Source organism: Thermobia domestica, chromosome 6, assembly GCF_964235325.1.
Source record: "Thermobia domestica chromosome 6, izTheDome1.hap1.1, whole genome shotgun sequence".
Lineage (NCBI taxonomy): Eukaryota > Metazoa > Arthropoda > Insecta > Zygentoma > Lepismatidae > Thermobia > Thermobia domestica.
Window position 1 is genome coordinate 170,798,081 of NC_137459.1, and position 576,716 is coordinate 171,374,796.

General features: G+C 36.2%; 4 protein-coding genes across 10 annotated transcripts in view; 1 reads left to right on the forward strand and 3 right to left on the reverse strand.

Annotated features, from left to right (window-relative positions):
• Window positions 1-387: 387 nt before the first annotated feature.
• LOC145688324 (V-type proton ATPase 21 kDa proteolipid subunit c''-like) lies at window positions 388-31,683 on the reverse strand. The gene is made up of 7 exons (XM_081762376.1): window positions 31,507-31,683; window positions 23,618-23,666; window positions 23,112-23,195; window positions 17,377-17,524; window positions 11,967-12,102; window positions 7,633-7,748; window positions 388-2,398 (listed from the first exon to the last, which is right to left on the reverse strand). Exons 1-7 carry the CDS (start codon window positions 31,571-31,573, stop codon window positions 2,366-2,368), a joined length of 633 nt encoding a protein of 210 aa, XP_081618502.1. The 5' UTR covers window positions 31,574-31,683; the 3' UTR covers window positions 388-2,365.
• Window positions 31,684-73,886: 42,203 nt separating this feature from the next.
• On the reverse strand, window positions 73,887-347,431 carry Cerk (Ceramide kinase). Of its 2 annotated transcripts, none has more exons than XM_081762378.1 (8): window positions 347,244-347,431; window positions 212,621-212,890; window positions 163,131-163,547; window positions 104,662-104,814; window positions 99,118-99,273; window positions 95,267-95,463; window positions 86,484-86,647; window positions 73,887-77,180 (listed from the first exon to the last, which is right to left on the reverse strand). In XM_081762378.1, the coding sequence occupies exons 1-8, from the start codon at window positions 347,368-347,370 to the stop codon at window positions 77,078-77,080; spliced, it is 1,587 nt and encodes a 528-aa protein (XP_081618504.1). In that variant the 5' UTR covers window positions 347,371-347,431; the 3' UTR covers window positions 73,887-77,077. The 2 variants fall into 2 exon arrangements, with proteins under 2 accessions (XP_081618504.1, XP_081618503.1); XM_081762377.1 differs by having other exon boundaries at window positions 99,115-99,273.
• A 37,425-nt stretch (window positions 347,432-384,856) lies between these two features.
• On the forward strand, window positions 384,857-549,284 carry LOC145688328 (uncharacterized). 3 transcript variants are annotated; one of them, XM_081762383.1, is made up of 5 exons: window positions 384,857-384,956; window positions 392,107-392,185; window positions 392,851-392,931; window positions 437,699-437,811; window positions 441,781-444,305. In XM_081762383.1, the coding sequence occupies exon 5, from the start codon at window positions 442,072-442,074 to the stop codon at window positions 442,471-442,473; it is 402 nt and encodes a 133-aa protein (XP_081618509.1). In that variant the 5' UTR covers window positions 384,857-384,956; window positions 392,107-392,185; window positions 392,851-392,931; window positions 437,699-437,811; window positions 441,781-442,071; the 3' UTR covers window positions 442,474-444,305. The 3 variants fall into 3 exon arrangements, 2 of the variants coding, with proteins under 2 accessions (XP_081618509.1, XP_081618510.1); XR_014131875.1 differs by lacking the exons at window positions 437,699-437,811; window positions 441,781-444,305 and adding an exon at window positions 548,689-549,284; XM_081762384.1 differs by lacking the exon at window positions 437,699-437,811.
• Window positions 528,072-576,716, reverse strand: part of LOC145688327 (plasminogen receptor (KT)) — a 69,564-nt gene continuing 20,919 nt past the window's right edge. For all 4 annotated transcript variants that reach the window (XM_081762382.1, XM_081762379.1, XM_081762380.1 and 1 more), the window contains 4 exons: window positions 569,361-569,447; window positions 566,942-567,072; window positions 540,571-540,680; window positions 528,072-540,343 (listed from right to left, as the gene is read on the reverse strand). In XM_081762382.1, coding sequence (XP_081618508.1) covers window positions 540,204-540,343; window positions 540,571-540,680; window positions 566,942-567,072; window positions 569,361-569,441 — 462 coding nt within the window. In that variant the 5' untranslated portion in view covers window positions 569,442-569,447 and the 3' untranslated portion in view covers window positions 528,072-540,203. The remainder of the gene's footprint in view (window positions 540,344-540,570; window positions 540,681-566,941; window positions 567,073-569,360; window positions 569,448-576,716) is intronic.

Below are 576,716 nucleotides of genomic sequence, written 5' to 3' on the forward strand. Positions count from 1 at the left end.
CCGCGCCGAAGACGCGTACGCTAACAGTACAGCCACGTGGAGCTCTCAATTGCATCTACTCACATATTCAGTTTTTTTTTTTTTTTTTTTTTTTTGTTTTGTTTTGTTTTGTTTAAAGAAAAGGAAAGTACACCTAACAGCCAAATCGACAACAGAGCCTCTAGTCACTGTATTCAATCTTAGTGTTGTTTAGCTGATTTCCCGCAATGATGCTTTGTCAACAGTTTATTTCCTTCTTACTTCCTCTATCACTTTTATTTTAATAGAAGCGTGAATTTGTGTTTATACTTTAAGATGCTTAACTTCATATGCAAAATGAAACTTAATTCCCTTGAAACTTAATTCTGTACCTACTACTGAGAGCTGAATATATCAAAACAACTCTACTGAATTTTCTTAAAAATTTATTACAACTAATTTTACACTGCTGTTCCTTAATCTGTAGTATATTACAGTATTTACAATGTACATATTTTGAATGACGTACAAAAAGTACAACTTTTACCACACCATTTACGACTGGAAACTAAACTACACACCTGAAATACTGAAAGCACAATGAAGCACAATGAATTTTGGTTAATAATCATGTTATGACTAGTGAATATCTTATGATTCGAAACCAATCTATTTACAAAGTGAGATTCTGGTATTCTTGGAATGTTATGCTTAAATCGTACCAGCCCTCTAGAACGAAAAATAATACTTAAAGACTGCATCAAGCATACCGCACAAAATAACAAAAATAAATACTTATAAAAATGAGATTGGCTTTATCGGAGTAAAATAGCTACAAAGAAACTAATTAACTTGGAACACAAAACAATGAGATTTTACTTCCAACTAGTAAGAGATCCATACCTTGGAATTTCAAGTCATCTATGAGAAAACGTTGTAATAGAATGATTGCGAGTCAATAACTAACTTCAGCTAGGTTCAAGAAATTTATGTATTGATGTAAAATTACTAATTTCCATTCGAAAATTATGCCAACTTTATGACAATGAAGTTACCTGTGCTGTTAGGAGGTGAAGTTAATTCCCTGCTGTGATATATTATCAACATTTTCGTTGGTCTAAAAATATACATCTGATAGGAATGTGAATGTTCAACAAAGGATTTTACACAAAGATGAGTTAATTTCTGTAGCATAGTTGACAACACAAGACTATAAACATGGAAGACATTTGTCACCTTTCTGCCACAGATTTCATACTACATAAATGTCAAAGCATTACACAAAAAGCAAAACACTGACACAACAAAGTATGTCACTGATAACAGGTACAGATTTTTTTTCATATATTCAAATTCATAATATAATTAATCATTTTATATTATACTATAGAAATAAGTTTTGAATAAAGCATTACTCGTGGATATCTAGAAACTTTTATATATATCATGTATAAGATGTTCTACAATAAATTTAGTTTCCTTTATCTGGAAATTCAATACTTACTCAGATCACCTTCCAAGCAAACTTTTATCAAAAATGAAATAATTGACTAATATTCCTATTACTTCGGAAATACTGTCAAATCCTAACACTGATTTTAAGCCTTATTAAAACGTTAACTTAGTGCTGCTCATTAGATATATGAGTGTAATAACGACTGTACAACCAATATTACACGGTTTTCTCTTAAGAACTCCCTTACACCTAGGAGTAACTCAATATAATTGACAGAGTATGCGAACTTCAGGAATGAACCATTGCATAGAAGGGTAAGTCAGTTGTTGGAGAAAAAAATGGATCCCCTATAATGCCAGAATCACAGCAGTCATATACGATGAATTTTAAAACCCAAATCAGAAGAATGGTTATATAGAGAGGAAAATCATAATTTATGAATGGAAATGTACGCCTTTGCGACGAATAACCAAATTCCTATCGCAAAGAACTGACTCCTCGCTTTCTCAGACTGCGACAGATATGCTGTGGAATGTACACAATAAATTAAAAAGAAAAAAAAAAGTACTTCATATTCAAGTGCTACACAAAAGTTCTTACAAAGTTTAATGTTAATATGAAATAAAAATAATTTAAGGTAATTACTGGTTTCAAGAGTTTAACACTTGTATAACCCTCAATTTTACATTTAACAAATAATTTTTCTCTGTTTCATTCAAACAGATGAATTTAGAAATGAATATAAATTCATTCCTTAAATAACTATACAGCAACTTTCTTTTTACAATACGAACAAATATTTACAAATACATTGTTCAGATTAACCGTTAACTTTAAAGTCTCATTAAGTTTGCTTTTGACGCCGGAAATGAATTGGTGAAATTCAATGTACGAAGCTTCATTGACTTTCTTCTACTAGCTACAAAAATCTAAGTCACAATGTTGAATGTTTTAAGCTTTATCACCCATCTTCACTTTTGAAGTCTGAAAGAAAGAAAAATAGTAAAATTTATTAGTAAATATTCTCCTTGAACAATGAAAGATCAGTTTTCTTCCAAAGAATTCCCTGAATCACTCTACTCCACTCTAATTACAGTAATGGTTACTTGATTACAAGACGCACCACACGATTGTCTTTTCTGGACATTCCCATTTCGTTGTAATTTTTAAATACCGTACTTATCATCTTTGGTGGCTTACAGAGCTTAACTATAATGCACAAAAAGTAAATATTGAAATAAAGTTACTACGTCACTCAGTGGCGTACGCAAGGGAGGTTACCGGGTTTAACAGTAGCTCTCCACTATTTGAGCAAGATATTGTCCAAAAATAAACATATACCATATTAAGACGTGTATACAAACGCCTGAAATTATAGGAACTTCGGAACTTGAACATCCCGCCCTCTATCTACTGATGAATTCTATGTACACTACCGAGGGTACCTAATTATTATCTCACCTGTACTTAAAATTAGCAACTTCAGTTAAATAATTTTCACTGGTATACGTAGTTCTTTTACTTTAATAAGATTTATCTTATTTTTAAATACACACAGGAATGTACTGTCACTTTCTGAAAGTTTATGTGGAATTTGTTGACCTAGCAAGTGGTCAATTCATTCGTCAAAGTTTAACAGAAACATTAAAAGGGATATAATCTTGAACTTCGTTGAGTCGCAACCAGAAGTTCTGTCCTATCTACTAATAAAGAATCTTTTAACATTTTATTTGTTAATTTAAAATTTGTGATTACATCTGCTAATATCTTCAATCTGTATGTACACCAGGTACGATATACAAAGAGAAAATATGCACACCTGGAACGAGAAAGAAACTTGAGTCTAAGTGTCGATTGGTTAACCACTACGCTGCAAAGATTGCTCTCTGAACAACCGTCTATGCTATTCCACTTAAAGAAAGAATGATACAGGTTGTTCAAGATGATCTGCATGATGGGCAAAATGATAAAAATGTATCATCTTCTTGTTCTTTTGTTGTGAACGAGGCCGTTGTAGGACCAGCAAGTGGAAATAATAATGTGTGAGCGCAAAAGTTATTGACGTCGAGGTAACAGTTCAATACCATTACGAACAACCACTATCCCACAACAGAGTGGGATGACTGTCGGAGAAATTCAAAATAAGGACGTATACGAAGCAATTAATCCTATTCCCTTGTGTGCTCAACAATTTGCGATTTCGCTTGCAAACATGTGGGAACTCAACTGAGAGCACACTGAACAAATACAGTCTGCGGCAAAACAAACAGTACTGAAATCTCATCGTTGACATTTATTTATTTGTTTTACATCATGAAACATAAGAAATGTTGTCAGATGGATGTTAACTGAGTGTTACTAAACAATATTGAAATTTAAGAGGAATCAAGCCTGTACAAATGCTGACCATTAAGTCGGCACACATTCTTCATAGCGGTCCTGTATATTGATGAACATGTTAGTGAACACGGTTTGCTGCAAAGACAAAAATCCTAAATTCGGTATAGTGGTACGGAGGGTTATCTTTTCGGAAAATTGATTCCTTCACCATACCCCATATGTAGGTATGTGGAACCGTGCGCCCTTATCTTCTGGAGTGAGATGCTGTCCCACTTGAATACGGTATGCAAACCCACCAATGGCCTTGAACATTCGCCTAACAGAACTGTCACTACTCCAAGTTTCATTCATACGCTACGCTTTGCGGACCGTAACACCTGGTCGAGAACTCGTCCACGATTCCCGACTCCCGTTTCCGTGCCCAGTCGTCCTTTTCGCTGACAATACTGATCCAGCATGACGAAACTTAATGATAGACAAGGTAATCGTGTTACTTGGAGCAGCCTTGTTAAATCGTTCCCCAAAATGAGTTCACGAATTTAACGCTACGCCCATTTTTACTCCCCACACCTTGTGAGTAGAAATAGTGCAAAAATAAACAACTTTTGTGTTGTGAGAACCATTATCTTTGCACCAACTGCACACTATGCTAGTCCACACACAACTGAGACCACAGGTGGCACTCATGGCTCATACCACATTGTAGCTGCGCGTCATCCATACGCGAATTTTTAGTACTGAAAATGAAATCTAAGTTTTACGTCCCACGCATTTGTCGGCAAGGCTAAAGGAAACGGTGATGAAAAATGAATGAATTGATGGAATAAAGTGGGAGGAAACGGGAGAACCCGAAGAAAACCCACGCACACAATGTTTGTCGACCATAAAGTCCACTTGGCGCGAGTTTGGAACGAACCAGGGACCCCATGTACCAGAAGTGAACGCTCTACCACTGAGCCACCACGGCCCCAATTTCAGTACTGTTTGTTTTGCCGCATACTGTACTATGATTCTGACTCTTGTGCTGGACTTTACCGAAACCCTGTAGAATGTATGGTTGTTAACGGAGTGGACTTGGTAGCGTAGTGGTTAACGCACAGGTAAAGCAATTGAAGAGCCGGGTACTATGTCCGGTCCAGTCCTGGCATTTTTTCACTCTGAATTTGCAACTATAGAGGAACAGCTGTGAGGTAATTTTTTTATTTCATCAAATTTATCACATAAATAAATCATTTTTTTTCTTTCTTTTAAAAATCCATTACTTATGTTTGCATCTGCATGCAACTCATTACTGATTATACATTAACGAAATTTTCTTTGAAACTTTTGAATTACGCGGCAAGATGCAAATGAACACAATTACAGTACAAATAAACACAATTTAGCAAAAATTTTCCAATTTTCTTTTAACAAGTGGTGTTTACTACATTGGTACGTAGTGCGTGCAGTACGAAAATATGTTAAGTACAAAAAAATACTTAACGTAAGGAATTAGTTTACATGAAATGCATATCCGAAATCCTATGATTATGCTTCATTCTCATGCAAACTGAACACTCGCTGCAAATCAAACCTAGTATACATAAGGGCTAAGATTTATGAAAAACAGTCATCACATGTATTAAACCTGTTATGAACAGGTACAAATATCATTCTCCGCATGTGGAAGCAATTTTTGAGTTAACTGAGGCAATGATCGCCGTTTACCAACATCGTTATGGTCATCAAAGTCTAGGAGGCTGAGGAGTGCAGGTCATGTAGTCAGAATGGAAGAAAAAGGAACACTTTCAAAGTTTTAACTGGAAGACCAATCGGAAAACAACCACTAGGAAGACCTATGCGCAGATGAGAGGACAATATTAAGATGGATCTCGCAGAAATAGGAATACAAAGTGGAAACTGGATCTAGTTAGCTACGAACAGAAGTCAATGGAGAACTTCTGTGAACGGAGAATTGAACCTTCGGGTTCCATAGGCCATATAGTTAATTAGATTAAAACTTTAAACTTAAGGGTGGTGGGCATACGGGATTGTACACATACGGACAAATATATGTAGATTTTTCTTTTTCTTTTCTTTCTTTTTCTTTTTTTTTTTTTTGTATCTATGAGCCATGAAACGTGTAAATCTTAATTCTCGAATCATCATTTTTTTTTTTTTTTTTTTTTTTTTTTATAGTCACTATATTTTGTTCTTTTCTTTCGTCGCATGAAAGTACAAAGCAACGTTTCCAGTCTAACTAGGTGTTCGAACGCAATCGTGTGTTACTAAATCACGAAATACTTATTACTTTATGTTTTGAAGATACTTTCCAGAGAAATCCTTTGGTACATGTGGCACAAAAAATTAATTTCACAACCACTCACTCTCATTGATCGCCTATCTTCTTTAGCCTATAGGATATAAACGTGGGATATTAAACAAAATTTTCATTTTCTAGTGAAATCATAATTGTCGGTTGATTGGAATTGGTGAAGTTGCTGGTTAAGATTATTTTACTGGAAAGGACCCTAAAAGCATAAATTAACAGGTTTTTAGTAATTAAGTTAGTGCACTAACGTTAAATTTGCGAACAACTGTTACATACCTAATAGAGTAATTTATATCTGCTGGGGCAGGTAGATGAAACTACTAATATTGATAAAATATATATTCCATAGTAGTAAAATATTCATTATTTTACTACTGTTGGGATACAAGAACGATGTGAAGACTGAATAAAAAGAACAGCATGTGTGGGCCTGACGAAAAATCTCCAAGCAAAACATTTGAAATACTGAAAGTAAATCATATAGTGGAAGGAACATTATCTAGGTGAGTAGTTAATTATCACAATGTGTTTCATACGTCCAACGAATATGAATGCTTCAATGGTATTTTAAGTATGAATACGGCTTTAAATGTACGTACAAAATTTAATATAAGCCAGTTTTGCCCAATAAAAGCCACTGGATTTTCTTTTTAAAAGCTCGATTTCTCACAACCCTGCTTTTAATCAATTTGCTTTTACTGAAATGTGTATTCCAGTGGGGAAGTGAGTTTACAGTACAGTTTTCGCAAAGAATAACGGCTACATCATCTGAAATGCACTTTTCAACACAGTTAGCACTTATGTCGAGTTGAATTTTAAAATTAATTGACTTAAATGCATATTCCTAAGGAGGAAGGACATTCAAATATACTTTCCAAATATTTTCCATATACCTAATCTTTCAGTGGAAACATCGGGCATTTCAGCTAGTTAAGATAAATGGAAATATTCATTCTTGTTCAGTTTTGTAGAATTAATCTGTAAATACGTATATAGGAAGCAGTATTGCATGAATGCGATGTACAGTCAGCGACAGAAATTCTTTCAGTTTGGTAAAGTTTATTTTTGGAATGACGGTGGTATGGCTGGAATGTACAAAAAACTATATTCTTTTTAATTTACTGAAAACTGTACTAAAATTATCCTTCTATTCTGAAGTTATTTACGAAACTAATTTCATCAAACGGAAAGAACTTTTGTCAGTGACTGTATAGTTCGCATAAGATATCTGTTTTGCTACTGAGATTCTTGTCTCTGGAGTTCTCACTTAGTATTATGTTCATATTAACGTGTGAAGTATTTCTAATAAGTTTTCTTCATTCACTAGTGACAGTGGAATAGCTCCTAAATATCATAACAGCATTCCAAGGATATATCTGGATTTCCGTATTGCAATCAACAAAGAGAAAATGACATTGTTTAACAATTTACAAGTTTGTCGTCACATTGATGGTAGTTCATAGCATTGAGATTTGAGTGCCAGTGCTTCCGCTAACAAGTAAGTGATTAACAATGTAGACGATTACCGTAATACATTCAAATTTACTGTGTAGATCAAAGAACTCACCATGTAAATCCCAACAATAAGACCAAATAAACCAATAGCACTCCCGAAGATTTCCACAATTAGAATTTTTACAAAGAGATTTGCATTCGCTGCGTCAGCTAAAGCGGCTCCAGACCCTAAAAATAAAAGGAGTAAAACATTAATACAGAACGAACAAAGATTTAATCTGCTAAACGGTAACAATAATTTTCCTTTGAACTACTCTACTGCTCTAGTGTGTCCTTAACAGAAAAAAAAAAAAAAATGCTACTTAAGTTTCTTTTTCTAAGCAGGTAACCAATTTCTAAATAGATAAATACCACGAATAAATTGATCGAATACTATCAGGTAAAGATCATTGATGAGAAATGTATTATCTGCAATAAGACAGCATTTCGATTGAAGGTAGAAGGGTTATTTGTATACGATTTCTAGATAAGGTTCTTGTGGAACATTATAATGTAAATCATGATAATACACTGGAATAGGAAAAATATAAATATATAAAATAAAAAGGACAAACTGAGAGGTGACTGGAATGGAGTTGTTTGTATCAACGATAAACTCTGATAAAGATAGTAGACAGGATCACGCGAAATATTTCATTGTATGACATGCATAGCCACAGGAAAGTTACCGTTACCCAGTAAGATATTAACTCCAACTTCATTAAGGAACTCAGACGAGACAATCGCTCTAGCTATGTACTGCAAAAATAAATAAATAAAATAAAAATAAAAAATAAATAAAAATTCGCATTTCTTCGAAATTTCTCGTGCGGACGGACTAACACGTGTGATTCTAATTAGTAGGAGTGAGCAATTTAGACCATGTGACTGTTTACATTGACTAAATAGAATTATTAGCTAAGATAGGAAGTGCGAAACAAAATACTAAGAAAGGTAAAAACAACCTTTAGGAAAAAACCTGTTTTGCGTGTCTTTGAATCAAATGTGCCATATAAAAGATAGTACTCTGGTGCAGAAACGACAAATGCAAAAGTGATTACAAGTACGGTCTTTAGAAATGTATAAGTGATAAAAGGATAAATTAGATAAGTGGAACGAAAAGGTACTGAAGGAAGTATGAAAGAAAGGAACAAAATTACCTATAATTAAAAAGAAATAGAACTGGTTAAGAACGTCGAGAAGAAATTTAATCCGGAGGGACATGTTGGGAGATTTGTTGTAAAAGAAGCAATGGAAGGAAAGAAAGACTGAACTAAGTCAAGGCTCAAAGATTGACTAAGAAGGATTGGGATCTGCCAGCAATGAAAAAATACTTAGCAATGCCAGCAATGATTAACAATTTTTGAGTGTGTAATATTATATATATATAGGCCCGTATCGACGGGGGGTCTAGGGTGGGCCGGCCCTCCCCCTAAATTCTGACTGCCCCCCTAAAATTTTCACGGTAGACTTGCAAATGAACTATAATATGGTTGGGTTGGCACCCCCTAACTTATATCGACCCCCGCTACATTTTTGGGCTCGTCATCTGAAGATGTGATTTCCACTATGTGGCAACATCGCATTGTAGATAAAGGACCATGCAGTTGATCTACCAACCCATCAGATACTTACATCGATTCTTTTCAGATGGGAGTAAAGTCGATAGACATTGATACTAGCACTATCTATTAGCGTCGGTACAAAAAGCAACCACAATTCACTTACTAACAGAGAAGCCAATACCAGGATAAGGCAAATAGTTCCAACAAAAATTCTTATAATTAACTAGATCAGTGTATTTTAATGTTTTGTAATAAAGAACTGTTTAAAAAAGAGAATGACTCGGACCAAATGACTTGTCAACTTCAAGCAATAATAATAGTTAATTCTGCTTCGCTGCCTTGATCTATTTATATTATCTCACCAGATTCCAATATCTCAGTGAGATCTCAAACTACATAAGTTTTCAATATTCGTTAAAAAAAACTCAATAATAAATGATACTAATATTTGAAATGAATTACACAAGTTGATCGGAGATTTAGAAAAAGTAGAATAAAGTGCGATTCGAACAAGGTAAAAGCAAACTCTTCAATTTACAAAATAAACACAGAATAAATATGGTTTTGCACGTTGGGTTAACAAACTGTAAAACGTCATATTTTTAAGTCTATTCTAGACAATACGTACGAGTACCTTCAGTTTGTTCATTCATTTCAGTCTGGTAAATATTTTTTTTTTCTTTTTTTCTGTCACCAAAGATGAAGTAATATTTTCGAAGGATAATTTAAACATATTTTGTGTAGTAATAGAATATTTGTCATTACAAACCTAGACGTGATGGAATGTATATCGATGCAATTAAAACAGTCTGAAATTTAGAAAAGTAAATGGATATACAATTATTGTCTAGATAAGTATATGTTAACTTATGTCTAAAACTAACTCCTGGATTAAGAGAACAGGTGGCATATTGTGGTGTACTTTCTGCAGATGACTAACGTGTAATCTGCATATATTTAGCAAACGTGTGTACCAAACTGACAAATATTCAGTTTATATTTATTTACAGTTTTAAGAATAACAGATCGTTCTTGTTCACAAACTACAGCCTAAAGTTTTACGAGCTGTCGTCTACTTAAAATTATTTCATTTCATTTACCTCTCTTAAAATAATACCCTAATACATTCTATATCCAAATAATTGCGTGCAGATTAATAATATTCCTGCAAACAGGAATACCTTCAAAACGATTATTGATGCGAAAAACATGCCCCAAGCTGTGATAGGTTGTCACTGCCAGCAATAATTCTATATGATCCCGATCAGAGCAGGGCGACGGTGGATATACGCGTAAACGAAAATGTCCTTAAAAAAAACACAGCTACTCATATTAGAACTTAATAGCGCTAATCTCTCTACTAAAACCGGAAGTGGTAGAAAATTATTATAACTTCCGGTTTCAATATTGAGAAAATATAACGCCATATGAACTAATTTCCTTCCCGTGACACATTACATTATGGACTTTTGTAGTTTGTCTAAGATGGCATAATTCTGGCTTCCTTTCCCAGTGTGAGGCACAAAATTTTTGGCATTAACCAAGCACCGTGAACAATTGGAGATCTACTAGAGTTAGACCCGAGAGTTAGAGAGCTGTAGTCTCGGAACTTAAAGACATAACGATGAGGATCGTATGTTGACTATATATCATCCAACTACATGCTGTCGAGCAGGATACTTGCTATCAGACACCTATTCAGGAATTTATTTCGAGAAGGATCCAAATTCAATATGAGAATAAATTATATTAAGATTTGCAAAATTTTTCTAAAATTAGACTAAGTTTACAGAAAATCTGGGATTTCGGACCTCCAGGATCCACCCCTTGCGTATATCCCTGCTTGCAACAATATATATTTTCTGAGTGCGATTCTGTGGGCTTTTTTATTTATTTATTTTGAGGGGAGGAGGCACGGCCTTGGTGATCGCCAACTGAGGTAGATTAACTGTGCTTAAATAACACCGACAATTAAGGAAATTGCTTGATAGATAAACAAAACATTTTTTTTTTTTATGTATTAGTTTCCATTTCGGGATACGATATCTATCAGCAGTTTCTAGTTTTTCTTTAATGTTTGTTACTCTCCTCCCTTACTAAACCAGCATCTGTTTCCTTTACATGAACAATGCCTTATTAACTGGCATGTCCAAATGAATGTGTAAGCTATGATCATTCAATTCTTATTCTTTTACTCAATTCTTTCATTTATTCCCAATTCTCACTTTATACCGTACCCTACTCCCTAACTTCTAATTTTCATATATTTGGTACGTGGGACCCCTTGTTCGATCCCAACTTTGGGGACCACCGATAAGCCTGAGTGGCATTCGTAAACTGAATTGTAACACCTCCACTGATTTACAAAACTCGGCGATCCTGCAACGAAATATTTCTGAGGATTGGCATTTTTGGCCTGTTTCTCACATACAATTTATTAACATGACAATTATACCACGAGTACAAATATTCACAAATGGATTTTACTATTACTGCGCGCGCTACCAAGCAAAGCAGCGAGGAAAGCTTCGTGACAACGTGAAACCAAAACTGCTATGCATTCTGGTATTATTTCTTCATCACTTCTTTTAATATATACTTACAGAATTACATATGAACCAGTCTCTACCATCATAAACTGTATTTCATTAACGTTAAGCATACTACAGAAAGTTTACGAGTAAATGTTTAGAAATTTATTGATGGAAATTCTTAGTGTTTTCTGCCAAATTCATGTATTTTAATTTGCTGTTTGCTGTCATGTTACAAAGAATAACCTGTAAGATGTCTGAACATATAAAATATACAAATTAAGCTATTATATTCTATTTCGTCAACTCACCTACTATCCCAACAGCAACTCCACAAAATAAGTTAACCAATCCAACACTAACACCAGCACCAAACATCACATAACCTGCCATCCAGTTTTGGTTTCTTATGGTTATTCTTGATCTTACTTCAGATTCTGTGAATTCCTGTAAATAGCACCAAATTCCTGCACTGTGACTTATAATAAGAGTCTAAAGCTACCTACTTTCTATTCATAACACAATGTTAAACTATATTACAATAATAATAATAATAATAAAAATTACTACACTTGCAAATTTGCATACGTGATAGATGATACACAAATTTATTCTAACCTCACTAGCCTCAGGGCAATTATCAAGCTTTTACAACTGAGGACAAGAATGAATGGATTCAACTGCTTACGATACCTAAATTAACACACATTATACGAGGTACGTGCATGGAAAACATGGGCCAGGAATATTCATATATACCATTTTAAATGTGACAAAACGTTTAGAAGTGGATACCCCCTAATCAAACATCCCTTACAAGTAGAACCTGATGAATGGGGATGATATATCAAGACATAGGTTTATGAAGAAAAACCAGCAAAGCATACTATAGAAGAAACTCAAGAAGTACAACCAGGGGCGGAAATGGAATCCCAGAACAGGGGATGGTCTGACACAGTCTGACTGGACTAAATCACGAAATACAACGTGGACTAAACTTTGACACTTTTTCCACCGAGTATCCCCAATGGAAACCTAATCCGGGAATCCCAACGGTGAAAGAAAGCGTTAGCGACTACGCTACGTGGGATCACATGCCAAATTTTGAAGAAGAAAAAAAAAACGCGATTCATCTTGTCGCACTCGAACAGAATAAATGCACCCATTTCGTAACGTAGATTTCTCATATTTCATGGAGACTGAGTTAGCTGATTTCCAGTTCAGCATCTCATTCAGCACTGACCTTATAAGAGACATGGGCATACAGCTCAACTGGAATCAGTAACTAGCTTCAACCGGAATCGAACGCTAACCATATAGCCAAGAGGGAGTTGATGGAAACAGAGGTCCTCCAATGTTAACCGACACCGGCACTAGCACAGCAATCTTTCTGCAAAGTTTAAACAATGTAACTTGCACACAACTAACTGTGTGGCCTATGGAACCCAGAGTTTCCATGCAGCATCCATACGGTTATATGCACTCAATTAGCAGTAAATCAATACATAAGGAAAGAGCTTAAATAGAAGTTCGCAAAATTCATTTATGAATAGTGCTATAACTTTTACATTATTAATTTCTTGGAGGTGGGTAAAACTTATTCAAGTCTGTAAACCAGTTTCAGAGGCAACCCCGATCAAACTCACTTTAAAGTTCCACATTGATAGCCTACACGATAAATAAAAATAAAGGAGAGAATACAAAACAACTGTCCAAATATTACAATGGAATGAAAAGAAGATAAGATCACCCACGAACATTACACCAGGACATCAGGGCCAAAATGATTGGACTGCTACCAAGATTGTTTCATTCTCTTCGATAGTCTACGTTGCCATGGTGGTAAAGTGCTTGCATCTTGTGCGTATAACGATACATCCTACCACATCACTACTGAAACAATTGTTCATTATATGACTATTCACTTGCACTCTACTTTGGCCTCCCTAGGACAACTATGGAATCCAGACATCAGAGACCGGATGTTTAGGCATTAAAAATGTGGAAAATAGGCAGACAAATAGACACTTAAAATTTATAAAAATAGGCACAAAAATGTAACTCGAAATAATGGAGATAAATACTCAACACAATTAAAAAAAATAAGCTCAAATCATAGATAATGTTCAAAGAATACAGAAACATCTGTTTATTAATATCTTCTTTCACTGTATGTCAGGGGTATAGAAGCAAAAACCTGCTAAATCTATTTTACAATTTTGTCAGGAGACGAAACAAAAGTGATTCCCTTATCTCTTAGATTTTTTTTTTTTTTTTTTTTTTTAACTATCTGCTGCTAATCAAATTAGGTACTTCTACACAAGGTGAGAATGCTAGGGATTCATCCCCAAGATACCTACTATCACTTTCTAAACTAATTAACTATGGCCTATGGAGCCCGGAGGTTCAATGTGGCGTTCACAAAAGCTTTCTACTGACTTCTATCCTTAGCCAATTGGATCCAGTTTCTACTTTGTATTCCTATCTCTGCGAGATCCATCTTAATATTGTCCTCCCATCTGCGCCTAAGTCTTCCTAATGATCATTTTCCGATTGGTCTTCCAGTCAAGACTTTGAAAGCGTTTCTACTTTCTTCCATTCTAGCTACATGACCTGACCACCTAAGTCTCCTAAACTTGACGACCCTAACAATGTTGGGTAAACCGTATAAATTATGTAGTTCCTCGTTATGAAGTTTCCGCTATTCCCCATTCCCGTTCCTCTTGGGTCCAAATATTCGTCTCACGATCTTGTTCTCAAATACTTTCAGTCTATGTTCTACCCTCAGAGTAAGAGATCATGTTTCGCAACCATATAGAACAACAGGCATGATTATTGTTTTATGTATTTTATATATTCAAATTCCTCGACAGAATTCGCGACAACAAGAGATTTTGAACCGAATAGTAACACGAATTCCCTGCTTTTAGTCGACATTTAATTTCTTCGTGAATATGATTTTCGTCTGTTAATATTGATCCTAAATATTTGAAAGTATCCACTTTATCAAAAGTATTATTTAATATTTTAATGCATCCTTAATTTGCTGTATTACGGTCCCGACGCACTTCCATGTATTTAGTTTACTCTGCATTTACTTCTAAACCCATGTTCCTGCAAGCGTTTAATAAGATATCTGCATTTCTTTCTATTGTTCTCCTATCAAATTTACATCAGCATATGCCATAACCTGGTGAATACCGTTCAACTCTAGGCCCTGGTTGCTATCTTTGATTTTCCTTATAGCGTATTCCAAGAACAAAGTTGAATAATAATGACGACAACGATCTCCTTGTTTCAGGCCTTTTCGACGTGAAAGCTTGTGGACAAAATTTTTCCTACCCGGACTTTACTTTGGGATTCACTTAAACATATCTTAATCTAATTAGCAATCTCCATATTCCAAGTTCTGTAAGAACGTTGTATAACGTTTTTCTCCTAACCGAGTCACAGGCCTTTCTAAAATCAATAAATAGTTGATGTACCGGGGTATTGTATTCCCACTTTTTTTTTTCGAGTACTTGTCGAATGGTAAATATTTGGTCGATAGTTGATTGATTTCGTCTAAATCCCCACTGATAATCTCCAATAATTTCATTTGCGTATGGGGTCAATCTTGCTAATAGAATATTTGAAAGGATTTTATAGGATGTTGACAGAAGAGAAATGCCTCGATAATTACTACAGTCAGTTTTGTCGCCTTTCTTGTGAATTGGAACAATGATTGATTCTTTCCACTCTTGTGGCAATTCTTCCTTGTTCCAGATGAGAATGAGTTTGTGTATCTTGTTTCCAAAATTTTTCGCCTCCAGCTAAAATTAACTCAGCCGGAATTTCGTCTACCCCCGATTTGTATTTCTTTAATTTCTTTATAGCGGTTTCTACTTCTATTCGGTTGAGTTCTGGAATAAACGGTTCTGCGGTGTGTATCTCCTTTTCTCCACGCATATTAGTTTTTGGCTGCGTGTACAACAAATCAAAGAAATCTTTCCATCTATTTAAGATGCTATCCGTACCAGAACTGTTCCGTCAGCTTTCTTTAATATATAAGCACGAGGTTGATAACCTTCCTAAATTCGTTGATCCTCTTATACATGTCCCGAATGTTTATATTTTTACTATTATCTTCAAGTTGCTTAATTTTAGCTTTCAAAAGATCGCGTTTCTTTGTTCTAAACGTTTTGAAAGTTTCCCGCCTGATCGTCTGCAAAATTTTGTGTAGTTATTTCATTCGGAATTTGTAGTCAACGTAATTTTGCCCGTTTTCTCTTCTCCGCCAGTTTAATGCATTCCTGGTTGAACCATGGTTTGTTCCTACGTATTTCCGCGTGTCCCAGTTTTTCTTTTGCTGAAATTTTAATGCTATCTTTAATTTCAATCCAAGTATCCTCAACATTAATGCACTACGAATCTTCTAAAACCGAGAATCTATTCGAAACTTCAATCTGGTATTTCTCTCTTACCTGGCTCTCTTCTAATTTTTTTTACATTAAATCTCTCCGTTTTCGGACATTGAATATTTCCTTTATTCAACAATAATCTCTGTTATTATCGCTGCTACCAGGTAGTGATCAGTGTCACAATCAGCCCCTCTAAACGACCGGCCTTCTTCTATCTAGTAAAACGTGATCAATTTGATTGTGTGTTTTTCCGTCTGGTAAGGTCCAAGTGTATTTATGAACGTCGCGATGTGGGAATTTTGTACTCTTCAAAGTTCACGAGTCTAACACCGTTGACATTACTTTCCTTATGCAGACTTTCGTTCCCTATAATTGGTTTGAAAATATCCTCTCGTCCTACCTCACATTGAAATTTCCTAATAGAATTTTCATATCGTATCGCGGGAGTTGGTCAAATATCCGTTCCACTTCTTCGTAAAAACTGTCTTTTATATCGTCATCCTTATCTTTTGTTGGGACATGTACATTTAAAACAATAATATCACACCACAGACCCTTAAGAGTAATAAAAGAAAGTCTGTCAGTGACAAATTCAACCCGTTTAATTGTTGGTAATATTCGTTTGTGAACGAAAAATCCTGTTCCTAACTGGTGATTTTTAGTTCCTTCCCCGTAAAAGAACGTAAAATTTCCGGAATTCCCATATCCATTTCCTTCCCACCTAACTTCTTGAACTCCCTAGGCCCATCCTGTATCTCTCTAACTCACTCGTTACGGATTTTAACGCGCCTGCCCTATAACAAATTTATTTTCACAAAATCTCTACTTCCTTAATCTTGATTTCCAATCCACTTGCATTGTACTTCCCTCTCTGAACGCTTCACATTTCATGGTACCCTTGCTAGCCTCTCCTGGTATTATAAGCGGGTTTTATTTCTAATATGGATACAATGAATAATATCTCCTTTAGCCTGTACAAAAAACCTTCGCCAGGTTGCGACTCATACCAAAGTTTCAAAACCACGATTTTAAAACTAAAAACTACGTAAATTTTGTGTGTTTTAACTCTAGAAGAACAACTTTTACGTGCTGATAGGATGCTCGGGGGCTTATCACTGCTGATCTCAATAATAACGGGTCAGCTGGTTACACTTTCCCTCTACACGTAAAAATATTATAGGATGCGTATCTGCTGTAGTGTACAGGCACATAGTTGTTGCAACTAAAGATACTTCCCCTTCTTCCCTAACAAACTAAAGTGACACTGTTGGAATTAAAGAATCTGAATAGTGACATCAAGAAAAGTGGAAAGCATACGTACCTCCAACAAACCAGAGAGGACAATCGCTGTAATAAGCCCATAAATAGCTACAGCTTCACAGAAAATTACAGAGATGAGATTCTTAGTCTTGATTCTTGGAGTTCGCACACCGCCTCCAACGATGCTCACTCCGGTTGTGTGGATTCCTCTATAAGCAAAATCCCATAGATATCAAATCACACATTTAATGCTAGGTAACTAGGCTATATACACTTTTTTCTTTAATTTTCACTCATTTTCCTTTTAAAGAATAACCACAATCACAACACATAAAATAAAAGGTGCAGACCACTGCACTAAGCTTTCTCAATCCAATTTCTTAAACTAAATCATGTTATGTTGTAGTTATTACTGAAACATTTATTTATGAAATACGAACAAAGCTAGGTTTTCGGAAAGCCTTGAAGAAAACTCTGTCCCAAATATAAATTACATTTTGTGGACATTTGTTGACAAATGACTATCATATACAAAGGTTATTTATGAAATCTTTGTTTATGAGATAAACAAAATCGCATCAGTTGTTTTTGAGAAAATCGTCCGAAAACATTCGCCTCCAAGAATACACTATTCCTTCTGATTTTTTTCAGGGCAAATGAGTTGTCAGATTGTCAAGTTATTAATGAAATATAAACGACGACGCCTGAATACGTCCAAGCTACCATGTACTAACTTTTGATCAACCTTGTACATTTTGTTGCAGTTATTGGCAACGTAGTTCGTATATTATATATATATATACAGTGAAACCTGTCTATGTTGGCCACCATCGGTTCCATCGAAAAGTGGCCAACTTACAGAAAATAGGTGTGATTTGTGCATTTTAGAATAGGGTTTCTAGTATTACTTGATTGTAAAATTTTAATAAGCAGTGGCACGACAGCTACTTATAAATAATGTATATAGAGTAATCATAAAAATATACAATACTAGAAAATATTACTATAGTATGTTTAATATGTATGCATACCTTTCTCTTCCTGAAAACTAATCTGGTACATTGGATTATTCGGATTGAAAGCACAATAACACAAACAACCATGAAATAGAAGCGTATGTACGCAGTTTATTGAAATTGATATAGCACACTGAGTTATTCAGATTGAAAACAAGAAAAGCTGTTATAAACTGAGAAATTCAAATGCAATTTATATGACTTCTTTTCAGTTGTTACTGAATGGTGGTTCATTCTAGACGTATTTATTTTATTTTATTTATTTATTTATTTATTTTTTTTTTTTGGGGGGGGGGCAGATATGCATTCTAATATTGTAGTTAACTACTTCTTTTAATGAGCTAGAAGTGTTTCCCTCGGAGCAAAAGATGTTTTGAGAAAATCTTGAGGGAATTCATATCTCAAAAACTCCGCTATCTTTTGACAAGCCGATAGGTGCCAATAGTTGACAATTGAGATGGTTAGTTTTAACCTTGAGAATTTTCCGGAATTACTAAAGCTCCTCACTGATGAGAGGAGCTGATATAGCTAATGGTTTTGCCAAAACAGACACGGTAAACAAACACGTACTACCATTTCCTGAATTCCTGTACGTGCTTTTAATTATTCACATCTTCCTTCACCACCCCTTTATGAGGGTAGTCTTCTGGCCATTGACCTCCAAGAGCAAATCGCGGGAATCCTTGCTTCTTTTCTCCAGTCACAAATACAGAACAGAACATCTGCCTCAAATGAGAATTCGGAAGAGTTAAGAAAAACAACAAAACGGTATTTTACGTGGTCAAGATACGCAGGTAAATTTATCATCATCATAGGATAAACATTGCTTCAGTGTGGCCAACTTCCAAGATAGACAGGTGGCCAACTTATAGAGTAGTAAGTAACGAATGTCTTACGGGAAAATGCAGGTTCAAGACGAACTAGGCCAAAATAAGCAGGTGGCCAAGTTGATAGGTTTCACTGGCCTTAAGTTTTTCTGCAAAGATGAAATCTCCCTGTCCCGAAGATAATTTTATCTGTGAATACAAATGAGCATTCATCCTTGTTTATGAGGAGTTAATCGATTTTCTGATTCCAGGATATTAAAGTAAAAACGTTAGCCAGTGCTTCAACTGTACTAACGAGGAAATTGATTCAAGTGTGACACGAAATTCTTGACGAGTTTCTGCGTAAACGAAGTGTTTTTTGTGTACAATTAAACCCATTAGAGGAAAAAACCCTCGATCTCAACCGTTCCGGAGATATAGAAGAATAAGGGGAAGGTTGGTGCTCCGATATTTTGCGAATTTTCGGCTATGATCTGAGTGGATATGTTTGAAAATTGCATTGAAACGTTAAGAAAGATGCACCAAGGTGGAATAAAAGTGGTGTTGAATGTTAAGATGAGTGGCGTAGCTTTTACCCGGGGCCGGGAAAAGGAGCTTAAGGACTAACAAACGCCACTGACACGAAGAACAAAATTGTATCATATTACATGCTAATATATCATGCCGTTAGTTTGTAGAAAACGAGAAAAGATGATATAAAAATGTATTAATTACATTACCAAAGGAACACAGACGTTATTTGTGAACAAAAATAAAATGTTCTGTGCAAAAGTGCTATAGAAAAACAAATTAAATAATATGAATCATAAACACATATTGTTGCAAACGTAAGTACGACACTGTATAGTTGTGTGAAATATATTAAAACGCAATGTATGAATCAATAAGCAAAAATAGTATCTTCAACTTAAAAAAAACGAAAACGGGTACGCCTTATATACTGTATATCACACAGTTCCGATCGGTTAATAATTTTAGATATTATGTATGTTTGGAAAGTTCAGACGGCCACCATTTTTTACCTTTTTCATCCTATTTGACTGATGATACTTTTATTCGATTCAGCGTACCAAGAAACCTGAACTTATATACCTGATACGCCTATTTAAGGCAACAATGGAACTTCGATGTTTTCGCCTTCCAGGTCCAAAACATTCTTCCCCTAGAATTTTTTATAGACTCTTCGGTTTTGTTACCCTCATCTCTAAGGCGACGTATTACTACAGTTTCCTCGATGAAGGAATTACTAATTTTTATAAGACTCTTTTACTTGTACTAACGCTACCTATTCAAAAATTCGCAAAATATCGGAGCACCAGCCTTCCCCTTAATTTTCTATATTTCCAGAACGGTCGGAATCGAGGGTTTTTCCCTCTAATGGGTTTAATTGTACACAAAAACACTTCGTTTACGCATAAACTCGTCTACAATTTCGTGTCACACTTGAATCGGTTTCCTCGTAAGACAAAAGGACAAAAACAAATGACCTTAATGTGGTCTAGTAAAATGTTGCGATCAAGTGCAGATGGGTTTAGATATTTTGATATCTGTTTTGTAATTTACTGATGTCTGATAAGCATATTCGTTAATGCGAATTGTAATAAATTCTATATTTCTAAGCTATTTGCCACCTCTTAATCCGCAACTGCCTCAGGACGCCAGGGCAATATTGAAAATACCGTACTCCAATGGATACTCAGGGACAATGCATCGTCCTAACCTGGAAGATACAGGGAAGTACTCAGGTGCAATTCTTAAACTGCCCTAATGTTATCCACAGGGTGGATTGATTTAAGTCACTTGATCTTTTTTTTCATAAAAACTAGCTGAACCTGCGTTCTCTACACAGCGCATCATTCGCATATGAGCATAAATCTCCTTCTCATTCCTAACAACATATGTACATGTCCCTTTACAGACAAAAGTGAAAGACGTCTTGACTAAAAAAAAAAAAAAAAACGGCAAGGGGTATCATAAAGGGGAGATTTTTTCGATTATTTTTTTCTCAATAACTCGCACCGTTTGTAAGATTTAAGCCTACTTCCGGTTGGAGTTTCTAATTCATTTATGACCAGTGTTTTCTTTCTTCTTGCATGCAGTATGTAATAAGCAAATACATTACATATACAATTAATTATGTCAGTTGTATATGGTGTTCATTGGGCAAAACACTCAAAAAATAAAGATTTGTCTTAAGACTCGAGAAATGGTTATCCTTCCTTTTTCACTATTATTTGGCCATGGAACAAACGCCTGAGACATATACAACCCCAATACACAACATTGTGGTGTAAGAATGTATAACACACAAGATATGATGCTTTTTTTTTTTTTAATTTCAATGCTTCCAGCTTACCCTTAAAAAAATGTAATAAAGAAATAATGGCCACGTTTTTTAAAAAAAAAACTCAATTAGAACTGGACAATCTACGCAAAATGTCCAATCGATCAGTGAAAACGCCATCTTTCTAGAGCCTGTAGTTTCCGAGATCTCATTGTCGAAAGGAAGGCCACAAACATATAAACATAGTTTAAAAGAACTCGGAAGATGGAAGCACAACTCACATGCATTGATTTTAGAGAAGGCTTATTAAAATATAAAGGTTTTGAACAATAATTTTATATCATAAACTTTATGAAAAAGATATAGTTAACTAATTTAGACTATTTAAGGTACAAATACTTAAAATGTTTGTCTCTGTTAAACGTGAAATCACACACAACCGTACATGAAAGATTTGAAAGCTAAAGTTATAGGTTGGAGCTCAGGCGCTTTTAATTGCTATTGTTGCATTTTAATAGATCGTTGATTTAAATCAAATTTTGAAATAAAGTGAAAATAAGTAAAATTCCGTTTCTGGTCTGTTATTTCCATTATGGAAGATAATAATCATGCTACAATAAGACTTAAATATATGTACAGCACAGTATGAAAGCGAGTGCCATGCAAATGATGATTAGGGAAAATCCCGTTTTGAACGGGTAACGTGCCAATCCTGCTTTCTTCTCTTCGTAACATCTATAGCTCTAAAAGTGTTAACTATTCCAACGGGGAAATCACAATCAACATTAAAGTCGAAATCCCTCATGCGCACATCTGTTTATTTGTTACCACATAATAGGGGCGTATTTAAAGGGATCCGATTCTCTCTCCAAAACTTATTATTATTTTTAGATTTTATGACTTGAGGCGAAATTTACGTATTTTATATGTATTTCGTGCCGCAAGCTAGTTCCGATTTTTTAAAAATATGCCCCTGCCAAATATCACTAACTTTCGTTATTAAAAAGTGTCATGTTGATAAACGTTGCCGTACATTTTCCTTAATGTTTAAGGAACAGTGTTTCGGATTAAAACAGGTTAGCGATTGGGGAGTAATTCAAAATTCAACTCCAATACTTTCACTTAAATGGTATAATTAACAGTTAATACCAATTCGCAATGTTTTTCCTTCATTTTGTGACTTGTATTATACGAGAAGAACGATTTGATTTAAATAATAATAATAAAAGCAATCATGATTTTTTCCACCTTGGTTATCCACATCAATTATGCCTACGAATGGATGTTTCTACCATTCATATTCAAACATGTCTCAAACAAACAGGAGCAGAAGTGCCACGTCACTGGGAAAATACAAATATAAACAGGGTACATATGAAAGTGAGAGTGAGAGAGAGAGAGAATTTAACAAGTTTTTGCAAGTACAGATTCTGAAAAGAAACTAGCCTGAATATTATAGATCATACGAAAAGTGAAACATCAATTTATCCATTTCTGTAAACACAAAATGATTAATGTATTTAGATTGTATCGTAATGTGCAGTTCTAAATTCAATGTACTGCACACAACAGCAATTTTAACGGCATCATTACATCCAAAACACTTTTGCACGATGCCACATTTATTAAAACTTTTGTTTTACATTGATCTTACTATTTGAAAACTTACATTGCAGCTCCAACGACAGACAACGCTACTGAAAGCCCAATCCCAACAACAGCCCACATGTAAGGCGAGGTATCTGTGAGAAACCTACGGAAAAGGAGAAAGGAACTGCAATCACCACATCAGATTTACAATTGTAAAAATGTATTTCAAGAAAATTTCCTATCTTTTGATATGAACTGACTATTGTTCAGAAATTAAATTACGAAAGAAACTAATCTGATACGAATACAAATTTTAAATAACTCGCAACATATCTTAAAATTCCTATGGTCCTATTGGACTCGGTTATTCAAATACTGACAAATTACTGAAAGTGAAAAACTTAAGAGATCTTGAAGTGAATTAAAGTCAATTATTCAAGTCTAATGGCAGTCAATACTACACATATTTGATAACTGTGTTTAACACCTACATCAAGATTCACAAACATTTCTTCTGATGCTAAGTTTCAGAAAGACTTAAGATAAATATTACAAAAATTGGAAGCAAATGTAGATGGTACTTACCATGCTACACTAACCCGTTCACCTTTTCCGGTCAGAACATAATACAAAACTGAAAATAAAAATAATTCAACGTAAGAAAATACAACTATCATCCTTTCCACAAGAAAACATGTATATCCACAATTAAATACAAAAATATGTGGAATTAGCAAATATATAATACAACAACCTCATGTCCTATACTAGTAATAAAATTCTAGGTCTTCATATACCATTCAATATCAATTATGTAATGCATCAACGCAAATATTCCCACTCAATTTTGAGAAAAGTACACAGAATATTTGAATAATATTGCAATTTGAATAAGGGCACAACAGACAGCAGGCATGTTCAACATTTCCAGAAGCCACTCTATTCAGTAAATTGTTTAAAAAAATTCACCTCAATGCCATGAGTCCGCAAGTAGTGGAAAAAAGAGGCCGTGGCACCATCCTTGAATTCAAATGAATAATTTGAGTTAAATTTTTGGTCCTAGCCAATATTTTCCAAATTTAATCTTCTCAGCATTTTCTGCATTTCGCTGTTTCTAACTTATTCGAATGGTTGCGAACTTTCGCTGGAATGTTGAATTCACATTGGGACGTTGTGCGTGTGAGAGCGTTATCACAATGACATCCGCCATCTTGAATTTGTCTTAAAGGGAAACCTCCGCATGTGATACGTCAATTTAATAGCAAATTTTCGTAGAAATCGAATGGTACTGTTACTTTTGATCTAGCACTAACCATTACGAAGCTACGACTGTTTCTTTGCTTGCATCGTTGCGGGTGGCTGACTAGCAGATAGCCTCGAGGCATACAGAATGCATTAAGATTGTGCTGATCTCTGGAACACAAAGCACCAGAGTGATTACAGACGATCTTAAGCACAGTCATCCGGAAAGGACTTCTATCAGCAATAGTACTGTGTTCAAAACGCTAAGAAAGTTTCAAGAAGCCGGGTTTCTGACAGATCGACCCAAGACTGGTAGACCACGCACAGTAACAAACGAGGCAGCAAGTGTGGCAGTGTTGGCATCATTTAATATAAGTCCCAAGAGAAACACGCGTACCCTAGCCCACGAAAATAATGTCAGTCGCACTGGTTCCCTTATAAGCTGCAATTTCAACACCTTACAGAAGATAATCCAGATCGTCGTCTGAAATTTGCACACGGGGCTACAGACGTACTGCTTATTGATGAGCCAAACATTTACGTTAGCAAACAGAACGTGTGGGCAAGGTACTACAACACAAGTCCCCCTTCCCATTTAGCTGCAATAAAGACAAACAACGTGCCCTGCGGAGCTTTAACCCGCCTTCACTCGCTAACGCTCGTTCAGCAATACTATGTGAATGAAATATTAAACTCTGGTACAGAAAGAACTCAACCTAGCTACTAATCTATATAGGGGCCTATATTCTAGAACCTTCCCGAACGGCTGGTATTGGTCAAGTAATCTGTATTGGTTTAACGCATCCACAGGTGTTCCCAGCATGTTGTTGGTGTGGTGTGCCGGTGAGAGACTCGTGTTCTGGGTCCATTCTTTATCGACAGGACCCAAATATCAGTGGGCTATCGGCACATGTTAGAAGACGAAATCTTGCTGGGTCATGGGTCAAATCCCGTAGGATACGTTATTCTCTAATTTTTCCCAGTACGATGGGACTGCACCCATTATGGTACTTGCGGCCGTGATGCCTCGGTCAGAAGTTTCCTAATGCGTGGACTGGTCGACAAGGTCCTGTGGAGTGACTATCTCGTTCCCCTGGACTACTCCTGTGGGGCTATGTGAAGTCTGTTGTGAATGCAGTGAAAATCAAGGATATTCAGCATGTCAAGTAAAGAATTTCAATGTTCAAACATCACAGTCGACACTTTGGGCAATGTTTGACGTGACTGGGAACTCAGAATCGATCTGATAATCGACCCGATTGAGGAACACATTGAACACTTCCTCTAACAGTGAGTAGTCCTTGCCGTATGACTAACCTCTGTCGTTAGGGACCCAAAAAACAATAACTTTGTAACGGCTAGAGCTAGAGGAAAAATAGCAATGCCATTCCATTTGTACGAAAAGCTGATACAAACATGATGTATTACAAGCTACTGTTTCCACTTGGGATAACGCTTAAAATTCAAGATGGTGGACGTCATTTTCCTCCACCTATATTGTTACCTTTGTTATATTTTGCAGCGTTTACCACTTATGTCTTCACACTTTTGGTGCATCCTGTATATTTAAATGAAAATAAAGCAAACAGGGTTGAAAATAGAAAAAACTGGAAGCAATCTATATGCTGGAGTAACATACAAGATTTGCTCGACTCTTTCTACTCTCCGAGTCTAGTACATCTTACGAATACTCTAAAGTCCGCTGGTGCAGCACAAACTATTGGAAACAAATCTACTAAACTATAAGTTCAGAAGACGACAATCCATCCGGTAGAAGGTTATACTTCATCAAATAACTGTTTCATTCCAAAATATGTACGTACATTTTGTGCGGTTTTCAATAATAACCTGTCATCACGATGACGAACATCAGGTTACATTAGGGAAGGTCCAGTATTTATACTTTGGATGATCGTCTACGGAAACTGAAAACATATTCTAAAATAAAGCTCTAACCAAGGAAAAAAAAAAGAAAGAAAAAAAAGAGGTGATTCGTACACTGGAAGTAAATATGTCCCATTGTTTTTGAATCTTTCATATAAATTATAGCCGATTGGAATACATGGCTACCGGGTGAAAATCAGAACAATTCACCTATGACAAACTTCCTACTCTGCCTGCGAACAGAAAAATCTCGTGTATGTATATATATATATATATATTTGGCACATACCTTTAACAATACAGAATACACAAAAAGTATACACCAACCTAGGTGCACAAACGCTTCCTTTCGGAGTTAGAGGCTGACGAAAACATGAAAAAAAATTACCTTTAAAGGTCCATAGCTCTAAAGCTATGGGATCTATCGTAGTCGGGTCAAGACCACTTAGGAACTAGTATATGTCCTATCCAAATATCCAAGTTTCAGAATTCTCCGGTAGTTCCGCAATATTTTTTATAGAGGTAGAGATGCAAAAATGCTGGTTTTTTTGAATCGATGGTTTTTTGCACATAAAAAGCCGGCTTTTTTGGGGAAAAAAGACTAGAATTTTGGAAATTTTGGCTTTTTCCATTTTCATGATTTTTCTATTTAAATAGCTTTCTTATAGTATACTCTACAGCTAAATAAGATTTCATGACCTAAATGCTATATTTCGCTCCGGAATTCACCATCATGATGGATGGAACACATGTTTTATGAATTAAAGTAAACATAAAGTACGTAGAATAGTATTTGAGGGCAACTACAGAAGATATTTAACTTTATTTTAACTTCTGAGTTATCGACATTTTTATTCTTTTCTACATCATTTCTTTTTAGTGATCCGTGTTTCATTTCCTAGAGATTAGTAGGCCTACTCTAGCTTCTAGCACGTAAGTTAAACTTTTGTTTTTCAATATATCAGTCAGAGCGTACTTTTTTCAGTACATCTGTCAAAGCGTACTTCCACATTCTAGCTATACTGTAGCTGTGCAATGATTTAGCAATAATCTTCCGGATACCAACTTGAATACCATTTTATACAAGAATCAGTAGCGGATTCAGAAAATAATTTTGGGAAGTGTTTCTCTGCTTAATGTTTGTTTTTCTAAAATTACCTAATTTTTATTTGGGAGTATATGAGTACAAGCATAACTAATACTTTGTTTTGTTTGTATAATCAGCAATAACCTTCCGGATACAACCTTGAAGACCATTTTATACTGATAATCAGTGGTGGATTTAGAAAAGTATTTTGTGAGGGGTTTTTCTTATTAATGCTTAGTTTTTCTAAAAATACCTAATTTTTATTTGGGAAGAGCTTATGAGTAAACGCATAACAAATATTTCGTTTGTTTTAGAAATTCTTTAATTTCGGGGTACAAGCTTCACCCGTAAAACATTACCACCTTAACCCCCTTCGCAAATCCGTCACTGCTGATAATTAGTAACAACAACGATAAGAAAGGAAGTCGGCCAGAACTCATAGTACACGCATTATCTCTACATTCACAGATACTCTACAATTAAGAAAAACCTTTGTCAAAATGGCCCATTGCGAGGTTGAATCCCGGACTTCCCGATAGAAGCGCAAAAGCTAACCACTCACTCATGGTTGTTGTGCAGTTATGCTTAACTTAAATATATTCTCTCTCTCTATGGGCTATGGAATCCGAAGGTCCAATGCCGCGTTCACAAAAGCCCTCCACTGACTTCAATCCTTAGCCAACTGGATCCAGTTTTTACTTTGTATTCCTATTTCTGCGAGATCCATTTTAATATCGTCCTCTCATCTGCGCCTAAGTCTTTCTAATGGACGTTTTTCGATTGGATTTCCAGTTAAAACTTTGAAAGCGTTCCTACCTTCTTCCATTCTGGCTGCATGATCTGCCCACCTGAGCCTCCTAGACTTGATGACCGTAATGATGATAAGTAAACCGTATAAATTATGCAGTTCTTCGTTATGAAGTTTCCCTCATTCCCGTTCCTCTTGGGTCCGAATATTCGTCTCAGGATTTCATTTTCAGATACTTTCAGTCTGCGTTCTTCCCTCAAGCGACCATGTTTCACAACTCGAAAACACAACAGGCATGATTATCGTTTCATATATTTTAAGCTTTAAATTCCTAGACAGAATTCGCGACGACAAAATACTTTGGACTGAATAATAACACGAATTTCCTGATTTCAGTCGACATTTAATTTCTTTGTGGATATAATTTGGTATGGCGATATTGATCCCAGATATTTGAAAGTATCCACTTTGTCGAAAGTATTATTTGATATTTTAACGCATCCCTAATTTGCGATATTACGATCCCGGTGAACTTCCATGTATTTAGTTTTCTCTGCATTTACTTCTAAACCCAAGTTCCTGCAAGCGTTTAATAAGAACTCTGCATTTCTTTCTATTGTTCTCCTACCATCCCCTATTAAATTTACATCATCAGCATACGCCGTAACCTGGTGAATATAATTCAGCTCTAGGGCCTGGTTGCTATCTTTAATTTTCCTTATAGCGTACTCCGGAACAAAGCTGAACAATAATGGCGATAACGCACCTCCTTGTTTCAGACCATTCTCGACGTGGAAGCTCATGGACAAGAATTTTTCTGCTTGGACCTTACTTTTGGATTCACTTAAACACTTTAAACACATTTTAATCAATCTAACTAGCTTTTTCGGTATTCCGAATTCTGTAAGAATGTTGTAAAATGTTTCCATCCTAGCCGAGTCGTAAGCCTTTTTAAAACCAATAAACAGCTGATGTACTGGGTAATATATTCCCAATTCTTTTCGAGTATTTATCGAATAGTAAATATCTGGTCGATAGTTGATCGAGTTCCCTAAATCCACACTGATAATCTCCAATAATTTCATCTGCGTATGGAATCAATCTTGTTAATAGAATGTTAAGAGAAATGCCTCGATAATTATTACATTCAGTTTTGTCGCCTTTCTTGTGAATTTGAAAAGTAATTGATTCTTTCCACTCTTCTTAAATATATATATATATATATATATATATATATATATATATATATATATATTTCGTAATATGTTGAATTCCTGTTGTTAAAAATTCTAAAACCTTAAGGACTGGGTGAACCGTGATGATGGTTACAAGTCTAGGAAACCGCACGATCTGATGAACAGTATTACGCATATGATCCATTATTAGAAAATTTGGTACTTTCCGATTCTGAACAAGCTTAAGAAACAGTCAGTACATTATAGAATTCAGAATTCTACCGATTCCAAGCACCTGATACGTGGTAACATTATTACATATGTGATTAATGAATGAAAAAGTTGTTCGAAATATTCATACAATGCATATGAACGTTAAAACTTAAAAAATTTCAAGAATGTACAGAACCACCCGAAACCAAGCTCTTGATGTGCAGCTTGAAAGATTATCATATAAATGTATATCTCTCATGTTTTATTTTTTGTTTCAAAAAGAGCGTGTGTGATATTTTGAAGTAAAAATACTACATAAAACTTGCTAGTTATTTGTGTATCTTTTTTTTTAAAAAAGCACTTATTTTTGTGTATAAGAAGTTAAAAAATGATTATATATATATATATATATATATATATATATATATATATATATATATATATATATATATATATATATATATATTGGTTAATCCTTTGGAAATCACAATGTAAATATGTTAAGAATTAAAAAAAAAATCTTTTCGAAATTCATGGTTTATTTTAGAGGTTCTATATTATTATCTACATCAACCACTAATCAAATGAGTTCTTGTGCTGTAGAGAAGCGAAACAAAGTATGCATTGTCAATTAAAAGCAAAATTTTGAAAAAAGCCCAAAATTTTCCAAGCGAAAAGCAAAGCAGAAAAAAACGAGTTTTCTTTTCAAAAAAGAAGTTTCTTTTCGAGCACTTGCATCTCTAGAGGTAGTTGGTGAGTACTTTAAATTATATGCCAGTCCCTCTATAAAAATTGTTGGGTGAGTACCTTAGGATTCTGAAACATGGATTTTTGGATAATGCACATACTAGTTGCTAAGTGAAGTCTTGACCCGACTACGGTAGGTCCCATAGTTTTGGATCTATGGATTTTTAAACTATTTTTTCAGGTTTTCGGCAGCCTGTAACTCCGAAAGGAAGCATTTGTGCACCCAGGTTGGCCTATACTTTTTGTCTTCGTGTCAGGAATCATTTCCCAAACCTTGTAGGTGTTGTTTTGAAACACCCTGTTTATATAAAGTTACATGCTCAGGATTTATATTTCGACAGCAATTTCTAAATTACACAAATCTTGAGATTGATTAAATAAGTTGTAAAACAAACCAATTTATTCAAAAACAGGGGTAAACTTTGCAATACACGCTCCAGCTGCGCATAAAAAAGTAGGACCCTTTAAAAGAGTATAGTAGAGTACTGTAAGATAGCGATAAGTTGGGTACGGGTAGGAACGGGTTAGCTTAAGATGAGGAAAGTTTTGACCCATTTTCATAAAATTAATAGAGTATAATTGCTCGTTCTGAATGAGTGTACCCAGTGGTCGAAGTGAGACTGTATGCGGTGGTATGCCACACCGCCTCTGGTTTTACAATAATGAGGACATACCGTCCCTGGTTTTTCAGTGATCAAGACAATATTTAAGTAACAGGTATGTTGAGTCAAAACCATGATAAAATATACCGCCTCTGCTTTTTTTTTTTTTTTTTTCACTTCGAACACTGAGTGTACCACCTGGAGCGGGCATTGTAAAGTATATCCAAAAATAGTATCACATACTTGGACAATAAATTAATACGTTAATCAACATTCTATGTAAAGCGATTTTCCCTTGCACCTAAAATACACATACATAAAAAAAATGAAATGCAAGGATGTTACCTAAGAATTGTAGAAATTCCTTTAGAAAGTTATCTTAGAATTGCCAGGTTAGTATAGACTGCACTATAAACAGATTCGTAAATAATACTTGATCACAAATGCTTTCGTACCAAGCCATTTCACCTAACTGTGGCTACAGAAAACTATTGGTCTGAACAATCCACTGTCGTAATACTCGCTACACCGCTATACCAAATTAATGTAAATCATTTCACCTTGGTAAAATCAGGACAACCAGTATTGGCAATTTTGCCACGGGAGAATTTACGAAAAAAAAATAAATTAGTCGTTGAAGAGTTCAGGAAATGCTTAACTTTAAAATTCTAAATTGAATAATATTTCCAACTATCAAGTAAATTTTTTCTACTCTCAAAATTGAGGTGAAATTGATATCGAAAGTAAAATAATTATATTCCACACTAGATACGTACGGATAACTGTTAAAGCAGATGTCAATAGAAGAGAAAATGTGTAGCTCAATTGGGTACGGAGCTGCATTCTGAAATTTGGAAATTACACTTAAAATTCGGCTATAATCTTCTGTACACTCCCACCACTAGACCCAACACTTTCCGCACCAGCTGTCCCGTGGTCTTCTTGAGTTTAATCATGTGATATATCGAGGTCATTATCGAGAAGTTCGAGACAAAAATCGAGTTATCGAATAATGAAATGCAGGCAATTACAACATGTGACACCGTGTACTGGCGGAATTAAGGATATGGGATATTATTCTCCCTTAGGGACTTATTCCGTACTAGCCTTCGCAAAAATTGTAGATCGTAGTGAAACAAAATTTTGAAAAAATCAATTATAATTGCCATGCCTATTAATGCTAAGCAAAACGTAATTTTCGTTACGTTGACGCACACCGCTACGAATGGGGTCCTTGATTCACTCAACACAGCACGTATTTTGCCTATCATAGCTTACTTTAAAAAATGAAAAATACTATCCGAAGCAACGCAACGCGAAAGGCAAACTGTAATTAAATTGGCCGTCCGATTATCGCTAGTTTAAAAGCAAATTTTGCGTTGCGTTGATGTAGGTCGCTACTCTAGGATAACCCTGTAATGATTATGAACAGGGCAGTCAAATGTCGCTCTCAGTTTAATGTACCGTGATCCGAAAAAAAAAAAAAAAAAAAAAGTCGCATATACTGTAACTTCCGCATTCTCATTAATAAGTTAATTTTCTTCATATAGTATTGCTTCTTTGTGTTTTTCTTAACAAAGCAGTGTAATAGTGAATAATTATTTATAATTATGGAGAAAAAAGCAAAATCAGAAAATTATAAGCAAAAAAATCCTTTATTCTTATGAAACCATAGTCTGTCAAATAATTACGCGAAGAACATTCCGGGGGAAATTAGAGGGAAAATGATTCGACACAGTGCACAGGTGCTAGGAACAATCAGTAACATATGAAGATATTGAACAGAAACATGAAGTTAACAGAAAGCTATGTATTTATGCAATCAACATACACTTTATAGTTCATGCACAATTCCAATATGCAAAAATTAATCAATATCTTCAGTTGAAATTACTGGAAAAGACAGAAAATCACTATTTAAAACTTCAAGTGTGAACCTGCGCTTGGAGCGATATATTAGCGATATTACAGCGTATCTTTTCGTGAGTTGCCTCGATGGTCAAACGAGTTTAGTAATGCTGTTGAAGTTTTGGAATCGAAGGACAACAGTTCGAATCTGCCTGCAGAAGGTCTGCTTTTTTTCAATACAGGGAAACACTTTTTTTTTTTTTTTTAAATATAAAGTTCTATTTTGAAGTGCTTGAAAAAATCAAATGAACTGTCACGTTTCAAAGCTCAGTCATATTTATCACTCATCATGTTAATCATTTAGGCTATATACGGAGACGCTAAAATGAGGAACGTTAACAATCCTCATTAACGTTAATACCACATACGTTACAATGAGAACAAATTTCTGATTTGAATACCAACCCTCAGTGTTGGGTAAGTTACTTGTACGTGTTACTTTTAGGTCCGAAACTTTAAAAATGTGAAAAAATATGACCAATTTTCCGTACTATTACTACCGCTATTATTATTATTATTATTATTATTATTATTATTATTATTATTATTATTATTATTATTATTATTAATAATAATAATAATAATAATAATAATAATAATAATAATAATAATAATAATAATAATAATAATAATAACACTGTATATAAAAATGAAAGATAGGCGGTTTGTATTTGAATACTGAAAAACTAGTTGATTGCCAACCTCGGTACTCGTGAAGTCTAGGAGTCAAGGACATTGTTCACGAGATTCTGAATTTGGGTTGAGGGTCTAGGTTGAGTATTCGGACTCGAGCCAAACACTGTTAAAAGTTATAGGGCACTGGCAAAATATCTTCAAAACTGCTCGGCCCGGGTTTAGAATTGTCAACGACTCGAGCAGCTCGACTCACAGCTCATTCACTATCGACCCGAACCGAGAAGTGAGCCGAGCCAACAGCTCACCCAACCGACTCGGCTAGAGCCGTCGGCTCATTTGAGCCGAACCGAGCAGATGGCTCATCCCTACCAAGGCAGCTCGAGCCGATGGTTCACCCCAAGTGAGCCGGCTCGAGCCATCTAATCAGTTGAGCCGAGCCGAGCTGAGCTTGTTATAAAAAATCTTTTGTGGTCTCGCCATCGAGACGAGACGAGATAAGAGCAGTGTCCCCTCTAGTGAGCAACACTAAAAGTACTCCATATTACTGTTTAGCTTACATTTCTCATGGCTTTCGTTTCCCAGTGTAATCAGGTCATGATTTCAAGACGAGTTAAAACGAACGAGCCATTTATCAAACTCGATTGTACTCGAAACTCGACGTGGAAAACTGAATCGGCTCGGAACTCGACTAGAGAATATTACCTTTGACTTGACTCGAAACTCGACTTGAATTCGAGTCGAGTCGAGTTTTAGCTTGAGTCGTGCTCATCCCTATGCGTTAGAAAAAATGGTTGCTTATAGTGATGAGCAAATCCAAGACCAAGACCAAGACCGGGGTGGTCTTGGTCTTGGTCTTGGTCTTGGTCTTGCACATCCAGTCTTGGTCTTGGTCTTGCACTGGAATCCTCGATCTTGGTCTTGGTCTTGGTCTTGCACACCCAGTCTTGGTCTTGGTCTTGGTCTTGCATGCAAGAGTCTTGCAAGTCTTGCATTTAGGAAATCTCAACCTTTTCATAGGTAAATTTTAGTCTGGATATAAGGGATAATAAACTCTACAATGCGCCAATAGCAACGGAAATACAATGTATGTTTCTAAATGTAATATAGGTTAACTTGGTGTAAGTATGATGATAGTGTACAACATAGGTGATGTCCTTTATTTTTTAATGGGTGCCCACGCTTCACTACTTATAAGATATGCCTAAATCACAACGTTTCGTAATCTGTTTACATTTTTTAACGGATCCAACACTCCACTGGTTCCCAAACTGGGAAGGCTACTCCTGAGACCCATGAAAGAAAATCAAGACGGCATATATTATTGAAATACCATGAATTGCGAAATTATTTTTACACTCTAAAGGCATCAGATTTTTCTTTTTAACCACAATTAGCTAATCCTTGTATTAAACAAACTTCCAATTAAATATTGAGATTTTGTTTCACTGATTCCAATATGTACTCTATGGGGCATAAAATTGACATTACGCAAAATCGATTTTAAAAATTGTAGGCATTCGAAATGTGGGCATGGAGAAAAAAAAGGAGAGAATTAGTTGTTTTGAACGTAAAACGAATGAGAAGGTTTTAGAAATACGTATTAGCAGTAGGGGACAAAAACAAGAATTTTAGATATTGTTAAAAGGAGAAATAGGAACTGGTTAGGATATTGGCTGAGGAGGAACTGTATTATGAGGGACGTGCTAGATGGTATTTCGGAAGGAAAGAGAGGGAGGGAGCAAAGGAGACTGTAGTTGAAGGAAGGTATTAAAACAGAAAATTGCTACGGCAAGACGAAGAGACTAGCTGAGGAGCACCGAACATTCAACCTTCTCAGTTGCAGCAAGTAACCTGCCAATAATGGCAGAATAGCTATGATGATGATGATGAGATGTTTAGCAACACTGACCAAAACAAAGAGAGAGAAAATTAAAATAATAATTATTATAGTCAAACCTCTTAATATTTTAGAATAATTTGAGTGAAAACTGAAAATGACTCAACTATCTATGTCTGGTATAAACTCAATTTATATGAATACTTTCGACCTGTATTAGAAATACAAAATAACGGCATCAAACTCCAAGTTATTTGAAGTCTCACTGGTGAATATGAATTACTAGCATCAATTATCCACTTCGTGGGTTAAACTTAAAAAAAAAAAAAAAAAAAATAGTAATATATTTCGTTAGTCAGTCACCTTTTACTATTAGTAAAGCGCTCTCTGATATCGATCATTTTCGATTATTTTTATATTTCTCTCCCCTCCTTCTCCCCAAGTTGCGGGGCTGAATTTGGATTTAAACGGCATCAGAAGTGTCACTGTTCGTCTCAGACACGCCGAAAACTATGGATTCGGCACTAATATCGGTCATTTTCAATAAACTTATATATCTCCTCCTCCCCCATGTTGCGAGGCACGGCATCGGAAGTGTCATTGTTCATCCCAATGACCTCGATAACCATGAGTTTGACATTGATAATGGTCATTTTCGATAATTTTTATATATCTCCTTCTTCCCCCAAGTTGCGGTGCTGAATTGGCATTTAAACGGGATAGGAAGTATCACTGTTCACCTTAGCGACGCCGAAAACTATGGATTCGACAATAATATTTGATCATTTTTATCATTATTATGTATCTCCCTCTCCCCCAAGTTACGAGGCTGAATTTGGCCGTAAATGGTGTCGGAAGGTCAGTATTCAACTCAGCGAATTCGAAAATTATGGATTCGACACTAATATTAGTGATTTTCGATCATTTTTATATCTCTTCTCTTCCCTCCGCTAAGCTACGGGGCTCAATTTGAATTGAAACAGCATCGGAATTGTCACTGTTTAGCTCAGCGACTCCCAAAACTATAGATTTCATTTTAATATCGGTCATTTTGAATCATTTTTAAATATCTCTCCCCTCCCCGCCCCTAAGCTGCATTGTCAAAGTGACATGACAGACACCATCTCAGGTCCCATCCACATCTATGTTGAAAATGAGATCGAGTTCAGTCGGGTGGTTCAAGAGTTATTAAATTTTATTTATTTATTTATTTATTTTTTACATTTTCCATTCCCTTCCCCTCCCCTACGTTCTATCGTCAAAGTGATTTGATAAAAACCACAACCTCATCTATGTTGAAAATTTTATTGAGATCGATCGGCTGGATCAAGAGTGATGAAGTCACAATGACAGTCACTTATATTTTTAGTTTTTTACATATATCTCCCTCCTACCCGTCCCCTACGTTGCACCATCAAAGTAAAATTATCAAAATCGCTCCAGGCTTTAACTTCATCTATGTTGAACATTTGATCAAGATCGGGCGGGCCTTTCATATATATCCCCCTCACATCCTCCTCCCCTACATTCTACAATCAAAATGAAACAAACTGTAAAAAACTTTCCAGGACCGAACCTCATGCATGTTGAAAATTTAAATTGAGATCGGTTCAAGAGTTATTAAGTCACAAACTTAGTAACTTTTATATTTGTTCATATTGATTTTTATACATCTTCCCCTCCTCCCCTACGTTGCTCCGTCAAAGTGAACTGACGGATAACATTCCGGGCTTGAACCTATGTTTAAAAAAAAAAATGATCGAGATAGGTCGTTTGGTTCAAGGGTTATTAAGTTGTATTTATTATTTTATAACTCCCCCTTCTCCCCTCCCCTAAGTTTTACCGTGAAAGTGAAATGATGAAAATACTCCCAGGCCCAAACCTTATCTATGTTGAAAATTTGATCGAGATCGGTCGGGTGGTTCAAGAGATTAGTAGTCACAAAAATAGTCACTTTCAATTTTATAATATAGATTTATTGTACTATGTTATATCGCTCAATCCTCGATGGGACGTATACCTGAGGAGGCTAAAAGTTATATTAATAAACAATTATTCAATGTACAAGCATCCGTCCATGAAATCAAACTTGCGATCACATGTACTAAGTTTTCGTCAATGTCATGAAAATGTTATTTCGATATTAATTTTATGAGGACACGTTAAAAATTTCCAAGGAATGCTTGAGTCTCGGAGCCAAGGCCATACCTATGTAGTCGACCCTATGGTGTACGGTATTACCGATATTCAATACTACATTTCTCTTCAGTTTTGGAAGAAGAACACCACTAATATGCTTTGAAATGAAATGAAGTATCTAGTTTAACGTCCCACAATTATGCACCAAGGCTAAGGGAGACAGTGCTGATGAGAAATGACTGAAACGGTGAAATGAAGAAAGTAGGAGGAAACGGGAAAAGGCCGAGAAAATCCCCGCACACAGTGTTTGTCTACCGAGAAAGCTCACATGACGCAAGATGACACCTGTGTAGTTTGAAAAAGAGCAATATCTACAGAAAACGAGAACAACCAATTTAGAAAACGACATACTGTAGCTATATGCTACAGGGGCAGATCGACTCACACGGATTGTATAAGCTACTGGGAACACATTCACTCCAGCGGTATTTTTACTGAAGCCAAGAACTTCAACTGAAAGATGTAATTAATGACTTTTCCCCTTTTTTACATTCTATAAAATAATTCAAGTTGAACCGGTACTTGTGCAAGACTCTTGCGCAAGAGTCTTGGTCTTGGTCTTGGTCTTGCAGGTATGGTCTTGATCTTGGCCTTGTTCTTGCACCCCTTGGTCTTGGTCTTGGTCTTGCATCAAGATTTCTGGTCTTAGTCTTGGTCTTGCATGCAAGACTCTTGCAAAAACTGCAATACCAAGACTCTTGCGCTCATCACTAGTTGCTTATTATTATTCTGCTGAACTAATTATATGATAATAACAATGTTGTTATGTAAAATTAAAAATACAGAATATAGAAAAACATTACACTACAACTAATAAAATGAGAACACATGAACTAGGAATGAATCAAAACTTGCCAGTAACTCTAAAATCGATACATGCCTTTTAAAGCTAGTTTCAAACTCTATAATCAACGGGACTCTAGGATAAGCAAACTGATCTGAAAGAACTCCAATATTACATACCATCAGCAAACTATTTTCTAGTAATAAAGTAGGCCTGCTCATCAGAACACAGTTTATACATATTCATCCCTTACTGTAAATCGTTAATTATGGCACCCTAGTTGTTGTAGTTGTTGATAAATATTTTCCGCCGGGCACTTCAGACACTTTACTTTTAAATTCTGTCCACCATCATCCTCAGCTCTTAAGAAAAAAGTATTCTTTCAAATTTTCAAACGATAAAATATTTTCGTTCTCCATCTTTATAAAAACAACACCAATCATAGTAAAATAGACTACCGGTATCATTGCACTCCTAATTCACTCACTGAATGTATTGATTTGCAGCTGTCAAAATCTACGACAAACTCTTCCAGGTGTTTGCAATCAGTACACGTGATTTCCCTAAGGCTGTCCTCATCTTCAAAAAACAGCAAGTGGCACTACAAACTTATCTGTTTCTCTGTGTGTCTGTGACTGTCGGTCACTGACATACGTAGTTCATGCTCGATTGTTTCATTCTGAGAAATTCACTTACAGGAAAGAAACATTTGTTTCCGAAAAAAATATACCTAGGCCTATATTGTAGTTACTCATCCGAAATGTAACGTGAAAGAAGTAACGCACTAGGTACGTTACTTAAAAATTTGTAACGCGTTACCGTTACAGTTACTTTGGAAAAATGTAACGCGTTACTAGGAAACGTTACTTAAAAAGTAACGCGTTACTTGCGTTACGTTACTTCCCAAGACTTCCAACACTAAACCATACGTCCAAAATGAAAATTATTCTTGTTCTTGATACCTCTTTCAATATACAGGTGTATATGTAGAGAGAGTGAGAATAAGAGTGTGTGTGCGAGAGAGATAAAATATATTTGCTTGTATTTCTAATTTAAAAAGTTAGTGTAAATCATAATCTGGATTTTTATAAAGCGATTTGAACAATCATATAGAAAATGTATACTGCTTAAAATTGAATTAAATTGCAATTGCAGAATCTGTAATATCTTACATTTCTTATTTATTTACATCGAATGTTTACTTGTTTTATACTTTATAGCACGAGTATTAGCTGCTTCGTAAGGCAAAATTATTTACAAATTGAATTTAATTAGGAAATCCATTTAATTACTATAAGAACAAGTTTGTGAAAATGAAGTGTATAATAATGGTTGTATTTGAAACAGAGTTTTTGTAATGATGTAAATAATTACACCGCCAGCTTTGCAATAGTGTGCAGTTAAAATTTTCAATCTCATTATTTTACTTATTTCGCTTCAATGTTCATGGGATTTAGTATAACATTATGAAACATTCAACAACTGATCTAGTAGTGAAACATATTTAATAAGATTATCGCACATTGCGGTAGAGTCCGAGCTCTCTCCCAGCTTTGCGAGCACTTGATAATACAGACCCATAGTTTAGTTTAAAATTTTTAAGTTGGGCCTGGGTCTCGATGAAAGGCGGTCCTGGGGGACACCGCGACAACATCATTCGATTTGCCGCATGGTTTTCCTATTCGAGTTTTTGTTTGGTTCATTTATGTTCAACCGTTTTCATATTACTGCTACTGCATGTTTATCTGATACAGGTAGCTTATTCTGGCGGCCATTTTGAATACGGTGACCCATATGAAAAATCTTTTGCCACATTGCTTTTTAGTTTTTAACGATCTATCGAACAAGGTGTCACTCGCCCCATGTTTCTATTTAAAATTTTAAAGTTGAGCCCCGAGCCCCCTTGAAGACCGGCCCTGGGGGACACTCGATTGCATTCGATTTGCACCATGGTATTTCCTATTCGAGTTTTTGTTCAGTTAATTTATGTTCAACCATTTTCGAGATATTTTCGTGGAAAGATTAAAATGGGCCACCATATATATATATATATATATATATATATATATATATATATAGGGCCTATATTGCTGTCGAGGTAAATCCGGAATATGTTTCAAGACCGCCTTCTAACGGGTATAACGTGTGACTCTAAGGATTCCAGTTTCCTAGCGTAGTGCCTGCCCATAAGAGTCAGTGAGGTACAGCGCTGCCGTGTCGTGACAAAACGCTGTAACTTTGGCGGAGAAGTTTTGCGAAAATGAGCCTAAAAGTTTTCATTCGAAAATGTGATCTGTATCGTGTAGAACCAGTGTATCTTGACTTTGGAAACACGTGGTTACATGTAATGTTACGTAAATGCATGTTGTGTGATTAAATTTGGTGAAAACTGATTGGTTGACCATTATTGCCTAGTTACACTGGTTCTACACGCAACGATACAGATCACATTTTCGAATGAAAACTTTACGGCTCATTTTCGCAAAACTTTTCCGCCAAAGTTACAGCGTTTTGTCACGACACGGCAGAGCGGAGGACACTTCTAAATGGTACAGCCATATGGAGATTTACGGCTAAGGTGTACCATTTAGAAGTGTCCCCCGCTGTACAAGCACGTGGCAAGCTGTGCAAACATGAGCCGGGAGCAGGACAGAAGAGCTGCGATACTTGAGTCACTTCGCGCCGGAAAATCACCCAAGGAGATAATCGAGTGGTTCGGATACAAGAAAACGCAAGTGTATGCAATTGCCAAAATGACAGGTGGCTCTGTCAAGATCCTTCAGAAGTGCCTACCATCATACACACCAAATTTCCAGCATCATTCATGGTTTTGGGAGTCATAAGCGGCGAAGGGGATGTTATGCCACCGCATTTCTTCAAAGAAGGCCTCAAAATCAACACCGACGCACAGTGGACGAAATGCACAATCTAGCTGTGCAAAAGTCCAAAATCAAGTTGCTTGGAATTAGTGATGAGCGCAAGAGTCTTGGTCTTGCAGTTTTGGCAAGAGTCTTGTATGCAAGACCGAGACCAAGACCAAGACCAAGACGATGCAAGACCAAGCCAAGACCAAGGGGTGCCAGACCAAGACCACACCTGCAAGACCAAGACCAAGACCAAGACTCTTGCGCAAGAGTCTTGCACAAGTACCGGCACTACTTGAATTCTTTAATAGAATGTAAAAAAAGGAGTAAAATCATTACATCTTTCACTTGAATTTCTTGGCTTAAGTAAAAATGCCATTGGAGTGAATGTGTTCCCAGTAGCTTATGCAATCCGTGTGAATCGAGCTGCTCCTGGAGCATATTGCTACAGTATGTCGTTTTCTGAATCGGTTGTTTGCGTTTTCTATAGTTATTACTCGTTTTCAAGTCACACAGGTGTCATTCTAATCAAAGCATGTTACTTACAAAGAAATGTGTCATTGGCGCTGGATTACGAAGAATTCCTGCGTTTTTAAACCATGAGGATTACTTACCGGGAAATCAGACACTATTCTACAGGTGCGTTATCTAGAGTAAACTTAAACCTTCGACCTTCGAGCCAGTCAAGTTTGTCGGCTCGTCCTTGGATAAATATAGCAAAAGAATGGTGTGTTTTTCACCCTTCAATTTCTTTACCTCAGAAGTCTACTGACGAAACGCCACTGTAATATAAATAAATAAATTTAAAAAAAACGCAAGTGGCGATCTCAAAAGAAATTTCATGCGTACTTCGAAGTTGTCATGGGAAGTGGCGAGTGTCCCTATGGGTTATGCACACATGCAAAAATCAAAGAATAAAGTGGCAATAAAAATGAAAAACAGAAACCTTTCAGGACTGAAAACATATTTTATCAGTGAGTAAGAACGAAATGCAGGAATTATTTCCATTAAAGCAGCAACATACTTGAAATATTGAAAATTTCTTTAAACCTATTTAGATTATAATCAATATTGTTCTAATTCTTCTCTCCTTTTCGGCCAATATTGCTAAACATATCACCATCATCATTATCAAAGCTATTCTTCCATTATTGGCAGGTCACTTGCTGCATCTGAGAAGCTTCGATGTATGGTGGTCCTCAGCTAGTCTCTTCGTCTTATATAGCAATTTTCTGTTTTAATACCTTCCTTCAACTAGTCTTCTTCGCTTCTCCCTCTCTTTCCTTCCACCATAAACTCTAGCACGTCTTCCATAATACAGTTCCTCCTCAGCCAATGTCTCAACCAGTTCCTCTTCCTCCTTTTAATTATATCTAAAATTATTTTTTCTCCCGTAATGCTACTATTTATATGACCTCCTCATTTGTATTCCGTTCAACCCAGCTAATTCTCTCATTTTTCGCCATGCTCGTGTTTCGAAAACCTCATTTTTCATTTTTTTAAAATTGCTTTTGCGTAATTTTCTTGCTTCTGCCCCATAGAGTACATATTGGAATCAATAAAACAAAACATTAATGTTTAATTCGAAGTTTCTTCAATACAAAGATTAGGTTGGAAAAAACTCCGACGCCTTTAGAGTGTAAAAATAATATTGCAATGTATGGTATGTTAGTAATCTGTGCCTTCTTGATTTTCTTTTATGCGTCTATAACGATATCACTGGTTCTTTATCCTTAATATTGAGCCATTAAAACATCTTTATTTATGTTTTCACACTTTGTTTAATAATCATAAACGAGAAATGTACATTTGCCTTTACACACTTTTTCTTCAAGATGTCTACCTCGTTTAACTGATTGAATCTATTTATTTTCGGTTGTCCTGACAACGACATCCAAAATCATATTATTTAAAAACATTTGAATATGATTTTTTATATTGACACTATAACTAACTTATTTCTTTCTCTTTTTCTTCTTCTAATAGTAGAATCAGCCTAGTACATATTTAAAATACCTTACGGCCCAAGATTGCAAGAAAATAATGATTTACGAGTAAAAATATACAACGTACGGTTGTATATTATGGCGCTCGACGGACTTTTTATTTATTTATTCAATAAAAAGAAAAATAACTCTGGACCGTTACCTTAGGTACTTCTTATGTGCCCCTCGTACATATAAAATATACCATATCATAATACGCATGCATTTTCTTATTTTTACATTAAAAACACTATTATTAATTATATTTCATCATAATCGTTGATTAAAAGGCACATAAAAAATTACGGTCACTTAATTTAAGTCCGTTAAGGGCCATAAAAAGGTTAATTGTTAACAAATTTAAATCATTTACTTTAGACATAATAATTAAGATGTTAATATATATGTATTCTAGGCAAATTAAAACTGAATCCATTTAACATTTAATTTCGAAGTTCTTTGAAAAACGTATAAATTTTGATTTTCATTACTCGTAAATTTTTTTCATGAAATACATGATATCAATTTTACATAATGGTCATTACTTCCATACGTTTACATTAAAAATATCATCTTTTATTCTTTAACATTTATATTATTAGCATATAATCCGAATATAGCAAGAACACAAAAGTAAGAATTGTTTAAATACAAATTTCTTATAGAAAACATAAATTATTAACTTCAATATCTATTCTCGCATTACAAAGATGCTTTCAAATATACTCTATAACATGAAACATTAATAATGCGATTAGTATTGCGTTTTGCAATCATAGGAGAACACATGAATAGTATGAAATACAAATATCAAAGAAAACACATAACATTAAGACAGATGCTAACATAAAATTGAGCAATTACTAATATGGATATAAAATCAAAGATTAAATAGCATATTAAGTTCGTTCTGTTAAACGTTCTTTACATTAGCTTTCGTTATAATTTCAGGAGGAACTAAAGTTTTGACTAAATCCATCCACCGTTTTCTAGTGTTTTCGGTAGGCTGCCATAACTTAATTTCATCAATATTTCGTAATCCTAATATTTTTCCAGTTATATCCATAAGTTCAAATACTTTAGGATTAATTTGTTTCGTACATAAATAAGGTCCAGCAAACAAATCACAAAATTTATATATCCTTTTCAATAGTAGGGGAGAGGGGGGTACATTTGAACATCTGTTTTCGAATATTCGTTTTTGCTTCCAAACACCCAGTAAATTTCCTTATAGAACTGTAACAAAAGCTAAATATAATATACATTATATTTGCCATAAAATAGAGTACTTTGTTTGATCTTGTCATTCTGTGCAAGGGCGCAGGGGGTGTCGTTCAAATGTACCCCCTTGGGGGGTAGATTTAAACAAGCATGGGGTAGATTTGAACATACGTGGGGCAGTTTTGAACAAACCATTATTTTACTACAATAATCGTTATTTTCAGGATGAATTCGTTTACGAACAACAAGGCTAATGTAACAAAGCAGCATTAACAGTTTAAGGCACAAGAATTAACCAATCGCGTATGGCAAGGAAATAATAATAATAGTAATAATTGCTGAAACATATATGCAGGCCCGTATTTGTATATTGTGCGCCTCTGTGCTCTAAATAATTTGCCTTCCCTTCGGAAACACATCTGAATTGAGTTGAATTCATAGTTTTTGGGGTCACTGAGATGAATAGTGACAGTTATATTCCAATTCAACTTCAAGGTTATACTCAACTCCCAAGTGAGGCGGACGAGAGTTTAAAAGTAATCGAAAACGACAGACAAGAATTAGAAAGTCCACACACAATATCAGCAGTTGGTACTGAACATTTGTCTTCATTGTCTGAGAACACAAACATGTTGCTGGTACTTATAACTTTCAGAAAAGCATAGGTAGAACAATGTTCAAATGTGCCCCCTAATTTTTGTTCAAAGCTGCCCCAACCGGCATGATCAAGCAGAATTTGATAATACCCAGATAGTACAAGCTATTGTGAAATACAAAGGGCAACATTGGATAAGTAAATTAATGTACTTGCTTCTTCAATGAATGGCAGATAATATCAAAACACAGGCTTCTGTCAAAAATCTTACAAAACTTCACAAAAATTCCAACTTTTCACCCCACAAATGTAACAAAGTACTGCTGTTCATCAACAGTTACATTAAAATTGCAGATAACAGTTGACCGTCATGCAACGCAGTTTTGCCAAACTAAAAATTTTGAAACCACCAGATATGCTATTATTTCTAGCCTGTTATCTTAAATGTTCAAAGGTACCCCCTGTTCAAATGTACCCCCCTCTCCCCTATCTATATTTACTTCCATATCATCGTCAAATCTCCAAAAACAATTAACAATTGGTAGATATTGATAAACGTTATTTGTATCTAAGGTTTTTAAATCAGTTTCATAATCAGAAAATTGATTAGAAGTATTTAACGCTGACATGGATTCAACCCCTTCCACATCAACACAATCTAGTCTAAATTACGGTGACTCATAACTTCGGTTAAATTACATTGTATTCCGCAATCTTGAGTAGTTTCTTGGCGGTTATTCACTGTTTCAGCATTCGGATTTTTATGTGTATAATTACTGCCATCTATAAATCGATTTCGTGTGAACAGGTGAAGATTAGTGTTCCTATTAAAATTTCGATTACTATTTCTAAAATTCCTATTCCCATTTCTGCGATTAGGTTGCGTCTGATTACTATTAACATTATGACCATTTATTTTACTATTAAAACGATACGAGTTAGACGTATTCTCAGTTCGTACATTTAAATTGCGAACCGGAGCATATTGTACATGATTACGACCAGAATTACCTTGACCTCTATCCAGCCCTCTATTACCATTTTGCATTACAGACTGACTTTCATAATTTTGGACAAGCATAATCAAATGGTTAAAATTAACACACTGTGCGGACATTAATAATTGTTGTAATCTAAAAGGTAGTAAGACTCGAATAGAAGCAATGATCCGGGATTCTGGATGACTAGGATTTAATGATCTTAATTCGTTGTATGTAGAAAAAACAAATTCAGTCACACTTTTATGAAACTTAGGATTGAATGGTTTCGTTCTCAGTATGGCATCCCTATTTGCTATCATAAAATCGTTCTCGTAATTAGATAGCAGAGAGTTCTTAAAGTCAGAATATGTAAGGAGGCTATTCCTAATTGCCTTAAACCATGTTAGACAAGGCGGCAGTAATATATGTGGTAGTAACTTTAAAAATTGAGACTCGTCTACACACATTAATTCTCATTCATCCTCAAATTTTTCTAGGAACCCCCTCGCAGGTATATCTTCTGGTACACCACTAAATTTAGTAAATGATTTTACTTCACTGAATCGCAAAAGTTTATCTGTATTAACCTTCAAATACCTGTGGTTACGTTTCTGCCTGGATGATTGCCTCGTTCTCCTTTCTCCTTCGGTACAGCTTGAAGATTCATTACATTCAAGAGTTGCTCTGGGATGACGATGACGTGTAGATTCCAAACCGATGAAAGTAGGGTGTACAGAATCCGTGTGCCCACCATTATGCACTACACTTTCATGTATACACTTCTCTTTGATGAAATTCACTTCATCCTGCAACTGCTTAATTTGATTGGCGTGTTCATTTACCACAGTCTCTATAATATCTACAGAGTCTTGAACCTCGGTGCATCTCTGTAGTATCTTTTCCATTTCTTCATCAAAGAGTTCAAATTTGGCTACAATTTGCTGATTCATCTGATGTAATTGCTGTTGTATGCCATCATTACGTTGCTGCAATTGCTCTAATCTTTCGTCAAAATGTTGAGCTTGTTGATTCACCTTTTGGTCCAGTTTTTCAAATTGTTGATTCATTTTCTCAAACTGTTCATCACTACGTCGAGTTTTATCCTGAGCTTGGTCCTTAATTTGTCGTGATATCTCCTCATTTCGTCGATCTTGATCTCGAGCTTGATCCTTAATTTGTTGAGCTTGATCCCTAATTTGTCGGGATATTTCTCTTAAGACTTCTAACATGTTGTCTGGAGAATTCATTACAATAGGAATATTGACAATCGTTCCACTATCTGTAGCACTCATGATATTTCTATATACAATCTTGCCACTCCTCAAAATAGTACGATTAATATCAGGCTCAATGTTGATCGCTTTTACTGTACTTCTAAACGATACAACCCACTCTCGGTGTTTCGGCCGGCACCAATATATAATGATATAACTGGTTCTTTTTCCTTAATATTGAGCCATTAAAACATCTTTATTTATCTGTTTTCACACTTTATTTAATAATCATAAACGAGAAATGTACATTTTACCTTTACACACTTTTTCTTCAAGATGTCTACCTCGTTTAACTGATTGAATCTATTTATTTTCGGTTGCCCTGACAACGACATCCGAAATCATATTATTTAAAAACATTTGAATATCTTTTTTTATATTGAAATTATAACTAACTTATTTCTTTCTCTTTTTCTTCTTCTAATAGTAGAATCAGCCTAGTATATATTTAAAATACCTTACGGCCAAAGATCACAAGAAAATAATGATTTACAAGTAAAAAATATACAACGTACTGTTGTACGTCTCAGGGTAACCTTCCCAGTTTGAAAACTAGTGGAGTATTGGATTTGTTAAATAATAATAATAATAATAATAATAATAATAATAATAATAATAATAATAATAATAATAATAATAATAATAATAATAATAATAATAATAAAGGGATTACGAAGATTGTGATTTATCTTATAAGTAGTGAAGCGTGGGCACCCATTGAAAAAAAATAATAAAGATCATCGCCTATGTTGTACACTATCATCATACTTACACGAAGGTGAACTATGCTACATTTAGAAACATAGGGGAGACCGGGGCACGTTTTCTATAGGGGCACGTTTTCCAATTGGCTTTAGTTCTGAAAGGATCTGGTAGATCGCTCCTATAGGTGGACTGGCTGAAGCAGCAATGCTTGGCACGCCATGTACGCAAGTTTCAGTTGAGTAGCTCTGTTGACGTAGGCATGAGATCTAGTGAAATCACTTTTTCGAAGGTGAGTAAAGTATCAGGTCCGCAGTAAAACTTAAAATAAATGTGCTAGCGTTAAACGTACTGCTTTGATATTGCATGTACTAAATATGGTGTTCTTCCTTTACGTAATGATGTGTTTGGTTTGCAAATAATATACACCATTACTCGTCAAGGTTATGTTGAAGTTCAAAAATGGCGATGGGGCAGGTTTACCAACATCATAAGGGGTACGTATTCCAATATTTTTCTAGTCTCAGTCAGTTTCTCTAATTGTAATAGGACTACAACAAATGCATGTAGGGCCTACTGTGTAAAAAAAACCCTCCGAAATAACAATGTGTGGTACAAAATACGTAGCCCTTGACCAGGCACGCAGCCAGCGGTGTGTGAAAAAAGCTAATGTTATTCTATGCTGACACTTTTTATTTTGCAAAAATGACGTCCGAACAACCCGCCCGAAATATCGAAGCTGCTGTGGTCCTATCCCTCCCCCTTGCCATTGACCATATTAGTCTATTGTGTAAAAAACTTTAATTCGAGTGATGAATATGATGAAGATTGGTTATGCATTTATTGCTTTGAAAGTTTCTCCAACTTTTAGGCAAAGGAAAAGTGGGTGAGGTGCACAAAATGAAACAACTGAGCACACGAAAACTGTACAAAGGGAGATGATGTATTTTTTGTTTGCGTTCATTGTGATTCAGACAATGATGCCTTTTGTTAACTTATTGATTAGGCCTACCATAATCTCACTTCTGTATACTGTCCAAGCAATAAACAAAATGCACGTTTTCAGTAAAAGCAATGATTTGTTACTTATGTTTTAGCATGTGAAGTAGTTGGAACACTTGCCACTATATAGTTTTAGTAGGTTGGCCAACTTGCCCCGCATACGGAACACATTTTCCAACGTCAATGATTACACGTAACCATTGGTAATGAAAATCAATATTCATTTTGTGAAAAAATACCTACTCCACTTCGTTCATAAAGGTATAAGGAATATAATAATATCCTGTTTACCTCTAAATAGGTTTCAGATAAAATACTACACATGCAATTTTAAAAAGTTGGCAAATGTGCCCAAGTCTCCCCTACATTGTATTTCGGTTACTATTGGCGCACTGTAGAATTTATTATCCTTTATATCCAGAGTAAAATTCACCTATGAAAATCATAAGATTTCTTAAAAGCAAGACTTGCAAGACTCTTGCATGCAAGACCAAGACTGGGTGTGCAAGACCAAGACCAAGACCAAGACCAAGACCAAGGGTTCCAGTGCAAGACCAAGACCAAGACCACCCGGGTCGTGGTCTTGGTCTTGCATTTGCTCATCACTACTTGGAATTGAACCCATAGTACCCGTAATGAGTCATAAAGAAATCACAGATGACAGGAATAACAGTAGAAAAACATAACATTCTGCAGGGAAATAGGTTTGGACGTATAAAAGACGAGTTGTGATACAGCAGAAAGTATTACTAATGGTGGTCAGATTTAGAGGGTCAAAGTTAACCCATCGTGCTGAACGTTTGCTCGACTATTAAAAATCGAGAACTGCTGCATTTGCTGCTGCAGGGATGTACTATGATTGAAATACAAATTGACTGAAAAATTAAATGCGTTTACCACAAGTAGCACGCATACAACATTGGAAGTTGCTGTTTGCACAAAACGGTATGTGATATTGCATTTTAAGGGAAAACGATAAAGATATCCACCTATATCCACCTCAAAATTTGTTTATGTGCAATAAATGAATGTTCTCCTGTGCAATAATAGTGACATTAGCTGCAGAAAACTACAACCTGATGTGGTGTTTAATCATTTCAGATACGATATCTGTATCCCGCAGAGAGCGGTTTGATATTTGGCGTGAGGAAAGAATCCTAACTGCCAAAAATGCTGCAGTTGTAACGCATGTATAGAGCAGACAGGGACTGCAGAAGACACACAGATAAAAATTAATACATTCAGCAACAAGTAAACAGTTTTAATAGCAAAGTGTACATAAAAATGGCAGAAATCGAATCGTGCACTGAAGGCATTTTTATCGAGATGGGAAGTGGCTAAATAACAATATCCAACATTTTAATAAAAGCGACAAAAAGCTTGGTGCGTGAGGTCTGTCAAACAAGCAGCAAGCTGCATCTCTTCTCTCAGACAAACATAAACTACCTTGGGCGACAAATGCTAATTCTTCTGTTGAGTGTGTTTTCACTAACGAGGAAATCTTTCTCTTCTTTGCTGGTACGGACAGTTGTTCAAATTCCTTCGGTGGCCTTCCGAATGTGCTTCACGATGTTGCCTCTGGTTTTGGATCATCTTGTTAATGTTGAGGCACCAAGCTGACATTATTATCCAGCCACACTATCTCGTTATAAAAATTCAATACAGAATTCGAATTCTGTCATTTTTGATACACTTTACTATTAAAATTGTTTACCTGCTGCTGAATGTACTAATTTTCATCTGTGTTTGTCTTCTGCAGTCCCAGTCTGCTCTAGACATACGTTACAATTGCAGCATTTTTGGCAGTTAGGATTCTTTCCTCACGCCAAATATCAAACCGCTCTCTGCGGGATACAGATATCGTATCTGAAATGATTAAACACCACATCAGGTTGTAGTTTTCTGCAGCTAATGTCACTATTATTGCACAGGAGAACATTCATTTATTGCACATAAACAAATTTCGAGGTGGATATAGGTGGATATCTTTATCGTTTTCCCTTAAAATGCAATATCACATACCGTTTTGTGCAAACAGCAACTTCCGATGTTGTATGCGTGCTACTTGTGGTAAACGCATTTAATTTTTCAGTCAATTTGTATTTCAATCATAGTACATCCCTGCAGCAGCAAATGCAGCAGTTCTCGATTTTTAATAGTCGAGCAAACGTTCAGCACGATGGGTTAACTTTGACCCTCTAAATCTGACCACCATTAGTAATACTCGCTGCTGTATCACAACTCGTCTTTTATACGTCCAAACCTATTTCCCTGCAGAACGTTATGTTTTTCTACTGTTATTCCTGTCATCTGTGATTTCTTTATGACTCATTACGGGTACAATGGATGTAATTCCAAGCAACTTGATTTTGGACTTTTGCACAGCTAGATTGTGCATTTCGTCCACTGTGCGACGTTTACATTGACGTTCTGACGACTGTTGTGAAGCCGTGGATAGACAAAGTGGCTGCTGGAAGGGTTTACGTTTTTCAGCATGACTCAGCACCCGCGCACAACAAAGGAAAACTCAGGCGTGGCTGCACACCAATGTGCCCTACCACTGATCACCCGATCTTTGGCCACCGTCTAGCCCAGACTGCAACCCCCTTGATTATTACTTTTGGGGCGCCGTCGCAGAAAAGGTCAACGCACAGCCCCACAACACGAAGGACGCACTGAGAGGCCGTATCACGGAGGTGATGACCAACATGGACAACGAGGAGGTAAAACGCGCGTGTAGCCGGTTCCGAGGCAGACTTGAGCGAGTTGTACAAGCTGTCGGCGGTTACATCGGGAAGATTTCTTTCTGAACGAGTGTCTTACAGTTTTGTGCCACGTTGTGCAGAAAATAAATCATAATTTTCTCAGTTATAAGGGTTTTCGTACTTGCGTTTCATTTTCCGGATTTACCTCGACAACCCTGTATATATACAGGGTGGTAGGAAACTCCACCGACAAAATCGGGAGGTGGTTCCCGACAACGAAACAAAAAAGTCCTTTTGAACTTTTCTCTAGGACACATAGTTTTGGAGCTACATGATGCCGAAAATTGGGCAAAATACACTTTAGAGCGCTATATCTTCTCTATTTCGAATGATAGAGGCAAGGCGGCATAGTCGCCTCAAAGGAACGAAACCTGCTCTATTCAAAGATGGGTATGTCGCAATCGTGAAATCAGTGCACAAGGGATTCCCCAAAGGAGCGTAGGGACTCCCGGATAAACTGTCAGGCAAAGATACGTTAAAATAGGCGTGAATGGATAGGTTTCTCACCTGGTAACCACAATTAGTTGTGACCATTCGTCAAACAGAGACGAATTGATGATCGCGTCATATTAGATATGTGTGGTTTCATAACCGTCAGGTACTGTTGGGGATATGAAGTGTGGGTGAATACACTTCGAGAGGTGACTCCACAACTGCAAACAAGGAAACAAGTCATGAACAGAAGTCGAAAGAGGCGGCGTGTTCCAGCAGGAACCAAGCAAAAAATCGCCCATACACCGTGGGTAAAGTAGAATATCTCCCGAACGAATTGAGATAGTGACGTCGGTCCACAAAATGAGAAAGAAAATCATACTCAAGGGAATTGATGGTGCAAACTGAATGTAGCAGATGGAACTGTGCAATGGGAGTCCATACAGGAAGAAGGGGATTCTGCGAAGCAGACATGGTAGGGGCAGTGAAAAGAGAAACAGACGTATGTACTATGACGTGTTACGTATGGTTTACGTACGAACTGTGGGGTGAGAGCTGGAAAAGAGGGGTTTCTCCATTGCAGCGTCAGGGACCAATTCAAGGGAACACCGCCGGACATGGGTGTTGGTGCGGCGATTCCGCAACAAACAGAGTACGCAGACATTGCAGGGCCGAGAATCGCTGTAGGCCCTACCGAGTAGGCAACTGAGGCATGGAAGACATGGACAAAATTAAGCATGCGTACAGGCAAACATGGACTGCATTTTCAAGGATGATACATTACAGCTCGTACTGGTGTCCGTGATAAATAAGTATCACAAAGAATGACACTAAATGTTTCAGAAGTCTTACAACAGTCTTACCTGTGACAACACTAAAGAAGATGCTCAAAATGACATCTACCACTATGAACACAGACATTCAGACGTCGTCACACAGAGCGGCGCACACGTCGAAACGTATCTGGTTCTTCCCGCAAAGCGTCACAAGCGGCTCAGACGCGTTCTTCCAACGTTTGAATATCAGGTACCGGAGTAGCATAAACAACAGTTTTGAGATGACCCATAAATAGAAATCCAGAGGGTTTAAATCTGGCGACCGGGCAGGCCATGCCATAGGACCGCCACGGCCGATCCACTTGTCCGGGAAAACATCGTTCAAATAATCACGCACGGGGCGACAGAAATGCGCCGGGGCACCATTGTGCATATACCACATACGTTGTCGTAAGACTAACGGCACGTCCTCCAGAAGTGTAGGAAGTATCTCGCACAAGAAGTTCAAAAAGATAGGCCTAGTGAGTCGTTGTGGAAGAACAACTGGTCCAATGAGATGGTCACCCAGAATCCCTGCCCAAACGTTGATACGAAACTGGTGCTGGTGGCGGGCCTGTAGCATTCCATGTGGATTATCCACAGACCACAGATGACTATTATAAAAATTCTGGATACCATCCCTTCTAAATTGGGTTTCAGCTGTGAACAAAATGGAGGAGAGAAAACCGACAGTTGTTGCCACCAAATGGAGAACCTGATTACAAAAGTCCAGCCTGAGAAAAAAATCCCCTGACGATAGACCCTGTACCCGTTGCAAATGATAGGGGTAAAAAGTGTTGGCATGAAGGATCGACAACACCCTCTCATGACTGACATTATGCTGACCTGAAAGCTTCCTGAACTTACACTCGGGTCATCGAGCAAATGTAAAAAAACGTTCTTCGCATTGCACAGTGCGTTCCTCACGTGGTCTTCCCGTGTTATACATGGCAAGGTGAAACGTTCCGGTCTCACACAAACGACGAAATGTTGTATGATGTGGTTGGCGTCTATTGGGATATCGATCATTGTATAATCGGGCTTCCTGCCTACCATTTCCATGTGCTTCTCCATACACAAAAATCATCTCGGCCTGTTTCTGATTGGCGTAATGGGCCATTGTCGGAACACACTACACTATGAACGTGATTGACAACACACAACGTAGTAGTTGCCCACTTCAACTTCACGGATGACTTTGACAGACAAGGTAGGTCTGCTCAATGGTGATGTATTGTTTGTTGGTTGTGCACTCAGTGTTTCTTCAGTGCTAACTCCTTGTGTATCGGAATGATCTGGACTGGCAACTTGGGGGGTCCTCTCGAGGCAAATCAACGAAGTACGCATGTAGTGTGGTAGCTATGGCTCTCTGTTTGTGACCGTGCAATGTTCCCGAAAATAGTCAATGTTTTGCTGTCAGCAGTGTTTGAATAAACGAGAGGGTGCAGGGGAAATCACCCTCACGTAAAAGCTTATCCCCGGCTTATATCATGAAAATAACATAGTATCCCTGGCAGGAATAATTAATACCACTGCATTGTTGGTTATCATCAGTACCTGGTGGTTATGGATCTTCACCACAGCGAAATGGAACTACCGCTAATTTTAAAGTTTTTTTTATAATATCTTGAAAACAAATAACATTATTGGAAAAACAAAAACATAGTGCAGTAGATAATATTCTGCATGTGATACCGTTATCACAATTCACCTATCTTCTTTGGGTGTGCCGCTATTTACACAAACAGCAAAAAATGCTAAATCTTTCGGCAGGTGCAAATGGAAAGCAGATAAGTGAGTTGTGATGACGGTATCACATGCAGAATCATAATATCTAGCGCACTATGTTTTTGCTTTCCCAATATTTGTATTTATTTTGAACATATTACAGAAAATACTATACAATTAGTTTAATTTTCGCTATGGTGAAGACCCTTATGCAACCACACATAGCGAATATGACGTGTCCACCATTTCGTCTCTGTTTGAGATCTTGGCATGGTATAACTAATTATGGTTAGCAGGTGGGAAACCTATCCATTCACGCCTATTTTGACGTATCTTTAACTGACAGTTTATCCGGGAGTGCCTACGCTCCTTTGGGGAATCCCTTGTGCACTGATTTCACGATTGCGACATACTCATCTTTGAATAGATCAGGTTTCGTTCCTTTGAGGTGAACATGCCGCCTTGCCTATATCTTTCGAAATAGAGGAGATATAGCGCTCTAAAGTGTATTTTGCCCCGTTTTCGGCATCATGTAGCTACAAAACTATGTGTCCTAGAGAAAAGTCAAAAAGGACTTTTATTCTTGTTTCTGTGTCGGGAATCATCTCCCGATTTTGTCGGTGAAGTTTCCTACCACCCTGTTTATCTATATCTATCTATCTATCTATATATATATATATCTATATATCTATATCTATATCTATATCTATCTATCTATCTATCTATCTATCTATCTATCTATCTATCTATCTATATATATATATATATATATATATATATATATATATATATATATATATATATATATATATATATATCCAGTTTAAGCAAATTCTCAAATTGGACATATTTTCAAAAAATAAAGAGAAATTTGGATATTATAGAAATACCTCTCATTTTTATCTTCAGGGGCGGAAGTTTCGAAAATACTAAAACACTAATTCATCAGTTCTATTTAAGAGCTTATATACCTAATTTCACATCTACAGCTTAAAAGAATCCTCACATTTATCGCTTTGCAAAAAATAAATATAAATTTAAATATAAAGATAGCCTCTCTTCCCTCTTAGAGGATAAATTTTCGTAAACGCTAAGTAAAAATTCCCTTATTTTTATTTAAGAGTTTATATACCGAATCTCCTAACTCCTGAATCTTCACATTGGGCACTTTCTCAATAAACGAAAATTCGAATAAAGTGAATGTGACACCCTTTTCTCCCCATTGGGAAACGAATTTTCAAAAACGCTGAAACATATATTCTATTATTTTTATTTAAGAGTTTATATACCAAATTTTACATGAACTTGACCGAATCCTCAGAGTCGACGCTGTATGTAAATAATGGGAAATTAAAAATTATAGAAATTACCCTTTTTCCCTTAGGAGCGGAATTTCAAAAACTGATAAATTAAGAATTTCCTTATTTTTAAAATTAAAAGTCTATATACTGAATTTCGTATCAGCAACTTAAACGAATTCTCACATTTGGGGCTTTCCAAATAAACAAAGGGAATTTAGAATATTTAAGAAATGTTCCCGTCCCTCTCCCATTAGGACTTTGAAAAATGCTAAAACATTTTTTTTTTTTTAATCTTTAATCAGTAGTTTACACGGGCAGTTTCATCTAACTTCAAGTATTCGTGAGATACACTATTGTTGGCGAAAAACTTAAACCCTTCCATTACCTTTTTAGCACATATATTTCCAAAAATTCTTTCCTATCCCTTACTTTCGTGGCAAAAGGAGTATTCTGTACAAATTTGACATTTCCATATATAGTAACATGGCCTTGGCGATGATGAAACACTCACTTCTACTTTTTTATATGATAGTACAGATTAAAATTCGATTGTGCCATTTTTAATTAAAGAAATACATTTGACGGACCAACCTGCGCCCTAAACCTCCTGTGGACAGCCCGGATTTTAATCACCGTTGTTTTTGTCTTCTTACGTTTATTTTTATCAAATATTCTTAGAACGATCTTCCCTAGATATTTAATAACATATTATTAGTTTTCTCACAATAAATGTTCTCAATTTAGACACCAATCACACGTGTCCGAGCAGATCATGTCATATTTTACCGTTACATGCAGCTTCGTAAGAGATCTTAGAACGTAATGTTAATTACATAATACAGAAACCTCACATACGTGGGATGTTCAATAAAGATTTCCCCTGACTCACTCACCTTTGACTGATTGATCTGAAGATAAACGAAGTTCGGTGCAGACATTAGTCCTTTTCTACATAGGAACCTCTAATGGCCACGCACTTTTTCCATCGCTTTGTATACTTGTGAAGACCTAGTTTGTAGAAATCCAGAGATTGTTCTAGAAGCCATTAGTGAACCTCGAAAATCAACGTTTCGTTGCCTTTGAAATGCTTTCCTTCAAACACGACCTCATGGTTAGGACCATGAAAGTTGGATGGTGCAAGATCAGAAGAGTACGGGGAACAGGGAAATATTTCATATCAGCAGAATCGTGATTCTGCCTGTACAATATGTGAGTTGAGAACTGGAGCGTTATCTTCAAGGATACGGACATGTTTGGACAGCTTTCTATGCATCTTGCTTTTGATGGAATCCCATGATTTCTTCAGCAATGAAACATAGTATGTTCTTGCAATTGTGGTACTCTTCGACAAGAAATTCATAATCTCTACTCCATACCGTTTCCAAAACACTGTCAGCATGACCTTGACCAATGAGGGTTGGATACGGGCTTCCTTTGGATTTCGTGAGTGAATATGCTTCCATTGCTTTGCCTCGGTCTTAATCTTTGGGTCATAGTGGTGGACCCATGTTTCATCCTGAGTTATTAGTCTGTCATAAGAAGTTCTAATTTTCGTAGTACAGAGTCAAATGTTTCTGGGAGCAAGTGACTTGTTCCTGCTTTTGAGAAGGTGGCAATGAGCGGAGAATACATCAAGCAGACACCTTATGTATGTGCAAATGCTAGTAATGGATTATTGTTTCCAGAGACTCGATACTTATCTTGACATCTTGAACTAGTTATGCGGCAATCGCTCAAGATAGTGGCTCCACTTTCCAATGGTGTCTTCAACAATGGCACGCTGGAATCATGCTGAGATGGGGTTCGTTTCTACGGAAATCCGACCACACTAGAACTAAAGCTGCCAGTGTATCACATCATATGGTCCTCTTTATAAGTCTCTTTCATCTCTTGAAATGTTTCCCTTGGTGCGGTCTCTCCAAGTACAGAAACTTGATCACCGCTCGAAGTTCAATTAGATCCATCTTTACACATTCGTTCAGTTTAGTGCCTGTGGCACACAAAATACTATGAGTAAAAAGGTGGAATTTTCCTCATAAGCTATGCAAATATGTATCAGCACACATGTAAAATTTCAGTATTCTACATTAACTACAACTATGTAAGGGAAATCCCTAACGAACGTCCCACGTATGTACATGAAGATTTTGCATATGTGTCTAAATAGTTAGTAACCTCTTCGTAAACAAACACCGCGGGTCCCCTAACTACATATGAATACAGATGTTTGATTGGTTTATATTCTACAGATTTGGCAACGCTACCGTCACTTGGGTAGTTGAAACAAAAACATTAAGAGTGGACTGGAGCTTTGCGAGGATGTCGTGAAAAATGACAAAAATTTAACATGGGATATTTTCAATTTTGCGTGGTATCACATCCTCCACTTCTCATTTGGAGAAAATATTCAAGTAGGTTTGTTCATTTAACCATATTATTCAAATTAAAGAAGTATTCATAATGTATGTGTGAGTAATTTGCACAAAATTAGTAATATCATTTTTTAATAACCCATAAGGAAATCAAGATTTACCACTACACTCCATTCCGCTTTTTAGAGAAAGTAATGAGAATTAGCAATTGAGATGCATATCTTCATAATCTTTGATTCGCCTTTATTCAACCTATAATTTTGTTATTTCTTATTAATTATTATCTACGGAGGAAATGCTAATTAAATTAAAGAGTGCATATTCTCGTAATAATTAATGTTTAAAAAGTTCAGCACTTTCCCGTTAGATAACTCAGTTAAAAAATGCAGCGGAGAAAGCAGGCTTGCGTTCGTCTTCCGTGACCGGGTAACCTCAGGGCTTTTTCTACCTCTGGTTCTTCAGAACTGCCCCTGCTATCACCAAAGAACAAGTTTTTGTCATTCATATCGTTCACTCTGTTTCCGAATTTGCTCGGTGTAAAGGTTGTGGCTGGAGAGCTTAGTGAAGAGAGCTGATCTTGTTTTTTTCGGGATAGAATGCCATCGAAAAGAGACAGACAACCCAGACATAGGAAACACAAATTGTCGAATAATTTGATATTGTCAACAAAAAGAAAGAAAAGATTGGATTGAAAAAATGTCAGGAACGGAAAAGGGAAGACTATATTATTATTATTATTATTATTATTATTATTATTATTATTATTATTATTATTATTATTATCCCTTCGGAGTAAGTAAACACAACATTGATGTGAAGTAAATATTCCGCAAGAGTTACGGACATAATCCCCCCCTAAGGTTTTTCGTTCAGGTAGGACAAAATCCCCCCTAAAGAAAATTATTCTAGGACAATCTCCCTAACAGCATTTGCTTATTTTAAAAAATCAGACACACTACATTTATTACATATAATTACAAATGCAAAATGCTTTCCAGCAAGGGTTACTTTTTTATATTGGAACAATTAATCCTAGTATTAAAGCCTATTTCATCACGTTCAGAAAGACATCCATCCACAGAAGGCATGAATATATATTTTCTATAATACATTCCTAAAGGTTTTCTAATGTGTTTTGTGATTTTATATGTGATTTTTGATAATTTTTGATCATCGAAAGCAGAGCCCTGGTTATAAAATCAATGATCAGAAATAAAAATGGTTTTAAACCATTTTTGGTTGAGATAGGCCTATTTAACAGTTCAGAAATTAAGACATCAAAAAATTGTAATATTTTTCGACTTTCCGCAATGTTTTCTCACCGGGGTGACTTGGTCCGTGGAGTGGTAATTTTGATCGCACCAGTAATTTTGACCCGCTAATTATCGAACCGAAAAAGAAGTAAATAAAAATGTTGACTCCATTGAAATTGAAGGATAGAAATAAAGAAAAACATGGTTTGAATGTAACAGTCATATAAGTTCGTATGTAATAATATAAGCTAAAGCTGTTCCTCGCTAAGAATCAAAGTCGTGGTGGTTTAAAAAACATTTGAACTTAATAGATGTCTTAATTCATACAAATGGCAAAATGCTATCAATAATAATAACGTGTACTTCTCACTCCTACTCGTGTTAATGCATTTGAAATTATCTTCAGGAAGTCGTAAATACCCTTCTCAAAACATTCCTTATAAATCTAGATTGTGGATCGGACTTTGAAACAACAGCAACCAAATAATAATAATAATAATAATAATAATAATAATAATAATAATAATAATAATAATAATAATAATAATAATAATAATAATAATAATAAAATATATATATGAGAGAGTAAGTTACATTTACTTTGGTTCACAAATGAGTTCGTTTAATGTTTTACAAGTTCGTTTGGTGCATTATTTAGTCTATTTTGTTTCCTTCTTTGCATTAAACATTATATATCACTTGTTTTGCTAACGTGTGCATACCTCAGAATTACTAACAAATTAAATTCGAATAAGAGTAGATACCAAATTCAATGTTGGGTTAGTTTATACAAAATAGCCTTTGAATACTTATATATAACTTGATTTTTTAATGAAAATGATCATTTCATAGATGCGGTATATTTATCAATTATTCATTCTGTTAATATTGTGATGTGTACAAATAATAGGGAATTTGGTCGCTTTGCTGCTAAAATTAAAGAAAAAAAGGCTACCTTGATGCTGCTCATTTCATTCAGTAAGGTTTATGTGATGATTTCAGTGTCATAAGCATTTTTAGCTGTAGATGCGAATATTTTATTGCGTTACTTTAGATGGCGAATGAAAACGAAGATAACTTTCTTCTGAAAAAAAGGAAAGAAAGAAAAAGAAGTTGATCCTCCCAGCTAATCTTTTGTGAATTGAGAAAATGCATAGAAATATTCTCAGTCTTGGGCGGGATTTGAACTACGCACCTACTGATTACCGATAATCAGGAGGTGCGTGGTTCGAATCCCGTCCAAAACAGAATTTTTTAAGTATTTTCTCAATTCACTATCTACATAGGGTTTCTATGGAAGAAAACAATGTTTTGTGGTTGAAATATTTCAAGTTGTGAAGGTGGATATAATGTAGTTCACCGTAGTCTTGCTTTTATTACTCATATTATATTGTAAATAATATTATAACAACTGTATACTTTCATTGAATTGAAACTTGCATCTGAAAAAGTACTCAAACTATTTAATGAAACCTAAACCTTTGTAATAATGGATGACCAACTCTGCAAATCAAATTCATATATAAGTTTATTGTCACGTGAAAATTTGTAAAAGGTACACAAGAATAAAGAGTTTGAAACTTTTTATAAATAAATTATAACATATTTTAAGGTCATTCTTAGGCCCATGTCAGACAAAAGTGAGCGAGCGACAGAGCGATGTTGCAGAGTGGTTGCTATGTTTCAAGCTTCAAATTTTGTTACTGAGAAGAACACATACATAAAGTACTTTCAGTAATCCGTGTAGTTTTATTGTTTTTTTTTTAATGTTTTATCTGTAATGACATAAAAGCAAATATGTAATGACATATTTTTTTTATTTTTTAATTATTGTTTCTTAGACAAAACATATCCTAAACATGATTTGTCGCTGTGTTGCACGCTCCAGACCTCCAGTGTGGCATAGTTGTCACTTTGTCAATCACGCGCTTGCTCGTTTTGTATGACATTCGCCTTAGTCCTACGATTTAGTTTCGTGGTCCACTTACATGGCGGAACAGATATATAAAGAGAAGAAAAGAAAGGGTGATTTTCATTACTCTTACTATTAATTTGCAAATAACCTATGATTACACAAAACGTGCACATCAGGATAGCCACATGAATCCTGATTTGAAATAAGGATCCATAGATTCGAATTTGATTTACGAAACAAACTGCTGATTTTAATTTCGAAGTCCGGAACGGTTCGATCTTAGTCGCGATCCACGAATTCAAAGCATATTCAAAAGTTATTTTAATAATTTGTAACGCGTTTCTTTATTTTAGTTACTTACATCGCTTCGCGCAACCCGAATACTACTTCACTTCTACCAATCCCTTGTTGTTATATATAGTCTGTAGGAAATTCATTGAAACTAAAAAAAATCAGTATGTCAGATCACTGGCGCAAATCTCGGGGAATGAGGGGGACATGTTCCCTCCAATCTTGGAACTGTGGGGGACTGTCTCCCCCAATAATCCGATTTGAAATGTGTCCGATTTGTGGAGAAATGTGATGGTTTGTGTCCGATTGCCACAAAGGAAAGTGAGATGAAACTGATGCCCCCCCCCTTCCTCCGGATAAGCCTCAAAATCCGCTCTGAGTCAGAATCCCGGCCGTTTGCGCTTATAGGTCCCCTGATTCGAGGCTATACAGACCTACAGTTTGAAGTAGGATCCGAACCACTACTTGGGTATTCATCCGAGGCGTTGGACTTCCAGCAGAGTTTAAACCTGAGACCACGCACGCCAAGGCAAGTGAGATATCCCGGATTCAATCCGTGGATATAACGTCGAGGTAAGGATCAAACATAATGCTGAGACGCTGCTTATTTTCTCGCGTGGCTTGAGATTGGAAGTCCTTGGTTTGACCTTACAGCGTAGCTCGTTGCGAGAATCATAGATACTGCTTTCAGTTACATTTCGTTATTACAAGTGAAAGAAAAAATATTAAAATTCTCACTGTTTATTTTTCACTGAGCATAGCGAAATAGTCGACTCTCATAGCATTGTGAGAACCGATTCGAATTAAACTTTCACACATTGCTTATTATGGTTCAAAGTACAAGTCAAGTTCTTTGGGGAAGAAAATCGTACAAGGGGTAGGAAGTGAAAAGATGTAGAAAAATGAAGGTAACATTAAAAAAAGAATTTAATGGCTATTTTCTGTTATAAGAGCTTCATAAATGTGCAAACATACTCTGGGGATTCCAGAACTCGGAAAAGAAACCATCATGTCTTCCAATTGCTATTCGATCTCAAACGAGAAGCAGTATTTGTTGAAAGAAAAATAATTGCACTATCAGAACGTGAAAAAATATTTTTCTGGCGACGAGAATGCATTCAATCTTTAAAAAATGTAGAAATAATACGTATCCAGGGGCGCCGGAACCGGGGGGGCAAGGGGGGCAGTTGCCCCTCCTGAAATTTTCAAAGGGGGCAAGATACTCGTTTTGCCCCCTCACTTTCAGACTGTAAAAACATCACACAACACTGATTATATGAACTAAATTTTGCTTTTTATAGTAATGTGAAAAAAATTCTCTATTCTAGATTCATCTTTCTCTTTGAAACAAGGGACCGGCCACTTTTTCTGCCCCCATGTTAGATAGAAAGAGTCAGGAAAAAGAATTGGAAATTCTCTTTATTTCCATTGGTATACATTCTTTAAACACTGTAAATTCTTTTAAAATTGTTGTTTAAGTAATCGTAAGTCTGAAATGTGACACGAGTCGTTGAGCGAGATTTTAAAGTTTTAAAAATATAACAATTTAAATGAGTAACAGGATATTTAGGGCCTAAATACATTTTCCATAAAGTTAAATTAATGTTCTTACAAACAATATGCAGAATGCACTAAGTTTTATAGTGAGGAGGAAAAATGTATAAGGTAGGATTAATAATTCAGAGCATATGAAAAATGCGAACTCTATTGTCGTGTCGTTCGTTTAACCCTTTCACTACAATTTTGTTCGGAATGAGAAACATTAATATATGGCTATTTTAAGTTGTTTTCAAACGAATAAATATATATAATTTTTTTTTCACCGTTTCGTTTTTCGACGTGGGAAGGGTGGGACATTATGTATCCCTCTGATATGTTTACGTGGGACCTATATGTCCCAGTGGTATTGACATGAATGATCATCTTGTATTTTCAATTATGATACGTATATTGTCAGAAAAAAACAGTTGGGTCGTATTTATAATTACAAATATTTTACATTTCGGCATCCTTTTCCAGATTTCAGTACATGCAACCACTGCTTTATCACTAGCACATTGTTCCTCACTTTCATCTGTTCTATTATAACTTTCATTGTTCACGTTCACTTCCACTACTGTCTATTTGATAATGTTAATGAATTCTGTGAACCATTAGCAGGCTGCTGTTTACCAGTGGAACATCGGTTCATAGCAATAAAATGCGGTAAATTACCAGGGGTCCTCTGAGAATGTATCGTGGAACACATATGTCCCAGTGGTAGTGAAAGGGTTAAGATATGAGTGCAGAAGCAGAACACCTGTTTCAGCTCTCCTTTCAGACCAAGCTTGTAAACAAGAATAAGGAAGACAGTCACTGCTTATAATAACTCCGAGTAGTAGTGTTAGATATTTAGCTCGCAGTGGTCAAGCAATCAGTGGACATTTGCATAGTGCGGGTAATTTGATGTCGCTCCTGGATGAAAGAAAAATGGAAATGCCTGTTCTCAGCCAATGGATTAATCGACAGGATAACTGGCTTAGTGCTGATTGAAAGAATGAAATTTTATAGATTATGGGACATACAATATAGGGAGACTTGGTAGCAGAAGTTAAAGAGTCTCCATTTTATGCAATCATAGCCGACTCCAAGACTGATATTTCAAAGAAAGAACAGTTGTCTCTGTGTGCGCTGTATTGACTGTGATTCATCAAACCCAACAAAATATTTATGGAAATGATCACTCCACATGGCACAAAGTCGGAAACAGAATTCACGATCAAAGACATTCTAACGAAACCTAACCTGAATGCAGAAAATATACGCGAACGGTGTCATGATGGTGCAGCTATCATGTCAGGACGAGTGAATGGTGTGCAGAAGATAACTTCGACTCAACATCCGAAAGTTGTATACATTCATTGCAATAATCATGCATCATCCATTGCTACTCCATTGCAAGAAGTAGCACGAAAATGCGAATCTTTGTGTGACGTGCGGGCCATAGTGAAAGACGTTTGAAACATCAACTTGGATTCTGCAAAACGATAGACAACATATGCACGCCGACATTGTTCTTGAACCCTATAAAACTATCAACGAAAGTAATCATAAACATTTGCTGTCTGTTTGTTCTACAAGTTGGGGTTTAGGCGAAAATCTCAGATTTCAATCTACTACAAACGAATTCAAATCACGTTGGAAAAGAACCATCAGTAATACGGTTGATGATCAAAAAGTAATTCTAAAAGGGTATTTGAAAAGAATGAACACATTCGGAATGATATTTTTTCTAATAGTCAGTGTACGTGCTTTTGTACCTTGCGGACAACTGGCGAAAGTGCTTCAAAATTCTGAAGCTTCTTCTGGAGCTAAAAGAGCAGCCGTGATTCTATCTAGAGGACACTCTGAGAAACCTACGAACGAACAGTGCATCTGAAAACATCTATAAGGAAACCAAGGAAAATGCAGACAGACTACACTTAAAATTGCCCACTTCATAAAGATCAAAGAGAACACCAATTAGGTTGAGGAGACTGATAATCCTTCTATAGCAGCTACCCTAGAACCTATATCAGATCTTCCAAAAATTTACTTTGAAATCATTGACTATTTGTTGAATGAAGTGCAGCGTCGTTTCAATCAGCCAGGCCTCAAACAACTCATAAAACTCTAGAGGATACTTTCTGTTATATGTGCTGGTGGGCCTCTCTCAAAAGAATATTTGAAGCAGAAATTGGGAGTTCACTCGTCGGATTTTAACCGGGATAGATAATGAGCTCAGCTCAGCCTGCTTCCACCTACTTTGATGACGACTGAGTCGCTGACGACCATCAGAATATTAAAAACGATTAGTGCTGAAACCCAAACTGTTCGTAACCTTCTCGACCAAGTTGTTCATCTAGGGACTTTCGCTTTCACTATGCCAGCTTTTTGAGCATTTGCGAAAGATCATCACCTATTTGCGTCGTCTAAAGACATATTTGAGGACGTCCATGACGCAGGAAAGACTGGCTCATCTGCTGTTGTTGCATAAGTGTAGCGACCAGACAAACACCATTGCAAGAGAATTCATATCAAAGACAAGCGAAAGAAAAGATACTATTGGTCAATTTTGAAAAGAAATAAATGTAGAATTACGTAAGTGAAAATATTATGCGTATTATAACCAATTATTTAAAATACAAAATAGCACTTAAAATTCAATATAAACTTGAACTATTTCTTATTAATTGTGTCGTACTTTATTAGTGTGAAGTGAAGTACATATAATGAAATTAGGAAGAGAGTTGAATGTAATAACAAACTGGATATACTGAAATAAGTGTAGTAAAAAATACAAATAACTTTGGAAAATTAGTGTAGTTGAACTTTCTATATACATTTTATGAAGTCTTTAGTGAAAATTCTATTTTTCCATTTCTAGCACAAAGTCAAGTAGGTAGAAAAAATATTTTTTCTTATTTTTTACTTGATTATGTAGCCTGTTTTATAATGTACAAGTTACTTTCTACTGCAAAGTGCTACAAAGTTTATAGTTCTAAATAGCAATTTCTAATATTACAGTGTACTGCAACACCAGAACTGGATTTTTAAAAATATAATTTTAATTTCCTCATTTCCAAGTGATTTAAGTAGCTTTAAGATTCTTTAATAGTGTCCGTGTGGCCATGTCCAATACAGTTAAAAATATGTACCAGTATATAAATCGGTAAAATTTGTATTTACAAACAGTCATTGTGTGCAGTACAAATTTTACAATTTTATATGTTTTTTATTCTGATTTCAGTGGTTGAAAATTTCTGCACCAGACCAAAATCCAGCACAAAACTGACACGGGATTAATTAATCTAAAGATGTAAACTAAGATGCCTTTAATAGATGGAAATTTCACTCTCACAAAACTGTTTACAGCTTCATTATATTATTATTATTATTATTATTATTATTATTATTATTATTATTATTATTATTAACGAATCAAATCAAATTATTGTTACATTACAAACATATATTCGTATTATCTTACCTATGTTACATTCCCGTGTCTATTTTCAAGACAGCAGTTTGCCCCCCCCAGCTGGAAAATACTTCCGACGCCACTGTACGGATCGACATTCTTTTGTACATGAATGAAGAAAAAAGGAGAAATGCACGTAGTTTATTATTTAGTTTGAATGTGACGTACTGAACATAACGAATATGAAATACTAATGCGGAACTCTTTGAAATTGTCGATTTATCATTTTTGTTTTTTACGAGCTGTCAACAGAGAGAGAGAGTCAGTGAGGCATTTAATTGGCACATTTCTTTCCAAATGTAATGTAATGTGTTTTTACATGCCTGGAAATAATGAGGTAAAGTGACTTCGAAATCCATTCCACAAACGAGATATTGGATTTCAAAATTATTGGATATTATTATTATTTTCTAATATGAAATTGGCAAAACGAAACAAACACGTCTTCTCTTCTGTATTCAAATCGAAGACAGGAAAAAATACGTGTCTTTCCAAAGCAAGCTCGAGTAAGTTTTATTTTTTTTATTATTTCGCACCATCGCAATGTAAGAAGCTTCCCGCTCTTCCTCTGAACAAAGATTAGCAGATATCCTAAGGGCACACCTGCTGCGTTCAAGACTGATAACAGTTTGGGAGGGAAGAGGCAGGCAAGCGACTTTTCATATACCTGGAGCTTCTGCTTTTCAGCACAGAGCGCTGTTTCACAGCTCCAACAGAACAAGAAAGCCAAAATGTTGAAATTGAGTCATGCACCAGTCCACTCTTAAGCGCGTATCCTTATTATTGTGCTCTCCCAGTTAGCAGGTGCTGGGGTGTCGTGTTCGTGCTAATGAAATGCTGCCTAAAGTGACCCGCTTTGGGAAGGTACATCAGGGCTTTTTCACATTCACATTTAGCATATAAGTAGTAAAATAGTATCGGGAAAATATTTAACCAACGGAGGAACTATCACGACCAGCAAACATAGATAGGATGCATGTAGAAACATTCGCCAACAACAGGAAGCCATTTGGGGTTACCAGCAAAACTCTCGCCTTGGATGATTTATAAAATTTGTCGACTGGCAGGCTAAAATAATCCACTATTCGTAAAATAATAACCGATAATAATAACAACGTAATATGATCTAGACATTAAATCTGGCGTAGTCCACTGTCAACCATAACCCCCTTTCGTGCCATATTGTTTAGCAGAGGTAAACTGTAATTGGAGGGGTCAAAATGGAAGTTACGGTTGTCACATTAGATAAGTACAACATTTATCTCACTCGTAATGTTAATATTAGGAGAATTACGTACTGTAACACCTGAAGCGAGGGACGTACTGAGTTTTACCGCCAGTGCACGGAAGTTTCCCGCAGGGAATTGCGATTATTGTCGAGTACGGTTACGAGAGGAAGTTGAAGTAAGTAAGTGGACTAAAACAGGAAGGTGAATGCTGCCGACTTCCAGGAATCCATCATAACCCCAGCCAGAGACATCCCTCTTTTGTGCGGAACCAACAAGAACCAGGTGCGGTTCCACATGGGCAAAGCGTCCATCCATACCCTCTGGTTTTATCATGACACTAAGAATGAATCCTGCTATTTACTTTTATGACATTCCTATCAAAAGCCCTGATTGCCAGCTCAATGAATTTCTGCGCATTCGGACAGTTAAACAAAGTCTACAAACACCACCCTCAATGGCTTGTGTAAAATCTGAAGGAAGAATGGAATGGAATTTCTATGCGTGGCTTGGACGTAGTTAGTTGCAATTGAGATTGCATTATCTGACGCTAATCCATAATGCTGGTGGTCCGAGAGAACACAAACTGTGCTGAAGGCGCGGCTTTTCATAGGGTAAAAATACTGAAAATCGATCGGACATAAACCCCACTAACCTTCTGTATTTCCAGTGCAAGTCAACCCGGAACTCTATCCAATATTTGGATCTCTTTTTCGAGTGAAGTTTGCGTAAGTTTACTTACGTGGTGCTTATTCTTCGTTCTGAAGCTCCAGTCTTTAATATGAGCTTAAACTAAGTTTATTATTTGTGCACATACCAAACGATTACTAGAACGTAGATAGCCTTAGAATTGTAAGAAATACAGTGCTGACATTTCTAATAGAATTAGAAGCTTTTCTTTTGCCTGAAGGCGAGTTTGAACATAGAAAGCGTTTGTTTGGTTTGAGTTACTTAACATTGTTAAACAGCTGAAGAGTTCTAGAAGGAATAAGGACCATCCCAACGTTAAAAACCATAAATAAAATGTTCAACTCTTACAGCTTAAAGAACTTGAAATCATTTTTCAGTGCCTTACCTAGGCATTTGAGAACCATAACTGCATACATAGATTACCAAAACGCTATTTGGTTTATTAGAAAGAGTTTAAAGAAATGGATTTAAATATATCAGCGTAGCTTAATAATATAGCCCCCTCGGTAAACTAGTGTGCTGAATCCCCTACGACTAAACTTTAAACGTAACACACGTTATTCTGCTTGTGAGGATTCCGAACTAGTGACCATCGGGCCCAAGCGTTAAGATGGCTCTGGTAGCGAAACTTTACTGAAGGAAAAATTGGGAGATATCGGCAAATAAAAACTGGTCTTACCGATTACTTACTGCTCCTCTTATAATACATACAATTTCCAAAATTTATTGTAGACATGAAAAAGTAACTTAGATATGCTTTACTCTGCATATATACGGTATACGTTTTAATTCTGCACTTATGGTAACTATCATGACATTTTTGTTTATGAACAAGCGAAATAAGTTTAGCGATGCAGATATAGAAATAATACTATAATGTATTAATAAGGAATTTATTGCCTTTATTGCTGGGTTCACAAATCAATTTCCCAGTAAATCAGACGAAACATATTTTGCAGATTATGGAAACATGTTTATTAATGCAATTGTACATTCACTAAATGCATTAATTTATTTGTCAAGAATGTATTCTTGTTTTATTTTTAAAAATTAAGCAGTAGAGCACTTTCAATATTGATATTTGACACATCTGCTAAATGCAAGGTCATATTAACAGACTTATTTTTTGTTTAGTATAATGTCATCACAATGATCATATCTTCGATCACGTTTCTAGATTGCACGCACTCCCACAAGCAAAACTATACTACTTTCACACAGTAAACAAAACACAAAATACGCTTGTTGAATGTAAATACAAAATTGATCATAAAAGAGATCAAACAAAACTATTAATGATATACATATAATAAATTGATTGATGCGATGAAATAATACACAGAATGCAACAACAGGAGCAATGAAATTAAGAAGAATAGCGACTCTTTTCATTAACTGAAGAATAAAATAAATCGAATCTCATATTTTAAATTTATATTAGTACCTTTCAATTGGATTTGAATTTAGTTTCTATTGCCATCTTTCGTTCTTTATTATACAGAAATTACCAAGAATGCAATAAATGGATCACAAACAATAAATATTCACAAACAGGAAAAACAATTGGTTTGTTTTCCAATCCATATTTATTTCCACGAGGAAACAAACATGTTATTTGATCAAACAAATTTCATATAATATAGTTCGTAACTGCTAATAATTGCAGGCTATCTACAGCTATCTACTTTTTCACTCGGGTGTCTCAACTATATTTTTCGATATAAAAAAAAAAAAAAAGTTTGGTAATGGATATGCACATTATAGCCACCACAAAACTACAACCAATGTAATTCCTTGTGCAATTGGTTTTAAAGTCTACGTTCTTATCTTGGGTAAATAGAAAAAACTTCCTGCAGAATTCAATTGTTTTGTAAAGTATATGTTATAGAATAACACAAAACATTTCCCTAATATCAAATTATGTAATTTAATATTCTGTTCAATTAACATTTTTCATATGTTTTTGCTTCTGTTGTAATTCATATGACGTCCTCTAACGTACTAAAGAGTTTCTGTTAAGACCTTTTAAAAATATACCCTGAAGGAGATTAAGTTTTTCTGCTGATTGTACAGTCAGGTTTGAGAAACTTGAATACACACTTCTCTTTTAGAAGCTAGCTATTTTTGTCTCTAGACACATTGCTGCTACAAACACAGATGAAAATACATAATCTCTTTGAAGTCTGCATTCCAAGCCTATGTATGAAAACACTAAATGGCTGTCACTAAATGTCAGTAAAGGACTTCAAAACGGAAAAATATGTGTTTATTTTCCGAACACGATTGTGGATCATATTACTTGTTCCCCTTCTTTCCTTGCCACTTAGAATGGTAGGTAAATCTTCTTAATAATAATTTTAGTTATGTTTTACGTCTTTAGCAACACCGAGCTTATAAAAGAAAAGGACCGAGACTTGACTCCAGTGCCGTTTGAAGGTTCAGAGACCATCTTGCAACATCAACCCTTAAATTGACAATCATGCTCTTAATTTTGCTTACATAATCGTAATTTCAGAGTATACCGCAGCATTTAATTTGAATATTTAATATATTCATTTAATGAATAATCATATATTTAATGAATATTTAATGAATAATCATATAATTTTATTATTAGCATTGATTAATCCATGTTCAAAATTGGTTTCATTTACAAGAAAGTTCTTTCACCAAACAGAGCTACAAGGAACCACTAGGCTACTAGAAGAGAGTGAGAAGGCCAGTTCTTTTCGTTTCACTAAATAACTAATAATAATAATAATAATAATAATAATAATAATAATAATAATAATAATAATAATAATAATAATAATAAATTGTTGTTTTGGAACTGATACACGCGTGATACTTAAGAACAAGTTAGTTCTTTTTACTGCATTTCCTTCAATATTTAAAATCCTATTTAGACAATATTACAGAAAATCACACTACAGTGTCTCAACAGTTCTCAACATAATATTTGGGAAATTAATTGAAAAACGACAAAACAGTGAATGACAACAGAAACATATCTGATTTTACAAGGTAACCGCTAGTGGTCGCTATTCTTCAAAACAAAAATACAATGAAATCTTTAAAAAAATGTCATGACGTAATACATAACAGTAATTCAGTATACGTAGTGTTTTAATTTACATAGAGTAACAAATAAGAAATATTGTCAAAAAAGAATAAAATGTCTTCAAATTGCATAAATAAACATTGCAATAGGAAACAAAGAGTAAGTGAACTCTGCATAAATATCGCGTCACGGATAAAAGTATCACAGAAGATACGTTGAAACTTTATGACTTGTAGTACAATGCAAACATACTTTGTCCACAGTGATCTGGCAAGAAACATTTTTTAAAGTGGAAAATTAATACTCAGCTTGCCACGTCATACATGTATGCAAAAATCTGAGAAAAAGTGATACAACAATTAAATTTTAAAGTACATAAATTAATTTTGCAAGTGTACATTACAGACAGCAATTTAACATAAAGAAACATTTTTACCTGTTTTCAAACATAGTGATATTACTGAAAATTTTAATTTTTTTAGTCCAAGAGATTTAGTCAGTTCTCTGTCATGTTTTTTTTCTTTCTATCTTATGGAAAAAGCAACTAAGTGATAATTATAATGATATCCATTCTACATAAGCGGGTTTACAATTTGCTTAGAATGCACAAGATACACAAACACATTTGCATTGACGAATTACTAATGTAAATCAACCTTGAATAATTCTTCATACTTTATCGATTAAGGTTGTAAAGTATCTAATGTGAAGTTCCATAGGGAAACAACAAAAATAACAAATCCCTGGCATCTTTGACAGGTAGAAACATGGTATCGACGTCCGAAAAACTTAATGTCTTACTGAGCAAATGAGAAATAAAATTATAGTATATATTTGAATAATGTATGCATATTGGATAATCATAAATGTAAGCCAAAAAAAAAAAAAATCTAATCAAATTATATCTTTACATTCAAACGCGATTTCAAAAAAGCTTAAGGAGAAATTATATTAAAATAGAGAACAACTACCTTAATTTGTAATCACAGAAATAAAAGCTTCACTACTGGTGTTCATAAATATAATATAATGATACAAATTAATGAATTTATATCTTACTGACTATAAATCAAACTAGTATTAATTATAATTAAAAGAAGTAACTTTCAAAAACTCGACATTTCGAAAAGTAAAAGAATTTGCAACAATAGAATCATATAATGTAATATCAAGAAAAGTTAAAGATCAATATTTCTTTTGAGGGTTTTATTTTTCCTGTAAGTAGCATGTTTTAATGTATAGACTTGCAAACATGTTGTAATGTATAGACGAACAGTACATACACACTTGTTTTCTGTAATCTACCTGTGGACACAAATATAAAGCTTCTGAAACACAGATGAATGTAAGACTTTTTAAACATGACTACAGATATACCAATTCTGTGTTCCAGTGAATACGTTTAATATTAAAATATCAGTCAATGATACTCATTTATTTCAATTTATATTTAAATTTGCAGAAAAACAGTTCTAAAAACATTGCTGTACCTTTTCTTAATATAGTCGACACATTACAATTCGTATTCACACAGTAGTAAACGAAAAAAAAAAAAAAAAAAAGTTTCACGTGCCATGTTCCATTTCTACACACACGAGTGTAACAATAAAACAATCATGCACCAAACGTCTGGTGCTAAATATTAATTATACTTCTGGTATCTGAAAAGCACAAAACATGGATTTAATGGTTCTGTATTTTTCTTGTTACACAAAATGTACCTTTCTTTCTATAATTATAATATTTTGTTAAAGCTTGGTAAAGATACAATATAAAATATTGGAAATTGAAATAAAATATTCCGAATAACAGTTTATCGAAACTTTACATACCAAAGCAATTATACATGAAAGTAGTTATATTTCTTTACAAGTGGCAAACATATGTACCTCAGTAGAACCTAAGATTTTAGAAGTGAGTACGACAAATCATGACAAGAATTATAACAGTTGACTATGCTTTGATTGCTAAAATTATACAATTCGTCAATACGAATCAACATACAGCTATTTATTTCCCTTATCTGTTTAGACGCATTGTCAGACATAATGGCTACTTTTTTCTTTTTCTCTTTTTTAAAAATAGTATATAGATGCATTCACGAAATAATTAGATATAATTTACAAGTTTTGTTTTGCGCTTGCGAAGACAATTGTTTGAAAATGTTTCCTTATTCATGAACACCTGCTAGATGAGAATAGTAGCTTGCCAAATTTACCACATACATTTTCTAATTATAGAATTACAAGAAATGCATACCGATTTATGCTGTGAAGTCTTTATTAATAATGCGAGTGCTCTAGGACTTTTTTCTTAAAAAAAAAAAAAAAAAAAAAAAAGTGATTGACGTAGAAAAAAAAATTAAACTATTTACTCTGTTGAAATATATAGCATAGTCTTATTATTATCCTCTCATTTTCCTACTTACTACTTTCACCATTTTCTAAATTTATAAACACCAGTCACAACGATTCAGTCTCTCGACATTAACAGCAATTCTACTACAATAATGTGCTCATTCTTGTCAGTTTATTTTCTTTTTTAAATTATCTAACGATAACAATAGGATACAGTCGCCCGTTTTAGATACTAAACTATCACCTTGCTTTGAGCAAATACTGAACTTTTTTTTTTTTTTTTTTTTTTCAAGAAAAATCTGCACTATCAACTGTGCATATGGTATACTTACATACATACATACATGAGTGAACACATCAATTTACAATGATGGAAAGATTACGAAATTGAAACTTCACTTTTCCTTTTTTCTTGCATTCGGATATGAATGAATGTACAGTACCTTTGTTTACTCTCCCCTTTTTTGTCATTTTGTGTTAACAGATTTTTTCCTCCATCATTGTGTGCATTGAAGTTACACTCTCTGACTGTTGTTTGTACTTAGTATGCGAATTAATATTTTACCCGTGAAGGGGGAAGGGGAGGGGAAAGGAGGTGTTTTAGATCACACAGAATTGATACTGAGACAAAATAGTCAATTTGAGAGCATCAAAAGATAAATATACAATCTTTACGTTATACACAAGGGATTACCTGAATTGAATGGTAGATAAATTGATAGGTAAAGTTAAGTAGATAGACTTAGGTACTCTTTAGGGATGCATTCAAATTTCAAAAGTTTTAACTTTTGAAAAACGTTTACAACTTCTACTGACTTTCCTTTCACTTGTCAGTTATATTCGTCGCTTTTATTAATTCTGAAGAAATACAATTAATTAGGGATGTAATTCATAACATGTAATTTTACTGCCTCTGCAGAACTAGAATCAATCATCGCAGCTAAAGAAGAATAGAAAAGAGATGTATAAGTTCACAAGGAGTATGAGATATCTTTCAATTAATTCACATACTACTTGTAGTCATTCAGTTTGACAACTTCTTTTTAAAAATGCCCAGACGAGCATCCAACAATGAAATGAATTTAGTTCCACTCATACATCTTATTGTTTAATTCAACCACTCACCCAACCATCCAGGAAGTACAATCACTTCATAACATGAAACAAAATTCACTGAAAATATTGACGTCACATTGAGTGACTTTTTAGTGGACAGTGGAATGAAGAATAATACTAATGTTAAACTTAAAAGTTCGTATTTAGTTATCCTGGCGAAATATCAAATATTTTCATATTCTATTCTCACATATGCACACAAACACAAACATACACGGACATACACTCATCAACACACATACTTTACAAACATATGAAGGATTGAAATGAAACAAACATTTTTCCACAAAGAACAAGATGTTAAAGCACAATTTCTCTGTACCACTATTTCAGAGAACTGGATATTATATATACATGCATTTCGTTAACTTATGTTTGAATAATAAAAATATATATATTTTTTAAAACAAGTTAATATCCAAACACCAAACATTCACCACAATATAAACCTAATATATCTCAAGAAAAGCAACAATGAAATTATCCTTCACAGCCTTTCTTGGACTTATCATCTATGCTCCATAATTTATTCTTTATTAGCAAATAAAAAAGTAATACTGAATGAACGCAACTAGAAAGATAATCTGAAAACCGATTTTCATTGTAGCTATTTTTATTACATTTAAAAACTATAAGCTTTAAATCAATCAAGTCTTTTTTATATATATAGTTATACGCGTGTAAATACTTGGTTAAATCATAATAATTTTATTGTCATATATATGCCATATAGTTTTAAGTATTTACTACTTTCAAATCAATTACGTTGCACTGTAGTGTTACGTGACGTGAACCTATACACTATGTTTTAGCACTATCTTACACATAGCAAATTAATAATCATTAACATTTATGTACACAGCATATTCTACATAATATTACTTAAAAGTAGGTGCATTCATATATTCATTTTATCTTACCCTGAGCCGTAAAATTTTATAAACTACAACAACTAAAAACATGCTACATTCCACTCTAAGAAGAAGAGAATGTATTATTGTTACTAGGCTTCTAAACAAATAATATTTATTTGTGTAATATGTTAGTCTTGTTATGTAACATTCCCGAACACCATTTCATAAAATACTGGAAATTCTAAGAGTATGGATACAAAATAAAATGATGGTCGTATAGTTAATCGTGTTGCCTGCTTCTACACATAATATCAACAATAACAAACAAAAAAAAAAAAAAAGGTAAAATCTAATTCACGTGTACAAATCTATATTAGGGTATCTTTCTATTTCTTCAAAACAGAAAGATACTTGTTTTGCCTTGCCTTAACACTGGCATTCTAACCAGAAGGTACTTCATTATATACCAGAATTCGTGCAAAAGAATTCAAAGGATTTAAATCAAGTACAAATATGAGTTGGAAGATTTTTTAAGAAGTTTTCTAACAAGCAATGGAATGTGAGCAATGTACATGACACACACGAATTTGGCAAATTCTTTGCACAGAGAATGGTTTAAAAAATTGTGCATTGGGAACAAATCACGTAAAGATACGTGGTCTAGGATGCAACAAATTTAGATACTCAGAACCTCTTGTTTACACATACATATTTGAACTGGAAGTTACTATTCTTCCACAATAACTCTGCTAAGTTGTTAAAAAAAATCGTCTCTTATTGTACAATGCCTCAATGAATTATAACATTTCTTTAAGATACTTTATTTCTGATTCTGTACTTTTCTTTTGGACCCTATCATTATTTGGCACAATACCTCTTTTTCTCTTAAAGGCTGGCTTGTCTTTGTTTCGTTACACGTAATTCTTGGCTTAAGTACGAACTACTTTGAGGCATTCTTGCATCAACATACAACTACTGGTCCCTCTAGTTGCTAATTGTAACAAAATAAAAGGAAAAGAAATACTAATGCAAGCAACATTTTGTTAAGGTATTCACATTAAAAATGGAATTTATTCTTGGATGATAACTATCTATTTTGCAATACTTCGCATTAGAATGTTGTTTAAAATGCTCTGTTTAAAACAAATATTGCACATTTTGTAAACTATTTCTTGCTGATAGTGTTCATACCGACTCACAACAATTTAGGGAACACATGGTGCAGGACTTCTCCTCCATCGTATCCTCCATTCCTCTGGCAAACACATTCAGCAATTGACAATGAACCCTGAAAGACGAGAAGAGATACATTAAAAAATATAATAAGTATTGTAATATTTCATTGAAAATTGTGACTAGGGTAATTATGTGGCTCTATTTTCGTAGTCTACAACTACTTTTTGTTCTATATAATTATGCTTCAATTTTGAAAACTTAAGTTCTTCAAGCGGTGGTGATTCCAGGAAATGACGCGGGGCTATTTTCCCCGAAGTAACGAAATTTCATCCTGATCTTTGATCGTGCTCAACGTTCGTTATCGGCATTTTCGCAGTACTACTTTCACCCCCGTACATTTTACTCTCCTTTTACTGGGAAATCTGAAATCACTATTCTCTTCAAGTGTAGAAATAATAAGTTTTTAAAAATAATCAGTTTCGGATTTTCGACTACGCAAACAACGCAAGCTGACTAGGTTAAAAAGAAAATGAAACAATTATTTTCTCAAAATGATTATTGTAACGTTTTATTCTTTGTTTGATTTAATACATTTCATTAACAAACGTAACTTTTCTGTCAAAATGAGTTCACAGTTCACACTTAACACTGGTCAGGTAGCTCTGCGTATCGTAATTTATTAAACTGCTAACTCCAAAGGTACCTTTAATAATAAAAAGGCAAATGTACTGTAAAACAGTCTGCAACTCAAGCAAAACTGTCAAGATACTGTGTCGATTTCACTTAGTGTACAGTTTATCACGAGGTGGGCGAGGGACGTCCGGCCATAAATTCTGTGGTTTGGGTCTAAAAGGGCCAATGTAACTTTTTGGCAAAAAGGAGATGTTCGTCAAATTCTAACGCCTATAAATGGATATTTTCTTGTGCAAGAAAAGCAAATGTTAATATGAATGGTATATATTCCAAACTATTTCGTGTTGACATTTGCTCTTCTTGCACAAGAAAACATCCATTAGACGATAAAATTGAAGAGTATCTCATTTTTACCAAAAAGTGACATTGGACCTTTTAGACCCAAGTCTCAGAATTTTTCAGGGCTGCAAGATGTCTAAATCCGCCACTGAACATAATCATAGGTACTTTATGGCCTTCCTTTTCAAACGTTTAGAATTTATTTACGTTACATCCGTAACTACAACAAGTGTCTAACATACTGCATGAAATTCACGTCTGTGCAATTAATTCATATACGGTATTACATGTAGAACATTCTCTACTATTTCCATTTACGTTTTACATAACAAATATTTATACCTTTGAAAATATAGTAACACAATAATATAGTAAGCTGGTATTGTCAACTACCTGAAGCTGTGTCCTGGAGGGTGCCTAAATTGTTGCCAGTTTAATTCGGTGAGAAGTTTTTCTTGTGTGTGTATATATGTTCCAGCATAACTCTGGAACCCCTGGAGTAATTTCAATAAAGCTTGGTACACATACTACCTACAATCTTAGAAAGCATACTATGGGAATAAGGCCCCTAGCACACCTGGGGGAGGGGGAATTGGAGGGAGGACATAAAATAATCGACAACGACGGATATTAGTATCAAATATATAGTTTTCGGGGTCGCTGAAGTGAATAGTGACACCCCGATACAGTTTAAGTACAAGTTCAGTACCCATTGGCACGGAAAAGGGGAAGTGCTGAGAAGAGGTAAAAAATAAAATGTCGGAAACGACCGAGATTAGTATTGAATCATAGTATTCGGGGTCATGGGAAAACGACTGTTCCATTTGAAATTAATTTTGAAACTAAAGCTCCTCAAGCTGGGATTTTATCACATAACTTTGATTAAAGGGCTTACTCTAGGGGGATAGGATGTTTCAAAATGTCTGCGAAAGGTATAATATGTTATGAAATTGTATCATTACACTTTCATTAGAACGCGTATCTTGACGTGGAAAGGGATTCAAATAGTTTCCGAAAACATATAGTAATGATTTTGGTAGAGTCAATAATGGACCGAGATTTATCCCCTTCACCAATTTATTATAAAAATTTGTTAAATACAAAACGTCTATGATTACAAAGACTAAAATAGTGTCTATCTCGTTATATCCAGAGAGGTGTTTGCACGGTGCCCCTTGTCTCAAGGCAGCTTCGCGAGGCTTGGTTGTAGTAAGGATCCCTAGTCCAGTGCGACCTCGGGTAAGGATGGGTGTACCCCTAGTCCAGTGCGACCTCAGGGCGGTGTAGGTGATTTGATCAATTGGACGAATGATGCTGGGTCCCTAGGTGGTCTGCCTTTTATCTGTCCCCTTCGGGTCGTTCCGTGAGGTCCGTCTTCTTTCGGCGATCCTCGGTGCCTTTCGTATCGGCTTTTCTTTTGCTCTTCTGTTTATAATCAATAGCACGTGTTGTGTTGATATGTGCTCTTGTCCTGATGTAGGGATCCTTACACAATCCACAATGGAAAAAAAATAATCTGGAAGATTATTTTGGAGAAAAACACATGATTGTTATTAGTGAAAGGTAACTGCACCACAACACTGACACACTTGAGATACTGTTTAGACACTAGAAAACACTATGAACACTATAAAATACTGGAAAAATTACTATAAGAACACTTGCTGCGAAATATACATATAATGGTAATAACACTTTTAGTTCTGTTCCAGCTAACAGTATCAAAGCAGTTTATCACTTCCCTCAAAGTGGGTAGAAGTGATATCACTGTGATTAATAAATATATACTAGTTTATGAAGGGTTGGTAACTATGATTATGTCATAGCCGGTATTGGTAGTCTATATCGGTGGAGTCTCCCTTTCGTAGTATTAGTAGGCGCCAGTGAATTGGGTCTTCCTAATGGTGAAGATATGTATAGTCAATTGGTTTAGTTTTGTTTTGTAACGGGACTTATGAAAGATGAGGCACAAATTAATTATTATGAGAACAAATGAAAGGAGAAGAATCGGTTTTGGACTATGTAAACTTTACTTTCAAAAAAAGAAAAAATAGAGAATGTGAATTTCTGGTCACTCTGAATAATGTAGTCAAGAGCCTGAGTTTATGAACATCCTGTATAAGGATAAAAATGACGTAATAAGCATTCAGGTACTTCGTATTGAAGAAGTGATGTTGGTAACAAGAAAGCATTGTATTTCGACCTTCCAAGGTTTAATGACTTTTGAGACTAAAAAAGGAGAAAAAATGTTGATCTTGCATTTTGCAAGAAGAACGGAAATATTAATGTAGCGAAGTTGAATAACAGAATGAGATACACCTTATAATTGAAATAAAGAAGTGCAGATTTATGCCAGTGCATGTTTTTTCGTTTCTTCTGTTGGTCTTTCTTCTGTTCCCGGTAAGTACGAGGAATTTTGGTAAATTCTTCTTCTTGAAATTGTTCCTCTTTCTAAATTTTGTATACCCTCAGTTTGGTCCTCGTAAAATGGTTTCAAACGGTCCACCGCAATTTCTTGAATTCTGTCCTTGAATTTAGATGGTAATTCAACTCGATATAAATTTGAATTAAGTTTCTCTAAGATTCGTGACGGGCCTTTATAGTAAACGGTAAAATGTTCAGGTAAACCAATCTTTCTTGTGGGATAATATACCTAAACAAGGTCCCCTGGATTATAAGTTGTCTGTCTATGGTGCTTATCGTAAAACTGCTTTTGTTTGTTATACGCCTGTTCCAGGTTACTTCGTACTTTCTTCCTGATGGTCGCTAGTTTATCTCTGTCAATTTGTATATGCTGCCTTGATTCGAGTGTACATTCTGTTGGGAACCTAGGTTCGTAACCAAACAATAAGAAGCTTGCTGAATATTTGGTCCCTCCTTGTACGTAAGTGTTGATGCCAAAAATAACTTGCGGTAACCATCTTTCCCAGTCCGTATGGTGTTCTTGTACGAAAAACTTAAGACAATGCTGTATGGTTTTATTCGTCTGTTCTAGTAGTCCTATGGAAGCACGATTATATGCGGGTGAGTACTTATATACGAAATCGTACTTCTGTGCTAAATTTTGTAAACGAGTCGCTAAATGTGCTGGATGTCGGTCCCAATACAGCGTTGTAAATGTTCCAAATTTGAGGATAATATCATGTTCCAAAAATTTCTCTGTTTTCCACGTTTATGGCGGCTACTGTTTTTGCGATCAAATATCGTGTAGCTAGTTCCGTGGCTACTAGTATGTACTTATTTCCTCCTTCTCTACTTGGAAAAGGCCCTATTTCGTAATATATCCATGTCGTTGTTATCTCTCCCACCGGGTGATGTAGTAGTTCGGCCTGCTTCTTTTGTGGTAGTTTCTTTAAACGTTGGCAATCCTCGCATGCGCGTATTTTGTGAGCAAAATAATTTTTGAGATACGGCATATAAAATTTCTTGACGGCGGTTTGGTACGATTTTGAAAACCCAAAATGCGGGTTGGTCGCCTGGCGGTGGAAGATTGTGAACCACAAATTGGCGAACGACTTCGGTATACATAGAAGGTGTAGTAAGCAATAATCAGGGTGGTTTTGTTTTCTATATAATATGCCGTTCTTGATACAAAAAAAACTTGCTGATCTGACTGTGGAGATCTTGTCCGGTTCGTTTCCCTCTAAGACAGAAATTATGTCTTTGCAATTGTCATCTTTACGCTGTTCTCTTGCGGGCTCGTTACCTCCTGCTTCTATGATATTAACTTGAAGACTGTTTGATTTAAATGCATGGTAGTCTTCACTCTTTTCTACGTTATTTTCTTCTTTTCCCTTGTCTTTCCTAATATCTTGGGTTTGTTCAAGCCTATTGATTATATCTGCTGGATGTTTGGACCCTGGTAAATACTGCATATTAAAATCATAGTCAGCTAAGACTAGCTTATATCTTGTGTACTTTCCGACTTTATCAGACTGTGTGTTCATCGTTGCTATACACTTTGCGTCTACGTATAGATTGAATTTTCTAATTAGTAGAAAGTAGTGAAATTTGCGCAATGTGTATTTGAGAGCGTACAACTCTTTTTGGCATATGCTAGCTTTCTCTTCCCTTTTCGTTATACTTCTAGAACAATAGGCAACAACTTTCTCAGTGTCGGTTTTTGGGTCATAGCAAGCGAGTACTCCTCCTACATGAATTTGACTACTATCGATATAGACGCGGATTTCTAGCGAGTCATCAAAATGTACGAGCGATGGGGCGTTTAAAATGTCTTCTTTCAATTGTTCAAAGAGAACATCATCCTTCTCCGTCCATTTAAATTTACATTTAGATGTTACTAGCTGCTGGAAAGGCTCAATTTTTTCGTAAAGTCTTTGATGTGCACCCTAAGGTATGAACATAGGCAGATAAAGCTTTTGAGAATCTGCTTAGTAGTCGGTCTCTTAAAATTTCGTATCTTTTTGGCTATCTTTGGAGATATTTTAATGGATTCCCCACTAACAAGGTGTCCTAATACGTTAAGTTCCTGGTAGCCAATGTGTGTTTCCTTGGGTGATGCTTGAATATAGTGTTTCCTAAGCTTCTGAAATAGTTATTCTAAATCCTGCAGGTGCTGTGGAAAATTATATGAACTGGTGACAAGGTCGTCGGCAAAATTTGTAATTATGTCTGGTAGTCCTTCCAAAATCATCCTAGTAGCAAGGGACAAGCTTTGACTCGATGTACAATGGCCCATCGTACACCTAAAAAATTCGTATGATTTTCTACTATGATTAAGCTCGAAAGTCATATATTTACAGCTCTTAGGATGCAACAAGATTTGCAAGTAGGAATTAGAGAGATCGACAGTTGTTATGAAGGTTTTCCCCTTTATAGAGTTTAGAACGTCCTCTGTTAGTTGAAATGGTACTGATAAATACTTGGTATAACTGTTATATTTCTGTAGATTGAGAACTATTCGAAATTCTTTCGTATTAGGCTTCTTGAGCACAAGAAGAGTTGAAGAAAATTCATTATTGTCAGTGGGCTTGATTATTTTTCCCTTGATAAGGTGAATCGGTTTATCTACTTGACTTCTAATATGTAATGGAATCGGTGGGAATACGGCAGATTTAGAAATCCTAATTTTATGAACGTATTCCCTAAAACATCAAATGTCGTCAGGGGCATAGGTAAAAACGTATCTATATTTAAATAATAAATTATAAATTGCTTGTTTTTGCTTTCTGCCCAGGTCGATATACGTGAAAGAGCTCTTTATTGAAAAGTGTTTTTTGTGTATTTTAGGCGTTCTTCCGTTTCCTCTTTTGTCTTAAATTGATACGCTTTTTCTAAAAAATTTGGTCCTTCTAAGGCGTTGAAAGAGATTTCGTACCCCTCCTCAAGAACCAGCAATGGTGTACTCCTTTTTAAAGTGAAGCTATTTCTATTGGAATTTGAAATTAGAATTGTCATTTTGTCTCCTTCTATCTTCTGATCGAGGGCATTTAACTTATGTTTCTCACGTGTTCCAGGAAGCAATGATACATACAAGAATTCTTTGTCAGCTACTTTTTTCTTTCCTGCCACTTGTATGAATGTATGAGAACCTGGAGGTAAAGTTATTTGCTTAGTCATGTATAACAGTTGTGGTCTGTCTGCGATACTATCTGAGTCGTAAAAGCTGACAGTGTATTTTCTTTGCTCTCAAGTGGTAGCTGTGGTTTTCTTGGACGTTTAGAAAAGGAGATTGTATTCTTGTTTAAATCGATGGTGGAATGCGAATGTTGGAGAAAGTCAATTCCTATAACTATTGGCATTGTCTTGTTAATTACTCTAAAGTAATGAGTAAATGTTGTTTGACCTATTTTAAACTTTGTTAATGCTATTTGGTTCAAACGAATATTATTTCCTGAAATTCCTTTTACTATCGTCTGAAATGGAATTAGACTTGTCCCAGGGGGTACGGCTTCAGCTGGCTAGAAGGACACCGTACTCCCTGTGTCTATTATCACATTCTGAGGGCCTGATTTAGTTTTAGTTGTTAAATGCAACATATTTTCGTCCTCTAATTCAATATTTTCCCGTCTTTCTGCCAATTGTCCTGATTGTTCTTTTATTACAGGAATTTCGTAATTTTTGCCAGTTTCTCTTTCGTCTCCCAGTTCCGAGTGATGATGACTATCGTCCCCTTGTCAAGGGACTGCCTTATGCGTCTTTTTGACGCTTGTAACAAATAGATGCATCATACCCCCGCTTCCGGCATATCGCGCACACCAAAATTTGATCTTTCGTCGGTGTAGCCTGCTGATTGTTCTGGGTTTGTTCCCGCTTTTCTTCCCGTTATTATTGTTATTTCTCCTGTTTCCCTGGTTTCTGTAATTCGTCTGGGCTATCACCAGTGACAATTCTGCAATTTTATTGGCCAAAGTAGAGAGGTCATTTTCTGGAGGATTTTGCTCATGGTGGGGAACGGTCTTAGGTTCTTGACTTGCTGTTTGAAATTCTTGAGGGTTGGGTTGAGAAACCGCTATGGAAGGATTAATTTGTTGTTGATATGTAGGTATATATCTGTTCATCGGTTTTGTAACAGGTTGCGTTTGCACAGGATAGGTATGGTGACATAGCTGTTGTCCAGGATACATTGTCTTTGGTTCTGTTGGTAAGCCATAGGATATATTCTGCGGGTTAGGTATATGATTCTGGACGTATAACATGTGTAATTCTTGTGATAGCTCTGCATGCTCTCTTTTTCTTAGAAGGTCATTAGCGGCTTCCAAAGTGTTTAATTTAGTCTGTAGAGCTTCTACCGTTGCAAACCTTTCTAATGCTATCTTATCTTTCGTTCTTCAGTCGCTTCCGATATTAACTGCCTTATTGCTCGAAGCTTATGTAAAAAGTATGAGTCTATGGACTCATCCATTCCCTGTTGAACCTCGAACAATTCCTGTTCTGCTTTATACGATGGGACCTTTGGCCTACATAATGCTACTAACTTAGATTTTAAATCGTCATAGGACATACTATCAAATTGATTCTGGTTTTTAAGCTGTAACACGAGATCTAGTTCTGTGCCTTGTAAATATACTGGTAGAATTTCCTTCTTCTTGGCCGGTGACAATGATTGCATGGTTGCCATATGGTCGAATAGCATAAAAAATCTGTCCGAGTCTTCATGTACGTGTCCCGCATACTTCGTCAAATGTGGCATGTTAAAGGATATATTAGATGCACCCTCTGTCATATTTGTGTTATTCTCTCCTGATCTGTATGTTTGTTTACCTGATCTAGTTTCCGGCATAAATCGCACTTAATGAAAGTAAGAAAAAAGGGAGGGAGGGAGTTTATATAAATTTTAGTTGAATTTTGATAGCAATACTTAGATAAATTTTGATACTGACCTTGCGCCTGTTAAAAAGTTAAGAAAAAGAGCGTCCCGTAAAAACTCCGGTGCCTATCATCATGTAATGATTTTGGTAGAGTCAATAATGGACCGAGATTTATTCCCTTCACCAATTTATTATAAAAAAATCGTTAAATACAAAACGTCTTTGATTACAAAGGGTAAAATAGTGTCTATCTCGTTATATCCAGAGGAGAGGAAGTAGGTGTTTACATGGTGCCCCTTCTCTGAAGGCAGTGTCCAAGGCACCTGCCGGTTTTGGTGATTCTTGAAGGATAGCCCCCTCAGCTCAAGACAGCTTCGCGAGGCTTGGTTGTAGTAAGGATCCCTAGTCCAGTGCGACCTCGGGTAAGGATGAGTGTACCCCTAGTCCAGTGCGATCTCAGGGCGGTGTAGGTGATTTGATCAATTGGACGAATGATGCTGGGTCCCTCGGTGGTCCGCCTTTTATCTATCCTCTTCGGGTCCTTCCGTGAGGTCCCTTTTCTTTCGGCGATCGTCGGTGCTTTTCGTGTCGGCTTTTCTTCTGCTCTTCTGTTTATAATCAATAGCACGTCTTGATTTGACATGTGCTCTTGTCCTGATGTGGGGATCGTTACAATATTATCCCTGTACGGAGATCGGGCATTTCAGCTAGTTTATATATAGAAAGATGAATTTAACTATAGGCTTGATATGTGTCAAGTAAAAAAGTTAGCCCACATTGAACAACTCTCATTTGGAAACACTTTTGATGCTACGGGACAAAACTTCTTAAGCTTCCTTTTCCTTAGTACCCCTTTATGTACTTCAGAGTCTCTCTCTCACTCTCTCTCTCTCTCTTTCACTCTGAGTTTGAGATAGATAGAAAGATAGCTAAGTTAGCAACATAGAAGCAGAGAAAAAAATGAATGGCTAAACTATTTGGCACATCAGGCCGGGACTTCCCACCCCTATCACACTGGATTTACTGAAAATTCTTACTGCAGTTAATAATAATAATCCTAAAGCTATTTTAGTAACATAAGCAGCTAGATGGAAAAGGAGTAAAATTAAACATTTACATAGTTAAAAACAACGAATTGGATATTAGCTAAAGGATGATAATTATAAAATTACCTGACGCGAGCATTCGGCTCCCACACGACTTCACCGTCACAGTTCCACACACTTACTCCAGGTATCAGTTTTGGAGGCGAAACCTCTGGCTGCACGATAGGAGCAGGAAGTGTTCGGAAGGTGAATTCTCTAGCACGGTGAACTTCCACAAAAGGTAGATCAAACTGTGAAATAATAATGAAACAGAAACGTTAAACCTGTTTGTAACTATAATATGTATCTTGTTGCTTTTAAGGAAAATTTCCTGTTTTGTACTAAACTCATTTTCGTAATGGTCAGAAACTTATGTATAAAGAAATATATATTATTTCAACGGCGCAAATAAAGCAAAAAACACTTTAAATAAATAAATAACAGCAATTGACCACAATTATCTTTTAGAAAAGATTAACTACTATGATATTTCACACACCTTTATGACCATGACTTCATCTTTATGACTTTATTATGCATTGAAACTTTTCAAGTAATATCAGACAATGGAGACCATCTATTTGGATTGATTTGCCTGATGACAAAATGATAGATCTTCGAAAAGGACAAATTGTTGGTGTGTATGTAACTAGAGAATGTATAAGGAAAACATGTACTTTAATAGTTTTACTTAAAGATATGGTGTTTATAGTTACGACAGCTTACGCACTTATAAGGCAGTATTGGTACAGTCTTAGGTAACGAAATAGACAGATCGGTTTTCAAGAGCAACATATGTATATATATAGTAAAGTGGCTCCAATAAAATACGTTTTTTCGAATCTCAAACCTACGAAAAGAATTCTGAACAGAACGAAAAATTAAAATTCATAAGAGAGAAACAATTATTAAACTTCTGATGATGCACACAAAGATGAAAACAAATGCCAGACTGCAAATGGTGAAATACATCACTTGTCAGATGAATCACTCCCTAAACTATTTTCCATCCTAAGTAGCATAATATGTTAGGATTGAATAAACAAACTTGTATCTAACTCACAATGAAACCATCTTTTTTGTAGATTTAGACAACTACTTATGTTCCCCGCAGGTTCAGTTATCACCTTAAATTAGGATCAGTTCCAAGAAATATAAATACGTTTTGGGCAACCATGTCCCCTAGAGTTGGTGTGAGTAGAGAAACTAATGATCTTTCTTTGCCAATACAAACATCATCACATAGCTATTCTTATCGGCTTTGGAAATTAGTTATATGTCTTTCTTCAGCATTCTTAAATACACTTCGCAAGGTCCTGCATGGAAACACCATCTATTGTAGCAGTAACAAAATTCCATTCGCAGGAAAGTTCAAGCTGCATCAAATGTCATATGTGTACACTGTATTAATATACGATTTTTTAAATTTAATGAATGTTGGCATTATTTTGTTCAATTCATGTATAATTTTACTTAGAAGTGAATATTAGGAAAATTATGAAAAAAAAAAAAAAGTTCTTGGAAAAGGGTCTATGGAAAGAAATTATACGCATCAAATTCCTTATATTAAGTGAAAAATGTAATTTCCCAATTGTCAACATCGTTCAACGTCTTGCTTGTTTATATCAGAGAGAACGTATAAACATAAACGTTGTATAGTGTTCAGCTCGTTCTTATTATGAAAATAAGACAAGGACCAAAGATTCTACGCACGCAAAGAACTTAGTATGAACTGCAATAACTGTCTAACATCAAATTCTTTTAATCTCAAGATGACACATCCAAAACACATTAAAAGTATAACATTTCAGCTAATAAGGAAACCAAAGAGAGAGAAAAGACATCAATACTTTTCATAATACTTTGACCCGAAACAAGAACGGGAGATCTATCGTTAGCTCCTAAAGTATTTATTCACATGATACACAATATTCAAGCACCATCAGTCTGATCTATATATCAAATATCAATAATATCGTTAGAATATTAAAATGCCTGAACGTGGCGAAAATAAACACATAGAAATTACAGAAGCACTAAGAAGAGGAGAAGAGCATACCGTTAATAAAGACTATTTAAAAAATCAATGCTTTTTTCTAGAAAACAAGATGCCGATTCTCATTATGAATTCTACGAGTTCTGATTGTTTGCGAAGACAAGATTCAAAATCAAAACAACTAGAAGAAATTAGCATGTGCTGTCACCTATTTATTGTAGTACCTTTTGAATACATGTAATATAATCTTGTTCTAATCTTCAAACCAATTTAAAATGAAAAATTCATTTCATAAACACAAAAATAAAAAAAATAAAAAATGGATAAAGAAATAGCATTTTCTGAAAAAGAAAACTTTGGGAAAACAGTCTCGGTACTGCCTATCACTGGGTACCGCAAGAAAGAGAAAATCAAATTTTTCATCTTGTTTATTATATTTTTGTACAGGAAATAGGTACCGTCCTGATATCGAACCGATGGTCAGCTATTTTGTTTACCAGATGCACGGATTCTCCTCTTTTTCTTATACATCAGCCAGTCTAGGAATCTGCTCTAGACTAGGTTGAACGTACAATGAAAATAAAAGTTAATAAAACAGCAGACATTTCTTTACAACATACCGAACAAACGCCTCGCTCCTTGCGCCATACTCAACATTCTACTTTTCTCTTTTTCCCCCATCCATCAGCACCTGATTGACAAACAACCACCAAGATGAGAAAGATCCAGAAATGAGAAAAGTCACACTATAGCAACAGCAGCAGACATCGTTACTTAACTACTGAGGTTACGAAGGTCAGAGGATGACTCTTGGATTACAGGACTGTTGGCGGGACGGCCAGAGAGGTCGTTCAGAGAAGCCGTCTTTGAGTTTCAGGAAAAAACACCTCTTCGTCTAGTCAAGCCGAGATTCTGCTATCAGAGGACAAGGTTGTGGAGATTCGAATGAGCCGGAATTCGATTATCAGTCCAGCAGCATCTCGCCTCTGACCTGAATGCCTAAATTTTAGTAAGGATTTCAAATAAGTCCCAGGATTTCTGATGGAGTGAAAAAGCATATTGATAATATCAGACAAACATCTAAAGTATACCCTTCTGCTACTACGTTTTCTTTTTACCATTTGTTTGTTTTTCTTTTTTCTTTTTTTCTTTCTTTCTTTTTTTTGTTGTACTTTTCCCAAACTGGATTAGTTTTATTTCTAAATTAGCACAATGTCTGTTCTTCGACAGGAAGAATACGGTTTATAGGAAATATCTGAAAGCTATCTACATTTTTCTGGTTTCAAATACTTCTCAATGCAATTTTGATTTCCGTGAAATTATGCTTATAAGTGATAACTAAATTGCTCTTAAATAACTATTCACTACGTCAAGACAGAATGAAGTCGCTTCCTCGCATCCGCAAATAGCGAATTCACTCAAATCCATAGAAATCGACAGGCAAAAGTCAATTTCCACCATCCTAAAATATATATTTTAAAGGCGCCTATATTATCAAAGTCATGTTGTAAAATCGGTTACTTACACTCGAAATCGGAAAATTTTATCAGTTTCGTGGAAACTGTTACCCAAAATTTATATACTTCAAACTGAATTTTCCAAAAATCAACCATACGTCTTTTCCCAGTATCGATAATTAGCCAAATTATCTTCTTGTATGGGATAGTCACATTGTGTACGTAAAAATATATACAGTAGTATACAAATCCGTGGTTGTATGCTGAACATTTAAAAAGAAATTCGTTATTGTATCGTAAAACATTTCAATAAACCATGTGTGCCCTGAACTAAAATTACAGTCTCAGAAAATTTCAACATCCTAGAACAAAAATGGTTTTATCTTCGTTCTCCATTCTCTTAGATCTCGAATTTCAGAAATTTCTATCTCATCGGTAGTCTAGAGTCTGAGGACTTTTTTAAACAGGAAATTTTAATTACCTACGCCCAACTGATTTGAAGATCTGGTGAACAGCGGAAAAAAGTCCAAGCACGCGTTCCCCCTTAGCTTCACTCTTCGAAAAGTTCTTTCTTACCCTCAGCCTTGAATTCGATCAGCAAATTTGTACAAAATTTCTAGTTCTTGCGTCCAAGAGTTCCGAAGATTTGGTAAAAGTCGAAAATAATGTTCAAAAAATCACTTTCGATCTGAAATTCTTCTCTTCTTTCTGAGTCTAGGGTACATGGAAAATATTTATATAGACAATTTCTAGGTTCTACGCCTAATAGTTTTGAGATATGGATAACGAAAAAAAAATATTCATACCTCCCTTTTCCCCCATACGGCCAAAATAAAAATAAAGGTAAAACCAAACGTCTTATTTACAGTCTAGAATGTAAGAATATCTCTATACAATTTCAAGACTCTATACCTAATAGTTTCGCATATCTGGCGAATGACCAACAATTATTCAATAATTCAAGCCCTCTCATTCTCCCTTGCGGCTATATTTCGCAAATTATTGTTTTATATTTTGACTACAATTAAAATAATAGTTGAGGTGTATGTTAAGTACAGATATTTAATTAAATTTGCTGTGGGGTCTATTGAATCATAATTTAGAATCGTACTAGACTTATAATTTATGTATTGTTCATGACACTGTACAATTTAGGTGTGATAATTGGAACATATCATATTCAGTGAATCGATATAATAGTGTGAGACAAAATTTATTAATTTGACGTGTACACAAGAGCTCGAAAACTCGCTTAAGAATGATTCACAGCACAAACTGTTAGTACTATTTCTGTACTATTTCAGTAGAAATATCTAGTACTATTTCAGTACTTAATAGTACATTTGATATTTTCTACCAAAATGTTCGCATTTTAAAAACCAAAATTAATGACTTTTATCTGAGCTCAACTGTATATGATTTTGATTGCGTGACTATTACTGAGTAATGGCTAAAAGAATGAAATATTTAGTAGCAAACTCTTTGATGGCAAATATAGAGTTGTTAGAAAGAAGATTTATGGGTCAAGAACGAGTTATTAAGCTCAAATTATATATATATATATATATATATATATATATATATATATATATATATATATATATATATATATATATATATATTAGTGTAATATATTTTCCGCTATATAAAAAAAAAATATCATTTGGATTTCTTTAGGAATATTGAAAAATTCAAAGAATTATCATTATCCCAAAATGTTATTATTATAGGTGATCTGAATCTTGGGTTTCTAACAGAATACATAACTGGAAATTATTATGCAGCGCTGACTAGTTTGGAAACTAATATTTTATATAAACTGAACTTTTAAAAATTTTTTCACAGTTAAATACTATTAGAAACGTAAACAACAGAATTTTTGGTGTAGTGTTAACTAACGCACCTAACATTGAAATTCCTAAAACTGACGTTCTGTTTGTCCAACAAGATAGACACCTCTCATGTTTGAATATTAGTATTCAGTTTCTAAAACACTGTAAAATCTATAACGAATATGATGATGCACTTTATAATTTTAACAAATGTGATTTTCCTTAGTTACATCAGCTCTTGAAGGGTTTTTTTTTTTTTTTTTAAATTCCTTGTATAAAATTAACGATGTAGATGAATTTGTTAATTTCTTTTATTCTGAAATATGTAAGATGCGCACCACTTCACGAATGTGCACCAAATAAGGTTAAGAATAAACGTTCATATCCGCTTTGGTTCATTGTTGAAATAATCAAAAATTTAAAGAAGAACGATCTACCTAGGTATCAGAAAAATCTATTAGATCTAAATTTTAAAAACCTAAACGTTATTGTGATTATATAAGTTATGTTGATATTAGAAAGCAAATTAAGTGTAATATTGAACTGACCTTTCAAAATTACAATCGCAGGATAGAAGAGAACCTCACTAAAGAACGGAAGACATTTTGGAACTAAATAAACCATAAAAAAAATATTCAAACTTGAATATGTATCGATTCACTCTTAAGTATAACGACGAAAAAATTATCGATAATAAATTAAAATGTGAAGCTTTTACTATATAATTTTTACCTGTTTATAGTGCTGAAGTACCTAATGTAGATTTACATAAAATGTATTCAGTTGAAATTCATTCAAATATAGATACAATGGTTTTAGATAAAAACCTAAGAAACCAAAGTTGGAGAAGCAATAGACAAAATGAAGAGTAAAAGATAATGTGGTTATGAAAGCAAAAAATTTTATATTTTTAAGGGTTGTAAGAAATTTCTTGTTAAACTATTGACTTACTTGTTTAACTTGTCTTTGAATCAAGACAAATTTCCAACAAAATTTAAAATATTGGCACTATGCCCGCCCAGTTCCTTAAGTTAATCCAGTAAGATTAGTATGAGAGATCAATTAATCAGACACCTTCTTCTGTTATTTGAAGCAATATTCATAAACATCCATTTGATCATGTTTCTACATATTTATCGAATTCTCAATATGGGTTTAGGTACAATAGATCTACTATTTCAAATTTGCTGATTATATATATATATATATATATATATATATATATATATATATATATATATATAAATTAATGATTCTTTCAATAAAAAGTCTCAAGTAGATATAGTATGTTTAGATTTTAAACGAGAGTTTGATGTGGTTGATCATAAGGTACTTTTTAGGAAGCTGAGAGTGTTTCGTATGTCGCAGAAACTTATCTATCTATCTATCTATCTATCTATCTATCTATCTATCTATATATATATATATATATATATATATATATGTCTATAGATATATATAGATATATATATAGATAGATAGAATACATTCTGGTGTACCTCAAGGGATCGAATTTGGGCCCTTTTTCTTTCTTTTTTTTTAAGGATAAATGATCTAACTGAAATTTTAAAACATTCCATGTTTAATATTTGAGGATGACACCGAGTTATACAAACAAATGCACACGCACACACACACAGTAATGATTTTTATTCTTAATAAAACTGTACTATGTTGAATATGTTATAGGAAACTAAGCGTTAAAAAAAAAAAAAGAAAGTGAATTATAAGAGATTTACGAGTTTGGTTTGACATGAATTTGAAATGTAAGCATCATATAAATATAATAACTAACGAAACTTTTAAAACAATAGTTTAAAAAAAAGAGGTCAAGACATTATTTTGAAAGGTAAAGACACTATATTATCGTTATATAATGCCTTCGTTCGATCCAAACTGGAATATGCACATATAGTTTGGGGATCCTTTATATCAGTGTTGAAACCAACAAATAGAGAAAGTTCAAAAGAAGTTATTAAAATATACTGCTTATAAAATACGTGCTATCCAAACACGGTAGGCTTTTTATTACGTACTTTTGGAAAGGTTTGAGATTTGTACGGCGAGTATTATATCTTTAAAATAAAATAAAATAAAATGATAACAAAGAAAACAACATGTTTCTGTTAAGTGGATTATCTCTTCGTTATTCTCGACAAAATCTGAGAGCTGGACACGTTTTTCTGTATGGTTGATAATATAATAAATATAAATAAAAATTCTCTACTATATAAATTATGTAATACGGATAATAGAATAAAGTATATGAGTTTAGATATATATATTTTAATTTCAATTTAAGACTCTTAAGCAAAAATGTTTACAGTTATTAATTGATAAACTGTCGAATGTTTTTGTATAAGTTTTACTAATATGAAACTTTTACGATACTTTTACTTATGTCGAATGTTTTAATTATACGTTATAAGTAAAAGGAAAAAGAATGTTTATTGTAATTTCATGTTACTAATCATAGTTATGTATTTGCTGTTGCACATTCTTTGATTATTATGTATACATTTTCGTATTTTGTAATTGCCTTTGGATGTGAAGTAAAAATAAATTATCATTATTATTAGTAAAAGATTTCAAAGTTTTATGCCTAATAACTTCAGAGGTCTGATGAACGGCAGAAAATCATTCAAACCTCGTTATCCCCTCTTAGGGAACAAGTTTCGCAAAATTCCGTGTTATATACAACCTGAAACCCAAGACAAATATTTGTACAGAATTGAGAATGAGTGAGTCAGTATATTTACTCTTTTATAAATAATCAACCATCTCAAATTTTGTTCAGTTATCTTACGCATTTTTAGCCAATTCTGTATGGTTCTTTACAATTCTCTTTAAATGTTTTTACCCTTGTTAACTCTTTCGCTATGCACGGTAGAAACGTCCAACCTTCAAGAAGTCATGGAAAATTACAAGAAAGCTTTTTTTCTTAAGTTCAACGTCCCAATATTATGCACCGAATCTAAGGAAGACGATAATAATGATGGAATGTAAAAAGTGTGAGAAAGTGAGAAAATTATGAGAAAATCCACATAGAGGGTGTTTGTCCACCAGAAAGCTTACTTTGCGGCAGTTGAGATCGAACCACGGATCCCACGCACCAAAAGTTAGCGCTCTCATACTGAACCATGACAGGTTGGAAACGTTTTGGAATATGAGTGAATAAGGGAATGTTGAAAATTGTCTGATTGGACTGGAAGTGCATGTGAAGATGAACTGATGAAAAAAAAAAAAAAAAAAAGACTGAAGACACAGCAATTAGACAAAGTAAAAGAAACTGCTGTTCGAGAGAACAAACTTATTTCTACGGAAGATAATACAAAGTGTAGTGAAATAAAAAAAGAGCGAAAGAATGCAATTAATGTACGGTACTAAATTAATAAATTTCACATCAAGAAGTGGAATTGGCCAAATGGTAAAATATAACATTTATCGTTTGCTTCCCTCATTCCTCTTCCTACATGTGTACTACGCTAGAAATGTAATCCCATTGATAAGAAAGAATCTTAGGTCTTAAAGCGATGCAAAATACAAATACTTAAAGAAGAGAGAAATATGAGAATAAGTACGTACCATAGTCTTTTCTGAACTTCCCAGTCTTAACAGAAGTCGTAAGTTGTTTAATAAGTTTGTATGTCTTATCACAATGACATCTATACAACCATCGCCAATATGACAATAAGGGGAAATTCCATTTGGAGTACGGTCGCAGGCACAGGCAATGTTTGCTCCACTAACCATGAAGAATTTTCCCCGGAAAGTCTTCCATTCTGTAGAGAAAACAAAGGTCTAAGTTAATCTAGTGTAATTTATAAATTGAGGATTCAAGTATTTTCATTTACACTAATATTCATCTCTATAATTTGTAACAATTTGATGCAAACGGTTGATAAGGCCAATTTTTGGCCTATGATTAGTCTTCTTCGTTTATAAGTTTAAGGTCACACGATATTGCACCAAGGATAAAGAAGACGATGATAATGAATGAAATGGTAGAATGAAGAAAGGGGAAGGGAAAGGGAGAACTTAGGGATCAATACACATACGAATTTCCCCAACACAAAACAAATTTGGCGCGAGCAGAGATAAATCAGGGGCTCCAACGCACCAGAAGTGAGCACTCTTCTACTGAGTCACCGCGAGCCCATAATATATACAAGGAGTGTTCGAAAAACAGCATCAAAAGCTTTGACGAGGTGATTCCTGACGTCAAAATAAGAATAAGTAGAAATTCTCCATTTTGATGCTACGATCAACTAAAAATTTGTCCGAGAAATAAGACAACAACCATAACTCGAAAATGAAATGTTGGACCGAAGTCGGGTGAGAGGGAATACTCCATTACTTTTAGTCCTAAAATTATTTACTACACAATCGAATACGGTGCAGGGGTGGCGCAAGGGTAGCCTTGAAATAAATTTTATTCTCCTTGGGGATTCTACCAAAAGTACGGATAGAAAGGTAAAAGGAACCCCAAACCGTGACGGATAATATGAGACACAAGTTCTGGGTGGACAATAAGTCTCCACAATCATTAGACTTAATACGCCACCGTGGCTGTATTCTACCAAAACTATACGAACCAAAATAGACAATATTCAAGCACAATATTCTATCCAGAGCTTGGATCTCGTATGACTGTCACGTTCGAGGGTGCACTTTACTTTTCGTCTGTACTTTTGGTAGAATTTCCAAGGATTGTTTTCTTTCTTTCTTTTTTTTTTTAAATTTCACTGGGAGCTCTCCTAGATTCGTCTCTGCACCACATCAAATCATTCTAAAAAATCTATGACTAAAATGAAATCTACGACTAAAATCACGAATGTTCCCTTTTATCCAACTTTAATCCGACATTTCACCCTGGAGTAATGGTCCGATAAATATTCGGCTGATCACAGCGTAAAATGGAGGCATTTCTACAACCAGACTGGCCTATACTTAGATTTTGGTGTTTTTTCCTATCATCCTCTGTGTGCATATACATACATTCATTTTCAAAAGTCTGAGTACGCTACTAATTTTTTAGAATTTTCCGAATAAAGACAGTGTCTATACAAAACCCTGTTCGTTGGTCTTGTTTGAAAAATAAACATTATTTATATAAGAACACAAAACTGTATGATCCTGTTTACATTGAGACCATGTATTGAGAAAAACTACTATGCAGTATGCAGATAACTAACAAGCAAACAACTAATGTCATACTTTGTCTTTTGATGCATCGTTTGAACGATATCTAGTGGTGTTTGTACGAACCCAGTAAGAAGAAGACATTTCTTCACAAAATGTGTCCAATCCAATTCACCTTCCTACGGAGAATGCTGGCTAAAAGCGTCCTCGTCTATTCTAACCGTTTTAAAACATCTTTGTTACTCTCTCCGTCCATTTTATCTTTTCAATCTTTCTCCAACATCACATTCTCCGTAGTTCAATATTAAGCCTACTAGTTAAAAGTGATCTTTTCTTGTTGAATGCCTCTTTGGCTACTGCAATCCTTGACCTAATCTCTTTGGTGCAGTAAGTGTCTCTAGTCAAAATTTTTTCAGATCTACCTCTTCAAGCTCTGCTCTACTCTGACTCGTAAGGGCGCGTTTGCAGGGAATATTCTCATGACTCTTCCAATTTTTGACATTGATTTTTATTTCATATTGTTTGAGAGGTACAAGTAGAAATTGATATACCAGAAGTAAAAGTAGAAATGAACGCCTACTTATATAATAGGAGCTTAAAAAGAATCATACTCGTTATGGGAAGATAATTGTTCACAAACGATATGGCAAAACTGAAACAGTCTTCTCAAGGTTTCTAACAGTAAATTTCCAACCAGAAACCACGTGATTTCTAGCTAGATGCAAAATATCTTACCACCTAAAATAGATACTTTCTCTGGCCATTGAAACATAGGAACGACTCCTGTGTTAGTGTCAAAACACAAAAATATCAGAGACTTGATTTTGTAGCGATTTCAGCCAGCACTACACAAAATTCGCGCTTCTGACAGGAAACAAATGATACAGAAATTAGCAGAGCCTGGACATCGGCACAATTACATTTCCATTAATGAGGTGCTCTAGTAAATTAAAGTGTCATGTCTCAACTGGAATATGTCTTAAATGCTTCTCTAAAAACTGGAAAACAGAAGTATTTTATTGGATTGTTGAAAATAGTGTTAGAGAATTATTTTTTCGTAAGTACTGGAACTAGAGGAAAAACGATTTTAACAACTGTTTCCAGGAACCTGAAATATTTTAACAATTTCAGGCGCCGGCTAAATGACACCACTGAGAGAGTGTGTGTGTATGGCACAAGGGACTCGTCATGTTTTCTATGAAGTATTGTACAGTATGGAATAGAAACGTGTATACAACAAAGAGCGATGGAAAGCGAATAGAATCGTTCTGAATGTGGGCATGGAGGATCCTGGAAATAATACACTAGATGGAAAGAAAATCAATAAGGAGGTAAAATAGACATACGTAGAAGCCTACTGAGGAGTAAAGGAGGAAAATAAAATTGTTATGGTACTACTTAAGGGGGGAACATCTTACCAGGGATGTTATCGAGGACATAGTTGAATGTAAAAGAGGAAAGAAAATACAAAGATAATAATTAATGTACCATATTAAAGAGAGTACTTCTCATATCAAACCTAGGAGATTAGTGGGGGCTCGTATTAAATGGAAGTTCTTCAACTTGGGAAAATTGACTTGACAGTGAAAGTAAAATACGTATGATGATCATACATGGAAGAAATAGTGACGTAGAGTTCCTACAGGGAAAACTGTTGACGATAAAATGAAGCTGTTTATATCAACCATAAAAGTAGGAATAGAATTAAAAAAGAACAGATGGTTAGTTTTCGTACTTGGGTAAGGCGGGGAATATAAACATGTAATCAAAGCACAGATGAGAATGACAAAAGAACCTTTTTAAAGAAAGAAAGTGGCTTTGTGATGGGACATTAAATAAAGAATTAAGAAAAGGAGTAATTAAACGTTTTCTGTGAAATACCGTATTTTACGGCACATAAACATGAACGCTAGGCAAAACAGATGAAAATAGGCTAGAACCTTTTGAAGTCGGAGTATGGACAAAAATTGTTTAAATTAGTAGGATAGAAGGAAAATGTAACGATGAAATAGTGGAGAAAGTAGAAGAGAGAAGAACCATTATAGCAAATGCTGTTTGTCGTAGCAGAGGCTGTTATTTCTCACAATGTTACTAGTAAAATATTACCCATGTATATCACTTAGTTTTTGTCTATAACAATGATTGTTTGCATTGGCTATGAAACTCAGCATTCATAGAAACAGTTATCATATTTTGAAATACAAACTTTAAAGATATCATGTTAAAATATACAGATACACATATTGATATTTATATATGCAATTAAAAAACTATATTTTTCTATATACTACCACCTTGGGTGTGTGAGCTCTTCATGCTTTTCCTTTCAGCACACTTCTGACATCTTTCACAGTTTCTACAACATTTTGGTCCCATTTGTGGGTTGCTCGGATCAGTCAACAACGTTATCTCCCCTTCATAACCGTTATTTAACATAAACTTCTTAAAGCCTACAAAAAAGAGAAAAGAAGTTGAAACTACTTTTTAAAACATTAATATTGCTCAAGAAAGCATGTACTTATGATCAGGATTTATATACATTGGTCAAAACAATCAGAAGATCAAGCCAGAAAACCCAAAAGTAACCGAGAGACGTCAAATTTCCGGTGTACGTATTTGGTCGTAAGGAATTGTTGTCTATGTCCGTCAAACTGGCCCGCACAAATTTCAAATTCAAACGAAAACGGTACCAAAAATTTGTACTCAATATGTACCAATTTGTACCACCAAAATTAGAATTTGTACTCCTACCAATTTCGAAAAAAAAAATGAATTTTTGGTTGCGGGGCAGCATGACGTCAAGCTAGCCCGCACAATTTATTTTTCTTTCCAATTCGAACCAAAACAGTACCAAAAATGTGTACCCAATGTGTACCAATTTGTACCAACATAATTAGAATTTGTACCCCTACCAATTTCAGAAAATTAGAATATTTGGTGGCAGACCAGCTCACGCGCAATTTACTTTTCTAATTCGAACCAAAATTATAATTTGTGCCCCCTACCAATTTCGGAAACCTGGACCACGGGGCGGAAACATGGACATTACGTAAAGGTGACGAAAATCGACTGGAAGCCTTCGAAATGTGGGTGTGGAGAAGAATGGAAAGAATTAGTTGGGTCGAGCGGAAAACGAATGAGAGAGTGTTAGAAATGGTGGGTGAGAAAAGAACACTTTTAGATATAATTAGGAAGAGGAAGAGAAACTGGTTGGGACATTGCTTAAGAAGAGATTGTGTCATGAGGGACGTCCTAGAGGGTATGGTGGCGGGAAAGAGAGGGAGTGGGCGAAGGAGACTACAATTAATAGATGATATTAAAACAGAAAGATCATACGCGAAGACGAAAAGGTTAGCGGAGGACCGTGGGGCATGGAAGCTTCTCAGCTGCGGCAAGTGATCTGCCAATAAAGGCAGAATACCTATGATGATGATGATGACCAATTTCGGAAAATTATAATTTTTGATGGCGGGCCAGGTTGATGTTAAACTGACCTTCACAACTTATTTTCTTCCCATTCGAACAAAATCCGTACCAAAAATTTGTACTCAATATGTTCCACTTTTTACCACCAAAATTAAAATGTGTACTACCAATTTCGAGAAATTTGAATTTTTTTGGCGGATGAAGCTGGCCTGCACAGCTTGTTTTTCATTCCAATTCGAATTAAAACATTGCCAAAAATTTATATTCAATATGCACCAATTTGTACAACCAAAATTGAAATTATACCTCCACCAATTTCGAGAAATTTGAATTTTTTATGGCGGATCAAATTGGCCGACGACCGTATTCTTTCGACAGTGCTAGAAAGAATAAAGGGAACTACCATCACAAAATAATTCTTTGGAGAGGCTGTAGATTAAATAGATAGCATTGGCTTTTGTACAACTTGGTTGGGGGAGACAGGGTCAGACATCTACACATGTTGAGGACCCCAAAATATTTTATGGGTGGGTGATTCTTTTCTCCAAAAGTCAGTGATCATTGAGAATATTAATTTTTATTATAGAACTCGTTCAGAGGATCAGTTTGCTATGAAGTCGAAACCATCCACTCATATCTCCGTTTCGATAACAGTTTAAATTCAAATTTTGCTTATAGAAATTGGTACAAACTGAGTCATCATCAATAATAAGCACCAGAGTAAAAATGTTGAATGGAACCAGTCAAAAATTAGTTTGGAAAGTGCTAACGTCGAAGTTAAAACAAAAAAATACGATTTTGCTGACTACCTTGACATCATATAGATACACATATTTGAGTAAACAATTCCAATTTATTGAATTGGTGCAGGTACAATTTCCAGCTTTTTGTTACAAATTGTCTAAAAATCTTTTTAGACATTTTTCATTTAAATTCTAATCAAGCCCTTGCGCTGTAGGATTTAACTTAGTGACAAATTGCCTGTTCGTTGAATAACAATCTCTAATCTTTATTCGTACATGACATTCCTGATGCAAGTTATATGCAAATTTTTCGTGCCGATTTTACGAATTCAAGGGAAATATGGTTACGCGTGCTCGTTCGATTCGAATGACCCCCCCCCAAAAAAAAAGAAAGAAAGAAAGAAAAAGGTTTTGCGTGCCGCCCAGACCGCAATGAAAATTTAATTTCTAGAAACTGGTGGGGATACAAATTCTAATTTTGGTGGTACAAATTGGTACATCTTTGGTACAAATTCTCGGTAACATTTAATTTCAGTTTGTAAAAGAAATGTGTCGCGAGAGGCAAGGTTCAACATAAAGTTTGCCCGAGCAATCAAAACTCAAATTTCGCTAGATTGTTGCGGGGTACAAATTGGGTACAATTTTTTCTCGATTCGAATTAAAAAAAAAAAAAAAAAAAAAAAACTTGTGCGAGCCAATTGACGTCAAGCTAGCCCGCCACTAAAAATTCAAATTTCTCGAAATTGGTAGGGGTACAAATTCAAATTTCGTGGTATGAATTGTTATATATTGGGTACAGATTTTTGGTGCCGCTTTGCTTCGAATTGGAAAGAAGAATAAATTGTGGGGGCCAGCTCAACGTCAATCTAGCCCGCCTTCAAAAATTCAAATTTCTCGAAGCTGATGGGGCTCCGAGTTCTAATTTTGGTGGTGGAAATTGGTACAATACGCGGCAAAAAAAACCTGCAACATGAGGATGTAAGTTTATTGTGAAACTAAGCCAAACAGAACAGGTAATTAACATAACGTCTAAGTGGAACGAATCACGCCAGGATAAACCTCGGCCTCCTCCCGTGCACACTTATTTTGGAGCAAAGGACTTCGTCATTTCACAATAAACTTATATGCTCATGTTGCAGGTTTTTTGCCGCGGATTGTACATATTGCGTACAATTTTTGATACCGTTTGATTCGAACTGGAAACAATAATAACTTGTACGGGTCAGCTTGACCTGCCACAAAAATTCAAATTTCTCGAAATTGGTTGGGTACAAAATCTAATTTTGTGGTAAAAATTGGTATATACTGGGTACAAATTTTTGGTATTCTTTTGATTCGTAATGGAAATAATAAGTTGTAGGGACTACCTTAACGTCATTTGTTCTCGCATCAAAAATTCAAACTCCTCGTAATTGGTGGAGGTACAAATTCTAATTTTCTTGGTACAAATTGGTACATATTGGGTACAAATGTTTGGTACTGTTTTGGTTCGAATTGAAAAGAAAAGGAAATTGTGCGTGCTAGCTTGACGTCAAGCTGTCTGCCATCAAAAGTTCTAATTTTCTAAAATTAGTGGGGGTACAAATTCTAATTTTGATGGTACAAATTTGTACATATTGGGTACAAATTTTTGGTACCGTTTTGGTTTGAATTTGAAATTTGTGCGGGCCAGCTTGACGAACATCGTTGTCTTGATTACTGCAATCCCACTCTGCTGTGTGGTTTACGAACACATGTGACGTTAGAACACGAGACATAACTTGCGATAAGAACAAAAATAATTAGCCCTACTTGAGTACGCTAGTAGTGTCGCTTTGGTGGAGCTGGGCTATTGTGATGTAGTGTTGAATAGGAACAAAACAGCAGAACACGATTTAGCGGCACCTATGGCATGAAAAGTAATAACCAGGATGGAAGCCGGAAAAACAACTTGTGGTGGCTGAGGCCCTCTGTGTCTCGCGGTGTCATTGCCAAACCATGTAGACGCTCTCAACAAACGAGAGGCTTGCCAAAGTCGCTTGACATTAACAAGAAAAGAGTGTAGCTTTGTGTTGCTCTGAGAAACAGGTGGTAAAGTGCAACTGACTTGCAACATGTGCTTGTACTGGCAATAGGACGCGGGGTCTCAACCTAAACCGTGCACAATCGGCTACGGGAGGGATCCCTTTAAGCGCGAATACTGATAGTGTGTATCCCTATGACTACCCAATAACGTATGGTTCGCAGAAATTGGGCTGCTGAACTTAGTGACTGGGGTCATGTTGAGATGAGCACTGTTTTGTGCTCGGACAAGTCACGTTTTAGCTTACAATTAGACAACCGATGCCTTCTCATGTGGAGGGAACGTGGATCTCGAAATTATTCATTCGATGTTCAGAGGTTATCTCAATAAGAATGTGTGCAATCATAGTGTGAAGAAGACTCGGTACCAGATGACACACAGCCCTTCAGTTCAATCGTAACGGAACTCTTAACAGCGTAGCAGTACAGAGATGAGATGTTCAGCCCTCACGCTGTTCCTATGGTTGCAGTAATTGACAATCGTTCCATTTTTATTGATGATATTGCCAGACCTCACTGAGCACGTGTGGTAGAAATGATGACGAAGGCAGAGTGTATCAAACGGATAGTATGGCCAGCGTAGTAGTACAGAGATGAGATCTCGGAAACTACAGGCTCTAGAAAGATGACATTTTCACTGATCGATTGCAAATTTTGCGTAGATTGTCCAGTTCTAATGGAATATTTATAAAACATGGCCGTTACTTCTTTATTACACTTGTACGGGTACACTAGATGTGTTGAAATTATAAAAGAAAAACTAAAGTATCATATCCTACGAGTTCTACATTCCAACACGAAATGATTGTATATAGGGGTTGTATATCTCACAGGCGTTTGTTTCATGGCTAAATGATAATGAAAAACGAAGGATAATAATTTCTCTAGTCTAAGATGAATCTTTATTGTTTGGAGTGTTTTGTTTAATAAACACCGTATATCACTGACGTTATAATTAATTGTTTGTGTAATGTATTTGCTTATTACATACTGCATGCAAGAAGAAAGTAAACACTGGTCGTACATGAATTAAAAATTCCAACCGGAAATAGGCTCAAATCTTGCAATTTTACTTGTGTTTACAAAGGGAAGAATGACAAGGAGATTCATGCTCATATATGAGTGATGCGCTGTGTAGAGAGCGCAGGTTCAGCTAGTTTCTATTCAAAATTTTTTAAAAAAGCATGACTATTATTAACGTACCGAGTTTAACGAAACTTTTACTTGCTCAGGTCAATCAGTGAGTAAAACAATGTATTGCCATACTGGTTGATCTTAACATTGTGATGACTATTTTATTCAAATTATTTGGTTAACTTACAAAAGAAAAGACAATTTTACAATAAGTAAAAATTATCCATTTTAAAAACCTAAGTAACAGTTATTTTAACGCGAATTTTACTTAGAATGCCTACATTTCTAAAAACTGTTAGATTAAAAATCTAATCCAACATTGTTTGATACATTGGTACTGCCAACGCCGTTGTATTCTATATTATTATTATTATTATTATTATTATTATTATTATTATTATTATTATTATTATTATTATTATTATTATTATTATTATTATTATTATTAAAAACTTTCCTCAGTGCTAGACCAACCTGAATAATCGTATCGTTTCGGTCCCATCCAGCGGAAGTTCTCACTATCTCTTATGGTGTCTCCAAGATATCCATAGGACATGATGGTGGCAAAATAACGAACCAATGTTGCGTTGCTATGAATACTGCACAAATCCATTTTCATACTGTCCCCTGGAAGAGAATTAATATGCATTAAGATATTTTAAAGAAAAGAACATTTAAAATTATTAAACTCTATATTTAATCTAAAGTTCTATGATTATGTCCTGTCTACTCCAGAGGTGGATGATACATCCAAGTTGACGATGAAATACTTGTGAAACGAGGACAATGGAAGGAGACGGGAAAATCAGGAGAAATTTCACGGATATGATTTTGTCCACTACAAATACGCTGGTATCGGACCAGAGACCCTTCGTGCCAGAGGCGAGATGTTCCAAGCGTTGCATTCTATCTTCATACGAAAGGAATACGTTTGGAGTCGAATGCTCTGTATACGGATGACCAAAAGCAAAAAAGTGTACCCGTCGGAATGAATCAATAGAATTCTGCAACTTAAAGAGGGAAATGACGTAGATAAAGAACACTACTTTTTAATAGATGATGATATGAATACATTTTTGGTGGGAGGTAGCAGTTCAAAAAGAATTTAATTCCATTTAATTTTTCTAGGGTCGTTCTCAAAATCTTTCAAATTTATGGTTTGTCCGTACACTTGTTATAGCAAGTTTTCAATAAGTCTTAAAGCTTTAGTGTTGTCATATTTTTCATCATTACTATCTTGTGATATTCAAAAATGAGCAGCGAACATGCATTCGCTCCAATTTTTAGCAAAATCTACATCAGTTCTTAAGAAACCACTGCCTCGAATGTGATATTATATTTACCTTGCAGTGATACAGATATGTCTTTACGTATTATACCTGCCCTACTTTCACTCCTTGAGTTTTCACGTTTCGTAAACTTAGAACCACAACATTCACTGATTGTTATTTTCTATGCTTTTTTAGTATTCAGAATACACAAACTCTCACGTGTAACGATATATCTATTATGTGTAATGATACAGTGTTATGTCGAACAATATTGTCAATTCATCTAGTTCATCCACCAATATACAGGGTGGACAATTCGTCTTGATATGTTGTTTTAACCTTCAAACTAGTGGAAAAAATGCACTGAAATTTTGTACTATGCCAATATCGGCAGAGATACATTGTTTGGCATACTCTGTGATACTACAAGCTTCACAGTGTTGCCAACTCAACATAAAGTTTTATTTTTTCAAATGGCACTACGTCAACGTAGACGTATTTTAAATTTCCATGTTAAACGAAAAAAATTGAAATCTTTCAGTTTTACGTCCCACGATTGTGCCGGTTAGGCTAAAGGAGACGGTGATTATGAGAAATGAATGAAATGGTGGAATGAAGAAAGTGTGAGGAAACGGGAGAATCCCGAGAAAACCCACGAGCACGGTGTTTGTGCACCACGAAGTCCACACGGCACTTTGAAAAGAATACGAAAACAAAATGGATGAAAATTTGATTTTTACAAAGGTCTTTATTTAAGAAAAACAGCGAAGAACCTCATCCAATTATATATGTTGTTTGCAATAGGTGTGGAGATCGCAATGCCGTTTACAGCAATTTGATATCTCAAAGCATTCTGGAGATATGACGGAAACTGTTAAAGTTTGCAACATTGCTTAAAAATATATAATTCCGAGAACTTATTGTAATTACACCTACCAAAAAGTATTGCTGTAATGTCATAGAAGCAGAGTATATCAACAGTTGTTTTTAAAAGTTCCCACAAACAAGCTGTTTTAAGCAACATATCAAATTTTACCATTTTTTTATATCTCTCGAATGGTTTGAGATACGAAATTGATGTAAACGACATTATGATGTTTATGTATATTGAAAATCACGTACGTAATTTTATGTGATACTAGCTGAAAATACCCATTCTTCGCATGAGAGCTGTATTTGGAAGTCAACGCCTGTGGAAGTATCTCCATTCATTTCAGCGGCCGCGGAAACTATGGATTTGACACTAATATAATTCATTTTGGATAATTTTTACATGTCTCGGTAACCACCTCCCCCGCAGGTGATCCCCTGCCCGCATATAATAATATCTGAATTTGAGTCTTCGCTAACGGAAGTGTCATGACTGATCTCAGTGACCGCGAAAACTATGGATTTGACACTAATGTAGGTCATTTTGGATTATTTTTTCATGTCTCGGTATCCCCCCGGTAACCCCCGGCCCGCAAACGAATGGGTTGAATTTGGAAGTTAATACGATCGGAGTTTCACCATTGATCTCAGCGACCGCGAAAACTATGAATTTGACACTAATATCGGTCATTTTCTGCTACTTTTGCATGTCCAGGCAAACGACCTCCCTAAGACCCCCCTGGTTCGAATTTTGAAAGAAACGCTTTGTTCTGGTCTAGGGCCTGAACCAAGGTACCCGTGATCAAAATTTGGTAGCTCTCGGTCCAGTAATCTGGTCCCCAGGTCGCACACAGACAAACAAACAAACTATTTTATTTATATTAGATTTATCTAAGAACTTTTCGAAATAATGTTCTTTGAAAAAGTCAAATTTTAAATTCCTTGTAACTTCTTTCTACTTTCTATTTGTTTGAAATACGTTCTATAATGACCGGTAGATATTTGTGATACTGTATCATTTACTTTGCAATACTGTACCATAAGTGTGGTATTGTAGCTTTCGTTTTGCTTGTAGGTTTGAAATATGTAATAACTTGACATCGTGCCATTAAGAAAACTACATCTTTATGTTGGTTTGGCAACTATGTTAACCTTGCAGTATCTCAGAGTATATCAAACAATGTCTCCCTGTCGATATTTGAATGGTACAAAATTTCAGTTTTTTTATTTTTTTATTTTTTTTGTTCATTAGCTTGAAAGTTACAAGAACGTAAAAAATGAAATGAAATCTAAGCTTTACGTCCCACGGATATGCCGACTAGGCTTAAGGAGATGGTGATGATGAGAAATGAATGAAAAGGTGGAATGAAGGAAATGGGAAAACCCCGAGAAAACCCACGCACACGGTGTTTTTCCACCACAAAGCTCACCGAGGAGGGGCACATAGAAAAAATAAATAAAACTTAATAACTCTTCAATCACCACACCGATCTTGGTGAAATTTTCAATGAAGATGAGGTTTGGGACTGGGATGATCTTTATAATTTCAATTTGACGGAGGAAGGTAGGGGAGGGGGAGGGGGAAATATATAAAAATCAATAAATATAAGACTGAAAGTGACTATTTTGGTAACAATAACTATCCGATCTGAATCAAATTTTCAAGATACACGAGGTTCGGATCTGAAAACATATTTGCAATTTCACTTTAACGGTAGATCCTAGCGAAGGGGGAGGGGGACGTATAAATAAAAACTAATAAAACCTAATAACTTTTGAACCACCCAACCAATCTCGAACAAATTTTCAACATACATAAGGGTCGGGCCTTGGGAGTTTTTTAAATCGTTTCACTTTGACGAGCCAACGTAGCAGAGGGGAAGGGGGAGATATATGTAAAAAAATAAAATAAAAATGACTGCCTTTGTGGCATCATCACTCTTGAACCACCCGACCGATCTCAATCAAATTTTCAACATAAATGAGTTTAGGGGCAGGGATTGCTTTAGGCTAATCAGTTTGACGATGTAACGTATGAGAGGGGGAGGGGGAGAAAATTTTCAAAATGATAAAAAATGACTGATATTAGTGTTTAATCCATAGCTTTCGGGGTCGATGAAAGAAACAGTGACACTTCTGATGCTGTTTTGAATCCAAGTTCAGCCCTGATAGTTGGGGAGAGGGAGGGTACAACGTAGGGAAGGGGAATAAACATTTAAAAATGATCGAAAATGACTAATATTAGTATCGAATCCATAGTTTTAGGGGTAGCTGAGATTAATAGTGACAATTCTGATGCCGTGTGTCGCAGCAAGGAGGAGGGGAGGGGGAGCTATATATAATAATAATCGAAAATAACCAATATTAGTGTCTAATCCATACTTTTCGGGATCATTCAGATGAACAGTGACATTTCCGATCCGGTTTAAATCTGAAATCATCCCCGCCACTTAGGGGAGGGGAAGAAAGAGATATATAAAAATGATCGAAAATGGCCACTATCAGTGTCGAATTTATAGTTTTCTGGATCCCTTGGATGAACAGTGGTACTTTCGATCCCGTTTAAATCCAAACTCAAACCCACAACTTGGGGGAGTGGGAGGAAGATATATTTAAAAATCATCAAAAATAACCGATATTTGTGCTGAATCCACATTTTTTGCGGGGGTCGCTGAGATGAACGGTGACACTTCCGATGCCATGGCCTGCAACTGGGGGTGGGGGAAATATATATATATATATATATATATATATATATGTACATATATAAATGGTCAAAAATGACAGTTGAATCTATAATTCTTGCGGTCGCCGAAATGAACAGTGACACTGCTGATGTTTAAGTCCATTTTCAGCCGACACTTGGGGGATGAGGAGGGATGACATACATTAAAATGATCCAAAATGAGCAATATCAGTATGCATTTAAATTATTTATTTCAACCCAGCGAAGCGGGTAATAGAATAAGAATAAAATCCCTTATTGCACTCTGGTTTCAAATCTCTGAGCCAGCCTGTAGGTTTTTCTAGTTACCGTAGGTTTTTCGTGACTGTAGGTTTTTCTAGTTACCCTCAAAACACGCCAACCTTTGGCGTGGAAGACCCGGGTTCGGTTCACTGAGAGAGCTAATTTTGTTCGGATTCCACGTTAATCAGTAGGTCCCGTCTCATATAGCCTCGCTGCTGAAAGGGACGTTAAACTCAGAATCAATTCCACTCAAAACACGCCAGGCAAATACTGGGATAGTACCTCAAGTTCAGTTGCCAGAGATGAAAGAAACGGCTTGGATATGTTAAATGTTTTTTTTTTTTTTTTTAAGGAACTGACATGTTGAAGAAAATTGTTTTAAAATTCTCATTTTCAGTTGACAATTTGCTTTCTTACAATAGGTTTAGTGTTAAAGAGCTTTGTAGCACACGATAATTGTACTATACGCCCCATACTCCACCACATACGCAAGAATAGTTCGGGAATTTCAAGATCTGATTGCCGTTAGTATTCAGAAGATAAAGGTACAGTATATCTTTAGTAATTTTCTTTCCCAAGTGGAGCGTTTTCGGTTTGTAATTAATAGGCACATGGAGAAAGACATTTTATTACTTGTTTATACTAATACGCGACTATGTTGTTTAAAATACCAAGAATGTGTTTCCACTGCTTTTTATTCCAGACTAGCTGAAATGTTCGCTCTCTGCACGGGGGAAGTTAAGTTCATGGAAAATATTTGAGCCTCCTCTTCCTCTTAGGATATAGGGGAGACCAGGGCTGGTTGGCAGTAGGGACTGGTTGAGGAACTGCATATAACTCCTTCATTAATTAACATAATGAGCTGTTGCTGCTGTCATAAAAGAGCGACCTATGGATGCAGCTGCCACCTTCATATGGAATTTGTAACTTGCGGATTATGGCGTCTATTAGATAAAGAGTGTTTTTCCCAGTCTGAAGTACTTTTTTCAGTTCTCCGTTACATCACAGAATCGTCACTAGTTGGAGTACAGAGGTAAGTAATATAGCATTAGTTAGATCTGAACTTTGTTTTTATGCATATTCAAACAATAAGACGTAAATCCCAAACAATTGCTGAGGAATTACGACTTTGTTGCACAACATGGGCTTGGGGTTATTTGGCGTATAGCATTTCGGTGTGGGTTGGCAAGTGCGTCAAACAACCCTGTGTGGAATTTTATTTCAGTTTACTTTTATTGTTACATTGTTTGTTTTATTGTTATGTTGTTTTCAGTTCCACCAATCTTTTACTTCAATGTTATAGAATAGCATGCGCGTATTGGATTACTGTCAAAATTTAGAAATAGAGATAAGACTGTATGCCGGACTCTGAATTTTCCGAATAGGCCTAATTCTCAGGATCAAGAATATTTTGTATGCGCTCTTTTGTTACAAAAATAGAGGCCTAGCTATTGCTTTTTCTTTCTTTGTGGAAAGTAGGAAATAAACTGTATTTCTCGATAATTCAGCTAAAACATATCTTAGTTTCTCTTAGCTACTTTGTGAACAGCTTGAAATAAACTACGTTTCTTGATAGTTGAGTTATTTTAATTACATTTTGAAATAATATTAAGAATTAACCTACACCAAATCATATTAAAACTGATGTGGTTTGGTAATCTTGTAGCTTTCAATGTCATGACAACCAAGCTAGAATGAAAGAAAGAAGTTTTCATATTTCATGATGTTGATTCATTTAAATAGTGTGAATAAAATTCATTTCAAACTTCAAATAGCCTACTTCGTTGCAATATATGTAATAGAGTTTAGAAAAATAACGTTTATTTCTAATAAATCCAATTTTTGTTTGTGTTTTGCTATATTTAAAAAGTATATGCCAACTAGCCTCACAATATCAGCCAACCAGCCCCTTACTAGGGATCGGTTGGCATACTCCATTTTAAAAGAAAGAAAAAATTATTTCTCGAAAACTGTAAGCAACAAAACAGGAAAAAAATGAATTTATTACAAGAAACATTGGTCTGTCCGTACACATCCATTACATTGCAATACAGTGCACCATCCGCTCATAAAAAAATAAATAATGAAAATTTCGCCAACCATCCCTGGTCTCCCCTACATATCAATGAAAGTGTAACAATAAAATATCCATAAGATATTCTATTTTTGGCATAAATTTTGGAACCCCTTTCTCCCTTAGGATACACCTTCTAAGCAAAATTACATATAATAAAATCCTGTCTTGAAGTAGGTACTATGTTTAAAAAGTCATTTCAAACTATTGAATCGTTTCTCCGTGACGCGATCACAAAAAACAGGGAACATTGCTTTCAATGTGAAGAAAGGTATCATTGAAAAATATCCCACTTTCTTCCTTAAAACGAGATTTCTCAAAAACGTTGGACACGGGTCCACCTATTTTTAATGAGAAGTTTATATACCAAGTTTCATCTTCCTAAGTTGACAAGATCGTGAGATATTCCATTTTTTGCATTGATATATATTTTTTCTTGCTTGATGTTTAATATCTCTTGAACAAAAAGTATAGCGGATGGTTGCGAAAATATTGTCTTGTTCTGAGGATGAGGAGTACTTTTTTTCTTTTTTAAGCTCTCAGGCCCTTCCGGCGTGTTGCGTAGTCACCTCAAGATCTGTAATACAGCAAACTTTTCTTTACCTTGGACACGTGGAAACTTGATAACCTTGACTTTAGTAATAGTAATTTTTAAAACTGCTGTGGAAATAACTTGTTTACATAAATGATTTTACATTTGAGGGAAAAAAATAAGATAGGAATCTAGCTGCGGTTAATTAATAACGATAGTCGCACAACGACAATCCATCCCTTGTCGACAAAACAAGACTTATCATGAGAAATTCCGACATTTCCAAAGTTGTACAATATTTATGTTGTTCAAAAAGTGCTACTGCTTTTCATGTTATCCTTCAGATAACGTCGTTATTGCTGTTTTATACATGGTTTCTCTGTTTCCCCAGAGAGACTACAACAGGGGCGATTAATGGTAATGACCACGCATTACTCAACTACAACATCGTCCGACTGAGATCCTTAGAAACTTCGTACGATAGAATTTAGTTACAAATGTTAGACTGTACTGTCTTTATTTCTTTTTTCGTTGTTATAAAAAGGAAATAATAACTATACTATAAATATAAAACTAATAGTGATTTTCAATTCTAGATATACATTTAAGAAATTAATACAAAATTTCAGATAAATTGTACGGACTGTAGTAAAGACAGAAACATATTACACATCTATACGTAGTTATAAAAATAATGAAAACGTCTGATGAAAATGCAACTTACATGATTAAAATGACGTGGTATTACCGTCTGCCAGGAGAACAACTCTGATTCGTCATCAAATGGAGGTATATAAATTAGAAATTGCTTCGAAAGGAATACTGCATCTCGGTTCTCTCAGCAACGATGGAGGAAAATAAGTATTCTCGTAACAGGTTACCTACCAGCCCGTATCCATCCCAACAAATTATCTACCCTGTAATAGCCTTTGCTTATGAGCCCGGCTAAGCTAAAGGAGAAGTCGATGATGAGAATGAAAGAAATAGTGGAATGAAGAAAGTGGGAGGAAACAGAACCCCAAGAAAACCCACACACACGGCGTTTGTCCAACACAATGCACACAGGGGGAGCTGATATAGATAAAGGGACTGAGAGGGCTACGACTGAAACAACCATAAAGAAGCGCCCAACCTTGTTGATACAGGGTGAACCATTTAATTTACAAAACTTCAATAATAATAATAATAATAATAATAATAATAATAATAATAATAATAATAATAATAATAATAATAATAATAATAATAATAATAATAATTATTATTATTATTATTATTATGAACCACCAATGAACAACCTGTGACATTTCGTCAAACATTGACAGAATCGCCCCACTTTCGTTTTGAAAATTATAGAAGAATTGGCCCACCAGCGGCAGGAACGCCAATGAGTCACAAGTTATTCCGCCAAAATACGTTAAATCGACAATATGGGTGATTTGTATACATTAAGGCATGTCTAAAAAAATGACTTTAAAAATGAAAAAAAAAGTTCTTTTGGATGGGCGCGAAACAGAAACCTTGTGATTACTAATCGCGCTCTCTTCCGATTTCACCACGGAGAAGTCGAAGAAAACGCAGCTTGTGGAGTGATAAATCGTTAAAGTCTCTTTAATTTGGCTTAAAAAAGTGCTCCTTGAACCGTGTATATTGGACAATAACCGTTTGGGATTAGATAAAATTCATTCGCATTGTAATTTTATAACAAAATGACACGTGTCTCTTTTCTTCACTTCATAGTTCTCCCATATTCACTTGCTAATGAGCGACGACAGTTGCCATCTAAATTCATACAAGTATACGCTTAATCTCAAGATTTTTCATTTCATGATGCAGAAGCAGGGGTTACCCCTGATCCCCGGAGCTCACTTTAGGAACAATTCGTTATGAGAAAATAACATACCTGTGTTTGCTGCGTAAAAGGTGTTAAGTCCAAAATGTCCTAAACATTTGAACCAAAATGCAGAGATTTACAACTCTACTACCCAAATTTTAAACGAACCTGTAGTAGTAATGTTTTATGTAGAAAGTATCTAATGTACGTTTTAAGGAATATAACTGTAATAAACATAACTGAATATTAATGAACAGTAAGGCATATAACAAACTAATTTTTAGGATATGCAGAATTAATTATAAAAGCTTTGCTACAAAAATACCTACACAGACCATAATTCGATGAGCTCAGAAATACAAAGTAACAAAATAGCGTATAAGATTCTGACTATAGAGGAATTGTTACTTAAAGAATGAACATGCACTATTCCGAGAATCTAGATAAGACGAGAAATCAGTGGCGTATTTACGGGGTGCATATGGGGCTTAAGCACCCAGAAATAATTTCATTATTTTTTTTTCATTACAAGTACAACACCAGTACTTCTTACTCGTTCGCAAGACCCCCGAGGAAACAATATCCTAAATACGCTACTACGAGAAATGTTGACTTTACTTTTCGTCTCATCTCGAAAGCGGGACGACAAATTGAGTTAGGCTTGTCTCGTCTCGAATGTAAAATGTTCATTCTTGTCTCGATTTTTTTGTTTTGTTTTAGTAGCGAGATGAGAAATTCCTCTTCTCGTGGGTAACATTAAAAAAACCCGCCAATATAGGACGAATCTTCTACGAGATAATAATAATAATAATAATAATTATTATTATTATTATTATTATTATTAGTCCTGAAGATTGATAGTTCAAGTATTGGGACATCCGACTATTCAAATATCTGAAGAGCTCCCTCGTGGCTAAGCGGTTAGCGTACGCGCCTTTGGCGTGGGAGACCCGGGTTCGATTCCCGGCGGGAGCTCATGTGGTTCGGATTCCACGTTAATCAGTAGGTCCACGTCTCATATAGCCTCGCTGCTGAACGGGACGCTAAACTAAAATCAACTCAACAACTCACATATCTGAAGATAATTAAACGTGATTCATTGCTAATCAATCGCCACCATAAATTCTAAAGTAAAAAAAAAAAAATAAATAATAAATAAAATACTTGCCCTCTATGGATCCGATTCGACTACTTTTAGATTATGGTCCGAGTGCCTTGACAACTTAAACACAATCAATACGCGGTAAAAGATTTGTCCTTAGTGTGTTCACGTTAGGTTTCTTTGCCTCCGCTTACAAAATTCTACACGATTTTTATTCTTTTCAAAACGTCTTTCGTATTTATTTTAAGATGATATAAGTCACAAATCTTTGCCATAGTTTATATCAATAACTCGAGCTAATCTTATAACTTTGGTCCTCAATTCTGATTCCTCTCCACACCCAACTACAGATATGACAGATTAAATGCTCATATTCTGCATTTGGCTTCAAGGCAGTGGCCATTGCATGGTCAAGGACTTATGTCCTTCACTAGAGAAACGTTTGCTTGCCGTAGTATTGAAGCACCAGGATCACGTGGTCAGCTCCAAATGGAAATGATTGAAGTGTTGCCTTCTATTTATGGTTCTTTTTTTAAACAAGCATTAGAAAAAAATCATAAACCAGGTGTGGCGGAGATTCGAATTCAAGACACCTAATTGCTATCTGAATGGTAAGTATGATAGCCACTCACGCAACAACAGACAACAGAAGTTTTTGTAACAAATGCAATATCTGGGATACTTTTGTTGTGTTAACGTTAAATGCTATGAAAATTTTTGTGATTTCTTATTTATCTTTTTACAGCTTGCTGTGTGAACTGAAACAGTAAAATAAATGTAAATACTATTTTATTCCTATCTGCTACTTGAATAGCTTTGTTAAACATAATTAAATTACGAAGTGGATGCGTAGTGTATGGATTGATTGTTCATAACATCGATTCTAGGAAGGGTTAAACAATGTAGAACTGCGACAAAAGTCTTTTTGACAGATAGTAATGTATTATTTTAGCACACAAGTAGCTCCTTTTAGATTTCAGCGTAATTAATTGAATACCTACCAAGACACACAGGTTTCTATGGCAGAAAAGAAATATAATGTCACACTGAAGATCTCTTTCAAAGGGTTGTCCTCACCGAGACTTGGCTACTTAAACCTTCGTTCGGCAAACCGAAAGTTTCTATGTTTGTTTCTTTTTTTAAAAAAAGAATGAAATTTTGTTTCCGTTTTTTCTCCCTCCAACCATTATTTCCTGACACAACTATCAAGTTAGGAGATATCGGCAGGAGTGAAAGAATACTCGAGGTGTTATAATCACTAGGTCAACAATCGTGGGGTCGTGGGTAGGTCAATTTAACACTTTTAAATTTAATTTGTTCTTGCAAGGTATGTGTTGACTTCTCTGTACTCAAAGTTCTCCATCTAGAAATGAGATGCAAAAATTATGCATATGCTAACCGAGAGAAAAAGAAAGTGGAGATATCTCCAATTGAAATATTATCCGAAACATTCATCGATATACATATTTGTTTATGTTTTAGTTCATTTTTGTTTATTTTTCTTTACGAAATTAGAGTTCTCTATTACTTACACGGGAGGGTCCCAGAAGTTGTCGCTAAAATCTGAATCCCACATAGCACATCTGGTACAGCATAATGAGAAACGAACATGAGCAAAATTTAATGTGCTATGGACCAGAAGGATAGGAGCTACGGGGACTCAAATTTTGAATATCTAAAGAATTATATTATGGAATTATATATGTTTAAAGTAAATACCTTGAAAACCGTTAAAGCAATCAAAACAAATGTTGCGCAATATAATGAGAACAAAATGTCATATCGAAAACCATAAACAGTGTTGCCATAGATGAAGCAGTCTTGCGAACTCAGCATAAATATACTTTATTTTAAATAGCATCATATACAAGTGTGCACTGATTTAAAATGCACTATTATCACTAAACATGACAGTGAAGTGTAGTGGTATCGTGTTGCAAGCTATTGGAGCTACATGTGCTGAAAATGTACAATAGAGAAGTCTGATATGTGGCAACAAAAGGTAATAAAAGAATGCATTAGAAAAAAGTGAGGATTTTGCAGACAACTCGCGAAAACAAAGTGATACACACGAGGAAAGAAACACGTGTTTCCTAATACTGCAAACTGATTCTCGAGGTTATCTTATCAATATTTGGAAGAGTACTTTCTTGGTTTGTGTCTTTCGTGTTAAGTAACATATTCTTTTACTTCCTCTCCTACATACCATATGATTATGGTTGTACACTGTAATATTACCATATTCACATTGGAAATATAATTACTTTGTTACTACCTCATTTCACTTTTAGTCGGACCAGATAGCGGTGTGGTTTAGAAGGATAGACAACCGCCAAATTAGGCATCGCGGGTTCCAATCCCGCCTCAGAGATGATTTTGTTGTACCTTTCACCTTACATTTCTTTGTTATCTATCTCTTTCGTAGTGATTCGGATCCCACTTCGCACTCCTATATAGCTTCGAAGCTGACACAGGATGTAAAAATTGCATCATTCAATTTCATTTTTCAAATGCATCAATATTTTGAGACATTGCTGACATTTTGCTATGTTATACTATCTGTGTTATGCATTTGAACTAAATTCATAGTATGAGACCCAGATTCCTTTATTATCATCTGTTGCCACATATTAGAATTCTCTATTGTACATTTTCAGCATACATAGCTCCAACAGTGTGCAACACTGCACCACTACACTTCACTGTCATGTTTAGTGATAATAGTGCATTTTAAATCTGTGCACACTTGTATATGATGCTATTTAAAATAAAATATTTTTGTGCTAAGTTGGCAACACTGTTTCACCTATAGCAACACTGTTTATAGTTTTCGATTGGGAATTATGTTCTCATTATATTGCTCAACTTTTGTTTTGATTGTTTTAACGGTTTTCAAGATATTTACTTTAAACTTATATAATTCCATCATATAATCTTTGGATATTGAAATTTTGAGTCCCCGTAGCTCCTATCCTTCTGGTCCATAGCATCTTAAATTTTCCTCATATTCATTTCTCATGATGTTCAATGAAATGTGCTATGAGGCAATCAGATTTTAGCGACAAATTGTGGGACCCTCCCGTGTTAGGATATAGCAAGGGATAGTGAATGATATATTATGGCGTATTACAAGAAAGAACTCATATTCTTTTGATATTGTATATGCTTCTAATAAAAATGTGCTTGTATTATTAATTAGGGATTAAATTACACAAACTCATGTGAACATGAAATATGACTATTTGTCATATTTAAAACATAAGACATGTTTTCTACTGATGCAATCGTTTTCGCAAATTGAAGTGAAACACACTGCATATTTTGTTTTTACTTTCTTAGATTGTCTTTCTTTTTCTTTTTCTTATTCATTTTTTCTATTTTATTTGTTTCATTTTCCGAACACAGTGGAAACTAGTAATATAACTTCAGAACATATTCTTGTTAGTTTTAATCTATAAATGAAAAATAATGATAATGATAATACATTAAAAAATAAAAACTACGATGGTTTTGCTGATAAAAATATCCTCGCAAAACAAAGATGGAACTTAAGACACCTCGACCTCAAGTTTTTTCATAAAGTTTTGCTAGAGATATTAAAACTGATAACTAACAAAAGTGAAAGTAACGTTGAAACGAGTAATGTAAAAAATATTTAGAGATTTTACAAAATACTGTAGCCTGTAAAAATAAAATATGTTTGACTAACATTGATTTTTCTTTGGCATGTGGAAGTTTAAATAAGATCTCTTTGTGACTTTCTCATGATATCAATCGTTCTTTAGATACTAAACGGTGTATTCTACCTGATTTTATTTCGTGGCAGAGTCATGGATATTTTAATATATTTTTTTTTGCTGTTTACTACACTGACATGTTTCGAACAAACTATTACACTTGTAGAAAGTCTTATGTAGTTCTGAACCAGCGAAGCTCAACAGTATTGTTGGTTGTCTAAGGTTGCAGGATATGAAAAATGGAAGTGTGAATGTACTTTTGCTCGTGTGTATATAAAAAAAATTGTATTGATTTGCTATTATGGAAATTGCAGAGCGCCATTACCCTGCCGGTAGAGGAATTGCGCCGAAACGTATATTTGTCACTTTTCACGTTTGTAGGAATAATTAACTATGAGAGTGAACAAAGTAATACATATTTTCATGAATTTTGAATACTAGCACCACATTTTTTGTTGTGACATCGGTAGAAAGTACCGGTAATGGAAATTTTCGTGAAGCTATTTACACAAGTATCGCCACCATTGGATCCACAGAAAATTGTACAAGTCAATTTTGATGTGAAATCGTGCGATCGATTACATAGGTTGTTGTTAAACCGTAAAGTACTATCTGGGACCATACTTATTACTTATATTGCCCGGAAGCATCTCGGGCTATAAGGATTTTCTTGTGTCATCTCGAAATCAACCACATTCTAACGGATTTAGCTGAGGAGAGGATTGATCTATTGTAGATTTTCAAATTCAGCCTTGAAAGCGAGCCCTTTTAACATACCCGATGAAAACGTCTAATGTTGGCAACTCTGACCATAAAGGAGTATAAGAGAGAGCAAGATCTTCAGTTTTCCGAATTTTTGGTCTTTATCTATACTGAACGTCTGACATGGCCTTTACTTTCAATTGTACGCTACAACAAGGTGACAAGGGACATCACCCAATTGTCCGGCTCCGATTTCAATGATTTTTTTTTTTTTTTTTTGCTGATAGAGGACATGTATTCATTACTTGTGATGACAAAAATTTTTGCCATGGTGCATGTTTTCTATTTTTCTATAATTTTTAAGAGTTGTGATGTGGTTAATAGAGATTATTGCAGAAGTCCCTTACTACCCTTTGTAAACAGAGTGTTAATGAAAGAACAACCATGTAGATACATATAAGGCTTAGGGGAAGTCGTATGGTACGCAGTCATCTTGAAATCCGCTCTTTTGAATAAAGGTCAAGTTTTTCTCAAATGGGAATAGGGTAATATGATTCATAATTTCGGGCTAGAATTTAATCAGAAAGACAATGGTGTAGCTAGTTTTAAGATACGCCCATTTGGGGAAAAGTTACATTCATATTAATTGTTTATACTTATTATGTGCGTAAGTCCCTTACCTCCGCTTCTAACCCGCGTATTAATGATAATAAATGAATAAAAGCTTCGGTAATACATATTATGCCTAGGGGGAAGTGGTACGGTAAGGGTATCCTTGACGGCAGCCATCTTGATATCCGCCATTTTGAACTAAAGTGAAGTTTGAAAAATGAAAACCATAGTATGTGACACTTCATTTTAATAGCAAATTTTCCCCAAAAACCAACGGTATGCTTATTTTGTTCTATAATTAACCAGTATGAATTTAAGACTGCTTCTAATGTACACCAAACGTCCATTATTCAATCTTTCAAATTGGCAACATTCCAAAATTTCACCGCATGTTTTAAGATTCCAACTGGTACTTCGCAATTGTTGCCATGGCTCACGTTCTCTAAATTTATTATATATATATATTTTAAAAAAGTTGCGATTTTTCAGTTCGTGAAGTGTTGGGATAAGCATCCAGCGATCTTTCGAAATTTTGAAGACTTGCAGTGTAATTATTTATTTTAACCCAGAGTACATGAGGAACCTATGGACCTATGTGGCGTAAAGAAATACAAAAGAAGTTATAACAAATTGGTGTTATAGGAACACAAAATTATCATGAAATGACGCCTACATGTTGCGCAAACGACAAACAGTATTTTTAAAATAAATACAGTACAACTTTAAAGGAACAGCAGCAATGACAGACAATATCAAAGACATAATATGACTGTTCCCAACACGCTGTTTGTACCATGAACAAAATATGAAAACAGGTAACTTGTTTATAAAGAGGTGTAACTTAATCGAGTTCCCGGTCAATACTGATTATAAATCTTACAAACATGAACCATCGAGAACAATCGCTAGAAAATGAATGGCTTTTTTGTCTGACTGGCTAAAATATTGCCATAGAAAATAAATAAATAAACATACAATAAACAAATAAATATAAAACAAAACAAAAGACCATTGATTTACACAACAATCATATTTCGTTTTCTTTTTTAAAGTGAATTTTCATTTGATTTCTCGTCTCATCTACTATCCATTACAAGCTACGTCTTCGGTATTACCTGAATGCAAAGTTGGAGTTGTTTCGTTGTGCGATGATTCATGTCAGTAAACGAGTTTTTGAAGGGCAGATATAGGAAATAAATAATTACATTGCCTAGGAAATTAATAATTATATGGCAAGTCTTCAAAATTTAGAAAGATTGCTGGATGCTTACCCAACACTATTCATGAACTGACAAACCGCAACTCTTAAAAAAATGTAATAAATTTGAAAACATGATCCACGGCAACAATTGCAAAGTGCCAGCTGGAATCTTAAAACATGCGGTGAAAATTAGGAGTGTTGCCAATTTGAAAGATCGAATAATGGACGTTTGGTGCGCATTAGAAGAATCCTGAATTCATACTGGTTAACTATAGAACAAAAATAAGCATACCATTGGCTTTTAGGGAAAATTTACTATTAAAATGAGGTGTCACATGCTATGGTTTTCATTTTTCAAAACTTCACTTTAATTCAAAATTGCAGATTTCAAGATAGCTGCGGTCAAGGTCATACCTACCATACGACTTCCCCCTAGGCCTTATACGTATCTACATGGTTGTTTTTTCATTAACACTCCGTTTACAAAGGGTAGTAAGGGACTTCTGGAGTAATCTCTATTAACCACATCACAACCTTTAAAAATTATATATATAAAATAGGAAACATCCACCATGGCAAAAGTTTCTGTCATCACAAGTAATGAATACATGTCCTCTATCAGAAAAAAAAAAAAAAAAAAAAAAAATGAAATCGGAGCCGGACAATTGGGTGATGTACCTTGTGAGAGATGAATTCCGTTGCTTCTGCTACTATTGTATTAATACTTGATCCTCGGTTGCCAATGTTGCGAAGTTGGCATGCAAGCACTCACGCGAGCACTTGAGCAGTCCTTGGTATTCCCCATATCATGAAGACCTTCCACAGTTCAGCTATTAGGCAAAATGAACTAAATATGAATAGTACTCTTCCATTAAAGAGAATAGTAATTACAGTTGTGCAAAATAATTTGCAAAGGGTAAGAGCCCCATAAGACATATGCCTTTCCTTACGGATTGAATGAAAAATTTCGAAAGTATACATCACCTTATAGTTACCTACCAGGAATTTATTCCTTTTGAAATCACATAACATAGCCCCTTCAGCGTGAAGACTTAAACGATACGAATGAAGAAGCAGACATCATCATTATTCAAAACGCTCTACCTTTCGCCAGGGTAGTACAGGAAAAGGACACTTTAAAGTCATCTCAGAGGACACAGTCTTATTTCTACTTTATCACTACGTAGGAAGTTACTCGTGCAATAAAGTTTCCATGGAACCTCCAGCTAAGGAAAGAACAATAATGAAATTTCTGCACCAGTGGATAAAAACTCGGGCATCATTAAGCATTTAGTTGCATTAGCCGGATGTACTATGAAACGTCTTTATGGGGTTGGAAAGAAAAGGGATTGTTCAAGTGCTCGCGCGAGATTATAAAATTTGCGACATTGGCAACCGAGAAGCAAATATTAATACAACAGTAGCAGAAGCAATGGAATTTATTTCAGCTTATTGTGGCGTACAATTAAAAGGAAAGATATGCCTGACGTCCGGTACAGGATGTGGACCAAAAAAGTCGGAACCATTCTATATAACTTCGTTCACTACTGTTGATTACATTGGCCTTGTAGAACTGATCTTAAAACATCTGCTACAAGCTGTACATTGTGTGAAATACGTTTATTCAAAGGGAGACCAGTAAATAACCACACATATTAATATCCAGACCTTATCAGATGTGAATTGAAGCCACCTATACTATTTCTCGATGCAGTCGCTTGCCACTCACTACTAGCTATGAGTTTCTTCTTCTTGGTACCGTGGAATTTATTTTTCCTTTCCTCCACCATTAGAAACCTGTCTCAATAACTTAGTTCTCCATGATACGACTAATAATGCTTAAGATTCATAAATCGGATCTACTTGATATATTTATACTCTATTCATGCAATTAACATTTTCAAACAATTAACAGAGATAAGTAGTTCTCAGACTTTTGAATACTACGACCCCCTTTTCCTAGACCCACACGGCCCCTTCTTCCTTACAAATAATAACACTAACTAAATGTATTAAAAAGCAACTTAACGGCGACCCACCCATAATCTGTCCGTGTCGTGACCCACCTATTCAGAGTAACCACGAATTTACATTTTGAGCGTAAGTACTTATTGTACACTTTGCATAAAAAAATTGCGACAGCTAACGCCCTGCCGCTAGGCCACCCAATATACACCTTCTTATAACATAACCGTGTCTGGTAAAGGGATCCTCTCTCTCTCTCTCCTCCTTTCCTCTCTCCCATACTAAAATCAGCAAACAACATGAGCTCAATTCTAATTTCAAAATACACAGGTATTAGTATCGATAAAGTGAAAGAATAAAAGAGAGACGAAACAAGATTGATAAGTTGATGTACGGAGAAACTTAAACACACGCTCAATGGGTGATATACATAGAAATGAGGTATTACTCTTTTCTCAAGATTTTGAGATTACTTTCAAGGTTATATGCATAAAAAGCGAGACAACGTGACGTCATTCGAGTTTAATCTCAGGCACCTGAGTAAATGCTCGGAATTTATGAATCAAACTGTGATTTCTCACTTTTCGTATGAATAAAGTTAAGTATAATCTCAACTAGCTGAGATTAATCTACAAATTTTGTGAACCACCACAGTACCTATTTCACTTGTCTGACAGTATGTAAGAGTGGCTGAAAATGACTAATTTATGGATGTGGAACCAAGAAGAAAAGTGTACAAAGTTTGAGAAACTCTGATGTGTATGACTTTAAACGTCCATATAGATTTCAAAACCGAAATGTACAATGGATGGCACAGCATTTGTTTGGGAATTTACTGAAAACCAGAGGAAGGGCTTTGAATAATGAGAAAGATTTTCTTCCGTTATGTTGGGTACCCTGGCTTTTAAACTGATGTTGCAGATGTTGGCGTTCATCAGTTCACAGTATCAAGAACTGAATGGGAAGTTGTGGCAAACATTAAATGAAAAGCTGAACAATGGATAAAATTCTCCTCAACCGCTGCAGCGCTTCAGGATGTGAGAACTGTATAGTGTAAAATATTTAAGTCATTCGATGCTATAGGAGTAATGTACTACACACACATTCTTATCAAGAATCCAGCTGAACATGGGGATGAATATATTAACAGAAGAGTAACTTGTCTTACTATTATTGTTACATTTTTTTCATTTTATCTATGTATGAGATATTTGTTACCTTCATGAGTTTCTTCGTTAGTACTGTACAACGTTTATTGCAGTATAATTGAAAGTGGAACAGCTGGAAAAACAGAACAGTGCCTAGAATGGCAAAACCTGTCACGTTGGACTCAACTATAAATAAATACAATAAATAAAAACATACTAAAAATAAATATAATATATAAATACATGATGATGTAGGGAGGAATTACCTCTTGTTCATTAGCAACTCATACTGGACACCATCTTAGGGTCAACGATACCCCGTCCACTTCCGATTTCAATATTTCAACATTTTAGATTTGGAGGTACCCCAATTTTTTTCTGTTTATTTTAATCTTTGACTCCCGTTCTTTAACCTCTTCTAAATGTTTTCGGGAAACCGAGATAGCCAATTATTTAAATCCCCATAAACCCCTAACACCGTTGCATGAGTTAGCACTTCTGTTTTGTTTACCCATCAACAACGCAAAAATGTTCCCTTTTTATGTTTATATTGCAAGGCACGTCTTGCGACCTTGCTGATATTAGATTCAAATATAAATGATATAATTTAAATATTGCTCTATTTAATAATTGTGTTTATTTATAAGTTAGAAATCCAGGCCTGGAGTATATTAATTTATTGGTATATATTTATTCATTTATTTTATTATTATTAGTGTAAGGAAATATTTAATTAATTTGTGTTGTATATTTATGTATATATATATTAGAGCATCATCCCCTATTATTTAAGAATTAACCATATTATTATTTACAGTTTAGATAGTGCTATCGTTACTTTTTCCATGCTAACTTTTTCTTTTAGAAGCCTGTCGAGGAGGCTAGCTGCTAAATCCATTGTATTTCAGTCTCCTTTACTGGGAATTTTCCATTTCGAGTAGTTGGCGCTAAAAAACTTTCTAAAGAATTTTTGTTGCTATTTTTTTCAGCAGGCCAAAACGTATAAAAAGGCTGCCTCCCCTATCTTCGTCGCTGTGCGTTTTGAGGATTCCTGAATGTAGGATCTTGGCCAGCCAGTCCGCTGCACTGGAAGTGAATAGTGCAGTTTGGAGAGAGTCCCCTCTAGTTTAGTTACTGTATGTAGACAGAATAGTGATTCTACTACATTACAGATGCCCGCTTAAGCAATTGAGCTTTGGCCGTGAGGTAGGATATACAAATGATAGGGATTTAGGAAATAAGTTGTTATTTTTAGATGCTTAATCCTACGCTTATAACAGAGGCTATTGGGTTACTATTGCTTGTTTATAATGGGAGTATATAAGCTTCCTAAGGGTTTATGGCGGAGGTGAGTGACGCACGTATAGACTCGAGGTTTTGGTTCCGTCCTAGTGGTGGAGGAACATTTATTTTGAAATCCAAATGCGTTTGGGTTCGATCCCTGCTTATGTAATTATAGCATATTTAGGTGCTGTAAGAGATTAGAGATTTCTCATTGCAACTTTCATTTAAGAGAGTGTTAGAGTGAGTATTTAACCAAATTCCTTTATTTCCTTGAATGTAAGGAAATTTAGATAAAGCCGTGAGTAGAGGCTGACATCCTATCCCTAATACCAACCTATCCTATAAAATTAAATGCTTAAGCTAGATAGAATCCTTTTGTGGACTTAACTTGGAGTCCCAGAGACAGGTTTAGGCCAGACAGTGACCTTTGAGTCAAGGTCCCGTCTTTAAAAGTAAGGAGTACGGTCCAGGAGTAACTGAATTCTGTAAACCGTATTTCCACAGGTCCCTGCTATAATTGAGAGTAATTTGATTAATAAGGAAATTAGGATTTCTAGAGTTTAGATTAAAATACTTCCTTTCTCCATTAGTTATTGGGGAAGGGTAAGAAGGAAGATAGAGTGCATATAGGGCGGAGTGGCGTCCTGAGTTAAAGTTAGTACCCTACCTTTAAATTAGAGTATTCTATTTGTAAATAAACGATTAATCTCCTATTTAATTTCTCGAAATTTCATTTAATATTCTTTGATATGAGCCAAATACCCTAGACATTACGAGCAAGTACTTTGTAAGGACGTAGATAGAAAGTTATGAATATTTAGAGAGTTGTTAGTTGTTATCATACATACTTGGAAGATTATTAGCTTAAGAGATAAGAATAGGACTCTTTTTTTTTTCTTCCAATATGCATAAAATTAAAAGTCACTATGTTTGTGCTCTTAATTTCTTGAATCACCCGAGCGATCTCGATCAAATTTTCCACATAGATGAGGTTCAGACCTGGGATGGTTTTTATTATATCACTTTCACGGTGCAACTTAGGGGGGGGAGGGGGAAATATTTAAAAATGATAAAAAAATGACTGATATTAGTATCGAATCTATAGTTTCCGGGGTAGCTGAGTTGAACAGTGATACTTCCGATCTCGTTTACATCCAAATTCAACCCCGCAACTTGGGGGAGAGAAAGGGAGAAAATGTATAAAAATGATCGAAATTGACGAATATCAGTGTCGAATCTATTGTTTTGGGGGTCGCTGAGATGAACAGTGACACATCAGATGCCATGTTCCGTAACATGGGGAAGAAGAAGGGGGGTACATAAAATCATCGAAAATAACCGATATTAGTGCCGAATTCATAATATTCGTGGTCGCTGAGATGAACAATGACACTTCCGATGAGATTTAAATCCAAATTCAGCCTCGCAACTTGGGAGAGGTGGAGATACATAAAATGATCGGAAATAACCGTTATCAGAGCGCGATTCAGTAATAGTAAAAAGTGATTGACTAACAGAACATATTACTAATTTTTCTTATTTTAGCGCAGCGAAGTGGGTAATTGATGCTAGTCCAATATTAGTTGGCTCGTCAAACTTGGAGGAGAGTTGTGGCTGTATAGTCCTGAGAACTTGGTCTCGTCACTGTTTTATATTGCTGGAATATGCAAACTAAAAAAGCTATACTTTAATCAATCTAATCCAGCAGAAGAAAAAGTGCTTTTGTGCTGGATAAATAACTCCACTGATTTTAATTTTATAACATATTTTCACTCGCTGCATACCTGTGAATTCATGATTTAAAGAAAGAAAGGAAATAAACATCCATGCCTTTATTACATCATTTCAGTATGAAACTTCATCAAACCCAAGTTCACATGAGACGGAACTGCATGTCACAGTGAGAACAATCTCATTCCTATTCGTTCTTTTTATGCATACGAATTACGATTAAGAACTCACTTGTAGATTAATCACGTTGGAGAGGTGAGATTATACTCACTAGTACTTACTCATCTTTGTGCATATCGCCCATCCTAAGGTAAACAAAGCTATTTTTATGCTATCTCATGTAACGGTGTTAGTGGTTTTCTAGGGATTAGAAAACTGGCGATCTCTGTTTTCTCCCACATTCTCATTTTATCAATTCTTTCGTCATCATTCACTTTCATTAATAAAACGACTCCCTTAACTTAATGGGCATAATCGTGAGATGTTAAACTGAAACATTACATTTTCGTTTCTTCTAACTTGAAGAATGTACTCGTTCTACGTTTTTTCTTCGTTTAAATATTGTACTTGATTGTTATTTAATCATTCAACTTTTAACAAGGTACTCTAGGAATTCTCTAGTTACTTTGGGGTCCATCTTTGCGCTGCTTCTGCACCATATCTAATTGTGCATTGATGGAATCTATGACTAAAAGTAATGGACATTTTCTTTGGCCTGCATTTGATCTGATATTTTCTTCATAGGTTATAGCCATTTTTGTATTTTCCCGACAAATTTCCTGTTGGCATAGACCCGAAAGGAAGCCTTTCTACAGCAACGTTAGTCTACTTTTTGTTTTATCTTGGTGTCAGGAATCATCTTCCAAATGCTGTCGGTGTTGTTTTGGAACACCCTGCATATAAACAATATATTCGCATGATACAATAGAGCTTACATATAATACGAATGAAATTCGATTAATCGGAAATAGTTAGTATCCGAATTAGGAATTATATTTCTGGGTTTTTGGCACCAGTGGACATTTTAGCTTTTGATGTATGAGGGATAACGTTACTCGACGATTACACACCCGGGGAAGTGGGGAAGGAAGAAAAGGAATGAGGAAGCAAGGAAGCGATCTGAGACCTTTATGCTAGATACCATTCCGGTATTGGTCTGGTGTGAATGAGGATAATCTCACTCAGGGTGGTGGCTTGAAAGGGCTTTTACACCTTTCCCATCGAGTGTCCGCATAAGAATCGAACTCGAGACAGATCGCACTGGTTATTGTCCGACAACCCATTGTTACTTAGCAGCTGGTTCGTGACATGTCTTCTTGAACATAAACAAATCTAACTTCATTGAGAATAGCTTTTCCTTCAAACTTTCTTCTACTATTGTGCTCTAGTACTAATTGCTATATTCAAGAGATCGTTTCTTTAGAATTTTCCTTAATACTGATCCAAAACTTTATTCTAAATGGCGTGCGTTCACAGGATTATGCAGTATTCCTTATCTCGAGTAGAACAAACAATACGTAAAAACAATTTTGTTATTTGTTCATTTATAAGTACATTCCTAATTAGGTTCAATATTTTTTTATATATATATTTACATAACAACGAGGAAACTAAATTTGTTGGTTATAAGCAAGTGAACTTGACAGCAATTACAGTCTAAAATTTAGAACTAGTTAGATTTGAACATTTTAATGAGCGTTTTCCATGCCAGACTACACAATTTTGCTAGCGTTTCTCATTGTCTTGACCTTACTAACACTGAGAACTAACGACAGAACTAGATATTACTTAAAGAGGACTTTATATTGAAACAATATTGAAGAATAATATGTTATACCAATAGGATTGAGACTTTTTAAAAAATGGTTCGATGTATAAATACAAAAGTCATATTCTAGATACATATGCTAAGAACTAATGTACTTCAACATTCTTCAATTGTTTCATTACCTACTGTGGTACAGTATTGTGACATTCATAGTACTAACATTAGAATATATTACCTTTAAACGTCTAAAAATGCCAATGAATGCACTGCAGAAAGTAGGACTGCAATACATGCTGATACAAAAATGCGCAGGATATATTTAAATATGCAATCGTATTCTCATATTGAGAATACAATGTTTTGTATACTCTTGAGAAACAGGAAATAGTATAATTTTTATCTCGAGGATATCCTTGAAATGTCCTACTCAATTCAAAGTTTTCTAATGCATAATTCACAAATGTACAATGTATATATTATACGTTACAACCATATTTCTAATAAAAAATTACATTAACTTCAGCTTACAAAATTTACTAAGACAAATGTTTAAATGAAGTTATGCATTTATATATAATTAGATATATATTCTTTTTTTAAAAAAAAGAACGAATGTTTGCCTTTTATTTGGGTTTGATTTTATAATACTATTAACATAGTATTACATAAGAGCTTCACAAACACAAGAAATAATGCATAAATGCATATATGCATGAGTTTTTAAAATGTACAGGATTTTTTTTTTCAAATTACAGGTTTCTGCTAAAGGTTTAGAACTATTTTTAGTTGTTACATATTAACGTAACAGAACATTAGAGGAATTTATTACCACCAAAATCAATGCAATCCTTTCGATTTGTCCATTTTAAATAAATAAAACCGTGGAATGCCTTATTTCCTGCTGGAATACAATAGGAACTTTGATAATTTTCTAAGGGAACACGAACAGAATTGTTCGTTCTTTTTGCATTAAGGTACTAAGTAAATATGAATTCGTATTTTGAATTTTGGTTGGTTCAAACTCCGTTAGATAATGTATGTATTTTCTGAAGTGTGAAATAGCGAGGCCCAAAAAGAAAGAAAAATTTGAACAAATATTGTTGAGAGAAAAGTTTATTCTTCTAACGGAAAAGTTTTGATTTTTTTTTCAATAAACTACTATGAAAAAAATGTTGAGAAGTAAGAAAGAGAAAAGTCAAAAAATACTTGTAAACGTAACTGAATTCCTTTCTAAAATGAAATGTTTGAAATTGGTATTTATACCACTTTCTTCAGAAGAAAGAAAAGATCTATTTTTCCCTTCGCATATTGAATTATAAGACTGTTTCTGAACAACCTATGATTTCTTTTCATTTCCTATCCCCTTAACATACATTTTAGACTGAAAGATCACATCGAACTTTCATCATGAGATTTAAACTTACAGTTTAACACACACCTGTACTACTGCTCAAGATCGAGCCGAATCTCCCGCAGCAGATATATTCTTTGCTACAAAACGTGTGCTATAATTCAAAACCCTAGAACATTTTCCAGTGAGCATAAATAGGGTTGTTTGAAGACGGAATTTTTGGTAGCGAAGAGAATAATGTCATGAGAAAGCAAATATTACAGATATTACATCACATTTACTAGCAATTCTCACTGTACACAAAACTATTAAGATATACTACTAGAGGATGGAGAAGGCACAACTTATCTGTAGACAGTTTTAATCAAATTATTTTCTTGAGAGGTAAAAACGACGTGGTACTTCATTCAAACTACAGGGATATATTTTGAACGTGAGTGAGCGTCGCTCTCTAATATTTTGCGTGATGGGTGTTTTTACATCACCACTGCTTCTGAATCTGGGAAGTATGAAAGGTCAGCATCGGTGAAGAGAGGACATGCTACTAAATGATTATGTCTCATGGGCTAAAGAAGATCATCATTATTCATTTCATCATCTCACCTCAAACAGGCACTAAAAAATGTATGATACTAGACTAATGAGGAAGGTATGGGGTTGGCAAGACGAGGTCTCAAATGACTACAAATGGAACACAGAAATGGGTATTAAATAGTACGAAAACTACAATTTTGTTTCTATAATGTATTTGCGTCAAACAATTCAGTTGTAATTTATAATAAGTTTAAATATTTACAAAAAGAAAACATGAAGCTTCCGATTAATTTTTTACCAACTCTTGAGACGAAGTTTACGTTATAGTAGGTCTTTTAATTCTATCAGTTTGGATAGTTAAATATTTCGAAGACTTTGGAAGATATTTTGAAATTTTTCTTGATTCCAACAATCCAACGATGTCACTTCCATCCTTGGTATCGGGTGGAAACTGAAAACTAATCATCACTAGAAAACTGGTTGGAAAGCCCTTTTGAAGTATTTCTGGTTGAAAAGCACTCACTGTGTATTCAACCATAGATACTAAACGAGCATATAACAAACGCACCCACTCCGGAGGTTTTCGCTAATGAGAAAAATACATTTTCCTTGTTAGTACTTTTCCCTGAAATCGGAGAGACATCTATATGCCAACCAGTCGGCCTAGGTTGGATTCCCGATTGGGGATCTATCTCTTGTTCTCATTTGATTCAGGATTCAAGAAGCCTATGGAAAATGGGTACTTCAGGAAAGCTAGGGCGAGTTAATCGAAGCGTGGCGTTGGTTACACCTCCCGCACGTACCGAATTTAAGAAAATACGGAGTTTTATCTTTACATCACTCATGGACCTGAATGGCTTAATTATTGTTATACCCGTCTAGCTTACTTTATAGCTTTGTATTCCTTTACACAATTTTTAAATTATTGACTAAAATTACTGAATTTAAATTATGTACTAAAAACAGCTGTAAATTATCTAGAAACAACTCGCTAGATAAAGTTTACGAGTCTTCTCTCATTACAATGCTTGGGTTTAACCGGTGAATGTGTTACGGGAAAACCAAATGGATAGCGTGCGGAGGTCAAGGGCGAGAACATGTAATGCCTTCGAAAGTGATTGGCTGAGATTTCCTGTTTCGTGCATTGCTACAAGAGACTTTGCTAGCAAACTGCTTCAACAGTACGAAAATGTCATTTTGCTTTTGCTTCTCAACTAAATTGATTTACAAAACCATCACAAAGATACAATTAGAACAAGTCCTTGCCATTCAAGTGCATAAATAGTTTATAATTAGTATAATGACTATACCATATGTACGTACAAATACTTCATGAGCACCACTAAAAGGATCGTATATGTAGTCTAAGCCAGGGGTGGATCCAGGACGGACTTCTGGTGGGGGGGGGGCGGTAGGTTGTAATACTGCTACTTAGAACTACTTTTAAAAGCTCCAAACTCGGAGATGGGTTTTATTTATATATATAAAATAAGAAAGTTTTACCTTCTGGGGGGCGATCGCCCCCCCTGGATCCGCCACTGAGTCTAACGTAGTAGTTATGATAAGGATTTTCGGAAACATGGCGGTAACGATTAGTTTGTTGTCTATATACGATATCGAAAACAAGGCATCTAAGAACACAACATTAAAGAAAAATCATTTGCGGCGGCTGGTGCAATAAGTTGTATACTTGTGCAACCACATGTTTATCTTAACAACAATGTTTTTAAGTATTAAATTAATGTTTCATTAAAAATAAACCTTTGTTTCCCACCGCAAAATAGTAATGATGCACCACTAAAGAAAGTTCATTTAAAGAAAATACGAAAGATAAATATTTACGTTTCCAATTGCAACAAGCGTTGTCACTGGATTCAGTAGCATTAAGAGTATGGCAGGGAGCTCCTAGTTCTTAACATGGGGAAGAGAATGTATACCTGCATAACTCGTATCTTCTCGTATTATCCACTATCAGTTGCACCCACTTCGGCAACCGCTAGTTAGCATCCGTCAGGGGCGCGTCCAGGACGGACTTCTGGGGGGGGGGGCGGTGGGTTGTAATACTGCTACTTAGAGATACTTTTAAGAGCTCCAAACTCTGGGATTGGTTTTATTTATATATAAAATAAAAAAAAAAACGTTCCTCTTCTGAGTGGGGCGATCGCTCCGATCACCTTCCCCCTGGATCCGCCACTGGCATCTGTTACAGTTACAAATTCCTTCACTTGTCAGCGCTTAATTCAATTGATAGAGTGTTTGAGTCGCAGCAGCTTGAAGAAAGAAGAGACTGATTCACAAACACACAAAGAACAAATAGAAGGCTGGTGATAGCAGTGTTTCTACCAGACATAATTTCAAGAGGTTTTGCTCTCTCGGAGCTAAGAAAAATGAAATTTCTGTTGCCAATATATCAAAATAGTGTTCCAGTGCAGCCACCTCGCATTTTAATTTTGTTCCTCGCCAGACATATATTTTGGGAGAAAGCCTTTGTGGTAGTGCAAAAAATTGTATGAAAGCAGCATCTGGCCTCGTCGAGGCTTTATGTCTCGCAGATTCTGGTCTTTGCTGATTGAGAGAGGCCAGATGACGGTTTTGTAGTATAGTCCTAAGTATTCATTACAGGTGAAGCAGAGGAATTTCAAAATATAAAACTATTTCGTATTTTAATTTTATGCTCAGTTCAATGCAGTTTTTAAGAATGTTCACTGCCTCAAAAGCTGTCGAGTATCGACTCTCTCAAACAAAATGTTCTTCCTTTCTTTTTCTTTTTCTTTTTTTTAAGTATTGTCACACCTACTAACCGTGAAATCAGGTGATTCCAATGTGAAGGACCAGGAGGTACGTCTAATAAAACACTAAAGTGTAAATGCAGTTAACGATGCGCGAACTATATAAGACGGAAGATTTGATAGCCCTTTCCATTCCACCTACTTTAATTTATAATTAACCTCCAGACAATATTTTTCATTGTCATATAAGTATTTATTATGAAATGAAATCTTTCAGTTTTACCTCCAATGGTCATGACCTGCAGGTTAGGCCTGCCTATAAAATCTTAGGGTTTATCTTAGAACAAATGTTGCGATATATCTCGTAGGAAATCCTACCCTTTTGTGCCATGCACGTGAAGACCTTTCCTGTTTCATATCCTCCGAAGAAGTTCCAGGTCTTACAACACATACTCAGCCAGTAATGTTTTCCAGTGCTTTCTGCCTTGCATGCCTGTCGTGATAGACCGCTTACTTTGTATTATATAAAAATGTATGCCCCTCGTATGCACTAATAAATGCGCAAACAGCATCTTTGCTGGCGGGAAAAACATAAATTTGTTTTCACGTTCTCTCACCTTGTGTCACTTAAATCGAAATCTTACGAATTATCTTTTCGAAATAGAGCGTGCTCGAAACAAGAGAAATCTCATAGGATCGTTCAGAACATAGAAAATTACGTGATGTTATGCCATACACGTTGAGATTTTGACTCTAGGAAAAATCATAAGGTATTTCCTAGGATTTATCTCATAGTGTATAGTCGGCCTTCATGGAGACGGTGAGAATGAGAGTGAATAAAACTGTGGAATGAAGAAAGTGAGAGAAAACGAGAGAACCTCGAGAAACCCACTCATCCATCACATAACTCACTTGGCACGAACTTAGATCGAACCACCGACCCAAGTAACTTTCAGTCTAGGTAAAATATTATGACAGTGGAGAAAAAGAAGATACTGGGAATTTTAATACTAATCTTATCCTGTACAACAGAAGTCTACATATTCTTTTTAATATTTACCTTAACTTGCTTTTCATCAATTCCCTGATTTAGAAGATCGTTACACTTAGGAATTCGTGTTAAGAAGAGTCAGTACATACATACAATATGGTATACAGAATGAGTAGGAAATCAAATAAAATAAGATAGACATTGATAATAGCAGAGATATCTTATATTTGCAATAGCGACGCATATTTGCCTTCCTAGCTGGAAACTTCTACCACTCCCTAAAGAAAAGTTCCTATATCCAAAGAAATTTCAACATCAAATTTAATAATTTTCCAATTCTCATTAATATAAAACAACAAACCACTCCAAATAATAATATTTATTAATTGATATCTCGAAGGAAAAAATCTTCCGATTTCATGTTTCTTTATAGTAAAGCAGGAAACTTAAATACATATACACACTGAAAATTGAAATTCTGTCCCCTGTATTCATTTTACAATGCTAGCAAAATGGCAATCGCCACAGGAGAGGTTTTTCTTTACCTTAAAGAAATTAAATTTCCTTCGAAACACAATGACAGAAGAAAAACTATATGCGGTAGCGATGATCTTTACTCAGAGACTTGGTAAAGAACATTCATGATTTCAATAAGCAGACAATAGAAAAACTTGCAGCTCGACAAGAAAGAAAAATAGACTTGTCTTTTAAATAACGTATAGTTTATTTAATTAAATAATTTGGTTCAAATTCGTGTATGAGTATATGCAGTTTTTGTTCTTCGTTTTCGGCAACTCCCTCATTCATGTGCTTGTATACCACAAAACCCACTTGGCGGAAGCTGGAATCAAACCAGGGACCCAATTGGTCAGAACTGAGCGCTTTACCACTGAGCCACTGCGTCCTGATATTTATTTGTTGTTCAACAAGAGATCGCTACAGATTTTTTTTGTATATATAAAGGTAATCAAGAAAGTTCTGTCGCTTTTTACCCATCAACTTCGAACATCGATATGTCACCTAAGACGTACCTGGAAGAACAAAAATAGTCTCCATCAGCATCGACGACCCGCGAACGTTCTGGAAGGCCATGGATTCCATGCGGTAGAGTTTGCTGGGCTGTGAAGCAAAAGAAGGTATCAAGTGCATCTTTGCACCTCTACTAGGATTTGAACTGTCGTCTCCTAAGAAAATTGTCCAAGGAAGGGAACAGGTGATAATCGGACGGTGCAATGTCTGGGGAGTATGGCGGATTCAATAGTCTTTCCCATCCAAGGCGTAGAATGGTGTCCCAGGTCATCCTAGAAAAGTGGGGCTTACGTTGTCCTGTAATAGGAGGACCCCTTTGCGATTCAGAAGTGCTGGCTCCAGAGTTTTGAGTTTTTCTTGAACACGGCTCAACTGCTGACAGTACACAGTCACAGCGATGCTCCGACCAGCTGGTATCAGTTCCCGATGCACAATGTCGCCACTAAACACAGGACTTTCTACTGATGCAGTGCTGGTTTCGGTTGTTTTCTAACCGATCGATGGGATGCTAACCAATGATAACGGCGTCGTTGAGCTTTGTACAGGACCTTCTTCTCATCACATGTCAACACCCTATCCAGAAATGGCTCCTTCCTCAGACGAGACAGCAAAGAAACACAGATGTCTGCTCGCGTTGCCTTTTGGCAATCGACCCAACGTGTAGTGCTTCCCAAGATGATGGAGGTGCTGCCGAATGGTTTCTCCACTCACTCTGAATGGTAGTACCAGTTCCTCACATGTCTGGCCACTGTTCGCCTCAATTGCTGCCTGACGATCTTCATTTTTTTTATATGTGTTGGTCTTCCGGCACGTGGTACATCTTCGAGTGTTTCGTCACCGTCCTTAAACTTGTTAAACCACCGCTGCACTGTCCCCGTAGTCACGACACCTTCACCAAAGGCCTGGTATATCTTCCGCCCCGTTGCAGCGGCGCCGGCGATTGACTCCAGTTTGAACTCGTACAGCATACACGACCTTATGGCGCTCTGTGGAAGTTCACGGTGTAACTGAACTGCCACGACCGGATAGTATGTTAGATATACCTACACCAATAACTGACCTTCGCCTTATCTTCATTGGCATTCAACTCACGGTGTGAGAGCTAATTGAACACAGACCTCCACAAAAACCGAAAGAACTTTCTTGGTTACCTTTATAAATGTACACTCATGTCCAAAATGATTGTCGCATATTTATAACTGTCTTCTTGTAAGGATATAATTAGATAATGATTTTGCAGGGTACTTTTAATACTGATACTATGGGTATAATCAGGAAATGTATATTTGTGGTAAATTTCCTAGGAAAAGAATTAAAAATACAGAAACTAGAATAGGTAAAACAAAATGCTGCTAAATGGTCAAGAAAGTTTTATTTTCGTTTTATTGTTCTTATTTGCTGCTCTTTTGACATGAAATTTGCCATATACATGCCTTTGCCGATTATACACCTATTAACATTATAAGAAATACCGGGAGAATTCGTTATCAAATTATATTCCTGCAGCAACATATTTATAGATATGCGACAATAATTTTGGACATGAGTGTACATTGACGGTGATTGTTCATTTTGTTAAAAAATGTATATGAAATCAATATTCGAGAATGTGCTTAAATTAATAAATATGAAAATAAAGAAGGAACTTTCCTGTTCGTACTTCCTAAATATTGTTTGGATAAGACTCAAGAGCACAGGGAGAGGAAACATTCGCGCGTACGCACATACTTCTGATATTGTAATTGCTGCTTCTGCTGACCATAATCACCATAAAAGATTAAGTTCATTTATCACCGCTTTAATGCAGTGGTGTACACAGAAAAACACTATGGGGAGGGTCATAATAATGACCATGTAAAAGAAGCAGAACACACGCTATATAGCATTGTGTAGCACAACTACTATGACACAAAGATATTTTTAATAATATTTAATTGAGAAAATTTGTTTCAGTAAGTATTTAAAATCAACATACTGATTAAAGGATTAGAAAATTGGATAGTTTTCATTGTTTAAGCAATACGAAACATGCTGAGTTACAAGTTACTATTCAGTTTAACAGTTCCTTGAAAATAAACACAATCAAATACCGGGTGTGCACGGGCGTATCCTGAATATCTGAATGTATTTACCGCAGGTTGCATGGGATAAAATGTTTACAATGCAACAGAATATGTCAATAGCCTACATATTATATTTTTTAATTTTATAACGCATACATAAACACTGCCTTTTTAATCCTTTGGCGTGGGAGGCCCGGGTTCGATTCCCGACGGGAGCTCATGTGGTTCGGATTCCACGTTAATCAGTAGGTCCCGTCTCATGTAGCCTCGCTGCTGAAAGGGACGTTAAACTCAAAATCAACTCAACTGTTTTTTTTTAATAATCATGTATCTTCTATAAGTTGTAAATTAAGCATTTTACCTGAAGCTATTAAGGTCGAACCCAAGAATAAATTCCGAAGGGACGTATTTTTATTTATTTAAAAAGAACTTGAAACTGACATAGAATGTTGCTTTATAACGTGTAAATTTGAGGTATTTTTATAAGGTTCCTCTCGCAATATGCTGCTTAGATAGACGTTGGATACTACAAACTTTTTCTCATCTTCTGAATAACATAGAACTAAATTTCAAAGAGGCACGCTGACGCAAAAACACTTGAATTCGCCATTGAAAGCTAAATATACTAATAAAAAGGAGCTCTATCCGCAGAATGTACAACCAACACAAGATTACAGTCACAAATGCAACTGTAGGTTGTTTTTTCTAAAATACTTTTTAGTTTTCTTCTTAGTCCAGTGGCCAGAGTGCGTGCCGTTCGTTCATCGGGCCCCGAATCAAACATGCTATAGTGGTCAGATCCCATTTTAAACGTAGGTCTTATCTTATATACTTCCGTTGCTGATGTAAGAGGTAAATACAAATCAATCAGTTATTTGTTGCGTTTTGTCCCACTATAATTCATCTGTTCTATTTTGGAGAGTAATATCCGAAAAGGAGACAAAGTAGTATCAAAACACCATGTGGAAAGCGTAAAGTAGGCCTATTGCAATTTAAGTATCATATTCTTTCCTTTACATTTTCGAAAACAGTACTGACGAAATTTTGGTACTGAATGTGATAAACTATACCAAATACACATATTTTTTTTTGTTGACGGAAGCAACAAATTTTACTTCGTTTGTAGTTTCAGGAGCGTCATTCCATACTGTACCATCCTTCGCAAAAATTTCGGAGCGCAAAGCAACGCAAAACGTGAAAAATCTATTATAAGTATTATGTCTCTTAGCGCAAACCAAAGCGCAGATTTTGCGTTGCGTTGATTAACACGTTAGCTGCCATGTGGATCCGATAGACCTACTGAAATGGTTTAAAAAATGTAATTGTAGGTCCGATAGGCCACACAATTTCTAACTCGTCGAATTGTCGTTAGAATACTTGTATTTTAAAATGCTGCTTCTAACTGCAATGTTTCTATCACACACAATACAGGAAATATTTATGCTGTAGGCTTTCTTGTTACATGTTGCCGATTAACGCCGATAGAGGCGCAGAATATTAATTAACAAGTATTTGCTGTTTTTGTAGGGCCGATCGGACTTACGTATTGCTTTTTGAATGACTCCCTCTAATTTATTTTGACAAGATACCAGTATTGCGAAGTACCCGCCAATTTGTTGAATTTTCAGTAAGGTCTAGATCACTATACTGTTATTACAAATGAGATCAAGTTCTGTACATATTTATTCGTTTTTCGTTGCACAAAGCAACTACTTATTAGCACTAAAACCAACAGGAACTCATCCAAACTTCTTACATAAAGCTAGCTTCTTCATATAATAATGAACTAATTATTATTAAACGGAGTTGCCAGTTCAACTGTAATTTATCCCCTTGCCCATAAACAAAAAAAAAAAAAAAAAAAAAAAAAAATACACGAGTAGGTCCGATTGGGCCTCCAACTTTCATGTGAGCAGATTCAATACATCGCCTTAGATTATGTTTCGTCATTAACATTATGTTAAAAAATATGAACAAAAAAATAATGTAAATAAGCACGTTTGACACTCTATCGGTGAACAACAAAATCCACCCTTGATATCTACCGTGTTAAACCGTTACGCAAAGGACCACAAATGTTTGCTAGGCGACCACCAAAAACCGCTCCTCTTTTTCAGGAAAGATACGCCTTCCCTTCTGTACGATTAAGAAGAAAGCCTGGAGGTTCTCGCAGATACTTACCGATCAACTTGCCTGCTATTTAGGACGTGTTGCATCTTCTCAATGATCTCCCGCGACTCGTGTGTTGATATGTATAGGATGGTTGCTCGCTATGCTATAGGGTCTAGTGATATACTTGAATGATTTTTATTTTTCCGTTGGAAGGTATTGGTTCTATCTGTCTCGGACTGAAGCGCAAAGGGCAACGTGGATATATGAGGAATATTTTAAAGTTGTATTTAGAGGAGTTTCTATAATAAATTATGCATAAATTATAGTTTATCGGAGGTAAATGCGGTAAGAGAGTAATTGTCACTATGCGTGCGTCAAAAAATGTCATGAAGAATTTATTTTCCAACTTACAAGGTTATATTTCTGGGGAAAAAAGTAATGATATGTTCCGTCAACAGGCAGACGGTCGTTTGAGCTTTGTAGAGCGGAAGCAAGTTATTACGTGGTACTGGAAGTTTGAGAATGCTGCCGTAGTTCAGAGACAGTGGAGATGTGAGTATGGGACTGACCCAGAGGATGAGAGTTACACGTCTATGAGACAAATTCTAGGTTCACGGAACAGCGTGTGATGTGCAGAAAGGCTGATCTGGCCAATCTCTCACGGCTTCAAGTTCTGAATCCTCAGTTGCGGTGCAGAACTGTTTCAACATTCACTACAAAATTCTTTAAGGGAAGAGTCACTAAAGAGCGGTGTAAGTGCTAGTCGTGTGCTAGGCATACTGAAGAGGCGTAAGTTATGTGTGTGAACATTTCATGGCTAGTGCAACAACTAAGTAACAACGAAACAGATCACAGGATACAATTTTGTAAATGGGTTCAGATAGTTACAAGAAACCAGGATTTATGGGTAGCACTGTTTGATAGAAGTACAATTCTCGATTTTTCCGATCGCTCCAGTTTTTTGTAATTTACATTTTTCATCTATATGTTAATAATGTAATTTTACACAGCAACACTACAAGTTCCCAGCAGATGCCAGGCCAAACAAAGTATACATGAAAATGTTTTACCCATACTTTATCACAGTAACATAACTTTACTATATCTTGATAGACAATATTTGATGTGCTAAAACAGAGTAGAAAAGATCTTTTATAGTAAGTGATTCGTAGTTCATTGTTACACAGATATTGTTATAATTCATTGTTGTGTGTTAATTATTGTAAAAGTGAGTGAGGCAATTTTGTTGATAGTATTGTAAGTGCATGTGTAAAGTTTATTTTATGAAGTGTGTTGTTCCTTACATACAAAACTGTATTTTCTGGAACACGTGTGTTTTACAGCGAATGTTGTAGTGTGTGTCAGTGAGCAGTTCTTGCAGCTGTGCATCGAAAGTGTGTGAATGGTCCATGTAACTTTTGTCATATTTGCGGTAAAGTAACACTTTCGTCTCAAAGACGGAAAATAACTTACCTTGTAAGAAAAGTTTATTTATTTATTTATTTAACAATCACGAGATAGAGCTCCAGGGCCATTTTACACTGGATATCTAACAACAACAATAACAATGGAAAGGATTTGGGAAGGTATCGGCCAGGGCCTGTTTAGTAGGTACCATCCCGGCATTTGCCTGGTAGGACTGAGGAAAACCTCAGTCCGGATGGACGGCAGCGGGGATCGTACCCGCGAACTCCCGAATGCGAAGCCAACGCTCTACCACTTGAGCTACTTCGCTCCGTTTTTATTAGCTATATTTTGGTTGCAAGATTGGTGTATGTTGTGCTTCATGTACAGTCACCCACATAAGTACCTGGACCCCAAGTAATGGACTTATAACAGTCATGGGTCCAGGTACTTTTGTGGGTGAATGTACAGTATGTCCTTGTTGACGGGTGGTTGGAACGAAAGCGTCGCAGAGCCCATGGTGTGGAGAGAATCACGTGGCCATTCTACAAACTGTTACTTTTGTGACTAAAATTGCAGGATTAACAGTTACGACAAGAAATACTGTCGTCTATCCGAACATTTCATCGGCAATACGCACAGTGCCCCATAGTGATGGACTTCCAATTCCAGTGGTACCTGACAAATGGAACTTGAAGAGGAAGAAATCGATGTAGGTATATCCAACGTGTTGTCAGATGATGAAGAAAGAAAAGATCCAAGCTTTAAGAAACCAACAAACCTCACCCTATCAACCAATCAGAATTAATGATCTGGTACGTGACCTTGATTTGTGCAGAAAGCAGGCTGAGCTATTGGGATCAAGATTGAATGGTTGGAGTCTTTTGGATAAAGACACGAGGATATGTACTTTTCGACAAAGGCGAATGGAATTTGAAGACTTTTTCTCCCAATCGGACAATCCATTTTCTGTAATGATGTGAACTCATTGCTATATTCCATGTCATTGCTATATGACATAAACACAATCCTAACGAATGGCGACTCTTCATAAATTCTCCTAAAATTAGTATGAAAGCAGCTCTACTTCATACTGGAAATCTGTATTCATCAATTCCTATAGCCTATACTACTAACATGAGTGAATCTTACGAAAACGTGGCGCATAAACCACTAGTTCCTTCAGATAAAGTATTTTTGCCTCTATTACACATTAATCTAGGACTCATGAGACATTTTTGATAAGCCATGAATCGTAATGGAGAAGCTTCCAGTACCTACAAAACAGGTCCCCTACAATTAGTGACGCAAAAATAAAGGAAGGCATCCATATTGGCTCCCAAATTTAAACATTACTGCACGATCCAGCCTTTGAAAGTTGCATGAGTCCAAAAGAGTTGGCTGCATGGCAATCTTTTGGCACACCGCCAAAACTTTCTTGGTAACCAAAGAGCCGAAAACTAGGAGAAAATATTAAATACTATGCACGCAATACTCGCGGATAGGAAAGACTTCCAAATGTATATAGCATTGAGGAAGAAACTGCTAACAAGCCTATGTCAAAAGTTTTACGATGGTGTCATACACAATGGTGCACTCAGAACTTAAACAAGGGTGCTTCAAACACTCAATCTCATATCATTTGAGGACAAGCATGATTTTTGTATATTCACATCTTAATATATTAATGTTTATTTTTTCTATAATATCTTCTTTAAAAGGAGTTAAAACCCCGAACACTCCCTTGTGTATGCCACTGGTCATAGAACACTTCACCAAAACAGAGAGGATGATTCATCTAGACTAATAAAGGAGGTATGAATGTTATGTTCATATGTATTTATTGCTTCTATCTTTACTTTACCACATGCCACTACTTTCTGTACATCACACACTCTTCCATGAACCTTGAATTTCTCTCGTAGTAGTGTAATTGTTACTCTTGAAAGTGGATCAGTACATACTCCACTGTCTCTGAACTGCAGCAACATTCTCAAACTTTCAGTATCACTTAATAACGTGGATCAGCTCTTCAAAGTTCAAACATCCATCCGCCATGTTAATGTTGCTCTCTTGACACTAATCGAGTTGCGCTGCGAAGCTGATGATTCTGTTGCTCTTGTTGAGGAAACGTTACTTCTTCCCAGAAATTTAATCTTGTAGGTTGGAAAATAAATTTTCTATGACAGTTCAAAGTGCATATACAGTTTTTTGACGCAGGCGGTATGTATATAAAGTATCAAGTTCTGAACGACATTCTTCACTGCCAGGAAGCAGCGAGTTGTCTGAGTTCCTAGGTCTCATATAATTATGTTGTAGCCAATTTACACACACACACACACAAAAAAAACCAAATGTAAACAATGGCTTCATTCAAGCTGTGCCAGTATACTGTTAATTAATACACAATTTAATTTCTTTTAAGGGGGTACGGTGGGTAAGTGGTAGAGCGCTTACCTGTCGTGCGTGGGGTACCTTGCTTTATCTCCGGTGAAGTAAGTTTGTGGAGGGCAATACCGTGTCCGTGAGTTTTCTCGGAGTACTCCCGTTTCCTCCCACTTTCTCATTCCATCAATTTTTCCATCATCGTTCACTTGCTTTAGTCATCGTCTCCCTTAGCCTAAGGAGCATAGTCGTGGGATGCTAAACTGAAATATTTCATTTCATTTCTTTTAAATAAGGGCAGCCCATGTTGATTCCTAGTGCAAAGAAATAAATCTAATTAAAAACTGTATTGTTGAAGCCAATGCTTTGTTTTTATCGCCAACTGCCTTTTCCAATGCCATCTGGATTTATCTCAAGAACAAAGAAAATTGGACTTCTGTTTGAGATCAGTTCTCTGTAAGTCAGTAATCGAGCTTTGTCTTACAACTGGAGACTATCCATAAATGTCGACACCAGCTGCTCAGAGTTGACTGCAACAAGAGCCTTAAGGACTTCCCTTGAGGAAAGCATTTGTCACACAAACACACACAAAGAATTTTGAATTGACAACCTAAAGCAGTGCCAACCAGTCGTGGTTAAAAGCATTGAAACGAGAAACAACATCGTACTCTCATATTTGCAACGCTGTTCATTTGATATATTTCACACTTTGTATCAAACAAAAATACATTGTTCAGATATGCATTGAATATTTCTTGTTCTCTATTTGAATTCTTAAATAAAGTCAAAATTTTTCTGTCAAAGACAATCAAGACATTCTTTGGTGCGTGAAACTCTCATTCTGGTTCACGAAGTAATAAGGACTTCCATATGAATTAAAAAGTATAACTATAGAGTAAAAATATTTTTACTCTATGGTATAGCTAAAATATTATTTTATGAAAAAAAATGAAGTGAAATTTCTTAGCATTTAAAACTTTGAATGCTACTGCTTTTCATTGCACAGACCTTTGAAATAAGAACAAAAGAGACAAGTATACGTCCATTTTAGAGGTGATATTTTAGGGGAAAGAAATAAATGAACGTAAGCCACATCTAAGCTGTTTGATGGTTCAATTGGAAATTAGCAAATGTAAGACACATGTGAAGCAACGTTTACAGTCAGAGAACATTAATTAGTGTATTTAATGCATATTTAGTGAACTGAAATTTAGATCGTGCCCTCCAAGCATCTCTAACGTAATTGCATTCATCATTTACATCACAACACGATTGCCTGGTCAAAATTAAACTAAATCATATAACAGTGCTGAAAGTTTGTTCGGCCTTAAGTTAAAACATTTAGTTTCTTATTTTTTAAAATGCATGCACATGTGTAATGCGAATTAAATATCAAAGAATGCCTAGCGGCTCTATAAGAAATAATTAAATAAAAACATTGTTCTCAACGCACAAAGTTAACTTCGTTACGATAGGCTTATGGTCTTTAAAGCATGTTAAATATCACAATCAGACGCTGAAAAAAAATTGCAGCAAGTACAGTGAGAAAGAGATTTGCACAGTTATGAACAAAAGTTCGTTTTACAAAGCTTAAAGCATTAAGTTGATTAGTGCAAACAGCTGTGACCGTAGATTCGAACCGTGTTTCGCCTTAGGCATGATTATTTTTGTTTCATTATTTGTTTTATAACTATTCTTCAGGCCTTGTTTCCATATTGTCAAACCAAACACAACAACGCACTGAGCAAGGCTATGTGATAAAAAAAAAACATATAAACACACATTCACGTAACAGTTTCAACACACTAGTTGTGTCTTCATCAAACTTGCACTCCTTCTGGATACTTAGAAGTTGGTCAGCTCTTACATACTTTCCGGAGATCAACTTTTAATTATTCTGTACGCCTTCAATTAAAAAGTAGCACTTCTGTTTTCCCATCTTTACTTGTTCAGTTACACACTTGTCCAATTAAAAAATATATATTCTTGTCCTTTAATTATCATTATTTATGTTCCCTTGTTAATGTGTTCTCTGTCCTTTTTCTTTCTTCTTCTTCAAATCAAATCCTCTCCCATTCTTTATTTATATTAAATCCTCCATTCCAATTCATCACATTGTCTCCTGCCATCATGATTTTCCTGGCTTCTTTCCATTTTCTCATCAATGTCCTGTTCTCTGCTTCTTTTCACTCTATCCTGTGGATCTTCTCTTTCTTGTGCTTATATATTGTGTTGTTGTCCATTTTTATCTTATGTCATCCTTGTGCTGCTTTACCCATTCTTCCATCTTCTTTTTTATTTCTCTTACGTAAATTTTGTTACATTCCGCGCAACCTATTTTATATATTACCCCTTTGATCTTTGTCCACTATTGCTTTTCTCGTCGTTTTTCTGACTATTTCAATTATTCTGCTTCCTCCTTTCCTGTATGTCCTAATTCCTGCTATCCGAAGTATCCTCTTTATTTTCTCTTACATTGCCTACGCTCTCTATACCAAACCATTTTTGTTCTTGTATTCTTCTTCTTCCTTTTTTCTCTCTTGAACGTTTATTCTTACTCTATCCTCTTCATTGTATTCATTTCGCTTTGGTTGTGTCTAAAACTTATTTAAATCTCTTTTCTTCTGTTATTTATCTGTGTTTAGGTCTCCTATTCTTTCTCCATGCTTTTTATAAAATTCTTCTTCATACCCATATCCACACCACTTCTTTTGTGGTAATAAATTCCCACTGCACACTCTCTTTGGTACTAGAATGTAATGAATTCCCCTTGTACCGACTTATTTATTTTGATATTTAAATAGTTTTGTCTACTTCTATCTCATTCTCTAATCTAATGACTTTTTCTTCAACTTCCACGTATCTTATGAATTTCTCCAGCTTTAAGTATTTTTCCTTGTCATTTTTAAATTTCAATAACAAATTTTCATCTCCTTATGGGCACCCTTGTAGCATATCAATACAACGGGAAACTCAAGAAAACAAAACAATAAAAGTTATTCGGCAATTAGATAATTTTGCTAGTAACAAAAATAAAAAAAGTGTCACGTCGGTCTAACACCCTTCACTTTTTTCGATAAGTAGTTAACTATGATCTTGTGGAACGATTATCTGCTTTGAGAGCAATCAAAAGGCAGGAATGTTCCGGTTAAAGTAATATTTACTTTTGACTATATGACACTCAAACACTTTTCCTAAGTTTTTGTTTTTATGTTTAGCTTTAAATGTTTTGCTGAAGATACACGATAAGCCCTTCAAGAGTTGTTGGGTATATGTGCTTGACTAATTACTTATGAAAATTGCTCTACCAGCTATTCTACAACTTTGGAAGTAGTAGGTAGCATTTTTAATGGTAATCAATCAACATAGGCATTGAAGCATATGCGCATCGCAAATCTTCAAGCCCAATATTAAGTTTTGCGTTTTAATTGTACTTTAAACTTGTTGTCTTTCTGTATATAATTTACCTGCTTACTAGTTTAAGTTAGAGAGTGCTTGAATAGTAACTGAGTGTTCAGACAGAAACTTGAGTAATCCGTAATACAAAGTAAGTACATCCTTCGAGAGTATGCTCGTTGAAACTGTGAGAAATAAGAAATAACGTCTCTGGCATTTGAGAAACATTTGAGCTTAACATTTGAGCAACCAAAATGTGATTCTAATACAAAAATACGTGTTGCTTTTTCAATTCAACTAAAGTTTAGACTTCTAACGCCGCTCTTTCTCTCGCCCTTCTACAATGCACGATTGCTGTGCGTAGCAATTGCGTAATGCTTGTCAAATAAATAAAAAAAAAAAAACTGAAAACAAACAAAGATGTTCCGTTTAAAAAATAAGCTAAATGCTCATGAAGTTCATACCAATGTCTTTTACAGAAGAGTTCTTTCTACTGTTAGGATGTCTGATTATCGTGACAAACAACTTAAAAGAATCCACATTTATCTTGATTGATTTTTTAATAGAAAGAGAGCAATGTGTAAGTTAAATATTCTTTCCTATTTAATGCACTACTTTTAGGCATAGTTCTTGCTCTTTTCATAATAAACAAAATATTTCATACTAAATAGAAAAGGCTCCTATAGAGGAATGCATTGGAGAAGTTCTCTTAAAGTAACTTCTATCCACTAAAAGCCATAAATTGATAAATTTTAATCAACTTTAAACAAGGAGATTCTCAGTTTGACACACACACACACACACACACACACACACATATATATATATATATATATATATACAGTCGCCCATTATAATTCCATTACTTGGGGTCCAGGTTCTTATGCGGGTGACTGTACATGTATATGTTTGTAGGTATGTAACTATATCGAGAACCATTGGTAATACTTTGATGAAGTTTTCGCTAATCGAATAAGGCATTTCCAAGGAATACTCTTACGGATGTAAAATGTTTTTTTTAATAAAGAATTAATTATTAATTAATGATTTAAAAAATGTAGGCGTGGGAGAACCAGATTTGATTCCCGGCGGAAGCTCATGTGGTTCAAATTACACGTTAATCAATAGGTCCCGTCTCATATATCCTAACTGCCAAAACGGACTTTAAACTCAAAATCAACTCAACTAAAAAAAAAAATCAAACAATTCCTCTAACGACTGATAGAAATGTATCCTAAGCTACGCTGCAACCAGAGAATCAATAAAGGAACGTGGGTTACATATAACCAAGGGGTTAATAACGTTTTGTAACCAGCTTTCTCCAAATGGTTTCTGTTTGCTTGTGGATGTTAGGCCATTGACGATGTCATGAATGCAGGCCTTGCTCAACATTTGGCAGAATATCATCCACTTTTACTATGACTGGTCACCCACTGCGAGGAGCACCGTGGTTATAGAAACTTACAGAACGAACTTCTTTCATCTTGTCCATGGCACAGTGCATCAGTGGTAGAGCGCTTACCTCTGGTGCGTGGGCTCTTGGTTCGATCCCCGGCCAAGTATTTTTGTGGTGGACAAAATCGTGCTCGTAGGGTACTCCCGCTTCCTCCCACTTTCTCATTCCAGGAATTCTTCCATCACCATTCATTTGCCTTAATCATCGTCTCCCTTACTTTCAAGGGCATAATCGTGGAACGTTACACTAAAAAATTTCATTTCAAGTCTTTTTTATATTGTCAGTAGAGCAAAAATTTCTTCACGAGCTCGCGCAGCATTTGTGCCTTAACAGAAATAAAATTGTAAAACATAGCGCAGTTCTGCGTAGAGTTCATTCATCTTCACAGTGCAATACCATACGTCTGATTTTAAGAATTTCAACACTTTCTGCTCATGTACTAGCATCAGGTATCAAATGACGTTACCGGACCCACTACGACTCATACCTTGCAATTTGGGACACTGGCGCGATCTCGTGCACAAAAGGATAACTTATCTGTAGACTACGTGATATTTTGATGGGTTTTCACTAACTTAATGAGCTATTCCCGACAAACATTCTTACCTATAAGGAAATAATAATTCAATAATTTTGATAATTAATTATTACTCATTTGCTTACCATGTTTCATAGACAGACTCATTTTTTAGGGAGTTAGTATCCTACCTTTAGTTTATGTATCTAAGTAAATTGCTGGGGTAAAAAAAATGGGAAAATAAAAAAAATGGCTGACTTTAAATGCACTAAAAAGGTGGAAACTGAAAAAAAATAAACGTATGAACTGGCTTCAAGAAAACCACTGAAAGGCAGAAAATAATAAAGCGATAAAAAGCACATAATAATAATAATAATAATAATAATAATAATAATAATAATAATAATAATAATAATAATAATAATAATAATGTTTAAAAGCGAAAATAAGTTATTAAAATTACCTATAATTTTATTGAAGTCGTACAGTCAAACACATTGAATTACCATGGAAATACTTTTATATTAGGGGCTGTGTACACATATTACGTAACGTTATTTTTGACCAATTTTTATCTCCTCCCTCCCCCTTGTCACACTTCGTAACGCAAGGCCAAACCCCTCCCCCTTTTGTTACGTAATATTTTTTATTTTTTTTCTCCAATTTTGCTTATTTTGGGCGTTATTACAATGGTAGTACTTAACTATTTTTAATGGTAGTACTTTTCATTACAAAATACTTGTGTTCTGAATATATTTAAAGTGTTTTTCGCCAATAAATCGAATTATTAGAACATGGTAGTACCGTAATAACATTTTAACCCCATAAGGTTGTTTAATTAACCAGTCTTAATTCTTCGAAACTGCATAATGTCGTTTTCCCAAGGAGATCACACCCATTCTTTTAGGTCCCCGATGATTGGCAAGGAGGAAATACTGCCGGAAGATGCAGGTGAAACAGGATCTAAAGAACAAATATCGACCTCTTTTTCCGGGATCTAAGATGCTTCGTGAATTTGAAGTTCGCCAGCGTCGACGATGCATAGAATTCTTTTCCTCGTCGACCACAGATTTGAAGTGGCAATACACGTGAAGGAACAGGGACATATCGTTAGTGAACAACCTCTCAAGTATCTTCTTTAGACTTTGGACTTCAGTTTACCACTTTTCAAATTATTCTTGTCCTAAATCAGTGCCAGAACGCGAATAAACTAGAATTCTCCGGAAATATTTAAATCTAAAAATAAAAAAATAAAAAAAATAAATAAAATAAAAAAATCAGTACGAGATGAATATCCAACGAATTAGGATTTTAATACTTTATTTTGCTCTGTAAATCCTGGATCGTTCCGGCCTGGAAAATATTATTTCAAGAAAAAGAGTTTCTTCTGTTTCACATGCAAAACCCCTTAGAAGAATATATGAGGTTTCGTATGTGAAATGGATGTAAGAATGTAAGGGAAGTAAATAATAATTCAAATTAAAAGTTTTAAATCTTATTCTCAGAAACAGCGATACGAGTGGGGAACGTGAGGACATTTTCAAGTGATGGTTACGATCACTAACCACTAACGCCAGAAAAGCGTGCACCGTAAATGCAGTGCTGCGACAGCCATAAAACGGATTTTTATTGTATTGTAATGCATTCAGAGTTCGTCACCAGTCATGCTGGTGTCTAGCGTCTTCGAGTGTTTTCTGTATGATTCAATTTATACTATATAAGCTATATGTTCGCAATTCCCAAAAACAATATAAATTTATTTCGATCTATTTATTTATTTATTTATTTGCAAAGAGAAAAATGAATAAAATTGTTTGTTTGAAAGATTGCATATAAACCTACGAAAAAGAAAAATTACAGAAAAAAGATGCGTTACGTAACAAAGACGTAAACTCCCTCCTCCACACACTTCGTAACGCAAGGCGAAACCCTCTCCTCTTCTCGCGCGTTACGAAATATGTGTACAACCCCTTAGGCATTAATTTACAAGACTTCTAAATTTTTTATAGAAAATAGTAACAAATTATTATCTGATTTTAAGCACTTTTGTCATTATTATTGTCTGCTTCTGGCGCTTTTATTATTTTCTGCCTTTTAGTTCTTTTAAATCGGTTCATTTTTTAAATATATATTTTTATTAGACGTCAATTCAAATATTCATCCTTCCCATATTCACTTATCTTTCTGTAACACCGCTCTTTGGTTCACCCCTATATACACACACACAGGATTGGTTTAAGTTTCAACAATCGTTAGTAATTACGTAATGTCACTTTCAAGTAAAGGTAAAAACAAAGGATGGAAGCAAACAAAAGGAAAAATAAAAACATCTTTTAAAAAACTGTCTTGAACAAGACACTTCAATTTGCAGTGACAATGCTAATCACTACACTTAGTCAACTTCTGATCTGAACTCAAATTTTTTTGAATCTTTGAACATGAATGCATATATAAAAATAGTAAAATATAAGTAACATACTAAGATGTATAATGAGCATTCCATAGTACCATTTAGAATAGTTTTTCTCTTAAGTGGGACTAGCGATATCAAAAGATGACAACTTTGGTTTATAAAGCTCACTCCTTGAAAAAACAACTTAATACGCACGATTTAAAGATTCCTGCACGGAGAAAAATGCATAATCCAGTCGGCATGTAAATGCTGCTTTTACCAGGTTACGCGCGTCACCACATTAAGTAATGTTGTTTCATCAGTAGTACGATACAAACCATCGTCCAGCACAAATTTTGTATTGTGGGACCACCATTTCAGATCTAGAATTAACGCCATACCCATTCCGATGGTGGTAACTTAGGTATATAATGTTGTTACTACCTTCCTACGAGTGTCCCCTCTTGGTTCTTTCTAAATCTGTGACTCCCTACCTTACGAGAGTAATAGTTTTTAACACGAAATCAATTGTGTGAATAAAATTATCCAATCACGGCGAGTCTAGTTCGACGCCGAATTCCAGACTTGGCATGGTGTTCCCACCTGCTGTACTTTTATACATGAAATTACATTACTTAAGGAGCGCATCCGTGTAAATACGATGTATCCACACGGAAATCCTAGTCCTTTTTTTCTCAGTGTGGTGGAGGTACTAATCCTCGAAGAACAACCGTTCCCGCATTGGCTAGCGTTCAATGTAGTCGCATTATCATTAAGAAGTGACATTAATATTATATCAACTAAGTTACCATTACCAATTTTGGTTTCTTAAACATCGTAAATATCAGTTGCTGCAAAATAAAGTTGAATTCAGTACACTTCTAAATTTTTCGTTTCTATAATTATGCTTTTTCGTTCGAATGCAAGAGCTCTCACCAAGGGGCGCACGAAGGAAATTTTCTAGGGACGGTCCCGTCTCCATGGTTGCTATATTACGTCAGGTATTTTTGGTATTTAATATACGTGGTTTGCTATAGTACGTATACATTTTCGTGATCCAGGGGGGCCGGGACCACCCTCCCCTTCCCTTCGGGCGCCCATGCTCTCACCACAGGTTTTCAATTATACATTTGTCTCATTTCGCGAGGTCTTGGTTCCACGGAATGTTAGGGTAATATATTCAGGTAAGTTCAGGTGTGTTTTTTGTACGATTATAAAAAATTAAAATTTATGGCCTACAATCGTCTTCTCTCTCTCTCTCTCTCTCTCTCTCTCTCTTTGTATTTGCAGTCCCAAGGTTCATTTTGGATTCCTCAAAAAGCTTCTCGTATGTAGCCGTCTAGAAGACATGAGTCCAATTTCCTAAATGTGTTTCCTTTAGTTCTTCTAAGAAGGCAGCTTTACGTCTTATATAGGAAAAGACAAACACGTTAGTCTGATTACAATAACTTAAAAGAATTGGAAGTAAAATATTTTCTCAATATATAAATATATTGTTGCTTCTGTTTTATCTTGTTCTGCTGTATACGTGTATGTATCACCTTAATATACGAAGTAAGGAACTTCATAGGTATTTATACCTAAAATAAGAACTCTAACAGACTAGCACAAAAGACGCATTAGGCATAAAAAATTATTGCAGGCGGTAACAGTACAGTGTTTTATCTCACATTAGTCAGGTCGAGTGGCACAAACTAACCATACTGAGATTTTCAAGTTTACTGTGGAAGCATTTGCAAATACTGCAGGGGTGCCCGCAAGGGGGGGGCTATGACGCAAAGTGCGTCATTGAAATATTTGGGGGGGGGTAAAAATGTGTATAAATATGTTTGAGGGAGTGTAAAAATTAATCGAAAAGAAGATTTTTTTCATGGAAGAACACCTACGGGTAGACAATTGGGGGGGGTGCGTCATGGACATAAGGGGGGTGGGCACCACTGAATACTGTGTAGGAGTTTAGCCCAAATGAAGGCCTTGAACATTTCTACCTCGTAAGTAGGTGATGCCTGATATGTTCTTCAGACCTGAAATAACCTAAGAACACAGCTTCATAATAGCAAATATAAAATCTTGAATATTCTAGATGAAATTTGAAAGTACAAAATGGGTCTTTTAAACAAGTGACGTTTCATCACTATATTTTCCTTGTTGTTTCCTTTCACTTTCATTATTCTCCATTCCTTTCCTTCCTCGATATAAAAATATGATCTCTTGTAGCCCTATTACATTCACTTTAAATGTTTACGCATATTACATTATATAATTAATGTGTTTGCTTTTTTCTTATTCATTTGTGTTAAAATACAATGTCCAAATACTTCTTGAAAATGAAAATAGTAGGTCTAATAATAATGATAATAAATCAGGCTCTTTCATTTAAATCAAATTTCAATTACGGAAACCGGATTATATTTGGGTCGTGTTCTCATGTATTATACATCCTCAAAATAGCGCTAAGGAATATTAGAGAAGGAATTATAACATTATGGCTATTCCACCTATTATCGGCTCCATTAACTTTCACTTCGCCAGCCTGATGTGGATATATGTGTGTGTGTGTGTGTAACACCTAGGGATGGACACGAGTCGAGTCTGATAAATGGCTCGCTAGTTCAGCTCGTTTTAACTCGTTTTGAAATCATCGCCTGATTAGACGAAAAAGCGAAAACCATGAGAAATGTAAGCAGTAATGTGGAATACTTTTAGTGTTGCTCACTACATGAGCACTACTGCCATCTCGTCTCAATAACGAGACGGCAATAGAATTTTATAACGAGACAGACTTAAATGTCGTGAGCACAAATATAAGTATATCTTTTAGTTCTAACCATCAAGGCTGAGATCTGCACGGTCGAATTTTTTAGCCCAAACAGAAACCCAACCCAGGTAGTGATGTCAACTTGTTCATCTCGGTTCAACTGAGCAAACAGCTCGAACTGGCTCGGCTGAGGTGAGCCAACGATTATGCTCAGTTGAGCCATCAGCTCGAGCCAGCTCCATTGAAACGAATTCATAATCCATTGGCTCGGTTCGACTCGGCTCCTCTAAACCGATGGCTCTAAGCAGTTCGGTTGAGGTGAGCCATCAGTTCGGTTCGGTTCGGCTCGGGTAAGCCATCGGTTCGAACCGGCTTGGTTGGGTTAGCTGTTGGCTCAGCTTACTTGTCGCATCGGCTCGATAGTGAATGAGCTGTGAGCCGAGCCGCTCGAGCCACTAACAACCCTAAACTCGGGCTAAACGTTTGCCCGGCGCCCTATAACTTTTAACAACTTTTGACTCGAGCCCGAATACTTGCTCCTCTGGAACTCAAACCCAGAACCTCGTGAACGATGTCATTTCCTCCTGAAAACTTTTCGACCACCGAGATGCAGTTAACTAGCTTTTACTATTCAGATACAAACCGCCTACCTTTCATGCTCTTGTTATAATCTATATATATACAACTAGCAGCGTTCACCCCGCTTCGCTGCGGTCACCCCGGAACGCAATAAACTTTGTTACTTAGATAATTTTTACTTTTTCGCTTTCAAGTGATATGATAAAAACCATAGAAGATTGCACTAATGTTAACATTATATCGCCTGTCATTTATGTTAACCCGCCCCGCTTCGCTGCGGTCACCCCAACCCGCCCCGCTTCGCTGCGGTCATCCCGGAACGCAATAAACTTTGTTACTTAGATAATTTTTACTTTTTCGCTTTCAAGTGATTTATAGCGCCTGTCAGTTATGTTAACCCGCCGAGTCACAGGGTCATGCGGGTTGCATATAAATACGTTTATTTTTATACCTATGATGAACTAATAACAAAGGATTTGTACGTATGGACACCTGAATGGTCAATTATCTCAAGACACTGGTAATTGAAAATTAAAGTGATATGATAAAAACCATCTAGGGTCCACATCCTAAAAACCCCCCAAAAATGAAAGAAATCGGTTCAGCCGTATTAGCGTGATGAGCGGACAAAGGATTTTTTGTACGTATTGACACCTGATTGGTCAATTATCTCAAGACACTGGTAATTGAAAATTAAAGTGATATGATAAAAACCATCTAGGGTCCAAATCCTAACAACCCCCCAAAAATGAAAGAAATCGGTTCAGCCGTATTAGCGTGATGAGCGGACAAAGGATTTTGTGCGTTCTCTTTTATATATATAGATTGAAAATCATTATGTTTGTGACTCTAAATCTCCTGAACCGCCCGACAGATCTCGATCAAATTTGAAACATGGATGAGGTTCAAGGCTGGGCTTGTTTTAGGATATTCACTTTGATGGTAGAACTGAGGGGCGGGGCAGAAGGAGGGGGTATAGAAAAATAAATAAAACTTAATATCTCTGAACCACTCGACCGATCTTGATAAAATTTTCAACATAGATTAGGTTCAGGCCTGAAATCATTTTTATGATTTAAATTTGACGGAGAAATGTAGGGAAGGAGAAGGAGGGGGAGATATATAAAAATCAATTTATATAAGGCTGAAAGTGTCTATTTTTCTAACTTAATAACTCTTGAACTATCCGACCGATTCTAATCACATTTTCAAGATATATGACGTTCAGATCTGCAAAAACTCTTGTAATTTCATTTTAACGGCAGATCCTCGGAAAGGGAGAGGGTAGGGGGACGTATAAATAAAAACTTTTGAAGCACAAAAACAATCTCGATCAAATTTTCAACATATATGAGGGTTGGGCCTTGGGTGATTTTTATCGTTTCACTTTGACGAGCCAACCTAGGGGAGGAGAATGGGGAGATATATGTAAAAAAAAAATAAATAAAATGACTGTTTTTGTGACTTCATCACTCTTGAAGCACCCGACTGATCTCAATCAAATTTTCAACATGCATGGGTTTAGGGTCAGGGATTACTTTAGGCTATTTACTTTGACGATGCAATGTAGGGAAGGGGGAGGGCGAGAGAAATTTAAAAATGATCAAAAATGACCGACATTAGTGTTGAGTCCATAGTTTTCGGGGTCGATAAGAGAAACAGTGACACCTCTCAATCCAAGTTCAGCCTGATAGTTGGGGAGGGGAGGGTACAACGTAGGGCAGGAGGATAAACATTTAACACTGATCGAAAATGACAAATTTTAATGTCCAATACATAGTTTTAGGAGTAGCTGAGATTAACAGTGACAATTTTGATGCCGTGTGCTGCAGCACGGAGGATGGAGAGCTATATATAATAATAATCGAAAATGACCAATATTAGTGTCTAATCCATAGTTTTCGAGATCTTCAGACAAACAGTGACATTTCCGATCCGGTTTAAATCCAAAATCAGCTCCGCCACTTGGGAGAGGGGGAGAAAGAGAGATATAAAAATTATCGAAAATGGACACTATCAGTGTCGAATTTATAGTTTTCTGTGTCGCTTCTGATGAACAGCGATACTTTCGATCCCGTTTAAATTCAAATTCAACCCGAAACTTGGAAGAGGGATGGAAGAAATATTTTAAAATGATCGAAAATGACCGATATTAGTGCTGAATCCACGTTTTTTGGGGTCGCTGACATGAACGGTGACACTTCCGATGCCATGGCCCGCAACATGTGAGAGGGGGAAATATATATATATATAAATGATCGAAAATGACCAATATTTGTGTCGAATCTATGGTTTTCGGGTCGCCGAGATGATGAATGATCTTTCCGATACTGGTTAAACCGATGCAATTTAAAACGAAAACAGCATATTTCACGGGTACTACACACATGAGATACGGAGTTGTGCATTTAAATTTTCACTTCAACCCAGCAAAGCGGGTAATACATGCTAATAATAATAATAATAATAATAATAATAATAATAATAATAATAATAATAATAATAATAATAATAATAATAATAAATGATAATAATAATAATAATAAATGATAATAATAATAAGTTGTGGTGGTAGTAGTATTATCAATGATAATTATATTGTCTATGTGGGAACTTTGAAGAGAGTTCTTGAAACTACATACAGGATTTAGATCAATTTGGCTCGACTTGACTCGAAACTCGACCTGAATTCGAGTCGAGTTGGAAGAAATTTTTCGAGCTGAGTTCTCGAGTCGAGTTCAAAGATGTCTATTTCGAGTCAAGTCGAGTGTATGAACTTTAGCTTTGTCATATGTCAGTCATGAGTATCATTAAGCACTATCCAAGATAATTACGAGTTCAAGTGAACTGCAAAAATACTATCCAGCGAGCATCAATCAAACATTTCTTTTTAAGTGTTGGATGCTATGGTTTCAAACTGCACGAAATATGCACTTCCCACTGATGACCTGAGCGAACAGCCTGTTCATTCATATTATACTGACCACACGAACTACTAGCTATATCGTATGTCATCATTATAATATTCACTATATTGGTTGCATAACACCTATGCCTCCTTAACCTATAGAATACACGTTATGCAAAAGTTTTTATTTTGATTACAATACATCACAGTACGGAGTAATCCCGTATATGCAACCAAGACAAGTAACGAAAAATTTGATTTATCGAAGGAAAAACATTTGCATATAGAGCTTGATTTCCATTACTTTAAGAGTTTGTCTTGGATCAATTCCCACATTTCATTGCCACACAATCCAAGGCTGCACACATACGCGTACACGCCAAGGATCTATCCTTGTTTCATGCATACTGCACCATATGGAAAGCTTCTCTGCAGACATTGACGATCTGGATGATCTTGACATTAAGAAATGTCGGTTTCTTATTTAATTTGCTTTACAAGGCAAATAATATATCTACAGCAAAGAACTGTATGACATACATAATACCACTGATTTTTTCTGTTTTGTCACTGCGAATGAGTAACTGGCACAGTTGTTTCGTCACGCCAAATCTCAGAAAGAAAAACGAATAACGAGGAGGGAATATATATATACATATATATATATATATATATATATATATATATATATATATATATATATATATATATGTGTGTGTGTGTGTGTGTGTGTTTATATATATATATATATATATATATATATATGTGTGTGTGTGTGTGTATTTATATATATATATAAAGAGCTTGATGAAGTTGCACAACTGAAATCAGCGTTTACTTTTCTTCTCTTTTAAATGTTATATTAGCTGTTCAAGTTGCCCAATATTTCCTTTTTAAAATATACTAATATTACTAATAAATGTCAACGAGATAGAGTTACTTTAGTTTTCCTCACGAAACTAATAAAACCACAGTAACTCATCTCAAAAAGCATTTTGAGTCAAGATACTCAATGGGGTCCACCAGAATAACTTATTTCCCCAAGAGTAAATTTTATTATTCAACGTTATCTTATGTGAAAAAGTCAATAAAATATGCAACACCCTCGATTATATCCCTTAGATTCACAGAGCCAATGATAAAATATGCAACTGAATTATAAATAAGGAGTTTGTGGAATGATAAAATACGTGGACACAAGAGTACACGCCCCCTCCCGAAATGTACTCATTGTTCAAAGATACAAAGCTCGTGCAGTGAACCAGGCTGCTCGAGCACACAGATTTGTGCAATAATCACAGAGCTAGCATCTATAGTAGAACGAGAGAGGAACTTCTAAAATATTGGAAGGAGAGCTAAGAAATATAGAACTGAATCTATCCTGTTGCTTACGAGATTATTGGAGGTTTAAGTTTGTGACAAGAACACAAAAGCACCTAGTTTCGTGCAATATATTAAAACTCGAGGACTTTGGATCAAATTGTTTGCATTACCAACCATGTATCTTTGTTGCACCTTCAATCAGAACTATAAAATCATGGTCAAGTACACGTTCGTTCAACAAATGTGAATTTACAGTACACATACCAATGTACTTTCTTGGAAATCAACAACTTGTAGATAAAAACGTATAGCTTATATCATAAATTAAAACCCTTACGAAAAATTTTCAAGCAATATAATTCAAGGTCACATACGTATTAGGTATCTAGTACTTGGAGCTATTAATAAATGAAAAAATTTCATTATGCAGTTTAATTTCAATATGTTATTTTCCAGCCGAATGAACTTTAGCAGGAGATAGCAAATATAGATTTAAAGTAACAAAATTTTACTGTTGATAATTTTGTAAGTATCAACACGACATACTATAATGCGTACTGACAAGTAAACCTTACGTTTGGGTGAATCGAGTTGCTGACTGAGGCACATATGAGAAAGTAGTACTAAATGTGGTCAGTATTTCAGTGAAGTTGTAGGTGCGAAGCTCCAGGGGTTTAGGAGATACAGCTACCAGAACATCACATGGAAGTACAGAATAGTATTCATACAGTTGGAGGTAAAAGCTCTGTAAGACCTCTTGTAACGACAAAAGGTGAATAACAAATATATGGGTATATATTAGGACTAGGGGGAAGTCATATAGTAAGGGTATATCTGATGGCGGCCATCTTGAAATCCGCCATTTTGAATTAAGGTTAAGTTTTTAAAATAGGAATAGGGTCATGTGATACATGATTTAAGGCGCAAATTTAATCAGAAGAGCAATGGTCACGTTAATTTTGAGTTACGCACAATTGGTAAAACGTTACAGAGAAATTAAATATTGTTGCAGCATATTAGTCCTTTACCCCACCTTGTAAATTTTGTTTTAATGATAATAATTAAATAAAAAGCAGGTGGATAAATATTACGTCTATGGTAAGAGTTGCCTTGATGGTGGCCATGTTCAAATCCGCCATTTTGAAGCAGACAAAAGTTTTAAACAAAACGCATAACAGTGATACCTTATTAATAGCAAATTTTACCATAACTCCAACGGTATAACCATTTTTGCTTTATCATTAACCAGCACAAAATTAAATGGATCGCTCCTCACGACTACTGCTTTGACGGAATTGTTAACGACAGATGTGTCATCTGTAACTCGATTGCCTTTGTCAGGTGTGCTCACTGTGAGCAGAGCATTTGTGCAAGTCATGCACTCTTTTCTGAACTACATATTGATTGTACTAATTGAGGACTTTTCTGGAAGAAAGACCCAAGTTCAATTATGACTCAATTCCTCTTTGGTCATTTTTCCTTAAATTAACAACTTGTTTATGCGATAACAAATGATGGTTAATGATAAAGCAAAAATGGTTATACCGTTGAATTTATGGTAAAATTTGCTATTAATAAGGTATCATTGTTATGCGTTTTGTTTAAAACTTTTGACTGCTTCAAAATGGCGGATTTGAACATGGCCGCCATCAAGGCAACTCTTACCATAGGCCTAATATTTATCCACCCGCTTTTTATTTAATTATTATCATTAAAACAAAATTTACAAGGTGGGGTAAAGGACTAATATGCTGCAACGATATTTAATTTCTCTGTAACTTTTTACCAATTGTGCGTAACTCAAAATTAACGTGATCATTGTTCTTCTGATTAAATTTGCGCCTTAAATCATGTATCACATGACCCTATTCCTATTTTAAAAACTTAACCTTAATTCAAAATGGCGGATTTCAAGATGGCCGCCATCAGATATACCCTTACTATATGACTTCCCCCTAGTCCTAATATATACCCATATATTTGTTATTCACCTTTTGTCGTTACATGAGGTCTTACAGAGCTTTTACCTCCAACTGTATGAATACTATTCTGTACTTCCATGTGATGTTCTGGTAGCTGTATCTCCTAAACCCCTGGAGCTTCGCACCTACAACTTCACTGAAATACTGACCACATTTAGTACTACTTTCTCATATGTGTCTCAGTCAGCAACTCGATTCACCCAAACGTAAGGTTTACTTGTGAGATCTGATGACAAAGCACAACGAAAATGCAGAACTGAAGTCATGTCAAAAATGAAATAAAATCCTTCAGTTTAACGTCCCACAATTATGTCCTTTAGTTTAAGGGAGACGAATGATTATAGCAAGTGAATAATTATGGAATAATTGGTAGAATGAAATGTGGGAGGAAACAGGAGTACACCGAGATAACCCACGGAACACATGAAGTACTGTCAATGTGCATTATGACTTAACTATAGATGAGTCGTCTAAGTGAAACAAGTTTCCGAAACAAAAAGTAAATTAATTAATCACATTTTAAAATTAATATAGGCTATTGTCTTTCTTCGAGAAATTCGAGAAAATGATTTTGTACTTGAGATAAATTTAAACTCGTAAAAGAGTCAAAAATGAAACAACAACGAAAAACTTACATTTTCATGATTTCGAACAATTTCATAATGATAAATTTCTGAAAGAAAATCTAACACTCATTTTGATGATATTGTTGGTTCAAGAACTCCCATATTCCATTTCTTAATACGAGACGAAGAACAATATTTTTAAAGATTAAAGACAGGATATTCAAGTATTAAAAACATGGAAAATGGGGACTTATACTTTAAAATTGGGCGATGAAACACGAACTAAAAAAAAAAATAACTCATAATAATGACGATAAATATCTAATAAAATTAAGCAATACATAGAGTTCAAATAATTTAGAAATGACCTGATTGTTGTTTGTAGGGAACATCTGATTCTAGAGAAAGAAGCGTAAAATTCTTTCCGTGTTTATCTAATGAATAAATTCTTTCCAGCCTTTTATCACTTCACCTAAAGAAAGAATTAATTATTGGTCTGTCTTAAACAAATAGATAAATTAAGTACATTTTAATTTAAGACATTGTGGTAAACCATCCTAAGGAATCATTAATTGCAATTTACACGACAGTGAGGTATTTTTTGAAGTTTTGAAGTAATGACTTTCATTGTACAACACACTTTTCAAAATCTACAAATCCTTTCTATTTTTGAGTACGTAATGGGAGTATATTCAAAACACGCAAGAAAATGTCGATTGGTGGACTATAGTTTTTACCTTTGAGCACTTGCCTAACTCGCTTTAATTTGTCCAAGTCCATATCAACCGCAATAAGTAGCTCAAATTTCTTGCGATGCTTTTCTTTTCATGGGTGGAGCTTGATCCTGATCAGGACAAAGTTATTTTTTTTGTTTAAATATTGGTAGGAAGCGACATAGAACTTTAGTGAACATGAGATTATGTAATTATTCCAGTGTAGTCTTCAATTAAAAAAATCAAAGAAGAGAAAACAATATGTATTTAAGCTATAATATAGGCAACATAGACAGGAAAAAGGCCAAAATAAATTCTCAATGGAACGAACTTCAGTGCGTTCAATTTTTATCATACCTCCAACACTAAGAAATAAGGATTTTGCCTAACATTCGGTCTCTAGTTATAAAACTGTAAGTCGTAACATTATAAAAATTATAAAAATGTGGTTCAGAGCTATGTGTTCCATTTCTTCTGAATATTAGTCAATAAGTAGATTGATAATAGTGAAACAAATAACAAAAATTATTTAAGTACATACTTTCTTTTATTGGGTATGCAAATTTGTTTTCGATTTGAGACATTAGTTTAATATTAGAGTTTAAATACGAATTTTCTTCTTACAATCCAACAAGGAGACATTAAGGCCTCTCGCACACTTAACAAAGTCAGGACAGCCAAGTCAAGGCAGAAATAGGCAGGAGAGGATGCCGAGAGAGAAAGAAAGGCCAGAGTGCATCGACCATGTGTCTCAATTACAACACTGGAGAGTGGTTTGTTCATGACGTGCTCGAGTGAAAATGCGGTACGAGGATCTGTTGTATTTTTCCTCGACTCGACTGTTTTATCCTGTGGTCAGTGTGCGGCTAGGCAAAACACTTTTCTTTTACTGCAAGTCTACAAAAAGGCACAGACCCTCTTGAGCTTAATGAAGCTATTGAAAATAAAGTACTTACCTAATGCTATGTGAAGCACACTTGTTTCAACATCAGTAGTACCATGTAAACAATACGCTAAAGTGCAAGTGCTGCCACCTGGGACAATCCCAACCCTCAACTTTGGGGATGGCAATCTGGCTTCCGGATCATTATGGTCAATCCCTAAATCCTTAGCAGTTCTTATCACCAATCCATTGAACACTTCAGAAACAGTTCCATCGCCTCCCACACAAACTATACCATCAAAATTGTCGAAAGAGCATGCCATTATCATATCTCGCGCATGGTTCACTCGTTGTGTCACAATCACATTCGTTTCTATGCCAGCCAACGCAAATAACGGACTTACTTTCTTCTCATAAATCTTAAGGCCTTTTTTCTTACCACCAAACGGGTTTACGAACACAAGCAACCTTTTAGGCCTAGCAGTCAGTCCTAAAAGAAAAACAACAAGTAGTTATTAGTACACAAGGAATATATTTACAACCGATAGCACAAAATATATGTAAAATCAAGAAATGGTTCATCCAAAAAAAAAAAAAAAACAAAAAAAAAAAACATTACAAGACATATTTACAATGCATTAAAATACTTGTGACAATTGAAAATGTGTCAAATGGCGCTGTTACATTTTTAGTGCATACTAGGAGTATGCAAGAAATAATTGAACATCATTTCGAAGATGAATTATCATCAAAGTCTTACATTTTTTATACATAAGGGAAAAACTAATAATAATAATAATAATAATAATAATAATAATAATAATAATAATAATAATAATAATAATAATAATAATAATAGGTTTAGAGTTTAGCATCAAGTCTATATCAAGAAACGTAGACCTACAGTTCACGGTGAAATCCAAACCACAAGAGTTCCAACCGTGGTGGCTCAGTGGTAGATCGTTCATTTCTGAAGCATGCGGTCCCCGGTTCCACTTCAACTCAAGTCAAATGGGTTTTGTGGTGGACAAACACCGTGTGCGTGGGTTTTCTCGGGATTCTCACATTTCCATTCACTTTTCTATTCCACTATTTTTACTCATTCTCATCATTTATATGTTAAGCAGAAACTTTCAATGTTCCATTTATTATTCAGTGTTGCAAACTAAAGATGCTACAGTCTCAGAAACATCCAAATCTTGGTGGCCTCTACATCAATAACAACGCAAGTGAGACAAACGGGCCAATATCCATCTAAAGTACTTTAGTGTCTAATACCATGACCTGTTATGACGGATATCAAATAAATATGAACAAAGTTACAAGGAATTTAAAATTTGACTTTTTTTTCAAAGGTCGCAGTCATTCAGCACACGCGGGGGGGGGGACTGCAATTTACCTGAAGAGTCGCAATGCCTCCAATGCAGAGCTCACAGTCCACCCTTGACACAGTGAAGCCGATAAAAGTTTGATATCCGAACAACCTTCTAAATCGAATGCCCTATTCGTTTAGCACCAGTGGTCGAAGTGAAATGGTATGCGGTGGTATGTCATACCGCCTCTGGTTTTTCAGTGATCAAGACATACCGCCACTGGAAAGTGGATGATAATATACCTTTAGTAAATCCACTTTTATACACAGTAATTGACAAATAGCTTTGCACGTCAAAGATTTTATTTCTTATGTAGAAATAATTTCTAAGTTGACAACACCGACATTTTTTCTTTTTTTTCTATGTTTTGTTTTTAAAATGAGACGTCTTTGTGCCATAATGAATTGTTTCTTTCGTATGTATGTGTGTCTTTAGAACGGTAATGTATATTTTTGTATATTCTTTCTAAGTATTGTTTATATTTTCTGACAAAAGTGTTATTTTAAAAGCACAAGCACTTAAGAAGAAGAAGAAGAAGACATAGAAAGAAATAATTTAAATATTTGTATTCTATCGAGAGATTTTCTTAATTTGGTTGCTATGACGACTTGCTTATCTGTTTAATGTCGTTGTTATGGTAACTGAAAAAAGATAGATGTAACGAAGAACCATCTTGTGTACACTGAATGTATAATATTTTAATGTGACAAATGAGATATATGTTGAAAGATAATAATATATACTTGAAAGTGTATAATTGCGTTGTGTTATTCTAGATAATCTTGTGAACTGTATAAACATTTAGAATCAGGGAATGTAACGTACTTGACGAAAGAATTAACGTTACATCTTCTTGTTTTAATTCATATAAATGTCACGTTTTGATCATGGGCGGATTGAGTTGTTGTGTGCTGTGGTAGCGGAGATTATTGGGGTTTGAAGTATCCCTCATTCAAGTGGGGGTCCGGGAGTTTTCCCGCAGAAAATTGTTAATATAAAGACTCTTTTTTTTTTTTAGCATTTTCGTGTGCCACATAAGAGGGTATTTTTTATTTTTTTTTCAGAAAATTGTTGCTGATGGAACTAAATAGAATCTCTCATTTTCAGTGATTATGTGAACAGAAATGTGATGTTTTAGGCAACATACCCTCACTGTTTTTCAACATTTGGATGGCCGTATGTCGAGTGAAAATCGTGATAAAACATACCGCTTCTGCTTTATTTCCACTTCGAACACTGTTTAGCATCAACTATCATCCCGCGCTTAAAAGTTGGTAATTCCCGTCGGATTACTATAGTTACAGTACACTACGTTTCATTGCACTCACGAGTCCATCTGCCAGCACTGAATCTGCTTCACACCGTTTAACTGGTTTTCCACAATGTTCCCGCGGCGTCAACTGGTTCTCCACGCTATTTCATGACTTTTGGCACCAAGTGTAAGTTTAACAGACACATAAAAAATTAACATTCACTGGATATTCAAAAAATGCTGCATATATTTATATATAGTGTGCCACATTAAAAGATAATTTGAACGGATGAGTAAAAAAAAGTGTTCCTCCGCCACAAAATGATAGTACAGTATAAGCTCTCAACTTATACATATCTCTATCTTGGACATCCCCTCCCCCAGCGCTAATCTGAAAACTTTTTCTAGGAAACGGAGAAACTTCTATTTAGGGATGGGCACAAGCGAGTTCGAGCGAGTTTTCTTTGAAACTCAACTCGAGTGGAAACAGACATCTTTTAGCTCGAAAAATTTCCTTCAACTCGACTCAAAACTCGACTCGAATTTTGCTCGAGTTTCGAGTCGAGCCAAAACGAGCCAAATCGAGCTAAATCCTGTATGTAGTTTCAAGTACTCTCTTGAATTATTCCACATAGACTATACATTTATTATTATCAATGTTACTACTTCTACTACAAATTATTATTATTATTATTATTATTATTAGAACACCGTGTATAAACATGAAAGATAGGCGGTATGTATCTGAATGTAAAGATATTAGCGCTCGTTTCGCCTTTCACTTTAGTGAATCTTGTCCCATGAAGCTTAAGTGCAACTTGTATCTGCCTCGCAAACGCAGCGGAGTAATGTATAAAAATAGATTTTAGAAATCCTAGTTTACATCTGTTTATTAGCCGCCGTACGCTAACATCATAGACATGGTTCTAGCCCCAGAAGAAGACAGCCCTTTCTCATGTGTGACCGTAAGCCTTGGTGGCTTTAATCTATTTATCGACGGCGAAAGTGCAAAACCTCGTATCTCTCTCTCTCTCTCTCTCTTTTTTTTTTTTATGGAATTTTAGATTTTGGCTGCGTTAAATTACCCACATCTAAATCTACGTGTGTGCAAAAGCTCGTGAACGAAAACCCAATTTTAAAAAACGACAAAAACTAACTTTTTAAAATATTATATCGCATTTCTTGGTATCGCATGGTAAAAGCAGAATGGTTTTATTGCCCTCCTGAAAAGTTTGGTTTTGATGAGTTACGAGGTTTTGCACTTTTGCCGTCGTTATGCCATTTCTCGGTGAAGTTGGAACCATTATGGCACGTAGTGGTTTGGAAGAGTTTTGGGAAACCATCTACGCAAAGAACACGTTAGACCACGTGTTGACCAGATATGGTATATTCCAACTATCCAAGTACATTTTCTGGAGAAGATTTTTCTTGGGAATCTGATAAAAGTAGCTAAACTGTTACTGCATCATAACAATAAATAAAAATTTTACTTATAGACAGAAATATGTGCATTAGAGGTATTCAATGTGTATTATCACTGGAAAATATAAGCACATCTCCATGTTCACTGGACAATCCGAAGTGTAATTTTCCAGTCTAACACATATCCCTGAAAAGGATTTCTGAGATGTTTTTGATAGCAGAATATAAAGGTAATAATTGTACGTAGATATAGATAAGAGCTGTGTTGAAAAGTGACAGAAGTATGTAACTCTAAAATTGAAAAATGCGCGAGTTATAGCAAAACGATACGTAATTTTGTATGCACCTCGTATATTTAAAGAGTAACGGGCGAAGCACTGCAAACACTAGTAATAGAGATAAATACATTTGTATTCATATTTTGATATTTCCAAACAAGAGATACATGTTAGTCCATATGAGCTATAGTAAATTTATTACAACGTTAAGTTACATGTTTACTTTAAAAGAAAATTTGTAGTTCGTTTCAGGAATAGTAAGTTTCGATATTATTACACTACGATAGCAAAAAATGATAAACAAAGAGATAGAGGACGATGAAAATCACACAACATGAACGTCAAAGACACGAAACAATTTCCCTATCACACGATACTCCTACAGAATATTAAGTATATCCGTGAGAGCTGAAATCAAAACATAGAATGCTTCATGTAATTTGTCTATCACTGAGGCTTTTTCACTGACATAAATGCAAGTACGTCGGCAAAATTTCCAGTTCATTACGTAAACTTTTATTTATTTCCATTTCGTTCACCCTTTTTACTTATTCGCTCGCGTTTTTGCTTTTTCTCTGTCACATGCTTTACTTTAAAATGTCGTCAGTCAACCAAATAAATTTTCCGTGTCTCATCACACAAACTATTTATCTGTTTTTTTTTTTTAATGTTACATGTTCAGCTGTTGAAACCGTTACAACGTAGGACAATTTCTATTTTACTATAACATTTGAATATTATAGATACTTTTGTGACACTGCTGGTCTTAATAACTAACTAACTATAAGGTTGAATCATATTATTACAGTACAATGAAACGAGGTTAACGTTCAAGGTATATACCCTCGTGTTGGACTGTCTGCACCCAACTTCATACTAGGGGCTGCGGTGGCTCAGTGGTAGAGCGTTCACCTCTGGTGCTTGGGGTCCCGGGTTCGATCCCAGCCCCCGCCAAGTGAACTTTATGGTGGACAAACACCGTGTGCGTGGGTTTTCTAGGGGTTCTCCCGTTTCCTCCCACTTTCTTCATTCCACCATTTCATTCATTACTCATCATCACCGTCTCCTTTAGCCGTCCATAATCGTGGGGCGTAAAACTCAAGGATTTCATTTCATTTCCAACTTCATACTAGTTTCTCAAATCCACGTCGATACATCTTGCTCTGACAAGGGAAGAGAGGGAGATTTTATATCGAAGTGGAAGATGATTTATACACCAATCGAAAGCACTAATGACACCTACTACGAAACTGTAATATAAATTTTCCGAATGCAAATACTGTGCGAGCTATATGAATATACAGGGTGTCCAGAAAAAAACATTTCCACCTCTAGAAATCGCAAACGGTAAGACAGATGCCAAAACAGGAAAGCACGTGCTTAATCATTTTAAAAGTACAACGTATCAAAGCAAAAAGTGTTGTTCCAGGGCCACCCGCAGGGTCCCAGGCGGGGTCCAACTCAAAAATTGCAAATAATAAGAAAATCAAGTAGCATATCGTTGGAAAGCTGTTGGGAAATGAAAGAAGACGGAACAACTTTCGACTCTCTAAACTTACCTTGTGTAAAATGGCGGCCGGTCAAAATGTTCTCAAAAACTTCATCGTAAAATGGTGAGACAGGTGTGAAAACGGGAGAACACATGTGTCATCATTTCAAAAGCACAATGATTGAAAGTAAAAATATTTGTCCCAGGATCCTTCACAGGGTCCCCACACGAGGTCCTACTCAAAATTTTCAAAAGAGAATGAGGGCATTTCGTTTGAAAGCCGTTGTTAAATGAAATAGTTGGAACAAGTCTGGGCGCTTTACGATAATACTTTGCAAGCATCTTGCGTTTTAATTCTTTCTGTAGTCGGGTTTTAGTTTGTTTTCACATAGTCACAATCAGCCCCTCTAAACGACCGGACATCAATTATGCTAGATTGCCTTCTTCTATCTCATGAATTCTTGCAGTCTACGTAAATAAAGGAAATGCTCTACTGTGAGATTTTGCTCTTTGGGCCCAGCAATATCTAAATAAATAAAGAAGTATAAAAATAAAAGAAAATTGAGAAATAAAGAAGAGAAATAATATTTGACGTCTTTGAGTATAGAACTGCATTAGGAACAGCGAATACGTGCAAGTATCTCACAATGGCAACAAGTGCAGATTGCAAAAAGGAAAGCGAATGCGCTCGGAGAATCGAAATGAGGATGCACATTTTGCCCGACCGTCATTTTGCACAGGGTAATTTTAGAAAATCAAGACTTGTTCTGTCTTTTTCCTTTCCCAACAGTTTTCCAACCATATGCTACTTGACATCCCTTGTCATTTGAAAATTTTGAGTAGGACCCCGTGTGGGACCTTGTAAAGGATCCTGGAACAAATATTTTTACTTTCAATGATTATAATTTTGAAATGATGACACACGTGTTCTCCCTTCTTGACATCTTTCTCACGATTTCAGATTTAGGGGTTGGCCATAGATTTTACAATGAAGTTTTTGAGAACATTTTGACCGGCCGCCATTTACACAGGGTAAGTTTAGAGAGTCGAAAGTTGTTCCGTCTTCTTTCATTTCCCAACAGCTTTCCAACGATATGCTACTCGATTTTCTTATTATTTGCAATTTTTGAGTTGGATCCCGCCTGGGACCCTGCGGGTGGCCCTGGAACAACACTTTTTGCTTTGATACGTTGTACTTTTAAAATGATTAAGCACGTGCTTTCCTGTTTTGGCATCTGTCCGTTTGTGATTTCTAGAGGTGGAAATATTTTTTCTGGACACCCTGTATATTCATATAACTTTCACAGTATATGCATTCGGAAAATTTATATTACAGTTTTGTAATAGGTGTCATTAGTGCTTTCGATTGGTGTATAAACCATCTTCCACTTCGATATATAGTCTCACTCTCTTCCCTTGTGAGAGGCAAAGAATTGAAGTCACTCCTGTTTTCGCTTCCTGCCGCTTGGTGAAGCATCGTGATTTTAGAAATATGCCGGGTGTGCAACAGTTCAATTTCATTAAGTTCGTAAATTTTTTGTTGCATTTCTCGAGTCAAGTGTGGTTTTATGTTATGAAGTTGCAGCAGGGCGCGCTTTCGGTCCAACAATGCAGGATAATTTTGGTGTAGCATACATCTGCTTCAATTGCTCAGAGTAAAGATCATCATTGATGGTACGACGGTTTGAAACAAACTCGAAGTGACTTACTTCTTGTAGCTTCACACACACACAAAGGATGATTTTATGCTCGAAACAGTCTTTGTTTGATGGCCGGTTCTGGAGGTTGGTCCTAACTTAACCATTGCGTTTGCACATTGGGATTTCAAAATATACACACTTTTCGTCGCATGTGACAATCCGATTCAAGAAATTCACATTATGTGAATTTTGTAGCAGTTGTCGGCACACATTCACTCTCTGTTCCTAAGCTATGGTCAATTCATATGGTACAGTGCAACAGCTACTAATGGTTTTCCCGGGTTCGTCAAAGTGACGCATTACAGCGGACTGAGACATGCCAATTTCGTTTGACAATCGTCGTGTGCTAGTGGATGGATTTTCCTCAATGTCGTGTCGTATGACCTCAGAATCTGTTACCCTGGGCTGATCGAATCTTGCTTTTACAATCTGCACGATATTTCTGGAACCAACGACTTGCTGTGCTGTGGTTCACTGCACCTTTCCTTTTCGCACGACAAATGTTTTGGGTTGCTGCCGCAGCGTTATGACCAAGTTTGAACTTATACAGTAACAATTCACACATTCGACATTGTTGAGCATTCATCGTCATTGCCAGTAAAAACTAACTGAAGACACTGAAGGAGCCTCCGTGTTAAATAGTCCGATTTCTACACTACCTCCTGGGTCAGTTTGACCTTATACTTACGATTGATCATGGCGTATACATGCGCCTACTCTTTAGTTTGAAGAAATATTGCAAGACTCATGTCTCAGCCTTATAAATATACGGCCTATGAAACCCGAAGGGTCAGTGCCACATTCACAAAAGATCTCTACTGACGTATGTCCTTAATCAACTGGATTCAGTTTCTACTATATGTTCTTTCTTTCTCTCTCTCTTTTTTAAATCCTAATTTTGTTACATCTGTGCCTAGATCTTACCCTCTTTCCCATTTGTTTCCCAGTTAAAATCACGAACCCATCCCCGTTTCTGCTTTCTTCCATTCTGGGTACATGATCTACCTACCTGAGCCTCGTAGACTTCATGACATTAACAATGTTTGGTAAACGGTATAAATTATGCAGGTCTCTCGTTTGAAGTTCCCGTCATTTGCCATTCACGCCCCTCTTGAGTTCAACTATTCGCCTCAAGATTTTTATTTTCAAGTTTGCGCTTTTATTTTACTTTCAGTCTTCGTTATTCTCTCAAAGTAAGCGCCTATGTTTCTCAACTATAAAGCAGACAGCAATACTTTTTATTTTATATATTTTAAGCTTCAAATTCTTCAATAGAATTCACAAAGACAAAAGAATTTAAACTGAATAATAATACGAATTCCCTGCTTTCAATCGACGTTAAATTTGTTCGTGGGCATGGTTTTCCTATATTAATATTGATTCTAGACTGAAGGTGCTCACTTTGTTGAAGGTATTATTTGATAGTAAGATATTTCAGTAATGGACATCGATTGGATTTGATTATTTGTCTATAAATGAGGGTGACCATTGAACATAGATGACACAACTTTGAATTACTACTAGCTCTTGTAGCAATTGTATACAGTAAATATATTAGTTATAAATGCTACTATAGAAATACGTGCTCAGTGTTCAGGTTGTTGAGTTGAGTTTAGCGCCCTTTCAGCAGCGAGGCTATAGGAGACGTGAACCTACAGCTTAACAAGGGATTTGAATAATATGAGCTCTCGCCGGGAATCGAACCTGGTTCTCCCGCATGCTATCCACAAGAAAGCTCTGCTGATGTCCGAATTATAATATACTGGAGGAATAATAGGGAAATCCGTTTCTGTAAAGAAGTATCGCTAGGAGATATGTTTATTTGGGCGCATAAATCAAATTCAGTAGCAAGTACAGTGCGCATATTTTAAAACCGGCCCCGGTACGTATTGTTACTAAAATGTTTGTGTATTTTTTGTACCTTTGCTTCTCCATTCTTACATTTGGAATGAAGTGGGTTAGAAAGGGTAGAGTCTTGAAGTTGCCGAAGTGGTAGGGAAAGGGAAGAAGGCAGAAGACGGAGGGGAGAGGAGTATGCGTTGCTGCTGCTCGAGACTACTTTTAAAATGCATTTACTGTATATATTATTTAAAACTAATCTTTATTATACTGAGAAGATATTGAAAATGAACTGGAGAAATATTGTAAGTTAAGCAATTTTGGTAGTCTATTTGTGAAACAAGTAATCTCTTCAAGTTCAGTAGCCCAGAGATTCCATTTGTGTCTTACCATGGATAATACTGTACATAAAATGACTTTAATAATAAGGGGCGGAACGTTGCATTACTACTTGTAACTTAAGAATATACGTATAATTTACAACTATACTAATGCAAAAGTTTAAATAAAAACAACATTTTCTAAAATTACTTTGAAGTATGGCAAGCCAACGGTGTGGGTTTCTATACTGGACAAACACACTTTCATTTTTATATAGAATAATTTTACTTGAAGGATTAGTCTGTTATTACCAGCCTGTGTGAGAAAACATTTATGATATTTGCATAATGGCATATGGTTGTCAATGAAAGGAAGAAGCCCTCGAAACTCTGTCAAAATGGCTACCATCAGGAAAATACTTTACTAAGTATACTGCCTCTTTGCATGAGTCATTCACGATTGAAACAATGCGTTTCCCTATGCACAAACACATTATTAAATGTATGCCCTTGATTATATAAGAGGAAATCCTTTTACAAGCAATAGGCGCTCATGGAATTCCATTCTCTCATTTGATCGTGAATTATGTTTATCTTAATTATATAATGTAAGTCTTTTAATACTTCCTGTGTTGTCACCCGTAAAGGCGTTCCACACAAACTTATCACAGTCGACATACCAATGTACACTAAAAAGAAAAACTATGCCTTTGTATTCTACAAGGACAAGAGACATTCTATTGCCAATACGATCTACCAAACAGGAAGAGTTCTAATTCATTTTTCTACCGTTTGTGAGATCAAATTATTCTGGCCAACTGTTTATATTCAGATCCTAACCAACAAGGAACAGACATGAACGTGTCATCCGGACATTCAAATCAAACCTAATCCATTCGATAAACATAACAAAGATATGTTCATGCACAAAAAATTAGGTGCCATGAACAACGGAGTAAGTCCCTGGGGCCCATTAGCCCTGTTAGTATAAAGAAAATCGTAGACTCGCAGTGAAATAGCTACTGCATCAACACTGTTCATTGGAAAATCATGGTTTATAGTTCATTCTCTTCAGCATGAAACAAGCTTACCAGAGGTGCTATGTGTTGGAGCACATAACGTACTTGAACAGGGAAAATTGGGAGAATGTCGGGAAAGTTCCCTCTGGAATAAATATGAGGGAAAAGCTTGTACACCAATACACGCTTTTCCCTCATATTTATTCTGTCTATCAATACAAAACTTGGTACACACATGTCTTATCCCATATATTATTTTTCGAGATACATTTGGATTGTGTGCTTTTACCCGGAGTCACTCCAGAGGGTTCCAAAGTTGATTGAAGGGATTTCTGGAGGGAATTTTCTATGCATGCGCATCCAGTGGTGCCGCAAATGTCGTGCATGGAAAGTCAAATGGCATAGGACGAATTCCGCTTCTGTCTGCAGCATCACGATGAGTACATATGTATCTGGTGGTACCGTGACAGGCTGGCTCTTGCCTATGTTCTGCACCGTCACACTGGTCCAGCACCGGACGTTATTGCATAGGATACGTTAGGTTTCATCCCCCACCGCGTCTAATGCGCATTGAGAATCTTCGACCAGTCAACGGTACATCAGTGAGTTGGACCTGGTTGCAATACCCTTACTGAAAGTCCTGCATAGGGTTATATTTCCAGGAGAATAACGCGCAAACGCACGCGGAGCACGTCGTCTTAGAGATTCTGGATACATACATGATATTTTCGGGTATGATGTTCCATTGTTTCCATCGCTGTACATTCTCCTAATCCTATGCCATTGGAACACGTCTGATCCATGAATGTACAATGCCTTGAGTACCAGAGACCACCAACAGCTACAGTTCATGAGCTTTATCAACGTGTTATAGACGCATGGCTTTCCATACCTCAAAAAGGCAACGTATTATCCTCTGTTTGCCCCGTCATGTCGGAATCGCTCTGAATGTTTCTGGTGGATTCCCGCGATGGACTTTTTGATAGGCTCTCGCGGCACTCTCACACATCATTCAGGGCGGTAAATGACATTATTTCACTCTTGTACCCTAGATATATGTCTGCCGTATTTGAGGCTGCTAACTTCTTCTTGGTGTTTCATTTTTAATGTCCAGTAGCATACGTAAAATGTATTAGATTAACGGATATCATTGAATCAAGCGGTTGTAGGTCATAGCGTGAACTTTCACACTCCAATAAACTCAAAGTGTATTACAAATGAGCTGTGTATACCTCAAGAGTGTAGTTACCAACCAACTTTGAATTATTTCATGGATATATGGTTACCACACGGTGCGGTTCGATTCTCAGTAGAAGTTAACCCGAGATTACTAACACTGCGTAAATTTTACGCATAGTCACTAAAATTTTAGTGTTGTTTCCCAGCCTGATGTTACAGTTTACTAACCTCTTAGCAGTGCTACCTCCGTTCATTTGGCTGTCTGTTCGTGCAAGTGATGGTTCATTTTTGCAGCGGGACAGCTAGGAATAGCTGCTTATTTATAAGTTAGTGCGTCGATTTTACGCATGGTTAGTATTTATAGAAAAATGTTGTACGTATGGTTTACTCATGATTAGTATTAAGGGGTTATAAATAATACGTAATGTTTATGCAAGTATATGATTAACAGTGAATCTTTCTTCGTAAAACAGGCGCAACATCCTCACATGAGTTGAAAAGAATGCTATAATTATGAGGCCTTTCCATTTTTAATTTTTTAGATTACCGAAAGACTATGAGTGAGGAAGAACGAATAATTAGTATGCTTGATGAAATAGATGACGGTGATGGAAGCGAGGAGGATTGTCTTGAAGAACAACTTTGGTCTGAAGATAGTGGTGTGGATCTGACTTACGTACCGATGAATCAGAAACTGAAAACATAAGTGTGGAGAATATTCGTGAGGCAGAGCGATCAATGAAGCAAAGTGTAGAAACTCGTGGCAATGTAAAGAAGAGTAAAATTTCTAAAGAAGACGAGTCTTCAAGTTCAACACAATTGGATGGAGTGAGTCCTTCAACGGTTCTTTGCCTTGAGGAAGACGAATCAGTAGGGAAATGTGGCTTTCGATGGGAAACTTCTGACACCGAATCCGATTGGAAAATTCCAAGTACAAATATAGTTCACATTTGTCCTGGACCTACGAAGAAAGTAAATCCCAGCCCTTAGGAGTGTTTTAATTTGTTTTCACAGAAGATGTAATTAATGAGATAGTGACAAGAACAAATGAAGAAATTGAAACAAAAAGAAGGAAGTACCGACTTAGTAATGCTACCATTAAAAACACCTCTAAGGACTTAATTAAAGCCTTAATAGGAATCCTCATACTGTCTGCAGCGCTCAAGGACAATCATTTGCCATCAAGACTTTTATTTAACAGTGAATATTGTGGTGATAGATATCGGGGCTCGATGTCGAGTGAAAGGTTTGATTTCTTAATAAATTGTCTCAGATTTGATGACAAAGCAACAAGAGAACAAAGGAGGGCTGAAAGTAAACTTGCTCCCATTAAGACAGTGTGGGATATTTTTTTTGTTTAATTGCGAAACGACTTACAACCCAAGTTCATATTGTACTGTAGATGAGCAGTTACTAGGGTTCCGTGGTAGATGCCCATTTCGAGTCTATATGAGAAACAAATCAAATAAGTATGGGATTAAAATTATCATGCTTTGTGATAATTCAACTACATACATGGTCACTGCTATACCCTACTTAGGTAAGGGAACCACACCTGGAGAAGAAGCTGCCAGATATTTTGTAAAATCTCTTGTCGAATGCGTCAAAAATACCAACCGAAACATAACAATTGATAATTCGCACCTTGGCAAGAGCAACGCCTTGCTACACCATCTATAAGCAGAGAACTTAAAGTTACAATAACTAAGCTCTTGGGGATAACAGAAGAACAGCAAGCCGAGCCAGTCTTTGGAAAAGGAAACCGCAAATACTGCTTTCTGTGTCATTACTCGAAACGGCGATTCACTACAAAATGCAAGAAGCCAACATGTGGTGAGCATCAAAGGAAATTTTGTCCAAACTGTTAAAATGATCGTGAGGAGTGAGTGAAACTGGTAATGTATGGACAGTCTGAAAATCTTCATTTCAATGTAAGACTAATATTTCTGTTTTCGTGGAAAATTTTGTATACGTAATATCAGCATAAAATTAAATTAGCTTTTATACTAAGCACATAATTTTGTATGGTAATGTAGTGTAGATCATAAATCAAAGAAACTGCTTATGCATATCTCATAGTAAGTTGTTTATGTTAGTATTGTAATGCAATAAAATACATTCAATATTAATATCTTATTATTATTCCACTTTCCCTTATATTTAACACATTTTTGGAAGTATGCGTCAGTTTTACGCATAGTTAGTAATAAGAGGTAAAAAATAGAGTTAGTAATCTCGGGTTAATGCAGTTCACATACCATATTAAGCTGTAGATCAATATCTTGTATATTCTGGAAGGTAAGAAGTGATGTTAAACACCAAATGAACCAACCAACCAACTATTCGATGTAATATAGCCACATCTGGGAGAGGCCACTTCATCAAGAGCTATATTCATAAAACTTTCTATTATCCTGAACGAATCTCTGAAATTTGCAACACAATTTGGTCTAGACATTTTGATAATTGACGAGATAGTTACATATTTGCATCAAACCACGCAAAAACGGATCGTGACGATTCTTCAAGACTGTTTGAAAGAGGGAGAGAAAAATTCTTCATGACTTTTTGAAAGAGTAGTCCCTGCACATAGTTGTAGTTTACCGCTCGTAGACATTAGTTGTAAATATAATGTTAAGTAAACATGAGTAATCATTTTGTATTTTGGGACACTCAAGAGTCTCATCCGTTGTGACTATACAAGAACGATTTTTCGAAAAAAAAATATATATATTCCAGGGTTTCTTCTCAGGGATAAAGGCTGTCTCTGGACAGCTCTTCGAGCTGGATGTACAGGACCAAACCAAGCCTCCAAGTCCATTACATATGCAAATCTAGAGCTTAATTCCTCGCAATATACAGTGTGGCAGATTCTCCGGAAGAGAAAGTGTATACTCTACACCTACAGTATTAAAAGTGTCTATCACATTCTTCACGATAACTCACTGGGAGATGACCTTCTTGAAAGACCAGCCTTACACTTATGGGCGGTCCGTAATTCCCAGTACACCAAGATGCATGTGCACGGTAGAGATGTCATAAAATAGAGGATCTGCTCTCACAACAAAATCTTGAAGCCATACGTCAGTTTCGCTACCCTTACTCTGCCCACTCCATCCAATAAGATCGCAATGTTTTGAGCCAACAATCCTGGCGGAAACGAAAGTAGCCAATCAGACAATGGCGGAAATGAGAGTAGCCAATCAGAAGTGCCGATGCTCGGTTGTTTTTTGGCTTCATTGATTTAATAGGATGAAGATACATATGGGCAGATCCTCTATTTTATAACATCCTTGGCACGGTATGTTTAGAAGGGACTACAAAAGAAATTCCCTAAAGTTGTCCTTTAATTGCACACATCTTTTGTTACCAGCCTCCTGGCGAGTAGAGGCCTGCCACAATACGCGGGATGGCACCCGAGCATTATAAGGCAAGCTTACCTCCCCTTGTAAAATAGACCCAAGTTATCGAATCCACGGTATAGCCACAGCCGAGCAGAGCCCGTCCCTGACCAGGATTCCTAGACGAACCCAGGGGGGACTCTGATCGTGACTCTTCCTACCTCCATGACGTTCAACTGGCGGCAGGAGGCACAACGATAGCACCCATCCAATCATCTTCTAGTCCCAAGGGCACGTCTTCGTCGTCCATTTGGGTGGTAACCCGAAAGATTCCCTCCACCGGTAGGGACGACAGGCTCACAAACCTGTCAACATCATTTTACAGAAAAAGTATAACGTACATTACCGGTACCGAATGGATGATGTAGTCCATCTGCTCCGGTACCTGTAGCTACAATAGCCTCAACAATATCCGTGGTGAGGTACAACGCATACTCCTGGAACCAATGGTCCGCGTTATTGACCAGTTTGGAAGGCTGACAGCCTCTTCTGACCTCTTATCTCCCCCGGTATGGGATCTCATCACTTCGTCTAATAATGTTCATTACCATTCCATGTCACCCTACGAGGAAGGGCGATATTAATAGAGCACAAAGCAATGCTTCGATTCTCTCAAATTCTTTTATACAAATCGCCAACGTTCTCAACCGAGAGGGAGCAGAATGGTTTGAGCCTCTCCTTTTCTCAGAACGGACTAGGGATCAGCCATGGCCTACACCTACAAGCTTAAGCTAAACCACAAATCAGCAACGGACGAGGTTCTTGCATATTCCAGAACACAAAATAATTTACTAAACGCTATATTTTAAATTACTGTTTCCTAAAGGCAAGCCATGCAACCATGCCAGCGGGCTATTCACTAAAAAAAAGTGAACAGATTCTCTCGCTGTAGGTATAAGATTTGTTTTGGACAAACACCGTAAGCATGGGTTTTCCCCGGATCTAGCGTTTTCTCCCACATTCTTTTTTCTATCATTATCATTTATCTCATCATTACAGTCTCCCTTCGCCTCGGTGCATAATGGTGGGCCATTATATATATATGACCCGAATCACTTCATTCGCCTTTTACCATTCATTTTCTTATTAAAAAATAAAAGGGTATAATGAAAAGATTTGTGTTAATACATCAGAAAAATCGAGGAAACAGTCAATAAATATGACAAAAAAATGCACCTATGTCTAAACGATCAACAAGACATGTAGTACTCTTTTTTCGTTTAATTTTGAGATCTCATCAAACAATTTTCATGTCGCGGCCATTTTACGTGATTGCCTTTTACTTTGCCTTTGGCAATATCACTTAAGCACTTACTTCTATGTTGAGACCCTGGCGTGATTCTGAACTGTGTCTGAAGATCAGTTTACAGATTAGTTTTATGAAATATTCATTTCAAGAGACCTAAGACTTGAAGGAGCGTAGCTTGCATTTTATTCAATGGCCACAAGGAGTTGCATGCTTCCTCATTCTTACGTAACAGACTGGTCAATCGATCTCTTTCCACTTGGTTGCCCGGGAAATCAGAATGGAGATTCAGTCCTACTGCTCTATAAATTCAACTACTCGGACAGTTCAAGAGCAACTACATTCTGATAAGCCGATAACCAGTGTTATTGCATTTTTTTTTGTTAAATTATTTTGATAAATAGGTAGACACTCTGCCACGCATCAGCTTGCAAAACAATAACACAGTAAATTACTGAATCTGAATACCTACGAAATCATTCTGTAAACAGTTCCTGCATCTTGCCTATTTTAAAGTCATTGGCTTCATTCAGTCTTTTATTTTATATCCCATTAGGTAACAACAACTATTACTGCTGCTACTAAGTTCGCTTTTGGTTATGTGGTTAGCGTACGCATCTTCGACGCGGAGACATGAGCTAAATTTCCGGAAGATTTTCATGTGGTTTGGATCCCACTTTAAGCTGTTGTTCCACATCTCATATAGCCTCGGTACTGAAACGGATGTTAAACTTCAAATCAACCTCTACTACTATTGTACCAGTACTACTACTAATAATAATATCTATTATAATAAGAATATAAACCATAGCAACATTTCCTACATGGAATATAACGATCATTTCAGCTACGAAAGTCTCTCAACAAATCAGTCTTACACAAACAATTAATTGTAACTGCATTCCAAACATAACTCGAAAATAGTCGAACAGAAGAGAAGAATCAATATATTAACTATATTTCACTTTCCAATATAAGATGAGTAAGAATCAATTTTGACGCTATATGGCATAATTTGCTTTGAGGTTTCCGAATTATCTCATTGCTTGGGGCTGAAATCGGTAAAGAATAAGATGTAAATTTATCTTGTCTGACCACACTTTTGTACACTGATGACTATTTCGCCCACTTAGTTTTATATGCCTGTTCTACATATTTGAATTCGCTCAAAAACACACTGGAATTTGAATCTAGGGCAAGGGCTGATCCAAAGAGAATGGTGCAAAATCACATCGCATAGAAGGAGCCTTTCCACAGTTTACTCTATCTTATATCTAAAGGAATTGGATTACAGCACCACTCACAGGCGTCGCAAAACCATGAGAGTCGTTTTAAATAAGTATAGTCGTTAAGACAATGATTCTGAAACTGTAAGTTGCGTTGCTACGGAACACTAACACTAGATAATGAGTACAGAAAGTGACACTGAATGATACAGATTGATTTGTAGTTATGTATTCTCTAGTGGCAAAGTTTTATAGGACAAGAACTACTGCGTAAAGTGAGATCTGAGTCACTGAAGTGAGTCAGACGGTGTTCCACGGAAATGAACTCAGGACCTTGTTCATTCAAGACACACACATTAACCACTAGACCATTGACAGACCCTGTATTTGTGTTATACATCAATAAAAATGCATTAATACTTTTATATCTAGACAGAAACCATTTACCTAGGTATTCCTACATTTAACACACATTAAATCAATTTAACAAGTATATATTTTATTTAAAATTTGTTTTGATATCAGTTAAATAATAATTTACCTAATGTATTACTGATAAGTTGTTTAAAACTTATTCCCCACTGTTAATTATCAGGAGTTTATCATAAGATCGTAGAATTTGTCCTAACAGGCATTCCATAGTTTCTTGAGACTCCAGTGGAATTCTTACCTCTTCCTTTAGGAAAAATGACAGGATAATATCACCACTTTTTATCGCAAAAACTTGATGCAACTGATCTTGAAGTCAAGATGAAAATTTTGTTTAGAATTCTTTCCCATCTTTTGCCACATTTTGGATTCAGTAAAAGTAAAACCTCATTTCAGCGAGCAACTTCTGTAGTTGGTTAAGTTTCCGTTAAAATAGTTAATATTTGTTTAAGTAATAATTAATATTTTTTTCACTTTGGCTTTTATAAAATTTTTAATGTAGTAAATGATTTTTCAGTTGTGCTGAACTGATTACTGCTCCAAATGTGTTTCTTCTGATTTATTGAAGGAAGTCTACCATTCGACTCGATTGATGTTTGTGTGTATCTCTGTCTGTTCAACTCTTCAAGATTTAAGTGAATTTATTTACACGGTACGCATTGCCCCCACCCTCCAAAAAGTAAACAAGCATATCATTTGAAGTTCAAGTCGATTGTAAACAAGGGGGTAAAATGGATCAAATCAATCCCATGTTCCATGTATATACATATGCTTAATATGATAAAATGATATTCTTGTAAATCTACGTTTAAAAAATTGACACAACCTATCTAGTAATATATGTATATTAAATGCTTGGGGGTTAGAATTTGCCAAGAATGAAAAAATGAATTTACTCTGCCCCCATGATTTAAGAAAAATGTTTCACGAAAACTTTATTCTTTTTTTTTTTTTTTTTTTTTTTTTTGATGAGCGTTGTTAGAATTTTCCCCAGTCCAAAAATACTTAGCGGGTGTTTGTGGTAAAACCTACATAAAATCCCAGAATTAAAAAAAAAAAAAAACTCCAAAAATGTACTTTAAAATAAAGAACATTTTTGGAGTTCTTTTTTAATTCTGGGTTGTAGGTTTTACCACAAAACACCCGCTGAGTATTTTTGGACTGGGGAAAATTGTAACAACCCTCATCATGGGTTAATTCAACCTTGGATTGCACTGATAGCTTAAATATAATTATAAGTATTTTCTTCGATCTTGTTCTTCGGTAAACACTAAGTTTTGTAATTGGCTTCAAATATGCATTTATGAAGAGATCTCCAGAACAAAATACAAGTGAAAAAAATGTTTGGGAATCATACATAATAAATTTTGTTCGCCCTCATCAAATTTGCTGCAACGGTGTACAACTGTAATTTGAGACAAAAACAATGCAACTGCATTTCCTTTATTTCTGTAGTACATACCCACATATTAGTAAAAACAAATTATTAAATAACTTTTTCTATATGTCAGTTAGTTATAAATCGAAAACGTTTCATTTAACAAAGAAACTTAATAAAGATACGCCTTTTTTTCTCTCAAGATTATATTTGGATAGTTACGTATAGGCTATACAAACGAGAAAACCTGCATTAGAAAGGAAAGAAAATCTTATCATACTTACAAATGCACAAATCAGTCCCATAATTTGAATAAAAACCTACTGACGGTTCACTTAAAAGAATACTCAAGATCTACCTCTATTTTCTCAACATTACACTTGGATAATTATAGACAGAAAAACGGAACTCAATTGCATGAAAAAGGAGATCTAAAACCCCAAATTATTCTTGCATATCTAATTCAGTATAGCGCAATTATCTTACGTTACAAAGAACATTTAATTTAGAATCTACTGTGAAAAATGCCAATTGGAGTTGATTTTTTTTTTTTTTTTTTTTTTTTTTTTTTTTTTAGAAAAAAGAATTTTCAAACATTTCAGTTCTTCCAAAAAAGATGACGACTTTTACAAAATATATCTAGTAAAGCAGTTTCCTTTTATAATCTTTGAATTCTGACTTTTTGCTATCCCAGCATTTGCATGGCGCAATAAGGGAAACTACAAGAATCTTCAGTCAGGTGGCTGGCCTCGAGATTCGAATCTTGATTGTAACAGAGGATTTTATTTTTATTCTATATTATGTAGTACTACCCACCTCTTTGTTACTCTAGAAGATTATCTACACTGGCGTTATAAATTGAGCGAAAAAGACAAAATTTGCAATAAAAAGAAATGAACAGGGATGGGATGGTGAAATGCAGAGAAAATGGATGTCATAATACAACGAGCATTAACGTATGATAAGCAAAAAAAAAAAAAAAAAGCGGAACAACTCGCAATTATGCTGCCCTCACACGACTAAGTAAACTACTAGGTATGGGCGAGGATTACATGAGTTTACGGAACTGCGGGCTGACAGTGTGTGTAGAGCAGTGTCCAAACTTATGAGGTCGGCGCTCACGAGTTCGCAACTCACGCTCAATCGACTTCAACCTCACGAAATGAGCGTTTGGTTGAGCGAGCGTGAGGTCAGACTGATGATGTGAGCGTGAGGTCAGATTGGTGGTGTGAGCGTGAGGTCGATTGAGTGTGAAGTCAGACTGGTAATGTTAGCGTGAGGTAGAGTGAGCATGAGGTCGAAATGAGTTTGTGAGTGAGGTTGAGTGAGCATGAGGTCAGACTAATGATGTGAGCGTGAGGTCAGACTGATGATGTGAGCGTGAGGTCGAGTAAGCGCAAGGTCAGACTAATGATGTGAGCGTGAGGTCGAAATGAATTTGTGAGCTTGAGATTGAGTGGGGTTGGATCAAAGTAGACACCTTATTCTTCCAATAGCAGGGAGAAGTATATTGTGATTCGAAAAGGCTAGATTTTTTGTTCTCTACACAAAAGCTTCTTTTTCTCTATCTGAAGATAACACGTGCTGTGAAACGACCATAGGTAAGCAAAGAGTATCTTTGGTCCGCTACCTTTCTTTTTTTCATTGACCAACTTGGGATAGAAATTTTAGTTTCTTTGTCATCAGGTATTTCTTAGAAGCAAGTAGAAAATAATCATGGAATGTCATGATGTTTTGCCAGGCACACTGGTGCCGCACAGTGGAGTATTTGGCCTCGAAATCCGGCCAAGGAAATTCATGATTTAGTATCATAAAATAACCGATTAAATTAAATTGTTTTGTATTTACCTACATTTTTAAAGATACATTACCGCCAAAACTGGTTTGAATATTTTTCTTTGTCCATTTAACTATAGTTTTCTCTTGTGATTTCGCACGCCAATGTTTAATAGAGATTTTGTAGGCTAAGTCAGTGTTTTATTTACGAATTTTCTAGAGGGGAGGGGAATCTTGAATCTTGGACTGGCAGTTAACCACATAAAAATTGCAGCCCGCCTCCGCCCTCCCCCCCGAATATACTGTTCGCCCCCCAAAACAGAGTGCTTAAATTCTTAGCGAGATTCCCCCTCTCCAATGAGTTTCCACACCGGTTTGCATCTCGAATACATTGCAGGCTACATCACTTAGTAGCCCTTGTCTATTCTTTCTAAACAGGATCAGTCTATATAGTATTTTCTACCATCTTCAGTCATAATTTTATCCTTTCAAACCCCAGAGAATACATTCATTCGCCTTCACAGTTGCCGTTCTTAAAAGAAAAATTATAGTATAATTAAAAGTGCGATTCTGTCATTTTGAAAGAAAATATCCCCCCCCCCAAAAAAAAAGTCAAACGGGTGCAACCAACGCCCTAAAACCAGCCTGTGGGCACCCTGCCTGCTCCAAATAGAAAATAGAAATTACATATCTTCTGGGCGAGTATTTGAGAGACATTATTACATCTTGATAAGTATATAGAATTTCATATATACCGACTATTTACTAGGTATTTGGAAATAAAATTCATATAGTTAGCAAGTAATTGTTTTTGTATAAATATAACTACGCAGAACAGCCATACATAAATGTTTTGTATTACTAGGGTAAATGTGCCAGTCCTCGACCACTTAACGCATTTTCGTATAATTCTTAATCGTTGTTCAGAGAGCGGAACAACTTAGGAGGATGCAACTAGCTCTCATGTATACCTAAAGCTATATTGCATCTATATTTTATTCAAAACGGAGATAGCTTATACCATTTATGTAATATTAGTCGGACAAACAGCGATGATTGATTTATTTTTAGTGTCCGACCCAGGGCCGGATTTAATGTTTTGCCGCCCCTAGGCCCAAAAGCTTTTGGCGCTCCTCCCCCCCCGGTGGATGTACAAAATTTTAACAATACAAAATAATCATATGGAAGAAACTTATTTTATAAATATCTTCGTTTTCGTACAAATTTTAATGCATTTTCACTTTGTATCCTGTAAAGAGAGATTTGAATTGTTACAAATTCATTTTTTAAAAGTAAATTTACAGAGAATGATTAATTTGAGTTTTACAATACGAACTAGTTCAATAATACAATAAAATTCGTTTCGAATTTTCGACTGTACGTAATACTTTTAATATTGAAACTACCGAGAGTGTCTCTAAAAGACGAGAATAACAGTTTGGAATGTTGAAATTTATCTAGATAGATATTGGTAAGGTGCTAGATGTCGAGGGTCACATGCGAAAGAGAACTTGAGGGTAGGGGGCGAAGCGCATCATACCGGCCTCAATGCAAATGTCTACTGCAAGTATAAGATTAAAACTTCACTTAACTTCGACCAATTATTCAAGCCATAGATTTGCAAAATCAATTATTTCTTGGAGAGCTTCATTTTTACTTTTATTATTATTATTATTATTATTATTATTATTATTATTATTATTATTATTATTATTATTATTATTATTATTATTATTATTATTGAACTTTGACTTTTTTGGGGGGCCGCGGTGGCTCAGTGGAAGAGCGTTCACCTCTGGTGAGTAGAGTCCCGGGTTCGAACCCTGCCCCCGCCAAGTGGACTTCGTGGTGGACAAACACGGTGTGCGTGAGTTTTCTCGGGGTTCTCCCGTTTCCTCCTACTTTCTTTATTCCACTATTTCATCCATTATTTCATCATCACCGTCTCCTTTGGAATAACCGGCGTAATCATGGGACGTTAAACTCAAAGATTTCATTTAGGATGGAGGGTTACGAGAGATGACAACTATTCTTAGATACCTAACCAGATTCCAAAACCTACTTCTCGCTAGTTCTTACTTCTTTGCATTATGTATTGAATCCGCAAGTTGTAATGTACTTCTATCATTTCCGATTTCGGTGGAAAGATAAGGATGGTAACTAAGGGTATTCTTAGGATATTTAATTAATTGAAAAAAAAAACGCTTATCTCTATTACAGTTTTTACTGTATACTGAACAACGTTAGAACCGGACGTGGTTGATTCTGCCATTTTCAGTTTGAATAGAAGGTTAAGAGTGAATGCGAGAACTTTTCTTAGAAAACTATATCGATTCTTTAAAAAAAGAAACTCACTATCCATTTTTTAAATAGTTTTTGATCTATGTAGATCAATACTGAGACTGGAAGTTGTAGTAAATTTATATCACTTCTGATTTTAGTACATTGTTAAAGATGGAGATGAAAAGTCTTCTTGGGACGCTGGATCAACTGCAAGAAACCATGTCTCGCTATATGTTATTGTCTTTGCTCTATAGTAATCAATGTTAAACCGAAAATGGCTAATTTCTACCTCTACCCATGGGTAAATCAACTTCATTAACGAACTTTTCGAAATAATTATTTTAGCTATCGATTCCAGGAGACGGAATTCAATAGTTCACTTGCATTTACTAGTTCGCGTGTGAAGCAAAATCGTAAGGGCGTACGAACTACTATTACAATATTGTACATCCCACTTGGGTGATCCTGATAAATCAACGTGTGTTTGTCATATTTGGTTATATTAGGTAGTAATCCTGTGGAACAGAGAACGTTGAAGTATTGAACGTTTAGGTCGTATCATGTGAATAGTTTTCGTTATGTTGAGAAAGTGGTGTCGGTATACCTTGATATTGAAAACAAGAAAACATCGAAAACTATCCAAATACTGAAAACTATCGAAAAATCGACATCAAAAAATACCGACATTTCAAACTATCGATCGATACATCGAAACATCGCAAGTCCTACCCACGACCCTGTGCACCAAAAATGCGCGTGCTAGCCTATAGGCGAGCGGGAAGAGCTGTGCCCAAACTCACGAAATCGTCGCTCACGAGTTCGGAACTCACGCTCACTCGACCTCAACGTTACGAAGTGAGCGTGAGGTTGAGTGAGCCTGAGTCAGACTGGTGATGTGAGCGTGAGGTCAGACTGGTGGTGTGAGCCTGAGGTCGAAATGAGTTTGTGAGCGTGAGGTTGAGTGTTGTTAGATCCAAGTGGTCACCTCTGGTGTAGAGTACAGAGGCAAGTTTAGTGGAGTGAATCAGGCGAGTGAACGAGGCATCATTTGCTGGATGAATTACGCTGGCGTGCCATCGGTAGATTGGAAGCAGCTCATAGTCAAGCCGACGTGGTCTGGTGGTTCAATGTTGATCGAGCAGTGGTCATCAGGTTATGGAGCAAGTTCCATAGAACGCAAAATGCTTCGGGAAGATACAGTGGATGTCGACCGCGAATGATATTGGCCAGGGATGATCGATATATCCGTTTGACAAGTCGAAGAAACAGGTCTGAAACAGCAACTCAAGTGCGTGTGGAGGCTGTGTCTGCCACTGGACATCCTCTATCGACAAGTATACTTCACAGGCGACTTTACGGAGGTGTGTTGTATACCTGATGATCAGTGGTGTGTGTGTGCCCCTTCCCGGTGTCACAAGAGACAGCGGTTAAATCGAACAAGAGCGCAAATGAATTGGACCCAGGAGCAATGGCACCCAGTTCTCTTTATTGATAAGTCTAGATTTTCTCTGGACAGTGATTCTCGACGTACATTGGTCCGGCAAGAAACAGGAATCCATTACCATCCATCCAATATTCTTGAAAGGGATAGATATGGAGGTGCAGGTGTGCTTGTGTGGTATCTCGTGTGGAGGACCTACTGATTGTACTCTTATATTCTCCCGTGTTGCAGAATGACAGCTCAGCGCTATAGAGATGATGTTCTGGATCGTCACGTTGGACCCTTCGCACATGCTAGAGGTCAGGGTTTCATTCTACATAACGATAATGCTCTTCCCCATACAGGACAACTGGTCGATCAGTACTTGGAGCAACACCATATTCAACGAATGCAGTGGCTATCGAAGTCCCCGGACATTGCAAGGCTTGTACACCCTCCACAAACTTTCCGTGATCTTCAACGTGCTCTTCGTCAACAACGGACCTAGATAACAAATGAGCTGGTACAAACACTTATTACCAGCATGAGACAATAATGTGTATCCTTTATTGCTATGCGCGGGGATCATATCCATTATTAGTGTCAGTAAACCATCCTTTTGCTCCTTCAGTGTTTCCCAGTGCCACCTACTTCCAGCATAATCTTTTGCCGATGAGTGTATTTTCATTTGTTAGTTTTCCTTGCTGTATGGCGTAAAACAGATTCTTCTTTAATATCAGTGACAGTTTGTTCACAAGCATGCGTTTACTATTATTATACAACTGAGTAGCCATTTGTTGATTAATTTATGACGACCAGTGTACTTTCTCATTCAAGAAGTCAGAATATAAGCAAGTGCAAATTTTGAATTGTATTCCACGAAACGCGCGTGGCGATTCAAGGATTCTCTTCGTGCAACAAGAAAACTCCATGGTTCCATCTATATAATAGGACATGAATGCTTAAATGGTATTTTAAGTGGGGATATGCCTTTAAACGTACGTACAACATTTAATAAAACTCAATTTTGTCCATAAAACCTAAGTTTGCCAAATAAAACCCAATTTTACCAAATACAACCCACTGAGCTGTTTTCTTTAAATATCCGGGATTTTCAAAAGCATGTTCCAAATGAGGGTTGAATTAACCCTCCCTCATTTAAAATGTGTTTTGTTATAATTTTCGTAAAAGACTAATCGATATCATACAGTATACTGTGCACGAGCTTACAGATTCTCCCGCAATCCCTTGGCATGGAATTAAAATCAATCAATTATAAAGGAGTCACTTAATCCCCTCCCCTTGATTAAAAAATTATTTTCTTCCATAACTTTCGTTAATAATTATTTGATTTTGTAGAAATATAGCATTTTTTTTCTGAAACTTATTAAACAAACAAGTTGAAATTCATCAATAAGGAGTAAGCGGGGATATAACCCTGCCTTTACCGAAGTTAAAAACTTACGTTTCGTAAACGTAAAGTCTCTGATTTTGTGATTATATATATTAAGATCATGAACTAATATCTATTGTTTAGGATTAAATTTAGTTAGTGGAAGGATTATTCACGCCATCTCAATGAAGCAGGCTTATAACTTAAACATGGCGTATACTTTATTTCTGGCTTTTCAACGAGGCCTATTGTTATTAATCATCACTTAAAGGCAACAGCGAAATTCACCCGAACTTTTCAAAACAACACCGACAACGTTTTGGAGGTGATTCCTGACACCAAGATAAGACAAAAAGTATAGACCAACCTGGGTGGAAAATGCTTCCTTTCAGTTATAGGCTGCCGAAAACAAAACAAAACAAAAAAACTTTGAAAGTCCATAGTTTTAATACTGTGAGACCTACCGTAGTTGGTTCAAGACTTCACTGAGAAACTAGTATGGGCCCTATCCATGTTACCATGTTTCCGAATCCTAAGATACTCACGCAACAATTTTTATCGAGGTAGTTGATGAGTACTTCAAATTATATGCAAGTAGCCAAACTCCCTCAATAAAAATTGTTGCGTGATTGTTTTAGGATTCTGAAACATGTATTTTTGGATAGTGCACATATTAGTTTCTAAGTGAAGTCTTGACCTGACTACAGTAGTTTTGGAGCTATGAACCTTTAAGTTTCATTTTGTCATGTTTTCGGCTGCCTATAACTCCGAAAGGAAGCATTTATACACCCATGTTGGTCTATATCTTCTGTCTTTTCTTAGCGCCAGGGATGTCGTCGTCGGTGTTGTTTTGAAACACCCTGTATATATTATGAAACAAGACATGTGTTTTCTTGGAAGCTTGAAAATTACTTCTGGTTGGAATTAAAGTTGGCTAAACCTCTTTCGGAACTTAAAAACATGAATTCTTCATTTACTATTAGAATTCGATTCTGGTCCATTTTGCTACCTTACAAACCAGGGGTACCCATCCACTTTGGTAAATGTCGCATACATCAGTTTACCTTACATGTTTCCCAAAAATAGAAGCTATTGCTGCTGGGGCCTTATATCTTAACTCTTGAAGGTGAGATAATGTAGTTGGGAACGGCGTATACGTTGAGCCCAATTTACACCAGATTTAAGCTCCGATTGTGGTTCGGAGTCCATGTTAATAGCAGGTTTCTTCCTTCATACCCACGACGTAGCGTAGGGACGCAAAGCATAGAAACTCAGAAAACTAAAACTTAGCTGTTGATTATAAACTGATTTAATGGCTCCTACCTCGATATATCCCTCACCAATCCTGGATGCGGCCTTGAATTATTAAATTGTTCTCGCATTAACTACACTAATTATAAAATCATTTTAAACATTTCTCGTAAATTAAATTATTTTGAAAGACCCCCTAAAACCTCAATGATGACTTGTGGATTATAAGCCACTGATCCCTGTAACTCTGCTACAAACTCAAATATTTGATATGACATGGCGTTATTCGCTATCTATTCGTACTACTTCTGCAATACTCTTGACATGGACGCGATGGTAGCGCCAGAAGAGATTTGAAGGATTATGCCGTTTAGATTGAGTACATTTTAGATTTTGTGGCGCTTACAAGAGGATTTTGGGAGAATGCACTCGTCTGCAGAGAAACTAAGCATGCAATTTGAAAGACCAATTCATGCTGATTACAAGCTAATAAAATTCCTATACTGTTGAGAATTTTTTGAGAGATTCAACTTGGAAGTTTATATGAAAAAAATAGTATATGCGCATTTAAACGCGTTAAGTACAACGTTATTAGCAACGAATATTGACATACGAATTGAAATGTGAAATGTATCGGAAGTAACAGAAAAAAACTGTTTTGCAATAACTAACAGGTTTGTTAGTTAAAATTAGTCATTATACTGTTCACAATAATGATAGGTTGGCAAATTAATGGTGTGGTGTGGTCTATGGGACACCAAATTAATTGGTCCATCCATCATTCCTGGTACCCTCACTGCTGAACAGTATTTGGGTATGTTGCGGAATCTCATCCTCCCTTCCATATTGTCCGAGCACGGCACATTTCCACTCTTTTTCCAGCAGAATTGTGTCCCTCCGCATTACGGATTACAGGTCCGTACCTATCTGGATGAACAATTTCCTGGATGTTGGATTAGGCGGCGTGGTCACATTGAATGGCCAGCACGATCACCAGATCTGACGCCCTTGGATTTTTATCTGTGGGGTCATCTGAAGGCTTTTTTATCTGTGGGGTCATCTGAAGGCAAAGGTATACGCCGAAAAGATCCGGGATCTTGAACAGCTGGAAGAACTCATATTTGCAGATTGTGCCGATATTTCACCAGAAACTCTTTTGAGAGTCATGGACAATTCGATTGGACGACTTACCTTGTGCATAACTCGGGATCAGGACCACATAGAGCACGTACTCCTCCATGCGTGACAGGTAAAATTAGCAATTTGAAATGCCTGTAACTTTTGAACAAATTAAGATATCAACAAACCGATTTCACCATTGTGTTTGTCTTTAAATTCTAGTCTAAAATAATGTTCGATATAACCATGTTCTCATTTAAAAATCTTGACGTGAATTCAAGATGGCCGCCATCTTGGTCACCATCACAATCCGACTTCCCCCTCGACCTACTATGTTACTATGGTTGTTGTTCACTATTTTCCATGAACACGGATTTTACAAGGAGTGGTAAGGGACTTATGGCCCACCCTGTATTTGCAAGCCTACCAACATAAAATTCGTAAGGCGAAACGGGGAAATGCATACCGATGTTTTCCGTTCCTCCTTACATCAAGATGGAAAGTGATAACAGGTTTTACATGCAAATTTCATTGTTAGAGGTCATAAAGCGAAACGGGAAAAGGCGAACAGTGCAGGAATCCGCTAGAGTGTAGATAAATACCTAAAATGCCGTTCCTAAATTTTTTGTTTAATTTACTTATTTAGATTTTCAGGGGGATATACAGGTGGTCTGAAACACCCTGTAAAAGAGTTAGCCAGATGGAAGTGTGTCTGCATTTTCACATTTTAAAATATGTTAATCCTTCTCCAGGCGCTTTGACTCAGCAGTAGGGAGGGGTCTCGCCTCTGATGGGGACGGGATCCTGTCGTACAGAGAGTGAATGAATCATCATAAGTAGTTTTATACAGAATTGAAACAAAACTGAACCAAGTGGTGTGTGTCTCCATGAATTAATAAATTACAATAATATATGGTAAGAAAGTACATTTTATTCTTTGCTTGGAGAGTGGTATTACTTATTTTTAAATTTCTTTCGTTTTGAGAGCCAGACATGATAGCCAGATCAACTTTTTTTTTTTAAAGCTTATTTTCACGAAAGGAAGGGCTATTTTAAATCTGAAGAACTACATGATTATAAGAAGGACACTTAACTTTGATATAAATAATTCCATTTGTGTAAACGTGAACTAAAAATGTATCCCTAAGCTACAAGTTTTCAACTTTTTACCTATACAAATAAAGCCATCTGGAGATTTAAGAGAACATGTCCTTTTGATATTTTCATCTGCCTTATAAAAACAAACACCCAACAAAGAATAACTCTCACCTCCTTACCAACATGGGATGAAGCTGTCAACAAAAGCAAACTCCATCCAGTCAAGTTTCTGTAAAATTAAACATCAAAGAAATACGCCTCAGCTTTCTATATCACAAAGCATTAAAAAGATAAATAATCTGTCTCGCTGATTCATACATGAAATTAAAGTGATGCACAACAAACACGTATCGGTTTATTCACGTGCCTTAATATACGAAATGTCAGTAGATTCAATTACAGTATTCCGATCACTACACAAAACACTTTAGAGCATATTTTGTCACGGCGCTACGCAGTGGTGGCTTTAGCGGATAGGCCGGGTAGGCACGGGCCTGCCCAAAAATTTGAAAAATATATAAACGTTAAAAGATACAATAAAGAGTAAATATATTTTTCATTATTTATATTAATGGTAGATAATTATTGTAATTATTGAACAAAGACCATCAACCACTATTGTAAAATCAATTTTCTATTGTCATTAATCAATCAAATGAGTAAATATACAGGTAACCATGAAAGTTCTGTCGCTTTTTCACCCACCATCTTCGAACATCGATATGTCACTTAAGACGTAGTGTAAAACCAAAAATATTCCCCATCATCATCGACGACCTTCTGCCAACGTTCTGGAAGGCCATGGATTCCATCGCGGTAAAACTTGGTGGGCCATGAAGCGAAAATGGTATCAAGTGCATTTTGCACCTCTACTAGAGATTTGAACTGGGGTCCTCTAAGGTGATTGTTCAAGGAATGGAACAGGTGATAATTGACGGTGCAATGTCCGGGAAGTATGGCGGATGCAACAGTGTTTCCCATCCAAGACGTAGAATGGTGTCCCGGATTATCCTAGCCACGTAAGGCTTAGCGTTGTTCTGTAACAGCACGACCCCTTTGAAACTCAGAAGTACTGGCTCCAGGCACAACCAAAATATTTGTAAGTCGTACTTTGCAGACTTGCTGGACATGAATAGTCTAAACTTACACCTTCCACAAAAACTTAAAAGTTGCTTGTCTATTGTTAGGTTAGGACCAGGAAAGTATGCGTCATTGAAGTTTCTTATAAATAAAAGCCAAACATACCGAAATGCATCTAATTTGTCAGTATTTATCCGTACTTGTCGCGTTAGCTTATCACCGAAACGAAATATTCTTCTGATATTTTCAAATCAGTTGACCGAAAATGTTGCACGATATCCAGAGTCAGCAAACTTGTTTACGAAAAGATCACGTGAAGTGACATAGAGTCACATTTTCTTCCTGCCAACAATAATAACCCGATGAAGGTCTCGAGTTCTTTGGAAACATTCTTTCATGTTTTCCTCCTCTCTCGCATAACCCTTCAACCGTGAAGATTTGTGAACAACACTATTTCATCCAGTCTATCAGAAGTAATGGTCATGTTTATTGCGTACTTTAGTGAAGCTGTTGTAATACCTTATTTTGGATGTAGCTGCTTTTTCACTAAATTATGTACGGTACAAGGGCACAGGTGACTGGGGGGGGATTTTTATACCACTAAGTTCCATTTTTTTAAAAATTCAGTGTTGACTGTGCAACATTTATATCACTCGTGCCATCATATTCTTCATTGAACACACTGTCACTCCTATTTTCGTTATGCTTTGGCGACCTTTCACATGACGATTCTCGTTGGATTTGCATTTGTTCTTCATCTCTTTCATCTAAGAGTTCACTATCACCAGCAATATAACTGTAGCCTTCATTCAGTACTTCAATATTTCGCACTCCTTCAATTTCACACTCAGTGTGGCAGTGGCGTATCGCGACATAATTTTTCGGTAGTTCACAGACGTTAGCAAATGTAATTTTATGGTCGGTTAGTACTTTCAGTATTCTGAATAAACTAAATGACAATATTAATGGAAGTAACCCTATACACTTATACATAATAAGGAGAGCCTATTCATAACAAATGATCCCTTTTGTTTGTATATGAAATCAATTCTGCTGTTCTTCTGGGCAGCCAGCTTGTCTATAACTTTGTTAAACTCTAGTATTTTTTAAAAACCATTTTTAGCTCCGGTGCAAGCATAAGGGAGCTTATAGTTTCACTCCAGATGTGTGTGTATGTGTGTGCATATACGTATTTGTTGGGCACTACTGGTCGGATCTGAATCAAATTTGGTGAAGAAATAGTCCATATCAAAATGAATAAAAAATGATATATTTTGTGGCCGGGCTGGGTTCGAGATGACTTGCCTTGTAAGTGATAGTTTATTTCTCAATAGGCCTAACTATTAGTCAGATCTAAATAAAATTTGGTGGGCTAGTTGCCCATTGTCTAGGAAATAATCTTCGGCATTTGGCGACCGGGCTCGGATCACCTTGTATGTGGCACTTTATTTCTTGGTAACTAGTGGCCGGACCTAAACGAAAATTGGTGAGCTCGTAGCCCATCGCCTAGATACTAAAGAACGCTATATTAGATGGCCAGTGACAGGCTCGACTCAACAACAGGGTCTGTGTTTTACAGCTTTGGACGCCGGGAGCTTCTGAGTTCGGTTCAACTTGGCATGTTTCTCTATTGTAACTAAAGAGAATTCTGAGTTACGGTATTTCTTTAAATGCTTTTATACCCTTTACTATGATAACGCATCTTTCAGTTTCTGAAGTGAACATCGGAATTGTTACTATGATTTTCAAGAGCTTTGTTGTGCACTGGAAGGTTCATAAAGCCTTCAATACCTTTCAATGAATTCATTATCAATTTCACGAGATACGCTATTGAGATCTGGATTAGGCTCGAAACGTCTGTTGCCTCGTACACTTGAATTGTTAGGTACGCTGTTTCTTAAATATCCTCTGGAATATGTTAACAGTATACACGTAACATGCAATGCAGAAGTACCTTTAATTACGGATGCTTTGTCCATGTGCTCTTTCATGATGACATTTCATAATTGTTTACTTTCTATTTACGTCCTTTGTCAGCAGTTAGGCTATATAGAAAGATTTAAAGTTTAAAAGTGGGACTATAATGTGTTTGATGTTCTTCCACCGGGAAGTGAACCCGGGACTTGTGCAACAAAAGCAGACACAATAACCACTAGACTAGAGAGAGCAAGGCATTTCATGAAGTAAAATACCACGATTATCTGAATCTTCGGACTCATAATGGAAACACAGAGCATGTTCTAACGCACACAAACTTTGATGTAATCAATCAGAAATGAGCAACTGTGACTTTTTTCCTACAAAGTTATTATGATCCTTAATAGAAAGTAAATAATACTATCGGGTTGTAATAGAATATTTGGCACACACACACACACACACTAGTTAAACTCAACGTAATGTGTCTCTAACTAAAATTCTAAATAACTCTATGGCCTATGGAACCCGGAGGTTCAATGCCGCGTTCACAAAAGCTCTTCACTGACTTCTATCCTTAGCTAACTCTACTTTGGATTTCAATCTCTGCGAGATCCATCTTAATATTGTCCTCCCATCTGCGCCTAGGTCTTCCTAATGGTCGTTTTCCGATTGATCTTCCAGTCAAGACTTTGAAAGCGTTTCTACTTTCTTCCATTCTAGCTACATGACCCGCCGACCTAAGCCTCCTAGACTTGACGACTCTAACATAATGTGTCTCTACAGTTCTTATGTCTCTTTACTTTTTCACTTGAACGTCCTAAGACTATTATACCTGTTAAGGTTCAGTGCTAATTCCCTCCAAATAACAGGCAAGATAAGAAAAACAATAATATTTTTAATTCGTAATCTGTCAGCCATTTATTGTTTCCGCAAAATCAACTTTGAAACTTCGATTATATGTTCACATTTTTGTTTTCAACTCCTTATGATAGTAACTATGGCCGATGATGTCCTACTTTCTTTTTAATCTTTCACATTCCGTCAATGCACTAAATGCTACATAGTATTTTGCAACCGCTCAACAGAATTCTCTAAGACTCAGTAGCACTGACAATATCATAAGAAAAGCTAACGTTACGAATATATCAGGGATGTTATGGAGAGTGTACCATGTAATTTCTCCTAACATTTTTATAGTTCAGCGTGTACTTGCTTTAAATCACGAGGATAAAAGAGTAGGTACGTCTATATATTTTTCAAAGCAGTGGAGCTTATACCTACCAAAAATTGTGGAAATACGTATCTGGAACCTATGTAACACTACACAAGGTGTTTTCACTTTTGACACTTGAAATGCATTGAGCATTGAGAGAATCATGTCTCAGCGCGATAAGTACAATCTCCGACCTGAAGTAAGTTACGCCCCCCCCCCTTCCAAAAAACGTTACTGCAGTTTTCTCGGAATTACAGCTGAACGTACGTTACTACAAATAACGATACTCGTCCTTTTCTATTTTGCATTTACTATACCAGAATGTTGAAATAAGAAAATCAGTTCATAAAATTTTTTCAGGTTCTCGCAATACAGAAGGTAAGATTTTCACCTTTATACCAATGTTTCAAAGTATATTATTATTTTCATAAGCTATTCGCTTTTCTTGCAAATATTCAGTATATTTGCACAAGAAAGAAGTAACTGAAAGAAAAATAGGATATTATAATATTAGGAAAGGGACCTGAAAGTAAATTGTAACGCAATTTTTTTCCTGTTAACTTTAGAATCTAAAGGGAGATTTCCAAACCTCCCATTTTCCTCGGCACAACCTTGGAAAGACGTAATTTTGTTTGTCCCATTAGTTGATTTTTATTATAACAAATTGAGAAAATAACTAGTGCAGATAACTAACTGAGAGAGTGAATTATATACTATTATATTATTCTATTTTTTGTTGCTAAAGGAAGTTTATTCTTTGGTTTTGTTTGAAGCATCACGTTACTAGAAATTAGTCAATAAGTGTTGTGAACAGTGCACGTACAAATCTTCTTTTCAACGTCGGGAAACCGTAGTTCATCCGCTCTGCTGTCCTTCTGAATTACATACAGAGTAACCCATCATGTTTGCAGTCCTGTTGTGAACGTGATGTGATGATGAAAAGCATATATGCAAGGGGAAAAGTGAGCAGAGAGACAGTGTAAAATTTGACGAAAAATTCTGGAGACTATAAATTTACAGGAAAGAAAAAAAATTAAAACAGCAACAGAGCGCTAATAAAATATTTTAAATATTATTTGATACCTTAAGGAACAATAGAAACGCACAATACTTGGTGGTTTATGTGCTCTTGTAAACTGCATAAGGCGACGCCACTGCAGTGTAGTAATAAAAAGTACATAAATACCAAGTTATCTTCTATGCACAAAAAGAAAACACACCTACAGCGAATATGCATAGTTGCCAGATTGTATTCCCTCACTCTAGCAAACTCCGTTACAACGGAAACAATAAAACGCAGTAAACGATCCACTGGGGTCAATTAGATCCTACATATGTAAAAGTAGGATTGAAATGGAAAAAGGAATACAACATATCTTATAACAATATGAAAATATTTTAGATATTGGAAGTTTCGCGGAAAACAACTGAAGGAATACACAAATGTTCAATACGTTTAGTTGAATTACAGAAGAAAATAAAGAGAGAAATATGTCTTGAGATAAATTTTACCCAGCATATGCAACCAAGGGTTAAGTTGGGTGATGTGTGATCAGCACATTGAATTCCTTTGCCAATATTACTAGCTTTCTATCCCGGAGTTCGCCATTACCATATTCAATTACCTTATAATGCTGTGAGAATACGAAAGTTGTATGCCTCTGCCGAGGATCGAACCCAGGTTACATGCAACAAAGGCACATGCGGTAGCTTCTTTATACTTAGTAGCATTGTAAACAAGGTTAAACAGCAAACATTACTAGGCACAAGCTGTTCAGGTCTCACTTTGGACTCCTCATTTTAGATTGAACAAATACTCCCTTTCCACACAGAGAGGGAGATCAATTCAATTTTCAGTTACAACTGATCATTAACCCAAGCTGAATTGATAGTTTGCATACTGATGAAATTCACGTTTGGGTTATCTCCTACTTGCTCCTTTTACAACACTTGAGTTCAGATTGAAGGCTCTCATAGTTCCACAGTCCCATTAGATCAAAAGCCCCAGTCCGTCAAATTACATTGAACCATAGAAACTGAATTTAACTTGGCATGTGACTTGTCTTTACATCTTATGCAACCACGACTATGGAGGATGGAGTGTACTATTAAAGTATGATCAGAATCAATACTAAAATTTTGATCCAAAGCATTCTACTCCAAGTACAACTGGAACTTGTACTCATACAAAAAAATGAAATCTAAGTTTTACGTCCCACGGTTATGCCGGTTAGGCTAAAGGAGACGGTGATGATGAGAAATGAGTGAAGTTGTGGAATGAAGAAAGTGGGAAGAAACGGGAGAAGTCCGAGAAAACCCACGAGCACTGTTTTTCCATCATAAAGTCCACACGGCGCGAGCTGGGATGGAACCAGGGACCCCAAGCACAGGAGGTGAACACTCTACCACTGAGCCAACGCGCCCGCTTGTACTCATGCAGAAGAATATCAAGGCGCTGTTATATCTGCCAACATATAACTAACTGTAGGCTTACGTTCGTAACTTACAAGGTTTCAAGTCCAAATTTGACGACACAAGAAACATTAAAACATTAAAGGTAGTTCTATATTGTGAAAGTACAAGAATGTATTTCTTTTGGCATGTCTTTTATGTTTAAAATTTCAGATCGATATAAATGTCAAATCTTCTTAACTTAAACATTGATGGTCAGAAAATGAGTATATTTTTGAAACACGCTGGCAACAAATAACTGCTACGTAACAGCTAATCGATCATCACAGAACACAGAATCGTGTATGAAAATCAATAACGGATCTATATTTACACATCTTACTTTGATGTTACTGGTTGTTATACAGCAACTTCACATCTGTAATAATAATAATAATAATAATAATAATAATAATAATAATAATAATAATAATAATAATAATAATAATAATAATAGAAAAGTTTTATGCAACACAGTTCAATTTTAAATTCCTGTCTTATATTCAATATCAAAAAAACAGGAATGATGGCTCTATTATATATACATTAACCGACTTCATTTCTACTAATATGTAGGGCCACTCTTTATAGCAGTGATGCGCAAACTATGGCTCTGGGGCCAGACACAGTCCTCCTCAAACTTCTATCTCGCTCGCGATATGATTCCTAATCCGACTAATGAAGTCACTGTCTTTGTTATTTTCTATAAATTATATTGTCCCGTCTAAAGCATTGTCTTTATTCTTTGGCTCTCTTCTAAAAAACAAACAAAAAAAGGTTGTCAATCACTGCTTTAGAGGGTGAGCGATGGATAGTTTTAGAGCATTGTTCTCAAACTTGGGGTATGCATTTCTAGGGAGAGTGAAGAGCGATCAAAGGGGTTGCAAGCTATTGACAGAAATAAATTGTGAAATTGTAAATAAAACACCACTTGTAATGACCATTTCTAATTTAAGCTTAACAAACTTTACCAATGCTACATGTTCGATTACTAAATACTGTTCTCTTTCTACATTTTTCGTAGTTTTTCGTTTCTAATCTTTGGTTAACGATAGCATAGATCGTTTTTTTCTATTGCTTGTTGTGTTGTTGCAACTATTATATATATATTAGACATTTAATCAATTTATAACTTATTTACAATGAGATAAGGATGTACACTTAATTACGCTGTTTGTTATGGTTATTTAACAAATATTATATTACGAATGTTCTAGCAAAAAAGTGTTAAATTATTATAAATACTGTACAAACAAAAAATAACTATTGCGTAAGAATTGTGGTTTCATTAAGAAGAGAACTGGTGAAACTAATACTGCAATATGTGACACATGGTTTGCATAAGCTTCTATGGAAACTAATTTATAACACTATTCAGGGAGTTCTGCAGACACAGAAACAAATGACAGTATGACGGTGGCTAGTCTGTGCTATACAGTGGATGTAGTGAAACATCCCTGTCAGTTTATCTCAATTTATGATCGGTCGTTCAAGATGTTGCGGTCTGACGTTCTTAGCATGTTATACGACATCCTTCCTGCTTTGCCCCTTCCTTTGACTTTCTAGGTGTACTCTCGATAATTGTCAACAGTACAAGTATGAGACTATCGTTTCGCCTGGCGGCAACAGCTCATGATACATGATTTGGAAGCCCTTCCAAATCCAATGAACTCATGGCGTAACCTTCCTGGGCATCAGTGTGCACTTTAGCTTCTCCTCACTTCGGTCACAACGTTTCTCGTACAGTACTATCGTAGCTAATCCACTTTTTATTGCTCGTGAGCAACCACGTTAGAAATGGTTCGAGTTCGTTACGTTTCAGCAAAGATTCACAGATAGAAATTCAATCGAATAAATGTTTCTGAGTCAGATCATGTGACACCTACATGACGAGTATATTTGCGTAGCAAACTTTCTCCAAATGGCTTAGCACCATTTGGTTATGGATGTTTAGATCATTCACAATGCCAAAACTGTTTGCATGACGGTGTTGTTCGACTTTTGCCAAAATGTCATCCACTTTTTATGTGAGCGGTCATCCACTGGGAGAATCTTCTTCAACGTCGAAATTTCCAGATCGAAAGCAACTGAGCGATCTTCTGGCTGTTGCCTTTGATATAGTATCTCGTTCATTAGCAGTGGCGAAGGGTGATAGTTTCAAGAGGGTAGGCCCAATGTTCTACTACTACTACTACTACTACTACTACTACTAATAATAATAATAATAATAATAATAATAATAATAATAAACGAAACAGATTAGACAAATATTTTACTACAGAAACACAAGAAAACAAATTCACATCAATGTAACGTAATTGTAGTCCATCGACAGCACTTATTCGATCCGGATCTCAATTTTCACATTGAAATTCATGTATGTGACTCATAGCTTATTTTAATTCGCCGTAATGCAGTTTGTTTTAATTGGGCGTGATCGGGTGGGGAAGATGGATTATCACATTATTTGCGCTTTACAAGAAACATATGGGGCCTTATTCAGAGTCGTTCTGACGCGCGACTAGTGCCATACTAAAGAGCTCCGCTAACATGTTTCCTGCAGTAGTCAGGCCTTTAGTATGACACAAATCATACCTCAAAACTACTCTGCATAAGGCCCATGTTTTTTAGTCTATGACTGAAACAATCTATTTGCAACACAGGCGTTAGTCTTCGCTTCTTAATAACACATGAATATTCATAAGACCACTGATATAGAAGATTCTTTAATAGGAATTATATTATGTTCATATTCTCCACTTATTGACATTTTCTCTCATTCACTTTTGCGAATGTAAGAAAAAATGTCACAATATCTCGAAAACGCACACTCTCTACTAAATTCTAATGAACTCAACGAGTCTGATTTCGTCCAGACTTGCGCCAACGTAACGGAATAAAGAGACATTAGTTTGCGATAATAGGCGTAGTACCTTTAGAATAGCTTGCTCCAGCTTTTGCGTTTCGTTAGAGTCCGCAAAATTAAGCAAAGTTGGTACGGAATGGGGCCCTATATTCTCTTGCTCTTTATTTGTTTGACATATCGAATCGAAATCGAAGGTCTCGAGAGAAACGCTTTATGTAGAAACGAAAATCGATAAGCGCTGAGGCCGGTCTCTTTCGCAGGTTATTACCAACACGTTCTCTCGCGGAATTTTCTGAGTAGGTTGGCGGTAGTTCCACTGCTGCTTGAGACACTGTTCGGTGAGCCTCCTAGCAGTGGTGCTAACCACGATTTCTTTATCAAACAATATATTTTTTTCAACTTAGAAAACGATCATACATTCTGTACAAAGGAAATGGATTAATTATAAATTATAATTCTGAAAGTAAATGGGTAGGCCGGGCTTCAGGGCCTCTTACCACCCTTCGCCACTGCTCATTAGTAGCACAAATTTCTTAACGAATCTGCGCAGCATTTGCGTCTTTATCGGAAAAAAGAACTAAAACATTGCGCAGTTTTGCGGAAAGTTCGCTCATATTGACAGCGCAAATCTTTACGTTGATGGGAGATTTCTTACGTCTGATTATTAGGATTACAACACTTTTTGAACATCTACTAGCTTCAACTGTCAGGTGTTAAATGACATTAAGCATGACCCGCTGCAATTCATACACTCTGACATTCGGGACACTAACGCCATCTCGTACACGAAAGGCTTAATACTTTTCTTTAGATTCCTGATATCTATAAAATGAGATTTGCTGCTTAAAGTACAACCAGTACATGATTCGGGTTTGTATTCGAGGGAAGCAACCACAACAGGAATCGAACTCGAGACCGTACACACAGAAGGTATGCGCGTTAGCCACTTATCTACCAGATAGTATGCAATAAATTACTTTACAATAATTCAAAACATATACAATAAAACCTGCTTTCAACCGACTCTTTATTAAACGGAAAGCTGTCCTAAACGGAAAATTTTCACGGTCCCATGAATTTTGGAGTAAATGGAATGGGAGTCTCATGGATTTTTTTTGTCAGTTTTCCTTGTGTCGGGTTACTTCTGATCCGCTTGTGTAGCGACTAGCTACAGCCGACAAAAATTAGGAGAAAACTGACAAAACAAAGTTCTGGAAAAAATAAATTGAGGTAACAAAGCAGGAGTCATAAATCTCTATCACGTGTCAGGTGTAGCTTAAGGACAAAAAAGGAATAAAATATTATTGCTATAAAGATCAAATTAATAACCAAAAGGAAACAGTAATTAGTGATGAAATCAAAGAGGGAAATTGAACGAGTGGTTACATTTTTTTTGTTGCTGTCGTAAACGACAATATTATATTGGTGATTCAATTGTCCTACAACGGTAGCACAGTGGATATTTTTTGTAACAATTTAATTATTTAACTGTAAACATTCAATAGTGTTGAGTTCAACAAATTATGTAACATTAATTTAAAAATTTACTTAATACAGAATTAAGCTGAATATTTAAGCATTTAAATTTGCCTGTTACTTTTAGAGACCTCCCAATATCATGTTACATGCAAATAAACTGTTTAAGTTTTCTGTTATTATACTTTACCTTATTGCAAATTCTGCTTAGGTTTGACCAGACAGTGGTCTCTCTGTACTTGAAATTCCTTAAAGACTTTACCATTTCGGTGCAGGATGCAGAATGATTTTTTAGTTTCAAACTTGGTCACTTCATAAGAAGTAACGTCTTTGTTTATTTAAATTATTTTTCCTTTTTAATTTGCCAAAAGCCATTATGTTACATTTTTAAAATTTACAAAATCTTAGGAAATTCCTAATGACAAAATTATTGCTATTTAATAATAGAAAAATAAGAAGTATATTGGACTTTCATTTACCTTGGGTTTGTTTTTATTTTTTATTATAATTTTAAAAAAAATATGTTAATACGAAATATGTACACGAAATTTAAGATATTACAAAAAAAATCTTCGTTCAGTTTCACACACAGAGTTGACATTATTATTTTTATAAATAAAATTAATGATGATTTTTTAAACTCCTTAGTTCGTGTTTTTATTACACAGAGAAGGTTTCCGTGGACTCAGAATTCCAGAGAAATCTTTTTGTGTGTCCTGAAGTATACCGCGGGACGTTTTGAACGAAATGCATCTTCGCTTGAAGCAAAAACTCATGTGCAAAACATTCGAGAAAACTGTCATTGTTTCACATCTGCGCTTTCTGATCCCCCCTTCCTGGGTTCTCTTTCTCCTCTCCCTTGCTCTCAGCAGGGATGGTTCTGAAATCTCACAATCATAGAACCAGATTGAAGGAAATAGCTTCCTTGACAAACCTTTGCAACCAATACTCAGAAGTGCAGAATAATTTCCTGTTTAATGTTGTCATTGACTTTCTCAACTCTCGTTTCTACGCCTCGTCAGTCACCTTGCAATCCAACCTTTAGCAATACACCTCTAAACTTGCTTTTTTTGGGCAATAGTTCGGCAGCAGTCATTATGGTTTGTAAAACACAGGTTGTGCTTGATCTTAATACCAGGGTAAAAGTGATTCATGTTAGTGAATGAACGAATTGAATGTAAAGCAGATCATGAAGATATTGAACGTCGGTATAATATCAAGTGTACGAGATCCTAAAGGGAAAAGAAACGGAAATTTTGAAGCGATGGGGAAACTGCAGTAATGGAAAAATAGAGAGCTTAGGAAAACTGAAAACCATGCCATTAATGAAATAATGTGGGAGAGGTTTGTTAGTGTCAGAGCAAAAAAATCATCGCATATCGGGCCTTATGTTACAGGAATACGCTAAAACAGTAACTAAGAAACTGAGTAATTTGATGAATATGTTGCTAAACTACCCTCCATAATCGAAGGATATAAAATTGAAAACATGAGATAAAATTGAAATGGTCACGAGACGGGGCCGTTTTTCTGCGCGTTACCGAATAAACCGCTGTGCTTGAAGGGATATAAATCTTTGGGAGGGAAATTGTGCAACGAAAGTGTTTTTTATGTGGTTTTGTCAGGAGAAGTAGTAAAACCCTTAGTGATCGGTAAGGCTGTTAAGCCACGATGCTTCAAAAACATGGACCTAAAAAATCTACCCGTTGATTGGAGATCTAACGAAGCGTGGTTGGCATCACAAATAATCAGAAATGGTTAACGGCATTTAATGGCAGAATGAAGAAGCAAAATCAGCATATTTTGCTTTCTCTGGGTAACGCAACATGTCACCTCCACGTCGATCTTTCCAACATCAGACTTTCTTGGTTCCCTACAAACACCACAAATGTTTCTCAACTAATGGAGCAGGGCATCATTTGGAATGTTAAAATACATTATCGTAAAATATTAATGCAATCTCTGCTCGCCAATATGAATTCTACATCATCCGCCTTGCGGTCATTTGAATAAGACAAGCTGTAAAGAAGTGTTACCAGTAAGTGTAACAAAGTGTTTCGACATATCAGGATTTCCAACGGGTAAAGTTGTTGCTAGTGAGGATAATGCGAATGAACAGCAGAAGTTGCAAAATTACATTAACGAAGCTACTTTCGCTAATTCCAATGCCGAGGATTATATCAATATATAGTGATGCGCAAACTAAAGCAGAAACAATGAATATAGATGCCTTAATCAAGAATCATGCGGAAGTCGTAAAGGTGAAGACGAGGTAAAGGAAAAAGAGGATTGCGATATCGAGTTGGAAGAAGAATGTAGGATAATGACTATAAAGATGCTTTTAACAAAGCTGCAACATTTTGCCTTACGGAAAAATTACACTAATTTACTTAGTGTAATCTCTCAGGGTAAAGTGTGTGCGGAAAGTCGAGCAGCTACGCAGCAATGTATGCAGAAAACCCTACTTGAGTATTGGAAAAAGAATAAAGAAAACGTATGCATAGTGTATTTAATGTTCATTTTAAGTTTTCCGTGTATTAATTCATAGAAGAAAAATGTACTGTAATTGAACAAGGTACCTCTAACAATACATTTTCTCAGTATGCCCGTTATAAACATATATATGTATTTTTTTAAAAAGGAAATGTCTGCCTCCATTAAGCGGAAACCTGATTTTAAGGAAGATTTTTGCGAGTCTCGCTCGATTCCGCTAAAGGCAGGTTTCACTGTACTTTAAAGAAACATTGTAGATGTTCATTCTTTACTTGTCTTTTTAAAGCTTTGATTAACATTTACGTGATGATTTAATGACGTCATTTTAGTCCTCTGGGAAACGCAATTCAGAAAAAAGTGATGCTTACACTCAGATGCTGACACATAATGCTGATACATGACAGATGGCGCAGAACACCACGAAGTCAGAAAATTAAAACAGTTTCCCTTGATTTAGCAATAGGCCCTCCATACAAATAAAAAAGCAGGAAAAGGAAAAGAAACAAGAAAACATTACAAAGCTTATGTTGATGATGAATAGATACGAAACTTAGAACTACTTCAGTAATTTATATAAACTAGATCCAAAGAGGAAACAAAACAGTATTTTTGACTTATTGACATGAGAGTTTATTTTCAGATTGGGAAAATACGACAGACTTCCAAACTATAAGGACCTAATACTGAAATCGGAAGTGGTAAAGGGGTAAGGGTGGACATGGTATTTATTCTTTAGATGCTAAGTCCATATCTAAAACCATATTTTACTATATGTTACGGTTTTTACTGTGATACACGTGCTATGGATAGATAAACGTACGGAGATACGCATCGCATAGAAGTCTACAAATGGGCTAATTTGTACAAAGTTCACGAAGGAGCATTAAAATAACCATGGATTGCAAAAAAATCGCTTTCCCATTCTAGTCCAACTTCAAGCCCAAGCAGTGGAGGTAGTTAGGAATCATCAGAAAAAGTATACGTCATACTCCATCAAATCGATTTATTTTCGAAAGTTATCATACAGCATTTTTTAAACTAAGAAGGACAAATTCATCTCTTATTCATGACTGATTTCAACCCCAAACAGTACAGATTGTAGGAAAGTTTTAAAGAAAACATGCGCCATATTGCAACAAACTCGAAGAATTTGAATGAAAGTTACAGTGCAAAGCCACTTACTTAATCGACGTGTCATACATATTATGTAAATGACGGAACTTCGAAGTAGGGAATGAATTTATCCCTTTTACAAACAACGGAAGTTCTAGAGAGACAAAAGGATGCGAGTAGGAGTACAATCTATTTTTGAGACAATCTCAATTGCATTATTACGAAAAATGCATTATTACAATTCGGCTGAACCATTTGAAAATTAGTTTAGAGAACAGTTGGGACTTACTTTGAACTGGGCATAACAGACGGACCATGGCGGCTCAGTAGTAGAATGCGTGGTCCATGACACGGTTCGATCCTCGGCCAAGTTCTGTCCCCGGTGGATAACATCGTGTTCGTGGAATTTACCGTAGTACTCCCGTTTCTTCCCACATTCTCATTCCACCAATTCCTCTATCATTCATTTGCCTTAATCATCCATCTCCTTTAACCTACGGACATAAACGTAGGACGTTAAACTGATAGATTTCATATCATTTCACCTGAACTGGGTTTTTATTACTCCACCTTCGTTAAGCCCTCTATACAGACCTACCTACGTTAGTTGATTGATCTGGAGTTGAGCGTTCCATTCAGTACCAAAGCTGAAAGAGACATGGCCATAACGTGCAATCCGAACCACATGAGCTCTTACCGGGAAGACCACGAAATTATATTTAGGATGAATCTGGATAATGTAAAAATGCGTGCGTTTCAGGATTTCTAATTTCTAATTATGTAACTGTATGTTTTGATTGTAATTCCTGTTTATAATGTCTCACTACTTGCAGCTCAATTTTAACAAGTAGTTTGGAAAAACTACCGCTAGTGACTTTGGTTTATACTTGTAGCGTATAAAGTAAAACGTGTGAGAAATATGTTCAATGTAGAGGATTAGTCTAGCCACCTACCAGTACGTCAATGGGGCACTGAGCGACCGTTTAGCTAGCATGGAAAACAAAACTTTCTGCCATAAAACAATGTTTTAAGTTTAATCCGACCGGTTAGCAACTAAAATTAGTACATATGGTAAGTATCAGTGCTGTTAGAATTCTTCGAATAATTATTCTAACGATTTTGCTGATATTCCAATATCCAAATATGCATTTTCAATATTCCATTAATTTTTCGAATAACTGCTCGAATCATTAGGCGTAATCCAAATAATGAATATTATTCGAATTTTAAAGGCAGTAGTAAGTAAACTGCAAGATCCATCGTCATTATTCTAGCTCTCTCGACTGGAGGATTGAATATTACAGGTCACATTATGTTTGGTAAAATTTAAAGGAAATTTTGAAGAAATAATATACCAATTATACAGGGTGTTTCAAAACATCACCGACAACGTTTGGGAGATGATTCCTGACACCAAGATAAGACGAAAAGTATAGACCAACCAGGGCGCAGAAATTCGTCATTTCGGAGTTATAGGCTGCGAAAAACATTAAAAAAATGAACTTTAAAGGCCCATAGCTCCAATATTATGGTACCTACCGTAGTCGGGTCAAGACCACTTAGGAACTAGTATGTGCCCTATCCAAACATCCATGTTTCAGAATCTTGGGGTACTTCCGCAAAAATTTTTATAGAGGTAGTTTGTGAGTACTTCAAATTACATGCCTGTAGCCAAACTCCCTGTATAAAAATTGTTGCATGAGTACCGCAGGATTCATAAATATGTATTTTTGGATAGCACACATATTAATTCTTAAGTGAAGTCTTGACCCGACTACGGTAGGTCTCATAGTGTTAGAGCTGTGAACCTTTAAAGTTTTTTGTTTTCATGCTTTCGCCAGCCTATAACTCCGAAATGACGAATTTAAGCAGCGAGCTTGGTCTATACTTTTTGTCTTATCTTGGTGTCAGGAATCACATTCTAAAAGTTGTCGGTGTTGTGTTGAAACACCATGTATATTGTCTTCAAAAAAATAATGAGGATTCGATTAACTCAGTGTTTGCTCAATATATAAATGTATGACTCATTAACACTGAGTATAGCAATTGAAAAGTTACAACCTTATTCCAACATAACATTAGTCATAGCTAATGTTAAATGGTAATATGCGCTTCGTTGCAATATTAGGCACTCAACGTTGCTCAGCTATTAATTATTTTGCTAACAATAACTGTATTTGGGAAGTGGGAAGTGGAAAACTAATTTTTATCCATACTCAGCTCATCCTGAACCACTGAGCTACATATACAGGGTGCTCCAAAAGTAGGTATAATGTCTCGTACTGAACAACTCATTGCTTTTTATATAATTTCTTATTGTTATCCATCAGGTAGACTAAGTTTCTTTTATTATTTGTTCTTAATGTCATTTTACTTATACCTTAAGCTCGGAAGAGCCGGTGGAAATAAATCTACAAGTTAGAATGTTAAACTTGATCAATGCAGGGGTGTATACCTACTTTTGGGCCACCCTGTATAACCAACTGTAAACTTTAACTCATTCGGAATCTCTATTGATTACATAGTTTCAAGCAGCTATATATTAAAATGCTAGGTTTATATGTTTGTCCCCAATCCTTTCGAAAATGAGATCTCGAAAACCACAAGTGCTAGAAACGTGCCTTTTTCACTGGTCGATTCCGAATTTTGTATAGATTGTCCAGTTCTCATTGAATATTTAAAAAATGATCGCTATTTTTTATTACACTTTTAGGTGTACATTGGAAGTATTGAAATTTAAAAAAAAAAAATCATATCGTACGAGTAATACATTCCAACATCACATAGTTGCATACAGGGATTGCATGTGTCTCAGGCGTTTGTTTTATGGTACAAATTATAATGAAAGCGAAGGATAACCATTTCTCCAGTCAAAGATGAATCTTTATTATTTGGAGTGTTTTGCCCAACGAACACCATATATCATATATATTATAATTAAATGTGTATGTAATGCATTTGCTTATTACATATTGCATGCAAAAAAAAAAAAAAAAGGAAAAGAAAACACTGATCATACATGAATTAGTAACTTCGACCGGAAGTAGGCTCAATTCTTGCGAACGGTGCGAGATATGGAAAAAAATAATCGAAAAAATCCCCTCTTTATATGATATCCCTTGCCGATTTTTATCAAGACGTCTTTCACTTATGTCTGTAAAGGGACACGTACAGATGTTGTGAAGAATAAGGAGATTCATGCTCATATGCGAATGATGCGCTCTGTAGTGAGCACAGGTTCAGCTAGTCTATCTATTGAAATGCTACAATAGCATTTTTTTCTTTTTTTTCTTTTTTTTTTTTTTTTTACAATGCAAGAACCCGTAGAAGGAAATACCTTCTTTTGGAAGTGGAGTTATGAATAAAAACTCCTGAACTCCAACCCCTAACTTTGGATTTCAAACCTTTGATTTACCATTATTTGTGATTTCACGTTTACAAAGACAAACATTTTAAACTATGTGTACTTAAATAAATTATTTAAAAATACCTTTTTTTTTATGAAGTTAATGTTTTAAAATTATTGTTCAAAGCCTTTGTATTTTAATAAGCCTTCTCCAAAATCAATGCAAATGAATTGTGCTGCCATCTTTGGTTTTCTTTTAAACTATATGTTTTCGGACGTTTATATGTTTGTGGCCAATCCTTTGGACAATGTGATCTCGGAAATTACATACTCTAGAAAGATGACGTTTTCACTGATCGATTGCAAATTTTATGTAGATTGTCCAGTTCTACTTGAATATTAAAAAAAAAAAACATGGCCATTATTTCTTTATTACATTTTTAACGGATACACTCGAAGTGTTGAAATTAGAAAAAAAAAAACTACAGCATCATATCCTACGCACTATACATTCCAACACCACATAATTGTATACGGGGGTTGCAGACATCTCAGGCGTTGGTTTCATGGCCTAATGATAATGAAAAACGGAGGATAACTATTTCTCCACTGAATCTTCATTGTTTGGAGTGTTTTGCCCAATGAATACCATATATCACTGACATTATAATTAATTATGTGTGTAATGTATTTGCTTACTACATACTGCATGCAAGAATAAATAAAACACTGATCAAACATGAATTAAAAACTCCAACCGGAAGTAGGCTCAAATCTTGCAGACGGTGCGAGATATGGAAAAAGTAACAGAAAAATCTCCCCTTTATGGCATCTCTTGCCAATTTTTATCAAGACGTCTTTCACTTGTGTCTGTAAAGGGACATGCACAGATGTGAGGAATAACAAGATTCATGCTCATATGTGAATGATGCACTGTGTAGAGAGCGCAGGTTCAGATAGTCTATATATTAAAAGGCTAGGTTTATATGTTTGTCTCCAATCCTTTCGACAATGATATCTCGGAAATCACAAGTGCTAGAAACATGCCGTTTTCACTGGTCGATTCCAAATTTTGTGTAAACTGTCCAGTTTTAATTGATTAAAAAACATAGCTGTTATTTCTCTATTTCATTTTTAGGGATACACTGGATATATTGAAGTTTTTAAAAAGTAAAGCATCATATTCTAAGAGTTAAACATTCCAACACCACATAGTTATATACAGGGGTTGCATGTCTGTCAGGCATTTATTTCATTGTCAAACGATAACGAAAAACGAAGGATAACCATTTCTCTAGTCTAAGATGAATCTTTATTATTTTTCCCCAATGAACACCATATATCACTGACATTATAATTAATTGTGTATGTAATGTATTTGCTTATTACATACTGCATGCAAGAAGGAAGATAACACTGATCATACATGAATTAGACGCTCCAACAGGAAGTCGGCTCAAATCTTGCAAACGGTGTGAGATATTGAAAATATTATCCAAAAAATCTCCCCTTTATGTGGTAACCCTTGCCGATTTTTATCAAGACGACTTTCATTTGTGTACTTGTGTAAAGGGACATGTACAGATATTGTGAGGAATGACAAGGAGATTCACGCTCATATGTGAACGATACACTGTGTTGAGAGCACAGGTTCAGCTAGCATTATATAAAGAATAATTCAAATAATTATAGTTACAAAATGTAAAATACTTACCATTTAAGTAGTTTCGTAAAGTTTTCACCCACGACGCAACTTGCCTAGGATCTGTGTGATTTAGAGTTACAGATTTGTGCCTCCATTTGTTCTTTGCACCCCTCTGCACATAGTGAATTACAAAACTAGTGTGGCGTAGCATTGACCCTGAGTCTCCCTTTTTGCTATCATCCATGTAGAAGTCGTGATCCATGTCAGAACAACCAAATGCATCTGATCTAACTTCATAATGGACAGCAATCACATCCGCTAATGGTAAAGTGCAACGAGCTAGAATAAATAATGAAAAAGATGATATAATATCAAGGCTTAGAATGGAAGGTTGAATTAGATACAGAATTAATTTCTAGCACATCACTAAAATATATACGTGAAAAAAATCCTGTTAATGCACACTGACAGAATAATTAAATCATATTCAATACAAAACAAACATCTACTATAAAATCCATTTCAGCAAAGTTGTATTATCAACATTTTTAAATACCAACCACATACCAACATTTATACCATTAAAGTGAACTAACAAGATTAAACGAGAATGTACCCTTGGTTTCGTAGCCAGGTTCAAAGTAGGCTTTCCGAGAAAATTATATTATTATTATTATTATTATTAATATTATTATTAGACCAATTATTATTATATACGAGCTCATGATTAGCAATATGGATTTCAATTATTTCTCTCAGTACAAAATGTTCTTTTTGCAAGAGTATTCCTTGGCTACCTCTTTTCTTCATCAATAAACCTAAAACCAAACCACTTGGTGTAACAGCCCACTTTGCAAGCCTAAGCCTGCTCCAGTGTCATCCGCTAGCGACCGTATGAACTGCGTCCAGCCTAGCGGCGAGCACGCTGCAACGCTCTGTCCCTGACAGGCGCATCTAGACCTAGTGGCCGTGACTCCCCAGTTTGGCTCACGACGCTGGGTGGACGCCGAAAATTGGGAAGCACCGGTCGGGAACCGACCGGCACCGACAGGAGTCCAACACCCTAACCACTGGACTACGGTGTCCCCTCTTCAATATAAAAAAAAGCAACACTATGATGAAAATATTTTATAGCCCTCTGTTCCGAAGTGAAAAGTAAAAAATAGCCATGTAGTCGGAGACCTTACTCTTTTATTAGTGCACTCCAAATCGTGTAGATCTCAAGGTCTCCAACTACATGGCTATTTCTTAGTTTTCAGTTTAGAACTTGTTTTCTTAGTTTCCAATTCGGAGAAAATGGGCGATGAATTATTTTCACCGCAGTACTTTTTCAAAAAATGTTAATTAAGTTTTTTTTCGTTTTCTTCTTTTGAGTGTATAGTGTGAACTCAGAAGTACCTAATAAAAAAAAGAAAAGTTACTTAATTAATTAATAATCCCTTATATACTATGGATAACTGTGAATGGTAAATTTCTTTCCCTCCAATTTTATCGATTTCCTTCCTTTCTCTTATAATATATATACACTCAGAATCCTCGTGATGGGAGCTTTCATTTGATACCCATATTCCAGAGAAAGAAAAAGTTAGCTTAGACACAATAGCAGCTGACATCCGCTATATTAACTTTTCAGTAACGTCGCCTATTCTATGTCATCCGGACTGTCACTACAATTCTAACGATACCTCATTTATTGAAATCGGTTCAGGCGTTTGAGCTCCACAGTAAAAAATAATGGACATCAATGTATGCCTACTCAGATATGGACATACCAAACACAATGCTCTCCTTTTAGTTTGGCCGTAGTCGGGTAAAAATACCATTTACGTCAATTTTGTACTACTAAAACATTCAATCCTTGAAAGTTATTGCGATAGTGTGTGAATGTTGCAAGTACTCACATTACATTGATACAAGCAAAAAGAACCAGCGATCCCCCACAACAGAATAGATGATAGTAAGGTTCTTTGTTCGGCGTTTATATACGCTGGGGCCCTGGTTCGATGACTATTTCTTCTACCAAAAAATACCAAGAAATAAAATAACATCATTAACTTTACAGACCAATCAGGAAAGCTAGCCGCAAAAGTTGGGCAATAAAATTTATAATAAAAACAAAATGGATAAAATGTTTATCAATTCAAACTGCTGGTAAAAATGAAACCACAAAGCCCACAGAGTCGTATCTGTCATTCTTTGAATCTCATCCTTTTGTATGAAGCATCAGTCATGAGATCTCAACGACACGATGTTATTTTCCTCACACCCATCCGCTTAAGTCGTTAGTTAAGAAAGAACTTTGGTCAATTCACCAGTTACTCAAGTGTGTCATATTTCACAAGTGTTATTGGATAAGGGAGAAAAGACAGATTAAATTTTATGTTAATAATGCTAATCTAATGAATTTTATTCTACTATTATTCTTATGAGCTAACCATCAATCTGCATGAGAAAGATCAATATTAGGATATATTCAATTGTTACTACTAGACCGCTACTTCAGAGCGTTATATTGAATTATCGGAAACCAATTTTAATTATCATTATTCTTGAAAATGGTACTACATACTGAATGACAGTTGAAAAAATGTTTTAAAGAAAAGGGGAAAAAATAATATTAAGAAATTTTATATTCGAAATTAGAGAATATTTTCCCAAAAGAGGACCAGGCAGATAGAAAAACTGTGTACAGATTTCAGATAATAAGACTATCCGCTTACTAGGGCCAAAATCCATGGCCCGAATATAGTTGTTTAAAAATCAATGCACTATATTCAGTGATTTTGTAATATGTTTCATAGCAGAGACGGGTTCAAACTATCTGCTTGTATCTATTTAAAAAAAAAAACTCATAATTTTGACATCAAATATCTCCCTGAGATAATGATTACCGACAACAAATGTTAACGCTAATTATATTCATATTTGTGCCTACAGTAGGAGACGTATTTCAGTGTCACACACTATATTATTATAGTGGCTATTATACTGTAAAAGCATTGTTTGAATAAAATTATAATTACATAATTCCCAGAACAACTTTGAATAGCCTCTTTCCATTATTCCTATCTTCATTAAGAGAAAATTGAAGGAACACCTAACATTCTTCTCTTGTCACCACGAATTAATTTTAAAAAGCATGAGAAATCCATATCTCTTTGAAGTCGCTAGCATCTCAGCGCGTGTTAGAGGTGACGTTTAAAAGAAGGCGCCAACCTCTTTCCAGTTTTCTTCTGACAAATAAAGATTTCCTGGATCTACGGAAATCAATGAAAATGCTTCCCGTCACGTGAAAGGAACAAAATGGTTCCGCCGACGTGCGATATACTTTAAGGTGAATTTCAGTACTCAACCTTCTACTTTGCCCAGACAGTTAAGTTCTATCAATCTAGGTTATCATCAGATGTTGAAATGTCCCAAAGATTTTATCGCAAGTTGGCTCTTATCAGTTCTTTCGTGTTTGATGTTTCGCTTTCTTTGTACGAGAGAATTGCGATTGAGAGTTTCTCTGATTTGACAAGTTGCATCAAAGATTCTAAAGCAGGTTTTGTATCTATTAAATAATATTCTTCTAGAACAGTGGTGTCCAATTATAATGAACCTGAGGGCCATAACCATCTTTGCTAGCAAGGTGAAGGGCCGCAGATAATAATAATAATAATAATAATAATAATAATAATAATAATAATAATAATAATTATTATTATTATTATTATTATTATTATTATTATTATTATTATTATTATTATTATTATTATTATCATACTACAAAAGAAAAATATAAAAATGTATTTGAAATAATACATTCAATGTGATAAATGAGGGTGACTAGGAGAGTTTACAAGGGCTGGGATATCTATATCCAATCCTGTTGTTGCGAGCCGCAGAAGATGTAAAAGAGAAGAACCTCCAAGACAGCTTCTGAAGCGATTCTTCACAATTTTCATGGTGAATTGGTATGGTTGGTTTGGTTTGGTTAATTGAAGTAATCGTTCCTTTCATCAACGATGCCTTGCCTATACCTACATTACCGACTCCAGTGTTGTCTTGGATGTCCGGGCCTTTTTGTTGTACAGAAGCGCTAAATGGATGTCTTATTTCGAAAGAAGAGTGGAAACATTAAAAGAATGAAAGTAAATGAAAATATTATCAGTAATAACAATCTATGTCGTGAGAGCTTTGTTTGCCGCAGAAAATGGTTTGGCGGGCCGCATTCGGCCCGCGGGCCGCCATTTGGACAGCTCTGTTCTAGAATTACGTTTTTTATACATTTTCATAATGTAACTGCAAAGGGCGAAGGAACAAACATAGATACAGATACATCATACTTCGTGAATTAACTTTAAGTTACACATTAATAAAACTTTCTTTGTGCCACTTCCCCAAAATTAGCATTATTTCCTCACCCCTGCTAACTGTGATAAATATGTAATCCTTCATTTGACGAAGAAGAAAATAGAACACACCGCTGCAGTCAACCTCCTGTATGACACGCTATAAAGAGCCACACCTCACACTTAACGCGAATTGATGCATGTTAATAAATAATCAATAAACAGCACCAGACTGTCTCATAGTTCCACTTCTCGAGCTTCCTAATTTCGTGTTCACAAACAGCAGACCTACTTATCTTCATAAACGTTGCATAATATTTGCAGTTTTATCAGCATGCATAGTACAAAGGAAACAGTTGTCATCTGACATGGGATCTTTAACAAAATGTTTCCAAATTAGAATTTTATGACACTCTGACACAGGTGCATAATTAAGTTCCCCTTACACAACTCTACAATGAAGACAATATGTTAAGGAACGAAAAATTTCAACTCATTGGTCACATGACTTTCCATTGGTCGCTCTAACTTAAATTCCAGGTGGCTCAGTGGCACAGCGTTCACCTCTGGTACATAGGGTTCCTGGTTCAATCCCATCTCGCGCCAAATGAACTCAGTGGTGAACAAACGCCATATGCGTGCGCTTCTTCGGGGTTCTCCCGTTTCCTCCCACTTTCTTTATTCATTTCTCATCATCACCGTCTTCTTTATCCTAGCCGGAGGGACGTGAAATTCGAAGATTTCATATTTTGATACACACATTATATATATATATATATATATATATATATATATATATATATATATATATATATATATATATATATATATATATATACACTTTGTCCTCAATTACATATTTTATTTTTAACTGCAAATAGTGTCACAGGTTTGGAAAACCTAAAGCTAAGAACGAAAAACCTAAAGAAGATAGCTCAGTTATAGTGCATTCTTGGCCTGGGAGCTATCTTCTAAGGCCGTGATTACCAATTTTCTTGACTGATGACTACGACATACTTGTTTGATATTTTATTATTAATAATATGAATTATAATAGCGCAATGTTATAAGTTGTTATAAAGTAGTGACTTTATGTAGTACTGAGCATTGTAGTTGCCGCTGGAGGCGTTGAATGGGATAATCTGTTTCAAAACTGATTTTAATTATTTATTGAACGCGTCATGGTTTTAAATTCTATATTTTGCGACACATTGGTTGGAAACCACTTTTCTAAGGAGCTATATAGCCGAGGATTATCCACTAATAGTCGTATAATTTTCGCGGCTAATATTATATAACCATGTCAGATGCAGTTTCAAATATTGCAAATTGTAAGAGCGAATTACAGTAATATTCTCAATCCAATGTATCAAAACTGTAATTTATCTTAAATTGTTATAATATTAACATGAAACTCTTCAGTAATCTTGTTGTCTGTTATATTTTCAATAAATAAAAGCTAGAGCAATCTCTCGACTATTCGTTTAGCCATCAGGCGAAGACACGAATAAACCAAAAATACAGATAATTGGAAATGTTTATTGAATTGACACAAGAATGGTTTAGCATTTAAAAAAAAATCATAAACATATACATTTATTGAGTCATAAGATAAGTTGCACAAACTCCCGAAGACAGATACTGCATGATGCTAACGAGGAGTATACAAGAACTGTTTTTATTGTTGCTGATTATGACACGTGCGCTGCTAGTTGTGCGAGCTCATTTCAAACTTATTCAAAATTTCTTGGCACTTCAATCTTTCGAAGAACTTTATTGAATTATTATTATTATTATTATTATTATTATTATTATTTAATAATAATAATAATAATAATAATAATAATAATAATAATATACCCTATACAAAATACAAATACACAGCAAACTGGATTATCCTGGACGAATAGTTGAGAGTTTACTGAATTAGCCTTTATTGAAATCCTGTTAAGGGATTTAACACAATAGGAAGTAAAGATTAATGAAGGTTAATGATAATATTGAAATACTTTTTCATTATTAAAGCATCGATTTGATAAGGTGCGTGATGCAATTTCACTAGATGATAGAATTCGAAGATTTAGAAAGGGGAAAAAAGAGAAGAATTCCCAGTAAAAACAAATACAATTTGAAGAACCATACGTTTACGGGTTTTACGATCAGTAGTCCTTGATTCGATTCCATTCATGTAAATTCCATTCATGTAAATTCCATTCATTCCATCAATGTTGGACCTGTAGATTCCATTAATGTAAAAATGGATGGGAACAGCAGCGGCCCAAGGGTAGTTTTTGGAGGATCTTTAATCTCCATTTTACTTCGCGTTCTGAGTAGACATTTGTTTTATGAGCCAGGAAAAAAAAAGAAAAAAAATAGGGTTTACTCTAAAATTAATTGACATATAGTATCACCAGATTGACAATATTCTTGTCAGAAATCTCCTTTTAAGTAAGAAAGCACGTTTTCCATTAATTTTGTGTTTCTGTTTGGATGAATTTTATTACATTTTATTTACCGCAGTTAAAATAGGAAGAGATAGTATTGAATATTTGGCTTGAATTTGATATTATGTCATAGGATTAACGAAACTATAAAGAGGTAGTTACAATTGCTATAGTAGAAACTATTTTTAAATTCGTAATTGCAATAAAACAAAATTATATATTTGTTATGTCGTTATCCGCGGATGCGGATGTGGGTGCAGATAGAAGTATTATGATTGCGTTTTTTTACATCTCTACACAGACTTCTAATTGAAACTTGTTTGATATCATTTCAATTAAAAATGTTATGTTGACCTATAGGCCTATTCAAGATTTCCGCCCTAGAGATCATAAGTAGATGTACCCCACTTGGCACGGCTGAGTCAGCGAAATTTGATCCTGTTTTCCTGGAATTGGTAGGCAAGTTTCGACAAGCCTTTAGTTGCTATGTTCATAGCCTTTTACGGGTAGTACAGAAGCGCGTGGGAAAATTTTGGTTTATTTGAATCCCCGTTACCCCCTACTCCTCTTTAGTTGCTATGTTCATAGCACCTGGAATTGGGAGGCAAGTTTCGACAAGCCTTTAGTTGCTATGTTCATAGCCTTTTACGGATAGCACAGAAGTTATCATGATCGAAGCTCCCCAATTGATAGTCCTATCAGTTATCATGATCGAAGTTTTCCAATTGATTGATTGATTTTTGCTTTTCGTTATGTATTGAATAGCTAGATGCTCTTGGCCTTCATAGTCTTGGATGCTCATACTGTTGAACGGATCAGAGTCCTATCAGTTATCATGATCGAAGCTTCCCAATTGATTGATTGATTAATTTTTTGTCTTCAAAGAGCATAAGCGATTAAGCCCCTTGGTCCTATTTCCACGAGATGTCTGGAGAATATGAGCTGAAAGCATGATATTCAAATGATCGAAGCTTCTCAGGAGATTGTATGAAATTGGTCTTAGTTGCTAAGGTAAATATTATATTATATGTCATGATTTTTTTAATACGTGGAATTAGACACATTATATGTCGACAAATATGAATAATCCATATTTACAATATTATCAAAAACAAGCTCTTTCTGGAACTGGAAACGTTTATGTTGGCTCCCCTTATCAAGTTGGACATGGTATTGGAAGTTTCCTTGGAGGATTATTTCGTTCTGTCATGCCACTAGTAAAACAAGAGCTAAATGCTCTTGGACGGATGAGAGTTCTATTAGTTATCATGATCGAAGCTTCCCAATGGATTGATTGATTGATTTTTGTCTTTTCGTTATGGATTTGAACCCCTCAAACCCCTCCACTCCATTCCCTCCTGCGAAGAACGTAAGCGAACGATGTTACTATGCTCATACTCTTGGGGCGGCTACCGGATCTTGATGAGAGTCCTTTTAGTTATCACGTTCGAAGCTTCCCAATTGATTGAATATCAAGTTCGAAGCTTCCCAATTGATTGATTGATTTTCGTCTTTTCGTTATGTATTGAATAGCGAAGAGCATACTTAATATCTTAAAATATTCAATGCTTTCTCATCGAGAATCGAACCTGTACACTAAACGCAAGACCAGTGCTTTACGATTTAGAGTTGAATTAATTCTTGCATGAAAAAAAAAAAAAAAGAATTTCATGTATTGGTTTTAGCGTAGCATATGATATGTACATTGTTCGAAGCTCTTCATTTCGAAGCACTTAGCTTCGTTAACTTATGAAATAAAGATTGTACATCGGAATCGAACGCGAGACCAGTACTTCACGATTTAGAGTTGAATTAATCCTCGCACGGAGTAATCCAACTTGAGGTGAGCACTCTATCACTGAACGTCAGTGCCTCGCATATAGATTAGATTTTATTAAAAAAAAAACTTTTCGTCCTTTTTTTCTAGTCGTCTTGTATTGGGTAGCTAGATTCCCCCTCCACCTTAGCCCCCACCAGACCCATCTTGTAATACTAAGAATAGAAGCTCCCAGATTTTCTGCGAAGAGTTTGAGAAGTTTCTTACGAAACGTCTGGAAAATTTTCGTCTGGAACCTTCTCAGGAAATTGAGTTGATGAGATGATTGTTGTAGTTCCTGGATGTTTTTTAAAGGTATTGGTAGCGGAAGCACTTCTCATAGCATATCATAATGTTTTAAAACGTAGGATGAAAAAATGTGTATGCTCAAATCAGCAGGGTTGATTGTATTGCATGTGAAAAGTATTATATGAATATTCACATGATGTTGTCTGCTATGACAAGTAATTAAAATCACTTAAGTTGAAGCCGTGATGAAATATTGCGCTATAACATTCCCATAGCACAAAAGATTACGCCCCACGAAATGTCTGTAGGTTATGAACTATTTACGTTATCTAATTTGGTCTTGGGATTCTCACGAATTCACTTGTAAGTGTTCATGGGAATAGAATTTGTTTGCAGACTGTTCTTTGATCGAATAGACCTTAGTTGCTCAGGGGGAATATCGCATTGCATGAATCGTGAATATCGTATTTTCAAACGTATACAGCATTTGAGATTACATGTATGTTTGTTGTCGTCTTCACATACGAACATACTCACGTGCGACTGAAGATAGTGTAATCTGAATGCGAAAACGCTGAGTTTGTGTAATGAAAAATAAGTCTGTTAATAGATAAGATTTACTAAAGATGATATTTTGATACATCTATCAAATAATGTGTGTGAATAAGGAAATGAAATTGAATAAGGATATTAAATGTAGCAGGGGGAGAGGTGAGGAGATTTTAGTCGTTTGGAAAAGCTCATATGTTTCTTGAAAACAGTTATCATAATAAACTTGCTTTATTTTTGACTTCCAATGCTCTCCCATCCGTAAATCGAACTCAGGATCACGTTCACCACATGTCCGTGTTAGCTATTAGAACAGCTGGAGGTGCTGAAAAGATGAGCAGAAGGCACAGCGGCAAAGCGCTTACATTTGGTATATGATGGTCCCTAGCTCGACTACCGAATATATTAGCTCATGATGCCTTAGCATAATGGGCATAATCGTAGGACATTAAATAAATAAATTTGTGTTGGACAACATCGTGTTCGTTGATTCTCATGTGGTATTTCCGCTTCATCTCATAATATCATTTCATTTAAAATACCTTAATCATCCTTTCATCTTAGCCTAAAATAGATATTCGTGGGGCGTTAAACTGAAAGATTTCATCTTTATCGTTGCACACAATTGTTTTCCCGATCATCATGTGTAACATTCTACATTTAGTCGTGTTTCTGTTCTTATGGCTAGGTTTGGAGATTTACATTTTAATAAAAAATAAAAGAAACGAAAAATCGTCTTAGACGTTCCTTAAGTAGAATTACTTTGAACAAGAAATCTTAATTCTGTGGCGAAGGGTACGTCCCTCATGATATAGTTCATTCTCGAGACGAGATAGAATACATCGAGAAACAAGATCGACGATACTTTTACAAAAATTTATGATGAGATCCAATGTCGGACAGAACTCCTTATAAAAGTCATAGAAAAAGGATTCATTCTGTTTTCAATGTTGTAAATTAAGGCTTTAATTGGAAGATATCCGTTAAATCGTGTAATATGGCAACTCGACTTGGAAGTACAAGACATCACATACAAATTTTGCCTTCATGTGTTACTAGACTAGATGCTCAGTATAATAATAAGGGCGTCAACGCTTCTCTCTCTCTGTTTCAGACCAATCTCAAAGTTCGTGAAGAAAAATTTATTACTTTTAGATTCATTTAAATATATGTTAATTAGTTTAAATAACTTTTTTCGGTATTTCAAATTTTGTTTCCCTCATATTCGAGTCGTAGGCCTTTCTCAAGTTAATAAATAATTGATATGTACGGATATAGCATTAGCCCTTGTTTAGTTGTAAAATTAGTGTAATAAATCTTTTGTACCCATGATAAGTAAATTCTCTTATTACACTATTCGTTAACTTACTTAGTTGCAAATTTCATTATTTATACAATTCAGCTTATTTCGTTTACGATTTACTTCCTATGTGATCAAAGAAATGATCTTTGTTCGTGGGATTTCTTAAGACATCATGTTCTCACACAATGTTAAGGAAAATCGATGAGCTTGAAAATTTTCAATCCTGTGTGAATGTATTAAGTTTTGTGTCTCACGCAGGAGAGTCCTTTATTATTATTATTTCCATCGAGAGATAAGAAAGGTATCCTGTGATTTCTTAAGATAATGAGGACAAGGTGATTTAATGGTCATACATATAGAATACGTCTTCGAGAGTGAACATATTATTCATTAGTTAAAGGTGGCATCAACGACAATGGTGACTAAGAGAGAGTGTTTGCTGTTAAGTGTCCAATATGGACTTAGTTCAATGAAAACAAAATTAATTTGTATTGGATTGGATAGTGATACATTTGAGCCAGTGATCCGTATTGGTAAAGGAATTATTTTTGGAGTCGAGTTAAATTTGTCGGAGTGGGGAAAACTTGTACATTTGATCCCATTTGTTTCGGATTATTTAAATTCGCAAGTTGAAAGTACATCTATAAATTCTCTTGGACGAAATAATGAACTGCTGTTGCGAAACTTGATGGGTGAGAAAATAGTTATAATAGAGAAAAAAGGTACACTTCATGCTCCTCGAAACAGTGTATACTTAAATTCAAGCGAGTGGTTTCATTTTTTGGAAATATTACCATGTATTGAGCATGCTGTAAAAAAAAGTAAACTTTGCATTGAGGTGGTACGTGAATATTTTCAATTGTGTACAGTGACTATTCGCAATCATGTAGAATCGCAATGTCTTGCATGTACTGGACTTGAGGCAATTCATACGTGTGTAAATGAACAAAATATTACTAGTGAAATGAACAATAGTTTTCCGAATGTATCTTCGGCTTTGAAGAAGGACGGTGATATAAACATTGATGATGAAAGATTAAAATTGGAAATGAAAGTATTATGTAAACAAAAAATTATAGAAGCAATCAGGGATGAATTATTTGACACAATTCAAACACAATCATGGTGGGGGGAAACTGATACTCAACCTGTGGATGACATCGATGAGATGGATATGTGTTGATAAAAAAAGAAGAAAAAAATATTTTTCAGCGTAGTGGTTTTAGTGAAAAGTGATATATATTTTTATGACGTAAATTGAGTGACAAGAGGATATCTAACTGTCTGAAAATTATATACATTATCAAGTTTACTATACCAATAGTGAAATGAAACACGCAAAGAAAGAAAACATATGTTTCAGTCTAGTGATTTTATTAAAGTGATATATTTTATACATTTCTGAAAAATGTATCATTCATTAGTGAGTAATATTTTACGTTGTATGTAAAAATCGTATTTGAATTCATTATTATGAAAAGAAAAAAATATTTTTTTCAGTGTAGTGATTTTAGTGAAAGTGATATATTTTATACATATCCGATTATGTGTCATTCATTAGTTCACTAATATTTTACGTTGTATTAAAAATCGTATTTGAATTCATTCACCAATAAAAAACTAATTGAAGATAGAAAGAGAGAGAGAGAGAGAGAGAGAGAGAGAGAGAGAGCTAATAGGTTTAGATTTAATCTTGTACATTTGTTTGGAAGTTTTACATTTTAATAAAAGTAAAAGAAACGAAAAATCATCTCAGACTTTCCTTAGGTAGAATCACTTCGAGCAGGAAATCTTAATTTTGTGAAAAGTTATGTACTAAATTCACCGTTTGAATATTATTATTATTATTATTATTATTATTATTATTATTATTATTATTATTATTATTATTAATTTGGGGAGTAGATTCGTTTGATATAAATCGACAAGTACATTTTTTTTTCAAATTCGAAATGAAACAGAAACATCCGAGTCTCATAGACAATACTAGTTCACTCAAGTTTTAGTCCCAAGAAAACAGCAAATTGACGCTGGTTTAAGCCATATGAAGTTGATTTAAGAACATTGTCTATGTGAACTATCTTTGAACGTATCACAAAGTGACCCAAAGTAGGTATACATACCTGCATTGATCAAGTATGACATTATATGATTCGGTCTATTCCGAGTTTAGGCATAAGTGAAAAGGAATTAAGAGCAAATAATGGAGAAGCTAAGTCAATATACTGCAATGCAATAAGTAAATGAAAATTCCATGAGCTGATCAGTACGGGGATGTATATATACTTTTGGGCCATTATATATATATACGACTACTTCTTTCTTGTTTTCTGAAGGTGAACCAATGGTCACAAAGAAATGATTCAAGGGCCACATGCAACTCACAGTGATATATATTTTTATGACGTAAATTGAGTGACAAGAGGATATCTAACTGTCTGAAAATTATATACATTATCAAGTTTACTATACCAATAGTGAAATGAAACACGCAAAGAAAGAAAACATATGTTTCAGTCTAGTGATTTTATTAAAGTGATATATTTTATACATTTCTGAAAAATGTATCATTCATTAGTGAGTAATATTTTACGTTGTATGTAAAAACCGTATTTGAATTCATTATTATGAAAAGAAAAAAATATTTTTTTCAGTGTAGTGATTTTAGTGAAAGTGATATATTTTATACATATCCGATTATGTGTCATTCATTAGTTCACTAATATTTTACGTTGTATTAAAAATCGTATTTGAATTCATTCACCAATAAAAAACTAATTGAAGATAGAAAGAGAGAGAGAGAGAGAGAGAGAGAGAGAGAGAGAGAGCTAATAGGTTTAGATTTAATCTTGTACATTTGTTTGGAAGTTTTACATTTTAATAAAAGTAAAAGAAACGAAAAATCATCTCAGACTTTCCTTAGGTAGAATCACTTCGAGCAGGAAATCTTAATTTTGTGAAAAGTTATGTACTAAATTCACCGTTGGAATATTATTATTATTATTATTATTATTATTATTATTATTATTATTATTATTATTATTATTATTATTAATTTGGGGAGTAGATTCGTTTGATATAAATCGACAAGTACATTTTTTTTTCAAATTCGAAATGAAACAGAAACATCCGAGTCTCATAGACAATACTAGTTCACTCAAGTTTTAGTCCCAAGAAAACAGCAAATTGACGCTGGTTTAAGCCATATGAAGTTGATTTAAGAACAATGTCTATGTGAACTATCTTTGAACGTATCACAAAGTGACCCAAAGTAGGTATACATACCTGCATTGATCAAGTATGACATTATATGATTCGGTCTATTCCGAGTTTAGGCATAAGTGAAAAGGAATTAAGAGCAAATAATGGAGAAGCTAAGTCAATATACTGCAATGCAATAAGTAAATGAAAATTCCATGAGCTGATCAGTACGGGGATGTATATATACTTTTGGGCCATTATATATATATATACGACTACTTCTTTCTTGTTTTCTGAAGGTGAACCAATGGTCACAAAGAAATGATTCAAGGGCCACATGCAACTCACAAGTTTGAAATACTTGTTCTACAGTTACAGGTTAATTCTGTTACCGGAAAAATGGCAGATCATTTGTATTTGAAGTTTCATTGCGTTATTTTCAAATCACAAGTGTATTCTCAATTTTGAACTTCAAAGGACAATGCTTTTCAGACAACTGATATAGATCTACCAAAATTTAGTTTTATTAAGTAAGGAATATTTTAAGAAGATATTAGTAGAATAAATTATTAACATTCCAGTTCATTTCAAAGAAGAAAGAAAAATAAATCCTCTATAAGTCAATGGGTAAAAAAAGATGACACACAACACTCAACATTATCCAACATTTCTCAAATTGGGTTAAATTTCCATTATATGGACGGAAGTTGAGGATTTTGAAAGACTTTGAGGCTCAATATGAACCAATTATATACAGACTTGATGCCACAAAGAAAAAATCTATGTAGCGTACGTAAAATCGTAGGTTACATGCGTAAATCTTAGGGATAGGCGTAAGTCGAGTCAAATGTAATTTTCTCGAGTTGAGTTTCGAGTCGAGTTACTGTTTTCAGGCCGAGTTTCGAGTCGAGTCGAGTTTCATAAATGGCTCGCTCCTTCAGTTCATTTTAAGTCGTTTTGGAATCATGGTCTTATTAGACTGGAAAAGGAAAACCATGAGAAATATAAGCAATAATGTGAAATACTTTTAGTGTTTCTCACGACTTTTTTTTTATTAAATCCATGTTGATAGAGAGAAAGGCAGAAGGACGACCAAGCATAGAATATCTAGATCTTTGATAACGTCACAGATTATAATTCCTCTTTGTAAAATAATCCATTCAGTGGTTCCTTTGTTCCTATCTTCACTGTCTGACAAAATATGACACGATTCGAGAAACTTTTCGGTACGAAAAAGAGATAAGTCGCAAATCGACAAGTACATTTTTTTTCAAATTCGAAATGAAACAGAAACATCCGAGACTCATAGACAATACTAGTTCACTGAAGTTTTAGTCCTCAGACACTGTTTTAATGTCACATGTGGTATATATAAAAGCTTTAAATTGATATAGTAATTGCACGAACACGATGTATTTTCAAACTCAAGACAATACAGAAACATCCGAGATTTATGAGCATTACTAATTCACACACATCCGAGACTTATGAGCAATACTAGTTCGCCCAAGTTTTTGATGAGGAAGATGCCCACATTAGACAAAATTTACAGAAAATTCGGAATATTAAGGAATGTTGGTGATCTGACCTAGAACATACCTTTTCATTACAGTAAACAAAGAACAGGAATGAACATTAATTGTACCTCAAATGATGTGTACGGGTTCGATTTTAATCACAGTTCCCATGAAGTGAACTTTGTAGTGTACAAACATCGTGTGTGCGTAAGTAGAGTTTATGTTTCTAACTTCTTATTCAAAGATTCACAAGATAGGTTATTTCTTATTTAAATGCTTCTTTCAATATTCCTACTCTATCTTTGTTTTTAAATCACGTTCACATTTTATGTTTTATCTAATAACTACAGAGATATAAAAGTAGAAACAAAATGTACAAATGAAGGGGGATTGAAAGATTTATTATGAAGATCTAACGCTGAAACCTCAAAATACTATTACTATGGTAACTAGTATTGCCAACAAAACGAGAGAAACTTCTCGATACAAAAAAGAGGCAAGTCTCAATTCAATAAGTACATTTTCAAATTCGAGATGATACAAAAACATAGGTACGTTCAAAAAAGTTTGCGATAACTTGATCCAAGATCCAATATATTTTAGAAAAAACGATATCGAAATTAGAAATTTGTACACGCAAGCCCATTATCAGCGATGATTTTTGATTTATATTACACCTGTTAGCAGTGACTTTCGGGAATTGCTAGAGTTAGGAGGATATAGATATTTTTTTATCCGTAGTGTCATCACTTATCAAAACTTGTTGACCATTACGTGATGCAACTTTTTTTTCGCATTAAAGATTCATCTGAAAATTTCAGATTTGTGCAATTTTTCGAAGTGTAAGTGATCAGTTACAGTTACAGAATTGATTAACCGAATATAAGTCTAGGTACATCTTTAATAGCGTAATTCAAATTGTGGACCTGATGTCAACATGTGCAGAGTTATGAAAAATGCATCATGTATTATATCACAGAATACTACATTGCTAGATCTAATCACTTTCTCAGATTTGTTCAAAAAACGTAACACAAGACTATTGTAATTCGTCATCTGAATTACCTTTTCTTATTTGTCTTAAAAAGCAATACATCTTCGCGGATAAACATTTAGTGCCCATACAGGCAGTTGAGAAAATTTCTTTTCCTACTTCAGTACCGACTTGACAAGTTATCAAATTATAACTATTCCAAAGATAACGTGAAAACAGATTAATTCATTTGTTCACGAATTAGTGCGAAAAAGAAAATTTGTCAACTGAAGAATACTTTCTTTTTCGTGTATACAGGAAGATTATATGGCTATACGTAATAATGATGCTACTGTATCTCCAACAAATATAGATCAAAACTTATTGGTCATTACGTGATGCAACCTTTTTCGCTAGTAATTCAAATTGTGGACCTGATGACGGCATGTGCAGAGTTACATAAAAATGCATCATGTATTATGTCGCAGAATATTACATTGCTACTCCTTCTGTATATAGGATAGGTCAGTGTTTCTTTCTTTAGATATATGCTATCTTTTGCTGTTCAGCATTACGTCAGAACATCACGTTAACACTTCTCAGTTTTGTTGATGAATGTCTTGGTTTAATATTTATCTTCACACGTATGTAGTTCATTTTTTTAAAGTAAACTTGCGATGTTTAAAGATGATGATGGTGAACATGTACAATAGATTTCAATCTTTTAATGAAGTCATTCGATTCATTTTTATTGTTAGACATTCGTTTTGAAAAGTAATTAATTTTCTAAGAAACGATTACATGTTACTCTTGTGTACATCACATCTTTGCAAATACTATCTATTGTAACCACTATCGTTTTGAATCAGGTCCAGTTGGAACAAAATTTTCTAAAAGGGAGCATGGACATACCAATTTTTGGTTGCTAATCATGGCTCACATGTTCGCCAAATATTAGTAATTTTAAGCATTACCTCATTAGCCTCCTGTCTCCTTGGTATTATCACAATGGAAAGTTCGCTGACGGTATTCGTAACTTTTTGTAAAAGAGTGATGAGTAATCACAATTTAATTTTTTAACGGCCATGATGGATCAATGGTTGAGTCCCATTGGTAGATTGGCAACAGTCAGTCCCAAATGTAGGGAGATGGGCAGTAGAAGTTAGGAAAGACCCAATTCAATCATATTTTAGTTCATTTGCAAGTCTACCGTGATAATTTTAGGGGCGCTCGTCATCCCTGTGGATAAGGGCATGGCTAGAGTGATTACTTTTGATGCAAGTTCATGTTAATAGGGAATTGTGGTAAACAAAAAACTGTGAGCATTAGCTCTCCTGTTTACTTCTACTTTGTTCATTCCTGTATTTTTTATTTTTATGTTTGTTATTTTTCTAAAGCAATTATGTCAGGTTAGAAGAACATGTATCTTTTCTTTCTAGTACGTGTATTGTTCTTCTACTCATAAATTCAATGGATTTCAGGATGCATGATGACTCAGTGATATAACGTTTATTCATATTGTCATTCTATCAACTAATATTTTTTCGTCATTCATTTGTCTTAATCATATGTCCTTTTACCGAAAAAGGGTATATATGTGGGACGTATCTTTATTTCTCCGGGGATCTTTACATGATGTACAAACCTATTACATTTTAGGTTTGAGGAGTATGGTGGCTCAGTGGTAAAGGATTTACAATCACTACTTCGTTTTTCAAATGCTGAAGCTTCTTGGTATGCATCCTGTACAAAGCAAGTGCTGGAACTTAATGGCGATCCGTGCCTCAGATTTGGCAATCATCACACTTTCAGTTAATTACTCTAAAAAAAAAGAAAGATAACGAATTCGGAATTTATTAGATTCATGTTTCTTCAAGGCTGATGATGATGATGATGATGGTAATGTTAGGTGTTCAGTATAATAATAATAAGGGCATAAACACATCTCTCTCTTTGTTTCAGACAATTCTCATAGTTCGTGAAGAAAAAATTATTACTTTTAGATTTATTTGCCAAGAATGAAGAAACTTTTCGGTACGAAAAGACATAAGTCGCAAATCGACAAGTACATTTTTTCAAATTCGAAATGAAACAGAAACAGACGTGTAGTATTGTCACTAATGTACCTTCAAAAAAAACATGTTATGTTAAAAGAAAATGGCATGGCAACGTTGATTTTCACTGAAGAGTGGAAATACGAAGAAATTCTGTTAGGCGGAACGTTAAACTAAAAATATTTCATCTCTCTCTCTCTCTCTCTTTCTCTCTCTCTTTCTTACGAAGGGCATGATGTCTCAATGATTGCGAAAACTATTACTTAACACAATATGATGTTCTTATTCCGTAGCAAATAGGAAAACTCAATTTAGAGGTACGTTCAAATCAGTTTAACGTACCACGACTATGTCCATTATGCTGAGGGAGTTGGATGATTAAGACAAATGAATGAATGAATACTTAGTAGAATGAGAATGTATGAGTAGATCATGAAAACTCATGGACACGATGTTTGGAGATGAAACTAGGGGATGCATGCACTTTGTCACAGTGCACGACAATTAGTAATAAAAAATTATAAGCTTATTTGATCGGAGATCGAACTAGGGACCGCATGCATTGGGTTGCGGAACAATACTCTACTATACTAAGTATTCATCTGAAAGAATAAGTCATTGCTTTATCACTGAACCACACACAAACTTTCACATATTTCTTACGTTCGAAACGTAAGAAAATATTTCAGTTTAACGTACCACGATTATACTCATCATACAGATAGACAGACAGAAAGATATACACTTAGATAGTACTTATTGTCTTTTCGAGTGCAAAATAATACGCGTTCAATACTACACAGAGGCTTGTAGTGTTTGAGCCCCGTCGCCCAAAGCTTGGACCTCTCCCAACAAAAAATTTCTTGATGTACGCCTGTGTACATAGCTAGTATACGAATTCTATGACGGAATTCTGAGCATTTTAAAAGAAATTGATGATAATAATAGGGAATATTTTAACTACTTTCGTCCTTTTAAAGTAATATCACATACAGCTTAGACTATAATATAGAGAAAACTATACAAAGTTCAACTTCCTAGATCAACTTAAAGAAATAGAGAAATGTTCTCTTATTTGAGAATAGACAATTGTTTTAACTTGAAGATTTGTGCCCCATGTTGAAATCGTGGGGTGCTGTGGATCAGTGGTAAAGCGTTCACCTTCTGTGATTGGGGTCCCTGGTTCGATCCTAACTCTCGTCGTGTGAACTTTGTGGTGCATATAGCCTCGCTGCTGAACGGAACGTTAAACTCAAAAATCAATCAACATCATGTGTACATAGGTAACGACATCCGAGATGTATAAGCAACACTAGTTTTGTCAAGTATTAGATCTCAAACACTGTTTTAATATTACCTAAAACACACACACATACATATCTTCGCTTCGTGTTGTCTGAAACCATGACCTAAGATAATGTTGACGCGACAGCTGGAGAATAACATTGAAATACAAAACATGTTCTGTTATCTTATTTTTCTGCTCTTTGCAAGTAGACATTGCAGATACAGAAACTCTCTCTCAGTTCGTTGACTTATGTATGTGTATTTAACGTTAGATTTCACTCTTATTAACATTAGAAAATTATGAAATTAACTTGAGTGACTCAGTGGTAGAGTGTTTACCTCTGGTGCATGAGGTCCCGTGTTCAAATCACGTCTTTTTTTTTCTATATACTTGTCATTAATTTTAGTGACCACAAATCCCCTGCTTCCTTTACAACTTAACGAAAAGATGCTATTGACTGTCCCCGGAAAACCGTCCTTATCATTTCATTTTTACGTTCCAGAGGGCATGGTGGGCTCAGTGGTAGAGCGTTCACCTCAAGTGCTTGGGTCCATGATTCGATCCCAGTTCGTGCCCTATGAACTTTGTGGTGGACAAACATCGTATGCGTGGATTTCCCTTCGGAGTTCACCAGTTTCCTTCCACTTTCTTCATTACATCATTTCATTCATTTTTTTCATTATCACCTCTCCTTCATTAGCCTAGTAGACGTAAACGTAGGACGTAAAACTCACTTTTCACTTGTCCCATCGCCGTCACTCAGCCTAACCGGCATAATCGTGGGACGTTATACTCAAAGATTTCATTTCATTTTTTTCGTTCCAGAGGGCAGGGTGGATCAGTGGTAGAGCGTTCACCTTAAGTGCTTGGGGGTCCCTCGTTCGTTTTCCATTAGCATAGTACACATAGCCTAACCGGCATAATCGTGGGACGTTATACTCAAAGATTTCATTTCATTTTTTTTCGTTCCATGGGGAACGGTGGCTCAATGATAAAGCGTTCACCTTAAGTGCTTGGGGTCCCTCGTTCGATCCCAGTTCGTACCCTATTCGTCTGGACTCCACGTACTACAGATACATAGACAAACGGCGAAACAAGTAGACATATTATCAAAAATTTAAGACACACAAGCTATGATTATTATTACATCATTCACATCATAAAGTTCCGTCTTTCAAAATCATTAGTTTAACAGTCATAATCGTGGAACGTAAAACTCACTTTGTGTGTTAGACAACATTGTATCTATGAGTTTTCTCTTTGGCTCTCTTGTCAAACTATGATTTGACCTCTCTCTCTCTCTCTCTCTCTCTCATCACAGGTGGGGGACCCTAGTGAATCAATGGTACAGCGATCATCTTTGATGTATGGTGTATCCAGATTGTAATCCAGCCTAGACAAGTGAATTTTCTGGTAGACAAAATTACTAGTTTAACAGACATAAAAATTGGACGTAAAACTATGATTTGACTCGAACGAATATTTCTGATGCATTGGGATCCCTAATTCGATCCTAGCTAACAACAAGTGAAATTTCTGGTGAACAAGAGCGTTCATCTTTTGTGCATAGGTCCTTGAGTTGAGCATGAAGCCCTCCTTCCCCCGTGTTCAACTTTTGCTTTCAACAAATGAATTTTAAGGTAGACAAACACCGTATGCGTGGATTTTCTTTGGAGTACTTTCGTTTCCTCCCACTTTTTGAGTGTACGTTGATTGAATGGTACAGCGTTCACCTCCGGTGTTTGAGGGGGGGGGGGCCCTGGTTTCAAACCCCTGCTCCCTCCGTCAAGTGAACTTTCTGTGTTGGACAAACAACACGTGCGTAGGTTTTTTTCGGTGTACTTTCGTTTCCTCCCACTTTCTTTATTCTATCATTTCATTCATTTCTCATCATCACCGTCTTCTTCAGTCTAGTCAATATATTCATGAAACTTAAAATTGGAAGTTATTATTATTATTATTATTATTATTATTATTATTATTATTATTATTATTATTATTATTATTATTATTATTACTAAAAATAAACCAAGAAGTTCCGTTACTAGTGATATACATATATCCTAATTACCAGTCTTATGACGGCTCCCTTTCCTAAATTTAGGGGGACACAATGACTCATTGGTCTATTCATCTTCCTAGCATATGCTACAGACAGACAGACAGACAAACGTCAGCCGGTGTTCGCTGACATTTTGTCACTTCAATGCAACGTTTTCTTATCATCGCTTGGTTGATAAAGCGGTAGGTAGGTCAGTGTTTTGCTTTCCGATAAGCTAATCTTCTCTTCTCTTGAATACGAAGCAACAGACAAAGAAAAAAAAAAGATACTGGGAAAACACATTTCTTTGACGCTGTATATATGTATGACTGTCTGTGTCTGTAGAATCTGGTTTCTTTATCACACACGAAACAACTATGAATAAATACACTTTATAACTTTATTCTTTTTTTTTAAAGACAAAGACTAAAAAATAAAGACAAATATATTATTTTACTCTAGTTCGATTCTTAGTGAAAGAGCATTAAATAGTTTTATCTTGTTTATTCATGTACCATACACTTACGAAAGACCACGATCGTTTGGGATCCGGGTTCGATTCTCGATGATAAAGCATTCTTTTTTTCTTCGCAGAAAATCTGGGAACTTCTATTCTTAGCATTACAAGATAGGTCTGGGGGGCTGAGGTGGGGGAATCTAGCTACCCAATACAAGACGACTAGAAAAAAAGGACGAAAAGTTTTTTTTTAATAAAATCTAATCTATATGCGAGGCACTGACGTTCAGTGATAGAGTGCTCACCTCAAGTTGGATTACTCCGTGCGAGGATTAATTCAACTCTAAATCGTGAAGTACTGGTCTCGCGTTCGATTCCGATGTACAATCTTTATTTCATAAGTTAACGAAGCTAAGTGCTTCGAAATGAAGAGCTTCGAACAATGTACATATCATATGCTACGCTAAAACCAATACATGAAATTCTTTTTTTTTTTTTTTCATGCAAGAATTAATTCAACTCTAAATCGTAAAGCACTGGTCTTGCGTTTAGTGTACAGGTTCGATTCTCGATGAGAAAGCATTGAATATTTTAAGATATTAAGTATGCTCTTCGCTATTCAATACATAACGAAAAGACGAAAATCAATCAATCAATTGGGAAGCTTCGAACTTGATATTCAATCAATTGGGAAGCTTCGAACGTGATAACTAAAAGGACTCTCATCAAGATCCGGTAGCCGCCCCAAGAGTATGAGCATAGTAACAACGTTCGCTTACGTTCTTCGCAGGAGGGAATGGAGTGGAGGGGTTTGAGGGGTTCAAATCCATAACGAAAAGACAAAAATCAATCAATCAATCCATTGGGAAGCTTCGATCATGATAACTAATAGAACTCTCATCCGTCCAAGAGCATTTAGCTCTTGTTTTACTAGTGGCATGACAGAACGAAATAATCCTCCAAGGAAACTTCCAATACCATGTCCAACTTGATAAGGGGAGCCAACATAAACGTTTCCAGTTCCAGAAAGAGCTTGTTTTTGATAATATTGTAAATATGGATTATTCATATTTGTCGACATATAATGTGTCTAATTCCACGTATTAAAAAAATCATGACATATAATATAATATTTACCTTAGCAACTAAGACCAATTTCATACAATCTCCTGAGAAGCTTCGATCATTTGAATATCATGCTTTCAGCTCATATTCTCCAGACATCTCGTGGAAATAGGACCAAGGGGCTTAATCGCTTATGCTCTTTGAAGACAAAAAATTAATCAATCAATCAATTGGGAAGCTTCGATCATGATAACTGATAGGACTCTGATCCGTTCAACAGTATGAGCATCCAAGACTATGAAGGCCAAGAGCATCTAGCTATTCAATACATAACGAAAAGCAAAAATCAATCAATCAATTGGAAAACTTCGATCATGATAACTGATAGGACTATCAATTGGGGAGCTTCGATCATGATAACTTCTGTGCTATCCGTAAAAGGCTATGAACATAGCAACTAAAGGCTTGTCGAAACTTGCCTCCCAATTCCAGGTGCTATGAACATAGCAACTAAAGAGGAGTAGGGGGTAACGGGGATTCAAATAAACCAAAATTTTCCCACGCGCTTCTGTACTACCCGTAAAAGGCTATGAACATAGCAACTAAAGGCTTGTCGAAACTTGCCTACCAATTCCAGGAAAACAGGATCAAATTTCGCTGACTCAGCCGTGCCAAGTGGGGTACATCTACTTCATACAAAGAATTGAACATAAAGCGAATATACGATGCATTTTTGCTTGTACTATTACGGATACATAAAATTGCGAAGATCTTCCAGCATCAACTACTAACTTAATTATGGTCAACATTTATTATCGCATATCTTCATTTCTTTTAGGATGAACGGTGTATATACAATTCTCACATTCCATAAGTGTTACATCCAATTCTTCTATTATCTATTACAAGTGATGACAACCAAGTCTCTGGTAGCAATACGTCAGTATTCAATTAAGTTCAATTGGCGCAAATGAAATATTGTATGTTAAGTCTCTTCGTGTCGTAATGCCATAAATCCTTCAAAGACTAATCTCCCGAGAGTAAGTTATTGTCTTCTGTCACGGAGAGAAGACAATAAAAATTAAAACAACATTGCTCGTAGTCATTCCATATCATAAAATATAATTTCCCAACACACAGGGTGCATGGCATCAAAACTATATTGGATTACTGCCTTCATTCGGTAGTGTAACAAATTATGAAAATAATAACTAAACAAATAAATAAATTGTAAGGATACTTTATAAGTTCTACGTATTGGATATTCTTTTATCCGTAAAAGAAATGTACAAACATGCATAATAAGTGCCGCAGATACTAAGATCATTAGTCAAAGGTTAACGCAAAAATGTGCTTCAATTCATACAGTTGGCTATATGAAACTGACCACTTACTCTAGTGACCAGATTTCTCAGGATAAAACGAAGAAATAGAAAATGAAAATCCTGTGTGTATAAATGAAATGCGTACTATGTTGACCTATTACACTGATATGCAAGGTTTTCTTGTTTTCAAGTAAAGTAATGTATCGGAATCGATTTTTTCTGCAGATTACGAAAATGACCTTCAAAATTGTGTATCACGTCAGATTTTTTCGCAAATCACGAAAATGTCAAAATTTGAAAAAAAAAAACACGTAGGGGAAGGCGTTGTACCATTGAAACAATGTACCTTTGAACACCTGTGCTTTTCTCGAATTCAGAGCTATCTAGGTGCAGTGATTAAAATTTGTTTGAAAGAGTAAATGAGAAAAAGCGCTACAAATGCGTTTGGCTGTTGTTTACTAAGTGTTGTGCCGACTAATGTTCCTTTTAATTTTTTCACCCCCAAAACGAAGATTTTTTGTAGTTACCTTTTGAGTTTGCTCTTCGGTTTTCGCAACTTGTGATATTTGTTTGTTCAAATTTGGGGTAGAATCATTGGTGAATACAGAAATATTTTTAGTTTTAACTTCTGTTCAATATTTAAGCTAATGGAGAACATTTTTTTTTTCATAATGGTGACAATCTTGTACCTATGAACATTATTGCATTGTGTACCTTTGAACGATAAATAATACTGTTTAAAGCTACACAATGTAAGTAGTTAAAACAATTGATATATTTTATATAGGTTAGGTTAGGATATAAAGTTATTAATTATAATTTTAAGTAGTTTCTAAATATTCGCTTATTGTATAACATATAAGATTATGTTAAGAGTTGTATATGCTCAACTTTGTTGTTCACAAGTTTTTGTTAGAACTTCTTTTCAATTTTTAATGTAATTAATAAAATTTCAATTCTGGGGAACTTTTTATAGCTAAACCTTTTATTGCAATTTATAACTATTAATATTTGTGGCTTCTTTTTATATTACTGCCGCAGAAACGTTGTAATTATCACTTTGTTCAAAGGTACAAGACGGTCTGTTCAATAGTACATGACCATAATGTACCTGTGAACAAAACGGATGTGTTCTTATTATATCCTATAAAAGCTATTGTAATTATGTAAACTTTAAAAAATCATCCTATCTGATAGCAAAGAGATGGCACTTCAAATATACGACAAAAATGGGGAAAAAGTGCTGAATATTACCACCAAAATTTCGAAGACTCTAAAAGTGTTCACAGATACTACGCCTTCCCCTATCTTTTAACCTGTAGACGCCTGAGAGGGAATTCATATTTTGACGTTGTCATCCCTGGCGCCTCTTCTAATCGTTGCAGAGACATGAACGACCCCTTGTTGGAAAGCTAATAGAACAAGTAATGCAACGAGCTATATTTGGTGCATCTGAGCTCCCATTCGTAGAAGAAGAAGAAGAAATTCGAAATATTTGTAAAAAATGTCATTTTTTGAACTTCCGGCCACGCTGGCAACACTCTAAGTTATTCTACGTTGGTAAAAAGAGTTAATGAGAGTGCCTTACATAGTCATATCAACCATATAGAAAAATGAAAGGCGTAGCGACAATAGGAAGCGAGGAAAAAAATCAAAATGCAACCACCGTTTATAAAAAATTTTGGTTCATAAACATTCACATTGTTACTCCTGGAGCCTCCTAACTGTCACAGACACATGATCGACACTTTGTTGAAAAGGTAATAGGGCAGGAAATCCAACGAAGCTCCCATTTGTAGAAAAAGAAGAAATTCGAAATGCTTGTAAAAAAATGAATTTCCGGTCCGCGGACAACACTGTTAGTAATCCCACGCTGATCAAAAAAATTAACACAAGTGCCTTACATAGTCATATCAACCATATAGAAAATGAAAGCCTTAGCTACAATAGAAAGGGAGGAAAAAAAAACGAAGTGCAATCACCTGTATAAAATTTATAATTTCGTTTCTATGCATTCATATTGGCAACCCTGGCGTCTCCCCCACTCCTAATTGTCACAGAGATATGAATGACATCTTGGTTGGAAAGCTCATGAAACAGGAAATGCAACGAGGTATGCTTCGCACCCATAGTCTAATAGTCATAGAAGAACGGTAAGAAGAAAGAGAAAAAAAGAAAATAAACATAAATGCGTAGTTTAAAACATACATACCCAATATTCGTCACCGGGCTTCCCTTGAAACTTCCTCTTTTTGGATTTTCGTTGCTGTTCTCCCGTAGAGTCTCTTTTTAACATCCAGCAATAGTCGGCCATCATGTGGACAGTCCACCTTCCTTGGCATCTCTTTTCCATCACTTTAATGTCCTGATGGAAACGCTCGCCATGTTCTTCCGTAAAATCACCAAGATTGTCAGGAAAGTAATTGAGATGAGCATGAAGAAAGTGAACTTTGACGCTCATGTTGCAGCCAAGCAGTTTAAAAGATTCCAAAATCTCGTCGATTAAAACGCTGTAATTTGCAGCCTTCTTGTTCCCCAAAAAGTTTTGTAGCGCACTTCTGAACGCAGTCCATGCTTGTAATTCTATCTCACTCATACTTTCCTCAAATGTTTTGTCCGCCATCAATTTTCGGATTGTGGATCTGTGAAAATTTCAGCTTTGACTTGTTCTGACATAGTAGATGGAAATTTACAGGCAAAGTACTGAAAGCACTATCTCTGCTTAAAGCTGTCAAGAATTGTTTCATTAAACCTAGTTATATATGTAACGGTGGCAACAGTACTTTAGAGGGATCAACCAATGGAAGTGAAACAATGTTCTTTTTGCCAGGTATGAAAGTACTTCTGAATGGTCACTGCTTTCGAACCCAATGTTCAGTTCTAGCTCTGGAGTCACACTCACACAAAAAGCAAGGATATTTTGTGTAGCTTGCTTGTTGGTCTAGCAATATTCCAATGACTTTGGTCCGGTACTATTGTTGTAACATTCAGCGATATATTTGTTTCTCTTTACACATTAATTCCATTTAAACTTTCCAACAAGTCAATCACATTTTTTATATGGTTTGTATGACCAAAGGTGTCCAAACTCATGAGGTCGGCGCCAACGAGTTCGGAACTCACGCCCACTCGACCTCAACCTCACGAAATGAGCGTGAGGTCAGACTGGTGATGTGAGCGTGTGACTGGTCGAAATGATTTTGTGAGCGTGAAGTTGTATGGGGTTGAATCAAAGTAGACACCTGGTTCTTCCAATAGCAGGGAGAAGTATTGTAATTCGAAAAGACTGTAGATTTTTTTGTCTACACAAAAGCTTCTATTTCTCTATCTGAAGATAACACCTGCTTGAAACGACAATAGGTAAGCAAAGAGTATCTGTGGTCCGCTACCTTTTTTTTTTCATTCGCCAACTTGGGATAGAAATTTTAGTTTCTTTGTCATCAGGTATTTCTTAGAAGCAAGTAGAAAATAATCATGGAATGTCTTGATGTTTTGTCAGGCACACTGGTGCCGCACAGTGGAGTATTTGGCCTTGAAATTCCGTCAAGAAAATTCATCATTTAGTATCATAATAAAATAACCGATTAAATTAAATTGTTTTGTATTTACCTACATTTTTAAAGATACATTACCGCCAAAACTGGTTTGAATAGTTTCATTTATCCCTTTAACTATAGTTTTCTCTTGCGATTTCGCTTGCCATTGTTTAATAGGGATTTTGTAGGCTAAATCAATGTTTTATTTATGAATTTTCTAGAGAGGAGGGGAATCTTAAATCTTGGACTACCATTTAACCCCATAAGAATTGCAGCCCTACCCCGCCATCGGCCGACGGGAGCCCATCTTTCCAACTACTTGGGTGCAATTTCCCCCCGAATATACTATTCGCCCCCAAAACAGAGTGCTTAAATTCTTAGCGACATTCCCCCTCTCCAATGAGTTTCCACACTGGTTTGCATCTCGAATACATTGCAGGCTACATCACTTAGTAGCCCTTGTCCATTCTTTCTAAACAGGATCAGTCTATACCAGCGTTTCCCAACCGGTGTGCCGCGGCACACTGGTGTGCCGTGAATGGGCCGCTGGTGTGCCGCGAGGAATCGAAACAAAATTGTTAATTTTATAGCAATCAAATTGCAAAACGTAGGGGAAAATTTATATTTATATTTCACATTATTATGAACCTCTACTATGATTCTACAATTTTAAGTTTCATACCGGGTTACTGTTCTATACATATCTAATGTTGAAAAAAGTATTTGTTATCATTGTTATGACTATTGGTGCTTCTTTATTGTTGCAGACTATTTCGTAACTTGAAAATTTAAAATATCATTCAATCCTTTCGACAAATTACTTACATTTGTGTTTTACAAGTAAAAGAGATTTGTTTGTTCGTTCGTTATTTAGTGATCTAAGGTTGGATACAATTTTTATAAAGAAAGCACATTTTTAAAATCCTGAGTCCAATATTTCATTGCAATTGTTTTTTATTTTTAAAATTAGAATGAAAAATAAGCATAATGATTTACCACGGGAGAAAACCAGTGATCGAGCTTTCTCCTCTGTGAGGAGATCAATAATCATAGAAAAAATACCACTGTGTTTTATATTTACAAATAATAATATCTATAAATGTGCCGCGAGAATCCAAGTAACACCCGCAGTGTGCCGCAAGTTGAAAAAGGTTGGGAAACGCTGGTCTATACAGTATTTTCTTCCACCTTCCGTCATAATTTTATCCTTTCAAGCCACAGAGAATACATTCATTCCCCTTCACACTTGACGTTCTTAAAAGGAAAATTATAGTATAATTGAAAGTCAGAATGATGCGATTCTGTTATTTTGAAAGAAAATATGCCCTCTCCCAAAAAAAAGTCAAACGGGTGCAACCAACGCCCTAAAACCAGCCTGTGGGCACCCCTGCCTGCTCCAAATATAAAATGGTAATTACATATTTTCTGGGCGAGTATTTGAGAGACATTATTACATCTTGATAAGTTTAAAGAATTTCATATACACCGACTATTTACTTGGAATTAAAATTCATATAGTTAGCAAGTAATTGTTTTTGTATAAATATAACTATGCAGAACAGCCATACATATATGTTTTGTATTACTAGGGTAAATGTGCCAGTCATCGGCCACTTAACACATTTTCGTATAGTTCTTAATTGTTGTTCAGAGAGCGGAACAACTTAGGAGGATGCAACTAGCTCTCATGTATACCTAAAGCTACATTTCATCTATATTTTAGTCAAAACGGAGATAGCTTATACCATTTATGTAATATTAGTCGGACAAACACCGATGATTGATTTGTTTTTAGTGTTCGACCCAGGGCCGGATTTAATGATTTGCCGCCCAGAGGCCCAAAAGCCTTTGGCGCTCCCCCCCGTCGATGTACAAAATTTTACCAATACAAAATAATCATATAGAAGAAACTTATTTTTTAAATATCTTCGTTTTTGTACAAATTTTAATGCATTTTCACTTTGTGTCCTGTAGAGAAATATTTTAATTGTTACTAATTATTTTTTTAAAAGTAAATTTACAGAGAATGATTAATTTGAGTTTTACAATACGAGCTAGTTCAATAATACAAGAAATTCGTTTCGAATTTTCGACTGTATGTAATACTTTTAATATTGAAACTACCGAGAGTGTCTCTAAAATGACCAGAATAACTGTTTGGACTGTTGAAATTTATCTAGGTAGATATTGGTAAGGTGGCAGATGTCGAGGGTCCCATGCGAACGAGAACTTAGGGAAGGGGGCGAAGAGCATCATACGGACCGGCCTTTATGCAAATGTCTACTGCAAGTATAAGGTTAAGATTTCACTTAACTTCGACCATTGATTCAAACCATAGATTTGCAAAATCATTTCTTGGAGTTTCATTTTTACTTTTATTATTACTTTGTGGTGGACAAACACGGTGTGCGTGGGGTTTCTCGGTGTTCTCCCGTTTCCTCCTACTTTCTTCGTTCCACTATTTCGTCCATTCATCATCACCGTCTCCTTTGGCCTAACCGGCGTAATCATGGTCCGTTAAACTCAAAGTTTTCATTTAGAATGAAAGGTTACGAGAGATGACAACTATTCTTAGATGCCTAACCAGATTCCAAAACCTATTTCTCGCTAGTTCTTACTTCTTTGCATTATGTATTGAATCCGCAAGTTGTAATGTACTTCTATCATTTCCGATTTCGGTGGAAAGATAAGGATGGTAACTAAGGGTGTTTTTTGGGATATTTAATTAATTAAAAAAAACTGTTATCTCCATTACAGTTTTTACTTGATAGTGATCAACGTTAGTACCGGACGTGGTTGATTTCTGCCATTTTCAGTTTGAATAGAAGGTTAAGAGTGAATGCGAGAACTTTTCTTAGAAAACTATATCGATTCTTTAAAAAAAGACTCACTATCCCTTTTTTAAATAGTTTTTGATCTATGTAGATCAATACTGAGACTGGAAGTTGTAGTAAATTTATATCTCTTCCGATCTTAGTACATTGATAAAGATGGAGATGAAAAGTTTTCTTGGGACGCTGGATCAAGTGCAAGAAACCATGTCTCGCTATATGTTACTGTCTTTGCTCTATAGTAATCAATGTTAAACCGAAAATGGCTAATTTCTACCTCTACCCATGAGTAAATCATTTTCATTAACGAACTTTTCGAAATAATTATTTTAGCTATCGATTCCAAGAGACGGAATTCAATGATTCACTTGCATTTAGTAGTTCGCGTGTGAAGCAAAAGTCGTACGGGCGTACGAACTAATATTACAATATTGCAAATCCCACTTGGGTGATCCTGATAAATGGACGTGTGTTTGTCATATTTGGTTGTATTAGGTAGTAATCCTATAGAAGAGAGAATGTTCAAGTATTGAAAGTCTAGGTCGTGTTATATGAATAGTTTTCGTTATGTTGAGAAAGTGGTATCGGTATACCTTGATATTGAAAACAAGAAAACATCGAAAACTATCCAAATACTGAAAACTATCGAAAAATCGACATCAAAAGTCCCGACATTTCAAACTATCGATCGATACATCGAAACATCGCAAGTCCTACCAACGACCCTTTGCACCAAAATTGCGCGTGCTAGCCTATAAGCGAGCGGGAAGAGCTGTGCCCAAACTCACGAAATCGGCGCTCACGGGTTCGGAACTCACGCTCACTCGACCTCAACCTCACGAAGTGAGCGTGAGGTTGAGTGAGTTTGAGGTCAGACTAGTGAGGTGAGCGTCAGGTAGAGTAAGCATGAGTCAGGCTGGTGATGTGAGCAAGAGGTTGAGTAAGCGTGAGATTGAGTGAGGTTAGGGTAAAGTGGTCACCTCTGGGTATGACTATGTGAGGCACTCATATGATTTTTTACCAGCGTAGGATTACTAACAGTGTTGCCAGCGTGGTCGTAAATTAAAAAAATAACGTATTTTACAACTTTATCGACTTTCTTCTTCATTTTCTTCTACGAACGGGAGCCAGGGTCACCAAACATATTTCCCTGTTGTATTAGAGGAAGTTCGGGTATTATGGAATACCATTTTTGTTTCGCTTGTAACTCAGTTAAGAATTGCACACTGAAACAAAAAGAAAAACAAATACACGCCTTACATATTTGGCTTTATTTACGCGTATCTTGATAAAGAAATTTCGGTACAGGAGTGGGCAAAACTTATAATTTGTAAGGAAACCACTTTGGAGGGTAATATGAAATAGTCGGGTAATATGGAATTCAAATGCTACATAGAAAAGAAATGAGTTTTCTGTTGAACATACAACGAATATAGTGACAATATATGAAACTTCTGAATGCCAAGCCATAACTGAATGTGATTACTTGCAAAAGTCACAAATATAATACTCTGCTTCAGGATCGGCACAGTCATTGTGTGGTCACATTAAACATGATGAACGCTGGACCCAAGCTCACCCCTTGTATCATCAGAAAATTTGCTGTAATGAAAAACACGCTTAGCATTGTTGCCATCATAAATGTATATTTAATTGCCCAATACCGATAGATATATTTGTAATCGGAATACCATGCTTTTCTTGCGGGTATTCCGTATTGCCCTCCACGCCAACTTGGAAACGACAGAGCTGTGAAATACATTCGAAGGCGGATAGGATAATGGCGCTTACCACTCTATATATCCAACGTCATAGTAAACGAAGAATTGTTGTTCTATTACATTTCAATAGGAAAATACAGGTTGTAAAACACTTAGCTGTAAAAGTTTTCAGCAATAAGAAATCAGATTTTCACGTCTACCAACACAACGAATGTCACAATCACAAGGAGACTGACTATAGAGCATCATCGGGACGTGAGGTAGTAGTTTCTTTCCTCTCCGCTTGGAAGCAACCCATCACAGGTGAGATAATGAGGTATTCCATATTATCCGACTATTCCATATTACCCGAACTTCCTCCATCTTTCCAACAAGGTGTCGATCATGTGTCTGTGACAATTAGGAGGTAACAACGTGAATGTTTACGAACCAAAAATTTTTATAAAAAACGGTGGTTGCACTTTGATTTTTTCTCGCTTCCTATTGTAGCTACGGCTTTCATTTTTTATATGGTTGGTATGACTATGTAAGGAACTCGTATTATTTTTTTACCAACGTAGAATAACTAACAGTGTTGGCAGCGTGGCCGGAAATTCAAAAAATGACATTTTTTTTTTACAAATATTTCAAATTTCTTCTTCTTCTACGAATGGGAGCTCAGATGTACCAAACATAGCTCGTTGCATTATTTGTTCTATTAGATTTCCAACAGGGGGTCGTTCATGTCTCTGCAACGATTAGAAGAGGCGCCAGGGATGACAACGTCAAGATATGAATTCCCTGGCAGGCGTCTACAGGTTTAAAAATTCGTTCTTTTTTTTAATTTTGACATTTTCGTGATTTGTGGAAAAACCTGACGAGATACACAACTTTGAAGGCTATTTTCGTAATTTGCAGAAAAATCGATTCGGATACACCATTTTATTTCAAAACAACAGAAAAAGTTGAAAATTTCCAGATCAGTGTTATCTACTCAATGAGACGCTATAATGCCTAAAGTACTTTGCGCTACGAAAATACAGCAAAGAACGTCTCTTTAGTATTTGTTAACTGTTACGATCATTTTTGAAGCATTGTGTATTGAGTATCTTTTTTCGCTTGTAATACGTAGCTGAGTAATTTAAGCAAGTGTCTGTGAAGTAAAACATGATTTACTCTGTAGACGCAATGGAATTAAGTCTCTTTTCTTGGAATACTTGTCTTGACTAAGCTTTCTGTTAGTGGAATTAAAGAACATTTTCAGACTAACTTTCACTTACAAGACCAACTTTTAATATTTCTGTTACATCTAAGAGATTAGGTGGAATTTCTCGAATGGTCTTAAGTAAATAACTCACTACTACCCTCGTTTTATTTTTCATTATCTCGGATATCCGACGGAAATTCCTTCTTCGTTAGTTTTTGTTTAGGAGTTGTATATCTGCAAAATTTTAGTGAAATTTTCTATTTCTACAAACATAACCTCTTATATCATCTTTTAAAAAGACAACACTGCTCTTCATTCATCTCTATGGCTAGAGTTATAGGTGTGTTGGTTTTATTGATTGTTTCAATTTTAATGTTCTTCTTCAGCATTGAGAAAATATACCTTGTGTAAACGGCTTCCACAAGAGAACAAACCGTAAACCATGTACAGAAAGAGTACACATAAACATGCTAAATAGTCGCTTACTCCAGAGACCAAATGTTTCTTTCTTCTTTCATTCTTTCTCTTTCTTTTTTTTTAAATTTTATGTACCATGTACAGAATATATAATAACCGGAATTCCATTCGGAATTGTACTGAAAAAAGTGGATAACCACCATTTAGCAATTCTTGCTAGCCTAGATATATGATCCAGGCTTTAGATGAAAGAAGTTTCACTGACGCTCCAAAAACGGATATTACTTACATATAGAAGAGAAACCATGAATGGAGAAAGAAAGAAAAAAAGAATGATTTTTTTCATACCAAAAAATATTATAAGACAAATATTCATTCATAACAATCTCAGTGACTAATGAACTATTAGCTAGTGTATGTTATATGGATTCATTTTATGTGTGGCGTGCAAAATGTAAAATAAGGAAATGCAATGCACAAATACAGGCCCAAACGGCAGGCGGTAGCCCGTTCCGTTCTTGCGCATGCCTATGCCCAACAGCCTTCTCAGCTGACCTCTTTATGCTTCCTTTTCAGGTCAAAGGACGGGAAAATATTTCTAACAAATTATTTCGCTGGCGTCACAGATGCGGTTTTTGTACACGGGCGTCGATGACGTTATTAGTCTCGACATCAAAAGATTGGAAAATTTACATTGAACAAGAAAATGTTAGGTGGTTCTATTTTACATTCCACAATATTTACGCTATCCGCTAGACTGAAGTGAGCCTTTACTGGAAGTACTTTCGATAAGCCCGTACTAATTCCGAACAGCGACGTTCTGCTCTTTGCAACTGAATTAAGTAATATAATAATAATAATAATAATAATAATAATAATAATAATAATAATAATAATAATAATAATAATAATAATAATAATTAATAATTAATAATAATAATAATAATAATAATAATAATAATAATAATAATAATAATACACCAGAAATTAGTTACTTTTTATTTTCCTTTTTGCTTCAATATTTCTTATTTAATTTTTGTAGAATATTTAATAAATCCAATTGTCCCTATTTGCTTTCTATACATTTTTTGAAAAGAATGAGTGAGAATACCATCTGCAACAAACAATTTATCATAGAATTGTTACAAGTTTATTTATTTATCAGTAAGTGTTCTTTCTTTGAATGGTAAAGATTAGTAATTATTTGTTTAATACATCAACTTTTTAGCTTCTGACTTGTGAAATTCACTTACACAAGTTCAAATTTGCCAAACTTACCAAAAGTTGAGGTCATCTGAAGTTCTCTCAATGCTGAAGATGATACATTTGCTTGATTTTATTGATTTTTTTTTGATAAATAACTCTCATAATATGTAACTATATGATGAAGTACATACTTCTACTGCATAAAGCAGTATGTAGTAGTCAGAAACTGCAAAAAGCGTTCTTCACATGTCTGCAATTGTCCCGGAATACACTCGTAATTGTGTGCCTTCCAACACATTTTATGTGAGTAAATTCATAATTTTATGCTTACTAATTTCTTACTAGAACAAAAAATGCGTCCCATGCATACATAATCACATCGATAGAGTTTACATCTCTCTTCTCAAATAATATTGTACTCTAAAAATTTTACGAATGTTTCGTTATGACAATATGGTATCTCCAATTGACCGTAGATATCCAGACAAAAAAAATATTTCCTATAAATTCTTCTCGGGTATTTTACGCTCTAAAGCTATTGGAACTTTTACGGTAAAATATCTTATAAGCGGGAAAGCCAGACTTTTACAGTAATTGTAAATTATCAAAATACGTTTCTTTGATAATATCATTATATAATTCTTGTAGCTGGAGTGTTACCAATTCTTGTAAATAACTTGAAACAAATATTAGACTCACACAAAGGTAAATCTTGACCAAAATTCAAATGATTTGAATGTTATTCAACAGGTCCAAAAATATATAGTCAAATTCATCAAAATTGAAAAAATGATTTTTTTTAGTTTTACTTGCCAGGCTTATGCCATGTAGGCGAAAGGAGACGGTGGTGATGAGAATGAATGAAATAATGAAATGAAGAAAGTGGAAGGAAACGCGAAAATTCCGAGAAAACCATGGAGTTTGTCCACCACAAAGCCTACCTGGCGCTTGGGATTGAACCACGGTCCTCATGCACCAAAGATGAACGCTCTACCACTGAGCCATCGCAAATCCCTTCATTTAAATTGAATTTTGACTTGTCGGCTGGGATGAAATGTCCCCTTTTAGCATCGAAGCTATATAAGACGGAAACTATACCGTTTAAGGGGGCAGACTACTAAACATTTTTCAAAAGCTAACAGATTTTCATTTGCCAGTTTTTCGTAAATGAAAAGAGATAATGAAATGTAATTTACCACAATAATAGATAATGTTATTCTACACCCGAAAATACGAATAGGAAGAATTTTCAGTGTTGCCATCCATAGAAATTACAGTGTGATCAGAATTTGAATTACTCAAAAATCTAGATTAAGGTAACGACTAGAAAAATGAACTCAACGGTAATTAATGACTTATCATGCTATCTGTGTTCCTTGTTAACTACTTTTTAAATAATGTTTATATTTATTTTGCAATAACTTATTTATTTTGTAATAACGTATGTAAGTTATTACAGAATAAATACAAAAATTATTTTTAAAATAGTTAACAAGGAACACAGATAGCATGATAAGTCATCGATTACCGTTGAGTTCATTTTTTCTAGTCGTTACCTTAATCTAGATTTTTGAGTAATTCAAACTCTGATCACACTGTAATTTCTATGGATGGCAACACTGAAAATTCTTCCTATTCGTATTTTCGGGTGTAGAATAACATTATCTATTATTGTGGTAAGATACATTTCATTATCTCTTTTCATTTACGAAAAACAGGCAAAAGAAAAATTGTTAGCTTTTGAAAAATATGTAGTAGTCTGCCCCTTAAAGTACTCGAACCAAAAGAGTGATAAGAAATTTGAATGAGGCTTGAAACCTTCACCGGGGATAGTTACTGGCAATAAAATGGCACACTTCTTAAATAAGAAAACGAATCTAATATTTTATAATGTAAATATAGACTCCAGTTTTTACAGGGAACAAGAAATGTCGTGTGTTATGAATTTAAATATTATTGTAAAATACTCCTTTTCTTATCCTTACTCCTTACTAATGTACTGTATGAAAGAATGTGTATATCAGTTTTCAGCTTTTCCCATATAAATAAGTCACTTAGAGCTATCAAATTTTGAACACAAGCATATCTTCACCAGATCTAATCCCGTACAAAGCAGTTTTTAAGTTTTTGACTGAAGGGAAGATTTGGAGGTCAAAATTTATGCAAAAAATATAAATAATGAACCATAGTGTCTATAAGGTAGACATCCAACAGTTTTCCCTCTGGTCTAGGTTGGATATCTTTCAGATCTCTGAGTACTTTTTCACTAACCTTATTATTCCCGAGCAAAGAACAGACTTGTCAGCTGGACCGAGAATCGATAAAGACAATGCAGAAGGGATCGCTCGTCATTATATATTTTACGGATTTCTTTACTTTCAAACATTTTGCATAAACGTTATTCTTCCCGTACAAAGAACGGGCATTTCTGCTAGACTGAAAGCAGAAACAAAACGTTAGACATCAAAAGTATCGTACAAGAAATGTCTACATTCTGAACAAAAGTAAATTACACAGATATCCAAGTTGAATATGAGCAGTTTCTCATTTAAATGTGTGCCCTTAATTAGAGTATCACCTTCTCAGTTTTAGTTTTAAGCAAATGTTGGTTTAAGTTGGAATTGCGCCAACATAAATACCTCCGCTTACATAAATAACTACATTTAAAACGAAGAAATTAAGTCCTTTTACTTACCATAAATAAATAAATGTCTTATTACCAGAAATCTAATTTGAGTTTCAACTTGTAATGTTGCTGGTATTATTTATACACTGAAAACACACATGCAATACTTAATTTTTCTTATCTATTTTTGGGTTACCTCGTGCTTAAATATCACGTAGTCAAAGTATTGTGTCTTTTGTGTACGAGATGGCATTAGCGTCTCAGTTCTCAGAGCAAGTTGCAAGCTTAACGTCATTTGATAGCTGACAGTTGATTCTAGTAGATGTGCAAAATATGTAGCAATTCTTATAATGAGACGTAAAGTATTGCGTCATGATTATGAGGAAACTTTCCGCAAAACTTAACTACATTTTACAATTTCATTTCGGTAAAGGCGCAAATACGTGAAGAAATTTGTTGTGCTTATGGAACGTTATCAAAAGTGACAGCTAAAGAAAGGTTCAGTCGCTTTCGATCTGCAAATTTCTAAGTCCAACATGCTTCTCGGAATGGGTGGCCAATCACATCAAAAGTAGATGATATTCTAACAAAGGTCGAGAAAGACCTGAATGTAAGGTGAAATGACATTGACAATGAGCTAAACATCCATATCCAAACAGTGCTAAGCCATTTGGAGAAAGTTATCTACAGGAAAAGCTCGACGTTTGGGTGCCACATGCTCTGACTCGACAGCCATTTACTCGATAGAATTTCTATCTGCGAATCTTTACTGAAACTTAACGAACTCAAGCCATTTCTGAAGCGATTGATCATGATGACTGGTGAAAACTGGATAACCTACGACAATGATGTGCGAGAAACGAAGAAAGATTGTGGTCGAAGTGAGAAGAAGCTCCACAGTCTGTGGCAAAGCCCACACTGACGCCAAGGAAGGTTACGCTGTTCGTTTGTTGGGATTAGAAAGGTATCGTCCCTCACGACCTACTGCCGCCGGGCAGAACAGTAGACTTGGACGTGCACTGTCGACAATTGGTGAGAGTATAACTTGTAATTAAAAAGAAACGGTCGGAAATGGTAAAGAGAAAGGATGTTGTACATTACATTCATAACGTCAGATCGCATACACTTTTAACTACCCGCCAAAACTAGAGAAAGCCTTGGTGGGAGGTTTCAATGCATCCATCGTACCACACGAACGTAGTACCATCAGACTGTCATTTGTTTCAGTCTCTGGAGAACTTTGAATGGTGTTAAGTTCAATGGCGGCTATTGTTAGTGTTGCAGCGTTGCACAACGACCAAAGTATTTCAAGAAAAAAAAATATTATTAGCAATAGTAGTAAAGAACAGAAAAAATACTTTCTAATACTCCCATATATACTTGAAATAACATATTTTTTTACTTCTCTAACTGTCCGTTTCGTTAATCCGTTTTAAAAAGCGAAAAATAATCCGTCACAGAGTCTCTAATTTATATTGTGTTGCAGCGAGCATGCAACGACCAGATTCCTTCAGCGCGGGAATTGGAGCAAATGTTAAGTCATCTTTCCCCTATCTCAGAAGTTAAAGGGTCTGGTCGTTGCAGTGCTTCTGCAACACAGCACGGTTTCCAGTGAACGAGAAGGTTTTTCACGCTAAATAAGATTTCTAACTTTTATTTCACTAGCAGTTAACAAATGGAATTTGTTTTTATGCATTCATATTTTTATATTACGGTACTAATACTGAAGCAAATCAATATAATGACAATTAAAAAAGTGATAGCAGAATTACAAAATAAAAAAGAAAATATATATAGTAGAGCAGAAATCAAATGAAAGTAGATCCGCATTTACAAGTTAATTCTTAGCTTATATAGATAATGAAAATTTCTTCTACAGTAATATGTGAACCAAATGTTAACAAGTCAATATGCAGAATCCCCCCCCTCTCTGTGGATAGTATTTTAGTATATACATATTTCTTTTATAAAATAAGTATATTTTATACTCTTGATAGAACTGTATGGTGGGGAACGCCACATTGAATTTGGGACTAGTTAGCAATGCTCAGAGGCGTAGCCACGAGGGGGGTCCACCGGGTCCGGACCTCCCCAATATTTCGAAACTCGACTAGCATTTGTAGACTTTCTTAACGAACTATACTTGTTTAACAGAGAAATGATTGATGTAAGCTAAATATTTTATTTTACGCCTCATCATGTACTCTTTCTTTTCTTATAGAAATAATCGTTCTATCATTTTTTCTACAAATATAGGTGACAGTAATTAAGAATTACTTATCTATTCGGGTACAGTAAAAGACATGTTCGTTATTACGTAGGCGTATTGAACCTTCCTCAAATACTTTGGACCCCTCCCAGCTAATATGTTGTTCCTATATCTGGCGGGTTTCAAGGTTGCTTTCCAGAACGTTGATAAACATTGTTTCGCCTCATGTGGAAGTATATTGTGTTCATCATGCATTGCGTAACAACCAAGACGGATGATTTGGAATGTAGTTCTTTTTTTCTTTTACGCACAAGTGTGTGTGTGTGTGTGTGTGTTGATATATGAATAGGGTTGCCAACTCTGTAAAATAAAAAGAACCGACACTTCCTCAAAATTCTCTGTGATATAGGTCTCAGCGTGAAGTATCTCTGTTCGGACCTATCCATGGAAAGGAAATGTACTATCGTGAACGAAAGTGCATTAACACATATATCTGTATATCCTTAGAACATTCACTAATAACCTTAATAGATACATTGTACTATAAATGAGAAACTGAAATTGATCAATCGGCATTGATCAATTTATTGTATTTACCAGTAACTACAATTCCTTTAAAATTATCGAAACAGATGAACAAAAGTATAACCATCTTTACGTGACAATTTTGGATTTGGAAAAGGAAACTCACTCTTTAAACATATAGTCTCTACTTCAACTATAGGAAATTGCTTTAAGAAGTCTTTTTCCACTCTTAATAAATGTATAAAATTCTTCGAAAGTAAATTTCAAATTTTCACTGATACACTCCCTGTCATCTCTCTAAAATTTTCTAAACAGGTGAACAAAATATATTAATCGTTGATACATGGTGAAAGGTAACAGTTTTGAGTTTACAGAATGACAGCTACTTTTCAATATCTATACTTCGAACTAGATACAAATTTGAAAAAAAAAACTGTTATAAAGGGGCTGGTGAGAAGTTTGTACCCGTCACCGGCTTTAATCAAAATAACATCAATTTTTCCGGCCAGGCCAATGAAAAGCCGGCCAGTTTACAGCCCTATGTATGAATATGTGACATTCGCAATTCATATACTAGTATCAGCTGTTTTGGTTATTAGTTATTAGATTTAATTTTATTGTGTGTGCTTTAATCTGTACATAACCTACAAATTCTGAATGAATTGCATATCATGACTTCTGTAAATAACTTACAAAAAAAATTGCCCAGCTTTCAACTGAGGAAAAACTTACAATTAAGGCTTAGACAAAACAAGCAAAGTGCAATTCAGGAGAGTGTTCGAAAAAAAAAAAAAGGTTTAAGTTTACAGGACACCTTATGGCAGTAATGTTGTATGCACTAGGTACATTTCCACAATTTATTTGAAATTTTCCTAGATAAATTGTGAATAAAGCGTGTTCAATGTACATTTTTTTATAACATTAATCTCTGCTACGAACTCTCTTCAGTCTACACTGAAGAGGAATTCGGATCACTGTCAGGGACTGAGTTAGCTAGAATGAATTGTTCACAAAAATCTAGAAAAAATATTTAGTGAATCTACAAAGCTTCTGCAATTAATATTAACTGTACCTATGGCGACAGTAAAAGAAGAAAAGTTCTTTTTCACATCAAAAGGAATTGACACTTTCAAGAAATTGAATGTTCTAAGAAAGGTTATCATAATTGGTTATGCTTTCCATCGAAAAAGACCTGACAATAAGAATACTAGAGTTCAACCAGCATGTATTAGGCAGATTTGTTCCAATCAAAGAGAGAAGAATGAACTTACTAATTAAATAAGGTGATTAATCGGATTAAATGTTCTGCATTTTTTTTTTTATTTTTTAAAAACAGATTTTTATTTAATTTAACATGTCACATAGCATTTGCATCTAAATTTAAGCTGATTAGTCAATGAGTCCACTTCATATCTTCGGTCTCCGATCGTTCGTACTGCAACACCCGAAACCACAAACCACCGGCCGCCACTGGTTAAGTTAATTTGAAAGGAGGCTTGTGAAAACCAAAGTAATTGTTTGACCAGAGACTACGAAGTTTTATAGTGAAGGAATTATGTTGTTGCCGGGAAATGGCAGATCATCAAGCCCACTAGTGCATATATGATTTCATAATGCTATTTTTGAACCACTATAAATATATTCTCTATTTTGACCTATAAAGGTTCAATACTTATTAGACAACCTGATAGTATTCTAATTTTTGATCCGGAAAAATCAGATTCGATTCTAGCTGGGGCTTATGTTTTACAGATCCGACATTGAACTGTTCGTCCACGTCCCCCACCTGTCGGTGCAAAAAGGAGGTGAAACTATGAGAAACATTTTTTTTTAAATTCCTTTACAGGTTATTTCAATGAAATCTTAACCTGTTAAAATTTCCTCTTATCCCTTCAAACGAGCGTGAGTCAATTTACGTAAGCACACTAAAGACCCTTTTGGATGTATAGATTCTATATCTTGTCAGATGCATATCAAACTTAATTTCACTTCACTGACAGGCCACTCTCCGCAAAATCAGAAAATTATGAGGTAGAAAATTTCTTAACTCCTTACTGTATGGTGATTACAAATTTTATTTTGAAAGTTTACGTGAAAATATTGAAAAAAAAGTGAATTTAGACTTAATTAAAACAAAATTTACGATTTTACTATATATTTCTAGTCGTGCATTAACAACAACTTTTTCCGCAATTTTCGAAATATAAATATAGTCTAAAGTAACAACGAACACACCACATTTCTTCAAGCTCCATTAGTACTTTTAGACCTAGCGCTCTTTCAATGTCACATAAATGAAAACCAAGAAGATAACCAGTTACTCTGTTCTCATATGTTCATTTCTGTTATTTTGCATTTATTTTATTAAAACTATAGAGCTAAACCACATTGTGGCCCAGACGAGACCATAAACTAGACATGGAATCAAGTGCTGTGCTGAAGACAACATTATTGTTACGTGTATCTAACACCGTAAGAATATATATATATATATATATATATATATATATATATATATATATATATATATACAGATGGTGATCAGAAAAATGGAAACACCTGAACGAAATTGCAACTTACCAGATTAATATGGTGTCGGGCCACCTTTCGCCTTCAGAACAGCCTTGATGCGACGTGGGATGGAGGCATAGAGGTCGTGAATGGTAGCAAGTGGAATTTTACACCATTCCTCGTGGAGGGCATCGGCCAGTTCTGTGAAAGAGGATGGAGGTGGAAATCGTCGCCGGAGTCGTGTTTCCAAGACGGACCACAGATGTTCAATTATGTTGAGATATGGGGATTGGGCGGGCCAGGGGAAGTGTTGAACTTCATCCCGATGTTCCTCAAACCACGCTGCAACAACGCCAGCTGTGTGAATGGGTGCATTATCATCCTGGAAGATGGCATCATTGTCCGGGAACAACATCCGCACCATAGGATGCAAGTGGTCTCCTAAAATTGCGACATAATCGTTGGCAGCGATTCGTCCGCTAGGTGTGACCACAGAACCCAATGAAAACCATGATATGGCGGCCCACAGCATCACCGAGCCTCCGCCATGTTTCACAGTTGGGCGGAGACACTGCAGATCATAAGCTTCTTTGGGCGTTCTCCACACATAAACACGACCCGTGGTTGGGAATAGGGTGAGGGATGACTCATCCGACCATATCACACATTTGCAGTCCTCAACGGTCCAAGTTGCATGGTCGCGGCACCATTTGCGGCGTGCGAAAGCGTTATGGTCCCTGATGAGCGGTTTGGCCCGTGCAACACGACCCTGTAAGTTCATGTCATGTAATTCGCGGCGGACTGTGATTGTCGAAACAGGGTGGGGGAGGTGCTGATTGAGTTTCTCCGTCACTTGCTTTGCAGTTGCACGACGGTTCTGCGTGACAATGCGCTTTAATACCCGGCGTGACCTGTCACTCAAGATTTTCTTCCGCCCACTGTTCCGCTTCCCCGATGTGGTTTTCCCGTGTGTTGTGTAGGCCGTCATCACCTTCGACACTGTCCCACGCGACACACCTAACACAGTAGCCACTGCCGTCACACTCACTCCATATAACCGCGCACCAACAATTTGCCCTCTTTGAAAATCTGAGAGGTCTCCCATTTTACACTACCTCCGTCTGCTGCAGCCACTGGACACTGCTGCTCCACTGCGCCTGACGTAGTATGGAGACCGACATAACACACCACCACCAGCGGTCCGGCGCTGCGGGCGCCACGACACCACTGCCAACCCATACATCTAACGTGTTGCCAACTACAGGTGTTTCCATTTTTCTGATCACCATCTGTATATATCACTACACGAACTGACATAAATTAAAGGGGTACTACCGGTTGATGTGAAAAGTTGAAATTTGGCATGATTGTATATTTCCGCGATTAACCGACAGAAAAATTACCAAAAAGTAAATATTTTTAATTTTTAAGTGGGTCTAAAGATGGGATGAAGAATTTCCCCATGTTATTTAAATGGGTCTTTTTTGGACCTATAATCTCATAGTTTAGGTACTTGAAAGTGGAAAACTAACGTGAAATTCAGTATGCTTGTACGTTTACGTTATAGTTACCTAAGTTAATCAGTAAAAAGAAAAAAAAATCCAACTTTAGAGTGGTTTTATGGGGAACTGAGAAACCTTTCCTACGTTATTTATATGGGACGTCTTCTACACCCCAAAATGTTTAGGCACTTCCGACAGAATTGGAATGATAAAACTAGGCGTGATTGTAGCCTTTCAAGACTAACCTCCAGGAAAAACTGCCAAAGGTAAATATTTATATTTAAGGGGTCTAAAGGGGGATGAAGAAATCCCCATATTACTTAAATAGGCTTTTTCTTGGATACAAAAGCTTATCTTTTAGATAGTTGAAACAGGAAAAAACTTGAAAATCGGTATAATTGTGGGCTTAAGAGACGCAAGGCCGTAGGCTGAGCAAACGCGGCTGTCTGGTGTCGGAGCCCCCAACTAGCCAAAGGCTAGTATATATATATTAATATATATATTACTAGCTAAAAAGGTAAAATGTTCGTTCTCGTTCCTCACAAGGGGAGAATAGTTTTATGGATAATATTTGAACTCCCCTACGCCTTAGGATACGCTCGTCAGTCAATGTGACATGATAAAAACATTGAGGAAGGAACTATGTTTCAAGATCAATTTTAAACTGTTAACTCATTTTGCGTAATGCTATCACAACAATCTTAATAAAAGCGGAAAATCTAGGAATGACATCTTCTCTCCGCATTTGAAACTAAATTTTGGAAAATGCTGGGTTACATGTCTGTAAAAAGTTTATAATCAAATTTTAATCTTTCTAACTTGAGGGGCTCGTGAGATACTCTAGTTTTCACATTAACTTTGAACCCTATATTTGAACCCTTTGAGCTTAAGGTAAATATCAGGTATGTTCCGAAAATATTTCAAGGTTTTCAGCCATTTTCCCGTTACGAGATCGCGAAAAACATACAACATCCTTTCAATCCGGAGGGGAAAGAAAAATTGAAAATGCCCCTTTCTTCTTAAAACTTGTAGCTTTAAAAACGCTGACACACACACGTTTATTTTTAATGAGGAGTTTATATGCTAGGTTTCATCTCCTAGCTTCAGGGGTTTTTGTGGTTTTCCATTATGGACAGTGCAGTTGACTTTCCTTTAGAATAGTTTTTTTTTAAATAATTATTTCTTATTGATTGTTCTTGCAACAAAAAGGAAAATGAAATAAAATTTTTGAGTTTTACGTCCTACGATTATACCAACTAGCTAGAGGAGACGGTGATGATGAGAAAATGAATGAAATGGTGAAGTAAAGAAAGCGGGAGAAAACGGCAGAACCCCGAGGAAACCCGCACACTTGAATTTTCAGTAAATCTATTTTATTTTTCTATATAGTAATACCCACTTCCCAGGCTTCCCCTTTCAGGGGTGGAATTTTAGAAAGTGCTGAATACGTGTTTCCCTTATTTTTAACTAAAAGTTTATATAGCGAATTTCACACCTCTTACCTAAGCTAATCCTTAAATTAACCATTTTCTGAGGAAATAATGGGAAATCTTAATATTATAGAATTAGACCCCCCTTATCCTCATCCCTTCACAAGCTGAATTTTCGCATACGCTGTAATACTTACCAAATTTTAGATCTCTAACTTAAGCGCATCCTCACATTCGGCAATTTCTGATTAAACAAAGGCAAGCTTGAGTATTTTGTAAATATCTCCCTTTCCCCCTTTGAAGCAGTTTTCGAAAACGCTAAACATGTGTACCCTTATTTATAGTGAAGAATTCATATGCCAAGTTTCATCCCTCTAACGCCAGAATTCGTTAGATACACTATTCTTGCGGAAAATTTTGAACCCCCCTTTACCCCCTTATGATAGGCCTAGGTATTTCCAAAATCCTTCCTTATCCCTTGCTTTCGTAACAAAAGGAGTACTATCTCGAAATTTTACATTGTTACCTATAGTAGTATAATCTGACCTATGACAAGTCACCCAGTTATACTCCTATATATATATATATATATATATATATATATATATATATATATATATATATATATATATATCTGAGGCGTAAATAACGGCATCCCAAACTCAGCAATGATGGGGGACAAACCATTAGAGGCCCCAAATCGTAAAAAAGTTTTTAATAAAGTATTTATTAGAGTATTCCAGCACTACCTAAAGTAACATACTAAATATTACTAATATTTCTGACATTATAGCTTACATTCATGAACTGTTTCAGCAGCGACTCTACTTTAGAATACGTATGAGCGCAGAAATTAAAAGGAAAGAATCTGTATCAGGGAGATATCTTGCACGAATTCTGTTTGTTGAAAACACCTACTTAGCAAGTAGTCTGCCTGAATATGTACTTCCATTCAGCTCTTTTTTAACTTTTCCGGCAACATCAGCAACCGCAGAGAAGCCTTTTTCAAAGCTGGAATTAATCAAAACATGTTTAAGAAAAACGATGACTCAGTGTATGTTAAGTGTGACAGCATTGCTAGCTAAGTACTTGAAAACGAAGCGTGTCGTAAACTGGACCTCGATAATGTGATAAACAGATTTCTAGCCGTGAAACACAGACGATTTGAAAAATGTTGAATTTGTGAAAACACTTTGTAGATTGAAACATTGCGTCACTGTTTATGGTGAGTAATCTGTGTGTAAAACTAGATGAACGTGAAGGTGGAGAGATACGTGTACGTATCTACCATTACATATTAAAAATTATAATTAAGAGTTCATTTATGTGAATTAAATGTATTTCACATCCCCACAGATCCAATCAATGATAACAAATTTGTAACACAGCGTGGTTACTGTGGGGGTTAGTGATTTTACGTGTTAAAAACAAGTGCACAAAATGTGCGATATTAGCAAAATTGAACTCCTAACAGAGAACAATTACAATACGTAATCACCAAAAGTAAATCCATTATTACGGACAAAAGGGTTATACAGGTTAAAGGGTTATATCATACTTAAAGATGTCTCGGTCCAAGAAATAGAAGACAAAGAGTGGATACATAAAAATGATGAGGCGTTCAGTATTACTATTTTAACATTGTCAGAGGAACAGGCAGGATTGTTCATAAACAAAACGAATGTTAAAAAATAGTATGGGAAGAATTACACAGGTAATGTTGATTATAAAATAGTAGACCTCAGGTTAGAACTAAAAAGCATTTGATGAAACCCGAAGAAACAACTGATGCGTACATTGTACGAGCAAGGAACATTCAACAAGGTGTGCAGCATTAGGTCAACTTATAGGTGCAAGGGAAATTGTGTATCACGTAGTGCGAGGTATTCATAACAAATACGAGAAGGTAGCTACGATGCTACGAACACAAAGAGAAGTTCTACAGAGTTTGCTACAAGTTTGGAAGAAGTGCAACAAGTGCTAAAAGAAGAGGAAAATAGAGTGGAAAATACAAAACATGCAGAACAGGCGCACAAGGCAGAACAGAAAAAAGCAAACAGAAAGAAGGAAACAAGATGTAATTTCTGCGGAAAGATTGGTCATCTAGAGTACCAATTGTTGGCATAATCCCGAAAATAAGAAGAAAAAGAAGCTTGGTAAATAAAAATCTAAGTGATGAAACCCCAAAATCAGCTACGACTTTAAAGAAAAAGCAAAATATGGTATATAGTTCTTTCAACACAGCAGAAGAAAAGAACGAAGAAGAAAAAGAAATGAAATGATACATCGATTCAGGATGCACATCCTATATGGCGAACAATAGGGACTGGCTAGGTAACAAAAGAAATGTAACAAATGGAGTGCAACTGCTAGTGAAAGGGAAATCAATGATAGCGGAAATACAAGGTGATTTTCAGGTATCAAGTTACATTAGTACAATAAATGAATCATATGATATAAAAAGTTATGTGTTATTTGTCCCTGATTTACATGCTAATTTATTGTCAATGAGGACTTTAGTGCAGCAGGGAAATCAAGTAGTATTCACAAAATACGGTGCTAGAATTTACACCAAATATAATGAAGCCGTACGTGAGAGACAGGAGAGACACCACTTGTATGTTCTTAAAACAGAAAATAAGCAGGATAAAGATTCGTTTTCAATCATTCAATCTAACACACCAGAAAAAAAGAAAAGAAATGAAATTAAATCTTTAAGTTTTACGTCCCACGCTTATGCCGGTTAGGCTAAAGGAGACGGTAAAGATGAGAAATGAATGAAATGGCGGAATGAAGAAAGTGGGAGGAAACGGGAGAACCCCGAGAAAACCCACGAGCACGGTGTTTGTTCACCACAAAGTCCACACGATGCGAGATGGGATCGAACCTGGGATCCCAAGCAACGGAGGTGAACACTCTACCACTGAGCTACCGCGCTCCCAAGAAAGGAAATGAGTATGTTGCATAAAAGATTAGGTCATTTAAATGTAGAATACATGCTGAAGCTGAAACGATCTGAAGGCCTTACATTTAATGAAATTGAATACAAAAATCTAACATTATGTGAATCGTGTGTAAAAAATAAAATGACACAGTCCAGTTTCAACCCCGTAAATGAGAGTGATGTAGGGAAACCAGTAGATCTAATCCACATGGATTTATATGGTCCCATACAAAAGCATGGTCCCTAGGGGGAGCAAAATAAATGTACATAATAGCTGATGCTTATAGTAAACGTATGTTTTATTTTTGAAATCTAAAAATGAAGCATTTGATTGTTTTATAAAATTCAAGAATAGGTAAGAGAAAAAAATAAACAACACAATCAAAGCTGTACGATCAGATAACGGTACAGAGTTCGTAAAAAAAATGCCAGAGAAGGTATTAATCATCACAGTTTCTTTTTGTTCTCAGCAGTGTTTATTTCAGGAACAATGTTCCGGGAGGCACTGCTAGTACTATTCTATTTATTATTATATTATAGACGTGTTATTTGGCCCCCTCCGGGGCACACTCTCAGAGCTCCGGGGAGCAGTTCTCCCCCCAAAAAACATGTCTGGAAGAAACACTGGTTCTCAGAGTAATGGCGTAGCGGAAAAAGTTAATCGATCAATACTTAATATGGTGACAGACAACAATGTTAACTGATTCTGGGTTGAAAAAAATGAAATTTTGAGTTTTACGTCCCACGGTTATGCCGGTTAGGCTAAAGGAGACGGTGATAATGAGTAATGAATGAAATGGTGGAATGAAGAAAGTGGGAGGAAACGGGAGAACCCCGAGAAAACCCACGCACACGGTGATTCTGGGTTGCCAATAGAATTCTGAGCAGAGGTAGCAGCTACACTGTACACATTAAGAACTGTATTCCTAATAAAGATTAGTGATGAGCAAATGCAAGACCAAGACCGGGGTGGGCTTGGTCTTGTTCTTGGTCTTGCACATCCAGTTTTGGTCTTGGTCTTACATTGGAACACTTAGTCTCGGTCTTGGTCTTGGCCTTGGTCTTGCTTGCAAAAGTCTTGCAAGTCTTGCTTTTAAATGATCTTATACTTTTCATAGGTAAATTTTACTCTGGACATAAGGGATAATAAATTCTACAATGTGCCAATAATAACAGAAATATAATGTATGTATCTAAATGTAACATAGTTTACCTTCGCGTAAGTATGATGATAGTGTACAACATAGACGATTACTTTTATTTTTTTTTAATGGATGTCCACGCTTCACTACTCATAAGACAAATCACAACAGGTTTCGTAATCTTTTTATATTTTTTAACAGATCCAATACTCCGCTTGTTCCCAAACTGGGAAGGCTACCCTTGAGACGCATAAAAGAAAATCAAGACGGCACAGATTACTAAAATACCATAAATTGCAAAATTATTTTTACACTCTAAAGGCGTCAGATTATTCAACCTAATCTTTGTATTGAACAAACTTCCAATTACGCATTGAGATTTTGTTTTACTGATTCCAATATGTACTCTATGGGGTAGGGATAAAAGTGGATCTGAAAAGATAGGGGTACGGTAAGTAGCGGCATGACGTTACGCCGTCTCCCTGCCTATCTTTGCCCACTGTAATTTTTAGGAACTGCGGGGACGCAGTACATAGTTGTTGGAGGTGGGGGACTCCGTTCCCCGCATTTCCCCTCACATTTACCCCTGCCATGGGGCAGAAACAAGGACATTACGCAAAAGCTATTTAAAAATGGAGGTTTTTAAAACGTGAGCATGGAGAAAAAAAGGAAAGAATTAACTGAGTTGAACGGAAAACGAATGGGGTGTTAGAAATAGTAGCAGTACGGGAGAAAAAAATTAGCAGTACGGAATGTTAGATATAATTAAGAGAAGGAAGGGGAACTGGTTGGGACATTGGCTGAGGAGGAACTGTATTATTGGGAACATGCTAGAGGGAATTGTGGAAGGAAAGAGAGGGAGAGGCGAAGAAGACTGTGGTTGACAGAAAATTACTATGTCAAGACGAAGAGACTAGCTAAGGACCACCGTACATTGAAGCTTCTCAGATACAGCAAGTGACCTGCCAATAATGGCAGAATAGCTATGATGATGATAATGATGATGATATGTTTAGCAATATTGGCCAAAAAAAGGAGAGAAAAATTAAAATAATATTGATTATAACCAAATCAGATTTAAAGAAATCTGCAATATTTCAAGTATGCTGCTGCTTAATGGAAATAATTCCTGTGCTTCGTTCTTATGCACTGATGAAAGATGTTTGTCAGTCCTGAAGGGTTTCTCTTTTTCATTTTTATTGCCTCTTTATTTTGATTTTTGCATAAATTGCATAACCCATAGGGATACTCCCCACTTCCCGTAACAACTTCGAAGTACGCATGAAATTTACTTTTAGCGCTCGCCACTTGCGTTTTTTTTTTTTTTTTTTTTTTTAATAAATTTTACAGTGGCGTTTCGTCAGTAGACTGCCTGAGGCAAATCAACTCAAGGGTGAAAACGACATCGTCCTTTACTATATTTATCAGATGATGAGCCGACAAACTTTACCAGCTCGAAGGTCGAAGGTTTAAGTTTATGACAGATAACACACCTGTAGAATAGTGTTTGATTTCCCGGCAAGTAGTCCTCATTGTTTAAAAATGCAGGAATGCATCATAATCCAGCACCCATGACACATTTCTTTGTGTGTAACAAGCTTTGATTAGAATGACACCTGTGTGGCTTGAAAACGAGTAATAATTACAGAAAATGCGAACAACCGATTCAGAAAACGACATACTGTGACTAATATGCTACAGGGGCAGCTCGATTCACAGGAATTGCATAAATTACTGGGAACACATTCACTCCAGTGGCATTTTTACTGAAGAAACGAAATTCAAGTGATAGATGTATCGATTTTTCCCCTTTTTACATTCTATAAAAACATTCAAGTAGTATTGGTACTTGTGAAAGACTCTTGCGCAAGAGTCTTGGTCTTGGTCTTGTTCTTGGTCTTGCACCCCTTGGTTTTAGTCTTGGTCTTGCATCGGGATTTCTGGTCTTGGTCTTGCATGCACGACTCTTGCAAAAACTGCAAGACCAAGACTCTTGCGTTCACTACTAAGAAAGATAAGGGGAATAAAACTCCTATAGAGAAATGGAGCGGTAAGAAACCAATGGTAGACAATTCAGAACATTTGAGTGCGTTCTATATAAGTTCATCCCAAAACAAAACAAAAAAAAACAAAAAAAACCTAGAGAATACGGCAGAAAAGGCCATATTTGATGGTTATTCTAGGAATAGGATAGCTAATAGGTTATATAATCCTGTGAAGCGAGAGATAAATGAAGCAAAAAGTGTAATATTTGATGAAAAAGTAAGTGGTGTTTATTAGAAGACAAACCAAATTAAATACGAAAGAATGAAGATAGGTACGTGTATATCTTATTAGAGACAAATAGACACGAGAGACCCATCACTAACGAAGATGTAATCGTCACTGAAAATGACGATAATAGAAAAATCCAAAAAGTAACATCCATAAAGGAATCTAAAATGCCAGTAGAGGATGAACAAACAGAAGATTCAAGTAACGCTGGGCAAGGGCAGCAGGTAGAAAGAAGAGAGATACACGAGAAAAAAAATAGTACATATTTCAAGAAATCAAGTAGAAAGAAAGGAGATACACGAGAGATATTAAGTGCAAGACATCTTGAAAATTTAAAAAGGAATGAAGAGGAGCTAATATCATAAGTAGTGCTCTCAAACGGGTCGGATCAGGTCAACTCGGGTCGGGTTGTCGGGTCGGGTCAATCGGGTCAGCTCGGGTCGGGTCAGCTCACTTTGGTCAACTGAGTTTAGGTTGAGCTTAAACTCGGCTGGAGTCGAAAGCTGCTGTTTTTCACTAGCTGCCTAATTAAAAATTGCAATTTTCAATTGATTTTATAGAAGCCATAAATCTATTTTGAACACTTGCAGCTAGTGTTTTTTATGGTAAATGCTTATTTTTGTACTTGTGTGTACTTTAATTTGTAAATGTGGAAGATTGATTTTACCAATCGACTGTAATATTAATATCTACGCCAATATGGAGTCTGGATTTAGAACAAAACTAGAAGTTGTTTAACACGTTGCTGCCAAGGGTGAATTTTGTTGTTCACCGGTAGAGTGCCAAGCGTATTTACTTACATTATTCTTGTTTTGTTCATATTTTTTAAACATAATATTAATATTGAAACATAATCTAAGGCATGGTAGTGAATCCGCGTGCATAAAAGTTGGGGGTCCGATCGGACCTATGTGTGTATATTTTGTTTATGGGCAAGGGGATAAATTACAGTTGAACTGGCAACTCTGTTAGAAAGTTATTTGTTTATTACTACATGTGCAGAAGTGAGAAGTGTGGATATATTCATCTTGCTTTTAGTGCTAATAAGTAATATCTTTGTGCAATGAAAAACGAAGAAATATGAGCAGAAATCGATCTCATTAGTAATAGCAGTGTAGTGATCTAGACTTTTCTGAAAATTCAGCAAATGACAGGGACACTGACATCTTGTGAAAATAAATTAGAATAAATAATGAATCCATTGTTAAACTTTTTAACATGTCACTGAAAAAGCAAAACATAGGTCCGATCGGGTCTACAAAAGCAACAAATGCTCGTTACTTGGTATTTAGCGCCCCTAGCGGCGTTAATAATCAATATCAAAGACCAAAACCTATATGTGTAATAAAAACACTACAGTTCAATAACAGTAGAGACAGGATTTAACAATACAAGTACTCTAACGTCAATTCGACGAATTACAAATTGTGGGTCCGATCGGACCTACAAGAACATTTTCTTAGATCACTCCAGTAGGTCCGATCGGACCCACATGGCAGCTAACGTGTTGAGCAAGGCTAAAAGAAAGATTGGATATAAGCAGGGCTGCGGTGGCTCAGTGGTAGAGAGTTCATCTCTGGTGCATGGTGTCCATGGTTCGATCCCAGCTTGTGCTAAGTAGGCTTTGTGGTGGAGAAACGCCGTGTAGTGGGTTTTCTCGGGGTTCTGTTTCCTCCCACTTTCTTCATTTCACCATTTCATTCATTTCTCATTGTCACCGTATCCCTTAGCCTCGGTGCAGAATCGAGGGACCTTAAACTGAATATTTCAATTTATTTCACCAAGTCCAAGGACATCGATACAAGAACAAGATAAAGATCGGATATGCAAGACGAATTGCATAGTAATCTTGCTCTTGGCCTTGTTTTGGTGATCACCAAGTAGCGATGAGCATATTTTCTTGCTTTCCGTATAGTATGAAAGACCATAATCAAAATCACACTTGGTCTGCATTTGTACCGATGAGGCGAGCATTCTTGGCTCTTGTATAGCATGAAAGACCACCAAAACTACGAAATGCAGGACCAACACTTGACTGCAAGACAAAGAATAAGACGCAGTATTGATGACCAAGACCCAGGGAGCGAATTGTTTGAATTTCATTTGTTGGGCTGAAAGTGATGAAATAAAATTAGTACTTTGTAATTAAATATCATACTGTATTTTTAAATTTTAAATTACAAAATTCATATTATGTATCTTCTTATGTGCAACTATATATACTGTAAAATACGTTTTAATTACCAAGAAAGAAAAATCAAAGTGGCATGGGTCCCGGAATCATAAGAACCTATTTTGGAATGAAAGTTGAAGGCTTGGAAAAAAATCACAGGTGTTCTCCTGTTTCCTCAACACTTATCATTGTAGTTAAACGATTTCCTTTTGTCTCCGCCAAGAGATTCTTGCTATTGCCTTGCGAGAAGACCCCCTGCCGTCCAAACAGGCGAGAACACTGACCTTGAATAAAAATTTCGTCACATAGAACTAACGCAAGAAAAAAAAACTTCCTCCACGTTTTACATTGGTATCAGTTATAAAAAGAAATAACCAAACCTCAAAAGTTCCAAATATTCATTAAGATGCATATACAAATCCACCGCTTGATCTAGCTAGTGGTTAACGTGTAAGACTTAGGTACACGTGGTCCGGGTTTAATTCCCAATGGGAGTGCATTTTGGCGTTCACTCAGTGTCGTGACCATAGTGCTCTCAAACGGATCGGGTCGGGTTGTCGGGTCGGGTCAGTCGGGTCAACTCGGGTCGGGTTGTCGGGTCGGGTCAATCGGGTCAGCTCGGGTCGGGTCAATCGGGTTAGCACGGGTCGGGTTGTCGGGTCAGGTCAATGAGGTCGGATCACGGTTCGGGTCAGTCGGGTCGGGTCGGGTCAGTCAATTCGGGTCACGGGTCGGGTCGGTCTTCAACCCGACCCGACCCGACCCGTTGTGAGCACTAATCATAAGGAATGAAAAGAACTGATAGGTTCAAAAATAAAGAGCAAGTTAACTTCATAGTTCAAGATAAAACTATGATCAATGGAGAAAAGCTACGGAAGACGAAATGGAATAGCTGAAATCACATAAAGTATGGTCTTTAGTTCCACGTCAACCTGCAATGAAGATAGTAAATTTTAAATCGGTATTTTATATAGAAGAAAATCCGAACGGTACATCGGAGAAGAGAAAAGCAAGGCTAGTAGCAGTAGGTTGTAATCAGAAGCAAGGTAAAGACTACCAAAACTCCTTTGCTTCAGTAATGAAGTTAGAATCGCTAAGATGATTAATAACTTTAGCAACAAAACGTGAAATGGTAATTTAAGTGTATGACGTAAAGACTGCATATTTGTACGGAAATTTGAAAGAGGATATACACATGGAACAACCAAAAGGGTTTGTCCATCCAGACGATGATGATAAAGTATGTAAATTAAACAAAAGTATATATGGACTACCTCAGTCCGGTATTTGTTGGAATGATGAATTGAACAAAGTTATATCAGAAGTAGGTTTTCAAAGGTTACAGAGTGATCCATATGTATATAAAATGAAAGTACACAATAAGATAGTATATGTTGGAGTGTATGTAGATGATTTTTTTTTTAAATTTTATGCCAAAATGTTTCATATATTAATGCCGTAATACAAAAGATACAAAGGCACATAGATTTACAAGAATGCAAGGAATCCAATACATTCTTAGGTATAGAAATATACAAAGTGAATGAAGGTTTTGAATTACAAAAGAGTTATATTAAGAAGATACTAAGGAAATTTGAGCTACAAGACTTAATCCAATAAAAAATCCAGGTGATTTTGGTCAAGATTTAGACCAATATGAGAATTCAGAAAGGCTAAATAAAACAAAGTATATTGAAATGTTAGGATGTTAGAAATGTTTGTAGCAACAAGACTAGATATTTCATTCTGTGTAAGCTATTTACCCCAATGTAATAATGATCTAAGAGAATTGCATTTAACAGCAGTAGAAAAGATATTCAGATATTTAAAGAAGACTCAGGACTATTCACCAAAATTTTACAAAGAAAACGGAAAATTGATAGTTTGTACAAATGCTAGTTGGAATGTAACAAAAGATGCTAAATCTTATTCCGGATATTTCGTTAAAATAGGGAATTGTAACATGGAAAAGCAAACAACAAAATCTTGTAATATTTTCTACTTCTGAATCAGAAATTATAGCCACATATGGTGTTTGTGAATTAAAATAGATAAAGAACTTAGCTCAGTTAGAAATGACAGAATGTATAGATAAATCTATAACAATGGGAACTGACAGCAAATCTGCTATATACTGGATAAATCGAACAGAATTAAAAGGCAGAACAAACCATATCAATAGGAAATATTATTTTGTAAAAGACGAGCCATCAAAAAAAGAGAACCACAGTTATGTAAAGTCAGAAGAGCTTATAGCAGATATGTTAACTAAAAGAGTGACAAAAGAAAAAAACTGAAAAAGTGTGTAAAAATATATTTTTTGTAAAAGAAAATATGTAAATGTATTAGTCTAGAACAATGGCGCAAAAAGGGCATTTGTAGGTTGGAAACATTCCGTCGCTGTTTATGTGTAAGTAATCTGTGTGTAAAACTAGAGAAACTAGAAGGTGGAAAGAAACGTGTACGTATCTACAATTATACTAGTACAGTCAATACATTCGTGGACTCTATACAGAATATCATAATCAGGTGGAACAATGATTGATTCCTTCCACTCAGATTGTTTATTAAGTATGAACGAGTAAGCATGCAAATATTTCCTTAACCCAAATAGATGTGTTTAAACCTTTGCAATAAAAAGTTTCATTCTGAGAACATGCTTTCTCCCTCACTGTTTTATTACAAAATTTTCTAATTTTGTTGTAGTTGCTCCGCTACAATCAATCAAATGATCATTAAAATTAAATGTTGTGATATATATATATATATATATATATATATATATATATATATATATATATATACAGGGTGGTAGGTAACTCCACCGACAAACTTTGGGAGGTGATTTCTTATATGAAATGAAAGAAAAAGTTCTGATAAACATAGGTCGAAAAACGTCTCCTTTCAGAGTTATGAACCGCCGAAAATTCGAAAAATCGTGTTTCGAAACGCTCTGCCTTAAAAATTATAGGACCTATCCCAAGCAGTTTAAGGAATTACACAGGAACTAGTATGCTATCTATTTAAATATTTATGTTTTAACATCCTCCGTTATCGGCGAAACGAACGCGCCATTAGTACTTAAAGGAGTATCCCAATACCTCAACTTCCTTTTTACAGTTCGTTTTGCCGATAACGGACCACGGCAGAACATAGATATTTAGATAGAGCGCATACTAGTTCTGTGTAATTCCTTAAACCGCTTGGGATCGGTCCTGTAGTTTCTAAGGCAGAGCGTTTCGAAACGTGAATTTTCGAATTTTCGGCGGCTCATAACTCTGAAAGGATACGTTTTTCGTCCCATGTTTATTAGAACTTTTTTCTTTCATTTCATATAAGGAATCACATCCCAAAGTTCGACGGTGGAGTTACCTACCACCCTGTATATATATATATATATATATATATATATATATATATATATATATATATATATATATATATATATTAATATTTAATAATTTCCTCCTTTATATCCTGGTAGAATGCGAGGGGCGATCTTGAAGAAATATGTTCTTTAAAATCAGAGAACAGGTGAAATTCTTACTCTACTAATTTTAAACTTAATAAGAATGACTAGGAAGCGACCGAACAAATTACCTGGAAATGTTTACATTAGTTTTACCTTACAAAAGTAACAACATATTGTAGACACATATTATATATACACATTATAAGCAAGTCATTTGTCCAAACTGAGAAGCTTGTATGCAGTATGGTCCTCTGGTCCTCAGCTCAGTTTTAGACAGACAATAACGACAAAGCGCTTGAGTTTCAATAACGACTAAGTGTATTTTAAATACCAGCATTTCCTACATTTTAATAATGTACATTACTTTATTCAGTAGAAAAAAAACTTCATTTTAACTGACTAACGCATTTGTGAATTCGGTTTTGTTCACATTTCAGTGCTTTATTATTTGTTTCTTATTCATAGACTAAAACTATGTCACTAGAAATCAATACTCAGGTGGCAAAATTACTCAGTCTTAAGTAGCAAAATACATCAAGTGACGCATATGGATCTTCAAGTGTTTAACTGCACTTTGTAAACAGTGTGCATATACTGCTCGAATTCAAAACTAAGCCTGCGTTGTAAGTCTCTTTAATATAGTCTCTCTCTCTCTCTCTCTCTCTCTATATATATATATATATATATATATATATATATATATATATATATATATATATATATATTCTTTCCGTTGACACTGTTGTTCTCTATCGATCTTAGCGTTGCTACTGTGGCATGGTGTCAGTAGAGAGCGTGACAGAAAGTTTACCTGATTTCTTAGAAACACAACCAGAAGAAAGTTACAAATCAAATATATAACGAGTAAGTAAAACGCGGAAGTAACCGTCTTCAGTTATTGAAGTCCACTTCAACATCCATACATATTTATTCCATTAGCAGTTTAGGAAAATATGATGGAAATTTATGAGAATACTATTGTCTATTTACGGAAGGAATACGGAATGCATTTGTGGAACAACCTACAGTACACTTCACGTTGCGTGAACTTCATTTCTGGAATCCTTTCACAAGCATCTAATCGTAACTTTTGCTTTTCTTTCCCTCTCTCGCATCAACCAGCTGTTGGAACATCATCGATCGCTCCAGCTTTTAATGGTTGTGTCATCGCTGCTTCAACACGCGAACAGATAATACCCACCAAGTGCTTGAGAAGGCTATTTTCAAAGTGGAATAAGACATTCTAAATGCCAAGCGAGAGACAGGCCTTCGTCAACCTCCATTCAACACTAATTGCGTTCATCAACGAAAATACATCATTGTAGATAATATGTATATGTTACCATAGCACTTATGAAATGTTATCCTGTAATTTTCATCATACACATGCAAACACAGGGCATTTCAAAATTCCTATTAAGAATACGGAAGCTGAGTCTACTACAAAAGGGAGTTAAAAAGTTTATACTATATCGGCTTTGTTTCTAACTTACACACCTCATCATGTGTGCAAGTAATTAATTTACACAATGCATAGCACAAACACTAATGTTTCTAGAGTAAGTGGTGCATAAAACATAAGGAAATTTGAAGTTATACTAGCCAATATTGTGCAATTCAGAGCATTGTGGACGTTACAGAAGGAACTTCCAAAAGGAAACCACGGATCTTCAATAATTTGCTCATCGGAGATAGGCAAATAAGGAAAAAAAGAAAAACTTCTTGACATTCTGAACACTCTGCTAGTCCAAGTATGGTTTCGCCAAAATTTTCTTCAGAGCTTTCCCTAAATAGCCAACAGTGTTTGTGATGTAGTTTTAAAGTTTATTTATTTAACAAATTGAAAACTTAAAACTGAAATCTATTTTGTAGTCTCCTGTCACACGTTTCGGCCTATTTTCGTAAATGGAATGTGTCCCTAACATTGTAACTGTGAATTGTCTGATTCACTCTGTCAAATTCTCTTTATATAACTTATGACATGAGTTTGAAATGTATGAACATCTTATGTGTTATGTTCTAAATATTCACTTAAAATACAAATTGAGCAACTTGTTTCTTTAACTGTTGTACTTATTCTTAATTCAATTAATAAACTGCTTTGTTTCCTCGATTGATGGATTATATTTATTTTCTCTCATTGCTGAGGTTACGTAAGACGAGATCTATTCAAACCACTACTCGGGTTTTCATTCGAGGCTGAGCATCTTCATCGGGAATCGAATCCGAGGCCATGTGCAGAGGAAGTATGTACGCTAGAAACTTGGCCACGAAAGTCACCATTGTATAATATTCTTCACATTAACAGCAAAACAGCGATTTGGCTGTATCAGGATTTCATATCTAAGCCCACAAATGTTATTGGAAATGTATTGCAGTCAGTCTAAAATATTCAGGCCGAGGCGACAAAGTTCCTTTCCATAATACAAAATTGTTCTTTAATTCTAAAGAACTAACACAATGTTCATATGTGTAGCGGTCAATGCACTGTAGATGGTGATTTGTGTTTGCAATCCGGCGGGTGCCCTCGTCCATCTGTCCTCACACCCCAACAGAATTAAAATAATGTATGCAACATCACATACTTCAAAATAAATAATTTATACTGTCAGTTGTAATGTGTTTATACAAATTTAACACTCTGCTTAACACTGGCCAATCTACAAGGTAAAATCTTGGGGAAAACAGCCAGAACTCAGACTATAATGGGTATATCATGGGTTTACTATAAACTTTCAAAACTATATCAATAATAGCTTGAGCTATTTTTGCAATTAAAAAAAAAACTGGCAGGCCTAGTCCCCTAGGCCCCGGATTAGATCCACCACTGCTGCTTAATTCTGAAATGATGATGCAAAAAGTCGCGATAACAATTGAGTAAAACTTTTTTTTTTTTTTTTTTTTTTTTTTGTGAACAAGAGATATGTTATTGGAAAGGTATTGGCTGCACTGAACGAAAGAGAAAGGAAATTGCTTTTCAACAAGCCATTTGAACAATGGACGGTGCCAGGCAGTAATGCCATCTCGTTTTAGAAAGAGGAGCAGAGTAGCGCTTTATGTCGGTGATAGTTTCGTTGAAGCATGTTGCAATTGTTTACACAACAATGCACTGCAAGTCTTATCTGCGTATCTAAGGATGTAGGCCTATACTAGAATTTTTGGTAGCTATAACGTCGACTCTTTTCAAAAGTATAGCGTGTATCCACCCCCGTATAAGCTTGTCCTTTCGTAAATTTAGAGTATACACTGGACTATAAAAATATTAGGTGGGCATACGCCGCATATTCCTGTATACGCCCCATTACATCTCTGTGTATAGCAATTAACTGTAAACAAATTTACTAACATCCTCATGGTAATATTGTTGAGTTGACCGTTCCGCTCAGAATTATCTGTGCTTGTTCAGCTGAAATATAATAGCGATTTTCGTTTAGTAGCTTCTTCGTTCCAAGGAAGCAAGATTTTCAATTAGTTAATGTCAGCGATTGTTTTTCTCTTACAATAAAGAAAAATACAAGAAATATAAATACTGTGAACATCATTTTCAGAACTTTAGATGTTCGATTTGGAAGAAAGTGAAAATGAGCCAGAATCTGGTGATGTTGGAGAGAGCGGAGACGATAGCATTGCTTCTGATGCCATCACTGAGGACTTGTTGTTGAGAGTAGATGCGGCTTTGTATCCAAACAGTACTCAACACTAAGTCTAGTGTCTCCAATTTAGCACGGTTTTCATCTGACAAACCTTACCAGCCACATTTGTATCATTACCCAATAACAAAATATGGCAAGAGTAATTAATCATTCGAAAATGATTGATATAAAGCATTTCTGTGGATTGAATACAGTGTGGAGATAAATGAAGCCCTTTATTTTATAAGTAAAATGTTTTAGTTGCCAAACAAAAAGAACGGGGAGAATAATTTATTCACATCAGATTGTTACAAAAACTGGAAAAGGGCCGAGGAAAAGGACTCAGGTTTTCGAAAACATGAAAACAGCAATCATCACAAATCTCCTCATATTACTTGGGCTTCGTTGAAACAAATGAAATCCAAAAACGTACCTTCCCCGTCTTGCGGATTGTAGTTACCAGTACGTGTGCAAGTGAAGTGTATGCCAGCCAATCAAGGAAAGTATGTCAGTACATTGCACATATTGCAGATTCAGTACACCGCACAGATCAAATTTTATATGATTTTCGGTTTGTGTTCTAATTCGATTTGTTCACTATTTTTCTTGGAAAGTTGAAAAGATTTTGATTATCTACAAAATAAAGAGAACATACTGAATTATTTTGGTGATATTCGAAACACAGCCAAAGGGTTTCAAACAATTTGTGATGAATCTTTGACTATTACATAAAATAAAGGGGTATCTCTCCAGTGCAAAATGTCCAGAACAAGATCACTGTCCCATAGCTTAAACTAGTATTATGACGAGGCAAATATCTAGGAAGAAGATATAAAATCCCACGCAAACCACATACTTAAATTATTTCTTCCTGCAATTGACAGAATAGTTGCAGAAATGAATAGGTGTTTCACAGAAAGCATAGGTATTCTATGAAAGATAAGTAATCTTCTTCCAAAAACTGAGTACTTCTCGCTTGATAAAGTTGAATTACTTGCACGTCATTATCGATATGACGTTGACAGTTTCGAGGTGAAACTGAAACTTCTCCCGAAAGTTTCGAAACGTAATGAGGGAGAATGTAAACTTACCTCAATTTATCACTTTACTGAGGTAAACCTTTTCAAAATAGCTTTCCACAAAATTCACGCAATAGTAACCACTGCTTCCACCATTCTTGTATTTAGTTCGCCATGTGAGTGTTCATGATCGTGCTTTAGACGGGTTAAAATATATCTAAGAAATAGCATGGCCGACAGTAGTCAAAGGGATGTTGGTTTTCTGTCGGTAGAAAGAAAATTGTAATAATATTGCCTTAGAGGATCTGGTAAACCCATTCGATGCCCAATATAAGAATAGACCACAGGTGCCAATCTTGCGAGGCCCAAGGGGCCTCAGATTCCAAATATTGGGGGTTTGCTTCGACCCCCAATACAATTTTATTATTTCTGTATTATTCTTTTTATCCAGTTTATAATGCATAATTGTTGTCGTTTTCTGGCTTTTGATGCTAATCTGAATACCAGTTTTAGATTTCTCTGTATATTATGATTTGTTAAGGTCTTGCTTACATATCCAGGTTGTCGTATTTCCCTACCTTTTTAGAAGCGTAGGTCTTTGTTGCATATAAGGATTGTTTTCAATAATTGAATGATTAAAAATTAAGAGCATGAAAGAAAACATAAATAATTAATGTTTAGTCTCTTTCTCCTTTGTAATAAAATTCCTCAAAGATAAAAATGTTTGTAGTAGCCTATTTTTATTGCAATTTAAATTTATCCTCTTATTGTGTATTTCATGTCAATGAAACATAGAGTATAATCTTTCAGAGTGTGTTGTTTGTTTGATTCTTCATTTATTTATTTATATCCATCTGCATACTTGTAATGAAAGAACTCCCTGCGGGGGGGGGGGGGGTGAAGTAACCCATTGAAAGAATTAGGTCCTCTTGACCTCTCCTCCATCTACTACATACCTGCATTGTTATCCAAAACTGTCTACAAAATTCAGTTCTCATTTTCACTGCCCGCCCACCCAGAAAACACGCTCGCTCTCCCTCCGCCCACTCCATCATGCGATCCTGATGCCGTATATACAGTTTATTAGTGTTGTAAAAAAACGTTTTTTTTCTGTGAAGTTTTTTGTTCTCAATAAAAAACGTTCTTTTTCACGTTTTTTTTCAAATGTCTGTTTTTTTTTTCTGTCAACTATTGTTTATTGATTTATGTTGCATATTATTGAAATAAACAACAGAACTTGAGTGGAAGCCCTCGTAACTTACAAATCGTTTGTTTCTTAGTACCTATACGAGCAAAATTGTGTGATTATTCCTTTCAGACCCAGGTCACTTTTGGTGTTTTCCTACATTTTCAGTTTGTGACTTATTGCTCAAAAACCTTTCATTCAATCGATATGGTTAAGGCCTTGATTTTTACAAAATGGATGTGGCTATTTTTTGGTGTAAGTTGCATTGCAGTATTACCAACGGGTGGGAAATTATTGAAGGAAATGTAAGGGTGAAAATTTACAAAAAAAAAAAAAAAAAAAATCCCTAACCGAATTTCAAAATTTTTTGCATCTAGCACCACTGCTGCTATATGGGTTTAAGTCACCTAAAAATTCTTTGGTGTGTTTGCAAGGTACACTGGAATCCTGAAGTCGCTGGCTTTCATTCAAAGAGGGAAAGAAAAAATTCTCTCTCATCATACACATGAAATTTTTACACTTTTTACGTCTCAGAAGCAAAAATCAACAGTTAAGCCGGGGCTACAGCTTTTCTAATTATCCTATTGAAACATTTTGTGGTGCGTTGTGTAGGGTAAAGAAAAAGCTTTCAGGTAGTTTTACGTTTATTTCAATGTAGCCAGAAAGAGGGTAATAAAGAGGGAAAAAGGGAAATTTTCCGAATTTTTCACCTTAAATCGGAAATTAATTGTTTTGGGTGGAAACACTGCCATCAGACAAACTAAATCAAACTGAAAATAAACCTTGGTACTCCAAGAATATATACTATAAGTATCATGGCGGTATCTAACAAACTAAGCATGAAATTAAATAAAAAATATCTCAATCTACCTCAGAAATTCACCATTTTCTTACCATTTCCAGAACACAGTTTATTATAAACCTCAACTGTACTTCCCCCAATTATTCTAGTGAAACCTTTTATGGTGCGCTGTCTAGGCTAAGAACGAGGCTTTTATACAGTGGTAGTTTGTTCGAGTGTAGCCAACAAGAGGGAAATAATAGAAACAAAAAATGGATTTTTTAAAAAAATTTGCCCTTAATATCTGGAATTAAACTTTTCTGTAGCTGGCAACACTGCTATGAGACACACACACACACACACACACACACACAACTGTCTTAACATAAGATTTCTTACCCCTCTAATATATCCTACAAGTATTGTGACGATATCTAATAAAGTAAGCATGTCAATAAAAAATATCTCATTCTACCTTTAAAAAAATCACAGTTATCTTTCAAATTAGAGAACAAGATCTACTGTAAACCTCAACTGTATTTCCCCTAATTATCCTATTGAAACTTTCTATAGCGCGTTGTGTAGGGAAAAGACGAGACTTCCAGATACTAGTACGTTTGTTCCGATGTAATCAACAAGAGGGAAATAATAGAGACAAAACAGATAATTTTCCCAAAATTTCCCCCTAAAATCTGGAATTAAAATTTTCTGTAGTTGGCAACACTGCTACCAGACAGACGCAAACTATTTTAATTTAAATATTGGTACACCACTAACATATGCTACAAGTATTATGGCGATATTTAAGGAACAAAGCTTATAATTATCAAAAATATATTACGGTAAACATGAAAGTAGGGAAAAACTAGAAAAGTCAAGGGTTAGAACCTAAATACGAATTTTTTGTGCGCCCTCTAATTACCCCATTATAATGATCTGTACTTGCGTTTGTTAAGTAAGGACAAATGTTTGATTGGCGTAAGTTGACTTGCACTCGGACGTATAGGTACGGATTTATAAACAAAATTTTCGAATTTTCTGCCCAAATTTAGGGAAATTTTAATTTCCCTAATTGGCAACACTGCGCACAGGCCCGTCCATCTGATGTTAACAGTTAGGTATCCATCCGAGGTATCTACCTGGCAAGTCTTATGGAGGTCTTTCTACAAAGAAGGAAGCTACAGGAAAAAAAAAAAAGCAAAGGAAATTCGAAATTAGAAAATTCTCGAATTTTTGACTGGGGTGAAATTTGAGAAGGAAATTCTACACCAGAAAAAAAAAACAAATTAATATGGTTAACTATGGTCCAACTATATTTGGCAACAATAATATCCTGATATCTTAAATTAGCGTCCACACAGGAGCGGATTAAAAAAGTGACACACCCGTGTGTGCCACTCTGGCCACCTGGGCCACCGAGTGTACATTTGATTACATTTTTTTTTTTACTAATAACCCGTGCTATTGTTGTAATTATAGTCTCGAATAATAATAATATCATTGTTTTAAACAATAACTTTATAAAGAAAATTTTCTCTCCTTTTTACATCTTACAAGGGAACCTTCCGAAAATGATAGTTGCAGTGAAAGATGTCACCTATGACAATGGAAAGAGCTGTAACAGAGATGAGCATTCCCAAAAAATTAGCTGCTCATAGCTATAGGTTCAAGAAATATAAGGGGTGGAAGTTCGGGAAACAGCAAAGTTGAACAAGGGGGAAAAAGTGCAACTTCCGCAAAAAAGGGGCACGGCAAAATACAATGCTGACAAGTGATGTATAGAAAGAGACTTGCCACAATAGGGAACAAATGAAGCCCACCAGTGTGGTTAACAGTGTTGCCAACTGCAATGAAAAGTACATGTTTTGCAAAGAGCACTATATGAAGTGAGTGCAATTTTCAGTGTCAACCTCTCATGTAGAACATAAGATATGAGAACATGCAGAAAGGGGCTAACGAAGTGTTGGCAGCGTACGAGTAGTTATGGATCCATGAGTAGTGTATTTGCAAAACTATAATGGTAACTTCACTGTAACATTGTCCATATACTGTACTTTAATTGGGGGCCGCGGTGGCTCAGTGGTAGAGCGTTCACCTCTGGTGCTAGGGGTCTCGGGTTCAAACCCTGCTCCCGCCAAGTGAACTTTGTGGTGGACAAACACCGTGTGCGTGGGTTTTCTCGGGGTTCTCCCGTTTCCTCCCACTTTCTTCATTCCACCATTTCATTCATTACTCATTATCACCGTCTCCTTTGGCCTAACCGGCATAACTGTGGGACGTAAAACTCAAAATTTAATTTCATTTTTTTTGTACTTTAATTGTGAAATATCATATTCCATCTAGCGGAATTACACTCAGATTTACCTATTCGAAAAAGCTAAGAAATGTCCCCTTTCTGTTTTTTCCTCTCTCTGTGTTTAATCATATACTTCCAGTCAGAGAAAACATTGTGCTGATTAACCCATTTTTATGAATGAACTATTGGATAATACCGATATCTTTCGATTTTAGTTTCAACCGACAGGAGAGAAGAAAGTATGGTGATAGTGAAAAACCACTTAATTCAAGGTTTCAATGGATTTAAATGTTTCATGGACCACAGGTACCGGTTTCGATAAAACTATCCAAAAGGGACTTTCCCCCAGGAGTAAACTACCCCATTCCCGAGTTTTCTCCGGGAAATGACTTATACAACAATATCGAGTTGTTACTGGAAAACTGATTTCTGAAATATGAAAAAAGCCGTTGGGGCATATCGAAAATCACATTTTTTTTTTTATTTTTACTTTTGAATAAACTACTCGTACTTTTATGGGCTGTAAAATTAAAAAAGAAAAAAATAATACCTGGAAAATCACATAAAAATCTTAAGTTTAAAATTTGGTTACGCGGAATGGTATGGCTTCTAGGCGAGTATACACGACAAACGGACAGAGAAATACCGAAAAACAAATTTTTCGGTATCTATGGGCACGGGCGTCTTTGGCGGGGGGACAGGGGACGCGTCCCCCCCAATATTTTGTGTAGTTATGAAATTGATCAATGCTGTAAGGTATTTAGGTTTTCATATTGAACAAATAAAGAGAGGCAGAGGAAATAAAAGATATATCTGCTGGGTGTTTTTAAAATGTCCATCTGATGTGTGTCACTTTCAAAGAAAGACTTTTCTTTTAAATGCTACACTGCTTGGTTAGACAAAGTAGTCTCTGTTGCAGCCACTCAACCAGCAACGATTGCAGAAAAATAACGTGTTCACGCTTGCCTTGTTTGAGTAGTAACACACGCCCTCTATAGAGACTACAGTCAACCTGCAGTTTACGTGACCGATGTACACTCATGTCCAAAATTATTGTCGCATATCTATAACAGTCTTGTGCGAATATAATTGAATAATAATATCGCATGGTACTTTTAACACTGTTACTATATGTATAATCGGCAGAGACATGTATGTGATAAGTTTCGTGTCAAAAGAGCTGTAAATAAGAAAATTATAACGAAAATAATCTTCTCTTGTCCATTTAGCAACATTATGCTCTACTCATTCTACTTTTTTTTTTGTGTATGAATTTTTTCCTATGAAATTTACCACAAATATACATTTCCTGATTATACACATAGTAACAGTATCAAAGGTACCCTGCAATATCATTATCCAATTATATTCGCACAACAAGACAGTTATAGATATGCGACAATCATTTTGGACATGAGTGTACGTATTTCGCTCAAATGAGGAGATGTATACGTAAGTTTCCACCAGTATCTTATTTTCACGTCACACGCAACAAAAATTGAGGGTCAAATATGAAAGAGATTCTGTGGACGATGAAGTTCAAGAGTTCAATTTGGGAGGAGACAGCACAAGGAGGCAATTAGCTTCCATTGAGTAAAATAGGTGAAAGCCGTATAGACAAGGGAAGAAAGGAAGTGCATGTAGTGTTCGTTGGTTTAGAAGAGTTTTAATTGTTTTACTTTGATAATTTAGATGAAGATACTAAAGAACCTTGGGAGAGAAGCTCAAAAGCTAGGAAGAAACTCACACATGAACCAAGCATTCAAAGTTGGAATACAAGAAATGATCTGTAGAATGGTGAATAGAAAGAAGTATTTGACGAAAAATTTGCTTCCTTCCAAGTACTATCATTTAATATCTAGAAGAGTAGCGAAAAATAGTTTGATAAAGGAACGCGTTGATTATAGGAAGACGAATGAGGTTAAGGACTCATAATTATTCTAAAATAAAATGGTTGTTACTGCAGGATATGATTCGAGAATCAACATGATGCCAGACAACACAAAAAAGGCTCTGAAAGTAATATAAGATGAAAATAAATATGAAAAAGAAAAGCAGTGTTGGCTAGGTGATTGAAGTTGTGATAGATATCTGAGAAAGGCAGTAGAATAGGTGCTTATGTTTAATTTGCTTTGATTTCAGTTTAGTTTAGCGTCCCTTCCAGCAGCGTGGCTATATTTAAGATGTGGACCCATAGCTTATGTGAGAGCCGAACCACATGAGTTCCTACCGGGAATCGAACACATGTCTCCAGCACCAAAATCACATACGCTAACTGCTTAGCCACGAAAGAGCTCTGCCTATATTTAAATACCTAGGTAGTATTATTAACGAAGATATTAAATGTAAACTTTAAATAGAAACGACGGGAAAATGGAGAAAATCTTTAGGAAGATGATGATTATTATGGTGGGAAGCAAGCATACCATAAGTCACTTAATGAAGTTACAGAAAAGACTCAAATGAAGAGTATCGATTATACGAAGCGGAAACGTGGCATTACGAGAAGACAACAAAAAGTAATTGAGTTCTCGAAATCTGTACTTTTAAATGAACATAAAACTTGGAACAATGAAGCAATGAGAGACACTGGAAATAATGAATTAAATGAATATAATTGGAAGCAATTAAAAAGATATTAAGACATTGTCAGAGAAGAAATTATATTCCGAATGACGTGTAGAAGGTATGATAGAAGAAAAACAAGGGTGGTAGGGAAAAGTTAAATTGATGGATAGTATTAAAGGTATAATTTCTGGGTCAAGACGAAGAAATTATCTAAGAACCATACTGTATGTGAACTTAAATTTGTGACAAGTAGCCTATAATAGAAGATAATTACAGTGAATTGTATTGGTAGAGATAGGAGGAGGATCCCGTTACCTCATAATACAAGTAGATTGCCATTTGCTTATCGTTTTGACATAAATTTAGTTGGGGTATACTAGCATTCTAGTGGTCCCCCCAATTTTAAGATACCATAGACGCCCATGTCTATGGGCAATGAAACGTGTAAATCAGATAAAATCTCAAATTAGATTTTTTCATGATCTTCATACTTTCAACACAAGATTGCTGCACGTCTTTCAAGTAAGAGCAGAAATAAAACACTGAACTGCTTAACAAGACTGTGTTAATCATAAAAATAAATACTTTCCATGTTACTTATGATCAGTACAGTCTTCTTCAGCAGTTCAGTGTTTTATTTCTCTTCATACTTTCGTCTCTCCTTTCGTCGCTCGAAAGTAAAAACAGGACTATAATGTCACTTTCAATGGTTATAACATAAATTTATCAAAACAGGGCCTCGAAAAACTGTTTTAATATATTAATACTCGTAATATAAAATAGATGAACCAAATCATATCGAAACTCTTCTCATGAAAAATGTAATTTTATACGGAAAGTAATGAACGAAAATATATAGCTTCAATGTAATGAACTAAGAAAATAGGTAACCTAATCATAAAAAAAATTAATGTACTTCTAGAAACACTGCACCATAGCTTACAACCTCTGACAGAAAAAAAATGAATTCTAAATTTAACGTTTCTCAGATTATGCTCTGCAGGTCAAAAAGGACGGATTATAATGATAGTAATTGATAAAATTAGAAAGTAGGTGGAAGCTAACACAGCATTGTCCATTTAAACTTCTATGGGCTGGGACGAATCAGAGACCCTTCGTTCCAGAGCTCTAATAGCAATCTACCATGAAACCCCATAACCTGCGATAAACGTTTTAAATACGTGGGTTGCTTAAAAAGGAGATTCAAAATTAATAGATACGTGCACTGTTTAATAATATATGATCCTACAAATAGCTGTCAGAAAATGCCATTACCATTTACTTAAATTTAATGACACAACTTTGCTATTATACACAATACTAAGATTTTTTTCCTGCATGCGTAACTTATCCATTATAACAAAATTCGAATGAATTTTGGATATGAAACTTGAAAGCAAAGTGTATTTTTATTCTAACTGATGGATGTATTCAAAATGCATGACCGACAAATTAAACTGGAGCACGGGAAGTTATTCTCTGTTAAGACTGCAATATCCACATGCCTGTCGAATTCGCTTTTTCTTATACTGCGAGTGGTTCTATTTTCGTGATAGGAATAAATGGTTGAAAGGTCTCTGTATTTTGAAACATTCGTGTTAGCAATTTTCTTATCATTCGTGTTAGCAATTTTCTTATCTTGCAGATCTATTTCTCATCGTTCTTTGCAACAGGAACCCACTTTGAAACTCTCTGAACTCAAGGTAATTCTTCTTTTTATTTTAATGTGTCGGAATCCAAACACCATTTTAAGAAAGAAACTCTTCTTATTTCTTTCGTAGAATCAATTTGTTAAGAGAAACAAGGTAAGGCTGTTAAAGACTTAATTTTCTTTACGACAACTGAGTTCATCATTCTATTGATTATTAATACAATGCAGATTATACCTCGGTATCAACAAATTCACATTGTTTACTTTGTGGAGCACCAATTAAGGCGACAGCAAACTAGAAATATAGATTATTTAATTCTTGTGATCATTCAATTTTCCTATTGTCCAAATTTTCCTATTATAGTTTATGGCCCTGTAGCTCTTCAGTGCATAACTATACTCGCCCTGTGCCAGATTTTGTAAACAATGATCAATATCTAGTACGTTCAATACGAGTATTTCAATGTAATAATTATTTAATTTAATTTAGATGATGTACGAAACATTCAACAATGTTGCTTTCTTTAATATAAATAGACTAGCAGCGTTCACCCCGCTTCGCTGCGGTCACCCCGGAACGCAATAAACTTTGTTACTTAGATAATTTTTACTTTTTCGCTTTCAAGTGATATGATAAAAACCATAGAAGATTGCAGTAAATCTTAACATTATATCGCCTGTCATTTATGTTAACCCGCCCCGCTTCGCTGCGGTCATCCCGGTGCTGGCATATTGTAAAAGTGTCTGTAAAAATAAGCAAATCAATTAAAAAATTTTAAACAGAAGATTCAAGCTATTTTCCGCTGTATATCGCCTGTCATTTATGTTAACCCGCCGAGTGACACGGTCATGCGGGTTGCATATAAATACGTTTATTTTTACCTATGATGAACTAATAACAAAGGATTTGTACGTTATGGACACTTGAATGGTCAATTATCTCAAGACACTGGTAATTAAAAATTAAAGTGATATGATAAAAACCATCTAGGGTCCAAATCCTAATAACCCCCCAAAAATGAAAGAAATTGGTTCAGCCGTATTAGCGTGATGAGCGGACAAAGGATTTTGTACGTTCTCTTTTATATATATATAGATTTGAGTTTTGAATATTGCATAATTATGAGAATATGAAATCACTTTATCTCTGTACTACACTTATTTTTATCTGTTTTAAAAGGAAGTATCTTAGGTGCAAGCATCAGCCCTTTAATGTTCTCTTGCTAATAATTCCCAATCGAATGAACAGATTTGAGTAACTTTAAATTTGTCATTAAAAGAACATCTCAATAATTTACCCAAAACAAAAATCAAACTGGTTTGTTTATTTGAATGTCTGAAGATGTTTCACATATCATATAACCACCGAGACTACATGAGACGTAGAGCTACAGTCTAAGGTGGAATTCAAACTACCGTAACACGTTCAATGCTCTTCTACCGGGAATCGAAACCGGGACTAAATGCACCAAAGGCATACGCACTAGTCACTAAACCCTCAGGCACAGCAAATTGAAATTGGTGTACTTTGTAAGTTATTTCAAGAAACATGTACGTAAGGATAAGCACCAAACCAAACTCTTTACAAAATGCACATTTCTGACGATTGAACACGGATGATGCAAGAAATTATACCTGAAGAAGGCATTAATATTAATTTAGTATTTTCTAAATTGATATTCTGTTCAGGAATTTTCCCTTTGGTCCATCAGAAACAATTGTATTTTGAAAAGACAGCTGTCTGCAAGCATTAGGACATAAAATTTCTTTGTTTCAATAAAGAGCTTCTATCATCAGCTTCTACACTCGCCTACTTGTGCAGCAAAAAATATGAACGGAATTCCTGCAATAGTAATGAAGACTTTCCTCTCTTCAGACATGTCTTTCACTTTGGACAGAAATTAATTGAATTTGCTCTTTATGCTGTAACTTTCACACTGTGTATAAAATGCATGTTACTACAGTGTTCACGTGATGTCTGAAGTACGAAAACGATCTTGCTTTCCGACACACACACAGGTAATATTAATGAACGCTGCATCACGCAATTGAAGGTACTGGCATTTCACATTACAGGATATTACTACGTGCTTTTATTTTTCTAAAATCATTGCTTTTGATTGAATTTAAACAGTATATGCTTTCTTTCTTTTTTCTTTTTCTTTCTTTTTTCTTTTCTTTTTTTTTTTTTTTTTTTTTTGGTATCCATATATTTATGTATTAATATTTTGAGAATTAAAACCTCCTTTCACGATCCTCAGCGCATTTTTACATTAGTAAATAAACCAAAGATAATAAGCTATCGGGGAGATATGGCGGCTTAGTGGTAGAGCATTCACTTCTGGTGCGTGCTGTCCCTAGTTTGATCCCAACTCGTGCTTTAAAAAAAATGTAGGTGGCGTACTTAAAAAGGTAGGTTACATGCGTAATTCCTGTAGATTTTGGACTTGACGTACAGCAGATGTATAACTGAAAACGCGTGTTTTATAATACTTTCTGTATAAGTGTTCCACCTGCATGTACTTTCCGTATGAAACAATGTAGGTGGTCAGGATCTCATATACAAAAGGACGTATATAGCATATAGCTGAGGAATGTAACATAAGTATATGCATGTGATATACGGAAAACTGTTAGATTTCAGACATCCTGCAACGGCATGATGTAACATCTAAGGACAGTGCATATGTAGCATATGGATAACGTATGCTCCATACTGATTTCTGTAGTAAGCAAGAGGATTCCGTTTATTTGTACAATATACCGCTGTCCGGAAAACGGATTTTTCTCAGTGTGCCAAGTGGACCTTGTGGTAGACAAAAACCGTATCGTGGATTTTCCCGGGGCTCTCCCGCTTTCTCCCACTTCCTCCATTCCACGATTTCCTTTATTCTCATCATCACCGTCTCCTTTATCCTATACAGCATAACCATGAGGCGTAAAACTGGAAGATTTCATTTCATCTAATAAGTTATCAGAAAGTAAATCTCCACCATTGTATGAGCGTTCAGTTAGCAAGTATAAATATAAGAATTAATTCCGGCGCATCATAGAGAACGACATTTATTATCGAGGATGATCCGTTAACTGACACACTCCCTGAAATGCAAAATGTCGTGAGTTATTTTGTGTTATAAATAAATTAAACTTTTAAATGTATTTTTTACATTTCCTCGTCAACTCTTCATAAGTAGGGATTCTCCTATCCTTTTTGAACAAAATTATAACCAATTCTTGTAAACACATTGATAGATGTGTAAAAACATCTAAAAGTTTATTCATAATTCATATAGCAAATTTCAGAATGGCATTCCAATATCAACGGGAACGAAAATATTCTAATGAATGTGAGTCCAAAATGGCAAAGCAAATTCATGTTTCAACAACGGCTAAAGGAAAAAGAAAGTAATCGTGTCTGTAGAATTCATTGAAACCGAAATTCTCGACGAATATGAGTATTATCCTTTTTAAGATCTTGGGTTTTTAGGGTGTTTTTTAGACTTTCAGTCAAGCAGCTACTGCATCGTCACTATGTATCCTAGGATCATGGTTCATACCTCATTCTCTTTATAATAGAGCAGGCTTTCAAATGGTACCAATTACATGCCCATACCATATACCAAAAGAGAAACAAATTGAGGGGAAAGGGGAAATTTCGGAAAAAAAAAATTGTCACACTTTGGGCCTCTCTGAAACGGCCCTGTGTGAACGTAGAGATACGAAAAAATCTGATAAATACTACTCGGTACACTGAATGTGTGTACCAAATTTCAAGCTTCTATGTTAAATAGTAAGGACGGAAAAAATATCAAGAATCCCCACAATGCCCCAGATTACCGCAAAAGACCCTAAAACATTTCCTGAGACATTCATATTCATCCTAGAATCATGTTTCGCCCATCATTCTCTTCATAATAGAACTGACTTTAAAACGGTACCATTCACATGTTCCATCGTGTATCAGAGGCGGGAAAATCCCGGAGAAATGGATCTTTTGGTTAAAATATCCCTTTTTTCAACTTTTTGCCACCTTTGGACCTCCCTGTTTCAACGCAGAGATCTGAAAAAATGTGATAAATACTACTCGGTGCACTGAATGTTTGTACAAAATTTCAATCTTCTAGGTGCAAATGTAAGCCCACCAAAAAAAAAAAAAAAATATATATATATATATATATATATATATACGCACAATACCCCATATTCCTGTATAAAACAGGATCTTGGGTAAAAATTCCCTGAGACATACCTAATTATCCTAGGATCATGGTTCACACATCACTCTCTTCAGAATAGAACTGCCTTTCAGACGGTACCATTCACGTCTCCATCATGTATCTCAGGCGGGAAAATAGTGAAAAAAGGTTGTTTTCGGTAAAAATATCCCTTTTTTAAACCTTTTTGCCCCTCTGGACCCCGTTGTGCTAACGCAGGGATCTGAAGAAAATCCAATAAATATTACTCGGTGAACTGAATGTTTGTACAAAATTTCAATCTTCTAGGTGCAAAAGTAAGCCTGCCCCCCCCCCAAAAAAAAAGTGAAAATAAGCCTAACAAAAGATATTTTTTAAAGTTATGACGTCATCACCTCCTATGTCTCGACGCAGGAATGCGTGAAACCATACGTAACGTGTACTACAATGCCTCTAGGCTTGAAAAAAAAAACGGACGAAAAAGGTCAAATAGGAGAAATGAAATGAAATCTTTGAGTTTTACGTCCCACGGTTATGCCGGTTAGGCTAAAGGAGACGGTGATGATGAGTGATGAATGAAATGGTGGAATGAAGAAAGTGGGAGGAAACGGGAGAACCCCGAGAAAACCCACGCACACGGTGTTTGTCCACCACAAAGTTCACTTGGCGGAGGCTGGGATCGAAAGGTCAAATAGGAGAGTTATAACGCAAAGTACCATAGAACACCCCATGGTACAAATTGTTCCAAATATCTTAAAAGATATATAGTTACTTTGTGTTTCGAGAAAGGCAGTATACATGTATATATAATGTTTTCTTTCTTTGTAAAAGAACTTTAATGTTTGGGATATTTGCAGAACATATTTATAAAATATTTTGGTACATATAAATAGATTCTACAGATACGATATAGGAGAACCCCGAGAAAACTTAGACACGATAATGTCCACTACAAACTTACTTGTCCTGGGTTCGAACCAGCGACACCTTACACCTCAGCCCCCGTGAGGCGAAGTTTGTTGGTCATATATGCCATAGTCTGCTCAATAAAAATAATTCTTACACTACGTAATTGCTTGGTCACATTGAATATATATATATATATATATATATATATATATATATATATATATATATATATATATATATATATATATATATATATATTCATATTCATGTTCATATATATATAAATTTTTAACATGTCTGTTCTTAGCCTTTAAATAATATGGCTGCATTACAGTTTTGTAATGAATTTCTCTCTCATTTCAAACAACAAAAATAGTCTTGACCTAGATATCACTTACAAAAGATGTTTACTCACAACTACGAAGGTCTTTTTATACCGTGTCTGTACGGTCTGACAGTGTGCGAAGAAAGGTGTCCGCACAGCGAACCAAAAACAAACGTGCATCTACCAGAAAAGTAAGTGTTACGATGTCTGTGCAATTTATTGATACGAGGAATACAGCCATGTTAAGTACATAGGAAAGTGTCAACTCACAAAATTACGTAACAAGACAAAACTATTTCAACGAAAGAATGTTGAAATATTAAAGTCAACAGCTCCACAAAAATGTAGAGTAAACACTTTATTATATACAGAACATTCCACATCGCATCAATAAGCTTTCCAGAACACATTATTAGCACATCCTTACAGTTTATTATACTCTTTGGTAAAAGACGTTTACTCGGAATTAGTGAGGTTAAAGAGACTCTTCAGTACTATTTAGCGCTATATCTAAGAAACCAATTGGTATGAATGTGTTGGAACAACTTTAATTCGTGTATCTTAGTCCTCCCATAGAAATTTAACTATAATACTTCACATATCTTTTCTTGCTCATCGGAAACCAACTGAAATCTTATGGTATTCATGAAAGTCAAAAGTTTCCACTCTCTCTCTCTCTCTAGGTTTCTCTAAGGAAACCTAGAACATGTCTGATTTAAAAAGATCCCTATGATTTCCTTTACTACGACGCAAATAAGCTTCCAGAATAGTGCCCTAAATTGTTCTTGTGGTTTTCTAATTTTACAACTCATAAGCTTATCATATTTGCGAAACGAGGAAATATTACTTGTATCTTTGCAACATTGATATTGATATTGATGTTTAACGTTCCTTTAAAGCACTGTGGCTATATGAGACATGGACTTACAACTTAACGTGCAATCTGAAATACATGAGACACGACAAGGAATCGAACCCAGATATCCCGCACCTAAGACACGACTCCAAACCTTACGATGGCGTGAAAAAATCGTATGTTTGTAATAACAATTGACGCGTCAAGTGCTTCCTGCGCTTTTGTTAAATACGATGGGAACCAAGCTGTGTCTTATTTCCAAAGTCATGAACAATCATTTTAAAACGTCTTTCTTGATTTGCATATCATCATACAAGTAAAAATGAATATTCAAAGACGCGAAAAATGGTCTATTCAACATAACTATATTATTTTTCTGCAATCTACAAACAGTATAAGACAACAGCACAATGGGACTTCATTTTTATTAAATTTTTCAAGCGGTTTTTCGAGAAGAGAAAGATGAACCATCAAAAGAAGCTCTCGTTGCTAGTTGTTACTGATGACGGAAGACACATGGGTGGCATTTTTAAATATCATTTTCCATGTCATTCCCATGACTTCCGACAAATAGACTGAAAATTAAAGGGGGTGATTTTTTTCCCAACTTCATGCACATTATCGACCGAACAAAGTGACGCAGCGTCGAAGACATGCGCTTCACATTCAACGTAGTGCTCTGTTTGTTAGGTCTTCGCAACTGGCTGCTAGTGCTAATACTGATCTACTCTTCCTTTATATCTTTCTTGAATTTTTCCTTATTCGAAGGAGAGAATCGCAGTGGCGCCGATATCCCGCCTCTTTAAGGAAATAGTTCATACATAGGACAGTTGAATATAAGCAGTACTCTTGAAAGCTATATAGCACCTGTCGAATTGAATGGTAGTTAATTTTGCAAGGTAACTTGGTCGAATTCAAAGCGTCCCAGTTCATGCTCCATTCACATTTCACTTGCATTCTTGGAATTAATAAATCCACATGGTTCGTCGCGTTAGCATTAAATCCCAGCGTTACCTAGCTTATGAGATACGTTATATGTTCATCAAGGTCGCACCTAGAGGAGATAATAAGGATCAGAAACTCCCGACCAACATTCTCTAATTTAGACTGAATAAAATGTTATTTAATGATATTTTTTTAAACGCAATGCGATCTTCCTGGTATTCATTGTTCGGGCAGTCTTGATATATACAGAGTCTTAGTTTCCACTGTCGTATGGTAAGGAACACAACATTATCTATTAGTTGCGCTTAAGTGGAAGCTCTTGAGAGAAGTCACATCGGTAAAAAAAAAAAAAAAAAAAATCGAGTTTATCGCTACAAACTACAGAGAGAAGGTTTGATGCAAATTTAGAAAGACGTACACAATAATTAACACATTAAGTAAGTGGCTTGAACTGCTTTTGTTGCGAATATATTTCTGTTCGCACCAACATATAGCTCCTAACATTTTCCAAAACAAGTGATTTATGATATATAACGATGTATTAATTTGTGCAATACAAAAAAAAAAAAAATCGTTAGAGCCGTTTTCTTTATGCCTCGATTTGTAGAGAAAATTCAATTAACCAAAATATATTGTTGCTTGTGCTAGCTATATAAATTCATTTGTGGATAAGAATACCAGGATTCATAAAGAAAGTGACCAGATGTTTAAAATGTGACCAGACTGTGCAATACATGTTCGGGCTGCAGAAAATGTGAAACACATATTTTACTAGCTTTCTTTAAAGGATACAAATTCTACTTAAGTGTAATACAGATAGCTATCATCTAACAACAAAACCTGCGTACTTTCTCGCTTTCCAAAATAAGAGCTTTGTTTCTATGTAACACTGACCACAAGACGTGTTAATGTTTTTATTACTATTATTATTATTATTATTTAAAAAGGAATGTGCAGAGTCAGTGATTGACTAAGAAAAGTAGACTTGTTTGTTCTCCTTTTCTGATCGTTGCACTGTTCATGCTTGTTAATCCTGTACTATAAAACACAAAATGAAAAGTCTTTCAGGAGAATATAAATGTGTATAGATTTATGAAGGTTTCCTGAACCGCCTTCAACTTAACGGAAGAAATAAGGAAAATGACGTAAGAGAACAGTTACACTCATGCAATTACTGCATTATTGTACTAAAATCATGTTTTAGCCTATTTTGGAATTTGACAGACAGAAACGCTGAGTAACATACGGTATTATTTCAGAAAAACTGTCAAAAGAAAAAAAAAATGATAAGTATTTCGTGTTGGCAGACAGAAAAATAAATTTAAAAAAAAACATATGAAGGTGTTACCAACTTACTCTTGCCTGTGCGACCAGCAACGAACCTGATTTCATTCTTGGTGAATTTCATTTATCAAGCCCAATTACAAAACAAAACGGAATATGCGTAGAACCGAACACTCAATTACTTGAAATTAGTCATTGAAACGATTGTTGTAACATACCACATACAACATGTCTTGAAATATCAATGCCCACATTTCTTATTATTTCAGATAACGGAGATTCCGACATTACAGACATCTTCAGCTGTTTTCGTGCTTGAAGCCCCTGTTCCTCACTTGATAACAGATACAATTAACGGAGGGGTGGGGATTGAAAGCTGAAAATAAATATAAATTTCCGGCTTCTGTTTCGGGGAACTCGTTGCTCTGAGATTAAATTCATTGGATTTGCGAATTCCTCATCCCACAATTGGTCCTCAATCCGACATTCACAAAGATTTTTCCCACTTCGTCTGATCCTTTAAATTTGCCCCTTTATTTTCCCACTCCTTTGCTATATATAGACTTTCCAAAATTCATGCAAGTAAATGAGATATGCGTATTCAGTTAATGAAAAAAGCTTCTGCATAGCTCCTTTCATTATTTTTGTATAGGGTATCCTAAAAGTCCCGTACTTCTAGCTTTGAATACCGCAGACAGTGTAATTTTAGATTCTTTTTTAAAACATAGTATATTGCGTATTTACATATAAAAACTATGCAACTTGTGGATCTGTACGCACTCAATGTCCTGTAATCACATATGCATAAGTCTCCGTGTCTTCCTTGACATGTTTTGAAGCACCTGAGGAATTATCGTTCAAAAGGCTTCCTCCACACTTTGGCGCAATTCTTCATCTGCCCTGTATCGATAATTAGATACATGTAACTTAGTTATTCCCCACAATAAGTTGTCTGGCCTTATAAGATCCTGTATTCGTGGGGACCATTTTATTAGAGATGAAGACGTTGGAGAGCTATGCCCAATCCAGCGGCCTGGAAATTGTTCTTAAGGAAACGATGCATCTGAAGAGCAAAATGGCCTGAAACACTGTCCTACTGTACCAACATATGATCCAGGATCTCCTTCTCTTGCAGTGAAGGTATTAACCACGTTTGCAACATGTGTAAATAAAAATGTTCATTCACATATTCGTTAAAATATATAGTCCGAACAAATATCATAATATGAGTTGGGTTTCGTTCCAACTCTTGCACGTAATGAGGATTTTCCTTAGACCAGAAGACCACACTCCTCCTGTGTCAACTGTGATATATCGCACATTCATCTGAGTATAATACTCGTGAGCACAACACAACATTTAGAATTTTGCCAATAAAACACGGTGAACTGCAACATGTTGTTCATTGTTGTTGTCTGATAGTTTTGCTTTTGTTTTTGACACGTCCTGAGCCAAACGCACGTTTCTCCCAACCAAGCAGGTTGCTTTAAAAGGTAGGTAGGTTCTTGCCCAAGCAAGCAATCTCTAAACGCAGACATAATCTGTGTCATTGTCTGCCCTGTGTATAGTCGTTCGTGCGCCCATACACATACCACTAACCGTTCTTCAGTCGTGTAACTACAATCATTTACAACAGCCATGGCTTCATAACTGAAATTCTCTCTGTGTTCTGAGACTCAGAGATACCAGACAGTGCTCGGAAGCAGTACTGTCAATGATCTCTGTGACCATGAAAACGGTGTTGCTAACACTACAAAAAAAATTACACTGACACTGTTCTCTATAATACACAAGCCTACAGGTATCAGGACATCTCGGACACCATGTACAACAGTTCAGAAGAAACAAGTAACAGTAGTTAGGTTTACCTAATCATTAGGAAAGGAATTTTCAAAGTTCATGAAAGTAAATGAGATTTTATTTTAAATCATTTTGTCAAAAAGCCCACATACATTTAATTTTTGCGTCTATATGGAAAAATTAATAGCAACACCTTGGAATTTTACGCACTTACAAGGATTTCAAAGAAGTTTCTACCTAAATATGCACAAACATACAATGATATATACATCAAATTAAATGAAATTTTATGTAGGATTTAAATCTACTCACAGAAATTACGTATCTTTACAATAATCGATGATATTCAACAAAATGTGTGGGAAAGGAATCATATATCCGTTATACTAAATGTTCATTAAATGGATGACACGATGTTGCTTTCAGTGAGGTCCGCACTCAATAAGGTAATCCACGTTCCAAGCGTGCAGTATGGTTTCTGCTTCCTTACTTGTTGTGTAGGTGCCCCAGGTTAGGTAATTGTGTTATTCTAGTAGTGTTACTTTGACTGACAAATTTGAAAGTGATAGTTTTACCCATTAATATTGATTTACCGTTTATAAATTATTGATATCGGGCATGGGTAAAACGTGTGACATTACACTACAGAAAGCCACTAGAATTAAAACATTATAGAGGAAGAGCTAGGTTAGCCCCAATGGACCCCCTCAGGATTAAGTGAAACTATTATTTGCAGAAGCTTTAAACATACGTGAATCAGATTTAAGATGTTAACACGATAAAAAGTGTTCCGAAGAGTGAAAATTCAAGATGTCAGCCAGCCGCAACATCCTTTACGTATAAAGTAACTGTTTTCTTCAAAAATTTACAGAACAAAAATTAACAATAGTAGAATTATAAAACATACCTCGTTTTGCTTGGTATGTAACAAGTAATTAAGAGCATACTGTTGTCTCCATATATGTTTAGGTTTAGAAGAACAAGAAGAAGAAACATCAGAAATATTCATTTTTTCCCATTCCTTTGAGTTTCTCTTTTCGTTTACAGAAACAGCACGGCTACTTGTAAGTCATATTTATTACCAAAATATTCTATTATGTATCCTCCTCCGACGTACCAAAATCTATGAGTAACACTTGATTAGTTACGGAGAAAAAAAAACTTATACGAAGTAAAGCAAATCCTGGCGAAACCCTTGAATTTACAGATTTTTTTAAAAATATATAAAAGCAGTTCGTTTATCTTCATTTTAAACAATATATACACAGGACTGAAACATATTAAAATTTCCAATGAATTGTTTCTTTCATTCACATTCACACTTTCTGAATTTACAGAAAAATAATCTTATAAAAAAAGTTTATCTGAACTGTAAGACATATATATATATATATATATATATATATATATATATATATATATATATATATACATGGTTCAAACATATTTAAATTTCTAAAGGATTGGTTTCCTTCCCAAGATTACCTTCTGAATTTACAAATATATATATATATATATATATATATATATATATATATATATATATATATATATATATAAAGATTCGTATATCTTATGTATAAGACAATGCATAAATGATTCAAATATATTCCAATTTCTTGAAGAAAAGTCTCCTTCCCAAGATCACCTCGAAAGTGTTCCAACCATACGATTTAGATCCGTTTTGTAACATTAAAATTATTACACTTTTTTTTTTCAGATTTGGAAATGGATAATGGTGCATTGCATAGGTATTAAGATATTCAAGATACTCTATATTTTCCCTGCCTCTACATTGATTAATTTGATTATCTTTTATTGTGGAGAAGAATTTATTAATTGGAAAGGAGCTATTGAAGATTTCTAACTACTACTGAAACTAATATATGGTATTATTTACAACTTGGATATGAAAGTCCGTGAAAATAATACATTATTTGAATTACAATTGATAAAACATTTACAGGAAGGAAATGTGGAGTGATAGACGGTACATGATACATAACTAATATAATGATCCGATTACATAATGACAAAAATAAATGACGCTGCCATATCAAGTAGTTAAATGAACATGTTTCAATACATTTCCAAAATATTGAATGTTGTGTGGAAAGAACTTTAGAATTATTTCTATGGCACGTTGCATTGTAATTTTACGTATAATAATTAAAAACATTAGTTTACACATATTTGTAAGGTCTCACTGGTTTTGATCTTTATGTAATGATACATGTTTAAGACTTCGCAATACGCCACAATCGCAAGACGTCGCTATACGATCGCAATACGGCCTATCAAACTTCGCACTCATCTTATGAATCATCTGAAATATCTGATAAGCTACCTACTGACAGGAGATCAACATTATCATCGTTTTCATCATCAGCACCTAAAGTATGAGTACGGCTATCCGAAGCCAAAATATTCACTATACAGGTAAAACGGTATAGTGGGCCCTCTGACCACACCGGTTCTAAAAACTTATCACAAGTTTGCCAACCATGTAGAATTAGGCTTGAAGTGTCTGGATTTGGTATGTGTGATTGCTTCGATATACAATATATGTAATTTACACTCTTGATATGTGGCAGTAGCGAACGTTTGCATGGTGGCAACTTGCAGAGGTCCACTTTGGAAGCAAATGTTATCAGTTTATATTTACCAATCATTTTCTTTAACATAAACATCCGAACTTCATCATTGTCTTTCAAGGAACAGTATCCATACATCAAGGAAGTAAATTCATTTAATTGGACTGCTAATGCTTCAGAAACATCCCATTGGTTTCCTGAAGCAGCAAACGTGTCTTTGTTCTTCTCCATTTTCTTCAAAGGTATCACTTTACATTTCCTCTTAAAAGCGAAGTTGCAATCTTCACCAGTGAAGCAATGCAATCCCAAAAGAGCATCACAAAAAACTTAGCCAAATTTCCTTGCAATATCGGAAATATTTAGGAGTCGTCTGTTTCGTCCATTTCCAGTATCCTAATAAAATAGCAAGGGATCTAACATTTGTGCATAGTAAAGTAAAAAAAAAAAAAATGTCACTAGCGGGGCTTCAAACCACTGCATTTTTATAATTATTTTCTTTCCCGTACACGAGGAACAATATTGCTCTAGTATATGTTTCTTCTTGCGTAGAATGAAGGGATTCAATCTCTTTCTCCTCAGTTGATTTTCCATCTGATGTCAAAAGGAAAACATATCCTTCAACAACAAGCATAAATTTTCTACCAAGTCGTGTTGCTGCTGAGTCACTCTTCCACACTCGATTCATTAGTTTCACCAATTGCTTCTTATTTTCGTCGTCTTGCAGAAAAACGTGGAAATCTAGTTTTTTTTGGTTTTAGTTTCTTGAAGTAATAGTTTTTCACTACATCCATGGCGCAGATGTTCTTGAGATTTTATAGACTTCTTCACGTAAATATCAGTTGAAAATATTACATATGCTTTACGGCTGTGGAAATCCAGAACTTTGAGACAAATTTCACCAAAAGTTGGTGACAGATTCTTCATTGCATAAAACTGGGCATTGCCATCTTCTATGAAAAAGGTTTCCTCTGTAAGAGGAGGATATGCAGCATCTAGGACATCACTAGTAATATATTGCACTACTTTGCTGTTCTTAGTTTTTGCCATGAATATTTAGGTGTGCCCTGACTGCGAGAAACAGGTTTATACAATATGTCGTAAGCTCATCAATGCTTACAAGTTGTTCCTCAGGCTGAGATTTAACAAGTATTTTGAAAGCAACATCACGTTGTTCTTTGTTATTTTATAAGTAGCCCATCGGATGCTTCCAACTTGATCACTATTTTTGTTGACATAGGTGTAGATTTTAGATTAAGTCGTGGCAGTGTGTCAAAGAAGTTTCTCTTGGGTTTATCCTCAACCTGAAGCCTTTCCCGTAGAAATCTCTTTTTCTCTCGTTTCTCTGCTTCTTCAGTAGTCAGAATATCGCATGCAATATCTGAAGGAAGAGGAGCAACCGATGAAATTATGTACAAATTCTCTTTATCAGCAACTCTATACGGATTAACAAAACCTTGTAGTGCTTCCATTACAAGCTGAACTGCAATCTCGTTTCGACAAATTTCTGACGAAATTTCACGATGTTTGCAGTTTTTTAAAGTGTCTTCACCAAGAACCATACCAGTTGTTTCCAGTGTCATTTCCTAATAACTGCTTCTTTCAGCAGTTGTACGGATCTAAGGTTAGTAAGCACCATAGTTGACCGAGTCCAGCTCCACCAGAGCAAATACGGGATTTAGCAAATCTCATGAATGCTTCCTCCATAGTCATATCAACAGAATGCCTGTTCCCTGGAATGAACGAGCAAGCTACTGAAGTTGTCCCTTTATTCAACATTTGAGTTGCTGCTGGGTGAGTAGTTTCGATGTTTGCAAGGAATACATCAAACCATGTAATGTGATTTGCATAATTGTGGCAACCAAAAATGGAAATTAGATCAGCCATATCTTTCATACATTTATGAAAAGGACTAAAATTGTTTGCCTTAACTGCATGCAACAGCATAAACACAAGTCAAGCATGGTCCATAAAGCTTAACCAGAACTTAGCAGTTTCCCTGTTTCGCCGTTTCTAACCTTCTCTTGAAAGAGAATGTAATCTTTCATATGACGTTGGATAATAGAATCTTGGAGAACTGTGTCAAGATTGTCGGCATTGCAAGTTCTACTAGAGCTTCAAGTAAACGACTGTTCAAAATCTCATCAGTTTGGTCTTTTTTTTTTTTTTTTTTTTTTTTTTGTGACAGACACACGTCAAAAAGTAGACGTTCCAATGCTACTCTGACTATCTTCCAGCACCACATAGATTTGTTGTAGCTTTTCCCATTAAGGAAGATATTTAGGCAGCCGGCAGACACTAGATTGGCTTCTAATATTATGTCGGAGTAACCTGATAATTACATCTTGGAGCCAATCATAGTTAAGTAGTTCTTTATCGTATCAAAGGTTCCAACAAACACTTATGATTTTTATATTCTTCTGGATTACTCCATTTAATTGGAAGTGCTTTCATACACACCCCTAGATCAAATGTTGTGGTAGTGTACAGTTGACCCACCTCTGCTATAGCTTCTTCACATCGTTTAAGTTCTTTCACAACATTGCACTCTACGTGATAGGCTCTGCGATTGACAGGTAATTGTCAATAGTTGTTAGGCGAGTTGGTGACTGTCCGGTTGCTCAGCAGCGCAAATCTGTCTTCAACATTGAGGGGGGATGGGAAAAACCGTTCTCATATATATTTTGGAAGGGAAAGATAGTTTTCATATATATATTTTAAGCGATTTTCAAAATACTTATAAAGTTGAAAAACAATGCTGTGGAGAATCAGGGAAGCAGAGTTGTTTTCAACATTGGGAGGCGGGCAGATTTGAGGCTTATTCTGGGGGGGGGGGTGATGAGACTCATATTACGGTAGATAAATCTGATTTCTGAGGTGAACCTGTTGTATATTATATATCAGGCGATATAGATGAAGTAGCAGTCAGACACAAATCATCACATTTCTCCCCAAAAACCAGATATCAAATTGAATTATTGGGAGGGACAATCCTCCTCCCCAGTTTCAAGATTGGGAGACATATGCCCCTCATCCGCACGGGATTTGCGCCAGTGCGGTTACTGATATGAATCGTGCAAAACTAGATACTGTTTGTTCCTTTGTACTACCAGTCCATAGTATCGAAGTGCCGATATCTTGTAAAATAACCTTATTATTATTTTAACTTTGCTCTTGCAACTATGATTCGTGTACTAAGAAAGAAGTTATCTTGAGAAGGAAACTATTCTTTTAGAAATTTAAATATGTTTCAATCATGTGTATATTGTCTTAAAACGAAGATAAACGAACTGTGTTCTTATATTAAAAAAAAAAAATCTGTAAATTCAAGGGTTTCGCCAGGATTTGTTTTATTTCGTACAAGTTTTTTTTCTCCGTAACTAATCAAGTGTTACTCATAGATTTTGGTACGTCGGAGGAGGATACATAATAGAATATTTTGGTAATAAATATGACTTACAAGTAGCTGTGCTGTTTCTGTAAACGAAAAGAGAAACTCAAAGGAATGGGAAAAAATGAATATTTCTGATATTTCTTCTTCTTGTTCTTCTAAACCTAAACATATATGGAGACAACAGTATGCTCTTAATTACTTGTTACATACCAAACAAAACGAGGTATGTTTTATAATTCTACTATTGTTAATTTTCATTCTGTAAATTTTTGAAGAAAACAGTTACTTTATACGTAAAAGATGTTGCGGCTGGCGGCCATTTTGAATTTTCATCCTTCGGAACACTTTTCTTTCGTATTAACATCTTAAATCTGATTCGCGAATGTTTGAAGCCTCTGAAAATACTAGTTTCATTTGGACCTGGGGGGGGGGGCATTGGGGGCTGACCTAGCTCCCCTACTATTAAGTGAATGTGGCAAAACTAACCCTGAAATAGCCCGGATTATGCAACTGCATAAAAATACAGTGGGTAGGCAACTGGCCAAGATTCGGGAAGCAGAGTGCATAAAAAGTAGTAGAATTGGCAAATGTGGTCGAAAAATCAAATCCTCGCCTACACAGAGAAAAATCCGTTCTCCGGACAGCGGTATATTGTACAAATATACGGTATCCTCTTGCTCACTATAGAAATAAGTACGGAGCATAAGTTATCCGTATGCTACATAGGCACTGCCCTTAGATGTTACATCATGCCATTGCAGGATGTCTGACATCTAACAGTTTTCCGTATATCACATGCATATACTTATGTTTCCTTCGTCAGCTATATGTTATATACGTCCACTTGTATGTGAGATCCTGACCGCCTATATTGTTTCATACGGAAAGTACGTATAGATGGAACACTTATACAGAAAGTATTATAAAACATGCGTTTTCAGTTATACGTCTAGTGTACGTTAAGTCCAAAAACTACAGGAATTACGCATGTAACCTATCTTTTTAAGTATGCCACCTACATTTTTTTTTCTCAGTGTAGACAGGACAGTGCACTGTGACGGTTGTGTCTTGCAGACAGGTTTGAGTCATCAGCAAATCTTGCTAGAAGTTGGAGGGAAACATCTGGTGTCAACGTTTGTCCGCAAACAGTGAGAAACAGGTTAAAAATCAATGGGCTTGCATTCACATAGAGCTGTCAGGAAACCATATCTTACACCGAAATAACGTAAAAGGCGCGTAGAGTGGGCCAAAACTCACAAGGATTGGACAAGTGATCAGTAGCGCAAAGTTCTGTTTAGTGATGAGACGAAAATAACCATTTACGGCAACAATTCACGCGCTAGAGTTTATCGCATGACTGATGAAGCACTTAATTCTTCGTGTACTGTAAAAACTTCCAGTTACTCTACCAGTGTAATGATTTGGGGATGTTTTTCTTCTAGTGGAATTGGTAAAATTCACATTTGTGATGGTGTTGTTACTGCACAAACTTATAAACATATTCTTGAAGCGACTACAATATCTGCGGGTAGAGATTTATTCAACGGTGGTTCCTTTATTTTTCAAGACGATTCTGCCCCCTATCATCGTTCCGAGTTATAAAACACTATACGCTGGCCTGACGTCATGTTACCCAACTTCCTTGGCCTGGTAATTCGTCCGACTTAAACCCAATTGAAAATTTATGTTTTGAAGGATAAGGTTCGTGCAAGACATCCTACAACGAGAGTTGAGTTAACTCAAGCAATAAAAGACGTCTGGCAAGACTGCATTTCAATAGAGACACTACAAAACTTAGTAAACTCCATGCCACAACAATGCAAAGACGTTATTACTAGGCGTGGACATCCAATGAAGTATTGTTGTAGCCAAAATCAATTGGGTAGGCTACATTTAACTTCACTTACTTTCACTTCACTTAACAACTGATGTTATACAGGGTGTCCGGAATGGCACTGACGGTTTTTAATAGTGTATAATTTTAATATCGTCAGAAATACAGAAGGAAAAAAATCATTTTGAAGGAAAACTCAAAAAGTTTTGTTCAGCAAATTTTCATACTTGAACAACTAACGATGACGGCGCTAGTATCGCCGATAAACAAAAATGGCGTCGGCAGTCGAAAAGGCGCAATGCGGGTGGTGGTTTGCAGAGACAAAAAGTGTTCAATTCAACGACACTTTCGACGTGTTTACCACTAGGATCCTCCATCACGTAACAGTATCCAGGCGTGGAAGGATCAATGTTTGGGGATCTGAGAATCCGCATGCGTACATAGAACATTCTAGAGGCAGTCCCAAATTGAATGTTTGGTGCGCTTTAACACATAATGCAGTTATAGACTCCTTGTTTTTCATAGAGCAAACCATAACAGGAAATGTGTCCTTAGACATGCTTCAAAACTTTGCTGTTCCCCAGTTACAACATTTGCAACCTCAAGTGATATTCCAATTGGATGGTACCCCGCCACATTGGAGCCTGAAAGTGAAGGAGTGCCTTGATACTGAATTTCCTGGCCGTTGGATAGGCCGTGATGGGCCAATTAGGTGGCCTTCACGCTCTCCTGATGTTACCCCTGGACTTCCTCCTGTAGGGATAAGTGAAAGTCCTTGCATATTCTGGTGAAAAGGTGCGTAACCTTGATGAACTGAAGAACTGTATTAGGAATGTGATTGCTTCAGTAACACCTCCGATGTTACAGAATACGTGGAGAGAGATTGAGCTCAGGCTAGATATTGTAAGAGTTACAAATGGAGCTCATGTGGAGTTACACAGAGTTAGAATTACTTGTAAGTAAGACCAAATAAACTTTTTGAGTTCTCCTTTAAAATGCATTTTTTTCTTCTGTATCTTTGACCATATTAAAACTATACACTTCTAAAAACCGTCAGTCCATTCCGGATACTCTTTTGTTAAATATCATCAATTGTTGTAAAGATACGTAACTTCTGTGAGTAGATTTGGATTTTATACAAAACTAGCCTTTGTCTCGCTGGGGGCTCTGCCACCACACCCGCGCCTTTGTTCGGCCTTGGACCTACCATAATTCTACGGAATTTCAAGTTCCTTTTCCTATTTCAACTATCTAAAATATAACATTTTGTATCCCAAGAAAACGCCCATTTAAATAACATGGGAATTTCTTCATCCCCCTTTAGACCCCTTAAAAACTAAAAATATTCACTTTTGGCAATTTTCCTGTAGGTTAGTCCAGGAAGACTACAATCATGCGAAATTTCATCATTCTATTCCTGCCGAAAGTGCCTAAACTTTTTGTGGTGTAGAAGATGTCCCATATACATAACATGGGAAAGATTTTTCAGTTCCCGATAAAACCACTCTACTGTTGCAAATTTTTATTTTTAGCGAGTTTCTTAGTTAACGCTTATGGAAACGTATAAGCATACCGAATTTCAAGTTTTTATTCCAATTCTAAGTACCTAAAGTATAAGATTTTAGCTCAAAAAAAGGACCATTTAAATAACATGGGGAATTTATTCCTCCCTCTTTTAGACCCCCTTAAAATTAAAAATATTCACTTTTGGCAATTTTTCTGTCGGTTAGTCCCGAAAAGCTACAATCATGCGAAATTTCATTATTGTAGCCTTACAGGAAGTGCCTAACAATTTGGGGGTGTAAAAGGTGTCCCATATAAATAAAATGGGAAAGATTTTTCAGTTCCACATAAAATCACTCTAAAGATGGAAATTTTATTTTTATTTCTTTACTTAGTTAACGCTAATGAAAACGTACAAGCATACCGAATTTCAAGTTTTTATTCCAATTCCAAGTACCGAAAACATGAGATTATAGGTAAAAAAAAAAAAAAAAAAAAAAAAAAAAAAAAGACCACCGAAATTAAAAATATTCAAGTTCGGCAATTTTCCTGTCAGTTAGTCTCGGAAAGCTACAATCATGCCAAATAAATTTCCACGTCAACCGAAAGTACCCCTTTAATTTATTTCAGTCCATGTAGTTTTATATATAGTTATTATATTATTAAGATAAGATTTCCTTTAATTTGATGTATATATCATTGTATGTAATGTTGTGCATATTTAGGTAGAAACTTCTTTGAAATCCTTATAAAAGCGTAAAATTCCAAAGAGTTGCTATTAATTTTTCCATGACTGTATGTCCAACGGTTTAAAAGAAACGTAATAATTAAAATGTCCATGTAACACTTAATATCTCGTTTACTTCGCTCCATGTTTTACGCTATTGGTCATTTCAAGCGTGATGGTACGTAGTCTATGTCCATTCTTAAATTGTAATGAAGACATTAATGAAGATTTCACTAAAAAAGGTAAAGTAATGTTTGTGCAATTGAAGTCAAATATATACGTACGTATTCAACTCGTTAGTTTCATTATATTAATACAGACAAGAGGAAGAAATCTGTTCAAGAAATAAATAACAAATTACAGTCAAATTTTACGTATTCGAATCAATTAACTAGAACCGGAAGAAGTGCGGATTAACAGTAAATAGAAAGGAAAATACAATACTGTAGTAATATATCGTATTACTATAGCACTAATTATTTTTAATAAACATAAGAATGTCATTTGTAATTTAGTTTTCTTTTCACAAACAAAAAGTTAGACCTGTTAGTTCTGAAATGCAAACACCGAGATGGAGGAGGCTTCGTAAAAAGAAAGAAAGAAAGAAAATTTTTACGAGGATTTAATCAGAATTGACTAATGTCTAATAGGAGGTGCCATTGTATTTCAATTTGATTTTAAGAAGTTGATGTAGACCTAATTGTTAGTTATTTTCTTTTTATATGATTTTTCGCTTGCATCTACTGTTTAACAACAACATATAATAAAACAAATGTAATTAAATTTAAAAACAAGCAATGCGCATATGTTGTTTTAGACAGTTCTTTTGTCCATTGGTTTGAAAAGCTTGTTTAGGTTTTCATTTTAACCAACTCGTAAAAAAATAAACTTGTTTGTTCTATTTTATTTAACAATCACCAGCTATAGCTCAAAGGTCATTTTATACTGGATATCCAACAACAATAACAATGGAAAGGATTTCGGAAGGTATCGGCCAGAGCCTGTTTAGTAAGTACCATCCCGGCATTTGCCTGGAAGGACTAAGGAAAACCCTGGAAAACCCCAGTCAGGATAGTTGACAGCAGGAATCGAACCCACTACCTCCCGAGTGCAAAGCCAACTCTCTACCACTTGAGCTACTTTACTCGGTATAATATATTACAACTTGTATTTACCTTTAACCGATAACAATAATAGCATGAAATATCCTGAAACAAAATCATAATATCGTTTCATAATTTAATGTCAAAAACACGTTGCTTCAACACTAATTTGAGTGCCTTCAAACCTTTGAGGGCCCGTGTCAACTTCTTCGAAAGTATTTTTTCTTTTTTTTATTTTCACTAAACGATGGACGATTTATATGTTACAAAAATATAATTTTAATCATGTAAAACTAAAAAAAAAAATATTTGGAATTAAAATATTTATGTATATGAGTAGAAAAAGAATGGCATAGGCAACGTATGACATAATAAAATGACGGAAATGTACGCTCAGGAGTTGTTAGATGTGTCCGATCTTGATGTAAAAGAATCGCCTGAGCATCTTTCCAACGATAATTGAAATGATTCATCAAAAGGTGATGTATGCAAAAATGAAATGTGGCAGAAAGTGAGTATTCTTTGAATTTTTAAGACGGATTTATCTTAAATATCATCCACTTAAATAAATATCAGAAATATGTGAAGAACTTAGACTGACCAGATGAAAACAATGAGGTGATAATCTTAATCTTGCTGGAGAAATGTTACCTGCGAAAGAAGAAATCGCACAAGATTCCTTGAAGATTGTCATTGGTGAGTAAGAAACTTATGAAAACTATGACACATTGCAGAGGACACATTTTTATCAGCAACATAGTTTTTATCTAACACGAAAATTCAGCTAATGTTTCAATGCTAGTAGCGGAGATGCTTTTGTTTTCAGAATCTCAACTAATATGGGATAAGAGCTGAGTACATGAATCATATAGTCTAGGTTGTGAAAAGAAACGCTAAACTTCAACTAGTTAGGTAAAAATCATACTTTTAGCTTCACGGAATACTTATTTAGATAAAACTCCGAACAAAATAATACAGATTAATGAATATACGTATTACTGTGTTCAGCTAGAAATTATAACAGCACATTCATCAGACATAAGCCTATCATCTGATACTGTCTCTGATGGGTACGTTATGATACCAAAATGTATCAGTAATATATTTATTCTATTGTAGTACTTGTTCAGAATTTTATTTATATGAGTTAGGCGAATTTGGTGTTACTCCTTTTTTCTGTTTTTTTTTTTTTTTTTTTTAGCCATGAAAATCTAAATACCTTACTTGCTGATAAACTTGTTTATTATTTATTTATTTGCAACAATTATTGGCAAAATATGAACTAAATCAGGATACTCGAACAAAATATAACTGACTTGGTTACAATTTGGGTTATAAAATCAAATCTTTCCACGGATGTAGAAAGAAGTTATCACATATAAAAATGACGGCTTTTCCTGTTGAAGCAAGTAGCGTCACTGCAAACAAGGAAGTGATTCAATGAATGAACTTCACATCCTCTCTCACCCACAATTCTTGCACAGAAATCTTAAATAGCACAATCTCGGTACATAACTTATTTAAAAACAAATTATTGCTTCATGTTCAATTAATAGAGACTATAATAAAAAAAAAATTGGAGTACCATGAAAGATTTCAAAAAATAAATTACTACCAAAGGACTATGCTATTTGTTTCGGCAATACGATTTCTATTTCGGGTCTTGTTAGGTAGCAATATTGATATGAAGAAGATATTTAATTAATAGATTTCCATTTTTCTTTTTCTTTTCCGTTTTTGTTTGCTGTAGAAAATTAAACTAACCCCAAACACGTACACCTTGCACTACTAAAGGATAAAATAATTGGAAGAACAATGGAAGTATAATTCATTTGTATTTCAGTTATCAAGAAAATTTCTAAAATTCAGATATTTTAATCGATTTACATGCATTGTCTTTAAAGTGTGTACAAATGTCACAAGAAATGGAGAAGTTTTTGCATTGGGTTAGTTTAAAAGCATACAGGTTTCGAATATGATTTTTGCATTTCATTCTAATGCAATACTGGGATTACGAAGGAGGGGGTTTACTACTAAAATGTGATCTGGAATCATGCTAGGGATTTTTATCCGAGGTGCTGCTCCATCAACAGGGTTGGAATCTGTGATCACGTGCACCGAAGTAAAACGCTAAAAAGTGGATTCCAGTACAAGTTTTCTAATTCAAGCTCTAATTCAGGTTTATCAAGTTCACTTCATTTAATTCCACCTTGAAAAGAAACACTCAATGTTGAAACACCGATATGTGTTTATTTATATATTATTGCAAAATTGATAAATCCGACCCATAAATACGCGTGAAAAGCTGCATAAAACAGATCTGTAGTTTAGTGGCCATTTAACTATGATAAGCCTAGATGAGATATCAGAAATTTGCATAAGTGTTGCAAACGCATTGATAATCACTTAGCACGTACTTTAAGAGTACAGCAAAGCTATTGTAATACTTCTATAATCGATATGATAAAACGTTTCTGCATACTCCAGACTAACGTACCTCTGAAATTAAAATGTTCAGTAGTTAAGGGATGTAACTACAAGACACTGCAAAATTAGATTTTATAGAGTATACATCTATGTTTACACAATTTATTTTCATGATCATTCAGTCACTAAGAATGTAACTGGAGCATAACTATAAGGAACCATATTAATTGCATTTTAATTCTTTTTCGAAACATTCTTCCTATGACTGTAGAAATTTACGGAATTTCCACATCGTATACATCATATAACAGTGAAGATAGCATCATACAAGAAGTATGTATATGCAACCTGCTCCTTTCCGTCCAAGTAGCTTTACTAAACGTTTGAGACAAACTTGTCATAAATCCCAGAGATGTTCAAAACTCACGAGTCCACTCCACAGTGTGTTTCAATGAGGTCAGATGAATGCGTTTCATTGTGGTCGGGAAGTGAAAGGACAAGAGAGCACGTGGTTTGCGACAGCGAGGTCAAATAGAGCTTAAACGACATGGACAGTTCTACTTTGCCCCGATTTAGTATAGCATATAAATGAATAATACTGACTAAAATTTGCATTATATATTAGTTCAGCCATTTGGTAATGCTTCTGGTTAAACTAACACCATTTTATTTTATTTAAATACGTTTGGTTATACATGAAATAATATTTTGCGAGTGTTTAATAAAAATAACCGAATATTTGGCCATAAGAATCAAGCTTTATTGACTTAGATACTGATAAAATCATGTCCATGCTTATTTTTCTTTGTGCTTGGTAGTAATTCGCTCTGCATTACCTAATGAACTAGATATTTATTTCTCATAAACAGTGAAAAAGTATACCTCAAAATTTGTCGTAAACGTCAAAAAGGAAACCAAGTATTTCAGTCTTTGAATTCTTAAATACGTATTTTGTACGGGTCTCACCAAACGGCAATAAGTACAGAAAATGCAACACATATAAAAATTAAGATTCTACAAACCTCTGAATCATATAACAAATATCCAATAAACGCTCAAAGTTGTATGGAAATTAAAATGGTACAAAAAATGTGTAGACTATATTATTTAAATAAAATACACAGGGAAGACACTGTTACTTCAGTGACACGTTAAGACGAATGAAACGAAGAACTGTAATTTTCAAAATGTTTAATTTAGCACACTAAAATACACTACATTCATTTCCTTTTATGTAGCTGAATGCGTTATAATAAGACCAATGCCCTTCCCATTTCACTTAGACACATTTTAGTGCACTTGGTTTTCATTTCATACAATGGCGTAGGGAAGAAAATTAGCTCCTCCTAGAACCCAACAAGTCATCATGGAACTTTACTCATACCACGGTACTTCATTCTGTCATTAAAATAGCATTACTTTGCATTGCTACACATGCAAATTTATTCCTGGTATTATTTTACATTGGGCTGATTGTTTGAGGTGGCGTCAGCATCGAGAGTTTTTTTTTTTTTTTTTTTTTAAACACTGGAATAATGCACGAAAGTTGGAGACTGAAAATCAGTCAGGGCTTATAGGTAATCGAACCATCTAAATATTAGCTCGATGAAGTTGAAAAGAAAATTGGAAAACTCTCAATCTGGATGCTAAGTGGCCGGATTCGAATCTGTAACCTCTCAATGGCAAAGTAAGTCCCTTAAGCTTTCATCTACATCTCTTGGTAAATCTTACACGTGTTATGACATAAAACACTGTAAAGGATCTTAGTCCTCACAGGTACAGATGGAAAGTTTAAAAAAAGATACAGGCTACCGCACTAAACGTTCTCTCTCCAATTCCTTAAACTAAGTCATGTTGTGCTGCAGCTATTAATGAAACATTTTCTCGTAAAGTAAGGACAAAATTATGATACTTTCGAATAACTCTGCCCAAATTAAACTCACTCCCTAAAAGTAAACTATTTCTTGTACATTTTTCCATAAGAAATAACCTGCCATATATTAGGGCCATTAATCAAATATGTGTTTATAAAATAACAAAATCTCATGAGTCGTATTTTACAAAACTCAAAAACTCTCCAAGAGTAAACTACCCCTCGTGGATATTTTTAAAGAAGTAATTTATGCAACATTATAGGAATTTAATGAAATATTTGTTTATGAAACATTAATAAAATTACCTCAGTCGTTCCTGAAAAAATAGTGTATATGAGGAGTAATTTACGCAACTTGTAGAGTTATTAATGAAACATTTATCTATGAACAATATCGCCGCCTGAGTCATTTTTGAGAAAAGCGTCCAAAAAACAAACTCACCCCAATACTAAACTACTACTCGAAGAATTTTCCAGGATAAATGAGTTATGCCAAATTGTCAGGCTTTAAATTAAATATTCATTTATGAAATCTGAACAAAATCACATGAGTCATTTTTTGAGAAAATCGTCCGATTAAAAACTTCTAGAAATAAACTATCCCTCATAGGCGTTTTCAGGACAAATGAGTTGTCAGGTTATTAATGAAATATTTATTTATGAAATATGAAAAAAATCACCTGAGTCTTATCGAGATAATTGTATGAAAAATAATTCACCTTAAAGAACAAATTACTCCTCACAGTTTTTTCGGAATAAATCAGTTATGCTAGATTATCAGGTCGTAAATCAAATATTCATTTCAGAAAACTGAACAAACTCACCTGAGTCATTTTCCAGAAAATTTTCCGAAGAAAAACGCCCCCAGGAATAAACTATCCTTCGTATTGTTCTTCAGGATAAATGAAGTATGTAATATTGTCTAGTTGTTAATGAAATATGAACAATGTTACCTGAATCATTTTTTGAGAAAATCATCCGAGAAAAACTCACCCCAAGAATAAACTACTACTCATATTTTTCAGGACAAACGAGTAATGCCATATTGTCATATTATGAACGAAATGTTTTTTGTGAAAAAATGATCAAGATCACTTCAGTAGTTTATGAGAAAATCGTCCGGAATCATCCTTAAAACTGAAAACGTAACGGAAGTAAAGCGTTACTTGTAACGTGTTACTTTTTAAGGTTACTAAAACCTGTAACCTATTACTTGTTACTTGTAACCTGGTAGTATTTAAGTAACGTTTGCTATTAACACGTTACATTTTTCCAATGTAACTGTAACGGTAACGTGTTCAAATCTTAGAGTAAAGTATCTAGTTTGCGTTACATTTCGGATGAGTAATTACAATGTAATGTATTTTTCGGAAACAAAGGATACTTTCCTGTAAGTGAATTTCTCAGAATGGAGAAATGGAGCATGAACTGTCAGTGACCGACAGTTAGTCACGGACCCACAGCAGCGCCACTATTATCAACCTACAGTGCTAAACATTTATGATGACTGGGAAAATCAGAATGTGCAATAATAATAATAATAATAATAATAATAATAATAATAATAATAATAATAATAATAATAATAATAATAGTGGTAGTAGTAGTAGTACGGAAAATTGATATATATATATATATATATATATATATATATATATATATATATATATATAGTGGCGGATCCAACGGGGGGGCTATAGGGGCTAGAGCCCCCCTTGACGCTCAGGTACACACTGGATAAAACGGCAAAATATGGTTTAGCCCCTCACTTGATCATATCCTGGATCAGCCCCAATATATATATATATATATATATATATATATATTCAGTTTTGGACTTAAAACTAACGCGTGACTTTCGAAGTAGGGTAGCAGTTACTTTTCTGGGACAAGTAACGTATTAGTAACGCGTTATATTTTAAGAGAAAGTGAAGTAACATGTAACGCCTTACATTTTTAGAAATAACTTACCGAAGATTGACAGCAAACTACCTCCTCTCGAATTTTCCAGAGAAATGACTCATACCAGAGTATGAGTTCATTATTGAATAAGTGATTTATGAAATATAAACAAAATCGTTAGAACCGTTTTCGAGAAAATGACAATTTTTTCACCCCTCAGTGGACTACTCTCAATTTTAGTGGTAGGAAGAAAATTCGAAAAAACCCTGTGTAAAATCACATGAAAATCTTAGGTTTGAAATTCGGTTGAGAAATGTTGAACACTATGAACTCTAGACAAGTGTACACTCATGTCCAAAATTATTGTCGCAAGTCTATAAATATGTTGTTGTAGAAATATAATTTGATAACGAATTTGCCCGGTATTTCTTATAACGTTAGTATGTGTATAATCGGCAAGGACATGTATGTGGCAGATTTCATGTCAAGAGAGCAGTAAATAAAAACAATAAAACGGAAAATAAAACTTTCTTGTCCATTTAGCAAAATTTTGTTTTACTCATTCTAATTTTCGTGTTTATAATTTCCTATGAAATTTACCACAAATATACATTTTCCGATTATACACATAGTATCAGTATTAAAAGTACCCTGCAAAATCATTATCAAATTATGTTCTTACAAGAAGACAGATATAGATATGCGACAATCGTTTCGGACATGAGTGTACATCAGGACAAACGGACGAACAAACGGATAATGTCGAAAAATCAGTTTTTCGGTATCTATGAGCCATGAAATGTGTAAATCCGTTGAAATCTCGAATTCCACATTTTTCACGATCACCATGCTTTCTTCTCTCCTTACGTCACTCGAAAGTAACTAGTTGTTTTTCCACGATTTCTTTGCCTTGATAATTTGAATATTTAAAACACTTCAATTTAACGAAGAAATAACCAGTTCTCCAGTTTCAATGGATTGTTTCTAGAGTTATTATATTTAAGTATTGACACGATTCCGTCAAAAATGTTTCAACAAAATGGTTAATACTACTATAGCAATATCTTTTCTGAAAATATGATAATTTTGTGGAAGAAAATTAGCATTTACAATGGATGCATAAACTAAAAGTTCAGTTAGTGACATATCTTAGGAGCTAAAGACACATTTCATGTAGGAGCATACCAGAACCTAGTTTCTGTCTCTCTCCTATATATAGAATATACAGCGCTTTGTTTCTGAAAATAAAGGTGCCAGTACGCTGGAACTCAGCTTCATAATTGTTAAAAAGTCGCATACTTTTCAGGGTATTATTATTATCATCATTATTACTATTATTATTATTAACAACAATAATGATAATGTCCAGCAGCATATTACTGCAGTCTTGTAACTAAAGATGCTTTAAAAATGTCATGTTCCTTAGTGATTTGTTTCTTACTTTTTTTTTTTTTTTTTTTTTTTTTGTAAATGGGCGAAAGCAAGCTGCTATTGTTTATTTTCAAAAGACACCAAGAGTTCCACAAACACTGGATTTCAATTACAACGTACGCGTACATACAGTACATTGTTCACATAATGTTCTTCAGAATACAAATCGTGCTAACAAAATGTTCTACAAACCTCTACTAAATTAATGGATAAACTTTGCGAAAGAAATCTAGGTAATGTGTTCTCTTAATCCTCGTCCTAATTACTAATTAAACAATTGAATACATTAAAATACGAACTAAGCAAAGGCTCCTCTGCGGAGAAATTACAAAGATGGAGTCACAACAAAATGCTTTTACTGGCTTTCAGTTTAGTGAAAATTCAGCGACAGACAAATTAATTGGGGTTATTTCGCTCTGAAAGGTCAGTATTTTCAGAAAAAAAAAATCTGGTCGCTTGAGAGCCTTTATGATTTATATTGGCATGTGAAAAAGGAACGAAAAACTGGAGGCGCGAGGACGTGCCAGCCAGCGATAGACAGAAGGACCCAAATATTACTAACCCCTGAATACAATTAACTCAAGGAGGGACAAAGATTCACAACTCTTTCTCTAGAAACAAAAAGATGAAAATGAAACAATAAAAACTGATTTTCAATAAAAATATTTTGTATTTTCGAAGTTCCTCGTCAATCCCTTTTTAAGGCAGAAGAGGAAATACTGCACTCATTAAAAAGGTGTCGATGCGCCATACAGTTGCGTACCGCCATTAAAAAAAACCTATATATATAATGTAACCTATCTATTTATCTCCAATATTGCATTTATTGAGGCGTTAAATTTAAGGGGAAGAAAGTTAAGAACGCTAAATTCTACAAGGTTTTTATTTTAAACATACTGACACGCAGGGGAGCGAACACATTTTTGGAGGGGTCCATTTTTTTTTCAAAAGGGGGTTCAATACGCTTATGTAGTATTAAACCTATGTTATTCTGCACTCAAATAAACGATAAGCAATTGTTAATTACTGCCATCTATATTCTCAAAAAATCTGATAGAACTGGATTACTTTTAAAAGGAAAGGAAGAGTTCAGATGAAATGTAAAATCAAGTCCTTAGGATGCATCAATCTCTTCACCGTTAAACAAGTACAGTTATGTTAAGAAAGTACACAAATGTTGATCGAGTTACGACATCTTTGGGGCGGGGCTCCAGACCCGGTGGAACCCCTATGGGTGTGCCCCTGCTGACACAATATAGGAGTAAAGAAATGAGAAATTCTGTAAATAATCAACTTCCATCATATCCAAAATGACCAAGTGTGGTTTTAATTTTGTAAACTGAACTCGTATCAGATTCTAGTAATAACATATCTAAACTGGAAAAGGGTTTCTCGTTCGGAGATCGATAAGAGAGATAACCTAAATTTTATACAAAAAAAAAAAAAAAAATGTTTATCTGTTTCTCGGTTTATGATACTTCTTCCTAGCATGCAAGTTTGAACTTAAGCAATCCGTAAAACATGTATGAGAAATTTCAAGGTGGTTCGAAAAAAAAAATACACCTATAATATGTTTGTTTGCATAACTTGCATTTGCAGGTAACAAACCTTATACCATTTGAAAAGAAAACAAGATAGCCAGTCCCAGACTGAGCACATCACTTACAAGTACTGAATGTTTTAAAGGCATTTTCTTAATTGCACAATCAACTGTAGGAAAATAAATGTGACACTTAAATGAGAAAATCATAAAAAGCCAAGAAAAAGCAAAAAAAATATCGTCGTTTCTCCCAGGGGCGTCATTTAGGGAGGGCAGGAGGGGCAATTGCGCCCCCCTCCCAAGAGTTTGAGGAATACATATACTCTAATCGATTGTCTACTAATATACTAGTACAGAAGGTGAAAATCTTATGTCGGTGGTGCTCTTGCTCCCCTCAACAGAAGTATGAAATGACGCTCCTGTTTCCCCCCTTCCAAAAAAAATAAGCCGGCTTTTTTTCATGTTTACAGGTAAAATATCGGGTGGAAGTTTCTAGCGCCTTCACATTCAGATTTCAACTGACAAATAACTTCAAGTATAACAAGGATTCATACTTTAAGACATAGATCTGTTGTTAACTGCATTAATAAGAAGACAAGCAATGAAAGTTAATCAACTAAGGCTGGAAAATCAAACCTCTCTTCTCTTACTTTTCATATTAGCAGTGTGTGTATATAAGAGCAAAAGAATATATTCTTGATGACTTTCTTTTGGAATACATTCATCATTTTTCTTTTTTTGGTAATAATTAGCAGAAATCTAATGCGAAGACATGTGACTGAAAGTGGGGAAAAGCCTTCCTTGCTGTTTACCAGTGCCATGTGGTGCTGTTTCCGACTGAGGATCAGTCGCAAATAGTAATTAATACACCCTTCGGCATGGTCGAACACAAGGTAATGTCAGCATGCATTTATCATGGGACATATTTAGGAGTTTTCTCGAGGTTCTCCCGTTTCCTCTCCAATTATCATTCTACGAATTCTTTCGTCTTCTTTAGTCTAAATGCCACAAACGTGGGACCTTGAAGACGTCATTTCATATTTACACATGCTCAACCAATATTGCGGCTGATTGGCTTTCAGTAACATCTGTGAATCATTGAAATAATTTTTTCACCTATAACCCTGTTCAACGTTGTTATGTCTGTTATTGTGAAAAGTAATATTGCAACAAAGGAAGAACTGAAAACTTCATGTCTTATTTCATTAAACATTTCCTTTGCTACAGAGCTGTTTAGGACATTTTGTATTCTATTGGAAATTCTAGCAAACGTAATTGCGCTCAACAAATGGTTTGCAACTTTCTAATCATATCTTACAATCACATTCAACACTTCAATGTAGCTGTTCTTATTCATTAATTTGCTACTCTCTCTATGTCTTCTATGTTCCAGTTTCTGCTTTACTAATGAAAACCTCTGGCGCTATTCAGACATTCTCTTTTTCCTGTTGGTTTTCACATTTTCATTGTTTTTAACTATGTCACAGCGATATTGATCATGTATTTGACCCTCAATCCTTGTGTAATCGATTATCTTTACACAGTACTTGGATGGAAATGGTTTTGGGACTATTCATGAGTATCATTACACCTACTATTTACACACAAAAAAGGATCACTGAATTCTGAAACATTCCAAACGCCTTTTCAGTAACGAAATAAGTATGACTAATGTGACAATTTATCACTTGATAAACACCCAGTTAACCGTTCTGTAGAATTCTGGTGACTACTTAGAATATTCCTAGTGTCAAGATTTTATTTTTGTTTTTAAATTCTGTAAGCCTGCCATTTAAAATAACCTACAATTGAGTGAACCAAACACAATTTCACTTGCTCTGTCATACACTGGCTGATTCATTTCTGTGCAAGACGAAATTTACGAATTCGTAAACCTAGAACAGCTATCACTTACTTATTTCGTTGTCGTCTTATTTGCACAGCAGTAAGGAAACCTAATCATTCCCGACTTTTTAAAAAAAAAAATGTTATAATATCGCATACAACGTCATACAAAAGGATGAAAAATTCTTTTATTCCCTAGCAAATTAAAATTATATAAACAAACCGAACTTTATGAGGCGCTAAATTTTACTATGCCCAATGCACTGATAGGAACAGGTCAAACGTATTTCGCCGCTAAGTTTGTCTGCTCGATTTCATTATATATATATAACACTCATTTCACTACAGACAGTAACTGAATAACGGCGTGGAGCTTGCTTGCAGCAAGACAGCAAATGGACTTTTCCCCCTAGAAAATGCAGGTTTTAGAATAGATAATTTAAATCTTGCTTACAGAGACAAAAGAGAGAGAGCAACCTGTTCCGTCTGTTCCACTGAGAAATCGTCGCTGCTGTTAACGTATGCTGAACAACAACCTTTCCGAACTCATGGAATTTATATGTATATACAGTAAAATAAACTATAAGAGAACGAAAGTAAAAAATATATTCTTAGTTTAAAACTTATAATTCTATGACGCATGTAACAATCATCATTAAAAGGGAACAAAATTACTGTAGCGAAATGCTGTATTTACAGATATCGACAGAAGAAAACAACAGAATTTAAAAACAGATTATATATTCAATACAGTAAAACTTCCTTAATCTAAACCTCAATAAGCCGTACTTTGTTTTGTATAGACAGGCTTTAAAAAACTAAAAAAAAAAGAGGAATGCTAGGTTTTAAATGTGGCTAGAAGTAAAGAATTGCATTAGTCACATAGCTCCGTGACGGTTAAGAACACTGAACAACATTTCCTCATTCATGTGGATTTATTGAAACGCTCAACAGATTAACATAAATAAATATCGTTCAACTTTAGAGGCATTTCTTTAATTTCACTGCAGTCGTAACATCACAAAAAACTGACACGATTTTTTGTTTTGCAGTATGTAGTTTAAAGCCAATCATCCGGGTATTCACTATTGACTTCTGAATATCAACTCTACGTGGGATAAAATGTAATGGTAATTAAGAAAATCAAAGTCTACAACTTGATCTGTTGATATTAATGTACTGTGGATTTCGATAGTAATACTGCTACTGTACGCAATGTAGTCAATTTCTGTTAGCGTCTGTACTTCACGCAGCAAGTTTCAAGTGATACAGAACCCGGTCTGTCGAGGACATCATCATAATACAGAGTATAATGTATATGTGTTCTACATTGCATGTTCTGTATTGCTTTATATTTTACTGTATAGTATGTATTATAGGCCTATGCCCTTTAAATGTACCATAATAAACGTTTTTTTTGTTGTTGCTACAAACATAATTTTAATGCATTCTCTACTGTTCTTTAAGGTTATTTCAGTTAACCCGGTCAATTTACCCCTGCCCCAACTAGTCTCGATTAACGAAGTTTTGCTGCATCTCATTTACTTTTGCCAGTGACTATACAATACAGTCAGTTGTGGATTAACCATTAACAAAATTAAACGCGTGCTATGGGCATCAAGAGAAGGGGACGTCACAGAAATTTTCCATAGTCGAATTTGCCATGGGTCATACGGTGCAATACCACAAATTGTGCAACTGAACAAGGACCCGCAAAGAGAACTCCTATGTTAAATGAAAAATTATACACAGATATAAAGAATAATCAAGAGCATTAAGAGAGTGTAGATCTCTGCCAAGGGTCATGAAATCGAAGAGGAAAAATCCTCCTACATAGCCTAAATAAAAGCAGGGCAAACTTTGTATGCAGTCTGTGGAATATGTATTTTCTGTACAACGTCAGAAGAAAAAAGCACACACATATATTACGTTAAATAATCTCCTTGGCAGATGTAATAATAATAACAGTAATGATAGAGATAATGAATAATAACAGTAATGATTGAAGATCTGATAAACTTTGCAATTAAAAAAAACAGGAGAGACGTTTTCAAATATGTGATTTGGGTCTAAAAGGGCCAATGTCACTTTTTGGCAAAAATGGGATGTTCGTCAAATTTTAACGCCTATAAATGGATATTTTCTTGTGCAAGAAAAGCAAATGTTAACGTGAATGGTATATACTCTAAAATATTTCGTGTTGACATTTGCTCTTCTTGCACAAGAAAACATCCATTTGTAGACGTTAAAATTAAAAAGTACCGGTATCTCATTTTTGCCAAAAAGTGACATTGGCCCTTTTTGATCTAATCCACAGAAATAAAGTGGAAGTATATAAAAATAAACATTAGTTTAATCTTACTCTAATTTTGTTTAATTTTGATAAATAAAATTTTATTTTATGGTTTATTATTTATTACATTTTGAATTGCATATGAAAGCATTTTAAGTATTTAGGACCTCTTTTAAGTATTTAGGACCTCTAAGGTTCTTAATTTGGCCCTAAATACAAGCTTATGCCTTTAGCAAGAAACGATTAAGTATACCCCACAATGATTCACATAGCTCTTCACTAATACAAAAATCGGAATCACGACTATGTACACGCAAGATGAACCTATGTTCATTTAAGCCTTCTTATTTTGCCCCCTTTCGTATATAGTGACTAAATTATATTTACAAACTTACATCCTTAGGCTAGAAATTTTCTCCGTTTTTTAAATGTGTCAATTTGATCGTCATTCAGATCGAATTGTACGTCACATAACGGTTTAGAACTTGCTCATTGTGATTCTTACTTAAAGGTTTTCAAATTTGGTTTTGAGGCATCACATTTGATTTACGTCACGAGTATGATTATGAATAGCACGTATCATTAACGTGCTCATTTTTTTTTTATTCACTGATGAGTACATGACATACCAAGTATCCCCTCAAATACACTTCGATTTGTTATTCTACGGTAACAGAAAGTTAAGACATAAAATATGTTCTCTTTATTTTATTTTTATTTATTTATTTTATTTTATTTTTTTATTTATTTTTTTATTTATTTATTTTTTTTTTTTGCTTTTAAAAGATCTGTGGCGGTAATCAGTGAGAAAATATCAATTTTTTATTAAAAGTATGACGTCCACTTCTTCATTTGTCAAAATATGACTGTTTCTTTATATGACTCATAAAGCGTATGGACCATCGTACAATAATTTATACACTTATTCTTTGAATAATTCCACCAACGTGTAATTCTGTTTGCCTCGTTATTGGATGTTTTCGTGGAGCTCTAGTTCAAGTTTTTCTATTCTGAGAATCTTGGCACACAGTTATTTGTTTTCGGTTATACGTGTATACTTATTTCATAAATATTTAGAAATATAGAACTTACACTTCATGCTTATCGACCCTCAAGCTATCTTAACAAAAGACGTGAAACAGGGCATGTATGTGTCTAAAATGTGTATTTGCCATCATCTATACACAGAACACAAATTGCAATATGTGAAGATCTAAAGATCTCAAGCGCGTCACGACACATTCTCCGGTTCAATAAACGAGTAAGTTTCATTTAATTTTGGCTTTTTGGTACAGTTAAATCATAAGAAAAACGCAAAATAAATCAAGATTATCTTAGTGCTCTGCCCAAAGACAGATTCAGCCAATTTATCTCACTAACTGGGCGAGGTTACTGAATCAAGAGAACTGAAGTAGGGACGCTAGTTCCTGCCCCTTGAGGTTTGACATAAAAAAATTGGAAACTAAAATTATTGAGCTAGACTCAAGGGGTGAATCCATTGCTGAATTAAATGTGGTTTACTAATATCATAATTATGAAAAAAATAACTCAATTACAAGAATGCTTTAAGCTTGGTTTTGCTCTAACGCGATTTCATTTTTATTACATATATTTACGAATTGCAAAGATTTGCCAAATCATTTTTTTTTAAATAACCAAATAAATGCAGTAAATGTCACGCTTGCATATATAGACGGAAATACTGTATGGGTTTGTGATATGACGATATAAACTACAATCAAAGAACAGAGACACGATGGTTTAGTGGTAGAGCGTTCACCTCTGATGCGACTAGTCGCTGGTTCGATCCCAGGTCATGTGATTTCGTGATGGACAACATCGTATCTATGGGTTTTCACGAAGGGATCTCGAGTTCCCTTGCGGCTACGTGTCTTTGGTGTGGGAAACTCCGGTTCGATTCCTGGCCGATGCTCATGTGATTTGGGTTGCATGCAAACCTGTAGGTATACGCCTTATATATCCTGGCACTGCTGAAAGGGACGATAAATCCCAAACCAAATCTCGAAGGTATCTCGTTTCGTCCCACATTCTAATTCCGTCAATTCCTTTATCGTTCACTTTCATTAATCATATGTCTTCTTCGGCTTATAGGGTGCCGGCTTATAGTTAAAAAAATATTATTTTAGTAGAATAGGGCTAACATAATTTCGTATTTTCGAAAAAAGTGAGAAAGACTATCCGACAACTGATGTAACGTTATCTAGGAGGTTGAAACTTTTTACATTATAACATTTCATCTTGTCACATCTGTATCGTACGTGACATTAACGGCATAATATCAAAGTAATGACCTCATACTTCCACATTTTTATTTATAACACGCACACAACATCCTGAAAAAATCGAAATATTACGTTTATTTGAATAATCTGCATGTTTTAAATATGAATTTTAAGAATAAACTTGCATTACTTTGACTATAAAAATATTATCACTATTGGATACAAAGAAAAAGTAATTTAAATTCTCCAAGCAAATGGGTCTAGAATGTATCTTTTCTTAGGGAACCAGTTGACACCGGAAGACATTTTACGTAATAGACTAAAGCTTGGCAGGTGCATAAGTTGGAAACTATTCAACTGCTGTGAAATATCGCAGTTCGTAATAAAGCGGCAGCGTTTGTGTATTTGTGTGTTTCAAATGTTAATTAACTTGAAATCTTTCAAAGCATTTAGTTCTGTCAAACTGGCGTGGGATAGTGGTTACAATTCACGATTCGGTGCCGGGTCTTTTAGAGTTTAAAAACCACGCCCGGACATCCTGATTTAGATTATTTCGTTTAATTTTTACTTGATTAAAGAACGCCGAGATAGTGCAGTTAAAAATAGGCTGTGGCCAATTTACTTCCACTTACTTTCGCATTGTTTGATAGTTAATGATTTCAATGTAAATTTGATTTTACAGGATGGTTTGAAGCTTGTTAAGTACACAAATAAAATTAGGAACAATAGGATACATAAAAATTATCTACTTTTACAATTCGTATTTGCTGTAAGTTAGGGAGTAGAACTAGAAATAATTACTATTCATTATTATTCAAATCTCTATGCAAGTAAAAAACATAAACAATAGTCTTTAGCACATGTTGCCTTTTATGCTTAACTAACCTTTGGGCATTTGCTTGGCATACGGTCTTGTGCCTCATATTTGAGCCTTTGCTTCCGCTCTTTGCACGGCAAGAATATGTTTATGGCATATTCCTTGCAAAAAAAAAAAAAAAAAAAAATCTCCCTCCTCCTTACCTCTAATCTTAAGGGTTTCAAAATATGACAATTTTATTATAACAATTGGAACCACTTCTTTTCTCTTCCCGCCTTTTGTTCTTTCCTTCTAAGGGAAACATAAAACAAACACTGAAACATTTCTTCAGTTATTTTAAATAAAACGTCTAAATACAAAATTTCATATCTCTAGCCTTAAGGGGTTTTGAGGTATGGCCATCTTATTTTAGCAACTGCAAGCTCCGCCTTTTTTTTCTTCTTGCGGGGAAAATATCAAAACACGCTGAAACGCGTTATTTAATTACTTTAAATGAAAAGACTAATACCAAATTTCATGTCTGTAATCTTAAAAGATTTCGAGATATGGCCATCCTATTATAACAATTGTAACCCCACTATCTTCCTTCCCTTTCAGGGCAAATATAAAAAAAGTGAAACACTTATCTAATAATTTTAAATGAGAAGTCCAAATATCATGTTTCATATCTGTACCCCACAGAGATTTTACTACGTATAATAATTACCTCTCACATTCTCCCTCCTTTCTCACCGGATTTCCAGAATCCTTAGTATACCAGGTTAGTGATATTTTACGTCATAAATTCTATGCACTTGCAATATTTCAAGTTTTTAACTTAAGCGGTTTGGCCTGAACGTTGATCAGTCAGTCAGTCACTCAGTTGATCAGTCACTCAGACTTCTCTTACTTATAGAAACATAGAATATTGAATAATAGTAAAACGAGAAATGACGGATCATTACTAGAACGTCATCTGTAGTGTCCAGATTCCCAAATTTCCATAATAATAATAATAATAATAATAATAATAATAATAATAATAATAATAATAATAATAATAATAATAATTATTATTATTATTATTATTATTATTATTATTATTATTATTATTATTATTATTATAACTTTAACAATTTATTTCATAGCTGGCAGCTTCAAACAAAGGTTTATAAAAGGGAATTTTCTTGAATCGTCCATGAAGTTTCACGTTTGAATCCATAATCAGATGTTTTATTCTGAGGACAGCAGAGTTTACTATCCCTTTGAATAAGGGGCCGCGGTAGCTCAGTGGTAGAGCGTTCACCTCTGGTGCTTGGGGTCCCGGGTTCGATCCCAGCCCCCACCAAGTGAACTTTGTGGTGGACAAACACCCTGTGCGTGTGTTTTCTCGGGGTTCTCCCGTTTCCTCCCACTTTCTTCATTCCACTATTTCATACATTACTCATCATCACCGTCTCCTTTAGCCTAACCGGCATAATCGTGGGACGTAAAACTCAAAGATTTCATTTCATTTCATTCCCTTTGAATAATACGTGAAGTGTGCATAACATATAGGAATATCTACCAGTAATAGACCAAGTGTGCATAAAATACATGTATATGGCGTTTAAAGTGTTAAAGCTCTTTGCATTATCTAATACAACGTGACGTTCAATTCACAACACGAATGCTGACAAGAGTTATGTGCAAAGATATCTTTTCAAATGGTCTACAAAGTTTGTCACAATCTGCGGAAACGATGTGAAATAAAAGCGAACATGGAGAATAGCCCTTCTAGTACTGAGAGACTTTACAGCTTGTTCTTTTCTTTCAAAACGTTACGTAAGCAATGGAGTTCGAATTCGTGAATCTTTACTATTTTATGGAAAGTCATATGCTTACACAAAGTAGTTTCAGATTTTAAACTGAACCCCCTCATGGTCCCAGTGAGTGTTCATGTGGTTCGGATCCCTCGTTAAGCTGTAGGTTCATGAATACATGCAAGGAACTTCCTATTGTTGTTTGATGCAACATGTGGCTTCCTTTTCATTTGACAAATTTCGCCTTATTACAATACGGTGACCATGAACTGGAAGTAACTTTGAACATAGAATTCCTATCCCGATGCATAATGGTGAACTCGAAATGGTCAACATTTACTCCGTTTTGGAGGAACAAGGATGTCCTGGAACTTCTGACTGATCCTGCGTATATGGATGTATGCATGCATAACTACTATCAGAACAGATTAATAAATATACTCTTAAGCAACGAAGAAAAACTATAAACGAAGCTTCTCTAAGTCCAAACTACTTGATCTCTCGCTCTCATGAAAACTAAAATGTAAAAAGAGCATTTTTTTATTTTGTACATTACTTGTACTTTATTTAAATAAGGATTTGCAAAAATTAGTACACAAAAACATTGAACTACAAAATGTGGAAGAAAACAGTATTATGCAATATAATCACCACAAAGTAAGTTCAAAACTGTTTAACAGCTTACAATACTTAAAACAGATAACGGAAATGATTACAGTCACACTTTTGTATTTTATCCACCTTGAATTCACTTATCTCAATGCTAATATTTTTATTTTGATAAAGAATTACAGCTCCTGCGCTGTGAAAGATTGGACCGAAAAGTATGAAATAATTTGCAATATTAATCCATCGAAGACACTATGTGAAGAACTTACGATAGTTTCAACTAATGCGCCACGCTTCAGTCTCAAAATATGTGTAACTCCAGCGACGTGGCGATTTGTGCAAAGATCAAAGTATCCCAGTAAATCATGTTAAATGATAAATGATAACAATCTTCGTTTCGTGTCCTTTTATGTTCTATGTGCGCAACTATCTAGGTTCCAACGTCATGCATTCAACTACTGTACTGAAATTGCATTTGTCCATAAGCTGAGGGCAATCAATCTTAACTTGAACTAGCTTATCTCAACGAAAATGTAATTCCAATATCAAGTGAATTTTCAAATCAATTTGGAAACTTACCTCGAGAAGGAGCAACTAAAGAAACTATCTTAGCATTCACTAAATAAGTTCATAAATACGCATGAAGGAAAATCCAAGGGAAGAGAAGTTAGGTAAACTAACCCTGGAAACTGAACCAGACACCTAAAAAATAGCTATCTAACAATGTTCCATTATTATTATTATTATTATTATCATTATTATTATTATTATTATTATTATTATTATTATTATTATTATTATTATTATTATTATTATCATTATTATTATTATTCTGTATAGAGTGATATTGGTGCTCGTGGCCCCATATTCAATTCCCACATTAAACACATTCTGACTTCTCGGTCTGTTAGTCATATTGTTGCCCACAAAATGAAAAATTTCTCGTCTCCTCTCGAAAAAATGAGACAATCAAGACGGAAAGTACATGTTCAAATTCGAGAGGAGACTAGACATTTCTTGAGTCTCATAGGCAACACTAATTCACCGAAGTCATAGATCTGAAACACTTTAAGCATTGCATGATTTACAGTATAGAAGTTATAAATTGCATGTACGGAGTGAAGACCTTTTACCAAATTTTAAAGATGCGCAAGTCATTACACAATATACTCCAACAATAAATATGGTTTAAATATCGTTATATCACACTCTTCATGGGTCTCACGTAATGCGGAAAGATTCTGATAACTTCTAGATGAAATCTAAAAATTTACAAAATTTACAAAATCAGATGAGAAAAATTTTATGGCGGGACTAGAAAAGTTTTCTTAGAATCAAAACGAGAAAAAATTCTTCAAAAATCGAGACGAGGCTTCTATAAATTTTACGAGAGCGAGACGAAAAAGTCTCGTTTCGTGGGTAACACTAGTTACTCAGTACCGTAAGAACTGATAAAGCAATCCACTCCAGTCTAGTCAGAAAGATAGAAGCGATGTGCTGAAAATACCTGTTCAGTGTTCGAAATGGGGGGAAAAAAACGGAGGTAGTATGTTCTAGTACGATTTTGACTTGACATACCGGCTACCTAAATATTGACATGCAGTAACGGTACGTTGCCTAAAATATTGCGTTTCTATTTACATAATGACTGAAAACCATCGGAGAGCTTCTCTGTAGTAACGCGGGGAGGGGGGCATGGAGAGAGTTCGATCCCCTCCAACTTTCTGGGAAAAAAAATCCCTTATGTTATATTATAGAGAATTGTACACGAAAATGATCAAAAACCGATTGAAGATATTAATAGTTTCCTGCGGGAAAAGTCCCGATCTTCCACTCGACTGTGGGGTATTCCAAACACCCGGAAGGTGCGCTTCCACAGCAGACAACTCCTAATTCCACCCATGCTCAAAACACGGCATTTATATGCATTAAGACAAGAAGACACACACAAATACACATACATAACAAAGAAACAATTCAATATGGCACATCAAAATATAAACTAGGTGAACTTCGTTGCAGACACCTCATTTTAAAAACAAAAGGTAGGAAAAATGTCGGTGTTGTCAACTTAGAAATTATTTCTACATAAGAAATAAAACCTTCTACGTACAAAGCTATTCGTCAATTACTGTGTATAAAGATGGATTTATTAAAAGTATTTAGCATCTACTTTCCAGTGACGGTATGTTTTAATCATTGGAAAACCAGAGGCGGTATGCCTTCATCACTAGAAAACCAGAGGCGGTATGGCATACCACCGCATACCATCTCACTTCGACCACTGCACCTGCCTAATTAGAACAGTTTGGCCACAGAGTTACGTGGCTGGAAGAGCATGAAAGTTATTATTGGCTGAGTTGACTTGTGTTGGAATTTATTGTTCCTTTCCGCGTTAAGGCTACATGGGACGTGGATCTACAGCTGAACGTTGGATATAAGCTCCAGAAGGAGCTATAGTTTCTCGCCGAAAGTGCGTACGCTAACCATACACCACGAGGGAGTTATTATTAGCAAAGATATTATCCCAGTACTTAACATGTGAGGTGCGGGAAAGAATCTGAAGAAAAAGAATCAAGTTGACCGGCCTGCGGACATGATTCGTGTTTGTCACACATGAACAGCACCAAATACAACTTTGGTTTGTATGCATTATTTGAAGTGTAATGTCACCTTTTAGTACCGGTACTGAGTATGTACTAAGAAAAAAACTACTGCTAAAGTAGGATTTGAACGTTAACTCGGCCATTTATTTGATGATTTATCCCTCGCACTTTGCATCGGTGATTGTGTACGCAGAAAGTATGTGCGTTAGCCACTAATCAAAAAGGGACACAAAGGAACATTTATTTTTATTTGTGTAACTGTATTTACGCCCTTTATCAGCAGCGAGGCTACATAGAACAAGACTTTCAGTTTAAGGTGAGATCTAAACACTAAAAAGTGCGTTCAATGTTCTTTCCACCGGGAATCAAATCTAGGACTTTGTTTATTAAAAGCACTGTTCTATTCATTAAGGTTGACGAAAATATAACAAGAAGTAAATAGAAACTAAAATCATAATATGACTTGATCTGTATCTCCTACTTATATTTAAAGCCCTTTTCCATTTCAAATGTTAACAATTGCCTAGCAACTCCCAATGGCGTAGGGATGCGAAGCATTATTTTTTGTTTACATTAAAAAAAAAACAATAATCCTTAAAAACATATTAAATAATAACAAACAAAGTAATAAAATAATTTTAATGAATACTTTGCGTATGTACCAAATTACCTTCCCTTCCTTTCCTTACAATAGTATGAGTGAAATTCTCTATGAAGGCCAAAGAAGCCAGTCAGCTGTAGAGCCTGACCTTTTATTGCAATTGCAGACCTAGCAAAGAGCCTGGGAGGCAAAGAGATTTCATCACTTCTCTACCATCAAGGCTGGACTAAAGTATGTATTCAATCATTAACACACTCCACTCTCTTGCCTTTACTTCAGATGCTAAATTTAGCCACTTTACTAAGCAAAAAACAGGCAGCAAATCTTAAACTTTTGTTTCTCTTTATAAAATACTGAAGGCTATCCTACACATAACGCAGTCAGCAAATTAGGACTACTGCGAAATCTTCACACATATTTAAAATGAAAGTTCAAACGGAGATATAAACAGAACGCAAAACGGATCAAACGAAAGCATGTACTGTAAAGGCATCATGAATGAACTTCTCCATATAAGATTTAACTTGTGTCACACATTAATCTGCATAGAAGAAAATTATTTAGTTAAACGAATACACTTCAAATATTTAGATGCATTAAATTTCAACTAAAACTCATAACACTATACATTCAACAACGATACATCTAGAAGACATTTCATGTGTATTCAGAAGAACAGGTAAATGAAAGACACGATTTACTTTCTCTCTCTGTATAAGTGTATGCTTGAGTAATTTTTTTGTACTTTTACTGCTTTTCTTTTAACAATATAAGTGCAAAAGCAACTACATGTATTGGAAACAAACTTTCAACAATACGACAAAATTAATCTTAAAATTAGATTACTGAACAGAGATGTTAGGCGATCAGCTGTGACAAAATTTTAGTGAACTCGGAAAAGTTTTGAAATCCCTCCCGGCTAAGCGTTTAGTGTACGCGCCTTTGGCGTGGGAGAACAGGGTTTGATTCCCGGCGGTTGAGCTCATGTGGTTCGGATACCACGTTCAACTGTAGGCCCACTTCTCATATAGCCTCGCTGCTGAACGGGATGCTAAACTCAAAATCAAACCCAAATCAAACCAAATCGTAAAAGTTTTGAAAAGAGCATTAACCTTTACACGACGAAGTTGGTCGTTTTCGACCAATAGCGATTTTGGCTGAAAATACGGTTTGGTCCTTTTCGACCAAAAGAATTATTCAGACCAATAACTAATGTAGCACTGGCTATCCTGCATCAAACCTTCCGCTGCTAGCATCTGTGTGTTCTAAAACGATCAAAGAAACACGTGACTGAAATATGGTTCACCAGTTGTAACCCAAACAAACCATAAAATTGGTTACTTTTCCTCCCTTTATTTTTTTTTCATTTCTTCACGTTGACTTTTGTGACCGCTTGTTTATCAATTATTTCTGCTGACACAAGGAGATTGTTTCTCTTGTGAGGAACTCAGCTTACACTTCGAGGTGTTTATTACCAATGATGTTGATGAGATAAGGGAAAATGTGTGTGCGTGAATGCGTTTGTGTGTGTGTGAGAGTGTTTCTGTCCAGACAGTCCACACTCTATCCCTTTTGTGTGTTTCATGGTACATTGCGTTATAACTCTCCTATTTGAGCTTTTTCGTCCGGGTTTTTTTTTGTTTTTCAAGTCAAGAGGCATTGTAGAAGACCTTACGTATGGTTTCACACCTTCCTGCGTCGAGACATAGGAGGTGATGACGTCATAATTCTCAAATATATATATATTTTCTTTTATTAAGCCTATGTTCATTATTTTTTGGCGGGCTTATTTTTGCACGTAGAAGATTGAAATTTTGCACAAACATTCACTCCACCGAGTAGTATTTAACAGATTTTTTTTAGATTTCTGCGTTAAAACAGGGGGGGATCCAGAGAGGGAAAAAGTTGAAAAAAGGGATATTTTTATCAAAAAATCCTTTTCTTCGGGATTTTCCCGTCTTAGATACATGGTGGAGACATGTGAATGGTACTGCCTGAAAGGCAGTTCTATTCTGAAGAAAACGATGTGCAAACCATGATTCTAGGGTAATTAGGGATGTCTCAGGGAATTTTCAAAAATATCCCTCTGTATACGGGAATATGGTACATTGTCAGTATATATATATTTTTGGCAGGCTTACTTTTGCACCTAGAAGATTGAAATTGTGTATAAACATTCAGTCCACCTAGTAGTATTTATCAGATTTTTTTTTCAGATCTCTGCGTTAAAACAGGGGGGTCCAGAGGGGCTAAAAGTTGAAAAAAGGGATATTTAGACCAAAAAATCCCTTTCTTCGGGATTTTCCCGCCTTAGGTACATGATGGAGACACGTGAGTCGTACCGTCTGAAAGGCAGTTCTATTCTGAAGAGAATGATGGGCGAGACATGACCCTAGGGTAATTAGGGATGTGTCAGGGAATTTTTATCAAAATATACTTCTGTATAGGGGAATATGGGACGTTGTCGGTATATATAATTTTTTGCGGGCCTATTTTTGCACCTAGAAGATTGAAATTATGCACAAACATTCAGTCCACCGAGTAGTATTTAACGGAATTTTTTTCAGATTTCTGCGTTAAAACAGGGGGGAGCCAGAGGGGCTAAAATTTGAAAAAAGGGATATTTACACCAAAAAATTCCTTTTATCGGGATTTTCCCGCCTTAGATACATGATGGAGACATGTGAATGGTACCGCCTGAAAGGCAGTTCTATTCTGAAGAGAATGATTGGCAGATTGTAGTTCTAGGGTAAATAGAGATGTCTCAGGAAATTTTTTACCTGAGATCATGGTGTTTTGCGGTAATTTGGGGCATTGTGGGAATTCTTGATAAAATTTCTCCCGCCCTTAGTATTCAAGATATAAACTTGAAATTTAGCACACACATTCAGTATACCAAGTACTATTTACCAGATTTTTTTTGAGATCTCTACGTTCACACAGGGCCGTTCCAGAGGGGCCCAAAGTGTGGAAAAAAATTCCCCCCTACGAAATTTTATATTTAAAATAATTTTCCCCTCTCCTGGTATATGATACGAGCATGCAAGTGGTACCATTTGAAAGCCAGCTCCATTCTGAAGAGAATGAGGTATGAACCATGATCCTAGGATAAATAGGGGTGAAGACATGGATTTGTTTGTAAACTCTTACGAAAACGCTTTAAATGGCGCCGTATAAAAGGGGCTGCGGCATTTAAATCCCTCCGTCGTTTAAAGGTTAAATTGTAAGAACTTTTCAAAAACTATATACAAATGCTACAGAAATAAGTATATAAAGAGAAATGTAATCGTAGCGTCCGATTATAAAGTTAAAAAAAGAAAACATATATGCGAGTATTACGTTTATTCACCACAATGTCTACATGTCCTTCTCGCTGATCTAGTGGATAGCGCGCGTGCCTTTAATACATGAGCAACTGCTTCGATTCCGTGTAGGAAAGCATTAAACACGCGACAGCGGTTTAGATATCAGTTTAAATTCTGGGTCTCGTAGCCCTCTCTATTGACTAGTGTGTGCATAACAGTTCAACGCATAACCATGATTTGGATTCCACCTTAACTGTATGTCCACTTGGGTGGAATGAAAGGTACTACAGTTTTTTTTTTTTTTTTTAAATTTTCCTTACTTCAAATTGTTGCCAATTACAGTGAAAATAATATGTAAAAACTCCAGAATTAATCGAGCTTATCCTGAAGTAAATTCAACCTTCAGTCTTGATTGATTCTAATGCGAAGTAGTGGGAATTGTGGGAAACTCTACATAAAAGAAAGTATACCCTATTGTATCAAAGTCGAATAATTTTTACGAAACTTATTTTGAGCATGCCTTTTAAACGTGTTTGTGTGGACAGAGGGAAGGGGTAGTTCACTCTCACTTCCCCACTCTTGACTAATTTCAATTTCATGCATTGTGAATGATTAGGAAGCGTCAAAGAAAGTGTGCACCATATTTCATCAAAATCGAGTATTTTTGTTGCAAAAATTATCGTGTAATTAATCTTTTAAAATCCAGGTGAGGTAAGTTCAGACTTTCAGTCTCGACATATTTTAACACTAGTCCTTGAAACTGGTTAGGAAGAAAATACATACCATATTGTTTTAGAATCGAATATTTTTTGATATACGTTATCGAGGAGATATTATATTATCATCTATATATATAAAAGAGAACGTACAAATCCTTTGTTAGCTCATCACGCTAATACGGCTGAACCAATTTCTTTCATTTTTGGGGGGTTATTAAGATTTGGACCCTAGATGGTTTTTATCATATCACTTTAATTTTCAATTACCAGTGTCTTGAGATAATTGACCATTCAAGTGTCCATAACGTAGAAATCCTTTGTTAGCTCATCATAGCTAAATCTAACCGTATTTATATGCAACCCACATGACCGTGTCACTCGGCGGGTTAACATAAATGACAGGCGATATAATGTTAACATTTACTGCAATCTTCTATGGTTTTTATCATATCACTTGAAAGCGAAAAAGTAAAAATTATCTAAGTAACAAAGTTTATTGCGTTCCGGGGTGACCCCAGCGAAGCGGGGTGAACGCTGCTAGTATTATATAAATGCAGAATATTCGAAATTCGAAGGGAACTTCGTTCCTGGAGTGAGAATGATCGAGATAAAGTACATATTATGAGAAAATCAAATAACGTAGTTTATACAGGAAATTGTTTCATATGTATAAGTGTAAACTTGCTGCAAAAGGTCGATTTTACCTATTTATCTTTGATGCATTGGAACCACAAATAATAGGCTTATTTTCATGGGCGCTGAGGGTCCCGAGGCCTCTCTACGTAGTTGCTTAGCCTGTACAAGAGCTTGATATTTTTACTTATATATTTGAAAACGAAACAAACACACACGAACGTTCCACCCTTCAAGCTATTCAGAACTCGGGGTTGCTGCTTAATTTCGACGGTTGCATTAAGTCACATCACATGCCATGGTTCATAAAAATCGGATATATTTACCGTGGAATAAATATACAATTGCCGATTGATTCGTACAATAGAAATTTGCCATTTTTTGCTTCAATTATTATTATATACTCGTCATATCAGCACTTACGGAAATCATTAAGAATGATATTCCCCTTCTTGTTTTGTAACAATTTTCGCTTCTGACACTTAACTTGAAATTATATCAGCTATAGAGACGTCATAATATTTATATAATTAAAAGTGTGTTTTTATGATTGTTTTTAATCAACAAGAAATGCAGGGTAAAACTTTCGCAATCACGTATATAACATAAACTGAATTTAGTACCATTATAAAAATATATGAAATTGAAAAGTAAAATGTACAGTCTTACATTGTAAAAAAAATATTCGCTGTTTGTTTTAATACTCAACAATACGCTAATCTTCTGATTCTTATTCTTCACTGCAAAGTTAATGTATAAGTGAAAATCAATGTTACGCAACGTATCGCATAACATTAGTTTCATTATGCAAAATCGTAAAGAATCTTGAAAAACAGAAAAAAAGAAACATTGCTACACTGTGACCACTATTTCAAAGCAAATTATCGAATTCTTTGTACCTCATCACTAGGGATGGTACCGAGACCGAGACTAGTCTCGGTCTCGTCTCGGTCTCGTCTCGAATTATCGAGACGAGACCGAGACCGAGACGGACTTTTATATACCGAGACGAGACCGAGACCGAGACGGACTTTTAAATACCGAGACGAGACCGAGACCGAGACAGACCTCTATAAATCGAGACGAGACCGAGACGAGACTCAGGTCAGTCTCGAAAGTCTCGGTCTCGTCTCGAATATTGATATAGATAAATACTAAAATTTCCTTCACTCAAAATTTGTTTCGTTGCTGTGTTAGATAATATGAGAACGGTTGACTGATGTACAGTGGCGTATTTAGGGGGTGGTTATCGGGCTCAAACCCCTCCCGAAATAAATTTGCGATAATTTTTTGCATTGCGCGTACAACGCAAATGTTTCTCACTCATTCCTCAAGCCACTCCCGAAACAAAATCCACTGCTGATGCGAATAGAATTCTCTCTCTCTCTCTGTCTCTTTCTCTCTCTCTCTTTTTATATATATGTATGGTCGCGGTGCCACCCAGGTTCGCCCTGCATGGGTTCCCGGGGCCCAACTTTAATTTTAAATGGAAGCAAGGGGTGAGTGGTACCTCGTTCGATAGATCTTGAAAAACTCAAAAGCGTTGTGGCAAAAGATGTTTCATATCGGGCACTGTATTCAAAATGGCCGCCAAGACATGTTGCCTCTATCAGATACCGTGCAGTACCACTAATATGAAAACGGTTGAACATAAATGAACCGAACAAAAACTCAAACAGAAAATGTGATGTGGCACATCGATTGATATTGTCGCGGAGACTCCCAGGGCCACCCTTCATGGGGGCCCACGGCGCAATTTCAAAATTGTAAATGGAAACATGGGGTGAATGATACCTCGTTCGACATATCTTTAAAAACTAAAGAGTGCTGTTGCAAAAGATTGTTCATATGGGTCACCGTTTTCAAAATGACCACCAAGACATGGTACCTGCATCAGGTAAAATGTCCAGTATCACTAATATGAAAACACCAGAACAAATATTCGAATAGGAAACCACAGAGGGTATTTATCATTCTATAGTTCGGGAATGTTGCAACAGTCGAAAAGATGATTAGAGTGAAAGTGCCATAATGGAAAGAAACAAATCTAACTCCTAAAAAATAATCGCTCCAACCTCGCTCCGTAAGTGAGTGAAGCGCGAAGGATCGGTGAAATTGCAAATGAGAGCCTTAGTTTTTGCAAATTGAATCTACGAAACAAAGTTATTTGAAATGTGTTTTTATAAGAGATAAATGTCTCTGTAATGGGATAAAGTAGGTAAAATTCTTGTTAAATGGTACCTTCCATTTTGATTGCAGGCACGCAAAAATGAATCTACTGAAATGCGAAACCAATTTGTCGAACAATGAAATTTTAGAACAATGTTTACAAATGTTGGTTTTGTTCAACAGTCGTCTGCATGATATTGGTTCGCTTCTTTTTCTTCTATGTCTTCTTGCATGTGATAGAATATGAGTTTCACTGAGATGTCCACAGTTACATTCCGAATAACTTTCAACGGTAATTTCAGTTGTGATCCTTAGTAACAAAACGGTACATACTGATGCAGATATGTCCCAAAAATCTTGCACGTAATGCGTTAAATTATCAGAGGCGAAGGGGCGGGTAAAATGTTGTTAAACTTGAATTTCACCTTATTTTTATTCACCTTATTTCACTTTATTTTTATTCATTATAGTACAAGTCATTTGTATACACAAGTGTTTCAGACAAACCATATCTCTTGCAAATAAAAGTGAGGTTCTCATTTGAGATTTTACCATTCATTCCCGCTTCACCTACTTACGGACAGAGATCGGAAAGATCATTTTCTATCATTTCCTCTTTTGCATTATGTCAATTATACTTTAATAATCTTTTTCCCCGTTGCATTATATTCGAGCCGTGGAATGATAAATAGCCTCTGTGCTTTCCTATACGAGTTTTATTCTATTCATTTATCTCCAACTATTTACATATTAGGGGTCTAGTGGTACTGGACGTTTTATCTGATACAAGCACCATGTCTTGGCGGCCATTTTGAAAACGGTGACCGATGTGAAAAATCTTTTGCTACAACACATTTTACTTTTTAAATATCTATGGAACGAGGTATTACTCGCCCCATGTTTCCATTTAAAATTTTAAAGTTTGGCCTTGGTACCCCATGAAAGGCGGCCCCGGGAGGCGCCGCGACAACACCATTTGGTGTGCCCCATGGCATTTCCTATTTGAGTTTTTGTTCGGTTCATTATGTTCAACCGTTTTCGAGATATCCCCGTGGGCCATCTTGTATATATATATATATATAGCCGCGGACACAGTATATGATCAAGGGAGGGGCTAAACCATGGTTTGCCGCTTTACCCAGTGTAAAGAAAGTAGGATTGAAGCCTATTTTATCCAGTGCATACCTGAGCGTTAAGGGAGGCTATAGTCCCTATAGCCCTCCCCTAGGATCTGCTATATATATATATTAAAAATGCTGAAATATTGTAATATGCTGAAATATGCTGAATAAATAGATAGCTAAATGTTATTCTAAATATGTGCAAATAACGTAGATAAACTGCAAAATATTTTAAAATTACTCGTAATTTGTTTTATGGTGCAAGAATGCTTTCAAGAGACGATGTTTTTCATAGTATTTGGGCTGCTTATAATGTTAATGTTTAAATCTTCGTTCCAGCAATACATGTAAATGCAAATTGTAACTGAAATTCAATGTAACTGATACATTTTCAGTAACACTAGTTGTTCCCCTTAAGCCTTAGGCCTGGTGTACACTTTAGATTAAGATCGTGCTTAATTAAAAGTTCTAATTGCACCCTAATTACATTTCACTTGCTTTAGTTTGACCACCGACCACCTCAAACTCGATCCATACCATATAGCTATATGCAATTATTCAAGAACTTACAGTTAGTAATACACAGTGTTCACTTTTGTTTTGTTTTGTTTTAGTTTAACGTCCCACAGTTATGCTAGGGCGGCTACAGGAGACGTGGAGCTAATGATTATAGTGGAATCCGAACCACTTCGGTCGTTCAACTTTACCCCTACCGGAAATCGAACTCGGGACCACGAGAACCGAAATCAAGAGTTCTAGCCTCTAGACCAAATGGGGGTCCTCACATTGTGTTGATTTAAATCATTCAGTCAGTGTTGTCAGATCCGATGATTAAAAAGTATTGTGTCTGTACTCCGAAAGTAGCGAATTCGAACTATTTGTAACCCAAATATATAGAAATGAATACTGATGGTGCTAATGAAATAATTTAATATGAGTTGGAAAGTGTGCTGGACGTATTGCAAGAAGAAATTATGATCGACGGACGACAACAATTCTAGACTGCATACCACGAGACAAAAACAGCCTAGGAAACCTCCGGATACAAGAAGGTGTGACTAAATCAAGAGCCACTGGAGGAGTAACCTGGAAAAGAATTTCCCATTAGATAGTTGTGGAGAAGACTTAGAAAGACCTTCATCCAGCAATGGATTGATAATGGTTGATTATGATGATGGTGATATTTTATTATATCTGGACCTCGGAGGTAAACTAAACTAAGCCATAATTTCGTAATTTTATAGAAGCGAAAAACTGGTTCCTCAACTAAGACAGGTAAGGTATTGTAAAAATGGATCCAAAATTTAATGAAAATCATAGAGCGAAAAAAGTATTTTTGACTATTCAATCCATCATGTTGCAGCAAAACTACGAAAATTAATACAAAAGAAAACTAGAAAGTTAAGAATCACTTGTTTTGGCGAGTGAGAAAAAATAGATACAGATAACTCGAATTATTACCTATATACTTATATAATATGTATGTCCATGTTTTGCAACTAATTTTCAATCAATATAAAATTTCAACGTAATGAACGCACGATTAGTTTTCTCAAATAAAGATTGCATGCACCGTTGAGAGCTCAAGAATAAGATTAATCTATGTTACGACACTGGATATGTGCTTACGTAATGCATTACGACTTTATGAACTAGTATAAGAACAGAATGCACTTAAAATGAGACGCGAACTATACGAAACATCGGACTTTGAATCTAACTTGTTTTGTGATCCAACTCGAGACCTCACATAGCAAAGATGAGTGTAGTAGCTCCAACCACAAAGTTCAGGACGTTCGTGTTATAAAGTGTCAATTAAACACGGAGATGTGAAACGGTAATAAAGTATTTCATCAATTTCAAACAAAATACGTATATTGTAGTAATACTTTACCCTGTTTGTTAAGATAATGAACGTTATATTCTGTTTTTAAAATGACAGTCAAAGCAGAATGTATTGAATAATGAGAAATTGTGAAGTTTCAATTTCGGTACGATTAAATACATTCGTGCTGCTATGTGTTGCGTTATCCATTAGGAGGTATTGAACAATTCTGATTCAAAGGAAGGAAATAAACTACTGTATAGTACTGGAGTTAATTTAATAGAGTTTAATTGTATTCGCAGTTCTGAGGCTGTATGAGACAAAGTCTATTGCTGAAAGTGAAATATGAGTTCTATTAAAGTTTTAGGGTGATATACCCACTGATCATTGAACCTGGAATAAAAGCATTAGCACTAGCAAATTAGCTATGAAGAGGTACACCATACCATAATTCTAAGTCAAAATGGAAGGAAAAAATAAGCGGAAACGACAGACTGTATGAGAATAATACTTTCACTATTTTAATTTCACACTATTTATTTCGAGACTTTCGAGACGAGACCGAGATTTGGTACTCGAGACCGAGACCGAGATCGAGACAAGCATCTGTCGACCGAGACGAGACCGAGACCGAGACTGTAATTTTTTACTCGAGACGAGACCGAGACCGAGACCGTTATTTATCAACCGAGACGAGACCGAGACTGTACAAAGTCTCGTCTCGTCTCGTCTCGATACCATCCCTACTCATCACGCCTAACGGTACCGCTTTGATCAGTGGTTCTCAACCTAACTCCAATCACGACTCCATTTTATCATCACATCCTCTTGCCAGCGATCCCCTTACAATTTCTGGTTTGTAATAAACTTGTGTGGGATTTTTAATATACTTAGTGTGGAAATCTCACGATATCCACCTACTTATAAAATACTAGAATCCATTTCCTGTATATAGTGGACACATCAACTTCCCTAAAAGCGAATGGATTAAAACAAAATTTGGTCAGTCCATTCATATTATAAATATCGAATCCGATTCGTAATGCTGTTTCAAAATGGAGGCCGTTTCAAAATTTTAAAACTTCATAATTCCCATAATTTTAGGTCATATGATAAAAACAAAAAGTGATTTCTAATTTTGGTTAAAAAGCTTGGACAGTTGTTAAAAAACCTATTGAGTATTTAAATGACTTGATAATGTGCGTCCTGAAGACAACTGGACTTGGCCGCACTAGTGAAGTCACACTTGCTCAGGTATGTCATTAGTAGAGGCAGTATGTTAGGCAAAATGCCTATTCTTTAATATTAAAGATATGATCAAAAATAACGTTTTAAAGTTTATAGTTTCGATTTAAGCCAATTTTATTTTGTCTATTTCGACCTTTTCTGCCTAAATAATTGCATTAGTGCTTAATGTTGCTTATTCTATCATTTTCTTCATAATAAGCCGTCATTGGGAAAATATGTAATTTATATAACTTAAATAATACACGCATACGTATATACGTATATTAGGTGTTTGTAAACATAAGCAAGTGGTACGTTACAATATATATATATATATATATATATATATATATATATATATATATATATATATATATATATATATATATATATAGGTTGAACTTCAAAGATGTGCACATATTTCGGGAGGTGATAACTGATATCAAAAAAGAAGACAAAAAGTCCTCTTGTATTTTGTCGAATTTCGTGTCGTATACAAGTGACAGTGGTGCCAACTTGGAATCGAAAAATCGAGCCTTGACAACTGAAACTGAACAGATAGATGTGCATATATGCTGGGAGGTGATTCGTGACATGAAAAGAAAACAAAAAGTCATGTTGCATGTTGTCGAATTCCGCGTCGTGTACGAGTGACAGGGGGGCCAACTTGGAATTGAAAATCGAATCCTGACAATTGGAACGGAACCGAAAGATGTGCACATACTTCGAGAGGTGATTCGTGCCATGAAAAGAAGACAAAAAGTCCTCTTGAATGTCATAAATCGCCTCCCGAAGTATGTGAACATCTTTCAGGTTCACCCAGTATATATGGAATGCATAACAAGCTTCGTTTTTATATATACAATAAAAGAAGATATTAACAAACAAGTATGTTTCTATATTCTTTGAACGTTATCTATGGCTTGATTCTATTTTTTAATGGTATTGAGTATTTATCTTCATTATTTTGAGATACATTTTGGTGCCTATTTTACTACCTATTTTTTTAAAAAAATTTAGTGCCTATTTGCCTGTCTATTTTCCAGGCTTTTAGTGTCTAAATATCCAGTCTCTAGTCACTAGCTTTTAATTTTCATTGTATTTCAATATGCAGGTTTTGGTTGCAATTGTATTTGTCTGGTATTTCAATATGCAATCCTCAATAGTTTCATATCGTACCTCTTTCGTTTAAATTGATTTTCAAACAACTCTGCACCTGTTGAAAATGTTTAGTAGACCTAATTTTTGTTGTTCTTAACAGTATGTATACAAATAAAAATATGCCTATCAGAACAAAATTTAAAATAACATTTAAAATATTTTCTGGTATTAGATTCTGATTATATTCTACTCTTCCGCTTATCTTCGCGACCCTCAGGTTGAGAAACCCTGGCCTAGATTAATCAACAAGTAAAGTTTTGAAGATCATTCTCAAACTATTTGAATTAACAGCTAATGTGCGTATATAACAACATCGTCACGCTTGATGTATTCCTTATTTTCAGTTGCTCGCGACATCACATAGCTTCACTATATCTAATTTCTTCCATATATACCAAAAAGATGGGAAAAAGTAACACAGTTAGGAAATATTTTAAGAACATGTTAGTATAAGACAATCATGTTGGTCAAGGGGAAATTCGAATCTACAGCTTCCTCATTATGAGGAAGAACACTATGGATAGTCCACATCGCTCGACTATTCGTTTATTCCTTATTCTTGTTTCTTACCAGAAATATGAGTTGCACCTCTTCATGTCTAAGGGCTGTATTCATAGATGCATCTTAATGAAAATTTTTCTCAAGATCTGACTTTAAGAAGTGAATTGCTGTTTCATAATCTGACTCAGGCAAGATTTTAAAATAAGTATAGGTTTTTAGTAAGATCTTAATAAAAAGGATATTTCGACCTTATTCACAAACATTTCTCAAGATAATCTTTCGATTTCGCTGATTCATAAGGAAACAAAGTTGACAGCAGAAATGGTTCCATAGTTTCTACTAGACAGGAATAGCAATCTGTTATGTTAGCCCGTTACGAATGAGGAATGACGTCCCTTGGCAATTACCTATACTACCTGGGGAATTGGGGAGAAATAAGGAAATGGAGAAGCGGCCCGAAATCATTATGTTTGATACCATCTCGGCATTTGCTTGGGGTGAATGAGGAAAGCCTCAGTCAGAATGGCTGGCCTGAAAAAAAAATGTTTACACTTTTTCGAGCGAGTGCCCCCATTGGGAATAGAAGCCGGGACCGTTAGCGACTACGTTACAACCCGTTAGCGACTACGCTACAAAAGCAACCGACCTTTCTTCTGCAACTGAAAGAATTTGCCAACCTAGTAGGTCTTTCACATGTTCAACATTTTGCAAATCGCCTTTGTTTCACGGTTAGAAATCTTCACCATACCAACCAGGCCAAGTTCGCGACACGCTTCATTTTCAATACTTAGCAATGCTAGTGCACTTAACCTACACTGAGTCATATTCCTTTAAAAAAATGTTTTGATTAATTTCAGTTTTGAAAATCCTCTCTCTGTAGTTGCTGGTATTAGTGGTAAAGTTAAATACAGATAAAGGGAAGTACTTACGTCAGGCAGACTGCTTGCTAAGCAGGTGTCAATAAACAGAAATTGCGTGATATCTCTCACTGGTACAATTTATTTTCTTTTAATTTCTGCACTAATACGTATTCTAAAGCAAGTTGGTTCATGAATCTAATATATAATATCAGCACTATTAATAACATGTAGTATGTTACTTCAGGTCGTCCTGGCATCCTCTACTCATGTGGTTCGGATTCCACGTTAATCAGTAGATCCAGTCTCATATAGCCTCGCTGCTGAAAGGGACGTCAAACTCAAAATCAACACAACTGGCATAATCTACTAAATGCTTTATTAAGAACTCACTAATTTGAATTCACTTTTTACGATTTGGGGGCCCCTGATAGCTTGCTCCCTCCTTCCTACATTGCGATGTCTGTGGGGTTGTTATTTACACTCCTGCTTGAGTAGTATTATTAAAAGAAATTAAATGAGATATTTAAGTTTTACGTCCCACGTTTATGTCGGCTAGGCTAAAAAAGACGGCGATGAGAAGTGAATGAAGTGGGAGGAAACGGGAGAACCCTGAGAAAACTCACGCACACGGTGTTTGTCCACCACAAAGTTCACTTGGCCTGAGCTGGGATCGAACCAGGGACCCCAAGCACCAAAGGTGAACGCTCTACCACTGAGCCACCGCGGCTCCCTGAAAGAAATGATGTGGGAACGTGAAATAAAAGTAAGAACATGACTCGCAAATGTCACAAAATATGAATCTCAGTGTTTGAAAAACATGTTAAGAAAAAGACTCGTGTTTAACATGTTAAGAAATGTTTCGTGTGTAGTACTGTACAATATGGTTTAGACAATTGAGCACTAAGCAGAATCGATGTTTAAAGACAAGAGGCTTTTGACATGTGGGTGTGGAGAAGAATGGAAAAAAAATAGCTGAGACGAACGGAAGACGAATGAAGAATTGATAAAAATAGTATGGGAGAAGAGAACAATTTTATATGTAATTGAAAAGAGGAGAAAAGAGTGATTTGTATTATGATGGACGTGATAGTAGATACGGTGGCAGGAAACAGAGGAAGAGGGCGAAAGGGGCTACAAGTTCATGAATGTAATTAAAACAAAATTAAGAGGTCAAGACGTAGGTTAGTTGCGGACCGTTACCCATGAAAGTTTCTGTTTGGTGGCAAGTAACTTGTCAATAATAGCAGAACACCTATAATAATGATTACGACGATGATGTTTGCACTGTGATGCCGTAAAAGAAAGTGCTCTACTTTTATTTGCAAATTGTCTGAGGGAACGAAATAAAATATTGTTAATAGCGTATTAGACAGAATTTGTGATGATCTCACGTATTTGGTCAAAATGACAGGCCATTTATTGCAAAGTAAGAAGCTCTCCCGAACTTCGGTTCTCGATTAACATTTTCATCTTATCATCTTAACGTAGGGATTATATGTTCTAATATTTCTCACCAGTGTTCGAAGTGGAAAAAAAGCAGAGACGGTATGTTTTATTATGATTTTGACTCAACATACCAGCTATCTAAATATTGAAATACAGTGAAGGTATGTTGCCTAAAACATTGCATTTCTATCTGTATAATGACTGAAAACCTTGGAGATCGTCTCTGTAGTTACGAGGGGGGGGGGGGCATTGAGAAACTTTGATTTTCTACCAACAACTTTCTGAAAAAGAAAATTTCAAAAATATCCCCTTAATATAGAAAATTATACACGAAATGCTCAAAAACCGAGTTTTTATATTAACAATTTCCTGCGGGAAAACTCTCGGACTCCCACTCGACTGAGGGATATTACAAAGACCCGGAAGACCCGAACTACAGTAGACAACCCCTAAATCCTTCCATGCTCAAAACATGACCACACATATACATAGGGAAAAAACAATTGAATGTGGCACGTCAAAATATACACTAGATGAACACCTTTGAGGACACCTTATTTTAAAAGCAGAAGGTGGGAGAAAGGTAACAAAAATGTCGGTGTTGTCAATTTAGAAATTATTTCTATAGAAGAAATAAAATCTTTTTATGTGCAAAGCTGTTTGTCAATTACTGTGTATAAAAATTGATTTATTAAAGGTATTTAGCATCTACTCTCCAGTGACGATATGCCTTCATCATTCAGAAACCAGAGGCATACCACCGCATACCGTCTCACTTCGACCACTGCTTCTCACCGATTGTTGCCTCTTCTCCCCTTATTTTGTTTTCCACCACACCTGTCATAGGAAAGAAAATCTTCTCAATGCTTTCCCAGTTTCCCCTCTTCTTTTCAATTACTTCTGCTATACTGTTCTTTTCTTCTATATTACTACCCCTTGCTCATTAATTGTAGTAGGACCAAGCTATTTTCTTTTCTTTTTAGTTTCTATCTACCCACATTTCGGAAGCCTTATTTAACAACTTGCAACTAGCTGATGATATGGCGTAAGAGCGCGCTTTTACAATCTGAGAAATAGTAGAGAGAAACACGTAGAGCAAAGGAGGAGAAGGGGATGAGGTAAAAGAATGGAATATAAGCAAGTGTTGGCTGTGGATGGATCCATGAGTAATGTTCCTGTAAAACCATTAACTACGCTATCGATATTCTTATTTACCTGTCACTACAACTGTTTCTTAATGCCTGATTTCCTGTGTGCTACTTCTCCTCTTCGTGTGGCTTACTGAGAAGATGAATAGAGAGCTTTGATGTCATTGAGATTCAGTTGGATGTGACATCAGGAACGCACCCACGGGAGGTCCACCGGCCCTGGACCCCCAAACTTCCTAACTCATATACAACTGTACTCTTTTCCAATAAAACTATACTTGTTTAACAGGAAAATGATAGACGATTTATGAAAATATTATCTTACACTTACTTCACTTGTACTCTTTCTATTATAAAACAATCTAGTTCTATCATTTTTTTCCCCTGAAAATATAGGTGGAAATATTTTACAATTACTTATCGGGTACAGAATAATACTCGTTCAACACTACATAGACGAACCCTCACCAACAAAAATCTCTGGGTGCGCGCCTGTACGATAACTATAACTGTCTTCCGTCGCTTTCTTGCAATGTTCACATTTCTGTTAAGTAAAGTGCAGTGCTCCACACGATAATTATGCTCACAAAATACACCATTTTCCTTCCAAAATTTATTTCGACATGCTTATTCTCGCTTTATTTTCAGTTCACATTTCATGTCTTATAATACTACTAACTAGGCCTCTCTGTACCAAAAACCACTCAGCTGTTCTACTTTCTCTTTCACTTCTTGTAGTTGTCACAGTTCTTTTGCTCCAATAACTATTACTTTCGTCTTTTTAGTATTTATGTTCAGTTAATGTTGTTTACAATGTTCCATCAAATATTTTAACATACGTTAATCTTCGATTCAGAATTAAATATTCTATATCAGAACTGCCCAAATGACCGCCCGCGGGCTGCATGAGACTGTCAACCTATTTCGCGCGGCCCGCAATGTTTTCACGATTTATGATTTACTTTTAGTGTTTACTGATAATATTATCAGTTTTAATTTATTATTTTTTAAAAGCATTTTCAGAAACATGCATTGTAGAAAACTCATACTGTCAAGTATTGCACATAAAATTGGATCTTATGAAGGCTGTGACCAACAACTAAGCGTCACTTCAATATTTGTGCCAGACATTTCTACATCTTAATAGAGAGTCTACTAGGAAGATCAGACAGGGTATATTCGTTGATCCGCCGATATACTAGCTTTCGGCAAGCCAAAAGTTAAGTTCATTACTATATTTGATGAACAACCACGTGGTATTATTTTTGGAATTTTACTTCTTTCCATTCTGCTTTAGAGAAAAATAATTTAGAACTTTTTCTAGGTTGTCTGATATTAGATTTTGAAGAAAAACAACTTCGCTTTTCTGATTTCTGAACTGAATCTGAAATAATCAAGATTCTCTTGGGGACCCGCGTAGTGTAGTCACTAATGTTCTCATCTTCGGTGCGAATGGTTCCGGGTTTAATACCCATTGGGGCACTCGGTCAAGAAAACGGTAAAAAGCTCTTTCAGTCCAGCCATTCTGAACGAGGTTATCCTCATTCACATCAGGCAAAAGCCGGGATGGTACCAAGGCCCCAGGCCGCTTCCTTCCTTCCCCATTTCTTTTTTCTCCAAATCCCCCGAGTGTGATCACCAAAGGACGTTATCTCTCATATGTGACGGGCTAACATGACCCTAGCTGCCGACAGCCTAGAAATCAATTAAAAGATTCTCTGATTTTGACCACATAAAATATATTAGATTGTTTAACAATCCATGAAGAACGGATATTGAAAACACATCTCGAACTCTGACTTTCAGGCTGATCTATTCTTTGACAAAGAGAGTGAAAGGAGTGGATTTCTGCCGGCAACTTTCTAGCGAACTTTTTCCTAATTTATGTGATTTTGGCTGGAAGAAACGTAAATTCTTTTTTTTAGTACTTATTTGTATGAAGCGAATCTTCCTCCATGAAGATGATTAAGAATCGTTTCAAGAGCTGCCTCGGAGATGCTTTACTTTAACATATGCAGCTTGCAATAAGAATGGATGTGGATTTCCCAGCCCTTGTAATTGCTGCTGGTTACGCTCATGTGTCATATTATTTATATATACGTGTGTCAATTTTCAAATATGCTTCCCTCAGATTTTTTTTTTTAAACTTCGGCCCTCCACCTTCTAACAAACATGGTTATGGCCCTCGGGTTTATTACAATTGGACACCAATGTTCTATAATTTGTATATAAATATGTTATGCAAGCTTATGAGAAATTAACTCAATTACCATCATGACCAGTGATAATTTAATATTTTCACCTGGAGGGGAATTTCAAGAAACAGAAGGTGAAAACAGTATTGCGAAACTACTAGTAATCCAAGTTACGGATGATAGAAGAAATGCTCTGGGAGGGGGGGGGGGGTGCGTAGCTCCGGGCGAGATATCCCAGGGTAGCCCCCTGAAATCACTGATCGTGTCGTTTCCAAAGACGTAAAGTGCTTCTAGTAAAGGTAGATTTACTCTAAGTGGAAGACACCGTTTGTGGGACCCTACATTAATACAAATTCAGTAGGATAATGGTTTGTGTGCTAGCATTTAGTGGGCGTAATCCTGGATCCGATAGCTCGCTTTCCATTATGATAAATGGCATAATTAGGAATATTTTTAATGCAAGCAGTGGCGGATCTAGCCCGGGGCCGGGGGGCCTAGGCCCCCCACTTTTTGAGTGACAAAAATAACTGAATCTCTTATTTATATATTTTTTTAAATTTTATATTACCCATGATATACCCATCATAGTCTGGACTTGGCTATCCCCCCCCCCCCCCGTTTTTACTTTCTAGATTTGCCTCTGAAAGCAAGTGCATATTTACTGCAAGGGTGATTCTAATTAGTTCATCATCTTAGAAATATTTTAATCGACACATCCTTTTTATATTGAAGTATTCTATGTCTTTTGTATTATCTATGAAAAACTTCCAGAACTCCAGCCAAAAATCCTTGTTTCTTCAATATTCAGTTGCGATGACATCGTAAATAATCAATCGTAGCAATTGCTCCACGCATACGTCCCGGAAGTGCGACATCTTCCTTCAAACTGAGTTGCATTGGAGGGTAGCTTTTAGTTCACTTGTTTTGTTTACAAGATTGGTTGTTGTGATGTGATCCACTGATGAAAGTGGTTTATGTGAACTTTCTCCTCGAAGATAGTTTTGTTGTTTCTCTCACATTTTCATATACCAGTTTTCGTATAGCCTTGAGTTATCTATTTCAATTACAACTTTTTAATGAACAAATATCACCATAATGTATGTATGTGAAGACACTCTACGAAACGCATCCAAACCAAAATGAATGTTTGTTTCCTTGACAAACTCAATTCAGTGCAGCTGTACTGAATGGTACACAAGAGGGACGGAGAGTATACTATGTTGATTCCGAATACACACAAGCGGCAGTGAAAAGGCCGGAACAAAACCATTACAGCATATCTTCCGTTGTCCCGCTTTCATAAATAAAACTATACTTTATAACTACAATCTTGTACAGTTCATACAACGATAAACTTTCCTTGCAAAAACACAATGATTAAAAGCTCCAGCGTTTACTACCTGCAATTTGTTTATTTCCTGGGGCAAACTAATTCTCTTACATTTCCTTGTTAGAAAAGAGAATACAAATTTAGTGAAATAAATATTAATACTTACTATATGGTGCTCCTTCAGTCTCCCAGATTAAAATTCCACGATGAAAATATACTCTACATCTCTTTTTTCGAATTTGGAACGTGTTTAAAAGAACAGAATCACACACCTGCCCACCGTGATCAGCCATTCTTCTCGGCTACAGCCAGACTGATCAATTGAAGGCACGATTCCCGACCTGCTACTAGATTGCCGCCGCTAGCAGCTCAGCTGTCACTTTTAACAAAATAACGACCTATTTGCCATCTAGCGGTCGCGTTTTAAAGCTACGAGAATAAAGACGCTCGGGAGTTGCTGCTTAGCAACGGTCTGTTTGTTTACATTAAAAAACACGCACAAGGAACTAGCGGAGCACAGGTGAAAAAGCTACAAGGAAGTGCGTTCATTTTTTTCAAGTAACTGTTCTAGTTAACGAAGTATTAGACGACGAAATTCTGCACAATTAGTTCAGAAATATAGTTACGTAAATGTCTTAAAATAGGAGTGAATGTAAATAGAGAAATACAAAATGTAAGATTTTCACCTCTCCAGTAGTGATGTGAGGTGGAAAATCTGGGAATGCGGCGTAGGATCCACACTGCGTACGATCGAAACTGCGTAGGATCAAAAAATTCAGCTCAAAACCTGTTTCGATCCTACGCAGTTTCGATCGTACGAAGTGTAGACCCTACGCAGTGTTAATTCTACGCAGTTTCGATCCTACACAGTTTTGTTCCTACGCAGTTGCCCTGAAATAATTTAAGTTTTAATCATGCGCTCAAAAAATATATATTTTTTTTTATCTCTCTTTAATTTGTTTAACCTGTGCAGCTATCAATTAGGGTTATATTCATGGACTCCACACGACCTAAACTGCGTAGAATCCAAACTGCGTAGGATCCAAACTGTGTAGAATCCAAACTGCGTACGATCGAAACTGCGTACGATCAAAACTGCGTACGATCGAAACTGCGTAGAATCCAAACTGCGTAGGATCCAAACTGCGTAGAATCCACACTGCGTACGATCGAAACTGCGTACGATCGAAACTGTGTACGATCGAAACTGCGTAGAATCCAAACTGCGTAGGATCCACACTGCAGAGATGCAGTGGGTCAGTGGATCGGTGGGTCAGTGGGTCAAGTGGGTCAAGTTTTCTGAGTAGGTCAGTGGGTCGTGGGTCAACAGCATGTGACCCACTGCGACCCACTGACCTACTCAGAAAACTTGACCCACTGCGACCCACCACCCACTATGACCCACCGCGACCCACCGACTCAGTATGACCTACCGACACTGTCTGCTCACTGCATGGTAGACAGTATCTTCTGAAGACTGGTAAATTTGTCTTCGTTTTACTTTTAAGATCTTCATTTCCCCTCCTTTTCCACTTGTTTCTGTCCACTTACCTGAGGTGAGTATATCTAACGAAGTAAAAAAAGAACTTCAGGCACTTTTGGATATTGATATTTTTAATTGTAATTAGAAATAGGACTTATACTATTACTTGGCTTTCGAGATCTGTGAGTTTTTAGAGGAGCTAACTACTGGAAAAAACACATTTTTGAATCACTGTAATAGCTATATAAATTATTATATAAAAAATTGAATGTAACTATGTGTGCCTGATCATCATGGTCAAATTGCAAAGTCAAATGAAATTACTTTTGGTATATAGTTAGGCCTTAATCCAAACTGGGATGTTATATTGCTTTCATATAATACATAATATCCTAAGGATCTGAATTCTTGCGAAAAAATGAGTATCTCGCAAGCTGAAATTCAGTGTATTAACTCTTTATTGAAAATAAACAGAATATGTCCTAGCATTTTTTTTTAATTCTCCTTTATGTGGGGGAGGGGCACTTTCTATATATGGAAAATTGGTAGTGAGTTGGTTTGTAAAAATGATCGAAAACGATCGGTGTTATTTAAGAAAAAAATCAGAAACAAAAAATACAGTGCTTGGCTTCATATATCCATTGCTTTCTACTATAATAATTGCTGAAGCTTATGTTTATTATATGGAGCGCTTATAGCACAGGACAATCAACCCAAAAACTTGTGACTAAAATAGACATAAAATTTCTATTGTAAGCTTAATTACACGGAAATTTTAAGTTTGAATTGTACGCATAATTATATGGAAAATTTTACACTTTTTTCCCCTTTACGTTGGTCTACTTACCTTGATTTGGAAGTTTCAAATTTCATCCATGTTTCCACTGAAAAGTATTGATAATTCAACAAGGAAATAATTATACTATGATAATTTAAATTCATCGTAATTTGGCACATGGCAAACAGCAGTGTGGTAATTGAAGAGGAAGAAGGAGGGAAATTCCCATTCACCTCTGAACACTCCAGGAACCTCGTTCCCGTTCACTTTCTAGACGGGGGAGGGAACTTGGTAATGGCATCAAACCTTCATGTGTAATTACTAAATTTATAAACAAATAAGAAATCATCAGTTTATCAGGCTTTAATTGATAATTTATTCACAAGATTCCCTATCGAAGGCGTGGTAGATGAAGTTTCTGTTCTCCATGAGTCGACATTGCCAACTGACATGGTCGATATGGATAAGATGTTGTATGGTGATAGAGAGATGATACTTCTTGCTGAGTATTTCAAAACTGACCAAGAAAAATCGTTATCAGACTTAAGTCTAACAAGCAGATTGTCGATGAGGAGTTGCACAAATCGGGTAGAAATATTGTCAATTTCCATGACAGAGTGCGAACAGGGATTTCCCCTTATGAATTTACAGATGACTGATGAACAACAAGTTAGACAATGTTGAGCACTTAGTCTATTTCTAATATCAATGTTAATGGCCCACCGCTAGACAAGCTCAAAGTAGACGAGCTAGTTATTTCTTGGCTGAATGATGGACATCATTCCGCTGCGGATGGTTTACCACGTAAAAGTTACCAACAGGAAATAAACCCGATCTCAGGTTTGTTTTAAGGTGGAAAATTACGAGTTATAGAAAGTGTATACTTGTATTACTAATGGCTTATTTGTGTTATTCAACTTTGTACCTCTTTTTAGTAAGTCTCTTCTTTGCTTTAGATAAACTACTTTGAATAAATATTCATAATAATGGCAATTATGCAGATTAGTAACTTAAATTTAACGTGGTGTTTTAGTGATTACACAAACTACAATTATGAGCATACTTTATGAAGTTGCTCTCACATAGGGTACCCGAGCACCTTTATACACTATGAAAAACTTATTTTTCAAGTCTTTTGTGAGAAAAATACTGTGAACTGAGAAATCATAACCTTTTCCATATTGTACAGAGGTATTTTCCTGCGAATAGAAGTTTCTTTTGGAATGCGTTCAGAAAGTAACACTTGCAAGAATACTCTCTTAGTACAAGTATATTTTAGGCACACACTAATTTCCCCCATCTCGAACTGTTTCAATTTCCTCACTGACAAACACTTTACCATTTTATATCATAAAGGTCAGATCCACCGTTATTCTAACAGAGTGGTGCTTGAGCGATTGACTAGAAATTCAAACTCCGATTACTTAGAATTTGACAACCTGGTTTTATTACAAGTGTAAACTCTTTAGTCAGTACAGAAGAGGCCGTGGATCGTGTTCAGAGTTGATGACGATGGATTTTGGTGAGTCAGAATAGGTCACAGTGGATGAGAGTGATTCATGGTAGGTGGTGGGTCACGGTGGGTCAGAGTGGGTCACCGTGGGTGGTGGGTCATGGTGGGTCCTGGTGGGTGGTGGGTCATGGTGGGTCGTGGGTCAGAGTGGGTCACGGTGGGTGGTGGGTCAGTGGGTCGTGGGTCAAGTTTTCATTGACCCACGCCAACTCTGTCGCACTGCATGCGACCAGGGGCGTCGCTAAGAGGGGAAAGGGGGGGAGCAAGTCACCGATTTCTGATCGAGTTGGCATTTTCTTAGTTACCCAGTTGTTGTGGATTATCAATTCTTTTACGGACTTGGCAGTTGGCACAATTGAAGATTTATGTAATGAATCTAGGTTTTTGGCTAGGTGGGGCTTCGTCCCAAATTTACCAACTTCTGAACAGGTTTGCAAATTAAAATGCCTAATTGGCAGTTATTACTTAGAAGACTGTCGTCACGTTCAATCAGAGCCGTAGCTAGAGGGGGACCAGCGGGACGCTCGCCCCGGGCGCTGATAGCAAGGGGCGCCGAACGAGCAAGAAGAAGGGAAAAGTGTTGAAAATGAATAAACGACGCGGCGCCCCGCAAAATCTTTTGCGCCCTATTAAATCAATATTGTCGGTTAGCAAAGAAATGGATTTGTTAAAAATTGTCTTGCTCGCTTCGCTCGCAACTCAAACGTTTCAATGACAGTCACAAGTTTTTCACTTATTAAAGGACAATGTGATATCAAGGTGCCGAGTAATGTCTTATAGATTATGCAGGAGCATTTTGAAAGTCAAACGGTCAAAGTCTGAAATGTGTTTTGATTGTGATGAATTTACTTAGTTAATCACGCCTTTCTACCCAATCGGGTTTATCACGATGGTGAGAATGAAGGTATGAAAAGTAGAGGAGTGAAGAGAACATGCAAGCAGCTGTCTACGCGGGAATATTAAAAATGAATTAAACAAGAATATTAACATTTTCGAACTTGAAGAAGTAAAATAGAGGCTTAAGAGGTCAGAACTTAACCAACTATTTTGTCTTTTCCAAAGACTGATCACTACCAGTGATTTTTAAAAATTATATTGGCATATGAACTGCTTCCAATTTGAATGTTTTTATTCGAATCATTTCTCCATGGATATTTTTTCTGCATATGTATCTAGTTGTGATATTTTTACCTATCTACATACATACAAAATATACACACATTATATATCCGTATGTTGTAATGCGCCGTTAATCTGTACCTGTACCTCAGCGCATTAGTTTATATTTGGACAAGCGGATATTGGTCTGTACCCTCGGATATTAAAATTAAAACCTAAGAAAACTTTTTCGAATCGATAATAGATCCTAACCGGATTGATTATAAATATGTGAGTATGTTATTTTGTGATCGGTAATTTTATTTTAGAATCATCATCATCATAGGTATTCTGCCTTTATTGGCAGGTCACTTGCTGCAGCTGAGAAGCTTCCATGCTCCACGGTCCTCCGCTAACCTTTTCGTCTTCGCGTATGATCTTTCTGTTTTAATATCATCCATTAATTGTATTCTCTTTCGCCCCCTCCCTCTCTTTCCCGCCACCATACCCTCTAGGACGTCCTTCATGATACAATCTCTTCTTAGGCAATGTCCCAACCAGTTTCTCTTCCTCTTCCTAATAATATCTAAAAGTGTTCTTTTCTCACCCACCATTTCTAACACACTCTCATTCGTTTTCCGCTCGACCCAACTAATTCTTTCCATTCTTCTCCACACCCACATTTCTAAGGCTTCCAGTCGATTTTCGTCACCTTTACGTAATGTCCACGTTTCCGCCCCATACAATACAACACTCCACACGAAGCATTTTATGAGTCTTTTTCTCAACTCTTTGTTCAAGGTCCCACAAAACAGACTTTTCTTTCTTTTAAAGGCTTCTTTCGCCATTCCTATCCTTGCTTTTATTTCACGTTCGCATTTCATGTCATTACTAAGAACACTACCCAGGTATCGAAAACTATTCACTTGTTCTATTTTCTCCCCCCCCCCTACTTTTATATTTGACACAGACCCCTTCGTTCCAATCACCATGGCTTTTGTCTTTCTAACATTTATCTTCATCCCATATTCCTCAAAGCCCTTTCTCATTTTTTCTAACATTTTATTGATTTTCTTTTCAGATTCCGCAACAAGCGCCATATCGTCTGCAAATCTTATACATCTAATCATTCTACCTCCCACCGAAATGCCATCATCATCATGTAGGCTCTTTTTCACTATTTCTTCTAGATAGACATTAAATAGTGTTGGCGAGAGGCAGCATCCTTGTCGAACTCCCCTTCCAATTGCACTCTCTTCCGTCAGTTCTTCCCCTATCCTAACACTTACTTGTTGGTTCATGTATAAGTTTCTTATGAGTCTTCTATCTTTCCATTCCAACCCTATGTTTGTTAGAACTCCCAACAACAATTCCCAATTCACGCGGTCAAAAGCCTTTTCTAGATCAATAAATACAACATACACCTCTTTCCCTTTTTCTATAAACCTTTCACCAATCACCCTTAATAATCCAATAGCATCTCTTGTGCCCTTGCCTCTTCTGAACCCGAACTGCTCTTCCTCAACAACTTTATTTGTTCTTCCATATAACCTTCTGTTCAGTATTCGGAGCAGAATTTTAGCTGCATGAGATATGAGACTAATAGTTCTATAATCCTCACATCTCTTTGGGTTCGATTTCTTAGCCATCGGTATCATGATCGTTTTCAGAAAGCCTCTTGGCCATTCTCCTGTTTCATATATTTCATTGCATAGTCGCCACAATTCTTTCTTTCCTTTGTCTCCTATATTTTTAATGAATTCAATTGGTATGTTATCTATTCCTGTTGCCTTTCCATTCCTAATCTCGGATATAGCGTTTTCAAACTCATCCCGAAGAATACTAAATCCTTTATCATCCTCGCCTACTTCATTTTCCACTTCAACATTTAGGCTACACGGTCTATCCCTACTCTCATATAAGTCTTCAACGTATTCTTTCCACCTTCCTATGACCTCATTTCTCTCGCTGACTACCTTCCCATTCTTATTTTCTACTGCCATCATAATACTCCCTTGTTTCCTCCGAAATTCCATAGATTTCACCTCCTTGTACATTTCCTCATATTTCCCAACTCTTTCTAATTCTTCTATGTCCTCTCATTTTCTTTTGTAAAACTCTTCCCTCGCTCTGTCTGTTTCTCTTCGTAATTCATTATTTAACTTTCTGTACATCTTTCTGCCCTCTTCTGTATCAACCTGTTTCCACATCTTCCTCTCCCTCATTTTCTGCAACATCTGCTCCGTAACCCATGGTTTCTTAGCAGCTTTGTGTTCGCGGTAACCTACTGCTTCTTCTGCAGCCTGCTGTAAGCAACGTTTAATATGTTCCCACCGTGCGTTACTACCTGCGCCTATCCTTTCCTCGTTTGAACATTTTTCTTCGAATTTTTTAACGAAAAGATTTCTTATTTCCTCGTTTTTCAGCTTTTCAGTATTCAACACTTTGTTACCTACTTTTCTTCTGCCTACATTTTTCAGTTGAATATCTACTTCGGCCAGCACAAGATTATGATCAGAGAAAATATCAGCCCCGGGAAGGGTCTTCGCGTTCTTTAAGCTATTCCGATACCTGTCCTGAATCATAACATAGTCTATCTGATATCTTCCGCCGTCTATGTGACTGTAATTATATCAAACCTCGAATCAACATATCTAATGCTAATTCAGACGATTTTAGTATTTATAAATGGATAACTGTGTTTGAATTAACTGACCAGATGGGTATTTAAATATTGAAAAACTATTGCAAACTTCCTTTCAAAGGATGGACAAGTTACAGGCGTATGGATTGAGAATCAATTATGATTTGTAATGATGATTATGTCAGAAGTGTAATACTAACTTTGAAACAGCTTCGACGGAATATAAAGTAAAATAGTTATGTCATATGAAGAATTTAAAGTAATGAAGAATATGATGTATGATGAATATTGAAGGATAAAAATATTTAACGAATATTTCGATTGTAAAGATATTATTTCGTAAAGGCTGTCAGAAAGTTAGAGAAACAAAAGTCAGATAAAGATGCATATGCTGTTCTGTGTGTACTTGTCTGCATAATGTGAATGAAAATTTATATGATTTTATGTACAGCTTAACGACCTAATCACCAGTTATTCATATGTATGTCAACAACGTTACAATATTGTACTTCGCTTTGGGAGTTTCTCATTTGTACACTGAACCTCAAATCGATTTATAATTGGAACACGTACCCGTGGGAATAGGAGCATTTCAATGTATTCCGTTACATTTCACAAAGATATTTTTAACCGTAAAAGATTCGAAATTAAACTACTATTCAAATAGAGAATAAAATTACGAAAGTTTACAATTATTACTGGAAATCAATGCTGTCACCCATTTTGAACATTTTAAAAGAACATAGTTTCTAATGTATTGAAATATCATTTCTTATGAATAGTTTGAAACGTTGTAAATAGTTGTAAAGAACCTGGAGAAAATTCATCAAAATCCTCCTACAATGGGAAAGCCGTGTTAGACATGGAGTTAGTGGATGCAGATGGTGGCATTGGAAAAGTCCGGGTCTCCCGAGCACAGTGGTGATATCAGAAACCGAGCCCCAGCCATGAGGCTCCAGAAAAATGGGGTCCCGAAGTTTTGGGTGCGGGTTCTTTCTATACGCCTATTAAACATGGAATTGTATGTGGGTGGTGAAGTTGGAAATGTTCGGGTCGTCTGAGCACAGTGCTAACGTCAGAAATTGGGCCCTTGTCTCAAAGGTCCAAAAATGGTGTCCGGAAATTTTGAGCTTGGCTTCATTATATTTTCCTTTTAAGCATGGAGTTATTGGATATATATTGTGGTGTTGGAAAGCTCCGGGACCTGAGACTCCAGAAATGAGATCCCAAAAGTTTGGGTTCAGGTCTCTTTTATTTGCCTATTTAACATGGTGTGTACTATAGTGTTAGCGTTTGAAAGGTCGGGGTCGATTAACGAAAGTGGTAATGTCAGAAATTGGGCCCTAGCCTCGAAGCTCCAGAAAATGTGGTTCCGAAATGTTGGGCTCGAGTCCACTCTATTTCTTGTTTAAGCATGAAGTTGTTGCATACAGATGGTGACGTAGGAAAGATCCGATTCCCCTCAGCACAGTGGTGGTCAGGAACCGGGCCCCCACCATGGGGTCCCAGAAATGGAGTCCCAATGTTTTGGGCATGAGCCCCTTCTATACGCCTATTAAACATGAATTGTTGTACGAAGGTGAAAAACTTGTATCTTCCTTTAAAAGAAATAATACAACGTTGAAATAATACAACGATTTTTTACAGTATAGGCACTTCCAGTAGAACTACAACGATTAAATTTGGCAAAGTTTTTAGCCTCCTGGGACTATATAGAAAATTTCATAACCGTGAGACGTAAAACTCAAAGATTTCATTTTTATATAGAAAATTTCCAACAGTGAATATTTTCCATTTTTAGCAGCTTTAAAGAGACAAAAAACTGTGTAATTTAAATAGACTTTTTGAATGTATAAAATCTCATATTTTAGGTACCGTAATTGAAATCGGAATAAAAAGTAGAAAGTTTGGTATGTTAGTAGGTTTATGAGGCGCGAGGCCGTAGGATGAGAAATTTTGTATCTGGCGACAAATTCCCACCTACTTAAAACTAAACTGACTATATAAACATTCAATTGTGGCAATTGCCAAGTTCATAAAGAAATTGAAAATCACAGCAACTGGGTAAGTAAGAAAATGCTAATCCAAATGTCAATTGAAAGTAACGGAAGTCTTTTAAGTAAATATTGGCAACAACACATTCTAATTTTCCAACTTGGTCAGAAGTTAGCAGGGTTGGAAAAAATAGTTTTTTTTAAAAAAAAGAACAAAACGCGTGTTTAAAGCATGAAAAAAGTGTTTAAAATGTTTTAAAGATGTTTTAAAACACACACGAAAAAATACATGTTTTAAACATTTTGAACAGTTTAAAATGTGATTTTAAACATATTTCAAAATCGTGTAATAACGTATTTATTAAGACTTTTTGCTCTTGCAACCGATCTTTTCATTTATTTTATTCTCTTTAAGACTACACAGTGTTGGGTACAGAATATTTCCGTAGGCCTATAGATTAGTAATTCTCAACTTATTTCATATAGCGACCCCTTTTATTACACCCTCTTGCCAGTGACTTTCATAAGTATTTTCTTGGATATAGTAAGCTTTTAAGGTAGATTTTAAAATTTACCAACTATACAGGTTTCACACAATCTATCAATATACATGGCAAAACAAAAGTTCTCACCATCCTTGTGCGTTGAGAACGGGTTGAGAGAGAATGATGAAACTTGGAAGTGGTCTGACACATCAGATGGTGCTATCAAGCATCATGGCGAACATCTGTGCTTAGTATACGAAATTTCAAATACAAATGGTGTCATGTTACATGAGGGCTAGAATTTTACCAGAAATGCTGTTGTGCGGTTATTTTAACCATAAAGAAAATCATTTCGAGTTACCGCTTCTAAAAGTTTTGTAGTTATGCCTTTAGGGGCTAAGCTAGCGTTTCGTGGAGGCGGGTGAGATTTTTGTTGCAAAATTTGATTACTATTTCATAACACTGGTGCTAATAAAATTATTTTATAATAATAGGGCTACGTTTTCGAAAAGTAATGTTTGAAGCACACTTCATATTGTGCTAACTTTATATTTTCTGCAAGCCTATGTAATTGGTTGTTTTTTGAGTCAAAAATTTATTGACGAAAGGTAATATTTGGGGCGTTCAGAGCACAATAGATCCAAATCCATTTTCAATAAACTTCAGTTTTCCTCAGCAAATGAATTCTATTTCAAAAAATAATACTTCGCAGTCAAGAATGCAAAACAAATGTAACTAAAACCATGCGAAAAGGCGTGAGATAGTTTCATATGACAGCCGCTAGTAGGGGCGTCAGTGGAACAGGAGGGCAACCACCCTCATCCGCACCCTGCATTTCAGATTTTGGGGACAGTAAGACAGTTTTAGAAATCTTTTGATAAGCAAAGTCCAACAGAATAAGCTTGAGGTAATTACACCGAATAAATACGAAGAACATACAGATGATTAAAACTGGGAAGTTGCTTAGGTCCAATTTCCTGAATTTTAAGCAGGCCCGAAACTCGAGAGTAGAGCCACCTTTGAAATCCTTGGGTAAAAAAAAAATATACAAGAAAGCAATATAGGCCTATAGCTCCTTACGGCCAATGATCAAAATCCGTATTTATTCGGTGCATGGACTTCAATTTTTATATGTTGGACTTTGCTAAGCAATATGTTTCTAAATCTGCATTGCTGCCCCAAAAATCTGAAACTCAGGGTAGAAGACGGATGACTTCTAAACGAACGCCCCTATCAAGCGGCAATTATACAAAATTCTAGATTCCTTTTTTTCATCTCGGATTTTCCAGTTTTTCTTTCTTTCATCTCGGATTCGTGGTTGTGAAAATATGACATTTTACGTCGATGTATTCTTTTGGACACATCCTGCATTTATGTAACGTAATTATGCATCATTGACTATGACATTCGGAGCTTGACTTGTTAATCATTCCAACGCTGCAACGTACACAATACAAATATAATGTTAATATCTTAAATGTATGAGCAAGGAGGGGGAAGGGAAAATTAGCCCTCCTCCCCATTCCGTCAACGCCCTTGTCTAGCGGTTGTCCTATGAAACTCTAGTCCACACGCTTTCCCGTGGTTTTTGTTTCATTTATTTCATACCCTATGCTACGAAGATATTACGTTTGCTGAGCAAAAGTGAACCTTTCTGAAAATGAACTTGGATCCCTTGTGCTCTAAATGTTGAGTTGGAGCCAAATTTATCCTGCAACCCAAGTTTGTTCGAAACATATAAAATTAGTTTTGGTTTGATTGATTACAACTTGCATCAGTAGCAAGGCTATATGAGACAGGGCTTTTTGTTTAAAGTGGAATCTGACCCACTAATTTTGAAATTTTACGTGGGATCGCAGTCAAAATCTATACAGCAAATTCCGACGCCTCGTGTCTCTATCCTCAAAAATTAATGTTAAAAGACTGAATATTGCACCCTGTAGCGTGGTACATAGTAGTTGTAGGTCCTAAATGTATCCAACGTGTGTGGTCTTAGAAACAATGGATTGGAGACAAATACCTGTGTAATCGAGAGAATAACCCATTATCTAACTGTCACGTATTTTCATCATTGTGTCAATTAGAGAAATAAGAAACTGTCACTTTAATGTGACGTATAGATGTCGGACAATATTTTAACCATGGGAGGTGAGAAAGACATGTCAAATAACTTTTAGAAACATAGGAAACATAAAAGAAAAGGTTAGAATTTGAAATTGACAAGCTTTTTGTAAGTCTCACGTATTTTCACTATTTTGTGAATAAAAGAAAGAAGATACTGTCATTTAAAAAGTGAGATATTTGTGTCTGAGAATACTTTATCAGCAGGAAGTGAGACAGACATGTCAAATAATTTAGTTTTTATGTATTTAGAAAACATGGGAAAATCTCGATAAAGAACAATTGTTAAAAGCACAGCTATATGTTAGGTATAGCTAAGAATGGCGGGGGGAGGGAGAGAATTTTTTGATGGAGAAGAGTAAAGAAAGAAACATAGACGCAACTGTGTTGTAATTTTGGGTGGTCTAGGGTGATGGAGTTGGGGTGAAGTGTACTGTCCTTTGGAGTAAAAGATGTTGTTTAATTGGGGCTGTGAATTGCACCCTACGGAGAGATAGCAGTCATTATTTTGAGGACAGAGAATTGAAGAATGAGATAGTTAAACGTCACTTTGTGAGAGTTATTACATTGCCACATACTGAGGGACATCACATACGATTGCATGAGGGAACTGTGTTGTTATTTTGAGCAAAGGGTTGGTTTTAAATTGGCGTGGGACTTGTTAGGGAATAGTTAAGGACCTTGACACCTACAGTGAAATGTAGAAAATTACTGGAATAGAAAGCGAAACATTTTTTGTGTAGATGAGAAAATGATGTTGCTCGCGAACCCCTGTATGTGCAACCCTTTTGAGTTGTTAGCATGTAAATGTAACTTGTGAAAGTTATTTGAGAAAACGTATGTGACATTTATTGTTGACGGATGAGACCCCCTGTAATTTTGAGTTGAATGTAACTCTTTTTAGAAAAAAAAAAGATTTTTGTGACTTGTTAGACAGAAAAATGTTCCATTTAGCATGTTTTCTACCCTAATAGAATGAAAAAGAAAAAGCCTTTTTCTGGAAAAGATTTTTGTTAACTTTAAAGAATAGCTATTGCACTTGTTTTTGTGAAAAAACGAAAGGGTGAAAACAGACAGGTTAACCAGTATATATAAGGAAGTTTGAAATGAGACCAAATTATATATTGTGCTTTTTAGCGTTGTGGAAACTTGGCTTGTGTATTTTTTCTGTGAGTGTGTTGTTTGGAGAATAATTTTGGAATTAGTGGAAGGAAAAGGTAAGTTAAAATTACCATTTATATAAATAAATATGATAAAAAATATTGAACTTGGATTTTAAATGTATTTACATGAATTAAAATGACTTGTGTTTGTTTTTATTTATTGGACAAATGTCAGATATAACCGTTGTTATGATTGAAAAGACATTGAGATTTCTTTACGGCAAATTTAAGATTGAAATACGCAAACCGGAAATGCTGTGTATTTTGTGGACATTTTTATGAAGGTTTAGCTACAATTTGAAACGCCAAGAAGCGGATAGAGGACAGACTGGTTAGTTACCATTAGAAGTATGAACGGGAACGCGTAAGAAAGCGAAAGCCAGACAGAGAGGGAGGAAAAAAGAAAAAAGCTTGCTTGAGTACAGGCTGCAGTAGGGGTTGGTAGAAGGGTGCGGGGGAGTTTGTGTTTGTACTTTGAAGGAAGGAGGGAGAGAGAGAGAGAATACGGGAAGCACACATAAATGCGTTGGTGTGCGTGAGAGGGGAGGCGCGGGTATACAAGGTTAACGTGAATGGGGCTTCAGGCGATTTTTTATTCCTAGCTGAATGGAATGGAATTTACGAGCTTTGAAAGGAAGGGAGAAATCTTGTTTTTTAACACGAAAACTGCAAGTTCGCGTAACCGAAGAGAAAACGAATACCAAATGATTGAATTAAATTAACGAAAAGGAATAATTTGCTTGTTGATAATAGTGGCGTATGCGCGCGGCTTATTGAGATTGTAAGTGAATATGTAAATGCTTTTCAGTGATTATTTTTTTAGCTATTTAGCGTCACTTCAAACATATGTGTGCCATTTGAAACATTACAAATGGATTTAGCAGATATGTCTATGTAATGCTAGATTATAGTGTATTGGAAAGCACATGTAAAGTATAGAAATGTTAAAATGTTAATACTTACGTAACACAAAATGTCTTCTTTGATGTTTGAAGCACATACGGGAACTGTATAGGAACCACTAAAATATGGCGGAAAAAAAAGACGGAAAGCGACAAAATATTTTTGTCGGTAAACGTATGAGGCATTGCCGGTTGTACAAATACACTAGACCGATAAGTTTTGGTGTTAACTGCACAAAAGCATGCATGGTACTGACATGTGTTGCTATATAGGTGGCGTTGATGCAAAAAGACTAAGATTTTTTCGTATAATAACTTTAAATGAACATAAAACGTAAACGATTGATCGTAGAACAAAACGGACCACAGAAATCGATTTGTCAGGTCAAAATCTATATAGAAAGACACCATACATGATAAGCTTGAAGAATTTCTATTTTTTTTGAATTCTTACAAGGGAAGGGGCGGAGTGGTATTACGTTTTACGGCCAACTATTGGTCATAGAAAGTAAAGAAAGATATTTTCCTGAACCTTAGGACCTAAGGAACACTACAATTTCAGTTAGAACAATGTAACTTTAAAATAATTTTAAATGATTATAAATCGTAAACTATTCATCGTAGGAGAAAATGGACAACAGAAATCGATTTGTCAGGTCAAAATCTATATAGAAAGACACCCAACATGAAAAACTTGAAGAATTTTTATTTTTTCAAATTTATACGAGGCTTGTTCAAAAAGTACATTTTTTATTTTTCGCTTTTTACGGCCAACTATTGGTCGTAGAAACAAAAGGAAGGTATTTTCTTGATCGTTAGGACCTAACGATCACTACTATACAGGTTAGAACATTGTAAATTGAAAATAAAAATTTAATGAATTTGCATAAACAATATGGCGTCGATTTTTTTGAAACTTTGGAAATATGATTACTAAAAGATATATTTTTATATGAATAGATAAAATAAAAGATATTACTAAAATAAATACCATTTTTGCGCGTTTTTACCACGACCGGTGCGCGCCGCGTGGTATTTGCGTCCGGAAAAAGGTTTTCGCGACGCGGGACGCGTAAAATATTGCCGCGCGGAAACTGCGCGGGGTATTGCCGGTTATAAAAACAAAGAACACTCGGTAACTTGCTATGGTACATGTACACACACGCAGTCTTATACACACTAATGTCAATGTTATGGTACAGATGGCGTTGTTTGAAGAAACAAACATGGCGGATGGATTTTAATATGTTTTCTTTGCATTAATGGTATGTATAACTTTGAAATATTTACAATTAATCTAGTATACGTTATTTTAAAATATTGTATTATCTTATTATTAAACAGTAATAATTGGAAATTTAAACAAGTTAACACGAACTTTCCCGAAGTTTTACGAAAATTGCCGAACTTAACCGAAGTTTGCCGAAGTTTTACGAACATTGCCGAACATAAACATAAGAGTTTATCTACAATTTATGTACATGTTGGTACATGTATTACACGAATGGTTGGAAACTTTTCCCCAAGTTTTATAAACTTTACCAAAGTTTTACTAACTTAACCGAACATAAGCATAAAAAATGTATCATTTACCGTCGAAAATAATTATAATATTAACATGGAGTATAACACTATTACTTGTATAGGATGCAACACAGTTTGTTACGTAATTTTGTAATCTCGTACCGAAACGCATTTACTTTTGTAATCTCATACCCAAACGCATTTAGTTTTGTAATCTTGTACCCAAAAGCATTTGGTTTTGTAGTCTCGTACGCAGGTGTTTTATCATATTTTAAATTAGTAACAGTGATATTACACAATATGATGTAATTTGTAAATGTCGTATTATTTTTTATTTATTTATTCTCTCGTAATAAATTACTCGATTATTTTGTGTGAGCATACCATAGATGATTACTGTTCCCTTATGTTATTGGGTTTTAAAATTCCTTTGTTAGTATTGCTAGGAATGTCTTTTGTTTGCTTTACTGCAGGTGTTTAAACTGGTTAAAACCAGTTTTATTGTTTTCTTTGTTAGGCAATGTGTATATATACCCCGTTGCTGAGGAAATATTATCATATGATTGTTGGTAACCGTACCTTTAACACGAAATTTACTTACTGAATAAATTTATACAAACATATATTAAAAGAAATACTAAAATATTATATTTAGAAAGAGTATTAATATTAATTGTACTGTTGCAGTTGTACATATATAAAGAAGATTCTAAGAATAGCAGAGAGCGCAAGAGACAGCATAGAAAACGCTAAAGGGGAAAAGAAGAACTATTGTGAGACTTTTAGCAGAGTTAGCAAATTAAATTAGAAGAAAATCGTAAGTCCATTTTTATTATACATACTTGATTATTTAAGATTGAATTTTATGATTTTGAAAAAAATATTGAATGTTAATGAAAATTATACTTATTAGGTTTATATATATATATATATATATATATATATATATATATATATATACGAGTATTTGAATAAAGCAATACAATTATTTAAATTTAATACAATTGTGTATAACGATTTTAGCGAACACATGTATTTATTATTTTCAGATCATATTTTTAAATATTTTTTGGTTTACACTCATTAAGTGTTTTATTAAAAATTTTAATATTTCAACAGTATAGCAGTTTTGATGATTTTTCAAGATGAAAATTTTATTGTATAGTTGTATGTATTTGTTTATAAAATACTGAAAATTATTTTACGTATATTTTCAGATGGAATTCCTGGGCACATCGTTGGTAAACGAGTTCAATGAAATTGATGAAATTTACCTGGGTGCTGTTATAGAAGGCTTGCACACTAAGGAACGTGTGTTGGAGACCTGGTGGAGAATTATGGATAAGCAACGCCAAGGATTTCGTAGCAGTGAAAGGTATGATACCTTGCTATCAGCTCTTTAATTTTTACCATGATAATCAAGCACTTATATTGCAATATACAATGTCTAGTGCTGACATTGTTGACTTATTTGCACACGGATTTTTCCGTGAGCAAATCATGTACCAGTGGCACATGATAAATTCGTTCATTTTAATTATTTTAATTGTGCACAAGGTGATAGGATCAATGCAGCAGAGGTAGCCGAATTTTGTAATTATGGATCGCGTTTTATTTTGGTTCATAATAATGTGTCGCCATCTGTTGAAAATTCCGTAACCTCGGTCCACCAAGAAAGTCAACCCTTGGAAAACATACTTCAAGAAAAAGATTTTAATTTAATCGATGAAATTATTAATGAACAAATAGAAAATGAAGCAGCAGATGGTACACAAACAAATCAAAATTCCGCAGTTTTAGTAAATTCCGATGAGTTTGGAACATCTGATTATGTGGAGGTTTTCTTAAACGAGTTATGTGAAAATGGACAAAATCCTGTGGATGTTGTAAATAATGAAGTACAAGTATCAAGTGTACAATGTTCACGGGATACTCGTGGTTACGGAATGGGGTCTCCACAACCTAGTACTTCCGGTTACGTTCCTCCAAGTGAACGTAGCGGACATACAGATGTTCAAAATACAGGGGAAGGTAATTTCGAAGTAGTACATGAAAGCAGAAAAAGTTTCACTAAGTTTAACTTGGTGGGACATGAAATTGCGGTAAGGCCAATGGGAAATGAAGAAATTAGAAATCCTGCGGCCTATATTGAAAACCTAATGAACTTCGCATCGGATAATGTATTGAACAAAGCGAGACCTAATGATTTTGTTGGAATGTACATTGATTCCTCCAATAGTAAGGATAAGAAAGCAGTGTATGTTCCATGGAGACGCCGCAAAGACATTTCTGCTAAGTCCGTTTTAGCTTCCATTACTAGAGTGTTAAATAGTAATGAAGACTTCCTTTTAGGTAATCATGTCCTTTTTCGATTTCATATAGTAAATTCGATGTTTGGTGCTGGAAGAACACGTGATAATAATTCCACACTAAACAAATATTTACCTTTAAATGAATTTTTAGTACAACATTTGGTTGAGCTCCCGGGAACCGATAATGATAAACTTTGTTTACCTAAAAGTATTGCTTGGGGCATAGCAAAGCATACTGAAACGCCTCAAAATTTGAGTCATTTAACAGATCCAACTAGAGATACATTAAAAGGTAGAGCAATTAAGCTTTGTTCTGAGGCAGGTGTTAGCGTTAAAGGAAAAGATGGTTGCGATTTTAATGACGTTGAATTGTTTCAGAAACATTTAAGTCCAAATTATCAAATTATTATTTATGAAAAAGTGCCCGAAAGCAAACGTGAATTTAGAGTGCGTTACCCGGAAACACAAGTACAAAGACCAGAGTTACAGGATGCAAAACCGATCTATATTTATTACGATCAAAGGGGAAGTATTGGTCATTTCCGTCCTATTCGTACAATAACATCATTTTTAAGAAAGAAAAGTACTGCTTACATTGTTTAAAGGGTTTTAAAGGTCTCAATCGTTTACATAAGTGTGAGTTAATGTGTTCATCTTGTGAACATATGCACAAAGTAGATGTTACAATGTATAAAATGAAATGCAATGCATGCAATAGATATTTTACTAGGGGTGAATGTTTTGACAATCACTTAAAAGGTAATCAAATTGGCAAGAATGTGTGTGAATATGTCAAAGTTTGCATCAACTGTAATGCACTCTATGATTTAAGATCACGAAAATCCGATCATACATGTGGTGAATACTTTTGCAGTACATGTCGTGAACATGTACAGGAAGGTCACTCATGTTATGTGAAGAAAGTAAAACCTACTCATATCAAGGGGTTTCTTTATATTGTCTTTGACGTAGAAACCATGCTCAAACCGGGAAATGAGCTTGGACAGCGGGAACACGTTGTTTGCTTGGTGTGCGTTAGACATGTATGCCATAAATGTATGAACAAAGGCATTGATGAAGCCTGCAGTACATGTGGTGATGAAAACGGTAACCGCTCGTTTTCTTTTAAAACTATTGATGAATTTATTACACATATTTTATTACATAGACCAATATTTAGTAAAGTATGTGTCATAAGTCATAATGGTAGCCGCTTTGATAACATTTTCTGTTTGAGATCTCTCATTGAGTCCCAGCATATCATTCCAAAAACTTTAATTCAGGGTCAAAAGATTTTTAGTATTTCTATTCATAATAAAATCATTTTTAGAGATAGTTATTTGTTTCTTGGTGTAAAATTATCAAAATTACCTAAAACGTTAGGCCTTTCACAAAATTTAAAGAAGGGAGATTTTCCATATTTGTTTAATACAGTAAAGAACCAAAATTATGTAGGACCATATCCGGGAATAGAGTACTATGATCCTGAATCGCGATCTGCTGAAGAAAGAAAGCGGTTGGAGGGATGGCACCAACAACGGGTGCAATTGGGAGAGCAATTTAATTTGCAAAAGGAAATGTTGGAGTATTGTGAAAATGATGTGAGAATTCTCACAGAAGCTGTTGTTAAATTTAGTAATATCATAGAAGAGAAAACGGGTGGATTACAATGTTTTCTAGTATCGTCTACGATTGCAAGTTTAGCCATGCAAACATATCGTACATCATATCTTCCAGAAGAAAGTATTTCTATTATACCACCTTTGGGGTACCATTATAAAACGAAAACCAGTGAAAAAGCAATGAAATGGCTAAAGTATATGGAACACCAATTGGGTATAGAAATCCAGCATGCTGGACGAAACGGAGAATAATCTTTTGGAAGGTATAATGTTGACGGATACAATGCAGAGCTTAATGCCGTGTTCGAATTTATGGGATGTTACTGGCATGCCTGTAAAACGTGTTATCCAAATAACCGTAATGCCATAATAGATAATGCACATGGTCCGTACAACACATTTGAAAAAAGGTACGAACATACTGAAATCCGCCGAAAATATTTCACAGAAATTCTAAAAATGAATTTGTATGAAATATGGGAGTGCTCTTGGGATAATAAAGTACGCACAGATGTAGATTTACAAAAGTTCCTTAAAGAACATTGTGATACTACTGCCGACTTTCTTATTCCTAAGAGCTGCTACAACGGAGGCCGTACTGAAGTGTTTCGTTCATATGTGAATTGTGCGGACGATGAATCCATTCTTTATTATGATATTACATCGTTATACCCATACGTAATGGCAAGGAAACCTCTTCCGGTGGGGGCACCTAAGGTGCATAAGGGGCCGGTTTTCCCAGATGTGGGAAAAATTCATGGGATTGTAAAATGTACTGTATTGGCTCCTAAACAACGCTTTTTTCCCATCTTACCGTATGTAGCGCAAAGCCGATTAATATTTGGACTTTGTAGGCTATGTATGGAAGGAGAAACTATTGATAATTGCACACATAGTGATACTGAACGCATTAACTGGAACTTTTTGTACACCAGAGCTTCACCGTGTTCTTGAAAACGGATATAAAATTGTCAAAATTTATGAAATATGGGAATTTGAACTCATGGGTTCTGAAGATCGGAATTCACCTAGTTTATTCCGGGACTATGTGAATACGTTTCTTCAGATGAAGCAGGAAGCATCAGGCTATCCTGCTTGGTGTAAAACTGAAAAAGACAAAGATTAATATTTTGACGATTACTATGCTCACGAAGGCATAAAATTAAATAAAGATAATATTAGGTCTAACCCTGGACTTAGACAATGCGCGAAGTTGTACCTCAATTCATTATACGGAAAATGGGGACAGCGAACAGATATGACACAGTGTGTAATTATTGATAGTGGGACAGAGTTTCATAGGTACCTTGCTATACCGAGATATGAGGTTCATAGTGTTATTCCAGTTGGTGATGAACATCTTATTCTAACATATAAAGACTTGGAAACTGAAAATGTACCTCTGCAATTTTCCAATGTCGTCCTTGCTGATTTTATTACTTCATGGGCCAGGCTACAATTATATGATTTACTTGTGACTGTAGGACCTGAAGACGTAATTTATTGTGACACAGACAGTATTATGTTTACGTGTAAAAAAGATAGGGAACCTCCGTTGAAGCTTGGAAACTATTTGGGTGATCTCACTGATGAAATTGAAGAAGGGTGCGAGTTTGTAACGTTTATAGGCTTAGGGCCAAAAAATTATAGTATTCGGCTTAAAAATGCCGCAGGGGAATTTCGAAATATTTTCAAAATTCGGGGAATTACACTAAATGATAGGACCTCTCAAAGAATAAACTTTGAGAGTTTCTATGGATTAGTGACAGGAAATATTAATTGTACAACTATAGAAAATCCAAATAGCATTGTGCGGAAACAGGGCTTCACTATGTTTTCACGTAAAGAGACAAAAATACACCAAGAGGTAAACAAAAAACGTAAACGTATTAACGATATACAAAGTGACGAACCAGTACCAAAGACAAAAAGTTTACCTCATGGATACGTACAATAATAATTTTAGCTTGGCTTATAAGTGATTGTTTTTATTTATTTATTCATTTATTTATTTATTTATTTATTTATTCTATTGTTTGCTGTGCAAACTCATAAATTGTAGACCAAAGTATACTCATAACATCAGCTAAGCTGTGATTCTAGTCATTTCAAGTTTTAATATTTATTTATTCTTAATTTATTTTTAATTTATTTTGTTAATTGTGTGAGTGAGTGAGTGTGTAAATGACTGTATATAAAGTAAAGTATCTATTGTATGCATTCAGTTTAATACAATATGTTAAAGTTTCAACATCCATCAACCATTTTAATTGCTGGTCCTTCACGTGCAGGCAAAACATGTTTTGTAAATCGATTATTAAATGAACGTGATCAAATGTTTACTATGAAATTTAATGAAATTGTTTGGTGTTATGGTGCTGTCATACCAAATTTAGATGCAAGTTCAGAAATTCGTTTTATAGAAGGTATTCCAGATATGAATAATTTTGAAATACAAGAAAATTCACTATTAATATTAGATGACTTAATGTCTGAAACCAATGGTGATGTTGCAAACTTATTTACAAAATATGCACATCATAAAAAATTAACAGTAATATTTATTGTTCAAAATTTATTTCCAAAAGGAAAACATGCTCGTGATATAAGTTTAAATGCACATTATATTATAGTATTTAAAAATCCTCGTGATAAATTACAAATACAATATTTAGCAAGACAAATTATGCCACGATATAGTAAACAAGTTGTGAATGTGTTCGAAGATGTAACACGCGAACCTCACATTTATTTGTTATTTGACTTAACTCAAAAAACAAATGATGCATTACGATTACGTAAAAATATTTTTCCTAATGAAACACTGCATGTATATGCAAATGTAAAAGACAGTAATTCAGTCGTTTACGTTTAGTTTAGTTCAAGATGTTGAAGGTGAAACAACACTTTGATACTCTCCGTGCTTTGTGCAAATGCAAAAGCGCAAAGCGAAAACAAATTATACGACATGCGTCTGGTGATTTAATACGTACTATTTCACAAGTTGATAAAAACACAATAAAAGGAAACATTCCGTTGAATTCGCGTCAGAAGCAACGTTTACGTAGACATAAAAAGATCTTGCGTGCTTTATCTGCACAACGTACAGCACTTAATAAGAAAAAGAAAATGTTATTGCAAAAAGGTGGTGCATTTTTACCATTAATTTTAGGATCATCACTTGGTGCAGTAGCAAGTAGTTTGTTTGGAAGATAAGTATGTCTGAATTTCGTAAAATGATATTAGTGCCTGAAAATACAATGCAACAAATGCATGCAAATATAAAATCAATAGATTCACATCAATCGCGTTTAGGTGAAGAAATGAATAGTATTTTACGTCGTAATCTTAGTATTGATGAAAAATGGAAATTGTATCAGCAAGCATTACAACAATATTTAAATTATACTTCATCAGTTTCACAAAATCCAATTACATTACCTATTATTGAAAAAGATGTTCGTGAAACATCATCATCATCATCTGAAGAAGAAAAAAATAATTCTATTTTACCCTTTGTATCGGACATTTTACAATCAGTACCAAAAACACAACGAAGGAAAACAGGTCTATTATTAAAACAGTTAACAAGTTCTGATAAAATTCAATGGGATCAATCAGGAACAGTACGTATTCAAGGAAAAATAATACCAGGTTCTAATATTATTGATTTAATAAATGATGTTGTTCGTACACGAAAATATTCAATAAATCCGATAGGCATTCACGAGTTTAAAAATTTATTGGATGAACTTAATGTACCACGTGAATTTATTTCTACTCCTATAGTGAAATCACATAGCAAAGTTAAAAAATCACAAAGTCCAACACTAGTAACAAATATTTTTAAAAACTGGAAAGAATATAAAATGTAAATAAAAATGGGAAAATTGTCAAAATTATATTATGATTATACGAATCCTGCTTCTTTATCAAGTATTAAAACATTACAAGGAAAAACAAAATTATCAAAAAAGAAAATTAAAAATTGGTTAGCATCTCAAGATGCATATACATTACATGCACCAGCACGTAAAGTGTTTCAACGTAAACAATATTATGTTAGTGCTCCAAATGAAACATTACAAATGGATTTAGCAGATATGCAAAATATTGCAAAGTATAACAAAAATTATAAGTATATATTATGTTGTATTGATATTTTTTCACGGTATGCGTATTGTGTTCCCTTGAAAATAAAAACAGGTCCTGAAATGGCAAAAGCAATGAAAAAAATTTTAAAAAATTTTAAACTACCCGTGTTTAATGTACAAACGGATTTAGGTACAGAATTTTATAATCAACATGTAAAACGTTTATTTAAAGAATACGAAATTAATCATTACAGTGTACATTCGGAAATTAAATGTGCATTAGCTGTACGGTTTATAAGAACATTAAAAGAAAAATTGTATCGTTATTTTACGGCTAAAAATACATACCGTTATATAGATGTGTTAGATCAATTTGTAAAAAAATATTATCATTCGTATCATAGTAGTATTAAAATGGCACCAGCAAACGTAAATCATTCTAATGTTGATCAAGTTTGGAATACGTTGTACGGTGATAAAACAAATAAAAAGAAACTAACATGTAAATTTCAACCTGGTGATTATGTGCGTGTTAGTAAATATAAACATAAGTTAGATAAGGGATATTTACCAAAATGGTCACAAGAAATTTTTATTGTTGATAAATGTATTCCGACAAATCCTATTACATATAAATTAAAAGATTGGAATGATGAGGAAATTAAAGGAATATTTTACACAGAAGAATTACAAAAAGTAAATGTAAATTCAAACAAAACATTTTTAATTGAGAAAGTATTGAAACGAAAAAAAATATGATGTATGTAAAGTGGTTGGGATATCCATCAAGTATGAATTCATGGATTAAAACAAATTCTGTTCAGTCTTCAAAATGAGTTCAATGATAGAACATGATTTCTATATTACTCTTCCTTCAAATGCTAGTAGTGAAATTTTTACTAATAATACAACTTCTTCATTTATAGTAAAGTTAGCACAACCTATTCAATTAAGTGAAGGAGAATGGTATGTTGCCTTAACACAACTTAATGTTCCTTTTAGTTTTTATAATGTAGGTAAAAATGAAAAAAATATAATTGAAACCATCGTTAATGATGAACTTGAAATTGCAGATGTTGATATTACACCAGGATACTATACTTCTATTCCATCCATTTTAGAAATGATTCCTGAAGAATTACGCATGTTAAAATATTATAAAAATAAAAATCAAGTTGGAATTAGACATTCTTTAAAATTGAAAGATTTTTGTGTTATTGCAATGACACGCGGATTGCAACATTTACTTGGATTTATAAATGAAAATACAACAGAGTTTACAGATGCTGTCTTTGTAAAACCAGTTAATGAAGATGTTCCAACCGTAACACGTGCAAAATTTCCATGCAATTTAGAATATAATATACCAAACGTTTTTAATGTTTGTGTTGATGTTGTAAAACAACAAGAAAATATTGGACCACTACTTCGTAAAGTTAGTGCCTATAATATTGAGCACGGAGATGTAAAATGTTTTCTATTTCACACACCACAATATGTTAAAGTTGTAAAATCTTATTTTAATACGATTGAAGTAAACTTAAAAGATGAGCACGGTTTAAAATTGCCATTTCAATTTGGAACTTCAAACTTAACACTTCAATTTAAACGAAAATGATTTCTGAAAGTATTGATGATAGTTTTTACATTACACTTGTATCAAACGCAAGTACTGATGTATATCCTACAAATAGTCCAACACATTTTATTAATCAACTAAAAAATAATATTCAATTATCAGAAACCGATTGGTATGTAGGATTCAGTGAATTACATGTTCCTTTAACATGTTATAATGTTAACGATGGAGAAAATGTTATGTGGTATAAAATAAAAATGAAGAAGCACAAAAAGGTAAAATTGTAAGTGGATATTATCACTCTGCACATCATATCATTGATGAATTAAATAAAATATCAAAAGACATAAAATTTTCTATATCAAATATTGTACAAGTAGATTGTACTGATCGTGTTGAATCTGCCTTATTATCAGCAACATTAGCAATGCAATTAGGACTTCGTCAACATAAAGATCTTGTTTTGTATAAACGTGGATTTAAACAACCATATGTTGATATTGGATATCCTCATCAAATTTTTATTTATACTGATATCATACAATATCAGTTTCTAGGTGATACAAAAGCACCTTTATTACGTATTGCAACAATATCAAATGTAAAATACGGTAAAGTGAAAACATTAACATTTCAAGATATTCATTATCTTCCACTTGCAAAGTTTTCATTTAACAGTATTGAAATACTATTAAAAGACCATGCAGGACGAAATTTGCCATTTCGTTCTGGGACACTAAGTGTTACACTTCATTTTAAGCGCTCTCCTAATAAAAAGTAATTAATTAATTATATTTTAAAAATGGAATTTAGACGACATTACGGACATGGTATCCCATACTTTTCAGGACCTGTATATCAACGGGGACATGGTATAGGTAGTTTCTTCCAAGGATTATTTCGTTTTGCATTACCATTTCTTAAACAGGGTGCAAAAACTTTAGGTCGACAAGCATTACAAACGGGAATACAAGTAGCAGGTGATGTATTAGAAGATTAACCATTTAAAGAATCTGTTCGTGCACGCGTAAAAGAAGCTGGTGAAACATTAAAGACAAAAGCTGCTAACAAAGTTGGTCAGTTATTAACTGGAAGTGGTAAGAGACGGCCACGCAAGCGTAAAGCTCCAGCAATTGTTCGTTTTGGACCTCCAACTAAACGTAAGCGTACAAACAAAAGCAAAAGCAAGAGAAAAGTAAAAAGAAAAATTAGTCGTGTTACAGATATATTTTCATAATGGCACTACTTAATTCAAACAGTGTGGAATGCTGTACCAACGATTTCGATTTATTTAGTATTCCAATGACACAAACTGCAATTGAATCTTGCTTTAATGCTGAATACCGTCCAATTTCAACATTAAGTTCTGATGGACCTATTGAATTTTTTATTCCCGGTGAAACAGGAGATTTTATTCATACTGCATATCTTTATCTTTACGTACGTTGTAAAATTACAAAACCTGATGACACAGCATTAGCTGACACTGATGTTGTAGCACCAACAAATAATTTCCTACATTCATTATTTAGTCAAATTGACATTTCATTAAATGATAAATTAATTACTTCTTCATCAGGATTTTATCCTTATCGTGCGTACCTTGAAACATTATTAAATTATTCCCGTGATGCTTCTGATACACATTTGAAATTAGGTATGTGGTATAAAGATACTGCTAAACAATTTGATACCATAGGTAATGCTAATGTAGGTTTTCAACAACGTGCTAATTATATTAAAAATAGTAAATCATTTGAAATGTATGGGCGTTTGTATACAGATATTGCTGGATTACCAAGAGCACTTGTAAATAAAGTAGGTCTTCGTATAAAATTACATCGTAGTAAAGATGCTTTTTGTTTATTATCTCCTGCAAATACTTCTTATAAAGTAAAACTTGAAGATGTTACTCTACATATACGTCGCATTGATGTTGCACCTCATTTGGCAATGGAAATCAATACTAATATGAATCATGAAACAACAAAATATCCCCTTACAAGAGTACAAACAAGATCGTATACTATTCCTGCAAACGTTAATTCATACAATCTTGATAATATTTTCCTGGGTAACGTACCTAAAGGTGTTGTTATCGGATTTGTTTCCAATTCGGCATTTAATGGAAAATCTGAACTAAATCCATTTCATTTTCAACACTTTAACGTTAACAAACTGCAGCTACAAGTTGGATCAAAATCTTTTCCTCCCAGTCCCCTCACCCCCGATTTTAAAAACAATTTGTACCTTCTAAGTTACCATTCTCAGTTTTCCGGTACTGGTTTATATTATAAAGATGATGTACATACTATTACTCCTGAAGAATATCCACACGGCTATACTCTTTATGCATTTATTCTATCACCTACAGCAACATTAGATGACTGCACTGGGGACCTTGTGCGTGAGGCACCTGTAAATGTTAAAGTTTCCTTTTCTGAAAATTTAACTGAGCCTATAACATGTATTGTTTACGCTCAGTTTGATTCTTTAATTCAAATTGATAAAGATAGAAATATATATACTGATAATACTTTTTAAAAGTATCATTTTAATAAAAGAAGTATAACTGTACACTTCTAAGCATATCAATTACATGTGCCCTACTGGTACAAAGTGTGTTAAACATTGTACATTGTAATATTTTTGCTTGATTATTCAAAGAGTTGCAAGGTATCATACTATGAAGTTTGTTAAAAGTATTTTTTATGCGTTAGCACCATTCATCGTTATTGAAAAAGTTATAAAAAAATCTGTCATTAATATTTTAAACATGTTATTTCGTTTTATGAGAATATTCCATATACTCCACTAGGTCTTCCAACATATACGCGTATAAAGTGATGAAAAGTGAAGTGAAGTGATGTGAATTTTAAAAAAAGTTATGTACACGGATGATTTAATAAAAGTGTTACTTCGTGATAAACTTACTGGTGCAAATGTGCATGGCATTTATCCTATTGATAGAATACCAAAAACTGTACAACCACCAGCTGGACTTATTATAAATTTAAGCAATTCATCTTCAAGTGGCACACATTGGGTGTGTGTATTCATTGATGAAAATCAAAGAGGTTACTATTTCGATAGCTTAGCTTTACCATTTCCAAAAGAAATAAAAACTTTTTTAAAATAAAAATTGTAAAATATATTTTACAAATAGTTCCGCATATCAAGATGATAATTCAATCTTGTGTGGACAATTTGTGTTGTACTTTCTGTATCATATTGTACGAAAGAAAAGCTTTCAAGAATGTTTAAATTTATTCAGAAAAATAATCTTAAACAAAATGATAAAATTGTATTCAATCATGTAAGCAATATAATGAAAAAGAAAAACAAGTAGATTATTTTAATAAAATTTTTTATTTACAATTTAAAATCTTGTATTTTTATTTACAAGAACATTTCATTTCCTTTTTGCAACTTTGCAAATGCATTAGTTAATGTTATAGTACGTTGAAACTTTCACCAATAACATAATTGTTGTGCATTACGAAATGCACATCCTGATTTTTTATCAAGTTTAATATTTGTTCATGAAAAGCACAATAATCATTAAATACGTTTGCATGGAATGTGTTTAATGGTGGACACTGTTTACTTTCCAAATCAATAACATTAGCTAGTGCAAATATTTTTTTAATCCAAAGTGTTTTTTCTGCACCTTTACAATAAAAGGTTGCATCTTGTTTACAAAGTTGATATATAAGGTTACGTATGTGTGATACAGTATAACCGCATTTATCATTCCAAGTTAATCCGTGTAAGTTTAATGTTAACCATTCAATTTGTTTCTGACAACCTAATGGAAGTACATTGTATTCTACTGGTGATTTTATTAAACAATGCAAATTTACTGTATCATCACACGCAGTTAAACAAAATTCACGTATAATAAATTCATGATTTGAAATCTTAAAACCTTGTATGTCAATAATGTATTCATTAACACATGGTGAAATTTTATGTTTACGTTCTAAGAAAAACGGTATAATTTGTCCAACAAATTCGGTGTTCTTTAAACAATCACGCAATTTGCGTATAAAGTTTATACTTGAAATTTCACTATGGTGTTCTTCAAACACTTTAAATAAATCAATGAGAGTTATATCGTTGGATAAATATTCTACAGCAAAAGTTCCAATATCATGATGAAGTAAACATTGATGTTCAAGATGCAGCAAACATTGTTCACAAGAAATATTATTATTAAAGCGTAAGTATGCACTTATAGTTTTTAAAACACAAACTTCACTAATATGTTCTTCACTACATGATACACAAAAATTATTTTCGAAATACATTATGTACAGTACGTTTTCTTAACACACCTCACTATACTCGTTCGATCTGTCTTTTTCAAGAAAAATACTTAAAAGTTCTTTTCTTACATTCACATCCACTGATAGTTCACCAAATGTAATATTAAAATAATCTCTTGTTAATGTTGTAATAACTGTATGTGTTTCTGCATAAATATCAAATAATTCCTCCTGTACACGAGGATTCACTAACACAGACCAAACACGAATGTCTAAAACGTCTTCATTACAATAAAACATTCATGAGACCATTCGCATGTATCGTGCCAATAACATGCATAGCATATTAAATAATCATTTGGTTTCCATTTTGCAATGCAGTCTCTTACACAGTTCACATCCACATAGTTAACACCACATTCACAGTTCCAACTTAATTCTGATAAATCAGGTGAACATGGCGGCGTATCTACATTTGATACCACTTCGTCATTTGATTCCGCCTCAAAATCTGAATTATCTTGCGAAAATTCATACACTTCATTATCTATTCCCGCATCACTATCACTTGCATAAACTTTTATATTATCGCTTTCATATCTTTCTAATTCATTTTCATCAAATGTACAATCTGGAGAATCTGGATGTTCATTCTCAGCGTTTAACTTATGCTTCACATCAATGTCTTCTACAAACTGACGGTTCTCCATCGCTAACAAAACTATACATCCCTATTTTTTAAAACCAATATTTAAATAAAAATTTCAAATGACGTCACGCGCTCGCGCCCGCGCACGCGGGTATTTTCCGTTCGCGCCCCCGCGCCTTCCCGCGCCGCGTCCGCGTTTCCGCCGCCGGGTTAAAGTATACAGGTGAAAGGTTTCTTTTTTATTATTCTTTATAACAATCCGCTATTGTTCGTCACCTAAATTATTATTCTTTAACGCATACAGCTGCAAGGTTTCTCTTTTATTATTCTTTACATACACCTGCAAGGTTTCTCTTTTATTATTTTAAAACATACAACTACAATGTATTGTATACTTCTATTATTTCTTTATAACAAGCTTGCCATTGTTCAACAAGTTTCCAAGGTTTTTTTAAAATCATTTATCTTTTCAACTTTGACATCTTTTATTATTCTCTTTTGTGTCACTACTATACATACAATAGTACACCCGCCATTACCTGTCATCATATGTCATTTAAACAATAGTGTATTTCCATACAACTATACTCTCTACCCATTGTCTGGGGGACAACCCGCTGGTGCTTCACTATTACGAATACAAAGGGTTTCTATTGTGTTTACCTCTCCCCGTTTTGGATACATTTAGGACCTACAACTACCGTACATACATACAAACAAACAAATTGAGATCAAATTGTCCCAGACCTTGACGTTCAGCACTTACGTTATAATAAGTATCACACTGGGTTAGTTACACGATCGACTGCCATACCTTGCGTTTCTCACCTGGTCTCTTCATACAAGCTATGCCAAGTTGTAAAGTTTCAAAGAAAATTTAGAACTGTGGTGGGGAAGAGGTACGAAATAAAATTTTCATAATATAATGAAAAAGATATTGTTGATACAAAATTAATTGTTACCTGAAGTTTCCAGTTGCATCTCAGCCATACCACTGACGTTAGATTCATCAGAAGCAATTTTCGGATCAACATTTTTACCATTTGTTTGGGTTTCCATTTTTTACCAAGCATTGCTTTTTTCATAATGATTTTCGTTCTTGGAACTAAACCACCCATTTCTTTCTTACACGTTTTGCAACAAACTCGTTTGATCGTTTACTTACCTGATTGAGTTTGAGTTACTCTAATAAATTTGTACCAAATCATGTCCTTCTTTTCTTCCCGTATAACCCATGTTAAACGATTCCATGTTGTACGGAGACAGAACTAACATGTACTGTACAAACGAATGCTTGCGATATTTTAATTTCAGAACCTCAACGTCGCATTGAATACAACACAACAATTTGTTTCCGTGATAATTATTTTATTTATTTTTAATATCAGTTCTATAAGTAGTTTAACCTTCGACTACGACACTTTCTCGCAAGTTAACTGAGAAGCATTTAAACAATACAATATACGTTAATAATAAGGGGGAAAAGAGACAAAATAAGTTGTAGATCACCACATTGACCTGCTGTAGCCACGAGAAATCAAACAATTCACATGAGAAGAAAATAGTCTTCTGATTGGGGAGCACTTTTGGACAGTTCTCTTGCTCTGGAAGATTTTTTTTACAAACATAAAATAAAATGCAAATAAACATACGTTTAAGACAAGTCTTCAAAATACACGTGTTTAAAACAAAATGTTTAAAACATAAACAAAATTTGTTTTAAACAAAATTAATTGTTTTAAAAAAAAGTTTTAATCATTTGTTTTAAATATTTTGTTTTAAACAAAACAACCCTGGAAGTTAGTAAATTTGGGACGAAGCCCAAACTAGCAAAAACTTGAACTAATTACATGAACCTTCGATTGTGCCACCTGCAAAGTCTATAAAAGAAGTGACAATTCACAGCAACTAGGTAACTAAGAAAATGTTAAGCTAAGTCAATTGAACGTAACGGCAATCTTCTGAACAAGGAATTTGCCAACTTGATCAGAAGTAGTGGCTTTTGGGGGGAGGCTTCTCCTTTCTCCCTGCTGAGACAAGACTTAGCTTTTTTGGTCCTCCTGAATAAGTCATAGTCCCCCAAGAAAAACTTCCTGGGTACACCCTGTATGATTATTTAATTATATTTGTCACTATTTTATTTGTCAGTTTCGTTTCTACGCAGTTTCGATCGTACGTAGTGTGGATTCTACGCAGTGTTGATTCTACGCAGTTCCGATCGTACGCAGTTTGGATTCTACGCAGTGTGGACCCTACGCAGTGTGGATGCTACGCAGTTTTGGTCGTATATAGTTTTGATCCTACTCCGGTTTTTCCCTATATAACTTCAAAAAAATACTATTATTTAATATTCTGCGATTATAAAATAATTGTTTTTTTTATTGTTCGATCATATGACCTTATCTGTTTTCGATCCTACGCCGGTTTCAGTTTGGATCGTACGCAATTTCGATCGTACGCAGTTTCGATCGTACGCAGTTTGGATTCTACGCAGTGTTGATGCTACGCAGTGTCGATCCTACGCATGTAACCCGAAAATCTTCCGCGGAAAATTTTCCATTCCGGAAAATTTTCCGCTGTATTTTTCCTGAAAATTTTCCGTGATCAAGTAACAATTCCTCAGCAATCATAAAATTGGTTGAGTTCATGAATAGAAATGTTAAAAATTGAAAGATCGTTTAAAGAGTCTGAAAATTTTCATGGCTCAGACAATTTTCAGTACAAGTGAAACAATTTTTCATGAATCGAAATATTTTCTGTCTTATATGAAAAATTGAAGAACTTTTTATGATTCGGAAAATTTTCATAATTTTGAAGCAAAAAGTAAGACAACTTTTTTGTGAATCAGGAAGTTTTATTGCTCTGTAGAAACAAGTGAAAGGAATTATCATAGATCGGAAAATTTTCATCACGATGTAGAAACAAGTGGAAAAAAAACTTTTTGTAAGCCGGACAATGTTGGCTATTATGTATAGTGATGTTTGGTGGAAAATTTTTAATTATATTTAACTGCACATCAGTGATGAAAATTTTCCGGAAAATTTTCCGATTCATAAAAACATACTCCACTTATTCCTACATCGTTGTTTAGCCGTGATGTAAGGTGTACTGTTACTTGATCACTAATATTTGTTAACGGAAAATTTTCCGGAAAAAATATAGAAGAAAATTTTCTACCTCACATCACGGCTAAAACACGATGTAGGAATAAGTAGAGTACTTTTTTATGAATCGGAAAATTTCTTTCACTGCTCTACAGTATGCCAAGAATCAGTAATATTTGTAAAGTGAATATTGGTGAGAAAATTCTCTGCCACTCATGAGCATCTGCTGGTAATTGTTGGTTATTTTGTCATATCCAGAAATAAAAGTGAGGAGGAATGCGGGGGGACGCCGTCCCCCTACCACATTAAAATATGTTCCTAAAGAATTACACCCAGTTTTTAAAGAATTACAATGGTCAAAGATAGCCAGGGGGGACGGCGTGACAACATGCCGCTACCTACCGTCCCCTACCTTTTCAGATCCACTTTTATCCCTGGCCATGTCATATGCTCCTGAAATTTATTGAGACATTTCTGTCTGTTAGTTCCTCTTAACAATAAACTTCCTGCTCTCTCCGCTGGTATACTGGTTAGCACACGATCCTTTGGTGCACGGGGTCCAGAGATCGATTTTTTGTATAATTGAAATTTGAATTAAAGTTCGGATTCCATTATAACATGAAGACCCACGTCTAGTTTAGCCTCGCTGCTGAAAAAGACACTAAATTTCAACAAGCAAACCTTCTAAGTGACTAACGGAATCACAGAGATGTTTCTGAGCTCTTCTTACCTAGATGAGCGTGGTGGCTCAGTGGTAGGGCGTTTACCTCTGGTACGTGGGGTCCCTGGTTCGATCTCTGGCCAAGTAAGTTTGTAGCGGACAATGTCGTGGTTTTCTCATTTCCTCCCACATTCTCATTCCATGATTCTTCCATCATCATTCACTTGCCTTAATCATTCTTCTCCCTTAGCCTAAAGGGCATATTCGTGGGACGTTAAACTGAGAGATGTCATTTTCATTTGATTTTAAAAGCTGAAATGAAACCGGAAACTTTCATATCAGATGTGAACGCTCTACCGTTGTTGCACCGTGACCTCCTTGCCTTTTGTATTTCTATACAATTTACCAATCAAGTATACCCACTTTTTGATGAACAAATACCATGTGCGTTGGTTCTCTCGGGGTTCTCCCGTTTCCTCTCACATACATAATTCCACCATTCGTTTCATTCTCATCATTACCGTCCCTTTTAGTCCTTTCGCGTCCCTCTTACGGTTCCTCATACATTGGACAAAAAAGTTTCGGGAGATATAAGGAGCCATATCTCAGGAATTGTAAGTCATAGAGAGTTGATATTTTGCGAATTTTTGCGATAAACAGAAGAAGGTGCGGATAAAAAGATTTACTTTTACATATAGTAAAAAAATAGTTATGCTTCCCACTCCATCTCTCCATTCTTTCTAAGTTGGTTCTGGCAATGCTCTTGAAGCATTCTCAGCTGGTTTTCTTCTATAACTTAATTAATTTTAAGATGGAAATATGTAGCAAGTACACTACCAGAGTTTGTGAACAAGTGCTCAATGTGAGAGTAGTATTCCCCGGTGTACTGGTAGCTGAGAAGTCTGGGGTGCCTTGACCGAAGTCAGTGATCTAGGAGTACCTAGGACCACCCACTGTAAATTTTGCGGGGATAATTTGGCCCATCTTCATACTTTCAGGAGGGGTACATAGAGCTACCCTCTTAAATTTAGTAAAATCTCAAATTTAAAAATTTGATATGGTAGTATAGCACCAGGGCATGTACCTATGTAAGTTTGCGTAGTCCATCTCGTTCCCTTTCATGGGTAAAAATTGTCAAAAATTCAAATTTCAGAGGTTTTTGAATTATTTTATCTTCTTTGATGAGGTTTTATTATCTTATATGGTTATATGGGTAAGTATAGTGGTTTATTCCCTTTTATAGGTCATGGGCACATTGTTGCATCCCTCTTATGTTTTCGGAGGAATTCATAGGACCACCCTTACATTTGAAAATGATCAAAATGAAATTTGGTAAATGATCTATAGGACCTGAATATATCTACACCACTGTAAATTTCTTTGTGGAATGTAAATGTAAATTTCTTGACTTTTTTGTATCTACTGATCAGTAGCATTGCAGTAAAATGTCAGGAGAATTTTTTTTATCCTTGGGATAGGTATAGAGGTATATACAGGTTTACGATACTTTTTATGTGGGTAGAGGGACTTTGTTTTACTTGTTTGTGGACCGATAATGACGTAATTTTACCCATAATTTTCCTGATTTTTCATTAAATAAACAAGATTTATTTTTTATTCCTTCTCAAAAAGCCCTGTTCATTTTTATTAGACATTAGAAAGCCCTGTTTATTTTTTATCAGTCCACAGAAAGCCCTGTTCATTTTTAGCAGCCCTGTTTATTTTTATTACACATTAGAAAGTCCTGATATTTTTTATCAGTCAACAGAAAGTCCTGTTTATTTTTTAACACTGGTCCATGTTTATATTTTATTATGGATTAGAAAGCTCTGTTTATTTTTTATTAAGCAATAGGAAGTTTTATTTATTTTTAACAGTGCTCAGAACGCACTGATTGTTTTTTATTTACCTTATCACGTATGTGTGACCTTTGTGCTGGCGCCATTACTGTCGCGAGTTTTCCCGCCCGCCCGCTTTGTATATCCGCCGCCCGGCAGCCGCGCAGCACCGGACGCTTACGGTATTTTCCTCCCGCTTTGGTTAGCTTTAAGGACTACACGTAACGCATGTATGCTATTTGGAAGTACGTATTGCTTTACTTTGACTTAGTATTTGAATTGGCTAATTATTATTATTATTATTATTATTGTTATTGGTAACGATCCTAGCATTACATTATATGAAAATATTTTTTTCGTTAGCTAGATGGAGTTTTGAACTTGCTTCCTTTGTATTGATAGTCCCTTACACTACCGTTTACTCCACCATAGGAGTTGGAAATAAAAGGTATATTTGATAGTAGCTAAGAAACACACGATTATAGACATCTAGCTGTTACGTGCGAAAGCGTTTTAGTACCAGCAACCTCATCTAGCGGTGAAAGCATAAACTACGTGCTCAACTCTCTATTGTCAAGTTGAATAAATGACACGATACAAATGTAATTTAGTTTTAAATGATTATGTATATCAATAGACCTTTTTAATGGACATACATGTTTTGCTGCTAGCGTTTTATAGGATTTTTAACTACATCTGTATTCTTTTAGCTTATTGATTGATTATATAAATTTATTTATTGGTGTGGACTCCCCTTTGTTAAAAATCGGAGAATTTATTTTAGGCATTCGATAAGGGTACTCTACTTATTTATTTATTTATTTAGAGACATTATTTGTTGTGAAGCTTAAATTTATAAATGAATAGCATGGTATTTAATTTTGTGTGAAATGAGAAATTCACGTATCGAAAATGTAGACGCTGCTTACTTTCGCATAACAGATTTATTGCAGAGTTTTTGACACTGGCTGAATTATTGAAATTGGGTTTGTATTGGCATTATGTATTAAGGAACATTATTTGAGATTGGAGCTAATAATATTTGCGGAGTGACATTGAATATTGTTATGCTGCATGTTTAGAATAATTTGATTGTGTTGGTTGAATTACACGTTGCAGTATAAAATATTTGAGCAGTTGTCCATTTCGAAAATTGAACAGTGTTTTAAATAAATGAGATTTGGATGTATACCGTTACTTGAGACCCAAGAGCGGACTTGAGCTGTGTTTATTTTTTGGTATAGCAGCAAGACTATGTGAGACCTGGACCTACTGATTAACATAGAATACGAACTATAGGAGCTACCGCCGGGAATTGAATCCGGGGTTCCCACATTAAAGATGATTATAATTATATTTGATTGTGAATTTAGCGCTACTTCCAGCAGCGAGGCTATTTGAGACATGAACCTACAGCTTAATGTAGACCCTGAACCACATAAGCTTACACTGGGAATTGGCATGGGTCTTCCGCGCCATAGGCGTGTATGCTAATTGCTTACCAGTGGGGAAGTTTGAATTGTGTTGAGAATACCTTGATTGATTGATTTTGAATTTTAACAATGGGACCCACAGATTAAGGAGAACCACATGTGCTTCCACAGGGCGTATGGGTTTTAAGAATATTTTTACCGAAACAGATTAAATACATTTTAGTGATTGAATTATAATAACAATATTGAAAAAACGGATTATAAACTTTGGCTATTAAAGAAGAAAATATTGTTTTATTTATTGGATATTATACTAAGCTTCAATGAAAGCTGTGTTTCAAGATAAGAAGCACTCGCTGACTCCCTGGGCAACAAGTGAAATCATATAGATTATGTGTCATGAGGTGTTTATCTGCGTGAGCAAGGGTCGCTAGGTTTGAATACTGCGCTTTCATTGGTCATAATTTGGATAAATGTACGGTATAGCGTCATCTAGACCTCTTTTGAATTCAAGATTTCGTGCAAGTAACATCGGAAAAAAGTTATTGCAGATTTTGAAGTGTTGATAGTGTCTATTGTTTATATTTCTGTACGCTGATTTACGACTGTTTTTGGTAAGTTAATTTGAATTTTATTTTATATTTGAAAATATATTTTAACAATTTATTTGCATTTTTGAAATTACGCGTTTCGTCTCGATGTAAATTTAAATGGAAACCAAATAATAAAATAGACGCGCATATTATTTTTTATCTTGAACGGCTATGATATTTCAATTTAGATTTTTATTCATAAATATTATTGAATATATATTTGTATTCTGTTTAATAGACAGAAGCAGAAGTTACTATTTCATACAGAGTCGAGTTGAATTTCAGTTTAGCGTACTGTTCAGCATCGAGGCTATGTGTAACGTGAACCTATTGCTTAACATTGAATGCTACATATAGAAGTTGCGTTGGAATTGGAACCAGGTCAGTAAAGATGACTATAATATATTTGATTGTGAATTTAGAGCTTTTTTCAGCACCAAGGCTATTTGAGAAGTAAACCTACAGATTAATGTAGATCCCAAACCACATAAGCTCTTACCATGGGGAATTGACCAGGGTCTTCCGCACCTATGGTGTAACGCTTAGCCATGGAAGAGCTCTAACTAATAAGAGAATAACATCTTTAACGCTGAACATTGTAGCTTAATGGTTATGGATTTAGATTTTGCGCTTTCCTTTAACGATTGGAAGAAAGCGGCCTGAGACTTATAAGCCTCGACATTTGTTTGTTGTAAAAACGAGGAAAACTGTTGTCAGGGTTATACACTTTTTTCAACCGGGAATTGAACACGTAGCTTATAGGTGACGTGTAAGTATTTTAGGCAAAGATATTTGAGTGGTAAATATATTTACTTTTTTGGGCATTGTGACCTTTTATGAAATACTATTACAAATTTTTAACGTTCCCTTGAGTATTAAGAGAACAAAGCTTATTAATTAATTAATGAGGGCTCATAACAGGAATTGAACTACTAGTCTTAATTAAAAAGGAATTCGTTTGATGAGAATGAACAAATGTTTTACTGTAGATTGATTTAATACGGATAGGGCATAGCTTGGGAAGGGAGAATTAGAAAAATCCGATTTTGTGATGGTTCATATATAGAACCTTATTTTAAAAATGTGAATCTATTAAATTATTAGTACAGTGGAATCCATACGGAAATTATAGGACACTTACGTCGCATGGTTTCCATATATATAGTTAAATTAGCTTATGCCCATTATTATTAATTTTTGTGGCTGTGAAATATTTTTTTGGAACAAAACACTATTATAATTGTGAAGGAAGTTTCGTGGACATTATTTTGACTTACATAGTTAGAACAGCTAGCCAAAACATGGGTTCGTGAACAGTGCGTCCACTGCCACCTATTAACCAAAGTAAGAACTATGTGCAGAAACCAATCACATGGACTCCGTAAAGCTTTTTTTTATACTTGCGAAGCCATAAAGGATTTTACAATGTACATAGACTGTAGGGACATATAAGTAGTAGGATTTAGTTTAAATTAATACGTTCCATTGTAATATTGCGGATATTTCTGACAGAGCGTAAAATATTATTGCTACGCCACAATTAAATCAACTACTTTTAACAAAAGATAGGTCTCTGTGGATTTTTATGTTGGTTATAATTTGCTTTGGGGTTGAACGCCCATGATTTGTGGCCCTACAGATTTTCAAGAACAATTTGAATTTGAGTTTTCAGGTGACAATAGGCGTAGATTTCTTTTAAGAAATAATATTTGTCCCATTTTTTTACGGAGTTTTGTTGGATGAAAGCGTTTGTAGGATAAGTTGTTTTGGTAGTTCCAGAAAACTGCTGTATATTGGACCCGGTATGTAGACAATTTCCTTTAAGTGCTAGAAGGGTGCGGATTAATTTTTAAAGTATAATAAAAATATTAACCCGTGAACATGCTTTACTGAATATTGATTTTGCTCGCGAAAAACTGGACAAGAGAGATAGGATTTTAGCCTCATGTGACAATTTTGTTTTAAGTTTAATGACCTGTACTATTAGGGAACTCCTTACTAGCTAATTAAATTGTACCTTTGTGTTTTAGTTCACTCCAAGAGCATACAAATTATTAACGGATCAATTTAAACGAAATTTTATAGGTACTGTTAAAAGTTTGATAAAATGAGAATGTAGGTGAAGAGCTTTGGGAGAATCCACGGAGAAGCCTAGCTTTTTAGAGAAAGTATGTTTGGAAACTAGTAATTATTTCATGGATTGGTGCCTGCGGAACCTCAGATCCTATTTAATGAATTCTAAAAGAATAATTGGTATTAAGTTATAATTTTGAGAAATAAGGGAATTAAGAATGCGGTGGGCAGAGAAAATCCATGAACACACTTAAGAGAAACTTGTTTCGATGTAATAAATAATAAGCTGAATGGTAAATTCAAGAAGTAAAGTTTTTCAGCACCAAAGGGACGTGGACCTCATTTTGTACTAGTAATTTGTTACTACATAATTTAAGAGATGGTAGCATACTTTAGATATCTTTGTTTGTATAGCTTTACCAAACTGCATAAGTATTTTGACCTGTGAGGGAAACAAACAATATATTTTTAAGATCATCAAAGATGTGAGCTGAGTTACAGCATGCGAGTTTTTAAATGGTGTAAATTAAACTTAATTTAAGTTTAAAGTACATACATGTTATTGCTTGGGCTTTTAACGCATTTACTTACAACCCGGACAAATTTGAATTTAGGTTTAGGCACAATGTTAGACGCATTCACAATAGTAATACTCCTTGTTAAATGTAACATTGGACTTAAACTTCTTACCGTAAAAGACGTGATGAGCAACTGTTTTGTTTTGTTGGGACGCTGAATTCATGGGGTATGGTCTTTTATTATCTCTTTTGCTAGAAAAATTGAATATAAAAGGGTAATAGATTATTTACATAGCATGTATAAATTGGCAAAAAAGTTCGAAATACTAAATTGCATGACTGAACAAAATATATTTTGGCATTCCACATTGCATGTTGCAAGGCACCTTGTACAACTAATTGAAATTAGGGGCAAACACACTTAATGTAGACTGTTTTTTCTTCTATTATTTTAATGCATTGTAAAAATTAATCGGAACCGTAAAATTATTTCTTGTTTGCCGTAGAAATAGAATGTAAGCTGATTCATGTTGAAAGCAGAATATAAGTAGATAATAATAATAAGAAAAACACCAGTAAACTGAATTTAAAATGACTGATCTAATGAATCACGTGTTCTACGCGGGATGCTAACGTCACAGATTGCATTAGCGTCCATTGTGGAGTAACGAGTAAGACGATTGACTCATGCACTAAAGGTCTGGGGTTCGATTATTGGTTAAGCTATGATAAGATTTTTTTAATTTTTTACTAATTGTATCTTGACACAAACTTTTTTATATAGAACAGTAGCGAATTTTTATAGAACAGCGTTGGTAATAAGAAAAGCAATTTACTATCGTATTTAAAATATTTGTTAACTTAAATAGGATACGCTAATTGTACAATCACGTGGCACACATTTGACTCAGCACGCTTGCCTCCAGAGTGAATCATCTTCCATCCGCATATTCTGGTCTTGTACGATTTTTCTATTTTTTGTAACGTGAATCGATTTTATTTATTTTGCAAGTTATATATATTATTTATTTTTCCGTGGATAAATAATTCCAAAAGATTAAAATTGTTAAAGTTATGACATTGTAAAAACTATTTTTATGGACGTTATTACGAACCATATCATTAAGCTTACCGTTGGCAGATGTAATTACAGGGGCGTCGCAAGATAAGAAAGAGTGGGGGAGCAAAAGTTATTTGCGAATGAAATAGGTTTACTGACACATGTGAGAATTGGATTGTGGCTCGGAAGGCATACCAGCGGTCTTGTTTTAGAATTGGTTGAGCGAGTACAGTTACGAGAGCGATATTGTAAAACTTAATACATTTTGGAGGGGAGCAGAGATACAATGTGAACAATAGACATATTTGTCAAGATTATAGGGAAAATAATACTCAACTCTATCCAACGGTTTTATCCTACAGGGTTAGGCAATCTGGTACGGCACTGTCGTATTGTTGGAATGCATACCATCAAGGAACCGAACGACAATTCTTATGGGAATTAATTTTTATTTTTACGTATCGGTTGCTATCCAATTTTAGTTGGTACGCTTCTATTAGAAGCTGTTAAGTGTGTGTGTGTGTGACTGAGTGAATGATACAAATACTAAATAAAATTACAGATACAAAATACATGTTTTATACTTACGTTATACAGATACAGAATAAATTAAGTTTATTTGATTTAATCCTCAAATCAATTCATACCACGATGTTTTGTCTATACTATTGCGTTTGTATATACACAAGTTTTAACATTTTGATGATGGACAAACCTATTGATAGGAACACAATAGTATCCTTTGTATATCTTAGCTCATACTTATCATTGATATTTTTTCTTTCCCTACACCCCTTATAAATATTAGGTGACCCCTTCTAATCCAATAATTGTTTCCTCATAGTTCCCTTATTATTTGTTTCCTAGACTTTTTATTACTATTCCTTGAGCTGCTATTGGTTTTGAGTTTACCATCTACTTCTCTATTTATGCTAGTAATACCTTTAGATAATATGAAGAAATTAAACTTTCCTCTCTTACTATTTATTTTCATTTTTTTCATCTCTCTCTTTTTGTCTATTTCGCTCATACTTTTCTCTACTTCTTTTCATCATTCTTTCCTTTATGCCTATGATTATTTCCTTAGCTCTCCACGTATTTCCTTCCGTAGTTTTCTGTGTGCCTATTTACATTTCTCATCCAAATAAGTATTTCTTTTCTTTCATCTTCCCGCTTTTCCGCTCTTGATTCATCGTTTCTTCTTCTTGTAGTATTCCATCTCTACCTATTCCCATCAGCATCAATTCCTTTTTTCTTTCTCCCTCTTTGCATATTTATCTTCTTGTTGGTATTTCTTTATTATATTTTCTTTGCTCTCCCTCCATTTATTTCATTACCTTCTAAACCTATCCTAACCCAAGTTTACTCTGATTTTTCTATTTATCTTTTGCTTTTTCTTTTCTCTGGATGAATATGTGGTGGTATTTCTTTGTTTTTCTTTGCTCTCCTTCTATTTATTTGATTCATTAACTTCTAAAACTAAACTAAGCTAACTTTCCTCTGTTTTTCATTGTATTTTTCTGCTATTTGCCTATTTTCTTTCTTTTATCTTCTCGCTTTTCCACTCTTGTTCCATCCTTTCTTCTCCACCGCTTGTAGTATTTCCTTTGTACTTCTCCTCCTCTCTAACTATTCTCATCTACATATTTATTTTTCTCTTCCTTGCTCTTTATCTGTAGCATACCCAAGTATTTTTTCTTTCTATCTACCTCTCTACCTATTTTTATCTTCATAGCTATTTTTTCTTTCTTCTTCTTTCCATTCTCTCTTCCTTCCTCGCTATGTAGCTATTTGTTATGTTTTTCTTTGCTCTGTACGTTTTTCTAATTATTTTTGCTTTTTATTTGATTATTTATTTTGATTCAATTCTTAACCTAACCTTACTCTCTATTTTATATGTCTCGTGTTACTGGAAATCTCTTTCGTTTTGTGTTTCTTTGCTTTTCTTTCTTCTTTTTTGCTTTTTCTTTGGCTTTTTTCTTTTCCCTGGATCTGGTCCTACAAGATTCCTATGCCTTTGTACTAAGACTTCTTGTCCTATGTCATTCCTGTTTGCTTCTGCATATATCATTTCTATGCGAAACAATACTTTGCCCCGTTCCCATATTATATTAGCCCTATAATCAAACCAAGTCTTATTTCCGCCTAAGACTACTCATACTATATTGCATTACTTAAAACCTTCTACTAGTCTTGGATATTTACATATTTTTACATGGCTTTTACTAAGCTCAGTTACTTGTCGCTTCATGTCCATACTTTAGCTTTGCAGATAGGCTCCGCCGGGAAAATTTCTGTTTTATAAATGATAGATTTAATATACGCAATTTATATGATCCTTACTAATATTTAACACGTTTATATAGAATCATCTTAAGGTACAGACACTTGCTTGGGATGAATTTTTTTGAACTTTAATTCAATATTATCTAAGGGTATATCATATAATACATATATACATAGTGTATAATACAATTTGTAGTATATATATATATATATATATATATATATATATATATATATATATATATATATATATAAGACTCTATAGTACATGCTATATACATATAAGAATTGATAGTAGAAATATACATAGTGTATATGTATAAAAACAATCTATACATAGTGTATACGTGTAAGAAAAATCTATAGTATACGGATTAGATGTTCCATAGTTCTAATATAAAGTATGTTATATTTTAGGTTATCGACCTTGTACTGCTGTGCCATATTTAGTGAACTGAGCCATTCAACGACGTGCTACATTCTCTGTGGAAGATATTTTTATTTGTTCGTTTTCAGCCTATTTTTTACTTTAGTTTGCTCTTTTCCTAATGGAATCTCATAAGAACAGCTATGCTGTGATCCTACAATTAATTCTTAATAGAACACTCGCTGAGTGTGAACTTTTAAATAACTGTATAAAAAATGATCTTATACTCTCTTAATAAATTAGTCGAAGCAAATTGTATTTGCGAATTTGTAAATAAATCGCTTTCTAAGCAAGCTCAGAACAGCAACGCTGTGAACTTACAAAAAATTTCTTATAGAAAGTCGTTGTTAAAATAGATTGTGAAAATATGAATAATTTGTTCTCTCGTGTTATTTATTTTAAATTGGTTCATTTGCATAGCAACTTATTTTTACGGATCGTATGTTATACATACTCTGAACAAATTTATTTGTTATCCTATAAAGAATGTTTCGAAAATATTAAAATAAGCTCGTTGTTAAAATTGGAAAGTCATTCTTATTTTATTCTCCTAATATTTTAATGGTTCGCTTCAATAGGAATATAAGTTAGATCATATGCCAGAGCATACTCCTAAGAACAGCTACGCTGTGAACCTACAAATAATTCCAAATTATTAAAAAAGCTCATTGTTAACTTTACTTGGTTCGTATGCTGAAGTATGCTCTGCTTTTTTATTGGATCATTTGCTGTGCAAACTCGTTGCTAAATATGTGTGAACAAATTAAAATAAAATAAAATCACTAAAATATTGTCTTTTTGTTTTAGGATACTCCAGCAGACCGATTGGACTTTGAAGATATTTCTTTGGGATCTTTGAAGAGATCTTTGGGATAAAGCATCTCCTGTAAATATGCAACCAATATTAATACCATTACATTTTATTATAAATCCTCTTTCATAATGTAGTTACTTGAAGTAATCTTTGATTTGCTTTTTTATTTTTATTCTCTCGCTTGCTATACAAGCTCTGCATATTTACTAGATCGCTTCATATTTTTATATTCTCCTCTCCCGTTGAAAGTCGTAAGAACACTCCATGAACTTCTAAATTATTTGTTCGATCGCTTCATATTTTTATATTCTCCTTTCTGATAGAAAGTCGTAAAACACTTACAGTGTCATTATTTTATTCGTTCGTGTTATTTATTTTAAATTGGTTCATTTGCATAGCAAATTCAACTTATTTATTGGATCGTATGCTAAACCATACTCATTGTTAAAATGTTTTGAAAATATTTAAAAAAGCTCGTTGTTAAAATTAGAAGCTAGATGTTAATTGTTTATTCGTTCGTTTTGCTTCACAAACTTTGAGCAAATTTATTTGTGATCCTATGGAGAATGTGAGTGTACTAAAAAAAGCCTAATGTTAAATCATTGCTCTTAAAACTGAAATTTGATTAAAAATGATTACTAAATAGCTTGGTGTACATTAAAGTTAAGAAAAAATTGTAACAAAATGGTAAATATACAACTGAAATTGTATACTAATAAATGTTTTTATTGTTTTAGTGTTGCCAGCTGTATATAACTGCCGACTTGGAAAGTGTTACAGCGAATCCTATTGAACTTATGTGCATCCAACCAGCGGTGGTGAGTGTTCACTTATTTTATATAATTTTTATTTGGCAAACTTTAATGCGAAAAAAATTAGTTCAAAGATTACATGAATAATATTTTATGAATGTAACAAACATTAAATAATTAAAAATAATTTTAACTTAATGAAACCATAATAAAAAATGTACTCCAATAATTCAAGACATACACAGACAAAACCTACAAATAATTTTGAGTAGAATTGTATTAACAAATTAACGTTACGTGTGTTTAAGTACGCAAACTTAATTAACGAACATTTAAATTACATGTAAAATTATATTTTCGTTTGCAAGTCATTTAAATTTTAATTTACATTTTGCATTTACATTTTTATTTTACAATCATATAAATAAATTAAACATTTTATATTTTTGCAAGTTGTATTTTGCAATCAAAGAGTTTCATGTAATGAAATGAACTTATGAAGAATTGCATTTTTAAAATTTACACTTTTGCATTTTTTTAAATTTGCATTTTACAAGTTACATTTTAATTTTTGTTTGTGAATTTTGTTTTTTTAGAAATTTTTAGCACTTTAGTTTTTTTGTAAACGTACAATTTTATTTTGAAAAGTATATTTTTATTTTGACAAGTTACATTTTATTTTTGAAAACTACATTTTCATTTTTGAAAGTTGTATTTTACAATCAAAGAGTGTCATGTAATAAAATGAACATATGAAAAAATTGTACTTTTAAATTTACACTTTTGCATTTTTAATTTCCATTTTTAATTTACACTTTTGGATTTTTAATTTACATTTTGCATGTTTAATTTACATTTTTGCAAGTTGTATTTTACAATCAAAGATTATCATGTAATGAAATGAACATATGAAGAATTACAGTATTTAATTTACACTTTTTGCATTGCAAGAATTTTGTGTTTTTTGAAAAATACACTTTATCGTTTACATCTAGAATATAAATGACTATCAAAGTAGAAACAAATACTAACTAAACTAAAAAACTTTCCTTAGTAGTGACATTTAGTAATTCGTGCATTAGAAAATAGTCACAATAAAACAAAATTTACAAATTGTATAATAGAAAGTAACGAAAATATTTATTAATTATATTACTTTTCTTTGTTGACACATTTCATTAAATTCGGGATACTGTAGAACAGCAACCATATTAATTATTTTAATTGATCTGATTTTGTTTGTTAATTTTATATGCTTTTTTCTAAATGCGTCTTTTAAATCTACTATTTGATATTTTCAACTAATTATGCTTTTCCTAACCTAACTTTATTTGATTTAATTATTTTTAATCTCTGCTACTTTTCTACACTATTCCTATTTAATAATTTTTTATTTGCTCTTTGATATTTTAACTATGATTTGTAACTAATAACCCTTTCATTCTAACCATATGCTTTTTTCTAAATGCGTCTTTTAAATCTACTATTTGATATTTTCAACTAATTATGCTTTTCCTAACCTAACTTTATTTGATTTAATTATTTTTAATCTCTGCTACTTTTCTACACTATTCCTATTTAATAATTTTTTTATTTGCTCTTTGATATTTTAACTATGATTTGTAACTAATAACCCTTTCATTCTAACCATATGCTTTTTTCTAAATGCGTCTTTTAAATCTACTATTTGATATTTTCAACTAATTATGCTTTTCCTAACCTAACTTTATTTGATTTAATTATTTTTAATCTCTGCTACTTTTCTACACTATTCCTATTTAATAATTTTTTATTTGCTCTTTGATATTTTAACTATGATTTGTAACTAATAACCCTTTCATTCTAACCATATGCGATTTTTAAAATATTTTCATAAACTAGTTTAAAATAATTTTTTGATGTTGTAGTTTTTCGTTTTGTGCTTTTTAAAATGTTTATTGTGTTTCTTTATACTTTGTTAATGGTTATTCAGTTTTTAGTTTAAATTTAGCTATAGTTATAGAATTGTGCTCAGATGAAATTAGCATGCGATCACTATAACACGTTATAATATTTGGCAAGTTATAAAATTTCTTTAACACATAATTTGGGTTTGAGACTTACTGTGATTGAGTAGGAGCTTTTAAAGCTGGGTACGAGATTTTTTATTTAATGCATCTGGGTACGAGATTACATTTTTTCGAAAGTATAAATAGCGCGCAACAAACCGCGTGAATTCATTATAAAAGAAGCAGTGGTAGAGTAAAGACGTTCCTAATTGTACTCTCCGGGACATTGTTACTTAGTTATCGGAAAGTGTTGCTGATAAACTTGGTAATACGTCTTCGGGAAAATACCTAGTAAATTATAAGTCATAATAACCTTCGGAGAACTTTGGGAATTTTGGGAATTTACAATATCAGCGTCTATATAAGACCGACAAAGTTGCGCGGCGGTCAGTATAGCAGAAGAATTTGTACGGTGAAGACGACTCTCCGTGTTGTCGAGACATTGTCATTTAGTTATCAAAAAGTGTTGGCGGATTTAGTGATAAATTTAAAACAGTATCCTCGGTAAACGCATAACAGATCATAAAAGTCATAGTTACCGTCGGAGAAGTTAGTGTGGAATACTGAGAATTTCCATTATCTGCGTGTATCTAAAAAGCTCGGAATCGTCAATCGCTCATTTTGCAGGAAGTACTTCTACCGTGCGGACGTGTTTAAGTGAGCTCCGTGTTTTCTGGATACTGGAACAATTGGAAATCATTTCGCTATAATCACTCGTGGAGGTAACATCGTAAGAACAGCACTCCATTGATTTTATGTTATAGGAACTCCAAAATTATACATCATTCAGTTCAGAGGAAGAAGTAAAACCGTGCAGACGTGTCTAAGTGAACTCTTTGCCGTGATAGTGGTTGGAAAATCTACAAATTTGATCCTACGTGGAAACATAGTTTAGTTTGCTTTTGTACTTCGAGGTGTAAACATTGTCTTTTAGGAAGTTACCACAATTAAAGTTTACACATAAAGTAAATTAAAATATCCGAGCGATATAAATTAGTGTATACTATATTTGACAATAAGGTGAAATAACTAATTGTTTGTCTAAACTAGATTCAACGATGGCACCTGTACACATGAATGAAGGCACCAACACAGTTAAAGTTGTGTTGCAGATGTTGGAAAATCGGGGATACAATGATGCGGGCGAAGTATATTTCACTTGGGACGTGGTGACGCAATGTCACGCATTAGGGGTGCGTGTGTATAATGAACAATACGCGCGTTTACTACGTGCATTATTGACGCATTTTGATCATGACTCGGTTGTTATTTTGACAATTTGTAAGTCCGCAAAGGATATTGTTGATTTATATCGTGTGGGCTTCTTCCGTCTAGATAACATCCGGGTATTGGCGCGAAAAAAATTAGAGAGTTGGTATCTGCAAGGAAGACTTCTGGCTTAACTGAAGATGACTGTCGAGTTCATGGTGAGCCTGTAAATTTGCCAGGTCCTAGTTCTGCACCAGAAAATCTAATGTATGGTGTTGGAACAAATATTTTTTGCATCATTGGTAGTAAAACCAAACATTATCCATACTTTGGGTTACATGGAAAGGAAGTTACTATAAAACGGATGCGCAACATTGGAATCGAAGACCCGGTTGTTTATTTCGAGTAACTCTTTGAGTATGTAAAAGAGAATGCGTTAAACGACATTGACGATAACATGTATGTTGGTATGGTTATCGAGAGCTCTGCCTCGACGATAAACAAGCCAGTATACATGACGTGGCGTCCTGAGAAGAAATTGAACACGGAGGACTTCTTTAGATCAGTAGAAAACGTAGTTAATAGTAACGAACACTTCCTTTACGGGGATTCAGTAATCTTTAGAATAAACACTGTAAACCCTCGCAAGGGAAGAGGTAAAACACGTAGCACTAGTAAGTACCTTGATCTTACTACACATCACGAACAAAGTACCATCCCGTTGACTAAGGACATATACTGCCTTCCCAAGAGCATCATCCTTGGGATGGCAAAGGCCGAACATAATCGTGAACAGGTATAAGAATTAAAAAATCACCCGGAACGTCTACTCAAGCAAGCCATAAAAATAACAACTGATGTAGACATCCAAGAGCAGTGCGGGTGTACTATTGATGATATGAAAAAATGTCAACAATACCTGGCACCCAAGTACCAAATCGTAGTATATGAAAGAAACACCATGAACTGGGAGTACAATGTAATTTATCCTGGAGTAAAAGCAGAAAAACAAATCCTTATCCTCTACGAGAAGGGCCATTATGAATTAATTACATGTATTACCTCTCTGTTGCGTAAACAAGGATATTGTAAGCATTGTTTACAGGGATATAATCATTCACAATACCATAAATGTGATGCTAAGTGCTGTGCATGCGAAGTGTACCAAGAGGTATGTGCTGATGATATTAAGCGGGAGTGTACAGATTGTCATAGATTGTTTCCTTCGGATGAATGTTTTAGGAATCATAAGAGTGTAATTGGACGTGGCCAGGGTTTATGTAAAACAAAGTGTTTTTGTCCCGTGTGTGCTAAAATGTACAATTTGCGTCGTAGGAAATCTGAGCATCAATGTGGTGAACGTTTGTGTAAATCTTGTAACAAGCACGTAGACGCTGACCATATTTGTTATGTTCAGAAGTCCAGTCATTCACATATTGATAGATTCCTATATATCGTATTTGATGTGGAAAAGATGTTACTTCGTAAGAATGAATGTGAGGAACAAGAACACTGCGTTAACTATGTGGTTTGCAGGAATATATGTCATGCTTGCAAGGACACAAACTGGATGATCCATGCTTTGTTGTGGAAATGAACAGGAAAACGTGAGTTTGACTTTTCAACGATCGATCAGTTCATTAAATTCGTATTAATGCCTCGTCCAAAGTTTCAAAAAATCATTGTGCTTTCGCACAATGGTTCTAATTACGATGTCCAGTTCAGTTGTAGGAATTTAATAGAGAAACATTGCTTAACTTCCACACTTATTATGCAGGGTCAAAAAATATTGAATTGCGGCTTGGTAATAGGATTATTTTCAGGGATACTTATCTTTATATGGGTATTAAGCTGTCAAAATTACCAAAAACTTTAGGCTTGCGCTGTAATTTACGAAACGGATATTTCCCATATTTGTTTAATAGGTTCGAAAACCAAAATTATGTTGGTAAGATTCCGGATCTGAAGTTTTTTGATCCTGACAGTATTAGTTCTTCCGATCGACACCAATTAATCACCTGGCACCAAGAACGTACTTTGAGTGGTGAGCAGTATGATCTGCACAAGGAGATGGTAATGTACTGCCGCAACGATGTAAAATCCTCGCTGAAGCGATCATCAAATTTTCAAACTTGATCGAGGAAAAAACTCACGGCATTCAATGTTTTATTTCTTCGTCCACTATTGCAAGTTTGACTATACTAACGTATCGGTCTACCTACTTACCTTAAGAGACGATTCCAGTTAGTCCTCCTCTCGGGTTCGATCACCGCGACCGGCAAAGTTTAAAAGCAATGTATTGGTTACGGTATTTGGAACGTACCGAAGGAAAAAGAATTCAACATTCTGGGAATGGACTCGAACGATCTTTTGGTAAATATAAGGTCGATGGGTTTGATAACCTGACAAAAACTGCATACGATTTTAATGGTTGTTACTTCCATGGGTGCCCGAAATGTTATACAACGCTCGGATCAGCCTCTTGAGAGTTCCTCTAGTTATGCTATATCAATGCAGGAACGGTTTGAAAATACGATCACAAAAACCGCATTCCTAAAGAAATTAAATCTCAATGTTGTTGAGATATGGGAATGAGAATGGGACAGCATGGTGAAAAACGACAAAAAATTAAAAGAGTTTATCAAAACTCAGTGGAAGGACTTTGTCAATCATCTTACACCTAAAGAAGATTTTCATAGTGGTCGTGCTGAACGCTTCAATGCATTGTACGATTGTAGCGATAACAAAACAAATCAGTATTTGGATGTAACATCGTTATATCCGTATGTGATGGCTCGTTAGCCGATACCTGTAGGGAAGCCTAAAATACATAAGGGGTCGGACTTTCCAGCAGCGGAAAGTATTCATGGACTGATTAAATGCACCATCTTGCCCCCAAAAGCTCTCTCTTTTCCGGTGTTGCCGTATACGTGTAAGGGTAGATTTATGTTTGGTTTATGCAGCACGTGTATGGAAGAAAGTAATGTCAACAATTGCAGACATAGTGATGCAGAACGTGCCTTAACAGATACGTATTGTACCCCTGAGCTGCATAGAGCACTACAAAATGGTTATAAATTAATGAGATCTGGGAATTCCAACTACTCGGTTCTTACGAGGGAAATTCGGATAGTCTTTTCCACGACTATGTGAATTCTTTCCTGAAATTAAAGCAGGAAGCATCTGGTTTTTCTGCTTGGTGCAAAACCAAAGGAGGCAAAAATAAATGCAGTGAAACCTCTACTAACGGACACCTTTATAAAGCGGACACCTCCCGTAACGGACATAATTTGTAATCCCCAAACATTACAATAGGAAGAAACATATCGGCAAACCTCCCTAAAGCCGACACTCTCTAGTACGGACACGGACAGTCTTTTCTGTCTTTTATAGGTATTATTTACCCCCGTATTACGGACACTTTCTTTAGAAACAAGTTAAAACGTATAGTAAAACTTCATTTTTTCATATATGTGTCACTAAAGAAGCAATGTGACATTTAGCTTCCTCAACTGTCTACTCAGCAACCCAGATGAAGCGTCTCTGTTTAGCAACACTCTCATGTCCTTTGCATGCATCCCACTCTCACACAAGCTATTTTAGACAAAAAAGTGATTGACAGTTGCCCGACGTTTGGGATTACATGTTATGCTATTGTCCCTCTGGAATCTCTGACCAAGCAGAAGACAAGTTTGGTATTTTTTCCGCGGGTAGGCATATTGTCTCGAGAAAGACACTTCTGCACTGCAATTAACCCACAAATTAAAGCAACATACTGAAAACATAGTAAGTAGTGATAAGTGTAAAGTGCAGAGAACTATTGCATCTTATTTCAATGTTGTGCCTCGAACATAGAGTATTGGATGGTGGAGGATAATGCAGGTATCGTGACATTTTGGTAATACTCGTAAATACACGATTTATACAAAAATATTATTTCTAATTTCATATCACCTTGGTTACTAATTTACGTAAGAAAATATTTAAACCTCTTTAAGGCGGACACCTCTCTATAGCGGACAATTTTTGATTCCCCACGGCTGTCCGCTTTAGAGAGGTTTCACTGTATATTGCAGATTATTATGCCCACGAAGGCATACGTTTAGATGAAAAAAATGTTGGTTCGAACCCTGGCTTGAAGTACATAGCCAAGCTATTCCTCAATTCGCTCTACAGCAAATTGGGACAAAGAACGGATTTGTCACAATCAGTGGTTGTTGACACGCCGGAAAAGCTTTACGGCTACTTATGGGCACCGCAGTACGAAGTACACAGCGTACTAGTTATTGGGGAAATGCTGTTGTCACATAAAAACGTTAAAACGAAAATAAAATGTTAAAGTTTCCAAACGTTGTACTTGCTGCGTTCATTACATCGTGGGCGCGGCTAAAGCTTTACGATTTGTTGACAACTGTAGGACCGAAAGACACACTATACTGCGACACCGACAGTATTATGTTCATTCAACGGCGCAATGAAAAACTTAAGCTTGCGTTAGGTTCCTACCTGGGAGAGCTAACAGACGAAGTTCCATAAGGGTGGGAAATTAACGCGTTTATAGGTTTGGGACCAAAAAATTATAGCTACCGTATGAAAGAAATTGGGAGGGGTAAAGTAGAGTATGTGTATAAAATTAGGGGAATCACTTTAGACTATTGCGCGTTACAGGAAATAAATTTCGATCATTTTTATAAATTAGTTCGCGGAAAAATTGAAAAGAAAGTGTTAAACATCCCAGGGAGGATTGCCCGTAAGAAAGGGTTTATCATTATGTCCAGACCTGAGACAAAGACTCACCAAAAAGTTGGTAACAAAAGACGCCGATTTAACGAAGACATTGAGACGGACTATAGGACATTACCGTATGGTTATTGCGGGTAAAGTTTTATTCGTGTTTATGGTTCGTAAAGAACGTACGTGTGAGTGTGTGAATGGTTTGTAAATATTATTCAAATGAAATATAGCTTGAAAATGTAAATAGTTCAATGAGTATATGTGGAAGGAAACATGATAATTCTGCATCCTGTGTTTAAACATGCTATAGCTGAATTTATTCCCGGTTAAGTTACGTGAACAACTTCTCCCAAAGTTTTCATCGCCTACCGAAACACCAATAAGTACGTAGCCTTCGCACCCCTACAAAGTCAGCCATTCATTTTGTAAATAATATATTATATAAAATTTGTAAATAGATTTTTCATACATAAATTTTGCAAATAGATTTTTCATATATTATATAAATTTTATAGATATTTTTTCATATATTATATAAATTTTGTAAATAGTTTTTTTCATATAAATTTGTAAATATATTTTTTCATATAATCTAAATAGTTTTTTTATATATTGTAAATAGTTTTTTATATATTGTATATAGTTTTTATATATTGTAAATCGATTTTTTCATATAACGTAAATAGCATATTTCAAATATTAAATTATTTCATGTTAATCATATACAAACAAAACAAATACGTATAGAACAATGTATATATATACATTTATATTCAAACACTTTTTATTATACATTTTACAATTTTTATTTTTATTATATATTTACATTTTTATTATATACACACAATTCATATATATATATATATAATTTTATTTTTATATACACATTTTTTAAATTACATTTTTACAATACTTTTTAAAAATTATATCCCTGCATTTTATTTCTACATTCTATACAATTAGAAAGAAATAAGGTACTTAATACAAAAGTATGTGTATTCCGTATAAGATAAAGGAAGAATACATATGTTTCATATACTATTATATATAAGTTTATTTAGGTACATTATAGTAAAGTATGTGTACTCTGTATAAGATAAGGGAAGAATACATATGCTTCATATACTATTATATATAAGTTTATTTAGGTACATTATACTAAAGTATGTGTATTCTGTATAACATAAAGAAAGAATACATATGCTTCTTAGGCATAAAAATAGAATATCATTAAAGGCACAATATTTATACTTTTTCATAAAATTACAATATCAAATTCATATAATCACTCAATTAATTATTATTTTATTAAATTCAATAATAATCTGAATCAATAATAAACCGAGGTTATAAATATACCCTAAAACCGTAAATTTCAAATGCGGTATCGCAATATTTGTTTGCTTTCGGTTCGCGCAACAAGTTCTACGTCATAAGGAAGATTGTCAACATCAATGAAGCAGCGGCCCCAGCAGGAAATAGACAACAACGATGGTGTTATCAAAGGTAAGTAAACTTTGTCTTCTTACTTAAGTTCAAGTATCGGGTAAACTTACAAAGTGCGCCGGTATCTATAAAGGAAAATACCGTTAGCATCCGCGGCTGCTGGGCGGCGGATATACAAAGCAGGCGGGCGGGCGGGAAAACTCGCGACAGTAATGGCGCCAGCGCAAAGGTCACACATACGTGATAAGGTAAATAAAAAGAATCAGTGCTTTCTGAGCACTGTGAAAATAAATAAAACTTCCTATTGCTTAATAAAAAATAAACAGCGCTTTGTAATACTTAAAATATAAACATGGGCCAGTGTTAAAAAAATAAACAGGACTTTCTGTTGACTGATAAAAAATAACATGGCTTTCTAATGTGTAATAAAAATAAACAGGGCTGCTAAAAATGAACAAGGCTTTCTGTGGACTGATAAAAAATTAACAGTGCTTTCTAATGCCTAATAAAAAATGAACAGGGTTTTCTGAGAAGGAATAAAAAATAAATCGTGTTTATTTAATGAAAAATCAGGTGAATTATGGGTAAAATTACGTCATTATCGGTCCACAAACAAGTAAAAAAGTCCCTCTAACCACATAAAAAGTATCGTAAACCCGTATATACCTCTATACCTATCCCAAGGATAAAAAAATTGTCCAGAGATTTACTGCAATGGTACTCTGATCTTCTACTTGTATTCGAAGTAGTAGATAAAAGGGGATTTTTTTTATAAATGAGGTCCCTAAGGGAGGATAGGGGTCTTGAATTTTTTTTTTTTTTTTTTTTTTTTGTCGTTTACTACATCTCCGAACCGATTACGTTCATAATCTTGATATTTTGTGTCAATGATTGCTTTGCACTCTAGGCTGTAGATAAGACGGTATTCATCGCAATGTGGTTCCTAAAGAGGGATAACGGACATGGGCGCTCGAAGAAATTTTTCTAGGGGGCAAATACCTGGTTGCTATACTACATTTTGTATTTTGTTTGTACTAATAAAATCTTTAAAAAAAATAAGCTTTTTAGTGAGTCAGGGTGGGGCCCGAACGCCTGAGCCCCTTTCGGGTGCCCATGCTAACAGGGCTTGAATGTTTTTCTGCCGCTCAGCAAATCTCCAGAATTATTAGGCCAATAACCTTGAAATGTTGTACTTTTGGACACAGAAAACGGGACTGCCTTCGAGAGATTAAGTTCGAAAAAATTACGAATTTATTTTAGGTTCTTACGAATTTATTTTAGGTCCAGCTTTTCCCTCCTGCATTTTTGCCACAAGCAGGTGTGGAAATTAATCGATAATTTTGCAATATGCATATGATAATTTCGTTGTATAGAAATAATGTAGGTGCAATACAGTAAATTACAATATTCTAAGTCACAAATGTGACAAATTATTTATATTTGCTACCTACCGTCTTCCTGGGGTACTGGCTTCCAGGGTATTCCCTAAAGAAACACTTGATAACAACCTGGGTCAGAACTCGTGTACTGTCCAAGCGCAAATTAACAGTAATAAGATAAAATAAGCGATATGCTATAAGTAGCCTCAGTGGTTCGGAAACTCAAGTTTAATCGTACTTACTTTCGTACACACACATGCGTATATACGACTGGCAAGCTGATGATCCATAGGCATTCAAACACTCAAAAATAAAAAAGAGAATATTACCTCGGGTGAATTCCTATTCATTGAAGAGACATATACATATATATGTAGTAAACGAAAGGATATAATAACACACAAAATTTTCACTTAATGTAGCATGAATGCTTAAGCGAATGAGACTGCGCACACGCTTGAGAAATATAAAACACTTAATATAACGAATATATATCCATCTATTAAAATGCTACAATAGCAATTAAGAGGAATTTTTTGGTCGTCATCCCCTTTAAAGGGTAACGCCATCAGAGATGTCAGGATCTACGCCGCGTATAACGACGGATAGGAGTGGAGGCCTTCTGGGAGGTGGAGGACGCTTTGGGGAGCTAGGATTTAAATGCTTGAGGTTTGCTTTCGGTCCAAATATTTCAAATGTGGCCTTATTGCATACGTGGATGTGGAAATTTGGGTTTTGAGATTTTAGAATGAAGCCATTGTTGGTTTTGATAATTTGATGAAGTTCGGCCCTTGGTACTTACTATGAAATTTGGATGAAGATTTCTTTCTCGGATTTATATTTTGGGTCATAGCCGGTTAGTAGGAAATTGTGAACAGAAACTGGAGTGGATGATGTGTTGTTGGGAGTAGCAGAGGTGGATGGGTTCGGAGAAGCGGTATCTATGGTTATTGAAGTTTGATGAAGCGATTGATTGGTAGTCTTAGCCATTTTGATGGTAGAGGTTGGAATGGTAGTGACCTGTGGTGATGTTGGTCTAAGTTGCTTAGAGCGTGTGACACTGGAATATTGGTTTGGTCCCCCCTTAATTTCTTTAGGAGGTTGGTTGGACGGGTTGCACTGGGGAAGTGCCCTGTGCATCTTAGGATAGGTATAAGTTTTAGGTAGAAAGTTACAAGTTCGGATACTAACTTAGGAGGGCTGACTCGTCACACAGTCAAGCGTAGATACTTTCTGCGCTTCACTAGCTCAGTCTCACAGAAAGTACACACCACCTGGCAACACTGTGGCAACCAGGATTGAGGACTATGCCTTGGGTGGATATGATTAAAAGGGTTGTTTGTTTTTTTGTTTTTTGCCAGCTAGCCGACGCTAACTACTACCCGAAGAGGGTTACGCCCTCTGTAGGGGAAGAGATGTTTAATATATTGCGCTGTTCAGGAAGCAGTGGTTGGGATATGGGTTGATACATAGACTTTATTAATCAAATTGTGATGGTCATTAGGGCTTTTAACCATGATCATGAGGTAAGGGAAATACATAAGCTTCAGTGAAGGAAAAGCATAACTGTAAAATTATGAGATGAGAAGATGAAATGAAGTGCGATACTCACTACAACACATAGGTTCTGTTAGTTGAACAAATACTGGTTATCTTCCCGCCTAGGGGTGGCGCTAGGCATCAATGAAGACATAGGAGCCCTGTTAGTACAGAAAATGTTACTGTGCATATGATGGCCATATGTGAGGTAGATGAGCGTCTGTAGAGTATGGTTCGTAATAGGCGGTGTCAGGGTGATCTGGAGGTAGAGTGTAACGGTATAGAATAAAGGGTAATGAGAGCGGAGGGAAAAGAGCAGTAGAGGAGATGTTTCGGGCGTGGTCTTCAAAAGTTTTCTGGAGAAGAGGATGATTGTTGTGCAGGCGCTGGATGATGTATTTGATGGAGTGTTTCTAAATGATACAAGATGTATGAAAACGTAAGTCTGTCATAAATATCTTGAGTGGAACTTAGTAATTTGATACGGAAAGCGATTTGCAAAGCATGACGTTCCAGGATGCGTAATTTCTCATAGTAGGGGATCGGAGCAGATATCCAAGCTGTAAATCCGTACGTGAGAATAGGACGGAGAAAGACCTTGTATGTGTTGTTAATTGTATGGGCATTGAGTCCCCAGGTAGTTAAAGCAAGATGTTTCAAAACATTGAGGCGAGAGTAAACCTTCTTAGAGATATCTTTTAGATGTGCTGTCCAGGTTAGGTGCTGATCGAAAGTGACTCCAAGATATTTGACACTGCGAGTAGGGTTGAGCAATACATCTTCCACTGTGAGGTGCAGAAGTCTTGGATTTCTGTGGACGCGGGAACGATGCTTCGGAGCAAGAAAGAGAATTGCTTGAGTTTTTGCAGCGATTGTTTTTAGTTTCCAGTGAAACCACCAGTCAACAAAGGCATTTATAGAATCCTGTAGAGCGAGATTGGGTTGGTGCATGTTTTTTCCTGTCGCAAAGAAAGCGGTGTCATCGGCATACTGGAAGAGTTTAACTGTAGCTGAAACAGCAGAAAAGTCGGAAAAAAGAGAATATATAATAATGGAGACAAAACCTATCCTTGGGGAACTCCGGAATGTAGGAAAATGGGAAATGAGAAACTGGAGTTGATACAGACGTATGCCAGTCGACAAGAGAGAAAATTAAAAATGAATCTGATGTAAGCAATAGGCAAGCGAAGCTGTTTGAGTTTATAAATGAGAGCGGGATGCCAGACCTTGTCGAATGCCTTTTCGAGATCAAACAGGACCAAACATGATGGATTGCCTGTGTTAAAGTGATTATAGATGGAATTGGAAAGGCGAAGCAACTGATCATTTATGCTGAAAGAAGGTCTGAAACCAGCTTGTTCGAGTGGAATGACGTTGAGTAATGTCAGGTACGAATGAAGACATTTAACAATGATGCGTTCCAGTATTTTACTAGAGGTTGACGTTAGTTGAATAGGGCGGTACGATCTGACAGAGGCAACAGGTTGATGTGGTTTTAGGAACATTAAGGTTTTTGAAGTATTCCGAGCAGCAGGTATAAAGCCAGTGCAAAGAATAAAGGTATAGATGAGACAAAGGAGATATAAGACTACGTACGGACTTTCTTTAATGTGTCGATATGTAATAGCGTCCATGCCTGGGGCTGTGTTACGTCTATGAGCTACCATTGAGGTTGTCAGAAATCGAGATCGGTGTTTTCGGGTAAAGTGTGATGAACGTTAGCCTGCAGATGAGGCGAATCCAGATTGAGTTTGTCGACTGAATGAGAAAGATGTGGATATTCATGTGCGAGAGGTGTAAAGATGTCCTGGAGATATCTGGCAAAGGCATTGGCTTTATCTGTATCAGTATGAAGCGGAATATTGTTGTCGATGAGAGGATATGTTGTGTGAGTATTTTCTCCTGTAAGTTGCCAGAAACGTTTCCAATACTGAGTACGATGTGAAAGAGAGCCAAGATTATTTCATGTTTTGACCCAGCATCGCAACTTGTAAGCTTTAAGGTAGTTGTGAACCGTTCGTTGCAATTGCCTGTGATACTGAAGAGAGAGTCCAGGTTGCCAGTTGCAGCATAATCTCTATAAAACTGTCGGGATAGTTTTATCAGTGGTAAGTATTGAGGAGGTAAAAAGGGGGAAAATTTGCAACTGTTGATTTAGGAATGTATTTTTCTGTGGCGTTATGCATAACAGTGACGATAGAATCCATAGCATGAGATAGATCGGATTCAGTGGTCGGTGAAGGAAGATCATTAAGATGATTCTCAAGGTATAAAATGTAGGCATTCCAATCTGCTTTATTATAGCGGTAGGTAATACGGGGCGTCGTCGTCTGAGAAGTGGTATTACTATGAGTCTGAATCAACAGAACTACGTTGTGATATGTTGCTCTAAACAATGACTATATCGGGAGTAGTCTGACTCGTGGGGCGAGTAGGTTTAGGTAGAGGCAAAGTCACTCCGGTGTTATGACTGGTGAAATAATAGAGGAAACGATCCCGTTGTGTAGCTGTCCGACTATGTAAATTTACATCTGCCATGATTATGTAGGTGCATAAGTTGTTCGAGATATATTGAAAGAAGCTGAATGGAATATCATGACCCGGACGAACGTAAATGGTTGCCACAGTCACATATAGTGCTTGATAGTACAGTGATGTAATAAGGTATTCAGGAAGATTTGGGAGAACTGGAGAATGACTTCGAAACGGAATAGAAGGCGAAAACCCAATCGCTACTCCCCCATTGGCTCGTCTAGCAGGTATAATGCTATTCTGACGTAACAATTGGAAGCGAGATATGCGGCAGGGCAGTCTATGGTTGAGATGAGTCTCATTAAAGATGAAGATATTTATGCTGGGGTAAAGAGCGGATGTTTAGAAATAAGAAAGAGAGCGTCATAGTGCAATAAAGAATAATATGGATTGTGACTGGATAGCGTTTAGACTTCGGTTTCAAGGACATTTGAGTGATAATATACATTATTGCCTGAATATGTTGGATAGATGTTGGCATGGAAAATTGCCTTGGCCGCGGGTTGAATTTTTTGAGCGATGTGATCTCGCAGAAATGGGTGGATGTTTTGTAGCGAGAGTGTTAGAAACGTCAGTAGCTGATGAACAGTGACTGGTTGTTGTAAAGCAGGATTGGTCGGGGGTTGGATTTGTTCTGGTATGCGTAATGGTGCAACAGTCTCCGGTTTCGATGGCTCTGGAGCTGGCTTGCAACGACATTTGTAACTGTATGTCGGGTGAGAGTGATCTTGACATGTGGAGCAGGTCGGGGGTAGTTTGAGATTTGTACAGCTGCGTGTAGGATGTGGTCCAGAGCAGTAACCACATTTAAACGGGGTTTTGCACTGTGAAGTAGAGTGCTGGCCATAAACCTGACACCGCTCGCAGCGAAGAGGTAAAGGAGCAGAGGTGTGTGATGATTCAACGTGATGACTTTGTTTGTATATGTATGCGCCACGAGTTAGTAACTCACCGATAGTCTGTTGAGAGTTGGTCAGTACCCGCACAATGTCGGTCAAACCATGGTAGTTTTTGATCCTGAGACATTTAACGACATTATGACCTTCTAGTTTTAGTTCTTCAAAAACTTCCTTGTCAGTGTAACTCGGATCTACCCCTCGTATCACAACAGACAATGTGGGTGATTTTCTCGGTGGCGGCGGCTGTTTCGTGCGTTGATCACTGAGTTTAGTCATAGTTGATTTATATCCAAAGATCTCAAAACTGAATTTGTTCTTGGTCGTACGGAGAAATTCCGGATCCAGCGTCTTAATAATCATACCGTTCCGCGTTCTGACAATCTGAGTGATATCAGCCCGAGGCATATACTTTGTAATCTGCACCAAAAGAAGCTTTGGATTCGAAAATTTAGGATCAAAATTCTGGAGTAAGAAAGAATAAATTGGTGGTCAATTCGGAGGAGGCAGGTTGGGAAACTGGCGATCATCCTGTATGTCAATGATCTTTGGTACTTCAGAGCTTGCATTGTTTAACTTATGCTGGCGTTTAGCGGGCGGCAGATTTGTGGATGTGACAGGAGAACGTTGACGAACTGAAGAGCCCTGGCTGGTAGAAATTCGTTCCAGAGAATGGCATCTACGTCTAAGCGGTATTCCGGAGGAGCAAGAAGGTTCCGGTGCAATAGGCGGTAATTCAGAATGTTGCCCAATGACAGGTTGGGACCCCATAAGTCACGTTGAAGGTAATGAGTGAAACAGTGTGACGAAATGAAAAGATGAAATGAATGAATGATGAAGCTAAGCTTCCAAAAATATGTACACTAATGTGTACGGTAACTCAGTCTCCACTCCCTGAATCTCCCCCAATCTCTCGCCCGTGGCTGAGACTTGCCGTACTTGCGTCCACAAATACGTAATAATCACAGCCTGGAATTGACACTGAGAACAATGCCTCCAATGGGAAAGCTGGAAACCAGCGAAGTATCGACCAAAAGCGCCTGAGCACCAGCCTATAAAATTTGATTTCAAACCTTTGATTTACGGTTATTTGTGATTTCACGTATATAACAAAGACAAATATTTTTAAAATGGTGCACTTTAAATAAATTACTTAAAGAGATCATTTTATACAAAGCTTATCCTTTTAAATTATTGTTCAAGGCCTCTGCATTTTAATAAGCCTTCTTCAAAATAAATACAAATGAATTGTACTGCAATCTCTGGAGTTTTTCGAACTACTTTTTTTAAGGTAAGGGATAAGGTTTGTGAAATTTCTTTAATCATCTATTCTGTTTATTCCATCATATTTGGTTTCATATTAAAACAAACTAACCCCTGCCATTAGAGGGTTAGGCCCTCTCGTTGGCAAAGGTTTTCAAAACATGTTGGTGGTGCTAATACATATACAATAGGTGGTCTAAGTGCAGTGCAAAAAGAACAAGAAATTTAAAAAGCACGTAAAATTAGTCTGGAGAAAAGAACAACATAAAATACAGTGCAAGGTATCATATTAATGGTGCAAATATACAAATATATATATAATTAAAGAATAAACGTAATTGGATATATCATATTTAAACAGGTATGATAATGATATGAAGTGCATTGACGTCACAATCACATTGGGAACATTAGTTGAGACACATGAAGGTTAGATCTTCTGTCTTGGGGCGACTCCAGACTGATGTAAGACGTAATGATAGCCCGATGTTAGTGATGAGTGAAGAACATGTTCTAAAATGAAAAAATATGAGGTAGATGATCTCTGACGATGTAAATGCCAAATATTGCTCTCTCTGCGGCGTCCAAATTTGTTGTCTGAACATAAAGTTGTGGTCGTTCAACGTACAAGGCCGTTCAACGAGCACATTGCCCGGTAACGAGAGGAGTACCCGCGTCTTTTACCTGCTAAATTATTTTGACGAAAGTAGATGAGGAAATCTAGGGATGCAATTGGAAACGAAACACCTCGTTTGACTTTCGAGAATATATTTGCGAATTACATATTTACAAAGTTAAGGAATGATATTTTGAAAAGGAAAAAAAAATAATAGTCAGCTACTTAACTTTCGGAAACTGCTGGGTTAATAGTCCACTTTCACTTTGTTGGTTATAACATTTTCATGCACAAGTTCAGCACTGTCCAGCTACTTAAGTTTCGGAAACTGCTGGGTTAATAGTCCACTTTCACTTTGTTGGTTGTAACATTTTCACACACAAGTTCAGCACTGCCACTTTGCAATAACACATTCCAAACTAGGGTCTTCTATGAGCCGCCTCCTCCGCTGCTGCCTGCCGGACTCGAACCAAGACGAAGAAGAAGTAGAAGGGTGAGTCATGCTTGGACTGCCCTTTATAGGTAGTAGACAGCACGTGGCTAGGAGTGTTGCCAGATCCCACGCCCAGAACGTGTGGTACCAGCTTCTACCACACGATGGTGCTCCCAGAGGACGCCATCCACTGGACATGGCGAGAACTCACGGTTAAGCTCTGTGAAAAATTTGTTTAAAACACAACATTTAACAACTTTGATACCCACACTTTATATACACAATCGACTGTAATATTTTTATATAACAAAGGATTATAATAGTAAAACTGAACACACACACACTAGTAATAGTACCATAGTTCATACTATTTTGTCCGTCGTATCATATATATTTACAGGTAAGGTCTCCAGTTTTTCTTTTCACACTGAAACTCACGAATTCCGTTTAAACTATCTAACGCTGTTTTTTTTTACTGTCACTGACACAAATTCTCCTGAAAGTTAGGAAGCGTATGTAACCCATAAATTTTTTTTTGTCGATAACAAGTTCACAGAAAACTTGACACTTTGGGGGGGGGGGTGTCCAATTCACGTCTAGGCACTTCATGCTGTTAGGAATTCCATTCAATTTTCAAATACTTTATGTTGCATTAACAAAACGTCCTTATGGTAGCTGACAATAACTTTTGGGGAGTGGAAAGACGGCGGGAAATGGTGCACGGAGAGAGAAGTAGAGGAAGTTTCAATGTACGTTTTGTATATTCGCAATCTTCTTCTCAAGTTGTCGAAGTGTGTCCACTTTCACGCATTTTGCAGCGAGTTTCAACCAAGCCAACTTGGTTGAAGGTGATGGGAGCCACAACTTCATATTGTGCACGCTATGAGTTACTATTGATTTCCCTGTAAGCGCGTCGCAGAGCTCGAATACTTTGGTGCCTACTTCTCTGAAACAAAGATACGGTCCCCGAAACAGATCGAAAAACTTCGAAATTTTTCGGTCAAGAAAACTACTCGTCGGATGTTGACGGAGGAAGACTAGATCGAATATTTCAACTTTCCTTTTAATGTCTTCTGCGGCATTGATCCGTTCATTTCGCCTGCGCTTGCGATCTCTTCTTCTAAAGTCTGCAAGAAGTAGCTTGCGATCCCATGTTTCTGTTTCATCCTTTGGACTGTGGTTATTCAGTGGGACTTTAAAATATTTCTCAACATCCCGCACATGATCCTGATTAAGGTGCAGTTCGGCGGGGGAAATTCCCAAGGATGCTGATACTGAATTGTTAAGCAGCATTACGATTTGTGCAACATAATCTGGCCATTTTTCATGTCTGTCTGAGCAAAACAAACGGAATAAACGGGAAATGTTCGAGTGTTCCCTCTCTACCGGACTACTTTGAGGATGATAGGGGGAACAGTGTTTTATTTTGACTCCATGTTTCTGCATGACCTCAAGAAAACGTTTGGATGTAAACTGTGCTCCATTATCGGTCAAAATAATTTCAGGGGTTCCGAGATGAGTGAAATAAAACGACTCCAAATGACTGGCAATTGAAACACTAGTGGCAGACTTGAGACAGTATGCTTGCAAATATCTTGTATAAACATCTAACACAGTCAACAGATATTTTTCGCCTCTGGGTCCACGAGGGAGAGGGCCATACAAATCACACGAGACGAATTCACCTTTGCGAGAAGGTGTAATGGATTGCATAGGCAGCAACTGGAATTTTATGAGATTTGGTCCGCATGCAGATCACACAGTCCCTCACATGATTACGAATATCTCGACTAATGAAGGGCCAGTGAAACGCTTTTGAAATCAGGCTGAATTATCTATCTCGACCAAAATGGCCATTGTTATGGTAACATTCGATTACTTTGCTGACAAGAGCACGAGGAAAACAAATTCTCCAGCGTTCCGGGAAATGGAAATCTCTTATGAGTAATACAACACGTTCCAACTTATATTGGTCTTTCCATTTTCGCCTGCTAGCAGCAGTGGGGACACAACTTTCTTCACTCTTCTGACTCGGCGTAAGGAAAGAAATTTTATCCGCGTACGCTGGGTATTCGCGCTGCATTTCAATTAATTGTTGCGTAGATACGTTGAGGACGTCCTCTCTTAAAACTTGAAGGGCGTGTGCGCGAACTATTTTCTGTTCGGGGGTTGGCAACACGCGCGTAAGAGCGTCTGGGTTATCATTCAGCCTACCTGGGATGAATTCGACGTCGAAATGGAATTTCTGTAACTGCAGAGACCAACGCAACAAACGATTATTCCATGTTTTTATTTTCTGCAGATACAGTAAGCTTTTGTGATCACAGCGGATTGTAAACGGGTGTCCGTCCAAATACGATTCCCACTTTTTTACTGCGTATATGATACTAAGGCATTCGAGTTAAGAGATCGAATAATGAGATTCACAGTCAGTTAATAGCCTACTGACGTAAGCAATCACTCGTTTGTCTTCTCCTTCATACTGATAGAGCACTGCAGCAATCGCCCGTAAATTTGCATCACTTTGCAAGTAGAAGCGTTTCTTGAAATCCGGATATGATAACATTACATCTTTGATGACGGCGTCTTTAAGCTGTGCAAAAGATTCATCGTGAGCACTAATCCACTGCCATTTCTTCTTTGCTTTGAGGAGATCATACAAAGGAGAAGCAATGATTGCGAATCCTTCTATAAAGCGAGAATGCCACGAGAATATGCCTAATACGTGCCTAAGCTCGTTAAGATTAGTGGGTTTGGGAAGAGCGTTGATAGATTGCACTGCATCTGGGTCTTTCCTGTATCCACTAGGGGAAACAATAAAACTAAGGAATTTAAGTTCAGACACAAAAAATGAACATTTTGCAATGTTGAAAGTCATGCCAGCTACTTTTATCTTTTCAAGGAGAGTGTCCAATGCACTCAAGTGATCGTCTGTCGACTGACTCACCCAACAGACATCATCAATATAACGAATTATACTACACATTAAACTTTCTCCTAGAACCTGCTGCAAACACATCTTTAAGGCGCTAGAACCATTTTTCTGACCAAAAGGCAATGAAGTGAATTGTAGCAATTCTCCCTCAAATAAAAACGCGGTGAAAGGGCGGGAGTTTTCAGTAAGACGTAGTTGTAAATAGGAATTGCAAAAATCAAACGAAGAAAAGACTACGTTACCATGGAAACGAGCTAATAGATCTTCCATACGCTCTGACCTAACATGCTGTAACGGTGTTACTTCATTTGGTGCCCTTAGATCCACTACAAGCCTACAAGATATACTATCGGAGCCAGGGGGAGGCTTTTTGGAACAACATGTAAAGGATTCAAATGACAAGACTTACTAGGTTCCAAAATACCCAATGATTTTAATCTGGATATTTCCTCTCTTACCGCATCTCTATATTTATGAGGTATGGGGTATGGGCGTCGAACGATAGGCCCTGTGGCTTGAATACCAAGATCATACTCGAAATTAACACACTGTCCTGGGAATTTAGCAAACACTTCCCTGTGCGTCATCAAAATATCTAAAAGACGCTTCTTGTAACTTCCGGTAGCAAGTTGAGACCGGTCTACCGTTTCAAAAATCTCCTCATCAGATGCAAATAATTCAGGGCACGCATGAAAATCCACGCCTCTACCATTGAAAATGCTTCCACCCTGATTTTCTTTCGCACTATTTTCATTAACAAAACGCGACACAGAAATATTGCAAATAGTTTCGCGATCTACACTCAAAACTTCTTCATAGTAGGAAGGATCACCTTCGTCGCTTAATGGTTCCTTGTTTAAAGAATCCATATTGTCATTGACGATTTCCACAGGAGGAGATGTTTCAACGCTTTGTATGCCTATCTTATTCACTGGTTTCTGAGGGTCAGCCACAGGTAGAAGCCTACAAATATCTTCAAATTCAGCAGTGGAAAATTGTACAGTCTGATCACGAAAATTAAGTATTGAGTGTAACTGAGACATTATGTCTAACCCCAGAATAATATCTTCTGACAAGTCCGTCACTACAAGAAAGTGTGCGAATAGCTCAATCTCACCCAAATGAATAGGTAAAAGAACTCGTCCCTTGACTATACTTTTCTTTCGGCCTGAAAAATCGACAAGAGTGACGTTAGGTGCTGGTGTGAGCCGTGGCGAGGAAACAAATGAACTAACACTTTTCCAAACCCTTTCCTTTATCAGTGACGCATCGGACCCCGTGTCTAATAATGCAATATACTCTTTCTGCAAAACACGCATTTTAATACGAGCTGAAGCGTCACGCCGTAAAAACTCCAAAGTCTGTTCACCATTTCTACTCTGCTGCTCATCACTCACGTCATCTTAATCGTAAGAGAGATCTGCACGCTGACACAATATCGCAGCCCTTACCTCACAAGTAACTGAATTCACACTTTCTTGTATTTCTGAAGATGAGGGATTGTTCTGACTTGAAAATGCTGGACCCGCGGTAACCCTCTTACCCGAGCCATTTACTAGTTTAAATTATCATTGCGTGAAGAATTTTGAGTTCGTTGATTTGTGTTAGTGGATGTTTCGTTCGTACGAGTGTTGCGTGTCAGGATCAGGTGAGTTGGAACGATCAGACCCCAAAGAATCGAAATTTCGTCGTGACTGGTTGCGATTCCGGTTCCGGTTCCTCCGACGAGTTCGATTGCGCGATTCTGTTTGGGAATTATCTGTACGAATATTGGCGGTACGCCGTTCCACCTGACGTTCACCTTGCCAACGCGACCTGTAAGTCTGATTTTGGACCTGTGACTGTCGGTTATCCGTAGAATGCACAGACAATGACTCTAGTCGCTGAATGCATGCTGCAAAGTCCGAGAATTTTTCGTGATGAGACGCAACTAAGTAATTTTGAAATCTCACTGGCAAAAGTGGAATCAACGATGAAATGATTTCTACCTCAGAGATGGATGGGGATAAGGCTTTCATTTCTTGAAACCTACTCATAATGAATGATTCGACGGATTGATGTTTTCCAGAAGAAAATTTCTCAGTTCGCAGGTTGGTTAACTTATTCGCGACAACAAATGTATTCTGATAATGACTCACAAATTTCGTACGAAATTGTGCAAATGTCACAAATTTCTCTTTGTTCAGCATAAACCATCTCAGCGCATCCGATTCTAACACAAATTTGACCATTTCTAAGTATTGAGACGAATGGATGCTTAAAAACTGCATTTCCCGCTCAAATTTCTGCAAAAATATAGACGGCAAAACGTCCGTGGGGGAGCCTGAAAATTTTGAGAGAGATTTTAAATCTGACAAACTCAGGCGAGGGGGACGCTGAGAACGAACGCTCTCCTCATTGTCATGTTCTGAAGTCACGCTATTATGTACCTCGTCTTTCACAGAATGCTGGGCCTTTATCAGCTGCGGAGGTGAATACGAACGGCTGGGCCGGAAATCGGGTTGTGCTTGTTCAGACGTTTGCAGGGCAGTACTTCCGGAAATGCTAGCGGTAGAGTGTGAGTGTAATAGTCCCGACTGTTCTGACGGTCGATTCCCTCCATTAGGATTAATGGGGTTAGGCACAACCTGGGAGACAATTTCTTGCAAAGCACGCATCCGACGGTTTGTCTCGACCAGGTTAGACTGCAAATCCTCGTGACTCAGTTGAATACTCTCAACCTGGGTCCTTACATCACACAAAGCCGCATCTACGTACTGCCCAGCCTCATTCGCCGTTGTTCTTGAATAGTGCATGGCTTTCATTGAAAATTGCTTCGCACAATCTCGAGTTTCGCACAAAGATTCTCGGAATTTCTGTGCCTCATTTTTTTGTGCTTCGCTCTCACGCTTTACCCTACTGTTTAATTCCTGCACTTGACTCTAAACTATCGTGGGCAGCAACCTGCTCTTGCACAATTCCACGAATGACGCTAATCTCTTTCTTAATTGTTTCTTGTGCACTACTTAAGGCCTGAGCATTACTATCTAGCGCAGCCCTGTCCAACGCGGTGCCCGCGGGCGCCATGGCGCCCGCCAAGCATTTTCCTGGCGCCCTCTGAAATCGAACTCAAAATACGCAAAATTTCTTGTCTTGTGGATTGCTCACTTAAACAGGAATTCCCTTTCTCACTTTCCAAACTTAAAATCTATGGTGGAAAAGGTAAATTGTGTTGGTTGAGATCTTTCAAAATTTTCAAAGCATTTGGAAATTCTTATTCTTGAGTTTCGGAACAGATTTGCCCAGTTTGTAGCACTTGAACCAGTGGTTCTGTTCATCAATAATCCATTTGTCTCTGTTGATGTTATTGATCTTGGTAGTAGGATATGAGAAGAGTTTGGAAATTATAATCTTGAAGATTTAGAACTTGAAATCCCAACTATTCAAGAAGATATAGTTTTGAAATCTTCCTATGCAACTTGTACTAATATATGGATTCTAACGGACAGAGTATAATACCCCCTTCTGAGCAGTGTTGCTAAAAAAATTTATTCATGCTTTGGCTCAACTTATCTTTGCGAAGTCGCATTTTCTGCCATCAACATGATCAAAAATAGGTACCAAACCTCCCTGACACCCTCTCACCTGGATGACGCAATAAGAGCAGCCTGTTCCAGCTACACACCAGATTTCCTTCAACTGGCAGCAAACGTGCAGTGTCAGTCTTCTCACTAGGTATGTATCAATTTTCAAAATAATAATAATAATAATAGTGATGATGATAATATTAATAACAAATAAATAATAAGTAGTAGTTGTTGTACTAGTAGCAGTAGGCTTATTTCTATAGTAGTTTTGTATTTTTTCAAAAGGCGCCCGCACGTCGGTAAACAGGAGCCAGTTGCGCCCGATAAGGTGAAAACGTTGGACAGCGCTGATCTAGCGTTTCTCGAAGTGATGATATTTGCTCGGAAACACCCGTGAATTGTGCTTCAAACTTCTGTGACAATTTTTCTTGCTCTGCACGCTGAGCAGCTAGAATTTCTTCTTTGAAAGCGTCTAAGATACTGGTTAGAGCAGCAGAATCCATGTTGCTTGTATCTCTACCGCTACGTAAACGCATAAACTAGTACGTATAGAAAGGGGACGATGTATATACAATGGCACGCAGGACTCACATAAAAAAAACTTACGCGGTTAGATGATAGCAAATCTAGTTTCTATAAACAACAAATAATGAATATGCATAGTCTCTAAACGACACATAGGCACTATTAAAAAAAACTAACCAAAACGCACATAAATTACAATAACCATGTAAACAAACATAACCAAATATATCTAACATAAATGGGCACAGGTTAACTAAAGAGTATTCAAAATACACAAGTAGTAATGTAGTTATCCGAAAACTCGTATATACTGTAGCAAATCCTGCCTTGTACAAAAAAAATAAACAAATGAATTACGATTCATATAAAGAACAGAGAAAACAATTTAATAATTACACGAGTTTATGGATAATACTTTACTATGGAATACCTACACACAAATAAAATGAAGCAAAAATATCTACAGCACCTGTAAAATTACATGCCTGCAAACCACAGAATAGGTAATCGCGAGCTCAGATGACTTGATTTAATTTTACCGCGAATAATAGAGTAATTCTCATAGTAAACCTCTAGTGATCGGTACTGAATCCAAAAGAAAACTCCATTGCCGCGTACATATTAATATTTCCGCGTTCAAAGAAAATGATATGAAGATACAAGCTTGACGATCCATGCAAGGGGCCACACCGTTTTCTCACTAAACTTTTAAGTGCAAGGCGCCAACTATACCATGCGACGCACCGTTATACTAGAACAAAGAATCACGCGTACACAAACAAAGCCGGGCATCCCAATTCATTCGTCGCCCACGAGATTCCATCAACCACTTGCATCACTAAGCAAGAAAAGAACACGAACACTGAGTCTCATAATCTTAACATGTGGTCGTTCAACTACAAGGCCGTTCAACGAGCACATTGCCCGGTAACGAGAGGAGTACCCGCGTCTTTTACCTGCTAAATTATTTTGACGAAAGTAGATGAGGAAATCTAGGGATGCAATTGGAAACGAAACACCTCGTTCGACTTTCGAGAATATATTTGCGAATTACATATTTACAAAGTTAAGGAATGATATTTTGAAAAGGAAAAAAAAATAATAGTCAGCTACTTAACTTTCGGAAACTGCTGGGTTAATAGTCCACTTTCACTTTGTTGGTTATAACATATTCATGCACAAGTTCAGCACTGTCCAGCTACTTAAGTTTCGGAAACTGCTGGGTTAATAGTCCACTTTCACTTTGTTGGTTGTAACATTTTCACACACAAGTTCAGCACTGCCACTTTGCAATAACACATTCCAAACTAGGGTCTTCTATGAGCCGCCTCCTCCGCTGCTGCCTTCCGGACTCGAACCAAGACGAAGAAGAAGTAGAAGGGCGAGTCATGCTTGGACTGCCCTTTATAGGTAGTAGAACGCACGTGGCTAGAAGTGTTGCCAGATCCCACGCCGAGAACGTGTGGTACCAGCTTCTACCACAAAGTGTGGTGAGGATGTTGAGCGGTGAGTGCTGATATCGAGATGGAGCATCTGTACGGGCATCAACTCTTAACGTATCAAGATAGAGCGGATGAGCAATTGTAACGCGGGATTGAATGTATCATGTCCGGAGTGTAGCAAGATGCTCGAAAATAGTTGGAAAGTCTATATGTTCGTAGGTCATGTAATTTGGATATGGTAGTCGAATCCGATATGCCAGGCGAATAACATGGCGTTCACAATTGCTAACTTCTCGTAGAGTTTAGGTGAAGCATGACACCAGGCAATATGACCAAAGAAAGAGACCAGGCAATATGAGAAGAGGTCGAAGAAAAACTTTGTATGTCTTTAGTAAGACATCCGCACTTAGTCTCCAGGTCGTGCCCGTAAGGCGGCGTAGAAGATTTAATCGAGTTGATGCTTTTTGCGTCAGTTTTTTAAAGTGAGGTTTCCAGGTGAGTTTGGTATCGAATACCACACCAAGATATGTCGCAGAGGCGGTTGGTCGAAGAAAATGCCCGTCAACTGATACACAAAGATTAGTAGGATTTCGGCGTACTTTAGTTCTACGTTTAGGTGCAAGGAAAACAAGGGCTTGTGTTTTCTCCGAATTTACAGTTAATTTCCACTTCCTGCACCAGATAAGAAAATTGTCGAGTGTCAATTGTAGGCTTCTGCTGATCTGAAGCATAGTTTTCCCAAGTGATAAAAATGCTGTGTCGTCAGCATATTGGAAAATATAGACATTAGGCGGTGGTCTAGGCATATCTGAGGCATATAAGATATATAATAATGGACTAAGTGCGAAGCCCTGAGGTACGTCTGTATGAGGAAAAATAGGTCTAGAGAGGGCACTTCCTATTGAAACATACGCTATTCGATTACTTAGAAAAGAGTAAATGAGACGGATGTAACAAGTTGGTAGTTGGAGTGACTGTAGTTTGCGCAGCAAACCATAATGCCATACCTTATCAAAAGCTTTTTCTAAATCCATAAGGACTAAACATGATGCAAGAGCTTTATTGTACTGATTAGTAAGGACAGTAGCTAGGCGTAGCAATTGGTCGTTAATAGAAAAGGCAGGCCTGAAACCTGCTTGATGTATTTGTAACAGATCGTGTTCTTTAAGATAAACATGTAGTCTGTTGACGAGAATCTTTTCAAATAATTTACTGAAGACAGAAGTTAACTGAATAAACCTGTAGGAAGAAACATCATGAATAGGCTTGTTTGGTTTATGAAACATGCACACCTTTTAGACTTTCCAATGTACTGGATAATAACCAGTGTTGAGCTTGAAATTATAAATAGATACTAGCAAAGAAATAAATAGAGGTGGAGATTACTTCAGCATCCTATACGAGACACTATCAATTCCTGGTGCTGTGTTACGTTTCCGTCGGAGAGCGAAATGTAATTCGAGAGCAGTGATTGGTCTGGTAAGAGGATAATTAATGTCTGTTTGATGTGATGTAGAAGGTAGTAAAGAATGAATTCTTGAAATATCAATGCGTTCGCTCTGGCATGGAGACTCGGTTGGAGTAAAAGCTGTTTGCAGTTGGTCTGCAAAAGCATTCGCTTTATCTACATCTGAAAGAAGCGGAATATTATTAACATGGAGCGGATATGTTGTAACAGTATTTTTTCCCGTTAATTGATGAAATTTCTTCCGGTAACGGGTAGGATGTGCCTCGTCTCTCAGCTTATTGCACGCACTTATCCAGTGCCTCCGCTTATATTCAATGAGATAATTTTAAACTGCCCGTTGTCATTGTCTGTGACAATGAAGATGTACCTCGTTTCCAGTACGATGATACTCTCGAATGTGATACCTTGCACGGTTTACAATGGCCAGATATTGAGGCGGTAACTTTGGTCTGTGTGGGTAGATTTTGTCCTCAGGAATGGATATTTGAGCATTTGTAGTTAAGGTATCTGTAAGCCGTGAAATAGTGTGATACAATTCAGGTTCGGTAGTTGGTGCTGTGAGAGGTCTGATGACTTTTTCAATGGTTGTTCTATATGTATTCCAATCAGCTTTATCATAACGTTTAACAGTCCGAAACACTGGAGTAGTGTGACAAAGATGCCTCTTGTTGAGTGTTAGTTTTACTGGGCAGTGATCACTACCGATTGTGTCAAGAACCTGTATTGTACAGTCACCGACTAGATTAAGTGATGTAATTACAACATCAGGTGTTGTTTGACTACTTGGCCGGGTATGACTAGGTAAACCATGGATATGCAAATGCAACTGTTGAGTTACGTAGGTCATAAAATGTTGTTTTTCCCGGTCGCTTCGACTATGGATATTGATATCAGCCATAATGACGACATTTCGAAAGTTTTGGGCAATATAATTTAAAAAATCGAATGGGATTGGATGTCTCGGCCGAATATAAATTGTAGCAACGTTTATGACGATGGAGGGAAAGTGAACGGAGAAAAGATGTTCTGGATGATTGATACAAGCCTGTAAGTGATATTGTCTGAATGATAATTTTGGTGAGAAACCTATTGCAACTCCACCTTGAGCTCTGGCAGCAGGTTCTCTATAGTCATGTCGGTGAAGGAGATAACCTGTTAGGCGTGCTGTGATATCAGGTTTGAGCGAAGTTTCATTAAGAGCAAAAATATCAATTTGTTCCTAGAGTAAAAGATGCTCTAAGAGGAGTTTGTGTTCCTGGAAAGATCGTATAAATAAGAAATTCATGACTACAAGCAATAACGACCTAGATTTAAACAATAGTTTCAAGAGGCGCGATTTGAAAATGAGCATATTGTCTTGAATATGTACCATGCATATTGATGTTAAAGAACGATTTTGCAGTGGCAGTAATGATGCAAAGTATATGATCGCGTTGAAATGGCATCACGTTCTGGAGCACTATGGTAAGATAGAGAAGAAAATCTTCGATACTGAGCGGATGTAGGATAGATTGGGCTGGAGGTGTTGTTTTATCGCTACTTCGAATAGGTGCAGTAAACTCTGGGCGAGTAGGTTCTGCTGAGGGCTTAGCTTTGCAACGGTAGCTGTAAGTGGGGTGCGCCTCTCCGCAAGTGGAACACTTGGGAGGTTGTTGTTGATTTTGACACAACCTAGTTTCATGTTGGTTCCCACAATCTCCGCATCGCGGTTGATTAGGACAGTTGTTAGTAAAATGAGAGTTGTAGGATTGACATCTCTCGCACCTAAGAGGTACTGGCCCAGGAGTTTTAGAAGGCTCAACTCTATGGATTTTCTTATAAATAGGGGCACCATGCGCCAGAAGGTAATCAATAGCCTGTTGGTTTTGCGATAAAACACGACCCATATATGTCGGTCCGTTATTATTTTTTATGCGTATGCATTTGTCAATGTTGATGCCCTCTTGAACAAGCTCTTCTCGAACTTCGTCGTCCGTGAATTCTGGGAGAACACCACGAATAACGACATATAACATTGGCGATTTCTTAGGAGGTGGTGGTTGTTTCGGCCTAGAATCTGACTTTTTTGTTAGTTTTGCGTTTTTCCCAAAGATTTCGTAAGATGCTTTATTACGTAAATAGGTTCCGAAATTAGGATCTTTTGATTTTATAATGTATCCATTTCTAGACTGGACTATTTGTTCAACATTAGCGCGGGGAACGTATTTAATGATCTGGAGAAAGATCATCTTAGGATGGGTGTATTTCGTGTCAGAATCGGTGAGTAGAAAATTATAAACAGGTTGTGGAATTACAGAGGATAATTCTGAAGGTAGCGATCCAATGTCCATTGGTTGGATGTTAGAAGATTGAGATCCAAAGCGAAATCTCTTTGCAGATTGGGTTGAGTCAGTAGATGGATGTCTTTCTTTAGACGTACTCGCTACAGGTTGACTACCCCATGAAAAATGTCGAGTGCGACTAGTAGTACCAGTGGGTGCAGCTTGGGCACGCGAAGTGCCTATATTTGTCGAAAGAGAAACTGGTAATCCTGTATGTCGACCGAGAACCGATTGTCCGTTAACATTGCCAGAGTCCGCCATCACTATGGAATAGCCTGGGGCCGAAGCCCAAAAGAAGATGAAAATGAATGAAAAGATGATGATGATGAGCTTCAAAAAGCAAGTTTGCCCTTCGAAAGTGAAAACTTCCGTCCACCTTCTAAGTGTTGTATGTGTGCTTTAGCTCACAAATGTGTATTGCAACACTTCGTCTTAGCTAGCACACTAACTGACACAAGAGAGGTTAGGCTCCTTGATCTGTGTTGATGTGTATGTTCGAACTATACGTTTGTGGACGTTTATATGTTTGTGGCAAATCCCTTCGACAGTGAGATCTCGGGAACTACAGGCTCTAGAAAGATGACGTTTTCACTGATCGATTGCAAATTTAGCGTAGATTGTCCAGTTCTAACTCAATATTAAAGAAACATGGCCATTATTTATTTATTACATTTTTACGAGTACACTGGAAGTGTTGAAATTAAAAAAAAAACTAAAGCATCATATCCTACCTATTATACATTCCAACACCATATAATTGTATATAGGGGCTGCATATCTCTCAGGTGTTTGTTTCATGGCCAAATTATAATGAAAAACAAAGGATAACCATTTCTCCATCCAACTTGAATTTTTATTGTTTGGAGTGTCTTGCCCAATGAACAAAATATATATCACTGACATTATATTTGAGTGTATGTGTAATGTATTAGCTTATTTTAAAATGTATAAAACGATAATCATGCCTGTTGTTCTGTATGGTTGCGAAATATGGTCTCTTACTCGGAACGAAAACATACATTGAAAGTATTTGAGAACAAGATATTGAGACGAATATTCGGATCCAAGAGAAACGAGAATAGGGAATGGCGGAATCTTCATAACGAGGAACTACATAGTTTATACGGTTTATCCAACATTGTTAATTTCATCAAATCTAGGAGGCTCAGCTGGGAAGGTCATATAGCCAGGATGGAAGAAAGAACGAATGCTTTCAAAATCTTAACTGGAAGACCAGCCGGAAAACGATCATTAGGAAGACCTAGGTGCAGATGGGAGGACAATATTAAGATAAACTTCACAGAAATAGAAATACAAAGTAGAAACTGAATTCAATTGGCTAAGGATAGAAGTCAGTGGAGAGCATTTGTGAACTCGGCATTGAACCTCCGGGTTCCATAGGACATATAGTTACTTAGTTTATGTATTTACTTATTACATACTACATGCAAGAGGAAAGAAAACACAGATCATACATGAATTAAAAACTGCAACCTTAAGGAGGCTAGGCTCAAATTTAGCAAACGGTACGAGATATTGAAAAAGTAATCGAAAAAGATCTCCCCTTTGCGGTATCTCTTGCCAATTTTTACCAAGACTTCTTTCACTTGTGTCTGCAAAAAGGCATGTACAGATGTGAGGAATAACAAGGAGATTCATGTCATATATATTCTACCATATATATATATGGTAGATGAAAACACTGAGAATATAGCCCTTTGGTTATCTTTGTTATCAAATTTACTAAATCACTATTCACGTTGAAGTTGGGCTTTCAATGCGAAATAGGGGCAATTAGTGTGGGGATTAGAGGGAACACTAACTTCCTACGAGACTCGGCGATTCCAAAGATGATGTACTTCATAAAGTAGTTACGTAAGCAATACTTCGCCCACTTTTCCAGTTGGTGCTGTAACTATGATTCCACAAAGAACTTAATAATTCTTCATAGCCATTTATATACTAGCACATAAGTAAGTTCGTCTGCCGTATACTTTTCGTTCCTCCTTCTCTCAATACCAAGCGCCAAGTCCCAGCTTCTGCCAACACCTGGGAAACTCCCGGTTGTCATATCTCTGGTTGGCAGTGTATTTTAAAATTTAATAAGAGAAATATAGAAGTTTGTATATCCATACATAATACAAATATAGTTGAGCCACCATCCTTCGTAGAAAGGCCAATTGGATTGGACACATCTTGCGAAGAAATTGTCATCTTCACACGTCATAGAAGGAAAGATGGAAGGGAAGCGAGGAACAGGAAGAAGGAGAACACAGCTGATCGATGATTTGAAAGATAGGAGAAAATATTGGGAGTTAAAAGAGGAAGCTGAAGATCGACAAAAGTGGAAGAGACATTTCCAGGCCAAAATCGAAAATTGAAAATAAAAATCCTCATTAGTCCAAGGACCTGCCAAAAGGCAGAATAGTTCATAATAATAATAATAATAATAATAATAATAATAATAATAATAATAATAATAATAATAATAATAATAATAATAATAATAATAATAATAATAAATAGCTCTGCCAACACGTGTTTTAGTTTCGTGGTAGCAAAAAACTGGAGATTTCAATTAAATAAGTGTTGGAGACCAACTTTAAGAATTCAGTCCATAACTGATCGATTTTTCACCTCATAGTTCGATACAAAACAGTTTGGTAAAAAAGAATACACATTAACAATTGTGGAGATTAACCACTCTGTCTGGAATTCATACAGACTGTGAGCAGTGTTCCCACGATAGTTAAGATAACAAAACGTCAGTGCGTGGGACTGCAAAGGTCGACACGCACCTGCTTGCAATGTAACAATTTCGTGTCTAAAAAGATTTCCAAACGTTAATAATTAGTGATATGAAGAATATATATAAAAAATAGTCTCAGTAGCGAAAATCATGAGTTGGTAACTTCGCTCAAAAAAGTTTGCTGCTTCGAAGCACTCTACTAATGAGATAAGCGTTTAGTTCAGAAAGAGAGATTTCTTTGTGTTATCGACGGCTACAGTGAGTCTGGGGAATATCTGCAAGCAATGAAAGAACAGAGTTTCTCACCAGCTCGAAAGCGTTCAGAACGAAACAAGAGTAACTTCTCCCTTTACGTGAATAAAATAATACTTTTGCATGATGATTAAAAGTTGAGAAAATCCCAACTGCCCAAAAAGTGCGATTGTGACCATAGCGACGGTCATAACCTGGCGATCCGTAGGCTACCAACACATTGCGAATAAGCGAAGTAATGTCTTTTGATTTCTGGATAAATGCATATTAGAAAATGAACTTGGAGAATTTTAGCTTCTTTTCAACATATGGAGTTTGCAACACTGCTCTTCATTCACTGAATGTGGATAATTATGGGGAAAACACTGGCAACACAGTTTTCGGTTAACACTATTCGCAATGAATAATTTAGATAGTATGGATTTCTCACTATAAATTACTAGGGCTATTTATTTATTTATTTATTTATTTGAAACACTGTTGATCCAGATGGATAACTATTAGCTGACTCCAAATTTCATGAGTGATTCCTGAAAATTCCATATCCAGATGTCTCCCTTCTTCTTTGTTCTGTGGTGAGAGTTCCAAATGATGTAAAATCCAGTTTTCTTGGCAATTGGGGTTACAGAATACGAAAACAATTATAGCACATAAGTGAAAGCCTTTTTTGACACTGTCAGAATAACTATCCTCACTTCTCTGTAAAAACTTGCCTTAAAATAAGCTTTTGGTATATTCACTATTTGTTTGTGATATGTATGACACTTTGGGCTAAAGCGATTACGGGACGATAAATATATGGTTTCACCTGTATGTGTGAAAATGTTTGTAGGGCTATATAGTTTTGTTCTTATTTATTTATTTATCTTTATGTCTTTTTAGAGCATTCATGCTTGGATCGTTAAAATATTTAGATGAAAACTATGGAATATAGACAAAACGCAGAAATATAAAAATACTAAATATCTTTAAAAATACTTGGGTATATCCAGCGAATACTAACTTCAAATAGGATTATTTAAAAAGTTTGACTTATTAATCTGATTATGAATAATCATAAAAATATAGGTTAATTCAACTGGAAACGGATATTAATTCGTAGTAGTCCAGAGGATTTATATGAACGAACATTCGTGATATTAGTTTTGCATGCACTTTAAGAACGCAAAATCTTGCATAATGACAAACAAAAAGTTTCAAAGTCCCTAACCTGGGCAGAATACATTGTATTTTCAACAAAGAAGAATTCTTTCGAAAAAAATTGGAAGTTATCCCTTCATTCATGTGTGATCAAAATACCTCATGGATTCACATGCCAGTATGTTTATATCTTGTTGAATTATTTTAGCTAGTCTCAGTCATTAACTATTGAAGATGCCAAGTTCCAACTAAAGTATTCTTAATCCTGTTAAAGTAAATATAATTAACCATTACTGAATAATACATGTAAAAGAATATTCATTAGTCTTTATATGACAGTAAGATGTTACACAAGACGTCTATGGAAAATATTCATTATGTTAAAGACGAAAGATAAGAATGTAAAGGAATAATAATCTTGTATACTTCCAAGAAGATTCTTAAAGTCTGGCTCCTAATGCTTGTGATAGGATAATAGAATTCTGTAAATACAAAATCTACAATGCATGACAACAATGTATAGGAATATTCATAAATGCAAACATCTCTTATGACGCAAAATTCTATGGTAAACAAACGCCTGGCTTTGGCGTAATGGATGCTCATCGGCACGTCCATAATGTCCACAAGGTCTGCAATAATATGCATCAACATGTTCATTTAACAATACATGTATATTTATCATAACTAGAGACCGGAAGTTTAGGCACTAAAAGCCTGGAAAATAGGCACTAAAAATTTAAAAAATAGGCAGTAAAATTGAAACTAAATGTAACTCGAAATAATGAAGATAAATACTGAATACCATTAAAAATTAGATTTAAGTCATAGATAATGTTCAAAGAATATAGAAACATACTTGTTTGTTAATATCTTCTTTTATTGTGTATATAAAAACGAAGCTTCCTATGCATTCCATACATACTGGCTGAACCAGTATGTGCACATACTTCGGGAGGTGATTCATGACATTCAAGAGGACCTTTTGTCTCCTTCTCATGGCAGGAATCACCTCCCAACGTCTGAGCACATCTATCTGTTCCGTTCTAATTGTCAAGATTCGATTTTCGATTCCAAGTTGGCACCAGTCACTCGTACACGACACGGAATTCGACAAAATACAAGATGACTTTTTGTCTTCTTTTGATATCATTAATCACCTCCCGAAGTATGTGAACATCTTTGAAGTTCACCCTGTATATACATTGTAACGTAGCACGTGCTTGTGTTTACACTTATTATATGTATATATATGTGTGTATTATTTTATATATATTTTCCCAATGAAGGCTTATTTTGAAGAAAATGCGTAGCATATGCAACATTAGGCACTAAAGCAATTATTTAGGCATTAAAGGTTTAAATAGGCAAAACAGGCAAAATAAAATTGACTTAAATCGAAACTATGTAAATCCAAATAAATGGTTAACAATAAGGTTGTCAGCTAAAATAAGAATATTAACATTATTTCACGTTGATAAATTTTAAGGTCGTTGCATCGACAGAAATTAATGAAAATTAGCTGGCATGGTACGAAATAATTAGTTTTTAAAGTTGAGAGGAACCTGGCCTTATTTCTACAATGGTCCAAATTTCAGGAAACAAAGGAAAATCACATTTACTTGCAACGTCAGTATTACAACCTTGCTGAAAATAAACCAAACGAATAAATATTGCTGCAAATAAGAGGAGTTACTTTTCTTTTCTTTTTAAGCTGGGCTCTTGAAACGATATATATATATATATATATATATATATATATATATATATATATATATATATATATATTTCAAGAAAACAGACAAATACTTTTTGAATTTATGTGATGTAATGTCCTTTAGCAAGTAACTCTGTAATTAGTATTCAAAATAAACATACACACACAATGAAAAGAATTTTCAAAATTATGAATCTTTATAATAAAACTATAATGATTTGTTTGTAACTTCTATCTCTGGTGCATGAGGTTCCTGGACTTTATGATGGACAAACACTATGAGCTGCTATTGTTTTCGGAGTTATCTCGTTTCCTCCCACTTCCTTCATTCCACCATTATCTTCCATCTCAATATCTTCATCTCCTTTAACCTCGGTGCATAATCGTGGGACCTCTGTGCACAAAAAAGTTCCTCAACTTTTAAATTAAACCCAAAAGACAATTTTAAGCTAAATTTAATGATAATTCTACCTTTTTCCAGGAAGACAAATTAGAATTTTTAAAATGCAGGAATAATGCTGATATTTCATTATGTTAACGCTTAAACACTTTCAAATTGACAGTGTCCGACGACTGAAAGAAAGATAGGATTTTTGCAACAGCATTCCTTATTAGAAGTTCAGTATCTTATATTTATGTATATTTAAGTCACTTCCCATATAATAATGATTCCGCTTGCACCGATGAAAACAAATAAGAAATTTTGCGCGTTTGCTTCCCGTTCCTTTCATTTTCTGAAGTAGATCAATTATGAAACTAATTAACTAACTCTATGGCCTATGGAACCCGGAGGTTCAATGCCGCGTTCACAAAAGCTCTCCACTGACTTCTATCCTTAGCTAACTGCATCCAGTTTCTACTTTGTATTCCAATCTTTGCGAGATCCATCTTAATGTTGTCCTCCCATCTGCGCCTAGGTCTTCCTAATGGTCGTTTTCCAATTGGTCTTTCAGTCAAGACTTTGAAAGCGTTTCTACTTTCTTCCATTCTAGCTACATGACCCGCCCACCTAAGCCTCCTAGACTTGACGACCCTAACAATGTTGGGTAAACCGTACAAATTATGTAGTTCTTCGTTATGAAGTTTTCGCCATTCCCCATTCCCGTTCCTCTTGGGTCCGAATATTCGTCTCAGGATCTTGTTCTCGAATACTTTCAGTCTACGTTCTTCCTTCAGAGTAAGCGACCATGTTTCGCAACCGTACAGAACAACAGGCATGATTATCGTTTTGTATATTTTAAGCTTCAGATTCCTCGACAGAATTCACGACGACAAGATATTTGAACCGAATAGTAACACAAATTCCCTGCTTTTAGTCGACATTTAATTTCTTCGTGAATATGATTTTCCTCTGTTAATATTGATCCTAGATATTGGAAACTATCCACTTTATCAAAAGTATTATTTAATATTTTAGCGCATCCATAATTTGCCGTATTACGGTCCCGACGCACTTCCATGTATTCAGTTTTCTCTGCATTTACTTCTAAGCTCATGTCCCTGCAAGCGTTTAATAAGATCTCTACATTTCTTTCTATTGTTCTCCTATCATCCCTTATTAAATTTACATCATCAGCATAGCCATAACCTGGTGAATACCGTTCAACTCTAGGCTCTGGTTGCTATCTTTGATTTTCCTTATAGCGTATTCCAGAACAATGTTAAATAATAATGGCGACAAACCATCTCCTTGTTTCAGGCCACTTTCGACGTGAAAGCTCGTGAACAAAAATTTTCGACCTTACTTTGGGATGCATTTAAACATATCTTAATTAATCCAATTAGCTTTCTCGGTATTCCAAGTTCTGTAAGAACGTTGTATAATGTTTCTCTCCTAACCGAGTAATACGCCTTTCTAAAATCAATAAATAGTTGATGTACCGGGGTATTGTATTCCCACTTTTTTTCGAGTATTTGGCGAATGGTAAATATTTGGTCAATAGTTGATCGATTTCGTCTAAATCCGCACTGATAATCTCCAATAATTTCATCTGCGTATGGGGTCAATCTTGCTAATAGAATATTTGAAAGGATTTTATAGGATGTTGACAGAAGAGAAATGCCTCGATAATTATTACAGTCAGTTTTGTCGCCTTTCTTGTGAATTGGAACAATGATTGATTCTTTCCACTCTTGTGGCAATTCTTCCTTGTTCCAGATAAGGAGAATGAGTTTGTGTATCTTGTTCCACAATTTTTCGCCTCCAGCTAAAATTAACTCAGCAGGAATTTCATCTACACCCGGAAATTTGTGTTTCTTTAATTTCTTTATAGCGGTTTCTACTTCTATTCGGTTCGGTTCTGGAAGATACGGTTCTGCGGTGTGTGTCTCCTTTTCTCCACGCACACTAGTTTTTGGTTGCGTGTTAAGCAAATGGTCAAAGAAATCTTTCCATCTATTTAAGATGCTATTCGTATCAGTGAGGACTGTACCGTCAGATTTCTTTAATATATAAGCACGAGATTGATAGCCTTTCTTTAATTCGCTGATCCCCTTATACATGTCCCGGATGTTTTTATTTTTACTATTATCTTCAAGTTCCTTAATTTTAGCTTTCAAAAAATCGCGCTTCGTTGTTCTAAATGTTTTCGCGCCTGATATCTCCAAAATTTTGTGTAGTTATTTCATTCGGATTTTGTAGCCAGCGTAATTTTGCCTGTTTTCTCTTCTCTGTTAGTTTAATGCATTCCTGGTCGAACCATGGTTTTTTCCTACGTATTTCCGCGTCTCCCAATTTTTCCTTTGCTGAAATTTTAATGCTATCTCTGATTTCAATCCAGGTATCCTCAACACTAGTGCACTCCGAATCTTCTAAAACCGAGAATCTATTCGAAACTTCAATCTGGTATTCCTCTCTTACCTGGCTCTCTTCTAATTTCTTTAAATTGAATCTCTCCGTTTTCGGACAATGAATATTACCTTTATTCAACGATAATCTCTCTCGTATTACACTGTCCGACATTTTGGGATGAAGTTTCTGATGACTTTGATTTTTCTTGTGCTCTTAGATAATTTGGGGATGCTGAACACGAAACTGAACTTATTTTTACCCTAACACATCAGGTTTTTGCACAAAAAGCACAGAAACATGTGAAAATTACGGAATTTGTGCATTTTTGAAACAAAATTAAAAAATTGAAACTCGAGATGAATACAATGTTAAGTGTGTTTCAAAATTATACATTTATGTATTTTTCAAAAATATGATTGCATTTTCTATAGCACATCTACTTTTTAATCTACAACTATTTTTCACATATTAGTGTTAAAATATACACATACTTATTTATTACGTAAGCAAGAATGGAAACCCTAGGTATAAATACTTCGATTTTACCTATGTATATTTATGTATTTTATGATAAATAGCCAAACATATTTCTGCAATGTTAGAATCGGCATTGGTGTTATTTGTAGTAACTATAGCAGCAGTAGTAATACTTGTGCATTACTATAGGAACAAATATACATGTAACACAAATGCGTAAATTAAAGTTTTTCAGTAGTTTGTAGTGCAACAAATAATACTAACAATTACTGATATATATATATATATATATATATATATATATATATATATATATATATATATATATATATATATATGAAACAGAAATACATAATATGAAGCCAGTTCAGAAAAATGGAATGCGCATATTAATCCCTTTTCAGATGCCAACAAAAATCAGCGAGCATGTTTGTATTCCATCTTCCTTGATATCTTTTCTCTATAAGTTTAATTGTCTGATGGAATCTCTCGCCGTGTTCCTCACTGAACTGTCCAAGGTTACTTGGGAAGTAACTCAAGTGAAATGTAGCTTCACACTCATATTACATCCTAATCGTCGGAAGTGCAATTAACGTATCACTGACAAGCTCTTCGTAGTTCTCTGCCTTGTTATTACCCAAAAAGTTATTGACCACATTTTTAAAACTTGTCCACGCAAGCCGTTCAGCTTCAGCTATCGTACTCTCAAAACCTGGATCATCATTAACTGTCTTATCTGTGGCCCTACAAATATACCTTCCTTCAATTTGTCTTGTGTCAGTTTTGGAAACTTGTCACAAATGTATTTGAAGCATGCCCCATTTTTGTCCAAAGCCTTCACGAACTGTTTCATAACGCCCAACTTTATATGCAGTGGCGGAAGTAAGACACTAGAAGGTTCCACTAATGGTACATGGAGAACATTTTTCTCACCAGAGACGAATGCAGTTCTGTTTGGCCACACCTGTTGCTCCCAGTGAAGGGATTTCACCCTGCTGTCCCATTCACATAGAAAGCAAGGCATTTATGTGTAACCAGCATGTAGTCCAAGCAATATACCAATGACCTTGAAATCACCACATAAACGCCCCTTGTGTTCATCATATTTTACATTCTTTAACAAACACTGCATACTCTCGTAATTTTCCTTCATTACTACCGAATGTGTTACAGGAATAGATAGATTGGTATTTCCGTTGTGAAGAAGTACTCCTTTCAGGCTTGTTTTATTGGAATCTATAAACAGTCTCCAGTGAGCGGCATTGTATTCAATTCCAAGGTAATGCATTAACCCATTTACATTTGAGCAGTATACCATGCAGTCTGACTCTGAAAAGAAGGGCAGCAAATGCTGTTCGCGATGCCTATAGCATGCAAAATATGCTCCGGGCTCAAGCAGGTCCTTTGATTTAAGAGTGGAGCCAAGAATTTGTGCCTTTCCTTTCGATAAATTGAGGTTTCTGACTAGGTTATTCAGTTCACTCTGTGTGAACTGATGACTAGCTTCTGTTGTCCCTATCGGTACATAAATATGGGATGGTGTCTCATCTTCATCTTCCATGTCGGAGCTACTGTCACATTTGGCAGGTGGAACAGTGATGGGTAAATGTTCATCGTGGGGAACGGGCCTACTTGCTGACGGAAGATTGGGATACACAATGTTCTTTCTCGTTTTCCTACTGTGACCTTTAATTTTCACAAGACAAAAGTAGGAGTCAGTGCTATGGTCTCTCTGATGTCTCCAAGCTATAGGAGTGGCAAACCGCATTAGTTTCTTTACACCTTTCATCCACAATCGCAATCCCTCTACACAAGTTCGACACGCAATGTGAGGCGTGAAAATCTTGTCTTGATCACCAATATTCATACCAAAGCACGCCTGATACGCTACCTTCACAAACTTACTTATTTTCTGCCGCTGTTTTTCAACAACAAACTTGCCACAAATATAAAAAAATGAATCTGGATGATTCACGCAATATCGAGTCGCCATAATAGCAAAAAACGTGCTGTTTCTAACAACTGGAATAGGAAAATCGAAAACAGCTGCAGGAAAGACACAACAACACTTCAACACCCGACTTTCACTGTCTGCTACATGTTTTCTCACCTGGCGTCTCGGTGTTGCCAGTTGCCACACCTGGCGCGGTTGCCAAATGTACGTTTTGTAGATGCACAGACATTATTTTTCCCATATGAGAGCCAACACGTTTTCTCAAATTGTGAAAAAACCTGACGTGCTAGGAAAAAAAGAAATATAGATTTGGATTCAGGAGAAAAAATGCAATTAGGAACAGTTTTCACATGTGAGTCATAAATGTCATGCATTATAGTGTTATCGCTGCTACCAGGTAGTGATCAGTCTCACAATCAGCCTCTCTAAGCTACCGGACATCAATTATGCTAGATCGCATTTTTCTATCTACTAAAACGTGGTCAATTTGATTGTGTGTTTTTCCGTCTGGTGATGTCCAAGTGTATTTATGAACGTCGCGATGTGGGAATTTTGTACTCTTCACGATAAGGTTTTTGGATGTTGCAAAGTTCACGAGTCTAACACCGTTGTCATTACTTTCTTTATGCAGACTTTCGTTCCCTATAATCGGTTTAAAAATATCCTCTCGTCCTACCTTCGCATTGAAATCCTCTAATAGAATTTTCATATGGTATCGCGGGAGTTGGTTAAATATCCGTTCCACTTCTTCGTAAAAGCTGTCTTTTATATCGTCATCCTTATCTTCAGTTGAGGCATGTACATTTAAAACAATAATATCACACCACCATCCCTTAAGAGTAATAAAAGAAAGTCTGTCAGTAACAAATTCAACCCGTTTAATTGCTGGTAATATTCGTTTGTGAACGAGAAACCCTGTTCCTAACTGGTGATTTTTATTTCCTTCCCCGTAAAAAGCTTAAAATTTCCGGAATTCACAGATCCATTTCCTTCCCACCTAACTTTCTGAACTCCTACTACGTCCATCCTGTATTTCTCTAACTCACTCGTTACGGATTTTAACGCGCCTGTCCTATAAGGACTTCTAATATTCCATGTTCCAAATCTCATGTCCATTTTCTTTTGCTGAGGTCGTGCCAAGTTATCAGTCCTTGTCCGAGGCTTTTGTGAATATTTCTGAACAAGTGCTTTCTTTTTATAGGATGAGGTTGTTCGCCTTATCCAAACCCGCAAGCTGGAGGACCACTCCTAGTCGGCTGTCCGCGACTGGTTATTCAGTATATTCGCAGCTAACCTCTATATCTAGAGGCCTTCTCCTCGATCCGCAACCTGAGGACGCGCCATGCCGTGGTGACAGGAACACACGTTACATTATGAAACTAGAAAAAACAATATGTGTTTAACCCTATATTTTACCTCTTAACAGGAAGTATGCGTAGAACTAACGCAGAGACCCAAAATGTGTTAAGAATATATAAATATGGAATAACAAAATAGTATTAATGTTGAATAAATTTTATTGCTTTACAATACTATCATAAACAAATTACTACGATATGTGCGTAAGATTTTCTTCTATTTATGCTTTACACTGCATTACCATACAAAATTGTGTGCTAAGTATAAAGACTAATTCAATTTTATACTGATATTACGTACACAAAATTTTCTACTAATAAAGAAATGTTTCTCTCACTTTATCATGAAGATTTTCACTGTTTCTTTTCAAATTATTACTTGACTATGCACAAATTGTTCAGTTACTCTTCACTTTTATTTTAACAGTTTGGACAGAATATCCTTTTTCATAAGGCATACCTCATTATTTATTTGCATATCATTGATATTTCATATTTTCATATCAATATTTAAATTTTTCTTCATTTACACTATAGCATTTGCATATTTAGAGATCATGCATAATATTTTTAATTACACATTGTTTTTACTTATCACACATACTTATATATATATATATATATATATATATATATATATATATATATATATATATGTGTGTGTGTGTGTGTGTGTATTTAAATTGCGATTTAATTAAATTATTATTGTCATTTCACTTCAACTAATTGTAATGAATCTGGAAAGTACTACAATAGCTATTTCTTCATAATCTGAAACAGCGAAACTTATCTAAGATGCTGGAGATGCATTTCAGCCAGTTTGAGAAAACACAGATTCAGAACTTACAAGAAAGAACCACGCATGTTGCGGGTAGCAGCATTTCTATCTACAAGACATGGAGAATGTATGATTAAAGCAAAATGTATTTACTTCGTTTATGTAAGGAAAGGCTAGAAAGAACACAGAAGAATGAGTTACAGACGCTGATGGATGTGTCGCAGTGGACAACAGAAAGACGGACAGATTTTTTTCTATTAGAAGCTCTCTGTTTCTTTGTGTGTAGCTGATAAAATATAGAAAACAAAAGGTGTGAAATATAAAGGTTTTGACCAGGTTTCACAGCTCTGTATCTACAATTTCATGCGGTTGAACTCAAACCTAAGAGTTTGACTCTCTCTTTCTCTCTCTTGTGCAGTTCGAATCCTACTAAGAGCTACCATCCAGCTACCTACACTCCCATAACCAGTGAAAGATTACAATCAACTCCTATCATTGTTATGATTATTGAAAATATTGTGTATAGAAAGTATATTAATATTTAGTATCGCACACGCAATTTTTGTGTTCTATTTGCTACAAAATTACAAACCTTATTTCAATTATCTGCTTTCTTCTTGTGATACTGAGATAAGTTGAGCGTGTTGGTTGGAACTGCGATAAACATTCACACGTGATATTTAACTTAGCTGACAGGTAATTCCAAATAAAAGTGTGATTTCATTGGTTTAATTTGTATGTCATGTTGTAGAAGTATTCAGATAGCTTGTTTATATCGTAGGTACGTTGATTGATTGATTGATTTTTGAATTTTACGTCCTGTTCAGCAGCGAGGCTATATGAGACGTGGACCTACTGATTAACGTGGAACACGAACCACATGAGCTCCTGCCGGGAATCGAACCCGGGTCTCCCTCGCCAATATAGGTACGTTGTGTATATATATAAAAATCATTGATAGTTCAATTAGTTAGTGTGTTATATGTCTAAACATCCATCGACAGGCATTGTGCTATAGGGCATATCTGATAATTTAGTTGAGAGTTTTTTCCGTAAGAGGTAATTGACTAACAGAATCCAGGTGGAAGGAGTAAATCTTCTGTAAATATTTATTTATTATGATCAAAATTAATGTATTTAGAAATGAGCTAGGGTTATTCCATACGAAATCAACAAATCAAGGTGGCTCATATGTTTTAGATTTTTTTCAAATTTTGTACGAATCTTGTGGTACACAAACATAACACACCTGTAATATTTTACAGCTCTAACTCAAAGGGGACACCTGTAGGAGCCACTCGAAATTGGGAGGTTATGTGCAAGAAAACACCTAAGTTCGTCTTCGACTTAAAGTACTGAAACCGCTAGATTTCTGGAGGTATTTATGTTATTTAAAAATTGTTTCTACTAAAAAAAAATCTTAGAATTTATAGCATTTAAAACATTGAAGTAATGAATTTCTGAAGTTAGATTACGCTTATGAATTTTACCATCAAAGAGAAAAAGAGAAGAAAAATAATGTCAAAATTTGGCAATTACGAGTTCTGAAAAAGGCCCACCTAATATCAACCTCAAAATTTCATAATAAGCAGCTCTGGTGTTCCTGTTTAACATATAAAAAATAGGAGGGTGTTCTTTGGTATGTTCAAGAAAACAACATAATGACACAATGCAAATTGAGAGCTGATTTAGGCACTTTTGCACAAAACCTCTAAATTTCCAATGACTGTTTCCAGTTTTCTATGCTGAAAATGTTTATTATTGTCAAGACTAGTAGACCAAGACATACTATTCAACATCAAAGCAAAGCCGCTCTTGTAAAATTAAGTAGTCGCAATGACTTTAAGATGTTTTACAAGGAAGAGAAAGTCTTGTACCGTTAAATGGTAGATAATTAAAAGTAGGTGAGGATTTTCCTGTAAGGTGAATGATTTGTATCACTTGATTTTTAAGGGGATCATTTTTATAGGAAACGCGTTGTTAAAATATGCATAGTATACTCTTGGGAAAATCAGAATGACGACATTTTATTTAATTTCATAATATTATATCTTAATTGGATCTATCTAATTTAATATTTGGTCTAGGAATTAATTCGTGCGGTTTTACAAAAGATGGCGTAACTAGCTTATTGTCCCATAGTTTCGTTGATCCGAACATGCGTTGAAAACTACTGTCATTGAGCATCTTGTTTAGTATATGTCAGTTGCTTGAAGCGGAAACAACAACATTTTTTCTTCAACTGAAAATGGCACATTTTGTGCCTGATAAAGTGTTTCTGCGGGGAGTTATTCTTCATTGCTTTAACATGAAGAAAAGTGCTACCGCAAGTCATCATATTTTAGTGGAAGTGTTTGGTGACCATGCTCTAGCTGAGCGAACGTGTCAGAAGTGGTTTGCACGGTTTAAAGGTGGTGATTTCAGCTTGGAAGACCAAAAGCAATTTGGACAGCCAAAAGAATTTGAAGATGAAGAATTGAGAGCATTGCTTGATCAGAATTCGTGTCAAACGCAGGACGAACTTGCAGAAGCATTTGGAGTTGAGCAAACAACAGTTTCCAAACGTCTCAAAGCCATAGGAATGATTCAAAAGATGTCTTATTGGGTTTCACATGAATTGAAAAGAAAGACGTTGAAAGAAGAAAAACCGTTTGCGAATTGCTGCTTCAAAGACAGAAAAGGAAGGGATTTTTGCATCGAATTGTAACTGGTGATGAGAAGTGGATTCATTACGAGAATCCTAAACGAAAAAAGGCCTGGGTGAAGCAAGGTGAACCAGGTTCTTCACAACCGAAACGAGATATTCATTGTGCAAAGGTTATGCTGTATATATGGTGGGATTTGAAACGTGTGGTGTACTATGAACTTCTGAAACTTGGTGAAACTATTAATGGACACTGCTATCGACAACAATTAATGCGTTTGAAGCAAGCTCTGGCCTGAAAACGACCAGAATGGAATAACAGGCATAATAAACTTATTTATCAAGATGATAACGCTCGACCACATGTCGCAAAACCGGTCAAAACCTATTTGGAAAATGTCGGATGGAAAGTGTTACTCCACCCGCGATATTCACCAGACACTGCTCCGTCTGACTACTACTTGATCGATTGCATGAATAACGATTTGATTGGACAGCGGTTCACTTCTTCAGAAAATATCGAAAAATGGATCTTTCATTAGATTGCGTCAAAAGATGAGGAATTCTTTTGACACGGAATCCGTAAATTGCCTGAAAGATGGGAGAAAGTAGTGGCTAGCGATGGACAATATTTTTGTTAACGTATTCATTTACTTTGTTTTTGAAATAAAGCTTCAATTTTTATTAAAAACCGCACGAATTAATTCCTAGACCAAATATTTCGTAATTTTTTACTCGAACACTTTGTGTGATCATATTAAAATTCAATAGGAAGCTCAGCATATATGTTGGATCGTATACCAAAGCATACTGGTTGTTAAATTGTTCTGAAAATACTAATACTCCTTTGGCCATGTAAAGAATGGTCCCTGTAGAAAAAGAAAATGTCCCATGTTAAATATTGCCCCTGTGGAGAAAAATAATGCCCAATGTAGTAAAATTTTATTTTTTCGTATATTTTATTTCCTCGTGTTATTTTTAGGGATCGTATGCATAGCATACTCGTTGTTAAAATTGTGATCGTACTAAAAAATAAAATTAGTCTCGAACTCAGGTTATTTATCAGATCGTTTTTTATTTAATTCCATAATATTATTTATGATAATATTTGTTGTTAAAATATGGTTAGCAAAATCCGCAGAACAGCTATGCTGTGATCGTATTAAAATTGGTTAATATGATCATATAATCGGTTAATATCATCATATTAAAATATTAAAATTAAGAAATAAACTTTACTCATGCGGGCATATTGTAGATTCTCCTTCTGAAAGACATCGCGAAATTTGTGAGGTGGGACATATTTAATTTGTTCGTTCCTTGTGGAAGGTTCTGATGCTCGTACTTGTAGCAGGATGCGGAGCAGTTTTCAGATGCACCTTTCTCTCCTAACTAAATAGACAAACTGAGGTTTTCGCGGGAATTTGGAACCCGAACGCACAGTGGGGCGAAAACGCATAAAGCTGGCCAAAAGTAAAAAAAACGAAAGTTAGTAATATAGGATTTTTATGTAGTTGGCTAGAGTGATGTTAGAAGGGCCCAAATCCATAAATAGAATAGGGTTTTTACTTTATTCCTACTACCTGAGCCACTCTTAAGTAGACCCTTCAGCAGGTCAAATGCGTAGAGAACAATAGAAGAATTGTGACGCGTCCGTTGAAGCGGTTCTAACTTTCGAACGCGTTCATAGTTTTTAAATCTGTAAAGTTTTCCTATAACGTACTGGTAAGTAGACTAAGTGTATGAAGTGAAAAATTAATAATAATGATGTAATAATTTATAATTTGAATCGCAAGTCAGGCAAAATTTTCACATTGTTTATATATTTTATTAATTTTAAGCGTTGAAAACATTATGTGCACCCTCGTGCACCACGTTCATATTTTGTAGAATGGGAGTCTAAATATTAATTAATGCTGTCCACAAAAACGTAACTGTCAAAACGTGCCAATCTGACTCTGGTGCACGTTTTTGTAAGAAGAAACAGAAAATTTATTAATTTAGTAATGTTAAGTGTATCTGTATACATTATGTATAGACAAATGTAGGAACATTGGCATTTATATAATTATAATATGAAATATAAAATAATATAAATTATGAAAGTAAAATTATAAAAAAATAATATAAAATCAATAATACATATAAATGTTACAATTTTGATATTGCAACAAGAAAACAAAAGAAAGAACAAATAAGGTAACGTAAATGTAAATATGCAATTAAAAATGAATGCACTTGTAAACATTTATAAATGATGAAGGTTGCGACCTTTACGTGGTATTATGAAAATAAGTGAAACATTACAGATTATTCGTTGCCATAGTCTTCACCAGTGCACAGCAATTTTTATTAATTGTGTCATTAAAATTAGAAAACATTTGTGATCAATAAGAATGTACGTAACAAGTACTTGGGTAATGAAATATATTAAAAATGTGAATGTTTAGTAAGACATATTGTGAAAATTACGAAGCGTGTTGATGTTAATTATTGTTCATTTAATGTTACAGTGACATGTCGTTGCAGTTATCATAACCGAATCAAATACCAATAATTTGTGTCATTTAAGTAATCATACATTTCTAATAAATAAGAACGTAAGTAACAAGTAATTTTTCACCAAAATATGTGAAAAAAGTGAATATTGTTAAAGATACATTGTGAAAATTACGAAGTAATTATTGTTTCTTTATTTTACAGTGACTTTTTCTGCTATCATGGACACCGCCAATGTTGTTGGGCTGTCTCGGAAAGACCTCTTCGCGCTACTGAGGGACCACTTAAACGATAGCGCGGCTATCATTTATAGCACAATTGAGGCAAAAATGACCAGTCAACTCGATCGCTCTTTCAAATTTCCAAGGTTCGAAGTCCGGAATTCGCAAGCTGATGAGCGATTTTTGATCTAAGTGGCAGGAAGTTAAGCGCACTGAAGCCTTATTCTTCGAAAAGTTTGGAAGCTGGCTAGAGGTTGTTGTTTCTTTCAACGAAATGGACAGTGCAAAATGCGAGCAAAGTCCACAAAGCTCAGGTCGACCTTCTTTGAGTTTCAATGCTGACAGCGAAAGGACAAAGCGGAGGATGACAGAAGTACTACGGGCAAGTACATCTCTCAAGGAACTGTCTTACGCTACTCAAATGAGTCTTCGGGCTTCGGGAAATGTGGATGCTGCAAATATCGTCAAAGAAGTTTCAAAAGATACATTAACCGCTAGTACCTACAAAAAATCGGCATCTTTCATTACTAAAACGCAGTTATTTGGCGACTCTGCTCTGTCTCTTATGATCGAACAGAAACAGTCAAGAAATCAGTACCAAGGTATGCGAAATACAAGCTTACAAAATAATTGTCGTTTATATCCGTCATATAAATTAGTGCAACAGGCTAAGTGAAAATGTCATCCCCCTAAATCTGATATGACAATAAATTAATCTAGTTCCGAGGTAAAGTTGCAATCCTTGCTGAATCATACCGTTGAAAGTATTTTAATAATACAAACAGAAGTTATTAAGAAGTTGACTTATGATAACGCTTACAATATGAATTTGATTTGCAAGTGGGGATGTGATGGTACCACTGGCCAAAGCATGTATAAACAAAAATTTACTGACGATGACGGATCTAAATCAGATGCAAATATTTTTTTACTTCGATTGTACCTTTGCAACTGATTTATATGAAAGACAATTCAGAAATTGTTGTTTGGAAAAATCCTAAACCTTCATCTCCTCGGTTTTGTAGGCCTATTAGGATACAATTATTACATGAAAACGCCGAAGATACATTTTGCGAAACTAATTTCATTAAAGACCAAGAAAAACCTTAATACCTTTTACCATTGTGATTCATAGGAAGGAAATAATTGTGTCGTACAAACTGGCATTAACAATGATTGATATGAAACTTTGCAACGCAATAACGAGCAATACGTCACTCAATGCTGTTTCCTATGTCAAGCTACGTCAAAACAATTTAACGGATTAGACAAAATTTTAAAATTAAAAGTAAATGAAGATCATTTAGATTTTGGAATGTACACGTTAGATAAGTGGATAAGATATTTTGAAATGCTTTTGCACTTGGCGTACAAGCTTGACATAAAAAAGTGGCAAGCGCAACCACCTGAACAGAAGCAAAAAGTTGCGGATGCAAAAAAAAAATATACAAACCGCATTTCGCGTACAGCTTGGACTCATTGTTGACAAACCCAAACCTGGCATCGGTAGTACCAATGATGGTAATACAGCTCGTCGTTTTTTTGAAAATGAAACTGTTTCTGCGGCAATCACAGAGGTAAATGAAGATTTAGTAAAAATATTTCATGTTATTTTGAAGGTAATTTCATGTGGTCATGCTATTAGTTAGGATGACTCTGAAGAGTACTGCTTACAAACAGCTAAAAAGTACGTCGAATTGTATCCGTGGTTTTTCATGTCGACCTCCGTACATAAATTGCTCATACACGGAAAACAAATCGTGGAGGCATCATTGCTTCCTATTGGACAAATGTCAGAAGACGCACAAGAATCGTGTAACAAATTGTTAAAAAGGTATAGGGAAGATTACGCACGGAACTGTAGTCGAGTCAAAACTATGGAAGATGTGTTTCTACGATTGTTAGTGTCGTCAGATCCTTACATTTCTAGTTTGCGAAAATTACCGGGTAAACAGATGAGATCGTTGCGACCGGAAGCTCTTCAATTATTAATTCCTCCAAGCTCTTCCTTAATTATTTTCACATCTTCTGAAGAGTCCAGTGATTACAACACGGACGATTCAGGCGATTACCAGACTTGAATTCCAATTTATAGGCGCAGTAAACAGTTGAAATACGATTCATTGTTAAGAGAGATCTCAATTAAAATGTTAAACTTGGCCGACCTTAAATGATGTATCTGTACACAAGATTAACGAATAGTGACATCGTTAGTGTCGAAAGCGTAGTCCTCGTATGTTAAACACTTGTTCATTGTGCATATAGATGAATTTGTGTTTGGCTCTAAAACTAAATTATTCACCTTTAGTTAAATTTAAACATTTGCACCCATGTTAATTCGCCATCATCGCATGACATCATACGTGTGTGTGCGCATTTCTAATTAGTTATTAACTTCAAGTTGCATTTAGTTTTAAAAGAACAAAAATTGATGTGTATTGTTTTGATTGTAATAATTAGTGTTGATAATATTGAATTATTTAACATTGTGTTATGAAATTGTGTTATTTATATTTTGTTGCATGTAAATAAAGAAAATAATTCAGTAGGACATTTGACTTATATTTTTCCACTTTTTCAACCTCGACCATATTAACAACGTTTTTTATTGCCAACTTTAGGTACAGAATCGTAATGAGCAACCTCACAAACTCCTTTATCACCACTTTTGAGAACATTTCTACGACTTTTTCGACTTTTGCAAATTTTATTCCGCCATTTTGAATCCACCATTTTTTTTCAATTTCAGTTGCAGAATTGTAATCAGCAACCTCAATAACCCCTTAATACTAAATTTCATTCAATTTGAATATAGTTAAAATATATTTTGGCCAGCTTTTTGCGTTTTCGCCCCGCTGTGGGACGTGCGGAGATGAAAGTTTGCTGTGAGTAATGACCTTCTAAATGATAATGCTGACAGCCAATAGAAAATAAGGTTGAACATCACAGAATGCTTGGTCGTGTTAAACAATTCCTAGTGGAATATAGTGAATATCTTCAAAGGCAATTCTTTGAACTTTTCCGTATTTAATATCAGAGATTCTTGCTATAGGTAATAATGGTGCATTTGTATCACCTAAAAATTTATATTGTATAATATCTCTATCAATAAAAATTTCATGCGGATATCCAATATTTACGTATGGTAGTATGAATCCGCGACGTTCTTTCACAAGATCCGATTTTTCATAAAAACCTAATTGTAAAGCTAATGTAGGTGACAATATAATTGATTCTACACTTTCAGCACATTCAACATGTACAATATTTGAAAAACTAAATCTTATAAATCTTGATACTGTGTCTAATTCTTCTAGTAAATGATGAATGGTTGGATAATATCCAATAACAACTTTAATTTCATAGCATTATCATTTTTGAATTTGTACCATATAACATTTTCATCTTCGGTAACATTACAAAATGATAATAGAATATGTACCAATCAGATTCTGATAATCGTATATTATTTTTAATTGATTAATAAAATTTGTTCGACTATATGTAGGACATACATTTGTACTAGATAGAAACACATATTATATAAGCGATATTACGAAATTCGGTTACGCAATATTCACGTTAACCACTCAATTTGTTTCCGACATCTTAATGATAAAATATTACATTCTACTGGTAATTTTATTAAACAACGCAAATTTGCTGCATCATACCATGCACTTAAGCAAACAAAATTCACGAATGATAAATTCTTTATCTGAAAATTTAAGTACTTGAATATCAATTATGTACTGATTCACACGTGGTTAAAATTCATATGTACGTTCCAAACAACGGAGTGGCTTGTCCAACAAATTCCGCGTTTTTTAATAAAAATAGTTTCCCGTATAATGTTAGTACTTGAAATATCACTATGGTCTTTTTCAAACGATTCAAATAATTCAAGAAGAGTTTTCTCATTGGATATATACTGCACTGCATAAGCACCAATCTTCTCAGGATTCAACATTCATGGATTAAAGCGTAAGTATACTTTTATCGTTCAATACACAATTTACACTAATATTATCTTTACTACACAATACACATAAACTATTGTCACATAACATACACGATACACTAAGATATCGCCTAATATGTTATACGCTAAGTTATTCAAAATTTTGAAAACACAGTTCACTCATTATCACTGTTCGAGTTAGATCAGTCTTTTTCAATTAATATCCGTACGAGATTTTCTCTTCTATTCATATCAAGAGTTAGTTTAGTCATATGTAATATTAAAATAGTCTATTGTTAACGGTCCAATAGCACGAGTTGTTCCGTAAATCTAAAACAATTTGTCCTGAACACGGAGACTCGCCAACACAGACTATGCTCGTATGCCTAAAACATCACCATCGCAGTAAAAACATTCATAATACGACTGAAAAGTTTCATTGCGATAGGAAGCATATTATACAACCATCGGACGCCCATCTCGCAATACAACCCATAATACAGTTTACATCTACATTCTTAAAACAACATGAATTCACAGTTCCAAGCTAACTCCTTTGAAGTACGTGATGGTACCGGTGTAACCGCATTTGATACCACGCTTTAATTTAGTTTCTCCACAGAATCAAACTGATCCTCCGAAAACTCGTACACTTCGTCATGAGGTAAGTCATGAATTTCTTCACTATCTGATGACAAACACGGATAGCCTTTTACGTTATTTTCCTATCTTTCTAAGGCCGTTTCATTAAACTATAAACCAAGTGAGTCTGGATGGTCTTCTAGCTTAGCTTTCTTTTAGAAGAGGTATCATTCTCAACTTCCGATAAATACCTAATTTTCTTTGTATAAGGTACGCCAATCTCAGCCTCTGCCTCCCACTTCTTAATAACGTCTTCAACAAGTTGACGACCCTAAATCGTTAATGTAATTATACACACAAATTTCAATACTAGTATTTAAAGAAAATTTCAAATGACAACATCTGTTCGCGATCGCGGGTGTTTTCCGTTCACATGCCCGAGCCCGCCCCGCCCCGCGCCGCGCCACGTATCAGGGCTGACCGGCTGGCCGCCAGTGCGCGTATTGAAACAAGTTTCTCCGATTTTTGCAATGAAGTCAGCATGCTATGCTTCGTATACTAACATAGTGTTGTGTGTGAATTCATAGTGTGCATACGGTAAGTCCATGTGCAGTTTTTTCATCAAGATCAAAGGAACAAAATACAATAGTTATAAGTATTTTTATTATTATTATTCTTTATTTGGTTACCGGTTACGCATATTGGCCGCGCTTGGGGACATCTTCTGTCAAGATATCAGACAATGAGAAGTGTTTATTCTTGTTACAATAAGTGTTTATTATTCTTTCTTTTTGTACACAATAAATTTATTACCCCTTATTTGATTACCGGTTAAGTATATTGACGTAAGAGAGATGCGTATGTTCTTGTTTACAAAACTCGTACACTTTCTTGTCAAAATACTCGTGAGACCAATTTCTTGTCAAAATACAGCTCCCCTTTCCACCACGCTTCCCCGTTGCTAACATGCCGACAAATGATACCATATGTCTTTTGTTGTACCACTAAACAATACATGCAACACGTTTTAAGAACCCATTCTTCAAGACATTCAATAACAAAATAATTTGTCTCCACCATCGTTCTACGCGGTTTTCTTTTCACAACAGTTTCATGTCTTACACAACTTATGTCTGGCCAATTGCCCAAAATATCTCAAAGAAGTGAATAATTGTCACTCGGTGTTCTTCAAACAGTACCTACAACGTGTGATTGTCCTTACAAGATTCAAAAGTCTTTTCTAAATGTATGCTCATTGGACACGGGTAGGGCCTACATGTTGATACAGTTCAGGACACTTTTCAACATATTAAACAATTATCAATAGCAGTTTCTAAAAAGTGTTCAATGCATATTCCAACACTGATTTCTTTTACGCAGTGCACGCTTTATAAAATCATTCGTGAAGAAGGCACCCCAATGCCAATATAAAGGTAACCAAGAAAGTTCTGAACATCGAACTTTGAACATCGATATTTTACCTAAGACGTACCTGCAAGATCAAAAATAATACGCATCAGCAGTGATGATCTTCTGCCAACGTTCTGGAAAGCCATAGATTCCATCGCGGTAGAACTTTGTTGGCCGTGAAGCGAAGAAGATATCAAGTGCCTTTTGCACCTCTTTTAGGGATTTGAACTGGTGCCCTCTAAGGCGATTGTTCAAGGAATTGAATAGGTGATAATCGGACGGTGCAATGTCCGGGGAGTATGGCGGAGGCATAATGTTTCCCATCCAAGGGTCATCCTAGCCAAGTGGGGCTTAGCGTTGTCCTGTAACAGGAAGACCTCTTTGCGATTCAAAAGTGCTGGCCACAGAGTTCTGAGGTTTTTTTTCTTGAACACGGCTCAATTGCTGACAGTATACAGTTGCAGCTGGTAACAGTTCCCGATGCACGATACCGCGAGCAGTCCACCAAACACACATGATTACCCTTTTCTGGTGTTTTCTGCTGTTCTCCAACCGGTTCATTAGATGCTAACCAATGATGACGGCTTCGTACAGGACCCATTTCTCATCACATGTCAACACCCTGTCCAGAAATGGCTCCTTCCCATACGAGGCAGCAAAGAAAGACGGGTGTCTGCTCGCGTTGTCTTCTGGCCCGGAGTCAAATCATGTGGGACCCATCGATCCAACTTGTAGTGATTTCCAAGTTGATGGAGGTGCTGCCGAATGGTTTCTCCACTCACACTGAATTGTAGTCCCACTTCTTCACATTTCTGGCCACTGTTCGCCTCAATTGCTGCCTGAAGATCTTTATTTTGTACATATGTTGGTCTCCCAGCACGTGATGTGTCTTTGAGTGTTTCGTCACCGTCCTTGATAAACCACAGCTGCATTGTCCGCGTAGTCAGGACAGCCTCAACAATAGACTGACATATCTTTCGCCCAGCTGCAGTGGCGTTTGACCCCAGTTTGAACTCGTACAGCATACACGCCCTTATGACGCTCTGTAGAAGTCCCATGTTCACTCTGTCCTTACACAAATTCACGGTGTAACTGAACTACCACAACCAGGTAGTATGTTGGATATACCCACACCAACAACTGACCTTCGACTTATCTCCATTCGCATTCAACTCACGGTGTGAGGGCCAATTGAACACAGACCTTCACAAAAAAGCGACAGAACTTTCTTGATTAACTTTCTTGATTATATCTCTTCTGAATAGTTTCAGAATTGATAGAGAAATATTTTTATGAAATAAGAAAAAAGTCAACTGAATAGGTTTTTTTAAAATAAAAAGTTGTCTGAAAAATACTCACTAGGTTTGTGGTTATTACTTTGCTGTTCGAGATTTTGAACAATGAACTACATATGTTTCACGGACAGTAGTATAAATAATATAATCTTAGAAGCTTGAAGTTCTCGTTGATTAAATTTTATTTAACCCATTAGTGCACAGCGTCCGATAAATCGGACGCGTGTTTTTATTCATTTTTCGAAGAAACTGTATGTTTTCAGCTCTTTAATTCTTTGTAGTTCGTGATTCTAGGAAGAATAGATAGTAGAATCACGAACTACAAAGAATTAAAGGGCTGAAAACATACAGTTTCTTCGAAAAATGAATAAAAACACGTGACGGTTTAACGGACGCTGTGCACTAATGGGTTAATCAACGAGAAGTTCAAGCTCCAAAGATCATATTATTTCATTTATTAAATCTTAATATGGTAAATGTTTACTTTTGTATATTATCTTGCTGAGAGGAAGATTAAACGCAGGTATGGAACTTAGCACCACCCATTTAAAGAGATTAACATTCTTGAGTGTCGTTATCCACGTCTTTAAATAAGCAGAATATGTTGCATAGAACACTTCCAGTTCAACATAAATTTGTTGTATGTCTGAAGCAAATGTTACATCTGCTTTCTTCACCAAAGATTTCACTTTCAGAGGTAGAAACCCTTATTCTTTTCTTTGTTTTAATTTAAAAGTGTCGTCTAAAATTACGAAATCCATTAAACTAATATCTCCCTTTTCGATTTTATGTATTTGTCTGTTGAACACATTCATCTAGCTGTATACAAACCAAATATATGGTTCACTTATCGGATTTTAAAGAGGGTTCTAAGAACTTTTGATGCTTTATCTTCTGAAAGGAAAACTGATTTAAATGCATCATAAAGTGTCAATACCCTCTCTGCTACAGCAAAGATAACAATCTAGATTTTGTATGTGACAAAAATGTACGGTATTCTACAACCACAAACTCGCAAAACTTTTTAAGACACTCCGTGCGTATAGTATATATAGAAAAGTAGTTAAAATTTTAATTATAACTATTTCCACATCTACAGCCAAAATATCAACTGCTTCTTCGCTGGATTATGAAGTATATGAGCTGGGAATTTGAAACCCAAAAGAGTTGTATTCAATTCACTGTTCAATTTTGCGAACATATTGATTGTACCCATACGCTAAATACCACCGAAGTTATATTTGCATTGTCACCACAGAACGTAATGCATTTACTCTTATCAATGTTATTTTTTCTAAAGTATTAACTCAGAAATTATTTATTTCACAGTTTGTTTCATTTTTTAACTTATTTAGTTTAAGCAGTTTTACAGTGATGCCTTTAAAAAATGAAATCTTTGAGTTTTACATCCCACGGTTATGCCGGTTAGGCTAAAGGAGACGGTGATGATGAGTAATGAATGAAATGGTGGAAAGAAGAAAGTGGGAGGAAACGGGAGAACTCCCAGAAAACCCACGCACACGGTGTTTGTCCGCTACAAAGTTCACTTGGCGAGGGCTGGGATCGAACTAGGACCCCAAGTACCAGAGGTGAACGCTCTACCACTGATCCACCGCGGCCCCAAATGATGCCTTTATTTGGTGTAAAGTATTGAACAGTTAACGGGAAGATTTTCTCTGCGTCAGAGTTACTAGTGACGGTGGCAATACCCAAATAGTGAACATTACATATCATCTATATCATCACATATTTGTTTCGTATTGATAGGAGCCAAAATGGATTTTACTACCGCTGTGGCCAGGACCGGATTTAGCATTTTGGCGGCCCTAGGCCCAATAAATTTTTTTAGCCCCCTTGTCTGGTTCAAGTTACTTTCCTAAAAACCTTTATTAAAAAATATATCAGGCCAATATGTTAATTGCTTAAACACCACTCCACGATGCAATTTTATCATTGCAAGTTTTTTTGAGGAATTTACTTGGTTCTGGGCTTAACAAAATACCGTTAATGTATTAACAAAAGATTGGTGAATAACTTTGGTTTTGTTCAATTTAGCCATTTGGGCTAAATACTCTAATACATTATAAAATAATTTTATCTCAGAAACACAGCTTACATGAAGTATTTTGATAACGTGACACAAAAACTGTGTTTTAAAGTAAAACTAGATTTTTTTCTCTCGGCCGTGCGCCCCCTGGGAGCTTGAGCCCATAGGCCCGGGCGTATTGTGAAATCCGGCCCTGGCTGTGGCTTTAGTTCTTCCTAAAGCGATGTTTGTTGTTGTTTTGGAATCACTAAAATTTTTAGAGTTTAAATGCAGAGTCGTTTTGATAAGTGATTAGTGCCATATTGTAGTGTGCCGGAAGCGCCATCTCAATTGGCATCAAAATTTTTGCCACACTCCACAATTACTCAAACAATTAACGACAATTATTTTACTAATTGCGTAGACAAGTTTATTTTTTTCTTAAATCTTAAAACAAGGAAAAGCAATAGAACAGAGAAATGTTAGTCATTCTCTTCGCGCTCATTCGGTTCCTTCCAGCTGTCTTTATTTTCTTTCTTTCTTTATTTTTTTTGGATGTAGAACTTTTCAATGACAATGCATCCATCCATGAGTATTATTAGACATGAATTGAGAAATTGCGTGTATTCATGTATGTTTGGTGAGGAATATTGAAACCTATTAATAAAATGAGAATGTCGTATACCGCTCAAGTTAAGTATCTTTTTTTGCAATGGCCGTATAATATTAAAGTAATGTGAAAGGTCTCAATTTGAAAACCTAATTGCAACTGTGTCGGACGTAAAAATGTCGTCAGCCCATGTGACGTAATTATCAAACTCAGGTGCTTCCGCTCATTTTTAATCTCGCTCATTTTCAATTGTAGTGTTTTGGGTTGAGTAGTACTCCCGTCGCATCTTGTGGAAATTCCTATAGATTGCGTTTGATATGTAGAATGCATATCTCCTTGTTGTGCTAAATTGCTATCGACAGTGCCTTCGAACTGTCGTCGAAATAGCGATTGCGATTTGCTGCCTACTCGCGTAAAACAGCTGTCGTCATCTTTTCGGAGTGACCACACCTCTTTGCGTCAGTCTAGGTCCAGCCATGCTTCTGTTGATTACAATAGGTCCGTAAATTTACCGACCAGGGCGCATTTTCTTGCAGCCCCTCTGTCTTCTCCCAGAAGGCAAAAATGCGATTAAAAGGCGAATAAAAGCAAGGAAAAGGAGGCCAAGTGTCTTGTTTCCTTTGCAGAAATATGTAAATGTGGTAAAAGTGCGAATTAGCGGCCCTTCTTAACAGGCCTGCTATGCTAAGTAAGTTTTCTGTTGTATGAAAGTGATTCCGAGCGCGATCCGCTCCAAGGTTATTGTCAAGCGAGAAAAATCTTTCAGATATATTGAAGTTAGTTTTATGTGTTATCTCATTACGTATTAGTTATCTTAGGAGCACCAATGACCAGTCCCATTCATTCTTCCTTAAGTAAAAGGTTGTCCGCACCAGAAAGCCTATTAAAGTAGCCCACGGCCGAGTTAATTGTGTATTTGTCTTAATGTTCTACTGAATTAAGCCATTATTATCTTTTTCTGCGTTGCAATCAGACGCCTCAAAATTGCTAATGAAATTCATGCAATCATTACTAAACGTAACAAGTCATCCAACCTCACTCTAAAAGAAAAAGCCGCCCCTCTGAAAAAGGAAAATCTTAATGTAAAACTCTCTCATCCGAAGTTTAATTATTGTTAATTTGTTATTTGAAGATCAATTGTTCGATTCACAGCAGTGACTTAAGGATTGAAATGAAATGAAATCTTTGAGTTTTAGGTCCCACGGTTATGCCGGTTAGGCTAAAGGAGACGGTGATGATGAGTAATGAATGAAATGGTGGAATGAAGAAAGTGGGAGGAAACGGGAGGACCCCGAGAAAACCCACGCACATGGTGTTTGTCCACCACAAAGTTCACTTGGCGGGGGCTGGGATCGAACCCGGGACCCCTAGCACCAGAGGTTAACGCTCTACCACTGAGCCACCGCGGCCCCGACTTAAGGATTCTCGAGCTCTCGCCATATGTAACTGAAAATCATTTAATCTAGAGGTCAAGTGTAATGCAAATTTTAGTAAGAAATTCCAGGTAGTGATCTAATTGTGCATTATTTGTGCCCTTGAAGAAGGATGAAAAATGTATGAATTTAGTATGATTAAGTACCTTTATCTGATGCCGATTAATTGAATTAAATATTGATTTAAATAATCGCCTATGCTTGTTTACAATGTAGTTATAATGTGATGAAAAAGCTTTTAAGGTAATATGTATAACTAATTATAGGCAATACATGTAGAAATATTATGATAGTTTAAATGTCTTCTAACCGCTCACCTAGTCCGGAAGCGTGGACGAGCTCAAATTAATTAGCTATTCGTGAATTAAAAACATTAGTATTTTATCGTTAATTGTAATTGTTCAATTATACTTCTAAACATTACTAATTCAAACGAGAATTGTCTATGAATTGCCTAATTATTAAATTTTAGTGGATTTATTTATGTTGAGTCCTTAGCACGAAAGGCATAATCATCCCTTTCAAAAGTACTCTATTTAAATAAAAAAACGTGCAACTTGCGTCCCACGCGCAAAGAATATAATTTATTTCAACCATACTAAAAGTTGGTATGTCAATTAATTTTAAAACTATCAAAATTAATTGTTTGTTGTTCAAAAATCTCCTCTAATTACTCGTAAGTTAATATCATTAGAGTAACAATATGCATATGTAATAATAACCGTCATAACATTGTTGCTAATAGTATTAATATTGATGTTTCCAACAACATCGATGCTAATAATAATCGTATTGAAAACGATAGCGTTTTAAATCAGGAGGTCTATAATACATCACACGTTATATTAATTGTATAAGAATAAAAGTGTGCCATTAGTAATCTGTCTAATTCAAAGCAATTATAATTTGCATCATTAATCTGTTAACCGTACCTCTAAAAGTAGCTGTACTTTACGCTTACAATATATTAGTCATATATGTAAAAGGTATAATCTCGAAACATCCGTTTCCAAATAGAATGGTTCCGTTAACTTAGGGACAAGAAACAGTTTAACAAAAAACATCAAAGGTTAGTTGTGTAGCAGAAGAATATATATATACGTCTATATACAGATTCTTGAATTCTTTCCTCTTCTGTGGTTTTACCCCTCTGTAGGAAATATTGTATTTCAGCTCGAGGCCAAGCTGAATGTGTTAAAGGTTTAGGGTAGTTTCTTTTTAGAAGAAAAACAAAAAGTTAAAAAAGGAAAAAGAAAATGTGCTGCTAAGTCCGTAAAGTAGGTCAAGTTCATCTTTATCCTTTAATTGTTTATTTGGGTTCAGTAAGGTCAACTATTTGTCTACTTCCTTATTATGTTTCCGTATCTAAACAAGAATTTGGTAATTCTGTTTCCTTTTGTTTTTGTATCTTTGCAAATACAATTCGATATTGCTATTGCTTACGAATTATTTGGTCTCATATTACTTTAATTCTATAAGCACATTTGTCAGTTAATCTTAATAATTTTGAAATTATTATTAAAAGGAAAATCATTTAAATTTACATGTAAAATCTTAAGGTACATATATAGAAATGCTATAAAGGTTTAAAAATTTAATGCCTTTAGTATAAGCTTATATACATACTTTGCAAATATCTATTCGGCATAGCGTGTTGATTAGTATCCTTGAGTTTATGATTCAATCATATAGTTCAAAGTTCATTAATCGTGTCAATCTTAGTTTTATGTACTTATTATGGAATTGTCACTATATACACCGGTGTACTATATGAGTTTTCTTATATTGTGTTAGAGTATGTTCTTCTTGAATTTTAATTCACTTTAGTATGTAGTATTGCTCGAACATACAACAGTGTTGCAACCTACCATAGGTTAAGTCAATGTTGCCAACCCAAAGTAAAACTTATTTAACATGAAAGTATAGCCAACTTCCGAAATTTATTTTGCCATTAGCCCTAAGTAAAAAAATGTTTAGATTTGTCGGAGCAAACTAAAATTTCTTTCCTTAAGGGGCGTCGACTGTAGTGTGCCGCAAGCGCCATCTCAATTGGCGCCAAAATTTTTGCCACACTCCACAATTTTTCAAACAATTAACGACAATTATTTTACTAATTGCGTAGACAAGTTTATTTTTTTCTTAAATCTTAAAACAAGGAAAAGCAATAGAACAGAGAAATGTTAGTCATTCTCTTCGCGCTCATTCGGTTCCTTCCAGCTGTCTTTATTTTTTTGGATGAAATATTCTGTCTGCTTCATCCTCTCCCAGCCAGCTGACTGTCTGCCTCAAGAAGCAGTTAAACTATAACCTTTCTCGTCTGAGAAGATAATATTTCCTCCTAAAGGAAAGTAACAGATTCCTACTTTTAGTTATCACAACCTTAAATAAATAGGGATGACAGAAATAATCTGAATTTCATTTAGTTAACTTAAAGGTTATAAAGGTTATGTTGCTAGCCAGCAATATATTCAATAACTCTGACACAAAGTCTCATTTCCTCGCAATACAACCACAAGTGTTCGATTGTAAATTTGATTACTCACTCTGTTTTTGAACGTTTTAGTAATATAAATTGTCATAGTCCTAAGTTATTATTTTTACAGCACACTTGCAAAGTTTGAACTTTTAAACTCTTTAAATTTTATTGGAAATACAATGTGTCGGTGGAGTCATGGTATAATTAAACTTGTCTTAGTAAATTGTATTATCTGTAACCAGACGTGACTCTTTGTACACATGAGGTCAAATGTCAACCTCCTCAGGTTATCAGGGTTTTTGTATAAAGAAATTTTCCCATGTAAAGCAAGCTTTTAGGATACGCCCTCCGCCTGCTTGCGCAGCCGCAGAAACTTAAATTCGTTTCATAAATAATTAGAAAGCCAATCAGGTAAAACCCTGGCTTACCCCTGTATTCACACGTCCCTACCATAGTGCCGTGTGAAAATGATAAGGGCAAACAAAAAGTGAGTACATCTCTCTTTTTGGGGATTATCATCGGGAATTAACATCGAGTTTTTCGAAAAGGCGCGAGCTTACGCTCGTTGCCCCCATCGGGGGAATTCTGATAACCTTTTCGAAGAGGCACAAGCTTCGTGCTTGTTGCCCCCTTCGGGTAAAGTTCCATCAAACTCCAAGACATGGACTTATCGTCCACAGTCTAACTTAGAACTACGCCGGAACGTTGACACTCTTATTCTAGCCCGTTAGTCGGTCGGGAAAAACTTTGTTACATCCCTCACCGACTTCTGCTATTGTGTCGGCACTGACTGTTAAATTCCATCATACGGCGTAAGGACGGTATTCCTTTCACCACGGTCATTTCATAAAGATTCATCACTGGAGACGAGCAGTGTGTGTTATCGCCGATTCATTCCTAAGTGCTCAACTGGACAGTACCTCTGTTCTCATTGTGAGTATTCAGTCAAACTAAAAACTTAGTTACTACTACTCAGATTCTGTTTACCTAATCTGAGCACTGGCTCTACACGGATCTCTTCAAGATCTCTCATTAACTCTAAATCTTGTGTTCCTGAACGCTTCCTAATACAATATTAGTTAACCTGTGCTAACGCTGATTTACGTATCTATAGAAGACCTCATGTAGGAAGTCACATGTGTTGTATTAAGTCCACGGACTTATTCGAGCCAGCTAATAAAATTCTTCCTAACTCGAACTTGCGTCGCTTACGTCATTTAAAACATTCTCAATACTTCCTTTTGGTGAACGTTTCATAATCTTTCTTAAGATCTATATTAACGCCTCGTATCGACGTGCCAATGTTGTAGTCTACTGGAGAAGGCAGATGACCTGTGGAATGAAATCCTGTTGGACGTAGTTCGAATCTGGGAACTGCATTTCACCATTCGTCTCACCTCTATTTCATCATCCATCCAGGAGAAGACAGCCTGTGCGAAGTCCCAATTTTCCGAAGACTTCTAATCCTGTACGAAGCTCAGTGACGACATCGTCTTACACGAAGTCCTGACCATCGTCCGTCTATCCTGCTCTTGTATTTCAGCCGCTCGAAGTACAAGTGAGTAATTTTATCGTAATAGTGTTTTTAGTGCTTTTAAGTGATTGTGCTACCTGGTGAGTACGAAACGGCTACAGCAACGTCGAGGTAACCCAGAGTCTTCCCATCTCGACTTGGAGTGCCTGGAGGTAGGACCACGGACCTCAGGTGGGTTACCACTGTTTATTTAATATTTTCATGTACCTGTCATTTGCATTTTGTTTTCATCAAGTCGCTTAACTGTAAAGGGGATCACCTCCCAAGTAGTTTCAAAATTACTTTGAAACCTTTTAGTTGTTTTAATATCGTTTGTGTGAATTGCTAATTACATTTGATATCCAAGATCTCTTTTAATTCGAGCAGTAATCTCGTGTTTAATTGTAACGATTTAATATGTTTTGATATGATAACTTTTTAAGTATTCTGAACTGGCTGATAGCAGTGGTATTCTAACTCGCTGACGCCTACTCGCTAATATCATAATACTCGTAATCATTCGTTCTCTTGCGTACTGACCACCCCTCGTCCTCATTCTGACGAAACCGCCCTGCTTTTGTTATTTGTATTGTTACGGGACCCTAGAGCTGTCTCCTTGACGAGTGGCCATTCGATAGCCTCTTTGCTTCAGATGGACATCCGCGCCTTTGCGCCCTCACTCGGTTGTTATTGAAATTGTATGTTATTTAATCATCTACAATCCGAGCTGCATAGCTCGTCTTGAATCGGACTAATTTAAAGTCCCAATATAAACAGCCTTATTCAAGGCTACCTCTTGCTCTTAATTATTATTATTGTGCTAATAATAACCTCCTTCACCAAGACATATTTTGGTGGCAGATCGGTGGAATGTGAACGCGCGACATAATTGGTGACGGCCGGTGACATGCGATACCCCGCGTCACATACATAATTTGGTGACAGAATCGTTGGGATATGAACCCGCTGCCATAATTTGGTGGCTACAGTGAGATTCGAAACCTGGCCCACATAAATGGTGGCCCAGATGTGAATTATTCTTGTTGTGCTATAATTATCCTCTGGCGGTATATAAATACTTGTTGATCTTGGCTATCGTTCTCTGTCGGTGTCTTCACACCCTGTCAGTACGCCCATAAATTAGTTAAGCGCTCGTGTATATATTAAACCAATATTTTGAATTCTACCAGAGCTTACTTGGGAGCGTGAACAAACTCTTCGTTGTTCTTTGAATGCAAATGATAGAAGCGGTGTTTTTACAATTTCCTAACACTGAAAATCCTACCAGTCGACCACGAAGGTCTAGTGCCCCTTGAGACCGTTCGTGGGCGCGACAATATTAAAGAGTTCAACTTAGTCAGACTTTTATTATGGCGCTAATCGTGCGTCAAAACGACTCTGCATAAGGCGGATGATGTTTAATTCAGTCACTTGTACCAATTTTTTCCTGTTTGGGAACAAATTAACTGTCCAGTCTTTTTTAAGTTCTAGGAGAATACATGTTTGATTTATGCTTTTCGTATACTATGTGATCTTTGATATCCTCTCTTCCCTCATGCGCTATACTAATGTAACACATTTTACACTCCACTTCATGGACATTTCTTCCTCGTTTTATAAATTGCCATAGTACTGAATACTTCTCCTCAAAAGAACACTTGTGCTTGGACATGATGGGAACTCTTTATATACTAGATACCAGCAATATGAAACGTTGACTTCACTCTACACCGACCAAGAGTTTAAATTCACTTCACTTCACTTGCAAAGATATGTATAGTATACTTACTGGAATGGGTAAAACGCTTGAACGTAAAATTGTGCTTGAGAAGACGACAAACATGACGAATTAGACAGTTTAAATGCGATTAACATGCAGCGACTGAGAGCAGTATCATCATTGTTCGTTAAAGTTCCAACAATGAAGCAGTTCTGTGCTGCCAATTGAAGTATAAAATTGCTACTAGTTAAATCCCGTCATCGGGAAAAAGACGTTCTTTTCTATTGAAAGTGATTCAAGAAATTATTACCATAACATATCTTCCTCTTGAACACTCCTTTAAATCCTTTTTCCCCCTCTGGAATCTAAACAACCCATAGGACGAAATAATGTATGTGATTTTCAAACTCCCTGTTGTTTGTTTAGTAAAATTAATTGTCTACATAAGTCTTCCGAAAACCTTCCGTTTTAAGGTGAGGTATGTTATTTCTGCATGTTGATTTTCTTTTCAATCTGAAGACAGTGGCGTTGTTCTAAATTTTTAACAACCGGTTCTCTCTCTCTCTCTCTCTCTCTCTCTCTCTCTCTCTCTATATATATATATATATATATATATATATATATATATATATATATATATATGTGTGTGTGTGTGTGTGTGTGTGTGTGTGTGTGTGTGTATGTGTGTGTGTAGAGAGAGAGAGAGAGAGAGAGAGATAACTCTCTTAGGAAACAAACCATATAAGGTAGAAAAAGGCAAAGGATGGGTCATGATAAGGGCCATTTTCTGCCTATCAATGGATTGTTATGAAAGTTGATACCTGTAATATACATCATATTCCGCGTGAAAGGTCGTATAGATTATGTTGAGATCATTTCCGGCTGTCCCTGTAGAGCATCCGGAAATTACTCCTTACTCCAAACTTCGAAAACTCGAGGTGGGTGCGTGATAAACGATTTTGCATGGAAAGTGGCAACATGACGGGAAAATTCGCAATATTGTTTTGTTCCACTGACACATACACACAAAATAACCAAGTAGCAAGACCATAGCTTTATTTGTTACATTATGAGAGCAATTTCTTTAGGAAAAAGCATATTCGGTGAACTTGTATTTTGGCATCAATATTGGCTTTCGGAGTTGTATTAACAATAGAGCGGACATGTAGAACAACACCAAAAGTATGTTAAACTGTAGTTTGATATCTACTTGAACATACTACAAACTCAGGTTGTTCTGGAAATCCGCTATATATTTAAAAAAAACTTTGCACTTTAAGTCGCATGTATGATAATAATCCACAGTGTAGCAAAAAAAATGTGCAAAATATAAACTATCAAAGGAAAATATGCGAAGACATTGAGGTTAAATATCATCCTGAATAATGCTTAATCATCTTCTGCATAGTCAGTCCAGTCATAATCCACCTTACTCTAGGCATCTTCGACGTAACGCCGTCCATCCATAACGCCGCTTTGATATTCTTTTCTGCTCGTGCTGTTTGGGAGGAAGGAGACGTTCTCTCTGAAAAGCTCACAATAGTATTATAAATATCACAAATAGGGAACGTCCGATAAATTGGTAGTTGTTGTTGTTAAGAATATTGTGGGTGAATATGTTACTTCAAGCGTGCCCATGAGGTATATAACAGAGTGTGTTGAACAGAGTTGGGTGCCGTTATGGTCGGTTAGTCCAAATCAGGAGTCAAAAGGAAGATGGGAATAATGGCAGATAATGTCAGAGTGCTGTATAAGAATATAGCCTAGCGTGTGCTGAAGTTTATTATATAGTGTGGATAGTGTAAATAGCAATTACGTTGTTCATTTCTGTTTCGTATAAACTATACTAGTCAACAAAAGGCCCCCTTCTAAGACAATGTGTGTTAGAGTGTGAAAATGTGGATAGTGGAACTAGCACTTAACGTTGTCATTCAACGTTTGTGGGAATAATACTGTTAGGAACAATGCCACCAAAATCGTAAGACAGTGAAATGTGTACAGTGCAGTAAGCATTTGAAGAACGCGACACTAAGCAGACATGTTACCCGAACATATACAGCGGGATGTGAAACGAAAGAATTTGTGTGCCTTCGTTGTTACAAAGAGATACCAAAGAAACCCAAAACAACTAAAACTACTGAATAGGATACAACGCCCGACTAGCTTGCATTCTCGGCCCAAAAGAGGCCACCAATCTGTATTGCAACGCCAAAGACAAACCATCAAGCCAACCATCAACGTCAACCTATGAAAAACCATCAGATCCACCCTCAAAACCGATCAGAGACAAACCAGCTGAATGTCATAGTAAACTGTTTACCAAACGACGTTTCACGAAAGGCACGGATCAGAATCCAGAGTTTGTTCCAGGTGCAAATCAGAAGTATGTAAAAAGCCCAATAACGATAACGCTTCCCTGAAGAATACCTCTTCTGCTCACAACAAATGCATTATCTGCCCAAACAGTTCACAGTTGATTGCACTTACCGCTCAGACAAAAGCGACTTATGATGGTCGTCGGCAGTGACAGGTATGTGCTATCTATGTTGGGCCCTTACTGAGCTAAAAATTCCGATGGAGTGATTACGGACAAAATGCACCGTGCCGATGTTGAATAGATGTGTGTCAGGTTAAAAGAAGACTATGTGTTTCGTCATCGAGCGGGGTTTCATAGACTCACTGCACCTACTAGAAGGCCTCGGATTCCATAATCAAATGCCGTGCTTCTTTCCAAAGACGAAGAAGCAACATACAACACTGGAAGCCAACCAGTCTCGTATGATAACAAAAATAAGATGGGTTGTCGAATCCGTCAATTCCAGAATGAAGAGATGGAAGGCCCTGGAACACATTATGCCTAATACCCAAAATCCATTTATTAGGGATTATGTGCAAATTGTTTTTGTGTTTTGCAATATATTTCGGCCTCTACTCATACTTGACACCTCCCACGACGACTATATTGCATGAAAGATGTGTGCTATTCTTCAGAAAGTTAAAGAACTCCAACCAACGGTAAAAAATAAAGGTTGGGACCGCAAGCACAGCAAAATGAAATGGTCTTCGATGGATGCGGCAGATCTCCCGAAATTTCCAGTATTGTCCGAAGAGAGGCTGCGTGAACTAACTCTCGGCGTATACAAGCTCAAACAAGTAAAAAGCTATACTAGAGAGATGTGGACACTGGAGGCGCCTATAAATTCTTTCTTGATCAGCAAGACGATGATGTCATTCGTGTTAAAATCCAATCTCGCAACACGGATTCCCGCACCTACACTCGCTGGATAATGTAACAAATAAAGCTATGGTTTTGCTATCTAGTTATTTTATGTGTTTGTGTCAGTGGAACAAAACATTTTTGCGAATTTTCCAGTCATGTTGCCGCTTTCCATGCAAAATCGTTTATCACGCACCCACCTCAAGTTTTCGAAGTTTGGAGTAAGGGGTAACTTCCGGATTCTCTACAGGGACAACCGGAAATGATCTCAACATAATCTAAACGACCTTTCATGCGGAATTACAGGTATCAACTTTTATAATAATCCATTGATAAGCAGAAAATGGCCCTTATCGTGACCCATCCATTTTTATTGGATATCACCAGTGACAAGTAGGGACCTACCCACCAACCTAATACAAAGTGGTGCAACGAAATTAAATAGCACTGTGAATCTTGGAAATAAATTATGCAAGATAGATGGTTGTCAAAAAGTATTGGAAAGACCTAAATCCAGCAATGGATCGACAATAATTATTGATAATAGTATTGTGCGTTTCAAATATTAATAACACTCACACTACACTCATGTGAACTCAGTCCTCATTCTTGACATCTGAGCATTTGAGATTAAGAAATAAACACTTATACCTTGTTCTCAGAGATCATATGTTAAACCTAGCAGCTGTAAGAATTTCTAATAACAAAGATAGATAAACTAAAATATTCTGTTCCTGGGTAAAATTTACTGTTAATGTCTGGGTCTAACAAACGGTTCTGCAAACTCGAAATATTTTAACAACCGGTTCTAGCGAACCCGATGAATAGCACCACTGTCTGAAGAACGAAAACCGGTACAAACAGGGGACCCGAAACCCTTTTTCGGGACAGTTAATTCTTTTATTGAAAACTGGGACTGGCAACCCTAAACATATGTATATGTTTGCAATATACGGAAGACTGTTAGATGTCAGACACCCTGCAGCGCCATGATGTAACATCTAAAGCGGGAAAAAGGCAGTAGGTATGTAGCATACGGATAACGTACGCTACATACAGATTTCCGTAGTAAACCTATGGACTTCGTATATTTGTACAATATACCGCTGTCTTGATAACAGATTTTCCTCAGCGCAAATGGAATGCCTGAAGCAATTTAACTAAGCTTAGTACATACGTATATTACTTATAGTCTGGAAAACATTAGTGTGGGCGTAAGACCGCCTAGCACCCCTAGGAGGGGTGACATATAAAAATGATTGACAACAACTGACATTAGGGTGATTCCATGTCAAATCACCTAGAGCACTGTGCTTCATTTTTCAAAAATTTCTCCCCGGCCCATTTCTCATCCAAAAAATCGGAAAAAATTAATTTAGCATAATTTCATTGGTATTAATATATGAAAAAAAATTGAAGAGAATCTGAGACATTAAAGCACGGTCATGTTTTAAAATTAGGTGATTTGACATGGAATGACTCATTAGTGTCGAATTCGTAGTTTTCAGGGTTGTTTATAGAAATAGTGACATTCTAGATGCCGTTTAAGTTGATTTTGGCCCTCATTATCACCTCAGGGAAATATGGGTGAAATTGTGCAATGTAAAACAATCGAAAATGATCGATATTAGAGTCGAATCAATAGCTTTGGGATCCCTAAGTTCATTGGTGACAGTTTTGATGACTTTTAGTCCAAGTTCAGTTTCCTGTGGAGGTAATACCCCCAAACCCCTTTAAGAGGGAGTGGGAGGGGTGATGTACAAAAATAATCAGACATGATCGATATTGTCGAATCCTCAGTTTTCGAGGTCGCTGAAATGAATTGTTACACTCCCGGTTTCGCTTAGCTCGCAGTTTACCATCCATAAGCTCACACGGGGGAGAGTGAAGTAAAATAATAGAAAAATACTTATATTAGTGTGGAATCAATCTCTTTCGGGGTATCTAACAAGGAGAAGGCACACTTTGGTAAGTGAACTTCGGGGCCATTTTTTTTTCGAGGTGGTAGTGCACATTTAAAGGGTTAATATTACAAACTGGGAGAGCGCAATGGGCAAAAATGACGGAGAAAAACCGTCTTAAAGTTTTCTATTCGACGCATATATCGTACGACGCGCAAACTTATCAAGTGACGGCGTGGTAGAGTGAGAGGAATCAGCGAGTCAAGTGTAACGGGTCTCGGGTTCGATTTTCGTTCGAGTCAAACTTTTTCTTGTTTTTTGCTTCAACCAATAAAGTAGGCATTTGTAACTATAAGTAAAATATTAATTCACCATATGTTTATAATGAATAAAACAATAGAAATTTTCAATCACTTGTAAATTCTTTTGATGTTCCATGTTAACTAGGAACAAAATTTAATCTCTTCCGTAAATATTATTGTTACTGCAGTCGTTGTGTAAAAATGTTCTTGAAGCTTCGTGTCTACATCTGTTGACAGTGTGAGAATTACAAGTGGAATGAGGGGGAAATCTGATTTGGTTATAGCAACATCCTGTATTAGCAAAGGGGATTTCCCTCCTCAACTCCTTTGTAAATCGCACACTGTCAACAGATGTAGACACGAAGCGTCAAGAACATTTATTACACAACGACTGTCATCAAGGGCGCCGATCATGGGGGCCGAGGGGCCCGTCCCACCAAGCTCATGTGGGCCCCATGTATTTTTATGAATATGTATTTTCATATGTATTTTTTATTGTTACATGTATTGTATGTATTTTTTATGAATGGGCCCCCCAAATTTACAGAGAAATCGGCGCCGTTGACTGTCGTAACCATAATACAACTCGTGATATCAGTATATTTACGGAATAGATTAATTTTTCTTGCTAGTTAACATGGATCATTGAAAGATTTTACAAGTGATTTTAAAATTTCTATTATTTTATTCATTATAAACATATGGTGAATTAATATTTTATTTATAATTCCAAATGGTTACTTTATTAGTTGAAGCAAAAAAAACAAAACAAGGATTTCCTCGAACGAGAATCACACCCGGGACCCTTTGCATATGAGTTGCACAATTTACTCACTCTGACACGCCGTCACTTGATAAATTTGTGCGTCGAACAGTATATGTGGCGAGTAGAAAACTTTTGAAGGCGGCTTTTCTCCCTTATTTTTGCCCATTGCGCACTCCCAGTTTGTAATATTAACTCTTTAAATGTGCACTACCTCGTCGCAAAAAACGGCCCCGAAGTTCACTTACCAAAGTCTGCCTTCTCCTTGTAAGTTAATCAGTAGCAGTCTCGATGCAGTTTAATTTCAAAATTAGCTGTCACTATTTAAAAAGACATTATTATTATTATTATTATTATTATTATTATTATTATTATTATTATTATTATTATTATTCATAAGTTAATTATATAATAAAAAAGACTGCCTTTGACCTCGAGATACTATTCAATATACTCATACCAAATATAAAAACTGAATCTCAATGTTTCGCCGTTTACAAGCTACACACGGTGTTCATAGCCTTTTATGCCATCTCTGCTCTCGTGCTCTGGTCTACTATGTGGGGTTAAATAGGATTTGGAAAAAGTGTTCGTAGACTCCTCGCTATGTTAAATAGGGGTTGAGAAACAGCTTCGTCGTGCCCTTTTATAGTTTCAAATAGGGGTGAAAAAGGTTCCGTAGCCTTTCATACATTGTAAACAAAAACTGCGATACCGCTTATCGTGCAACACTGGGAAATGGACTTCTTGCTATCGTCCAGGTATGGCCAAAGTGGTACAATTATCAAAAGTGCCGGTTATACTACTTTGTCTTTCCCAAATTTGCACTATTATCCCAAACAAAAACAGAACGCTGTGATTTAGTTATGTGATGTTACCATTGAAATTATCTTGTAAATTATTCATTGCAGCTTTGGAAAATTCAAGATTGCTAATAAAAATCCAACTGACCAAAGCAGTATATATAAATATATTTTAAGATTATATATTTGTGTTACAGTTTCTGCTACGTAACATGACCTTCCTCAGACACGTTATGAGAGAAATATCAAATTTTGACAGCTTATATGCAATCTGAATGCAAGACGCGCAAAAATGTAAACTTTTAATTGGCTCTAAAAAGTAGAATTTTAATTGGTGTAGTTACTTTCTCTTTTGTGCACCTATTATAAAACTCTTAATTAAGTGTTTGTCACTTACACTTTCTATTCGCTATTGCCCATCTGCTGTTCCCCATAGTACACCATCTCCAACAGCTCGTGTCGCTCCTTTTCTCTATTTCTTTCTTTCTTTTAATCATTTCTTTTAATTATGGGAAAAGATGATAGATAAAACAGAAAGAAAGAATTAAAGGGATCAACACGAGCTGTTGGAGCAGGTGTACTATGGAGAACAGCAGATGGGCAATAGCGAATAGAAAGTGTAAGTGACAAAAACTTAATTAAGAGTTTTATAACAGTTGCACAAAAAGAGAAAGTGACTATAGTAATTAAAAATTTACTTTTTAGAGCCAATTAAAAGTTTACGTTTTGTAAAGAGGGCGTGTCTTGCATTCCGATTGTATATCAGCTGTCAAAATTTAATATTTCTTATAATGTATCTGAGGAAGGTTATGTTACGTAGCCGAATCTGTAGCACAAATATACAATCTTAATATATATATATATATATATATATATATATATATATATATATATATATATATATATATATATACCCAGACAACGTGTGCGCATGTACCTGTACGGCACATGTGCACTAACCATTGCATAAGCCGTACATGCGAATTTGCGTGGATGAAGCACATATCCATAACCCGTGTATGTGGACATGTGCATTTGCGTGGGTTATGCACACGTACAAAATCCGTGATTAAGTCGTGCATGTGCAGATGTGTATTTGCATGGATAAAGAACACGTACGTAACTTTTAATTTGTACGAAAATGAGTATAATTTCAGAGGCAGATACGTAACTTATTTGCATTTCATACTCTAAACCATCCTCGGACGCCCCCAGAGAGAAATAGAGTGCACTACTGTATATACTTCTGCCTATCTTGCTGATGCTGATGGTGATGATTTATTGAGGTTAAATGGTAGTTTTTAACTTACTTTCAGGAGAAAGTGCTTCATGTGCAATGTGCCGCCAACTACCATCGGACCGCTGTCGCCTATTGGCGGATAGCCGCCGAAGTGAAGGAAAAATGCCGGTTCGAAGTGGAAATCCACCGAAGCGGCTGCCGTCAACAGGTGACAGCACTGTACTGGTGTTACTACTGTCAGACAGTTTATAGGTTTACAAAATTATTTTCGTGACCGATTACAGCAGAAAATGTTCCGTTATTTATTACTGAGTAAACATGTCAAATATACTAACTAAAGCTTTGCTCTTTGCAAATAATAAACTCCAAAATTAAAATTCTCACTGACAATTATTAGTTACTCTTGATATACTTGAAAGATGATGTACTTTGTGGCACATACTTATCAGCTTGACGTACCATACGTCACAAGCTGTCTTTTGTACCTAGCCTAGCTGGGAAGTGTTAACGTGCCATCGAGGACATTGTGTAGCATACGCTCTCACTGGGATTGACAGCGCTTTTCAGTGCTGGAGGGTGAAGTATTTCATCATCGTTACTCACCTGTAGACGCATCACATCTTTTCATTCGGGCATTCGCCCAAGGACGGATTTTACGATGGCGGACTCACGATTAGGCACAGGAAAAACGACAAAAGGCAAACATCAGGGATTACCTCAAGTTCTTGTTGGACCATCCGAGAGTCCTAGGAAGACTCAGCTTCGGAAGGATCCTAGGCAATGTCATTCATCCAGTAAATCCCAGCAACGCCGAGGTTCTCAAGCTTCTATTGCTTCTGCCTCTTCCATTGTATCATCGGATTCCGTCCGCAGCAGATCTCCACCAGCTCCGAACACTAGCTATTCCGAACGCCTGCAGCAATCTCCACCATCAAAGAAACAGCATGTTGCTTCTACATCTGATCTAGATCAGATTCCAATGGACACAGCTGCATCTACAAGCGATAGCAACGCGCCTTCATTATCTTCTACTTATTCCATGCTACTCACCAATTTCGATACGAAGTTCAGCAACGCGAAGTTCGTCGCAATTCAATTACGTAAATATCTTCCAAGAGCTGCGATTACACAAATCCTGCATACTAGAAATGGCATCATTCTAAAAACATCCGATCCAGCTCTTCTTACTAACATTAAAAACAAGATGCCTATTGATACCTTTGGTCGGGACGCAAAAATTCAAGCACTGTCATCATCCACTCGCAAACAGCCTCCACCTCCGAAACGATCACCATTATTATCTGTAGTCATCCGTGGGGTTGACCCATCTTATACAGATGACGAAATACAAGACGAGCTCAAGCTGGAGGGTCATACCATCACTAAAGTCTTGCGAATTCGTAATGACCAAGGACCTACATACATGGTTCGTGTCCTAACCACGCACCAAGATACTATAGATGAGTTATTAGCAGCAGGTGCTTACATTTACAATCATAGACACCGTGTTGAACCATCGAGGACACCTGTTCCTATGCCAGTAAGGTGTGAACGCTGTCAAGTATATAATGCTCATCTTACATCTGATTGCAAAAGCTCAAGTACATGCGGATATTGTGCAGGCCCGCATACCACCCAAACTTGTAGCAACCTACAGTTACCACCTAAATGCGCTACTTGTAACGATCAGCATCCGGCATATAGCTACAAGTGTAAAGCAAAACCGGAACCTATACAAGATCACCCAGAACTCGTAGTTCCACTACGACCACCAGCACAAGCCCATGCCACTCCACATCCGATTGACGCACCTGTTTCGTTAGACCAACTCCTGACCTTCCTGACTTTAGCTCTACAGAATATCCAACCTTTTATCAGGCCTCACATACTCCAGCAAATCATTCTTGCGGCAAAAACCACTTTCCATGTAAATTTCACAGCCACTTACTCAGGAAACACTGTTCATTTTCATAAATCTCAAACAACTACTCTCGACTAGTTTCCTTTATAACATGGCTGTTACTTTTCTGTTTCTAAATATCCGGTCTTTACCCAAAAACAAACTCTTATTTGAACAGCTACTTCTTGAGGAACATGTCACAGTGTTCTTACTAAACGAAACTTTTCTGACAAGATCTCGAACATGTCGTTTACCACGATACACTATGTTGCACTCTGAAAATCCTATACCCGCACTCCGAGCCAATGGGGGAGTGGCCATCGGAATTTCGCCGCATATACCGTTTCGTCAACATCATTATACAACGACGCCTCTTCCGGAATATCTCCTCGTCACTGTCTATTTCAAAAACGTCATCATCACACTGGCAACAGTATATATCAGACCCAACCATCCTCTACCAGAGCATTTCGTACAATACATATCTAATACCTATAAGACTTATATTATCATGGCTGATTTCAATATGCATAGCCGCACCGATGGCGAGAGGACAAATTTTGTTAACTTTATTACGACCAATACCACTGGAATCATACTTGATCTTCCACGAGCAACCCGTCCCATTTCCAACTCAAAGCCTGACATAGTCATCATCTCCGCAAACCTCATTTCATATTGCACGGTAGATATTCTTGATCTGTTGGGAAGTGACCATGCCCCAATTAAACTCACCTATCAGCCAAATACCACCACCAGGCATAGCTCATCTGCACCACTCCGCTTAAGCGTTCGTTACGATAAGGCCAACTGGGATAACTATCGCACACATATCTCTCACCTCACAGATCATCTTACTGAACCCCATACGGATGAAGATTTAGCTGCTGTCGTTGATACTATTACCTCAGCTATTCAAGAGGCCAGTCATTTATATATTCCAACGACCAAATCTCGTCCATATCAGCCTAAACTCCCGCCGCAATATCTCACGCTGATCCAACGCTCACGCCAGTTTTATCGAGATTATCTTCACACTCGCAACCCAGAAGCACTCCGTCATCATCACCAACTACAACGCACAGTTCACAATTACATTAAAGCGTATAAACTTCGAAAATGGGTAAACGCATGCAATAATCTATCCGAGACTTCTCATCCAACCAAATTTTGGAACCGTTTCAAGGCATTATGTGGCCAATTTACTAGCACACTCTATCCGATTCTCCAAGGCGACACACCTGTTTCCACCAATAGTGATAAGGCAAACGCTTTCGCAGATCACTTGCAAGAGATTTTCACGCCATCATCCGGCAATACTCCAGTCGCTGCAGATAGGCTTAACACGTCCACACCGCATCTACAACCAAACGCCGCCCATCTCTTACCGCCAGACACAGCCATATCTAATCCTATTAGCGTTCACGAGATCTCTCAGGTTCCCCACAATAAACGAAATACTGCACCTGGTCTCGATAATATAACATACCGCCATATCAAAGAGTGTCCCGCTTTGTTATTACTTCTCCTAGCGAATATTTATACCTTTATCTTGCACACAGGCTTCTTTCCTTTAACATGGAAAATCTCTAAGACACTCATGTTTCTAAAACCAAATAAACTAGCCCAGAACGTTTCATCATATCGTCCTATTCAGCTAACTTCGACTTTCAGTAAGATCCTAGAACGCATCCTGGTTAAGCGCCTACCTATCTACCTAAACGATCGCAGCTTAATTCCTATCACACAAGCCGGCTTCAGACCCTCTTTTTCTATCAACGATCAGCTTTTAAGACTCACATCACTTATTACTCAACATTACAATTCTGCAAAAACATCCTGTCTAGTCCTATTTGATTTAGAGAAGGCGTTTGATAAAGTCTGGCACCACGGGCTCATATACAAACTTCTACAGTTTCGACTCCCCATGTGCTACATCCGCCTAATATATAATTTCATCACCAATCGTCTCGCCTACATATCCATTCATGACTGTTTATCACATCCGATCTTTCTACTTACTGAAGTGCCACAAGGGTCTGCATTATCTCCTTTACTCTACCTCTTGTACGTCGCTGACATGCCCAGACTACCTGATAACGTTCATCTTTTTCAATATGCCGATGACACGGCTTTCCTTGGACTCGGAAACTCTATCCAACAGATCAATACCGTTCTCCAGCTTGCTATAGATCGTTTCAGTAACTGGTGTAATCACTGGAGACTTACTATTAATGCAACAAAAACACAGGCCATGGTCTTCTTACCTCCACGACGCTCTTCCAGAGTACGCAGAAACCCACGCCGCTTATCTCTCCATGTTGATCAAGTACCGCTTCAGGCCAAAAATACAGTAACGTATCTGGGAATTACCTTTGATCGCCATCTTACATGGTCGCAACATCTGAAAACAGTCACTACTAAAGCCTATAATCGCATCAATCTTTTGAAACGTCTTACTGGTACTACCTGGGGTCTGAAGCCACACACAATCCTCAACACCTACAAAGTTTTCCTCAGACCAGTTTTGACATATGGTTTCACTGCCTGGATAGCCGCCCGACCTCAATACTATCATAAACTTTTCATCTTAGAACGCCACGCTTTCCGTATAGCTTATCGCATTAAGCTCCCTAGCCCTAAGGAGGAACTCTACCGCCATATTACTTTTCCAATTCTGAAATTTCACCTCGAAAAACTGCGGCTAACATATATTTCTAAACGCTTTCAAACTCTTCACCCATTACTTCAAGATACAATGCATTACTTAGCAGTTCATCCCACACCTTACACCTACTATTATCCACCACTCTCGCTACTGTTTACATTATATCACTATACGCTTCAACCACCAGACCCAACTTTGCGATTCATATCAGATTACGTAGTTCACGGTCATCTACCTTTCATCCATCCATCATTTCCCGCACAGTAACAACCTTTGTTTATTAACTTGGGCTACCTATGTTCTCATCAGTGCCTAGAGCAGCCCCTAGGCTGAAGAATAAGCTCATTTGTCTTTCTAACATCACCTAAAGTGTTGTATTGTGTATTGCACTTCGCCTCATCTTTCATGCTTACTGTAATATTTTGAAATGTTTTGTATTATTATTTCTATTCTTATATATTACGCACATTTTTCAATGAACGTTTTCACGTATTTCTAATCATGTGTTTTTGTTTTTTTGTATATTTAACTTGTTCTTTTTTCACCTCACCAAATGTTAAGGATCAAAGTTCCTTAAGTCACCATGTTACAATCATTTTGACAGTTTGAAGTTAATAAATATTTAATGAAACACTTAGCCCAACAACAGTAACCTTAGCCTATCTTATCACTGCACCTCATTCCTAACAGAGGGCATAACCCTCTTAAAGGTGGCTAGCCCTTCTGGCTAGCATGAAAAAAAAACTTTGTGGCATACTCATCCAGAGCATTGCTCTGAAGCGCCACTGAGTAAACAGTGACGATTTTTGAGAAAATCCTTCCTTTTCCTGATCCTGAGCTCTTTCTCTGTCTCTTTCGTGGCGAACCGTCTGTCAGACTGATCTAGCCAAGGGCAGCCGGTTCTACAGATCGAGATAGGGGACTTGCTCCCCCTGGACAACTATCCGAACGGGTTGTCCGACCTGCACATCAATACATTTCATTCTCACTCTCATTACATCGGTTTGAGGGCAGAACACAGAAGGCTTGTGCCAGCAATTGGCCTTTACGATGACAGACCCAGGCTCAGCCAGTGGATTACCTCTGGAATGCAGGCATGGAGGATTACCCCCAGTCTTCGCTAGCCCATCTGCTCCCTCCACGAAGGTGGAGAAGCGGAAGGACTATGTTGAAAGACAGCGACGGGCTTCAGAACGCTCGAATGCCTCCAGTGTGTCAACTGCTTCTAATAGATCTCGATCCAGATCTCCACGGAGCCAAACAAAATACTCTGATAGGGTCAAGAACTCGCCTCCCGCCAAGAAACAACATATCGATAACGCTTCAGCTTCATCAGACATGGAAGCCGATGTTACACCAACTGCACGCCGACCATCCTCATCATCTCATCCTAGTTCATCACTTCATTGTTTCTTACTGCAACATTTTGACGCCAAGTTCACAAACGAAAAGTTTATCATTCTGCAACTTCGAAAATACCTTCCCAGTATTCCCATTACCGAAGTCGTCAAGACACGCAATGGCTTCATTTTCAAATCTACCGATGAAAATTTCTTAACTACCGTCCGAAATAAGGTCTCCTTTGAGATATTCGGCAAAAACTCCACACTGGTTTCTCTCAACACCGCTCGCCGTAAGCAACCTCCTCCACCCAAACGTTCTCCGCTGCTCTCTGTGGTTATCCGAGGAATCGATCCCTCCTATTCTGATGAAGAAATACTCGAGGAATTGAAGCAGGAAGGGCACACCATAGACAGAGTAATTCGCATACGCAACAATACTGGCCCCACTTATATGGTACGAGTGCTGACTATGTCTCAAGATACGATCGATTTCCTGCTCACTAATGGTGCATTCATTTACAAGAGAAAACATCGAGTTGAGCCTTCTCGCTCTTCTCCGCCACTACCACTCCGTTGCGAAAAGTGCCAGACCTATAACAATCATGCAACTGTTAATTGCACAAATCCTACAGTTTGTGGGTACTGCTCTGGATCACATCTCACTAGAGTTTGTCCAAACATGCAGCTTCCACCCCAATGCTCCACCTGCGCAGAACGTCATCCTGCCTACAGTTATAAATGTAAACGCAAACCTTCACCGGACGAAACACACCCAGAACTAGTGGTTCCGTTACGAACACAGTCTACTTCCACAAATACGGAGACTACTATCAATGACCCAGTTACCATCGGTAAATTGCTAGAATTTCTCACCCTTGCACTTCAAAACATTCATCCTTTTCATCGTCCGCACATCCTTCAACAGCTCACTCTAGCCGCCAAATCGACTTTTAATGTCGCTCTTTACGCCACATATTCTAACAATTATGTTCACATTCATACTACTCCACTTGAAACATCAGTGTAACCTTCTGCTAATCATGGATTTAGGTTTTCTGTTCTTGAATATCCGTTCTCTTCCGAAAAACAAAGTCCTTTTCCAAGCACTTTTACTAGAAGAACACATCACCGCATTTCTCTTGAACGAAACTTTCCTCACTCCGTCCACACAGTGCAGACTTCCAAATTTCACTTTACTCCGACACGATAACCTCTTACCTACGTTACGGGCAAACGGCGGAGCTGCCATAGGTTTCCAGCATCATCTTCCTTTCAGACAGCATACTAGCCCTGTACTAAACATACCAGAATATGTTATTACTACTCTTTACTTTAAATCCATTGCTATCACTCTTGCTACTATTTATATCCGGCCCGGCGTACCCATACCATACGATTTCTTCTCTCATATCTCCAACACCTATAAGCATTTCATTATTCTCGCAGATATTAATATGCATAGTCGCACTGATCAGGAACGTACACACTTCAAAGATTTCATACTGACCAACACTACTGGTGTTCTACTTGACTTACCTTCACCAACTCGCCCAGCTTCTAATACCACACCCGATGTAGCAATTACTTCAAATACAATAGTTACGCATTGCACAGTTACAGTCCTGGATTTGCTTGGCAGTGATCACGCCCCAATTAAACTTACTTACCATACTGGTCTTGCTCACTCGCCATCCGCACGATCACCTCGTTTTTCTCCACGCTATGATAAAGCAAACTGGGATAATTATCGCTCTTACCTTTCTTCCGCCATCGAACCATATCATTCACCTACCACTTCCGATGAACTTACTACCCAAGTTGATGCTCTAACCACCGCTATTCAACAGGCCTCCACACTCTACATTCCACAAACTGAGTCCATACTTTTTCGGCCTAAATTACCACCTCAATACCTTGCTATGGTACGTCGTTCACGTCAATGCTATCGGGAATATCTGCAAACTAGAAATCCTGCTACTTTACGTCTTCACCACCAACTCCAACGGACCGTTCGCAACTACATTACCGCCTACAAGCAACGTCAATGGATAAAGACATGCAATCACCTTGCAGACACAGCACATCCCACGTTATACTGGAAACGTTTTAATGCTCTATGTGGCAAATTCACTAAGACACCTTATCCAATTCTTATCAATAATACGCCTGCCCATTCTGATCAAGACAAAGCCAACGCTTTCGCTTCTCACCTTCAATTTATCTTTACTCCACCTGCACCAGATCCTACTACTCGCACTCATCCCGCCAATACAGTTAATACTCAGTCTCCACATCTCCAACCAGCTGATACTCATACACTACCTACCCACGCACTCACCAAGCCCATTACAGTGGAGGAGATTACTTCTGTCGTTCGGCGAAAACGTAATACCGCTCCAGGTTTTGATGGTATAACTTATCGTCATGTAAAAGAAAGTCCCCATTCATTCCTCACTCTTCTTTCATTAATCTACACCTTCATACTCCGCACTGGCTTTTACCCATTGGACTGGAAAGTCTCCAAAACTCTTATGTTTCCCAAGCCGAATAAACCGCCATCTGATATTTCATCCTACAGACCAATCCAGTTAACATCCACCTTCAGCAAGATCTTTGAAAGGATTATTGTTAAACGCCTACACCCATACTTAGCCTCTCGAAACATAATCCCTACTCATCAAGCTGGATTTCGACCTTCGTATTCCATAAACGACCAATTACTTTGTCTTACTACACTCATTACCAACCACTATAACTCTGTTCACCCATCTTGTCTCATTCTCTTTGATCTAGAGAAAGCCTTTGATAAAATCTGGCATATAGCTCTCATCTACAAACTTACCAAGCTGAAACTTCCTGTTACATATATCCGTCTCATCTACCATTTTCTCAACTGCCGTCTGTCATATATAGCAATCAATGATTCACTCTCGCACCCTGTTTTCCTCATGTGTGGTGTACCACAAGGGTCAGCATTATCGCCTCTACTGTATATTCTTTTTGTGGCCGATTTTCCAGACTTGCCTCCGAATATTCACCTGTTTCAGTATGCAGACGATACAGCTTTTCTCGCTCTCTGCCGACCCATCCAACAGATCAATATCTCTCTTCAGGAAGCCATTAATCGCTTCACACGCTGGTGTCTCAAGTGGAATCTCTCAATCAATGCAGGCAAAACTCAAAGCATAATTTTCATCCCGCCTCGACAACGATCCAAAGTTCATCGCAATCCATCTTTGCTTTCATTAACAGTTAACGATATCCCCATTCGGCCTTCTAAAACTGTCACGTACCTTGGAATAGTTTTTGATCATCATCTTACTTGGGCACCTCATCTCAAATCTCTCAAGACCAAAGTCACAAATAGACTCAATCTGCTGAAACGACTAACCGGCACTACCTGGGGACTATCTTCACATCTCGTCCTGAATACTTACAAAGCGTTCCTCCGACCAGTCCTCACCTATGGCTTTCCTGCGTGGATCTCCGCTCCACTCTCCTACTATAAAAACTGGACATTTTCGAACGACATGCTTTCCGTATGGCTTTTCGCATTTCTCTCCCTAGCCCTACGCGTGATCTGTACACTCTTATCTCCTTCCCGATTCTCAAATTTCACCTTGAATCACTCCGCCTCAAGTTTATTACTGGACGTTATGTGTATCATCAGCCTCTTCTTCTTGAAACTATGCACTACCTCGCACTTCATCCATGCCGCTCTCGTTATTATCACACACCGTTACACCTCCTCTTTACGCTTTATTGTTACACACTTCCCCCTGATCATCCGGACCTTGCGCTGCTAGAGGACTATCATTTGCATGATCATCTTCCGCATCTTTTCCCATCATATAGCGCACAGTAACTACCTTTGTAATTAACAGGTCTCCCCATGTCTTCATCAGCCTAGCGTCGCCCCTAGGCAGAAGATAATCGCATTTGTCATACTAACTTCTCCTAAGTGTTGTGCCGTGCTTTGCACCTCACCTCATCCCTCATGCCCATTATCATTCAGTCTTTCTATTTCTCATTATACTTTCTTAACTCAGAACTTATACTTTCCCATCTCCATGCCTTTTCGTAATCGTTTATCTGCACTATTTAGTATTAGTAATGCTTGTTATAATATATATTATTTAATATCTGCTTTGTATGTTATATATGTTGTACTTTCGTCCCACCTTACAGAATGATTATGATCGCAAAGATCATAATGACCTTATGGAATAATGAATAATAAAGAATAAATAAATACTGAATAACCTAACCTCACTTAGACCATCCATGAATTTTCATTCCTCTCAGTCCTTCACTTCCTTTCCTGGAAGAGGGTGTACCCCTCTAAGAGGTGGCTAGCTTTCAGCTAGCCTTAAAAAAAAACACTTGGTGGCACATCTTTCAGGTCGATAGCGATATCGACCATAAAAGCTGTGACGTACCAACCGGCACCACTCCCTGTCAGATGCGAAACCTGTCAAACGTACAACTCGCACCATACTTCTCAATGCCCGAACACACCTAAGTGCGGTTTCTGCTCCGGACCTCATAATACCAAAACCTGCACGAATCTTCAGCAACCTCCACTCTGTAGTACCTGTGGTTCTCATGAACATCCCGCATACAGCTACAAATGCAAAGCCAGACCCACAGCCGAACCTTTCAAGCCAGAACTCGTTGTCCCTCTGCGTCCTCACGGGACTCAAGATACTACTGTTCCTCCGCCATCATCTGTATACCAACCGATCACTATTAATCAATTCCTGTCTTTCATTACTGTTACTCTTCAGAATATCCACCCTTTCCTTCGACATCACATCTTACACCAGGTTCAACAAACAGCTAAAGCCATCCTTAACGTCGACTTCCAAGCAACCTATTCTGGTGCAACTGTATATTTTCACTCTGATGTGCTCCAGACAGCAGTGTAACCATTTTAGGTATCCCCACCAGAAACTCAAATTTTTCATTGCCTTCATCATGGAATTGAATTTTCTATTTTTGAATATTCGTTCCTTGTGCCAACACCAACCTCTCTTTGAACAACTGCTCAGAGAATAACATGTTAGTACGTTTCTCCTCAACGAAACTTATCTGACTCCACGTCTCCATCCCCGCATCTCTGGCTATCAGATAGTTCGCCATGATAATGCACTCCCGGCACGCCGTGCAAATGGTGGGGTTGCCATTGGCTTTCCTGACAGCATTCCTTCCCGACAACATATTTCTGCTGCTCCCAATCTCCCTGAGCATCTCATTTTCACTCTCTATTTCAGACATATATCTGTCACTGTCGCTACTCTCTATGTTCGCCCTGGCCATCCCATTCCGCACGACTTTTTTCACTTCATCTCTGCAAACTTCCGCTCTTTCATTATTATGGCCGATATCAACTTTCATAGCCGCTCAGCCCAGCAACAACAGGATTTTCGAACTTATATTACCACTCATACTACTGGGTTTATTCATACTCTCCCGAAACCAACTCGCCCTGTCAGTAATACCACACCTGATGTGGTGATCACATCATCCAATCTCTCTCACCGTTGCACGATTTCGGTCTTAGATCCGCTTGGAAGCGATCATCTTCCCATTAAACTGTCGCTGCTCCTGCAACGCTCTACTGTAAATTATCAATCTGTTCCCGCTCGCACCTCCCCTCGTTTCGACAAGGCCGATTGGGTTAGTTACCGCTCCCACATTGATACGGCTCTTGAACCTGTTCCGCCCCCAACAACCGAAACTGAACTTTATACAACTCTTGACACTGTCACCGACACCATTCATCTTGCATCTACGAAATACATACCTCAGTCTACCATTCGTTCACACAAACCGCCCCTGCCGCCTCAATACCTTCCTTTAATCAGGCGTTCTAGACAACTCTATCGTGATTTCACCCGTACCGGGAATCCTGAATCCCTTAGGCTCCATCGTCAATACCAACGTACTGTCCATAATTACCTAGTAGCTTACAAACGCCGAAATTGGATCAAAACTTGCAATTCTCTCTCTGATAACTCGCACCTCACCAAATTCTGGAAGCGTTTCCACCAACTTACCGGCAAATCCACACGTACTACCTATCCACTTCTAGATGATGCACTACCTCTTCCCGACGATACTGCTAAAGCCAACGCTTTTGCCACCTACCTTCAGGATATATTCACTCCTTCTGCACCAGATCCAGTATTTCGCCGACATCCCACTGACACTTTAGATCTTTCGTCACCCGACCTTCAACCTCACCCCGATCATCCATTACCTCTCCACAATCCACTTACAGCTCCTATCACTGTTTCTGATATACAGCATACCATCTCCCGAAAGAAGAACACTGCTCCTGGCATAGACAAAATCACCTACCGCCACATCAAGGAAGGTCCCTATGTCTTGCTTTACCTTCTCCCTACCATTTTTACTTTCATTCTTCGCACTGGCTTCTATCCTCTACCCTGGAAAACTTCTACTACCATAATGTTTCTCAAACCTGGCAAACCCCCACAATCTGTTTCTTCATACCGCCCTATTCAACTCACCCTTGTGTTTAGCAAGATTCTCGAACGTATACTCGTCACTCGCCTTCACACCCATCTTTCAGCATATAATTTACTCCCTCTCCATCAAGCAGGTTTTCGTCCTTCCTTTAGCATCTCCGATCAACTCCTCCGCCTCACTACTTTTATCACTAATCAGTTTAACACATCCAAATCTTCTTGCCTCATCTTATTTGACCTCGAGAAAGCTTTTGATAAAGTCTGGCATCTTGGCCTCCTCTATAAACTTTTCTCCTTTCACCTGCCCTACTGTTATATTCGCCTCATCTATCAATTTCTCTCTTGCAGACTTAGCTATATATCAATTAATAATCACCTTTCCTATCCTATCTTCCTTCATTCCGGAGTCCCCCAAGGATCAGCCCTATCCCCTCTGCTCTACCTTTTATATGTCGCAGACTTTCCCACACTTCCCCCGAACGTTACCCTCTTTCAATATGCCGACGACACTGCCTTTTTAGCCACAGGAAATACGATGCAACGCATTAATTCTTCTCACCAACCTGCCATAGATTCCTTTCTTTCTTGGTGTTACAAGTGGCGTCTTACCATCAACGACGCTAAAACGCAAGCGATTATCTTTTTACCACCTGGAAAGCGCTCCCGTGTTCATCGCAATCCTACCAATCTCCATCTCCTATATCCCATACTCCTGTAACCATCAGCAAAACAGTCACTTCTTTAGGCATTACTTTCGACCAACATCTTAAATGGACTCCATACCTCAAGTACATCTGTACCAAGGCTTACTCACGCCTTAACCTTCTTCGCCGCCTTACAGGCACTACTTGGGGTCTTTCTGCTGTCACACTTCTTAATACATACAAATCCTTCCTCCAACCAGTCCTTACATACGGCTTTACAGCTTGGATCGATGCTCCCTCTTCTTTCTATAAACGCCTCCAAATTCTAGAACGCCACGCACTCCGACTTGCCTTTCGTATCCGTCTTCCCAGCCCTACTCGAGATCTGTATGACCGTACTCCATTTCCACATATCCTCTACCACCTTGAAACGCTCCGCCTACGCTATATTTCTCAACGCTTCCAGAATCACCACCCCTTACTTTTTGACACCATGCACGCCGACGCCACTTTCCCAAAACGAGAACTCCTTCGCCACACACCGTTGTCTCTGCTTTTCTCACTGTATCATTATTCACTGCCACCTGACAGCATTGATCTTCCTCTCGTTGCCGATTTCATCACTCATCTCGATTCACCTTACATTTTCCCATCTACTGCACAGTAGTCCTACTGTCTCAACAGGCCTCCCACTGTCTTCATCACGATCCAGAGTAGCCCTGGATCAGAAGATAATCAGCATTTGTCGAACTAACCAAATACATTGTGTTGTGACGTCTTCTGCACTTCATCCTCATCTCATCATCACCTAATAGTATGATCATGGTAAAAGGCCATGATGTCCTGCAGCTCCTCCAGTCAATACCAGAGCTGAAAATTGATGCTTCCCCCCTAATGTTATTATGATTTTGAAATAAAATAAAGATTTAATAAATAAATAAAACCTCACTTAACCCATCTATCTTTCTCCTCACCCGAGATTTCCTTAATTTCTCATCCCCTAATAAAGGGTGTGACCCTTTGGGCGGGGCTAGTCGTGCGCGGCTAGCAAAAAAAAACTTTGTGGCAACCCAGAATTGAGAATCGATCTTCGATTCATAGGTCTGAGAAGAATTACTAACGCTCTGTGACCTACTAATACTACTTTTGTTCACTTAGGGAGGATTGCTCTGCTACAGACAATCGACATCCCCTTGAAGTCCGTATTGTTGACTCAAGTGGGAGCCCGTGGCCATCATCACCTATTCTTTTCATCATCTATTTTGTGGAGGGCCAGTGATCGCACTGACCGACATCTCCGCGAGGACGTATTGCTGCCTCAAGTGAGAGCCACAGTGGGCTTCCCCTATCACCTCACCTCATCTCATTGCATTTCCTCTCATCTTCATTGTCAGAGTCGTCTAACATCTCAAGGGATGGCATCAGGTGGCCATCTGGGACTACCGCCGTTACCTCCGGGTCCGTCTATCGAACCTACCTCGGTGGGTAAGGGGGCCGACCGCAGACAGCAAACTACATCTCAAGGCAAGAATACTGGTAGATCCCGCTCTCGTACACCGGATAAAGCCAACAGCACTTCTCATCAACCACCGACTAAACGCCATCATACTGTAAGTGATTCTGAACAATCTGTCAGTTCAATGAATTTAGACGACGACAAAGAATTTCCATCTCTCCAGGATACCACCAAACAGTGTCTGTACTCATTTCTCCTCACCAATTTTGACACGAAGTTTGAAAATACAAAACTAGCTTTCCAACAGCTTCTAAAATATCTGCCACGCGCTTCTGTAGCACAGATAGTTCGCACTCGCAACGGAATCATTTTCAAATCTTACGATTCTAACTTCTTAACTACTGTGCGCAATAAGTGTAGTTTTGAAATCTTTGGAAAGCACACAAATATGAAGCGACTCGAACATAAGGCATTTCGACAAGCACCGCCACCACGCAAAACACCGGCGCTCTCGGTTGTCATTAGAGGGGTTGACCCTTCTCTAACAGAGAACGAAGTCATGGAAGAGCTCACTCTTGAGGGACACTCTATTCTAAAGTGCCTTCGTATTAAAAATGACCAAGGAGCTACCTAAATGGCACGAGTATTGACAAATTCACAAACCACTATTGATGATCTCCTCACTCATGGTGCCCTCATCTATAAAAAGAAACATCGAGTTGAGCCATCAAAGTCGCCGCCACCTTTACCATTGAGGTGTGAGCGCTGCCAAGCATACAACTCACATCCAACATCGAAATGCACCCAGCCGAGCAGGTGTGGGTACTGCAGCGGAAACCACGAAACGAAAGCTTGCACTAACCTAACGGAGCCGCCTCAATGCTCTACATGCCCGGAACAACACCCCACATATAGTTATCGTTGCAAAGCAAGGCCAACGGCCAAACCTTTGAATCCGGAGCTCACTATTCCGTTGCGACCCGTCTTACCAGAAGTTCAACAACATGTAGCACCACAACCTCTTGGTGAAGCAATTTCCGTACAGCAACTCCATTCATTCTTTACCATCGCTTTGCAAAACATTCACCCGTTTCTACGTCAGCATATTCTCCAGGTGGTCAATCATGCAGCCCGCATTATCTTTAAATATTCTTTTCAAGCTACTTACTCTGGACCTCATGTTTATTTTCACGCCACCCCTCTTGAGGATTTACATGTCTCCTCCGCCACTTCCAACACTACTGCTGCACCTTAATCGTGGGTATTTCTTTACTGTTTCTTAATATTCGATCACTTACTTCCCAGTACACTCTCTTCGAACAGCTACTTCTCGAAGAAACTATTCAGGCCTTCCTTCTGAACGAAACTCTTCTTATCCCGTCTATGACGTTCAGGATACCTCGATACACCCTACTCCATTCTGATTCTACCATTGCAGCACGCCGAGCAAATGGGGGAGTAGCCATTGGCTTCCATCCTTCGATAAGTCATCGCCAATATCATCCTGCATTGACTAATGTTCCAGAGTATCTCATTACTACGCTGTACTTCCACTCCCTTTACGTTACCGTAGTTACCATATATGTACGCCCTGGACACCCCATTCCACGCTCATTCTTTCTCTACATCTCCAATCACTTTAAATACTATATCATCATGGCCGACATCAATATTCACAGCCGTCCGGATAATCAGAAACAAAGCTTCCTTGACTTCATTAGTACTCATACCACTGGTCATATTTTTGATATACCTAAAGCAACCAGACCCATCACAAATACCACACCTGACGCAGTTATTTCTTCTAGCAATCTCTTCCAGCGCTGCACTCTCAAAGTTCTCGATTCTATAGGTAGTGATCACCTTCCCATAAAACTTCATATCGATCAACCACAGGCTCCTACTCTTCGTTTGCTACCTGAACCTCGTCGCGTTCCACGATTTGATCAAGCAAAGTGGGATGATTATCGCACTACTATTGCTGAAGATTTGGTAACCATCGGGCCTCCTACTACCGAAGATGATCTCTACGCACGGGTCTCTGAAATCACTCACTCCATTCATCACGCTTCTGACCTTCATATACCCACAACTGAAATCTCCAGGTACCAACCACGTTTACCGCCAAACTACCTACCTCTCGTACATCGTTCTCGCGAATTCTTTCGTGAATGTCAGCGCACTGGTAACCTCGAAGCTCTTCGTCATCATCGCCAACTCCAGCGCACTGTGCGTAACTACGTCAAGGCACATAAGCTTCGGAACTGGGTAAAGACGTGTAACAACTTAGCCGAAACTTCACACCCCACTAAGTATTGGAAGCGATTTCATATGTTAACTGGGAAGCTTACTCGCACACCATATCCGCTGTTAGTTAATAACCAACCATTACACACAGATGAGGAGAAAGCAAACGCCTTTGCAGACCACCTGCAGACTACCTTCACCCCGTTTTCACCTGATTTTGTTCAAAGACATCCTACTGATCGCCTGAATTTATCATCTTCATATCTACAACCCAGTGCAGCACACATTCTTCCAGATGACAATCCTCTCACAATCCTCTCCAGATGACAACTTATCGTCATATCAAAGAGGCTCCTTATTGTCTTCTTCTGCTTCTTTCATATATCTACTCTTTTATTCTCCGGACCGGCTACATACCTTGTGACTGGAAGACTTCTTCCACTCTTATGTTTCTTAAGCCCAACAAACCGCCAGATTCTGTTGCTTCTTACCGTCCGATACAATTAACTTCCGTATTTAGCAAAATTCTTGAGCGCATCATTGTCATCAGACTACATCACCATCTTTCTCAACATAATCTCTTGCCTGTACAGCAAGCTGGTTTCAGACCTAATTTCAGTATCAATGATCAATTGCTCAGGCTTCTCAATCTCATCACGAATCATTATAACACTGCTCGGCCTTCATGTCTCATTCCTTTTGAGCTAGAGAAGGCTTTTGATAAAGTGTGGCATTTAGCTCTCATGTTCAAACTTCACCGTTTTAGGCTACCACTGTCCTACCTTCGCTTCATCTTCCATTTTCTCTCTAACCGCCTGTCTTATGTTACTATCAATAACCCCTTATCTCATCCGATTTTTATACATTCTGGTGTACCGCAAGGCTCCGCTCTCTCGCCTCTTCTTTACCTTCTGTTTGTAGCTGATATGCCAACCCTTCCTCCCACTGTTCATCGTTTTCAATATGCAGATGACACTGCTTTTCTTTGCACGGCCAGAACTATTCAACAAATCAATTCTGCTCTCCGCCTGGCAATAGACTCTTTTCTCCGCTGATGCAGTAAGTGGCGTCTTCATATAAACTCGACTAAGACTCAAGCTATAGTCTTCATACCACCTCGAAAACGTTCTCGAGTTCAGAAAAACCCCAATCTACTCAATCTCGAGGTTCACGGCACACGAATATCACCTACAAAACAGGTCACCTATCTTGGTATCATCATCGATCATCACTTAACTTGGCGGCCACATCATCAAGCGATCATCCGCAAGGCGTATGCTTGGCTTAATTTACTAAAACGTCTAGTTGGTACCACCTGGGGATTGCAACCCACGACAATTCTTAATACGTATAAGGTCTTCTTACGCCCAGTTCTAACATATGGTCATCCCGCTTGGACTGCTGCACTACCTTTTTTCTATCAGAAATTACAAGTTCTTGAACGACATGCATTTCGTTTGGCTTATAGAATCAAGCTTCCCAGTCCGACACAGGAGCTTTACGACCGTATCACTATCCCTACCATCCTCTGTCATCTTGAACGGTTACGAGTCAGGTTCATTACTAACCGGTTTCAACAACGTCATCCATTACTTGTGGAAACTATGGACGCCGACCGCCACTATGATTTAGGGTATAAATTTTCTACTTCCTCTCTATCCCTACTCTTCTCTTTATATCTCAAAACCATTCCACCAAACCATCCAGATCATTTTGTCGCTTCCGCTTATTCTTCTGATCACCTTCCACTTCATATATCACCTACATATGCTGCACTGTGACCTATTGTGCTAACAGGGCTCCACTCGTCTACATCACTGTCCAGAGCAGCCCCTGGACAAGAAGATAATCTGCATTCGTCTAACTAACATTTCCTTGTGTTGTCCTGTGATATGCACTTCACTGTCATATTTCCTCCTGTCCTCATGATTATGAACAAAGTTCATAATGTCCGTCGCACTTGAATAAAATGTAATAAAAGTCATAAACTGTCATTATGATCTACAATAAAGTAAATGATTTTTCCAGATTAACCTTACTTCCCATAGACCACCTCCAATATCCTTGCTTCCCCAGTCTCTGCACCTCTCACCCCGGATAGAGAGCGTAACCCTCGCAAGGGAGCTAGCCTTCGGCTAGCAAAAAAAAAAACTTTGTGTCATACTCCAGATCGATACTTATTTCGATCTATCAGCTGTGACGTACCAAACGTCAGCACACCTGTTTTTTGTAATCCTGTCCACGATCCTGGGACTTCCTCGTCAGATATTCGCTGAGCAACAGCTATCAGACTTATCTCAGCCAAGGGTAGCTCGTTGCGACACGTATAGACTGGGGCATTTCCTCACCTAAGCCACTATCCGAATGGGTGGCTTCTACCTGGTTACCATAAATCATTAGTTGTTTTGTGTGCTCATCATCATGGCTACTGGGCCTCACGCTTCTAATCTTTCCTTGGGCCCCTCCGCTCCGTCTGCATCTGCCGACAAGCGAAGGGAGAGCTCTAAACGCACAACACGTAATGAAGTTCATCCGAATCATCCTCAGTCACCTAACCCAAAACGCCATCACACTCTCAGCGAATCATCTACTGCATCTGATTCATCTCATCACATGGACGCTCAAACTTCTTTCACTTCTGTTAAACCAGCCATTTCTACATTTCTTCTTACCAACTACGATCCTCAGTATCTTGATCTCAAGAAGTTGTATCATCGCATTGTCAAATACATACCTCGCACGAACATCGCACAAATCATCTACACCCAGAAAGGCATAATAATTAAAACGCCAGACGACCAATTTGCATCCACCCTCCGCAATACTTATTCCTTTGAAATCTTTGGTAAAAACGCTTCTATCTCTAAACTCAACACTCCATCAGCCAAGCAACCACCGCCACCACGCAAACAACCTGCTTTGTCAGTTGTCATCCGAGGTGTTGATCCGTCCTTTACAGATGAAGAAATCAGTCAGGAACTCCAGCTTGATGGACATTCTACCATTAAATGTATCCGTATCAAAAACGCACAAGGAAACACCTACATGGTCCGTGTTTTAACCAATTCTCACGACACCATAGACTCTCTTCTCTCAAATGGCGCCTTCATTTACCGCAAACGTCATCGTGTCGAGCCTTCTCGTTCTCCTGCTCCACTTCGTATGCGGTGTGAAAAGTGCCAAGTATATAACGATCATCCGACCGGCGCATGTCCAAACCAACTGAAATGTGGATTCTGACTGGCCCTCATAGCACCCGCAATTGTTCTAACCTGAAAGAAACTCCTAAATGTTTCACCTGTAATGAAACTGGACATCCTATTTACAGTTACAAATGCAAGGCTAAACCTACTGCGGATCCATTTAAGCCCGAATTAACGGTACCATTAAAACCGCATATTACTCAATCAGCTTCTGTTCCTCAAGATATCTGTCAACCAATTACAATCACCCAATTCTTGTCTTTTCTTACTGTTACTCTACAAAACATTCATCCGCTACTTCGCAACCATATTCTTTGCCAAGTCCAACAAACTGCCAAAGCCATACTTAACATCAACTTTACTGCTACTTACTCTGGCCAAACTGTTTACTTTCATTCAGATCCGTTGCAAACAGAAGTTTAAGACTCTCTCCGACAATATCTGGTTTCTTCACATCATTATGGATATTACTTTTCTCTTTTTGAACATTCGTTCTTTACCACAACATAAAATCTTATTTGAACAGCTCCTCTTGGAAAAACATGTTGCGTGTTTCGTTTTGAACGAGACACATCTTAAGGCCCACACCCACGTACAGCTGCCAAATTATACTATGCTTCGGCACGATAACTTGATACCAGCGAGGAGAGCAAGTGGTGGGGTCGCCATAGGATTTTCACCATCTCTTCCTTTTCGCCGCACTACTCTTCCCATAACTCCACTCCCCGAACATCTAGTTACTACTTTATACTTCAAACAGCTCAACATCACTGTTGCGACCATGTACATCCGTCCTGGACATCCTCTTCCATATCCGTTTGTTCTGTATATTTCAGATAACTATCGTACTTACATCATTCTAGCGGATCTGAATTTTCACAGTCGCACTCCTCGCCAGCAACAGGATTTCCGCAATTACCTTCTAACGCATACTTCAGGACACTTTCTTCCGATACCTAAGCCTACAAGACCTTGTAGTAATACAACACCAGATGTTATCACTTCTCTCAACCTACAGACTCGGTGCAACCTAGATGTCCTGGACCCTCTTGGCAGTGACCATGTGCCAATCCTTCTGACCATTAGAACTCTACGTTCTGCTTCTCGCACTACTCCTCCACCCCCACGCTCTTATCTTCTGTTCGACAAAGCAAACTGGAACGGTTACCGCACCTTACTTCAAAATCAATTAGAAAATGTCCCGGATTCCGAAACAGAAGATGACCTTTATATCGCATTAGATACTATTACAGCTTCCATCCACACTGCCTCTGCCCAAAATATTCTACATCGGACCGCACATGTTTATAAACCAGCTCTTCCTCCTCAGTATCTTACACTTATCAAACGTTCCCGGGCACATTATCGAGACTTCACTCACACTGGTAACCTTGAGTCCCTTCGTCTCCACCGTCAGTATCAACGCACTGTTCACAACTACCTCGTTGCTTATAAACGTCGTCGTTGGATCACTAGCTGCAATGATCTTTCCACCATCACCCATCCTACCAGGTACTGGAAGCGATTCCACCAACTCACTGGCCGATCATCTCGTACACCGTACCCTCTCTTAGCTGGAGACGAAGCTCTCGCTGACGATACTGCTAAAGCAAATGCTTTTGCTGATTATCTTCAAGGCATTTTCACTCCTCTTGCACCTGTCCCATCAATACGCCGTCATCCAGCAGAAAATCTCAATCTTTCTTCACCCGATCTCCAACCCAATTCCAAACACCATTTACCTGCAATCTTACTGCCCCTATTACGGTCGAAGATATCCGCAGTACAGTCGCCAGAAAACGTCAGTCGGCTCCAGGCGTGATCCTATTTCTTACCGACATATCAAAGAGGCTCCCTATGTTCTTCTCCATTTACTTTCAGTTATTTACACATTTATTTTGCGTACGGCCTACATTCTGACTCACTGGAAATCATCGATCACTCTAATGTTTCTCAAACCAAACAAACCTCCACATGATGTCTCTTCTTACCGGCCTATTCAGCTCACTCTTGTATTCAGCAAAATTCTGGAACGCATCCTTGTCACACGTCTACATCGTCATCTTTCCGATCATAATCTTCTTCCTCTTCCCAAGCAGGCTTTCGGCCTTCTTATAGTATCAATAATGCGCCTTACCACCCATATCACAATGCAGTTCAACACATCCAAACCTTCCTGCCTTGTCTTATTCGATTTGGAAAAAGCTTTTGATAAGGTGTGGCATCTTGGTCTTGTGTACAAACTCTTCTCTTACCGCCTTCCTCTGTGTTACATACGTTTCATCTTCCACTTTCTTTCTTGCCGCCTTAGTTATATATCTATCAACAATCACCTCTCCATTCTGGTGTTCCTCAAGCTTCCTCACTATCTCCGTTATTATATCTGTTATATGTGGCCGACTTTCCTATTTTGCCTAGAAATATCAGTTTATATCAATTTGCAGATGACACAGCCTTTCTCTCCATAGCCAATACTATCCAAGAGATAAATCGAACTCTGCAGATTGCTATTGACACATTTCTCTCATGGTGCAATCACTGGCGACTGACCCTTAATGCTGCTAAAACACAAACCATCATCTTTCTTCCTCCAAACAAACGCTCTCGCGTGTATCGCAACCCTGCTAACTTTCATGTTCATGTCGACAACGTTCCTCTTCAGCTTCAAAACACCGTCACTTATCTTGGTATAGTTTTTGACAGACATCTTAAATGGACTGCTCATCTCAGGTCCATCTGCGCCAAAGCCTATAATCGCCTCAACCTTTTACGCCGTATCGCTGGTACTACCTGGGGATTGAACACACATACCCTCTTAACCACCTACAAAGTTTTTCTCCGCCCAGTTCTCACCTTCGGTTTTACAGCCTGGATAGCCACAGCTCCCTCATTTTATACCAGACTTCAAATTCTTGAACGGCACGCCCTCCGATTAGCTTTCCGTATCCGCCTTCCCAGCCCAACTCATGAACTCTATGATCGCACCCCATTTCCCCACATACTATATCACCTTGAAACCCTACGCCTCCGCTGCATTTCAACTCGCTTTCAAACTCATCATCCCCTCCTACTAGACACGATGCATCACTGTGCTTTACACCCGACCGATGTCCTTCTCCGTCATACCCCTCTTTCGCTCCTATTTACCTTGTACCACTTCTCCTTACCATCTGACAGTCCTGACCATCTTTTCATCACATACTACATCACTGACACGGCATCACCTTGCATTATTCCATCTTATGCACAGTAGTCCTCTTGTTTAACTGGGCTTCCCCTGTCTCCATCAGATCCGGAGTTGCCTCCGGATCAGAAGATAACACACATCTGTCTTGCTAACAAAACCCGTTGCTGTGACGTCTTGTGCACCTCATTACCATTCATTCCCATCCACCTTGAACTATGATTATGGTTAACGGCCATAATGTCCAACCCTTCTCATACTGTATGATATACTAGTCTGTTTGATCTGAAAATGCTCCAATATATTTATGATGATGTAAAATAAAATGTTGAAATAAAGTTTAATAAATCTACGAGTACCCATCCACAATTTTCCAATCCCCATCATTCCTTTACTCCACTTCCCGATATAAAGGGCGGTACCCTTTGGGCGGGAGCTAGTCGTCCACGACTAGCAAAAAAAAACTTTGTGTCATACTCCAGATCGATACTTATTTCGATCTATCAGCTGTGACGTACCACACGTCAGAACGGCTGTTTTTTGCTACCTTCCTGCTCCTCATCCCGTTTTTTTTCTCTTGCCTTACTTTCGAGCACTCTACGTCAGACTGATCAAACCAAGGGCGTCGAGTGCTACGAGTTCGGCACCTGAAACTAATCAACCTTGACGGCTATCCAAACGGGTCGTCTCACCTTACATTTTTCATCTCATAGCATCACATCATCGCATTACTAGCTAGCACGGCTTTGTGCCCCTTGATCGGCTTTTCTGATGGCGGACCCTGGCTTAGTTTCTGGACAATCCTTAGAATGTCGTCATGATTTTTTACCGCCAGTGGTCCCTGGTCCAGCTGGTCACTCTGCGAAGGTAGAGAAGCGGAAAGACCGCAATGAGAGACATCGCCAAAACTCTGAATGCTCTACTGCTTCCGCAGCTTCTAGCACTTCAACTCGGACGAGGTCTCGATCACCTCAGAGTCGTACGAGTTTCGCTGCCAAGGTAAAACACTCGCCACCAGCTAAGAAACAACACTTTATTTCCGCCTCTGAATCTTCAGATATGGAAGCCGAAGGCACTTCAGCAGTACGCAAATCATCTGACGAAATCATTTCATCAAACGCTACTCCATCTCTGCACTCTTTCCTACTCCAACACTATGATTCTAAGTTCTCCAACGAAAAACTCATCATCTTGCAATTACGAAAATATCTACCTAGCCGCCCACTTCACGAAGTAGTAAAAACACGCAATGGCTATATCTTCAAGTCTCTCGATCCAAATTTCGCAACTACTGTTCGCAACAAAGCATCCTTTGAAATATTCGGTAAACAATCAATCCTCACCAACCTCACATCTTCCGGTCGTAAACAACCTCCTCCTCCGAAGCGACCCCCCATGTTATCTGTTGTTATTCGAGGAGTCGATCCTAGCTATTCAGATGAGGAAATTACGGATGAATTACAATCCGAAGGGCACACGATTCACAAAATCATCCGCATTCGTAAGAACAGCGGGGCCACCTACATGATGCGTGTCCTTACACCATCACAGGAAACTATTGACCGCCTTCTTACCCAAGGTGCATACATCTATAAACGCAGACACCGCGTGGAACCTTCCCGGTCACCTGCACCTATGCCACTCAGGTGTGAGAAATGTCAGGCGTACAACAGCCATTCAACGGCCCAATGTACAAACCCTGCTGTCTGTGGCTATTGCTCCGGTCCACACCAAACACGTCTCTGTCCGAATATGCAGCTCCCTCCTCAGTGTTCTACCTGCAAAGATCAGCATCCATCTTATAGCTACACATGTAAAAGTAAACCTCTTCCTGACCAGGCACATCCTGAATTAGTGGCTCCCTTACGCACACAGTCAACCTCAACAAACACAGATCAGCATGTTGATAATCCCGTGACAGTAGGCAAATTGTTGGAATTCCTTACACTTGCTCTTCAAAACATTCACCCCTTTCATAGACAGCATGTTCTCCAACAACTCACCTTAGCAGCAAAACAAACCTTTAACGTTTCTCTGTATGCTACGTATTCAAATAATTACGTTCATTTTCATACCATTCGATACGAAACTACAGTCTAACTTCATACGCATCATGGATTTAAACTTTTTATTTCTCAACATCCGCTCACTCCCTACAAACAAAGACCTTTTCCAGGCAGTACTATTAGAGGAGCATGTCACTGTACTTCTTCTAAACGAAACTTTTCTCAAAAAGTCCATTTCGTGCAGAATCCCTCGCTATGACTTGATTCGACATGACAATACCCTACCAACCCTTCGCGCTAACGGTGGAGCTGCTATTGGGTTTCGCAATAATCTGCCATACAGACAGCACTCTTGTCCTCACCTGCAATTACCTGAATATGTCATCATCACCATTTATTTCAAGTCCATAGCAATTACATTCGTTACAATCTATGTTCGACCTGGCAATCCCATTCCAACCGCCTTCTTTTCATATATATCCGATACGTACAAACATTTCATTATCCTTGCAGATATAAACCTTCACAGTCAATCAGCCCAGGAACGCACTCAGTTTTGTGACTTCATCACCACTCATACAACTGGCATACTACTTGCACTTCCTTCTCCTACTCGACCAATCTCAAACACCACGCCAGACATCGCACTTACTTCCAATACATTAGCTACTCATTGCACTGTCACAGTCTTAGATTTGCTTGGTAGCGATCATGCTCCTATCAAACTGACCTACCACACGGGTCTTGCATTTCCATCACATTTGCCTACTTCTCGAGTCACACCTCGATATGACAAGGCCGACTGGCTTAATTATCGTACTTATATATCTTCTACCATAGAACCCTACCAAGGCCCAGTCACTTCTGATGATCTTGCTGAACAAATCGGCACTCTCACTACAGCAATCCAGCGCGCATCTACACTCTATATCCCGCAATCTTCATCCGTTCCATATCGCCCCAAACTTCCACCCTATTATCTTGCTCTGGTTCGACGCTCTCGCCAATGCTATCGCGACTACCTTCGCACACGTAATCCTGATGCCCTTATACTTCATCATCAATTGCAGCGTACTGTCCGGAATTATCTCTCCGCCTATAAACAACGCCAGTGGATTAAAACATGCAATAATCTAGCAGACACTTCACATCCAACAATCTATTGGAAACGTTTCAACGCTTTATGTGGCAAAACCACTAAGACAACATATCCTCTCCTTGTTTATGATAAGCCGCTCCAATCAGATCTAGACATATCAAATGCCTTCGCTGATCACCTTCAAAGCATTTTTACCCCATCAGTTTCCGATCATACCTACCGCACTCATCCTACTGCTCAAGTCAACACTGATTCACCTCAATTACAGCCCAACATCACTCACACTCTTCCGCAGCATGTTCTCACTGTTCCTATTACACCTAATGAAATCACCGCTGTATTACGCCGTAAGAGAAACACTGCTCCAGGATTCGATGGCATCACTTATAGACATATTAAAGAATGTCCCTTTGCTCTTCTCTCACTACTTGCTCTTATATACACCTTCATTCTCCGCACAGGTCTCTTTCCCACTGACTGGAAGGTTTCGAAAACACTCATGTTTCTCAAACCTAAAAAACACCATCCGATGTTTCATCCTATAGGCCAATACAACTCACCTCCACTTTTAGTAAAATTTTTGAACGGATCCTGGTTAAAAGATTACACCCATACTTAAACGATCATCATATCATTCCAACACATCAAGCTGGCTTTCGGCCCTCATATTCAATAAACGATCAACTCCTTCGTCTTACGTCACTTGTCACCAATCATTACAACTCTATTCAGCCCTCTTGTCTTGTTCTCTTCGACCTTGAAAAGGCGTTTGATAAAGTTTGGCACCTAGGCCTCATCTATAAACTTATCAAATTACGACTTCCTGTTGCATATATCCGGCTCATCTTTCATTTCCTTACCTGCCGTCTTGACTATGTTGCCATTAACGATCAGCTGTCACACCCGATCTTCTTGTTATCAGGCGTTTCACAGGGCTCAGCATTATCACCACTCCTCTATCTGCTTTTCGTTGTCGACTTTCCTGAACTACCTCCGGACGTCTCTTTATTCCAATACGCCGATGATACTGCATTTCTTGCCCTCTGTCGCACAATAGCACAAATCAATATTACTCTTCAGGAAGCAATTAATCGTTTCACGCACTGGTGCCACACTTGGCAACTGACCATCAATGCCGCCAAGATACAAGCCATCGTTTTCATTCCACCCCGAAAACGTACGAAGGTCCATCGGAATCCTTCCAAGCTATCCTTACAAGTCAATGACGTACCGTTACATCCTAGCAAAACAGTTACCTATCTCGGCATCACATTCGACCACCACCTCACCTGGACACCACACCTCAATTCAGTCAAGGTAAAAGCATATAACAGACTTAATCTTCTGAAGCGTTTAACAGGTATCACATGGGGTCTCTCTTCGAATCTTGTTCTTAACACTTACAAAGTCTTTCTTAGGCCAGTACTGACATATGGTTTCCCGCCTGGATCTCTGCGCCAACCTCATATTACGAAAAACTTGCCATTCTCGAACGTCATGCATTTAGAATTGCCTTTCGCATCTCATTGCCTAGTCCTACACAAGACCTCTATTCTCGTATTTTTTTTTCCTATTCTCAAATATCACCTAGAAGCCTTACGCTGCAAGTTCATTACCGACCGCTTCACTCATCACCAGCCACTTCTTTTTGATACCATTCATTATCTTACACTCCATCCCTACCGAGCACGCTATACTTATACACCTCTACATTTACTCTTCACGCTATATTATTACACATTACCTCCCAATCATCCAGCTCATGCGCTCATAGAGGACTTTTTCATTCCTGCTCATCTACCTCATATATTTCCATCTTATATCGCACAGTGATTTCCTCTGTTACTAGCAGGGCTCCCCCATGTCTACATCAGCCTAGAGTCGCCCCTAGGCAGAAGTTAACTGCATTCGTTTACTTAACATCTTCCTAGTGTTGTGACGTGTCTGCACCTCATCCCATCTATCATGGTGTATATTTTCCTTAGAATCTTAACGCCTTTTGTTCTCTTTTCACTTTGATTCACTTTTTTTTCTCCATCACCATGTATCTTTTCAAATTTGTTTCGTAAATATTTTTTCTACCCTGCTTACATTGTAGTATACTCTTTGTACCGTACTATAATATTTGTAATGTATTTGTAATATGTCTGTGTTCCCAAGTTCCTTTCAATACCGATATCATACTGATTATGAACGCAAAGATCATAATGTCCATGTTTTTTGATTTAATAAATAAATAAATGTATATAATGAAAACTATCACCCAGTACTCTAGCCTCCCTTAGACCATCCACAAATCATCCCTGCAACCAATATTTCCTACAACTTCCCATCCCTGAAAGAGGGCGTACCCCTCTTAGAGGTAGCTAGCTTTCAAGCTAACATTGAAAAAAAAACTTTGTGTCACATACTTTCCCAGAGCTTGCTCTGAAGCGCCACTGAGAGAACAGTGACGAGTTTTGAAAATATCCTTCCTTTTCCTGATCCTGAGCTTTTTCTCTGTCTCTTTTGCGCGAACCGTCTGTCAGACTGATCAAGCCAATGGCAGCCGGTTCTACAGATCGAGGCAGGGGACCTGCTCCCCCTGGACAACTATCCGAACGGGTTGTCCCACCTACTCATCAACACATATCAACTTCTCGAGTATAGTTCAGGTCTCGTGATAATAGTTCGATATTTACGATGGCAGACCCAGGCTCAGGCAGTGGAGCATCTTTAGAAAGTCGACATGGAGGCTTACCACCAGTCTTCGTTAGCCCACCTGCTATCTCCACGAAGGTGGAGAAGCGGAAGGACTATGCTGAGAGACAAAGACGAGCTTCTGAACGCTCGACCGCCTCCACTACATCAGCTGGTTATAGATCTCGATCTCGATCTCCACGGAGCCAACCCAGTTACTCTGATAGGGTCAAACATTCGCCTCCTGCTAAGAAACACCATATCGAAACATCCGACATGGAAGCCGACGTTTCACCGACAGCACGCCGATCATCAACATCTGTTCATCCTCTTTCTTCTTCACCTCACTGCTTTTTGCTTCAAAACTTCGACGCTAAATTCACCAATGAAAAATTCATCATCCTTCAACTTCGAAAATACCTGCCAAGCATTCCACTCACTGAAGTTGTAAAAACCCGCAATGGATTAATCTTCAAATAATCTGATGCTAACTTCCTATCTACAGTCCGTAATAAAGCCTCGTTCGAGATTTTCGGAAAAAATGCTACACTTGTCTCCTTGAACGCTACTCGTCGTAAGATACCACCTCCTCCAAAACGTTCTCCGATGTTATCTGTAGTCATCAGGGGAGTCGATCCATCATATTCTGATGATGAAATACACGAGGAATTGCGCAACGAGGGGCATACCATTGATAAAATTATTCGCATTCGTAATAACACTGGGCCTACTTACATGGTGCGAGTCCTAACCATATCTCAAGAGACGATCGATCATCTGCTTACTCATGGTGCCTTCCTTTACAAGCGCAAACATCGCGTTGAACCCTCTCGATCGTCTGCGCCATTGCCAATACGATGCCAAAAATGTCAAACGTAGAACAATCATGCAACAGCGCATTGTACAAACCCCACATCCTTTATCCTTTCCATCGAATATTCATCCTTTCCATCGTCCCCACATCCTTCAGCAACTCACTCTTGCCGCTAAAGCCACTTTTCATGTAGCCCTGTATGCAACTTACTCAAACAATTACGTTCATTTCCATACTACACCACTCGAAACATCTGTTTAATATCTTGGTCGTCATGGATATCAGCTTTCTGTTTCTCAATATTCGATCAATCACCAAGAATAAAACTCTTTTCCAAGCACTCCTACAAGAAGAACACATCACTGCTTTTCTTCTGAATGAAACTTTTTTGACTCAGTCCATGCAGCGCAGATTTCCCAACTACACGTTGCTTCGCCATGATAACATGACACCAGCGTTAAGAGCAAACGGTGCAGTTGCTATGGGCTTTCGCCATAATCTACCATTCAGACAACATAGCTGCCCTGCACTAGCCTTACCGGAGCACATCGTAGGTACTTTGTATTTTAAATCCATCGTTCTTACTTTCGCTACCATCTACGTCAGACTCGGCACTCCAATTCCGTTAGATTTTTTCTCTTACATCTCCAATAACTTCAAACATTTTCTCATCCTCGCAGACGTAAATTTTCATAGTCGCTCTGCTCATGAACGCACCCAATTTCAAGATCATATAGCATCTCACACTGCAGGAATTCTTCTCAACCTTCCTTCGCCCACACGCCCAGTTTCCAATACCACACCCGATATTGCAATTACCTCCAATTCAATAGTTACACGTTGTACTGTGGCAGTCTTACACTTACTAGGTAATGATCACGCTCCCATTAAAATCACATATCATACTGGTCTCGTCCCTTCACAAGCAGCATCATCGCCTCATCCCACACCACGCTATGATAAAGCAGATTGGGTCAATTATCGCACTTACATCTCTTCTACCATCGACCATTCTCATTCACCTACCACTCCTGACGAGCTTTCGACGCAAGTCACCACTATAACCAATGCTATTCAGCAAGCTTCAGCCCTATACATTCCACAAACTGAATCAGTACCTTATCGACCTAAACTACCACCTCACTACCTCGCTATGATCCGTCGTTCTCGTCAATGTTATCGCGAATACCTGCACACTCGAAATCCTGATACCTTACGCCTTCACCATCAACTCCAGAGAACTGTTCGCAACTATATTACCGCTTATAAGCAACGCCAATGGATCAAAACATGTAATCATCTTGCTGAAACATCGCATCCCACGCTCTGCTGGAAACGTTTTAATGCACTCTGTGGAAAACTCACTAAGACTCCCTACCCTCTTCTACTAGATAATACAGCCATTCATTCCGACCAGGATAAAGCGAACGCTTTCGCCAATCATCTTCAAGCTATCTTTACACCATCTCCACCTGATCATATGTTCCACCCTCATCCTGCTGAGGCAGTAAATACTCAATCTAAATCCCTTCAACCTGCTGTGACTTATAGACTTCCTGAACATGTCCTTACTGCTCCGATTACAGAAGAAGAAATTACTTCTGTTGTCCGGCGAAAACGCAATACAGCTCCAGGATTCGATCGTATCACTTATCGCCATATTAAAGAAAGCCCCATCACACTACTCATGTTTCTATCACTGATATACACCTTTATACTTCGCACTGGCTTTTCCCCGATAGATTGGAAGGTATCAAAAACCCTAATGTTTCGAAAACCGAATAAACCACCATCCGAAACTTCATCCTACAGACCGATTCAGTTAACCTCCACTTTCAGCAAGATTTTCGAACGCATTCTCGTCAAACGTTTTCATCCATATCTAGCAGATCGAAACATTATTCCCTCTCATCAGGCTGGTTTTCGACCTTCCTATTCAATAAATGACCAATTACTCCGCCTTTCTACACTTATTACCAATCATTATAACTCCGTACAACCGTCATGTCTGGTTCTCTTTGATCTTGAAAAAGCCTATAATAAAGTTTGGCATTTGGTACTTATCTATAAACTCATTAAACTCAAACTTCCTATCACAATCATCCGCCTCATCTATCATTTTCTCGTCTGCCGTTTGTCTTATGTTGCTATCAATGACGCACTCTCTCGTCCTATTTTTTTACTGTGCGGTGTGCCACAACGATCTGCCTATCACCTTTATTGTATGTCCTCTTTGTCGCAGACTTTCCCGAGCTACCTCCGAATGTTCACCTGTTACAATACGCCGACGACACAGCTTTTCTGGCACTCTGCCGAACTATTCAACAAATCAATGCCTGTCTTCAGGAAGCTATTAATCGCTTCATAGCCTGGTGTCACAAATGAAATTTGACAATAAATGCTGCCAAAACCCAAACTATAGTATTTATTCCGCCACGCAAACGCACCAAAGTTCATCGCAACCCTTCTTTACTTTCTCTTACAGTTAACCAGGTTCCCCTCCGGCCTTCAAAAACAGTAACCTATCTTGGGATAGTTTTTGACCACCGTCTGACTTGGACCCCACATCTCAAATCATTGACAACCAAAGTACGAAACAGACTTAATTTATTGAAACGTCTCACCGGCACTACCTGGGGCCTATCTCCAAGTATAGTCCTTAATACTTACAAAGTTTTCCTCCGACCAGTCATCACATATAGTTTTCCAGCTTGAATCTCCGCTCCACTATCCTATTATAAGCAACTTGATATTTTCGAACGGCATGCCTTCCGCCTTGCCTTTCGCATATTTCTACCTAGTGCTACTCGTGACCTGTATTCACTAATCACACTTCCTATTCTCAAATTTCACCTGGAGACACTCCGTCAAAGATTTATCACCACACGTTACACTCAACATCATCCTCTTCTTTTCGCCACTATGCACTATCTTGCACTCCATCCCACCCGACCCCGATATTATTACACACCGTTACACTTACTTTATACCCGTTATTGCTACTCGCTTCCCCCTGATCACCTAGACCTCACACTTCTGGAAGATTATCGTCTGCATGCTCATCTACCTCATGTTTTTCCTTCATATAGTGCACAGTAAATCCTCTTGTAACTAACAGGGCTCCTTCTGTCTTCATTAGCCTAGCGTCGCCCCTAGGCAGAAAATAACTGCATTCGTCTTCCAAACATCTCCCCTGAGGTGTTGTCCTGTGCTTGCACCTCATCTCATCTTTCACGTTCATCCTTTTATCATGATTTAACATAATATCATTGAAGCTTACGTACGTCCTTTCTCTGCCACTATATCCATTCGTCATCCATGATGTATGCCTGTATCTTCATACAGATATCTTCATATTTTCCATTATCTATTATTATCTATATGTATATTTGTTCCTATCATTCATTTTTTTTTTGTTTTTGTTATTTTGTACTATGTAATTTATATATGTTTGTTAAGTTATATATATGTGTAGTTTTTCCTCCTCACATCCTAATGATTATGATCGCAAAGATCATAATGACTTACACAATGATATTAAGTTAATAAAGTAAATAAATAAATAAACTACCTTTACTTAGACCAGCCATCCTTAACCACAATCCTACTTTCCCGTCAAATCTTCTCCTGAAAGAGGGTGTAGCCCTCTCAGAGGTAGCTAGCCTCGTGCTAGCATTAATAATAATAAAAAAAAACTTTGTGTTACACTTCGAACAGCAGAGGCAGCGAGCTCCACTACCAAAATATCTCCAACGCAAACCAGTCAATGCGACAGTTTTCATTTACAACTTTATCTTCATCTGAAACGTTGGGCTAGACGTCGATGGCAGCACACACTACATCCCGCATATAAGACTTTGTGGAACAAACTTTGTATGAAGCTCAAGATGCTCACTACGCGACAGAATCAACAATACTGGGAAGACATTTTTCGAAATGTCACACTAAATGACCGTAAAATTTGGACGTACTCCAAATCATTCCAACGTGCCACAAATGCTTCCAAAGCTAGAGTCATACAAGGACCTCAAGGACTGACTCAAGATTCTCAATCGCAAGCGGACATTTTCGCTGACTCTCTGGAAGAACAGTTCCAGCCCAATAGAGCACGCCTCGATCCCTATCTGAAACAGCACATCCGAACCACATTATATAGCATAAGTACACAAAACCCTACACATGGCATCACCTTAATAACGAGTAGAGGATCATTTAACACCCCGGGAAATAGAACGACATATAAAATATCTGCCGGCAAAGACAGCATCTGGGCCTGATGGGATTCGATCTGAGATTCTCAAACATCCAACTAGAAAACTACTGGTCTTTTTAACTTACTTATTTAATGCCATCTTTCAATTATGCTACTTTCCGAAGAACTGGAAGGAAGCTCGTGTCATCACAATCCCCAAACCTGGCAAGAATCCACTGCTCCCGGAAAACTACAGGCCGATAAATCTTCTATCGCACTTGAGCAAACTCTTCGAACGGGTATTTCTCTGGAGGCTGAAATATCACGTAGATAATAGAGACCTTCTACCTTCCCATCAGTTTGGGTTTCGTGCTCAACATAGCACTACAACGCAACTCGTACGAGTAGTGGATCATTTAACAACGGCTTTCAACAGGAAACAACACACCCTTGGCGTATACCTGGATGTGTCAAAAGCCTTTGATAAAGTATGGTTAGCAAGACTATTATATAAGCTATACACCCAAGGTTTTCCAGATCGTCTTATACATTTACTACGTTCATACCTTACTGACAGAAAATTTCATGTGTCTGTTGACGGTGTCAAATCCACGTCTAGATCTATGAAAGCAGGTGTTCCACAGGGCGCTGTACTTTCACCGCTTTTATATAATCTGCACACGGCAGATCTCCCGACCTTACCACATTGCTTTTCCGCAACGTATGCTGACGATAATGCCTTTTTTACGACCAGCAGCTCACTTGCACAGTGTTACATCTACATGCAACGTCAACTCAACGGCTTTCAGGAATGGGCAAAGCGATGGAGAATTAAAATCAATGCAGACAAAATCTGTGCTGTCATCCACAGTCGACGACGCATCCGTGCCCCTCGAAATTTAACGTATGAGAACGCACACATTCCTCACACCACACACGCTAAATATCTGGGTGTGACTTTAGATCGTGGGTTAACGTTCGCCTCACACATCAAAGACATAAAGCAACGAGCATTACGCAAAATATCAGCATTGTACCCCATCTTTCGCTGCAGTTCAAATTCTCACGAGGTCCGCGTGCACATATTGAAGATGATAGTCCTATCAACACTTTCTTATGCATGCCCTGCCTGGCAACATGCTTCTAACAGTCATCTTCAAACACTTGAAAGTGTGCAAACGAGAGCCGGTCGTATCATCACTGGTCACGATAGATATACACGCAACAGCCAAATTCTGGAAGATTTATAGCTGCCTCCTGTTAAGGAAGTTCTATGGCATCTCCACCATAAGTTCTGGCATACTTTACCAAGACACATAAATCCAGCTATAACTACCATTGTAACAAAATGCGCTCTACGGAACGTTCATCGCAAGCCACGCCTTTAAAATCTTTCCTTAGATCGTAATGAATTCAACATCAGCTACTCTGCGACAGTTGCAGATGTAGTCTCACAGACATAACAAAACAATAGTAATATCCAACAAGCCAGCTGCACGTCTGTATATATTCTTTCTGCCATCTTACTCATGGAGTCAGGGGCTTCGGCCCGATACTCTTCAAAAAAATTCAACATTACCGTGACCGTGACCGTTTGTGTTACAAACATGATCTCTGTTGACACATGAACTACTCTTCACCCAGCTCCTTCAGGAAGAACAAATTGCCGCATTTGCAGTAAATGAAACTTGCATTGCACCATATTTAACATGTTATATACCAAAGTATCATCTACTTCGCCACGACACTCCAACAGGCCCACGTCTCTACGGAGGCACACCTACTGGTATCTGGCACAATCTTCCTTATCGTGCCGTTACGGTTCCACCTGCACTTCACCTTCCTGAACACATCACGACGGTCTATTTTCGAGGCCGCACAGTCACCCTTGTCACCATTTACTATTGTCCAGGACGAGCTATCAACTATGATTTCTTCCGCCACATTGATCCCAATTTCCGTCATTACATTATCATGGCTGACCTAAATTTTCATAGTCGCTCACGACGTGACAAGGACAACTTTTTAGATTTTGTTCGGAATGAAACCGAAGCTGAATTCCATAATTTACCGAAACCTACACGTCCTATCAGTAGCACAACTCCTGATGTAGTCATAACCTCATCTTCTCTCTCTCAGTCCATTCATATATCTGTGCTAGACTCCATAGGTAGCGACCATGTTCCCATCAAAGTCGAAATTCACTGTTCTCCTAGCACTGAGCCTAAGCCCTCTCCTCAGAAGGTCTACTGTTACCAAAGGGCAAATTGGGAGCAATATCGTTCCGACTTAGACGCTGCCGTAACCTCATTCACTATGCCTAGCACACAATACGAACTCGATAGGACAATAACTGATCTAACTACAGCCCTTCAGGACGCAGCACAACGTTCAATTCCAACAATTGAAGTTCAGTTACATAAACCTAAACTACCTCCGCAATACTTACCATTTATTACAGCCTCACGGAGAGCTTTCCGTGAATATCTAAATACGGGCAACCTTGAAGCGCTTCGTCTTCATCGTCAATACTTAAGGATAACTCATAACTATATCGTTGCGTTTAAAAAACGTCACTGGATCTAATCTAGCAACACACTTGCTAACGAAGCACATCCTACAAAATATTGGCGCAAATTTCATCAACTAACTGGTAGAGTTTTTCGTACGCCATACTCCATCGTTCATAACCAGCAAGTCCTTACGGATACAGATAAGGTCAATATATTTGCTTCTTATTTTCAAGGCATCTTTACCCCACTACCCGGTTTGTATACACCAGACCGCTTACATCAGCTATCAACCGACATACCGATGCAGCTTCTACTTCCTTTCCACTATGTGCTGGTCACACTTTAGAACCAAATAATCCTCTAACCATGGCAATTCACCCCGAAACTACTAGTAATGCACTTATAGGCAAACGGAATACAGCACCAGGCTTTGACGCTGTTACATATGTTCTCGTCAGACAGGCGTCTCATTCTTTTCTCCTTTTTCTTAGCAGCATCTATAACTTTATTCTACGAACTGGATTTTTTCCGCTCGACTGGAAGTACTCCAAAGATCTTCTTTTCCCTAAACCAAAGAAACCTCCATTAGAAGTCACGTCGTACCGTCCTATTCACCTCACAAGTTGTCTCTGCAAAATCTTGGAACGAATACTTGTACGTCGCATGCACGACCTTCTCAACTCACATAACCTTCCAATTCACCAAGCTGGATTTAGACCAAACTTTAGTACCCTAGATCAATTATTTCGTCTCACCACACCCATTTATAATCAGTTTAATACAAGCTTTCCTTCTTGCCTTGTAACGTTTGATCTAGAAAAAGCTTTTGACAAGGTTTGGCAGCCTGGTTTACTATACAAACTTCGTAATTACCTTCAACCAACCTCGTACATCCGATTCATACACTCCTTCTTAATAGGGCGACTAGCTTACATCTCGATCAATGGAACGCTATCATCCAATCTTTTTACAATCTGGGGTACCGCAAGGCTCATCTCTGTCTCCTTTATTATACTTATTGTAAGTCGCCGATGTAGTCGTTCCTAATACCACCACAATATTCCAGTTTGCGGACGACACTGCATTTTTCACAACTGCCCTCACAGTACGATCTCTTAATAAAACCATGCAAACAGCTATTGACGCATTAGTACGTTGGTGTCATATATGGAGGTTGAACATTACCTCTTCCAAATCACAAGCCATAGTTTTCTTGCCACGTAGACGACGCTCTCGAGTACATCGAAATCCGAATCTACTTCGCCTTCAGGTTGGTCTTACGCCTGTTCCCGTGTCAACTACTATTACGTTTTTCGGTATCATTTTTCACACTCATCTTACGTGCACTCCACATCTTACCAAACTCATAGGCCAAGCACAAAACCGACCTAATCTTCTGAAACGGCTAGTTGGCACAACTTGGGGACTACGAGCAGGTAACGTAATCAATACATATAAAACATTCATGTGGAGTACGTTAACATACGGACATATAGCTTGGATATCTGCATAGTTAAAATTCTACCAAAAACTTGCTATCCTCGAGCTCCATGCTATACGTCTAGCATATCGTATAAGTCTGCCGCATCCAAGGAGATTACTTTATGATATGATTGACTTTCTGCCATTACTAAATCATCTTAAACAAATTCGTATACCTTATATATCTGCAAATGAATTGCTCAGCACCATCCCCTAATGCTTGAAATTCTCCGCTACGACCGTGATAACGATGCACCGCCTCAGTACGTTGATAATCCTCTTCAGCACTTCATGACACTATATCATTTACAATCAGATAACAATATGTTGGACCCCAAAATCTTTGCAGTATATCGCCCGCATGAACTTTCATCTCACATCTATCCATCATACGCACAGTAAGTAACTATTAACATGGCCCTCCTCTGTCCTCATCAGTTCCTGAATCGCCCTAGCAACAGAAGATAACTTCATTCGTCTGAACTAACATAACCTAGTAATGTGACGTCCAGAGCACTTCATTTTATTCATTCCATTATTTACATTTGCACCTTTATTTTTTGAGTCCACAAATTCCTCCATGTAATACCTGGCAATGTTAACACATTCACTTATAGCACCTAAAATATTATTGTTCATGTATGTGTTTATTTTTGTATGTATGTGTGTCTATGATTAATATTAATATAATGAATAAATAAAGGTTAAATATGAAACCTCTTAGACCACCTAAATTTCCTTCAATTAAATCAATCAAATTAATGCACTTACCCGAAGAAAGGGCACAACCCTTTAACCGGGATAACGGACAAAAAAATCATTTCTCTTACATACTTTCCCAGAGCTGTGCTCTGAAGCATCGCTAATGATATGGTGACGATTTTTGGAAAAACTTTCCTTTTCCTCATCCTGGGCCTCACATTCTGTCTCTTTCTCACGAACCGTCTGTCAGACTTATCTAGCCAAGGACAGCCGGATACACAGATCGAGCCTGCTGAGTTGCCCCACCTTGCTCATCTCACTCATATTTCACATCACACATCACTGCTTCATTGTTTCGGCTCACGGCTCTCCATTATGGCTGACCCTCCTGGTACCACTTGATTCTCGGTGGAAGGACGCCATCATGGCCTTCCTCCTGTGTTTGCCATTCCCTCTGCTTCGGCTTCGAAAGTTGCCAAGCGGAAGGATTTGAGCAACAGACAACGTACGCAGTCAGGCAGTTCTACTGTCTCTACAACTCCCACGTCTCCACGAGATCCAGACCACCACATAGTCAACAGCTCTATGCTGATTCCATTAACATTAGAAGGACCGGATGGGTCATTTTGACCCATCCGGTCCTTCTAGTGTTAAACAGCCTCGCCATCCGGCAAAGAAACAACATCGAGATAATGCTACCGATACTTCTCACATGGAAGCCCAGCCGACAGACATCAATCATATATTTCATCTTCCTTCTTCCTCACCAACCAATCCGATACTTCACTCATTTCTGCTGCAAAATTTTGATACAAAGTATAGTAACAAGAAATTCGTAACTATGCAACTCTGCAAGTATCTACCCAGTGTCCTTTGTCTCAAGTCATCAAGACACGTAACGGCATGTTACTCAAATCACCGGACCCTAATTTCGCTATTTTAGTTCGGAAAAAAGCGTTGTATGAAAAATTTGGGAAACAAGCTACCCTTACATCCCTTAACTCTGTCAAATGCAAACAAGCGTCTCCACCGAAACGGCCTTCATTACTTTCAGTTGTCATTCGTGGAGTTGACCCGACGTATGCCGATGAGGAGGTTCACGAAGAGCTCCAATACGAAGGGCATACTATTCATAAAGCTGTTCGTATAAAAAAAACGATGCGGTGCCACCTATATGGTGCGTATACTCACGCCCTCTCACCATCAGGACACCATCAACAATTTGTTATCTCATCGAGCATATATTTATAAACGAAGACACCGTGTTGAGCCTTCTAGGTCGTCTGCACCTTTACCGCTACGCTGTGAAAAATGCCAACAGTACAATTCCCATCACACATTCGCCTGTAAAAATCCTACCGTTTACGGCTTTTGTTCTGGACATCATCAAACTCGTGCTTGCACAAACATGACTCAGAACCCGAAATGCCCTACTTTCACCGAATAACATCCAGCTTATAGTTATAAGTGTAAAGGCAAACCTTCTGCTCAAGAGTCCCACCCCGAACTTGTTGTTCCTCTGAGAACCACTGAATCATGCACCTCCACTGATTACCCCGTTGACCATCCCGTCACAGTTAGTAAATTACTGGAATTCCTTTCTCTTACTTTGCAAAACATTCACCCTTTTCACCGCCAGCATATATTTCAACAAATTATTGCCGCTGCGAAATATATGTTTCATGCATCATTACACACCACCTATTCTAATAATTATGTCCACTTTCACACCACTCACCTCGAAACATCAGTATAATTGTGCCCAATATGGATATAGTGTTCTTATTTCTCAGCATCCGATCTCTTCTTAAACACAAAGTAGTCTTCGATACACTCTTACTAGAAGAACAAGTCACAGCTTTCCTTCTCAATGAAACCCTTCTCAAACCGACTTTATCTTGCTCCATATCTCGTTACACATAACACTATGCCAGCCCTCAGAGCCAATGGTGGAGCTGCAATAGGTTTCCGTCACACCATTCCGTTCCGTTCTCACAAATGTCCTCTTTTACATCTCCCTGAATATCTTATCATCACATTCTAATTCCGTAATATCGCCATCACTCTTGCTACTATCTATTTAAATATGTGCGCCCCGGCCTTCGTATACCTCATGCGTTCTTCTCACACATTTCACATACGTATAAGCACTTCATTATTTTGGCCAATGTCAATTTCCATAGCCGTTCAAATGCCGATCAAACCTCTTTTACTGATTTCATCACAGTTCATACCACAGGCAGTCTTCTCAATCTTCCTCGCTCTACTCGTCCTATCAGAAATACCACTCCAGATATAGCAATAGTCTCAAATATCATCATTAATCGTTGCACTATTGATGTTCTCGACTTAATGGGCAGTGATCATGCACCTATCAAGCTCATTTATCATTCAGGCCTGACTTCTATCAACTTGCCACCTTCACTACGTATATCACTCCGTTACGACAAAGCCGACTGACCTCAATATTCGTACCTATCTCGAAAACACCTCGGCCAATTCCGAACCTCCTACTACACCAGAAGAACTTTCACATAACATTAATCTCTTAACCACTTCCTCTCAATAGGCATCTGCACTTTATATCCCTCAATCTGAATCAATCCCTTATCGTCCAAAACTACCCCCACAATATCTAGCATTAGTCCGTCGATCACGCCAATCTTACCGCGAATTTCTTCGCACCAGAAATCCAGAAGCTCTAGGACTTCATCACCAACTTCAACGAATGATCCAGAACTATATTTCTGCTTACAAATTATGCCCGTGGGTTAAAACGTTGATAAACTCTCCGATACAACTCATCCTACTCGCTATTGGAAACGCTTTAATTCTCTTTGTTGCAAACACTCTAAGACTCCATATCCTATTCTCTTACACGATACACCATTACATTCTGACAACGAGAAAGCAAATGCATTTGCTATCTCCAAACCATATTCACACCCTTAGAGTCCGACAACATTCCTCATTCAGTCGATCAAGTCGATCTTAACTGTCCTTCACTTCAACCTCATATCTCTCATACAGTCCCCAATCATGCTCTTACCAATCCTATCACAGTCTCGGAAATCGCCAGTATCATTCAGCACAAACGCAACACTTCACCAGGTTTCGATTCGATCACCTTTCGGCATATTAAAGAAAGCCCCGCTATATTACTCACTCTTCTGGCACTTATTTATACTTCTATATTACGCACAGGGTTTTTCCCTACGGACTGGAAAGTATCGAAGACTCGTGTTTCCCAAACCTGGCAAACCGCAGTCCGATGTTCCTTCATATCGATCTATTCAGTTGACCTTGTAACATATAACCCATGGATTTTATGTCACTGGTTATTAAATATTTATAGAAAAGTGTCTCTAGTAATAATTTATATTATTATGTACCGAAAAAGCTTTTTCGTTCTTGCCTATTCTTTTTTTTGTTGGTTATGCCCTCTGGTGGGACGTACTAGCATGACGGATGAGCTCTCTCTATAGATGGCCATATTTGTGCTGGAACGTCCGAGGGAGGAAGTACAGGGTGCGGCACGTAAAACCGGCCCGTAAAGTGAACACATAAAATGAAATGTAATGTATTGAATATGATTAACTACAACACATAAATGAAATGTAATGTATTGAATATGACTACTCACCTTCACAGCAGCCTTCACAGCAGGTGCTGAAAGTGTCCTCCGCCCACTTCAACACACATGTGAGCACAATTGAGGAGATTCATATATACCCTTGTCAGTTCTTGTGTTGTAATGCTATTGGTGACATCCTGGATCCTGGTCTTGAGTTCTTCAATTGTGTGTGGACTTGTTTCGTATACTCTTCCCTTTAACAGTCCCCATAAGTAAAAGTCACACGTGTAAAGTCTGGTGACCGAGGAGGCCACAAGCCTTTGCTGATTGTCCTCTCTGATGTAAACATCTCATGCACAAGGGACAATGATGCAGCTGATGTGTGGCATGTTGCACCATCCTGCTGAAAGTAACATAACTGACGCTCCTCTTCGGTCAAGTGTGTATAAAACTCCTCCAGGATTCCCATATACACGTCACTGTTCACTGTCGTCTCAAAGAATATGGGCCCAATAACGCGTGTGGCGGAAATGGCACACCAAACACCAATCTTCTCATCATGCAAGGGTACCTGGTGGATTGTGTGTGGATTTTCTGTCGACCAATACCGGTTGTTTTGGTAATTTACGTACCCAGACAGGTGGAACCACGCCTCGTCACTCATGATGAGCATTAGTGGATCCAAGAAACCACTGGCAACATTGCTCAACAGCCATGAACAGAAATGCACCCTCTTCTGCAGGTCAGGCTCCTTCAGTTCTTGCACAACACTTATCCCGTACGGTTTTAACTTCAGTCCCCTTAAAACACGTCTGCAACTTCTCTCACTCGCATGAACCTGTTGACTCAATCTCCTGGTTGACTTTCGAGGACTTCTTGTCATTATCTCCTCCACCTGCATCTTGAATTCAGGTGTGCAGACAGATGGTCGTCTGTTCCTGGGAGCATTTTGAACCGATCCTGTACGCCGCCATTTTTCAATCAATTCCTGAATGGTGCTTTTTGCTGGCACAGAACGTCCTGGAAATTTCTCCCGAAACAAATTCTTTGTTTTCACAAAAGATCCAGTGAGAATGAACCCTTCAACAATGGCAACACGCTCGGGTATCGAATACGGCATTATCACACACTGACACTCACCCGGCTTAACACAATGAGGCCTTTTTCTCAACTGGTTTCGACAAGTTTCACTGGCTGCGGCTGCACGTGACTGCTGCAGGTCACGTAAGTTGACCCAACCTCGACACGCCATCTCTTGGTAGGAAGGTAGATTATTTAAGTGTTGCCAAAAACACAATATATCAGAATATTACGACGGGCCGGTTTTACGTGCCGCACCCTGTATAATGGTTATGTTTCGCTACTCTTATCATATTTTGTGGTCGAGTTATTATATCAAAAAGCTTATTCTGTATACATAATATATGAGTGATATTCAAAGTATAATTCTGTTGAAGTTTAAAATTCGAATGTACTCATGAAGTTTAAAGTGGAGTGCTGTAACCTCATGTCGGCTAGTTGTTCTATTTGACCGTGCTCGTGGGTTTTCTCGGGGTTCTCCCGTTTCCTCCCACTTTCTTCATTCCACCATTTCACTCATCTCTCATAATCACCGTCTCCTTTAGCCTAACCGGCATAACCGTGGGACGTAAAACTCAAAGATTTCATTTCATTTTTTGTTCTATTTGAAAGCACGGATTGGCTTAATAAGGCAGCGAGGTACGTAAATTATATGCTTTTCCTTATTATTCTTACATTTAAAGGGCAGTTTGCCATTTTGTTAGTTTTAGGCACTTTACTATAGCTTTTCTACGTTTTTCCCTATTGAATTAGATTCCTGCATTATTACCAATCTGCGTGACTAATTAGAACAGGTCAGCTGTTACTGAGGCAGAATAGTTTACGTTGTTAATTGGATAATAGTCTGAGATTGAATCTATTTAAATTCTCTTTCCGCTATCACGAAGACCATAATGCAATACTGATTGTTGAAGTGTTAAATATATGTTGATTATTGGGTTCTTCAAAGTTTAAATATACTGTATGAATTTCTAAAGGAGATCGGTTGTACGAGTATTATTTTATGAACTCAAATCCTACTACTACTATTCAGAGATTTGTTTTCATAGTATTGTTTGTTAGTAGCGATAATAGATTACGTATCCTTTCTATATTTCAGTGTGGAATTACGAAACCACTAAAATTAATATCGGGGGAACCGATCGATGTGTTCTCCTCTCCCACCCATACATATACGCTAGTTTTAGAATCTGAGGTTATATATGATTTAATTGAAATTACTAAGATATCGAAATTAGCGTAATATAAGTATGGCTACAACCTCCACGTTGAACAAAATATCCGAGCGCAATCTTGTGAAACGCCTCCATCCACATTTACTAGATCGCCAACTTCTTCCGATTCATCAAGCAGGTTTCCGTCCTTCATTCTCCATTAATGATCAGCTCCTTCGCCTAACAACGCCCATAACCAATCACTACAACTCCATCCAACCATCGTGTCTCGTCCTTTTCGACCTTGAGAAAGCCTTTGACAAGGTTTGGCATCTGGCGCTAATTTATAAGCTCATTAAATTTCAGTTTCCGATGCCATACGTTCGCATCATTTATTATTTTCTTGTCTGTCGTATCTCTTATATTTCCATTAACGAACAGCTATCACATCCCATTTTTCCCATGTGCGGTGTTCCTCAAGGTTCTGCACTTTCCCCACTCTTATATATCCTTTTTGTTGCAGACCTTCCACATCTTTCTACTGACGTCCATCTGTTTCAGTATGCTGATGATACAGCCTTTCCCGCACTTGGCAAAACTATTCACAACATCAATCATTCATTAGAAATAGCCATCAATCGCTTCACCCACTGGTGTTCCAAATGGAAACTAGAGATTAATGCCACAAAAACCCAAGCTATTGTATTCATACCACCCCGTAAACGTACCAAAGCCCACAGGAATCCATCTCTTTTGTCACTCCATGTCGATAATACAGCCATCGTTCCAACCCGAACCGTTACATACCTAGGCATTCTATTTGATCATCATTTAACGTGGAAACCGCATCTCAATCACGTAAAAACTAAAGCTTACAACCGCCTCAACCTACTGAAACGGCTAACAGGCACAAACTGGGGTCTTTCATCACACATAATTCTCAACACATACAAGGTCTTCCTCCGCCCAGTTCCTACTTACGGGTTTCCAGCATGGATTTTCGCTCCTTCCTTATACTACCAGAAATTAGCCATTTTTGAAAGACATGCCTTCCGCATCGCCTTTCGGATTTCTCTTCTCAGTCAAACTCGTGATCTATATTCTTTAATATCATTTCCTGTCCTAAGCTACCATCTCGAAACTCTCCGCTTAAAATTCATTACTCAACGCTACACACATCACCATCCTCTACTGTTTGAAACTATGCATCATCTTGCGCTTCACTCATCTCCTGCACGATACTGTCATACTCCACTTTACCTTCTCTTTACTTTATATTGTTACACAGTCCCTCCAGACCATCACGATCTACAGATTCTTCAAGATTATCGTTTGCATATTCATCTATCACATATATTTCCATCATACACACAGTGACTTCATTTCATTAACAGGGTTCACCACGTCTCCATTGGCCTAGAGCAGCCCCTAGGCAGAGGATAACTGCATTCGTCTTTCTAACAATTCTTCTGTCGTGTTGTGGCGTCAGGTGCACTTCATTTCATCTCTCATTTTCATCATGACTTCCAAATACCGCTTATCCATAACTTCATTTTACATTTGTTGTCTGATTTCTCACACTTGCTATACTCTATATTCTTTATCATTTTTTTCTATATTATAAATTATATATAGTATTATATACGTATGTGTCGTATATTATATGCAGTATTTTGTTATCATGTCTAAACCATGATTAATGTTTCAGTTTGCCTAGAAGTGTGTTTATGATCGCAAAGATCATAATGTCCATAAAATAATATGTTAAATAATAAAGTTTAACTAATAGCCCATAGACCAACCACCAATACCTAATTCCTATAATGTTTCTGTCAACTCCCTTCCCTAAAAGAGGGTGTAGCCCTCTTAAAGGATGCTAGCCTCTGACTAGCCTTAAAAATAAAAAAAATTGTGTTATATATGGTGTTACAGGGTAAGGCACCAAATATATAAACTCCTTCTTTTCTTTGGATCTCGAATATGCTTTTACACCACCTATGCACTACGACGAAATCACCTGTGTTCTGCATGCAAATCATCTGGGTACGGTGAGTAAATCACCTCTGTCCTACATGTAAATAACCTGGGTACTGCGTGTAAATCACCTCTGTCCTACATGTAAATTACCTGTGCACTACATGTAAATCGAATACGTGCTACGAAATGTGTGAATTAGATAATCTATATTGGGGAGATAAAATTAGGCCAAAAGGACGTAAAGTCTGAAGGTGTAATAATTGAAAATTTAACAATAATGCCTTATCCTCCCATACACATAAATATGACTGTGCAGTTTTACTATACAGATCCACATATTGTAAAATGTACGGAAAAATGTGAGGAAGTCTTTAATGTGTCCATTTTATGTCGAGAACACAACTCAACAAAAACCTGCAGGGCTTCTATTCCGTCCCTACGAAGACGACTACTACTACTATTTATACTATGGATCCGTATAGTAAAACTGCACGAATATGACATTTGTAATAAATAAGAGATTTATTTATTCAATAAATCTATCGACAATAACTATGTACGTATATATTGTCTGACATACACACCACACCTAAACTTTCTGAACATTTTTAAATGTACTCACTCTCGTACCCGTAGTTCTCTAAGGTTTAAGTTACTTACTTAATAATTCGGCCCGAGCGATAGCCATGATCACAAGCAAATGTTAATTTTTCCACTCATATTGAAATCTTCCACTTCGCGTTATTACACACAGCCTGCAAACCTACTTCAGTATTATTAAAACCACTAAAATTATCAGTTAACCGGGCTTACTATTTTTTTTAAAATCTAGGTATTAGCCTATCATACGAGAAATGGATTGTTGCTGGTCCCGATTTCTAGCATCAAGGTCAAATCGAAAGCCAAATATTTAAAAATACTCAATTCAAATTTCGAGCTTGTGCTTCTAATCCCCGCTAAAGCTGCGCTCTTCATTTTTTTCAAATATCGATTCCGTGACGGAGCGCAGGACTGTTTGGTTACAGATGAGTTGATTCACTATGTGCTACGTTATTCAAATAAGTTATAAACATTACATTGAAGTTTTCCTGACAACATTTACAACGACTCACCAAAGGTAGTCGTCAACCTGGTTCGGCTAATAATATAAGTAGATCTTGAGTGGTAGTAATTGTTTACACATAAAAATATCTTCAATTATTATATACACTATTATTATCACCTTTTCTATCGAAATTACAAGTCGATGATCGATATTAAATGGTTTATTAGTTGATACTCTTTTAACGTATTTTCACTCAAACTGTCTTGCAAACATACATGTTGATTAGGTATCTATAAACAACTACATAGCAACTAATTATATTATAATGTATGTTTCTTACATATATTAAAAACATTCTTCTTTTGTTATTTTTAAATTAACATTATATCTGGTATAGTGCTTATGTAGAAGCACTTTCTGCCCAAAAATACAAGTAATTATCAATTTATACAAAGTATCTCGTTGTATAAAAATGTCGCCCGACGATGGGACTGAATATAAAAGTTACAAGGGAGCTTGGATTTTATATTTAAGAACCACTGGTCCGTTTACAAGAACAATATTCCATTAATTATGTCCTATACATTTTGATCGACCCTCGCATATATATAACATTATTTATTTTCATTCATATAAATATATTTATAATAAATCTAACATTTCATTATCATTTATCCTTTATTACATTAATATATATATTTTATTATTAAAACGTCGTCGCTTATTTATATAATTAACGAAGGGTACGAATTCAAAATAGTAAGAAGCAATTACATTTCAAAACATGAGTCACCATGATCAAGGGCGCATTATATAGTAACTACTTTAGATGATATTCTACAGTATGCATTGTATCAATTAAGCGTCAGAATATAGAAGAATCTTATTCAAGTAACATATAAGATCGTGCATGAAGACAGTCGTTGAATAATTAGCTTAATAGAATGAATCATATACTTAACATAATCTTTGACAATTAAGTTTCAACATAAATCAAATATACTATAAATAACCTTTGCTTTTAATGAATCGAACTATAATTCTTCATATTAACGAGAAAGAATTAAAATCATTTGAAAATTATCATTTGTTGAAACAAATGTGATAAAATATTTATGAGTCCATTAACTAATCCTATCAAGTATAGTGCTTGTATATCGAAGTCATAAGAATTGTTTTCATTATTGATATTAACACATAAACTTAAAAATAAATGTTCACAAGAATCTATAGTTGGTATGGGTTTAACCCTTACTTCATTAACTAGAGTCAGTTTAAATTTGTACTAGCATATGACTCTAATAAAGTACATTGTACTGCACAATCATGATTAGGTTCCGTACTATTTTGTACATGTATTGCGTCGTGATTCTGATTTTGATACGAAGTGCCATCTCTTGAACAACGATTATGTCTATACATAGGATTTGTAGCATTTCTAGAATTTCGCCATGTATTTCGATTGTTTTTGTGTCTACTTCGGTTGAGTGATCTGACATAATTATTGTCATGATTGGTTAGGTTAGGTTGATTCCCAACATAGCTTTGCCTATTTTGCTCGTTCTGATTGCTTGAATTTACTCGATTTAAGTTTTGTTCCGTATCGTTCACACTACGGATATTTAGATTTCGAACAGGTACAAAATGATCTGAATTGTTTTTAATTTTATCTACTCCCGCTTGATGATTCGGTGGGAGTAATAAATGAGGGATTAGTTTCATATATTGCGATCTATCTATACACATTATATTGCACTCGTCCTGAAATTTTTCTAGGAAAGAAGTAGCATTTTCGTTACATTTACCAATGCATTTACTCATAACACGTATTTCACTCATATTTACGCTTAACTTTACCTTCCTTTTATCATTCCGTGTTCTTGTTGAGTGACCATTCCTATCTACGGCATGATGTGTAGTTGCACCATCTCTTTTCCGCCCATCTGTACTTCTCGGATGAATTTCTTCCAAAATAATGTCCTCATCAGATACGGGTGAAGGCGAAGTCATCTCTTGTGAACAAGGGAATTCTACACGATCATTATCCATGTTGTTGTGGTATGTGTTGTCCTTGATCTGTAGTGTCCTGATTTTCTCTTGTAAGGTAGCTATCAACTGTGTATTCACGCGTATCTGGTTGGAGTTATCCGTGACCTGAATCTTTTGTTGCTGTACAGAAGATTCTATTACTTCCAAATCCCTTTTTACACCACTGACTTCTTGGATTAGATGGTTTTGATTATCCTGGCAATCCTCAGATATTCTTTTTAACTTTTCATCAAACTGCGAAGTGATGTCATTCATTGCCTGGATAATAAATTGTTTCGTCTCATCTGACTTCTGCTCCAATCGTCTGTTGGATTCCTCGGACTTCTGCTCCATCGTCTGCTTTAATTCTTCATATCGTCTGTTGGATTCCTCGGACTTCTGCTCTATCATCTGTTTTAATCCTTCATATTCTCTGTTGGATTCTTGCTTCATGGCTTCCATATCGTCTTTTCGGCTTTGTTCTTGCCGCTGTAAGACTAATAAAATTCGGTCTTCTAATGTCATTCCTGGTGCTGCATTTTGTTCACCATTATCACTATCACTGGTTTCTTTCTGCATTGCCTCACCGTTCATTTTTCTTGTGATTATTCTACCACTTCTAAGTCTTGTCAAGTTCGTAGTCATTAACCTTATTACAGAAGTAAATTCACCCTTACTTTACTTCGGGATATGAATTTACAAGAGTCCCGGGTGAGGTAAACCAAAATTTTTATAACGACTCACCAAAGGTAGTCGTCAACCTGGTTCGGCTAATAATATAAGTAGATCTTGAGTGGTAGTAATTGTTTACACATAAAAATATCTTCAATTATTATATACACTATTATTATCACCTTTTCTATCGAAATTACAAGTCGATGATCGGTATTAAATGGTTTATTAGTTGATACTCTTTTAACGTATTTTCACTCAAACTGTCTTGCAAACATACATGTTGATTAGGTATCTATAAACAACTACATAGCAACTAATTATATTATAATGTATGTTTCTTACATATATTAAAAACATTCTTCTTTTGTTATTTTTAAATTAACATTATATCTGGTATAGTGCTTATGTAGAAGCACTTTCTGCCCAAAAATACAAGTAATTATCAATTTATACAAAGTATCTCGTTGTACATTATTGGCGTGAACAACAAACTGTACAGCGGAAAGAAAGATGGAAAAATGAAGGGTTAACTTTAAAAAGCCCGCTCCAGTTGAAGTACTTAGACATGGACAATGACACGCGAAACAATCGTATTAGCAAATGTTGAGACAAATCTTCAATTTTGCTCTTACTCCCCTTCACTAACATGTCTGCTCACTAGGAACGAATCCCCAGCGTGTACGTTAACATATTAGCCATGAGAGGATATATCTCATATTTTGAGTGCAGTTTCAAAAGTTCATTTTCGTAAACTGTAACAGACAGTGATTATTATGCTAATTACCACAAATTAAATGCAACTTTTGAGTTGCATACACGCAAACTACTAGAGGAAGAGGAACAAAGAATACACTGGAAAATAAAATATAGCAAAAATTAAAACAAGATGATAATCGATACAAATGTAGAGGATGAATATTACACGTCCGACCTTCGCCAAACATGGTGGAAGAAACTATTTGTTTACTTCTCCTTGGCCAACCCCTAAGAATATTTATAAATTCATATATGACTTTGTTATGCGCATTTAGTACATTCAAATTCACGAACGACGACGAACTGAAGAGTACGAGGATACGGTTGCAAGTAACAACTGTAGTTATAATAAAATAGTTCTCAAGTGAACAACGGTGGAAATAGTGGGAAATTAGAAATGAGCAAAACTGAATAGTTTACATCGCTCATTTCGAAATACAGCTAGAATATTAAAATTACAACAAATTACGAAAAGACCATTATAAACCAAAACAAATGTTGCCGAAATAGACGCTGGGTAGCAATAACAGAGTCGTTATTCTTGAAATAACTTTCAACAGCAAAGGCACGAAGCTGTGCACTCTACCGCTCCATATCACTGTAACACTCGAAATGACAGCTCATTAATACACGAATGCAGCACGAGCTGGCGCGCATTCATGCAGTACGCCATTGTACTACGCAAGTCAAATTACGCTATGAACGCTGCCGTACCCCTAGAAGGGGTCGTTTGGTTGTTTTTGGTTCCGAGCGAAGACAGAGATATAGTAGGTATAAGATAAAAAGAGTTGCAAGTACTAAAAAGTTGCGATTATCACAGGAATATAAAGATGATTTATATTGGAAAGTTTGTGATTTCTTGGTCACCCTGTATAAGGTGTAATGTTTCTAGAATATTTGCACTAAACATACATATTTTAAAAAATTCCAATTTTTAAATGCCAATAATGATGAACTTTAATTCCTGGACATCCTGTACAATGTAACTGTGATCATGATTTTTGGAACATCCTGTGCAATGTTTATGTTGCATAATGTCGGTGACAATATATAGTTCATAGTGAAAAAATAAAAAATAATCGAGGAAATGAAGAGTTGTAGGTTACTGGTCTTTCTATAAATAATTTGCCTTTTTAAATACAGAAGTGCAATCTCAGCATTCTTTCATTCAGTGAAGAATAATGAATCAGCTTTTTGAAAATAACAGGCAATAGAAAGTGTTTGTATGGCAAAGAAGTTATTTATCCAACTAAATGGTTATCTTCGCGTTTCTTCTTTTGAGTGGTGAGTACTGTCATTTTCAAATTAAAAATTGATAATGATCAAAATGTTTTATGCTATACAATGTTCGTAGCCAATTGAGTTAAATAATTTAGATATGTTTATTTTCTTATCCTGTTCTTCTCTTTTCGTGCTGCTAATTGAAAGAAGAGAAATATTTAAAAGTTGGGCTGTAAAGTTGGGTTGACACCTATCGTGTATCATTCGTCTTACGTTTCGCCGTCGTTTTAAATGTCTTCGCTCGTATAGTAAAGAGAAGCCAATTATCCTTATGCTGAGTTTCATCTAAGTTTTCATATTAGGGCTTAATTCTGTCCACTGAAATTTCCAGTATAGGTTGAAGATATGAATCGCTGAATTTAACTTCATAAAGGTTAGGATTAATCCTTTCAAGTATACTTACTGGACCAGCACATTTAGAGGAGAATGAACCTGGTACTCCAATCTGACGGTTTGGATAGAACAAGTATTTTTTGTCCTTTCTCAAAGCTAGTTTGTTTATGCTTTGCATCATATTTCTTTTGCTTCTCATAGCTTGTAGCTAAATTGTCTTTCACAATTCCCCTAATTCTGTTCAATTGTTCTCGGTCGATGCATAATGTTTGAGTCAATGCAATCGCAATATCACAGATTGTTTTTGGTTCGTATCCATGTAACAAGAAAAAACTTGAATACTTGGTTCCAGTCTGGATGAAGGAGTTATTAGCGAAAGTTATATATGGAATGAGCTTCGGCCACTGATTTCGATTTTTCTGTACAAAAAATTTAAGAGAATTCTCTATAATTCTGCGCAATGTTTCCACTACACCCAGTTTTGTGATCGTATGCAGGAAAAAATTAAATTCAAAGTTGTAGAGCTTTGCTAAGTTTTGTAGTCTCTTTGCGTTATGTACAGGGTGTCTATCTAAATATAGGTGCGAAAAAGTTCCATATTTAAGGATGATTTCGTATATGAGAAGTTGTTCAATTTCTTCAGCTGTAATTTTATCTACAACCTTTTAACACAGAAACGTGTTGACATTTCAATTGCGACAAATATGTGTTAACATTTTCTTGTCCGACGTATTTTTCCTATCGAATCATACTGCCACGCAGTGGCAATAGTTGAAGTAGGATGATGGAGTAATTGGCCGGATCGCTTGGTTGCTAGCTTTTTAAGTTTCTGACAGAGAGTGCACGCCCTTATCTTGTTTGCTATATATGCTTTCATATTAGGGAAATAATATTTTCGCAATGCAGAGTGGTAAGTTTAAGTATATCCAAAGTGAGGTGCCAATTGGTTATTGTGAATCGCATCAAACCACTTGTTCAGTAAAAAGTTTGGTATACAGAGCAAATGTAATAGTCCCAACTGAGAATGTTTGAGTGTCCTATATAATAGTCCATATTTCAGACAGAAATATTTCTCGGCACGGAGTGTTGACATTTAATTGTTACTTGTTTTCTAGAACAGTGATGATATCCGAAAATGAAGTATCCATACTTTGTTCTTAAGCCAAATTGGGTAGTGCCATGGGTTGGTCAATTTGAAGAGTCTGCTCTAATGAGTGAGATGTAGAAACTTCAGCACCCTCAGTGTCAGAAAAATTGTCACTTTCGTGCTCTTCGTCACGTTGTATGTCCTGTTTTTATTCCAAACGGCTACAAATATCTGCAGGAAGCCGCAAACCTTTAATGTGGTGTATTTCAAAATTGTAGTCTGCTAAAAATCTTTTGTAATGAGTGAACTTTCCTACTTTGTCGGGCTGTGTGTTCAATGAAGTCACGCACATATCGTCAATAAATAACTTGAATTTTCTATTTAGTAGAAAATATCGAAATTTTCTAAGGACGTATGTTAAAGCATGTAATTCTTTCTACCAGGTTCAGGCCTTGCGTTCACTTTTAGTAAAACGCTTACTGCAATAAGAAACGAGACGTTCCTGGTTAGTTTTAAGGTTATAGCAAGCCAAAATTCCACCTGCCGAGGCTGATGATGCATCAGAGTATAAACGGATTTCCAAAGATGGGTCGAAATGAAATAAGGATGGGGCCTGCATTACATCTGTTTTAAGTTTCTCAAATAACTCGTCATGTTGTGATATCCACTTGAATTTTGAACTATTTTCTAAAATAACTTGAAACGGCTCCACTTTCTCAGTAGAAGTTTTGATATGGGCTCTCAAATAAGAGCAGAGTCCAAGAAAACCCTTTCAGGATCACTTTAAAGTTGTTTTTTTTAAATTCCGTATTTTATTGGCAATTTTGGGAGAAATTTTAATTTCTTTACCACTGACTGTAAATCTTAGTACACCTAATTCTGAGTATAACACGACAGTCTTATTTGGGCTAGCTCTAAAATCATGTTTTCGTAGCCTCTTGAAGAGTAATTCCAAGTCCGATAATTGCTATTTCCAATTTTTACTCCCTATTATGAGATCATCAGCAAACGCAGTAATACGAGGTTGTAAACTCCCAGAAGCATGCTTTCCGCTATAGTTAGGCTTTGTGATAAAGTGGTGTGACCCGTAACGCAGCGTTGAAATTGATACGATTTCCTGCTACGATTGACTTCAAAAGCCATGTATTTCTGGCTTTTAGGGTGCAATAATAGAAGAAAATAACTTTGCTTTATGTCGAAGCTCGATATCCAAGATTTACACCTAAGTATATGTAAAATGTCCTCTGTTGATTGGAATGGTATACTAAGATATTTTGTAAATTTATTACATGCCTGTAAATTCAAAACTAAGCGAAACACTGAAGTATTTGGCTTTCGGACTATCTGAAGTGGCGATTAAAACAAACTATCGATGGTTTCTTTGATGATATTAGCTTCTAATAGCTGCTTAATTTGGAGATCAATTTGTGGTCTCACCGCCAAAGGAATAGGAGGTGACATCTGATGAAAATAAGCCCCTTTATCTATCCGTATTTTATGAATATAGCCACGAAAATATCGTATTTATGTCGGTGAATAGGAAGAGACACCCCTGTATTTAAAAAGTAAATTGTGTACAGCCTTTTTCTGTTCCTCTGACAGGTCCGGGTTTATGTAAAAAAAAAAGTTTGATATCAAAAAGTGATGCAGTTTTGTCCAATCTATCCTGTATTTCCTGTTCTGATCTATATAATGTTTCGTCATTTTGGTCGCCTTTTTGTTGATCTCCCTGTATATTAACTTCTTGCAGGTCCTCCTCAACGTATGCAATTGGTGTATTTTTCGCTAACGTTATTGGCCTGTAAGTCGGGTTAGATATCAGCAGTGTAAAATTGTTACTTGGTACTTTGATAAGTAATCTGCAGTCCATATCTATCTAATAAATTATGCAGTGGGGAAACAATGAAATACTCCTTATCCGTTTTCCGATTCTTAATATTAATAGGAAGAAAGAAATGCGCCCTAGCAGGGATGGTAACTTTGCGAGTGGTAAACACATCAGCTAACGTATGATGTCTTATTGAATGAATCGCACTTGCTGATAGTTCTTCCTGTGCATTCACTTCGGTTGGATACGGCGGTGGCCGTGGCTTCCTGTATTACGTTGTAAGTTAATTTTAGCTTATAAACGATTTAAAATATCTTCACCGAATAAAGGTAAGAATTATCCATGTTCTAAAATTCGATAGTAGTGTGAAAATATTGTTGACCCAATTTTGAATTTAATTAGAACAATGTAACGCAAATTTACAATGGAATTCTCAATTCCTCTAAGGTTGGTACTAAAAGGAATTAAATGCGTATTTGGAGGAATAATTGATTTCAGCCAAAGACTTAAAGAGCTTCCTGTATTATTATAGGGTATTTTTCTTTATTAATTATTACATTGATTAGTAATTTATGCTCCTGATTTAATAATTTTATACTCTCTCTCTCTTGTCAGTCACTGGAGCCACAGTATAAAGTGATGCCAATGTATGTTTGTTAGATTCAATAACTGCAACTTTTTGTTGTTCATCTTCCTGTGTAACGGCCCTCAGAACATGTTCTAGAGAAAAATTGTCCTGGGGTCACCCTATGCGTTTCCCTGTTTGTTATTTCGATAACATATACTGGAAGAATGTCCTTTTGTTGAATCTGAAAATTTTCAAATTCCACCCGATATGCTGGTAATTTTGGCCTACTTAAATCCGTTAGTTTGGCTTTTAATTGATCATAACTAAGTGTCTCCAATTGGTTTTGTGCTTTTAATTACAATACCAAATCAAGAGCCACGTCCTGAAGATACATGGGTAGGAGTTCTTTCATTTTCTAGGCATTCCAGGAATGCAATAGCGCGAGGTGGTCGAATAACATAAAAAAAAAAACTATCAGGATCTTCTGTAACGTGTCCAGAGTACTTAGTAAGGTGAGGGATATTATAAGAAGGGCAGGAATTCTGTTCTGCCATTTTTGCAATATTTTCCGGAAAAGTATTTTTCCCTGATCTGGTATAAGGCATACACTAAAAATATAGACACGTCCGAGTCACCAAGTTCACAGATTCACATACCTATGAATTTAAAAAGTTTACTTCCGGTTAACACTTTGAGTGCTGGGCTCTGAAGCGCAAGCTTTCCCAAAAATGCTGGGCTTGTTTGCAACCTTTTAAAATAATATATCTCAAAATCTAGAAGAGCTAAAATAATACAACATGCACCGTTTGAAAGTTTAGGGCTTGCTCTTTATTCTTATATTATTTTGTATTCCAATAATATGAATACGTTGGGAAGTTCAAAATTTACAACATAAAATTCACAAAAAATAAAAAAACTTGACAAAATATATAACATACACAAGCATATATCTGATACCTACCTGACATATCTAACATTTTTGTTTCGACATAGTCCCAGAATCGTCCAAGAACGCTCCCTCAAACAAATCACCAACACTGTCGCTCAATTCCGCTTCTAAGCTGAAGCGTATTGAATCATCCAACAGGCTTTTTCTCGCCATTTTGATGGTCAAACAATAAACACATGGTTTTTGAACCCTGGAAGTAACAAGGTATTAATTAGGATCTTCACGCGATCTATTGACGACATTTCGAACTACGAAGTCCAAGGGATATTTCAAAACTGCTAACTCCGTATAATAAAGAAGGAGAACCATTCAAATACATGTTGAATCAAACAACGTATAAATATGGAATCCGCAATCTACAATAGATCAGCTACTCCGTAAAAATACGGAATTAGCACTCAGTGTTGATAAAAATACCGTCCGGTTGCGGAGTATTCAGATAAAAACTGACCCGATCAAAGTCTCGACCATGTAAAACTCTATCCCATATAGGATGTAGGTAGAGCGAGGTAATAAAAAGTGTCCGGAATCGACTCCCACTACCGGCCTTTTATTACAAAATTCACTAAAAACAGTATTTTACAGAAATACTACAAAGATATTTTCTCTATACATGTGAGGCTAGAAACAGTCTTTGACCGAGAGGTCGCAGACAGGATCTCCACAAACTCCGAAGCAGGCTAGGCAGAGTGGCGATAGGGTTCCCCAAAGCTTCATGGGAAGCAGTGAGGAGGTTTGGTGGTCACAGAGCCCCGAAACAGGCTAAGCCAGGAAAAAGGAAAAGCAGAGTCCCGAAGCAGACTAGAGGCTTGGGGTTAGGTTACTCCTAAAGTTCCGAAGCAAACAGTAGGAGGGACACTAGAGAACTGGTACTTGTCCGCTGTCGGCTGCCGAATTGATCCCCAGACGGCGGTGGCTCTGCTGCTCCGATGTTGTTGTCTGCTTTGTGGACGGCAGGAGCCAGAAGTCCTTCGTCTGCTGGTTGTAGTGGATCCATGTGGTGCATAGTATCTTCACGGAAAACCATGTGGTGGTGTTTATAAACATACGCGTAAAGTGCTATTTGCACACAATACCAAGTGGAATATTACACTACCGTAAACTGGGTATACTTTGGCCCTTTAAAGGCAACTTTGGCCCAAAGGAAGAGAAACATTTGATTTTTTTTTTCTACATGGTTATTATGGTTTTTATTAGTAAGAAAAGTTGTGGATCGAAGTTTTACAACATTAAGAACATATGAATATTGGCACTAGTGATTTTTTTTATTTTTATTTATTTTTTACCAGAACGTGGGAAGCAAAATGCTAGCAATTGTAAGCAAGTAATCATTTATCATATTTCAAGTTCTACAACTTTTTTTTCATTGCATTAAAGTGACATTTCCTGAATGCACAAGTAGAATATAAAAACATGTTCATTAGCGAATATTTATATGCTAACGCCTTAAATGTTTGTTCAGTCATGAACAAACTATTAAGCGTTTAATTGCGTGGGTAACATTGGCCCATATTTTCTGTGTTGGTAATGGCCCAATATTAAAGATGAAATAGTGTACATATGGTGCAATATAATAAGATTATCCCCCCACTAGCTTCTAAACAAGGATATTGTATAGTGCCTGAATTGCAAGAATCTTCTTCCTAAAGCTGAGCAGTATGGCACGGGTAAAGTACTCTACCACAATGAAGAATATGGTGCTCTTAGTTTCGAATTTTAAGTATTCATTGAGATTTTCACTGGACGATATTTTTGTTTGCCTCTGAATTGAACAAAGTGATTTCACCCCTATGTTTGTAATATCGGTATTTTGAGTTAAGTATTTAAAAATTCGTAGCGTTCTTTTATAGATGTTTCGTATTAATCCAAGTAGAATACAAATATTTTTATCAGATGATATTTTTCGTTCGATTGAAATTGAGTAAAACATTGATAATTTTACCACTGTGTTTATAATACCCTGTTCTTCTCTTCTGTTTCTTAAATACAATGCTACAATACTTTCGTGTATTAATTAGTCATTTTGACAATTGGGCTAAAGTTACCCCAATCACGGCATCAGAAAATTGGAACTATAATCATTATTCTTGGTCACACTGAGCGTTTACTGCTTTCAAAAGGAAGCCAAAGGATTGAATTTTAACAAGGAGTGATGTCACTAAATTACCTCCCTAATCTTAAGACACGTTAGAATCGGAATTTTGAAAATTTAAAAAAAATGTGCCAAAGTATACCCAGTTTACGGTATACAGAAATAATTATAATTTCAGAACTGCACGCCACCTTCAACTCTGATAAATCAGTATGATGTGAAACCTCCAGTGATTCAATCAGAATCTTCGTATGCCATGGCACTGAATCAATTAAGCGTTGTATATGTTCGTGATGAATCGTATGAAACGCTGCTTGGTGCGAGTCCACAAGACACAGACTCTGGCTGATGAAGAACCGTGACAAACAGTGCCGATCAATCATTTCCCACACATGTCCAATGGATGACTGTTCAGGTTAAGAAAGCAGAGATATCCATCGTTCCTCAAAGGTAGCATGCATTTTCTGTATCACATGTAGTTGAACGTTTTGCTGCTGAAATAAGCGTCCAAAGTTATATGAAGGATATGCCTTCCGCCTCTAGAATTCTCTGATGTAGCGATTACTTGTGAGGTTGCCCTCAATGTGTAGCAGTGGAGATCGCGCATTGTGTCTGATGGCTCCCCACACCATCACACATTCCATTCAGCTAGTATGGTGTTCGAGAATGCACGCTGGCACATTGCACTCACTATAATGGCGTACAGTGAAACCTGTCTATGTTGGCCACCATCGGTCCCATTGAAACGTGGCCAATTTACAAAAAATAAGTGTGATTTGTGTATTTTTAGAACAGGATTTCTAGTATTACTTGATTGTAGCAATGGCACGACATCTACTTTTAAATAATGTATATAGAATAATCACAACGATATACAGTACTAGAAAGTTGTTTTCGGAATTACTAAAGCTCCCTACTGATGAGGGAAGCCGATATAGCTAATGGTTTTACCAAAACAGACAGGATAAACAAATATGTACAACCATTTCCTGAATTCCTGTACATTCTTTTTCTTATTCACATCTTCCTTCACCACCCCATTATTAGGGTAGTGTTCTGACCATTGACTTTCAAAAAACGGTATTTTGCGTGTCCAAGATACGTATGTAAATTTATCATTATCATCATCGGGTAAATATTGCTTCAATGCGGCCAACTTCCAAGATAGCAAGGTGGCCAACTTACAGAGTAATAAATAACGAATGTCTTATGGGAAAATGCAGGTTCAAGACGAACCAGGCCAAGATAAGCACGTGGCCAAGTTGACAGGTTTCATTGTATATCGTATATGCGAACATTACTATGGGAGAGGTTGAAAAGGAACTGTCCCAAACACGATCTGTCGAATCACCACGCCATTGACATGGCACAGACTAGAAAGGCCTGTGAACCACCAGTGCAGCGTTCAATAGGCGTCGTAGACAAGTCCACATCAATTAGTTTGTTTTGCCATTGACCTGTATGGCCTGGCAGGATCATGTGAATAAGAAGTCTGTCATCCCGTGGTATGGTCAGATTACACCATTCGCTGCCCCACCATCGCTGCAAGGTTCTGTCATTTGTTTCCATACATACACCACCACTCAAGCGATATATGCTGAACTCTTTACCGAGTTTGCGGTACGAGAAAACACCTTACAGTATGCCGACTATGCAAGCAAATTCGAACGCAGTCGTCTGTTTACGTTGCGCCCTTTAACGTCGATGAGACATAATGAAGGTTACCCACACGTTTCCTATTTGCATGTCCACTACCACGATGCTACGTAAACCGCTCTTTCCTAGTAATACTCCATGAACAGATCCGAGGACGTGGATGGGCGTAGGCATGAGCCATTTCGCTGAAAAATCTAATCATTCGTAGGACATATCCTGCCACAGAAATCCTATGGGTTTGGACACTTCTCGTCATTCGTACTTGGTGTTACAATTCTCAAACAGCATTGTATGCTAAATTAAGCTCCCATAGTAGTACGAAACAAGTGAATTTTATTGTACGTGCTTACAATTTAAATCGTAACTCATCACATACATAACGATTTTCAGTGAAAGAACTAAGAAATTTGTCATGTACTCAACTTGTCTATGTAAGCCATGTTTTCAACTAATTTTGTTCAAACAAACAAAACTGTAATTATGACTTTGGAAATTGTGCCTTATACTTTGCTAACAACATACAGGAATTCCTCTACTAACAAAATGACTAAGTAGCTTGATGTAATTCTCTTGTTAGCAGTCTTGTGAATGTAAACACTTTGGTTATCTGTATGATAGTTTAGGCACAAAAATTCCCTCAGATACAGTTGCGTACATGAAAACAATACACAACTTCTTCAACAATATGATTTCTTATAACTTTAGGAGTATAATATACAATGAGGCTTTGATAGTATTATCGAAATAAAGGATTACATAAGAAACTTACTCAGTTACAGGAAAGGCATTATTACAAATGTAATTTAAATCTGATACGAGCATATGAGCAAACGAATTCGTAAAGAGAGCTACATACACAACAATAATAAATATTGTTCTTAATTACAAATAGTTTAGAGAATTACAGTTTCACACTTACTTCTTCAAAACGTCACAACACACGTTCCACATATCTTACATGATACGATTATAAAACTAATAGCAAAACGCAAAAGTAAATTTTCAAAGTTGGCAATAAAATAGACTAGAACAAATTTAATATTTTAGAAAATGTCCACGTCCTTACAATCCACGGCTTTAATATCACCTGGATAACATTTGTGTTTCTTTCAGAAAAAAAAAAAAAAAGTTATCCATTACACACTTTAAATATATGACTGCAAAGGACTAAAGGGTCTCCTCTTTCCTGGCAAAATAGCAATCAAAAATGGATAGGCATACCAAATTATCGTTCATTTAATAACTATCAAAATGAACTATTTAGAAGGTATTAGATAAATACGGCCAAAAAGTTATTTTATTGGCAATCTGCAGATTTTTGTTCATGTAACGAATTGTACATGGCGAGTACAAAAAGCAATGAAAGCAATGCTGAATTAAGAAAAATATTAAGGAAATCAAAAACTAAATTCCAATTGTGATTAAAGACAGCACCTACATCCAACATGAAGTTTATATAAATCGAATAATAATACTGACCAAAAAAGTAACTGAGATTATCAAAACATCAGGGATTAAAAACACAAAATGGAATCAGGACAGATGGAATAAAATTACGGAATTATTTGAAAAATATAAACGCCATGATTACTTGAAGATTACTGGACACTGATAGTCCTGGACATAAAATCACGATGGCAGTCAGCTGATGAAAGTAGATTAACCTGGCGCAGTTCTTGTGCTATTTTTTTTAACCTGTTTGTAGTAAAATTTAATTTCGAGACCCAGGTAATGTTTAATTATCTCGCCTTACATAATGCTTTCGTTACCAGTTGAAGGTGCTCAGAATCTCGAAACGTAGTGCGGCAAGCTTTGAGTTCGGAAGGCCTTTTCTAAAATAACAAACCATTCTTGCACGTTAACACCTACTATAGGATCAATTCAGTTACCACTACACATTACACTCGTAAATAGTCCACATGTCAAGCAGATTAGACTGGCATTTCCCAAGTTATGAGTGAACAAAATAATTTAACAGTCAATATCCTGTGAATGAATTATTGCTCCTGTTAGTAATATATAAACCTAATTATGAGGGTTCAATGCAAAATAACGACCGATTAAAAATTCGGTCATTGTGTTAGAGAACGAATACAAGCATTCAATTATTTCCCTTTAATAACTGATATGATTTGAACTTCATAATTTGTTTTTACGCGATTTTCATTTACTTATTTTCTTTTAAAAGAATTGTGTTCAGCTACTTCAAGCACTACATCAATACCATGTTTTTATAGTCTCTGAAAGATATTGAAAAGTATACGTATTTTTCTATACTTGACATATAACACATGAAATCTTGAACATTTCATGCTTCTCTATGAACATAATTAATAATATCAGTTCCTTGTGTAATCCTTCATGATTTAAGGCCAAGAGGCCATGCACCAGTTTTCAAAAACACGTTACCAACAATTTACTATATTAGAAAACGATACATACAAATATCTAAAATATAAAATGAAATAATCATGCTACACACATATAAAAATAACGATACATGTCACATCACAACTCACTATATTATATGACGAAAATAAATGGAAATTATAGATAAAACATCACATTCAGTCTCATTACATATGTTACATATCAACATGTATTGATAATCTGATTGATATTTAAATAGAGACTCAAGCGTAACAAGTAACTATTATTATTATACACTGTACAATATACACTTGTCAAAATATTATTCAAGATTCATAAACAACGTTATTGTTAACCATAAAATCTTTAATTACAACACAACTACTCTCGATTTATAAGTCTACATGATATTACTGTAAACAATGAAGTTATCTTTCGATCCACTTTATGATTTTATTCAAAAGTATCGAAGTAATACTTGGTTTATATATATACTATAGAACTGTCTTAATTATATACCAAGAAAACGTTAGAACCAATCATTTATAATCACATAAATCAGATTCACACATGAAAGTTCAGTATTTGTGAGACAAATAATCATTAAAACAAGCAATAAAAGATTAGATTCTGATGTTGCAGAATAGAAATTCTTGAGACAAATGTTTACTATATTAAAAACGCAAACTATTCACCATTTAAACATGTAAATTTATCTTGCTCTGTAAATAAATTCTTTTCTGAATAATTTACCACACTTGAATACATTAAAAATTCCATCTTTATGAATGTGAGTATTCTTGAGCTTTCATTATTATTGCGTCTAGCGTACAACTTTAATATTGGCCTTTCATGGCAATGTTATTGTCTATTTAGTTTTTGAACAAATAGGGTTTATGGTTATAGGAATTGTATGCTCCTCCTTTTTACGTTCAAGTTATTGACACAAATTTTCGAACGAAAACGATTTTAGAGACTTCATTAACATGAGAAACTATTCACAACTTCACATTAAAAGAACGATGTCACAGGAAAATGCATATACAACAGCATTCTAATAGGAAATTACATGTAGTTTGAAAAGATATCAGTACACAAATGCACTCAAGAACATTGGTATCAATGATCACTGAAACACAAAGCATATTTGCTATTGCAGAATCATTTTCATTTTAAAACAAATTTACTACCTCATAAAAACATTATATGACAGTAAGAGCAAAGCAAAATTTGTTAAAAATTTGAAATTAGTTTCATAACGTCCTCAATACACTGCTTTCTTAAGGAATTGCTCTTGAAACTTTTAGGATTTTCCACATTTACTAATATACTATAAAATTAAATGAAGACTAAAGGGAAAAAAAAAGAAAAAATACGACCAAGTACTGAAACTGAACAAAGATCGGGTATAGATACTGAAATATAATACGTGATTGTATCTCAAATATTTAAAAAAAAAAAAAATTACTAGAAAATAAACATTTAGTAAGACGGAATGAAACAAGAATTGTAAAATTATGACAACCACTACAATAAACTAAGCCAATACATGAAACAACTTGAAAATTAGGATCACGAAATTTCTCCGAGTTTCTCTATTTTCCTTAGATTATAGTTCTTTCTTCTATTATTATAATGATGATTTTGTTCCAAACTATTGTCTCCTCTTACAATTTTATATTTTATAAGAATTCTTTTTTCTAAATATTTAAGATACAAGGGCGGTTGAATTACGAAGACAAAGTTCGGTTTATTTCGGTGTATTCAAAACTTGAGCATTCAAGCATTATTAATCTTGATTCTGTACATTTTAAACCTGAGTTTCAAACTAAGTTATCTGATGGTTATAATCAACACATATTTTTACATGGTGTCAACTAAAAGTTCTATTATTGAAAGAAGAAAATGTTAAACTGCAATTCGTCGATCATTTACGCCAACTCGTAACATGGCCAGAAACAACCAAATCAATAGCAACTGCACAATAACAACGATAGATGCTATTCCACGGAACACTAGACAATCTACCATCATCGTTCACAACGAAAGTCCGCAACCTGTACTGTTATGGTGGGCAAAAATGTACTACTGGTATAAAAAATAATAAATAAAAAATTAGTTTTCGTAGAAGGGGTCAAAGTGAACCGAGAAATATAATAACGTGCTATTGTGGAGGCCTCTGTACTCCATTTCCGGCAACCAGAAATGGATATTTCTACAAGATTCTACTCCAGCTCATAAATCAAAAGCTCAACACCCATCCAAGGACCATTCTGTGAACTTGCAATACGTCTTTAAAAAAAATTGATCAACGCACTCACCAGACCTAAATCCGATTGGCTGGATATGGTCAATTTTGGAGATCAGAACCTGTGCTGAACACAAATTTCGAGTCGCTAAAAAAGTCACTTTATTGGGAATGTAACTAAATGTCGATAGAAAAGGAATGACGCGAAACAGAACATTTAATTAAGTGTTTAAGGCTTTGTATCAGAAACAAGCACTGCCATTTTGAATCCGAGTGAATATACTACTCCTAAAACTGTATGCTACTCTTCCAATAGTTAGTTTTATTTTAATTGTCACTAGAATGTCTAGAAACAAAAACATTTATCACCATACTTTAGTTGCATCCTGTATAATAATTCATATTTCAGCTTTTATTCCAGATCTTTGATTAATATCAATACTTATTCGTGTGTTGTTTTCAATCTTTTTATTCTGATTTCTTGTGATTCATGTTGTTCTGACTGTGTGTGTAAACTTACTACCCCACATCATCTACATATCTACGCCGAGTTCACTATCACACATACTCTTACATAAAAAGATAAATTCTATATAGAAGTATTTATCAAAATACCACAGAAATTATTGATATCTCAGTTCTGTGTTTGTTAACAGAATAACAACATGTCATCAAATTAAAACACACTCGTCAGGTTGAATGTTGCTAATAAATCTACCACATTCATGTCTTAAATATACATGTATGAAAGTATTGCTTCGAACATTTTCACAAGTTGCGGGAAACAATACATGTCAAAAATACTACCACGTATGATATTTGTTAAACAGTATTGCACATTGTATTTCTTCATAGGATAGCGAACTTCACAAATTGATTACAATCTACCTTAATACTGACAAAGTACTTTAGAAGTACTATTATATAAATCTTCTACAAAATATAACCCATTAAATCATTGAGATACATCAAAATTTAATGACGCCACCAACAAGATTCTTGTGGATAAGATCCCAGTTTTACTTCTATATATATGAAATAATGCATAGTAGATAATAACAGCTACACTAAAACAATACTGAATGAAATATTATGCAAAGATGGCTCTAACGAAGACTAATAATAAAAAGCTTATTTTAGACAACAACGAAATGAAAACTCACTTATTACGAAATTGAGGTATACACAGAAAGATAACTTATATTGCTATCATACACGTATTTCAAAAGAAACATTAGTACGGTGTACTGTATTTTTTTTTTCATCTAAACTCTCCCAAAATAAATTATAGGAGGCAAAATTTAAAATATTAACGTTTCTTGAATATTGTGACACTAGTTCAAATATCTTACTCGATTTCAATCACATTCATAACTACTTTCTCGTAGTGTAACGATTACTTATATATGTCAGTAAAACATTAAGAATAAAATTCTACAACGAAAAATAAAATAAAATAAACTTATCAACAAAATAGTAAATACAGAAATAAGACCCTGTACATTAATCACATCAACATATTACATTTTAAAGCAATACATTAAGTTTAAAACACACTTACGACTACACAAAATGCACTGGGAATAAGATAAAGTGAAAAGGGGAAACTGAAAAATAACCAATGTCAAATCTCTACTGTAAAATTTGCATAATTAAATCAACTCCTATGAGCGCTTAATTATCAAAATTGTCATGTAGCTGTAGTAAAACATAAGATACCGTGGCACAAATGTCACCCGTCTATACATTTTCGAATATCAACATCTGGTAATGTTTATTTTTAACGAATTACTGAATACTAACGTTTGATCATTCAGTTTTGAGGTGGTTGTTGAAATGAAATTAATTCTTTAGCTTTGCGTCACACAATTATGCCCTATAGGTTAAAAGACACGAACGACTAGTAAAAGTAAATGATAATACGAGAAAAAACGTGAGAATAAATGGAAAATTGGAAACAATGAAAAATAATGAATAAAAATGAGAAAGGAAACGAGAAAACCCAGGAAAGATCCATACATATGATGCTATGCACCAAAACTCATGCAGCCTGGGATCTAAAACATGAAATGAAATCTTTAAATTTTACGTCCAACAGTTATGCCGGCTAAGCTAAAGGAGACGGAGATGATGAGAAATTAAGGAAATGGTGGAATGAACAAAGTGGGAGGAAACGAGAGAACCTCGAGAAAACCCACGCACACAGTAGGCCTGGGATTGAATCAGGGACACTGAGCAGCCATGCTGCTTTCGTGTAGTGATTTTTTAAAAATAAAGCAGGACACTTTTTTTTCCAGCAGCGATTACTTTAATAAAGATACTTAATCCAGTAATTTTCTTTTGATGCCCCTCTTTTATGTTAATCAATTTTGTCGTCCAATAAACAATTTATTTGGGACGTTACTTCCATCGACATGTGATTCCTCTAGCTTTTCACTCAATTTGCAGATCAAAGCAATGTTTTATTTCTATTTTAATATTTTTCCTACCATGCCACAAAAACAGAAATACAATAACACTTTTAAATAATGAAGTAGAAAACATATTAAAACAAAAATTAAACGAACTTTAAAACTGCTTGATACTCTTTCTTTGGTAAGCAATTATTAATTTGTAATTGAATTTTTATATTAAAATAAACGAAAACTTTAGTTGGGAACGGAAGATAAAAATAGTATTTCCAAGCTTTCAGGCTTTCATGGATTCAAGGCCTAAAGTTGACTTAATTAAGTGTAGCGTCCCTTTACAGTAACAAGGAAACGGTACATGTATCTACAGTTTACGGTGGAATCCGTACCTCCGGAATGAATTCGAATTTTCCTAATGCTCTACCACAGGAAATCCAACCCGAGACCACCTGATCCATACGCGCAAGCCCCTAGACCACAAAGGAGGGATACACTTGACTTAAGTTTGATATTATATATATATATATATATATATATATATATATATATATATATATATATATATACACGCATATACACATATACATATACCAACAAAAAGTTTATCTTTTATCGAGTTAAGTTCATATATATATATGTATCAGTTTCAAAATACATGTTACTAATAATTTTCCATTTGAAAAAGAATAAGTGATACGGGTTTGTTACAAAACTTTCACAAACCTGTTATCATTCTTCTTGATTCCGTAAACTAAGAAACAAACCGTGTTAGCTCAATTAAAACTATTTAGAAGATTTTTGATCGAGCACTGTGTCCAATCTGTTACATATTGAGGAGGAAAAACGAACATTACAAATTATATTAACATCGACTACTGTACATCTAAAACTCAACATTTTTTACCATTTACAAAACGGCATAGTAGGAAAAATCATATATTAACTTATTGAGGCACGAACTACTTAACAGCAAGCATGAAATATATATATATATATATATATATATATATATATATATTACTATACCAATATTTTAAGACATTGTAAAGTATTAGAGCATACTATGACAGACTGGATCATTCTTACGTTCACAAAAAACAATAGAGTGTATTGTCGTTCCTTTCAGGAAAAACTAAAAGACGTCGACCCACAGCTACTACCGGGAATCAAACCCCGGTCTCCCGTGCCGAAAACGCGTACGACACATAGCCACGGGGAGCTCAATATTTAGTAATATATATAGTAAATAGTAAAATTGCATTTGTACAACTCTAATATAATCTTTACAATGTTAAGCTTCAGCACGTTGAAAGTCCATCTCTTGTGTTTGTCTCGTTTTTAACTGCGGAATGATAGCGTTAATATATTTACTAATTTATTTCATTGTCATCCGTGACAGTGTTATACTAGTCCTTTTGTATATCAACACAGTTAATACACTTCATTATTAGAATAATGAAAATAAGTAATAATGAGGCGGGCCTGTAAAATTAGTTCGGAAAGATAATTTGAAAATCTAGCATAATTCAGACCTGTGTTTGGCATCATCGCGAGTCTCGAGTGTGGCAACCCTGCCAGGGACCCCAAGCACCGAAGGTGAACGCTCTACCACTGAGCCACCTCGACCCCTCTCATGTAACAAAGGATCACCGTTTAGTAGTTCAAGCTTTCCACCACTGCTATTTTCAATTTATTCACTTTCATCAATCTGTCGACGACCAATCCACTTCGTGACGTGCAAGAAGATACGAGTATAGGTAAGAGCAAGACCTGGATTTTAACGAGCAAAATCCAAAAGATTTTTTCCAAAAATCTTCCGCGCACTGCGGGCCAGTGAATGGATTTACGTATGCATCAAGAATTACAATCTCTCAAGTTAATATTTTCACGTTCCCGGTTCTGAAGGGGCCGCGCAGTCTTAAAATCATTTTACAGTATCTCTATTGTAACTTTTTTTTTAAAAAAAAAATATACCAGCAGTTCTGGCTTAGTACAACACTTGAAGATGGTATAACTTCAACATACGAGAATGAGAGAGTAATTATAGGAAAGAGAAATGAAACACGTGCGAAGTAAATATTTTCTTGAAGCAGATACTCATACACTATCAATATTAACATAAAAATTATCGAATCTCGGTCCACTGAAATGACGTATGACTTTCGTGGGGAAATGATTGTGTGCGCGTGATCACAGTTTCGACCCTCCGATGGAAACCTATATACTGTGAGATTCGGATATAATGCTGAACTGTTTGTCTCTTAATATCTCGGTCCTAACGTCTGAAGTTAGTCTCTACATACACGTACAAATATGTAAGTTTTCTTTGAGAGAGCGTCTTAAGTTAAACTCGCAACTACTACCACAAATAATAATATTATAAAGCTGAATGTTTGTTCGTATACAAATTCACATCGTTGACTTGACATACTTCTAGGTAACTATCGGTAAGAGGTCGTAGGTTATTAAGAATTACTGGGCACTTGGTGAAGATTAAGAATCAGTATACCACAACAAAATCATTACATATGACCTATCTTGATCCTTAGTGCCTTCATAAATAGTATTTTATAAGTGAAGTTGCATTCCACGGAGAAAGACTGTTTTGAAAGTGCACAATTATTATAAACAGAAATCGTTCAAGAAAATTCCGAAGACGGTAGGCTATTTAGAATCTTTCCCTGGCAACGCCAGGTATTTCAGCTGCTAGTAATTATAAATCTTTCAGTTTTACGTCCCAGGGTTATGCCGGCTAGGTTACAGGAGACAATGATGATGAGAAATGAATGTAATGGTAGAGTGAATAAAGTGGGAGGAAACGGGAGAACCTCGAGAAAACACACGCACACGGTGTTTGTCCACCACAAAGTTCACTTTGCGCGAGCTGGTATCAAACCAAGAAGCCCATACATTAGAGGTGAACGCTCTACCACTGAGTCACCGCGGCCCCGCTTTTAATAATAATAATAATAATAATAATAATAATAATAATAATAATAATAATAATAATAATAATAATAATTGTTTAAAAATTGGAATGTTTGAAATATGTATTTAACAGAATGTTTTAACGTAAAATTTCCAAATACAAGTATTTGGACAAACCAAAATCGAGGTTACTTGCAGTAAATCATAAACGTAATTTTTAAGGTAAAAACAAATTTTCACAAGTTATACATTAGCATTATTGTTAATTCCCATGACACTTTTGCATTAAAGGTTGGTGACTAAATCCTTCAAATATTCTGAAGAGTTAAAATGTGCCAAGGCACAGTCCCAGCAATATAAGGAAAAGTACAATGATCGGCTAAATTTAACCATTGCAGTAAGCACATATTACGTACCATCTCAAGAAATTAGAGAGAGAGGAGAGATTAAAAACATTGTAGAAAAAACTTGTCACATCATAATATTTATATGTTGTAAGTTTATTTTCTATGTGTAAAATTATTCAGTAATGAAAAGGCCTTCCTGTCCAGAGGAAATTTAGAACAACTTTTATTCATATATGTTTTTCTGCATTTGAAGTGATTTAAAGAGTGTTCCAGGAAACATTTGGTACCACAAAAGTGTATAAGGCAGACGTAAACGGATCTATGCTTACTAACTTTTTTTAACGGCCTACTATTTCTTTCTTAAAGCTTTCTTAATGTATTTAAGGGGCTACGTAAAGCACCTAAAACTTAACACACTTCGTCTAAAATTACGGATTGAGAAATTGTCCTTGGCCTATATTTAAATTAAATGCAAATTCTACATGGAACTATACATACTGCGTTATTACAGCAGTAAGTTGTGACCGAAAATTAACCACTTTTTTTCTTTCTTTAAGTATAGTACAAGCCTTTGTATAAGTAATAAGAAAGACTAATGTCGTGTAGTGAGTGCATATTCCCCACATAGTTCACATCTTATCAGGTATGTCGAAGCACTACAAGATCCAGAAACATCTGTATCTGCATTAGCCTTCATTAACGGAAGTATTATCTTAAGACTTTTCATATTCGTGAAATATACATCGAAGAAACAAAGACGAGAAGGAAAGAATTAACTTACCAATGTAACTTTCCTCCTGATTACTATTTCTGATGATCATTTCATCCATCATGGTAAATCATTTACAGATGTTACTTCGCCTTCAATTGTTTCTCTTTACTTTTGTGTTACTTGTTAAGTGTAATGATAATTTCAACATATGAGAGATTATTTAAATCAATTTAAGAACATAAAATCGATTATGTAACGTAGCCAATGATTATGCTACGTCTTATCTCCTTTTCTATGGAGCAGTAGCGATATATATATATATATATATATATAATGTTTATCCTGACTCAAAACGTATCTCAAACCCCACATTTGCACCAAATTAGATGGTGAAAATTTAATAAGATTAGTGTTTTTAAACGATCTAGAAGTGTGATATACTGATACATTTCATAAATTGAATGTGATAAATTTCTGTTTAGTATTACTACACAGCCATAACATATATACGAGATCCTTCTATGGTGGCGTCGAAACAGAAAACCTTACAGATAATATTTTTTTAATACTGTTGTCTACATATTACGTTACCACAGATTTAAACATATATTTGACTAATTTCTCAACAAGGACTCTTCATCCATAAAGAGAAATGACAAATAATTGCCAACGTCACAGTAACATTAAAATACAAGTTGTCAGTAAACACAAAAAAATACATTTCAATAACTGTGTACGCTGAATTAATATGAACTGCAATTGTCACCCTCCAGTTAATCACATACGAGAAATCTACCATACATATATGATTGATTTACTAGTATTACCTGTTTCTCTTGATATTAACAATGGTTCCTATTTAGTGTTTAACATTGTAAAAAAATAACCGTGCACTCATATACCTACATATAAAACGCTTTCACATGTAAAAAAAGTATTACTACTATTGATCTCCTTAAGTTTTGTGTCACAAAGCTCGACTCAAAGATTGATATCAAATATAATCAACAAGTTACATTACGAAGGACTACAAACCCGACTTAACTATTCAATTCCACAATTATGCAAATACGAATAAAAAAGTATTTCCGATGAAATTTGTATTTCGAGTTGGGATCTTTAAGTTATAGTCTCGGAACAAACATTTACTTAGAAACAGTTGGTTTCTTGATATCTACTATTAACGTTAGAAAATTCTATGGTTGATAAGAGTAATATCTCGCCGTTATCTAATGAGCCCAAAGGCTGCAAAATAGCAACAAAGTAAAGAAATATGGCTTAAACTGATATACCGTCATCACATTTCCTTAATAATTGGATTGAATTTTACAACTACGATATGAATAAGTACGGCATATATCGATGTACTACTACGGTGGAATTGATTGAAAGTGAGCGCTTTTGTTCGAACAATACATATAGCAATTAGAACTTATATTGGTGGCACACTAGGATGTAGCTTTTTCTTTTCCTCCTCTTTAAGCCGTGCTTGATCAATACTAGAAGCTGTAGGAAGACCACACGGCATGTCCAAAAGTTCCTCTTCAAATTGCATTATGTTTTCCGCTTCAGCTGAAATCAATAAACAATAAATTAAGTGAAGTAGTAAAGTGCTGAAACCACGTTTGTTTATTAAGCCATTCACATACTAAATGACACAAATGAAATTTACGACTAAAAATTAAAGATATCCAACGAGCATTTTATTATCAAGAAACCTATTATTATTATTATTTAAAAAGAAAAAAGAAAAAAAGTATTTAGAATTTCTTTAACGTTGAATACAAAATTTCATTTACCTCTGATACGCTGAAGCTTGTTTCCATATGCCATATCAGCCTGGTACCCCACAACAAACGTAAGTGGAAGTAGAGGAGCCAATACACCAGGTTTTCTTGTACGACGAAATCTAGAAAAGGGACACAAACTTGTTCATATCTTGGAATATGAACAAAAATATTCTGTATGAACAAAAAGTACTTAAAACGTGTATAACCTGGGACAAGGCAGAAATCATCAGAATGTCAATACTACAGTTATGGGAGAATACAGAAGTTGCTGTACGAACTGATACGAGGTTTGTTAAAGTAACTTCTCCAGTTTTATAGGTATATGTTTTAGTACACATGTAAAACGTACAATGTTCTTTGAGAAGTTAATACGTGTTTCATTTTTATGTTAAAGATTGAAGTTGTTCCGCTAGAGAACTAGTGAAACAGAAATAGCGGACCGAGGTAGACTTTCTATTTAACAGCGCTGCCAAATAGTGTTATTTTTTCATCAAACAACAAGTATTGAGCAAACACAAAGATGGTTTCGTTCCCATTTCAAGACAAATTGCGCTCCGTGTGATAAAATAATACACAAACTGTACAAGAAGTGATAAATGTTTAATGTTGGATTCCAAGCGTCCTTGATCTACCATTGGTCTGTCTCCGGAAAACATTGAGGCTATCCGTGAGGCAATATAAAGGAGCCCAGGAAAATCTAATAGGAAACATTTTACAGCATTAGGGATATCTACGCGTCCAGTACAACGAAAATTAAAAACAAGATTTGAATTTGTTTCCTTATAACACTACAGTAGTGCATAAACTCACAGACAGAAAGCGATGGGTATTTTGTGAGTGGGTTCCTGGAAAGGACGAAGTTGTGAATAAGATGTGATTCTGAGATGAGGCCCATTTTTACTTTGATGGAATCGTAAACAAGCAAAATGTTCGCTTTTGGAGTACAGAAAACAAAAATATGCCACGATAAAATATCGTATGCTCCAAGAGTTACAATATATGTTTCCATTCATTGCCTGATCAGACCTTTTTTCTTTGAGATGACGATCAATAGTGAGAGACACCTCGAAACGCTCCGTCACAGCTTCATCCCGCACCTTCATGAACAAGCCTTGCCCTTCAATAGACAATGGGTGATGGAAGAAGGGGGCAAGACCTCACACATCGAATGTTGTGCTTGATATTTTGAATGAAACATTCGGAGAAAGAGTTGTTTAAAATTGATTTTTGAATCTGTTCCACTGTGGATAATCGTAGGCCCCAAATAGCGTAGATTTGAATCTTTGTGACTTCTTTCGTTAAGGATTTCTTAAGGAAAAGTTACTCAACCGACATCCGCACTATTATTCAAGCATGCAGTTAGATCAGAGGATATGTGCCCTTGCGTAGTGGGAAACTTAATTGTCCGTTTCGGAAAAGTTATCAGTGAAAATGGTGGACATATTGAGCCTTTTGCTAAAGTGAAATACATATCTCGGAATAGTTTCGTGCGTCACCGTGTACATTATGGTCAGAACAGAATACAGGCATTCTCATAAGTCACATAACGAAGGTTAGAAAAGTTTTGTATATATTTCTTTGTTTACAGTATCTTTCTTTTGCCTGCCAATTTCAACTAAAATTATGCTTAAAGATGCTTATTTGTCACGTTTTCTATGATTCAAGAAATTAAAATATTGTAGTAGATGCATTACTCACATAGGGAGTGAATTATTATTTAAGGAACAAAATAGCGTCCAAGTGCACATTTACTGAATAATTACAACCATCACCATAGATAACTCAAAGAAATGAATAATACAAATGGTATGCACAAAGTTACAATAGAAATTCGTGTAGTATAGTGATTGGAGTTCAGTTATCAAGGAGACAGTCCTTGAATTCCCTCGTGTGTGTTCATAAAATCATGTGTTCCTTTCACACGGCGTCAAGTCATGTAATAATATAAAGCACAAAGCATAATCACAGTCCATAGTGTCCTCCTATGATCGTCAGCACTGAACGAGACATCTTGAAGGTCCAGAAAAGGTTGTAGTAATCAAGCGATACGCTTCGAGTAATAACTGACTGTTTGAATGACGAACGAATGATCGAATGATAATGACTGTTCAGAATTGCCAGTTTTTATACTAGTTCGTAAATTATTTTAAAGTACACTAAAAGAAAATATGTTTTTTTTTCTTTTTGGCAAAATAGTCACTTAGAAAGTGTGTATGTAATGTGTTTTGATTATTTTGGAAATTCCATTTGCACACTCGTTTCAGACAACAACGTCATGGGACTTGTTTTTCGTTTTAATTTTGTTCTTGAATCAATTTTAAAGTTACCTTCACGGCAGAAACACACAATTCACGTGAGTATAGCAACTCTACCTTTTTTCATCACTTATGCCATTGGAACATAATAGAACTTAGGCAAGACGTAAAACATGCATGAAAAGATGTATAATTTTAAGACACTGATACGGTAGCAAGGCAACCAAAAGGACACCCATGATATGGTAGGTAGTATAATACTGTACATTAATTTTCACAAATTATGTATAATAAGGAAAATAAATGATTTTATACACTTTGCATCTTTTTATTTGTTTTTAGTCCTAAGATTTCACTCAATTTCCTTCGCGAGCTTTTTCGAAACTGTTCACTTCCTCACATACAGTATATTTCAATGGAGACGATTTCTACAAGTTCACTGTGGAATTCTTACAAGCTTCAACAATTAGTTACAAAAGTATTGGAATATATATGAGGAAATTAACAATTAACTAATACCTAAAAATCCTGTTCGATTTAATCTTCATAAGGTAATTTCTCCGAAGAAGCTCTTTGATAAAATAAATAAATAAATAAATAAATAAAATAAAATAAATAATGTGAATGAAAACAAATAAAAAAAATACATACGCAAGGTACGTAAAACTGTCTTTATTATGCATAAGTTATACTTGCTAGCAATCACTAACAAATGCAATGGCAGTTTAAAAATGTATCAAGGTAGCCAGGCCCCGGACTGAATAGGACTCAATTACTGAATGCCATAGAGCCACTTTCTTAATTATAGAAATCCCTACAGGAAAACAAAGGTAATACCTGAATAAGAAAATCACAAAAGCTTCAAAAAAATCTAAAATGTCTGTAATTTTCTAATAATAATAAATAAACGGCTCTTTACAGAATACAAAAAGGGAGGGTCTTAATTTCAAAAGGAACCTTTTTTCTTCTTATTATTATTATCCCTAACTAGAAGCACTTGAGCAAGAGCAAAAAAACATTGATACTTACTGGTATATTATAGAAAGAATTAACTGTATAGTCGCCAGTTAAAGTACAACGGGTTTCAAAATGATTTGAACGACAAGAAATCAATCCATGGGCGTAAAAACTATATCAAAAACAAATTTACTGAATTAGTTTCAACTACATCCTGAAGTTATATTTGATATGGTTGTACTAGTTCAAAATTCTTACAACAGATGACAGTGACAAGTTGCAAAATTGCTGTCTGTGGTGCAGATAAAGCATTTCGAGTCCTACAGTCGCGTTAATTGGTCTGTAGTGAGTTTTCAACGTGAGTTTCGTGTAAAACTTTGTAAAGAACCACCACCAAAGAGCTCCATTCGCAAGTGATATCAACAATTCAAAGCAACAGAATACATTTGCACGCGAAAATAGTTTAGTTGACCTTCCACGTCTGAAGCAGATGTCGAGAGAAGCTCTCAGAAGTCTACAGTTAGAGGCAGTCGAAAATTTCAAATGTCTCAAACAACTGTGTGGCGTCTAGTGCATAAGCGTTTACAGATGTATCCCTATCGAGTAGTTGTCACAAAATTTAACCCTTAATGACCACACGTCCCGCAAAGAATTTTGTGAGTCATTTCCAGAGTTGTGCAGTGACGATCTGTGTTTTAGCGGATGAGGCTAAGTCCCATGTGACGAGAGGAGCGAACAAACGAAATGTTCGTATCTGGGGGACTGAGAAGCTTCATGAAATCGTTGAAACTGTGAGTAAAATACCAGAAACAAATATGATTTGCGCCATTTCATTTCCCAAAGTATACGGTCCACACCTCTTTCTCAAAGAAACTGCCTGGAGAAACATTTCTACACACGTTTACTACGTGACTTACGCCGTAGCTTGAATATGACAGTGTAAACTTTATTTATCAACTGGTTGGAGCCCCCTTCCCACTTTCATCGCAATGTAAAGAATCACTTTCATGAGAAACTGTTATCGTTGGATTGGGTAAAAGCTGCTCAATGATCAAAAGCTTTTACGTTGGCCACCAATATCACCAGATATATTCCCTTGCGATACTCTTTTGTGGGAACATCTTGAAGACATTGTGTACAAATTATCTCTACCCCAAAATGTCCGTGAACTGCAAGAGCGCATTACTGTTGCAGTGCTAAATGTTGATGGAAACATGCTGAAACGGATCTGGGAGGAATTAATTACCAAATTGATGTATAAAAGTGACAAAAGGTAACAAACGGGCACCACACTGAGAATTTGTGAGTTACTGTATTACAATTTTTACCACTAAAGCTTGGACAGTTATAGTACTTTGTGTAAAATTTTAAGGATTTTGCACAATTAGTGAAAATAAAAGGTACAGACCACCGCACAAAACTTTGTAGCTCCAATTCCTTAAACTAAATCATATTATATTGCAGTTATTAATGGAATATTTTCTTGTGAAATACGAACAAAATTCTACGGTGTTTTCGGAAAACTTCACCGAAAGAAAACCCATCCCCAAACGTAAACCACTCCTTGTAGATTTATCCATACGAAATAATTTATATCCTATCTTTGGACTATTAACGAAATATCTGATTATAAAATAGTAACAAAATTGCGTAAGTGTACTTTACAATTTTTTTTTTTTTTTTTTTTTTTTTAAAGAAAGCTAACCAAAGCCTGTGGATATTCTCATAGAAAGTGATATACAATATTATAAAAACAATAATAAAATATTTATTTATGAAATATGAACAAAATTGCCAGTCATTTTTGAGAAAATCATCCCAAAAAATGCCACCAAAAAACTACCTCTTGTACATTTTTTCAGAACAAATGAATTATACTACATTGTCAGCTTACTAATGAAATATTTATTTATGAAATGTGAACAAAATCGCATGAGTCGCTTTTGAAAAAAATCGTCCAAAAAACTCACCCCCAAGAATAAACTACCACTCGTAAATTTTTTCACGACAAATGAGTTATTTCATAAATATTTCATTAACATGAAAATATGGCATATGAAGAAAATCGTATGAGTCGTTTGTGAGAAAATCGTCCGAAAAGAACTCAGCCCCAAAAATAAACTACCACTCTTATTTTTTAATTTTGTTTATTTATTTTTTTAAGGACAAATGAGTTAGGCCATATTGTCATGTCATTAATGAAATATTTCTTTATGAAATATGAATAAAATCGCCTAAGTTGTTTTTGAGAAAATCGTCCGAAAAAAAGTCACTTCCAAAGAAAAACTATCCCTCGTACATTTTTTCAGAACAAATGCATTATACTATATTGTTAGATTATTGATGAAATATGAACAAAATCGTTAGAGTCGCTTTTGAGAAAATCTCATTTTTTGATTTTTACTCTTAGGTAAACTACCCTTATCTTTAGGGGTAGGAAGAAAATTCGGAAAAAACACCCTTGGAGGATAACATAGAAATCTCAAGTTTAAATTTGGTTGAGATATGTTAAATGGTATGACCTCTAGGTGAGGGTACATCAGGACGAACAGAGGATAGATTTCGAAACATCATTTTTTCGGTATTTACGGGCTATGAAACTTGTAAATGCGTTGAAATCTCTAATTTAATATTTTCACTATCACAAAACTTTCTTCTCTCCTTCGGTCGCTCGAAAGTACAAATTACGAGGAGCTGAAATCGTTCATATCATTTTGAAACACCTTGTGTATCTGTTCATCCTTACATGTTCACAGTTTCGTCCTTTTTCCCGTAACTTCGGAACAAATTTTAGTCAATTCTCTTAACTTCAAAGGAAACTGCATAAAATTAGACCCTTCGTTTTAGGATAACATACGTGTATCGGCGGATACATACTGGTACTTTTCCTGGTAAATCTACCTAGTCTGAAGAAATAGGTATCATGATGTGTGATATCTTTGCTACTCAAACTAAAGAGGTGTTCGAAAAATTGCTTTGAGCCTTGGAATTTGTTGGATTAAGACATCTTGAGCATAAACGCAAGTTGAATCCTTATTTTGGCTTAGAGGATTCTTCAAACTTAAGTTAAAACTAAATATAAAGTCTTGGTAGTTTTAACATTCAGTTCAAATTACTTTTACTGGCAAAGAAGTTGAAATTTTGAAAGCATGGCAAAGGCAACTAACATGACTTGTGGCTCCTTTTTCCACAGAGTAAAATGACCGTATTCCCAAGCAAAGTACAATATTTTACTATGTATTTAAACTATTAATATTTTTGCAGAATGAAATAGAGTTTTGACGAATAAAAATGTAATTTTGTTTTTCCAATCCAATGACTTCAAAATTATAGTATAGAAAGAAAATTCTTCAAAACAGTTTTATTCCGTAGAACGTTACGTATAGTTACAGAAAATTAATATCAATAGAACAAGTACAGTTTAATGGATACTTTTATTTGAAGTGGCTCTTTGCTGGTGTTTACAAATTCATTTTCACAAAGCATGCAAGGCTATTATCATAATTGGATTTGATATTATCTTGATATTACATGTATGGAAAAATAACGATTTAGTATTTCATAAACTATACATGTAAACACCTAAACACGAACTTGTAAGAAAATGTATTTCATTCAAAATTTCAGGATTTCATAGCTATCAGAAATCGATTACAGTGAAGTGAATTAGTTCGGATTAGATGTTACGAGATGTTTATTACAGCTTTTGAAATATACATATACAATTTGCTGTGAATAAAGATTAACGTAATCAATACACAATCTTACATCAGTAGTTAGATAGGTAATTTCTTTGCATTTTGAAAGTTATTTCCTAAGAATTCATCAGTGTACTTCCAATAATGAAATTTCTTTTTAATTAGCAATAAGGTTTTTAAGCATTTGAAGACAAACGTGAAATATCTTCTGAATTATAATTTTGACAGGTTTATGGTAAGTCAGATTACCATTGCCAAGAAGTAATAAATATTAATTTTTATTTAAAGTAAAATTTCATTTTTAGCATTTGTAGGAATATTCGTATCAGCTGCTAAAATTGTGGGCCCAATTTATGTAAATTATTATACTTTATTATTATTATTATCAATATATATGGATTTTAAACAGTAAATAGTAAGTATAAGTAAGGAGACCGGTTTTTTAGAATATTTCGGGCTCTATTCTCAGGCGATAGCAATAGAAAGATTGTTAAAAATATTGGTAAAAGGATAAAGGTTTCTTACTGTAGCCCGCTAGTTGAAAGAAAAAAAAAATCTACTCACAAAGCAGCGTCAGAATCTGCAGTATGTCCTGCGTACATCTGTGCAATATTATTCTTTTCTTTCGTAAAGTTGTCATATCTTGGGTGCTTAATACGTTTACTGGATTTTCTGTAGAGATCTGTAACTGTGTTACAACCCTTTCAAAATCATCCAGCTTCAAATCTGATTTAGTAAATTTATTTTAATAAGAAATATCTCGTTTCTCTTTCAAAGTTAATGTCCGATATATATAAACTTTAATTTTACACCATGTTGGTCATTACTATTTAAATGTTAGAGATGCCTAATGTTTTCTTTAATTTTTATTGAGTGCTATTTGTGTATGTTACCGATGTAAAACTCACTACATGTGCAAACGCCTTGATATACTCCACTGCTTTGTAACTGATCTGTAAAATAACTGTTGTATTGGATTAAGTACTCTTCCGCGCTTTTCTTTTACTACTTTGTTCATTTCACGTTTACTGAAAGATCTTTTTAGATGTTCATTAATGCTATGTGAATTCGGAACCTTCGTCCATTTTTGATTGATTATTTTATTGAGGGAAAAATTCTAAGTTCCTGAAATACTTATCTACCATTGTAGAGTGTATCTAATTATTCTGTTCATTTACATTATAAGTCTAATTCCCTTTTCTGCTTTTCTTTTTCAGAGCACACACACAAAGCCTTGAAGTAAAAATATTAGGTTCTCCTTAATTGGAAAAGGATGCGATGATCCATAGCGGATGAATCTTCTGTCTCCTGTTGGTAGGAATTAGGAATTACATTTCTGGGCTTTCGGCACCTATGTCGGTTTTGGCCCCTTACGTATGATGGATGGCATCCCTCAGCTATCACACTACCAGAGAAGTGGAGAAGGAAGGAATCGGCTGGAATCTTTTTATGTTAGGTATCATCCCGACATTCGCCTGGTGTGAATGACCGAGAGAATACCTCACTCAGGATGGTTGGCGTGAGAAAGCTTTTATATCTTTCCGACTGAGTGTTCCCACCGATAATCAAACCCAGGACCCCTCGCACCACACCTACTGTGGGTTTCATGTATACTTCCGAATAGAATTTACTTTCTTCTATATACAAATAAATATATAAGAGTTTTTTGTATGTTCCTTTTCTTCCATTACCTTACTTTTTTGATCAATGTTATTGAAGATATTTTCCAAATAACTTAGTTGTGTTTAATTTTTATATCATAAACGAATGTTGTCTGTGCAACTACAAGATCTGGTAAATTTTAGTCTGGATTCTAAATCCTCTACTATATAAGGTGGTCCTTAATTGGGCGGATCCAAATAATAATAATAATAATAATAATAATAATAATAATAATAATAATAATAATAATAATAATAATAATAATAATAAATAAATAAATAAATAAAATTGAGAACGCAACGAATAATTTGACGAATGAGAGAAAAAGGAGGAAATTAAAAACACAGTTAGATGCGTGTCCTAAAAGATTGGCAAGTTGACAATTCAAAATTTCGAGGTAGTAGCAAAAAGGAATTGACAGTGAGTCGCAAGCATTTAGTGATACACCAAATTTAGCTCACGCAACACACTAACATATGCAATACGTTACGTAAAACATAAAAATGAGAGGTTAATTTAGAGAAAAAATGAAATGAAATCTTAAGTTTTACGTCGCATAGTTAAGCCGGTTAGGCTAAAGAAGACGGTAATGATGAGAAATGAATGAAATTGTGAAATAAAGAAAATGGGACCCCGAGACGGTAGAACGGGGAAACGGTAGAGCCCCGAGAAAACCCACGATCACGGTGTTTGTCTACCACGAAGTCCACACGGCGCGATCTGGGATCGAACTAGGGACCCCAAGCACCGGAGGTGAATGATCTACCACTGAGCCACCGCGTCCCCCTCGGCTAATTTAGAAAACAGCCCAGTGTACGGTCTTCGGCGGCACTAAAGTACAAACATTTATACGTAAATTTTTTTGAATTAAAACTCTAAACTCCGAAAAACATTGAAGTATTTACATGCATTTTTGTGCGGGTGGTACATTTTCACGCATATACATATATCTACAAACATTCCAGGCAACAAGCGTCAACGGACTTGCTTAACTAAAATTAATAAGGAGTCAGGAGAACAAAAGTTGCTTGCACATTTCCAAAAAGCATTTAAACGAGTTTTAAGAATACACGATTAGCTTTTATTATACTGTTAAACGCAAATTCGTGAACTTTTTCTCTTATGAAGTTACATCCCTGAACTCCAGAATAACATTTGTTTTTAAGGGTTTGTTAGGATAAAATAATAAGGCAATGCAGGCAATTTTCCAATTCAATCTACCATGGACTAAATTGAAGTGATTTTCTAAACCTTCAGCAAAAATTTTAAATTTAGGCTATTGGTTTACTTGTATTTTATATATTTAAATTCCAATTTTTATGGAAAGTGAAAATAAGTCTAGTTTGTTCCTACAAACCAGAAATTAGAGCAAAAATTCTTTTCCAGCATTGCAGCATGTCAATATGCGGATACGCTATAGGAATAAAATCTTCGCTTGCTCTCACGGTTTAGGGGGATCTTATTTTCCTAAAGCTCTGGAATACTGCAGGGAGATAGGCAGTCTCCAATTTTTCTTTCATTATTACGTAATACTTCAAATAAAAAGAATCATGGATTCGAAACTCAAATGGGTCACGGTACCCTTCAAATTTCGATATTTCAATGCCGAACCTATATTTTTTAACATTGTATACAAGTCGGAAGCAGTAGCGTATCGAGTCAAACCATTTTAGTTCGAAGAACGGAGACTTCAACGGTGGTGCTAGCAAAGATAAATTTTAGTTCCCGGAATCTGAACCATACTCATACTCAAACAAGGAACAGCACACAACCCTCCTTGTTCTCCACATCTGATCACCATTTAGACTTTTACAAAATTTGGCGCTCCGAACAGAAACTAATCATTTTTAAATTTTTACAAAATCTGGTTATGGGAACGGGATCCTGATTTTTAACTTTTACAACATCTGCCTTTATTTTCAACTTATCTGTGATCATGTAATATTTATTACCTTTATAATAACCGTTTAATATCCTTCAATACTGCCTTTTTTCATGGTTTACAGAAGTATCTAAAAAGAGGTGCACAAAAGTAACAAGAAAGCGCTAATACATGTTATTAAGTAATAGCACATTCCGTCCCAATGCACACCAACCTATGTTGAAACTGTTTTCATGAACTATGTAAAAATACATAATTAGTATAATGAAGGTTTAAAATGACAATAATAATAAAAGCTGAAAGCTGTGAATAACTAGCCAATTTCTACTGTCTGATTATACCAATTTTTGTAGCACCTGTATACTTTTTCCTGTGTTCACTGACGATCTGCAGTACGTATTGTTTTTCTTTCTCGTCCCTGCTTAGAATATTCTTGTATTCTTGTATCGGATTCACCTCTCTCTCTGCCACATCGTTCACCAACATAATGTCTCTCAATACCTCCAACCCACGCTGAAAGTTGCATCTTGTTTCCAAGTAGATGGGCATGATTTTAGAAAATTTGTATCTATAGAAAATGTTGAGAAACCTTGTCTTCGAATCTGCGGGAACGAAGTCCGACAATTCTTTTCCTTTGAAACTGTTAACTTCTACACTATTTATAGAGCAGCTTTTTAATTGATTTGGTACGTCATATTCTTCTGTACTTTCCGTTATATTAAAAACCATTTTTTTTCGTCAGGTGTTGCGGTACTTCATCATGAAAGAAAGCGAATGTCGCAGTGCCTGGTGACAGATACCATACACGGTTAGCAATTTTTTTCACAGCACAGTTACTAATTTCTTGATCTACTTCCTTGTATTCGATTAATTTCTGTAAAACCTTGTAATCGTGATACAGAGCTTTCACAGCCAACGGTTCAAGGAACCAAGCTTGTGAGTAGATTCGGGCAATGAAAATGTATAGTATCTTGATTTAATTCTTCTCTTTTCTCGTCAGTTCAAATTGATCTTGGAATAAATATATTTTGAACGCATATATAGCCTTTGCCATCCACTGAGCATGGCTCACATTTCCAGGAAGGCGAAATGAAACTCCTTGTGGAAGGGTGCTGCCTAGGAAGATCATAGCCATCTCATAGATCAACAACAGATACACCAGAAACACCACAGAGAAACATCATAGCCATCTTTATGGTGTTTCTGATGTATCTCTTGTATAAATTCCAGCATAATTACATGGACATCTTCCGTAACATCATCTATCCGAGGTTGGTGATTGCTTTTGTCGATGGACGACTAGAGTTGCCTAAATCTTTCAAACAAAAGCACATCAGCCCCGGAACTTGTACTGGCAGCAATAGCACTATCCCTTACTGCGTGAAAACTACTTTTAAGACAGGGCCGGTTCTAGACAATTCTTAAGTGTAAGCAAACAATATTTTGGCGCTCCCACCTAAATGATAATAAAAGAGAAGAAAGTTGTAATGGACAAAAATTCCTCAAATAATTGTTACAATTGCAAATTTCTTCAATATCTGTAGTCTCCCTGTGAATATTAACGAAAAACGGCGAAATTATAAGTAATTGACTGTGGATGAATACCGAAGAAAGTTCCAATTTTAATAATTAATAGCATTTTTTAATTAAATGAGCACAAGATACAACTAAAAATATACCTAAGATTTATTTTGGCAAGTACAATTGAAACATATAAGTCGAAACAGAATAGAACTCATGAACTTAAGCTGTGATTCAGATTCCAGGTTAAGCTGTAGTCCCATGTCTCATATACCCTCGCTCGGGGATGTAATGGATCGTGTATATTTATTTATTTATTTATTGAACAAATTCCCAGATACAGCATAATTGTGCCATTTTACACAGGGAAATGTCAACAAGCGGAAAAAAAAAGAATTTAAAAAATAAACAACAACAGTAACATCAATAGTATTAACAAAGAGTGCACAAGTAATATTATTTAGCCAGCACGCGTTTTATTGCTCTTTCAAACACCGGGTAGCTCGAAAAAATGTCCACCTCTCTAGTTAGATTATTATAATAGTTGGGTACTCGGTGAAAAAGAGACCTCTGTATAATTGTCAACCTAGGGCGTGCAAGATGGAATAGGTGAGTATTCCGGGTTTTGCGGGAAGGGACATGTAAGGATAGTTGTTGAATTAGGGTTTCTGATCTTAGGTTCCCATTTACAATCTTATGAAGAAACTTCAAATCAGAGTTATTTCTGCGTACTTCCGGCGTCTGGATATTAAGATATCGCAAAATTTCCTCCTTAGGTAATATTCGAAGTGCGGGAACACGAAAACGTACTATTGCAATAAAGAAATTGAGAACAGACTCAAGTCTAGAGAGATGTGTAGGTGCGGCCATAGCCCATATGGGAGAGCAGTAGCATCCGTATATACGCCTAATACTATTGATTAGAAGTGTAACAAACACAGGTTTGATTTAGATTTTCTCTTATGCTTCATTAAAAGTATATTTACATAGTATTTTCTAGTGATACGATTATGATAATTAGCTTAATTTCTCGTGTTTTTTGTTACTGAAAAGTCCCTGTTATAAAGACACTTTTCTGGCTTTTAATTTGACAAAATCTCTCATTATTGCATCCGTATCCATTTCATTGAGTATGTCATTTTCAATGGCCATCAAAGCTCGTTCATTTAATCGTTCTTGGGATACAGTTGATCTCAATTCTTTATTAATTTTAGCTGAACTTGTTTAATACACAACGAATAACAAAAGTGTGTGCCGATATTTAATTTGTCTTCGACTGTGGCGGAACTTCAAAATTAGATCCCCCAGCAAAACATTCTTAACCCGCCCCCGTAAAAATTATTTTCAAGGCCTCTTAGGCCTTTGAAAAATTCAGTCCTTTCATATCTTTTTCCAACATAGGCATTCGAAAACAAGCTATGGGTAACAGAATGTAAACACAAGCAGTGGCGCACCCAAAATTTAACTTTTGGGTCCCAGGATGTTTCGGAGTAGCCAAAAAATGCAAATTTTGAATATCTGCCCCCTGAAATTGTGCTAATTTTCTTAAAAATTAAAAGTTCTGGGGATATAGATTGTCGGACCACATCCGTCAGCGCATCCATGAACACAAGTAACTAATAATCAAAACCTCTTTGCATTAGGACTATTACCAAATGTTTAAAAATGTCGCTCAGTCTGAATTTAATACGAGAGAATGGATTGATAATGACTGTTGCACTGTTATAATACAACGAGCGTATGTATACGCTGCTGTGATTAGCAATGAAAGTACTGAAAAAAATTGTGTTACTTATAATCCTAATAACCTTCGAATACAGTTACCCTTTCGAGTTAAATATGTATATACTACGTGAAAACTAATTGCATTCAAACAAATTTAAAAATACATTAAATTTAACTTACACAAGTAACTGAAGAGACTGTATCCATTCCACTTTAATTTAATAATTAAATCACTTTAATCAAGTAAAATAAACTCTCACTTTCAAAAATTTGTCGACTTGCAGATGCTTAGTTAACAGTAAGTGGTATTAACAACTCCCCCACCTCAACATTTGTATGATATCACTTTCGAAATTTTGTTTAGAAGTCGAAAGAAACTTTTTTAGAGCCTTTGCTTGCCTCTCATTTTCTTTCAAGTTTCGTAGATTTCTTTTCCGATAAAATACTCCATTTTTTTTATAGTCGGCCATTACTATTACACGAAAAACAAAGTACTATTGAAAAGTGAAAACACATATGATTATAAATAATATATAAAAAAAACGACTCAAGATAGAAACAAAAATGTTGACGAATGACAAATGGATTAATAAATATTAACAAAGTGAGTATTAAGCAGTGGACAGCGATTGTGAGCCAGTGGCAATGGGAATTTAAAGTTAAAATTTCCCTCAAAATGATCAAAAATTTCATTTGTACTCCCCTTTTTTCTTTGTATCCGTCTCCATCTTTGGACCCATGGACAACAAAGCTTAGTCGCTTGAACTTCGATAATGTGTATTTCATTTACACTGACTTTTCTCAACCCTTAACTCTGGTCATTGAACCAAAGCACTACGCGAGGCCACTGTTTATGACAAGGGAGCACTCTTGAAGACATTTCTTTCTACTGCGCTAACGCCACCCAATCCATATACAGTTGAAGCAACATATACAGTTGACTTCATTTTATTATTATTATTATTATTGATCCATTCCCATTTCAAAGATATATTTGGCAATGATATTCTCTAGCAAGGTCGCGAAAGGGTCGTTGGAGAGCAATGAAGAGTTTGTTGTATTGTGCACATCGTGGGATTGTGAAAAGAATGCAGTAGTGCTTAATATAACATTTATTGAAAAGCTAAATTTCCCTACATTTTATCTCATATTCTTATAAGGTTTCTTTCCCCCTTCAAAAAATCTTTCCTAAATCTCCCTGCACCGCGAAAAATTTTCCTCAAACTAGCATCACTTGTGAGTGTGACATTGGCGGCAATTGTTGTACGAGTACATTTCGATTGTAAAAGGTGTTTTACCGCCAATCACACAAAGATTCGACTTCATTCTTCTTTTTTTATGTATTTTATCTGTATCTCAGTTTGCGCAATATTTATTTGAAGCAATTCGGAAAAGTTTTTCATCGTAACATTTTCTCTAATAAATATTCACATTTAAAACACAAAATTCCTTTCCCAGTTTGGCGCCGTATTCACTTGTCGCCTCCTGCAAACGCGTAGTTCACAGGATTGAAGATCCGGCCCTGTTTGAAGAACTAATTCGAATGTGTGATGTCGACACGATAGGTACAGTAAATCACGATCAAACTTCTTCTCAAGGTTTGCACAAGCGCTATTTATTCTGCTGGCGTTGCTTGCAGTTGTATCGAAGCATAACGCTTGTATTTTGTATTCCATGCCCCATTTCTCAACTGCTTCGTAAACAGCTGTAGCTTGTGCTTCTCCTGCAGATGATGGTATTTCAGGGATTCCTAATAATTGTTCTTTGCCTTAAAAGTTACAAATATTGATAGTCTGTCAACCTTTTCTATGCTACTTGCAGCTGGGGTACACACACCTTAAAACTTTCGACACTAGTGCATTCCAGTATCGTTACAGAAAATGACCCGCATGCATATTTATATTCCAAAGGTGCTAATTATTACATGATCAGAGATAAGTAGAAAATAAAGTCAGATGTGTGTTTGTGGTGAAAAGCTACCCCAAAACGATATATCACACGACCCCATTTGTATTTAAAATTTTGGATCTGAATCCAAGGTGGCGGACTTCAAGATGGCCGCCATCATGGTACTACTCAGTTTTAGGTGTGGATGTACCTGCATCACCTCTTGCATTGAACTCCATCTATTAAAAGCACAGGAACTCTAACATATGACCACATGACACAGATATTCACCTGGAGCTTATTTCTCAAAGCTACTAGACTAAAAACATTGGTGATATTAGTGTTTCTCGAACCCGCGTGTGTGTTTCTCGAACCTACAAAAGTAAATATCAGCTACAAACCTGTGGACTTGTGTTACAAGAGCCCATAACCTCCTTTACCAGTGATTGTGTTTCTCAAAACACTAGGTGTGGTTCAGTTAGCTTGTAATTTACTAGTAAATACTCACAGGACATTGGAGACTTGTACCGCGTTTATGTAACTTCACAAGTACAAATAGCTTGTTCTTCTTCTGTTTAAATAATTAAGAAAAAGTGTGAAACTGAGTGCAAACTGTCGCCAAGCGACTGTACATAAAAAAAATTGTCTGTTGATTATAAGAAAAAATTAAAGTATACGTCCCAACGAAAGCGTTCAATCAATTTAATATTTTTATTTTTGGACACATAATTTGCATTTGGACATTTTCATCACGCATATGTATGTGTTTTTACTGTTTTTTTTTACTACATGCTCTTTTATGTGACGAAGTAATTGAAATTCATTGAAATTCAATCTAAGATGATTAGTAAATATATATACTGTATATATATATATATTACTCCTTATTTGCATGCCATGATAAATTATTGTATACAGTGTGTGCCAGATAATAATATTAATCTTTATTAATCTCTCTCTCTCTCTCTCTCTCTCTCTCTATATGTATATATATATATATATATATATATATATATATCGGGTGTTGCAAAATAAGTGTTACAACTCTTGGGAGGTGAATCCTGCTACTGAGACAAGAAAAAAAGTTCTCTTGAACTTTCGGCTATCGGACATATTTTCAGATCTGCACGGTGCCGAAAGCGTGGGAAAATGACTTTCGGACGTCAATAGTTCGGAAACTATCCAACGTAAAGAGGGCGGGTAAAAAATTCACTGAAGAAATCATACCTGCTCTATTGAATTTTGCATGTTTCACAATCCTACCATGCGCGCGCAAGGGATTCCCCAAAGAACGTAGGGAGTCCCGGATAATCTGCTAAATCAAAGTAGGTCTAAATGGATATGAATTGATGGGGTTTCTACCAGGTAACAATAATTCGTTTGTATTAAGTCGATATCTGGAACAAATACAAAATGGCGGACACTTTCATGTTCGTTGTGTGTGGTTGCATAATCGCCATAATGCTGGCCAACAGTGAAGTTCTGAGTATTAAGTGTAGCGAATTTGTACTCAGATGCTCTAGAAAGATATCTGGAGTGTCGGTAGAGCACAGCAGATGAAGCAGGGTGATTCACATGTGGGGAACACGTAACGAAAAATGCCCAGAAATGCACTCATACTCAGTAAATGTGAGTTCAAAGCGTCGGAAATGTAAGAATTAGCGTCAAGAACATGAAAACCAATTCACCAATAATATTCCCTCAAACCGACGCAATATGATGTGCACGGTTGCATACCAATAAGGATACAACAACTGAGACCAAGTTGAAATTGTGCAAAGGGACTCACTAAGAAACTGGGTAAACTAAATGAATGTCTCTAGTGGGATCGCATGATCGATATTGAAATGTGGCCAATGTGTGTGTTGATATCGACATGTAGCTAATGGACAAATGTCAACATGTCCCACTGCTGCTGGGACACCGTCTCACATGCGAAAACTAGGAAGATAACGTTGTACATTCTGCTATTACATCTGGTGCACTTTTTGGTAGAACGTAACTAGAACAAGATTGTATCAATGTCCCACTTTGTTTGGGACATTGTCCCACAGTCGACACATATAAAAAGAAATCTCTTAATCCATGGTTCAAATTGTGATAAAGCGTGAAAATAACAAACTTGTATCATGTCTCACGTCTTCTGGGACATATGACGTACTCGATATCAAAATACCTCCAGAAATATGTATCTTACACACAGTACATGCCAAGACAAAGATGAAAATGAACCAATTTGGCACATGTAACACTACAGCTGGAACACCATAAATATAGAAAATAAAACGGCATGAGAAATAGGAAGAAACGTCTTAAAGCTCTGATTGTTTACAGCTGTGCAGTAGGAGTAACAAAATGTAACACACAAGCATGTCGGGAGGCTGTACAAGAGCGCTTGCCAAACAAAGTGGGTACTCTTCAAAGAAATGTATACATAAAAGTCAGGCTCCCTCGAGCCTCAGGGCTAGAGAGCTCGGTTTCGCTCGCGTGGTCGCAGTTTCCAATCCTATTGGGAGCCCACGGCCTCAGATTCAAGACCCGAGTAGTTATTTTCCTATTTTTCCCACGTGAGACGGTGTCCCAGCAGTAGTGGCACATGTTGACATTTTTCCACTATCGATATCAACATACAAATTGTCCGCATTTCAATATCGATCATGTTATCCAACTAGAGACATTCATTTAGTTCACCCAGTTTCTTAGTGAGTCCCTTTGCACAATTTCAACTTGGCCTCAGTTGTTGCATCCTTATTGATATGCAACCGTGCACATCATATTGCGTCGGTTTGAGGGAATATTATTGGTGAATTGACTTTCATGTTCTTGACGCTAATCCTTACATTTCCGACGCTTTGAATTCACGTTTACTGAGTGTGAGTGCCTTTCTAGGCATTTTTTGTTACGTGTTTCCACACATGTGAATCACCCTGCTCCATCTGTTGTGCTCTACCGACACTCCAGATGTCTTTCTAGAGCATCTGAGTACAAATTCGCTACACTTAATACTCAGAACTTCACTGTTGGCCAGCATGCGTACCTGGCGATTATGCAACCACACACAACGAACATGAAAGTGTCCGCCATTTTGTATTTGTTCCAGATATCGACTTAATACAAACGAATTATTGTTACCTGGTAGAAACCCCATCAATTCATATCCATTTAGACCTACTTTGATTTAGCAGATTATCCGGGACTCCCTACGTTCTTTGGGGAATCCCTTGCGCGTGCATGGTAGGATTGTGAAACATGCAAAATTCAATAGAGCAGGTATGATTTCTTCAGTGAATTTTTTACCCGCCCTCTTTACGTTGCATAGTTTCCGAACTATTGGCGTCCGAAAGTCATTTTCCCACGCTTTCGGCACCGTGTAGATCTGAAACTATGTCCGATAGCCGAAAGTTCAAGAGAACTTTTTTTCTTGTCTCAGAGGCAGGATTCACCTCCCAAGAGTTGTAACACTTATTTTGCAACACCCGATATATATATATATATATAGATAGATAGATAGATAGATAGATATAGATATAGATGTATATATATCGAAAATACGAATAATCTTTGTGTTCTATCGAGTTCATGGGCCTGGCAGCCCTGCATTCTTTTTGTCCATTCATTTACTTTATTTTTTCTACGTCAAATTACTATTAAACTAAATAGCCTTTGATTCACTTATTACATTCAAAATATTTAATTTTAATGTTGTTACATTTGAATGAATTAACTAGCACTACACTAAATAACCAAATCGAGAGTATTTCATATGATATTCACTTTTCTACGTATTTCTCAGCTAACTTATAGATTTGATAGGTGACTAGTAAAAACTCTGTCCTGTTTACAAATTCTTATAAAACTTTTGAGAAATAAAATTACAAGAACTTGTGAAATTCAGAATCGTAGCTTGTGAAGTATTAGACAAGTATTTTTGAGAAATAGGCCTCTGGACAGTTCTGAAGTGTCTCTTTGTTCTTTAATCTTACTTTCCTTTCTCCCAACGTCTTCTCTTTACTTCCTGATGAAGCTGTTTAGCGAAAGAGCTCATTGTGTACATTTTCTTCAGTGCTGTAATTGAATCGAATTCTGTTAAAAGGGCATGAGTCCAATTTTATGGCACACTCCCTTATTGCTACATTTTCAAAACTATTGTCCTCAAGCTCCTAAAGTGTGTACTATAGCCATTTCTGATGTGGATTAATGTTTTTCAACACTTCCAGTCACATTAGCATACGGTGTTATCGATATTTTTACATGTCACCTCTTTCTATCCACATCCTAGGGGTGCTAGGGATTCTTACCTCCTCGACTAAATTTAATGTCATTGGGAATGTTACCAATAAACTTAGCAATCTCGAAAACTGTGGATTCGATACTAATGTCGGTCGTTTTCGATTATTTTTACATGTCACCCCTTTCCACACACAACTCCACAGATGCCTTACCGCCTCGACTGAACTTAAATTGAAATGTCGTCGAAAACATCACCAATCATCTTAGCGACCCCGAAACTGTCGATTAGACATTAATAGCGGTCGCTTTCAATTATTTTCACATGTCACCACCTCCCACCTCCGTAGGGATACTACGGGCGTTTTACCTCACTAGGGGCTAAGCTTGGACTTCAGCGGCATTAGGAGTCTTACTATTACTCTCAACGACTTCGAGAACAATGGATTCGACACAAATATCGGTCATTTTGGATTAATTCTATGTTATCCCTTTCCACCCACACCGCTAGAAGTATCTCGTCCACTCGACTGGACTTCAGCGGAAATGTAATGGGGTCTGTCACCAATCAGCGTAGACACCTTGAAAACTATAGAGAAATGAAATGAAATCTTTAAGTTTTAATTCCCACGGTTATGCCGGTTAGGATAAAGGAGACGGTGATGATGAGAAATGAATGAAATGGTGGAATGAAGAAAGTGGGAGGAAATGGGAAAACCCCGAGAAAACCCACGACCACAGTGTTTGTCCATCACAAAGTCCACACGGCGCGAGCTGGAATCGAACCAGGGACCCCAAACACCGAAGTTAAATCTGTACCACTGAGCCACCGCGCCCCCTTGGAAAACTAAGGATTTGATAATAATATCGGTCGATTATTTTTATATGTCACTTCCTTACCACCCCACTTAGGGCTGTTAATGGAGACTGTACTAGCATTTAAACAGCATCGAAAGTGTCACTATTCATACCAACGACCCCGAAAACTGTGGATTCGACACTAATATCGGTTGTTTATGATTATGTGTCACCCTTATCCACAATCTAGAAGGACGTTAAGAGTAATTTACCCCATACATACTCATTATCTAAGAAAAATTTACAATAAAAATGGTTTTCGTTCGAACTTAAGGCAGTTTGAGTTCAACATTATCTGCCCAGAAAAAGCTGTAGTTATAATCATAATGATCGGCACCCGTAAAGTAAATCTGCATCGAGGAATATAACATCCCGTATAAAGTATCATTTTTGAAGATATTGCAAGTTTATTTTGTGTAGGAGGTGCGATATGTATATGTAATTTATTTTGTTGGTAGCCCTATTCTTAATCTGCACCGTAGATGTATGTATCTTGTAAAAAATATACAACTTTTTGTGAGTTGAAATGATCCTTTTTTTGTTTCCGGAATGCAATTAATTATTAGCTTAAAAGCAGCCTGTACTGAATAAAAGGAAAAACAAAAATTCTCTTTTCTCTTCGTACTAAATAAAGTTTAAAATGTTGGTGCTTAACGACTTTTCTCTCCGAAACTATTATAGCAACATGGCAATGTGATCTGCCATCTGCGAAAATTTTACCGCAAAACTGCCTTGAGATTCCGATTGTTTGTCCCAAGTCTTTGGCCCCTATACTAAAATTGTCCTTAATTAAAAGTTGTCATTGCTTATATTCAACCTTTTATTATTTAATTAAGTTTGTCCACCAACTTGAGGTTACTCAAATACTAATGCCCAAATCTAAACACGATAGTGTGCTTCATGTGTTGACGGTAAAACTTATTAAATACTAGCATATATTACCCGCTTCGCTGGGTTGAAATGAAAATTTAATTGCACAACTCCGTATCTCATGTGTTTAGTACCCGTCAAATATGCTGTTTTCGTTTTTAATGGCATCGATTTAAACGGCATCGGAAAGATCATTGATCATCTCGGCGACCCCGGAAACCATGAATTCGACACTAATATTGGTCATTTTCGATCATTTTATTATCTCCCTCTCTCCCAAGTTATGGAGTGGAGTTGAATTTGGTTTTAAACGGGATCGGAAGTGTCACTGGTCATCTCAGCGACCCCGGAAACTATGGATTCGACACTAATATGGGTTAGTTTTGATCAGTTTTAAGTACTTCCCTTTCCCCCTCCCCCAAGATGCGAGGCTGAATTTGGATTTAAACAGCATCAGAAGTGTCACTGTTCATCTCGGCGACTCCAAGAACTATACATTCAACACTAATATCGGTCATTTTCGACCATTTATATATATATATATATTTATCTCTCCCCAAGCTGCCGGGTTGAATTTGAATTTAAATGGGATCGAAAGTATGACTGTTCATTTAAGCGACCCAGAAAACATAATTCGACACTGATAGTGGCCATTTTCGATCATTTATATATATATTTCTCCCCCTCCCCCAAGTGGCGGGGCTGATTTTGGATTCAAACCGGATCGGAAATGTTACTGTTCATCTGAATGATCCCCATAACTATGGATTAGACACTAACATTGGTCATTTTTGATCATTATTATATATAGCTCCCCTCCCCCTCCACCGTGCTGCGGCACACGGCATCAGAATTGTCACTGTTAATCTAAGCTACTCCTAAAACTATGGATTCGACACTAATATTAGTCGTTTTCGATCATTTTAAATGTTTATCCCCCTCCCCTACGTTGTATCCTCCCCTTCCCAAATTATCAGAGCTGAACTTGGATTGAAACAGCATCAGAAGTGTCACCGGAATAAAAAAAAGTGTGTTTAGAAATATCCATCCTAGAGGAATTCAAAATTTTCCCCAAGATTAGAGTATCTCAAGAATTTCTGGCATCAGAGAGATGAAACCCGACATACAAATTAGAAATAAGAGACGACATAATTCAGCGTTTTGAAAAATCTCCAAAAGGCGACTTTATAAAATACTAAAATTTCCTTTTTTGTTATTGAAAAAGTGCCTAATGTGAGGATACACTTAAGTTGGAGATATGAAATTCGCTTTATAAACTCTTAAATAAAAATAGGAGAACACGTGTTTCAGTTTTCGAAAAATCTGCTCCTGAACGGGAAAAAGGAATGAATCTCTATAATATTGAAATTTCCACTTATTTATTCACAAAGTGCCAAATATGGGGATTCGATTAAGTTAGAGATATAAAATTCAGTGTATAAACCCTTAAATGAAATGAACGGAATACGTGTTTCAGCGTTTTGGAAAATTTCGCTTCTAAGGAGGAAAAGGTGAGTCATTTCAATAACATCCAAATTTCCCTTTCTTCATTGAGAAAGCGTTCAATGTGAGGATTCAGTTTAGATGAAGATGTGAAGATCAGTATGAATTCTTAAATAAAAATATTAGAATATGTGTTTCATCGTTTTCGAAAATTTCGCTCCTAAGGGAGGGAAATTTTAATAATACTGGAATTCCCCTTTATGTAGTCACAAATTATCATATTTGGGGATTCGCTTAAGTTAGAGGCATGGAATTCGATATATAAACATTCAAATACAAATAACGGCACGTGTTTCAGCATTTTGGAAAATTCCACTCCTTACGGAGAAAAGACAGCCATTATTATAGTGTTCAAATTTCCCTTTCTTTATTGAGAAAGTACCCATAGTGAGGTTTTGCTTAAGTTGGAAATATGAAAATCAGTATATAAACTCTTAGATAAATACACTGTGTTTGAAAAAGAACTCCCTAGTTTTAATGTGTCTTAGAATCTGTAAAAAGTGACATACACTATTCTAGTTTGTGGTGTTTGATTCATCAACTTTCCAAGTTTGGCTCCCCTGCAGTTGCAAGTCTGCTTGACTTTGAGACGGCACCAATGCTGTTTTTCCCCTGTTTCCTCAGTTCAGTCCAGGCAGGCGTGCAGTGCAGAGCAACTCTGCAACAATGTGTACTCCGCAATAGAAAGCGCAGTGTGTTATTTGGCTTGTGAAAACTGAGTCAGTTATAACAGTGCAACGTAATTTTAGACGTCAGTATGGTGGTGAAGCACCTACAGCAAAAACTATCCATCATTGGCTAAAGGTTTTCAAGGAAACCGGTAGTGTTTTAAAAGCAAAATCACCGGGTAGACCGAGAACTTCTGAAGATGTTGTTGAACAGATCCGTGTTTCTTGTGTTCGAAGCCCGAAGAAGTCATTGGCCAGATGTAGTCTACAATTAGGAGTGCCTAAAGGTACTGTGTATGATGTTGTGCGTAAAAGACTTAAGTTGCGCGCCTACAAATTGCAACTGTTACATGAAATTAAATCTACGTAGGGCAGGGCCACAAATGGATCCCACGTTGAAGTCTACCAACATTAAACAAAACTTGAAGGAATTCTCTTTCATGATATGTACTCACTGATGTAAGTTTTCATTCATTTCCCAATTAAATTTATACTTAAAACTACGGAGTTCTTTTCCAAACACTCTGTATAATTAAATACGTATTTCAGCGTCTGCGAAATTTCTGCTTCTAAAGGAGATAAAGTGGCCAATTTCTATATTATTAAGATTTCACATTACTCAGAAAATGCTTAATGTAAGGATTAGCTTAATTAGGATTAGGAATTAAATTTCTGGGCTTTCGGCAGCTATGACCACGTTAGCCCATTACATATGAGCGATGACGTCCTTCGGCGATCACAATACCCTCGGAACTGAGGGGAAAGGAAGGAAGGAAGAGGGCAGGGATCATTTACATAAGGTACCAACCTGGTATTTGCCTGATGGGAATGAGGAAAACTTCACTCAGGATGACTGGTCTGAAAAAGATTTTAAACTTTTTCGACTTAAGGTCCGATCGGGAGCGGTCCGCTAGCATCCGGAATCCAGGACTGCTCGAATCAAAGGGGCTACGCGGGGCCTCAAGGATTCGCTTAAGTTGGGAGGCGTGAAATTCGTTGTATAAACTCTTGATAAGAAATAAGGGAAACAAGTTTTTCAGGGTTTTCGAAAATTCCACTGCTAGAAGCGGAGGATGGAAAGGGATACTATTATATGGAAGAGTGAGAATGATTCACTGAAAATTCAGACCATATTAATATAACAGAAACGTAAGATTTGAACAGAAAACACCTTTGTCACAGAAACAACGAATAAGATATGGGGTAACGGGAACCCAAATATTTGTCCAGAATAGAGAACCACATAAATCCCTGAAGTTAGGTAGACGCAATTCCACATATAAACTCATCATAAGCAGATACGTGTTCCAGCGTTTTTAAAAGTTCCCGTTTTAACACAGGAGGGGCATTTTCTATTATATTTCCCTCTGGCTTGAAGGGCTTGAAATTGTTGTTTGCGATTACATCACAGGAAAATGGCTGAAAACTTTGAAATGAATTTTGGAACATACCAGGGAAGCAAGAAAGTCCGTGCGCTTTTATACTATGAAAGAAAACTGTCAATTACAGGGTTTTAACGGTTTATTTATTCGGCAAAATAGCCTCCATTTACTTCTACAACCTTCTCCCAGCGCTCAACAAGCTTGTAAATGCCAGTTTTGTAGAATATTTGTTCCCGAGACTCGAAAAACTCAGCAACTGCATTTTTGACGTCTTGTTCAGTCTTGAACTGCCTGCCACGCATAAAGTTGTCCATGGCCAAGAATAAATGGTAATCCGAAGAGGCGACATCTGGGGAGTAGGGAGGATGAGGTAGAAGCTCCCAACCAAGTTCTGAGATTACCTCCAGCGTCTGTTTTGCGGTATGAGGGCACACCTCTTCTGTTCACTAGTGCTGGATGTTTCTAGGTCAGTTTGGTGGCTACCGTTCTCAGTTGTGATGAGTACACATCTTTGGTAATTGTCTTACCACGTTCCAAGAATTCGTAGTGCACCATTGTCACATACTGCATATCGTTGGAAAGGCAATTAAATCACCTTTCAAATCCGCTTTGTCCCACCTCTGTATAATAATTACACGGTGAAAAATAGGCAACATAAAGTCAAAAATGGTTCAGAATCCGTAGCTCTCAAACCGTTGAGATTAGGACCGATGTTTGTATGAACTTTCTTGCTTAGAATCACCCATACTACAATTTTCCGAAGTATTGCACTTTCCTCCTGGGACACTTGTTTAGATTTTGACGCTTGCCTTTGCAGTTAATCAGAACTCGAAAATAACATATTCATAGTTAGCAGCGACACCTATCCCCCCCCCCCCCCAAAAAAAATTACTGGTGTTCGTGATACATTTTAATTAACATATGCATTAATTTTATTCGTGTTTTAAGTATATGCTATGATATACACGAATAAGTGAAATTAAAATTAAGTACACCCATACATTATTTACAATCCCGATGGCATACATGTTTTCAACTTTATTACTGTCTTCCTTGGCATTGGCATTAACACTACTCAACTACTGACAAACAAAACCGCAACGACACAACAATGAAATAAATAAGAATTGCAATTTTGGTAAGTACTCGTTCTTACATGAATCTCATTACGTATGATGTAGTTATCGATCCAGCTTTCATGGTGAATAATTAAACTTAACAATCACACAACTAGAAACATGTAATTCTCGTGAGCAATAAATGCTTTTGTCTACTTCATACCTACCCGGCGACCATTCCCAGAGCTGCTAGAACATAGAAAGAACCAAACCAATAGAGTAATTCTCTTGCTCTGGCTACTTGCATGGCCATCATTCTCTCGCGCATCTGATTCTGCATCTGGATCTGTCGTTCGACCTTGATGGGAAAATCAAAGCAGCCAAAGTTACATACATCTTTGCAGCTACTCAGTGTCATAAATATGAACAAAAATGACAACATTATGTGTGTTTCTAATGCACTTTTCTGCACTCACATAAATTTCTATTTGCATGTAAACTTCCCACTTCAACATACTTACACAAACATGCAATGGCAATTCCGTACTTGGTCATATTTGCTTGCTGAGGTTATCATTACAACTTTTAAAAAAGTATTTTAGTAATAACAATACTGGTTAACTGGCACAGAATAGAATTCACCAGCGGATTTATCATTCAGAAGTGAAGTGATTTAGACCGTGTTCCTTACGTCAAAAGTTAATGTACTTAAGGCGTTATTATCTGGTCAACGTAAACATGTTCAATGCGCAATGAATTTGGCATGCTAGGTGTGCCCTATGATTTTTAAATTATTATTATTGAAAGTGCAATGCTGCAAATGCGTTCTCTACTTTAGAAAGATTTTGAAAATGATCCAAAATATACGGAAGTACTGATGGTATACTACACAAATTACAACTAAGTCACACAAAACCAGGCTTCTGTAAAGTAAAAAAGATTGTAAATTGTTGTTCATTAATGGCCGCCAGGAAATGATACCCACAACAGCGAGAACGAAGGGAATAAGCAAAACCTTCGTGTTCGTACAAACCATTGAATATAATAATTACTCATAAATGCTATAGGGCATATCTCATATATAAGAATGTGCTTACGTTTGCACCCTTGGTCCTTTTTATTTTGGCTTATGTTGATATTTCGACTCGCGTGGCAGTAATGTTCGCAATCGTTTCTTACCTCTTGCAGGCTGAATTCCTATATTTTCACCATTAATTGTTTTTACCTTTGCGTAAAAGCATACAAGGAAACTAGTGAAAAGGATCGTGTTAACAAAGATCATGAAGTAAGCTTGACAGCAAACCTGTTACAGAACTAATTTGAATTTTTTCGAGTTATCAGCTAATCAGAATGGAAGTGCTAAAAGTGTAACAAGTGTTCTGTGAAACTAATTTTGTCAGGGAATTCTTGGCGTTGACTCTTTACAAAACAGACAAAAACAATTAATGATGAAAGTATGAGAATTCTTGCTGCAAGTAGTAAGAAACGGTTGCGAACCTGACTCTCGTCCGAGTCGAAATACCAACTTAAAAAAAAAAAAAAGGTGCACAGGTAAGCACGCTGTCACTGAGTGTGATGTTCAGTGTGGTTTTCGAGATATTACTGTGTTGATAGCAATAAAAACTAAGTTTCACAAAATATTTTGATACGACTATGGTAGTTTTCGCCTACATGTTTACAGTGTGTCAAAATTAACCTTAATGCAATTCTTTACAGGCTTATTATCAATCCGTTAAAAAAAAAAAAAAAGAATTAAATTTTCGAGAAATTTTTTTTTAACACAATCGTTAAACGAATTCATAATTATTAAAACATGTGTATATATATATATATATATATATGGTAGAACTTTTATCCTGAAACACCATTCTAAATTTACATATATCAAGAAAATGCACAAATTATGTACAAGATCGTCACGGGGAAGCAATACCATCAGATTAACAGTGTTGCTAATCCAACATAAAAGCTGTATTTTTTTCAAGTGGCATTGCATTACATTATTACATAGTTCAAAATCTACACTTTAAATCTATGAAAACCTACAATAGCATTTATTATTTAGGGTTACAAACTAAGTACGATATGGTTTCACAAACACTCAAATTTTGAAAGCCCCTACAGTAGTTAATAACATAAGTGAGACGGGCGGGGCAAAGTACCTTTCAGTCTAAATACTATGATGATATGACGTGTTTCCAATAAAGTTACAAGAGATTAAAAATTTGATGATTTCAAACGGTTTCCTTGAAGATCACAGCCAATCTCATGTATATAGTATCCAACAGACGTAAAGATCATAATGCCGTAAACTGTTCCAGGGATATGATAAAACATTTTAAGCAGCGTTACACTTTTTCAATTAAGTAGTTATGAAAACTACTTGTAATTACAACTACCAAAAACTTTTAATGTAATGTTATACAAGCAAAGGAAACAAGAATAAGTTCTACAAATACGGTCATTTTAAAGCAGTATAGAAATCTCGACCAATGTTTTTCATATCTCCGGTACCGTATGAAATATCAAATTGCAGTAAATCGCATTATGATCGTTACACCAAAGCTACCAAATTTAATATTTTGTTACATTTTTTTTAACTATAATAAAATGTACTGCTTATTCTAATGTAATCGGTATACTTACAGTAATTTTGTTCATTTCTGTAATAAATTCTTGATTCTTCTTCATGTTTTCTTCCATTGTTTTCGTGAATATGTTTCCCATTGTTCTCTGTAACAAAAAATGTTTTCAAGAATGCAAACTACCAGGATGTTATAAGTTTATAAAATGAAATTTATTTATTTATTTAATAAATTTCACGATATAACCTACAATACTAGTTTACACCAATAACAAACACGAAGAACAACATCGTGGTTATATGGTTAGTTTACGCGCCTTCATTACGTGAAAGTCGGATTCGATTCCAGCTGGAAGATCATGTAGTTCGGACCCCACATCAGGTTGTAGGTCCACGTCTTATACAACCTTGGTGCTCAACGGAACACCAAACTGCAAATCAACCAACCAATCAACACTAAAAAATCAATGAGAAATAAAATGGATGGAAGTCGGCTAGGACTGATATTTCAAGGTACTAACCCAGCTTTTGCCTGGGGAAACCGAGGATGACCGTGGAAAAAACCTTAGTCAGGAAGATTGGCCCACTTAATTACGCAAGAAATCTCGGATTATGAACGACGCTAACCACTAGCCTAGATGCATTCTGTAAATAACGAGATACAAATAAAAATGCGAGGAAAAGTACGTATCAACGTAAACTTTATTGAAGAAAGAATTGTGTTTTTCCTGGCGATGTGATTCTAGTACGTGTATGTATTCTCGGGCTACTAAGTGAAGATATTGACTTCTGATGTTTCGAATGCAGACATTGCATTCATCTTCAGGGACTGTGCTGAAGAGATCGGAGATAGTGGACATATATATGGTGATTACGTAGAGGTGAAGCTATGAATGGAGGCTTGTGATTGGCTAAAGGAAATACTAGCTCCTGAAAAGGGCCGACCAAATGGAACTTAGTTGAAACCCATTGTCTCTATTGACGTTCTTGTTTTCACGTTAGGCATCTATGGCTTCCTTTATTATTCTGTCCACAAAATTGCTGCACTTGGCTACTATGGTGTTATTTGTAAAATTGATTTTATGTCCTAGCTCGAAGCTATGCTCTGCTAGTCCTGACTTCGGGTTGCTGAAGTCTGATGTAGCTGTTATGTTCTTTGCATCGTTATTCTATGATATGACCAGTTTGCCGTATGTATGATCTGTCACATATACATGTCATACGATATACTCCAGGTGTGCGCAAGTGAGGGTATCAGATGTTGGCTGAAGGTTTGTGAAAAACTGTTACAACATGTCTGGGAACTATTCTGCTGAGTTTGATAGAGGTATGACCGACGAAACGCAATATGGTAGTGGAGAGAGAATCCTCACTCTTGACTTTTTTGATCACTTTGTGTTGGGAAGTAACGGCCTTTTGTATGGCCATGTTCATACATATAATATTGTAAGCACTCTCTTGTAGCGTCGAACGAAGATTATTGAATTCCTCTTGAAAACTTTCCTGGTCACTTATGGGGACTGCCTAAGTGTTTAACACTGTAAGACGTTGTGACATATGGTGAGAGGTGCTTGCATTCAGATAAAGATTCGTATGTGTCAGCTTTCTATATGCACTGTGTCCTAATGTTCCGTCAGCTTTACGGCGAACAAGAATATCAAGAAAAGGGAGACATCCATTCCGCTCCAATTGCGTGGTGCATTTGATCTCAGGATAAAGACTGAGGAATTCCAAAAAATCCTATAGTATTTCAGGTCCACGTGGCCAAACAGCATAAGTACCAACCTATCTAAAGAAACAAAATGGCTTAAGAACCGTCGCATCAAAAGCTTCATATTCAAAGCACACCATGCAGATCCTCCCTGAAGAAATCATAGCCGGATTTCAACGACCCGTCAGCCACATGCCACAGGATGAAAGTGGCGAGTAAAGGCTTGTTCTAGGGCCATACTACCAAAATCCAACAGAACCAAAGCCGAACGCGTTGCTCAGCCATACATACTGTCAGCTGACAAGGGTAATGCCACCGTCCTACTGTCTACACAAGCTTATAAGAAGAAAGCTGACCTGCTAGATGACCAGCTTACAAGACACTAGCCAAATACCGGCTTCAACGGTTGAGAGGACAATCAATCTGTTGCTAAAGAAGTCTAGATTTCCCCGAAGATGTGTGCTAAAATCTGTCCTCATTCAGAAGCCAACCACCTCGACTCTATACTTTACAAGAAGTTCAGAGGAATGGATTGCCTGTGAGGCCTATATTGACAGCGCCATAAGGGGCCCAATATATCGCCTCACAAAGTACCTCACGTTAACTTTAAATTCGTTACTTGGAAACTCTGAAAAATGACATTAAAAACTCGTCCGATTTTGTTAAGATCCCAAAAACCTCGAACTGAATTCAAACGACCTCCTGGTCAGTTTCGACGTAGTTTATTGACAAGAGTTCCTGTCAAGGATACAATGCAGCTGATACGAAATCGCTTTAATCCGGAAATGACTGCTCTGTTTTACCATACACTGACCTCCACGAACTTTTTTTAAGATGGATGTTACTATGTACAAATGGATGGAGTGTCATGGGGTTTCCTCTCTCTCCAGCTACTGCCAACTTCTACATGGAGTATTTTGAACATGAAGCTTTTGATCTGGCGGTTCTTAAGCCTTCCTGTTTCTTTACATACGTTCACGATATTTTTGCTATCTGGCCAAATAGACCTGAAACACTACAGGATTTTTTGAAGTTTCTTAAACAGTCATCATCCTGAGATCAAAGTCACCATGGAATTAAAGCGGAATGGATGCCTCCCTTTTCTTGGTATTCTTGTTCGCTGTAAACCTGACGGAACATTAGGACACAGTGTAGAAAGTCTCCGTAAATGACCAGGAAAGTTCACAAGAGGAATTCAATAATCTTAGTTCGACGCTACAAGAGTATGATTACAGTCTTACACACAACAACATGACCATAAAAAGGGCCGTTACTTCCGAACACAAAGTGATCAAAAAAGTCAAGAGTGAGGATTCTCTCCCTCCTCTACCGTATCAGCCCCGTAAAAGTAGATCTGAAGATGGAAATTTGGAATAACAAGCTGAAATTTTCAGCATAAATTCTACTATATCTATATATGAACATAATAGAAGTCCTGCTGCCATCCGAACTCATCTCTCAAATTTCAAACTATTATAACTACAGATCATTTTAAGATAAGAACTTTGTTCTTGCGCCATTTTTGAGACAACACATTGGAAAGTATTTTCTAGGCTAAAGCGTTTCTATTTGTTGCCGCCATTTTAAAATATGGCGTCATGAAGTGAAAATGTTACGTTCTTAATTCTGTTTTTGATGTTTAAGCTCAAACATCTTCGTAACCGCAACGAATTCTAATAAACAACCTGAAATAATCATTATTGGTTACTTCAAGGGCTTTCCAATGAGGTATGTATCATTAATGTAACTTTAAAACTAACGTAGCTAATAGCTTTTATATAATGAAAGGTGTAATGCATAATCTTCCGTGACATCAGTAATAGTGATAGCATCAGATTCAGTAATTTCAGAATTTCGAGGAATTTGCAGCAATATTCTGAATAGATTCTATAATATCTTTATAGTTACGACTAGATTTTATAGTTACAGTTTTGTTACAGTAAAAATGGCAGTTTAATTAAGTTGTAATACAGTAATGGAAGCCTCTATCTTCAGATAGGCATTGTAAATAATTTAAACATTTACACATCAATAAGAAACCATACTACATTGACCGTTCAGTTTACTCTTAATTACCAATATCGGTAATCACTTCATCAATAATTAATATATATTTTAAAAATAAAAATACTACATTCACACATTGTATAATAGAAAAAAATAGCATTTCCATTGTAAAGCTCTGGAGTTTTAAGGAGAGTTCTGTGCTTCATTCAATTCTGCGACGGCGATGAGATGGTTCAGCACTCTCATTTTCATTTGCTGCTTCATCATTAGAAAAAGGTGGATTAGCTAAGTCTTCCTCTTCTACCACATCACGATTACCGTATCCATAGCCAGTACAATGATCACAAAAGTTGCTGCACATAAGCTGATGTCTCCAGGACGTGCATCTGAAATTGTACTCTTCTTTCCAATTTCATATCAAATTCAAGGGATCATTAGACTTTTGCTGAGAAGGAACAGGTTGATGATAATTTTCTTCTTTCTTGCAAGTCCATTCAGCTGAATCTAATTTCATATCTCTCCACTCTTGTATCGGGTAGTAGGTCGTGAATGAATGTTCCCTTGTGGAAGCAGATTGGAGGGAGGAAAAAAAGATTGAAATCAGCATTAATTGGTTGACATCCTGTAATTCCCATGTATATTAAATATCTCTTCTTATTTAATGTGTCATTAGACTTTCATTGGTACGCTGAAGACAAAAATTCCTCTCCTGCAGAATTAATTGAATTATGACAGGTAACCGGACTGTTGCAAACCTCACTGTTCTTTGTAATGAAACTGTTTGTGTCAATTTCTTGAAAGGTTTTCTTTTCCCCAACTTGATTTAGCACCAGCGGAATCAGTGGATTTCTGGCTCTTCCTTAAGACCAAAACGAGCTTCAAAGGTAACTATTTTGCCACATCCGTAGAAGACATCCAAAACCAACGAGACGGGTGAGCTTCGGAACATACCAAACCAGGACTTTCAGCGTTGTTTCCATCAATGGCAGAAGCGGTGGAACAAGTGTGTGTGTTGTCAAGGAGCCTATTTCGAATGCGATTAAATGAATGTGTACCTATATTGTGGTAATAAATAGTTACAAGGAAATTCCGGGAACATTTTGATTGTCCCTTTCCTTTGGACAAGGTTGTGTAGCCAAAGCCAATCAGCAAATGCTTCAATTGGCTCCCATGAGCTACCGAATCCTACGGTATGACCCCGGGAACCCTAGGCGATGTCCGAACCCTGACTACCCCTATCGTTCCACAACACCATCTTCGCGTGTACAGGTACCACACACACGTTGAGACACTCCTGTATCTCATCCTGGATCCAATAGTATGTGTTAGTCTGCATTTAAGTTTGATGCCAGCCCTTACCACACAGAGCTTCATCCCTTTCACTGGGATCAGAAACCGTTACCCAGATACCTCGGATTAGCACTTTTTCCCTGCAGGCAGGAACCTGCCATCCCCTCCCGGTACAATCGACCAAGCAGTACGTGACAACCTCTAATTACGGTAGAGGACACCGTATCTTATCAGAACCAATGACTGATGTAGACCGTCTGCTCAAAGCAGACATGTCTATTTGGAAGTAGGGGCCTACTCCCCTGGTAGGTTCGCCCAAGCTATACGGCGCAACTAGTCTGTCACGTATACGTAATAGCAAAGCAACATTTCAAATTCAATGGTACGTGTACACCACCATTGGGAGGGACCACACACTCTCCCTCGATAGGGTCGTTCAAACAATACGAAACTTCCTGTAATTACGGTAGAGGTACACCGTACATTACCAGATCCAATGGCTGATATAGACTGCCTACCTTTAAAGACAATAGCCATTTGGGAGTGGCAAGCTCTCCTGCAGGGCCGCGTGATCCTCAACCCAGTGAGGAGAGCAAAGCCTGAAAGGAAGGATTAGCACTACTTCACAACTCGTGAGGTACGAGTGTGCGTCAGGATAAAGTCCAGATAAAGTGTGCGTTAGGATAAAGTCCACATAAAGTGTGCGTTAGGTTAAGTATCCCATCTCGGACCCAAGAGCTCTTTGAGCGCAGTACCTACATCATCTTCCCGGTAGGGCGCTGGATCCACCCCCCTGAGCACACCAACTACCCCTCTTTCACACGTGTTGGAGTACCACGTAGTCTTATCTCGCGGACCCAAGGGTATGACTTAGTTGCCCAATTCAAAGGATAGCCGTAATCTCACCTCTGCCAGTAGATCGCTGCCCGCCTTTCTCAACGCGGGCATGTGAGACTGTAACATGTTTCCATGTACTTCTCACTATTATGCTGCCAAAATGTCTTGAGCCGTGGCAAAAATGCGAACTAAAGCTCACACCCCGACACACCCACGCGTTGAGCCAATAAGGGTTCAGCAGCTGCTAGGCGAGAGAGTTTTAGCGAAAGAGTGTGGAATTCCTTCAGCCGATAGCAGCGCCTGAAACGGAAGACTAGGTGTCAAGTCAATGTGGTATATTTATAGTAATCTTCCCCTCCGGTACTAGGCACATGCATGCAATCCGCATGCGGCCACAGAGGGTCCCTCCTCCCTTTCTCAGCACAGGCTTGAGACCCGCCATGTTGGAGTTACTACGCCCTATGCTCAAATCTACGTGTTTGGTTAATTTCTCGAATCCTTCAGAGGGAAGTTGTGCCTTCAGCTCCTTCATTTGTTGTAGATATAACGCCACATATCTCTCATAATTAATGTCTCCAGAAACATGAAAATGTGGAAGCATTTGCTAGAGACTATATAAATGTAGGTCCCAGTCACCTGATTTCTCGGCTCTTATAGAAAGACGGATTATATCTACTAGCTTGAAATATTTAGCAAAAAAAAAAAAAAAAAAAGTTTTGTGTGACTACCTTTACTTGCTTTATCCAGTTTTATATGTAGGCATACTGCAGATAAGAACTCTATAAGAACTGTAAATTTGACAGCAGTTCGTAAAGCTTGAATTGAAATATTTCAGGTTAACACGCCACGATTATGTTCTTTAGGCTAAGGGAGACGGATGATTACAATAAGTGAACAATAATGGAAGAAATGGTGAAGTGAGAATATGGGAGGAAACAAGAGTACCCGAGAAAACCCACGGACACGATCTTGTCCACCACAAACTTACTTGGGTGGGGATCGTACTAGAAACCTCACGCACTAGAGGTAAGCTCTACACCATTGAGCCACCATGTTCCCTCTATACAGGAGTTCGAGTGTCTGATTCATTACTCACTAAAGAGTTATTTATTCTCCTTGATGATTTACCCTTCATAGCACAACATATATCTGAAATCATTGAATTATTTGTTATGGCCGTCTGAGTTAAAAATAAGAAAATAATAAAAAAAAAAAGCACGAAGAGCACGGGAAAAAGCATGACCTATTTTTATATGAGAAACTATATTATTCAAAGTTCCTCGAGTCCATTTCCATCCATTATGGTTTCTATAGGTCCTAGATTGATATCGTTTCATTTATCTCAAGTCAATGTAATATAATATCTTTATTCATGCGAGCACGTTAAATTATACCGGAAGGTACCGTAAGGTGAAGGCTTTCATTATTCTGTTCAAAGTAATATATCCCAAACTGTAACCAGAAAATCTGTCATAACTAAAGATATTACACAATCTATTCAGAATACTACTGCAATTCCCTCGAAATTTTTTAAATTATTAAGTTTGACTACCACTATTATTGGTGTTACGGA

Coding starts and splice junctions, on each gene's coding strand:
- LOC145688328 (XM_081762383.1), top strand. CDS start 442,072: ATGGACAGTGCAAAATGCGAGCAAAGTCCACAAAGCTCAGGTCGACCT.
- LOC145688324 (XM_081762376.1), bottom strand. CDS start 31,573: ATGCAGCTCCGTACCCAATTGAGCTACACATTTTCTCTTCTATTGACA. Junction 7,749..11,966: donor AGTTGCTGTTGGGATAGTAG/GTGAGTTGACGA, acceptor TTTTATTTTTAG/GGTCTGGAGCCGCTTTAGCT. Junction 2,399..7,632: donor TTATTGTTGGGATTTACATG/GTGAGTTCTTTG, acceptor TCTTTCTTTCAG/ACTTCAAAAGTGAAGATGGG.
- Cerk (XM_081762377.1), bottom strand. CDS start 347,370: ATGGCTGATCACGGTGGGCAGGTGTGTGATTCTGTTCTTTTAAACACG. Junction 99,274..104,661: donor GAAACGATACGATTATTCAG/GTTGGTCTAGCA, acceptor TCTTTTTTGTAG/GCTTTAAGAAGTTTATGTTA. Junction 77,181..86,483: donor GAGCCGAATGCTCGCGTCAG/GTAATTTTATAA, acceptor CTCGTCTTTCAG/GGTTCATTGTCAATTGCTGA.